General features: G+C 37.1%; 24 protein-coding genes and 1 pseudogene across 45 annotated transcripts; 9 read left to right on the plus strand and 16 right to left on the minus strand.

Moving 5' to 3' along the window:
- Positions 1-6066: 6066 nt before the first annotated feature.
- LOC117990825 (uncharacterized) lies at positions 6067-9923 on the minus strand (annotated as a pseudogene).
- A 132-nt stretch (positions 9924-10055) lies between these two features.
- On the minus strand, positions 10056-26316 carry wdb (serine/threonine-protein phosphatase regulatory subunit widerborst). The gene is made up of 8 exons (XM_034978436.2): positions 25353-26316; positions 22680-22876; positions 19663-19857; positions 16436-16626; positions 13620-13833; positions 13315-13434; positions 12242-12471; positions 10056-12172 (listed from the first exon to the last, which is right to left on the minus strand). The coding sequence occupies exons 1-8, from the start codon at positions 25489-25491 to the stop codon at positions 12064-12066; spliced, it is 1395 nt and encodes a 464-aa protein (XP_034834327.1). The 5' UTR covers positions 25492-26316; the 3' UTR covers positions 10056-12063.
- An 808-nt stretch (positions 26317-27124) lies between these two features.
- PDZ-GEF (PDZ domain-containing guanine nucleotide exchange factor) lies at positions 27125-31981 on the plus strand. The gene is made up of 2 exons (XM_034978409.2): positions 27125-27365; positions 27711-31981. Exon 2 carries the CDS (start codon positions 27749-27751, stop codon positions 31274-31276), a length of 3528 nt encoding a protein of 1175 aa, XP_034834300.1. The 5' UTR covers positions 27125-27365; positions 27711-27748; the 3' UTR covers positions 31277-31981.
- On the minus strand, positions 31871-36016 carry Dph5 (diphthine methyl ester synthase). 2 transcript variants are annotated; one of them, XM_069504496.1, is made up of 5 exons: positions 35748-36016; positions 35482-35660; positions 33832-34003; positions 32902-33033; positions 31871-32517 (listed from the first exon to the last, which is right to left on the minus strand). In XM_069504496.1, exons 1-5 carry the CDS (start codon positions 35884-35886, stop codon positions 32336-32338), a joined length of 804 nt encoding a protein of 267 aa, XP_069360597.1. In that variant the 5' UTR covers positions 35887-36016; the 3' UTR covers positions 31871-32335. The 2 variants fall into 2 exon arrangements, with proteins under 2 accessions (XP_069360597.1, XP_034834317.1); XM_034978426.2 differs by having other exon boundaries at positions 35482-35664; positions 35752-36015.
- A 178-nt stretch (positions 36017-36194) lies between these two features.
- sav (scaffold protein salvador) lies at positions 36195-50633 on the plus strand. The gene is made up of 10 exons (XM_034978421.2): positions 36195-36450; positions 36569-36737; positions 36840-36921; positions 36998-37108; positions 44064-44193; positions 44908-45018; positions 46673-46850; positions 46982-47118; positions 48136-48268; positions 49929-50633. Exons 1-10 carry the CDS (start codon positions 36366-36368, stop codon positions 49996-49998), a joined length of 1206 nt encoding a protein of 401 aa, XP_034834312.1. The 5' UTR covers positions 36195-36365; the 3' UTR covers positions 49999-50633.
- On the minus strand, positions 49898-52715 carry LOC117990928 (uncharacterized). 2 transcript variants are annotated; one of them, XM_034978435.2, is made up of 3 exons: positions 52687-52715; positions 52122-52324; positions 49898-52030 (listed from the first exon to the last, which is right to left on the minus strand). In XM_034978435.2, the coding sequence occupies exons 1-3, from the start codon at positions 52698-52700 to the stop codon at positions 51882-51884; spliced, it is 366 nt and encodes a 121-aa protein (XP_034834326.2). In that variant the 5' UTR covers positions 52701-52715; the 3' UTR covers positions 49898-51881. The 2 variants fall into 2 exon arrangements, with proteins under 2 accessions (XP_034834326.2, XP_069360895.1); XM_069504794.1 differs by lacking the exon at positions 52687-52715 and adding an exon at positions 52431-52470.
- Positions 52716-60839: 8124 nt separating this feature from the next.
- Positions 60840-65406, plus strand: LOC117990828 (asparagine-rich protein-like). Of its 3 annotated transcripts, none has more exons than XM_069504788.1 (3): positions 60840-61150; positions 62356-62509; positions 63007-65406. In XM_069504788.1, exons 1-3 carry the CDS (start codon positions 61107-61109, stop codon positions 65227-65229), a joined length of 2421 nt encoding a protein of 806 aa, XP_069360889.1. In that variant the 5' UTR covers positions 60840-61106; the 3' UTR covers positions 65230-65406. The 3 variants fall into 3 exon arrangements, with proteins under 3 accessions (XP_069360889.1, XP_069360890.1, XP_034834213.1); XM_069504789.1 differs by lacking the exon at positions 60840-61150 and adding an exon at positions 61825-61981; XM_034978322.2 differs by lacking the exon at positions 60840-61150 and adding an exon at positions 61998-62227.
- On the minus strand, positions 65403-68019 carry mRpL9 (mitochondrial ribosomal protein L9). The gene is made up of 5 exons (XM_034978427.2): positions 67833-68019; positions 67320-67479; positions 66970-67139; positions 66009-66209; positions 65403-65639 (listed from the first exon to the last, which is right to left on the minus strand). Exons 1-5 carry the CDS (start codon positions 67902-67904, stop codon positions 65481-65483), a joined length of 762 nt encoding a protein of 253 aa, XP_034834318.1. The 5' UTR covers positions 67905-68019; the 3' UTR covers positions 65403-65480.
- Positions 68020-68712: 693 nt separating this feature from the next.
- Positions 68713-101739, plus strand: Prp39 (pre-mRNA processing factor 39). Of its 2 annotated transcripts, none has more exons than XM_069504456.1 (16): positions 68713-68980; positions 69058-69567; positions 73867-74334; positions 75446-75586; positions 76510-76647; positions 87092-87253; positions 88004-88129; positions 88895-89021; positions 89800-89947; positions 96349-96496; positions 97053-97163; positions 97288-97452; positions 97923-98143; positions 98918-99186; positions 99649-99847; positions 100314-101739. In XM_069504456.1, the coding sequence occupies exons 1-16, from the start codon at positions 68951-68953 to the stop codon at positions 100549-100551; spliced, it is 3201 nt and encodes a 1066-aa protein (XP_069360557.1). In that variant the 5' UTR covers positions 68713-68950; the 3' UTR covers positions 100552-101739. The 2 variants fall into 2 exon arrangements, with proteins under 2 accessions (XP_069360557.1, XP_069360558.1); XM_069504457.1 differs by having other exon boundaries at positions 69061-69567.
- LOC138403528 (uncharacterized) lies at positions 77657-86403 on the minus strand. Its single transcript, XM_069504458.1, has 4 exons — positions 85993-86403; positions 85044-85049; positions 80771-81277; positions 77657-77722 (listed from the first exon to the last, which is right to left on the minus strand). The coding sequence occupies exons 1-4, from the start codon at positions 86395-86397 to the stop codon at positions 77702-77704; spliced, it is 939 nt and encodes a 312-aa protein (XP_069360559.1). The 5' UTR covers positions 86398-86403; the 3' UTR covers positions 77657-77701.
- Positions 101740-102795: 1056 nt separating the features above from the next.
- On the minus strand, positions 102796-314916 carry LOC117990829 (AT-rich interactive domain-containing protein 4A-like). 6 transcript variants are annotated; one of them, XM_069504451.1, is made up of 27 exons: positions 314905-314916; positions 121992-122091; positions 120618-120671; positions 120423-120533; positions 119797-119953; positions 119191-119356; positions 118498-118716; positions 117694-117856; positions 116182-116319; positions 115807-115934; positions 115240-115420; positions 114738-114889; positions 114022-114311; positions 113759-113843; positions 113295-113411; positions 112651-112753; positions 112071-112217; positions 111703-111745; positions 111531-111626; positions 109534-111409; positions 108955-109169; positions 107994-108212; positions 106906-107122; positions 106353-106456; positions 105691-105831; positions 105029-105169; positions 102796-104812 (listed from the first exon to the last, which is right to left on the minus strand). In XM_069504451.1, the coding sequence occupies exons 3-27, from the start codon at positions 120618-120620 to the stop codon at positions 104781-104783; spliced, it is 5244 nt and encodes a 1747-aa protein (XP_069360552.1). In that variant the 5' UTR covers positions 120621-120671; positions 121992-122091; positions 314905-314916; the 3' UTR covers positions 102796-104780. The 6 variants fall into 6 exon arrangements, with proteins under 6 accessions (XP_069360552.1, XP_069360553.1, XP_069360556.1 ...); XM_069504452.1 differs by lacking the exon at positions 314905-314916 and adding an exon at positions 121379-121460 and having other exon boundaries at positions 121992-122181; XM_069504455.1 differs by lacking the exon at positions 314905-314916 and having other exon boundaries at positions 120423-120530; positions 121992-122181.
- sip3 (septin interacting protein 3) lies at positions 123075-130933 on the plus strand. Its single transcript, XM_034978413.2, has 11 exons — positions 123075-123389; positions 123791-123883; positions 124350-124502; positions 124899-125093; positions 126921-127105; positions 127532-127674; positions 128142-128390; positions 129331-129455; positions 129836-129954; positions 130067-130222; positions 130692-130933. Exons 1-11 carry the CDS (start codon positions 123255-123257, stop codon positions 130759-130761), a joined length of 1623 nt encoding a protein of 540 aa, XP_034834304.1. The 5' UTR covers positions 123075-123254; the 3' UTR covers positions 130762-130933.
- On the minus strand, positions 130977-135547 carry mRpL37 (mitochondrial ribosomal protein L37). Its single transcript, XM_034978420.2, has 5 exons — positions 135225-135547; positions 133529-133876; positions 132461-132750; positions 132032-132201; positions 130977-131279 (listed from the first exon to the last, which is right to left on the minus strand). Exons 1-5 carry the CDS (start codon positions 135401-135403, stop codon positions 131031-131033), a joined length of 1236 nt encoding a protein of 411 aa, XP_034834311.1. The 5' UTR covers positions 135404-135547; the 3' UTR covers positions 130977-131030.
- On the minus strand, positions 139425-345577 carry pnt (ETS transcription factor pointed). Of its 5 annotated transcripts, none has more exons than XM_034978416.2 (11): positions 345418-345577; positions 320924-321059; positions 308073-308193; positions 205641-205757; positions 197481-197684; positions 195754-195882; positions 146907-147167; positions 144728-144886; positions 143598-143710; positions 142777-142934; positions 139425-141890 (listed from the first exon to the last, which is right to left on the minus strand). In XM_034978416.2, exons 2-11 carry the CDS (start codon positions 321047-321049, stop codon positions 141827-141829), a joined length of 1452 nt encoding a protein of 483 aa, XP_034834307.1. In that variant the 5' UTR covers positions 321050-321059; positions 345418-345577; the 3' UTR covers positions 139425-141826. The 5 variants fall into 5 exon arrangements, with proteins under 5 accessions (XP_034834307.1, XP_034834306.1, XP_034834310.1 ...); XM_034978415.2 differs by having other exon boundaries at positions 143598-143716; XM_034978419.2 differs by lacking the exons at positions 308073-308193; positions 320924-321059; positions 345418-345577 and adding exons at positions 225496-225908; positions 241209-241379 and having other exon boundaries at positions 143598-143716.
- On the minus strand, positions 155085-158465 carry LOC117990914 (uncharacterized). Its single transcript, XM_034978414.2, has 2 exons — positions 158222-158465; positions 155085-158004 (listed from the first exon to the last, which is right to left on the minus strand). The coding sequence occupies exon 2, from the start codon at positions 157305-157307 to the stop codon at positions 155736-155738; it is 1572 nt and encodes a 523-aa protein (XP_034834305.1). The 5' UTR covers positions 157308-158004; positions 158222-158465; the 3' UTR covers positions 155085-155735.
- Positions 326369-327703, plus strand: LOC117990924 (ATP synthase subunit d, mitochondrial-like). Its single transcript, XM_034978430.2, has 3 exons — positions 326369-326507; positions 327160-327378; positions 327471-327703. Exons 1-3 carry the CDS (start codon positions 326389-326391, stop codon positions 327661-327663), a joined length of 531 nt encoding a protein of 176 aa, XP_034834321.1. The 5' UTR covers positions 326369-326388; the 3' UTR covers positions 327664-327703.
- A 393-nt stretch (positions 345578-345970) lies between the features above and the next one.
- On the minus strand, positions 345971-358688 carry Sec10 (Exocyst complex component Sec10). Of its 2 annotated transcripts, XR_011237832.1 has the most exons (14): positions 358542-358688; positions 358316-358447; positions 357640-357747; positions 356887-357084; positions 356039-356287; positions 354934-355151; positions 353683-353910; positions 353229-353388; positions 352189-352421; positions 351314-351494; positions 350140-350296; positions 348979-349151; positions 346180-346338; positions 345971-346015 (listed from the first exon to the last, which is right to left on the minus strand). XR_011237832.1 is itself a non-coding variant. In XM_069504722.1 (13 exons), the coding sequence occupies exons 1-13, from the start codon at positions 358572-358574 to the stop codon at positions 346243-346245; spliced, it is 2166 nt and encodes a 721-aa protein (XP_069360823.1). In that variant the 5' UTR covers positions 358575-358688; the 3' UTR covers positions 345971-346242. The 2 variants fall into 2 exon arrangements, 1 of the variants encoding a protein (XP_069360823.1); XM_069504722.1 differs by having other exon boundaries at positions 345971-346338.
- Positions 358689-359635: 947 nt separating this feature from the next.
- On the plus strand, positions 359636-360966 carry Tssk (Testis-specific serine/threonine kinase). The gene has a single exon (XM_034978424.1). It carries the CDS (start codon positions 359930-359932, stop codon positions 360962-360964), a length of 1035 nt encoding a protein of 344 aa, XP_034834315.1. The 5' UTR covers positions 359636-359929; the 3' UTR covers positions 360965-360966.
- Positions 360967-370610: 9644 nt separating this feature from the next.
- Positions 370611-403195, minus strand: LOC117990926 (uncharacterized). Of its 2 annotated transcripts, XM_069504745.1 has the most exons (4): positions 403185-403195; positions 375660-375816; positions 375026-375105; positions 370611-372898 (listed from the first exon to the last, which is right to left on the minus strand). In XM_069504745.1, exons 2-4 carry the CDS (start codon positions 375763-375765, stop codon positions 372662-372664), a joined length of 423 nt encoding a protein of 140 aa, XP_069360846.1. In that variant the 5' UTR covers positions 375766-375816; positions 403185-403195; the 3' UTR covers positions 370611-372661. The 2 variants fall into 2 exon arrangements, with proteins under 2 accessions (XP_069360846.1, XP_034834325.1); XM_034978434.2 differs by lacking the exon at positions 403185-403195 and having other exon boundaries at positions 375660-375919.
- On the plus strand, positions 380695-390225 carry Max (MYC associated factor X). Of its 3 annotated transcripts, none has more exons than XM_034978432.2 (6): positions 380695-380879; positions 380959-381027; positions 381564-381680; positions 382708-382831; positions 383695-383859; positions 386037-390225. In XM_034978432.2, exons 1-5 carry the CDS (start codon positions 380838-380840, stop codon positions 383856-383858), a joined length of 516 nt encoding a protein of 171 aa, XP_034834323.1. In that variant the 5' UTR covers positions 380695-380837; the 3' UTR covers position 383859; positions 386037-390225. The 3 variants fall into 3 exon arrangements, with proteins under 3 accessions (XP_034834323.1, XP_069360845.1, XP_034834324.1); XM_069504744.1 differs by having other exon boundaries at positions 387208-390225; XM_034978433.2 differs by having other exon boundaries at positions 381564-381674; positions 383695-390225.
- Positions 390543-393513, minus strand: LOC117990830 (NADH dehydrogenase [ubiquinone] 1 alpha subcomplex subunit 11-like). The gene is made up of 6 exons (XM_034978324.2): positions 393465-393513; positions 393163-393330; positions 392388-392491; positions 391450-391559; positions 390892-391098; positions 390543-390639 (listed from the first exon to the last, which is right to left on the minus strand). Exons 2-6 carry the CDS (start codon positions 393292-393294, stop codon positions 390608-390610), a joined length of 585 nt encoding a protein of 194 aa, XP_034834215.1. The 5' UTR covers positions 393295-393330; positions 393465-393513; the 3' UTR covers positions 390543-390607.
- LOC117990831 (uncharacterized) lies at positions 394510-399080 on the minus strand. Of its 2 annotated transcripts, none has more exons than XM_069504708.1 (6): positions 398983-399080; positions 398525-398611; positions 397450-397551; positions 396381-396498; positions 395560-395727; positions 394510-394691 (listed from the first exon to the last, which is right to left on the minus strand). In XM_069504708.1, the coding sequence occupies exons 1-6, from the start codon at positions 398995-398997 to the stop codon at positions 394624-394626; spliced, it is 558 nt and encodes a 185-aa protein (XP_069360809.1). In that variant the 5' UTR covers positions 398998-399080; the 3' UTR covers positions 394510-394623. The 2 variants fall into 2 exon arrangements, with proteins under 2 accessions (XP_069360809.1, XP_034834216.1); XM_034978325.2 differs by lacking the exon at positions 398983-399080 and adding an exon at positions 398683-398737.
- LOC117990923 (uncharacterized) lies at positions 402136-413728 on the minus strand. Its single transcript, XM_069504736.1, has 9 exons — positions 413654-413728; positions 412778-412915; positions 412010-412110; positions 411573-411666; positions 407956-408087; positions 406862-407113; positions 406382-406556; positions 405758-405954; positions 402136-402317 (listed from the first exon to the last, which is right to left on the minus strand). The coding sequence occupies exons 2-9, from the start codon at positions 412868-412870 to the stop codon at positions 402159-402161; spliced, it is 1203 nt and encodes a 400-aa protein (XP_069360837.1). The 5' UTR covers positions 412871-412915; positions 413654-413728; the 3' UTR covers positions 402136-402158.
- An 8197-nt stretch (positions 413729-421925) lies between these two features.
- Positions 421926-423529, plus strand: MESK2 (misexpression suppressor of KSR 2). Its single transcript, XM_034978425.2, has one exon. It carries the CDS (start codon positions 422374-422376, stop codon positions 423349-423351), a length of 978 nt encoding a protein of 325 aa, XP_034834316.1. The 5' UTR covers positions 421926-422373; the 3' UTR covers positions 423352-423529.
- Positions 423530-429932: 6403 nt separating this feature from the next.
- Positions 429933-534382, minus strand: LOC117990832 (cell adhesion molecule Dscam2-like). Of its 3 annotated transcripts, none has more exons than XM_069504724.1 (35): positions 534015-534382; positions 527396-527449; positions 505891-505978; positions 495176-495222; positions 472324-472402; positions 464625-464704; positions 457385-457456; positions 456500-456644; positions 455383-455558; positions 454660-454750; positions 453706-453856; positions 452594-452758; positions 451209-451344; positions 450885-451004; positions 450180-450344; positions 448816-448960; positions 447575-447723; positions 445495-445705; positions 444982-445177; positions 444389-444555; positions 444130-444212; positions 443815-443952; positions 443117-443320; positions 442593-442722; positions 442095-442279; positions 441448-441627; positions 438122-438307; positions 437453-437680; positions 436750-436958; positions 435794-435908; positions 435194-435359; positions 433424-433587; positions 432846-433022; positions 430966-431073; positions 429933-430112 (listed from the first exon to the last, which is right to left on the minus strand). In XM_069504724.1, exons 2-35 carry the CDS (start codon positions 527424-527426, stop codon positions 429988-429990), a joined length of 4812 nt encoding a protein of 1603 aa, XP_069360825.1. In that variant the 5' UTR covers positions 527427-527449; positions 534015-534382; the 3' UTR covers positions 429933-429987. The 3 variants fall into 3 exon arrangements, with proteins under 3 accessions (XP_069360825.1, XP_069360824.1, XP_069360826.1); XM_069504723.1 differs by having other exon boundaries at positions 438122-438310; XM_069504725.1 differs by having other exon boundaries at positions 433436-433587; positions 438122-438310; positions 534015-534381.
- Positions 534383-576716: the final 42334 nt, after the last annotated feature.

Genomic DNA, 576716 nt, shown 5'->3' on the forward strand with positions numbered 1-576716 from the left:
GTATTTGAAAAGGTACAGAGAAATATTACTGTAAATTACAATGGCCCAGTTCAAGAAGTCCCGAGGCCATTTTTAGGGTTCCGTAGTAAACAAGGAACCCTTATAGTTTCGCCATGTCCGTCCTCGGGTTAATCTCAAGAGACTATTAGTGCTAGAAATCTGTAATTCGTCGTCAAGTTTATTTTACAGTTTTGCATTGTTATTATTATAATCCAAATTACAACAATGCAATAAAAACGTTCTTAGGGTTCCGTGAAAAAAGGAAAACAGGATCACTTCGTTGTCTGTCTGTCGAAAACCGTGAATTTGTGGTTACATCACAAAAAATAATTAAAATGTGTTCATGATGAAATAATTAGTATTTTTAATTTTCAAAGTAAGATAACTTAACTATACCAAGTGCCAGAACCGAATTGTAGGCGTTTCCCCCCTCTCCTTTCCTCGCCATTTACAAGTGAGGGAAGGAGTGGGGGAGGGGTTATCTTTTCAACCCTTAAAAATTTACCCCTAGTGTTTTAGTGAAGCGCGAAGCGAGAAGAGCTACTTCTGGCGTAGTCCGTATTAAAAAACTTAATGATTGGTTAGGTTAGGTTAGAACAGTTAAGACAACGCACGAGCCGAGCGAGCGCAGCGAGCGTGCCGCGGCAGCGGCCGGCGAAGTGCCAGAACCGAATTGTAGGCGTTTCCCCCCTCTCCTTTCCTCGCCATTTACAATTGGGGGAGGGGTTATCTTTTCAACCCTTAAAAATCTACCCCTAGTGTTTTAGTAAAGCGCGAAGCGAGAAGAGCTACTTCTGGCGTAGTCCGTATTAAAAAACTTAATGATTGGTTAGGTCAGGTTAGAACAGTTAAGACAACGCATGAGCCGAGCGAGCGCAGCGGGCGTGCCGCGGCAGCGGCCGGCGAAGTGCCAGAAGCCTATCTATAATAATTTCTGACACAAAAAAATATCTGTCCAGACAATATTGCATTCATTTCATTATTGTGCAAGACGCAGTGGCGCAGTGGTGAGCGCTGTGGTCTTATTAGTCCCCAGAGGTCCCGGGTTCGATTCCCAACAGGGGTTTTATAATTACTAAATCTCTGGTATAGTCTGGTGAGAGGCTTAGGCCGTGTCTAGTTATGACCCCACCGGCAAAGCCGTGCCGTCAATCGATTTAGCGTCCCGGTATAATGCCGTGTAGAAACCAAAGAGATGTGGGTTTAATAAAAACTACCATCCCCCTTCCATGTCAGCTTAGCCCCTTCCATCTTAGACTGCATCACCACTTACCACCAGATGGGATTGCAGTCAATGACTATCTTGTATTTGAATAAAAATAAATAAAATTTTGCTATTCCTTTCCTACCACAATCTTCGTACAACACGGCCGGCCTTTGGACTATTTGAAGCACTGCGCCCGCAGCCCGCCCCGCAGGACGCACCTGCGGCTCTCACCGGAGCCACAGGCTCAAATCTATAAGGGAGTTTTTCCACGAAATAGATAGTATAATGATTTACGAAATACCCAAAAAAAACCAATTAGAATGAACGTAAAAACATTTGATACCTATTTGGATAAGATGGGCCTGAATTGTCTTACTATGACAATTGCAAGGTCAAGGGAAAGTATACACCATGTACTACACCCTACAAGCAGGTTTTGACCTTTGATTCCCCTTGTCTTGACAGACAGTCTACGAAGTGATCCTTTAGGGGCTCTTTTTTCCTTTCGAGGTACGGAACCCTAATTGTCAACATCGATTAATATTTGATGGAGTTATGGTATAATTTTTCATTTTCTATCCCAAGCAAATCATGTTGCTTTTCAAGATAAAAACTATGCAAAAGAATATTATTTACCCGGAATATTAGCTATTGCGTTCAAACTTCAAATCCGTTTTGCAGTTTCAGGGTGAAGCGTGAAGGCAAAAATAAAAAATAAAAAAACTTTTTGGACTATACATCGAAGCTTCCTATGATTTAAATTTTCAAAAAATATTTAACTAGCTGATGCCCACGACTTTGTCCGCGTGGAATAAGGTTTTTTGGGTTCCGTACCTCAAAAGGAAAAACGGAACCCTTATAGGATCACTTTGTTGTCTGTCTGTCAAGAAACCTACAGGGTACTTCCCGTTGACCTAGAATCATGAAATTTGGCAGGTAGTTATCTACCTCTATCTTATATATAGATCTTATAGCTGACATTTGGGGAAAAATCTCAAAACCGTGAATTTAGGGTTTAGATCACACAAAAAAAATTAAATTGTGGTCATGAACTAATTATTAGTATTTTCAACTTTCGAAGTGAGATAACTATATCAAGTGGGGTATCATAATGAAAGGTAACCTGTACATTCTAAAACAGATTTTTATTTATTTTTATACATCATAGTTTTTGAATTATCGTGCAAAATGTCGAAAAAATACGACTGTAGTACGGAACCCTCATTGCGCGAGCCTGACTCGCACTTGGCCGGTTTTTTTTAAATCCCGTGGGAACTCTTTGATTTTCCGGGATAAAAAGTAGGCTATGTCACTCTCCAGGTCTTTATCTATACCCATGCAAAAAAATCACGTCAATCCGTTGTACCGTTGCGCCGTGATCGAAGGCCAAACCAACAAACAAAGTACAAACACACTTTCGCATTTATAGTAAGGGTACTGATTTATAAGAGCTAAAATGGAGAGATCTAAAAATATAAATGAGTCTTATAACTTATTGAAATGTCATAAGCGAAATTGTCCAGCCCAGTAGTGTTGAGGTATTTGAAAAGGTACAGAGAAATATTACTGTAAATTACAATGGCCCAGTTCAAGAAGTCCCGAGGCCATTTTTAGGGTTCCGTAGTAAACAAGGAACCCTTATAGTTTCGCCATGTCCGTCCTCGGGTTAATCTCAAGAGACTATTAGTGCTAGAAATCTGTAATTCGTCGTCAAGTTTATTTTACAGTTTTGCATTGTTATTATTATAATCCAAATTACAACAATGCAATAAAAACGTTCTTAGGGTTCCGTGAAAAAAGGAAAACAGGATCACTTCGTTGTCTGTCTGTCGAAAACCGTGAATTTGTGGTTACATCACAAAAAATAATTAAAATGTGTTCATGATGAAATAATTAGTATTTTTAATTTTCAAAGTAAGATAACTTAACTATACCAAGTGCCAGAACCGAATTGTAGGCGTTTCCCCCCTCTCCTTTTCTCGCCATTTACAAGTGAGGGAAGGAGTGGGGGAGGGGTTATCTTTTCAACCCTTAAAAATTTACCCCTAGTGTTTTAGTGAAGCGCGAAGCGAGAAGAGCTACTTCTGGCGTAGTCCGTATTAAAAAACTTAATGATTGGTTAGGTTAGGTTAGAACAGTTAAGACAACGCACGAGCCCAGCGAGCGCAGCGAGCGTGCCGCGGCAGCGGCCGGCGAAGTGCCAGAACCGAATTGTAGGCGTTTCCCCCCTCTCCTTTCCTCGCCATTTACAATTGGGGGAGGGGTTATCTTTTCAACCCTTAAAAATCTACCCCTAGTGTTTTAGTGAAGCGCGAAGCGAGAAGAGCTACTTCTGGCGTAGTCCGTATTAAAAAACTTAATGATTGGTTAGGTCAGGCTAGAACAGTTAAGACAACGCATGAGCCGAGCGAGCGCAGCGGGCGTGCCGCGGCAGCGGCCGGCGAAGTGCCAGAAGCCTATCTATAATAATTTCTGACACAAAAAAATATCTGTCCAGACAATATTGCATTCATTTCATTATTGTGCAAGACGCAGAGGCGCAGTGGTGAGCGCTGTGGTCTTATTAGTCCCCAGAGGTCCCGGGTTCGATTCCCAACAGGGGTTTTATAATTACTAAATCTCTGGTATAGTCTGGTGAGAGGCTTAGGCCGTGTCTAGTTATGACCCCACCGGCAAAGCCGTGCCGTCAATCGATTTAGCGTCCCGGTATAATGCCGTGTAGAAACCAAAGAGATGTGGGTTTAATAAAAACTACCATCCCCCTTCCATGTCAGCTTAGCCCCTTCCATCTTAGACTGCATCACCACTTACCACCAGATGGGATTGCAGTCAATGACTATCTTGTATTTGAATAAAAATAAATAAAATTTTGCTATTCCTTTCCTACCACAATCTTCGTACAACACGGCCGGCCTTTGGACTATTTGAAGCACTGCGCCCGCAGCCCGCCCCGCAGGACGCACCTGCGGCTCTCACCGGAGCCACAGGCTCAAATCTATAAGGGAGTTTTTCCACGAAATAGATAGTATAATGATTTACGAAATACCCAAAAAAAACCAATTAGAATGAACGTAAAAACATTTGATACCTATTTGGATAAGATGGGCCTGAATTGTCTTACTATGACAATTGCAAGGTCAAGGGAAAGTATACACCATGTACTACACCCTACAAGCAGGTTTTGACCTTTGATTCCCCTTGTCTTGACAGACAGTCTACGAAGTGATCCTTTAGGGGCTCTTTTTTCCTTTCGAGGTACGGAACCCTAATTGTCAACATCGATTAATATTTGATGGAGTTATGGTATAATTTTTCATTTTCTATCCCAAGCAAATCATGTTGCTTTTCAAGATAAAAACTATGCAAAAGAATATTATTTACCCGGAATATTAGCTATTGCGTTCAAACTTCAAATCCGTTTTGCAGTTTCAGGGTGAAGCGTGAAGGCAAAAATAAAAAATAAAAAAACTTTTTGGACTATACATCGAAGCTTCCTATGATTTAAATTTTCAAAAAATATTTAACTAGCTGATGCCCACGACTTTGTCCGCGTGGAATAAGGTTTTTTGGGTTCCGTACCTCAAAAGGAAAAACGGAACCCTTATAGGATCACTTTGTTGTCTGTCTGTCAAGAAACCTACAGGGTACTTCCCGTTGACCTAGAATCATGAAATTTGGCAGGTAGTTATCTACCTCTATCTTATATATAGATCTTATAGCTGACATTTGGGGAAAAATCTCAAAACCGTGAATTTAGGGTTTAGATCACACAAAAAAAATTAAATTGTGGTCATGAACTAATTATTAGTATTTTCAACTTTCGAAGTGAGATAACTATATCAAGTGGGGTATCATAATGAAAGGTAACCTGTACATTCTAAAACAGATTTTTATTTATTTTTATACATCATAGTTTTTGAATTATCGTGCAAAATGTCGAAAAAATACGACTGTAGTACGGAACCCTCATTGCGCGAGCCTGACTCGCACTTGGCCGGTTTTTTTTAAATCCCGTGGGAACTCTTTGATTTTCCGGGATAAAAAGTAGGCTATGTCACTCTCCAGGTCTTTATCTATACGCATGCAAAAAAATCACGTCAATCCGTTGTACCGTTGCGCCGTGATCGAAGGCCAAACCAACAAACAAAGTACAAACACACTTTCGCATTTATAGTAAGGGTACTGATTTATAAGAGCTAAAATGGAGAAATCTAAAAATATAAATGAGTCTTATAACTTATTGAAATGTCATAAGCGAAATTGTCCAGCCCAGTAGTGTTGAGGTATTTGAAAAGGTACAGAGAAATATTACTGTAAATTACAATGGCCCAGTTCAAGAAGTCCCGAGGCCATTTTTAGGGTTCCGTAGTAAACAAGGAACCCTTATAGTTTCGCCATGTCCGTCCTCGGGTTAATCTCAAGAGACTATTAGTGCTAGAAATCTGTAATTCGTCGTCAAGTTTATTTTACAGTTTTGCATTGTTATTATTATAATCCAAATTACAACAATGCAATAAAAACGTACTTAGGGTTCCGTGAAAAAAGGAAAACAGGATCACTTCGTTGTCTGTCTGTCGAAAACCGTGAATTTGTGGTTACATCACAAAAAATAATTAAAATGTGTTCATGATGAAATAATTAGTATTTTTAATTTTCAAAGTAAGATAACTTAACTATACCAAGTGGTCGTGGGGTATCATATGAAAGGACTTTACCTGTTCATTCTAAAAGATTTTTATTTGTTTTTATGTTTTTGATTTATCGTGCAAAATGTTGTAAAAAAATACCGGAACCCTCGTTGCGCGAGTCTGACTCGCACCTGGCCGGTTTTTTAAAGAAAGAAAGGTTTTTTGGAACTATTTAATTAATGTATTTTATCCATTATCCATTGTACATATTCGAATTATGATTGCAAAAACTAATTAAAATGCATCGCTAAGCATTATTCCAAAGTAAAAAATACACCAGCACGTTCTGGAATTCTGTAAAAAAAATGCCAAAATTATTTATTATACCTACTAACAAATAATTATAATTTTAAAAAGACCTTTTGATAGATAAATTACGATCAGTTTTTCAAATTCTACTTCTTTAAAGAATCTTCTAAAAGCTGTGGTTTCGCTACGAAATTGTCTTACACCTGTATAATAAATAATATTATATCTCATATATTCGGTGTAATGATCTAAACTCACTAAACTTAAAAAAAATAAACACTAAAATACAACTGACTATCTACGTTATTTATACATTACTTCATACTTTTATGGCTTATTTTGAGGTAGGTAGGTACTAAAATGTTTAATTATTTAAGATAGTTATGTATCTAGGTAATTTTTTTTGTTTAATTTTATTGATTTTAAACCAATCTTGTTAGTCAAATAACCAAGAACTACAAGTGCACTTCAGAAAATATTATTGTAACAGTAATTCACAATTTAAACATACAAGATAGATACGGCCAATAACTACAATATTATCAAAAAACTTTAAGCTGTCATGCGTTGGCCTTAATAAAAGGGAATGTTTTATCACCTGATAATAGATGGTCTTCACTCACCACGGACGACAGAGGTGTCACTGCGTGACACTTGCGTTGGAAGAACTACTTCGTGAAATTCGCCTGAATGAATTAAATTAGAATTGTTTGATAATTTGTCTTCAGAAGGAGTAAACGGAGTTATGACATCCATTTCATCTAAAGTTAATTCGGGCAAAGAGTATGGTCTTTCTGTCAGATGTTTTTCTGGACTATCAAAAGACCCCAAACTTTTCACTTCTAATGCGGTGTCAAGATTATCGACCACTGTCGAAACATCATCAAGCATAGTTTTTAAAACAAATTCTTTTACGTCTGTTCTTGTATTTCCAGTTTCTACTAGTAACGGGTTTTCATCTTTATTATTTTCACTTATCAGCAATTCTTTAATAGAATCGACATCCTCACTTAATTTCCCACTATTATTACTTGGAGGTGAAGTTGACTGAAAAGCATCCTCTCGTTTTAATTGCTTTCTTCTTTCGCTTGTATCATAACCTAGAGGATGTAAGTTTGTGGAGCACGGTGGACTGCCATCCATTGACAAATCTATAGAAGTCAGCACACTTTCATCTCTGCTCATAAAATGGCCACTTTCGGGTACTATGTGTATATTTAAAATCGTTTTATTTTTTCGGCAATCATTGTCGCCTTCCATAGAAGTAAAAGATAGTCCATCGGAATCAACTCCCGAAGTGGTAGACGAATTCTTGTTTAAGTTCAATTTATTTCTGATCAAATAGCCCCTTACATGTGCTTGTATTATTGTAGCAGCACTCGATAGAGTCGATGAATCGTCAGTCGATTGAGATAAAGATTTCTCTTCATTTACTGTTTGTAAAACAGTATCCATCCTACTTAGACCTAAAGTTCTACGGTCTTTATTAACATTCATAATTGACATATCATTATCACCCTGAAATCAATAAATATAATTTTGTCCTAAACAACATTTTCCTGTAAAAAATAACTAATACTTGTAATTTAATATTTTGAATGTAATTGATTAATTGATGAGTTCATTACCTTCTCAGTTTTATCTTCGATTAATGAATTGATATCGACGTCAGTAGCATCATCTGTACTTAAAGTTTTGTTTTTAAAAAGGAAATTTCGAAATACTTTCTGTATAGTTATTGCAGCCGTTTCCAAATCCATTGAAGTATTATTTACATGATTTTCCAATTCAATGTTATTTAAGTTCAGTATTTCATCTCCTTCATGAAGTGCTGATGGAGTTGAAGACATAGTTTTGTCTTGTTCTTCGAGAAAATGTGAAGATATCTGGTCTTTATTAGTATTTTCTTCCTCTGTAATAATTGAACTACATAAAGTAATTTCATCCAAATCTGTCGTTTTTTTCAATATTGAAATCTTTATTTATTGCTCGATCTTTCCTCTCTTTTGGTTCATCTATGATGATGGAAATGTTGCTTTTGATATCGTCTTCATTATTTTGCATATTGGCTTTCATCTCGCAGTTTTCTGGATTATCATAATTATTGGGCGATGTTTCGCTTTTAAGATAATCTTCGGTTTTTACTAATGCTACAGTCAAACATTTATTTCCACCATTATTTTCAGTTTCAACAGATTCTAAACATTTTTCTTCGTAATTTGGGAGGGTAAGTTTATCAACCTGGGAATGTATTTGATTTATTTCGATAATTTTTTTTTCATTTGCATTTGTAAATTTTTCTTGCACCTCTTCAATAGTCTCGTTATCGTTCTTAACATCATTGGTTATAATGGATTCATGTGAAGTGGCAGGCAAATCATTATCGCTTGATTTTATTTCCGTGTCTATTTCCGTAAGCTTTACAGGTTCGGATGACAAGGACTTATCTTTTATGTTAACAATAATTTCATGTTCTTCGCCGGCTATATCTTCTTCAGGAATTTTTACTATTTTATCTTTTACATATTGTCTTGCATCTGAATCATTTTTATCGATACTATTATTTTCGTACCCTTCATTGTTACGGTTTTCTGGCTGCTTATCCGTTGGCACTTTTTTATCATAATCTTCACGGCGGCGTGCCGCTCTTTCCCTTATTTTCTTGATAGCCATTGCTACTTTTTGCTCCAAAGTCATAGCACATTTGGGAGCTAAAATAATTATAACATCTGAATACATCTTATCTAAAATAAAAGGAGGTCTTGACTTACTGACTGACTCATCGACCTAAAAACGTACAGAGGTACCCTTTTTAACATAGACAAGAAATAAGGGTGGATTTTTCTAAATTCCCACGGGATAGCGAATACTTTATAATGTTTTTTTTGTCAAGAGAAGCCAAGGGCAATTTTTAGGGTTCCGTACCTCAAAAGGAAAAACGGAACCCTTATAGGATCACTTTGTTGTCTGTCTGTCTGTCTGTCCGTCTGTCTGTCAAGAAACCTACAGGGTACTTCCCGTTGACCTAGAATCATGAAATTGGGCAGGTAGGTAGATCTTCTAGCTGACATTTTGGGAAAAATCTGAAAACCGTGAATTTAGGGTTATTTCACACAAAAAAAATTAAATTGTGGTCATGAACTAATAATTAGTATTTTCAACTTTCGAAGTTAGTGACTATATCAAGTGGGGTATCATATGAAAGGTCTTCACCTGTACATTCTAAAACAGATTTTTTATGCATCATAGTTTTTGAATTATCGTGCAAAATGTCGAAAAAATACGACTGTAGTACGGAACCCTCATTGCGCGAGCCTGACTCGCACTTAGCCGGTTTTTTTTAATAAATTCAACTTTTTAACACAGTTCTTAAAAGTACTTACTGGGACCGTCTCTGATTTCTATCAGTCTCTGCATGTGGTTAGCACAAAATGAGTAAACATCAGGAGGATTACACTTAAGAACATCTTTTGCAAGCCCTTCCATCACCTCAACGAGTCCAGGAGGCATTTTAGGCACGGGAGCCGTATACATTCGCGAACTTTTAACACTCATCTTCACTAAAAGTCAAAATTAGATTTTAACATAGAACGTAAAATTTACTAAAAATGTTTTCACTTACCTTAGTATTTCGCGATCTTGTCGTATTGCGGGAAAATTAAATGTCGATATCAAAACGTGATGTTAGTACTCCGGTAGCTATGACGATAGCTTGAACTTGATTAAATAAGCGTCTGGTATCGATTCTTTACATGCCAGGTTCGTTGCACTCTAATAACCAAATATTTTAATTCTTGTTGACAATCTGCAATTTATCAAGTTCTTCAACGTGAAATTGTTGTATGAAGTAGCCTTAATATACTTAATATCAAGGATCATAAAATATTTTGCTGCACAAAAAGTCGATAAAATAAATAATCAATTAATTTAATTACTTTAAATAAGCATTTATTATGTTCTTTATTTAATTTGTTTATAAATCTTCTCTATCTGTAAATGTCGATACCTATAGGTATAGGTGCCTTAATTAACATTTATTACACAATAATGAACGTTTTATGCTACTGCTTTTTACCATTTTGCCGATCACGTTTTAGCAATTATTAATTTTTGATTTTTTATGTGACGAACTAGTCTTAACTTCAAATTAAAATTATGATAATAAATTACAGTTATTCTAGATTTGTTTGTTATGTATCGCAGACATAAACAAGCAGGACTATTATTTTTATTAATTACTATGAAAAGGAAGCGTTCATTCCAATATACATTATAAACTACCTTTCATAAAATAGTAGTTTCACGTAGGTATAAGTTTTTCATTGCGCTTGCACAAACTTTTAGGATTCATAGGATTCATAATGAAAAAAAAACAAAAGAAAATTAAACAATAAAAATAATAATCGTAAACCGATTTTGAATATACCTGCAATTGTTATGTACCTATAAAATTCAGTTGTATATTGATTCCAAAAATCTTAATTTCAACTTCATAATGTCATCGCATGGATTTGAAAATAAGTAAAACGTAAGCTCAAGTAAGCTCGGCGCTAATGGTTACGAATTAAATTTATTTTCTTACAGTTTTGTGGTATAAGAATTATCAAAGTTTTCATTATATTTGTGTTTTTATTTTTACCCAAGTACACATATTTTACAACACAATTATCGTTTACGTTAACCTAAATAATTAATAACCATAAAAATATTTTTATTAAAAGAAATAGATTATAAATCAAATATATTCGAATATTTGAAACAGCTGTTTCGAACAGAAATGAAATGAATGCGAAAATGGCTCGTGTATGCGATATGCGTCACGCAGTATGCGCCGTGCGCGAAGGACCGCGGCAGAGCCCAGCTCGCGCCCTACAGGGTAAACAATGCAATTCTTGTGACAATTTTTTATTTTCATACTGTGTACTATAATATTAATTTATATATGTATAAGATCATATAATTTGCAATTTCAATACATTTTACATAACAAACATGTCCATAGTGTACATACATACAGGCGCTGGGCGGCCGCGGCCCGGGCGGCGCGTCGTACATACTATATACAGAGGCGCGGGCGGGCACCGTCCGCGCCGCTCTACTAGTGATGATAGAAAAATTAATAGCTACAGCAATATCATACAAATTAATGACTATTTCCTTACAAATTATTATATCAACTACGGCATCGCTCTACATATGCTCGCTCTCAATATGATCCGTTACAGTGTAGTCTGACACCGAGCCGTATGCGCGATACATGAATATTCTCGGTTCGCTGTTCGATCGTCGTGTCCCACCCCGCAGCTATGTATAAAAACCACACTGCTATAAATTTATAATAAATAAATGCCTATTTACACTATGTATCTATACAAAATGATAGTACTTCGAAAAAACATTTCTGTATTCAGCATCTAGTTAAACATAATTCCATAGAACATAGTGGCGGCGGGCGCGCCGCAGGGCCGCGCCGCGCGCCGCGCCCGCCCCGCGCTCTACTCGAAGTACACCTACCAATTTATCTAGGTATTGTTTTGTACAAACATGTTCAGCCGGAAGCCAGTGCCCGATTAATACAATTATCGGTGATCAAAAATGCAATACAAACGATCACGCATCGACAGTAATACGTACAACTTTTCAACTTATCAAACAATTTAACAATATTAAAAATCCTAAAGTAATCTATATAATATCCTACGTAAACGAATACAAAAATACTAGTACAATAATGACGGTGCATTCGGGACGCGGACGCGGGGAGCGGCCAGCGGAGCGGTCGGTGGATCCGCCCGAACGAACGAATCATTAGAGGTATAAAAAATTAATAACGTCATTAACAAAAATGTAATCGAATAGAAAATATGAATACATAAGTGAAAATAAAATGGATCGCATTATCTAGCAGGTGGAAGGACATCACTTGGCGAGCGCGGCGCCGGCGACCGCCTGCTGCCGCTTGTGGCCGATCTCCATCTCGCCCAGCCGCTTCCACAGCTCGTCGCGCTCCTTCTCGCGCTTCTTCTCTCTGCGGACAAGACACGCGTCAGACTGGGCCGGCCACACGACGCGCGCGGCGACGCAACGCGATACTCACTTCTGCCGCTCCGCCTTGTAGCTGGCGGTGAGCTCGTCGAACAGCTTGGAGTTCATCTCCATGAAAGTCTTGAGCACGTTGTACACCAGCGTGACGATGGTCTGGTTCCAGTGCTCCTTGCTCATCCGGTACAGCGCCGGGAACATGATGGGCATGATCACCTGGTTGTTCTCCTCCATCAGCGACAGGATGTATTCGTTGTTCCAGTAGTACAGCGCCCGTTCCGCTACCTGAAACCGTGTTGTTCATATCGTGAAAAATTGACGCCACTTAATCAAAGATCTATAGAGCATAGTTTTGGCTTTGCTCAGACTAAGGGTGCCTGTCACTAAAGCGGAGCGGAGCGGAGATCTGTATAGTTGACCAATTAGTTTTATCAGATGGCGGAATAATTCTGTCTCGCTTTAGATCCAAAATAAAGTCTGAGCAAAGTCAAAGTATGCTCTATAGATTTCACATATGTGGCGGTTATAGTTATAAAAAAACCGGCCAAGTGCGAGTCAGGCTCGCGCAATGAGGGTTCCGTACTACAGTCGTATTTTTTCGACATTTTGCACGAAAATTCAAAAACTATGATGCATAAAAATAAATAAAAATCTGTTTTAGAATGAACAGGTGAAGACCTTTCATATGATACCCCACTTGATATAGTCACTCACTTCGAAAGTTGAAAATACTAATTATTAGTTCATGACCACAATTTAATTTTTTTTTGTGTGATCTAACCCTAAATTCACGGTTTTCAAATTTTTCCACAAATGTCAGCTATAAGATCTACCTACCTGCCAAATTTCATGATTCTAGGTCAACGGGAAGTACCCTGTAGGTTTCTTGACAGACAAGACAGACAGACAGACAGACAACAAAGTGATCCTATAAAGGTTCCGTTTTTCCTTTTGAGGTACAGAACCCTAAAAAGGAAACTGTTGACAAATTAAAAAGATCCTCTGAGTAATGAGCGTGTTATAAATATTTACCAAAGGAGTTTCACTTCTTTCGCATGTACGCAATGGATACAGACAACCAAATTTTAAATTAGAATATACATTGATATAAGAAAATCAATTATTTACCTGGAAATGTGGACTGGATACGCATTTTGCAATTTGTCTAAATAGTGGCTCTTGGATTTTAGCAAATTGTGCTGGTTCAATAACGTCCAAAATCTCCTCAATCTCCCCAAGGAACATAACCTGAAACATTGGCACGTTATAAATCTTAAACTAAAAGTTTGCCAATTGCCAGCTTACTGAGTGACGTCGGTGTTTTGATCACACATCAACGGTCAGGGGACAAGTTATAGCAATAGTCTGTAGAGACATTATCTGCATGTACTGTAGATCCATTCAGTAACATACAGACGGCGGTATACACTGACCTCTTTCTGCGAGCAGGTCTTTGGCCAGAACTTGAGCAGGCCGCGCACCACGGGCTCGGTGAGCGTGGCGTCCTTCTCCAGGAACTGCACCACGCAGTAGGCGAGCTGCGCGTGGTACAGCGACAGGCACTTCACCTTGTGCAGCGGCAGCAGCACCTTCACCAGGAACTGTTTGTGCTCGCTCTTCAGCGGCAGAGCGAACCCGTTTATTATACTGCGAACGAGGACCCCTCGTTAACGTGTATACAAGATATTATGGCTACATTCATCATGATTTCATACCTTCACAGTTATTAGGGTTCCGTACCTCGAAAGGAAAACCGGAACCAAAGGAACTGATCACTTCGTTGTCTGTCTGTCAAGAAACCTAGAGGGTACTTCCCGTTGACCTAGAATCATGAAATTTGGCAGGTAGGCAGGCCTTATTGCACACGTAAGGAGAAAAATCTGAAAACCGCAATTGTGTGGTTACATCACGAAAAAAAATTAAAATACATATGTTCATAACAAGTAATTTCCAACTTTTAAAGTAAGATTACTTAGTACAGTAAATAAAGCCGTTTTTTGGTCAACCTCGCACTAAATTTCCGATCCAATTTCTTTTTTTTTAGGTTAAGGGTCACTTACTGACCATAAAATCACAAAATGCTGACAGATCCAGGTGGAGCTTCGATCGCAATCTTGAAGGAAAGTTTTTGGCCGATATCTTGAAAACTATCCACTTTAGGGCAAAAATTATATAGACTATTATTGTAGAGAGTAAAATTTTGTAGAGAGTAAAATTTTGCATCTTTTGTTTCCTGTAAACTTTTTTGTAAAACTTACCTAACCCTTAGCCTAAAAAAACAAAGAAATTGGATCGGAAATTTAGTGCGAGGTTAAATGCTCTATTTACTGGACTATACTATACCAAGTGGTAATCAAATATCGATAAATCAAAAAGTATTATGCATAAAAATAAATAAAAATCTGTTTAAGAATGTACAGGTAAAAGCTCTAATTGAAAATTGAAAATACTAATTGTTAATGAAGACATTTTAATTTTTTTGTTATGTAACCATAAATTCACGGTATTCGGATTTATTCCTTTACTTGTGCTATAAGACCTATCTACCGGAAAAATTTAATGATTCTAGGTCAACGGGAAGTACCCTATAGGTTTTCTTGACAGACAGACAACGAAGTGATCTTATAAGGGTTCTTTTTTTCCTTTTGATTTACGGAACCCTAAAAATAATTATAGTGTTCACGAATAAATTTATTTACTGAATCACATATAGATGGCGCAGTCCGTCATTAACTTGCAGTGTTTTACATAATAGTGTTAGGAATAACTTGTACCTACGATGGTACGAAACCCTTCGTTTGCGAGTCCGACTTGCACCTGACCGGTTTTTAGGGTTCCGTAATTTAACTAAATAGGCATGCGCTCGATTGCAATCACAACAAATAGTAAATATGCAGTGTAAGGTAGAGCGCGCCTGCTTAGAAAGTACCTATTCACTTTTTTTGAAGATCCTAATATTGTAACTGACGGGGAAAACGGAATCCGGAAGGCCCCGCACTTCTAGCAGTGCAATACGTAAAACAAACAAGTTAAACCTGAGCTTGATATACATGTAATGTACTAACATAATATTACTGGAAGTAAGCCTAGAATACCTAGTGAAGTGAACTAAGAGGATTAACTCGCTTATTCCAAGTAAACAAGATTTGGCAAGTTTTGTCATCGCAACTAATGTAGAACTACATATCTTCATATCTCTGAAGGTTTTTTAGTTTTTACCAATAGTTAGCAGTTTTTAAAGTTCCGTACCTCAAAAGGAAAACAGAACCCTTATAGGATCACTTTGTTGTCTGTCTGTCTGTACCTAGCGGGTACTTCCCGTTGACCTAGAATCATGAAATTCGAAAACCATGAATTTATGGTTACATCCTGAAAAAATAAATTAAAATGACGTTCATGAGCAAATATTAATATTTTCAACTTTTAAAGTAAGATTAATATACCAAGTGGGGTATCATATGAAAGGGCTTTACCTGTACATTCTAAAACAGATTTTATGCATAACAGTTTTTGATTTATCGTACCAAATGTCGAAAAAATACGACTGCAGTACGGAACCACGGCGGTTCATTACGGAGCACGAATCATATACGCCATGTAATATGAACGTAACATGTTACGGAACGTTAGTACTATTATATCTTCTGTGACGTAACATAGTACTGTACACAAATCAATCACACACAGTAGTATCACTGTACACAAATCTCTCAAGACAAGATCTTTTTAATAACTGTAAAAAGATAGCAATACTTCCAGGATGGTCAAGTAAATATTTAGTATAGTAATTCCCGACGTCTGTCCGTCTGTACGCTTAGATATTTTAAGCTACCAACGGATTTTAACGCGGTTTTCATCAATACATAGAAATGAACCAATTTGGCTGAAATTTGGAATGGAGATAATATTATACCCTGGATTATAACACATAGGCTACCTTTGATCTCGTAAAAAACCCATGGTTTCCGCGGGGTTTTGAAAAACCGAAATTCACGTGTTATGAAGATTCAGGAAGTGTTCCTGGTGCCGTGCAAGGACTTCATGATTGGACTCAAGTCTCAACTCGTCAACCCTGATGATGCAGGATTCAGGAACTGCGAATGGTGCAATATTACTTTAGGTACCAAGCATAATGTGCTTTAGCCCAATTTTGCAATGCGATGCGCTGCAGCCCACCGCGGCTGCAATGTGCGTGAGCCTTAATAGTAAAAATTGAACGATTGAATGTTAAAACAATAATGATTCTTACCTTCCAAGTATTTCTAGAAGTTCACCCACGCCGTTAAAATGTTCTGTCTCATAGACAAATCTAAGGAAGATGTTGTTGATTTGTTTCCGTATGAAGGCGCGGAGGCCCAAAAACTTCCCGTAAATGCGATGCAGCACGGTCTTCAAGAAGTCGCGCTCGCGCGGGTCTTCCGAGTCGAACAAGTCTAAAAGCTGTAACAAAACAATTCTTAGAGAGCACTCATTTTTCACAACTGAGAACTATTTTAGATGTTATTAGTAAAATGTACTCCGAAAGAGCCATAGTAGGTAAACCATACCATTTTGGATTTGGATCGGTCTAGAATACAAGCATTCTTATAGTCGCGTCTGACCTACTAGCAAGTGCGTGTATTGTACCACGTGCTCGTGTACTGTGTACAAATGTAGCACTCACAGTGATGCAGATGGCGAACGCGGGAAATGCTATTAGACGCGTCTTGCGGTTAGCTTCAAGAACGACTATTAAATTGGCGCGGACTGTACCAGTGCCAGATTTACCTATAGTGCAGGGTATGCAAGTTATGCAACGCACACGATCTCAGGGGCCTCTAAGAAGGGGGCATCAAGCGCCATCAAATTCAACTAGGGTTAAAATAGGGGTTTGAAATTTGTTTAGTCTAAGCGGACGAAGTCGCGGGAATAAGCTAGTATAACTATAAGTTTCTATTCTGATCGTGCGCCTACTCAGGGACGCCAGGGTATTGATTGCACCCGGGCGCTACATGGGCTAGAGCCAGCCCTGGCTTTTACTGAAAATACTATATCCCGATTCAATCTTTTAGTGGCTGAGAAGTAAACTGCGGATCCGCGCAGCTAGTCGATTACGGAAAAGCGACATCAATCATTGATACAATCTCAATTGTTGCAATATAGGCTGAATTCATGGTATTTTAGATTTTGGCCAATAGCGAAAGAGTGTTAGCCAATCAGAAGTGATTGTAAACGTTACACAGTAGCTGTCATATTACCGTAATCAAGCTGCAGCTGCTCGATTGCGGGAAAACTGCATCAATCATTATTACAATCGCAATCGTTGTGACTGGCTAAATTTATGGTATTCTTGTTGCAACAATACTAAATACATTTTAGCAAATAATGAGCGAGCATCAACCAATCAGATATGATTGCAATCGTGACGTTGTAGCTGACATTCCACCGCATACGAGCCGCAGATGTATGGGACAGTGACGGAAAAATGTAGCAGTGGCCCAAGATATTTTGTTATTGCGACGCGTCTGGCGCGTTCTTCTGTGGCGTAAAAAAACTTGAGGTATTTATGGTCAAAATGAAATTTTATCGAACAATAACGCAGGCCCCACCTTCCTTACATGAAGGCTTATATGAAGCTCTGCTGTAATATGAGTATACAGAGAAGCGGGCAAGCATTAAGTATGTAGTTGGCAGGTACAAATATAAATACAAACTACATAATATTGAAGTTCAATTTCACTATGTGGCCTACATTGTTTGAATACCGCGCGAAGCAATGCCAGTTGCTAATTAATATTATCAGAAATAGAATCGTTTCAAAACAATCTAAAAGAAAAATATCTTGACACCAAGTACTATTTCGCCGTAATGTATTTTTGTATAGTTAAGAATAAAATATAACGGCACATTTGTAACCACGCCTTTTGAGTGTAATCAAACTGTAGTATAGGTTATAACCAGAAACGGACTACGAACATCTAACGAGGCGCTGCGTCAGGGTATGTGGGGAGAAGTAGCGTCTTACAAGTCTTCTTCCACCTTAAGAAGAACATAATATCTGAGAAACTTCTCTGCGTGATATTTGAATTTCATAGTTTTAAATCAGTTGTAATTATTTGCTCGAACCACCTCACTTCATATTATTAAAGACGCCTACTCACGACACTGAGGCAGGGGTGATTTAGGATGACAAAATGGGGAGGATTCTAGATTGCCTCCTAAACATGTCGTGTGTAGGGTCATTCTAGGTCGGATTCTAGATAGGCCCTCATCATCCCATGCGCCGCAGGAGAATCGGGCGCAGGCGAGCTGCGCATGACCGCCGCTTGCCCCCTTGAATAGGACCTCCGGGTAATAGACACGGGGAGTCTATTGCCCGCAGGAGAACAGGTCCTTGAGTTGGAAGGCAAGCCCTTGTCCCCGGTAAGCCTAAAACTGAGTTGGGGACCCCATTAAGTCCAAGAGCTAGGCCTGCTTTGGCGGGAGCCGTTAGCTAGGTTGCAGTCGAATACATTCGTGTCCCTGTGCCTAGCAACAACGGATGAGACAGAACACCGTGGGGTTTTAGTCGGTAAGAGTCCGACATAACCACCGCACCTCCCCGAGCGCGGTGGAATCCATGAGGATTTCCCCACGTTAAAAAAAAAAAAAAAAAAAAAAAAAGGTCGGATTCTAGATAGGCCGGCAGAAGCAGAAGCAGATATGCCTCGATGCCCTCTAGATTGGGGCAACCGACCTGCCGCCCTGCACGTGTGTAGGGCCGTCGCTCGGCCCGATTTCTTTTGTCAGTTCTCTTCCACTTAAACGTTGGTGTTCGACGCTCCGACACGAGTTTTCTTTCACGTCCGCACACGCACTGAGTGGCAGACCCGTGTGTAGGGACCGGCCTAGATTGCTTTGAACCTAGCTGCCTCCTAGATTGGCCCTGCTAGTGCCGTGAGTAGAACTCTTAAGTAATGATGTAGTCTTAAATAAATATAATATGCTAAGCTGTTAAATAGATTGAAGTTTTACACTTCTTCTAAATATTCTTCTTTTCGAATACACATTAGCTACATAGACCATTAGTTTTCTTTTATTATATGTACTTGCTGCCCCGGCGAACTTCGTACCGCCTAACAGTCGATTCAAATTATTAAAATTTTTCTTTCCATAAGAACCATCCTCGTACTTCAAGGAATATTATAAAAAAGGAATTAGCGACATAGGTTCAGCTGTTCTCGAAATTTGCGATCAGCAACACATTTAGCGATTTATTTTTATATATAGAGAGAGATATTACAATGAATACAAAGACTAAGGGGTTAAAAGGGGTTAGGCCATAGTCTACCACACTGGCTCAGTGAAGATTGGCAGACTTCACACAGCTTTGAGAACATTTTGGAGAACTCTCAGGCGAGTAAGTTTCCTCAAGATGTTAGTTATCCTTTACCATGAAAGCAAGTGATATTTAATTGCTTAAAACGCACATAGCTCCAAAAAGTAAAAAAAGTTTACCTGCAATACAAATTTCTGGTCAATGACCTTCTTGCCAATAGTAGGTTGAAAGTCAGTGGACTCAAGGAAGCGCAGGAAAAACTCGTAGACTAGTTGGAGGTGCGGCCACGAAGCCTCCAATGTCGGGTCGTCTTCTTCTGGGTCAAAATCAGGATTTTCACTCGGTGGCAGGGTGCGGAACAAGTTGGCCGATATCTAGATACATACAAGCATATGTTATATAAGTTGTTATATAATCCACTAAAGGATTATTTTCATGTCAAGCACAAATATGGACATATACAGCTAGATAAGGGGTGCAGTGTGCCATTACAAAATGAATAGGCTACTTGACAATTTTTTTAAGTTGGTCTTAAATGGTTAATATTTGTCCTATTATATCAAAAAAATTAACACTATATTTTTTTGCGCCCTAAAAACCGTAAAACTTTAATTTAAAAAAATATTTTTCTTAGACAGGTGAAAACACTGTCGGCCATGTTTGGCCGATAGATTATCTGTGCTCTGACGTCATGCATTTGTAAACAACAGTATAACCCTGTGGTTATACTGTTGTTTACAAATGCATATACCCTCCATATATATAACCCTGTGGTTATACTGTTGTTTACAAATGCATGACGTCAGAGCACAGATAATCTATCGGCCAAACATGGCCGACAGTGTTTTCACCTGTCTAAGAAAAATATTTTTTTAAATTAAAGTTTTACGGTTTTTAGGGCGCAAAAAAATATAGTGTTAATTTTTTTGATATAATAGGACAAATATTAACCATTTAAGACCAACTTAAAAAAATTGTCAAGTAGCCTATTATTCTTTGTACTAATTCCAAGCGTCCCAACAAGCTTACCAGGAATTAAAATTGACACTTTATATCAAATGCTCTTTGTGTTGACACTATATTGACAGATGTCTCATCACCACTTAGTTCTGAGCAGTATTAGTAGAGGTCAGTGATGTCAAGCCAGATCTCAGATATAGCTACACAATATATTTATCAACAGAATAACACTACAACTGTCAAAATGTTTATGTAATATTGGGCAGTGCACTAAAACCTCAATTTATAAAAAAATATAATTATCAGTAATCAGTTACATAATTTTACAATGGTTACAAAGTTGCAGTTATATACTAATAAATTTACATAATGTACTAAAAAAAATAACTTTGTAAATGTATTTTAAAAATGTAACTTTGCATTACAATATGCCCACAGAAACATCAACATACTTATTGCCACTACCAAACTGACAATAAGAAAATTACCTACTACCATAAAATATGTTCATTGTACTTGCATCACAGGTGTATTGTTTTTATGAATTAGTGATGAATAATTGTATATAATATAATATATTATGCTAATTTGTAAATGAAGATTTATAAGTGGAAGTGCTTTGTACGTGCACATGAACAAGAATATAATAAAAAAATTTGAATTTAGCAAATAATATGAGCAGGTATATTTCGAAGTGTTCATGTTGTGAATGTGTAGGATTTTAAAATAAGAGATTTTACTAAAAGATATTTTAAACAAATGATTCCAGGCATTTTTTATTATCTGAACATACCCATACATACATACATACATAGTATTTAGACCAGTATAGCCATACATAGTATGGCTATACTGGCCCAGGCCTGGTGTACTATCAACTGTAAACTGGCAACTGGTCACCTCAAATTTCACTTTATACTATGTATTCTGTACACTGCAGTGTCACAGTTCAAATTTGAAAAAGCATGTACACAATCATTTGCGCGTTTGGTACCCTCGTAACTTTAGTTTTAAGTACATATTAATTATCACCACTATATCATCTTACAAATAAGAACTTTGACAATCAGGAAGCGTAATATTTTACCTATTCTGAATAAATTATTTGATGAGTTTGAGTTTATTATTTACCTGAAGGAAACAATTTTTTCCTTCATCATATAAATTTTTTAAACTGGGATAATGCTGGTACAGTTCACAACAGTCACTGGTAGGCGTCAAATGTTTTTTCTTTCTTACTTCTCTACTTTTCATTGATTTCACACCTAATATTTGACATATCGTCAATTCAGACTCAAACCAAGAGTTCCCTCACTCTAGTTCACTCTAGTACCGGTTGCCAGTCCACAGTCAATATGATACATTGCTGAATTTTTTTTATTTTTTATTTTTTAATGAATATTAGCCATGTTAAATGACTAATATTCCCCTTTCCTCTCCAACTAAGCGTAAAGCTTGTGCTAGGAGTAGGTACGGCAATAGTGCAACGGGCGGGGTTTGAACCGTCGACCTTTCGGTTTTCAGTCCACTCCTGTACCCGTTGAGCTATTGAGGCTATTTAATTAAATACGAACCATCACCTTTCCTGAGCGACATGCACTACCATCCATACTAATATTATAAATCTGTGTCTGTCTGTCTGCCAGCTTTTCACGGCCAAACAGTTTAACCAATTTTGATGAAATTTGGTACAGAGTTAGCTTACCTCCCGGGGAAGGACATAGGCTACTTTTGATCCCGGAAAGAACAAAGTTCATTTCAAATTTTTAAAAAACTAAATCCACGCAGACGAAGTCGCGGGCATCCTCTAGTAACACATAAGTTACACTTGCCTCTGCATGCAATTTGCGTTACTCACGCCATTAGCACATCAAAGCATTCACACAAGGTAATGTGCAACAAACACCATGTGCATGCGGTATCACATAACGCATGTGAAATGTGAATGAATTGGTGTGCTAAAGGCGTTAAGGGTGGTTTCAGACTAACGCTTTCTCTGCATGTTATTCATTACGGCGTGTTCGCTCAAGCCAGTGGGTCATTCAATAGCAATAATTATTTATTATTGGCATCTTTCGCGTCTTGCGCATATAAATGCTCATAAGCGCATCTACGCTTGTACGAGTAACGAGATGCGCGTGTGACAAAAGGCACACGTACAAAATCAAACTTATACGCCAAATAAAACACTAATCTGAAACCATCTGAAGCTGTGAATGATAGTTAAAATAAATACCATTTTGATGATCTCTGGATAAACTGGTTCAGTGAGCACTCCACGGCCGCCAGTGATGTACTCTACAAGCTCATTTAGTGAAGCACGTTTAATCTCTTTCCCCTTCAGGTCGGCCACAGGGTCCATGAAGTCAAAAGCCACACAGCACTGCCGCAGTTTACGGATAAATAGTTCCTCCTGCTCACTACTTGGAACATCTGCAAAAAAGAGCATTTTAAATATTACATTCCTAATTTTATCCACGTTATTTTACCATTTAAATACCAGTAGCCCTGCAGTAAGTAATTAATTTACTGTTATTTATATTATACCCATTGTAGTAATAATATCTCCCATCAGCCTTAGGTAACTTCAATTCAAGTTGATAACATTAGTAAATGAAATAAACAGGTCTGATAGATAGACCAAAAAATTAACTTGGTCTCATTACATTACTATAAAAACTTAAGCGTACAGTACGCGGCCGAAAGTGATGAACATCAGCCTTTAGAATGGACATTTCATCTTTGTAGAGCATTGTCTCTGTCACTCATACCCATACGAGTCTGTCTAAACAACCGAGACAGTGCTCTACAAATCTGCTGTCTCCTTCTAAAGATCGATGTTCATCACTTTTAGCCGCATACTGTACATAATAATGTACCCAGGATTTGAGTAGTGATTATACTAGTCCTATGCTGCCATTGCTCAATGAACCCAGACCATCAGAGCTACGCTATGAAAATTAAGTAATTCTATTGGCCAGTTCCACACCCATTCTTTATCATGCATCTTTGCTAAGCTCCAGTGGATAGGCCCAAATATTGCAGCTCATTAACCTGTAAGTTTTTGTACAATAATGAGGCCACAGTATTAAAAATTACACAGCTTACTGCAAACCAAAGTTAAGTTAGAATATTTCTCAGATATATAAATGTAAATAACTAACGGAGACAGCAAAATACCAAACTAAATTTAACAAGGAGGTTTTGTCACCTAACCAATTATATTAATGTAGTCATAGGTCAACAGTTGTATGTATTTTTTGACAAAAATAACAACTATTAATTATTTAGGACACTGGAATTAATAAGGCACTGGACATTGTGGGACTGGACATAATAGGACACTGGATACTTTAGTATACTAGACATTCTAGTACACTAGACATTGTCAGCCTGGATAATGCCTAGATGCAAATAACAAGGTTTATTTTTCATTTCAGCTATTTATAACCTGTAACATACCTATAATAATTTATAGTTAAATAAATAATAGATGTTTAAGTAAAAACGGAGTGTTGTACTTTTTGATATAATTAATAATAGTCACTATTGCTTAAACCAAAGTCCCTGTCCCACCTTTGCTTGCAATGGTAGTCTCTGAGACTGTTTAATGATTTTCATGTAGTTTTCACCAACAAATAGACTGACACTGCAAGGTTTAGGTGTATATTTATAGAGGTTTTGTGCAAGTTGGTCAAACTATGATGACAAGTATTGATAGATGCCAAAAGTTATGCCACTTATATGTTGGTGCATATTGGGTAAACTGTTGTATGAAATAATGTGGAGTTGTTTCTCACACACGCAGGTATTAAAAAAACACACTTACGTCTCTCCTCTAAAAATTATTCACACAAACAATTAAAAATACAAGCTAAAAATCTGTGATTAGATTTGGCTACCCATGCAAAGTTTGGACTGCTAGTTTGCCAATTAAATCATTGTTTCTTAATTACATATTATAAGTGAATTAAGTACAGTACACCTTTTCCCAAATAAAATTAATTTATACTAAATAAACAAACTGTTGTAAAGTATGTTACATGGAGGATATTTCCAAGAATCATATACAGGCTGAATATAATCTTAGCTTGAAAGTTATAATCATCATACTTCAACAATCACTAATTATTCTGATTGGCTGAACTTATAGATTTCTTTCAGTAACTGTGCATTTCAATCCATATGAATAATAATAAATGGGAAATTGTGTGTGTCCATCGGTCTGCCAGCTTTTCATGGCCTACGCGCTTAACAGATTTTGAAGAAATTTGGTACAGAGTTAGCGGAGTCCCAGTGATGGACATAGGCTATTTTTATCTAGAAAAATAAAAGAGTCCCCACAGGATTTTTAAATAACCTATATCAATGCAGACCTTTTTCTGCATTAATATACACAGGCATCATCTAGTATTTATATAATTCTAAGCCTACACACCTTTACAAGAACATTCCATATCATTTGTATATAACTTTTAACCATTATCAAAGTATTTTTGTAGTTGATATTTACATTTTATGTGACTTGACTGGATGGTACATGATGTCCAACATTAAAAGGGCTGAATAAAAAGAAGTATGGCACTTGGCAGTTAAGTTATACAGCACAACACACCTGTTATTGGTTTTAAACTGAATCCCACTGGAATGCTAAATCAGTGATATGAATTTGCTGACTATGGATTAATTGTCTCATCAGAGCAAGGCTCAAGCCAATTTAAAATGTCATTTTTATTTTCTATGCCAAACATGTTAACAAATATCTGTTTTTTAAGATTTACTAAACAATTCTCTCATACAAAAAAACCTAGCATTAATATTTTATACTTAAGTAAGATTCAATTTTTACTTTAAATGTTTTTTTTTTTGCCGTTTTTTTAAATAATAGCAAGTGCAAGCTCCGGCTTACCTTTTAGCAGAGGCAGAGCCTGGAGCTCGACGTCCTGCGTGTTGCGGTAGCGCGAGGATCCTTGAGACTTCTTAGTCTTTTTCTTCAGCGATCGCTTTGCGAAAGGGTCAATCCTATCCACAAACGTTCCCGAAGACATTTTGCTAGTATAAAAGTGTCCGATGTGACAAACGGTCGAGAACGATCAATGGAAATCTTGTTTTGATTCGGATAAATTCATGTTCCACTCCGATGTAGGTATCAAACGCGCACTTGGGGCAAAGTCGCAGCAAAATATTAGAGCCTAAACAAACATTCCTTCGTCACACATGACGGTAATGGAGTGGTCACACTCAGGCCATCCTTTAATACACTAAGAATCCACAACAGTTACGTAATTTTAAACCTTCTTTATCACCAAAACGACACAATAATTAAATAGAATAATTCCATTCACAAAATTCAGTTTTATTTTCTGAGGCGTGTCACTAATACCAGAAGGCAGAAGTCACATATACATGCAAGCCTCGTGTAATATCAGCCGGTCAGTCGATGACAATATAATTTCCCCACAATAATCGTCGAAATATTCAAAGATTTAGCAATATTAACACGGAAAACGTCAATTTTAATCAAAAATTGTCCTCCTCAGATATGGTACAAATCTAAAACGGCAATGACACAGAGCAATTTTTAACACCAAAAATCTATCACCGTATTCTCGCCATCGCTCACCATCCGTTTCGATTCAGACAGCGAAACAAGACGCATTTTATTGTTAGGCACAAGAATATACCGATAGATTGCACTTTCACAATGAAATTTATATATCTCAGCGTCTTTTTCCAGCTAGAGCAAACGATCAATTTACAAAAGCTTTACAGCAAGATAATCATCACTGGTTTTGCTGCGAAAACGCTAGCACTCAGAAGTACCTATTTCTGAAAATAGATGGAGATATAAAAATGTTCAGATTGTCAGTAAACGCACTTTTAACATCCATCTTAAAATGCAAATATATAATTTATGTAAAAAGTTATCATTAAATTATACTATAATTTAAACATTCAATCAAATTTATATTTCTCCCAATATTATATTAAAACGAACTTAGATTTTCAAACGGAAATGGTTTTTCCACTCAAGACTGCAAATGAGAAATTAAAATTATAGATGCGTTCAGAATAATTTGTGACACAAAAATTAAAGTTTTAAGAATATCTATAAAAATAGCTGTAGATAAATAAAAAAAACAGCGACTGAATGAAGAAATATTTTGGACCTCTTCCAATATTTTTTCACTGTTGATCCAATCATGAACCCAGCATGAACCAACATATACAGTAGAAACGGGTAACATTAATATAGTAGCGGGAGTTTTTAGGATGCAGTGAGGTGAGTAATTGGCAATTGGCTGCAAACCCCGGCTCCCATAGATTATTATCTACTATATTACTCCGGCTCCCTTGCCACATGTATTATGGGATCAGAGCTCAGAGCACGGCTCAGAGTCATTGTCTAAGATTAGAGTATGGGATGCTCATGGGATGGGTTGGCTATTGGCTATGATCTCTATGGCCATTTTGAATAGGTAGAAAACGTATGGAACGTATGGAATTTTTAGCTTTAGCGTTCACATACGAGAATGCTGTTAATATAATCACTACTAAACTGTAAAACTAAGTAGAAATAGAAAAACTTCTAAACAGCTAGTGATTATATCTCAGGATTATATACTCTTAGGTTTTTAGTGATAGTGATCTGTGGTTATTATTTTTAAATTGTCTGTGGTAGTTGGGTAGGTACTTACGTTGAGAAAGTAGCTTTCTAAAATTTTTGGCGTTTTGTTAGCTTTCCAATAAAATTGGATAGTCTTGTGTTTGAAATCATACTATATTAATTGTGTTTTTACTTGTTGTTTGTGAGGATCATCGTTTCACATATCAATAATCCGTTGAATGAAGGCTAATTAGAAAGCAACATGGAAGCTCTGACAGTTCCGCCATGAATGCAAAATAAATAGAAATTGTGGAGGTCTAGTATTGAATATTTGTTTTATTTTTAGATGAACATTTCCTTAGTTCCTAGTATACAACTTATATATTTTACTAGTATATCTAAAAAAATATTGTTTCACAAAAGATAAGTAGAGTTTTATAAATTGTTTTTGTAAATGGCCTTTTCACTAGACTTCCCTGCTAGTGCTATCTGGACGACGCAGTGAAGAAAGTTAATCATATTCTTTGTTAATATCTACCTTTAAATTAATAAAGTGAATATAAACAAGTATTAATCCTGCTATCCAAAGTTAATTATTATATAAATTTAATGTAGCTAAAGCATCAATCAATTTAAAATATGTACACTGCTTTGTTACAGGAGCTGGAAGTGATTAAAGATCAGCTTGAAACTTCACAATGTTGAGAGGTGGGCGTGGTGGTCGTCACAGTCCAGAGCTGTACCCCCACACATTGAAGTGCTCCAACGCAAGTGACACTAGCTCGGCATATAGCGGCAGTGACACCATGACCTCAGTACACAGTTCGTTAGACATGGACATGGAAGTAGACCTGTCTGGCCTTCTCGAGTCCATAGTTGATTCAGACGAGGAAGAAGATTTGGAAGAGAGTATGGACAGTTTAACTGTCCGTGATGCTGTCAGAGAATGCCTTGAAAAGGATCCAAATGAGAGGACAGACGAAGATATTGAAATACTTCTTGAATTCACACAACATTTGAAAGCTTTTACAAATATGACTTTATCAGTACGAAGAACCCTTTGTGCAGTGATGGTGTTTGCAGTGGTGGAGAAAGCAGAAACTGTAGTGATGAATGATGGAGAAGAGCACGATTCTTGGTCAGTTCTCATAAATGGTCAAGTGGGAATTGAACATCAGAATGGTGAAATTGAATACCTCAATGTTGGTGACAGCTTTGGCATGGCAGAGGCTACTTTGGAAAAACTGTATCATAGAGGTGTAATGACTACTAGATGTGATGATTGCCAATTTGTTTGTGTAACCCAAACTGATTATTACCGTATTTTGCATCAAGGTGAAGAAAACATCAGAAGGCATGAAAATGAAAATGGGGTTGTTGTATTGGTTACTGAATACAGAGGAGCTGCTGGAGAAACGGGGCACCAACAGGGCCATGTTGTGATCCGAGGCACACCTGAGCATTTAATGTTACAGCTTATTGAAGATAATTCTCGTGATTCCACTTATGTTGAAGACTTCTTATTAACTCACAGAACCTTTATTGAAAGCCCTTTGATTGTTGCCAAACAGCTGCTTGCCTGGTTCTCTGAACCATCTGTCCGTGATAAAGTCACAAGAGTGGTTTTATTATGGGTAAATAATCATTTTACTGACTTTGAAACAGATCCAAATATGATGGAATTCTTAGAAAACTTTGAATGTGCACTTGAGGGTGAGAAAATGGAAAGTCAGCTGAGGCTTTTAAATATAGCTTGTTCGGCCAAAGCTCGTACTAGAAGTGTTACTTTATCTCGCCCTTCTAGAGATGAACCATTAAACTTTACAATTTTAGGTGGATATGAAAGGGGATATGAAATCTTTATTTTAAAAGTAGAAAAACACTCAAAGGCAGAAGATGTTGGATTGAAAAGAGGTGATCAAATAATTGAGGTTAATGGCCAATCCTTTCAACATGTCAGTCATGCTAAAGCCATGGATATCATAACAGGTTCCACACATTTATGCATCACAGTAAAGAGTAATTTACTAGCTTTTAAGCAAATGCTCCATATGCCAGAAAATTCTCCAAGACAGAGAGGATGCACTAATATGGTTCGTTGGCAAACAGATCCCAGAGCCAGACTGTCCACTGCAGAACTTCTCAGTGATGATCCAATCACCCTAACCCCAGTATTTCAATCTCCTACCAAAAAACCACAGCAAATAAATATAAAAAAAGAGCCACAAAGAGGCTTTATGACTCTAGGCCCTAAAAAATTACATAAAGCTTTAATGAAAATGAATATACTCCCAAAAAATACAATTACAGATGGTATTCACAATGATGATAGTATCATCTCTAACACTGAAACTTTAAACAAAGCCAACTCCAGTACCTCATTCTACAATTCACATAGTAATCCAGATTTAATTTCTATATGTTATGATGAGTACCAGTCCTCAGATTATCCTGAACATGTACTCAAAGTTTATAGAGCTGATCAGACCTGCAAGTATTTGTTAGTTCACAAGGAGACTACTGCTCGAGAAGTTGTGATGCTTACTTTACAGGAATTTGGCATAACTGATCCCAGTTCAAATTTCTCACTGTGTGAAGTTTCAGTTGCACAAGGGGGTATAATAAAGCAACACAGATTGCCCGATCAGTTGCAAAATCTTGCCGAGCGTATTGGTCTCAGTTCCCGCTACTATTTAAAAACTAATGGAGTTAGTGAAACTTTAGTTCCTGATGAAATGGCACCAGAACTGTTGAGAGAAAGTGTTGTACATTTCCTACAACTGAATGCTGTTGAAGTTGCTGTTCAATTAACTCTACAAGATTTTTGTATCTTTCGACAGATTGAAAGCACAGAGTATGTGGATGACCTGTTTGAGTTGAAAAGTAGGTATGGGACACCAATGCTATCACAATTTGCAGGACTTGTGAACAAAGAGATGTTTTGGGTGGTAACTGAAGTAGTCAATGAGCAGAATCTTGTACGAAGGTCAAAAATTATAAAACAGTTTATAAAAGTTGCCCGGCATTGTAAAGAGTGCAAAAACTTCAACTCCATGTTTGCAATAATATCTGGCTTAGGTCACGGAGCAGTATCGAGACTTCGCATGACCTGGGAAAAATTACCTACCAAATATAATAAACTCTTTTCTGACCTACAAATGCTCATGGATCCATCAAGGAATATGTCTAAATACCGACAGTTAGTAACAGCTGAACAAGGTAGATCTCCAGTGATTCCATTTTACCCAGTTGTAAGGAAAGATTTAACATTTATTCATCTCGGCAATGATACCAAAGTTGAAGGAATGGTTAATTTTGAAAAATTACGCATGATCGCTAAAGAAGTCCGAACACTCACAAACATGTGCAGTTCACCATATGATCTTCTTACATTATTGGAATTGGGTAAACAGCCTCCTTCTAATGCTATGGTAGCCTTGAACCAACTCACTACTGGTGTGCAGCAAGGTCAGGTGACTGTTAAGAGAAGGAAAAAATCTGCCAATGTACCCAACCACAAGAAAATGTTTGAAGAAGCACAAATGGTTAGACGAGTCAAAGCTTATTTAAATAGAATGCATGTTGAGAAAGATGAAGAACGTCTTCATGCTTTGTCATTAGAATGTGAGGGGTCTGGACCGGCACCGATGGTTCCACGGCGGCGACACCCTTCGCCCTCTCTATCGACAACCAGCAGCGCATCTTCGGCCAGTGAAAGCAAAAAGAGCTTTGCTGGAAATAAATTTGGAGCAGCTTCACCACAAGCAGTACGAAAATTACTAGCGCTATCCGAGCCCGCTAAAACGAGGCCTCATCAGCCGAGGCCTCCGCCGTCGGGCCCATCCCCTTGTTCGCACCGGCGGGATGGCCCAGTCGCGGGTATCTGCTGTTCACGAGCGGCGCACGAGAGATCTCATTCTGATACGCCTACACCACTACCTGTCGATTTATCAGCCGAAAGTAGCAGTGTGACGTCATTAGTTAACTTGCCATTAAGAAAAACGGGTTCGGCCACATCGAGTGACAGCGGCCACGGGTCGTGTACGACGGCGAGCTGCGTGCGGCCGGTTCCACCTCCTCGCATGCCCTACACTCTGGCCGCGCAAGTGGCGCGCCTCGAGCGCCTCAGCCGCGCTCACTCGCACGAAGGCGTCACGCGCCCCTACGATTACTACCATGATACGCCAGATGACGAAGACGATGATCAACAAGTTTCTGCTGTTTGAAATTTTAAATACTCTTTTAAAACATCTATTTGTAATCTCACTTGATGAATAGAAAGCACGAGTTATATTATACATTTTTCTTATATATAATTAAATTAATATCATATTGTATGTATCCCTTACAAATAAGTTTAAAGACTGTATAATTTTAACATTTAATTAAAATATGTCCTAGTGTTACATAGTGTAAAATTAATTGATCATAAGCCATGCCTCTATTAATTACTATTTTAATTAAAATTAATGTGACCCACCATGTTCCAGTTATTATTATCTAGAGATGTTTAATGTTTAGCATTATTTGGGGATTATTTCATATTCGCCTTTGGTATTTCTACATTCCGTTGTTTGTATATTTTTTATTAATGTCATTATTTATAATGTGCAACTAGACCAAATAATAATTAATGTACCTTTTAATATTTACGACTCAAGATTGATTTTTAAAATATTTGTAGGTATGTGTTTTTGGTAGCTTTGAGGACCAATAATGAGTTTGAATGTTATTTCTTATGGTAGCAGTTCATAATTTGTTTATATCACTATTTTAATTAACTATAATAATTGTAATTGTAAATAATAAAACTATATGAATAAATAGTTCATAATAATGTTTATTTAAAACTTATAAATATCTTATTCAACAATTTATGTTGTCGTAAATAATTCTGGCATTTGTAGCCAAATAAATATGTAATAAAAATACACTTTCTTTAACTTTTAATGTAAACATGTATGTAGACCCAAAATGAAAAGCAGAAGAACCAAGGTCACTGACAAACCATCAGCAAATTGAAGTGGCAATGAGCAGGCCATGTTTGTCTGGTAGGGGTGATGGCTGTTGGAGCAAAAAAGTCAGACCAAGTACATTTATGTTACTTTTTTTTTAAAAAGAATATTAGCCATGTTAAATGACTAATATACCCCTTTCCTCCAATTAAGCGTCAAGCTTGTGCTAGGAGTAGGTACGACAATAGTGCAACGGGTGGGGTTTGAACCGTCGACCTTTCGGTTTTCAGTCCACTCCTATACCAGTTGAGCTATTGAGGCTCTAAATTACTATCTAAACTGTGTGAGGTAATCTATTTCAAGGGGATGCAAAACTGGCGCAGGTATGACAAGACTGTGTAAAGGTGCGCCCAGATCATAGTTCTGCATAACTTCCAATGACATTGCCACAATCTTTTGATCAGGAGCTCCCACCCTTGATAGACCAATCGCCAAACTGTTTGTGGTGATACCTGTAAATAACGAATATTATTATTATACGTTGGTCAAAATGTTTCAAATACTGAATACAAGAAACAATGAGGTACCCCGAATCGAGCCTTAATGCGTAGACTGAAAGTATGACAAACAATTCGATTTGCTTCACTGCAGCGCGTCGCTGATTGATGTGTTCACACATAACATAGTTCACAATACATATATGAGGAATTATTGCGATTCGGCTCGGCGAGCCTAGTGGACTAGTGGCCAGCCTTTAGTTACGGACGACAAGGGTGAATAAATTTGAAATTTTGACAGAAAATCTGTCAAAAAGTTTATCTGCATGTATTTCTGTTACCAGGCTTAGCCACCCAAACGGTTGTTGAAATACAAAAACTTTTCTATTTAAAACTAACCCGTGTCAGGTTTATTTTCAATTATCTGAACTAATTGTTCAGCTGCTTCTTTGACGGACATGAACTTGGGATCCATATATTGACGCACCTTCTTTGTCAATGATTCTTCTGTTGGCTCCTTAACTTTTATATCTAAAATACATAATTATTATAAAATAATAATACGGTTAACGTTATACGGTTACGGTATACGGTATACGGTTGTTGTTTATTGTGTGGCTTTTAGTTGTGCCAACATACTGTTATACACAATCTCTTAACTAAAAAAACCCGGTCAAGTGCGAGTCAGGCTCGCGCAATGAGGGTTCCGTACTACAGTCGTATTTTTTCGACATTTTGCACGGTATTTCAAAAACTATGATGCATAAAAATAAATAAAAATCTGTTTTAGAATGCACGGGTAAAGCCCTTTCATATGATACCCCACTTGATATAGTTATCTTACTTCGAATATTGAAAATACTAATTATTAGTTCATGACCACAATTTTTTTTTTCGTATGATCTAACCCTAAATTCACGGTTTACAGATTTTTCCCCTAAAGCCAGCTATAAGACCCACCTACCAAATTTCATGATTCTAGGTCAACGGGAAGTAGTTTCTTGACAGACAGACAACAAAGTGATCCTATAAGGGTTCCGTTTTTCCTTTTGAGGTACGGAACCCTAAAAATATATCTATCTTTTCTTATTTTAGTGTTCTATAACGTTCAATAAAAAAAATCAAAAAAAGACTTCAATTACCACAAACACTAAAAAGTAAAAAATAATTTAATTTATTATGTACACAAGAGTTATTGTAGTTCTATAGTAATATTTTTTGGAGCCGGTGCCGGTGTGCGTGGCGCAGTCCGTTTCGACCGCGACACGAACACTAACAATGTGTACCTGTACTACGTGAGTACTATTATAATATATTCTGTGCCTGTACCTAATAGACAAAGAGTATGAAGGTTTCTAGAGTGATTCCCCACAATTTTCTCAAAGAAGCTGTCAGGTTTCCAAGTGTCTGTCCAGTAGGGAATGGATACAGTTTCACCAAAGTTGTAAAGCTGCAAGCCGCAACAACTTACAGCATTCATTATTGATGCATTGTGGACAATCTGAAATTCAAAACAAACTATTTTTATTTCAACACCATCATCTGCCTTCTCATCTCTTAGAATGATAAGGATTTAACTTTGAATAGAATATCAGCTATACTAATAAATAAAATTGAAGTCTGTCTGTAATTTCGAAATAACTACCTCATATTAAACTCATATTATTTGAACTGTACCATAACTGAATCACACGTTTTTAAAATTTTTGTTTGTCTGTTTGAACGGGCAAATCTTCGGAATGGCTGAACCTACTTTGACGGGACTTTCACAGACAAGTAGAGGATTAACCAAGTAATAAACATAGGCTACTTTTTTAACTGACTTTCAAAAAAGGAGGAGTGCTTTCTATAAACACTGAAATCTCCGAGATTTCTGAAACGTTTCGTGTAATTTTTTATCAATAGAGAAATTTTGCGACACTGTCCCATAAAAATTTGGATTCCAACTCCTTGATGATGTACGGGAGTCGACCACCAAAACTGATGCAATTTAGAAACTGTTGGTTATCAATTGATATTGAAGGTACCTACTAAGTACCTACATCCTGGTGCATGCTTTAACGGGTCACTGTGGCCTGAAAAGGCACATGTATAACCTTAAGCTCCAGGGCTCGGACATCTGCAGACTGTGCCACGAGTCTCCAGAGACTCCGATGCACATTATCTGCTTCTGCCCTGCTCTGATGCACAAACGTAGCGTCCACCTAGGGAGACATATCATTTATCCGTAGGATGTTACTTCAATTCCAGTCAAAAAGGTGCTGCTGTATCTGGCGGCCACAGGATTTGATAAGGAAGTGTGAAGTGGAGGCAAACACAATAGATCAGAGATGGTTGCAGTGATTCAGGGATAGTCAAGGACTTGTATAGCCCCAAAGAAGAAAGAAGAAGTACCTACATAAAGACTTTTTGAACTCGAGGATCTACCTCCTCAGCCCTGATGCTATAAGGAATTATTGCATTCCTAAATGTGTGTAGTGATCCAACAGAATTTTTAAAGTATCATGTGTTTAAATGTTTTTACGAAATTTGGTACTGGGATACCTTGCATCATGGGGACGGGCTACAACGGATTCAGTACTACTGGTTCGGAATGCTTTCCTACTCAGAAGAACCAGTAAGAAACTCTTGACGCCAAATTCAAATTGTTCAGGCCATAATTCACCGCGCTGGCCATATGTGAATAAGACTTCACACACCTTAGAGAAATTTAAGGGGAACCATCAGGCATGCAGGTTTCCTTACAATGTTCTGTTTCACAGCTAAATGTGAAATATGCATACCCAGGATTGAACTATAGACCTCCAGAATAGCAGACTGAGTCAACCACTAGGCTGTCACTGCTCCATTATTTATTTATGGAAATAATTTCTCACTAGCAAGAACCAAGACATTATTATAAATTATAAATAGATTTAAATTTGTTATGTATGTAGCAGTTGACGAAGATAAAATGGTATTTAATTAATTCAATTCTACTTGTGTTTTAACTCCAAAGTCTTTTGCACGAAGTAACATATCAGTATGTGTTGTTGCTCCTAGGGGATCTCCTACTACTAATAGAGCTATATCTTTCTCCTTGGCCTCTTCTATGATTCCATCTATGTTATTTTCACATAGCTCTCTGTCTGCTAGGATCAGTGGCCTCCCATAGAATTCTTCCTGTAATGAAGAATTTATATTGATTAAAAAATATTTTAACACATTTCCAAGTCTTAGTTTAGTGTAAATATCATAATTAAAACTTACTAGAGCTTCTTTTCCAACAGTTAATATAGAAGTATAACCTTCTAATAAAACTTTATCACATTTTTTTACTATTTCCAATCCTTGTACAGTAATGTCTTTGGCATCGCCTAAACCAAGGCCTACCAAATAAAACATAGTACGAATATTATTCCATAAAATACTAATGACTGGATGATGATATAAAAAACTAGCCGCCCGCGCCACCACAATTTTAAATTATCAATAGGTCAGGTAATAAATAAAACGTACAATCGTACAATAGTGATTATCATATATGTTATTAGTCTGTGGTGATTTTAAATTGTAAAGTTCAAAAATGTAAACATCTGTGATTAGATTTACATACTCTTTGGTAAACATTTCAATGCTGACAATCTCAGAACAAGGACTATTAGAAGTATGTAGCCCTATTGTGACACTTATATTGTGGTCTGTGATTCTGGTCACAGATTCTGGTAGGTGAGGTGATGTCAATAAAATGGATGTCTTCCGTTCCCGTTATTAACAATAATATGTATGTAATTAACAAGAAGGATAATATGATAGAAAAATGTTATGATTAATATGATTATTGGCTAATGTTATTCACAATAGTGTAATTTTTTTGTCTAAAAATGATCTCGAGAAAAGGCCAGAAAGCTATCAAAGAAGGGGTTGTGGGTAAATATGTAAAAAAAGATACACCGCCGGATTTGCCGAGTAAGTTCATACATAAAAACATTAGGTTGAAATCACAAATGTTCGTTTTCAACAAAGACACTGCAACAATGATAGTTATTACAACCAATACATTTGTGATGCATTGTTGACATTTCAGTAATAAATGTTTGGACGACTGGAAACAACAGGAGGCCACGTAGTCAGCCTTTTGGTTCTAGTGATGGGGCCACACAAAGCATGGAGAATAAGTTTGGCAAAGCACAAACTATGAGTGGACATGCTGGGAAGTATACACCCAGTGAATCTGTACCTAACTTGGCACACAGGTAGGCGGAATACATGCTTAACTAATCTGATGGTTCCACTACTGATTACTGAGATAGGACCAAAATTTACTTTCTTTGCTATAAATATTATTTCATTTTTAGGTTTGCAAGCTTGTCTACTGGAAGTGAAATAGCCAGTACATCAAGCAATTTTAATTCTCAGTTTCATTTGGATGCTAATTTGGTAAAAAACAAATTTAGTTATACATTAATGGATGAATTAGTTTTAGCTATCATCTAATATTAAACAATAATTTCAGGCTTCACATTCAACATTGAATGAAATTGAAGATTCATTTAGTAGACAAACAAGTCAGAGATACTACAGACAAACACAACCAGAGGATCCTATTTATCAAAATCAACAACAGGTAGTCTAATTGTTCTATGTGGAAAAATTGTTATTGTATGTGATGATGCTTGCAGCTTTGTCCTTGTGGATTAAGGATTTTCAAATATCCTGTGGGAACTCTTTGATTTTCAGGAATAAATAGTATTCTATCTACAGACATAGAATGATTTTTAGAAACATAGATCCATGCGGATAAGTTGCGGGCATCATCTAGTCTCAAATATATTAAACGAAAAGCTGACTGACTGATCTATCAACGCACAGCTCAAACTACTGTATGGATCGGGCTTAAATTTGGCAGACAGGTAGCTATTATGACATGGACATCTGTTAAGAAAGGATTATTGAAAATTCAACCTCTAAGGGGGTAAAACAGGGGTTTGCTTTGTGTAGTTATGCTTATCCACGCGTACGAAGTCGCGGGGATAAGTTAGTTCATAATAATTATTTATTTATGTCCAAAAAAGGAATAAAAAATGGGAACTGCCAAGTCATAAAATATCAAATAATAATAAAAACAGTATCAAGACCTGGAGCAGCAGCAGAAATGGCTGAAACCAGCAAGCGGCGCAGCAAGTATGGCTCCGGGACTTCGTCTGTGTTGGCTTTTGTCGACACACGTGCGGCGTTTTTCGGACTGTTTTTCTTGTTAAAAAGTAGCCAGTTTTTGCGTTTTAACTAGTGTTTTTTGGTGGTGGGACTAACTCGGTGCGATGGGAATGGAGGTGGACCCACCTCCGGAGCCCCCGGACCCTGATGGGTCGCGGAACGGAGACGCGTGTGACGCTTCTCGACAGGCGGCTTCCTCTCGGAAGCGACCTGTCGATATCGATGAGCCTGCCGCAGAAGGCGGAAAAAGAACGGTGTTGAATCCTCCCCATGCAGCTGTGCATTCTGTATACACCCATCCCTCATTTTCTGAAGGCCCTAAAGGTTATAGTAGGGATGACAAAGGTCCCTTCATAGTCCACGTCTCGAAGGAGGTCTCGGACCCATCCGCAGCCACATCAATTAGAGCATTGCAGTTTGGCCAGTTTCTGCACCATAACAAGTTCAGTCACATCATTAAAGACGGCGTTAAAAGTGTTGGCCGCAATAGAGTCAGCGTAGAGTTCTCAACCGCGTTAGCAGCCAATGACTTCCTAGCAAGCCAGATCTTGACGTTGGCAAAGTATAAGGCCAACATTCCAACATTCAATATCACTCGGATGGGTCTAGTGCGGGGTGTTCCTATAGACTGGTCTATGGGGGACTTCGTCGAATCCCTTGAACTACCGATTGGCTGTGGCGAGGTTTTAAAAGCCCGCCGCCTGAACCGTAAAAATACCATTGAAGGTCGTGTTGAATGGGTGCCTACCCAGTCGGTGGTTGTAACCTTTAGAGGCCAGACGCTCCCCTCAAGAATTTTCTCCTTTTACACGTCCCTCCCTGTTGAGTCTTACAAATTCCCGACCATTCAGTGCCTAAATTGTTGCCGTTTTGGCCACATTAAATCACAGTGTAGGTCTAAGCCAAGGTGTTACAGGTGTGCCCAGCCCCATACAGGTGAGTCCTGCGATGTTTCGAAGGAAAAGGCTACCTGCTTGCATTGCTCAGGTAGCCATTTCGCGTCAGATAAGGACTGTCCAGAGTTTTCCCGCCAAGAAAGCATTAAGCTTGTCATGTCTCAAGACAACATTTCGTATATAGAGGCATCTGCGCGTTTCCCCCCAGTCCGTAGGTCATATGCTGAGATGACTAGGGAGTTGTTCTCAACTCCTACATTCTCTCCCCGTCCTCCCCATCCTACAAACTCATCTCGTCCCAATGTTACTCCTAAAAAATCATACCGGGAAACAATTATTCGTTCTCCTCGTCCCCGTGCCCCCTTACCGAAGGGCTACAATAAACAGGCACATGAATCAATTATTAACAACCCATCTTCCTCCCTACCCAATGGCTGTGCTCTTGGCAACAGCCAACCCGACTTTCCGCTATCCCAAGGAAAAATGTTAGAAGACCTTACCGCATTGCTCCTAAGCATCGTTGCTCCATGCAGCGAACTCCCATTACCGCCCAACGTTGCCCAAAACCTATCCCGTCTCTTTAATATTTTAAACAATGGCCCCAACAGTTCTACTTCAATGGAATTGTAAAAGCATCCGTTCCAAAAAACAAGACCTTATATCCTTAATTAACCTGCATAGTCCTGTCATGGTTGCCATCTCGGAGACATGGCTGAGGCCTGGAGCCCGATTTCGGGTCCCTGGTTTCTTCTGTTTGCGGGATGACAGGGATGACGGCTATGCAGGTAGTGCCTTATTCATTCGGCACAATCTCCCCTTTTCTTCAATTCCTATCCCCTCTCACAGTAATCAGATTAATGCTGTTGCTGTGAGAGCTGTAAATATTTCCTTCCTCTCTTTGTATATCCCTCACCCAACCCCCTCCCTGATTCCAGAAATTGAAAGTATCCTTTCCTCTCTCCCCAGTCCGACTGTGATTATGGGTGACTTTAACACCCACCACACTTTGTGGGGGTGTTATAACTGTGACGGGTTCGCTCCGTCGTTGGTTGACATTTTTGAGGATATGAACCTTTGTATCCTGAATGATGGCTCCCCGACTCGCAGAGTTTACCCCAATCAGAACCCAAAATCTGCAGTAGATCTATCTCTTTCTTCAACTTCTCTTGCATCTCAGCTATCCTGGCAAACTCTTCCTAGTACCTATGGTAGCGACCACTTCCCTATCATCCTAACTATGAATAATAGAACAATTCCTTCCCCCAACCCTAACCCCTTGTTAAAATATAAATTGCACAAAGCAGATTGGTCCCGCTATGCTCAAACCGTGGATGACCTGATGGACTCTCTACCTGATCTTCCGTGTGATGGTGACCTCTTGATTTACTATGATCACTTCGTCAAATCTCTTATTTCTTCGGCCGACTCCAATATTCCCCGTAAAAATCCTTCTGTCTCAAATCATTTGCCTTCCCCTCCCTGGTGGGATGAGGAATGCAAAGATTTGTTCAAGCAGAGAGTGGCAGCAGAGAAAGAGTACTCAGCTCATATGACAGAAGAAAATTTTATTAAATATAAGCGTATTGATGCCAAAACAAAAAGAATGGTTTCAAAAAAGAAAAAGTTTGGCTGGACTAAGTTCTGCGAATCACTTAACCCTAGATCTCCCTCTTCGATTGTTTGGTTAAACATAAGAAGATTCCGCAGAACCCTTAACTACTCCGATCCAAGCTCCAACGATCCCTCTGAATGGCTTAGTACTTTTGCTGACAAACTTGCTCCTCCGTCTGCTCCCCATCAGGACGAATTCCCTGTTTTTACACCAGCACCCATTATGGGCGAAATGGATGCCCCCTTTTCCTTTTCAGAGCTTCAGATTGCTCTCGGTGGGCTAAAAGACTCAACCCCAGGGGAAGATGGTGTGCCCTACTCTTTTTTGGTAAATTTAAATGAGAACTCTAAACATCGCTATCTAAATTTAATTAACGGTTTTTTTGAAAAAGGAATAATCCCAGATTCCTGGAAGTCCCAAATAGTGATCCCACTTCTTAAGCCTGGGAAAAAAGCTTCAGACCCTAATTCATACAGGCCTATTGCACTGTCGTCCACATTAGCGAAGGTTACGGAGGTCCTCCTTAAAAACCGATTGGAATGGATAATGGAAAGCAGAGGAATACTGGCCCCTTCGCAGTTTGGTTTCCGCAAGGGTCTCAGTACAGCAGACAGCCTCAGTATACTCACTACAGACATTCGAACTGCTTTTGGTAAGGGTGAATACCTTGTGGGTGTCTTTCTCGATGTAGCTTCTGCATATGATAATGTACTTCTTCCGTTGCTCAGGCAAAAGCTGCACCAGCTGAGTGTACCGCCGAGGATATCACATTTCATATGTAACCTGCTTGCTGGCAGGTCAGTTGTGGTAAAACACCAGTCATCCACTCTCCCCCCCAGACTAGTCTGGAAAGGTCTTCCCCAAGGCTCTGTTCTCAGTCCTCTGCTATACAGCATATATACCCAAGATCTAGAAATGTCTGTAAATAATTTTTGTAACATCTTGCAGTATGCTGACGATATCGTCCTCTATCATAGCTCAGGCTCTGTAGAGGAAATATCCCAATGTCTTAACTCTGCTTTGTATTATCTAGGGCAGTGGCTCTCTGACCACGGCCTATCTTTGTCAGTGGCTAAATGCCAAGCAGTCGTGTTTACGAGGAAGCGATCTATCCCTAACTTTAACTTTTATTATGAGGGTCAACTCATCAATTTGGTAGATAAGGCAAAGTTCCTTGGAGTTATTCTCGATTACAGACTGAACGGATTGGCTCATACCGAATATATAATTAATAAATGTGAAAAGGGCATCAATGTTCTACGTGCGGTGGCGGGAGTTTGGTGGGGTGCTCATCCCTACTCCCTCAAACTCTTATATAATGCTTTGGTTCGTAGCCACATTGATTACTGCTCATTTGTATTAGACCCCTTAAATAAAACTGTGTCTGAGAAGTTGAATAAAATTCAGTACCGTTGCCTCAGAATCATTCTGGGTGCAATGAAGTCTTCCCCCACTAAGGCCTCCTACGCACTGGCGACCATAGACGCGGCCAGGCCGCCGCGGCTATGGTCGCCGGTGCGTAGGCAAGCGCGACATGTGGACGGCCGAAAAATTTGCAGTCGACTTCATTGGACTTTATTGGAGTAATCATTTGATGCTAAATCCCATAAACCTCTTCTATTTTCAACTTCAATTATGAACCTTTCCGTGTCGAAATTGGCCATTGTAAAATAATCACTCTGTAGCTAGCTACACGTCTGGTCGCCGCGGCCGATGCGGTAGCACTGATGAATTTTAATACAGAAGTGATGTTCTCGACGGCCACGATTGGTCGCTGGTCGCGTGGCATCAAATTGGACGCCGCGGCCAACGGTGGCCGCTGGTCGCTGGCCGCTAAGTGCGTAGGGGCTATAGCGATTGCCATATAAAGTCCAGAATTCACTGGCCGCCGCGGCCAGGTCGCGGCGACCATGGTCGCCAGTGCGTAGGAGGCCTAACGCTCTACAGGTTGAATGTGTTGATCCTCCTTTACATCTCCGACGGCAATACCTATGTGACCGCTTTGTCAGCAAAATGTTACAGCTTTCCTCTCACCCATTGTGGACCAAATTGGACCAGTTATCACAAGTCCTTAGCACACGCAATCCTTCCTCCTACCTATTGGATAGTTTCCGTAAGTTTACCAATCTCCCTCATCCCTTGTTATCTTTATCAAAAAATCCTCTATTCTCCACATCATATGAAGCCCTGGTATTCAATCCCTCTGTGGTTACTGATCTTGGTTTGGTCAAAGGTGCCCCTGATACTAACTCAAAATTTCAAAGCTTAGTTCATCAAAATTGGTCAAATCATCTTCTTATCTACACCGATGCTTCAAAAATGTCCACAGAAAGTTGTGTCGGTGCAGCCTGCTGGGTGCCCAGGTTTAAAATAATTCTACAATTCCAATGCCCTCCTGAGTCTTCGGTGTTTACAGGAGAGGCCATTGCCTTATTAGAAGCAATCCTGTTTACCCGCTCCCATAACATGAAACAAACTGTTATTTTTACTGACTCTCTTAGTTGCTTGTTATCCATTAAGGAAAACCCATTCAGGAGTAAATCAAGATTTCCCATTATTCTACAGATTAGGGAAGCTCTGTTCTCCTGTCATCAAAATGGAATAGCTTTAACACTTGTCTGGATTCCAGGTCACTCTGGCATTGCAGGCAACGAAACGGCTGACTCTTGCGCTAAATCTGCTGTACAAACGGGTTCCCATGAACATTTTAAAACCATTTCCCAAGATCTGAGCGCATTATCTAAAACATATCTGGACAAGTCCTGGAACACATACTGGAATGAATCAAAATCGGTTAAAGGTAAATTCTATGCCTCAGTTCAACCGGATATTCCAAGGCGCCCATGGTTCTTCTCCCATAGATACGCAGACAGGTGGGTTACCTCCACAATATGTCGCTTACGCCTTGGTCATTCCTGCACACCTGTCCATCTGCACAAGATCAGAGTTAGAGATCACTCCCTGTGTGAATGTGGCTTAGACGAAGGTACTATTTCCCATATATTCTTTTCTTGTCCTAAACTTCTTCACCCCCTCTATGATGTCCTTCCTCCAAAATTTCCCCGTCCAGTAAATGTTGAGTGTTTGTTAATGTCTGTTTTTAGTCCTTACTGTAAATTCTTATGTAAATATGTCAAATATAATAATATTAAGCTGTAAATATTTATGTAATATAGTGTGTATTTTGTGTACCTAATAATTGTGTTGTTCCAGGCCTGAAACTAACCCTATACAATAATATATTATTCTTTGAAAAAACCTGCTACTTATAAATTATCCAAATTAATAGATAGTCTTCTTCCCAGCTATCACCAACCATTCGTATCGTGTCTCTTCAATTCCACACGACATTGGCGAAGTAAATTGCGCCCGCTTGGTGCAGCCGCGCGCCATTAAAAAAAAAAAAAAAAAAAAAAAAAAAAGTATGGCTCCCTTATCGAGAGTTACATTTTTGTTTCGTTTGCTGTGGAGAACCTGGGACATGGAGTCGTAGTGCTAAAGAAAAGCTAGAAATCAGTTGACGCGTGAAATCTAAGCTCTGGACATGATACTTAGAGAGACACAAGGCTTTCAATTCCTATTGGTTCTGTAATCCATACTAATATTATAAATGCGAAAGCGTGTCTTGTCTGGTAGCTTTTCACGGCCCATCCGTTTAACTGATTTTGATGAAATTTGGTACAGAGATTGCTTGCATTGCGGGGCTATTCTTTATCCCGGAAAATCAGAGTTGCTGCAGGATTAAAAAATTTATGTATATCCACGCGGACGATGTCGCGTGTATTATCTAGTTCTCGATATGTATTTAAAAATTATTTGTAACTTTTCAATAATAATAATCAACTGTATGTTTATAGGTGCAGCAACAAAAGCAACAGCAATATAGTTCTCGGGAGGCGAGCATGCCTCGGATATCCTCCAACTTGAGCCTGACCCCTAGACTCCACCCCCCATCTCCACACTCTATTAGACTGCATTGTACTGAATGTAAGATCTAGTTTACCATTAACTAGCTTATGCCCGTGAATTTGTCCGCGAGATATACACTTAAATGCCGCATACTTGGTTATTTAATGTGCTAGTGAAAGTATTTTCATAATAGAATCATTACTTCCAGAGATTACCTCCTACATACAAACTATACCTCTTTTGCTCTGTGTAAAAACATGTTGACTATTATTAGGTCCTTACTAATAAAATGTACTGGAAAATGTATTATGCTTAACATAGCTTTGCACATTTTTAGGATTCCATATATCCAGAGAAAAAGGAAGCCTTCTAGGACCCCTTTGTTGTTGGTCTGTCATGTCTGTCAAGACCCGTCAAGGGAATCAAAACCTATGGGGTACTTACTGTTGACCTAGAATCATAAAATTTGGCAGGTAGCAATGTCTTATAGCACATGTAAAGGGGAAAAATCGGAAAACCGTGAATTTGTGGTTACATCACAAAAAAATTAAAAAGGGTTAATTAAGTATTTCTTTTACAATGGTACAAAACCATTGGTGTTCAAGTTCGACTCGCACTTGACTGGTTTTTTATATATATAAACAATCTGTAAATTTTTATTAGTAATGACTAATGACCATTATATTATACATAATAATGTATTTGTAGTATACGATTTTAACTTTAAATAATTTTGTTATCTTGGTATATTTGCATATAAAATATTGTTGTTGTTGTGTTGTATTGTTTCAGCATTTACAACAGCCAGTCAGTCTTCCCCAATATACTCAAATTACGTAAATACGCCTGCGCTGCCATACCATAACAAAGGGCACGGGGGCAACATAATATCATCTAGTCAAGGTAATGTTCAAAAGAATGTCACTTATTTGCGTGTTTGTGAGATGCAGAAAATTTTAAACAATTTGGTATTTTTACTAGCTCATGCAAGAACGTAGCAGCTGCATTTATTAGGTATATGAAACCTAAAAGCCTATTTATATAATGCTGTGAAAGTAACTAAAATACACTAATCTTGCCGTTTCTGTCTGTCAACTGGCGAATCTTTTTAACTGCATATGCAGCAGAACTAAGTCTGTTCGATAAATTATTTGTATGAGGGCCCCATTGGAGCTTAGCATCTAATGTTATTCCGAGAAAAACCGCGGTATCCACTTAATCTAATTCCTCATTATTTAGTTGTACTGTGGTTTTCACCTGTTTGACATTTGGTCATATCTGGATATATCTGGTTTGGAACATACGCAGTCAATCTTGATGGATCGCGATCTTTGGTGTTTTGGAATTTCGCTGTCGAAGGTATTTTGCGGGCTCGGACGGGCGCAAGTTGCCGTTGCCGCCGAGCAGGTCTGCAGACCGTATCTGGATCGCGATCATTGGTTTGGAACATACGCAGTCAATCTTGATGGATCGCGATCTTTGGTGTTTTGGAATTTCGCTGTCGAAGGTATTTTGCGGGCTCGGACGGGCGCAAGTTGCCGTTGCCGCCGAGCAGGTCTGCAGACCGTATCTGGATCGCGATCATTGGTTTGGAACATACGCAGTCAATCTTGATGGATCGCGATCTTTGGTGTTTAGGAATTTCGCTGTCGAAGGTATTTTGCGGGCTCTGACGAGCGCAAGTTGCCGTTGCCGCCGGGCAGGTCTGCAGACCGTATCTGGATCGCGATCATTGGTTTGGAACGTACGCAGTCAATCTTGATGGATCGCGATCTTTGGTGTTTAGGAATTTCGCTGTCGAAGGTATTTTGCGGGCTCAGACGAGCGCAAGTTGCCGTTGCCGCCGGGCAGGTCTGCAGACCGTATCTGGATCGCGATCATTGGTTTGGAACATACGCAGTCAATCTTGATGGATCGCGATCTTTGGTGTTTAGGAATTTCGCTGTCGAAGGTATTTTGCGGGCTCTGACGAGCGCAAGTTGCCGTTGCCGCCGGGCAGGTCTGCAGACCGTATCTGGATCGCGATCATTGGTTTGGAACGTACGCAGTCAATCTTGATGGATCGCGATCTTTGGTGTTTAGGAATTTCGCTGTCGAAGGTATTTTGCGGGCTCAGACGAGCGCAAGTTGCCGTTGCCGCCGGGCAGGTCTGCAGACCGTATCTGGATCGCGATCATTGGTTTGGAACATACGCAGTCAATCTTGATGGATCGCGATCTTTGGTGTTAAGGAATTTCCCTGTCGAAGGTATTTTGCGGGCTCAGACGAGCGCAAGTAGCCGTTGCCGCCGGGCAGGTCTGCAGACCGTATCTGGATCGCGATCATTGGTTTGGAACATACGCAGTCAATCTTGATGGATCGCGATCTTTGGTGTTAAGGAATTTCGCTGTCGAAGGTATTTTGCGGGCTCGGACGAGCGCAAGTTGCCGTTGCCGCCGGGCAGGTCTGCAGACCGTATCTGGATCGCGATCATTGGTATGGAACACGCAGTCAATCTCGATGGATCGCTTTGGTGTTTAGGAATTTCGCTGTTGACGGTACCGTGTGGTTTGGTCAGGATCGGACGAGTGCGAGTTGCCGCTGCCGCCGGGCTGGTCGGCGGACCGCACGCTGCGCGGGCGTCGCTATTACATGGACCACAACACGCAGACCACACACTGGACGCACCCGCTGGAGAGTGTACCCCGCCCCTGGCACCGTGTCTCCACTCCCCACCATGGCGTTTATTACTTCAAGTATGTGCCATAATAATTGTAGAATATTATTTTACACAAGGAATCCGCCAAAACAGACAACGTACTGTATGGTACAACGTGCAGCATGCGGTGTGCCACGCCCGCCCTCTAACTGTAATGTTTTTTTACAGTGAAATCACACATCAGACCACATACGCACATCCATGTCTGGTAGGAGGCTGTTACTTGGTCAGCCCACTTGTACCGACTTTGGTTCCTCCTTACCTGTTAGAAGAAATACCACATTGGCTCATTGTTTATTCTAAAGGTAAGTATCAGAACCTGAATCTAAATCTCATGTGACATCTCTCAGAACACTAGTGTGAACATCTACAAAGTATAAATTGTTAATTCACCTCCCAACACTTCACAAGTGTGTTTCACTTTATGACAAACTAGCTGATGCCCGCGGCTTCGTCCATGTGGATTTAGGTTTTTTAAAATCCCGAGGGAACTCTTTTATTTTCCGGGATAAAAAGTACCCTATGTCACTCTCACGTCAATCCGTTGCGACGTGATTGAAGGACAAACCAACAAGCCAATAAACCAACAAACGAACACTTTCGCATTTATAATATGGCTACTGGCTAGTGAGGTAGTGGTAATATGGGTATTTTATGCTGAAATTTAATTTTCCTATTTTGATGTCAATCACTGACATCAAAATAGGAAAATTAAACCGGTGTACTTCCGAGAAGCGCATAATAACCGGCGATGGCTTAATTTATATACGTAATATATACGTAATTTATATAACGTATTTTGACCTAATCACGAATATCGAAATGAAAATTGGCGAAAAAAAAAAATGAAAAAAAATATAGTTCTTAAAATGTGGCAGTGACACCCCAGTTCCTCATCTCCGCTGTACAAACACACACACCCCTAAATAACCTAAATCGATTTATCCTGTAATGCAATACATATTTGTTTGTATGAAAAATCCTATTACAATGTAAAGGATTATTTAAATGATAAGCAAGCTTGGGAATGAGTTGCTTAACGACTTTGTGATAGTTCTAATAAGTTTCAATAAATTTGTAAAGTGGTGATAATAAAAAGAATACCCGGCTGAGTTTGTTGTGGGCTCTTCTCAGACCTGGGCGCGTTTGGAACCCTCGTAGCTTTAGTTTTAAGTTTGCGTTATAATTATCACCACTATATTATCTTACAAATCTAACACTATACCAGACAATCAATAAGAGTAATTTATTACCTATTTTGAATAAATCATTTGACTTTGACTTTGACTTTGACTTTGACTTTGACTATGCATGTTTTACAGCTGATCAAGACCTAGACCACAAGCTACAATGGAACATGTTCCGCCTCAGTGAGCTTGATTGTTACTCGGACATGTTGACACGTCTCTACAAGCAGGAGCTGCAGCTCATTGTCATGAAGTATGAGCAATATAGGTAAATCATTACTTTATCCTTTTGTATACATAACTAGCGACCCGCCCCAGTTTCGCACGGGTAGCTTAATACAATTCTCGTAGGGATCTCTAATATTTTTGAAAATAAAATATAGCCTGTTATTCAGGAATAAATTCTAATGGTGAAATAATTTTCAAAATCAGTTTCAGAGATTACTCTTACTTTATAATAGTAAGTATAGGTATCTTAATAAGGAAAGCAGTTTTAATATAGTCTGGTTGATTACGAATACAAAGAAACAAGCCAGTTTAATTTATAAAAGAGTCCACTAGCAATAAAACTTACACAAGTAAGCTCTTGCACTATGTAAAGTGTAAAAAAACACTTGCAGCTAGTCAGTTTTAGCTATTAAAATGCACCGAATAGGCTAGTTGACACTTTTTTTAAGTAGGTCTTAAATGGTTAATATTTGTCCTATTAGATCAAAAAAATTAACACTATATTTTTTTGCGCCCTATAATCCGTAAAACTTTAATTTAAAAATATATTTTTCTTAGACAGGTGAAAACACTGTCGGCCATGTTTGGCCGATAGATTATCTGTGCTCTGACGTCATGCATTTGTAAACAACAGCATAACCTCGCAAAGTTTAATAAACATGACTTCTATACTAGTTTACATGAAAAATATAGTAATTATCGTTATTGTATCATCCGAGAATGTAAAAACGCATCGATAAAGACCACAGGAAAGTTGTGGATTAGAGTGCCCAGTGAAATAAATATACGTAACACGCGAAGACTTGCAAGGGATCCTATATCACTAACAACTGCAACCCAAATTTATTTTTGCAAAGATCACTTTGTTGTAAGTCTTACTTAATAACTTATTCAATTTATAAAGAGAAAACGATAATTTTTTACGTTTACTATGAGTTTTTAGAAATATATAAAAACTAGCTTATGCTCGTGACTTCGCCCGCGTGGACTTCATAAATTTCAAACCCCCATTTAACCCACTCAGGGATGGAATTTCAAAAAATCCTTTCCTAGTGGATACCTTCTCTTTACCTACAAAGAACACACGCACCAAATTTCATGTATCTAGGACCAGCTGTTTAGATGTTTAGGCTGTGCGTTGATATATAAGTTAGTCAGGACTTGAAATTTTATATATATGGATACTACGTTAGTCAATAGGGATGACATTTGTTTGTTTACATATTTCATGACGTCACATCATGGCTGACAGCGTTTTCTGAGTTTCAAATAAAAATAAAAACTGTATTTTTTTAAATTGGATTTATATATCCATCCTGCGTTTTTAATAATTGTTATTGATATATTTCGTTGTCTTAAGCAAAATATTATAATAAATAATCATTTATTGGACGAAATTAGATATGAGTCAAGTAGCCTATTTGAGTTTTATTGCTTGTAGACCCTTATAAGTCCCGCAAATTGCTAATGCGCGTGGCCGTCATTTTAGTGACGGCAGCACTAGACCTAAGTTTCGAGCTGATGGTATATTTTTACTTCGGCTGACGTCATTTCGATGTTAAAGAGACATGGTTCCAGCGCAATAGCAATTTGCGCCACTTATAGCTTAGTTGTGTTCAAAGTTCAAATACCTCTTCCTTTTTGGAAGTTGTTTAATAAAACAACTATACATAGTTATAATGGTTTATTTTTATTTTCAGGTCTGCTCTTTTACAAGAACTTGAGAGACGTAGGCATAACAAGTCGTGCCTCACACATTCAAATTATTAGGTTAACATAGTGATGCCTTATTGAGCTGTGATCTATTAATTAAGTTATTGTACATAAGGAATTTACACATAGCTGTTAATGTTCCTCATAATTATTTAAAGTGCCTTAAATTATTATATGAGCAACTGCTGAACAAAAGCAGAGCCTGCTCGCCCACAATAACAAATTTTATGCGTTTATGCAGATAAGTTTAATTTACATTACCTTTACCGTTTAGCTATACAACGCCAAAAGCGCAAAACAAAATTAAAATTGGGACAGTTTTGGGGTTCCGTACCTTAAAAGGAAAAAAGGAAACCTTATAGCATAACTTTGTTTTCTGTCTGTCTATCTGTCTGTTGTGTCTATCAAGAAAACCTTAACTCTCTTATAAATAAACATGGACCAGAGCGAGATCAACTTTATTCCAAGGTGTAAGTCTGTAGTAGCTACATTCTGTATTAAGAAACATAGAGTAAGGAAGAAGTAAAATAATGCGACTCTACTCTCGGCGTAAAATTTACTCCTCGGTGCCACATGGTTTAACGACTGACTAAGCATAATCTACGCACTAAGTATGCATATTTTGACCATCAGCCCTGCGTTTATGTTTGTTGTGTATGATAATAATCAATAAAACGATTTTTGATTAATGAGATTTGTGTTTTCATATCATGTTTGTAACGCAAATTAGATTATTTCATTGATAATATAAAGTGAAACTGAAGCGTTTTCTGAGTAATTAATTGCCATCAATACTTCCAAATTCCCATGGCTTAGGAGTGCAGCACTCCTGCCGCGTCAGGATTAAATAGTTGGATCCATACATTTTTATAGTAATATCCCGCGAACTTCCTCTACTAATTAAAAAAAACTATGCAAATCGGCCAGAAACCTAGGAGACATCGGTTTACAAAAACGCGCCGAATTGAGTACCTTCTCCTTTTGGAAAGCCGGTTAAAAATGCAAAACAAAAATGGCGGTGCAAGTTATCAGCTGTGAAGTCAATGTCAACAAAAAATACTGTCACAGTTATAGGTCCGCTGGTCTATATCGTCTGTCACTGTCACACACAGCATTCAGTTCGTTCGCTGACTCTCTCTTTTACTTTTTAATGAAGGGGCTGCCACACGTGCACGCTGTCATTCTGAAGTAAGGCTGGCATTGTTAAATCGGGCTTATTCCATGTTTATTAATAAGATTGTTAAAACGAAGCTAATACTACGTTGGTCCTGGAAGTAACTAGTCCAAGTGTAGCTTAGGATAATGCTTGAAGTAAGCATTTTTTATTAATAAGGACAATAGGGTACTACCCGTTGACCTAATCATATTTGGCAGGTAAACCTGAAAACCGTGAATTTGTAATTATATCACAAAAAAAATTAAAATGTGTTCATGAAAAAATTAATTTACTAAATCCCATTAGATGGCGCTATTGTCATTAGCTTGCAGTGTTACATATAGAAGTGTTAAAATATGATGTTACGAAACCCTTAGTGTGAGTCCAACTCACACTTGACCGGAGTTTTTTACATTAGGTCATTAAACCACATCATACGCCTAAAATCATTAGTTGCACTTTGGCATTTTGCATACTATGCAAACCATATTCTTCTGCATTCATTCATTAATTTCACTGAAAATAATTCATTCTGCATACGGTTTTACACAAGGTTTTCGGATTTATCATTACTTAAATTAATTATATGCTGTTAAAGTTGCTGTTGTAGTTGATGAATTAAAATGCTTATATCTTTTAAGCGAAGAAATTGATACAAATGTTTAACTTCCATGACTAAAAATTACATGTGTTCATGTTGTTAGTTGTAGTTATGCTTAGCATAAATAGTTTATTTTATTATATTCTTCTACTATTTATAAATACCTAACATCAACAAAATAAACTATTGACTAAGTCCTTCATCTTTAGTTTCATTTTGCTTATTTCTTACTTCTTCTCCATCAACAATATCATATTCATCTACCTTAGTGAACCCAGATACCCTTACAACTTTGGCATTTTTAATTCCTAATGTATTGGCCCAGGCTCGTGCTGTAACAATAAGTAGGTATGTAATAATTTCTTGCACCAATCGATCTTTATTAAAATTTAAACAAGATAAAAGATAGTTATGAATTTATACCTGGCGGCATAGAATGTTCTTCATCAGATTTTAAACCATAATAATGTGCCCAGTCGGCTTTTCCTTGGTACATACTATATGCCAATATTCCAAAAGCATTCCATGCTAAAATTGCGTACGCTATGCTTAGTCGTCGTTTCCATAAAACCGCAACATCAGTTGGAATTGGTTTAGTTCTACGTCGTATGTATTTATGCCACCATCTGTAAATCATGTTGTAAAATTAAAGCAAATAAATTATATAATTTTGTTGTTTACATTACACTTTACCAAAACATAACCTAAAAATCTGAATCACTGATGACAGACCTAATCATCTGAAGTCTGTGAAGAATTACTGGTCTGTGTCTTAAATTAAAACCCATAGACAAGTAAAGTAACGTAAATTATTTAAAACTGGTTTTACGGCTCTGGGTTCTAGCCATAGTCTCACACTAATTGTAAAAGTAATAAATATGTTTGTACTTTTTAATAGAAAAGAAAATATGAACCATGAGAAAATAATAATTCAGAATGACTCAAATAACCCCATAATTCCCAAATTACTCCATTTTACGGCACCTACTTTTTACCGTGCATTATCTACACTCACGCACGTACATCTAAGCATAGCAAATGGTGCTTGTTACCTACACTCAATAGCTATGCTCGTGCTATGATCAATAGCAATATTGAGATTAAATAATGCACGGTAAGTACACGGTAAAAAAGTAAGTAAAAACAGGTCTATCAGCTGGATCCAAATATCGGCGATCTAGATCGAGTCAGTGTGTACATTCCAACATCAATGGTGTGTAGGTACCTAGCATTCGCCTATGAATGTAGGTACTACAGTGCGGGCCAATCGAATTGAAAAATAACAATAACAAAGATACCTTTTCGCTAACACGTAACTTCGTTAATACTTTTCACGATGATAAAACAGTTAAAAACACGCACAAACGCCTTCTGGTCCACGAACAACATCTTAAGTAAAATATACACGCAATGTTCATTAAATTTATCCATGATTTAAGCAAAAATTTTAATAAAAACTAAATGAAAACAAGAATTCACAACCACAGAAAAAATAACTTTGCAAATTTTGACGTTTGCATTCTTTAATTTCTATAGAGCTGCGCAGGGACGACATTGCAACCACAGACCAAAAATGAATGAAAGTGAGTGACCGTACACATCGATAATTCGTTCAGAATCGAAAACTAATCGAGTTATTTAAATCAAGTTATTTTAATATAGCGTTGTATACCAACCCATTAATAGATATGTAATGCTGTTTCATATTGCTTTTACGTAATAATATTTTATTTAAATAAAAGTTATACAGCAAAATCTATACTCTATACTAATAATATTATAAGAGGTAATGTCGTTAAGTTTGTTTGTAGGGGGTAATCTTTGGAACTACTGAACCGATTTTGAAAATTCTTTCACCAATAGAAAGCTACATTATTCTTGAGTGACATAGGCTATATTTTATTTTAGAATTTTTAAAGAATCATGCGTTTAAATGTTTTTACGTAATTCGGCACTCAGATATCTTGCATCACGGGGACGGGCTACTACGGATAGGTTACTTTTTGTCCTGGAAAATCAAAAGTTCCCACGGAATCTTTAAAACCTAAATGGGATCAGCTAGTAAGTTATAGAATAGTAAAGAGTGCGACAGAAAGACAAACTTAAATATCCACAGCCTTCTTTACTTACAAGCCATGCTATTAAGTAGTATAAGTTTGGCAACGTCGCAATTAGGATCCGCCGTGAACCGATAGAGCTACAAGTGTACTAGTGGACAGCTTTCTATAGGCTGTATCTAGTTACACTACGTACCTACTTACATTATAAATACATAAAATCATTAGTTTTTGGAATTACGTATTGGACACATACAGCCACCTACCCTATAATTTAATGTAAGGCAGTAGAATGTCTTACGTAATAATGTAGGAACTTAAAACTTGTATGAAACTTTGAAGGTCTACTATTTCACTAAAATAAAACATAAATGAGTTTTTTTTATTTCTTGTTATAATTAGAATTCGTAGATTTAAGTTTTCATTTATTTCGGACTATTTAGGTTTTGCAAGTACATAAAATCAAATAATTCTTTACATCAGTGTTAGTTCGTTCAATCGTTCATTCCCGATATAGTTCAGCAATAGCGCATCACTAGACGTCATCTACACTAATATTATAAAGAGGAAAACTTTGTTTGTTTGTTTGTTTGTTTGTTTGTTTGTTTGTACTGAATAGGCTCAAAACTACTGGACCGATTTTAAAAATTCTTTCACCATTCGAAAGCTACATTATCCACGAGTAACATAGGCTATATTTTATTTTGGAAAAAAATAGGGTTCCGTAAGATATTTGGGTTTTTCGGACACAAGGTGTAAAAAATCAACCAGAAAAGTTACTTATTTTGCGTACGCTGCCTAAACTATAAAAGATAGAACCATAAAATGTTCTAATTAATTGTAGATCTTATAAATATCTACAAAAAAGTCCGCGACACACTATACCCATCTATGTCGAGTGAGGCACAGCAACCATTTTTTTATTTAAAAATCTTGAATTTTTTTTGGACTACATTTAAACGCGTTTATTTTACTCATGCTATTAATCCTTATCAAAATAAATGATTTCATCACTAAGAACAGTTTATGGAGATAATATTTGGTCTTTGAATGATTAAAATTGGACGTTTGGTTTTGAAGTTATGGCGAAATTAAAATATTACGATTTCTGCTGCACGGCCCGTTGTATTATATAAAGAGGTAATGTTGTTAAGTTTGTTTGTTGGGGGTAATCTTTAGAACTACTGAACCGATTTTAAAAATTCTTTCACCAGTAGAAAGCTACATTATTCCTGAGTGACATAGGCTATACGGAATCTTTAAAAACCTAAATCTACGCGGGCGAAGCCGCGGGGATCAGCTAGTTTCAAAATAAAGTCACGTGATCAGTACCATGGTATGCTATCTTAGAACTCTGCTGCTAAACTAGATTAATAGCGCCATCTAGGAGCTGGATTTAGAAATAATGTTCCAGTGTTAACATGGAAATTATTTTTAATGACAGTGTTAACATAATAAAAAATACTCAAGTTCCAATATTGTGAAAAATTAAATTAAAAACTTTCTTTTTATTTGGAAAAAAGAAATATTCAATTATTATAAATTTTGCTAAAATTAAGCTTTATTTTTAAAATAATAGTTAAATGTTCTTCAAATTCTAGATTTTCATATCTATGGTCAAGAAAACTGGGTGACAAGTGTCAGAAAAGTTTGAAATTTGAATTCATTTCATAACGAAATTCTACGGTGGTTCTACAGTTTTGGGAGTAATTTTATTTGATATTAAAGATTTCACGACTTTTGCTTTGCTTTCGGACTCCGACGATCCCTACGTTTATTATTTTGGCTTGTTTTTTGGACTACTGTTTCTTGTGTAAACGATAACTTGGCATTCCCCCTGAACTCTGTTGCAATCTGATTTTGTTTAGTGGTTTAGAAGTTTAGATTTGTAAAATGTCTCAATAAGTATGTTGTGTGCCTGGCTGTTCAACTGTTGCAGGCGATGGTAAGTAAATTCGTTCTGTTTTATATCAGAAAGTATTGCTTGCTGCCTCATATACTCAATTGATTCAATCGGAAGATTGCCCTTGAAAGTTATCATTTCAAGGATGCAGTGATGCAAGGATGCCTTTTTGACAAGATGCGTTAGCTCTAGCACCACAGTTTTGTTTAATTGCAAACGTGAGATGTAGGTACTAAACCCTAAAATGTTGATGTTTGAACAGTGACTTAATGTTTTTAGCACTTTTCTCAATAGAAATAAGCTATTAGTCGGATCACTATAATTAGATAAGCTTGATGTTTAATATCTTTACTTCATTATGTATTTCCAGGTATCTCACTGCACCGTTTCCCCAACCCAAATCAGCACATTGATTTGTTTCAAGTGTGGCTGAAGAAGATTGGGGGTCATGTAGCGGAATTAGATAAAGATTACATTTACAGCAACAGAAGGGTCTGTCGTAGACATTTTGAGGACATTTATTTGTACCCAACAAAGTTGTGTTCCCTAGCCATCCCATCACTCTGTTTAGCAGGTTGGTTAGACATTTTTAAAGTACCTTTGTAACTAGCAAATATTTTCACTTGCTAATTGGTATATTTTAGATATTATGTAACTTGTCACAGAATATCAGACAGCTATGGTTTCAAGTTAATTATTTACAAGAACTTTTTATGTAGAAACATGGACTGTATGAAGAATGTATTTACTTTATTATGGTTTTGATATTGATATTTTTATTTTAGAGAATATGGCTGCTGCTGAAGCAATAATTGTTTCTGAACCGCATACTAGCTCCAGTTTCATATCAAATTCTAATGAAATGGAAATGGCACCAGGTAATTATAAATCTTAAATCTAAATATATAAAAGGAAAAGGTGACTGACTGACTGACTGACTGATCTATCAACGCACAGCTCCAACTACTGGACGGATCAGGCTGAAATTTGGCATGCAGATAGCTATTATGATGTAGGCATCCGCTAAGAAAAGATTTTTGAAAATTTAAATCCCTAAGGGGGTGAAATAGGGGTTTGAAATTTGTGTAGTCCATGCGGACGAAGTCGAAAGCATAAGCTAGTTAGTACCCTATAATTTTAAATCGCCTTTAAGTTTATTTTTTAACATGGCAGATATGTATATGCCATACAATAGGAAATGCAAAAAAATAGTGTTTTTGATTTACATGATCATATCATTTCAATTTAATTAGATACTAATAGAATAGTGTAGTATAACTTAAATGAACTACTGATGTGAAAGTTTGATACCTTTCAAATCAAACATCATTTTTTCATTTCCATTGTTGGTAGCTTTAGTATTAACTAGTGACCTTACCTTCGCATGGGTAGCTTATTACAGTTTTCATGTGGATCTCTAATTTTTTGAAAATAAAATATAGCTTATGTTACTCAGGAATAATGTAGATTTCTACTTGTAAAAGATTTTTTTAAAATTGGTTGGTATAGATCATCGTATTATTATCTCATGTGTTATTTTTGGTATTTTGCAGGACTTGTTGCAACATCAAGTAAAGCAGTACCTGCAGTTGCTATTAAGTTAAACTCAAAGGACAATTTAAAAGGTATATCAGAATCCTTCGTTTAAACTAAAAAGTTTTTATAACTTACTTGGATTAGTTAAATATTATAACTGTGGTGATCATGCCATGCTTCATACTCTGTCTGTAGCAGACACTTTTAAAAACAAATTCATGTGGACAAAGTCTCAGGCATATCAAGTTGGGATCAATATTTTTTCTGCCCCAAAAATGCCAGGTTGTCTAAATAACTCTGTATAATATGACTTCAAGACAACAATATTATACACGGTCAGAAAGACTAGCAGCAGAATAACAGTAAAAAGGCTCTATTTTGATAACCCTAAGAATTTATTGCTCATTGATAATATCTTTAGTCATGATCAACTCATTGCCAGCTTATTACTGAGCATAGGTCTCCTCTAAGAGTGAGATGAGTTTAGGCCATCGTCTGCCATGCCGGTTTCCTTAAGATATTTTTTCGTTCACCATTAAAGCAAGTGATATTTAATTTCTTAAAATGCACATAACTCTGCAAAGTTAGAATTGATTGCACCCCCAACCTGTCGAAAAGTCATAGCTACTAGGCTGTTATACGATTGCACTGAATGACGAACCATGATTAATCATGGATGGATATTTGATGTCATTTTACTTTCAGCTAAGAAGTGGGTTCTCACCAAACAAGAGAAGGAACTCTGCAAAGAAATTTCAAATATGAGACATCAATTAAAAAAATGTCGAATACAGAAAGACTACTTTAAGAAGAAGGCTGCTATTAAACTTAAAAAGACCGAAGCATTTGAGCTTTTGATGAAAAATATGAGTGAAGAGACAAAAACTTTTTTTGCTATGCAAGTCACTCAATTTGGAAAGAAAGCAAAAGGAAGACGCTTCACAATTAAAGAAAAAATTCTTTCCCTTGCATTGTACAAGCGCAGTCCAAAGGCATATAGGTTTCTAAGTTCTTTTAGTGTTTTGCCTAAGAGAAAAACACTTTCTACTTTATTACAAAAAATAAACCTCAAGCCAGGTAAAACCGTGGAATTATTTGAAGAATTAAAGAAACCTGTAACAAAGTTAAATGACAACCATAAGTTTTGTACGATTATCTTTGATGAAATGGCAATTTCACCAAATTTAACCTACTGCAGAAAAAATGATGAAATTATTGGTATGGTGGATGACGGTGAGGAAAAAAAGAAGCAAATTTGTGACCATGTTTTGGTGTTTATGGTGAGAGGTATCATAAAAAAATTCAAACAACCAGTTTATTTCACATTTTGTAGAGGCTCTACTAAAGCAGACAGCTTAAAGGCACAAATAAAAACTGTCATAAGAGAAGTAGAAGCCACAAAGTTGTGGCCACTGTTTGTGACCAGGGGGCATCAAACCGAGCTGCTATAAACAGTTTACTAAATGAGACTAGAATAGAATATTTAAGAGACAACAAAGAATGGACTGGTGGGTTTTTTGAATTAAATAAAAAAAAGATTTTTCCTTTATTTGATGCACCCCATCTGATGAAGGGTATAAGAAATAATTTGTTGAACAAAAATTTAATGTTTACCCAAGATGGGAAGCAAAAAGTTGCAAAATGGCAGCATTTAGAAGAAATGTACCACAGGCAGCCAGGCTATAAAGGTGTCCGCTTGGTGCCTAAATTAACGGCGCAACATGTTGTGCCCAAACTAATACCTAAAATGAAAGTGAAACACTGCACTCAGGTATTCAGTCGGACAGTCGGCGTTGCTCTTGGATATATGGCAGGTACCTACTTGATTTGTATACTGATGTACATTGCTCTCTTTACCATTGTCAAAGTTGGTGGATTTTACTCTTTATGCAAGGTTTTCTACTTCATCATGATCATCATGATCACTCCACCGCCGGGTCACTACAGAGTACGGGTCTCCTCTTAGAGTGGGAAGGGTTTTGGGCAGTCTATCACGCTGGATCCCTGAAGCCCTGGATCGAACCCGTGACCGCCGAGTAGGAGACGACGTCATAACTACTAGGCTATCCAGCTTATTTGTGTATTGTGTTCCATTCTTATTAATTAGTAGAATAGAATATTTTAATTTTTACTTATTATAATTTATTTTATGAGTATTTAACATGTCCTTTTATTCTTTTTAGATTGTGGGCAACTTCCAGCTGAAAATAAAGACACGGCCGATTTGTTAATATTGATGGACGAATTATTTGATTCTGTAAATGGGAGTTACAGCAAAATAAGAAACGGTAAAATTTATAGAACTGCTGTAACTCCCAAATCTCCTCATCACCAGTTATGGAGAAAAAGTTTGCCAGTATTGAAGTCCATGGTCTTTGTTACAAAGGATGGGAGAAAAGCCTCTGTTCCATCAATTTCGAGCTGGATAAAAACAATTGAAGGGTTCCAGTTATTAATCAATCATTTAAAGTCCCTCAATGTAACTTCACTTTTGTTACGACATTTCAATCAGGACCCCTTGGAAAACTTTTTTGGTGCAATAAGAGCACAGGGCCATTCAAACAATATGCCAAATACATATGGGTTACAAACAGCATATAAGACGTTAATGGTAAATAATTTAACATCTCCTCATTCTGTCGGGGCAAATTGTGAAAAAGATGGGGACTTTTGCCTAAACAATTTAAAAAATCTTATAAAAAGTAGCGAAAAGAGTAACGAAGAAAACACAGAAAATATAGAAATAGATTTTAATGATTTGAACATTGAAAATATAAATACAAATAAACTAATTGAAGGCAAATCTCCGACAGATGTAGAGAGGTGTGCGGCAGTAGCATATTGCAGTGGATGGCTTGTGACAAAAGTGCAAAAAAAAAGTTTTCAAAAGTTGTCCTGAATGCATTGAAGTGTTTAAAAGTAAGGAACTGGAGGCTTTTCATAAACATATTAAAATTAGCGAATACAATGACAAAGGATGGCTATGTTATCCGACGAGAAACATTTTTGATTGCTTCGCTGAGATCGAAAATCACGTAATTGAAATTTTGAAAAACAGAAGTAATAAAAATAAAATACAAGAGTACGTAAAATTAATACTATTATCAAATATAAATTTTAACTTTATATCATGTAGCTCACATAGAGACAAAATTATTAATTTTTGACCAAGGAAACTGTCATTTTTTTTATAAATAACTGGTGCAAAGATATTAATTTTATTTTAAATGGAAAAATTCACTTTTTTGATTCAAGAGATCCACTTAAATGTGATGCTGATATTTATTATAAAAAAAAAAAATTGAAAAAGTTTAAATAACTTATAATAAGTTGTGTTTAATTTTTGAATTAAATTTGATTGGCGGGAGTTAAATGCCATTGTGATATTGGTAATTATCAGTATTGCCAAGATAAGTACCATTATCCATTCAAAACTCCCGCAAATCAAACACCACATTCCTACCTAATTTAAAAAACTATAAAGTATGTATATAGGTAGGTATATATACTGGGTATTGGCTGTATTTAGTACCAAACCCGTCTCCTAGATGGCGCTTTTCAAGTGGGCGCCTTGACGGCCCGACTTACCAGTCTATCTCCTATATACACTGTAGTCTGTGATCAGTACTGCCATATTTGTTATTGTTAGTTTTCAATTCTATTGGCATGGACTATACGTAATAGTTGGCAAAAAGATAGAATCTAGAGCCCTAAGACCAGTTTAAGAAAATGAGTCAAAGCTATCTATGGACAAGCACTGGACAAGACTTGGATCTGTGAGCTAGGAGCATGCTTGGATACAATTCCGTTATATTCAAATCAAAGTTTGAATTGTATAAATCTCGTATAGATAGATAAAACGATAAGAATTTAGAAACTTTCTTAACTACCTACATAAAACACTTAAGGGCGATGTTTCTAATACGCCGCAAGTGCTCAAATATTCCTTGGTCATTGTAAGTTATTGCTTGTTTCCTTATATTATCTGATTTAGATTTTTGATAGAACTCTTTGATTTTCATCAGAGATAAAAAGTAACCTATAGTACGCGGCAGGTAGAGATGGCAATCGGGGAGAGAATGCCCCGCACATACGCACAGCCCCATATCCTAATCCTAATAATATTATAAATGTGAAAGTGTGGATGTTTGGATTTGGATGTTTGTTACTCAATCACGCAAAAACGGCTGAAAAGATTTTGATGAAATTTGGAATGGAGATAGATCATACCCTGGATTAACACATAGGCTACTTTTTATACCGGAAAATCAGAGTTACCGCGGGATTTTGAAAAATGTAAATCCACGCAGACGAAGTCGCAGGCATCAGCTAGTATGTAATAAAATCGACACGTTATGTCATATTGGTAGTCAACCGTACTTCTATTCAATCCATTTTTATCAATGCCATGTACCTTCTTTCGTGACCAAGGCCGTATAAATGCGGCAGAAGGTCAATCGAAGGAACCTACCTATGTCGTATAATGTTAGAGCATTTCTGATAAACAATAACCCGTACCTGGCGGAGCCAGATACTGTAGTACTTGTACACAGCTGAGCGATTTTTCGACGTCGGTATATATTCGTAAAATTCCTTCCATCTGGCAGCACCGAGGGCCAAGGGTATACACTTATTGCATATTTGGAGCTCAAGCTACATCTACCTACTTTATTTGAGAACTGATAAGAGACTTTATAAATAAATATTTATTTTTACCTACTTCAAATATAGACTCCTAAAGAAAAAAAAATCGACCGCTAAACACACACCGCTAGGGAAAAAATCACGTAACTAAGAATATACCTATTAATTTTATTTGAAATTCAATAGCTTTGTAGAAATAATAGTTTTTTAACTTGAGAATTTTCCTAATGTGTACGTACAGTTAGTATATTACCTTGTCAAAGCCAAGCCGCGAACCTTCACGAAGGTCGAACGCTCATTCTTTTGTTTACTTTCCTTTGGGTAACTTCTGCTGCATTTTCAAAGAAACATTAAGTTACCTATATCTAAATGGGAAAATCGGGCAAAAAGTGCGTATTCTATTATGTTCCGTAACGTCCATTATCAGTGCTTCATATCATAGTTCATACTCATCTCCTCTTTATCTAAAAAAAACAAATAAATATTTTCGATTGTTCATATTTTACTTGATTTGCAGAACTAAATCAGACCGTATTAATGCGCTAAGAAAACAATACGACGCATTTCTTGATGAAGACAAAAAGCGTAAAAACAGAAATGAGTTCATTTTAGGTCGCCTTGAAAAAATGCGTTTATACACCCCTGCTGTGTTACCAGTTCACCATAATTTGGTAAGGTAACATAAAAATACCATCCATGTTAATGTTATTATAAAATCGAAAGTGTGCCTATCCGTCTGCTAGCTTTTTACGGGTCATTCGTTAAGCCGATTCTCGAAATTTGATACAGAGATAGCTTGCAGTCCGTCGGGAAAAAGTAGCCTTTTTCCCCGGAAAAACAAAAAGTTCCCACGGAATTTAGTAGCAAACCTAAATTCACGCCGAGCATCATATAATTTAATCCATACTGATATTATAAATGCGAAAGTGTGTCTGTCTATCTGTCTGTCTGCTAGCTTTTCACGGCCCATCCGTTTAACCGATTTTGATGAAATTTGGTACAGAGATTGCTTGTATAACGCTGAAGGAAGGACAAAGGCTATATTTATCCCGGAAAAATCAAAGAGTTCCCGCGGGATTAAAACACCTACATCGAACGAAGTCGCCGGTATAATCTAGTATAACATAAAATTTTACAGACATGGTGCTATTTAATTATTTCATTTTAGGGAAGTCCACAAATAGGAAAATATCATATTGTAACCAAAGAGCGACCAGAGTATCTAAGAAAAACAAGATTTGATGATAATTTAATAGTGCGCTCTACATCAACAGACGTTTTAACAGATTGTGCATTAAAAGATGAACAACAAATATTGCAAGAAATAAGTAAAAAATATATACTTATCCCAAAACTTCGACCTACAAATGAAAATGGTGGAACTTATTATAATCCATCGAGCGTAAGTAATGATGCTGATTGGAGAAATAAATATAATATTTTAGATGAGCTAAAGAAAGTTGAAAAGGAAGGATCATCAGATGTTTCAAAGGATACAGATATAACGCAAAATACTTTCAATAAAAGAGAAAACATTGACTTTGAATCGATAATAGCTACACCAGAAAACGGAAAAGAACAGAAACTAAACATCAACAAGGATCCAATTTATGACACACGACAAAATAATGAGAAAGGGCCAGTTACTGAATTACAATCTAATAATACTAAAAATTATCCTGACTATAATATTGAGCGCAAAACGTCTTTGGAAGACAAGCAAAATATAATTCCTGACAAAGTGAAAAATGCTAATTTCGAAAATAATGTTGGTTCACCAGGATTGAATCCTACAAACCAAGAACAACATTTTTCTGATTCAACTAAGGCCAGCAATGAATTGTATCCAAGTGAAAATGTAGTCAACGTTAAACTAAGAAATGAAAATAAGAACATTGAAAAGTTGAATAATAATCAAGTTCAAAATGTTCAACAAATAAAAATGAAAGTAGACAACAAGGTACCAACAAACACAGATCAACACAAGAATATAAATAATAAAACTTTTGTTCAAAACAATGCAGTCAAGCTAAGCAATGCCGAAATTGTCAATAGTAATACTACAGTGCCATTCATTGAGAAAGAAAATATTGATTTGAGTTTGAAAACCGTTGAAACAGTCGCACATCCTGTGGAAAGTATTGAAAATCTAGAAACTCGTTCTACTGGTCAAAATGAACCTGTGCCAGAAAATATTCACCAACAGGAATATGGACCCAATAACGAGACCACAATTGTTAGTGACGATATTCCTTTACAGATAAAAGAATTTGAAGCTGAACAAAAAGGAATGTTCTATACAGAAGAAACTGGGTACAATCAAAATGTTGATACTATGGGAAATAATGCACAAAATGAAGAATATACAAATGAACAATATTCTTATTATAATGAACCTCAACAAGAACAACCTTACTATGCAGAAATTAATGAACACGAAGAGTCGACGGAACGTTATGATCCCAATTACGAACAACAATATGGTGAAAATTATGAAGAAAATGACAATGTTGCTCAGTATGATAACCAGCAATATGTAGGGGATAGTTACGAAAATCAGCAAGAGGTAATGAAGGTTAATTATGAACAACAGCCAGACCAGCAAGAAATAACAAATGGAAATTATTATGACCAACAGCCAGGTCAACAAGATCTAACTAATGTAAATTATGAACATCAGCCAGTTCAGCAAGACCTAACTAATGTAAATTATGAACATCAGCCAGTTCAGCAAGACCTAACTAATGTAAATTATGAGCAACAAATAGGTCAGCGAGACCTAACTAATGTAAGTTATGAGCAACAACTAGGTAAGCAAGACCTAAATAATGTTAACTATGAGCAAGACTTCACTGATGTAAATTATGAACAACAGCTAGGTCAGCAAGACCTAACTAATGTAAACTATGAGCAACAGCTAGAACATCAAGACCTAACTAATATAAATAATGAGCAACAACAAGCTAAGCAAGACCTAACTAATGTTAACTATGAACAAGAGCCAGGCCAGCAAGACTTAACTAATCTAAATTATGAACAACAACCAATTAATTATGACTATGAACACTCTGCTCATCTCGGCAATCCTGACCAAAGCCAGATTCAAAATATAAATACTTATGACAGCCAAGCAAGTGAACTTGCGAACTATGAAACTCAACAATATAATGAAGTAGGTGAAGTTGAACCTACAATTCCAGACCAGAACATATATGAAAATCAACAAGACTATGTACAAATGCATACTGAACAAGAAGCAATGCAGAACATGGAACAACAACTTGATGGGGAGGAAGGATATACAGAAATACAAAATACATATCCAAGTGAGCATGCTGCTGCTGCTGTAAAAAATAATAGTCACATAAAACCAAACACTAAAGTAACTTAAACAGTAAACAAAACAAATTCATTTCCTTTGCACCTAAACATAGTAATTTTATTTTTATTTTATTAGTACTTAGATATATACTATATTTTATTATTGTTATGATAATTTGATATGTTTTATGATCTGAACTCGTTTTAATAATTTAATGTGCCATCAATAAATTATAAATAAAGTTTACATCATCAACTTTTATTTAATTTCTATGATTTAAAATATAACAAATCTACAAGTACGTAATTAATCATTATTTACTACTTTAGTAATGGTAGGCTTTCTAAAACAGGAGCTTGTTCAGGAACTAGAGCTTCCTTTGGTTCTTTCCAATGGTATGGCACCCAAGGCAGCCTCTCTAAACCTGTAGCCCAGTGATGAATTCTACATCTCACATTTACTTCTTCTTTATTATTTACCTGAAACATTGAAGTTAACATTGATAACAGAGAATCACTGTTTTGAGCAGCATCAAGTTTATACAGGTATATAATATAATCTTTCGCTACAGTTAAGTCAGATAAACTTTGTTTTTTTTAAGAATGTACAATTTTGACCATACAGAAATAGCTTGCATCCAGGACAAGGACATTTTAACTCAAAAAATCAAATTTCTCACGGGATTTAAAAAAAAATCGAATTTGGGAAATTCATGCGATCGAAATGGCAGGCATCATCTAGTAAATAAACAATTATACTTTATTTCAAGTAACAACTCATACAGGGACTCACACTAAGTTCTTACGAAATAGATTGATAAAATTTATGACTGTAGTTCATTAACATACTTTAACAGTGACTGCAAATTCCTTTTCCTGCAGGGAAAGGTCAGGTCCTTTAATTGTGACTGGAGGCATGGTTATTGCATGTTCAGGTACAACAAAACCAGCTTTTCGGAAAGATACTCTAACATGCCAAGGTTCCAGAATCCACGGTTGGGTCTTGCTCATTGTTATTTGTAATACTAATCGTGACAAGCAACCCAATGTCTAGAATATAAGAAGAATTTTTAAATAGGTTACTTCATAAAATAAAAAACCAAAGTGATTTATTATAACCATGGAACGAATAAGTAATGATTATAACTTTTAAAATGTTGGTTTGGACAACTCTGTAATTATTATTCTTTGTAAATGCAATAAAATTAAAATACAAAATATAAAAGGTCATACTAATATTTTTCATTATAGTGAGGTTTAATGTTGTGTTAAGGTCGAAACACACTTAAGCTGCGTTGCGTGACGTGGTGGCCCGTTGTTCCATACAAACTCATATAAACTATAGTTGACGTGTCGCGTCGCGTCACGCAGCGCAGCGTAAGTGCGTTTGGACCATTAGTGCTAGAAAGGTACTGAACAAATCCTGGTCAAAGAAGAAGCTGACAAAAGACTCTAAATTAGAGTGTCTTTCAGTCTGTTATTATCGTGGTCCTACTGCTTAACCAATTTTGAAGAAATTTGGTACAGAGATAGCATGCTTCCAGGGAAAGGATCTGGCACCCCAAAGATGGGCTTAGGCTAGCCTAATACTTATCCCAGATTGAGGAGTTTTTACAAGGTTTTAAAAAAACCTAAATCCACAGACAATGAAGCAGGCATCTATAAATTATATATTTCATACAGTAGATACTAGTATTTCCCTGATTTGGCTGGTTGAAATGATGATGTAGTTTTTGTGTAAACTTTTCGAGAAATCTAAAATATTTAAATTACTTATAACAATTTTAAAGATTAGTAAAAAAATATATACCCTTTGAACATAAGGAGAACTATATTCAGACTCAGTTTTAGGTTTGTTTTCATCTACTTTGTGTTTAGCCAAGTTCTCAGGGCTTGCATACATGGCTAAGCCAGGCATGAGGAAATCTCTGTAGGCAATTGTTGGACGCAGAGTCAAGACATCCCCAGCATCGCCAACACCTAAAAAGTTAATTGTTCTATTATAACAATTATTTGTGTCACAAAGGGGTGGTATTTTGAATTCTGAGCAAAGCAAAGGATTCTATAGTCGAACCCCGAGCGCAGTGAGGGATTAAGTAGAATCTTGAATTTAATGGTTTTAAAAATATTTAACAATAATCAGCAACTTGTTTTGCTTACCATCCACAAATTGGCTTAAAATTACTTTTACATCAGGTTGTTTTGTAACGTTAGTGTCTTCAACTAAATCATATACAAAGTGTCTCGCTCTTAATTTGGATGGCTTGCCATTTTTCTTATGCAGTGGTGGAGGCCATTTTCTCTTCAGTATAAATGTATTCTGCAATGGAAATTAAATGGATTAATATACATATGAAAAACTGGATAAGTGAACTTACTTGCATAGATATATATTTTTAAATTAAGACATTAGGTCTATAATGGGGCTGATTCTCTTGTACACAATCTCTAAACTAAGCTAAATTAACAGGTCTAAATCTAGTGCTATCCTTTTCCTCAAGCAACATTATGACAGAGACAGCAATAGATTTAGACGTGTCATTTTAGTTTAGTTTAGAGGTTGTGTACAAGAGAATCGGCCCCAATGATGAATATCTAATATTTTAAGCCAAGTATTTATGTATGTACCTAATATGAATCCATATTTTATAAAATATTAAGTTCTATACTTACCCTTGTTTGTTGGAAAAGTAAATTAGGACCCGCAACGATGACTTTATTCAATGGCAAACGAAAGCTGAACATGCTAGTTTGAATTCACAATTAATTTAAGATTCAAAGGGAGTTAATCTTAATTATTTTATTTTTATGCTCAGGGATTGGGTTATGGGTTATGTTTCTGCTCCGGATAAGTGGTCTGTGTTTTTATTATTAAATTTATTTTACGGCCCTGGATGTAAACCTCAGAGTAAATACCTGGTACAAAATGACTCCTCACGCGACATTTTGGGTCAACTGTCACAAGCGTAGATAGAATAATAGGTAGATGTAAGTACCTTGTACCTTGTAACCGCGTATGAGATAGCGATAGCACGACGTAACGATGAATAACACGACAATTATTACCATTGTGTAGTAGTCAATATTTGTATTAACCGATCAACAATATTTGTATTAAACGTTTTTTATGTGAAAACAAGTAAATTACTCATGAGAAATATAATTACGCCACGAATTCTCAAAGTTTGTTTTGCAACTTCTTGTATGGAAGTTGCATGTATTCTTGACAAAAACCAGTTACACGATAAGAGACAAAAATAGGTTAGCTGCGTCTCTGTTTATCACATTAGTTACTTTATCTGTGCTCTCTTTTTACTGCGAATGAGAAAGCAAACGTTCCTGCATCTACTTTTATTACTTTATCTACGGTCACTAGTCAAAATCGTCGGTAGTGCGCCAAGGAGTATATAATCACTATACTGTGCGCTGGGCGCAAGGCGCCATAGAGTAGTATTATATTAGGATTTAGGGTACAAATTACAATATACTCTTTGCATCACCTTTGCATTTTATAGTAGTAGTATATAGTAGTAGTATCCCTATTAATCTGTGGCAAGGCGCAAGCAAAGCAACCAAGCCAGGGCCGTAAAATAAATAAAAAATAAAAAAAAAAGCAACCAAGCAAAAAAAGTTTATCACAAAGTAGCAAAAAAGCAAGCGAAGCGAAAAGTATTTTCAAGAGTTCAAATATCTGTAATAATTGATCTTCATCATATTAATGTGAAGTGAATTGAATCTGAAGTTTTGCGTTACCTCAAAAATTGTAGCTTCTATTTGGCTACTAACAAAACATGGACGATGAAGCCAGTTCTGATTTACAGGTAGGAATTGAGGTTATAGAAGTTGTCGTTGTGCATTTCGGCCATGGTGTATAAATATAATATTCACATTGTTTTAGAAGTGTTTGTCGGAGGGGCCGATGGATACTGACGAAGGACCATTGATTAACGAGAATTCGAACGGATTGTCGCATCTATTGACGGACGGTGAATTTAACAGTGTTGACGCTGCGGTCGACGAGTCGTCTACATCGAACCAAGCTTTCCTTAACGCAGTGGAACTGTCCACGGGCAGTGTCGGTGACTACTTAGACAACAATACTGAAGGTTTCAATACCGATTCCTTTGACGTTGGCGACAATGCCGTCAACTTTCCCAGTGACTCGTTGAACAACGTGCTGTCTGACGGAGATTCACGTTTGAGTGCCACATACAGAATGAATGAAGTGGATCTAGAACTCCCAGAGACTGAGAAAATTGACACAGAACTTGCAAGCGAGACAGCTGCTTCAGAAGATATGTTAAAGCAAAATAATGGAAGTGCTGAGATTGTACAAGAAAACAGTGAGGATGCGATAAATGAAGACATTGTTGAGAAAACAGTTGTTACTGAAAGTGAAGATGCACAGGTAAAAAATATTTAACTTGAAAACATAACCTTATCAATTATGCCAGCTGATTCTTTGATTCAATTATATTTTATTGATAGTTATTAAATGACCAATTGCCTCATAATATTTGAAAGCAGCTATTGCTAAGTTTTGTAACTAGATTATGGTTGTGACCATGTTCCTTAGTATTTTTAAGACAATTAATTATTATAAGTTTGTTTGTTTTGTTTGAAAAATGTCTTTATTAATAATTAACAAAAATATATACATAGTTTATGACCTATTAACCTAGGATAAACACATAAAAATATAATTAAACATAGTTTGGCAGGCTAAGACGCCCCTTTCAAACTTACCAGCTTCATATTTTACCGTTCTATTTACACCATAAATACACCAACAATAGGATAAAAATTAGTTATGCTAACCTTCTTCTTCTTCTTTCTTCTTTGGGGCTATACAGGTCCTTATTATCCCTGAATCACTGCGACCGTCTCCGATCTATTGTGTTAGCCTCCACTTCACATTTCCTTGTCAAATCCAGTGGCCGCCAGATATAGCAGCACCTTCTTGACTGGAATTGAAGTAACATCCTCCGGATAAATGATGTGTCTCCCTAGGTGGACGCTACGTTTGTGCATCAGAGCAGGGCAGAAGCAGATAATGTGCATCGGAGTCTCGGGAGACTCGTGGCACAGCCTGCAGATGTCCGAGCCCTGGAGCTTAAGGTTATACATGTGCCTTTTCAGGCCACAGTGACCCGTTAAAGCTCGCACCAGGATGCACATGTTACTTCTGTTAAGCGACAGCACCTCAGATGCTACCTTCTTGCTGAAGGATTTAACCATCGCTTTCGAGTGGTTTAACCCTGGCAAGTTTCTCCAGCGGTTGAGTGTGTCATAGTAGCAATAGGTTAGGAGGGTGAGTTGAACCAGGCTTTTAGGTATACCGCAGACAGGCTCTGGGCCTATCTGACGTGCCTTTGCGCCTGATTTTGCCAGAATGTCCGCATTTTCGTTGCCTACTATTCCGGCGTGCCCTGGCACCCATCTTAGAACCACCCTGTTGTGTTGGGCCAGGGTGTTTAAGTTTACTCTGCAGTTTTCAACCAGTCTCGAGTTAACAACCTCTGAAGACAGAGCTGAAAGAGCTGCTTGGCTATCCGAATGAATGTAAATCGTTTTATTGACGTGGTTGTGTTGCAGGATGGTTTCCACACATATTATTATGGCGTATACCTCCGCCTGGAAAATAGATGTATAGGCCCCCAGGTTACGGTACAGTTTGATCCTGGGTTTCTCTCCATAGATTCCACATCCTACGTCTTTGCCTGACTTTGAGCCATCGGTGAACCATTTTAAACATCCCGATGGCCATGTGATTTTGTTGTTTGTCCAATCCTCCCTATCTGGGATTTCCACAGAAAAGGATCTCTGGAAGTTGTATTTTGGGATCATCGTGTCTGACGGCATTCCCAAAACTGGAATCTCGAGTACTGAGTTCTGCAAGTCCCTCAGTGTTTTAGATAGCCAATTCACCTTTCCTTGGCTAATCAGCCTATACATGCCCATTCTCGCCTCCTTCATCAAATACAGGAAGAGAGGAGGTAAGTTGAGAAGAGCTTCTAAGGCTGCCCCCGGAGAGGTGCTCATAGCTCCAGTGATAAGTAGGCAAGCAGTTCTTTGGATACTGCCAAGTTTATACTGGGTTGTAACCTGCGTCAATTTGCTACACCAAACCACGGAGGCGTACGATATCATCGGCCTCACAATGGCTGTATAGAGCCAGAAGGTCACTTTTGGTTTAAGTCCCCATCTTGCTCCCGCAAATCGACTACATATGCCTAAAGCCGATTTAGCCTTTTTGAGCACTCCATCGACATGCGAATTCCAGGTCAATTTCTGGTCTAAAGTGATGCCCAGATATTTGACCTCGCATGAGAATGGTATGCTCCTATTGTTCAGCTTCGGCGACTCGAGTTTATCAAGGTTACGCCTTCTAGTGAATGGTACTATCACTGTCTTCTCCGCGTTGACAGCTAGTTGGTTTTCTCTGCACCATTTTTCGATGGTGTTAAGTGCTCCCTGCATGAGATACGAGATCGTGCTCTGGCAGTTCCCACGTACCATTACCACCAGGTCATCAGCATATCCCTGCGTGTCGATACGGAGTTCAGCCATCTCATACAGTAGTTTGTCTACAGCAAGAGTCCACAGCAGGGGCGATAAGACGCCTCCTTGCGGGCATCCTCTTGTTGTGAGCACTTCAATCGAGATGTTATTTAGCTCAAATTTGGCTATGCGATTCGAGAGCATTGCCTCCACCCATCTGGTGGTGGTCGTATCGGCCAGTTTATCGGCCAGCCCATCCACCAGTGTACGGGTTGGAGTGTTGTCAAATGCCCCCTCGATGTCTAGAAACGCCGCGAGGGCGATTTCTTTGTCCTCCAGAGCCTTTTCAACCTTGTCGACAAGGTTCAGCAGGGCCGTTTCCGTAGATCGTCCCCTGCAGTAGGCATGCTGGGTGTAGTGTATAGGCTTCTCGATGAGAAGCGTATCCCTTATGTACCTGTCAAGCATCTTCTCCATCGTTTTCAGTAGGAACGAGGAGAGGCTGATGGGTCTGAAGGACTTTGGTAACCCATAGTCCTTCTTCCCTGCTTTAGGTATAAAAATGACCTTCACTGTGGTCCAAGCCTCTGGTATGTAACCCCAGGCATAACTCGCCCTAAAAATCTTTACCAGGATTGGGATCAATAGTTCCACGCCTCTCTGCAATAGCAGGGGCGTAATGCCATCGATCCCGCTCGATTTGTTAGCGCTGAAAGAATTGATGGCCCACCTCACGGCCCCGGGTCTAAAGACAATGGCAGCTCTCCTCCAGTCCTCTGAGCGGGGCCGGTGTGGAGCGCGCGCCAGAGTGCGACTAGCGTTCAAGGAGACCGCTCCCGGGAAGTGAGTTCTAGCCAGCAGTTCAAGGGTTTCCTTCTCATTTGAAGTGAATGAGCCGTCTGGTCCCTTTAAAAGTCCCAGTTGGCTCGGAGAGGCCTTGGAGAGCAATTTGTGGAGTCTCGCGCTTTGAGGCAGACAATCGATTTCCTCACAGAACCTCCTCCACGATGCTCTCTTGGCTCTCCTGATCTCTTTACTATATTCCGTCAGGGCTTTCCTATATATATCCCATTCATTGGTCCTTTTAGCCCTGTTGAATAGTTTCCGTGTTTTATCACGGAGTCTTTTTAACTTCGAATTCCACCACGGTGTTTTCCGCTTCGAGGTCCTGACCTTGAGGGGGCAGCTGTCCTCGAAGGCTTTGATCATACCCTCGGTGACAGCCTCCACCGCAAACTCAAGACACTCCAGCGTTTTGATACTCTTAGGGGTTAACCTCAGATTTTCCTCTAGGTTCTCAAGATATTTGGCCCAAGAGGTGCACTTTGGATCCCTAAAAGTTAGCGTTTCCATCTCAGACACAGTTGTCAAAGCGAAGCTTATGTGCCTGTGGTCTGACATGGAAACTTCTGTACTTACCTCCCAATTTGTTATGTATCTGGTTAAGTTAGTAGTAGCAAAGGTGATGTCTAGTACCTCCTGTCTGACTCTCGTAACAAAGGTAGGAGTACAGCCCCTGTTCAAGAGCTGGAAGCCATTTGCGAGAAGAAAATCGTAGAGGTACTCACCTCTGTCGTTGGTGTCGCTGCTTCCCCAGGCTTCGTGATGGGCGTTAGCATCGCATCCCACCAGTAGTTCCGCGTCGTGTTTCCGGGCGTAATCGACCACTGGAAACAGGTCAACTGCGGGATTATCAATCTCACCGGGTAGATAGGCCGAGCAGACAATGATTCTGCGCCCTTCCCACCCCCTGAGATTGACGTAGGCTGCCACTAGGTCATCAGTACAAAGTTCTGGAACAGGCAGGAAGTTCACGTTTTTGTTAAAAACAATGCAGGCTCTGGGTCTGGTGCCACTGGTACACGCTGCTATGCTAACCTTAGTACACCGGTTATCACTTGTAAACATATTTTTTTACATTTAAAGCACTATTTCTAATATTCTAACATAAGTACAAAATTTAGGTAAGTAGTTAATTTAACTAATCACTAATCCTATATTTTTTATTTAACGCTGGTTGAGGGTAAAGCGCGGAACTACTGACTCGCCGCGCGATTACCCGTCGCGCGTTCACTCAAACATCACATTCAATCGTTCAGTAAATAGTGATGTGGGAGTCGGTATCGATTGTACTTATCGATGTATGATAAGTCTTTCGCCCGGCTCCTACCAATTGCGTTTTTATAAGTAGTAACATTGTTTATAGCCAATAGAAGAAGGAGAGGAAGAAGCAGTTCTTAATAAAGATGAAACCCAAGATACTGTTGATAATGATGAGAATAGCACTAATGAGAATAATGACACCAAACCTGATGATAATACTGAAACAGATGACAAAAGTGCAAATGATGAGAAACCTGAGTTGCAAGAGAATGCAAATGTCAATGAAAATACAGAAGTCATTGAAAATACAGGAATCCATGAAAATGCAGAGCTTAATGACTCTGCACTAACAGAAGGCAATGAAAATGCAGAAGTCAGTGAAAATGCTGAGTACAAAAAAATTACAACAGAAAAAGAAAAATCTGAAGTTGAAGATAATACAGAAGTTAGTAAAATAGAAGAAAATATTGATGCAGAAGACAAGACAGATGCTGAAAATAAGGTGGAGCAACCTGTGTCAGATGAGAAGATGGAAACTGATGATAAATCTGAAGGAGTTGAGAAAAAAGAGGTAGGTAATTATGAATCCCCTAAACACTGAAACTTTGTTGTCATATTATGCACTTTTCTCTTGCAATATCAAAAACTAATAATTATAAAATTATTCCCTATTTTGTGCTCTGCGCACCATTTTTTTTCTAGTGATTTAATTGTATTAAAGAACATAACATTGAATTTTGGTTTGAATATTTATCAATTAGGGTGCTGAGCTGAGGTATTGTTGCCTAGTTGTGATAATGGATATAGATTGTGATTGTTTAGCAACATTTGCTTACTGGATGGGTGACCTACTTTGGAGTTCTTAATTTGAGTTTTTCGTTGCCTCCGAGTACATTAAGCCATTAGTCCCAGTTATTATCACTAACATTTGATAATAGCTGTAAAAACTGAGAGGAAATCTTGTTCTCATAGTTGATTTGTATGTGAAGAAACTCCTACCATTATGTGATTAATGGAAAGTGGTCATAACCCTCAGCAATAAAGGATACAACACAAGTGTATTGCATTGCTATTAATAATTTGTAATTACACTAGCTTCTGCCCGCGGCTTCGCCCGCGTGGCCTACAGGAAACAAATGGCATTTTTTTATTCAGTAACAAACATTATAACATCAGGGCGAGCACCTTGCACCAGCACCGAATAACACATATAACCTTCCAACCCCCATTTCATCCCTTTCGGGGGGGGATTTTCTCTGTTGTTTCTTAGCTGACACCTAACCTTAAGAAAAAACCTACTTTCCAAATTTCAAGTAATTTAATATCAATAATTAAGACTGTCCCAGACAAACTTTCATCCCCTATTTTACCACCCTTTTGGGTGAATTTTCCAAGGATCCTGAAACACGTATTTCTTCATTTGAGACAGAAAACCCAAATACCAATTTTCATGCAAATAACTTGATAAATGACGAACTGTCATACAACTTTACATCCCCCATTTAACCCACTTAGGGGTGGAATTTCGAAAAATCCTTAGTGGATACCTACTCTTTACAATGAATAGACCGTCCAAATTTCATGTCTTTAGGACCAGCGGTTTACGCTGTGCGGTGATATATATGTCAGTCAGTCAGGACTTTGAATTTTATATATATAGATTATTAATTGAACTTACAAAGGTTGGCGGGGCTGAAGAAACAGAAGTGGTGTCTGAGGATGAATTGCCTGCCGTACAAAAGCCAAGTGTGAAGGATGCTGAGAATGTCTCAGACGATGAGCTGCCCGGCCCCAAGCCTGCTGAACTTCCAGCTGATACTGAGGTTAGTTCATACTTGCTTAATATTACTAAAATAATGATAAATATATTATATTAAGTTAATTGGGCTTGTTATTTAGGCTGAGATCTATAAAGCATACCTTGATTTAGTTCAGACTTTATTTAGAGAGAAATCTGATAGCTTTATGTGTGTAATAATTTCATTCAATTTATAGCCATTTAAGCACCAAGGTTTTTTGATATCTTACAACATTGACCATACCTCAAATACAGACCAAAAAGTTTTCCTGCACTATAATATAATTGTTTTTAGGGTTCTGTAGATCAAAAGGAAAAAGGAACCCTTATAGGATCACTTTGTTGTCTGTCTGTTTGTCTGTCGTGTCTGTCAAGAAAATTTATGAGGTGCGTTGACCTAGAACCATGAAATTTGGCAGGTAGGTAAGTCTTCTCGCACAAGTAAAGGTATAACTCTGAAAACCGTGAATTTGTAGTTACATCACAAAAAAACTGCCCAAGTACGAGTCAGGCTCTGAGGGTTCTGTACTACAGTCGTTTTTTCGACATTTTGCACGATAATTCAAAAACTATGATGCATAAAAATAAATAAAAATATGTTTTAGAATGCACGCCCTTTCATATGATATAGTTATCTTACTTCAAAAATTGAAAATACTAATTCATGACCACAATTTAATTTTTTTTTGTGTGATGTAACCCTAAATTCACGGTTTTCAGATTTTTCCCCTTATGTCTGCTATAAGACCTACCTACCTGCCAAATTTTATGATTCTAGGTCAATGGGAAGTACTCTGTAGGTTTCTTGACATACTGACAGACAGACAACAAGTGATCCTATAAGGGTTCCGCTTTTCCTTTTGAGGTACGGAACCCTAACAAAGTTACTGTTAACTGGTGGCCTTTACAAAATTTACAACCTAAAAACACAACCTAAAAATTTTGTAGGTTGTGTCAGAAGATGAATTGCCTGCATCTAAAAAAGAGTCTCGAAAACGAAAGCCCGACGAAGCGAGAGACGGCTATGATCCCGGTTCACCGACATCTGAGAGTGAATCTGCTGGCAAGAAACAAGCTGTTGCAAAGGTAAATTATTAATTTTGATATTTTCAATGATAACACCTTCAATTTTAGAGTTTTTATCTTCAACGATCAGCGATTTAGCGACTGCATCGGTGCTGCATCGCATTTTGTCGACTTCCTGCGTTCGATCGCTGCTTGAAATTGGACATCTTAGCGATTGTTTCGATGCTGCAACTCGTTTTGACGACTGTTTGAGTTCGTTTGGTATAGGACGTGTGTATTGCAATAATAAATAACATCGATTTTATTACTACAACTACAGAGATTGTATGTGTTGAGTGGAGCATTTAATCGCGGCGGCTTCCGAAACAAAACTAAACAACAACAACTTTGCCGATCGCTGATGCTAAAAGCGGCGTGTTTCATTGCCCTTACTTTAGACCAGCGTTTCCCATTTGCTGGGTCGCGACCCAGTACTGGGCCATCAAATTAAAATACCGGGATGCCACATACCTGCCTTGTTTTAAAACTATTACCTACATTTCTATCGACACGTCGTAAATATTCGTTGTGAAGAGGTGTCAATTAAACACGAGCATCAGGCATGCACTAATTTATTATTTTACTTTGACAACCCATCTGTCATATTTATTCCTAACCTACCCTCACATCTTCCCCCTTTTAAAACAAAACATAAAATTATTAAAAATCAATATTACTTATTAACCTTCCTTTTTTTTAAAAAAAATACAAACACTCACCTTCATTTTGACAATAATAATTCATGCGATAAAATTTTGAAGTATACAATAATTTCTGTTAAATATTAAAACTAGCATAATAAAATCAACACAATACCATATAAGGATATAAAAAAAACTTTATACGATTATACTGTGATTATGTTACATTAATTTAAAAATGAAACTTGCTATTATTATTCTATTCACTCATCTACTCTTAGGTACAGTTTAAGATATAATTTCAAACGGCATTACTTAATATTGTCATTCTGTATAAAAATTACATTACACAAACAAAAATCTTACATACCTACATTTCTGAGCTCATTTTTTATTTATCCTTAGCTGCGCCTGACGCTTACGTGAACCCCCATCTATCCGGAGGCCTCACTGTCCTGCCCTAACGAGTTATATAATTATTATCATTCGTACCTGTACTATTAATTCGATTCTGACTAGGTTCTATTCCTATCCCAGTATTACAATCTATATCGTCATAGTCGAATTCATAGCCAGGCGTGTCGTGTCTTTGCGACGAGTCTATTATAATGTGTCGTCTATTACGAACTAATTTTTTCCCATTTAATGTCGTCACTTCATAAGATCTGTTATCTAGAATACGGCTTATTGTCCCTGGTACCCATCTTTTAATCCGCAAGTCATAGATCCTTACTTTTTCTCCCTCGCCTAATTCTATTAAATCTCTCGCATTACGGTCATAATAAAATTTTTGTTCTTTTGGCCTATTTAATAATTTATGTCTTATATTTTCATGAACTTTCGGCTTCAACAATTTTTTTGATGTCGGCAAAATGCTTCTAAATTTTCTACTCTGTAACAATTCTGCCGGAGAAGGTATTTCCGTTGACAAAGGAGTATTTAAATACTCTAATATAGCCAAGCGATAATCCGAGCCATTTTCTTTAGTTTTAATCATAATATGTTTTACCGTCTGAATCATACGCTCAACCTGTCCGTTCGATTGCGGGTAATGAGGTGACGAAGTAATATGTTTAAATTCCCATTCCATAGCAAATCTCCTAAAGCAATTTGAACTGAATTGGGGTCCTCCATCCGAGATTAAGACAGAAGGAATTCCTTGGTGACAAAAAATATCCTTTAAACATTTAATTACAAACTCTGAGTCAGTAAACTGTAATTCTACTATTTCAAAAAACTTACTGTAATAGTCAACTATCATTAAGTAATTTAAACCCTTCAATTGAAACAAGTCAACGCCGACCTCACACAAGGACTGTCAGGAATTTCATGAGACTGCAATTTCTCTTTTTGATTTAATTTTTTATGCGCAAGACAAACATCACAACTATTTATTAAATTTTTAAATCATTATTTAAACCTGGCCAAAATATTGTCTCACTAGCCCTCAATTTAGTTTTTTCTAATCCCATATGACCTATGTGTATTCTACTCAACATTTCATTTCGTAAAGCTTTCGGTACCACTACCCTTTCGCTTTTCCATATCAATCCATAAGCAACTGATAAACTCTCTTTATAATTCCAATATGGCCTAACTAACTCCACTACCTCACTCTTTTCCCCCGGCCAACCCTTATTTATGTACTTCATGACCTGTTGTAATTCATCATCATTCTCAGTACCCTTCTGTAAAGCTACGAACTGCGTATTCTGAAAATATTGCGTGAGCGCCGATACCGCATCGCGAGTGACGGCACACACCTCGACAATCTCGCGTCGAATGAATCGCCTCAGCTGCGGCCGCCGCCGGTTCATATGCACGCGATAGTGCATCGGCAATATATAGGTGCTTACCTGGCTTGTACACGAGTTTAAAAGTATAACGCTGCAATCTTAACAACATTCTTTGCAAACGCGCGGGAGCATCTGTTATCGGTTTTTTAATAATGCTTATCACAGTGGCTTATGGTCGGTTTCGACGGTTACATCTGTCTTTCCATAAATATACGCATAAAACTTTTCACACGCATACAATTCCTTCTCGATTTGCGCATATCTCTGTTCAGCCTTAGTTAACGCCTTGGACGCATAACAGACCGGCAAGTTGTTTTGCATTAAACACGCACCTAACCCACTCTTACTCGCGTCCACCGATATTATGATCGGTTTATTTCCATCATAATATTGCAAAACCGGGCGACTAGACAGACATTGCTTAATATCTTGCAAACATTTATCATGACTTTCACTCCAATGCCACTCAATTTCCTTTCTTAATAATTCTCGCAATGGCTGAACCCTATCTGACAGGTTGGGAATAAAGCTACCTATATAATTGACTAAACCCAAAAATCTTTCTACATCTTTTTTATCCTTAGGGATCGGCATTTTCGTAATAGCCGTGACATGACTATCATCTGGACACAGCCCATTTTTCGTAATCCTATGCCCTAAATACTTTATTTCTTCCAACCCAAACCTACACTTATTTTTATTTAATTTCAAATTTATTTTTCTACATCTTTCCAACACTTTCCTCAATCTTTCATCATGCTCCTCTTTACTACACCCATATATTAGTAAGTCATCGATATACATACAGACTCCTTCTAGGTCATCAAAGTTTTCTATCATTTTTTTATGAAATACTTCCGATGCTGAACAAATTCCAAAAGGCATCCGCAAAAACTTATATCTCCCAAATGGAGTATTAAACGTACAATACGAACTGCTTGTCTCATCTAATGCAATATTCCAAAAACCCGAGGAAGCATCTAAGGTACTAAAATATCTAGCTCCCGATAACCTTGACAAAATTTCATCCAAGGTCGGTAACCTAAAATGTTCCCGCTTAATTGCTTGATTTAACTCCTTGGGATCTAAGCATATACGCAAGTCACCGTTAGGTTTTTTAATTACCGTAATACTACTAACCCAATCAGATGGGCCCTCAACTTTAGCAATTATCTTTTCCAATTCCATTTCATTTAGTTTTTTCTTTACATCTTCTTTAATAGCAAACGGTAACTTCCTAGGTGCATGTACGACTGGAACAGCATCTTCCTTTAAATGTATCTTATATTGACCAGGCAAGCATCCAAGACCTTGAAACACGTCCTCAAACTTCTTTATCAAACCCGGACTGTTATCATTACTCTGTATCGACATGACACGCCTAACTACGTCTAATTCTGTACAAGCATGACGTCCCAGTATGGGTACAGACTGAACTCTGGCTACCTTAAATTCCAGCATATAAGTTTTGTCCTTGTAAGTTACATATAAAAATATTTTTCCCAGGACGTCTATACTTGCACCGGAATAACCACTTAACTTTGTTTTTGTCTGCAGTAAACAATCCTGAGCTATATTTAACTTTTTAAAATAGTGTAACGGCAAAACATTTACGTCAGCACCTGTGTCTAATTTAAATTTAATCCAAGTTCCACATATTTTTAAGCTAAGATTCCAGTCACTACTATTACTTAATGAATAAATTACCTGTTCGTCAGATTCCTCGATGTAATTTACGCCACAAACGCGGGCAAAATGATTCATCCCTGAACATAGCATACACCTTTGACCATACGCCGGACACTCAAACTTTTTATGCACAATTCCAAAATAATTACACATTTTACTCGAACCCGGAACCGAACGCCGCTGATTTACGTAAGATCCCCCCGCCGCCGCCGCCAGGGAGCGCCCGCGCGGTGCAAGCGCACGCGGAGCGCGCGTCTCCGTCGCCCGCTGGCCCCGCCCCGCGCTCGGCCGATCCATCGTCACATCGCGCGTGTTCCGAGCTCGCCCTCGTGATGACGTCATCTTCGACTTCACTTGATGAACGTTATATTGTGTATCTTCTCTTTGTGGCTTGATTTTTTCCGAGTACGTCCGTGACGCGACAGCTGCACGACAAATATCCATAGCCTTTTTTAACGATAAATCATCCTCTCTTAGCAAGCGTTCTCGAATCGCCGAACTCAAAATACCACATACTAATCTGTCCTTAATGAGTTTGACAAATTTAGATAAAGAAAGAAGTTAAGAGACAGTGGGCTTTAATAGTGATGATAAATTAAATCCAATGATTACTAATGAAAGTTATCATCTATCAATTATTTGTCAGGTAAGGCCAAATACTAAGTAATTAAAAATCAAGCAAAGCATCTGCTGTATTATTTCAAAGTAAGAATCCTAATCATCTAAACAGGCTTCTATAATAATTAGAAGCTAACAACCTAGTGTTTACTTTTATCTCAATGTATAAAATAAATAGCACAAGAGGGTAGGTGATAAATACAGAAGTAAAACCAACCAAGTCGAATAATAACTGAATTGTATTTGTTCAGCATTGATCTATTTATATTAAAATGAATCTACCACCCATTTCGCTAAGGTGTTTAGTCATGGAGAAGAAAGGGCAAAGAAACTCCATAACACACATCTTTTAAAACAACTAGAACGTTGAGTAAAGTAGTAGGTACATATTTGGTACACAGTTACAACAGGTAACCTATAAAAGGCAAATGATTACATTACATTATAATACAATATAAGAATACTTAACTTCAGTAAGGTCCGCTGTGTTTGCTCTGGGCTGTCGATACAAGACTGTCCCCTCTCTGTCGAGGTAGGGTACTTTTATAACACTGCCATCGCAAACAGGGCGGATGTCGACTATCACATGATCTTAATATTAATCATTATTTATTTTAGGTTTGTTGACAAAAGGTATGTTGACACACCCAATTTACAATAATAAAATCAGTAACATTGATGGTCTACGTATTAATAATTTACAATAATAATAAGCGACTTAAATTGACAGTTTACACAACATTATTATTTCACATAATAGCTATTGCCAACTGTATGTTGACAATAGCTTAGTATAATGTCACTCTTAGTACATTGACAGTATTTAATTTACAATGAATAATTAGTTACCAGTATTGACAATTCACATAATATTATTTATCGTATTGTCACCTTCCTAGATATTAAATTGGACAACAATAAAGAATATAAAACACTATTAAATCATAATCCTTCGGGCTGGGTAACATTGACGTTGATATCCTGTCGCGGGATAACGATTCTGTTTAAATTATTACTACAAATATTTATTGTAGACTCCAAGTTTATGATTGGGTCAATTTTAGCATAATAATTTGGATATATTTTTATCCTGATATGACACGGCCATACTGACAAGTACTTCGCTCCCGAAGTACATAGGAAAATACGAAGAAAGAAAAGACAAGGCCAGCAAAATGATTACTTAGTACTAGCAATGATTAGCGCCAGGCAGACCTAACTAACTTTGTCCAATTGGGAATCTTTACATTTGTCTCACATGGGAATCTTAACATTTGTCTCGTATGGGAATCTTAGCATTTGTCTCATATGGGCATCTTATCGATATCCCTTACGGGAACTTTAGCATTTGTCTCATATGGGCATCTTATCGATATCCCTTACGGGAATTTTAGCATTTGTCTCATATGGGCATCTTATCGATATCCCTTACGGGAATTATAGCATTGTCTCATATGGGCATCTTATCGATATCCCTTACGGGAATTTTAGCATTTGTCTCATATGGGCATCTTATCGATATCCCTTACGGGAATTATAGCATTGTCTCATATGGGCATCTTATCGATATCCCTTACGGGAATTATAGCATTGTCTCATATGGGAATCTAAACATACACTTCATACTTCATACTTCATAGCCGAAAAAAAATATAGATATTTTTTTGTTGCTCTCTGACTAAGCTCACAAGGATAGCAATGTGGATTATTAGTTACACATAATATAGCTGTTAAGTAGTGGATTAATAATAGTCGTTGTAAAAATTTTTTTTTTTTGTAAATTTTAAGTATAAGATAGATTAGAGTACACTGCCGCATTAGGACTCCCCTGTAAGGACAGTGCACATTATGATATAATAATAAATAATAATAAATAATAATAATAACATTTATCTTATGGGGATTTGTCCCGTATGAGAATCTCAACATTTGACCCATATGAGAATCTTAACATTTGACCCATATGAGAATCTTAACATTTGACCCATATGAGAATCTTAACATTTGACCCATATAAAAATCTTAACATTTGACCCATATAAAAATCTTAACATTTGACCCATATGAGAATCTTAACATTTGACCCATATAAAATTTTTAACATTTGACCCATATGAGAATCTTAACATTTGACCCATATGAGAATCTTAACATTTGACCCATATGAGAATCTTAACATTTTGTCCCATACGAGAATCTTAGAATTTGTGCCATTAACATTTGGCAGTCTTAAGATTTTGTTTCCATTGAGGAGAGAAGTTTTTTTTTTTTTTTTCTTTTTTTTCTCTTTCTTTTTTTTTCTCTTTTCTGTCATTTAGCATTAGTATGTTTTATTACTATTCGGCCATCTTGATAAGTACTTCGTTCCCGAAGTACATAGGAAAATAGAAAACTGCAGCCCGTGAAATTAAATCAACTACGGCAACAAAAGTACCGACACAAAAAAATTTAGATTGTGCTATTTGCAAAACAAAATTCAATGGTTCAATGTCATGTTACTGTCATAAAAACTAGAATAGCTAGACGTCAAACCAAAATTAGAGTAGAAGAGAATATGTTCTCTTTGTTGATTATGTTTTATGAACAAGTGTAGTGTACATACACTACACTTGTTTAACCTCAAACCAACTCAAAACAATAATAAATTAAAACGCGTTGTAACGTAGGTAGTTATAAAATTAAATGTTCTGATAGCATCACTAAACAGAAAAGAAATACTTGAGTAGGCAATCTGCTTTACGTTGTTTTAAGAAAAGGAAATTAGTTGATTAACAAAAGTTACTTGACCATCTCTTTTTAGAAAAGAAAAATAGTTGAATTATTTTAAGAAGGAGAATGAATAATTAAAATAGTTTACGTTTAAGTTACATAAATCAAAATAGTGATTTCTTCTTGTTTTGAGTTGTAAGCAAACGGTACGATGCAATGTATCTAAAGCAAACCTACTGATTTATTCGTTATTTAGTTTCGGTATATCATAACCTTCTAAATGATTTCACATTGTTATATACTTTATTAAAAACCGCTCGGTCAATCTGACGCCTAACTAGACTTATTCTTATCTAAATTAATTATACCACAACACGTGGTTTATCTAACTAATTAAAATCTTTTATGATTACCCCCACAAAAACTTTTTCATAGAAACAATACCACAAACGTGGTTTTAAGATCACTTTAAAGCAGCACATAATTACACTTCACTTATCTTTCACAATTGGAGCGACGCGACGTTTCGATCAGCGGTGTCACACCAGCACCAAGTGCCGCTGACAACAGCGTTGCCCATCGCTTTGTGATCATCGGGCACCAATACCAAGTGCTGCCGATGACAGGCAGTAGCCTGTTGCTTCGAGGAGAAGCCGCATCCACGATTGCTAAAAGCATTTGAAAAGTATTAGTATTTCGACAAGAAAAGAATTATCGTATCCCACTTCTGATGACAAATTTAGATAAAGAAAGAAGTTAAGAGACAGTGGGCTTTAATAGTGATGATAAATTAAATCCAATGATTACTAATGAAAGTTATCATCTATCAATTATTTGTCAGGTAAGGCCAAATACTAAGTAATTAAAAATCAAGTAAAGCATCTGCTGTATTATTTCAAAGTAAGAATCCTAATCATCTAAACAGGCTTCTATAATAATTAGAAGCTAACAACCTAGTGTTTACTTTTATCTCAATGTATAAAATAAATAGCACAAGAGGGTAGGTGATAAATACAGAAGTAAAACCAACCAAGTCGAATAATAACTGAATTGTATTTGTTCAGCATTGATCTATTTATATTAAAATGAATCTACCACCCATTTCGCTAAGGTGTTTAGTCATGGAGAAGAAAGGGCAAAGAAACTCCATAACACACATCTTTTAAAACAACTAGAACGTTGAGTAAAGTAGTAGGTACATATTTGGTACACAGTTACAACAGGTAACCTATAAAAGGCAAATGATTACATTACATTATAATACAATATAAGAATACTTAACTTCAGTAAGGTCCGCTGTGTTTGCTCTGGGCTGTCGATACAAGACTGTCCCCTCTCTGTCGAGGTAGGGTACTTTTATAACACTGCCATCGCAAACAGGGCGGATGTCGACTATCACATGATCTTAATATTAATCATTATTTATTTTAGGTTTGTTGACAAAAGGTATGTTGACACACCCAATTTACAATAATAAAATCAGTAACATTGATGGTCTACGTATTAATAATTTACAATAATAATAAGCGACTTAAATTGACAGTTTACACAACATTATTATTTCACATAATAGCTATTGCCAACTGTATGTTGACAATAGCTTAGTATAATGTCACTCTTAGTACATTGACAGTATTTAATTTACAATGAATAATTAGTTACCAGTATTGACAATTCACATAATATTATTTATCGTATTGTCACCTTCCTAGATATTAAATTGGACAACAATAAAGAATATAAAACACTATTAAATCATAATCCTTCGGGCTGGGTAACATTGACGTTGATATCCTGTCGCGGGATAACGATTCTGTTTAAATTATTACTACAAATATTTATTGTAGACTCCAAGTTTATGATTGGGTCAATTTTAGCATAATAATTTGGATATATTTTTATCCTGATATGACAAGTTCATCGTGTAAATCACGAAATTCACACGTCTGGGCTAATTTGCCTAGCTCAAAAACGTACTGTTCAATGGATTCATTCTCTTGTTGATTACGCATAAAAAACTTGTGACGCTCGACCGTAACATTCCGTTTTGTTTGAAATTGCTCATCTAACGTTTTCCAAACGTGTTCAACAGTCGTACATTTATCTGGCGAACGATCCAAAATATCTCGACACTGCTCACCCACCACATGCATCAGAATATTCACTTGAATTTCCACTGGCTTCTTGGTTATCTCGCACGCTTTACTGTATATCTCGTAGCTTCGCTTCCATTTTATGCACTTCTCATTGAGGCTCCATGCATCTGATGCATTTTTATCGAAGCAAAACGCAGACGGCGGTGATAATACACTTTCCATATTTCAACTTCAATACACTTTTTAATTTAACGGCTGCGCCATGTGAAGAGGTGTCAATTAAACACGAGCATCAGGCATGCACTAATTTATTATTTTACTTTGACAACCCATCTGTCATATTTATTCCTAACCTACCCTCACATTCGTAAGGTGTATTTTACCTAATGGTTTAAAAGTGTGTTAAGTGGGTCACGAAGAAGCAGTGTGAAAATTACCGGGCCATGGCAGAACCATGTTTGGGAAACACTGCTTTAGACTATCGCATATAGGACACATGACGCATTAGCATGCGGTAGCGAAACTATTAGCTCCTAGATATTATATTTTGTCCTCCTCCTGTATTTTAGGCTTCGATGCATGCGGTAGGGAAATGCGCCGGTGTGCTTAAAAGTGCTATAGCATAATGAATTTTCGACGTAAGTCTAAATCTGAATGAATGAATGAAAATGAAAATCTTTTTTATTCGTATAAACTTTTACAAGTGCTTACGAATAGTCGGATGCATCTACCACTATATATTATATATATATAATATTTTAATTATAATATTATAATATATTTTTTACACTAGGTACTAAACATAATTTGATAAAATCTTGTACCTCACTCTGGTAGTCATGAAAGTATCATCTTATTATATAGATAGAAAGTATCATCGTGTTATATAGATTCTATAGATTTTATTTTTCAACAGAATGGGGAAAGCAAACCAGTGCCAGCCGAAAAGCGATCATCGGTGGATGACAAACCTAAAAAGAAAACGCTTCCAGAGCTGGACAAGTATTGGAAAGTTGTCAATGACGATCCAACGGATTTCACTGGATGGACTTATTTACTACAGTATGTCGACCAAGAGGTTAGAACTAATAATCAATGAAACTCTTACTGTTCTGTGTAATTGTCTTGTTTTATTTAGTTTCGGTCCAACAAAGGATTTTAACACGTTTTTTTTTAAATTTAAATAGCGAGCATTGAACCGCTGCCCATGAACATTTGCAGCACTAAAAGAACTGTCAATGTATTATCGGCTTTTCAGGATCAGTCAAGTTTTCAAGTTAAAGTCAGTCCAGCACAATCTTTTTATATGTGAAAATTCAGCTTTCGTAAGTTTGTGTCAGCAAAACTCGAAAAGTAGTAGATGGATTGATTTGAAACTTTTACACAACATAGCATCTCTAATCTATATAAGAGCATTTTATATATACTTTTATTCCGAAGTTCCGACGCAAACGGCTATTATTAATTTACTTCCCTAATATTAATATCAGACTAAGCCACAGCAAAGCATGGCCAAGTTTAGCTAGCAATTTATAAGAATCACTGCTACGTTGTTAAAAACTGCATCTAAAGTTCCACTCAACCAATTTTGATTAAATTCTATCGAACTGGGAAAGTTTCAGTCGAAGGTTTTTTATGAGCGCATACAAAAATAATATATGCGATTAAATGTTTATGATGAAAATATACGCTAATCTTTTTGCTTTGTGAAGCAATGGGAACTGAACTTGATGACGATTGGCAAGGGCCAACTGACACGAGCCAGTGGCTAGCAAGTAGGGCTTCAGAGCGAGACGGAAGTGATAACGGCTTGTCTCCTTGTCGCCAGAGCGACGTGGAGGCGGCGCGCGAGGCCTACGACGCGTTCCTGTCACACTACCCGTACTGCTACGGCTACTGGCGCAAGTACGCCGACTACGAGAAGCGTAAAGGAAGTAAAAAGAAGTGCCTCGAGGTGAGTACCCCCCATATCGTAATAATGATATTCTGTTCAAGTTATGGTGAGTCAAATAAGGAATATACTTGATGAGATTCATGATCAATGTGTCAAACACTTGGATTTTGAATTGTTTTAGTCCTAACCGGTATTTTGCAATTGTTTTTTTTCCCAACAGCGCTTCGAGGCCCGTCATGTCCGTAAGGCAAAGCCGTCGATACGCACCGGAGAGTATAGTCGCCGCGTAGATATCTCTCTAGTGGTTCATTGCTTGTGGTGTATTTATTTACTATCCAGTGCATATGTTTACTATGATTTGTTCACGCATGATTTATATTGTAATATGATATTTAATTATTACTTAAGTGCGTACCTTGTGAATGTTGGAATTATTTAAGAGAGTTATTGTAAACGAATCCATACTAGCATGGAGGCTGCGGCGAAACATCTGAAGGGCGGCGCCGGCGCGACGGACCTCTGCATAACAGGTGTACACCGACAACCTTTTATACGCGGTGAGGGCGGGCGGTCCGAGTGCCCACGACGACCGCCCGCCCGCAGCACTGCCCACAGTACCGCCACGCGTAAGCTACGGCCCGTATCGCAGCACAGCAAGTTGCACCGTCAGTCAGCTGCACGGATACACCGGTGTAACTTACAAACGTGGTAATACTGTACATGAAACATATGATATACAATGCTATTCAATATTCCCTTGCTTCGTGGCGTCGCCGCGCGACGCTTGCTTCCCGGGGAGCAAAGTTGACGATGCGCATGTTTCAGGTGTTGGAAAGAGGACTCAAAGCTATCCCCCTATCGGTGGACCTTTGGATACATTATCTCAATCACGTTAAGTCCACGAAAACCGATGACCATGCCTTCATCAGATCGCAGTATGAGAAGGCAATAGGTAAGAAATTGCATGCTAATCAAACAAAATTGACATGAAAACTATTTAAAAAAAAACAATCATTTCATTACTAATATTATAAATCCGAAAGTATTTCTTCTAAATATATAAAAGGAAAAGGTAACTGAATGACTGACTGATCTATCAACGCACAGCTCAAACTGCTGGACAGATCAGGCTGAAATTTAGCATGCAGATAGCTATTATGACGTAGGCATCCGCTAAGAAAGGATTTTCGAAAATTCAGCCCCTAAGGGGGTGAAATAGGAGTTTGAAATTTGTGTAGCCCTCGCAGACGAAGTCGTGAGCATAAGCTAGTTTTATATATTTGTAAACTTCTTAACACTTTAACTACACACATTATATTAATTATATATACAAGGCTTACTTGTACCCTGGAAAATGATAGAGGGATACTTCTTATTCTGGGAAAACGAAGGGTTCCCGTAGGACTTGTACAAAAACCCGGAAATGAAAACCGTCAATATTTGTCCATTTGATTTTGCGGGATAAAAGTAGCTTATGCTCGTCTCCAAGATGCAAGCTATCTATGTACTAAATATTGTCAAAATGGGCTTAACGGATGGACCTTTAAAAATCCCGTGGGAACTCTTCGGTTACACAATAGTCAATGTCCGTCTCCGGAATGCAAGCTATCTATGTACCGCATCTCGTTATAATCGGTTAAATGAATAGGTCGTGAAAAGGTGACAGATAGACATTTTCGCATTTACAATATATAATATGGATTGATTGATTTGAATGTGACCCCTGGCAGAGGCTTGCGGGCTGGAGTTCCGCTCGGACCGGCTGTGGGAGTCTTACATCAAGTGGGAGGCGGAGAACGGCTCGGCGCTGCACGTCACCAACATCTACGACCGCCTGCTGGCCACGCCCACCCTGGGGTACACCTCACACTTTGACAAGTAAGACCTTCTATACATATAAAAAGATAAGCATTTTCTTAAGTTCCTCTTTTAATTTTCATCATTGTTGTACCTATTCTTCTTCCTTTACAACCTGTTCCACTGCAAAGGGTCACTGGTAGAAATTTCTTATAGAGATAAGTGAAAGAAAAAAAATCATTTTTTGAAAGTTGTGCCCACACATTGCCAGTTATATACTAAGTTATACTAAGGGTCGATTCTACAATATGCCTGTGTCGACCCATGTTGCCGCCAACATCGCCCGTGACAAATTTAGATAAAGAGAGAAGTTAAGACAGTGGGCTTTAATAGTGATGATAAATTAAATCCAATGATTACTAATGAAAGTTATCATTTATCAATTATTTGTCAGGTAAGGCCAAATACTAAGTAATTAAAAATCAAGCAAAGCATCTGCTGTATTATTTCAAAGTAAGAATCCTAATCATCTAAACAGGCTTCTATAATAATTAGAAGCTAACAACCTAGTGTTTACTTTTATCTCAATGTATAAAATAAATAGCACAAGAGGGTAGGTGATAAATACAGAAGTAAAACCAACCAAGTCGAATAATAACTGAATTGTATTTGTTCAGCATTGATCTATTTATATTAAAATGAATCTACCACCCATTTCGCTAAGGTGTTTAGTCATGGAGAAGAAAGGGCAAAGAAACTCCATAACACACATCTTTTAAAACAACTAGAACGTTGAGTAAAGTAGTAGGTACATATTTGGTACACAGTTACAACAGGTAACCTATAAAAGGCAAATGATTACATTACATTATAATACAATATAAGAATACTTAACTTCAGTAAGGTCCGCTGTGTTTGCTCTGGGCTGTCGATACAAGACTGTCCCCTCTCTGTCGAGGTAGGGTACTTTTATAACACTGCCATCGCAAACAAGGCGGATATCGACTATCACATGATCTTAATATTAATCATTATTTATTTTAAGTTTGTTGACAAAAGGTATGTTGACACACCCAATTTACAATAATAAAATCAGTGACATTGATGGTCTACGTATTAATAATTTACAATAATAATAAGCGACTTAAATTGTCAGTTTACACAACATTATTATTTCACATAATAGCTATTGCCAACTGTATGTTGACAATAGCTTAGTATAATGTCACTCTTAGTACATTGACAGTATTTAATTTACAATGAATAATTAGTTACCAGTATTGAAAATTCACATAATATTATTTATCGTATTGTCACATTCCTAGATATTAAATTGGACAACAATTAAGAATATAAAACACTATTAAATCATAATCCTTCGGGCTGGGTAACATTGACGTTGATATCCTGTCGCGGGATAACGATTCTGTTTAAATTATTACTACAAATATTTATTGTAGACTCCAAGTTTATGATTGGGTCAATTTTAGCATAATAATTTGGATATATTTTTATCCTGATATGACACGGCCATACTGACAAGTACTTCGCTCCCGAAGTACATAGGAAAATACGAAGAAAGAAAAGACAAGGCCAACAAATGATTACTTAGTACTAGCAATGATTAGCGCCAGGCAGACCTAACTAACTTTGTCCAATTGGGAATCTTTACATTTGTCTCACATGGGAATCTTAACATTTGTCTCGTATGGGAATTTTAGCATTTGTCTCATATGGGCATCTTATCGATATCCCTTACGGGAACTTTAGCATTTGTCTCATATGGGCATCTTATCGATATCCCTTACGGGAATTTTAGCATTTGTCTCATATGGGCATCTTATCGATATCCCTTACGGGAATTATAGCATTGTCTCATATGGGCATCTTATCGATATCCCTTACGGGAATTTTAGCATTTGTCTCATATGGGCATCTTATCGATATCCCTTACGGGAATTATAGCATTGTCTCATATGGGCATCTTATCGATATCCCTTACGGGAATTTTAGTATTTGTCTCATACGGGAATCTAAACATACACTTCATACTTCATACTTCATAGCCGAAAAAAAATATAGATATTTTTTTGTTGCTCTCTGACTAAGCTCACAAGGATAGCAATGTGGATTATTAGTTACACATAATATAGCTGTTAAGTAGTGGATTAATATGTACACTGCCGCATTAGGACTCCCCTGTAAGGACAGTGCACATTATGATATAATAATAAATAATAATAATAACATTTATCTTATGGGGATTTGTCCCGTATGAGAATATCAACATTTGACCCATATGAGAATCTTAACATTTGACCCATATGAGAATCTTAACATTTGACCCATATGAGAATCTTAACATTTGACCCATATGAGAATCTTAACATTTGACCCATATAAAAATCTTAACATTTGACCCATATGAGAATCTTAGCATTTGACCCATATAAAATTTTTAACATTTGACCCATATGAGAATCTTAACATTTTGTCCCATTGGGAGTCTTAACATTTGTCACATAGTGAGTCTTAACATTTTGTCCCATTGGGAGTCTTAACATTTTGTCACATAGTGAGTCTTAACATTTTGTCCCATTGGGAGTCTTAACATTTGTCACATAGTGAGTCTTAACATTTTGTCCCATTGGGAGTCTTAACATTTTGTCACATAGTGAGTCTTAACATTTTGTCCCATTGGGAGTCTTAACATTTGTCACATAGTGAGTCTTAACATTTTGTCCCATTGGGAGTCTGAACATTTGTCACATAGTGAGTCTTAACATTTTGTCCCATTGGGAGTCTTAACATTTTGTATCATATGCCAATTTTTTTTTTTTTTTTTTTTTTTTGCTTTCTTTTTTTTCTTTTTTTTTTCTCTGTTCTGCTTTTGTCATTTAGCATAAATTATTAGTATGTTTTATTACAATTCGGCCATCTTGATAAGTACTTCGTTCCCGAAGTACATAGGAAAATAGAAAAATGCAGCCAGTGAACTTAAATGAACAGCGGCAACAAAAGTACCGACATAAAAAAATATAAGATTGCTCCATTCACAAAATGATATTCAATGATTCAATGTCAATGTTACTGTCATAAAAACTAGAATAGCTAGACGTCAGACCAAAATTAGAGTAGAAGAGAATATGAATGTTTTTGTTGATTATGTCTTATAAACAAGTGTAGTGTATGTACATCAAACCAACTCAAAACAAGAATAAATTGATAACACGTAACGTAGGTATTTATAAAATTAAAATGTTCTGATAGCATTACTAAACAGAAAAAAACTTAAGCAGGTAATCTGTCTTACGTTGCTAAAAAAAAGTAATTTAGCTAAATAATAAAAGTTACTTGAATGGACCATCTCTTTTGTGTTGTTTTAAGAGAAGAAAAATGGTTGAGTTATTTTAAGAAGCAAAATAAATAAATAAATATAGTTTATGTTTAAGTTACATAAATCAGAATAAGGTAATTTCTTCAAGTTTCGAGTTGTAAGTACGATGCAATTTCTCAAAAGCAAACCTACTGATTTGATTAGTATTATTGTTTCGGTATATCATAACTTTCTAAATGATTTCACATTTACATATACTTTATCAAAAACCGTTCGGCTAATCTGACCTCCAACTAGACTTATTCTTATCTAAATAAATTATACCACAACACGTGGTTTATCTAACTAATTAAAAATCTTCTCTGATTCACCTCACAGAAACTTTTTTCATATAAACTATACCACAAAATCGTGGTTTTAAGTTTACACTTTTCTTCACACACAACGCACAAAATTGTACTTAGCTTGCTCAACGACGCGACGTTTCAACCGGCGATGCCACACCAGCACCAAGTGCCACTGACAACAGAGTTGCCCCTCGCTTTGGGATCATCGGGCACCAACATCAAGTGCCACCGACGACAGGCGGTAGCCTGTCGCTTCGAGGAGAAGCCGTATCCACGATTGCTGAAAGCATTTGAAAAGTATTAGTATTTAGACACGAAAAGAATTATCGTATCCCACTTCTGATGACAAATTTAGATAAAGAGAGAAGTTAAGACAGTGGGCTTTAATAGTGATGATAAATTAAATCCAATGATTACTAATGAAAGTTATCATTTATCAATTATTTGTCAGGTAAGGCCAAATACTAAGTAATTAAAAATCAAGCAAAGCATCTGCTGTATTATTTCAAAGTAAGAATCCTAATCATCTAAACAGGCTTCTATAATAATTAGAAGCTAACAACCTAGTGTTTACTTTTATCTCAATGTATAAAATAAATAGCACAAGAGGGTAGGTGATAAATACAGAAGTAAAACCAACCAAGTCGAATAATAACTGAATTGTATTTGTTCAGCATTGATCTATTTATATTAAAATGAATCTACCACCCATTTCGCTAAGGTGTTTAGTCATGGAGAAGAAAGGGCAAAGAAACTCCATAACACACATCTTTTAAAACAACTAGAACGTTGAGTAAAGTAGTAGGTACATATTTGGTACACAGTTACAACAGGTAACCTATAAAAGGCAAATGATTACATTACATTATAATACAATATAAGAATACTTAACTTCAGTAAGGTCCGCTGTGTTTGCTCTGGGCTGTCGATACAAGACTGTCCCCTCTCTGTCGAGGTAGGGTACTTTTATAACACTGCCATCGCAAACAAGGCGGATATCGACTATCACATGATCTTAATATTAATCATTATTTATTTTAAGTTTGTTGACAAAAGGTATGTTGACACACCCAATTTACAATAATAAAATCAGTGACATTGATGGTCTACGTATTAATAATTTACAATAATAATAAGCGACTTAAATTGTCAGTTTACACAACATTATTATTTCACATAATAGCTATTGCCAACTGTATGTTGACAATAGCTTAGTATAATGTCACTCTTAGTACATTGACAGTATTTAATTTACAATGAATAATTAGTTACCAGTATTGAAAATTCACATAATATTATTTATCGTATTGTCACATTCCTAGATATTAAATTGGACAACAATTAAGAATATAAAACACTATTAAATCATAATCCTTCGGGCTGGGTAACATTGACGTTGATATCCTGTCGCGGGATAACGATTCTGTTTAAATTATTACTACAAATATTTATTGTAGACTCCAAGTTTATGATTTGGTCAATTTTAGCATAATAATTTGGATATATTTTTATCCTGATATGACACCCGCAGGGGGACTTGGATTCGGATCGGACGCAGTGCATTAGCGTTTATACAAGTAATAGTGGGGTTAATTCGGTCTGTGAACAATACTTCGAATAGGCTACTTGACTCATATCTAATTTCATCCAATAAATGATTATTTATAATAGTATTTTGCTTAAGACAACGAAATATATCAATAACAATTATTAAAAACGCAGGATGGATATATAAATCCAATTTAAAAAAATACAGTTTTTATTTTTATTTGAAACGCAGAAAACGCTGTCAGCCATGATGTGACGTCATTAAATATGTAAACTAAGAAATGTCATCTCTATGTCACGCGGGGACTAACGTAGTATCCATATATATAAAATTTAAAGCCCTGACTAACTTATATATCAACGCACAGCCTAAACATCTAAACAGCTGGTCCTAGGTAAAGAGAAGGTATCCACTAGGAAAAGATTTTTGAAATTCCACCCCTGAGTGGGTTAATGGGGGTTTGAAATTTATGAAGTCCACGCGGGCGAAGTCACGAGCATAAGCTAGTTTTTATATATTTCTAAAAACTCATAGTAAACGTAAAAAAATATCGTTTTCTCTTTATAAATTGAATAAGTTATTAAGTAAGACTTACAACAAAGTGATCTTTGCAAAAATAAATTTGGGTTGAAGTCGTTAGTCATATAGGATCCCTTTAAGCAAGTCTTCGCGTGTTACGTATATTTATTTCACTGGGCACTCTAATCCACAACTTTCCTGTGGTCCTTAACGATGCGTTTTTACATTCTCGGATGATACAATAACGATATTTACTATATTTTTCATGTAAACTAGTATAGAAGTCATGTTTATTAAACTTTGGGAGGTTATGCTGTTGTTTACAAATGCATGACGTCAGAGCACAGATAATCTATCGGTCAAACATGGCCGACAGTGTTTTCAGCTGTCTAAGAAAAATATATTTTTAAATTAAAGTTTTACGGTTTTTAGGGCGCAAAAAAATATAGTGTTAATTTTTTTGATCTAATAGGACAAATATTAACCATTTAAGACCAACTTAAAAAAAGTGTCAACTAGCCTATTGGAGATATTCTCGGCTTACAAATTTGATCTACTGAATCCAAGAATGTTTGATCCGAAGTAGCAGTAGTACGTATGAGGGGTTGCATCCTCAAACGTACTACTGCTACTTCGGATCAAACATTCTTGGATTCGAATCGCGATTCGTCTCACTGTATTTTAATTTTTGACGTGATGATATACTTGTGTGTTTTTATTTTTTCAACAGTTTCCAAGAGCATGTGATGTCGGAGCCGGTGTCGGGCGTGGTGGGGCGCGCGGAGCTGGTGCGCCTGCGCGAGGAGGTGCGCGACACGGTGCCCGCGCAGCCACCACTCGACCTGCCGCCCGGCGAGGATGAGCCACTCGATCACATCGTGAGTCCTTCCTCCTGGGTTCCTTTTTCGCATCTCCACGGACGAGATTTGCGGCGATAGTCTCGCCGTTTCACAAAATTCGATACTAACATGGGCCTATCTCCACAGGGCGATACTATCGCGGCGATAGTTTGTATCGAATTTTGTCACGTGGCGAGACTACCGTTGTGATTCTCTCGGCGTGGTGATGACGCTTTTAGATGTAGCTGTCCATTGTACGTGCTATCGCTGGTGTGTTTACCCGTCGGATCACTCCAGTCAACCGAGCAGGCCACCCAGACAAGAACTTTAAGTGTTGTTTGGAAACTAATGTAGGCTTCTCGTTGGGTAGATGCTGCATTTAAGCAGTACATGTTCCGGTGTCAAGATATTAATAAGATGCTATTTTTCCAGGATACGAAGTAGCCTATACGGGATAAAGTAACTCTGAACCAAATTTCGACAAAATCGGTTGAATGGATGGGCCGTGTAAAGCTAGCAGACAGACAGATACATTTTCGCATTTATATATTAGTAAGTATAAATTTTGAACCTCATACACTATTTTTATTCATAGGCATCAGAAGAAGAAGCGCAGTCAATCAAAGAGCGCATTATAGCAGCTCGCAGGAAAGTGCACAAGGCCACTGGTGAGGAAGTCGCCGCGCGGTGGACTTACGAAGAAGGGGTGAGATTCCAATAAATTGTCGTCACCTTAGTCTGGCAAAATCACACCAATCCCATAAAAATCTGTTAAGAGGTGCGGACAACTGCTTCTGAACGCAACAATAAGACTTATTTTTTCTGCTTAGATTAAACGGCCCTACTTTCACGTGAAGCCGCTGGAGCGCTGCCAGTTGAAGAACTGGAAGGCTTACTTGGAGTGGGAGAAACAACATGGCTCACTGAAGCGCGCCCTAGTGCTGCACGAGCGATGCCTAATCGCCTGCGCGCTTTACGAGGAATTCTGGATGCGGGTGAGACACACACTCACATACACACCCGTGCGAGCACACAATTACGATTTAGGTTTTTAAAAATCCCATGGGAGCTCTTCCGGGATAAAACATAGCCTATGTCTTTCCTCGGTATGTAAGCTAACTCTGTACCAAATTTAATTAAAATGTTAAACTGTTGGTCCGTGATAAACTAGCAGTCAGACACACTTTCTCATTTATAATATTGAATGAGAAATCCATACTTCCATACTAATATTATAAATGCGAAAGTGTGTCTGTCTGTCTTTCTGTCTGCTAGCTTTCACGGCTCAACCGTTCAACCGATTTTGACGAAATTTGGTATAGAGGTAGCTTGCAACTCGGGGAAGGACATAGACTTTTTATCCCGGAAAATTTAAGAGTTCCCACAGGATTTTTAAAAAACTAAATCCACGCGTACGAAGTCGCGTCGTAGTCGTATGGATAATGCAACTTTATGTTGTACACAGCTGATAAAGTTCCTCGAGGAGCGTTCCGCCACCAACCCAGAGCTGGTGGCAATAGAGAGGGAGGTGTTGGAGCGAGCGTGCACGGTGCACCACCTCGACAAGCCGGAACTACATTTGCACTGGGCGCACTTCGAGGAGGCGCAGGGCAACCTGTCCAAGGCGGCGGACATACTCGACCGCATCGAGAAGACTTGTCCGCATCTCGTGCAGATACAGTACAGGTATGTTGGGCCGGTGATGAGCCTAGTGGTTAAGACGTCCGCCTTTTCTTCGGGAGGTCGGGGGCTCGATCCCGGGCACGCACCACTAACTTTTCGGAGCTATGTGCGGTTTTACGACAATTAAGCTTTGACGGTGAAGGAAAACATCGCAAGGAAACCTGCATGCCTCATGCCTGAGAGCTCTTCATGTTCTCAAAGGTGTGTGAAGTCTGCCAATCCGCATTGGGCCAGCGTGGCCGACTATGATCTAAACCCTTCTTACTCTGAGAAGTGGCCCATTCAGTAGCGGGCCGGTAATGGGTTGATCATGATGATGATGACGAAGAAGTTAGTATAGCGGTCTCTCTATTACCTAATCCCATACAAATGACAGAGCCAAAAATCTCAGTGGGCGTTAACCATTGTGAGTCACCAACCAATCACAAACATGTTTTCAAGAAACATTCCAAATTCAATTCGAAAATGTTTTCAAAAGCATTTGAAATTTAATTCAAAAACATGAACGTTTGTGATTGATTGGTGACTGAAAATGGTTAACGCCCTCTGAGATTTTTGGCTCTGTCATTTGTATGGGGTTACGTAATAGAAAGAGCGCTATACTACTCGTAACTTGTTTCCGTGGATAGAGTATAGTTGTTCATTTTGTAGCGGCGAATGGTTATTTTGTGATGATGTCGATACTTGTGATGTGAAGTTATGATCTTTCATACATGTGGTAATTGATATTTATTTATACAGAGATTACACAATATGGGTGTTCTACAATTTTTACAGACGGATTAATCTCGAGCGTCGCCGGGGAGACTACGAAAAATGTATCCAATTATACGAGAACTATATATCTTCCGCCAAGAGCAAGGCAGTCGCGTCCGCGCTCGCGGTCAAGTACGCGCGGTTCCTGTTCCACGTGAAGCAGGACCCGCCCGCGGCGAGGAAGGCTCTCGACGATGCCATCGTTAAAGATCCGCTCAATTCCCGACTGCATATGCAGCGGCTCGACTTGGCCCTGCATACGCCTGGCACGCCATACGAACAGCTGGAAGGTAAATATAATGACTATGTCCGAGGACTACTAAACCGGGCTCACTTGGTCATGTGAACCAGGACCCGCCCGCGGCGAGGAAGGCCCTATATCTGTCATCTAGGCCATGCATCTGGGGTCAAGATGGTGCCATCGCTAAAGACCCGCTGAATTTGCAACTGCATGTGCAATGGTTTGACTTAGCCTTGCATACTCCTGGCATATTGTCCTACAAACAGCGGGAAGTTAGATCCAACCGAAAAGGCAAAATAGTTTTATTTTCACTTTATATCCTCCATACTGCGGACTTAAAAACGCTCTCTCGTATTAACAGTTGTATTTACTTAAATAGCATTTTGTACGTCGCTTTGGATGTTGGAGATTTGCTGAAAATTGGCGATTCGCGTTACTGGAGTTACAATGCGCGCTAAATAAGTAGTCCGATTTGGACACATTAGAATATGATGATATGGGTGTAACGCAGAGCTGGTGATGAGTTACGAGCGGCAGGAGGGCGCGGAGGCGGAGACGAGCGCTGCCATGGCGTGGCGGCGCCGCGAGCTGGCCGACGAGTTGGGCGGTGCAGCGGCTGCGCGCGCCGCGCACCTGCACGCGCGCGCGCTGCACAAGCACCTGCGCAAGCGCGCGCGAGCCGCCAAGCATGACGCGCCACCGCACCACACGTGAGTGCAACTTACTTTTTTTAAATATAAAAATAGCGAGCAGACGAGCAGGTTTTTACCGTCCAACTGATCCCGAAATTGGACCTCGTTCGAAATGTGAACACCAAGAATCCCAGTTAGTACTATCGGAAAGACCAATCCTTACAGTAACCTGCAGAACATATATCAACTTTATACTTATAGAACATATAGAACTTTAGAAAAAGATAACGGTTTCGTAGAGCGTTGTCTCTTTCGTTGTGACCTACAAAACATCATATAGGTATGAGTGACAGAGACAACGCTCTACGAGGCCAAAATCTCTTGAAAAAGTTCGATGCGCAATATTTCCTGTATCTTTTTTATTCGTATAAACTTTTACAAGTGCTTACGAATAGTCGGATGCATCTACCACTGGTTCGGAATGCCTTTCGAGCCGGCGATGGGTTGATGATGATGGATAATTAATCTGTTTTTTGTACCGCAGGGCGACAACAGACACGGCGGTCAAAAAGAAGGAGAGTTGCGCAACCACACCTGTAACGACAGCCAGCAGCGCGAGCACCTACTACCAGACGCCGGCCGCGACCGCGCAGCAGTCGCAGTACGACCAGTCGCAGTACGCGCAGCAGCAGTACCAGCAGCCGCCCTGGGGCTACCAGCAGCCGCCCGGCCCCTACCCGCACCACCCGCACCCCTGGCCGCAGTACCCCAACTACTACTAGACCCTACACGTGCACTACACGGCACAGACCTTCACTCAACGTGCCGTACGCACGCATTCTCCAGTTCAAAGACTCGAGTTAACGTTAACTGTGCGTCAATCTATCAGGATCAGTTGCATAATATTATAATATTAGTGTGCACAATGACGTTGTCTTGTCTAGGTATATAATTTAAAACGACACCAGTGTCCAACTGGTGTGGTTTACAATTATATTTTCTTAACGACACCACTGACGACCAGTAAAATTCTACGTTATAAAAACAATTATAATAATTTTAATTGGCGTTGGTGCCGTTACCAAAAAATACTAAACGACAACCCCAGTTTACTATTACAATTTCAAAAGGCTTCTGCTTGGAGCACTGGGCTACAGCTGCTGATATACTTGATCTGGGCTACAACTTGAATTTTGAAACAAGGGCATGAAAGTCCATTTTTAGTTTTTCGGATTGTACCAACGTGACTCATTACGTGTCATACGTCTGACTCATAACGTGCACGCCGGTAAAAATTACGTTACCGTTAAACTTTGACCAACAAGCAAAGTGGTGTGGTTGCACAAGTCAGTATTCACATGCGCTTCGAATCGGCACACTATTAATATCTGTCACAAATAATAACTTATTTTGTACTAGCTGATGCCCGCGACTTCGTCTGCGTGGAATTAGGTTTTCAAAAATCAAGTGGGAATTCTTTGATTTTCCGGGATAAAAAGTAGCCTATGTCACTCTCCAGGTCTTTATCTATACCCATGCAAAAATCACGTCAATCCGTTGCACCGTTGCGATGGGATTGAAGGACAAACCAACAAACAAACACACTTTCGCATTTATAATAAGGGTACTGATGGCACGTGAAGACGGCAATAAGTCTGCTCGCGCTGGTTTTGCTCTTATCGACGTTAAAAGTTTATAATAGCAATGTTAACGTAACTGTAACCGCCTGACATGCAACTGGCCAGTATGGACGGGATACATGCGGAAAAATGTTCGACATCTCCATACAGTTATGATAGAATCACGCAGAGTTCTTCTTCTTCTTCTTCATTCTGGGCTGGTTTCCGCACTTAAACGTTTCCGTCTGTTGTGCGTGCATCGCCCCTCCCCGCCGAAGTATCACGCAGAGTTAATGTTACCTTGAAAAGTTACACTCAGGGCTCTGAAAATTGAAAGACGTCATCAGGGCACACGGACCGCGATCGCATTGAATACTTCAAAGTCTGAAATGTGAAAGTATTGTTGAATACTTGTTTTAAACCTGCAGTTTTAACATTCGTAACTTGAATTTAATAATTTATTAATAGTACGAATTTTCGATGTTGAAAATCGTCCATTTTGTATGGCGATGAATATCAATGGACACCATATCTAGCTGTCTAGATATTGTGCTATACAGCTATGGTAAAATCGTATGTTTTAAAGACAGCATAACGTCACAATCCCATCAGTGGGCCCATCACTGTCAATGTAGTTTATGAATTGTGCTTAATTTTGTGTAGTTTTATCATAGATGGATTTTAGATGTCTCAATAAATTTTCCTATTTTGTAATTTGGAGGATCTAGAAAACGAAGCGGTGGAACACTTATGGTACGTTTATGTATGAAATTTAAACTTGACTGCTATATGAACTAAGGAAATAAAAGCGACTAAGATTTTATAAATTTGACTAAACGTTAATCTCTAATAGTTACATAAAATTAGACCTTAGACTAAGATTTTCCAATTATTGGATGAAATAAGTAATATGAAGAGGGAAGATTAAATAATATAGGTAATCTTAATCCTTATTAAGCAGCAGCATGTGTTTGGATTTTCTATATGAGTTCTGACTTTGAATGCAGCTTGACGATTTTTTTCCTTATTGGGTAACGCTATATAATATAGCGTCCGCGTCGTCACGTTTAAACCCATTTCTTTGATATAGCGGCTATATCTAAGAAATGGATTTTTGAACGTGACAACTACGATGCAATCTGCCTTACAGAACTTTGGGGTATTTTAATACTAATAAATACTTGAATAATATTAAATATCATTGTTAATTAAGAAAAGCTTAAAGTACAGAAGGATACTTTGATATTTAATTAGACCTACTGACTATAATAAAAATTATAAACGGATTTTTTACACAGAGTTGTAAAAATATATTAACTTATGAATGATTTTAATAATTTGCGATCACACCGAGCTATTTAATTAAGGTAACGTGTTTATAGATTAAATAAAAACTATAATAAAACAAAGTTTATTCATTTTAACACCCTTTTTATAATTAAATAGCAACATAATATTATATTATTATGTACAACATTATAAGAACCTACCGAATAATAAAAATAATATTTTTTTTATATTTTGTAAGAAAAGATATACAACGCAGATTTACAAAAGCTCCATAATAATATGATTATAGAAGGAAGTGTCTACAGTCACAATAGAGCATGAAGTTTTTCCATTAAAAATTAAACCTTAATAGTTTGCGTATTTTATTAAGCATGAAAAACCTAATCTTGTGGCCGTAACTATTTTTATTATAGAACGGCCGGTTGCGGTGAGCGGTCGTCAAGTCACTTCCTTAGTAGATATTTAATATTATATTTTTAAAGGTAAAATAAAAATATAAATTAGGTATGGTATCTACTATTTATAGTAGATAACCATACCTAGTAGCGGAGATGTGTTTAGTAGCAGACCAATCAGACAATAATAATTGATAGACGACGTGATAATAGTTTTGTCATAGATTACCGGCGCGTGCCAGACCTTCGTTATTTTATAAAAGCTGGAAGTTTCTCTGCATATTGTCCCCAACACTGGCAGGAACGTTTATTTGGATGTTTGTTGGGATCATGGTGGCTTTGGGTGATAACAGGTAATAAAGGTGTTAAAAATCTTATGTCAAAGTACTAAGTCAATTTTTTTTATATTTTCTTCGAAACAATACAAGAAATTACGTCACGCATTTGCCAGACACTTAAGTGTCGTGGCAACCCCCTGCTGAAGGATTTCTGACAGGGGGTTGCCACTTGCCATAATACTAAGTGTCAGGCAATGCATGACTTGATTTCTAATACTAGTCCGAAGAAAAAATAAAAAAATTAGACTTTATACTTTGATGCAAGATTTGTTACACCTTTATTTACTGTTATTTCCCAAAGTCACCATGATTCAAACAAACGTTCCTCCCAGTGTTGGGGACAATACGTAGAGAAACTTTCAGCTTTTATAAAATAACGAAGGTCTGGCACGCGCTAGGCTGGCTCTTAGTCCATCTGTCACAAATGATTTGATTGGTCTAAAATTCTAAGGGCGTAAACCACGCGGACGCACGCTCTTGTCTGTATTGAAAAATAGTGTAGCGATAACTGGCGCGGATGAGTGCGATGGATTTTCATATGCGCGGCGGAAGGCGAACGTACGGCGCGGGTGCACGGACTTGTTCCTTCAAATTGAGCGTCGCCGCTACGTGCCATTATACGTGTCGGATGGCTACGCACAAAGATGGACATCGATACGGAGCGCGTAACAATATTGAAGTGCAATCTCCAACCTCGATCAGTATTATGGGACATAAATGGTAAATGAACTTCCAATGATACAGATGCCAGTCAAGAAGCATGACATGATTGTAGAAATTTAATCTACTCGATATAACTGCAAACACTCGAGGCTGAAATTGTACTAGCGGCGCTGCACGAGGCACTCCTCGAATGCATTCTATACATTTCTTTAACATTAACAAAGCAATATGCTTAGTATCGTCTCCCAAGTGTCGCTCAAAATGCAACTTTATGCTTATAACTAGCGGATGCCCGGCGTGTGCAAAAAAAACCCATCTTTGCATTATTGCCTTTCTAATTGGGGCACATCGGTTGGATGGTTTTAAAGTATAGACTTTAAACCCCCTATAGAACGGACACAGGTAGAAACATTTTCGTGTTTTATTAAGCTTATATTAATCGTTTACTATATCAATCCACCTATAACTAAGAATGTCAAAACGTCAATAGTATTATGTGTAATATTATTCCGAAGTATTTCTTGACATTTAAACAGCCATCGTCAGTCACCATGGAACTAGGAATCCTCTTAGCTTGTCTGTCATTGTTATATTATATTTTATGGACCTGGCGTTATCTAATACGTAACAATATTTTATTCTACAACGAATAAATACAGTTCGGCCGAAATCAATCCTACGGCCGGTAGACTTCATTTATTTTTCATCATGAACACGCAGCCTTTGCAGCCTTGATCGCTGGAACAAGAATTAATACGTTCAAATGTTATTTCAAGGACGAAATTGCAGTTATCTGATTTGTAGGTACCCCCGCCCCCACACACAACAAGAAATTTTTAAATCGTTTTTCTCCTCAGAAAACCCCTGACTCCTGAGATATATTTCAATGTCGTGAATACTATATTTTACACTTACGTATAATTTATTATTGTTTAACTGTATTAGTGTACTCACCTTCTCGCTCTTTACGTCGTAACTTCTTGCGTCTGCGATCGATGGCAGCCAGTTCCGCTTTCACAGAGTGGTAAGCCTTCCTCAGGTCAGCGAGCCGCGAGCTTAGCACGTTGATACGCGTCTGGCAGTCCCACGATGGATCTGCGTATAAACGTGCCAATATCAACACAATACACTAAATACGCGATGTTACATAATATGCCTATACCAAGCTCTAACCTATACACAGTGCCGGCCCCAACCCAATGTGTACAAAAATCTATTAAAAAAATTCCTAACCACATTAAAACAATCGAGGGTAATATAGCGTTCATTGATTGATTGAAAACATTTCTAATCAAAAAAGCCTATTTATAAATAAACGACTATTTTGACGATTAATACAGCGCCGTCTCCCTGCTAAAATTGCTGTGCCCCAACGGGTTCCAATATTGACATTATATAAAACGAGACTGAGGCCATACGATTCGTTTCCAGTGCGTTGCGGCGCCGCACCGCTGTGGATTTAAGTATTGGGTGTCACATGGGCACTGCGACGTCACTCCGGCAGAGAAAATGGCGTTGCAATGCACCACCCCTCCACCAAAGATTTATTATTATTAAAATGAGAAAAGGGCATCGGACCAACCATTCCAAATATAATAAACTTAGCTAAGCCATACCAAGATCCACATAGAAGTTGTACTTGAGCGAGACGTTCGAGCCGTGAGGCGCGTGTTGGTCGTCCGTGTCGCGCCGCGAGCGTCGCGCGCGCACGCGCCCCGCGCCGCTCGACTCGGACGCTTTACGCGACCGGGCGCTGCCTGCGGAATAAAACCCATGTGACTACAAGTCAAAGCAAAGCTACTGAAATGATACTTGAGATACGGACCTAAATGACATTAAGTAGAACGAACGAAATCTATAAGGCTTAGTTACAAATCTTCTGCGCGTATAGACGTTGGAATGATCACTGATAAAAGTCTGAAGCAAGTGTGCAGGAAAATTAAATCAAATTCTTTTACTGGTCCAGATGCTGTGCCTCCTGAACTACTGAACGATTGTCTGCGCGCACTGGCTGAGCCACTTAAATACTTGTTTAACTTGTTTTTGAGCACGGCGACATATCCTGATATTTGGAAAATATCTAGAGTCACTCTTATAGAGCACTCTAGAAGCAAGATCGAGAATTTCAGACCCTTTGCCGTTCTCTCTGTGTTTGCTAAGCTGTTCGAAATCGCTATCAAGACCTACCCATCGGATTGCTAACATGGGTTTCGAACTGGTCGCTCCAGTTCGCAGAATACGCTATAATCGAAATGGAGACATATTAAATAGAATTTACCATGTGGCTTGTCGATATCGTGTGCGCACGAATCCTGCGCTGGCATATCGTCCTCATCTTCTTTCCGATCTGAAGGACTGTCCCTTTCAGATATCCTTCGTTCCCTGAGACAAAAATTTCAATTTCACATCAGTTAAATTCGTTAAATTATTGAACTTGTAGGCAAAAATCAAACTGGTTTGTTTTGGCATTTTCCTTTTGGTTGCGATGGCAATCGGGCTATGAGGCGGGGGACGCCCCGCACACCTAACGCGGTGTGGGCTAGCGCGGGGACTGTGCGGGGCGTTCCCTCCCTGATTGCCATTTTGACCTGTCGCGTACTATATAAATATATAAACACTAACTTATTCCCGCGACTTCGTCTGCGTAGACTGCACAGATTTTAAGCCCGAGCATATTGGAAAGACGAGGCGAATTCGAGTATGTATTTCCGAGGTAATTTCAAAGGCGAAGGCGTTAGCCGAGTACTCCATCCGCTGCACTAGCAACACATTGCATCGCAAAAGTCACACGCGACGCCTCCTCTTGTGGTGATATATATATATACGCGTACCTGTGTGGCGACAGGTCGAGGCTGCTGTCGGGGGTCGTGGGCGGCGTGTTATCGAGCAGCGTGCCGCGTCGAGTCCAGTCATCCTCCCGCGCGACCCTGGGACCCGCGTCCCCTGCCCCCGCCGCGCCCGCATCCCCCGCGACTCCTTGCCCCGCCTCGTTCCCGCCCACTCCGACGGCTGAGTCTCGTTGACCGCCTGAACCGCGACGCTCCTCTGCTATACAAATGAAACAGTAGCATGGATTTTTGGTATATTTTAGATAAACGTTTAAATCATGGACGCAAAGAACATGATAGAAAAATTCTATTCAGTGTACAATAATAGCAAATGATAGTATAATTTTTGTTAAAAGAATCTTTATTTACTGTCCCCTAGAAAATGAATTCTGAGTTACGTTCAAAAGATACCAAAATCTAATTATTGATACATGGCATTCGTTGTCACTGACTGATTTGCTTATTTGAATTGAGTTGCTGGTGTTATTTTTGATTGCCGACGACGAACAGCCGTCAGTCACGAACATTTGAACTGTTAAACATAAAATAAAAGTAAAGTCTTGTTAATCTCCATGCGCGAGTTAGAAGCTGTTCCGTCGGGACGTACCTACTTCTTGTCTTTGTTAAGATTGCCAGCTTTGAATTCGATGCATTGTCCGAAGTTGAGATTGGACGAAATATTAATAGCGAGAAGATCGACTATGTCGGTAATCAGAACGCATTTACTGCGGAAAGTTGTAGTTAGAGCCTAGAAGCGGAAGGAACTCCGTTTAGCGGTAAATAGATAAGTCTGACCAATGGGGATCCACACTGCCAATTTGTTCCGGCAGGTGGCGTATAAGCAAACCGGCCATAGAGGTGGAACCGGCTATTATGAGCTGTCAAACGCCATAATTTTAATTATAAAAGTTTCCAGGTATACATACATCTTTAAATAATTCACGAAACAATCGCGTATTGTGTCAATATCCACAATAATTAGCAAAAGCTAGCAAACAAACAATGTTGATTTTAATATGACACTGGCCTCTTGTGGCACCCTCTGAGATCAGTTTTGCATGTGGATTCCCATTAAAAGAACACCTAGGTACCTTTGTGCGAGTGCAGCGTGTGGTTGTGCGCGTGGTGCTGCGGCGCGCAGGCGAAGGGCAGGTGGTGCGCGCGCGCGGGCGGCGCGGGCTCGGTGTCGGGCGCGGGCGAGCCGGGGATGGTCTCCTCGCACAGCAGCAGCGCCGCGCAGCTGTCGTCCTCCGCCGCGCCCGCCGCCGCCGCGCTCACTCGCGCCCCGCCCGCTACCACTACGTTTGCGCCTTACACACACACAATTAACATTCATATTCTCTTCTGCAGACCTATTTTATATAAAAAATAAATTAAGTACCTTGATAAGTTAGTAAATTGTAATAAATTAAATACCTACCTTGATAAGTTAGTAAGTTAGGAAATCTGTGAATTGTTATTTGTAAGTTAACCTTTTTTCTTTATGTTTGTTAGAAGCTATTTGTACAAGTTTTGTTCTTGTTTAGTTTGTTTTGATAAGTGTGTTTGTTGCGCTGTAGTTATTGTACCACCTAATCGCGCATGCCACGTCCACATCTAGTAGACACAATTAACAACTAATATTTCTGTATATCTATTAACTTGTTATCATACAGTAATTGTAGTCAGTTTTGTGGACTAATAAAAATAAAAAAATCAGCCAAATTTAATTCTGTCTGTCGATAAATGACCTAGCAACGTTTTTATTTGTCAAGAAACGAACGAAGAAAGATAACGCGTAAACTTGAACTCCTCACGCGCTATTTTAACTTTATGTGTCAAGTTTCATGACAAAAGTACGATTTTAGTCCTTATTTTAAAGGTGAACCATACTTTTGACGTGACAGTTGACCCATAGAGTTAAAATGGCAGGTGAGGAGTCATTTTGTACGGACTATATGGTATTTTTGTAAAATAACAATGTTCAACAACATTTTTCTAAACGACAACAATTGTTGTTGTTTAGAAAAATGTTTAGTTAAAAATTCAACCATATATTATTATTATGCTCACTATGCTTCCGTTCATTCTTGCACGCATCTTCAAGCATAAGAAGCGACTCGCCAGCGCTCCACTCGCCCGGCGACTTGCCCGCGTGCAGCGCGCGCGCGCTTGCTGCGGTCACCTGCGTGCGCGCGGCCAGCAGCGGCAAGCTGGGGCCGCTGCCCGCACTGACGCTGCCGCTGCCGCTGCCCCACTCGTCCACAGACAATTTGTCTATGATCAACCTACAAACAAAAGCTGTGAAGTTCATAGGAAACCCGACAGAAATGAAGATGTATTCTGTCTTGCTCACTCATAAATATACCTCAAGAGAGTCGGAAAGTCATTTGTGGGAATGAGAATTTAAGAGTAATTTCTGAGGTCTAAAGAAATTCGGACGAGCGCCGGAAAGCTGCAGCCTTCTCATACATTTTATAATAGACTCCACAGGTCCGCTGCAGACTGTCAGAATGTTGCCGGTACGTGCGTACGATTCCAATGTTCGCAGAGAAAATGGGACGTATGGGACACGTATACGTAACTAAACCCTACTTAAGTATTGAAATATCTAATCTGATTTTCGGGTTAACACTTTTTATAAATACGCACCTTCTATCCGAATCGTCAGAATCACTTGATTCGCTTCGATCTTCAGGCGGGAACGGTGGCAGCGGTATGGTGGCAGCTGTGACCGATTGATTTATTTGACTCGATAACTTCTGAATCGTTTCGCTCAAAACTTTGTTCTTCCCAGGCGCGCTCAGAGTTAAATCAGCGGCGACGCTCTTCCGTCGTTCCAATATGTTAAGAGGACTCAGCAGTCTTGGCGGGGTCGGTTCTTTAGGTTTGACTCTCTTTAGTTCTGGCGTGTCCCTTTTGACATCAGTCAAATTAGAAGGTTCGCCAAATATTGAGTCGGTAACTTCTGCAGGACTTATTCTTCTTATATTTTCAAGTTTATTAATAGGTTTCAGCACCTCAGTTTTGCTCGGAGGACGCTTCGGCTCTGTAGGTAAGGGCGATATGGAAGATTTATCCGTGATTTCGGGCACTTTCAAATCCTTTTTCGGCGTGTCTGGCCGATTTTCTACCGGTGGCGGTGACATTGATAGCCTCTTAGCACTATTGATAGCTTTAAGAAGTTTTTCAGCAATTTTTGGTCCTTCCGACTGCAGAAGAAATCCAGGTGGCGGTTCTGGTATTACATCTATTCTTGCGGGACTGTCAGGTTCAGATTTGTCTTCCTCCGTATCAATGAGAGGACTTGAAGGAGGTTCTATTTTAGAAATGGCGGGTTCAGGATCCACTTTATCAATTTTTATTTTAGGTATTTCTTTAGTTTCTATGTTTGGAAGTGGAGTGACAATTAGATTTTCCATTGTTTCACTTTCATTTTTGATTTCTTTCTCGTCTTTCTTTTCCTCTGGTTCTTTGGCAATGACAGTGCTACTTGTAAATGGATTCAATGTAGGTTTAGATTCTGGTTTAGACTTTGGCGGAGGAGTAGTGGGCGGTTCCGGTATAGTATCTATCGTCGGTATCTCTTTTAGAATTTTTATTGCGTCTTTTATTTCTTCTTTAGTTGGTTCGGAAATTTTAGGTTCTTCTTTAACAGGTTCCGGGGAATTATCTTTTTCTTTCATGATTGGTATTGGTATGATTGGACTAGGCTCTCGTTTTGCTACTTTTACAGTAGCTTCTGGTGCCTCATCGTCAGAAGACTGCTCATCATCGGCGGGGCTGTCGGGCGAATCGTCTATTAATTCCATAAGTTTGGTGACCTTGCTCTTTTTAGAATAAGTCTCTTGGTTCTTGGCCGGCGTGAACCCTTCAAAAATTGGCCCACAACTACTGTCACCTGGAAATGAGTCATCATCAAGAGAAAATAAGTTGTCTTTAAATTCATCTTCAGGACTCTGTCTTCCTGAAACATCTCTAGAAGCTCCAAAGTCTCTAAACGGCGATAGAGACGGGGATCGGAATGACGATGCTCTCGGTCTCAAAGGGTCCTCGGATATCTCCTCACTCAACGACTTTGACAATGTGGATGTGTATTTACTGGGCGAAATATCGTCGAATATCCTATGAGTTCTCTTCTTTTTTTCATCGTGGAGTTCCAACTCAAATGGTTCCGGTTCCTTGAATTCATAAACATCTTCCGGTTGCTTTTCAGGTTGTGGTGGTTCAGGCGGCGGTTGTGTAGTTTGTGTGGGATTTATGACCGAGTCTTTCTGTGTGGTTTCCGTTTTTGTAGTGTCATCTGTTTCTTGTTTCACAGAGTGAAGTCCTTTTAGCTCTGATCTAATTTCGTTCAGATCGTAATCTCGTCCTTGATGTTGATGACCTGGGACTGTGAGACGCGGTTTCTTAGCCGCCGACGTGGCGGTTGGAGTTGACACAGTTCTTACAGGCCTCTTCCTTGGTTTGTTTGAGCTGCTGCTGTCACTTCTGTCCCCTGATATAGATTCTTTTGATCTGGAAGGAGCTGCAAAACGAAATAAAAAGTAAAATCGAGTTTAGTCAAAACATAAATTTAGTAAAATTTAGTCAATATTTTTTTTTGTCAAAGTATATTTTCATGGACCTGATACCAGATCGTCACTTACTCTTAACACTAGACTTGTCGTCAGATTTCTTTGGTGGTCGCTTGACGCTTTCATCACTGTCTGAATCACTATCAGTATCAGAGCGTGCCGATGATTCTAAAAGAATGTCATGTTTTTAAACTCTGTGCCAATCATTCTCATCAAAATTCTCATCATATTTATTATTACTTACCTTCAGTTCTTTTACTTCTTACACGTCTGCTCAAGTTTGTACCCTGCGTGAAAGACGAAATCAAATTACTTTTTTTTATCAATAATACAACTCTATTTCTAATTCAAGGTCCAGTTCTATCAAACACCTACAGACATTTCTAGTGAAATTTTCGTGAAATGAAAATCAGTAGATAGATTACCGGATCCTGGTCTTCATCTTGTCCGTGACCTAGTCATGTATTAAATTGTATTGTCACATACCTTCTTGTTGTGTTCCAGCCGTGTAATGCACGCGCAGCATGCCCTCTGCCGATATTTCTATCACCTTCACGTTGTCTGTGACCTAGTAACGTGTTAACTTGTATTGTCCACTGTATAGTCACATACCTTCTTGTTGCGCGTCTCGTGTTGCGTGACGTTGACGGCGATGCGCTGCGGCTTGATCCACTCATCATAGCGCGTGTTCCAGCCAGTGTAGTGCACGCGCAGCATGCCCTCTGCCGATATTTCTATCACCTTCGCCTCGTACGTGACCTAGTCATGTGTTAGCTTGTATTGCCCACTTTACAGCCATTTAAGGGCGAATAAATAGCTAGGTTTAGGATAAATTATTTTCACTAGTAGGTTAACAATAATATTTTATATTAAACTAGCTGACCCGGCGAACTTGGTACCGCCAGCAGTCGATTCGTTTTCAGGAATTTTATTAATTTTTTCTCTCAGAACCATCCCCGTACTTCAAGGCATATTATGAAAAAAGAATTAACGAAATCGGTTGAGCTGTTCTCGAGATTTGGGATCAGCAACATATTCAGCGATTCATTTTTATATATAGAATAATGTCAGTAATAATGTTATTATGTCAGAAAAAAAAGTGGGGCAGATGCATTAACGATCTTTTTCAAACAAATATAGTATTGTTTATTTATACAATATCAATTAAATTAATTTTATTTCTACAACTTACCTTGGACTCTGACTGTGTGGGCCCATAGTAAACTTTCAGTTTGTCGCCTACTTGAGCCTTTACTCTCGAAACGGCAGATCGGGTGGGCTCACTTGTAGAAGGCCTGCAAAAGAATCAATATTTTCAACAAGGTCAAAATTAATCGAATCATTTACTTATGATAGGTTCCGAATGCAGAATCTGCTGAAATTAAACTTGCATGTAATTTTATAAGCCTGCTATTTCACTAAGGATGTTCGAGACAGCTTAATTGTTTTTAATTACAGACTAGCACTTGACTGCAATCAGACTTACTGGCAAGTGATGATGCAGCCTAAGATGGAGCGAGCTTGCCTGCAAGATATCTATTCACTCTTGACTTGGAAGGTACCTGTATCAAAAGTGGAGGGGAAAACTGATACTGCTAGGCCGTTCCATAAAGTCCTGGTGAAAAAGGGGAATAATAAGGTATGAAAATGATGCGTGGTGCGTTTTGCCGATATTAGCACAAGAACCTTATTGTCCTGAGAATACATAGCTGTGTTATAAATATAACACGCGCCAATAAAGAATCGAAGCGAAGCAGTGCTAATCATTTTGTCACACTCACACCCTGTACACCGGTATAGTTATGTGAGTGAGATAGAGAGTAAATAAATACTAACTCTGTAGTTTTTCTCTTGCGCGGTCGTTTGCTACTGTTGGACGCGACAGTGTTACCGCTGCTGGCAGAGTTCGCGCTTTGGCTTCTACGGCTTTGCATCTTCTTCATCGGCCCGCATCTAAATTGTTAATAAATAAAGGTCATCATCAACCCATCGCCGGCTCACTACAGAGCACTTGGTCTCCGCTCAAAGTGAGGTTTTTGGCCATAGTCTACCGCATAGGCCAAGTGCGGATTGGCAGACTTCACACACCTTAGAACTTTATGGACAACTCTCAGGCATGAAGGTTTCCTCACGATGTTTTCCTTCACCGTTAAAGCAAGTAATATTTAATTATTTATTTAATAAATAAAGGTATTGTTAATAATATAAATTTTGTATAATTATTGGAGTTTCTCTATGTGATCGAATCAAAAAATCGGGGTTTTTTAACTTTTCAAATTACTTGTTTAAGTAGGTATTACCTGGAAGCTCTACCGGAGCTATCGCTATCAGTTGAGGCATGCGGGCGTCGGGACGCACGCACTGAGAAAATGGCGGTTTCGCTTACTGAAACAAAACAATTTTAAATTACGCGTCACGTATGTCACAGCGATATCGATGTTTCGTCTACTGGGAACTGTAATTTTTAAATTACATAGGTTATTATTATAAAAAATTGGCAAGATATGAAATCGAAGCTTCTCAATTCTCAAAAATTAAATTAACATCATAAATTATACAATACATTTGGAAGATAATGTTTTTCTCTTAGGCGTCCTCTTTTCGTGCGACTCAATTTTGACGGGCGGCAAACTGCGCGTCTTGGATTGCGAGCGCGGTTTGACCACGACCTTCTCTACGCTCGGGCTTGACGACTTTTCTTTTTCTATTTCCTTCTCTTTTTCTTTTTCCTTCTCTTTGTCTTTTTCCTTTTCTTTATCTTTTTCCTTTTCTTTTTCCTTTTCCTTTTCCTTTTCTTTTTCCTTTTCTTTATCATTCTCCTTGTCTGTATCCTTTTCTTTCTCTTTTTCAATTCTGGAATAAAAATATAGATGTCATTTTTCTTTAATAAAAATGCTACATCTGTTGCATCAAACAAAAAAATTAAGAGAAGAGCGTTAGAAGAATACAGTAGAAACTCGATTATCCGGCCCTCGGTTATACGGATTCGCGATTATCCGGACTACCAACCGAAATTTGTTCGGCCAAGTGCGAGTCAGAATTTACATTAGCATTACGTATCCGTACAGACAGACGTCGATATCGGCAGACATTCTCCGCGGAATGTTCTGTGTTACGGAAGACTAAAAAATACCACTTCCCATCAGGTGTGATTGTGGTCAAGCGTGCGCCTATAATAATTATAAAAAAAACCGTGACTGTATCTGTCAACTAGTGCCTTTGCTGTGCCTGCCACGCTACGTGCTAGATGCTGGTAGATGTGAATCGATCTTTACTCACTTAGGAGTAGCAGTGGAGACGAGCGGTTGGTTGTCGGCACTATCGTCTTCGTCGCTGGCGCGAGGTTTGTCCTTTTTCTCCGGCTTATCTATTTTATCTTCCTTCTCACTCTTATCTGTCTCGCTCTTGTCAGAGTCCTTGTCTTTACCGCGCTGCAATAGATTTTTTATATAGAAAAGAAGAAAAGAAAAGAAAAACGTTTATTTTTTAAAGCTGGTAACCACACATTACCAGTTAGGTTATCCCGGCGCCTCTAATACTTGAGTAGTAAAGTCAAAAGACCTCAAGTAGAAGAGGCGCCGGAATAAAGCATGTCATGTGTGGCACAACCCGAAAAAAAAGGTCCCTTACTCAGCATAAATGCCATATGTCTTGCACAAGTACAAAAACATACAGCGCTGGTTTGGTATATGAGATCTTTTTTTGTACAATGCGCTGTCATACGTCTTCTCTCGTGTTCTGATTGGATAACTGGTTTTGCGCGTTATAAATAATTACTGACCTGACTAGGAGTGCCAGTAGGGGTGGATGAAGCGGAGGCAGATGTGGAAGAAGTAGCGGGTGGTAGTTTGTCGCGATCTCGTATTAGGGAGCGTCCCGCGGGCGGAGTTCGAGCCCCCCTCGGATGCGCTACTAGTGTCACCCCTAACTTGCGGTAGAAATCCTCGAAACTGTGAAGGAACCTGTTGACAAATTATTACTTTAAGAGTGTTATTTCAAAACCAACTCATAATATCAACTTGATATAAAATACAATTTTTTTCTTCAATCCAGACTTAATACAAAACTGAACCCACTTCCAAGGAAAATGGCCTAAAACTGTATTGAAATTGAGTCCAAAGTTTATGATTTCGATCATTGTTACAAACTTCAACTCACCTTAAAACCGGGCTAAAATTGAGGCCAAAGTTCTAGATTTCAATCAAAACTGTACAATATCAGTAAAGTTTCAACAGCATTCATTCAGTTTTGCACCTACTGTAAAAATGCGTCCGTCTACCTAGGGGGGAGGTCTTCCAACGCTGCGCTTTCCGGTGCGTGGTCGGCATTCCAGCACTTTAGTACTTACTTCTTATAAGCCTGCTTGCAGAGGTTGGTAATGCTTGTAGTAACCGGATGAAAACCCATTTTATCAGCAATCGTTTTCCACTGATTTTGATTGGTCACCCTGTTGTAGCCACCCAATTTTTGAACAACCTATTAACAAAAATGTGTTAGCAGAAAGTAAATAACAAAAGTGAGTGTCGCTTCTTTAGATAATAATAGTAAGTATTATTTGGTAACTAAACCAGAGAAATCGTAACACATCAGTCTATTTTTAGGGTTATACAACTTCATCCATCTGCCTGTCTTTTACACCTGCTTATTTCAGTAACTTATCGATTTTGAGCTGTTTAAAAAAAATATTCAATGCAATGAAGATTATCTTCATGAAAAAACTTACTCTAAATAGTCTGTAGAGGTCAATATCTCTGTTGGCGATGGTTGGGTTCCTGTTGAGCGGTGTGCCGCGGTCATCCATAAACTTATACAGTTGGGCCACGAAATGATCCTTTTCCTCTCGCGGCTCGTCGTCCGAACTCTGTTAAAATAACATCTTTAGAGTCTGGCTGACGATGGTAATGTGAATTTAATACACTTTGTCTTTTTCCCGTTGAGAAGCAGGTTATTAGCTTCGAACCACTGTATTCCCTTGGTGAGGGCATTGTTTACTTCATCAAAAGTCGTTAAATATCGATTGATTTTAAATAATAGTGATGTATCATCAGCAAACAATACTATCCCGTTATTATCCTTGGCGAGGTAAGGAAGGTCATTTATGTAAATGAGGAACAGAAAAGGTCCTAAAATGGAACCTTGTGGGACCCCTATTTTTACAATAGATCCGGGAGATCGCTTTCCATTCACATCTACCTTTTGTATTCTATGATTTAGGTAAGAACTCATCAACTCTAATGCTGCATCCCTAATTCTATAATGGTGCAATTTCGCGACCAATGTTTCATGATCAACGCAGTCGAAAGCCTTGGATAAATCACAGAAAACGTCAAGCGCATCATGTGATTCCTCCCAGGCTTCAAATATATTTAGTATTAACTCAACACCAGCATCGGTTGTTGAGCAACCCCGTGTAAAACCAAACTGTTTGGTATGTAATAAATCATTAATATTAAAAAAATTAAGCAGTTGAGTTAAAATCAATTTTTCAAAGATTTTACTAAAAGTGGGTAGTACAGATATCGGTCTAAAGTTAGTGGGGTCACTAGTTCTACCTGATTTAAATAACGGAATTATTATATCTATATATACTAGTAGATATAATTATAAGCAAGTAGACAATACGATAAAGTGATCAAAATTAACAATACAATTCTAACAACTGCTTTTACTTGCTGTGCTGGATAAGATAAAGATTTAGAACAAACAATATGTGTACAGTCCATAGAGCAGAAACAAAGAGGAGTTGGCCTAAGCAACTGTGCACTGTGATTTTCAACTAGGTCCTGACGTCATCACTGTGGGCGGGGCCTTAGTTAGTATGCTGTCTGCGTTCGTCAGGTTCACATATATTGAGACTCGTATTATCGGTGTGTTTTCGCGTTTTTAAGAACAAAAGGATGAAGTGTTGTGTTTTATCGTGTCAAAGTTATTCAGACAGACGTTCTGATGCTATGAATGGTATCACATTTCATTTGTAAGTAATTTTATACGTAATTATTAAAATAGTTCTAGATTATTGACATCTAGTGTGAGATAGCTGAACTATGTAGTGACATCAATATATCGATGTTAGGTCGCTAAGCGAGTAGTTTTGCTACTAACCCGCAGATGGAAAATTGAGAAGTGGGCGGCGTTCCACAACCCCTCACCCCGCAAAATGTCACTCGATATTTCATAGGGAAATCTTAATACAACATCTCCTCTTTGTTTCTGCTCTATGGTACAGTCTACGTACATCATCCGAAGTGTTTCTCGGCTCGTTGAACAGCGCATCTCGGTCCCAGTGCGGCGGCAACACGCCGTGGTTGAGGTACTGCAAAGCCGGCTCCACTCCGCACCACTCCAGTGGAGCTGTGCCCTTACGGAACTCGCGAGCCTCCTTCTTTGGCACGGTGTAGCTGAATTTGTATTATTATTAGTTAGAACAAGTGTCAAGTGTGTGATTTTTTTACTTTATTTTTTACAGTAACGTAAAGTACTGACAGCAGTTGTAATTTACAAACATTTAAGCCTATGAGAGAAGCTAATAATAAGTATAGTAGCCGGCAGGAAATATTGTACATCAACCTTAAGGCTGCCTGTCCACCGGTGCGGAGCGGAGCGGAGATGTGTATAGTTAACCAATCAGAATTTTGTCAGATGACGAAATAAAATTATCACGTTATTTATCGACAATCTGATTGGCTTGCTCAACACATCTCCGCTCCGCTCCGCACCGGTGGACAGGCAGCCTTAGACAGAGATTTCGGCTTTGAGCGTTGTCTCTGTCACTTATACCTATACTATATGTGACGTTTCGTCACTCTCAATGACAGAGACAATGCTCTACTTCTTTCTAAAGGGCGATATACAATATTTCCTGCGGGTACTGTAAATTATATTAACCTAAACTTATAAACGTACCTCCGAATCGTTCCATTGAATTATATTAGTTTATAGTTTTTATTGGAAGACTTTGTACTTGATGATGATGATGAAGATAAATAGAAAAAGAAATTTAATAAACAAGTGCTTTTAAAAGTTAAAAAGAACAACTCACTATCTGCCATCCTTAAAGGACCTCACTAAATAATCCTCCTTGACTTTGATCTGCGCAGTGGGGGCCACGACAAGCGCGGGGAAGGCGGGCTGATGCGGGCGGCGCCGCTCTGCTCCGCTCGCCGCTTCCACGAGCACTACTCGACCCACGTGGGGCTCCCTCTCCGCACTGTTCTCTTTGACGCGGCGCGTGCTGCCTTCGCCTTCACTCTCATCGGACCTAGTGGTTAAAGTGATGAGAAAATATAGCTGAGCTTCACATATGGCTTACAAAAAATTTACAATGGTATCCATTTTGAATACAAGCGTTGAGTTTGAGTCTGCTTAAGGCCTCGCTGTAAAGTAAAAGCAACAGCCCATTAGCCTTGTCTATGCTTTGTTGTCATTCAACATGTCATTATTGTGGTCCTAAACCCTAAACAAACCAAATACACAGCCTAATTAGGAAACCATATTAATCAAGAGTTTTAAGAAATCGCATCGTCGTCATTTTAAGTTCGTTTTAATCTAACTACCAAATTATATGAAAAACAAAGTTACAAAGAACAAACTAAAGTAGTAAATTAGAAAAGTTAGAAATCCATAAAACCGGTGTAAGTACTGGTGTCAGAAGACTAAAGAAACATTAAAAACAACCTGAAATCTTGCAACATATCAGTTTTCCACAAAGAACTTGTTAGACTAATGAACTTACTGTGCCCTTCCTCTTCTTCCTCGTCGTCCAGCTATAACCGGCGTGGAGAAGTGCTCAGGATGCGTGAGCGGTAACTGGTCTAGTGTCTCACTTTCGTTGAAATGTCGCCCGCTCTTGAGACACAGTGCAGAGCGACGTAATGTCGTTATGTCGCCGTCATCGAACACTGACAAAACAAATGGTAATGTTGTTACATACAACATTATAAAGTTTAACAAACACCTTTCTTTCTATCGCGTAAATTCTTAACTTTTATATTATCTCTCTCTCTCTGTCTTATGAGATCGAAGAATAAAGAGAGCCGCTGGCGATAAATGCCTCCGTAGCTATACAGTGCGACAAGGCTATCTTGGCGCGTGGTGAAAATCGGAACTAACGTGGCCGTCAAATGTCCCCTTTGTTTTTGTTTGTATATTCTAAGCCTTTGTTCTCCAACAGCGCCCCCCTGCCAATGTCATTCAAGTGCCAAGAGAGCCTTGTCATACCTTGGGTCAAGTTACATCTCTACTGAAATAAAAACTATTTGCTGCTTTCCAACAATTAATGTTATATTTGATTTGATATTAAGATATCTTGTGTTCACAATGAATTAATAGATATACCCACCAACAGTGTATTGGCTACAATCCTGTATCTTAGTGATGACAGCCTCCATTGCCTCTTTTTTAGGATCCTGCTTAACTTCTACTGCACTCCCAACTCTTAGAGTGCCTTTGATGACGTCATCATTTACAGTAGTAAATCCACCGGCTTTTAATGTCACCTATAAAAACATACAATGGAGATATTTGAAGATTTTGTTAATATCATTAAATCAATGGACTTAATTAACAATAGATCAAAACTAATAAAGCAATGATAACTTTTTTGGATTGCATCAATAAATAACTGATAAATTATAAGCGCACACCGATTGTGGGAGTCATTATACCTAGCCAGGATCATTTTCTCTATCTTCTTATTATTTTAAAAACTTTCCCGTAACTACAAAAAACTTTAGTTAATTCTCATTTAAGATTGAATTATACTGGTTTAGTTTATAATTAAGTTTATGATTATTCTATTAATATACTAAGAGCCGTTTCACTAACGAACGTCGAGTGATGTTTGACCTAGGAATAAATTGGGCGTGATGACAGTTTTTGTATTGAGAACCTGCCATCGCTCTCAGATAAGACTTATTTTACGTTGGTGAAATCGGCCCTTAAATAATATGTTGAGGTATGCTTTACCTTGCATTTAATGTTGCGAACAACTTTTCTTATTTTGGCCTCACAGAAAGCTCCTTTGTACTTGGCACTTACATCAGTACCCACTGGTAAGAACGGTGGATCATCACCCTGCTAAAAGACATAATTACGAGAAATTTTAATAAGATTCATTGAAGGTTTTAAATTCTATACAAAGTACAATATAGTTTCACTTACCATTCTTGGTTAATTTGCAATAATCCAATATCTTATTATCAACACTAATTGTTCCTGCAATCATTGAGATTAATATATCCATATAATATGCAGATTACAGTTACTAAATAATTATAATAACTAGTAAATAATGAAGTAAGTAAAGTAAATAGTAAAGTATTAATTAGTCTTCACAGATTTTTATAAAATTTATAAAGTCAATTATAGTCAATAATTATATTAACTAGTAGTAAAGCATCACTACCCATATTATAAATGCAAAAGTGTGCTTTTTTGTTGGTTTTCCATTTTGTTGGGTTGTCCTACAATCCTGTCAATCAATTTTATGAATATTCATGGATCATAAAGTCTCCAAATCGATTTTCAGATCAGATTGAATCTAGATGATTCTAGACAATTTGGTTCACCTTAATTTTGAATCAATTAGTTTGAAGATATCAGCAAAATGAATCAACACAAAAAACCGCTAAATCATTATACAGTCGAATCAATCTTCATAAAAATCAAATCATAATGTGCATCCCTAAATTAGTATGACATTCCAAGCTAATCTTATAATATACTAGCGACCCACCCCAGCTTTGCATATATAGTTTATTACAATTTTCGTAGGGATCCTATGTCACTCAAGCCTAAGCACAATAATGTAGCTTTCTACTGGTGAAAGAATTTTCAAAATTGGTTCAGTGGTTCCAAAGATTACTTTCTGCAAACAAACTTACTTTACCTCTTTATAATATTAGTATAGTACATATTTATACCTAATGAAGCTGTGATAGCCTAGTGGTTGCGGTGTGCGCCTCTTATTCAGGAGGTTGGGGGTTTGATCCTGGGCATGCACCTCTACCTTTTCGGAATTATGTATGTGTATTTAAAAAAAAATATCACTCGCTTTAGCAGTGCAGGAATACATAGTAAGGAAACCTGCATGTCTGAGAGTTCTCAAAGGTGTTTGAAGCCTGCCAATCTGCACTTGGCCAGCGTGGTAGACTATGGCCAAACCCTTCTCATACTGAGGATACCCGTGTTGTAGTGAGCCAACTATGGGTTGATCATGATATATACCTACTTATAAAAGTTTATATTTGTCTGTGTGTGTGTGTCTGTTAGTTACCTATGCATTCGCATATTTTTCATCTGTTTGAGTTGAAACTTAGAGGTCGGCTCGTTTATAAAATATTGGACTTTGATGCAAAACAACACAAGGCTCTAATATTGAGCAAGAATTAAGCCAACGGGCATGTAAATTTTGATAAATAATATCAGAATAGTCTGATAATCTAAAGAAAAAAATTGAGTTCAATCGGAAGGCTGAAACTATGGCAATTACTATAGATGTACTACATTGTTGTTACTTGTAAGAACAACACTTACCAGAAATAAATATATTTAACATTTACACAACAATTGTTTCATTTTTATTATAAATAATTGTTACTAAAATCTCATTCTTTAGTTCGTAAAACCCTTCACTCTACCACGGTAAAACACAACAATTCATATATTTACAAAGTACTCTGTGACAACGATGCAAACAGAATCTTCGTTCTGCTTCGTTCTCTTAGATGAATGTATACTATCTCTATGTTCGTTCTTCGTTTACAAAAAATGATATTTACAAAGTACTCTGTGAAAAATGACACGATTAAAGTTGTTGCCATAATAAAAGAACGATTGCGGGAGAGTGACAGCTACAATGTCACGAACGCAATTACCTATTGGTTGACGCTCGCTCACTATAGGCTACAATGCATTGTTGCAACAAGAATAGCACAAATTCAGCCAATCACATCAATTGAGATTGGAATAATAATTGATGCAGGTTTTACGAAAAAAAATGGTTCACGTTCACCCCGAACGAACTGAGATATAGAGCGCACAGATGTTATTGATGGAAAATAAAAATAGATCTTGAAATTGATACTTTGGCGTAGATAGAGTAATAAAGGTAGGTACAGGAACGTTTCCTTTCTCATTCACACTAAAAAGAGAGCACAGATAAAGTAACTAATGTGATAAACAGAGACGCAGCTAACCTATTTTTTGTTCCTCATCGTATAACTGGTTTTTTTTCAAGAATACATACAACTTACATATAAGGCATGCAACTTTAGTTGCGAAACAAACTGTGAGAATTCGTGGCGTAATTGTATTTCTCATGAGTTATTTACTTGTTTTCACATAAAAACGTTTAATACAAATATTGACTACTAAACAATGGTAATCTCAGAACAAGGACTGTTAGAACCTGTGATGGTAATAATTGTCGTGTTATTCATCGTTACATCGTGCTATCGCTTTCTCATACGCGGTTACACAGTACTTAAATCTACCTATTATTCTATCTACGTACTTTAGTCTGTGATCGACACTTAATGGTCTGTGATAAGTGATTACAAGTTCAAAAGGGCTAGAACCCAGAACTGTAAAACCAGTATAAAAAAGTCTGTGATTGACACAATCACAAATGAACATTGAACACGTCAAAATTAGTTTTTTCCTCCAACGAGTGATACGAAACTATGTTTTGAAAATGCATTTGTTGACAATAATGCGATTTCGGAGTACCTAGAAAACTCGCGAAGTGTTATTTATGTAAATTTTAGTGTATGGACGTGTTAAGTGTATTTAATTTCAATGAAAATGAAGGCTGTTGTAGCGACTGTAATCACCGTAGCCCTTACTACGGTGGTGATAGGCAATGCCTATTATCAGAAGAAACAATTTTACCCATCCGTAGTTTATTTAACCAATTCAAACCCATCCATGGCTGTAAGTAACACAGGTTTATCATTTTGTCTGTTTCTGGAACAACTTTCCTTTCGACCTTGTAATTGCTATATTGTCTTATTTTAGTGAATTTTCATTGAATAAGAAACATTTTCATGCATAGTTTGATAACGAATTTACAAATTATAAGCAAAAGTATTATTGTTAAAGTCACAATTAATATAACAAATGGCAAGCCCAGCTTGCTATCCAATGCGACTGGCGCGCCACCTATCAATTATACGGTGATGGTTTTATGTTAAAAACCTTCACGCAAGTGTCGACGACAGCTGTACAAAGTTTGACCTCCATTGGATGAATGATGTGCGAACGCTTTGGTTTTTAAAAAATGCACATTAATTTTTAAAATAGTATGAATTGCAGCATCATTTTTGTAATTGCAGGTAATGTACTTACAAGCCTTTATACTGGTCTTATTGGTGGGTAAAATTCTTAGGAAAATCTTCTTTGGCCAACTCCGGCCAGCAGAATTTGAGGTAAAACCATTATGTTATTGTTTAAATTTACTTAAGTACTCAATGGTCTTTTAATTTGTTAACTAAAAAGATCCTACTTTGTAATCTAAACTTTTTATTTAGTTTTAATAACAGTTTTAATTTTGTTGTCTACTAAAACTCTAATTTAAACTAAATTTATAAGCTTAACAGTAATGCTGTTCTTTTTTGTATTATGAGAGGGATAGTATTTCGTTTAGAGATTATGTAAACTAAATACTATCCCTATGCTGACAATACACTGCAGCTACATAGCTAATCCTCTTCATATTATAATCGGCCGCCAACAGTCAGCATCTATGTATAGTGTAATAAAATATTATTATAGGTTTGAACGAAAAGTTGAATATATCTTAAGCTATTATTACTCAAATATTTAATACTTACCTGTTGTTTTTCTTGAAGCATAGGTATCATATTTTAAATAAGATTTTTCAATTTGTTTTAGCACCTAATAGAGAGATCCTGGTATGCCATCACCGAGACATGTCTGGCATTCACAGTTTTCCGAGATGATTTCAATCCTAAGTTTATAGCTCTATTCACTGTTTTGCTTTTCTTGAAGGCATTCCATTGGCTCGCTGAAGACAGGGTTGATTATGTAAGTTTATTATTAAACAATTATAATCATAATCATATCCTTTATTTGCTTGAGCAAGGCTTGAGCACAGGTACAGAAGGTGGTACAAGCAATATATTGAGTGCAATGTATTCAAGCATTTCTGGCATGCAAATACCTATTATGGTCTTATATTAAATTAAATGTCCCTTTACTTGAACAGAAATATATAATTCTAGATGAATCTCAATACTTTGTCTGCGTGGATATATGTTTTCTTTCTTTTTGTTGCTCTCTTGCTTGCATCTCTGGCTTGTATATTTATAAGCCCAAAACCTCAGGATTGGATTTAAAAGGGCATGTATTAAATTCTCTACTGGCCACCCATGTTAAGCTGGGGTTAGTTTACCATAAGTCAAAGATTATTTTGTTTTGCAGATGGAGAGAAGTCCTGTGATAGGGTGGCTGTTTCATGTGAGGATCCTAAGTCTGTTGATGCTTCTGGCCCAGGCGGACTTGTATTTCATCCACCATGCATATTTGTTTACTGCTACCAAAGGCCCATCTGTTCAATTGGTCTTTGGATTTGAATATAGCATACTTATTATAATGATTGTGAATATTCTAATCAAGGTGAGTGTGTTATTTTGTTTTGACTTTTTATTTTATTAATAGACTAGTGAGCTGCCCCGGCTTCGCATGGGTGCAATGTAAATACTAATGTGGTGGTGAGGAGTGATTCTTCCGACATTTTTGTTCAAATATCGTCATATTTCAATAAATTAACACAAACCAATATTAAACTATACCTATAAACCTTTCTCTTGAATCACTCTATCAAATGGTGAAAACTGCATTAAAATCCGTTGCGTAGTTTAAAAGATCTACGCGTTCATACATACAGACAGCTGGAAGCGACTTTATTTTATACTATGTTGGGATGACTGTGAATCTGCCTGTGATGGTTTAGGTTTTTAAAAAATCCTGCAGGAACTCTTTGATTTTCGGGACAAAAAATAGTCTATGTCCTTCCTATGGATGCAGCTTTCTCTGTACCAAATTTTGTCAAAATCCGTTAAGAGGATGGGCTGTGAAAAGCTAGCAGAAAGACAGTCAGGCACACTTTAGGATTTACAATATAAGTATGGATTAATTTGTGTCATTTTATGTTTAATGTTCATTTGTTATTTGATTTTATAATTTATTTAGTATCATAATATTTGCCAAAATTAGCCATAATAAATTAGCTATAGTCTTCCGAACTGCATGCTAGAAACTTCTTCTTATTATTCAAATATGAAGGTTAATGTTGTAAATCTTTTGCAAAGTAAAAATAAATATTTAAAAACAAAGTGCCTAATGTAATTAAATGCCTCATAACAGGGTTTGAATACAAGCAAAACTGGTTATTTGCTAACAAATTACTTACTTAATATTGCAGTGACTAATTGTCTTACACACCTAGATAAAATCCATATCCATACTAATATTATAAATGCGAAAGTGTGTCTGTCTGTCTGTCTGCTAGCCTTTCACGGCCCATGTGTTTAACCGATTTTGACGAAATTTGGTACAGCGATAGCTTGCATCCCGGGCAAGGACATGGGCTACTTTTTTCCACGGGAAATCTTAGAGTTCCTACGGTATTTTTAAAAACCTAAATCCACGCGGACGAAGTCGCGGACATCATCTATTTACTTATACATGGCATAAATATTGTAAATTGAATATTTGAGAAGAGCAACCGCCGAGCTTCTTGCTGGTTCTTCTCAGTAGGAAGGACAGCATAACCTAATTTTGACACCTGCCAGTGAAGGTGAAACTTTGTTTGTATGCATACTCTTTAAATTCTTGTTCTAAGCATCCTCGTCGTCATTATCAACCAATAGAGTCATAGACGTCCACTACTGGACATAGGGACTTATACACACCACAATTTTGCGCCGCCTGAATCCAGCGGCTTCTTGCGACTTGATTGATGTTGTCTGTCCACCAACGCCAACGCTGCACTTTTCGGTGCGAGGTCGCCAACGTCTATCGGTTTTTTATGTGCCATGCCCATTGTCACTTCAGCTTCGCAACCCATTGAGCTATGTCAGTTACTCTGGATCTTCTCATTTTTTATTTGATCACAAAGATAAACTCCAAGCAGATGTTGGAGCGTCACTTTGTGTTTTCTTATGAGGCCCATAGTTAGCAAATATGTCTCAGATCTATTGTCATCACTGGCAACCTTTGATTGTCAGTCTCCAGCACTAGAAATTTTGGATGAGAAGACTCTTCGAGATGATGAGAATCTTGAAGTTTCCTGTACACTGTACAGCCGAGCCAGGTAACTGACATGAATTGTGACCATAGTTTTCTTTTCCACACTAGCATATAAAGTAAGACTTGCATGTAGATTTTAAACAATAAAGAAAGCCTTTCCAAGCTAGTGAGATGAAAAATGGCTTGTTGCAGTACGTCCTCCACGCTATCGACTCCCGGTGGGAGGCGCCCTGGGAGAGCAAGGCGGCCGTGCTGCTCTACACCGAACTGGCGATCAACTTCCTCAAAGTGCTGCTATATGTTGGTTTTGTGGCGGTCATGGTGCGCATTTACACGCTGCCACTCTTCGCCTTCCGTCCTATGTATGAAACTATGAGGTGAGAACTTCATCTTGTGTGAAAAAAGTCTCTTTTAGTCTGTGTTAGATAAAACCTGTGTTACAGTTGTTCACACCTACCTCCAGAATCAGAAGTTACAAGAGAGTAACAAGAACAAAAAGTAAAATCAATGAATAAGTTAAGGAAAATTAATCATGTTCGCTCATCAAACCCATCTACTTGTATGAAGCATTTCTGCTCAACATTTCTGATATGAACTACTAAGGTGAAATTGAATTCCCTTCTGGCGTCCGTGTTTCCTGCCAAGTATAACTTGAATACCTTCAATCATCTTCCAGGCAAGGCCTCTGCTTCTTCAGACATGCTTATCGTCAAGCGCAAGTCAACAATAAATAAAAAATAAATGCCATACTAAGCACACTGAACAGAGTTTTTTGTAGTCATGGATTTGGTATTTCGTTGTAGAAGTTTCAAGAAGGCGTACAACGACGTGGTACTGTCGCGGCGCGCGATTCGCAACATGAACACGCTGTATCCCGACGCGACGGCCGAGGAGCTCGCCGCCGCCGACAACGAGTGCATCATCTGCCGTGAGGAGATGCATAGTGGTAATATACATATTATTTTTAATATTATAGGTTTACAGGGTTTGTAGCGGACTGACGCCAATCCGGTTGGATCCGACCGACTTGGTATTTTATTACTATTTTTTTTTAAATCTCAAAACCGGCTGGTTAAAAGTAGGTAAAGTGGATTTTCAAATAGATGAACAAAGAGTTTATTTCGGTATTAGCTTATTCTTCGTCCGCGTGGACTACACAAATTTTATCCCCTTAGGGGTGAATTTTCACAAATCCTTTATTAGTGGATGTCTACGTCATAATAGCTATCTGCATGCCAAATTCCAGCCTGTTCCATCCAGTAGTTTTGAGCTGTGCGTTGAAAGATTTGTCAGTCAGTCACCTTTTTATATTTAGATAACAAAATCAACTTCTTTTCAGTTTTTAGCACAATCAGCTTTTTGTGTAGATGTGCCTATGACGTCATTAATCAAGGTCCAAATACTATTTAACAGGTGCAAAGAAACTGCCATGCAACCACATATTCCACGCGGCGTGTCTCCGGCTCTGGTTCCAACGCCAACAGACCTGCCCGACGTGCCGGCTCAACGTCCTCCGGGCGCCGGCTCCGGAACAAGCCAACCCCAACGCGCCGGCGCCGCACGCCAACGTGCCGCACGCAAACGCGCCCAACGCTAACGCGCCGACGCCGCCCCCGCCCGCTGCGCCCGTGCCGCCGCCCTTCCCTAACATGCCGCCACCACGTAAGTTTACTTACACCTTAAAACCCCCAATAAGATGAACCATTTATTTGAAGAATTTGAGTTGTGAAAAGGTGATCTGACAGATGAGATCCGCGTCGCTCGGTCTATTACCTTTTGACAACTCAAATTCTTCAAACAAGACACTCATTTTCGTAGTTATAATTTTACTAGCAGCCCGCCCCGACTTCGCCCGGGTTGAATATTTTTATAATATACGTTATGTATTATAGCCTACGTCCATCTTGAATAATTACCTTTTAAATGGTGAAAAAGTTTTTCAAATAAGTCCACTGGTTCCGGATCCGGATCTTTCTTTAGGCGCCAATTGCGCTATCAACAAAATCTATACAGCTCTATGGAGGGTACCTCACATGATGTATGATTGGTTGCGCAACCAATTGGTGGCGGCGGCAGTGATCACTGGTGGCGCAACCACTAATATGTATAGAGCTATTTGTCGTCTCGCTCACGCCCCTCCCGCTCTCTGCTTGCGCGTGACGATGTCATTCGCCGTGTGCTGTGAGTGCTGTGACGTGAGGTGATTGTTTTCACCCTGGTGTTTCTCGTTTGGTAGCTCAAGACGCCACGGTGGCGCGACCGGTGTCACTGCCATGGTGTCCTGGTGCGATATTGGTCTTATAATATTAGTATAGTAGTATTCGGCCGAGGCGACGGCCGTTGGAGCCGGAAAGTCCTTGAGTGGAGACCGCGTTTAAGCAAGCGTAGTGTGGGACGCCCTCCAGCACGATGGACCGACGATATAAAGAGGCTGGCGGGAAGTGGCTGGATGAGGAAGGCTGAGGACCGGGTGTGGTGGCGCTCTTTAGGGAAGGCCTATGTCCAACAGTGGACGTCCACAGGCTGATGATGATGATGATAGTAGTATTGGAAGTAAAGTAAGGATTTCCACAAATATTCAATTATTTCTTCGTCCTGCCAGCAATGATGGGCTGGGGCATGCCGCCGCCGCCGCCTCCGCGCCCCGCGTCTCTCGCCAGCCTCACTGTGGAGGAGTTGCAACGCATGGAGGGCACTGAGAGGAGGAACATCGAAGCACGATTGCAGGTACTCATCTTACCGAGGTCTCCTTAACATACCAGACTTCCTGAAAATCGTTTAGTGTGAGATTTCTGTCCACCAGAACACCCACAACCTCGACGCATATTGCAAGGTTCAAGAATTTTTAAGAACATATCTGGGTAGGCCTGGCTATCAAGCTCATTTAACATTAATTTTAACCATTAAAGGTTTTTTATGAAAAATTATGTTTGTGTCGCTCAGTGATGCAGCAATGTCGAATGAGTTTGATGACTTTCCAATTAGTGATGATCACTGAGTTAGCGGCTCACCCCACTGAGCACACTACAAAGTGTACATTAATTCTGTGTCAAGATGCCGCTTTTTAATAGTTGTTAGTCGGTCACTGTACTGAATGGTTGTTGCAGCTGCTTCGCGAGATACAAGCCATGCTGGACGCGTCGGTGCTGCTGATGCAGCAGTACTCCAACGTGGTGGCAAACCTGCCCCTCAACTGCTCCAACGTCGCTACGCAAACTGAAATTTTGTAAGTTGTAGTAAAAACTAGCTGATGCCCGTAACTTCGTCAGCGTGGATTGAGGTTTTTTAAGTATCCGGGATAAAAAGTAGCCTGTGTCTATCTATAATTTGTTTTTCAGTCGAACAGAACCTTCCCCAGAACCGTCGCCAGCGAAGGTGAAGACTGAACCAGATGTTGTGCCCACCACTTCCTCGTACAGGCCCACTGCCGGCCCGTCCACGAGCAGGGATGATTTCAGCTTCGATGCGGCGGAAACTACGCTAGATTCTAATAGGTAATAGACTAAGAGCCAGCGCGTGCCAGATCTTCTTTCTTTAAGTGTAATTTTTTATGTTTTCTTTGGGATAGTATTATAAATCACGTCACCAGCTAGTTCACCAAGGGTCCAAAGCGAACGCGCCTTTAAGTTTTCAAAGGTCGAAAAGTTTTAAGCAATTAAATATCACTTGGAGAAAAATATGATTGTGAGAAAACTTGCATACTTGAGAAGACACCCATGCTCAATAGTGGGCTGGCGTTAAATGGTCAATCCCAGATTTTTGGAATCACAACCCTCGGCAATGAAAAATAGTAGGGTTTGAAAAAACTAATTATCAACAAATTACAGATATGTTTGATTTTATTGTTATTTATTTCGGCCATCAAACTTGTTTAAAATAGTTTTTTATATATTTTAAACATATAAACAACCCTGAGAATAAGACGCAGAATAGTGGACATTAAAAAATGGTTATTTTTCCCAGGGAGAAATCCGATGCAGATGCGGAGGAGCTCAGGAGATGTCGATTACAAAAATTCAGTACGGAAAAGTGAATGTGCTAAACAAACAATTGTGTCCCACTTTCCTAACTTGCTAATTTAATTGTACAAAGTGTTTTGGTACGTGCAACTTGCAAGCATTGTGTATTCCAATCAAATGAAAATGTATTTGTGTCCTTGTAAATATATTTGGATATATACATGAATACATTTGAAAAAATGCAAATTTCATTTCTCTTGCACTTCATTGGTCACTGAAAAACTTAAAATGTTTTGCTATAATCTATTTATTTAACTATATTATAATAAATATACAAGTTTTCTTAACAGTTGTAAAAAGCGTTAATATAACCATACACATTAGGGTTATAATTCTCTAATACAGGCATGCCACTTAAATAACGACTTGAATCATACAGTTTAACATCGTTTTTGCAATACCAAACATTTTTTGTTCCGTCTGTACCATCTACGTTCAGGGTATTTAGTTCAAACACACCAAAATGGAAGCGTTGGCCATCGGTTTGAATGCAATTTATATGTATTGGCTCAGGTAGGTCCTTTACATCCTCCTGTAACAAACGTAACTTATTGTAAATGAAAGTTTTATCATGAAACTAGACAGTAATATTTCATTCACGGATTGACACATGTATAGTATACTTGTTGTCTAATTACAACAATACAATACTTTGAAAACCAAGAATAGAATTTTTGGTAAGTTGGGGCTGGATTATGCAAGGATGTGTATCAAAATAACTCACAAATAGTCAAGGATATACAAACTACACCAAAGAAACAACTCTTTAGCCAGTGTTCACAGGAACGCTTTTCTATTCTATTTAAATTTGGAAATCTACTTTTACAAAAGCATCTGTGTGAATTATAGAAGATGCCAATAATGCTCAAAACTTCATCCGCTTCGATTTAGATAAAAAAAATAAAATGGGAATGTGTTTTTCTAGGTACCTTTGTGTCTCTGAGATGCAAGTTATCTCCGTACTAAATACTGTGGATCTCTGTACTAACTTTTAAAATCCTGTGGGAACTCTTTAATATTTTGGGATAAAAGCAGCCTATGGCATGCAAATGTTCAGAGAGAAGCTATATCTCTGTACCAAATGTCAAAATTGGTTAAAATGGGTTGTGAGCAGGTGACAGACAAATAGACATACAAAAGTGTGTCTGTTTTGCAATTATATATATATATATATATATTATGTTGCATCGAATTACCCAATGTTTGTAATGATTTCACACTTGAATACAACTTCAAATGTGCCATGGGGGTGGGATGACATATTACAACAGTGTTATTTCTTACCCCATGTAGTTGTTTTGCATATGCTGACGCTACAGTGAATGCATGCGTCAATGATCGGCCCAAAATTTGCGTGGGGGTGGCTGGTGTCTCATACAGATTGCCAACTTCGGTTCTGTTGAAATGGAGCCAAGTGGTGTGTGGATGCTTTTTAGACACACTTGGACGGAGGGCTGGAAAAAATAGAATACTAGAATATCATCCATTGATTAGTCTATTCTTTTGACAAAGTCCAAACTCTGGCCTTTGAAGTAAACGTTTCTTCTTTGAGATTATAGTAGACTTCTTTCTTTGATAGGAAGTGAGTATTAATATGGATTCAAATTATTATCAAGCTAGTCTATCAGCACTCGAACTTTGTGTATTGAATATACTATTTTGTGGTGATTATATTATATTTTATATCATTGATTTCAATCTATAAATACTTACGATATCTGCTATTTTCATTATAAAAGTGTTCAGGTGGCAAGGTAACAGTATGTTTAACAGGGTACAAGTCAGGTATTTCAATGAAAGGTATATCAGATTCATTTAGTTCATGCTTCAGTGGCTTATTGCTTGTGACTAGAATTCCAGAGACGTCTTGAAATTGTATCAAGTCACCTTCCTTGTCAAAGACACTGTGACACTCAACATCGTTTACTACATATTTGTTTTGAGTAACTTCCACATCATTGCTTTTCTCTACAAGTTGGAGTAGCTTGTTAGTAAGAATTTCGCTGTAACATAAAACCAGTTAAACTAGTATTAGTACCTGTGAAACAGAATGAAAATAAAATAAAGGTTGAAATAATCAATATTCAATATAAATAGTAAATAATTGTACAAAAATCACTATTTATTAACCGACTTCAAAAAAAGGAGGAGGTTCTCAATTCGTCGGAATCTTTTTTTGTATGTGTTGTATGTATGTTCCCCGATTACTCGAAAACGCCTGGCCCGATTTTGAAAATTCTTTGTTTGTTTGAAAGGGTATACTTCAAAGTTGGTCCCATTTCAATTTGGTGAAGATCTGATGAACATCTTCGAAGATAGATACTGGAACTCCTCAACGGATAAGAGTAAATTGCTCGCGATCAGTGTAATAGCTTAGTAAACAGTAGATTTTTAACCAGTCATAGCATAATTCCATGGGGCCACTAAAAATTGTGAAATAATTTTTTTTTACAAAAAAAAAATAAAAACCGACTTCGTTACACAAACACTAAAAATTGAATAAATTAAATTATTTTTCAATTTTTAGTGTTTGTGCAACGAAGTCGGTTTTTATTTTTTTTGTAAAAAAATTTTATTTAACTTTTATTAACTTAAGTATAATTATTAGTATTATTTTATTTAATTTCTTGTGCTCTAATAATGCACTAAGAAATATTTTTTTAAATCTTACTTTTCAGCTAGTGTGCAGATGTTCACCAAGTAGCCATGTAACATAATTTTATAAAGTAAGTAATAATTTTCATAATATAATTTTGACATATTATTTTAGTTTTTACTCACTTTCTTCTTCTGTCAGAGATGCCTAATATTCTCGGAAAGTTAAAGGCTGGTCTTTCTGTCTCTTTAATTTTGGGCAGCTTCTTTTGCTCACAATCGAATACATTTGCACTTAAAATAGCTTTTTTTACTCCCTCATGTATAGCTTTAGGAGCTGATACCTCTGCCAGCTCTTCAATCCTGTGAGGTAGCTTATCTTCTGCTATGATTGTTTTAGTTAATACTTGGGCTTGTGATATGCCTTCTAGCAGAACGCTGGTATTTTTAAGAGTTAAACATGGTCGTTGTTTATAGTCTGGATGATTTTCATCAAGTGGTTTGATATGTTCATGTGGTCCTATAATTTCAAGTCTGCAACCATTGAATTAAAAATATTCAAATAACAAAACTAATCCCTATAACATGTTTGAATATTTTGTGGTATATTTTATTGTAAACATCAAGATTACAATGACTGGAATATAATGATTTTTAGGGTTCCGTACCTCAAAAGGAAAAACGGAATCCTTATAGGATCACTTTGTTGTCTGTCTGTCTGTCAAGAAACCTACTTGGGGTACTTCCTGTTGACCTAGAATCATGAAATTTGGCAGGTAGGTAGGTCTTATAGCAGACATTAGGGGAAACATCTGAACACCGTGAATTTGTGGTTACATCAAACAAAAAAAAAATTGTGGTCATGAACTAAAATTAGTATTTTCCATTTCGAAGTAAGATAACTATATTAAGTGGGGGTATCATATGAAAGGGCTTCACCTGTGCATTTCAAAACAGATTTTTATTTATTTTTATGCATCATAGTTTTTGAATTATCGTACAAAATGTCGAAAAAATACGACTGCAGTACGAAACCCTCATTGCGCGAGCCTGACTCGCACTTGGCCGGTTTTTAAGTATTTTATTTAGATATTTGTTATAATAAATAAATAAATAAATAATAAATTTATTCATAAGAATGCAGGTGACATAACATGGTTATAAAATTAGTTGGCGAGCCTTATGCATTCTACCTTAGAATATTGGTGTATGAATAATTATAAGATATTTATGTAGTTTATTAGATACCATAGACATAATATATATCTTTTGTATATACATATATTAACTAAGGATTCTTGTATTCATTTTATAATAATTATTTTAGTACTGTAAGACCTATTCCACTTAATACGCCTTACTCGCAACCTTGAATGGGAAGCTGGAAGAAATCTCTGTTTAGAGATAAGCATTTCCAATGTAACTTAATTTATTACTACTATGTAACTACAATTTCGGTATATGAAAAATAAAAAATAAATTAAACAAATCCCATTTTTACAGCCCTAGCACTACACTTCAATAGAATCAATGCAAAGATTGCAATAAGTTATTTATCTTTCTAATTTACTAACACTCCTTCTACTATAGAAAATACACAGCTAAATAAGGAGTATCATAAATTGAGACCGAAAACAAAAATGTGAAGATGCAATGCAATTAATTATTAGTTTGATGCTTGATGGGATGAACTAATAATACATAATTGTTTCAGGACCCTTGAAATGCTAATATAATTAAGTGTATTAGTGTATTTAATTTAAGGAGTAAACGAAAAAGTTTCAAATAGAAATAGGTAAGTTGCAAGTTACCTATTTATCTTGATAATAACATAATTTGTGGTTATAAAAAAGTAATTTTTATGATTAATATGAACAGTTACCTCTCTCTAGGTTCTGGTTTCTCTTTTACAAACTCCAGAGCGTCTTCAACTGGTATGCCTTTTGCTTTTAGGCGTTCTTCCAGCCCCGTATCAATCGGCACGCGTTTTCCTTGGATCAACCAATGTTTTTTAAACATAAATCCTATGTGTTGTCGGTATAAAACTTTCGATAGTTTCATTTTAACTTATGTTAATCACTTTTATAACGGGAATAAATTAGTTAACGACAAAGTTATCAAATTAATCGAAATTATTGGACCAAACCACGACCAAACAGTACCCACTATAAATAATGTACTCTGTGCACAGTACCCTTTTTTTCTGGTCGGTGAGGTGCATGAAAAGTACTCTGTGGGTGCATGTGACATATGCATTAGGTACCTACCTTTGATTTGAATTATGTTCATATATTACAAAGTACCTACTCTGTGATGACAATATTTGACAGTCTAAAAGAAGTCTATTCACCACAGAGTGCTATGTACACAGCACGTACACAGATTAATAGGGGATACGATATTATGGGATACTACGTATGTACCATAGATTGTATGTACAATAGGATATTCACAGAGAACAGTGTTGCTAACTTTGGAAATTCACGAATTTCATTTCATGAGATTCACCTGGGTCTACCTATACCTCAGAATAAGAATCAAGGTAGATTTGGCATTAAAATAATAATACCTTGTTAGAGCAAGCTAGGTGAAATAGAAATAGAAAAGCTCTGAAGAGTGATAGAGACATAAACATAGTTTTTTGTCTTTGTCATAGTTTAGCTTTTTTTTATTGGGCACGTTGTAGTTTGTGCCCAACAAACCTCTGTGATAGTAATTTATTGCGAATATTACGAGTTTTTATTTAGTTTTCTGTTTTAAATTTAGTATTGAAGGTGTGTAGAAGCCATTTATGTTGCATTGCTGTGTAAAAGTTGTAGCGAATGCAAATTACGAAACATAACCTTTCATACGTATTATTTCTGTTGCTGTTTTGTCCCTTTCGGGTATACGCGTCTGACAAGTCTCCTTATTCAAAGTCAAAGTCAAAGTCAAAGTCAAATGATTTATTCAAAATAGGTAATAAATTACTCTTATTGATTGTCTGGTATAGTGTTAGATTTGTAAGATAATATAGTGGTGATAATTATAACGCAAACTTAAAACTAAAGCTACGAGGGTTCCAAACGCGCCCAGGTCTGAGAAGAGCCCACAACAAACTCAGCCGGGTATTCTTTTTATTATCACCACTTTACAAATTTATTGAAACTTATTAGAACTATCACAAAGTCGTTAAGCAACTCATTCCCAAGCTTGCTTATCATTTAAATAATCCTTTACATTGTAATAGGATTTTTCAATTAGTTTACGTTTTATGAAAACTTTGAACTTGTTGAGAGACATCTCCAATATGTCTTCTGGAAGCTTATTATAGAAACGTATGGAATTACGAGCAAATGAATTGCTAACTTTACTGAGCCTAGAGGCGGGAATTACAAGTTTATTTTTATTTCTAGTATTTATATTATGACAGTCACTTTTTTTTTTAAATTTATTTATGTTTTTATGTACGTACAGTAAATTTTCAAAAATATATTGATTATGCACTGTCATAATTTTAACTTCCCTAAATTTAGTTCTCAGCGACTCTCGTGGCCCCATACTGTATATGGCTCGAACAGCCCTTTTCTGCAGCACAAAAATAGAATTAATATCAGCAGCATTACCCCATAATAATATACCATATGACATAATGCTGTGAAAGTAACTAAAATATACTAGTCTCGCAGTTTCTATGTCTGTCAACTGGCGAATCTTTTTTACCGCATATGCGGCAGAACTAAGTCTGTTCGATAAGTTATTTATATGAGAGCCCCATTGAAGTTTTGCATCTAACGTTATTCCAAGAAAAATAGCGGTATCCACTAAATCTAATTCCTCATTATTAAGTTGCACAGTGGTTTTCACCTGCTTAACATTTGGTAAAGTGAATTTAATACACTTTGTCTTTTTCCCGTTGAGAAGCAGGTTATTAGCTTCGAACCACTGTACTAACTTGGTGAGAGAATTGTTTACTTCATCAAAAGTTGTTAAGTATCGATTGATTTTAAATAAAAGTGATGTATCATCAGCAAACAAGACTATCCCGTAATTGTCCTTAGCGAGGTAAGGAAGGTCATTGATGTAAATAAGGAACAGAAAAGGTCCTAAGATGGAACCTTGTGGCACCCCCATTTTTACAACGGATCCGGGAGATCGCTTTCCATTCACGTCTACCCTTTGTATTCTATCATTTAGGTAAGAACTCATCAATTCCAATGCTGCACCCCTAATTCCATAATGGTGCAATTTCGCGACCAATGTTTCATGATCAACGCAGTCGAAAGCCTTGGATAAATCACATAAAACGCCAAGCGCATCACGTGATTCCTCCCAGGCTTCAAATATATTTAGTATTAACTCAACACCAGCATCGGTTGTTGAGCGACCCCGTGTAAAACCAAACTGTTTGGTGTGAAATAAATCATTAATGTTGAAAAAATTAAGCAGTTGAGTTAAAATTATTTTTTCAAAGATTTTACTAAAAGTGGGTAGTACAGATATCGGTCTGAAGTTAGTGGGGTCACTAGTACTACCTGATTTAAATAATGGAATTATTTTACTATGTTTCATTAAGTCTGGAAACTCACCACAGTCAACACAATTATTGAATATTAATGCTAACTCGGGTGCAACAATATCAATTAATGATTTCACAACGTTAACGGAAATGCCCCACAGATCATTTGTTTTCTTATTATTAATTAATTTAAAAGCTTTGATAACGTCAGAGCAACTAACGTGACTGAATTCAAACATTTTATTACATTCAGGCACGTTATCCTCCAATAGTGAGAGAGCGGCGGCTGCTGAAGAGTTCAATGATTTTGTAGTAGAAACAGGAATATCTGTAAAGAAGGTCTCGAAAACGGTTGCAACCTCGGGGTCTGACGTAATCAACTTGTCATGATATTTTAGTTCAAAATTACAAGTTTATTCGTACTCTGAGACCTATCTCCTCTCTGGTGAACCATAGATAACACACGGCTGGCCGGTGTTTCCATAGATAATCCATACTAATATTATAAATGCGAAAGTGTGTTTGTCTGTCTGCTAGATTTTCACAGTTCAACAGTTTAACCAATTTCAATGGCTACAAAGCTTATATCCCGGGGAAGGGCATAGGCTACTTTTTATCCCGAAAAATTAAAGAGTTCCCACGGGATTTTAAAAACCAAAATCCACGCGGACGAAGTCGCGGGCATCATCTAGTAATAGATAAAGGTAACCACAATCCACTTACGATTGTGGGTTTATTTTTGTAGGGAGTTTGTAGGAGTTCGCCCTAAATTATTATCTACCTTGATAAAGTTACTAATGTGATAAACAGAGACGCAGCTAACCTATTTTAGTCCCTTATCGTGTAACAGGTTTTTTTCAAGGAATACAACAGTTTTAGTTGCATAACAAACGTTGATAATTCGTGGCGTCATTGTATTTCTCATTAGTTATTTACTTGTTTTCACATAAACAACGTTTAATACAAATATTGTTGAGCGGTTTATACAAATATTGACTACTAAACAATGGTAATTGTCGTGTTATTCATCGTTACGTCGTGCTTTCGCTATCTCACACGCGGTTACACAGTACTTTAGTCTAGCTTTTTTAATCAGTCTACGTGGTGGTAGAATTTAGCGCCATCTATGAAAATTTTATCGAACGTTGCCCTGAAACTTCCTCATTCCGTTTTGAATACACCAACAAGCAGCGTGCCACCTCCGACTGCCTCGATGAAGCCTTAGCTGCTATAGTCTTCAACTTTTTAGCAGCTGAATTAATTGCTCAGACGATAGTAGGTATATTTTAGCGTTTAAACTACCGTGAGTGATTTCCATTATAAAAACTATCTGTCCCGGCTTTACTCACGTGTGTAGTCGACTAGTTTCGAACCCATACGGGGTCATTTTCAAGGGAGTCCAAAAAAAAAAAAAAACTTGAAAAAGGACCCCGTATGGGTTCGAAACTAGTCGGGCTAACGTCGACTACACACGTGAGTAAAGCCGGGACAGATAGTATTTATGATAGTAGGTATACATCCAAACTCTGCTTTCGACTAAACTTGAGAATGAAATAATTAACTAAGTTTTAGAAAAACAGCACGTAATTTCGTAAATATATATATTTAAATTTATATCTTCCATCAATACATACAACACTGATAGGTACATCAATTTGGCTGTTAATACATTATAATTTAAATAACATTATTATTCAGAATTTTTAATCTCTATACATAGTTATTTCCTATCTTCACTTTTTATGTTAGCACGGGGAAGACATCGTTGAAAGAAGGATATTTATGTATTGAATGAATGATTTATTTTATTCATTCATATTCATTTTACAATACAAATTATTACTTAGCATAAAACTGGAATACAAAAAGGTGAAACTGGTGGTAAACTACATGATGAAACCGGCCTTCAACTAGTTTTCTTTATTTATACTTAACTGAAAATACTATTTTTGTGTTCTGATTTAAAAATAATATCATTAGGTGCTAATGTATTAAATGAGTAGGTAATATTTATTTATTGCATTACCAAATTTCTCTACATCCAGTTAAAAGCCGTTTACGAAACATTGGGTTTTAGATGTATTGTGTGAATCGCTCAATTATATTGATCAACGAAATAAAGAGTATAATATTGATGGAGGAGTAATACTTTACAAAATAAAACTTATCGAAATATCTTCGGTGTATGCTAGGAGCTATAAAAATTGAAAATAATACAACTAATTAATTTCATAACTATTTAGTAAGACATACAATCCCTTACCACGAGATCAGAGACAAGTTGACGTCACCCGGTGTTTCTTAATATTCTCCAGAATAAAAAATCCACCATTTTATTAATATCGAGGGTTTATAAAATAACTTCTTTAAGTTTTACAATATCGAAGTGAAGTCCCTTTGGTGATTTTACAGTCGTTTTTGACCAATTGGTGGGCACGTGGATAGATTTCAATAATCTTTGGACTTTATTGAATTTAATAGATATGTCTTGTCCGTCATCATTCTAACTACCTATGCATTAATTTAACCGCATATTGCAACAATTTGCGAATCAAACATACAACACTTAATACCTATTATAATAATATTATAATACCTAATTTATCTTTTTAAAGTAACAAAATTAACTTATATTTACAATATAATTAAATTGATAGCAGAATATTCACTATTGTAAATGAATTCTCAGTACTGCAGGAGTAATTGAATTGATAATGTATGTAATGTGATTGAAAATAATTAATGGTATTAGACAGCAACCTTGTATAGGTATTATTTGACGGATGTTTGAAAGATAATTGGTAAGTATGTGTAAAAGGGAATTGGGATCAAAAAGGGTTCCAAATGAGCGTAAAACGAATTCTTATAAACGTGTCGATAAAGGTGTTATATTTTGTAAAATGATTTTATATATAACCATTTAGCTTTTAACTAGCCCGGTATTTCAGTGCTAAGAACAATATGAGTACCTATCTAAGTTTTGTTTTTAGGATTGCATCGAACGACATTGATTTACAATAAAAACCAGAAAAATATTGAAGTTTTATAAACTCTACAATTCAAAATATCAGATCCGGTTTCGTAAAATTATATATTTGTATAAAACATAAAATACAATTTATGAATTTATTAAAATTTTGCTTGTGTAAAATTGTGATTTTATTTTTATTTTAAATCAATGTCTTATTTAATTTATATAAAAAATCAACAACAGTTTGTATGTGATAAGGCACCGTTGGTTAATCTGATACTTAAAATATGTATATTTTAGTTTTCCTTAGTTCACCTAAAAGGTAAACAAGTACAACATCGCTGAAATGCGTAAGAGACGCACTATACGCGGCCCATACAACCTTACTACCGCGAACTGACAATGAAATCATACTACGACTGAAAAATCTAAATTCAGAAGGCCTAAAGCGCCGGCAATCGTGTCGTTTACGCGTTTCTCCAAGAAGGATTATGCGATTTGTTTATCTTTTAAACAAACTAAGGAAAAGTAAAGTATAGGTATGTTATGGAGTAGGTATAGAAACATCTAGTCGTAAACCTCATTAGTAAGTAAATAAATTCCACTGGTGGATGTGCATGAGATCAAATCCGACATTTTAATTATGAAAAATCTACGTAACGTTAAATGAAGATAAAAAGATTTTAAAGATGTAGTGGCATCTGTGTACCTACTTATTACAGTTGTTATATTTTATAATACTTTTTAGATATAATGATTCTCATTAGAAAATTATATGAGAATTTTTGAGTCGGCCAAGGCGAATGCGGTCCCATAGTAGGGGCATTTGCGCTCCGCTTAAGAAATATAAAAAAATACGGTGTTTTTTGACAAATAAAAAATAATGTAGGTACACTTTTATGGCTTGATACTTGTTTTCACTGAATATGGTTGAGAAGGTAATTTCTGAAGTCCGTTTTTCCATTTATTAATTTACTAAACGAATGTGGTGAGACGCGGTCGAATGGAGTCGGGATCAGTCGTCGTCTTTTTTCTCCATTTTAGGCTCGTACATTGCGTGCAGCTGCTCTGGTGAGATCCTACAAAGAAAACAAAATTATGATTTTTTTACTTATGCCGAACATTCGGACTTCGGAGCGTTCTTTATTCAAAAGGTGTTTGAACATTAATTATTATTATTATTATTAAAAATAAGTATTATATAGTAAGCGACAGGTCGAGTGACAATCGGGCAGGGAACGCCCCGCGCACCCACCCAGCCCCCGCACTAACCCGGTGCGGACGACCGCGGATGACGTTCGGGTGTGCGCGGCATCCCTCCGCCTCATACCCGGATTGCCATGTCAACCTGTCGCGGACTAAACTTATATGTAGTTCCAAAGTTACACGAGCTGAATTTTTTCATACAAATCCCAAAATGTTTTAGCCCAACCGGGAATCATTTTGATGATTTATTGTTGTTTGTTTCATTCAGCACTTTACCGTGTTATATTTCGTTGCCACGTCTGAGGATTGGTATTATGAGGAGTGGTTCATTGATTGAAGTAATGTTTTCTTAGTCTTTTTAATGTTTATTTGATTTATATTATGTTTGGAAATATTCTTTCTCAAGATTTTTGGTGGTCGTAGATTTATTTCTCCTCTAATGTTCCGATGGTTCGTATTGAAGCAAGCTGTTGATGTATGACAGTTGTGTTTTTGAAAGCTTTATAGTATAGTTTCTTGCAATATAATCAATTACGTTTTTGTATTGTCCATCAGGTGACACCCAGGTTCGCTTGCTCTTGGGATTCTTTTTTAAGATGTTATTGAGGAGTGTCAGTTTATTTCCTTGTAGGAATTGCAGCAGCTTTTTGCCGTATGTAATAGATAGTTAGATAATCCCATAAAATAAGGTGGTAGGTAGTGAGAATTTGTTCTGACAGACAATTTGTGATAACACGCAGCTGGCTGATACCTACTTACCCGAGCAAGCTCTGTAGGTCGCAGACGAAGCGGTAGACGTAGCGCTTGCCGGCCGTCTTGTGGATGATGTTCTTGTCGTAGTAGTAGCGCAGGCCGCGCGACAGCTTCTCGTAGTTCATCTTGGGCTTGTTCTTGCGGATGCCCCAGCGTCTAGCCACCTGTGAATAAAACCATTCAAAAATTAATTAAGTGGTCGGAAATTTTAATGTGAATACTCAACTAAAAATTTATGGTTTTCGGATATTTCCCTTGTGCTATAAAACATTGAATAGAATAAAATAGAATAGAATTATTTGCTGATCTAACACATTGCTTCTTGCCCCTGATTCTAGGTTGTGTTCTAGGTCAACGCGAAGTACCTATAGTACGCGACAGGTTGAGACGCAATCGGGGTATGAGGCGGCGGTACGCTCCGCACACCCGCACGTCACCTGCGCTATCCCGGACCAGGTTAGCGCGAGAGCTGTGCGAGGCGTCCCCACCCCGATTGCCATCTCGACCTGTCGCGTACTATACGTGTTTTGACACCCTTGCGAGTGTTAAAATATGAAGAATAAACGGCCATATCTTTTGATCGCGTTGACCCGAGTATTGCATATTAATTTCAACTTGATGCCTCCACGTCGTGTTCTCGAGAAAAAGGGTCCTGACAGACAGACAAACAGACGGACACTGAAGTGATCCTATAAGGGTCCCTTTTTCCTTTTGAGGGTACGGAGCCCTAAAAATAGTAATCTTTTTAAAATAGGTTACAAGACCCTGGTCAGGAAGACAGAAGGTCAAAGAGAAAAAATCTATAAGAAATTGTAAGTATATGTTACCTCATCCGGGTCAGTGAGCTTGAACTCCCAGCCGTCGCCGGTCCACGAGATGAACCCCTGGCAGCTCTTGTCCGTGAGCAGCTCCAACAGGAACTGCCACAGCTGGATGGGTCCTGAGCCTGTGCAGATGGTACACACTTGCTTTACGATGTACGGGACATTGTTACCACCTCAGTTTGAACGATTTAAAAAGTTCTTAAAGATGGGGAGCAAGTATAGGAAGAAATCGGAATAAAAAAAGAGCGGACTAATTATACCTACACAGAGATTAAGTCCTCACTTCACCTGATAACATAAAGTAAATAAAAATGCAAAAAGGCTGTGGAATAGCTGTGTGGAACAGCAGGTACAATAAGTAGATAATGGGTCGAGGAAGTCTACGCGAAGTTGTAAGTTGTGACAAAAATCGGTGAAATAAAGAGGTATTACTCGAGGTGGTAAATAAACTGTTTTTGCTTTCAGAAAAAAAACATTTTTTCAAAATTTAGTATACCTAACCTATGTCTGTGCAGGGGTAATGGGGGTAAAGGGAGGGGGGGCGGGTTCTATAATGTTATAATATATTTACATATTTAACTTAATTTCTCAATTTTAAAACAGCTGTATTTTTTTTTAAATGGCTGTGTCACACGGATATAGGCAGACAGACAGACATACTGACTGAGTGGAAGAAACTATACAGGTTCCGTAGTAAAATACGGAACCCTTATAATTGCATTGCAAGCATTGGTGCTGATTCTAACCACACAAAATTCAACCACAAGAGTACGCATCGCGTATACAAGGTTTTGTATGAAAACAAAATCGTAAAATGTTGGCGGGGACAGAGGATAATGCTTTGTTGTGATTGGTGGAAAGTCACATAATCAAGACAATGTGCTGAATGAGATTTAGAGCCTCAATAGCTCAACCGGTAAAGGAGTGAGAGAGTGAGAGTGAGAGTTCAAACCCCGCCCGTTGCACTATTGTCGTACCTACTCCTAGCACAAGCTTGACGCTTAGTTGGAGAGGAAAGGGGAATATTAGTCATTTAACATGGCTAATATTCTTAGTTTAATTAAAAAAAAAAAATTCATCAGTCCGTCGATTTCTTCGAGTACCTTCGAAGCAAGTCGACATCAATAGCGTACCAGTGAAACAGGGCCCAGAGGTGGGGTAGGGCAGCTTGTCTTGCGGCAGCAGCGCGTGCTGCTCGCCCGGCCACTCGCTCCACTCCGCGCAGCCGCCGTACTCCGTCGCGTAAGCCTCGCCGTATACTTCTCCGCCTGCGCCGTATCTCCCGCCCGCCGCTGCAACAATACATATAGGACTAGGTATTATAATATCATCCTGATTCCTGGTACAATCGCTAACAATGGGACTCATGAGAAGCTAATAGTCACTTAGCGTCCTATTGAAAAAGCTATATATGCTCGGATTTTCTCTACGTGGTCATATCAGAAATGAGGAGATCCGTAGAAGAATCATCAAGTGACCAACATAGCTCAGCGTGTTGCGAAGCTGTAGTAGCAAAGTATGAGGCATAGACGTTGCCCGTTGGGGCCTATAGGAGCTAGAATGACGACTTTGCGAACGAGTCGTAGGGAGCCGCTGGATTCAGGCGGCGCAAGACCGTAGAGCGTGGGAGTCAATATCTAAAATAGAACTACGTCCAGCAGTGGACTTCTATGGGTTGACCGCGACGATCGGAACGTATGGAGAGACTAGAGAGCTGTGCTCGTATCTTTACGTGCTCAAATTAAAACTGAGGAGATCCGTAGAAGAACCAATGTAACCGAACGCAACTCAACTCAACTAGTCGCAAAGTAGAACGTCACGTAATCAACATGTTCTGCCTTTCACACGCCATGTTTACCAATAGATAACTTTCATGTATCCTGGATAATCAGGATGACCTAAAGATTAACCATTATTTTAGTCAAAACTACTTACTTTTGACCAACCTCTATATATTCTTAATAGTACTTTTGACTGGCTTTGCAGTTTAATTATTATTGAGTGTTACTAGTTCACTCTGGTGTTACTGTTCAATGTTCATAGGATTAGCAATTAAGAACGAATATCTTCCCTTTAAAAGGAGAGGTGCAAATACAAATGGTTAGGTATGTGGTTACGCCTGGTATGTTACAGTTAATTAAATGCAAAAAAGTTAAGTGGCCAAGGTTTAATAGAAAAAAGATTTCAATGCGATAAACTACAACAAAGGCATCTCTTACACAGCACGTTATTATGTATTTATTCATGTTCAAGGCAGTGTTGTTTTGATTGTTCATTAAAGTGTGAAAATTGCAGATGAAACTTTTTATGACGCGCTCGGAAAACCTGATTAAAATCTCAATACTTGTTTTCCTACTAAAAAGCAAATTCCAACTTCTGTTTTTATATTAATAATTTCGTCGTTCAAGGACACGAAAGTTTCAAATTAAAAAATCAGTAAGTAAACGACCAAATAAGTTGGCCATATTATTCTTCCATCATTTTTCGGAAGATAGCAGCTTGCTATCACAAGTTAGTTCGGGAGTACGTTCATCATCTACTCACTGAGTAACGGTTGCCTGTGTGCATAACTATCACCGAGATACTGAGTAGTTAATATTTCGAGCCTCAATAGCTCAATCGGTATAGGAGAGGACTGAAAACCGAAAGGTCGACGCTTCAAAACCCGCCCGTTGCACTATTGTCGTACCTACTCCTAGCACAAGCCTGACGCTTTATTGGAGAGGAAAGGGGAATATTAGTCATTTAATATGGCTAATATTCTTTAAAAAAAATAATAATAATAAAGTTATCGGGGATTACTTATTTGCGGAATGAACTCTGAATATACTTATTTTATTTTATTTTATTTTATTGGTTTGCCAACAGATAGTACACATATTATAAAATAACAATTACTTACAGTTCACAGAGAAAAAATTTAGAGTGTACACCCAATTACTGGCAAACCGGCATGCATTTTAAAAGTTTGCAAGTGCGGGATTACCAGTTAACTTAAAGCTAAAAATACAAATATGAAAAAATAAAAAATAAAAACACTGCAATTTACAAAAGTACTAAATATTAAATACTAAATTACTTACCTAGTATCTACCTACATAAGTATCTACTTCTCGGGTAAGGTTTCGTGTAGCCTTGGTTTTTATGCTCTTGCGTGAGCAGCGGTTGCACGTGGTGGTAGCAGTTTTCGAGGTACCTACTGAGACTTATGGGTGTACCGTGTATGGCAGGTAGGTAGGTACTTGTACTCATGCGTGAGCACCTGCTGCATGTGTACCGAATTGTTGAGGTATAAACTCCAAAGTTACTCACTTCTCGGGTAAGGCTTGGTGTAGGTGTGCGGCTGGTACTTGTGCTCGTGCGTGAGCAGCGGCTGCGCGTGCGCGTGCGCGTGGTGGTAGTAGTCGTCGAGGTAGGGCTGCGCGGGCGCGGGCGGCGGGTACTCGGGCTGGTAGTACTCGTCGAGGGGCGAGGCCGCGGCCGGCGCGGGCGCGTGCGCCGGGGCCGCGGCGCCGCCGCTCGCTTCTGTGTAGTATGTGTTGGTTTCGCGGGGACCGCCTGTTGTGTAGCCCCCTGGAAATGAAGATAAATTTGTTGGGTTATAATTCTTAAGGGTACAGGATTCATTGGTACGTATGCGTATAAAGTATAAACGCAGCACATATACGTACTTGAGGTAGGTAGGTTTATTTACAGGACATTGAGTTACTAACACAGACCACCCCCAATCTGTGGTTACTAATCTATACCTGACCTATCGGTTCAGTGCTAGGTAGGTACCAGTACCAAGCACTTCTATTCTTGAGAGCTTGAACGTGATTCTGAAATTGTTGTATGCGCCCTTATTGTGATTGTATTTAATTAAGTATATCTACATATTATTATTAAATTAGTTGTAAAAATAAAATGATTATACTAACATAGTTTCTAAGCATTGTCTATAGTTACCTACTAATAAAATATGGGTCTCTGTTGCCTTAATACAGAAATTATTTATTAACAAATAAGTTGGACGAACCAAACCTATCATATCTATAAATATGACCAATCTGCATAAAATAGGTACCTATCTACTAACTATTTATGTAGGCAAAGTACCTACCTACTACGTAAGTAGGTACCTATATAAAGTTAATTCAATAGATTTTTAAAAACAGACGAGAAAATAAGAACTGAAAGAAAAGCAAACAAAGGTCCTAAAAAATCAGGACGCGTATGGTATCAGGCGTGCGCAGACACACGGCGCGGCGCGGGCAGCGAGGCGCGTCGGTCGCGGTTCACGGCGCGCCCTTTGTTCTGCGCGTGCGGACTGTCCCCCCTCACCCCCTGCCTCGCTCCCGGGCCTCGCCATCGCATGTGCGTTGCCACATCGCTATTGTTTCAATCTCAATTTTTCACCAATTTTTAATGGACATTCGTACTTCTTAATCCCAATTCCCAATGTTAGATCCTTAAAATATTCTTTAATTTCAAAGAAGAACCGTCTGTTCCATCTTAAGTATGACTTGAGACAGAACAGACGGTTGTTAACCGTTAACATCGACCGATTAAATAAGTGCAGGAGGAATTTTGTTAGCCTCGGTGGCAACATCAACTAGCGTCATATCACCTAACGACGATGTGGAGGCTGAATCGCTAATCTAGGTACAAAATCCAGGTTTTTTTAACAAGTACTTAGGTATCTCAGGGTTATTCTACGCATTTTCTGACTCAGCAATCAGTTTATGGGAAATAACTCTCAGTAGGTAGGTATACCTAGTACTTACGCAACAGGTCGAGATGGCAATCGGGGTATGAGGCGGGAGGACACCCGCACTATCCCGCACCGGTTTAGCGCGGGGGCTGGGCGGGGGTGCGCCGATTGCCATCTCGACCTGTCGCGTAGGTAGTAGGTACTACTACTCATACGTATTTTACAAGGTAGGTAATGGGTTGAGCACATTTTGCGAAGATTGGCTTTCCAAATAGGTACCTAACAGCCTGTAGGCGGAAAAAACCTGGTTAACCAACCAAAACTTGGAAGAAGTCCATTGAGGCAAACCTTAAAAGAGTGGACCTCTTTTGGAACCACGTCAAAGCAATAGACAGAAGAACATGGAAAAGTACTGCTGCAACCCTAAGTTCCACGGAGAAATAGGTAAAGGGAATCAATCATCATAATCATTAGGTACCTAAGTACATAGGTAGCTAATAATATCATCGTACATACAAACATACACACACTGTTAAAAATATTTAGGTAGGTATATGTTTGTGAAACGGCTTATTAAAAAAAAATCAAAGTAGGTACCTACCTAATGAAATTAAGTTTAATTATTAACAAAAATTAACACCATTAGGCAATAAACATAAATAAAAAGAAGGTTGTTGCCCCCTAGTGGGACATAAATAGAGTTTTGAATATAAAGCACGCAATATAATTATTTCACAAAGCATAAACAGTAGGTATCTATAGGTAGAGATGCGTGACCGCTGACCGGTGACCGGTGTCGAGGTACAAAGAGGCATGCAAACTAATCTAGCTCTTAAAAATACTAGTGTTAGTGCTTATAATACGTTGAGATGAGTGAACTAATCGTACGGTTCACAGTAACGAGAAAAAAATGGTAGACCATACCACGCATAATGAGCACGAAATTGAGCTGACCTCTAATGTCAGTGTAGATATAAGAATAGCAAAAAGCACAGAAGCAATAGGATGTAGGTATTTTGATTCGGGCCAAATTGCAAAGTAGATATTAAACCTATTATTAGTTAATAATGTGGTGCTTTATTATGAGCTGATAATATAATGATTGTTGGATTTAGCTGGGTTTTACTTACCTACCTAATCCTGATGAATCTGGTCTTTTTTGGTATTCTACATGATAGGTACCTATTTGGACGAACTTATACTACTACTTAGTCAAAATATTTCTAAGATAAGAAGTAAGTAGCTACCTACAGTAGCCGGCAGGAAATATTGTACATCACCCTTTAGAAAGAGATTTCGGCTTCGTATAGAGCGTTGTCTCTGTCACTCATACCTGTGTGACGTTTTGTCGGTCTCAACGACAGAAATAACGCTCTACGAAACTACGCTATAGGTATCTCTTTCTAAAAGTCGATGTACAATATTTCCTGCCTGGTAATCTACTGTATCTAAGTAGTAGTTTTATCTGCTTTAACGATTTGTTTAGACATCCCACCAAATAGACAAATACTTACCAAAAAAAAAACACCACAAAAACTAAAATCAAGCAATTAATTTTTTAAACGTCACAATAAGAATAATGGCCATGAAAAGAACAAAGGCACGAAAACAAATCACCGTTTGGTGTCGTACGGACAAATAGAAGTATTTTAACGAAGTCATTGTGGGGCTCATTACAATTCCCTTCAGTCGTCACTGCTGTCGCTATAAATTGTACAAAACGCCGGAATTAAGTAAAAAGCTCCCGAGGGAATGACCTCTTTAACAATTCTTCGATGTTCGTACTTTTAAGTTTTTGTACTTAGTGAGATAGGGCACATTTTGAACCTTCAAACCATTTCGAATAAGACAAATTGAGATTATTCAAATGTATACTTTGATCAAATGATTGTTAAAATGGAGAAGAAATGACTTAGGTAGAAATGATTCTAATAAAGTTTTTCGATGCTATTAGGTATAAGGTAGGATTTGGAACGAATCCAATCCGCTAGGCCACAAGGAACTTATTGTTTTCAAGATAAGTACCTACATTAATTGTATCTTGAAATCAATAGGTAAGTTGAGATCACAAATATTCCTCCATCATCAATGGTAGATGTCCTAGGTAGGATAATGAATCTAACTCGAAGAGGATTTTCCAGCGCCATCAGACATAATAAGATTTATTATCCTATAGGATTAAATTCGCTTAGGTATCTAGCTAAAGCCTAAGCCAAATATTTTAATCAGCCTTAAGAAATAAGAGCTAGCTGTATAGTGTACTTAGATAATAATAATAAATACACTTTATTTGCACAACCACAAGAAGGATTACATTAAAGAATAAAAAACACAGACAGAAGGAAGATACAAAAGGCGGCCTTATCGCTAATTAGCGATCTCTACCAGGCAACCTTGAAGATTGGAAAGTATAAGGAAAATTAGACTGCAGGTGGTGTGTAATATACTAATAAACATACATTCAAATAACTGATACATACTAATACATAAACCACTAATACATGTATTAAATAATATGTATAATACCAATATACTAATAAAATAGACTAATATATACTCCATAAGAAACAAATATGATTGTCGTCTTCAGTTTGTAAGATAATGATTCTTCACTGCAGTTTTAAAGGAGTCTAGTGACTTTGATTTCCGTATGGTCAATGGTAGTGCATTCCAAAGTTCAACAGCTCGCACAGTGAATGAGTTGCCATAGAATTTCGTTTTATGACTCGGCGTTTCTAACATTAAGGTTCGGCAGGATCTTATGTCGGTTTGCACTCCAAGAAAACTAAACTTCTCCTTGAGGTAAGGGGGAGTTTTTAAGTGATATAGCACACAGTACAGAAGAGAAAGTACATGCAAATCCCGGCGACGGCGAATAGGGAGCCATTTGAGCTTTTGACGAAATTCAGATACATGGTCATATTTGCGCAAACCAAATATGAACCGAATGGCAAGATTTTGGAGTCGCTCAAGCTTGTTAAGTTGGTCCTCAGTCAAGTTGAGATAGCTTGCGTCCGCATAATCGAGAATAGAGAGAAGGAGAGAATGTGCCAACATAACTTTGGTTGGAATTGGCAAGAGATAACGCAACCGTCGCAAAGAACTCATCGTCGCAAATGTTCTTCTGCTCAACTTTTTTAGATGTACAGACCAGGACAGTTTTTGATCTAAGTGGATACCTAGGTCTTTAACAGAGTCAGAGTAAGGAATAACAACGCCATTAAAGAGGATCGGAGAAAGGCCTTGCAAGTTAACTTTTGCAATGTATCCTGGACTGCCAATAACAATAGCCTGAGATTTTGCAGGATTAACGCGTAGCCCAAACTGCAGTCTGCTCCAATCAGCAACTGCAGCTAAATCATTAGATCATACCTACCTATTGATTCCACGATGAAGAACAGTTTCATTTAAGAGAGGATGCTTCTATAATGCCAAGGTCTTATTGATTCCACGATTTCAGACAAAAGATTGGAAGCAAACAAGACAACGTGAAACACTAGGTTTCAGAACTTATGCATAAAAGAAGAAATGCCAAGTAGGTAGGTACGAAGAGACTTCAGTGAAGAGATAGACGCAATAAGAATTTTCGATGCTTTTATAACGCCAAGGTCGCAACGAGCTTATTGATTCCACGATACAATGATTGGAAGTGAACAAGATAAATGTGCGAGACAAATTCGGTGTGCGAGAGGAGGCGTGTAGTGTAGAGGAGGCGCGGGGCGGGACCAATGGAGCGCGGCCACGCCTCGCGCTGGGTCGAAAGGTCGCCCGCTGCCTCGCCGTGCGGACCATTGGCGCGGAACGTTGGCAACGCGACGTGATCAAAGCGATCTTTACTTTATAATCTGCAATCTATAGGTATCTACTGCCGTCCTTCTAAAACGCGGTTAACTGCAAAAAGTAAGTAGTTTGTGAGCTACCCCCATAAAACGTGAAAATTTTCAAAAACCTGGTGTTTCTAAAAATAATGCTACGTAGAACTTTGCTTCGCTCTGGTGTCTCACGACACATCTTTTTCGTAAGATCTATATTATTTTAAGAGCTTTTATCTAAAAGCTCTTAAAATGATAGGTATCATTCATCATCCCTTGGAACTTTTTTTTAGACTCGTGCACTCCATAATGCCTACAAGTATGAAACCATATTTTATACCTAAGTTATATTATCTCTGCCTAAGTCTAGACCCAAAAAACTGATCTTAGCATCTATTTTTAACGATAAATACAGGTAGGTAGGTAAGTCTACCTATATTTAACGTGCATGGATAAAATCATAATATGGCCATTGGCCATCTAATTTGAATTAAATAGGTCGGTAGGTAATAGATAGGTATTTACATATTAGTATGAAAATACCTAAGTACCTACATATTTTGCTATTCAAAAATCAAAAGCTCTGGTAGGTTCCTACTCGTAACGTCAAAAAGTAATTTCGTATGAAATAGGATTTTTGTTTATTTTTAAATAGGTACTTAGGTACCTACACAATATTAGATTATTTTATTTTATTTCAATGTAAGTAAACATAAAATTCAACGACAGTAATGAAATTGTGGTAAGTAGAATAGTTAGCTTGCTATTTGCAAAGCTCACACGCTAACATTGATGATGGATAATATGGATCTGAGACCGCCGCTAACTACCGGCCTCGTAAGAAAGCTCAGAGTCACTCAGTGGGCGATGGGGAGGGGCTCTATGCTTTGAGACTGGATTTTCTCTTCGTGATGAAGATGAGAAATGAGGAGATTCGTAGGAGAACCAGAGTAAGCGAGATAGCTCAGCGAGTTGCGAAGCTAAAGTGGCAATGGGTATAGGGTAATTCGAAAAACCGATAGACGTTGGGGTCCCAAAGTAGCGAGTGTGAAGAGTGGCAAAGTATGGCGAAATAGTCCGGAGAGCGCAGCGTTGGAACTTGGAAGGCTCCTCCACTTGGTGGACAGACAACAACAAAAGAGTCGCAGGAAGCCGGTGAATTCAGGTGACGAAAGACCGTGGCGTGTAGAAGTCCGTCTACAAGAGAGTAGAGACCTACATAGGTATTAGGTAGGTATTTCCTAACGTTGTTGTTGTACGTTCCTTCCTAGGTGTTCGTTAACGTAACGATGATAATGATGATGAAGTTTAAGACATTTTATGTTTGACACTTATGCAAATGAAACTTTAGAGGCTACGGCAGCTGCAAGGCGACTCATTAAAACTTTTTTTAATTTTTTCCTTACGAAATTTGAACTCCGCGAAAATGTTCTTGTGACATTCTTTTTTTAGGATGCGCACGCGCTAACAACCATATGGTGCCTTAATGACAGCTTCGGAGTGTTTCATATTTTATTAAAAAGAGCTTGTAACTCTTAAATAAATTATTATTTTGAATCGATGTGGGACATAAACTTCATAATTTTTTAAGTAGGTATACCTACCTACCTACTATGAGTAGGTACCTATATTCATCATCATCACCTCAACTCATTGCCGGCCCACTACTGAGCCCGGGTCTCCTCTCAGAATGAAAAGTTTTAGGCCATTTTCTACCATGCTGGCCAATTAGTGTAGACCTTGGAGAACATCATGCTGAACTTTCAGGCAAGCAGCTTTCCTCTCGATTTTTTCTTTCACCGTTAAAGCAAGTGATTTTAAAAAAGAGATTTTTAATTGCTGAAAACGCACATGTACCTAGATCTATCCTAGTTTCTACCTCTGAAACTAAGTCTGAAACGTTAGTGGTTCCCGGGACACCGGACCCCTCGAATAGTCTTTGAAGTCTTAACCACTAAGTACTTAGACCCTAGCGGTTATCACCAGTTTCAGGCTTGGATAAATAGTAGGTAGGTACCTAGTAGGTAAATTAATCCTGCCTAAAAATAAACAGATCTACTTATTTTAATTTTAGTGAAGCTAAATATAATTACCTTTAATAACCTAAATATAATTATTGTTATTGTTTTCAATATAAATCATATTAGAATTCTCCAAGAAAGAGCTCGCCGCGCCAATTCCAATTCGGGAGCGGAAGTTGAAATATGATTTTTAAATTTAGAAGCAATGGCGGCCGCAGGTGAGCGCCCGTTGACAGCCCCGTGTCATCCGAATGCCGCGCTGTTTTGACGTTTCGTTTTCGTTAATTAACGCAATACTTTTTAATTTTTAATTGGTTACTTTTATAGTAAAATACCAACGTTTGAATAGATAAATTTTATCCCTCAGTTTTCAAAGACGTTTAATTGGCGACGTAGGTAGAGTCGTAAGGTCTTAAAGCTCTCGCCCGTAGGTATATTTTTTTATATGAAAAGTTTTTATAATTTTTCGCTCTATTAGTCTGTTCTGGTCTTATTGGTGCAACCAAGCATATATATATTAAAACTAGAACGTGTAATTCCTTTACGGTAGAGTCAAGGGCGGATCCAGCTTTGGTGCCAGGGGGGGTCACATAGTCGTGGTCAAGTCACAACATCTCGACCTCTTGCGACAGGTCGAGTTGGTAATCGGGGTATGACGAGCGGGGGTTGGGGGGGGGGGACGACGCCCCGCACACCCGCACGCAGGGCCGTCTTTAAGGTAGGTACTATTTTCTTGGAATAGGCAAAGAAAGCAGATAAGTCACCTTCTAGACGTATTATAAATGCGAATGTAATCTATCTGTTATCTTTTCAAAGTCCATATTCTAAATCAAAATTTGGTACTATTCAGAGATAGTTTACACTCGGAAACGGCTTTTTATCCCGGAAAATTAAAGGGTTCTCACGGAAATTTTAAAAAACTAAATCTATGTGGACGAAGTTGCGGGCATCAACCAATAGGGGGAGGGGGGGCACTTTGATACACAAAAATTAAATCTCTTTTCTGAGGACCATAAAGCATTATATTTAAATATTTGTTTTGATGTGTGCATTGGCTGATATGTCAGCTTACATTTTGGCTACGCAAAAACCGCAAAAATTGGCGACGTATAGAGATAATGTGATTTTAAGAAAATAAAATGTTTGTATCATTCTGCCCCACCAGTGGGGCACTTTGATACATGGGGTGGGGCAGTTTGATACGTATTTTAGATCCATATGAAATGCAAATTTAAACTGACTAAAAACCCAATATAAACTGTATTATTACTTAAAATTAAGAAATAAAACAATTTTATTGATTGAGATCGCAAAACACTTTTTATTAAGAGTGCACATTAGCCATAATCAGTCTCTTAAGTTACTTAAGAAATATAATCACAAAAAAAAACAATATTGTCATCATAGAACAAGACTAATTCTCTGTTATTTTCTTAATTATATAATCAGTTATATACTTACTAAGTAATCAGACTTTAACATTGAATATTGTTAATGAAAATATAATATTAGAACCTCCTATCAAAATGAACAATAGTTTTCTTAAAAAATTAAACAAACATCAAAAATTTAACAAAAATAATCATAAAAACTCTCATATAAATTACAAAACAATCTACTGGATATTATATCGAGTTAAACCTACCGAAAATGAATAAAGCGACGATGTTCGAGATGTGCCTTTGGAGAAAGTTGGTTTTGGTAATTGCAAAACTACATCTCTAACATCCACACTTGCTTTGTCTTCCACAATTGGAAATATGAACTTATAAGACCCTGTTTTTTTTCTGAGATATGATACTTCATATTCTGTCACATTATACTTAAATACGACTTTGGCAACGTAGTGAATCACAGTTTTCTTCTTCTCAAACTTAATTAGTAGGAAATCTCCAATATTTATGTGTTCAGGATTAACTGGTTCTTCATTAATTACCTCTTCTTCTGATTCCGATGGCATTTCAATGTCTTCACTATCACTCGTCATCACGACTTCATCTAGACTAGAATCGGAATCTATTTCTGCAGGCAAAGAAGTTACTCTCTTTTTCTTTTTTGGCTCAGTTAACCCCAACAGATTTTTCGCTGTTTTCAATTCTTTTGCATGCTGTTTTGCTTTTTGTAATTCTCTTTTCCTGTCCTTTTCATTACGTAAGCTTTCTAATCTATTTTTTTCTGGTGTGTCAGTGTATATTCTTGATCGTCCCTTTTCTCTTCCTTTTCTTTTTAAGACACTGTCAGTAATCGCCTTTTTTGGATAAGGTCTAACTACGTCAGGAGTAAGCATAGCCTGTGATGAAGAAACATGTAGAGAATCGTCAGCATCAGACACTGAAATTGGGTCGGTATCCAAAGTAGGAGTTTTATTTTGTTCTCTATCAACAACTTCATTATTTTGAGTTGTTTCCGAGTCTACAAAATGTAAATCTTGTGTTTTGTGAGTGTTCTCATCTGTCAAATCGTGATAACCTGTGCTGAAAATGTCTATCGGTGCAAAGTCGTCGTCCCCAAATACCAGTTTATTAATTGGCCAAATTCCAGGTTTGGAAAAACCACCTATGATATTCTTTGGTGTAAATGATTCCAAATATGCTAATTTTGACAGTTCAGCAATGTTGTATATGGTCAAAGTCTTTCCAACATTTTGAATGTGCCAGTCGTTGAAAGCTATCTTCAATTTGCCTTTGAAGGGTCCGAACACACTGACATCAAGCGGTTGCAATTTGTGTGACGTGTGTGGGGGCAGACTCAAATAAACAATACCGTTGTCACGACAGTAGTTAACAGCTTCTATTGAAATGTGCGATTCGTGGTTGTCACAAATGATTAGAATTGGGTTATCTTTATTGCTCGAAGTAAGGCGTTGAATGTGTTTCAAAACTCTTATAAACAATTCTGATGTCATCCAGCCGCTTCTGTTTGCCAACCCTAGACTTCCATCAGGAGCTCCATTTAGGAAGTGATCTTTGTAGTGAACTCTTGGAAAGACATAAACTGGAGGAAGAGAAGAACCAGTAGCAGTAATAATACCACAGAAAGTAACTAACTCTCCGCGTTCTGCAGAAACTATTTGTCCCACCTGTCTTTGTTTTCTTCCAGCAATAACTTTAGGAGTAGAAAGAACTGTGCTTATGCCTGTTTCATCTAAGTTTATTATTCGATCGGGTGTAAAATTGTACTGTCTCATTATGCGTTCGTAATTATCATGAAATTGAGCTACAGCAGCTTTATTAAAAGCAAAGCTTCTTGCTGCGCTTGTGTTTTCTGGTTTTCGTAGACTCAATTCTGGGTTTCTCTTCCTGAAGCCAGCTGCCCAATCTTTTCCAGCGCATTTGTTTTTTTTTCCAGGATTTTGGATAATTACACCCTGAGGATTCTGCGAACTCGTATGCCAAAGTCAAAAGCTGTCTCAATGTAAGGCCGTAGTGCATTTTACTACAATTCAATAAATATTGAGTCAATGCCTTTTCTTGTTCGATTGAAAAAACTTGTGCAACGGTATACTTGGAACCATAGATGTTTGATGAAGTAGCTGTAGCAGTGTGTGATGATAAAGCTGCAGTAGTAGTGTGTGCTGAAGATGACGCTATTTGTGCCATCTCCATAGATGGTGCTATTTGTGGTGAAGATGGACCTGCTTGTGATAAAGAAGATTCTGCTTGTAATGAAGAGGATGCTTCATTTGTAGATAATATTCTGGTAGCTTCAAATGATTTTCTGGCTTTTTCTATGCGATGTTGTAGGGTCGCAGTTTTGATGCTATATTTGTCGGCTGCTTTGCGTATAGATAAAGTCTTTGACAATACTTCACGTATTGCGTCTTCAATGTTTTCTTCATTGATATTTTTTCTATCAGTTTTGGGTTTGTACGTGCGCACCATTTTCTGAAAAAAAGAAAATAAACAATAAAATAAACTATTATTTTTGACGGGGCACTTTAATACACTAGAGGGGCAGATTGATACGTATCATTGTACCCCGCACATTACCGTATCAAAGTGCCCCAACGGACTTTTTCCACAAACAATTAATTTTATCTAATATATAATAATAATGCAATCAAAAACATTTTAAAATACAATAATAACTATATTTACTTACCTGTAGTAACAAATAATAACAAAAACAACTAAAAGAATCCTCCTGAGACACAATTACATTTCACGTTTTTTTTTTGTAGGCAGCGGCGCACGCCACTTTCAACACGTTAGTGACCGTTGAGGTCCAACGGCAAACTGGCGGCGAACGGTGTCACAACTGTCATTCTTGTGAATGCCCTTGAGCATTCTAGTGATGTGCCGGACTGTGTAGCGTTTATCGGTTTTGAGATATAGATACTGTACCAATGTGCCCCGTGAATCAATGTGCCCCCCCTCCCCCTATAAAGTAAAAGCGCGAGCGAAGCGAGCGCAAATTTTTTCATATATTTACGAAAAAATCATAAGGTAGCTACTAATATTATAATTGCGAAAGCGTGTCTATCTACTTATCTGTTACCATTTGACGGTCTATCTTTTTGACCAGGTACTACACAGAGAAAGCTTTCATCCCGGAAACCTGCATACACTTTTTATGCGGAAAATCAAAGAGTTCCTACGGTTTTTTGAAAACCTAAATCAATGCGGACAAGGTTGCAGGCGGGCAACAACTAATACAGAACAAAAGCGCGAGCGAAGCGAGCGCGAAATTTTCTGTCTGTCTATCATCTTGTTAGGTACTTTTTCACGGCCAAATGTAGGTAGGTAGGTACTACTCAGTGATAGCTTGCATTTCGGAAGGGATTTTTAATTGTAGCGAACAGAACGTGCGAGCGAAGCGAGCGCAAAATTTATGACATTATTTACATTAAAGAAAAGATAAATGTCAGAAATATTGTATTACGATATAGATAAATGCCAGAAATTTTGTACTAAAAACTATAAAGTCATCTTTTGTATAAAGAATAGTTCTATTATCTTTAGGGGTCCCCAGATGCAACGAGCGCTTGGATAATAAAAACTTTACTATAAATAATAAACGTAAAGGACCAATCCGACCAATACATTATAGGTATATAATTCATATTATTTTTTACTTTTAGAGGTTTTTACTGTCGGGAATTTTTTTTAAAGTGTGAAAAAGAATGAAATATTCTATCATTTGCGTTATCAGTAAAGACAATAACGATCAGATATAAGTCAGTCTTGACTATTTAACAATCTCTACGGTCCTTTGTTTGAGATGGCTTTTTTGACCGTTGATTTTATCGAAATAAATATGTTTTTGGGTATTAAAATATCGGTTGGTCTGTTATAGTTTGGTGATCTGGCAGGGACTACTGGGCCCCAATCGATCGTGGGCCCTGGGCAAGTGCCGTGTGATGTTCTTCAATCATTAAAGAACGTCACACGAAATGTGACATCTCGATTAAAGGTAGCGGTGGCGCGGTAAAATTCAAATTTTGGATGCGTTTGTTCGCAAGAACATAATGTTTTTGCCATCATACAAAATATTATATTAAATTGATTAAGTATTGAAGGAACTTACATAAAATCTAGGTATATAAAAATATAAAAAACATTATGTTTAAAATTTTTAATTAGTGGTCCACCTAGGTCCCGGACGCAGCCCAGGGGGGGGGGGTCATGACCCCCATGACCCCCGCCTGGATCCGCCCTTGGGTAGAGTTTGGATCTTTAAAATATTCAATTAAAACAAGCATGGTCACTGGTCATCGAACAAAAAATTTAGGTCTGATCACGGATCACGAAATTAGATAGGTACGTAGGTTTTTTACTCCTTGAGAAACAATTCTCAATGAAATTTTACTTGTTTTCCGAACAAAACTAGAGGCGCCAAAATTGTAGGTAAACAATAAATACTTATAATCACAATATAAATAAATATTAAATAAATATAAAATAAATACTTAAAAAAAATATTAATACTATAATTTATTGTTTATTGAAAGTATTTTAGTTATTTATTATAAGTAATATTTTCGAAAAAGGTGCAAGTAGTTTTAAAAAATAATAATTTGTCGACTGACAAGCCCATTGCATAAGGAATAGCGTGAAAATCATGAAAATATTATAAGTAAAATACGAAAAATAAACGTGGGAAAGTGACATCTCTACATAAAAAATTGAAGGAAATTGCTGTCAGCGCATGGATTTTAAATCAAATATAAATTGGAGCATGGTTCGGCAGGAAGTGTTAAATATATTAAAGTCCAGCCGACACCCGCTTTGTCACGTGGACGGCCTCCATCATCAAATTGTGCCTAAGTAATCAGACGTAATATTATAAATTACTACTTGCTTACCTCATAATGAATAATATCCTAATAATAAAAATAAAGAATCGCTCCGAGCACCTTGAACTGGAAAAACTGATACAGATCTAATATAATAATAACAATAAATAGTTGCGTTGATGATCTTGGGGATAAAACACTGGACAGCAGGCACCTAGATCATCTAGGCATCTATAGTACGCGACAGGTCGAGATGGAATTCGGGGAAAGATTCGGGGAGACGCCCCGCATACCCGCACCTCACCCGCGCTCGCCTGTACCGGGTTATAGCGGTTCGAAAGCGGTTAAGACGTCCGCCTTCTTTTTGGGAGCTCTGGGGTTCCTCTAACTTTTCGAAGTAAATATCACTTGCTTTAACGGTGAAGGAAGGAGGGAACCTGCGTGCCTGAGAGTCCTTCATGATCTTAGAGTGTGTGAAGTCTGCCAATCCGCATTGGGCCAGCGTGGCATACGATGGCCTAAACCCTTCTTCTCTGAGAAGAGACCCGTGCTCAGTAGTGGGCCGGTAATGCATTGATCATGATGATGATGATGAGGTTCAGAGACAATAAAAGAATTATATTTCTTTATTGTTGTAGAAATTTTTAGGTAGATGGGCAGAGCCTTACACTAGAGCCATAGGTACACGATTTCATAAATACTTAGGTAAAGTTTAGAAGGTAAGTAGGTATACAAATTGTGTAAACGCGTCTTGAACTGTTTGCGATATTAAATTTTATAACGGTGCGGCGGCGTGGCGTGTGACTTCAACTTGGTTTAAAAATAAAGAGTCTCAATCGATTTTCCTGGACGTGGCCACGCGAAATTAACTACCTAATACCAGATCCAATATTTATGACCGATAAAAAGTATGGCACGCGGGTATATTTAAACACATTTTTATAAACACTGCTGAAAGTATTTTATTTTATATAAAAGTTGATTTTTAAACGTTTCCTCGATGTATTATTATTCTCTCAGCACCTCTTGGGATGATTTTACACGCATATGATGGAGAATTAGGTACTTACTTAAACAAGTCTCAATTCGATGAGAGAAAATTAAAAGAAAAACTGATCATAACTCAAACCGCTGTGTAGAGTTGACGTTTTAATACTAATAATAATAAATATTTTTAATTCAAGTAAACTTTCACAAGTACTTTTGAATCGTCGGATGCATCTACCACTTGAGATTATATATATAGGTTTCTCTATATCGTAGGCATAGATCATCACTAAAAATACTTATTGTATTTTGTGAAAACCCAACGGGTGAACGCGTACTTACGAAGTTGTGGGAAAAATGTAGTAGGTAAGTATCTAAATATTAGGTACTAGATAATGCCCGCGACTTAGTCCGCCTGGATTTCGGTTTAAAAAAAATACCGCGGGAACTCTTTGATTTTCCGGGATATTGCCCTTCCCCGGGATGCAAGCTATCTCTATACCAAATTTCGTCAAAATCGGTTGAACGGATGAGCCGTGAAAGGCTAGCAGACAGACAGACAGACACTAAATAATTAAGTAGATAGGTATACCTAACAAAATTAAGTATATTAATATTTTCAATTAATAGGTATACTGGTTTGTAAAATGGATAAAGAATATCAAGAAATGAATTATTTAATGAAATATATGAGGATACAACAATATCCGGTAAAACTATAATATATTTTGTTAGGTCGTATTAATAAACAGAATGTCCCGGCAGATGTTAATTCGGATTTAACACAATAAAAACAACGCGTCGATAAAGCTCGATCGATAAATTTCCTTGGGGACATTTGTATGTATGTTTTTTTGTTTTTTTATCGAAAGTTTGCGTTTGACTATGATAGCGTATTTTTTTGCGACTGCTATTTCACCTGGTGGAAAATGAAGGTGGTTAATTTGGAAAGTATGGCAGTTAAAGTATACCCATATCCCATACCTACTCATAAAGCACTGATGCGGCATCGCATGAACGGCTTTGCCAGTAGGCCTAGCAATTCTTACGCCATTAGAAAGCCAGACTTTATACCATAGTAAAATCCTAACATCCTAATAATATTATGAATGTGAAATTGTGGATGTTTGGTTGTTTGAATGTTTGTTACTCAATCACTGAAAAACTACTTTACGAATTTGGCTGAAATTTAGATTAGAGATAGATTATACCCCGGACAAACACATATGCTACTTTTTATCCCGGAAAATTAAAAAGTTCCCGCGGGATTTTGAAAAATGCAAATCCACGCGGACGAAGTCGCGGGCATCAGCTAGTAGGCTATAAATAACATATATGTACCGTGGACACAAAGTCGTGGGCAAAAGTTACTTAGTTGAGTAGGTAAATATAATCTTCTGTTTCAATACAGAACTACCTATGTAAGTACCTATAGTTGAAATTATGAAGTGTTCCCTACGAATAAAGTATTCCGATAAAAAACAAAACCCATTTAGTAACAAACATGGAAATACTACAGTGCGCGACAGGTCGTGATGGCAATCGAGGAGGGAATTCCCCGCACACCCACTCAGCCCCCGCACTAACTCGGCGCGAGCGAGCGCGGGTGACGTGCGGGTGTGCGGAGATAGATCGAAGAAGATTGAAGCCACAAATCCTAGAAATCCAATCGTAGTTCAATAAAAGCTTGATGGAACTCGGCATTTGCTAAGCTATTACATTGTCTAACCTCCAGAGTCTAGACTATAAATCATAGACCACGTGAAATACTAGAGTGGGCGCATTTAATATTTCATACTACGTTATATTTCGTACTTAGTGCAGTAGATTCATGTATTTTGTTTGCCAAATACTTTACAATATGTCTTTTACGAATTATTTATTATTTTACCTAGACCACGATTAATAAATCGTTGTACGATATGACATAAGAAATATTAATTTGGTTTCATGAAGACGTTTATGCCAACCACCTCAAATTATCTTGGAAAAGTGTTCAGCGACAACATTTATAATCTAACTAGATGATGCCCGCTACTTCACTTCATATAAGTTTGTTTAAAATTCTACGGGAACTCTTCCGGGATAAAAAGTAGCGTGTTATCCAGGGTGTAAGCTATTCAAAATTTCAGCCAAATCGGTTCAGCCATTGTGGCGTGAAGGAGTAACAAACATCCAAACAATCACATTTATAATATTAAGTAGGTACTAGCGGATGACCGCGACTTCGTCTGCATGGATTTAAATTTTACAAAATCCCGTGGGAACTCTTTGATTTTTCGGGATAGCTCTTTGATTCGGAAAAGTAATGTAGGTATGTGTTAATCCAGGGTACAATCAATTTCTATTACAAACTTCAGCCAAATCTGTCCAGTAGTTTTGCGTGAAAGAGTAACACACACACACACACACACACACACACACACACACACACACACACACACACACACACACACACACACACATAGGTACCTACATACAAACTTTCGCCTTTTTATTATTTTATTTTCTTAAAATACGTAAGTTAGCTTAAAGCTTATTTCACACTAAGGGATATAAATTATATTATAGTTCAGTCAAAATAGATAATATTCAAGGTTACAATAATTCGCATAGGGTTAAAAATTGGTACGAATGTTGGGAACACCAATGTATATAAGTAAATGAATAATTATTGTGAAAAGTCCCCATCGATTTATATCGTTGTTCCCAACATTCGTACCAATTTTTAGCCCTACGCGAATTATTGTAACCCTGAATGTCAATTTGACTCGACTAAAATCTAATTTACATCCCGTAGTGTGAAATAAGCTTTAAGCTACGTATTTTAAGAAAATAAAATAAAATATATTTTGCACGTCTTTTCTAACAAACAAGTAGCGGCCATTGTCAATCGTTGTGTCGCAGGGAAACATAAACATTTCAAACTCTATGAAGTTATAGGAATTTACAAGTTTTTACGTATATTCATATTTACATGTTAACAATGGCTTTTCCTGGAATCTAACTAAATAGATAATAGTTTTTTTATTTCTTACAGGATTTATATGTTTTAGCTTATTTACGCCTTTGTCCTTCAATCACGCAGCAATAGGTCGACGGGTTCTGAATAGAAGGCGGATGTCTTAACCCTAGCCTATCACGGCTCTGTTATTATATTCATCATCATCATGATTGACCCATTGCCGGTTACAATATGGCTCAGTAGTTTGGTTCTCCTCTCTGAATGAGAATGCCACATACTACCACGTGCCTATAGTACGCGACAGGTCGAGATGGCTATCAGGGTGGGTACGCCCCAAACACCCACACAGCCCCTCGTGACGTGACGTGCGGGTGTTCGGGGCGTCCCCCCACCTCATACCCCGATAGCCATCTCGAGCTGTCGCGTACTTATAGTGGTCATAAGTGCTTTGTCGTTTGTTTGGCGTCTTCGTAGCAGTTCCAACAGCATTCTGGGTGCAATTAAAGATAGGATAGGCTGCCCAATAATTAAGCACTGGGTGGCAGTGGCCACCGGGCGCCTAGAGCTGCCACGTTAGGCCACTTTATTTAAATCAATAAGCACTAACAGTACTAACATAACTATAAGGAAATATTGTTACTAACACACTAACTCTAGTAAATATATAGTTGTAAATTTAAATATGGACTACTGGTCTGAAATAAAAGATTTTTTTTTTTTTGAGATCATCATCAGTACCTATATCATTGAGTAATATCTACATTTTATAAGGTCTATGGCCGGCCTGAGAGCATTAGTTGGTGGCAAGCTAGCAGGTGCGCGGCCACCTGCGCACGTGTCGGCGGTCGTTACAAAAACGCATATGGGGGGCGCGACCTGTTACACTGTAAACACTGACCGGCATGTCATACCCATGGCCGACATACGGGAAGCCATTAAACTCATTGTTATAACTTTAATCGGCTATAAGAGGCTTTTAAACGGTCAAAATTAAGGCTGGAGAACAGGATTCTTTATCGGTACGTACTACGTACCTAGGTACCCGACTTAGCATGAATTTTCGTATTTAAAAAATCGAGCTGAATTGCGGATAAAAAATAAAATCATTGATCTATATTCCATACCGATCAGCTTAAATATTTTGGTAATGCGTCGATTTTATCTTAAGAATAGTAAACCGTATTAACTTTTAATAAGCTAGTTTAGCCCGGCTGAGTTTGTTGTGGGCTCTTCTCAGACCTGGGCGCGTTTGGAACCCTCGTCGTAGCTTAAGTTTTAAGTTTGCGTAATAATTATCACCACTATATCTTAGAAATCCAACATCTGACTATCAAAAAGAGTTATTAATTACCTATTTTGAATAAATCATTTGACTTTGACTTTGACTTTGAATAGGTTCTATCCACAGAGCAGAAACGAAGAGGAGTTGGCCTAAGCAACTGTGCACTGTGATTTTCAACTAGGTCCTGACGTCATCACTGTGGGCGGGGCCTTAGTTAGTATGCTGTCTGCGTTCGTCAGGTTCACATATATTGAGACTCGTATTATCGGTGTGTTTTCGCGTTTTTAAGAACAAAAGGATGAAGTGTTGTGTTTTATCGTGTCAAAGTTATTCAGACAGACGTTCTGATGCTATGAATGGTATCACATTTCATTTGTAAGTAATTTTATACGTAATTAATACACTTATTGACATCTAGTGTGAGATAGCTGAACTATGTAGTGACATCAATATATCGATGTTAGGTCGCTAAGCGAGTAGTTTTGCTACTAACCCGCAGATGGAAAATTGAGAAGTGGGCGGCGTTCCACAACCCCTCACCCCGCAAAATGTCACTCGATATTTCATAGGGAAATCTTAATACAACATCTCCTCTTTGTTTCTGCTCTATGGTTCTATCTAAGCGCCTTTCAAGCGATTAAAAAACCGTTAAGCCAATTAAATGAACAGAAAAACGATATTCCCATAAGTCGCTAAACTTGCTCACGAATACGAAAGCTCCTTCATACCTAACTAGCTTATTTCCGCGACTTCTTCTGCGTGGACTAAAAAAAATTCAAACCCTTATTTTACCCCTTTAGCAAGGAGTTGTGTTTTCAAAAATCTTTTCTTAGCGGATGTTAACGTTATAATAGCTATCTGCATGCCAGCCCGATTCGTCCAGTTGGTTTGATCAGTCAGTCAGCTTTTATATATATTAGTTCTTATTTAAAACTTTATCCGTATGTGAGTAGGACTTTCTGTAGATAATTATAAGGAGGCATGGTACCTATTGCATGTTGACTTGCAAGTTGCAACACCGGTTTCGCCTAGTTCAAACAGGAGTCCCACATACTTACTCGTAGGTTCAACATTATCAGTAACTATAATCTCTCATTTTAATTAGGTATTATATTGTTACGATATTCCGTAGCTGATTCTACGTCTACTTACTAACAAAATTGTAATGTGAAAGTATATCAGACATTAGGTTAGATTTAGGTGTAACCAGACAATTAGGTGATTTTTTTCTGTCTTGATTGGGTAACAAAAAACAAAGAAAATAGAACAAAATAAAACCTCGTAAATTCTATGCGAGAAAAGTCACGGCCAACAGCTAGATTAATGTTAAATTAGTACTAGTGAAATTCTGGGTTGATTTACCTAACTGAGTTGAAAATCACGTAGGTACCTGCTAAATAAGTTAGAAGTAAAAAACTTTTTAAAGTCAAAGCCTTTTTAATGAACAATTGAAAAAGAATTGAAATTTACACATAAAAAAAAAATTTTTTTGAAGCTTTTGAACAGAACTTTATCTTAGGCAGATAATACTTAGGAAGTTACATTTCTTTTGGGTATCAAAGGTAGACTAACTAGGGTAATCATAAAAGGTGACTTAAGTGGGACTATTCTATCATCTGGAAATGAACTGGATGACAGGATATTGCGGCGCGGCGCTTCGGAAGGAAACGGAGCGGATGTCTCAATCGGCGGACGAGTACGTGACGTCTACGCGGCGTCTCTGACTATAAAGTTAAATAAACCCTTTGGTTAACATTATCGATTACTTTTTTATTGTTTTTATTGTAGGCAGATCCTAAGGGAACCTTGCAATTATAAACACGATACCCAACCATTTACGCTAAAACAAATTCCAAACAAAAAGTTGTTATAATGTGTCATTAAACTAAACCAAAATGACAGGTCTGAATGTATTTTTATCCCTTTCATATTGATGCCTGAGGAAAGGGATAACACTAGATTTCGACCTGTCAATTTAGTTTGGATACTGTATACAATAGAATTAGTCACAATGTCGAGTTAGGTAAGTTTAATTACTTGTCAGTTATGCCTCACAGAATGAACAATTCGTAGTTCGAGTCAGTTGCTCCTAAGTAAATAATATTCCAAGTTTTATCAAGGACTAGCCTATGCCCACGACTTCATCCGCGTGGACTACGCCAACTTCAAACCCCTGTTTTACACCTTAAGGGATTGAATTTTCAAAAATCCGTCTTAGCGTATTTCTACGCCATATCAGATTCATACGCTATCTGCATGCAAAATTTCAGCCCGATCCGTCCAGTAGTTTGAGCTGTGCGTTGATAGATCAGTCAGTCAGTCAGCTTTTCTTTCTATATATATTTAGATTATTAGTAAGTATTTATGTACTTAGGTAGTAAGGACTTTTTAAAACCATGTTCGTGAAAACAAAAATAGTGTTCTATGATGTTTCTATGAAACTCTTAAAATTAGTAAGACAAGCGACAAGGAAAAAGAGCTGTAGCCCGTTTTTTTTCTTGTTACGAATGACCTGTCTCATGCGTAGTGCCTATAGGTACTACATAGTAAGTAGGTAGTCGTTGTTAAGATGAAGGCAAGTTTGAGTTCAGGCGTGCCTGAGAGATTCCAGATTATATTTAGCACCTACCACAGTCACAAAAAATGATGTGGGAGAACCTAATACAATATCTCAAAAGTTGAAGTCTACGAATGATGTTATATCAGGATGAGGTACTGAAGATATTATTTGTAATTCAGCTACGTTTCTACGAAGCTTCAATAAAAAGCGTATGAAACGTAATATGTGTCAATCGGCGGAAGATATTTTCAAATCTAATTTCTATTTTGTTCTAAGAAAAAGCGTCTATTAATGGGCGTTGCGGCGGAAGGCGATTTTCAAGAAGGCGGCGGCGGCCGCGCGGGCGCAGCGCCGGAAGTGGCCATGTTGTATGAATGAACGCGTGACGTCACCGTGACGTAGTTACGATTTCCGGGTGCTGCGGTGCTTGTAATTCGTTTCAAGCATCAGCTGGGGCTTTAAGGATATGAACTTGGTAGGTATAGTTCGGAGGTTCATCATTTGTTTTGTCAAGCTTTTCGTAGACATTGGTGGTAACTTGTAAATCTTGTAGGTTTACAGCGTATCATAAAACTTTGAAGTAAACTATTTTATCATACCTACTATACGAGATATGATATTATAAGGAACTCCGGTGCCAGGAAATAAGCCTGCATGTGCCTGTGTGTAGAGTGTGCCTGTGTTTATAAGGAAATTCAGCACCCTGGATTGAATGCCCATTTGCGCGTACGATACAGACTATACAGAGCACAAAGCTGAGCTGTACACCGTTAGTTTTTGGTAGGTACTACTAGCGAATAAATTCATTCTCTTTCTTTCTTTCCTGTGCAAAATTTCATGCCTCTAGAATCTAGACCAATCGGTTTAAGCTGTGCGTTGACTGCCAGTCAGTCAGTGTAACTGTAAGGCTAAAGGTAATTAATAAGTTATGTATATACTATTAAAATAATATAGGTACCTACTTATGTATCAACATTATTTTGCATTGATGACTAGACCTGTAGACGTTGCGAGTAGAATTCTCTGTATTTATTGTTCACCATTGCTAATAAATGTAGGTACAACTTCAGGGTCAAAGTCATTTGTTATTCGCAGGTCACCTGAACAGCTGCGTTAGACAGGTGTCCCTAACGCCCGGCCCTCACTAATGATAATACTCGATTGTCTCATACCTTATAACTTATAAGCCGTATTTCGTACAATTAATGAGTACGACCATGCGGACCGTCATATTATTTTATTTTATTTTATTTTGTTTATTTGAAAGTAATCAACAGCGTAAATACATAATAATTATTTAAATTTAAATCTAGGTATAACAGAAGGCCAAAAGAGATTACTTAAAATTATAATTAAACTATTTTAACAGAATAGAGTTAGAATAAATGTAGGTATATACAATAATAAAATAAAATTACAACAGTGTGTGTATGATTGTATGTGTGTGTGTATGCGTGTGTGAGTGTGTGCTTATGAGTATGTGTGAGCGTGTGTGCATGTGTGTGTGTGTGTAAATGGGAGTGTATGATTGCATGCATATTTAGATGTTAGCTACTTTTTTTTGTTTTACGATGATAGTTTCTTAATTCCTTTTTAAATTTATTGTTTGATAGGTAAAATAAGTCAAACTCAGCGAACTGATTGTTATAAGTACGTACCAAGCGTGGAATTATAGAATTTCGCGCATAATTTGAGTTAGATTTGGAAACATTTAGAAGGCGCGTGTGACGCGTTCTTGAAGGTTGAGCATTAAATGAAAAGGCTGAGAGTAAGCTAGGACAATCGATTGAGCCGGTGAGTGCATTGGACTGAAAAACGGCCTTGATTAGCACACAATTATTTATTTGTGTTAGCTGATGCCCGCAACTTCGTCCGCGTGGATTAGGTTTTTAAAAATCCTGCGGGCTTTGATTTTCCGGGATAAAAATTAGCCTATGTCACTCTTCAGGTCTTTAACCATAGTACCTACCCATGCAAAAAATTCGATACGATGTCGATCCGTTGCGGCGTGGTTGAAGAACAAACCAATAAACTAAAAAACAAACATGATCCATGAGTCCATTCTAGGCCCCCTTTTATATAACGCCTATATATTTGACATTGGAAGCTGCTTCCACCATGCGCAATACTTAATGTTTGCGGATGACAAAAAAGTTTTCGCCAAAATACGTTCCATTGAAGATTGTTATAAATTACAAAAAGACCTCAATGCCTTGACAGAATACTACGCAAGGAACAGGATCTCAGTTAATGTTAAAAAGTGCCACCATATAACTTTGACTCGTAAAATAAATATAATTGAATTTGACTACATAATCAATGGCACAAACTTACCCAGAGTGACTACCGTTAGAGATCTGGGTATCCAAGTTGATACTAAACTTTCAATGGATGTCCATATTGATATGGTAGTAAATAGAGCTTACAAACAATTGGGTTTCATCAAACGGGTAACCCGTTCTTTTAGTAATGTGGAATGCATAAAAACACTTTACTTCGCGTATGTCCGGAGTATTCTAGAATATGCGTGTAATATCTGGTCGCCTCAATACATAATATATGCCCATAGGCTTGAAACCATACAGAGGCAGTTTCTTAAATACTTAGCTTTTAAAGACTTTAAAAAATTTAATAGTTATGAGGAAGCGTGTACTCACTACGGTATCGGCTCACTGGAACATAGAAGGGAACAATGTGATATGTTGTTACTGCAAGCAATTTTAACCGGCTCAATCGATTGTCCTAGCTTACTCTCAGCCTTTTCATTTAATGCTCAACCTTTAAGAACGCGTCACACGCGCCTTCTAAATGTTCCCAAATCTAACTCAAATTATGCGCGAAATTCTATAATTCCACGCTTGGTACGTACTTATAACAATCAGTTCGCTGAGTTTGACTTATTTTACCTATCAAACAATAAATTTAAAAAGGAATTAAGAAACTATCATCGTAAAACAAAAAAAAAAGTAGCTAACATCTAAATATGCATGCAATCATACACTCCCATTTACACACACACACACATGCACACACGCTCACACATACTCATAAGCACACACTCACATACGCATACACACACACATACAATCATACACACACTGTTGTAATTTTATTTTATTATTGTATATACCTACATTTATTCTAACTCTATTCTGTTAAAATAGTTTAATTATAATTTTAAGTAATCTCTTTTGGCCTTCTGTTATACCTAGATTTAAATTTAAATAATAATTATGTATTTACGCTGTTGATTACTTTCAAATAAACAAAAAAATAAAACAAAACACTTAGCATTTATAATATGGGCTGTTATATGGATATATACTTAGTAATTTGAGCTAGATTCTGAGGATAATTAATCAATTCAATAAATAATCAGGTTTTATCCAATAGTAACGTGTAAGCTTTACACTATATTAGAATTTTAATTTAATTTTAACACTAAATATGTTTATTTCTATTAAAATTGAAGATTACAAAAAAAAATGTTAATGATTGATTTTATTCGAAAACAAAATTCTCTAGGACGGATTAATCCAGTTCGAAGCTAATATTCTTGTCTTGCATGTTCACGAAATATTATTACTATTAAAAATCTAATAGGTTTCACTGTAAAAAAATAATATTTATGGTGTCAGTGATCCACTCTTCACCGAATACGGTGTTGTGTTCGGATCCGTTGCATCGATAGGTAACGACTTTAGATTACGAAGTACCTAATATCTATTCGTATTCGATATTACGATCACGTCAACTTGATTATCGAATAAGATTTGCGACGGACTGTAAAAGGATGGAACCTATTACTGAAAGGTGAGCGACCTGTACCGTTATTATTCGTTACTGCTGTTTGACTTGTGAGCCATCGATACTAGTTTACTGTTTACAACGATTATATCTCATGTCATATGAATATTCAGTGTGCGATACGCGTTGTACATTTTTAACGGCTGTAATTCGCACGGCCTTAATTTTAGTCTTTAAGTGCATGGCCGGTATTTACGAGTTACCTTAAGAATAATAACCCCGACGAGTTACATTTTGGAATAAAGAAGTAAATTATTATATATTTCACAATTATAGTTCGCGCAAAACAAGTAGACCAATCTGAACACGAGGTAGGATATGATATGCTAGATATGACTGTGTATTGTACAAAACAGTTGCCAACCGGGCTTGTGTATTTAATTTGTCTTTATTATGACCTGCGCAAATCGCCATATTGCAACTTCAGATTGAACTACTTAGGTACTTGTTTTGCGATCACTGTAGTCGTTATGATCGGTTTTGCGGATCTAAAAATTTTATAATAACTTGCGAAATTGAACTTTTTATACCCGTAGTTCCTGTAGGTCTACTAGGTTGATACAGTTAGTCAATTTATTGACTGGACGATCAAAAAATTCACATTTGTTTTACAGGAGGTCTCTACAAAGCGGGTATAGTAATGTACCTTAGGTACAGCGGGATATATCTATACTACCAGTCTAACAACTAGATGTAGTCTAGACGCCTGAGTCAGTCTGGCCTGATTGATAGTGACGTTTATTATTAAGCATTGTATTGTTACAAGGATACTGTATATAATGTACTGATATTCTGCTTTGAGGTTTACGTTTTTTTTTTGAAATAAAAATATCGATTTCGAATTTCCACACTACAAGAAAAAACTTCCACCCAAAATTTTTAAATTAATTTTAAAGTGAATTTATTTGGCAAGCAAATTAGTATTTCTGTAAAATATTATAATTTAGTTACTGATTGATTCTAATGATTTCTTTTTTGCTCTGAGAAACTTGTTCATAGAGTAATAAAAGACATAAAACTTGGTTCGAATATTTTGTCTATTTAAATGATAATAATATGGAGAGCTCGTTAAGAAATTTTGAAGAGGTTCTTGAGAAAAGCTGAAAATTGTTCTTTTGCGTTGCCTGATTATGATTTAGAACTCCCAGATAGTTCATGATCATCGATATACGAAGTAGATAATATACAAGTCTATGTCCACGATGGATTTGAAATTTTAGATTTTAGATGGAAATGCTCGGTATTTCTGGCCGCCTTAAGAATGTTCTAATGTTTCAGTGAACTCTACAATAATTAGCAGGTCTAATTTACTATATGGTACAAAGAACTTTCAACTCTGGAGTAGGTACAGATTTTAGTATTTAGGAGTAAAGAGTAAAGTTTTTTATAAAGAGCATTTTACATTGTCGGTACGATTAGGTACTATTTTGGCACATAATTTTTCATAGAATATAATTTGACTTCATAATATGTCTTCATCGAAGGCCTACGCTGAATATTAATAGATACCATTATATTTTTTAAGCCTTTAATGTATTTGTAGGATAGATAATAAAACGCACTACGCAGTGTTCACATTATATTCACGTAATCTAAGTATGCAAATGTAAGCTGTGTGACAATACTGCAAAGCTTTTTTATGCGCGTCACGCGGCGGAAGTGCGGCGAGGTGCGCCCGCGCCACCGGATCCAACATGGCGGCGAAAGTGCTTCCGGCCCCGCTAAAGAGTTCTCAATGAAGCTGGCTCGCGCTAGCGTAGATATCAAATTATCATTCATGAATGTGTGTTTTAGATCTTGTATTATTAGAGCTTTGTTTGAAATTGTGAATGGATGTGTGAATATACCTCAACCTACCTTTCTTATATTTAGTTAAACATTAATAATATCCTTCCTATTTTTAACGCTTAGTCTCTAAGACGTAATTTTTAGGGTTCCGTACCTCAAAAGGAAAAACGGAACCCTTATAGAATCACTTTGTTGTCTGCCTGTCTTTCTGTCAAGAAACCTACTTATAGGGTACTTCCCGTTGACCTAGAATCATAAAATTTGGCAGGAAGGTAGATCTTATAGCAGACATGAAGGGAAAAATCTGAAAACCGTGTTTTTTTTTCTCCAAACAAAATCCTAGGGGATAAAGAATTAAAGCTAAGATTTTGCAGTATTTAAAAATATGGTAGGTCCATTGTTTAATATGCTAGGTATATACTTTTTATGTTATAAAAGTATATAGCATAGTAAAGCCGTGCTGTTTTTACACAGAAGCCGCAGAAGAATAATTGTTGACCGCGATAATAAAATACCTACCATGTTATCCTCATATTTATTTCCGATTCCAATTACAACATACAAATAATAAAGTCTAATTTTATTATTTACTAAAATAAGTATGTACCTAATTACCTCTACGTATTTACAAAGTGTGTTTTAGTAAGTAGTTATATTTATTTAATTAATTTATTAGAGAATAAATCATTTCAAAAGTTAAGCAAATGACTAAGTAAGTAGGTATGCATACTATATTATCTACTTAATTAGTTTCAGTAAACTAACTGTATCAACGTCTACGGATGTCCGTCGGACTATAAGGTTTCAAGAATAATCTTTGTCTCAGCATTAAGTAAAGAAGTAAATTATGAAGGTACTATCTAGTTATATCCAGTGGACTAACCTGCAGGCAACACGTAGGACGGGTCAGGGCAGATGTTATCCACTGAAGGGTCGAAAGCGAGCCTGGTTTGATCACCATATTGCAACTTGTTCAAATTCCCTGATTGTTCGTAGCCTAACCTCGCAACACTAAGGGCTTGTTCGTAGTTTAACCTATTATCCGTTTGTTCTTCATAAGGCTTTTTTACACTGTAGTCCGTGAAATTGAGCTTAGTGAGGGTGGACATGGGGTGCAGCGGCACCGCGCACGGAGGCCCGGCGGCTTCGCGCGGCTCTACTAGAAGCATGGCGGCTTTGCACCGCCGCCGTAGAACACTGCACTTTATCTATTCATATCACTTGTATATAACGCGAAATTGTTAAATATATTAATGGGTATAATATATTTTTTTTACTTACAGTAAAAAAGTTTATTCTATAGGTAATGTATTATTTTCAACTCAAACGTATTTATAAAAGGAATCGGTTAGTGAATTATTTTTCCTAAGTCAATATTATAAAACCACTATAATATCAGTACAATAAATTAAGTTTAGTAAAGGCGATATTGTTACGACACTGTGCGTTAGTACTGAAAAGATTCGTAGCACCACAGCGCTTCGCGTCTAATCGCTGACTGAGGCGCGAGCTTTCGTATAGTTCGGCCTCGGGCGGATCGAGAGAGGGCGGCCGCGGAAAATGTACCGAGTGCAGTCACTCGACGGTCGACACCGACCGACTCGAATCGAACAGCGACGAGAATACACGAGCGACAGCAAAGCGCTCTGCGACCTGCCGTGCCACCTGCTGGCGCGACCAACTGTTGCGCGACCGTTTTTTTGCCAACCGCCCGAAGTATCATGAAAATAAGCAAAACACGTAAACCTCTCTAAGTTACGACAAAGTCTGAATTCCTTTGAACAATAAATGGAATAGCTAATTATAGTAGATTCATGCATACGATCGAGCTATCAATTAATAACAAACAAGGTAATACATTAGTAGGTACATTACTTAATATTTTACGAGGCATTTTCCCTCTCGCTTATCATTTAAGGAAAATAGTGTTAACTATAAACCAATATATTTATACGTCGGTAATTAAAATAGTTAAGTAGCATAACAAACGTTAATAGAGGCGTAGAAGTTTTAATGGTTTTAAAAAGAAAAAGACTTTGTTTAATTACACGCTTCAGTTAACGATACGTGGCTTTTGTTTTAGAGAGCGTTTTTTTCTGGACATTTCAGTGTGATCTATTTGTTTGTGCGTTTTAACACTTACCACACGTTGGTTAGAGCAAAATTTATTTATTTTCATTCAAAAAGTTTGATACATCTAAATAAAGATTTGATAAAATGTATCACTTTTCACGAGACAGGTGGGTAGGTAGTACCTACCTAAGCCAAATTTTAAGAATTTTATTAGTGATGTAATTTTAACGGGAAAATTATATTTGATTTTTTTTCTTACTTGTTTTTAAACGGGTTATTAAAATGGTGTGTAGTTTTATAGTAATAGAATTCAATATAATATTCATAATAGCTTCTATTGTTGGTTGTTACCTACAGCAAAATGATTAAATATCGCTGATGTAGAAAAAAGCAATTTTTCTACAATATTGTGGAGGTAATCCGCGACAGCTACGACGTAATCGTAATTATGTATAATGATCATGACTTATGACGCATACTCGACCTTGGTGCTGATTCCTATTGTTTGATAGAGTTGGGAAACGGTACATGAAATACATAAATAAATACATTTTAAATTTGATTTTGGGTTTTGAAACGTTGCCTCCATGTCATGCGTCTGACAAACTTACAGCCATTGTGGGCAAAAATTACAACCGTTGCAAGCAAAAATTAAGTTTTGACATAAAAAATGGCCTTTTTAGTTTTTAGGTAGGTGTAGGTTCCTACTATTCGCCTGCCCGTGAATTCATACGCGTTGAGTTAGGTTTGAAAAAACCCCGATCATAGAGTCAAACTCTTTATTTTCTGAAATAAAAAGTAGCCTTGATAACTTCTGGCATAGTCTCTACCTGCCTGCGAAAGTCCTGTCAAAATCTGTTCAACCCGTTCCGTTCAACCGGTTTAGCTGGGACAAACAGTTTTTTGTATAGATCTACGGTTTTCTACGGTTTCGCTTCCGCAGTAACATTTGTCGAGCCTTTCAAATAATACAAAACACCCTTGACTTTCTTTTCGCTACAGAGGTCACCGGCTCGCTTCGCTCGCCACCTTCCCCCCTTCCTCCACTCGGCGTCGTAGGCTCGTTTCATTTAGGACCTCCTTCTTGAGTGCAGCCCAAACAGTCAATAAAAATTTCACTAAACACCGAATTGAAACTTTTTAATTCGAATTTTTCAGTGTTTCCAAAGTAAACCCAAAAATTTACCGAGTGAATGCTGGTTAAAGTCCGATGTTAAAGATTATCTTAGGCCAGTTCATACTTTTACCACAAACGCTGGGTAAATCCTAGGATTTACTTAGCTCGTGCTTTTACAGTAACATATAGATACCTACCTGTAAACAAAAGAAAACGTGCGCTAAATTTTAAGCCATGATAGCTGAGGATCCATCATATGATACCATTATTACACTATTCGCATTATAGAACCATTTACCCTCCCACATATCGTATACCTATTGGTTTTAAGTCCAGGATGTTTACAATTTGCAGGTAAGATTTGGGACAGATGTTGGATATTAGTTTCTGATAGACGAGTGATGTTCCTTTGATTCTGTAGGAGGGCACGGGCTGAAGGCGGTGCCGAAACGGGGTCAAGTTACAGGGGTGGGTCTCGAAAGGTCACAATGGAATGGGGACGCTGGGATATTCCAGGGGATAAAATGATAATAGACACCTGAGCACGTGTGCTACCGGATATTGGGGGCCATTGTCTACGGAGGAAGCGATTTCGACGCGTCGGAAGATCCGATGCGATATTTTTTATTAATTTAAATAGTGAATAAGGTATTTAACTGATTTTCTTGTTCAAATAAAAACAAACTAAGCAAATACAGTTATTAATTTGCTCCATAAAATATCGATTTAATATTTCTTGATTTATATTCCTACCTACCGGAAAAACAATAAGCGATCCCTGTCAGGTTTTATTTATTTTTTAGTTTTTTATCGACATTTGGGAATAAGGGACTCCACATTCAATACTGCTGTCGTATTTGAGAGGGCAGTAGGTAAGTAAGTCGGATTTATCGATTTTTTTAAAATTAAGTACCTATTTATTGAACGTTCGCCCAACGATCTTTCTTAGGTTTCAGGCGTCTATGCAACATGGAAATACAGTATAATATAGTTTTTTACAAACCCAAAATATTAGAACAAAATTGTATGCCTCGTTTTCTCGAAATTGCCCTTTCTGAGTTATTTAAATCTTGTGATAAGAACTAATCTAAGCAATAAAAATTAATAGAATATTAGCTATACAATTTATTCCACAGTAAAATTAATAATTTATTCAGGCCATAAATAAGTAATAACTATCAAGTAATGTATACTGAATTAACCGGTGCTTTTGTATCGTACATCGTAACAAGAACGGGAGCCCGATGTTTGAATGCATCCGAGATTCAATTAGGTAGTAAGCGCGCGCAAGGAAATAGCGCGGGAAATGAGCTTTCGATATTTGAATAAATGGGTCGCGGAAATAAACACACGCGGGATATTGTCTTTGCGAGCAATCTTCAGTCTTGAGATCTAGTCTATGCTCTAAAAGGAAATGAATTTGAGAGAGTTCATTATAAATAAATGTTACAATAAAAAAACTTAGGTACCAAAAGCTAACTTAGCTATATCTAATTACTGTACAAATCATGTCCGCGTGGAGTGGTGTCAATTTATATTATTATGTAAATTAAGTTTGAATAAGTATTAGGTACCTATTTGGAGCACGCATGATACAAAATCACTGACGTAGTTATGAAAAACCATAATAATTCTCCAACTTTTATCAAAATTAGATAAATTTCGATTAAAGTTCTAATCAAGAATTAGAGTTTCACGATGACAGAATCAAGGGGTAAAGGTAAAAAAGCTCTCAAAATACATGGGTCGGTTCCGAAAAATTTGTAATACTTTGCTATGCTTAAAAATTTATACAGTTATATATTCTTGTGTCTTTGATTCACATCTACGTTAAATGGTAATATTGAAAAAATCGCTTATCTATTCATTAGCCATATTTTACTAGGAAAAACGGAGTCGGCATCGAAAAGAAGATGAATTACGTATGGCATAGGCGTAATGTCGATCGCAAAAGGCAATGTAATATTGAAATACCGCGGCCGATCGATATGCACAAAGTATAAGCTCGTCATTCCAGCGGCGGCGTTTAAATTTAAAAATACAATTTACCAAGGAATTCCCTGCTTTGAATTACATTAAGTGTAAACAATAAAGCGCTAGTGAGCGTATCGGCCGCGGCAGGCGACGGAAGTACACGATAAACAATCTTTTATAGATAAAACTCTGAAAACAGTCCATAAAATAGAGCGGCCCGACGGCCGAAGCCACTTCATCCAGACATGTCAACGGAGGGTTACCATCAGTATTCACTACACTGAGATTTGGTGTTAAATATTTCTTTGAGTGTTCTTTGTGTGATCAGTCTATAGGTATTTTACATAGGTACAAGTTTCGATAGGAAAGGTTGACTTGTCAAGTCTCCATTTTTGTTTGTCCATACTTCATACATAATACATACTAATATTATAATATGTATGTAAGTATTACCTAGCTACCTCTATATCTAATTTAGAAATAAACTAAGTAATCTGTAGGTATCAAACACTTGAACAAATCATTTACCTACCTTCTTGTGCTGCTGTTTAAAAATGTCAACCGATGCAACATAAATTGCAATAAACTTTTTTAAAGCATCGACAACGTAAACGATTTTTTCAATTTCTAACATTTATAACCTTGTATTTAAAAAGCGAAGCACATCCGGTAAAGCCCAATATACATAATGATTTGAAATTCAATTTTTATGTTTGCTATTATACGGGGCCTAAGGTTAGCTGCGCTTCCTGTGATTTTAAGGATGCGTTCGCCTTAATAATTATTGTGAGGATCACATTTTATGTTTTTTACCTGTAATAATACAGTAAGGTACCTACGTTTTAAAAACTATGTACCTATGTGATGTAGAAAATTGTGTTTTTTAAGTAAAGAAAAACAGTAAACTTTTGACAACAGTTAGTGGTGGGTTTTTAAATTAGAGCGCGCTCGGGACGTCACTTCCGGTACCAATAATGTATTTCTCTTGGCCTCTATCATGTGACGAGATGGTGCGAGATACGACATTTATCCACGTTTAAATTTAGAACGATTTCTAAGAAGATTATGATTATGAGATTTTTGATTTGCCTACCTCGACAAGTAGGTAGTTTTGTTTTTTATCTTTGACCTACTTAAATATTATATTTGGCGAACTGGTAGATAGATAAACATAAAAATATGTAAGTAATAGTACTATAATTAAGTTTTTAATATTTAATATGTACAAATATATTATACAAATCAGCGTTTTAAAAAATTACTGAAAATTGTCTCTGACAGATATAAAAGATGAAGGGCGTTTTAGTTTTTTTAAAGCTAAATGCATGATAGGTACAGGATTTGCAGTTTAGGTTTCAAAGAGCTTTCAGCTCTTTAAGTTCTTCTATTACTCATATTTTCTTTTTTTTCAAGAATGTACCTACCTGTGTAATTATTAGGTATTAATGTAGGCATTGGACTATCAACTAGGTAATATGCTGGTTTTTCTGTAACTTAGCAAAATCCCATGCAGATTTGATCTAACGACTTTAGGGGTTTCAGTCTACCCCATCGATATAAATACGAAGTAATGTATAAGTCAATGGTCTACCCCCTAAACTTAAGCCAAGGCTAATCTTTTTTTTAAAAGTCTAGTCTTACATATCAATACATAAACCAAAAATTGATAATAAAAACAACAGCGTAGATGACCCGTGTCAAAAGGCTAAACATTTTTATGACAGCGCTATCGCCAGTTGCGAAGGCCGGCGCCCACGGCGTCCGCCCCACCCCCGCCCTTAGTCCATAGATAAGATATTAACATTAAAAACAATTAATTTTTTCATTACATTATTCCAATAACTTTCTGCAGGGTTTTTAACAGCTAAAGTCTGGGTTTTTGCTGATTTTATCATTGAGTCATTTTATCATATACCTATCACTCAGTGAGTGATAAAGTTTGTATACATTCAATAAAAGGAGCAACCATTTTTTATTATTCGTGTATCTTTTACGATATTAAAAAGTGCAAGAGTAACTAATATACACGTGGAATAAATCTTTATTTGAGAGGAAATCTTAGGTAAGGTTCCAGGTTATTCGAGATTCATGTGATAAAATTACTGTTGGAACAAGAACAATACAAAATAATAGAACATAAGTAGTTTTATTATTAATGTACATTCTCTATGAACCTTTTAAAAGACTCAACTCACAATTGTTAAAATATTTTTTTGGAAATTCTATTTATTTTAATCGATCCAAGCCATCGAAGGCAAGTCAATTAAGGAAATCGATGAGCTAAAACCTGCACTGACTAATAATGGATAATGAATACTCATCAAATATTTGTTTTTGCGGGGGACTCCTACAATTAGAGTAGAGAGGGCCGCAAATAAGGCAATTAATTGAATTCGGCACTTCAAAGCACCGCCCCGAGCTTTGTCGGCGCCTGAAGCCGCGGTAACACGACGCTCGTATTGCAGACTTGTGTACAGCTCTTTAAAATGCTGCCAATTCGCTAATACTCCTTCACCCGCCTCAAAATTCCCACACCTTTTATTAGGACGTGCAAATCTGGAGTGTAGAGCCACCTGCAAAATTCGGGAACAATACCAACTTAAGTTACACCAAAAAAGCTCCTTTTTCGGGTTCCGTACCTTAAAAGGAAAAACGGAACCCTTATAGAATCACTTTGTCAGTCTGTCAAGAAACCTACAGGGTACTTCCCGTTGATCTAGAATCATGAAATTTGGCAGGTAGGTAAAACTGAAACTGAAAACCGTGAATTTGTGGTTTCATGACACAAAAAAAAAATTGTGGTCATGAACAAATATTGCTATTTTCAACTTTCAAAGTAACATTACTATACCAAGTGGGGTATCATATGAAAGGGCTTTATTTGTAGATTCTAAAACCGATTTTCATTTATTTTTAGGCATAATAGTTTTTGATTTATCGTGCAAAATGTCGATAAAATATGATTGTACCTACGGAACCCTCAGTGCGCGAGTCTGACTCGCACTTGGCCGGTTTTTTAACTATTGATTTATTTTTTAACACCACAAAAGGATTATGTCTGATCTAGCTTTTGAACGTGAATCCGTTGTCGTTGAATCAGTATTTTTTGAAAATAACGTAAGAATTATTTGTACCCTTCGGGTGAAAAATAACAGCTTATAACGATCTACGGTTCTACGAGTATATTATATCTCGCATAGTTAAAACATCGATGGTTGAAACCTTTCACCGAGTAAAAACTAGTTCTGACTGAAAGCATTTGTGACAACTAGTTTTAACAAGTAAAAAGTACAACAGCTCGTAATCGTAAGTTTAAATAACATAATCCACGCAAAAATTCACATCAATTCTATGCTCTGCTGCCGCGTGAAACAAGGACAAACCAACAAACGCACTTTAGTACTTATTTAATAGTAGGTATATATGGATCTAATCCATGTTCGTTATCGCATGCCTGTTGTTTGAGTTGGTCTTATACACCTTACTTCTAAACCGAATTAAAATTATAGCAATTCCATAAGCAGAATTTACCTAATTAGAAGTACCTAGTTGAAGTATTTATTACCCAATGCGTTTCAAGTGGTGCACAGTAAAGTATGTTGTACTTAAAATTTTTTAGTCATATAAAGAGCCTGCCTGTTAACGCACTTATTTGCTTGCATACAGAGTAGGTATTAGTATCACCGACCTACCAACATGTCTGCCAGTCTCATTTCGACTGCGAACACAAAGTACAAATAACACAGCTCAATAGCGATAACTCGCTATCTACAGAATACCAAGAATCGTTCCAACTTTGTATTGTATTCATTTATTTTAATTAAAATATGCTACGTTTAGGTATATGTAAGTATATACTTTATCTGTGTGGGGATTTCACAATTGTTTTATTGTTAATGTACTTACTTATAGCCCTTATAGGGAAATTGTTATATTTTATTAACAATCTATATATAAAAAAATCTGTTAAGTTCATTCCAAGATATATTGATATACCTATTAGGTATATCCCAATTTGATAAAAGAGGCAGCACTTTTTATTACATTTATCATAGTTTCAAAGTTATTGTAGTTATTCTTGCTGAGAATAAGTTCTTTATGTGAATTATCGAGGTAGATAGTAAGTAATTTTAATTTTCATCTTACTAGTGCACTAAGCTATTAAATAAGGCATGAATAGAATAGAATAGAATAGAATGTTTTTTTATTCATGTAAACTTTTTAAAAGTGCTTATGAATAGTCAGGCAGTTCTAATTTACCACTGGTTTGGTTCATGGTTTCCTTCTCACGACAATCCGGACTTGACGGCTCTTCTTTAATTCTAATAATTGTGAGACACCTCTTTAACAAGCAGGATCCGGTTTTCATGTACATACCTACGTAATACCAACTATTATGTGGTTCAGTCTATAAGATACTAGCTGCTAGCTGAACGTAAAAATAAGTGCATGTTTCTAGCTCTTTGGTTTCTCGATGCTAAAATGAGTGAATCCGATATTGGAAAAAATGACATTTCTACTCTTGCTTGTAAATTAATTAAATTAGTATTAGGTAGCTGTGATTATGTAAAAAATTTAGGGTAAAAAAACGGATAAAATTTTGGCTGGATATACTATAACTAACTATTTTGACTGGATTATGAATAGTCGTAGTCCTAACTCCTAACAGAATGTTATTATGTTTTGGCCTTGTCATTTTATACATGCTATATTTGTGACATTATCAGAAAACAAAACTATAAAAGGACAAAATTAAAGTTTATCTCAATGGTTGTATTATTTCAGTTAACATATTGAATTTGTTTAAAGCGAAATAAAATTTTATTGGCCCATGAAATGTTATCTAAACGGAGCGTTCAATTCCAACGAAAATAAAATAAAATGGCGGCGATAAGAATCACTTTTGAATATTAAACGCTTTTGTGACTGTGACCCTATACCCTTTATTACAATATTTGGAATATCAATCGAATCAGTACGGGATAGAATCAAGGACGTCTAAAATAGTTGAATGGCGAAGAATGGCCTCATTGTGTAGCCACTTCGCAAGCCCTTGTTAAGAGCTTATTGAAGTACAAGGGCCCCTTAAAGATGGCGTTCTGTATTGTAAAAACAGACGTCCAAAGGGCACCCCTTGCTCTTTTAGTGTGCCAACCCTCAAGGGCTCGTTCTTTACTTCTTACCTTATTTCTTCAATTAATTTTTTGTTAGCTCAATGTTTTGATATAACTTATTTACTTAAAACCATCTCACCTTTTACATTTTATTGAAGTAAATGAGGTCAATGTTAATTAATTATTTATTGGAAAATGATTAATTTATTAATTATTCCCAAACCTGTGGACCTAGTAAGCTGTGCAGGAAGAGGACGTTCCCTAGTCATGTAGACAAAGTATAAGGCTGGATTTTTCGAATTTTCATAGAATAAAATAAACAGAATTATATTTTCGCCTGCGACAGTGACTGTGAGGATTTATATTTGGATTCAAACGGCGCAAGACCGTGGCGGTGGCTAATGTACAGCAGTGGAGTCTACGTTTGATATTGATGATGATGATGATATTTTCGTCGCAGCCACGGGCGTTCATTAGTTCCTATTACAATATAGGTAGGTCCCTACTTTTTAGGACTAAACTGTAATTTTATAAAGAGAATTAATTACCTTCTTTGGCCTATTTACTTATCCGAATTGTCTATTAGAGTCCTTGTTCTAACATCCTTTGTGCCGATTTTCGTAATTCGGAATTTGAAAAGGTCCCGCACGTGCGCAGGAGTGTGTATCGGGTTGCACCGGAAGCCGGTGGCGCACAATGGCTGCCGGATGTGGCCGCTCGAAACGACACGTATCTTTTTATTATTGACATCTCAGGAAAGCTCAATATTTTCCCTGTCCACACTCCACGATCTATGTAAATGATATTGATTATAGATTTCTTAACAGAGGGCACGACGTGTTCGACTGAAGCACAATACAAATATTTGATATCTTCCAATCATAGTCTTTTCATACACGAATAACAATGAAGTGTAATAATGAAAGTGCGCTGAAGTGTAAAATGCGCTTTTTAATATAAATGGGTCGGAAAAGATTCGGCGTGTGTCGATAAATAGGGTTGTGGCTTAGATACGATAATGCTTATAGACTTACAATAAGTATACATACATTCTTTTTTATTCGTACTTAAAAACACGTGAATAAACAATTTCCTAATATAATTCCTCCTCCTAATATATTCCAAATATTTTGTATGTAACAGATTTGTATATACAATAATAGACAACACTATTTAAAATAAGACTAAGTAGCACAGAAAGCACGAGGTCAAACTTAGTGCTTGTAACTGGTAGGTATTTATGTGCATTGCAGGATACAAGGCGTCAACGGTAGATTAACTGCCTATATCATTTATGGAAATAAATTAACGCGATTGGCCAAAGCCACGTAGCTCGTAAACACACTAATAAGGATGAACCGTGATTTATGCTCGGTGCGTAGTGAGGGGCAAAGTTTATGTAATCGACACTCGACAGGCTACGATAGTCTGAATTTAACTAACAATTCATCGTGCCAACGACGTGCGGTTTCTTACTTCCCTATCAGCTGCTCGTCTTCTTGAACTGCTGTGTAAGTTAATAGGTTTCTTTTCCACACTCACACGTAGCCGTCCGCAGTACGTACTTACATAACTTTATCACTGCTTTAACTTTATTTAGGGTAATCTATACTTCTATACTAATAAATAAAATTGAAGTGTCTGATGTCTGTAATTTCGAAATAACTACCTCATATTAAGCTCAATGAACTGTATCATAACTGAATCGCACGTTTTTAAAAATTTTGTCTGTCTGATTGTCTGTTTAAACGGCTAATCTTGGGAACACGAACGAACGAAAAAAATCGGTACCTCCTTACTTATACCTTGCATTCTGGGGACGAGCTACTACGGATAGGCTTTTTGTCCTGAAAAATCATAAGTTCCGATAGGATTTTTAAATATCTATGTATATCCACGCGGGCGAAGCCGCGGGCAAGTTTAGATAAAGGAATTAAACTACATAATTTATCTCCATAATAATCGCTGTTTTAACTTTAATCAGTGTAATTTATGAATACAGTTTTTAACACATGTTTAAATGTTGTTATGCTTGATCTGAATTTAACTTATTCATTTGCATATAAGTTAATCGTTGTTTTAACTTTTTATTTAATTTTTTTTAAGGTGCGCACAAGAATTCGAAATGTTGTATGTATTTAGAGAGGCTCTAAATTTTTTTTTGAAATAATAATATTTTTACATAAAATCATTAAAAGAAAGTACTTAATTCCGTTTCCGTCATTCAAAAAAGTTGTTTTGAGAAAGTTGTCTATTCAGTAAACTAACTCAACTTTATCGCTCATTCACCTTTAGGTAACTACTAATTTTTTCGTGAGAAAATTTGCTCCTTATAATAATTATGTGGCACTACATTAGTGCCACATAATTATTTGACAAAATGAATTAAATAAACAGCATCCTGTAAATTAAAATAAATTTCGTAGTAGGTAGGTACATTTATTATATGTATTTTAATAACTTTCTCAAAACGATAAGATGGATGACGTAAACGGAAATAAGTACTTTTTAAGGTTCCGTACCTGAAAAGGAAAAAGGAGCCCTTATAGGATCACTTTCTGTATGTCTGTCCGTCTGTCTGTCGTGTCTGTCAAAAAAATTTATAGGGTACTTCCCGTTGATCTAGAATCATAAAATTTGGCAAGTACGTACGTTATAGTACCTACAAGTTAATGGAAAAATCAGAAAACCGTGAATTTGTGGTTACATCACAAGAAAAAATAAAATGTGTTCGTGAACAAATATTGGTATTTTCAACTTTCGAAGTAAGATTACTATACCAAGTGGGTATCATATAAAAGGGATTTACTTCTACATTCTAAAACAGATTTTTATTTACTTTTATTTCGAAAAGAATACCCGAGTACGGAACCCTCGGGGAGCGAATCTGACTCGCACTTGGCTGGTTTTTTTAATAACCTCATGAAAATAGAGTCATAAGTCAACAAGATATGATAAGTTTCACAATTTTTCACAGAAAAAGTTAGTACAGTCTATAGGTGAATGAGTGATCGAGTTAGTTTACTGAATAGTGTACACTACATCGCCCATCACTACGCCAGAGTTTTAACGACGAGCCGCGGCTCATTATATGCTCATTAATTCCTGACCGGTTAACAGCTTTATGAATGGAGGAAATTCATATTTCTTTTAATTGTACGGTATATGAGTTCATTAAAAGAAATGTGTAACAGGTTTTGTTGCGCCGGATGTTTTGCAAGTGGTTGGTAATCGAACTGCGCCTATTGGACGATATGCTATTACTGAATGAAGGTTAAATAAGGTGACCTACTTTTGATATTAGGGATATTTGCTGGTACTCTTAAGACTCAATAGCTCTACGATCATAGGGTGGACTGAAAGCAGTATAGTCATAAAAGTTTCCCAATTTACCGTCGTAGCACATACCTAAGTACAAATTCGTAGCTTATTTCAAAGGTGGCAATCTAATAGTAATTTAGGAGTTCATATAGTATAAAACGGAGAGGCCGCTATATCTTATTCTTAGTAATATTGTAAAAGCTGATGCCCGCGACTTCGTCCGCGTGGATTTAGGTTTTTAAAAATCCCGTGGGAACTCTTTGATTTTCCGGGATAAAAGTAGCCCATTTCAATCAAGTTTCGCGCGTTTATAATATACCTAGGTAGTGATGTGAAAGTTTAGATGTTTGTTACTTCACGCCACATTAACTGAACCGATTTTGTTGAAAGGAATAAATATTCTAAAGGTCTTTTATTCTGAATTAGCACATAGGCTACTTTTATGCCGGAAACCCAAATAGCTCCCACGGGATTTATAAAAATGTAAATCTACGTGACGAAGTTGCGGGCATCTTCTAGTAAGACGATATTCTGTAAAACGTCCTAACAAGGGCAGATCTAGGCTTAGTCTAAATATGACCATGAATTTCGCAGAACCGAGCGTTGCAGGCTAAGATATTTCGTAAGGGTGTTCCGAAGCTTACATCCGGCGATTAGCGCATTCGCAACCCGAGGATGTGCTGCGATGGTTGCGACAGCGCGGATGCGCGCACATTGCGCACGTTCGTATGCCACACGCCTTTTTAATATTACTGCAATTGCTAATATACGCCGTTTTGTACACTAACCTTCGCGTTGTCGGCCCAATTGCATTACTTTTCAACGCTCGAGTTGGTGCGAGGACGCGATGTCTAAAGACAAAAGCAGCGCAAAAACGTGATAGGGCGGTGTTCTGCTTCTTTAGGGTCAAAATTTAAACCGTAAACCAAAATTGTATGTTTATAAATCGTATAGTTCTAAAACCCCGCCTGCCGAAATTTTTAAAACAAAAATCTCGTGGAAACTATTTCATTTTCCGGCATAAAAAGGTAGCCTGTGTCCGTCTCCGGCATGCAAGCTAAGTATGTCTGTACAGTAGCAAATTTTGGTTACGAAGATTGGCCGTGAAAGGTTAGTTAACACACTTTGAATTAATTTAATTAAGGACTAGCTTATGCCCGCGACTTCGTCCGCGTGGACTACACAAATTTTAAACCCCTATTTTATACCCTGGGTTGATCTTTTACTATGAGATTTTAACATATTATGAGCTTAATAAAATATGTCATACTGCTTATTGCAAAAATATTAACTACAAAACTACAAAACTGACAGACTTTCATACAAACTTCAAACCCCTATTTTACCCCTTCAGGGAATGAATTTTGAAGAATCCTTTCTTAGCGGACGCCTACGTTATAATAGCTATCGGCATGCCGAATTTCAGCGCGATCCGTCCCGTAGTTTGAGCTGTGCGTTGATAGATCAGTCAGTCAGTCAGTCAGTCAGTCACCTTTGACTTTTATATATATAGATTAATATTAGTATGGATATGAATTTTATCTCTCTCTCTAATTTCTAAACTCCTGGCTATGGCCATGCTTTGCTTTTGATGTTTTTTTTTTGTATTTTGACGATCTATGGTATTTGACGTTACTTGCATGCCAAAAAACCTATAGCATTATTAACCACTACCATTTTTTATCGCGTAACTTTATGGGTTTAATCGATGCCTTGATGCTTTTAAATTGTGTTTTCACAATATTTTGGGGATAATTATTATTACTTATGTAAAATAATTATTGAACTTTATACTTACTGCCCTTTTGGTAAGATAATTATTACAAGGACATCATCTAATTTTAATTAATTTTGACAGTTTAGTTAGAAGCGACATTTATTAATACGAAATCTCATATTAGGTAGGATAAATTACGGAATTTAGGTGATTATTTATGGAGCACCTATACGGGTTGGCGCTTATACAAACAGGTGCTGAAAGTCACCATACAAATTAAAACTACGGGTTTACAGGGTTTACCCATGACAGTAGGTCCTTATAAGGTATTTTTTTATCAAGGGCGGGTTAAATTATCTTATTATAACTTACCACACCACACTAGCATCGAGTCTAGCTCAGTGGAGTCCCGGGCACGCGAGCTCGGGTGCAAGAACATAATCTTAACCGAAATCCAGTTCTCCCATATTTGTTCACAACTATCACTCAAGCTGTCCCACTTGCACTTCACAATTACCTATGATGATTACTCTAATATGTTAAAAAGAAATAAAACACTGCACTGTAAGAAACGGAAATGAGTCAAAGGAAAAACTGACCTGGAAATTAAATGTGTGAAATTATATTAGGAAACAAAAGACGGTCGGGCGTAGAGCGCGCCTGAAGACTGCAATGGTTTTCCTTCGTGGTGAGAGACGACGTGTGGAAGGGGCTCAACTTCACCTTCAAGCTATCATTAATGTGTGTTGGCAAATAGAGCCTTTAGAACACGAAAGTGAGGTAGGTATCTACTTAACTATACCAGTTTTACTTTTTACCGATACCTTATCTTTTGATGTAAAGTTTAACATGTAAAAGTCGTAACTAGTGGAGGAAATATTGGATCAAACCTTCAATTTTTTTTACCAAGTAATGCTTTTCATCACAGATTTTCTTCTAAGCATACCTGATCCGGGAACATTTTAAGAAAACTGCTGGCGGGGAAAGGGAGTAGGGTAAAGATGGCTACACCAGCTCTACTTTTTAACGATAGTTATATTTTGATGTAAAGTTTAACCTGTAAAAGTCGTACCTGCCTAAATTAATTCATATAAGTTTTTTTGGCAAAATCCCTATAAAAGCTATAAATTTGAATTTGGCGTTTAGTGATATTTTCACTGACTGTTTTATAATCTCTATCTATCACTCGAACTGTGTTTCGTTACGGATGTCTTCGGCTTGCTTCGCTCGCCACTTCCTTCCTTCACTTCACTCGGTCTCGTAGGGACCTCCTTCCCGACCTTTTTGGCTTCACGCTTTACAAAGCACTGTAGGGTAGAATAGACGAGACTGCGTGCAGTCGAGGTACGCTTTCATCCTGTTTTAGTTAGTGTTCGGACTATTGCGTGTCCTAAGGTAAAACTTAAGATTTAATGAGTATCCAAAATTTAAGATTATTACAGAATAGTTCGGACTTTTACCATTTAGATTTAATCAATCTTAGGTTTTACTACTTTAGGGTTTACCGCAGTTCGGGTTTTCACACAAAGCTTGTGAAATGGAATTGTTTTAAGGCTTTACCTACCTACACTCTACAGGTGGCTTTTTTGTTATCTTAGTTAACTACACTGCTATTGCATTAATGGAATATATTATACTCTTAAATAGACGTATCAAATCGCTGTTTCTTAAATATATTGCTCGACCTTAAAATGTAATAAAGTATCGGCGGCCATTTTCATTGTTTCCGGTCTTTTAGCTCATTTAACTTGAATATTAATTTGTAAAATACCTAAAATTGGCAAAATTAACAAAAACTGCTGCTTGTCTGGCAACTTTGTATATGTACATAAATTGGATTATGTTAAAGTTAATCTATAAATGTATAATTTATATACAAATCTGCTAAATACCAAATTCGGCGATAGGTAAATACCAAATATTGATAACATTAAATAAATTGATTAATTACTACATACTGATTACCTGTGATACTAGGTGTAGTAAATACGAAAGTGTGTCCGTCCGTCTGCTAGCTTTTCACGCCTTTTCTAGCCCATCCGTTTAACCGATTTTGACTCATGGACAGAGATATGAGTAGCTTGTATCTCGGGGATGGCTACTTTTACCACCCCGAAAAATCAAAGACCTATATCCATGTGGGTATGAAGCCGCAAGCCTTATCTAGATTCTAGTGAGAAATAAAAGCGTTGAAAACGCAGCCACGAATTTTATACTGTACGTATTTGTGAATGTAAAAAATACTTAACGGAACGAACAAACTTAAATAAAATGTCCGCAGATAAAGTCTGTAGACATTAGACATCAAAGGAATATCTACACTTAAAGCACGTTCACTAATAGTGTAACATTATAAATAATATAATTAACACAATAACATCAACATCTGAAGAAAAGATATGTTTCATTTTTGTTTTATCTGTCGGCGGGTGCGGCATATTTTCTTTTATAAAACATCTAAGCATCTAAGCTTGACATCGCAGTCATTGTACAATCAACGGTTTATTTATAATAATTAGAAACATTTAACACTTCGTGAACTCTGCATTTCACTTAAGATAAATAAATATTAATAAGTATGTTATTACCAACGAATTTAAAAACTCAGATAGATCAGTTCAACTCAGTTAAAAAATCAACCGTTTAATTTATGTTAATAATGCGCAACGGATCAGCCTGGCTGTCCAGCGCGGAAATGCAGCCAGTATTCTTGGCACCATTCCACGCGGTCATGATTTATATAGTAATTAGATAAGGCTAGCTTTAAGTTTTATTGTAATAAAAATAATAAATTTAAAGAATAAAAAAAAATAAAAAAATGTATATTATTATCTAATTAAATAAAGCATCATATATCACAAAAATCAAGTCCGAATGTTGAAACATTTCGAATCTACAACCTTAAATCCATTTTTTGTGGGTGTAATTCTTACTAAATATAATATTTTGATAAAAGTAGGCGAAAAGTAGATAAGTTGTTAGATGTGTAGATGAAGTTACATGCGAAGCTATATTATTATGTATGTATATTAACACAATTGAACAACAAAACAAACTTTAATAACATTGTTAAATTAAAGTAAAAAAAAATTATTGCATATTTAAAACAGTAAAAGCCTGTATTCGCCATCTTTGTATGGTAAATGGTATAAAAAAGTAGTAGTGTATAAAGCTTGTAACAATATAATGTACTTATTAGCTTTGCATTTGCATACATTTACAGCATGACGCTTATAGACGAAAGTAAATTAATGTACATGGTTACGCTAGCGTAGTTTCGTTATGAAAAACGTAAAGATGACACATGTACCGTGTACTAGCTACAAGACGATGGACCTCGGATCGGCTGAAAGAGAGCGGAAAAACCACGCCAAGGTCGCCGCTTGCTTCACGCGTCCGCCCAACTGGAAACTATGTGATGCTTCGCGAAACGCAATACGAACGATATGTATCTACTTGTAGCCGTATACCAAAACAATTGTTATAAATTCACGCTTAACAGACGATTATAGAAACTTAAGGATTAGTGTTTTCATGCAAATTGCTATAGTTAAGACTATTTCATAATATATCTAAGAGTTGATTAACATTGACATGATAATAAAAGTTCTGTATTAATTATTATTTACTAACTGATGCCCGCGACTTCGTCCGCGTGGAATTAAGTAGGTTTTTTAAAAATCCTATGGGAACTCTTTGATTTTCCGGGATGAAAAGTAGCCTATGTCACTCTCCAGGTCTTTATCTAATTTAATTGATAAATTTTAAATGTTGAATACCTAGGTATTTATTGGATTTAGTGTTTAGTAGGATATACGACTTACATAGATGTAGGTAGGTACTTTGGCGAGTCCCTGTTTATAAATAATGCAAGTTGCCATGCCACTTGTACGTTAGCCAAGATGTTTTAACTTTCAAGTCATAGATATAATATTCCCGAGGGGATTTAGCAAATAGATGCAGAACACGGCTGAAACGTGTAGAGCGGTCGTAATGCGGAGACCACCCGTGTTACTCAACGAAGAGGGCTCATGTCTCTTTGGTAATTTATTATTTCAGTAGCATTCACGCAGTCAAAACATCCCGCGCTATGATTTACAGTGCTATAAAAGCTCTTTTTATATCAAATGGAAATGGATTTTATCCATGAGATTACGCAGGACTTTTTGATTCTATCATTTTCAGTCTGCCGTTTCAAATAGTATGGATCTCGCTAATGCTTTCAGGTGAGAAATAATGTTAAGCTATATAATATTTCAAAGCAGATAGCAATTTCATGAGGCTGAGGCATCAATTATGTATTATTTAAGTCACACAAATCCACATTCCATTTTGAAAACCTAAATGGATCTGGAGTAGGTAAAATTTAGAGAGATATTTTTTAAATTGAACTCATGTTTCAAGTATCCCATTTTCCTACAACGAGTATTCAAACTTAAACTTTTATTCAAAATGGGTTGTACGGTGTACTTTTTGATTGTCAGTTATTGAATTTGATAAACAGAAATCACCCCATAAGCTGAGTCGTTTCGTGCTAAAAAGCTTTTGTGACTACGGTTTTGTAAACAAGAAGTGGTAGGTAGGTGTGTATTTTATTATCACTTTTGATCGGTAAAAAGCTTATTGCTAAGAGGTTTTTAAACTTTTCAACAGAGGTTGAAAAGTTCAAAACTTGTTAATTATACCCTACTGATTAACGTTTATTGGTTTGTTCTACTCGTAATTATTATACTCCATAATTACGGAGAGCAACATAAAGTATCGAATGTCAAAGGCAATCACAATAATAGTTATGAGCGCCGAGCGGTGTTATCGTTTACAGTCCTGAACTGGCTCATAATTGTAGGGTTATCCGCTGGGTTAGTTGGAGCCTTTATTAGAAAGATAAATAAATAACTCTCTGTAGACACATAATATATACACACATAATATATAATAGAGCCATAGAATAGTATGATCTCGCAGAGCTGCTACTGAGAAAAATACTTCATTATAAAGTTAGAACAAAAATCACAAAAAGATGCAAAGAAAACATGTACAAGGTTTTTGTATTCACTTTGCCTAGTCTCGACTACTTACTGTCAGTCATCCATCCAAAACTTGGCAAGCTTTGATATGTCAAATATTTCCAATATTGGGCTGTTTTTTGAGTTTGCTCAGTGGACAGAATCAAAAGCGCTCAAAAGGTTAAGTTTGAGGTCCCTGTGAGATGTTTATTTAGTAGGTAGTTGGGTATTATAATATAAGCAAAGACATTTAAGTATTATGCCTGCTTCATAACAAACTGTATGTAAAATATAAATATAGTAACTACTGTACAGTTTGACTAATGACTCAAGTACTGGATTTATTTATTATCCTAAGGGACTTGGGATATAGCTTTGATTATTATTATTCGAAAGAGCACAATAAAATTACTATTTTTTAATTAGCGTTAAGTTATGGCCCCTCAAGACTTCATTAAACTTATGCCTTATCTTTCCAAGATAACTGAGATTATATGATCAGGATTACGGAGATTTATAATATGTTTATTAATAATGGTTCTCACGATAATTATCGTTAGCCATAGCGACGATTATCTGCTAAGTCCCTCAACGATGCTATCTTTCCGTTAATTTCAAATTTAACCTTAAGATTTAAAATATTTTTAAGTAGATATCATAGTTCATTGTTCACTAATATCATAAATGCAAAAGTGTGTCTGTCTGTCCGTCTGTCTACTAGCCTTTCACGGCCCATGCATTCAACCGATTTTGACGAAATTTGGTACAGAGATAGCTGGCATCCCGGGGAAGAACATTCTTTATCCTTCCAGCTTCTTTATCCCGAAAAATCAAAGAGTTCCCACGGGATTTTTAAAAATCTAAATCCACGCGAAATGGCGGGCATCATCGGTCGTTCATATCTAAATATTGAAGACTAAATGATGCACGCCACTTCGTCCCCATGGATTTAGGTTTTTAAAAAATCCGTGGGAACTCTTTGATTTTACAGATAAAAAGTAGCTTATGTCCTTCCCCGGGATGTAGGCTAAATCTTTACTAAATTTAATCAAAATCGGTTAAACTATTGGGCCGTGAAAAGCCAGCAGACAGACAGACACACTAACTTATGCATTTATAATATTAGTATGGATTTTATAACTAGCTAGCGACCCGCCCCGGCTTCGCATGGGTGCAATGTAGATACTAATGTGGTGTCATTGAGGTGTCATTGCTTCGGAAACTCTCAAATGAGAGGATTTTTTTCCGACCTAATTCACATTATTTCAATTTCTCTAGGGATCTCTAATTTTTTGAGATTTTAACTATAGCTATAAACCTTCCTCTTGAATTATTCTATCTATTGGTGAAAACCGCATTAAAATCCGTTGCGTAGTTCAAAAGATCTACGCGTTCATACATACATGACAGCGCTACTTATGCCTCTAGAGCTTTAAGTCCCAGAGCTTATTTGTTTATTTTATTTGGAGGGCCTAGACGTGACTCGGACATAAAGTCAAAAATAATATATATAGGTACACTCTTCCGTAGATCAAGCGTAGGTCATATTTAGGGGACGTGGTGCTGGCGTAGTATTCTTTGTTCTTATTTAAAGTTTTCGACTTACTCATTGGCAACTGGTTCGAAGAAATATCCTGTAGGTGCCTACCTATATTACAACAAAGAAAAAATATAATATTGAACTTACCAGTATTATTATTGTTATTGTAGTGATGTGCAGGTGGTGGGATATAGTCGGGCAGTTCGGGAAGGCATACGTTGCTCTCGTACATGTTCGGTGGCACGTTCGCGAGCAACGATCGCTCCTTTTCTACATCTGTGGAACAATCTTTATGTCAGCGAGAAAATGTTCTACATGATACGAGCTTAAGAAAAGCTTATTCGTAGCACGCTCCAAACAAACGTAATTTAGTTCTCGTTTGAATATATCATTTATTTATAGCTTTGAAACTACACATTTTTACAACAATCTGGTAAACCACAGACTAAATTGTTTCTAAAAATTATCTGCAAAGTTTCTTTGAGCTCGAGAACCAAACTACGTTTGTGAGCGCTGGGGAGCTCTAGAGAAATTTCTCTTAAAAATATGTCGTGGCAGCCTCGCGAGACATTGATTTAAACTCGCATCTCTAAGTCAAAAGCACATCTTCCGGTCGAGGCAGTAGTGGGCGGGCGGGGCGCGGTGGCAGTACGTCTACAATCTAAGTACAACAATCGCGCTACGGAGTACATATCTTATCCTCGTAGGCTGCTGCGTCTTTAGTGTTCCGCACGCTTTACATAAGAGACCCGATCAGAACATTAGGCGATAATTACAGTAGGTATAATCACGTACAAAAACGGTAGGTGCAACATATTGTGAGTTGGGACTAATAAAATCTCTTGGCAGCGCACACAGAAATAAAGTTAGGTTATTGAACAACTAATAATACATATTTTGTAAACCGAATGTGGCGGAAATGAGTATGTTAAATAAATTATTCCTTTAAATATGACTTTGGATTTAAACTAATTTATTTTAGTACAAAAAATTCATCTACCCAAGACATCCTGATGAGTAATATCTAAGTAGTACGTACCTATCATTGGAACTGATATTATTGTTGTTCTTTAATGGTCACAAAGAAGTTATTGAGTATCAACTTGATCATGGTCAAAAAATTTACCGATAGGTACCTACTTGCCTGAATAAATATAGGTATGATTAAATAAGAGGCATCTTAAGTTTTTGCGGAAATTTAATACTTTAGGTGTACCTACAAAAATTCCTTGTTTACAGTAAGTAAATAGAGTCTTCTAGATTGGATGTTCACGTAGATTTTTGTTTGTAGAACTTGTTATAATTATTTATACCTAGATTAAAAATTAATGCGTCGCGCATGTGCTAAGTTACTACACAATCCTTTGCATCTACAAAACAACAAAATAGTGCAAATTTTAAGATTTACAAACATAGTTCAAAGAACCAAAAGGCGTTGTGGCCCCAAGGTGCTGAAATGGTATCTTCGTACCGGGAAGCGCAGCGTTAGCAGACCCCCATTGGATCAAACAAGTCACAGGGAGCCGCTGGATCCAGGCAGCGCAAGAGTGCGGCGTGTGGAAGTCCCTATACAAGGCACTTGTTCAGTAGTGTATGTCTATCGGTTGATGACGAAACGACTTTTTAATTTATTTTTATACAAGTTAGCCCTTGACTGCGATCTCATCTAATGTGCAGATGCAGTCTAAGATGGAAGCGAGCTGACTTGGAAGGGATATGGCGGTTTCATTAAACCCTTCATGCCTTTAATATGTGTCTACACGGCTTTGAACCGGAACGCTAAATCGCTTGGCGGCACGGCTTTGCCGGTAAGGTGGCTTTCCACCACACACAAACGAAACGACTTACGGACGTAAAAAAAAGTTTTTACGAACCTTTTTGTAATATCTCCAAGTGCTCCCATAGAATATCGCCCATGAAGGCAGGCGCTCGCGCCACGAACTCCTCCCGGCCCATCGCGCAGATGTCCTTGCCCTGGGCGCGTGCGAACTGCTGAAGCGCTACGCCCTCCAGCGAGAACTCCCGCGCCGCCCACCGCAGCCACGCCGCCACAGCCGCCTCGCTCCATTGTCGAGGATCTACGGACAAACATTGTATTTCTTATTTACCTACTAGCTGGTGCCCACGACTTCGTTTGCGTGGATTTAGCTTTTTAAAAATCCCGTGGGATCTGTTTGATTTTGATTGACTGGAGAGTGACATAGGCTAATTTTACTACTAGGTTTCGGTAACTACTCATGCAAAAAATCACGTCGATTCGTTGCGATTGAAATGAAATGAAATGAAATGAAAATGAAATGAAAATCTTTTTTATTCGTATAAACTTTTACAAGTGCTTACGAATAGTCGGATGCATCTACCACTGGTTCGGAATGCCTTTCCTGCCGAGATTGAAGCACAAACCAACAAACACACTTTCGCATTAATAATATGAGTAGTGATCATCATCATCATCACCGGCTCACTACTGAGCGGGTCTCTTCTCAGGATGTTTGGCCATAGTCATACATATTAAAATATTGAAAAATCCTATGGGATCTCTTTGTTAAACGGATGTGCCGTGTAAGGACAGACAGACAGACAGATACATTTTATCTGCCTTACATGATAACATTCCGAAAATAATACTTGTCCTATTTGTCTCGTGTTTTAGGACCAAATTTCAGGTAGAGATTTTACAGTTGTCAATCTTGTGCCTCACTGCGTAGTAGCAAATAGCCGAATAAAAGTTCATTTTGGGGATGACAAAGCGATGTTGTATAAAAGCAAAACGAATGTTGTACAACATTATATCTTCTGTCTCTCAAAAAACCGGCCAAGTGCGAGTCAGGCTCGCGCAATGAGGGTTCCGTACTACAGTCGTATTTTTTCGACATTTTGCACGATAATTCAAAAACTATGATGCATAAAAATAAATAAAAATCTGTTTTAGAATGTACAGGTGAAGACCTTTCATATGAAACCCCACTTGATATAGTCACTCACCTCGAAAGTTGAAAATACTAATTATTAGTTCATGACCATTTTTCCCAAATGTCAGCTATAAGATCTACCTACCTGCCAAATTTCATGATTCGAGGTCAACGGGAAGTACCCTGTAGGTTTCTTGACAGACAGACGGACAGACAGACAGACATACAACAAAGTGATCCTATAAGGGTTCCGTTTTTCCTTTTGAGGTACGGAACCCTAAAAACACTTAAATTGGGTATTATTTTTTCAAGATTAGGACACGAACATCTTTGTCGATAAATAACAGTGATCGAATGAAGCAACTTCAACAATTAACCGGGCGGCGAACCGTTGGTTAACACCGGAACTTGCCTCATGCGCAGGAAGCAGCCCGACCTTGAGCGTAGCGCGTTAGGCCTCTGCCCGATAAAAGTGATTTCTAATGCGGCTTTCCATACGATTCTTTCCAAACCCTCTTCTTTTAATTACCTCTCTGATAAGCTTTAAGTTTCAATAATTCAGCTGTTTACCTCGGCAGTGGACTGCAATCCGAATTTTTTTGAAAGAAATTATAGTATAGTGCGCGGAAAACAAGTACCTACCTAGTCCTATCTAAAGTTGCAACATATATTTAAGATTAGCTAATGGCGCGACTTCGATTCGACACACAAACAAACCCCTATTTTTTCAAAAACCCTTTCATAGCGGATGCCTACGTCATAATAGCTACCTATCTGCATGCCAAATTTCAGCCCTATCCGTCCATTAGTTTGAGCGGTGCGTTGATAGATCAGTCAGTCAGTCAGTCAGTTAAACTCCTTTTCCTTTTATATATTTAGATTAAACTCAAAAGCCCGGCTGAGATCTGTTTTGTACCATGCACAGTCATACGCCTCGTGTTCAGAATGTACCTACTTGTTTTGCTCGCACTATTCCTACTCATTGCAAAAGCTCTATTATACAAGCTTATTCGGAGCATGATTGTTCAGCATAGGTAGGTATCTAATATTCTTTTATTTGAAGATTTTTTTTGTTATTTTTTGGCTTTTACTTTCTGGCAAATTGATAGTTATTTTCTGTTTATTGAGCTTTTTTTGTACTTTTGTCTTATATTAATTAAATGGGATTTTTATTCCAAGTTTATTATTGAGTTTAATTCACAAATAATTTAAATTAAAAAAAAATGGCTTATGGCCCGCTATCCAAGGCATTTTTTAAAACGAAAAAGCTATTTTTAACCGACTTCAAAAAAAGGAGGAGGTTCTCAATTCGTCGGAATCTTTTTAATAAAAAAGAACATTCGCATGTACCTATGTTTTGTTTTCGATCAATCTAAAATCTTTACGTATAAGTATTTAACATCACTTTTCAATTAGAAGTAGTAATGTAAAATCTCCCACTAGCAAAGCAAAGCAAAAAACTAAGGTAGTTAGAAGTCTTGAATATATGGCATGCTTTTCACTCAAGATTTATATCTCCAAGCAAGCGGCATCCCTGTGTTCTATAGCGCAATTTTCTAATAGCATTAATTTATCCAATAGAATTTTCATTGAAATAGTAAAAAACGCCAATTTTGCGTTCTATTACGGATTACAGAAATAAATAATTAACATGTTTGATTTTTACGCATGTTATTGGCTAGGTTTTTTAAACTTCTAATCTTTCTTTTCATTGGCGTACAGCGACCATTCATCTTATTTTCGTAGCCCAAATGGGAACGGTTAACACTTTGGACTCTATTTTGAAAACGCTGAAAGAAAGTACGAGGTAAGTTAGGAGGTAAGAGTGAAAGAAACTAGAGAGGTTGAGTGCGGTTTTGAAATTGCTAAAGTAGATTTTTGAAAGAGCGATCAATGCAAACATTTGTTTGTCATCATCATCATCATGAGCAACCCATCGCCGGCTCACTACCGAGCACGGGTCTCCTCTCAGAGTGAGAAGGGTTTTGGCCATAGTCTACCACGCTGGCCAAGTGCGGATTGGCAGACTTCACACACCTTTGAGAACATTATGGAGAACCTCTCAGGCATGTAGGTTTCTTCACGATGTTTTCCTTCACCGTTAAAGCAAGTGATATTTTAATTACTTATAACGCACATAATTCCGAAAAGTTAGAGGTGCGTGCCCGGGATCGAACCCCCGACCTCCGATTGGAAGGCGGACGTCCTAACCACTAGGCTACCACAGCTTTTTTTGCACATTTGTTTGTATTGATCGCTATTTAAAAGTATGTTTCTATGTTACAAATAACGCGACAGGTCGGGACTTTTTCCCCGAGCGAAAAGCGGGACGAGAGCTGGCTAATAATAAGTAATTACTTAAATTACGGCTTTTAGCGGCCGCCTTCGAGACACGCCGCTGTATTTATGCTACTGGATACTTCGACCCTGTTTGTAAATGACTACGCGGTATAAAATAATAAGTATGACCAGAGAGATGTCGTATTACTAGATCGTCCCATGCCCCACAAAATGACCTCAAACTGACTGGTGTACAAAGGCACATCAGTGGTGCTTTTTATGTAAGACTATCTTATACTCGTGACTTCATCCGCGTGGATTACATAAATTTCAAACCCCTATTTTAACCCCTTAGGGGATGAATTTTCAAAAATCCTCTAATAGCGGATGCCTACGTTCATAATAGCTATCTGCATGCCAAATTTTAGCTCGATACGTCCAGTGGTTTGAGCTGTGCGTTGATAGATCAGTCAGTCAGTCAGTCAGCTTTTCCTTTTATATGTATAGACAGTTGGCGAAGGACATCCTTTTCCTCTGTCTGTCAATATCACTATTTTCATCATAATGTTACCACTGCGCCATCAGGGAGGTCGTCACACTACCCTGGTGCAGTTTAACTGGCGATTTATAGTTTACTCTATCTACTTTTCGTGAATAAGCCATGAGTTATGTAAATAAAAGAAATTTTCCAAAAAAAATTTTTTTAGCTGATGAGTTTTGTTCCTATATTATGTGCGACTAAAACGAAGGTAGATTTTTATCAATGATCAGAAGTCAATAAATGTTATGAAGGTTTGACTTCATATCGAGTTACATTCCACACTAATTTGATGTCTAGGACATATTATGTGGAATGACTCAATCAATAAAGCTATTTTGTGATAATATTTATTGCGTTTAATAAATGTGTACCACGAGTGTTTGTTTACATACTTAATCAAATCGCGATGCCAAAGAAGGGGTAATTTTTTCTAAATTAATTTTTACGTAATTAGGAAGTTCCTTTTAACCAACTAGGCGTATCTACTCCTACTTTCTAAGTGTCCTTTAGCGTCCGCATAGTTAACACGAGTTGAAATTGCAATAAACATGCTTAACATATTTTGGTATGAAACTAATATGCTATAAGTAAGTACTTCAAATTATTATTTACTAGCTGATGCCCGCGACTTCGTACGCGTGGATTTAGGTTTTTACAAATCCCGTGGGAACTCATCAATTTTCCGGGGTGAAAAAGCCTGTCCTTTCCCGGGATATAAGCTAACTCTGTACCAAATTTCATCAAAATCGGTTGAACGGTTGGGCCGTGAAAAGCTAGCAGACAGACAGACAGACAGACACACTTTCGCATTTATAATATTAGTATGGATAATGGATGTATAGCACCATAAGTGTTAACCGTCTGTACAGTTTACAGCAGCTCCTATTATATTACCTATATTTTTTAGAGTTGTCCTATAAAAATAATATTTTGCATTTCCTTTAAAATGATTTGATCTCAGTTAAGGTGAGTCAATCGCATGACCAGATGCTCCTGATACAGCATGATTATAAAATTGCCTTCATAAATCTTTATTAGACGAGTTTATTACGCTCTAGGTCATATAGATGACAGTCGGTTATGCTAAGTTTGTAACAACAGTATCTACCTATTACGTGGTATACCTACTAGTTCGATATAAGGATGTATAGAATGTACATATCGGCTCATAAGTATAATAAATAAGTATATTATAACGTAATTAATGATTATATGTACTTGTTCGTTTTCCTTAAACTTACTAACTTTCGTAATATACTTAAGAGAGGGTTTCAATTCCATGTGTATTTTTTAAAATAAAAACGCAATAGATAGCCCACCTTATGGTAAATAATTACAGTTGACCATGGAAATCTAAAATCTAGGTAGGTACATTTCTAGAAATGTATGAGAGTGTGCCTATGCTAAGGTTCAATATCCACCAAAGCGGAGATATGTTTAGCAGGCCAATCAGATCCTATTGATAGATGAGGTGATAATTTTTCACGTCATTTACTTATCAATATAATCCGATTGAAGTGCTAAATGTAGATACTGGGTATTATGCCTAAACCAGTCTTTATAATCTAATTTTAACACATTTGGACTATCAATCCGTGACTCATCTAACTCTAGTCTCTACCTATAACAGCTTAGAAAAGACAAAATATTGAAACAATACGTACTCGTAATATTCGACAGAATAGCATTTGCTCAATTTAAAACATCGTTTATATAAATAAAATGTTATAAAACATACATAAACAGTTTAGTGTAATTTATAGACTTAATTAAAAACAGTTGGTATACATCACAAGATGACCTAAAGAGGATCTTTAGGTGTTTAATCGAATAAAAAACGCATTTACAAACCGGTTGTACTGAATTTAATGTTATGAGTCACTTTATTGAGCTGAACCATTTACAAGGCAGGCTAATACGTAATACGAGTGCAAATGTTTTCTTGAAATGCGTTTTAGTGTAAAGCACCTTCAGTTATCGTAAAAAAGTTAACAAAGAAGGTACCTGTGATAAGGTAGGTACCTACCTTAATTGTCATTATTATACAATTTAAAACCGAAAACGAGTAAGCTACTTCAAATTTTCTATATATTATGTATCAGAATTAAGAGATGGCCTGTACACTTTCCTCACTAAATTCGTTACAAATTGATGAATTGATTTTTTAAAGCATGTAATTTATTTCTAATTAGGTATGTCAGATTATATATTTTATTATCTCTTATATTCCAGTAGATATTTCTTTCTATGTCAGCTTAGATAACATATATTATGACGTAGATATGCGATAGATAACAGCTTATACGGTCGTCCTGCCATGCCGGCCGGCGTGATTTCGCTGGGTGACGGAAGCGCGAATAGACACGCCGCAGACGCACGCGCTTCCGTCCATGCACGGGCATCGAACTCGCCACCCGTGTGTGTTATGGCCACAGGTATTATCATTATCATCATCATCATTATCAACCGATAGACGTCCACGACTGGACATATCTGGTCTCTTGTAGGGACTTCCACACGCCACAGTCGTGCGTCCGCCTGAAACCAGCGGCTCTCTGCGATTCTATTGATGTTATCTGTCCACCTAGTGGGCGGTCTCCCAACGCTGCGGTAACTTTGCGGTAGTGGCTTTATAATATTTGATACTTGTAAGGCCTATAGTTCTTAAAATAATTTCTAGTAAGTACCTTAAATAATAAGAGTAGCACGCACCTCTACTTTGGTAGGTATCTGCGTTTTAAGTTGTTCATAATATCACTTGTTTTAACGGTGAGGGAAAACATCCTGAGGAAACCTGCATGCCTGAGAGTCTCCATAATGTTCTCAAAGGTTTGTGAAGTCTGCCAATCCGCACTCGGCCAGCGCGTAGACTATGACCAAACCCTTATTATTCTAAGAGGAGACCCGTGCTCTATAGACAACCGGCGATGGGTTGAGATGGTGACGATGGTTTCTAAAGTATTAGACACGTCTTGCAAGTCCTTGTCATGAAAATAATCTCTAGTAGGTAGATACTATACCTACATATAGGTACATGAGCAGTCTCTTATGCTTATAAATCATCAAAATGGTCTATGATAGAGTTATGAGAGTACTTAGCTACAGCAGAACATTATGTAAGAAGCAAAGACCTTCCTTTATTTTTTGGAAGTCAGTTTATATGAAGGAATTATGTGTTTTAATATTATGCAGATTTATACATTTTATAACAGAAATAGATTATTTATGTACCTACTCGATATTATAACGACTATAAGTCCCCTAAAGTTTTTAAATAAATGACGCAACCAGACAGATTTGTTGATTAATTTAAATAATAAGGAAATTAATAGACAAATGTACTAAATATCTATTATTAATTATCATTCATAGAAAAGTATACCTATATGAGAAAAATAAATTGTCAATTTATTATATAATGTAATATTATATCTGATCCCTAAAACAGCTTTTAAAATTTTATTTATATATTTTTTTTTTAAATATAAAAAAAAAACAGTTTCGGTTTCTAATCGATATTATGTTGTACAGAATACTTCGGTTCGTATGATGGTACACTAGTACCTACTTACGGTATATTTCATACGGTGTATAAAATTTTATTGTATATGTATAACTATTAAGCCAACCGTAATAGGTACTCTTATTTATTTATATTCAACATTTACAACTCTTTTGAACGACTATGTCGAGCTTCGTGTGTGCCGATTCTAAACATTTTGTTCCCGTGTTTTTGATCTATTGCAACTAAGTTTAAAAAGTATATTTTAGTATTTTATTGCTTTTCTTTCTGATCGTTAAATGGCACGGCTCGGTGACTCAACGATTCCAAATGAAAAATTGTTTATACAACCTTAAAATAAAGTCTACCATATTACGCTAGAATATTATTTACTTGATGCCTGCGATTTCGTCCACATGGATTTTGGGGCGTTAAAATCCCGCGGGAACTCTTTGATTTTCCGGGATAAAAAGTTTATATATTCTTGGGAGACGGCTAAGTGAAACAAGCTATCTTTGTACCAAATTGATTGCGAATTCATCCACGTGGATTTAGATTTTAGGTTTTTTTAAATTGATTTTCAGGTACAAAAAATAGCCTATGCAAACTATCCCTGTAGGTATCAAATTTCGTCTAATAATAATAAATGATGAAAACTTTCGACTTTGACTTTACAGCTCTACCATTTTCAAAATGGCTGTGACACACCGACAGTCGGGCAGATGAACTCAGTGGACAAAGCTTCAAGGGTTTTTGTTTTACTTCAGAACCCTGAAAATGTACTATTGTACCTACTTACCTTTGGGCACGCCGAGGCGCAGCTGTTCCTTCTCCCAGGAGGCGAAGGTAGCCTTCAGCGCCTCGGCCATTTTCTTGTTGGTGCCAGGCGTGAGCGGTGGCACCTGCGACGGGATGTCTGCAACAATACCAAACAATTGCTTTATCACCAACTCAATAGGTCATTTTACAAAATACCTTGTAAAGAGGCCTCGTTCGAACTATGGGATGATCATTGAACGAGGGATGATCGATATTAAAGATATACAGCCTTTACCGGCAATGCGTTATCGTGGAGCAGGAGAAGACCTTTAGAGAGCTTTCCCCTGCTTTTTCGTTTACCATATTTCTACTGCATCTAATGGCTTAACACAATGCGTGTTTATTTCGTACTAGCTGATGACCGCGACTTCGTCCGCGTGGAATTAGATTTTTAAAAATCGCGTGGGAACTATTTGATTTTCCGGGATAAAAAGTAGCCTATGTCACTCCACAGGTTTTTATCTATACCCATCTAAAAATCACGTCAATCCGTTGCACCGATTCGACGTGATTGAAGGACAAACCAACAAACCAACTAACAAACACACTTTCGCATTTATAATAAGGGTACTGATAATAAGGGTACTGATTTTCAGAGAAGATGAAGATGACGATGAAGCATAATTATTTATGTCACAAATTTTTGGATATAAATACCTATATCGAGCCAGGTCATTCAATTCAATTCAAATTTCTTTATTGCGAATATGGGTAAACAGTGATCATCTGGTAAATGAACGATGTCGAGTAAAAGCTGCCAGTTGTTGGTCGGAAAATTGTAGTAGGTAAGGCTATTAGGGCTTACAAGAGATCCTATTTACAAAATCCTCCTCCACCTTTTACAATAACTGCTGAGATTTTGTATATCTTAGCAAATAATATGGTCAATATCAAGATTAATTTTTGAGCTTTTTGTGCTAGATGTCTCAGCTTTACGTAAATATTTTAACGATTAACTCTAGGAATTATTAAACACTAAACAAATGGATGGTATTATGGAGAAAGTAACGATGGATAAATAATCAAAATGCATAAATGGTACACCGTACAAGATTTTTATCGTAATATCTAACAGAATTGAGAAAATTATTTACGTTTACCATATTTGAGTAGAAGCGGATTTAATTAAAATGAAATCTTTTGAATCGGGTTTTGATGCAATTACATGCTATTACATTAAAGCTTATCAGATAAATAAGCTATGCTATAAACAGAGATAACACTAAGGGTGCCTTCAGATTGAACGATCGATGTTTCTTTATCTTCAACCGATCGAAACTCGTTTTCTATACGTTCGACAAAGATTGGCCCGCGTGTGGTATTCCCTTTACATAAGATGGTAATAAAATGGTTTTGTATTTGATGTTTTAAGGCTCCCGGTTTTAAGTTTTTATAGAGTTTGAAATATCGCTATCCCACTAAGTACCCATATTGTAAATACGAAAGTGTGTTTGTTTTTGGTTATTGGTGTGCCCTTCGATCACGCCGAACGGAGGAACGGATCGGCGTGATTTTTTGCATTGTTATATTTAAAGACTAGCTGATGCCCGCGACTTCGTCCGCACGGATTTAGGTTTTTCAAAATCCCGTGGGAACTCTTTGATTTTCCGGGATAAAATGTAGCCTATGTCACTCTCCACGTCTTTATGCAAAAAATCACGTCAATCCGTTGCACCCTTGCGACGTGATTGAAGGACAAACCAACAAACCAGCAAACTAATAAACCAACAAACCAACAAACAAACACACTTTCGCATTTATAATAAGGGTACTGATTTGCAGAGTGACATAGGCTGCTTTTTATCCCGGAAAATCAAAGAGTCCCCATGGAATTTCAAAAACCTATTTAGTTTAGCCCTATGTAGAGTCGCACGTCGCGGGCATCAGCGAGTAATTAATAAAACTGCTTCAAAAAACAGGCTTCTTTGTAAAAACATTAATAAGCTCCTAAGTGGATCTCAAGCGAGTCGCTCGAGGCACAAGACCGTGTGCTATGGAAATCCTTTCAAGATACCTTAATATGTCCAGCAGTGGATGTGATAAAACGACGACGACAAAACTTCGATGTTCAATATTTTGCTATCTTCAGTCGACCGAAACTAGTTTTCGTAGCACGCCTTTTTCGCACTGAAATGATGCAGTTTTAAAACTATTTTTTTTAAAATTAGTCGTTGAAGTAACTAAATCTGTATACAATAAAGTTCAGCGTTTTATAAACAACGATAGAGAAAAGGGTGCATTTCGATTAGGTATAACTAGCTGTATAAATATATAGTTGTTCGTTATCTCCAATCTATCGAAAGAAAACTCGTTTCGGTCGAGATTGACAAAGATTACAGGGCGTGTGGCATTCGCTTTGTATGTAATGGTAATGACATTGCTTTGTTTTGATTTTTCTGGCCACTGGTTTTACTTTTAGATCATTATAAACTCGTGAGTGGAAGGATCTTTATAAAAAATTGTAGAAACAAGAAAACCGCAATGACCCTGAGGTTATAGCTCTAATATACTTATTATGAGAATTTCAGTGTAGTATCGTTCAGATCAGAAATGAGATGAAAAACAAAAGTACATTTTATTATTCAGATACAAGTTAGCCATTAACTTCAATCTCACCTAGTGGTAAGTGATGATGTAGTCTAAGATGGAAGCAGGCTAACCTAGAAGGGTTATGGCAGTTTTTTATTAAACCAATGCCCCTTTGGTTTCTACACGGCATCGTACCGTAACACCAAATCGCTTAGAAGCATGGCTTTGCCGGTAGGGTGGTAACTAGCCATTGGCCGAAGCCTCCCACTAACTAATAAGACCACAGTGCTTACAACTGGGGTAGGGAGGTCGTCAATATACCTACATCCTATTAATATCACAAATGCGGAAGTGTGTTTGTTTGTTGGTTTGTGCTTAGTCACAATATAAATAAATACACCGCAACGAAGCATAACTGACGTGATAATTATTTTTAAAAATCTAAACGAAGTCACGGTCTTCATTTAGTATTTATGTAAGGATTTCTGTTTCAAGATCTAACGATACCTACAATACACCGTCGCACTCGCAATATAAAGGAAGCTATCAGTTAACATCAGTGCAGAAGCGCTAAAGTTAATTAGACCGATTGAGAAAATAAGTACTTGAGATGTGCAGTGGATAGTTAAAGGGTTTGATTAGAGTAGGTAGCCAGCGATGGCGTCGAAATTACTGATCATTGATTACAGGTGTAATACCAGTTACCAACAACTTGCTTTTCTCCCATTAATCCTTAGCTTTCGAGACATTCACTCCTGCATAGCTATCTGTAGGTACCTATTTCGTTGCAATTCAATATTTATTTATAAACGCTTTGCGCAAAAACTTATGAGTACATTATTAGGTGCTCATTTAAAATGCTAATTTTGAGTTTACTGTTAACTCTAGTAGCTATGTGATCGTGTTATGAAGCCATTAGCGGTTATTCTTTTGTAATTGAACTCATGTATCAACTCGTGTATTATTTTTTGTTGATCAATTTTATTCTATCTAGAGACGATTACATTAGATTGAGAAGATATTTTTATGTAATATATAACATTAACCTCGGTATCTATGCGTCGGCATCAGTCACATAATCCATTCGAATGTTCAATTTTTATTACAAACGACATAAACCGTATCGGTAACATCAAAGCTCGCCAGTGACAGAATATTACTGTCCGCAGCGGTACATATCCTCTAATCAAATGTGAACTTCATCAACCGATGATTATCAACGTATTAATTACTTCATCTGCGCTATTTATTTAACTGGGTAGTGAACAAATTAATAGTTGATATCTTTCTGGATACTGATGGCTTGGAATAAAATAAATCGGAGATAAACAAGCGAGATTGGTCTCGTTGTGTGCGCGTTGCGCGGACGCAGGCTTCATTCATAAGTGCGTCTGGTTTGTTGCTAGATGTGTGCGTGGGCGTGCGCGTGTGTGCGCCGTGCACACCTGCCGACCAGTTCTGAGATGTTGAGATTTGTACTGCTCTCCCACGGTCGGTGCCCGCTTCGATCTTCTAGCTGAACCGTTCTGATATCATTTAAATGTTTTATACGAGTTAGTTCACGACAATTTTGTATCTTGCAAAAACTTAGGACCAATTAATATGTCACGGTTGACGATTTACGTCATTTTAATTGAAAGATTGATGGAATTGCTTTTAAAAATTTGCATTCGTTAAAGTTGAGTAATCATTTTGTTAAGTTAGTAGGTACAGTTAGTGAATGGGTACGACTTTTACATACCTACTTACACAAATTAATACTGAAAAGACATTTATGTATGTATAAGAAAGTTATAAAGGTCTTATTAGAAAATGTTATTTCTCAGATTACTTTAGTTATCGGGAAATTATAAAGGATGAATCGAATGAAAGTCCATCTGTACGGAACGCCAATACCTTCTTGGGTAGTCAGGTACAAAAAACTGGACTATTGATATTAGTTATGAAGTCAATGAGACAGACTTGTGCCTTTCGCTTAACAATTCCTTACACGTTCGCAATAACTGTTGAGATACGCGTTCGTGAAGAAATTCAAGTATGGTCAAGCTGGTAAAGTGACGTTGGCAACATTGTTGCCAGATGATATGATTTCATTCATACATCACTCAGGATAATGGTTTGACAAGTATTGAAGTTTTATGTTGAAATTGCTTATATCTATACTTACATCTCCTCCAAATCAAACATTACAATTATTAAAAAGTAGATAATGTTAAAACGAAGTCGGTGAAGGAAAACATCGTGAGGAAACCTGCATGCCTGAGAGTTCTCCATAATGTTCTCAAAGGTGTGTGAAGTCTGCCAATCCGCACTTGGCAGCGTGGTAGACTATGGCCAAAACCCTTCTCACTCTGAAAGGAGACCCGTGCTCTGTAGTGAGCCGGCGATCGATTGATCATGATGATGATGATGATGATGAGATAATGTTAAATTGAAGCATATTGTAGAAGATAGTAAGAAATCATGTAGCTTATTCTACGGTTAAGAATAATAAGCAGACCGTACTCAAACTCAACGAAGGCTAGTTGGACCGAGATTACAAACATGCTAGGAGGAAAAATAGACTAATAATATGATTATTGGAGATCTTCGAACCTCTTATATGAACAGGAATTAGGTGAATTTGTCTATAAAGAGGAAAGATTTGTTTGTTTGCAATCGGTAAACTCTTGAAACTACTGTACCGATTTTAATAGGTCTTTCACAATTAGTGAGCTACTTTATCTAACGGTAACAGTCTATAAATTACATATGGCGGACGAAATCGTGGTCAAAAGCTAGTATACCTTATATAAAAAGCTTTGGTTATGACTTATGAGGGACACCTGAAGGGATTTAAAGCTCATGGATAGAAAAGCTCTTTAACCTTTTGTCTACCAATGTATGTATGTTCCGATTTTAGTCCCATTAAGTGCAGAGTAAAAAATATGGCAACACTATAGTCACGAATCACGCGGCAATCGGCATTAATTGTACTGGCACGACGTGATTTACTCCTCGAAGCCGGCAGCTGCACTTGACTCACGCATCCTTGTGCAGAGTAATTCCATAGGAACGATATATCCTTATACAACAGATAGACATCAGGCTTTGTAAGCTGCGATTGCGACTAAGATATTATTTATGCAAAGAATTAGCTCTGCCCTGTGTATGAACTTCAATATCGGTGGGTGGTTTGATGGTAAGCACTTTTTTTGTAAGAAAATTGAGAAATCTTTTGTTATTTTTCACACAACTGCCAAGAAAAGGAGAGTAAAATTTTCAGGGTTCATGTATGTATGAATTTACGTGAGATTTTTGTTCAATCATAACTTACAAATGCCTGCCTGAGCAGATTACGATGTAGATATGGCCATATGGGGGGGGGGATATCGTTAGAATTCTTACATCATTCCGAGTGACAAAGGCTATAAATTTTTAGAACAAAATTCTATAAAGCAGAACATTCGTTTTTTTTATAATTATTAATAAGTACTACCTACCTACTTGTAAATTGTTCATCTTTATGTATTCTGTAGGTTTCAAGGCTATAATACTTTGTACTGAACTCTTATTAGGCATCTTCTTGGCAAGCGCGCTCTATCTTAGGCTGCATCATCACTTGCCACCAAGCGCACTTGATTGCAGCCAAGCGCTTATCTATAAATTTAATTTAAAAAAAACTATGATCTGAGATTCCTGTAGTAATTTAAGCGAAATACTTGATTAGTTTCTTGGTTGTTCGTATTGCTCCTTGAAGGTTTTTGTTGGAAGGTTGAATTGACTTTTTATTTACTTACTACTATTTACTTAGTCCAGCATTTTTATAATCAAATATTTTTATTATGGTCAATCCGAGATAGTGTACAAATCACAAATCTAGTTTTAAAATAAGGAAAAAATAAGATAAGCGATCGTGTGAAACTTAAATGTGCAAATATTATAATAGATTGATTTGAATAAATGTTCGTTGATTTAATTTATTGGTTTTGGATTGACAAAAAATTAATTCTATTTGCTTTATTTTTTCGTTCATAAAGTTCAATCGTGCACAATATAAGTTCTATTGAGATCAAGTTGGCTTAGCATGTGATTAAGGATTCATTGAGGACATAATAATATCGACAAAATGATGATGTCCAAATGTTGTGACACTTTGAGGATTTATTATGTCTATTTATTACTAATATGGGCCTCATAAGAAAGCTCAGAGAACTCAGCGGACGATGGAGAGAGCTATGCTTGAAGTTTCTCTACGTGATCAAATGAGGAGATCCGTAGAAGAACTAGAGTAACCGACATAGCTCAACGGGTTGTGAAGCTGAAATGGCAATGGGCAGGGCACATAGTTCGTAAAACCGATAGACGTTTGGGTCTCAAGGTGCTGGAATGGCGACCTCGCACCGGAAGACGCAGTGTTTGAAATTTTAGTTTTTGATTTGTTTATTAATAACAATTAGGTATTACTTAATTTGAAAATAACACTTTTCTTTCATAGTTTTAAGTTTTCATTTCTGTCGGCAGTTCCCACTGACTGATTCTTTTAGATACCATACATATGGATACAATAAAGACAGACAGAAGCTAGACTTAGAGCTTAGACAAAAGCTAGTGGTCAATATATTTAACTATTATGTAAAGATATGATACATTGATGCGTGTATCATGTAGGTATACACCTGCGTCAGTAAAATAACACCTTTGAACACATACATTATCATATTCATTTATTTATCGTAATAATTCTTGTTTTTCTTATTCACATTTAAATAATAGATATTAATAAGGATATAAATAAGTCAATGAATAGTGACTGTCACAATCAACTAGGTACACAATAATTATGCCTTTGAAGGCACTTTTCTAGACTTTGCCTATTTACTGAAAACTTTGTACTTTGCACAAAATTAAAATGGTAGATAGAAATGTAACAAAATCAGCTTAGTTTAAGTAAAAAAGGTTGCCTGGAAGAGGTCGCTTTAGCGATAAGGCCGCCTTTGCATGCTACATCTATTAGATTAAGATCCTCGTATGTTTTATTATGTTTACCTACTTGTGTTGTGTGCAATAAAGTATCAAATAAATATATTTTTTTAAATACTAAGCAAGCAAGTTTTTAACTACGGTTATTTTTAAGTAGACAGAAAATGTAAGCCATGTTCAATAACATTCCTCACCAGAATTAGGTATTCCTATAGGAACTCTGGAATATAATAGCTTAGCATCGGGGTATGATACCTTAGTTTTTATCGAATAACGAGCCTATTATTTATATTAAACTTTAATTAAACTAAATAAACTTTAAACCAATATCATTAGACATGCTTTCGCATTTAAAATATAATATAAGTATGTTATATAATATTTTAAATGCGAAAGCATGTCTAGGTATCTGTCTGTCTGTCTGCCTACTAGCTTTTCATGACCCAACAGTTAATTAGTTTATTGGTTTGTTGATTTGTCCATCAATCATATTAAGACATAAGCTACTTTTATCCCGGAAAATCAAAGAGTTTAAAAAAAACCCCTAAACGGATGAAGTCGCGGGGACCATTTCGTTAAGTATAAATGCGAAAATGTCTGTCTGCTAGCTTTTCACAGTTAATTTTTATACTGGAAAATCATTTATTTAAATCTCAGGATTTAAAAAAAATTATACCTATATACGTGGACGAAGTCCCGGGCATCATCTAGTAAAGAGGAATCGTGTACATTTAAACAGCATACTAGTAGTGTAAAGTTAAAGAATAAAAACTGCAAGAATTAAAAAGGGAATTCGCAAAAGGGGTTTCATTTACTTAAGGAATGGTGTATTGATGTAACAAAAACAACGTAGCAAGAGTTCCGTTTCCGTCATTAAAATAATTAGTACCTAAGTGATTTGGGCATAATTATCGCGTACGGCTTCCGATGGCCACCATCCGCCCAGCTGGACCATAACTGTTGGAGTAAAAGATCCCGCAAGAATGTGATTAATTTAAAGTAAATCAGACAATTTATACAAAGCGTCATATAATCAAGCAGGATAATAAATTACCCAATTTTTTATTTCATATCAGCCTATACTCTCTCTCCAAGGTACCTACCTACCTCATTATTGAGGGTCGTGATCTCTATTCAGATTTATCTCAAATTGGCGGAAGTTTTCTTGGGTTAGTAATTCGATGGGATTCCAGTCCCAGATACGACTCGATTAGACATCGTGTCGACTCGTTCATCAAACGATAGTAAGCCGGGCTTACTAGGTGTACAGCATCTTTGTCAAGAGTGTCTGTTAAATGTTAGTATAGTCGACGCATTTTAAACTGAGTCGTCGAGTTATCTGTCTGTTCCGCTCGCACTTACCTACGACCTGTAAGTAAAGTAACTAGTAACTCCACCACGGAGCAGTTCTTTACAGATTCGTAGTTTTTATTGTGTCACTGTTATTAGGAAGCATTATTAACAAAACCATTCAATCTTGAGGTAGTAAATAGGGCTTGAAAATTCATACTATTTTTCATCCATGTACTTAGATTTTGATGCTGACCGTTCCAACTCCGGAGTTCTAGAGTTATGAAAAACATAAACTTGTGATGAAATAATTTAATTTTAATTTTAAACATCTTTATTGACTAGGTTTAGGAAAATCTTCAAGAAGGTTGTTACTTGTTATTTATTGCTACGTGTTAAGCTTTTTTACAGTGTAGGTATAATCTATTATTTATGATTGTTTTAACAATGCATGTTTGCAGAAGATGAACACATTTTGAGGTGCATTTATCTACGCGAGAAAAAACTCCTGAGCGTCGAGATTGCTCTTAAGTAAGTACTAAGTGCTGTTTCTCAAAGCGTTTATTGAGAGTTAAAACACGTGTTCTGCGCAATAAAATGTAAGTGTCCGCGGAAATAAAGACAGTTTCAGTTTTTCTATACACTTCAATGCACACATTATAGCTTAATGGAGGCGCGACGCGGCGGTTTAAAATCTCTTCAACTTGTTAATGGGGTTGTAGCTTGTAGCGTTTGCTTTGGACGAGCGCTTTTTGCCGCGAGGAATTTGAGGAGGCTCTGTATCACTTTACACATATCCCTTTTCTGTCCTGAAAAGATTAGTATAAAGGTTTATGTAAGGGGTTTTTTTTACTCACTATAGTCACACGCTTGACCACTATCACACCTGATGCAACAGTGATAATGTGGCCCAGAAGGGACGCGTTTCCTTAGAAGATTCCTATTCTCGAAAAGTTTCTGAGCACGCTTACGAACAATAACAGTTCTCATAGAAGATGATAGAAGTAAGAACACGATTTTTGTTTGAAATAGCTTTTGCCAAAAGTAATGCCACTGGACATCAAGTCGAAAGTGAAAACATGTTGCAGCCTGATTTTTTTTTGTCTGGAATTACCTATCAACTGACTACATAGAAGTCGTTACTTTAAAACGAGCATCATCCTGTATCACTCTTAAAAGTTATTTTCGTAAATCAAATATAAGAATCGTTAGTATAACAATTTGGAGGTTGAATGTTAGTTGAAATCGGTACAGTCGCGTATAGCGTGCGCCGAATCGTGAATGGCGTAGATAACGGCAACGGACAATAGGCCGGAGATGCGGATGGACGCAGCCCTAGCAGAATTCGGCGCTGTTTTTGAATAAGTCAATCACTAAAGGAGCCAGTTTTGCTTGCTTGATCTCCACGCATTTTTAGGGTTCCGTACCTCAAAAGGAAAAACGGAACCCTTATAGGATCACTTTGTTGTCTGTCTAGAAACCTACAGGGTACTTCCCGTTGACCTAGAAACATGAAATTTGGCAGGTAGGTAGGTCTTATAGCAGACATTCGGGGAAAAATCTGAAAACCGTGAATTTGTGGATACATACCACAAAAAAAATTAAATTGTGGTCATGAATTAATAATTAATATTTTCAATTTATAAGTAAGATAACTATATCAAGTGGGGTATCATATGAAAGGTCTTCACCTGTGCATTCTAAATCAGACTTGTATTTATTTTTGTGCATCATAGTTTTTGAATTATCGTGCAAAATGTCGAAAAAATACGACTGTAGTACGGAACCCTCGTTGCGCGAGCCTGACTCGCACTTGGCCGGTTTTTGAGATGTAGAGACACTAAGTTCACTTAGTTTCTCTACTTCTGTACATGGACAATACGTGGATAACGACATAAACAGCAATTCCGTCGACCTCCTAGTCCGTAGTCAGGGGGTCGGTAGTTCAATCCCAGGCATGCCACCTCTAACTTTTTTTGCATACTTTGTTGTGTGCTGGTATTTCTTTTAATAACAAAATTACATTTTTTAAACTATAGTCCTTATAAAAACCAAAAGATTTTCAAAGGATCTAATGTATGTAACATTAGATAATGTATGTAATAATATCATGTATTCTCAAGGTCACTGCCCAGGAATGCAATGTTCAAAACACAAACTTATTATCATATAAATCTAACATAGTTCCTTGTACTTAACAAGTAATTTACCGGTCACTTTCCTTAATTTCTAATCAAACATCAAAACGCCCTACGTTCCCCACGCAAGCACATTGAGCAGTGAGCAGTGAACACGTAAAGGATAGCAACAGGTGTGTACAATAAGTACAATAACGCAGGGGAGAGACACTTGTTGCGTAGTTTCTACAACACTATTGCGTTCAAAGATTTTTTAAATAGGGATATCGAGCAAACGAGCAGGCGGGTCACCTGATTACCGCCACCCATGAACATTTGCAGCACCAGAGGAATTACTGCCAATGCGTTGCCGGCGTTTCAGGAATTTGTTGGTTCGCTCTTGATTAACCCCATGTTGTAATCTAGTGGAAACACCGCCAATGGGAGTTGATTCCACAGTTTGCATGGGCGTGGAAAGAAGGATCTGGCACAACGGACGGTCGAAGTGCACCAGACACCCAGGTGGTGAGGGTAAAATTGCTTACGGTGGCGTGCGGTGCGGCTGTAGAAAAAGGAGGGTGGAATGAGGTCAAAAAGCTCTTCAGAGCACTCTCCATTATAAAGTCGATAGAACACGCATAGAGAGCTTACATCTCTGCGGTACTCCAGGCTTTCCAACGAGCCGGTTAGTTTGGGATCGTCCACAAGTCGAATAGCCCGTCCGACGGATCCAAAGATCCGATCAAATGGAAGGAGTTGGTACTGGGGTGTTCCGGACCGAAGGTGTGAGCATTACTCCATATGTGGGCGGACTTGCGTTTTGTAAAGAAGGAGCCTGTTCTCGGGCGCGAAGTACCGCTTAGCTCTGTTGAGCACCCCAAGCTTTTTAGAGGCTAATTTGGCTTTACCTTCCAAGTATACAATTGCATGCCTCCCATGATATATTATATCAATACTGATATTATAAATGCGAATATGTGTCTGTCTGATCTTCTAGCGTTTCACGGCGCTTCCGTTTCACACAGAGAAAGCTTGTATCCCGGGCACACCGGGGAAGGACATAGGCTATTTTTAAACCCGGAAAATGTCAAAGTTCCCACGAGATTCTTAAAAAACCTATATCCACGTGAATGAGTCGCGAGTATCATCTATTTGGTTCATGCATCCTGGACTTTTATCCCAAAAAATAAAAAAGGGGAACGGGATTTTTAAAAACTTAAATCCACGCGGACAAAGTCGCTGGTACATCTAGGATTAATATAGAGAACCCAAATTTTTATATCAATATAAGAGTCGTTTCCAAAAGAGCTTTAGTTAGCTTTAGCTTTAGTGTTTGTGGCCTGTAGGAAAGCCTTCGAATTGGTTGAAACTTGTGTATTTAGGCTGTTCAAGTTGCGGTAGAGACACATGGAAGAAATGAGGACCGGTATATTATCTTATTTTTAGAAGCTTATATAAAAAGGTCACTATCTTATTTTACACCAAACTACGTGATCAGACGAATTGAAGCAAGGTATGTGACAGGGAAGCGTTATCTCCCCGAAACTGATCACCGCTGCGTTGGAAGTTATTTAGTTAAATAAATGATAAATATGCTAACTCAGATAAATAAATTTATTGTAGCTAGTTCTTTTTGTTTAATTATTTATACTCTATGGAACCACACTACGCATGGTGACGGTTACAACAGGTGTTGTATTGAACTAACGTAAAGGGGGAAAAGCACTTGTTGCGCAGTTTATAGGTACTATGACAATTATTGACAATCGATGAAACTGACGTTGATTTAATGATGACACATTATACAGAAAGCTATATTATTCCCATATTCCTGAGTAACATAGGCTATATTTTATTTTCAAAAAATTAAGAGATCCGTACGAAAATCTATCCGCGTGGAGCCGGGCCACGGGCGGGTCGCTGTTGTTACAATAAATCGAATTGGTATAGTTTTCAAACCAAAACCGTGAAACGTTTTATACTTACCACAATATTCTAACTAATGAAAACGTTACTTACAGTTATTAGCGTAATTACGAAGACGGTGTGAGTGCGGGCGATATAAGTGCAAATTATACATGTTTATTATTCCTACGTCACGCAATGTTTCAAGTTCAAATATTTTTTGCCTTTTTACCTCGCAACTTCACTTCTGCATTTTTACTGTTTAATTTTTATATTTTCTATGATTCCTTTCCAATTGCCGCTGTTCTAAGTTAATCTTGAAATGGTAATCTGCATTGCTTTCCTAATTGTGATTAATTCACTGCTTAAGGGTATTTAGGACTATAGGTAACTTTTACATTATCTCTAGTTCAGGTAGATTTTATTTTAAGTAGGCTCTCATAAAAACTTTAAGTTTAAGGTCACGTGAGAATTTTGTAAAGTAAAGTAAAATATTCTTTATTGTAGCTACACCAAAACCAAAACAATGATTGTTTAAGATTTTTGATTTATTTTTTATTAGTGATATTTTTTGTTAGTAGTGAACTGCAATCTTTGGAAATCTGGGTTTTATAAACTTCCAAAATAAGCTTTTCAGGGTAGCGAACTACAAGAAATAATTCATCGTCATTAACTCGTCGGCTCATTACTGAGAACGGGTCCCTTCCCAGAGTGAGAAGGTTTTGGCCATACTACACCACGGGTTGGCAGACTTTATACTCCTTTGAGAACGTTATGGCGAACTGCAAGGCATGCAGATTTCCTCACGACGTTTTCCTTCACCGTTAAAACAAGTGATATTTAATTGCTCAATTTTTTTTACAAAAAAAATAAAAACCGACTTCGTTACACAAACACTAAAAATTGAAAAATAATTTAATTTAATTAGGCACCGGCACCAAAAAGTATTATTATGGAACTATATTAACTCTTGTATACATAATATATTCGGTAATAAAAAAAAAAATTTTTTCACAATTTTTGTGGCCCCATGGAATTATGCTATGACTGGTTAAAAATCTACTGTTTACTAAGCTATTACACTGATCGCGAGCAATTTACTCTTATCCGTTGAGGAGTTCCAGTATCTATCTTCGAAGATGTTCATCAGATCTTCACCAAATTGAAATGGGACCAACTTTGAAGTATACCCTTTCAAACAAAAAAAGAATTTTCAAAATCGGTCCAGGCGTTTTCGAGTAATCGGGGAACATACATAAAAAATAAAAAAAAATAAAAAAAAGATTCCGACGAATTTAGAACCTCCTCCTTTTTTTTGAAGTCGGTTAAAAACGCACATAACTGTGAAAAGTTAGAGGTTATAGGCCCGGGATCGAACCCCCCACCCTGAATAGGTAGAGCTCAAGAACATACTTATCATCAATCTCATAAAAAAATAACGCAATTATATACTTTTATAATAATGATATTAAAATATTAATTACCATTTTTTGAATAGGTAATTACTACAAGCAAGGTGCAACTGGCGTGTGGGTATTTGAATAGGAACGCACGCGTCGTTGACGTCACGAGACGTTCCAAGTTCGAAAAACAATACCAACGGTGAAAATGACGCCAGCATTGTTCAGTGATATTGTGCCAAGTCTATTCTTTATGCACACGTCATTTTTCTCGAACGAAAATTGAAAATTCGTCGAAATGGCAATCGGGGAGGGAACGCCTCGTACAACCCCCGCGCTATCTCTGTGCGGACGAGCGTGGATGACGTGCGGGTGTGCGGGGCGTCCCCCGCCTCATACCCCGATTGCGATCTTGACCTGTCGCGTAATACCTAATACCTATGTTAACCGTAGGTACTTATTACCAAACTTAGTTGGTGTTAATTCGCCTAGAAAATATAGATAGACGGAAGTTTTATTAAGTCCTTTGTCCATAAACACCAGTGGTCATGATTCTAGTGGAAATTAGCGCGTGAGTAATTGGGTATTTGATTCGATTTTCAAACAGTATTTATATAAAACATCCTATTGTGATTCGATATCCGTATAAGTTACTTTTCTTATCTTTATGATATCGAATACAATAGTAATTACCTAGTGTGTGCTAAATGTAAGTACCTACCTATAAAACATTAATAACTGACACCATACAATAGAGACCGTTGATGTACCTATCTAAAGAACAAAGTAGAAAAAACTGTAGCTAGCTCTAAGTATTTAGTTCTACCATTTAAAACAGTAGCCAACAATAGTGGGCACATTAATCTAGAGATCTGTAACGTTGATCACGAATGTAGGCGAGAGACCTTTGCTCAATGACAGAGGCGGCGCGGGCGCATCATCTCATTGAGCGCGCACCGGATGGGCCAATCAGCTGCGTGAATGGACGCCCCCGCGCATGCGCGATGCTGCGCTGTATTAGCTCCAGTACTAGATGCCACTTCTTTGTTACATCAAATTGTTATGACTTTTTATGGCCCCCGTGAGTCGCCGCTACTGTTGACTATTGTTCGACCGCTTTTTATTGTGACGACGTGTTTATTTTTCTTTTTAGGGTTCCGTACCTCAAAAGGAAAAAGGAACCTTTGTAGTACCTATCACTTGATTGTCCGTGCGTTTGTCTACCTGTCAAGACCCTTTAGCACAAAAAAAATTGGGCCATATATAATGCCGTGGGTTTTGACACTCGCAAATTAATCAAAATCTATAGGAAACTTACCGTTAACCTAAATAAAATTTGGCAAGAAGCAAGGTCTCATAGCTCAAGTAGGTAAAGGAAAAGATCCGAAAATCTTTAATTTGTAGTTACATCATTAAAAAAATGTGTATTTTTTTGCAATTATTGCGGCAGAAAATAATGTGCATCGACCTTTCGAAAGAGATAGTGGTTATGTAAAATGTAGAGCGTTGTCTTGGTCGTTTAGACCAACAAAACGTCACATAGGTACGTCACAACGCTATACAAAGCCGATATATCATTCTAAAGGCCGATGTACATTATTTACTACCCATACTGTACATTTTCAGTCAGAGATAATTTAAGCAGCAGCTCGTATCTATCCTTTCAAGATACGGAACCCTCGATGTGCAAATCCGACTCACACTTGTTAGGTTTTTTATACCTTGACGAGGAGACGAGTCACCTTAATGGTTGTCATCTAATGGTTAGAATCGTCACCCACGGATATTCAGTAGCACTGTAATAACTACCATGAATATGTTAACATGCGACTGGAGTGATGTTTCGTCAGGGAACTTTTAGGGAATTTTTTTGGGTACAGCAATAATTTGTCATTTGACTATGATGTAGGGACCTATCACAAATCCAGGTGCGTATAGCATGCGTATAGTCATGTTTGAAAATGTAGGGCCCAACCACATCTACTGGAATACCTTCGTGTATAGGTAAGTAATAAGGGTACCTACACTATAGCCAAAATCAAATAGGGTCAATAATCCACTAGTTGACCATGTACCTACCTAGACCAAAATGCAAAAAACCTTGTGATGAACATTACTAAATTCAGATCGGATCATAACGATATTATTGTGCCTCAAAAAGAAGAATTAGATAAGTGATCGACAAATTGGTACCGGTACTCGGTTCGGTACTGGGCTACTGGGGTTTGATGGTTTCGTTACTTTTGTTATATTTAGTACATTAGATTTTTTTATTTGTCAGTGTAAGTAATAAACTAAGAAAGCCTTTAGCCACAAGGTCGATAATGTCAACTACAATAAATAATATTAGGTATATTATTGTGCCATTTATTTGATAAAATAGCGTAAATTGCCAACGAAGCACTGACCCTAGATAGTCGAAAAACGAATCCTATATTTCCAGTATGTTTATTATTTGCTTGAAAATAACCATGTACGTACTAAATTTTGGAAACTCATGCGTAATATTTACATTACTTCAAGTTACCCACGTTTTTCTATGGGCTAGTTGTGCAGAAATAAACAATGTTTGGCTACAATTCTCAGACCGCGGCGGTCGGCAGCAAGGTCTTCACTTTCAAGATCAACAGAGCATGCGCGGATCATAATCACCGTAATGATGGTTGCACAACCGCTGCCCTAAGGTTGTGGACACGCGATGTGGGTTTGCGATTTTCGATGTATATATGGCTTCAAACAATTTAGAAAGAGCTGTGAAAGGCAGGGCCGTCGCAGATAACGTATATTATTATGGGACCGGGAAGGAAATAGGTATAAGCATATTCTGTCTTTGATAGTTCAAAGGGAAACTAACCTCTATTAACTAGCGACCCGCCCCAGCTCGCATGGGTGCTTGAAAATAAAATATAGCCTATGTCCCTCAAGAAGAATGTAGCTTTCTATTGGTGAAAGAATTTCCAAAATAAGTTCAGTAGTTCCAGAGATTATACTTCCTAAAAACAAACTTACAAACTATACCTCTTTATAATATTAGTAAAGATTTATTGTATTACGTATGCTTTCATTGGAAAAATGGCGCCTCACCTTCGTCTGCATTAGCCTTTATTAATGTTAATTCATTCTAGTTGATTTAATTGTTTCGATTTGTAGATATTTTATTTTAAGTATTTACAATTTTAAAAAAACCGTCGTCAAATCGAAATCACTAGACATCGTGGTATGAAAGTTATTTAAGTTGAAATAATTATGTTGGTTTAAAGAAATAAACACTAGTTTTATTTAATTATACATTTCCATTACTTGTCAACTGTATCTGCCATCTAATCTAAGTCATAATCTGAGATATCGAGATGAACATAATGATATCCTGTTTATGATTAGTTCAGTAGCTTTTAGAGGAAAGTCCAATCGAAATAAACAAGCACATCAAATCAAAACCTTTCCATATTGAGTTTTAAAATTTAAAATAATAATCAAATACAACTATAATATATAAAAACTTCCGCTATTCTTCTAGCTGACGCCTGAATATATATCTATTCGTGTGCCTGAATTGTCTATCTATCAAAATACCTATCTACTTAGTTATGATTTTGACTTTTGTATCTGGAGATTGTACCAGCAGTCAGTACCTCATCACCATCATCATCAACAACCGATAGACGTCCACTGCTGGACATAGGTCTATTGTAGGGACTTCACGCCACGGTCTTGCGCCGCCTGAATCCAGCGGCTCCCTTCGCCGGATGTCGTCAGAGCTATTCTCAATACCTACCCAGTGTCTATTTTTAGCTATAGTAGGTAAGGTTATGTAGGTATATCTGTTAAGTGGCTCAAAAAACGGCGTCATAAAATAGTTTAAGATTTCGCTACGTCATTCGTTATAACGACTGAACAAAATCGAACAAAAAATAATTATGTTCGTTGCTATTTTATTTTAGCTTTTACACTTTACAGAAACGAATTAATCTGGTTTTCACTTTTCAAGTATAGCCTACAAAAGTTTAAGGGGGTGTTTATTCACGCATATCCAACTATCCGACAACGCTTCACGTGCGTTTATACGCATTAGAAGTGTCTTCATATTATAGCAAAAGAGTTAGTGGACGTCTATGGTTGGTGGGAATTATTTGGCTTAGGATTAGCTCGTCGTTACACTGGCAGTGAGAGGTTTTGGAGCTCTTGAAGCTAGTCAAATGTCAACAGAGTTAACAAATTGGCGACGCGACGTCAGGTTTTTATTGATTTACGGAATGTATAATTTTCAAAGAGTAATAGGAGTGAATAAAAAAAGCATAGGTAGGTATACCATACCTATACAATATACTTATCATAACGCACATTGTTAACATACACCAAATTAATAAAACATTTGCCAGTCTAAAAAAAAATATTGCATTTGGTAACAGGATTTCAGGGAGTCTTTTAAGGACTCATAGTGAAAAAATACCACAGCAAATGATTTATTACAGCAGCTTTTTTATTTTATTTTTGATGCAGCCATAATGGTCAGAAGTTTACGTTTTCTGCCGTCCTATTACTAAAAAGAAGTTAAGTAGATTTATTCCATTCTAATACCAACAACTTAAGTAATTGCAAATAGTAGTTTTTGAGTTATTGCCGAAAACTGTAGGAATTTTTAAAAACTGATGTTTCGAAAAAATAATGAATAAAATAATAATTAATAATAAAAATTTAGTTTGGTCCTACGTAGCATTTTTATTCGAAACACCAGTTTTTGGAAATACCCTCGTTTTCGGCGATAATTCAAAGACTATATTTTGCAGATTACCGCTTTTTAGAAATAGGACTGCAGTTTAATAATCAAAACTTCATGATTCAACTTCTGCCGCCAGCTCTTCGCTGTCAGAAGTATATTCATATACATATTTGTTGCGGTCACGCCGCGTTCACATTCGGGACAAGAGCAGTGGAAACCGAGAGCGTTGCGTCACCGAGGATGATACATCGCCTTTTCACAACCGACAATAGTGTTGCAAATTTGAAATTCGAATTCTGCAAATGGCCGCCGCCTGCTATCATTAATGATTGACAGCTGTTGTTTTTAATAACAGTCAGACACTGGTGGTGGCGTTAAGATACATATCACGCTTGACTTAATTTTTTGTTGGAAAAGCTTTTTAAACATCATTTAGCAGTATTTCTGACTGATCTACTTTGCGTACCATTTTATTGAATCAATGAGTAAAAAATAACTTTCGAAAAATGCGTAAACATTGCTAATATAGACAGAAATATAGAGTAGGTAAAATTGAGTAACTTTTTATCAGACTTAGGTAAAAAAAGGATTTGCTTCCACTTTCACAACAGTAATCTAGTTAATTATGTAAAACAATATAATATTGAGATTAATAAAGAATTTCCAAAAACAACAATGGGTTGAAATATCGACAAATAAAAACACCAAATTAATCGTGGTATGTACCCGTTTTCTACATTAAAATATGGCTATTAAAACCACGAAATAAGCTTGAAAAACGTGGAATTTTTTAAAAACTAATGTTTCTACAAATAATGACAGTTTTTAGAGAAATCACTTTTTCTAACACTGCATATTTTTGGCGAATGCTTTTTAGATATAGGACGATAGCATAATATTTTAAGTACTAACCTTTTGGCTTATTGAAAGCTTTCATCATGACTTTGATTCCCATGCCTGCAATTGCCGCCTTTGCTCCGATGTTTTCTGCTGCGGGCTCTAGAAGTCCGAATGTACCCGCCAGCAAGTTTCCTCTACCGTTTATTTAAAGATAGATAGTCTTTGAGCACTGTTTACTTATTATTTACCTAAAATAACGTTATTTAGTCTAAAATTTTTTCTTCGTTATTCACTATATAATATGATAAAACTTTTAACTCTACTCTATTTTAAATAAGATCAATAAATATCACACTTTCTGTTGTTATAATTGTCTTGAAAAATCAGTCTAAACACTCTTCACTGTTTTTCATTTTGCCGGTGTTCCTTTGTCACGTCACGATGAAAAAGTTCATTTATGTTTTCTCACTGTTCATTGTTTGAACCTATAACAATTTCGTGACTGAATTTTACACTTGACTCCACTTTACCTGCATTTACATTTAGTATAAGTATAGTGTAAAGACCTGCTCACACACAAATCGCTTAGGCCGCGCTGCAGTCAATTTCTAAAAAATGAGTAATTGCAAAAACATTTCGAGATATCGACAAAAATGTAGAAATTTTCTAAAACTGATGTTTCTTAGGATGTAATAACTAAGTAGGACCAAGATTTTAGATTTTAGTTTGGTCCTACGTAACATTTTTTTTTAAAACAGCCGTTATTGAAAATTCTCGTTTTTTGGCTTTAACTCAAAAACATTTTTTTGCATTTAATCGCTATTTAGAAATAGGACGATAGAGCGACATGCAACAGCAATAATAATATTATGGTAAGTCAAACTAAACCCGTGTCTTATTTGTAATTTACGTAGGTAACTATATTATGAAGCATATCGCGCTCTTTTTATTTTATTACAGCTTCTTGAAGCCACATTGGATACATCGCCGTCACGAGTATTGTCTGTTCAGACCTTTCTGCGTTCACTTTAGCAAAACTCGCATATGTATGGTGTAATTAAGAGATAACCAATGCGTGAAGTTACAAGGTAATGCTCTCGAAACGGAGTCAAGGGAGCAATATTCAAATTGCAGGCAACATTCCCACAGGTGCGGGAACGATCGGTCCCAGGCGTTTCCGGCCTGCTTCCCCACTTACCACCCGCACCCTGCCACCCTCTAGTCACCCCTCTAACCCCCGCCGCGATCGGGTTCCCACAAAGACCGCTAGCCCGTGACGAGCAATTTCGCTAAATTTTGTGGCTCTAGGTTCAAAGTGCACCTTCTACTTTCCAAGCTAGTAGTACACAAAATTCGATCGTTCCTGAATAATTGATGTCATAATTTTGCTACCTGCTTGCTACAATAAACGGTGGCCGGTCGGTCTGAAATTCAAAAACAGTGCAGGTTCGAACGAAATCCGTTGATCTTAGTCCCGGCATAAGCATTGGATCACAATGGATGTAAAGGGAATTACTTCTTACTCAAAAGTTTTATTTAGGTTTTGGCTAAATGTTTGTATTTTCGCATCTTTGATTTTCGCAACAATTTTTTTAAAGAATAACATCTTTTTATTACCAACAATGGATGTACTGTTAATTTTACTATCCATACTAATGTTATAAATGTGAAAATGCCCCATTTAACCAATTTTTACGTAATTTAGCACAGGGATAGCTTGCATCCCGGATTGGTCTAGACTACTTTTTAACCCGAAAAATGAAGGAGTTCCAACGGTATTTTTAAAACTTTAAACCACAAGGACGAACTCGCAGGCATCATCTAAAAATTAATAAGTAATTAATCGATATTAAACCAGCTATTTATCTTAAAGTGGTTCTAATTTAATAACATGCATACATTTTAATAACGTTACAAATTGATGCCATACCAAGTTCAAGGGTTAAATAGCGGTAAACATCTTCATTTCTATTTAATAACAGTGCCAGAGGGGTCGGAATTGAATGCATAGTGGTTGTTACAAATATCAACCTTAAGAGTATTGTTAACGAGTTAGTTGTAAAGCATTTTAATGAATTCGTAAGAATTTTTTTTATGCGTTCACACGGCTATTTGGATTTGTTGAGAAGCACAGGATTATCTGAGTTTTGTATGTGTTTCTAATCTATGTTGCTTTGTTATTCTTTATAACGATAACATATTAAGCACAAGCTATAAAAAGGTAGATAATTAACTCCATTTTCTTGGGTTTTGTTACTTTCAGTTAAACAAGAGTAACTTTTAAACTCATAAATTTCTCATAACCACATGACAATTGTGAACAAATGGGCCATACTGTGTAGGTACAATATACATACATACATTCAATCTAACTTACTTAGCGGTGATGGGGGCGACGAATTGCCCTCAATAAAAATCAAATTTAGACACCGCATGCATCTTATTGACCACGGACGGATCGGTCAACTTAAAACAAAAATTGTAAAGTTCGTAGTAAGTATTTTAAAAGGAAATTTTAGCACCAAAAGCACCACCATTTTTGGCTTGTTATTTTTAGTTGAAAGGCAATATAATTTCGAAATTGATGTGTGATCTTTGTTCATATTTTTTTTACTCTATACTGTGTCACTCATATCCCAAATATTTTTTTAAACATTTATTTTAAACCAACTTCCAAAAAGGAGGTGGTTTTCAATTCGGCCCGTTTTTTTAGGTTTTTTTAAATGTAGGTATGTAGATTGTAGGTACATAGATTTTTCGAGGTTTCTGGACCGATTTGCAAAATTTTTTTTAATCAACAGAAAATGTTTCCGTGATAGTCCCATAAAAATTATGGATTAAGTCCTGATGCTGCAGGGTTACTGCCTGCCTAAGTTATCAAGATTCAGGAAGTGTTCATAGTGAATCAATATTGTAGGATTTGTAGGTACCAAGCAACGACTTCATGCTTGGACTCCAAGTCCCAACTCCTCAACCCTAATGATTACTTATTTTTTTTAATGTAAATTACGTTATACTAACACGAGGTCTTTATTATAAAGACGATCTTTATTCTTTATGATGATCAAAAGATTAATGTACACAAACGCGAGCATGTGAATTGGTCAGCTCCTTTGTATGGTAAGTGTCATTCAATAACCCTAGTTGACTCGACCAATATTGGAGGACAATAGTTCAATGTGTACCTAACTACAGTGGTTGGTAAGTATAGCTATGTATTTATTTAGACTCATATTGAGCGCACTCGTTCTAGAAATTCAGATTGAAAAGTTGTGGTGAAACAAAGTTTTCTACAGAATCCAAGTACAGAGAAAATAAAATATTTTTATTTGAAAATAACGATGGGCCCGATCACGTTGAACAAATAGTTGTACTTGCCCTACTCCTACGACAAACTTCACTTGGTCAGTAAATTAATTCATGTTTGAAGAACGTGCTTAGCTCTAATAAAGGACTATAACAGTACGCGACAGGTCGAGATGGCAATCGGGGTATGAGACGGGGGGACAGCCCGCACACCCACACGTCACCCGTGCTGTCTAGCGGGAAGGCACCCGATTGCCATTTCAACCTGTCGCGCACTATAGGTGGTAGGATGCATTTTGGAACTAATTTTGATCATTAAGATAACACACCACAATCACACTATTAATAGGTATTATAAAGGCGAAAGTTTGTATATCTATGTGTCTATTTGTTACTCTTTCACACAAAACTACTAGTCGAATTTGGCTAAAATTTGGAATGGAGATAGATTAGATGTACCCTGGGGTTCATCTAGTGATTCATAATGCAGTTAGTTACTTAGAGTGGAAAACACTCACTAGGTGTGTGTGTCAATTTTTGTAAATGTGATCAGTCAAGCTGTGAGCCATAGTGCAGTGGTGTGACTGCGGTTAATCGGGCGGTCGAGCGGAGATTGCCGGGTCAACTAACTCGATTGTCGCGCCCAATTTGTCCCCTCAGCCGCCAACGAGATCGTCTGCATTAAATTTGTCTTATTTCATTTATTTGTAACATAATCTTCTCACAATGTTTCGTAATTGGAGCTTTAATGTATATGTAGAGCCGGTGCACGACCAAAGAGCAGGTAATTTCATTTGAAGGGCCACGAAGAAACTATCAAGTAGGCATTTTTTGAACTTTGAACTCTGTGATTTCTGTGTATAACTAACTTATCGCAGAGATTAATAATATGTTGCTTATGCACGTTCAGATTTTTTTATTTTTTATTATATCACTACTTGCAGCTTTTACCCGAAAAATTAATTTATCAATTCAAATTGAAACGTTAAATTCCTCTTTCTTTAACTTCTGTAACATGGATAAATCGTCCTTAAAATGTTTGATCCCGTGAACAAAAGAGCAATTTGCGTCGTGGTATATTAATTAATGCCAGTGGCTACAGCAAATATGTACTAAGCGGTGGGTGTCAATTGCACTGCGGGATCAACCGGGGTCGAGTCTAATTCTAATCTTCGACCCCCTTGGCCCCATAATAGGAAAGTGGACACCCGCATCTACGCTAAATAACTTGTATTTGGATTTTGTATTGTAACCAGCTTTGTGCTATCATATTTTACGATTATTTTACGTAAATTAGGCACTTTTCAGCATCTAGTTAGGTCTCTAGGTCTATATTACCTTGACCTACTTAGGTATGCTCTATACTCTATAGTTCATAGGAAAGCATTCATACTGTGAGCCTGTCTGTTTACTTGTTAAAGGTACAGAGAATGTAGCTTGCATCCCGCAGACTAGGTAACTGCCGGAAAATCAAAGAAAATTAGAAAGAAAAGACAATGAATGAATCGCGGGCATCATGTCCAGTATCAGCTAAAACTAAAAATTCATAATAGGTCGGTCTTCAAGATACATTGAATCAGAAGTTTTTATTAGTGTCATTCTTCTTTTTCCTGTGCCTCTATTGGCCGTCAGCTCAGCGAAGTCTTGACTCTTGCCCAAGCAAACTAGTTCTTCTGCGCTTCTAGTGTCATTACTTATATATTTACGAAACTCAGAAACATACATTTTATTAAATGAATGGGCCGGGCCGTAAACGTTAAGAATGCTTGTTAAAGCAGGAAAAGATCGTAACCGTTTAAAAATACAGACACGTATAGATTCAATTTATTCAGTCACATCAGGTCAAGCTGCGTGGAAGTTGGAACACGTTTGTTTCTCGTGTTTTAGTTCGCGAGATTTTGAAGGCTTTTGGATCGCGCAAATCAACAAACATTACGACAATGGATGCTTCGCCGAAGCGTGTGTGACGCGGGAGCCGATACAAATGTGGAACAATGCTTGTATAACAATTCGGTATTGGAAACTAACAATGTTTTAGACCGTGTGCGTAGCTTGGCTTTTGCACAAATTGTCGGATACAATGTAGGTACAAACGTAACAAACTTTGTTTGCGTGTTAGCCGATCAATTCGCACGTCGACGATAACTTTGGGTATGCGATTGGTATGCAAACAAATTTTCAGCACACAATCAACATAAGTGTAAGCAGCGCATAAAAGAATCGTACTTAATAGACGATTCGATCTTATCTTTGACACAATGTAAAATCGTTTCGAAGATTTGAACTTCTCCGAAAGTAATTTTACGGATAGGTATGCCATTTTTTGGTATTCAATGGCATACCTCCCAGAGCATCTATTAGGGTTTTGTGTGCAGTGCAGGTAGGGTTCATTCCCGGGAATTCTCGAGCCGAGAATTCCCGGGAAATCGTTGGGCTTTGTTCCCGGGAAATTAAGCTCGAGAAAACTCGAGAACTCGAGAAATCATATTTGAGTCTATGAAATTATAAAATAAAACGATTTGCGTTTGCCGTTTGTTTTAAATGCAAAAATTTCATTTGATTTTTTTTTCTAATTAACATGCCAAAAATGGTGCTGTGATTGTAATTTAATTATAAGTTAGGATAAGGTTAACGTTTTCATGTTGAAATTTTTGTTTATTGTTTGTTTTGTTTAAAAGAAAGAAGCTAGAAGTTTTAAGTTGATTTTTTTTCTTTTTAATGCTGTGCTTGTGCTGTAATTGTATATATGTATAAGTCACAAATGTCAAAATAGCTTATTTTTTTAGTTTTCTTTAAGAAACAGAAGCTAATTATGTTGAAGACTGTCAATAAAAGTTTTATAATTATTTTGGTACTTTTATTTGAGAGGAAACCACTGAATTTGTTGATTAATCGCATTATTGGAACCGAAGAATATGCAAATCCGTACGTAAATGTAAATTTCTCGACAACCCGAGAAGACCCGAGAAATTAGCCTCGAGAATTCTCGAGACCCGAGAAATTGATAAGCTCGAGAAATCATGAACCCTAAGTGCAGGTAATATGTATTTAACCCTATGCGCAATGACTACATTAATAAGATTTAAACGACCTACATTAAATTTTATTTGTACAAGTACCTAGGTATTTTTAATACACCTAGCGATTTAGACAAACAGGTAACATTATTTTGCCAAAAAATAATAAATAAATTAATTAATCGTTTGCTTGTGAAAAGTTTCTAAAGCCAAGTTTAGCTTAGCTTTAAAATACAGCTGGGGGAAGCCATGTCTGAAAATTTTGGTGGAACCTCTATACATATTATGCTAACTCTATGCCCCATACTTTTATTTGTCTATGACCATTTATTAATCTATGGTAGACAGTAGACTAACAAATAGGACAGATAATGCTGCGGCCGCGTCCCAAGTGATTTGACCTTAGCCCGCTCAATTAAAACGTTATGGCCGGCGAGGGGCGATGGGCGATGATAAATGTGCCTACAATAGGTAATTACTGTTCACTGTACTACCAACTTGGATTTATTTCGATATTCATTGTTTAGACGGACGAATAGGTTATGTTCTTACTTTTAATTTCTTTCCTTATGCGCTTGACTGGAAGGTACCTATATTAGGTAATAGGTATGTGATAAATTGGTGATACACTGAGCTCACTCTTGAATTGGAGGTATAAGGTATTTAATGTCATTTGTATATTAAGTGGTGAGAAAACAGATCCGAAAAGATCATTACAGATTTTAGCGTTAGGTAGGTACATGAAGCTTACAGATAAAGGAGCAACTACTACTACGAACATAAGCTTTGTTTCCTATTTAATATTTTTTTAAATTATTAAATAGGAGCTTTCACATATATACTCGTAGGTAAGCTTTATTTCACAAAAGAAGTTAACATTTTTTATCAGCTGATGACCTTTGGCCCTTTTGGCACTTTTGCGACTAAGCTACTTCTATACTGTTCAACAATAATTATATGTACATACTGTACAAAATAAATAACATTACAATTAAATAACATAACATTAAATAAGTAAATAAAAATACTTGAAAGGAAAAGCGATCGGATCGGTATATTTATATAGTTGTTCTTTAAAAAAAACTTCAGTAGCTCATAAAATTTGTCAGAATTGGAAGCATTTCGATCATTATGATAAAATAATTAAGTTTTATGTATATAGATTAATTGATTCTACTGATATGGTTTGTTCTGAGCCATAGATAGGTTTAAACAGCTTTTTGTCGAAAGGGTTCTTAATAACATTTCCAGAAACGATCAGTTTCATGTATCTACTTTTAGAAACTGTTAGAATTTTATCATAGCTAATTAGCAACACCTAGATGCGATCATAATATTGCAAGAGTTGTCATAAAAACCGGCCAAATGCGAGTCGGACTCGCACAGGAAGGATTCCGTACCTACCTACCATCGTACTTACAAGATAATTAATAACAAACACTATGCCCCTATTTTTTTTTTTGCATGGAGACCATTTTGTTATTTTTAGTTAGCTGAGTTTGTTGTGGGCTCTTCTCAGACCTGGGCGCGTTTGGAACCCTCGTAGATTTAGCTTTAAGTTTGAATAATGATTATCATCACTAGATAGGTATATCTTACAAATGCAACATCTGACTATCAAAATGAGTAATTTATTACCTATTTAAAATAAATCATTTGACTTTGACTTTGACTTATTATTTGTTGCTATATTGCTTGCCTCTGTGAAAATTTCGACTCTACCTAATACGGATACAGCCCGCTAACAGACAGACAGACGGACGGACGGACGGACACTGGACAGCGAAAGGTTTAGTAGGTACCTACTTAGCTAATAGGGGTCCCGTTGGCACCTTTCGGGTACGGAACCCAAACAAGTGTGCTCAAGATTCAAACTGTTACAGATATGCTCGTTAACTTCATATACACACAAATAAGGTAATGCCGTTAGAGTCGCAGCGTAGCTAAGTATATGCTACAAAAACACGCAAGTTTTTCTAGCCCTCGCCTCATTTAGGTACAGGCTAGATCTATGCTTGTGACCTTACAATGTGCGATACGTCAATTATATTACCAAGGGTGACCCCGTTTTAACTTCGAAATCTACATATTAATGAAAATGGTAAGTTTCTGCGAGCACGTCAGACAGCTTGTTAATCAACTCATAAAAATGACGTTTTACCAAACGTTGCGTAAATGACGAGCAAGAATGCAAGTGCTACACGTTTCGATATGTGTAATGTACCTACTTAAGGCACCGATATAGAATCTAGTAATTAAGGTATTACTTTAAGGAATTCAAACGTTCTGAAATACCAATATTTGTGTGTATTACGGGTTTGGCACGTGTACAGAGCAGGTTTCCTTTCTGTCAGATAGATACATTGCAACTGAGTAATTTATTACCTATTTAAAATAAATCATTTGACTTTGACTTTGACTTATTATTTGTTGCTATATTGCTTGCCTCTGTGAAAATTTCGACTCTACCTAATACGGATACAGCCCGCTAACAGACAGACAGACGGACGGACGGACGGACACTGGACAGCGAAAGGTTTAGTAGGTACCTACTTAGCTAATAGGGGTCCCGTTGGCACCTTTCGGGTACGGAACCCAAACAAGTGTGCTCAAGATTCAAACTGTTACAGATATGCTCGTTAACTTCATATACACACAAATAAGGTAATGCCGTTAGAGTCGCAGCGTAGCTAAGTATATGCTACAAAAACACGCAAGTTTTTCTAGCCCTCGCCTCATTTAGGTACAGGCTAGATCTATGCTTGTGACCTTACAATGTGCGATACGTCAATTATATTACCAAGGGTGACCCCGTTTTAACTTCGAAATCTACATATTAATGAAAATGGTAAGTTTCTGCGAGCACGTCAGACAGCTTGTTAATCAACTCATAAAAATGACGTTTTACCAAACGTTGCGTAAATGACGAGCAAGAATGCAAGTGCTACACGTTTCGATATGTGTAATGTACCTACTTAAGGCACCGATATAGAATCTAGTAATTAAGGTATTACTTTAAGGAATTCAAACGTTCTGAAATACCAATATTTGTGTGTATTACGGGTTTGGCACGTGTACAGAGCAGGTTTCCTTTCTGTCAGATAGATACATTGCAACTATCGGGAGATAAATTTGACGGTAGGGTACCTAATTTTGGCGTCGATCTGGAGTGGGTGTTTTGAAAAGTTAGGTAAATGAGATTAAAAGGCGTGCATACTAGACGTGAGACGTGGGGCGGGCTAGCTGGCGATTGGCGAACGCCTCCCACCTCCTACGCATGCGCCGCGCCGCCCGTCTGAAAAATCTCCGAGAGGAAAACTCTACAACCACGGACATTCAAATTTTTATGTTTATTTCATTACGTGGGCGGTGGTATAATAAGCGTTTCGGATCGCAATGATGCATCGGAACGACCGCTGCGAAAACGCCAGCGCTTTGGGTAGGTGAATGTACCTAGGTAGGTAGGTATACCTATATTTTTTACACCACTGCCCAAAAAAAGAAGCGTATGTTTTCAGGGTTCATGTACATACATGTGTCTTTTTATTCTAAGTACCATAACTCCTGAACACCTGAACAGATTTGGATGTACTTAGGTGTTAAGTTTGAGTAACGCGTTATACAATTTTTACATACATCCTGAGCGACCTACTTATCTATAATTTTTTTAAACAAATGTGTTTTTTTTACTTTTTAGTAAGTTTTTGGCAGAACTGTCATATTTTTCAATCGTATCTACCTATTTAAAAATTGTTTTGTTGACAGCAATTCTAATCTAAAACTTTCATTTTTAAACAAATTCCGAAACGTTCTTATTCTGATTAGTAACTGTGGTTTAATATTATATTATAGTATGTTACATATACCCATTATCTACTTATTAAACACAACTCAGCACGTCTCTAAATCTCAACACGTTGAATGTAACACTGCATACTCATTTCAAACAACAATTCGGGTTATATTTGTACCTATGGGTTCATTAGACATTTAAATGTATGCAATTTCAGTACTTTTGTATGTTAATTCGGTAGGTATAGGGTGAAGTTCAGTGTCGCAGCCATTATAATGTAACGTTTTATTTTGAGCGCACAACACACAATGTCTTTTATCAATAACTCTACAATAATTATGATAACAATACTTTACCAGTGCGCGTTCTTTCTTTTCCTTATAACAGTATTTTCATTAAATAAATACGTAGCCTATTTGCCTACATTTCAAGATGAATTATTGGAAAAGATAAACTTCTCTGAATATATTAACATATTTTACGAATTTTTATAGGAAGAACATTCCTTGTAAAAATGAATTAGGCACATAAACTTATACACACACGGACACATTGTAAGTATATTTATTTAGCCCGGAAAATTGAAGAGTTCCCACAGGATTATTAAAAACCTAAATCCACGTAGACGAAGTCGCGGGCGTCATCTAGTTCGCCATAAATGTGTCCCTAATTAAGTATGGATAATAATTTAAAAAATAAATAAAAATAAACCTCATGTCGCAACTTCTAAGTCATAAATCCGTTAAACTAGATGTGAATCGCTAATAATTTTGGAGTTTGAATTAATTTAAATATACTTAGATGCCTAATTTAGCCTTGCCGTAAATTCCCATTTTGACGCTCACAGAATTAGGTTACTCCGTTTTACTGTGCCATTAGGGGCTATTAACAGAATGTTAACGTGAACCCAAAATATTCTCTAACAAATTTATAAATGCGAAGACAGACGGAACATACATTATCGAAAAAGATGTATCATAATTCCGTATATTTTTGATACATATAATTTTACGTAGCGCATCAATAAATAATTACAGACTTTGAAGCTGTAATTTGGAATTTATATCTACGGTTTTTACCTGGATAACAAAGATAGTAGGTAATCCAAAAAAAATGAAATAGGTATTACTTAATTAAATAAGTAGTAAGTTCTTCGACAAAAATAAATAGTCAAGTACTCATTGAAGACTATACGTAAAATACAAAGTATTCAAAATTATGGCCTACTTAAAATTTAAAACAAGCTGATGTCCGCGACTTCGTTCGCGTGGATCTGGTTTATTAAAAAACCCGTGAGAGCTATTTGATTTTGCGGCATAAAAAGAAGCAGATATCACACTCCAGTTCTTTATCTAAAACCATGCGAAAAGTCACGTCGATCTGTTGCCCCGTTGCGACGTGATTGAAGGCAAACCAATAAACTAACATAAATAAATAAATAAATAGGTAAATAGGGGTAGTGACATGGATTGTGAAGGGTTTACTTACTTACCTATACTTATAAATTAATATCCGAAATAAAAAGAATACTCATAGAAAACTAAAAAAAAAAATATATAAAGAATAAGTTTGGTATTTTTGTTTATTATAATTTCTTACTAGTCAAAAAAAATATAATATATTAATTATTATTAATTTAAAAAAAAAACAGCCCAAAAACCACTCGTTACCTACCATGACTCACTGTCACTACACGGTTGGCTGGTTGGGAAAATTTGGCGATTTTATTTCATACGGTGACAAAAAATTATGCAGCACTAATTTTTATGGTTCCGTACCTCAAAAGGAAAAAGGAATGACAAGTTACTAAGAAATATAATAAAAAGCGTGATTTTAAGTGTTTACTTAACCATCACCAGTATGTCGATTATAGCAAATAAAACCTAATTAGGATAGGTAACTATTTTTAGCAGACGTGTTTTTTATTAGGATCAGGTTTATTTTATGTAAATATTTATGTAATTAATATGGTGTGAGGTGTTAAATACTTATCCGGTTGATAAAGCTTGTAGAGTTTATGATAAAATTTTATAGAATAGGTATCCTCCAAAAGAGATCCAAAAGACTGCTGTCTATCTGATGAGTGATGAGAAACATCACAACGAAATTGATTTTGTTAGATAGATAATTATAATATTATTAGGATTAGAAAATCCTAATGATATAATAATGTGAAAGTTTGGATGTTTGTTACGCCTTCACGCCGCAATGACTGAACGAATTTGGCTGATAGTGGAGATAGTTTACACCCTGAAGACACAAATTATTATCTCGGAAAATCAAAGTTTAAAAAGAAGACCTACATTCACGCGGACCAAGTTGCGGGTGTCATCTAGTATAGAATATATAAGATTTAATACCTAATGGCCAATTGATTTCGGAAAATCGTTGTTATATTAAAATAATAGTTATGCGTATAAACTACTATCATATATTATTTAAAAAACCAGCTGAGTGCGAGTCAGACTCGCGCACCGAGGGTTCCGTACTCGGGTATTGTTTGCGACATTTTGCACGATAAATCAAAAAATATTGTGCATAAAAATAAATAAAATCTGTTTTAGAATGTACAAGTAAAGCCCTTTCATATGATAGGTACTTGGTATAGTTATCTAACTTTGAAAATTGAAAATAATAATTATTTGTTCATGAACATATTTTAACTTTTTTTGTGATGTAACCACAAAACGGTTTTAGATTTATTTCTTTACTTGTGTAATAAGACCTACCTACCTGCCTTTCATGATTCTAGGTCAACGGGAAGTACCCTATACTTAGATTTTCTTGACAGACACGACAGACGGACAGACAGACAACGAAGTGACCCTATAAGGGTTCCTTTTCTTCTTTTGAGGCACGGAACCCTAAAAATAATACACACTGAAAGTTTTTTTAAGCTAAGGATCCTACTTCTATAAAAAGGTTTACCTATTTATATATCTTAGGTATACCTATTTCCCAGATTTTCCACTCTGGTTGTATAACATTGTGTCTAAACTGTTGGCTGGTAATGTTGCAAGCGGGCGTGACCGGGGAAACATGAAATAGTTTACTTTCAGCAACTAGTCGCAGTTCTGTGAACCTGCAGTAAAATAAACAATTGATTCGTGATTCATTGCAGGCTGCGTCGGACCGGGGTACGACTCTGATTTACGTTTTTGTACGAGTTTTACTCTGGCCAATTTACGACGACAATTTTAGGAAAATCCTGTCAGTGATGAAGAGCGTAATTTAGATGGCCTATGTAGTACACCTGTATTAGACAGGGAGTGGAATACGAGTTCGTCCACAGTTGTGTGCGCATTTTTGTACAAGTTTCACACTAGCCAATTTTCGATGACAATTTTAGGAAAATACTGTCAGTGATGGAAGAGAGTAATTTAGATGGCCTATGTAGTACACCTGTATTAGACAGGGAGCGGAATACGAGTTCGTCCACAGTTGTGTGCGCATTTTTGTACAAGTTTCACACTAGCCAATTTTCGATGAGAATTTTAGGAAATGCTTATAGTGATGAGAGAGATATAGAAGGCCTATTACGTATAGAACAGTCAGCGTGGTACCGGGTACCTACATGCTGATTTACGTTTTAGACGCGACTTGTAATACCCAATTTACGATCACCAAATTAGAAATAGAAATCCTGTAAGTTAGATGAGATGAGAGAGGCTCGACCTCAACAAGGTGAGTTGTGCAACAGTTGCAATCTGTCATCTTCACAAAATAAATGATTTGACAACACAAATCGTCGTCGCTGAGCTTTACCTGAAGATGACTCGACTAATAATAAATATAAAAAGTTACAGGTTCCCAGAAGCCGCTCGCAATGTGCATTGTTGAGAGAATCATCATTACTGCTTCGGAGAGGCATTGCAATTTTTTATGAAACTTAGGAGTATAATAGGTACCTAAGTAATTCTTGCAGTCAAATTAAGTATGGGGATTGGGTTAAGGATGAGAATGGGAAGGAATTAAAAAGTTTAGCACAACGATAACACGCTTCGACTTTTTTTAAACATCGTAAACGAAAGGTGCCTCTACAAAAAGGTTAAAAAATTGGAACACAAAGGGATTTGGAATATGATACTAAAATAAACTGGAGGACACCTGTATCCGCGGCTGGTGTTTGGAGAATAACATAATTTTATCCTATAAGTGAAAAGCTTTACACTTTTAAAACTAGAAGCTGGTGCCGGGGGTGATCAAAATGTGGAGTTAGAAATAAAACCAACGAGTATTTGGTGCTTTTTATAGAAATTATACTAATGTCAAAGTGAAAAACTTTTACTAGGTACTTAGGTTACTTTATGGTAACAAGTAACAAAGTGAAAAGCTTTTCACTTTTGACTAGAAGCTGGTACCTACTAGGAATATCAATGAGAATTAATTATTTGGTTAGTGATATGATCAAAAAGTAAAGTTTGAAATAAGACCAATGAGCTTTTAAAGGTTTTTACTGAAATGATAATGATATGTAAAAGTGAAAACCTTTTCACTTTTAAATAGAAGCTCGTAGGTACCTACCTACTAAAATAGGAAGGAGAATAGATTATTTAGAGTGTTGATCAAAAAGTGCAGTTTAAATTAAAACCAATGAGCTTTTGAAGCTGAAGCTTGAAATGATAATATGTAATATGTAAAAGTGAAAAGCCTTTAACTAAATGCTGATAGGTACCCTACCAAGTAGATGTAGGTAGTTGAAGGAAAAATAGAGATTGAAATAAGAAAAATAGGTGTTTAAAGCGTTTATTAACCAAGCTATGACTGAAACTAAATGAACATTAGTTACCCATGAGGCAAGAAATAAAAAACTGGCATTGTTTATCTTTAACCGCATATAAATTATAAATTGTGCAATAGGTACGCATACGAGGTGCTTGTGTTGCTACGAAACGCATTTAGTGAAAACACAGTCACAATTACTGGAAGGCACCCTAAATGGGGTCTGACGAGTCTTATCTGTAGCTATTGTTTAACACGCTTTTTTCATTCCCACGGTCGTTGGCGAGCGTCGACGCTGATAACGCTTACCTGTCGCAAGTACCTGATCGTCTCAAGGAATTCTGACTAAGAATGAAGTAGGTATGTAGGTACTACTTTAGTAAATATGACAGAAGTAGGCTTAGACCATGACGAATTTTGTTTCCTACTAAACAACAGCTATTATCCGGTTAGATTAGATTATGTCATGACCTGCAATGTACTGAATTAACTAAGTAGTCGTATGTAAAAAGTAGGTCTAGTTTATATATATATATATATCGAGTTTAATTTGTTGGTATTTTCACACATTCCGTTTATCGCGGTTTCCTAAGTCGCAGAAAGACCGATATCGCTCGACGTAAATTAAAAACGAAACATTAAAATGCCAATACTATATGAATGTGAAATTAACGTATGAGTGTTCGGAAAAACGATTCCGTATTTGTCTCATGGCTACAGAAAACGCATTGTTAAAATTTAAATGGAATGGCATCAAACAAAGAGAGTCGGGAGTCGGGAGTCAAGTGCAAAATTCACCGGCGACCCACGCATATTAAAAGGACATATGCAATAGGTATATGAGCCGAATCCATTATCCAATGACGTACACCAATTACCCATTTAATGTAATTTGGGCTATTGTAAATGTCCAGCGCGACTTCTCGTACATTCTCAGCGTCACTCACTCAAAAGCACCAATAAAAGAAATCACTGAGCAAACACTCTGTGAGCACAGATTGATCGCGAGCGTTCGTGGTCGGAACCGGTCATTTCAAATTCGGTATCCGAGTTTTCAGAGGCAGGTTGTGAGGGCGCGCGCGAGCGTGTCTGCGGCCGGTGCGCAACTACTCGCTGTGAATGGGCGCTCGCGGAGGGGCGAAGCTCGCTACGTCTCACTCCCTGTGAGCTTACGAAAATCACCAATTGCGCCTGTCCCCTCATTAAACGATGCTCACTTTGCATTAATCGCTGCACGGGTCACTTTAACACTGCGACAATGTCGCGACTTCAGCGCGCGACTGAAGTCATCCACGGATTTTGTAACGCGAAAGAGTGCAAGCTTTTTGTGAGGAGCTTCCGATAAAAGCTACAGTGCGGCTTTATGCATCCGGTGCCACCTGCTCGCACTCGATAAGAGCCAACGCGTTAGAATGAGATGAAGTGATCGATCAGAACACAGACCGGATGGCGGACTCGGTTATGAATGAATGCGCCGTCCTTTTCTCGCGTATGCATTTACGTAACGTAGTCTCGCTTAGCTACAGGTTGTAGAGGAAGTGAAAGGGACAGGAGGTGCCGTAGTAAATATTGGACCGGGAGTATTTCTAAGGGCCTCAAATTTTTTGTCCCATCACAAAAGGTATACGTCGAACTTCATTCATAGGTTTTTGTAATCCTAGCTGCACTTTTAGAGCTTTTAAATATCACGTTGAATTTGTTAAAAAATTGGCCAATGTTCTGAACAAACTCCTTGATCTTGGTATCCATATTCGTTTTCCTTTTTTTTTTCGCAAGACGCAACTCGACTCTGCCACGGTAATGTTATACTCTGTTTTTGAGTTCCTTTATGCTAAAGTGGAGGAAGTTTTATCCGCGGGTTTAGCAGTTTTCCCAGTTTCCACTATAACCACACAATAGAACCATTCCATATTTCCGACATGCATATAATATGGAGGTTCGGGTCTAAAACTGCCCTACTGTAATTTATGGTAAAATCAGATGGTTATTTTTTGTTCGTTTTTGTCTTTCACTTGGCATCCTCCATTCGAAATGAGACGTCTGGACACAAAACGACTCAAAAGTGACCAACAAAATGAGACAATCACTTGAATAAACATTCACTCGAATGAATCGTCTGATATTACCTTTAGAGCGTATTTGATTTAAGACTTATCATCAGGTGAGATTGTGGTCAAGTGCGAACCTGTCATCATCAAATAAAATAATTAAACAAGGGAAACAATAAAGCATCTTAGGTAAGCTCAAAGGAAACATAAAGAAATAACGTGTTTAAGATTCATGAATGGCGCCGCGGCCGGGGCGACCGGCGAGAGTCGTGATTGTGCAATCTACGGATTATGCTCATTATATTCAGCACATTGAATTGTGAATGACATCGATAGATTTGCTAATCTTCTATTTTATTTAGTGGTTTATTTTGTGAAGATCGGAAAATATTATATGAACCTTATAGTAAGAAAAAGTGTTTATTTGGAACCACAAATAAACTTTAAATTTAGTTTGAACCACAAATTTTGTTTTAAATGAGTACTTAGGAGTACTCATTTAGAATCTCTCATTTAGGACACGGCAGACAACGAAGTGATCCTATACAGGTTTCTTTTACGGGAGGAGGTACGGAACCCTAAAAAACACTGTTCTGATGATGGAGGTAGGTACTGGAACTCCCTAATGGCATATTATGGTAGGATAGTCGTGCTTGCAAAAACGTTTTTCTTTTCTTTTATCTAAGCTTTTAATCATGTTTTAACTTGTTTCAATAAAACAGATTTTCTGGACAAGTAACAAAGCAAACGAAACGTTCTTTTTAAAACGTCGCCCAAGGTGCGGCTCGGTTCGTAGGGCATTGTTATCTGTGGGCGCGGACTAAACGGCCCGTGTCAATGTTTGACTCCCCGCACGTGGACGGAGCAGGGTAAACATCACATCTTCAATGGGCCACGTTTGTGATTTTTTCACCTTAGAGTTGTTTTAAAACGATTCGATCGAATATACTTGGTATTGTACTCGTATTTATGTGAAAGACACAACTGCCAGTATAAGAACTTTAACTTTAAGAGACTTGCACAGCACGTACACTAACCACTGAAGACATTGTGCATCAAGTACGTGATCATATTATGTGTTGTTGGTACTATAAAACTATAATACTTAATATGAACTTTTTATTCAAATATTGCTGTTAGGGCGGTATGACTAGATCGATCCGAATCCAAGAATATACGGTCCACAGGCTGTTCCTTTAGTAGGTATCTGCTAAACGAAATAGGCACTTATTTAGATCTAGATGATGCCCAGGACTTCATTTGCGTTGATTTAGTTTTTTTAATCCCGTGGGAACTCTTTGATTTTCCGGGATGAAAAGTAGCCTATGGCCCTCCACAGATTGCAAACGAAATCTGTACCGAAATTCGTCAGAAATGGTTTAGTAGATAGCCGTGAAAAGTCAGCAGACAGACAGAGATCCTTCCGCCTTTATATATAATATGAAAAGTACATAATATAGATTCGGAGATGGTGTCACCCTGACCCTTCTCGGATTCGGCTTGGACTAATACACAGCCGCCTTTACTTAACTACTCCTTATGATATTTGTAATTAGGTTGATGATGAAGCCGACGAATCGACTTTGAAAAAAATTATAAGTAGAATCCTTTAATAGGAGTATAATATTTTGAATATAATTAAGTAGGCATAACTTTTTTTACGTAGGTACGTACATGGTTTATAAGTATGGCCTTCTAAGTATGCAAAATTCTATTTTTGCCTCGTGTATTAGGAACCATGATTCCCCATTCAAGCATAATTATAATGTTTAGTACGACCATCGCAAAAATCGTTTCGCAATTTAGTCAGGTCGCGTACAAAATCTAAGTTACGAATAATTGAAACTCCTTTGTCGCCAAGTTGCACAACAAAGCGGGTTGCTTTGAAAAGTTTCGCCCAAACAAATGCCGGCCAGTAACGCAACAATCGGCTTTCGCTTAGACAAATAGAGGATGTGGCCCGTATTGTCATCATCGAAGCTTGAATACCTCGATTGGGTCAACACTACATTGTTTTACTGTTTTCCTAAAATTATACGTTTAGAGTAAACATTTGAACTCTATTACCAACTCTTTACAAAGTTTATTATTGTTATACTTACCTGAATCAACTAAGTTTTGTTCTACCGTTTTTGAGACACGGAAAATTTAGGCACGGTTGAAGCACGCAATTTAAACTACATGATTTTTTTTCTACATATTTCATGATTTAGGTAGAAATTGTTCGAAAATACCTGTCGTTTTTCATACTTGTGGAAAATTTTAGAAGCCTCGCAGTTTTGGTGTAATAAGTAGGTACATCGCCTAAGTATGAAGGATACTAATGTATTTTATATTTAAGGTGGGTTTGATGCTTTTTATAACTTAAGTAAATACCTAGGTGTGGACTAGTTTTCTCTACCGTTTTGGTAACACTGGAAACTTACGATTGGAGCGGGCAATGTTCTAAATTAGCTTTCAAGATACATGAGAAGATATTATGTGCGAAAACTTGTCATGTTTTGCATAGGTACCTGTAGGTCTCGCAGTTTTGGTATAATAAGTACATTGCCTACCTTAAGTATAAGGAATAGGTAGATACTAATGTACCTCTACCTATTTCTTTTGACAAACTATACCTATTGAAAATTTAAAGCATCAAAAGTAGCCGTGTCAACTCTCACGTAATTATATAAACCAACTAACTATATTTATTTATTATCGTAAGAAGTGCGCATTGGGTTTTATAATGTTTGAAATGAACAAAGATGTATGGAGCGTTAAGAGAAGTGCCTCTTGCCACAAATCAATGGGATCCCGTCGAACCATGTAACCTCTGCGCGCCAGGTGCTACGCGGGAAGTATCTCCTCCCTTCGCCCACCCCGCTGAAGCTTCCTCACACCCGCACCCTCCCTGACACTCACACATAGGTACATTTATACAGGATGTATGATTTTTGACTTATTTAACTTTATTATCTGTGCGATGAAAACCCTAAAACAACGGAGATACTTACAAAAAACTTTCATGTTACTTTTGAAAAGAATCTTTTTAATGAGAAATATTTGTTCAGTAATTCAATTTTTGAAAAAACGTAGGTACGTATTACGTATAGTACGTATTACGTACGTATAGTATTTTTTTAAATAATAAGTTTTTAAACTTTTTACATACGAGAAAGCACGATTTATTTTGCTATAATCCACAAAACAGACAAATCTTTATAGGAATAACGTGCAGCAAATAGCAAGCTTTAAGACATTACTACTACTAAATACACAATACCACACAAATCGTTCATTTTCTTTGTCTGTTTTGACGGATTCCACAAGGTATACGCCTGCCACTATCCATCAAACTTTTTACAATTTATTCGAAAGTAAGGTCCAAAATCTGAGCAGCTAAAGTGGTTAATTTAAATTGTGTGGTACTTATAAATGCTATAGGTACCACCAATAGTACACGAGCTTATTTTTTATCATTGTTTTCATTATAAACAGAACTACGCACTTCTATATGTTTCTTATACATTTGTACAGGCATGTTTCCCGTGGATCTCTCTTTCCTAAAAAACAATCCATACCATTTCAAATTAACAAAACACCCTGTATAGATATGTAAGGCCGGAGGAAGTCTACACACAGTCAAGTAATCTCTATGCGGTGACTTAAAAATCATAAATGTGCATGTGTGTTTCTGTAATTTATTAATGGCCTGCTTTTGCGTATGCACCGTTCGTTGCGCTTGCTAATGAAAAATGGTAGATTTTATATCTGGTTTTAAGTGGATATAGATCAATCTTAAACTCTAACGATGCTATGAATTGTGAAATACATATTAGGTAGTTTAGTAGAAGGTAGGCAATACTTAGGAGCTACAAATGGCTTTTGATTAATATCTCTGATATTGTTGAGCGCTATAGCCTTATAAGCGGGCGGTTCTGGGTTCGATTCCGGGCAGTAGCAGTTTTGGGAATTTGTAATGCCTAAATTGTCTCAGGTCTAATTTGGTGCGAGGCTTTGGCCGTGGCTAGTTAGTATCCTACCGACAAAGTCGTAACGTCAAGCGATTTAGCGTTCCGGTACGATGTCAGGCTAGTAGGTACGTAATGAGAATTTCTTGACAGAAACACGCAAAACCTACCTAACTATTTTTTGCCCGACTCGGGAATCGAACTCAGGATCTCATCATCCGTAGACGAACAAGCTAAACACTAGACCAATGAGGCAGTTAATAAGTTACAAATATCATCATCATGATCGACCCATCACCGGGTCACTACAGAGCACGGGTCTCCTCTCAGAGTGAGAAGAGTTTTGGCCATAGTCTACCACGCTGGCCATGTGCGGATTGGTAGATTTCACACACCTTTGAGAACATTATGGGGAACTCTCAGGTTTCCTCACGATGTTTTCCTTCACCGTTAAAGCAAGTGATATTTAATTAATTTAAAACGCGCATACCTCCGAAAAGTCAGAGGTGCGTGTCCGAGATCGAACCCCCGACCTCCGATTAGAAGGCGGACGTCCTAACCACTAGGCTATCACAGCTTAAACAGTTACAAATATGTATGTACATAATTATGTGCGTACGTATTCATAGTGTTAGACGGATAAAAACTAGGTGATTGTATTATCTGGGGTACTCTGCAGAGTAAGTAGCGAATCTATGGAAAACGTCACTCTGAAATGGCGCGTAAAAAACTGGTGTTTGCTCTTGTGTTGATATAAATAATAATAACTATGTGAAAAGTGAATAAAAGCCTACTAAAGCATATCAAAGTGGTTTTCATTCTAATAATAGATAGATAGTTTTTATTTTTTATCACGTCGGCATGCAACAGGTTGGTCATCTCTGGAATGTGTCTTATTTCATGTCCCATGTATAATTGTCCTTGTCCACTGTTCACAATGAATATTATCACCAGGTAGCGAAGTCGATACAATGTGTTCTTCCGGTATCCCATTCTGGGTGGCTCTACAATTGAAACCATGTCTTAATCCTTCAGTTTAAAATTGAAATTTCATCACTAACTTTGATGTTGTGAGTGATAGTTGAAACAACGTTAGGAAAAGGTACATATTTGAACGAATTTGGTGATACCAATAAGATAATATGGTTCTTATTGTATGAATGCTTCGGTGTAATGTTCAATGACAAGATTTCGGAGGTTGTATGCCCGGCAGGGTTACCTGCATCCGGTGTAAGTCGACACCGTGGGGAAGCGGAGACTATTTGAAGGCATAACCCACCCTTTCATATAAAAGCAACAATTAATATGATAATGCTGGTGTTATAGCCTTTTATAATAATTGCTTGAATGTTTTAATAATTTAATTACTGTTGTTCATATTTATACCTAACCTATCAATAGAATAATAATTGAGTTATAGAGACCCATCGATACCACTTGTTTACACTACTTTGTTTGCGCACAATTTACCTACTTAATCTACTAAAACTTCGATTAAATTAATTGATATATCGCCAAAGGCTTTCTAGGAACTTTTAACTTTGTCTGTTTTAGCGACCATTATTATTAGTCAAATGGCGCCGATTCTGTTTTCTTTCTCTAAACTAAGTATCTGCATCTTTTTCTTTTTGATATTGCTAAAAAACAATGGAATATGAATTTTACATTTAAAGTCTGTAAATTTTTAAAACTCCAAATTTTAGTACAAATTAAAACAATAGGGTCGCGACTGGCAGCTAAAGTCACGAGGTTTGACAGCTCTAAATTAAATTTTAAACTATCACACTGTGTCTGTCCTTTTCAAATTACATTAGTAAGAAGAGGATGCAAATATTCAAAAATTTAGCTGGGCGCAGAATCCTGGCTAATTCAGTTGTGCACAATCTGTAAATAAACTAAATTAGCATGGTAATCCTTTTCATCACAGAACATTATGCAAGGGATAACAATACATTTAATTTACTATTTATTTTAAAGCATTAGTTTATGGCGAATGAATTTATCAGAACCATTCTATGAAATAATATAATAAAATCGATTACGGTCAATGCCTTTACCATCTATACTAATCTATACTAATAAATAAAACTGAAGTTTTAACTGTTTGATTGAACGGGCTAATTTTCGGAACGGCTGAACCTATTTCGACGGGACTTTCACAGATAAGTAGAAGATTAACCAAGGAGTAACATAGGCTACTTTTAACATAGGTTACTTCGAAATCCTGATAACATTCCTATTTGCATTGGGCTTTGAGATCGGTATGTACCTAATTTGCCAGCGGGCTAGGAGTGTATAAGACGGGTAGAGAGGCGCGATAGGTGCAACAGATCGACGTCATTTTTGTATGAATATTGGTAAAGCTACTTTTATTCCGGAAAATCAAAGATTGCCCACGGGATTTTTAACAACCTAAATCTACGCGGGCGAAGTCGCGGGCATCAGCTAGTTCGTCAATATTATTAAAAACAACCACAGTAAACAACTCGTTTCCTATCAATACTCTAAAGAATCTCACAAATTAATAGTGTAGCTTTTAGTTTGAAAAGTTATTTATTAACAAAATTAGTTTAGTAACAAATATAAACAAGTTTATAGTAGCTAGATAGTTTATATAGTAGCGAGACGACCCGCACACCTGCACACCACCCGCACTATCCCGCACCAGGTAAGCGGGGGGCTGTGCGGGTGTGCAGGGCGTCCCCAGCCCGATTGCCATCTCGACCTGTCGCGGACTATATATCTAGTGTTTTTAACATGGCAAGCATTAATTTTTTAATATTTACTCTTTTCATTAAATAAATTGTGTAGTCACACGGATAAGAATATTCGTCAGTTGTATTCGTCATTTACGAATGCTTTAGAAAATGAAAAGAGCCGCGGTCCTATTCTGCGCAATACAATCATCACTCGGCATTATTCCTTCAGTCTAGACTTGAATCTCGAACAGTAAAATGTCGAACGGAACCATAAAAAGTTGAGTAAAAGGCGTCGAAAGAAGGCAGCGAATTTTGAGCCAAACCAGTTTAATGAGGGTCGTATTTAAATACGAAAATAAAGCGGTTCCCACGGCGTCGTGCGCGGGAACGGAAGCCTCTTGCTTGTCGCGTCACCGCGCGACCGTTCGTATCGCGCGATCGTCGCCTCCACGCCTTTCGCGATCCGACCGCCGCAGCATCACCAGCCTTGAGCGAGCTCCACCTACACTAGGGTTATCATCAATAACCGTGACTGGCATCTCAAAATGCTTTCACTGAAGCTTCAAAGCTCTGCCACTAAAATTCGAATTGTTCGCTGATACCATAATATTATGTCCAACTACAATAAGTAGTTGGACATATTATGATATCGCGATTTTTTTTGTAGATATTGATATGTTCTTTAAACCTTAGAGTTCTCTATAATGTTCTCAAAGGTGTATGAAATCTGCCAATCCGTACTTGGCCAGTGTGGTGGACTATGATCTTAGCCCATCTCATTCTGGGAGGACAGGGGTCACCGAACGGGTCGGTGATGATGAAATAAGAAGGTTAAAGAGAATTCTCAGGTATTTTTTTTTTACGATACTTGCCTTGCTTGACAACCCTATTTCACGTGGTCAAAACCTTACAACTTATATAGTCTTTAATGAGTTTACGAATTCAATGAGAGGTCGATGTAAGCCAGTCGATTGTACAGGTGATCAGACAGACAGGTCCCGTGAAATAAGAAGCGATATCAAGTTTTGCGATTCGGTTGTTGACATGCCTTAGGGCAGCAGCGTGAGAATATATTTTGTAAATGCAAAATCACCGGCCGACTATATTAGTTGAATTGAAAACAAATCTTTTTATTATTTACTAGCTTATGCTCGCGACTTCGTCCGCGTGGACTACACAAATTCCAAACCGCTATTTTACCCCTTAGGGTTGCATTTTTAAAAATCCTTTCTTAGCGGATGCCTACGTCATTCATAATAGCTATCTGCATGCCCAGCCCGATCCGTCCAGTAGTTTAAGCTGTGCGTTGATAGATCAGTCAGTCAGTCAGTCACCTTTTCCTTTTATATATTTAGACTAGATGATAAATGCGACTTCGTCCGCGTGGATTTAAGTTTATTAAAAATGTCGTGGGAACTGCATTGATTTTTCCGGAATAAAAAGTAAGTATAATACCTACGCTACGTAGTACGTACGTCTCCAGGATTCAAACTATTTCTGCACCAAATAGATAATGCCGCGGCTTTATCCATGTAGATTTGGGTTTCTTAATAATATACAATCCTGTGGGAACTCTTTGATTTTTCGGGACAAAAATAGTTGATGTCCATCTCGGGATGCAACTATCCGATCGAAGATATTTTCCTGATGATCTAGCGGAGATTGTGGATAGTAAACAATACAGACAAGACATTACATAGTACATATATTGATTTGTAAATTGTGATAATATGGTGATGATAAGTAAGGTAAGTCTATCTCAGAAGAATAAATCTTAATTGATAAAAATTAAACATCACGTTTTATGTTTTTCCAGATCAAGAATAATCTTTGTTATATTTTATTTATGTTAGGAATTTTCTTGGTTCAGAATCGGATGCGAGGCAATGAAATTGTAGGTGGATTGTCATATAAGATTTACTCAAACGGATTTTGAGTTATATTTTTTTTTTACTTTTTTTGTCACAAGTTTGTGTCTGTTTCTGTTAAAGGTTTTACTTTAACGATAGCCTTCGAGGAAATCTCGCGAAATTTACTCAAGGAAATATACCTACATGCTGTAAACATGGTAAACTGATCTTTCTTTGTTTGAGCTGGCTTTCGATAATGTCAACATGACCTTAGTCAACGGAACTCGTTCCGACGCTATTTGTGTATTTTTACAAAAGCTATTTTAAACACAGAGAGTAGATACAGAATCTTTAAGGCTGTTTTTAAACTGAACACTTCCTTTCCATGAACAATTAATATATTTAACCAGTTAATATATTTAACTCATGAACTAGTTACATGGGTAGTAATAATAATTGTATTGTACCTATGTTATATCTTCTAGCAATAGGCATGCTTGTTGATTGATCGCAATCCGCAACTTCATCCGAAGCTTTTAAGCTCTCTTTTTTAACCTCATTCAATAGACATTGTTAGTAGGTACACGCCAAATGTTGGTATAATGCGCTGTACTATTCTGACGTTCGACTTGGTTCTGCATTTTAAATATCAACTTCATGATAAATGACATGACATATCCATGATTTTAAAGATATAAGTACGTTTGCTATTGTGTTGATCTGTTATATAGCTTTACATCACTATTTATTGTGATTAAAGATAAAACGTTTATAGAAAACTATACATCAGTTCTATGCATTGACCTGTACTGATACGAGTAGGTACGCTGGACTTACTTTTGCCGACCTTCATGAAGCAACTTGATTATAGGCATTTTGGCGCTGCTGATAGCAGCAGGGAGCGTCATGTGAGCGTACTCGAAACTAAATATTTGTGTTTACTGATTAGACATCAATAGAAGTGTCAACACGAAAATCATTTGGCACGAAAAATTTTAATTTTATTTTAATAACTGTAATTTTGTTTGGTACAACATTTTCAGCGTACTTGTATTACCTACCTATGTCCGTTTCAGTGGTTCTATGTAACAATAAATCTGCCCGTACCCCATGCAGATCGACATTAAGCTGCATGAAATGATGTGTAACAGAATAAATTCCGATGTCGCAAGTAGCTCGGTTCATTAAATCTCGTGAATGATATGGCCATTGAGTGCGCCGGAGCAGATTGCTAGGTGGGGGGGAAACTGGGCATGAATGAAACGCTTCTGACCCGCTTAGCTACGTGTATCTTGGCCCGTACCTATGTGTATTAACTTTCGACATGTTTTATACGTTCTTGTTTCTTTCTCTACTGTCGAATTGACTTTTTGTTTATGTCTGCATCCGTTGCGTTCACTAAAGCATTGTGACATGAGCACAAATCCATATTCACACCTAATAATATTAATGCGAAAGTACGTCTGTCTGTATATCTGCTAGCTTTTCACAGGCCATCTGTTAAATTGATTTTGACGTTTGGTGTAGAAATAACTTGCACCTCGAGGACTACTTTTTGTCCCGGAAAATCAAAGAATTCCCATGAGATTTTTAAAAACCTAAATACTTAATACGGGATATACGCGTAGTAGCGTAGAAAACGGATACCTATACTAATAATCCCGAAAAAACATTGAGTTGCCACTTTATTTTTCAAGATATAACTTATAACCTAGTTAGTCTATAACCTTCTCTTCTCTACCTCTACTACTATAAAGGTTTTTTGTGTGCACATACTTAACGTGAAAAGTTTTTGAGAGCGATTAAGATGAAACTAAGTTACAATTTTGAAGACATTTATTCAGACTTCAATACTCTTCCAACTCTAATCAAATTCTGCCACTGAAATATTATGTTACAAAGCACAGCATTTCAAATGATATAAGTAAGTACGTAAAAACCTTGTAATCCACAAGTTCTATCTCCAATATTTGTCAGGGCAACATGACGAACCGTCATTCCGAGGGTCTCGCAAAAAAACGATGACTCAGTGTACATTGTAACTCATTTTATCTCGGCATTGTCTAAAGGAAAACCATTTAGTACAATGTTATCTCTGCTTAGGAATTATTAATAAAGGAAACACGATAAAATTGCCCTTACAATATTCAACAATAACATATTATCTTTCCTAATCTCGATTTTGCTTCGGACGTTCAATCGTTTTAAATTTCTAAATTATATTTCCTTTGTAATTTCTATATCCTTATACACGAATCTAATTATAAGTAAACGTCTAACGCTTTGAGATTCAAGGTTATTTCCCCCTTTCACTACAGTTCTTTCTCCGCATAGTTGAGGCTCAAAGCTGAAATATAATTCAACATATTTTTGAGTTCGTCCCATTTTCGAATCTAGACTGATAAAGGAAACACGGTAAAATAACTCTTATAATACACCATCTGAATAATTACTAACAAAAAAATATTATCTTTGGTTATCTTTATTAGATTTCGAACGTTCATAAATGAACAGAAGCAATTTGTGTTTCCTTTGTAAAATCTATATCTCCCATCGCATTAATACCTTCATCTCGTCATCGGAGTTTTCAATTAGTTTCGAATAAGTAGATGTAATCTCAAAGTTGATCAAGAATAGGTACAGGCTACCATGTTGAAATGCTTAAGCATAATTCATATCTTCTTTTCTATTACCGTTAATGATCTTCCGATATGAGCATTGAGTACCTAATATAAAATTATTAATAGGGATCTTGAAATGTAATTCTATTAAATTAATTATTTTAGAGAAGTAGCTGTACTCTTTAACCTCTGAGGCTTTCTCAGGCGTAGCAGTGACATAATTTTGGGGAACAATCTTTCCTAGTTTCTTATCATCGTCATCGTCAACCGATAGACGTCCACTGCAGGGAATCCAGCGCCTTCCTGCGACTCGTTTGACTCGTTCCTATTATATGTCTTTAGTTAAACATTTTTCCTTCTTTGAGCACAGAATAATTATCTAAGTTAGATATGTATACCCATTCAACTAACTCTTATAGAATGCATTCTTTATTGCTATCAGAAAGACACATATCCCTAAATATGAACTGTCTCCGATCAGTTCTTTAGACTGCTGAGATTCGCTTTTATTAAAACAATTTATTGTTAGCCAGCGAAGTCTTAGGATTGCTCGGCATTACCAAAGCTAGTATGCTGATTCCCGTCAGAGTGAAGGCTATAAAACATATCTTGCGATAGCATCAAATACGATAGCATCTTAGACTTCTGTACCTAGACTACGTCAAGATAATAATGCAGTTTAATTAGATCAGATTTTTTCATACTACCATTCTAGAACACGAGATAGCGATGGCTAGAGTTCTATAAAAATTAAAAAAATCATCAGAAACTAAAATTAATGTCATGTACGAGTGTGCAAGTTGCAACATCTATATAAGTAGGTATATAAAACGAAAAGCTGACTGACTGATCTATCAACGCACATTGCACAGCTCAAAGTTCAAACGTGCCACAGGACAGATCGGGCTGAAAGACATGCAGATAGCTATTATGACGTAGACATCCGCTAAGCAAGGATTTTTGAAAATTCAACAAGGGGGTAAAATATAGATTTGAAAGTGTAGTCCTCGCGAGCATAAGCTAGTTTGCCTATAATATCTTAATATTGTGTGTATTGTACCTACTCGTAAATAGTTAACTATAGGTAATATAATCTAATAATACTTTATTGCTCCTTTACATTATTAAGTAATTTGTGTAAAGTTTTAATTACCACTCTTAAAATATATTAATTAAAATAATTGATTTTTCATATGGTAATTTCAATAGGAGGTCAGTATAGCGGCGAACCGGTCTCGATTGTGTTGCAACACAATTTTATAATTTTTGTCCAGCTACGGACCCAAGCGCCTTCGTGAGAACAAACTAATGTGCCATTATAACTTGGTACATCACCTGTTAATGCTGATGTATGGATCTTTAAGGCATGTAGAGTTCTTTATTCGTTGGACTCGTTACTACAGGCTTTCGTCGCACCCATCAAATGTTGGGTGTAAAAACGTTGATTTGTTACCAACCTGAATTTGGCGGTTTTAGTGAGTGATGAATATATTAAGACGATTTACCGTATTCGTTGCTTGTCTCGTGAGAAAATTGATTTGTTTGATACAGATACAAGGTAAAGAACCTCTTAATTTTATTAATAGATACAAAAAAAGCTTGTGTAACTAAAATTAAATGAGCACCTAGAGATAAAAAATGTCGTTTACTTTAGATGAGAATATATTTGGTACCGTGATTTTCACGAGAAAGAGCCATAAGCCCACTTAATGGGTACTGTCGTAATTAAGTTAGACGGATAAAGATTAAAATAATTAAACTTTACTTACATACCTAGCATTATTTATAGTTTAAACAGCTATGGTGGGTTATGTAAAATATTTGTCTTTCTCAAACCAATAATTTTGTTAGTTAGGCAATTAACAAAATTATTGGTTATTGGGTACATACTAAGATTAATTAGATGATTTTTAACTGCCGATATTTCGACTCACTTCTTTGGAGAAAGAAAGGTAAAAATGCGAAAACCGTGAATTTGGTTATATGTATCACAAAAAAGTGGTATGTACCTCGTATGATGGGACGGACCTAGGGATAACCCTTCGTGTGCGAGTCCGACTCGCATTTGCCCGGTTTTTTTATGCACCAATATTTTTTCCTATATTTTTTTCTTTCAGAAGCTTACATGATAAAATTGGCCGATTAGCTATTTGGTATTAAATGTATAAAAAAGGTAGGACGTGTACTCACGTACTGGGCATTGGCAGTAAATTGCCGTGTGGTACAAAAATACTACCTCAGTTTTCACCAGGGTTCATTTGACCACAGGGTTGACCAAAGATACTTTAGGCAATGGTTAGTGGTCTCCAATATCAGATAATAGATATCCATATTGCTTATTGTTGAGGCTAATAAGAAATGTGTACATATACATATAGAACGAAAGGACATCGGCCACGGCGACTTTTCGTAACGATACATCCGCGCGTAGGTATCTTGAACACGAATCTGAATCGCGACAGTGGTAGCAATGCAGAATTGTGGGCAAAAGTACACGGGAACACGGGCCAGCGACGCATCGTTACTGCATCGCGACCTATTTGCGGCTGTGTCGCTGGAAAAAGTCGCGGTGGGCGATCTCCCAAAGCCTTTATCAAGCAGATATATTTTGCAATTTTTATGTATATTCCAATCGTATATTATACGATGACCTACTTGATACTGATCTGACCTGTCCTCGATAAAAAAAATGTGCACGAGTAGTATTTTCATTGATGCAAACATGTCATGCAAGTTGATATTATAATGTGATCATGAGGTTTCGATTCGCGTTTCACCAAAGCGGACATATAAACTTGTAACTTAGAATCAGGTACTGTTAGATGGACAGGAAGCGTCCGACTAAAAAACCAGAAAGTCAACATCTCCATAAGACACGGGAATATCGCCTTCCGTTAATTATTTACGATATATTGCGTAACGGTGAAACGACGGGAAGGAGGCTGGAAAAAACACGCTCTACAGGACGTGGAGTCGCCAACACTAAACTGCCGATCCAAAGTAAAATACACCTTATCACGATACAATGAAGTCTGAATTGCAACAATGACAATGTAGAGACCAGTGCTTAGAATATCTTTATTCATATTCCGAACGATCTCGATAAAGCAGAAACGGAGGCTGATCAATAGATTGTTCAAACTAATTTGCACTTTAGTATCTTAACATTTAAAATTCGAATTACAACACAAGCAAGCGGAACACCCGTCTGTTTATACTGGTACATAATTAAAGATACCATAGCAGGAACCAGGAAGAGTGTCGTACTATCTCAACAGTTAGCCGGAAGTCGCTCGATCTGTGAGTTCATTCATAAATGAGCGACTCGCCGCGACAACGTGATATCACGGTGTGACGTGCTGAGCTATAACAATTTCTATTTATATCACGTCAAGAACTATATTTGCGAAACAAGGTAATTGTAATAATTAAGTATGAATGAAACGAACCATTTAATTGAGTAGAAATGTGAACAAACATTGTGTTAGTTTGTTGGTTAGTGTAGTTAGTATGTGACACATAACTTTATGTTGGATTGCCAATAATTTGTATACTTCCAATCCAACTGGAACTGGCCCTAGGCATACAGATTGGTGAAACAAAGAACAAAACGAGAGTTCCTTATATCATTATCTGGGTATGTAACATAATAAGTTGTCTTTTTGGTAGGTACGGACTGTAAACTTGATAATATGACAACTGTACGTACCTACTATTGGATGACAGATTGTGCTGAAATTCAGCAGAGATTCTATGATTATACTTACTATATCTAGGTACTAATAGCTATGTAATGAAAGAAGTTCCTCTTGTAGCGAATCCATAGTTTGCAGAAAACAATTTGCTAAAATCATATTGAAGTAGTAATTAAATGTAGGTATGTATAATAAGTAAAACTTACAAATGCATACGTATAAGAGCACTTTCAATATACCTACCTACTAATTTTTTTTTAAAGAATATTAGCCATGTTAAATGACTAATATTGCCCTTTCCTCTCCAACTAAGCGTCAAGCTTATGCTAGGAGTAGGTACGACAATAGTGCAACGGGCGGGGTTTGAACTGTCGACCTTTCGGTTTTAAGTCCACTCCTCCACCCGTTGAGCTATTGAGGCAAATTGAAAACAAAAACAAAATAAATAACACTCACCCTAATTATATTATGCCATTAGGGAGTTTCAGTGCCCACATTCAATCTCCATTATCAGGCTATTGTAGTTGTATTATTGCACCTGACTAAAAAATGGGAGATAAAAATAAAAGGGCTACCTACTCATGAAAACAAATCAAATGCGTCCAAATTAGATTCTCCTATCACAAGCCACATAAACTCAAGAGAGTTTCAGGATGTGAAGCGGAAAATGTACAATTTATTTGGTTGAAATAAAGTTAAAAAAAAACCATCATAAAGTTCCAATATTCACAATTCACCTATACTATCGTCATCACAGACGCTGAATACCATATAATAATCATATTCGATGTCCCTCCAAACCACAGACAGGTGTTTGCAAAATTGGAAATAGGTAACAGAAAAATCAATTGCTAATTTCGACTGAATGACAATAATAGGTACCTACAAAGGAACCAAAACATACAAATCTGTACGGTAGGTACAACGTGTAGCACAATGAGGAAATGTACGTTACTACATAATAATTGAATGGTGTATCATGCAATAGGAATACACAGCCCGTCTTCCCACTACTAGAGAAGCAGGAAAAGCAAGCAATACACACCACCAACTCACAACAGCACACAAAATAAAATCTTCTAGAACACACTCGACGTTTGTTTCACTCCGACACCGGAGCATCTTCAGGAGATGTAGGTTCCTCAATGCACAATAGCAAAGTCACTTTGCACTATTGTCGTACACACATAAGCCGTGATGATTCGAGAGGTCGGGGGTTCAATCTCGGGCACGCACGTCTAAGTTTTCGGATTTATCTGCGTTTAAGAAATTAAATATCACTCGCTTTGACTGTGAAGGAAAACATCGTGAGGAAACTTGCATGCCTGAGAGTTCTCCGTAATGTTCTCAAAGGTGTGTGAAGTCTGCTAATCCGCAAGTGCGTGCCAAGTGGCTAGCGTGGTGGATGATGGCCAAATCCTTTTCATACTGAAAGGAGACCAGAGCTCTGTAGTGAGCCGGCGATGGGTTGATCATGATGATAAATACACACACAAGTTAAACTAAGAAAAAGCTTTAAAAAAATCAATGATCGCCAGGCGGTAATCAGTCTGGAGCATCTGAATCTCGCATCAGATGCCGGGGCGTCGTGTGCCGCGTCTCGAAGGGCCAGAGGCCAGGGCAAAGGGCGGCCCTGATTGCTCTAATCGAGTTAAGAGGGGACAATAAACAAAAAGAGTGCAATTAGCACCGCGTGGGCGCAGGATGCTCCAACTAGCCCACTAGCGGCGGAATCTAATTATGAGACGCTTTTGTTCCTTGGACAAACAAACAAGTGGATGCGTAATGTAATCATGTCAACCATCGCTAGCCCACTACAGCTGAGAACGGGTCTCCTCTCGGTGTGAGTCGATTTTAGGCCATAGGTCAAGAGCGGATTGGCAAACTTCACACATCTTTAGAGAACATTATGGAGAATTCTCAGGCATGCAGATTTCTTCTACGGTATCTTCCTACACCGTTAAAGCGTGACTTGATATTTAATTGCTTGGAAGTCTTGAAACGCACCCCAAACCCCGAATATGAGGCCAAAGCCTATCATCACTGCTTTTGTAATCGTAATGTAGGTATAGTGTCACAGTACTATAAAGACGTGGAGAGGTCACTTGGAGTTAGGAAGTCTATTTTAATTGTGGTCCTATAATTTATGAGCAGGTATTACTACCTGATCTATTCCAGCTTGGCTTGGGTGGATTTTCTGAATATCTTTTCTTAAACTTGAGGTTTCGAATAAAGATTCGCCACACCTACCGTGTATGTATGACATTACTACATTCAAAATTAAAAGTTTTCGCACCCAGTGTTTTTTTTAATTTTGTAATAAGTTGTGAAGTTTGGATCGCAGATGGTGAATTTACTCGTACATCTTCTGTTCCTTAAGTCTACCTCTTTCGCCGGTCTATTGGTTTCGAGTTCCAGTTCCAACCCGCGTATTCAGTCCATCCTTACTTTTTAGCTTTTAATAAAATCCATTTGCAATAATGTCTGCTGAACGGAAATAAAAGATTATTTCTGGGATAACAAGTCAGGGAATCCATTAGACAAATTAACGTTTTTTTTGTAAAAGAAGCTTGAGCAGATTTTGTTTTAAAATCACTCATTACGATCTACACTATTAATCGAGAATATCGACACAACAGTCGATATAGCAGGATGACTACACTATCCTCGACAGGAAGCGGCCGCCGGACGCGCGTATCTAGCCGACCAACTACCGCGTTTACCTAGGGCTATCACCCCTTAAATCATAGTACTGTTATTAAGAACTAGCAAAATAGGACGAAAAATATATCATCCACTAGCTGATGCCCGCAACTTTGTCTGCGTGAATTTAATTTTTTAAAAATCCCGCGGGAACTCTTTAAATTTCTGCTATATTATAAGATGGAAACATTGAAATTATAGTAAAAATTAAAAAAAGTAAGGGGTTTCCCCCAAAACTTACAATTATAATCTTGGTGGCTCCACTTCTTTAATCAATTCTTGGGTGCTAAGGAAAAGAAAGGAAAAAGGCCTGCCGAAGAAAATCTTTTGTTCACGAAATGGCGTTTCATGTTAAGAAGATGCCCTGAAAAACCTTTTATTTGTTTAAATGCCTCTTACAGCTCTTATACTTTATTATTGTGGCTGTAACGCACTGACAGAAGAACATACCTACAGACGGACTGGACTAAACTATAAAGACTTTAGAGTATTAGGGTTTTACTATCGAATCCTGAAAATGAGTCTAAATAAAAGAGGATTTTTACGGTGTCGTCGTTCAGCCAATATCCACAAGCCTGTTATTTTTAGGGTTCCGTACCTCAAAAAAAAAAACGGAACCCTTATAGGATCACTTTGTTGTCTGTTGGTCTGTCAAGAAACCTACAGGTTACTTCCCGTTGACCTAGGATCATGAAATTTGGCAGGTATTTAGGTCTTATAGCAAACATTCGGGGAAAAAGCTAAAAACCGTTAATTTAGGGTTAGATCACACAAAAAGAATTAAATTGTGGTCATGAACTAATAATTAGTATCTTCAATTTTCGAAGTAAGATAACTATATCAAGTGGGGTATCATATGAAAAAGATTTACCTGTACATTCTAAAACTGATTTTTATTTATTTTTATGAATTATAGTTTTTGATTTATCGTGCAAAATTTCGAAAAAATACGACTGTAGTACAGAACCCTCAGTGCGCGAGCATGACTAGGCCGGTTTTTATTTCATGCATCAACAGAATTTAATTTTATTTCGTGCCAAATGGTGGCAACCCTACATACGTATATATGTCTCATTCACTTACAGCTTTGTCATACACTCGAAACGCCTATCTCTTTCTAGCACACCAAATTAATAAATCCACCTCTCTTTCCCTCCAGTACTATTCCAATGACGTTGCGTAATGAGCCTGTCGAAATTCATATTTTGTGACTGTAAAAAGTACTGACATACCGACTGGTCAGCAGCTCAGTGCTCATAGACCGTATTTATGCCACACTATACAGTATACATACTTACATAATAATAATAAAAAGAAGTCGTAGGTATTATAGATACATAATATGAGGGTGTTATCTTCGCATAAAAATAGTGTGCAATCTTTAAAAGTAGAAAGTGGAAACTGGCTGCAATATAGGTTCGGTTGATTTGAGGATGTAGGTACCTAATCTTTTCATATACTTACGTTGAATATTTCTAAGTTTATTTTAAGTTCCTGTAAGTTTTAATCATGGTGTGTCTAAAAGTACCTTCATACCTATTTAATTATGATTGAGGATTTTTCAAAAAATCTTTCACAAAACCATTGTTTTTTACGAACAAAACAAAAAATCGGCCAAATCGGTCGATTTGTTCTCAAGTGATGATCTTCTGATCTTCTGATGTTTTAAAGGAAATGTTTTATCTCTGGTAACACAGAATTCCACCGAATTAAAAATCAGAGTAGGTAAAAATACATAGGTATAGGAGGAAGGTATAGGTATGTCGTGTTGATAGTCGATAGACCGGAAACTAAAGTCGTGTTTTAGTGGCACACTTGAACTGTAGTAATTGAGAAAAGAGTTGTTTAGATTTACGTGTTGTTTTCATATTATGTAGGCCAAATCATTTAAGTGGTTGCTACAGTAGCAGAGACTGCGCCCATGTACCAGGACCGGCTACCGGCTAGAAATCATCTCCACGTCCGGTCATTCCGCCGCCAGCTTTTAATTATTAATGAAACTGCCCGCGCGGGAAAGCCGCACTACGCCCGCTTCGCTTCCGCTCACGACTTTGCGTTTCATTCATAAAATCAAACTCTTCAACACATATAACATAACTCCTCTTACACAGCGCACAAAACTAAACCTTATAGAAATTTGTTACGGTTCATTTTATATTTTCCGGGAAACTATATGAGCGACGATAAGAAATTGAACAGCTCGTGGTCAGAAATAGACGTCGAAAAAAGTAGTAACGCGCAACGCGACCAGACGAAAGTGGTTACTCTTCCAAACGCAGAAAGTTGTTTTCCGTTTGTGGAAATATTGCCGATGTAACCTTACAAGGCGCTAATGTTCTCGGTTGATTTACTCGCTTGTCGTGAATGAGATGCGTTTTGTGGTCGCCGAGGTGCGAAGATCTAGTAATGGAGTGTTCGTTGCTAGCTTTTTACGGTTGCTGCGCACTCGTGGCTCGGCAACCGCCGGAAAACTGGCCAATATCACATTTCCATTTTATACGAATATCAAGTATCATTCATGTTTCCTTTCGAGAAACTGGTAGTGATATCGGTGGCTTGATAAGTATGTTACGCCTTGACTAATGCGATTATCGTATCAAAACTCGAATATTTGCTAGCGTTTACTTAAGCTGTATATAATTGCCTATCAATCGGTTTTAGTAATGTGTATAATGCAGTTCTTTAGCCATATCTGCGTATCAAAGTTTGAGTCATAATAACATGCTTAACTTCCAAAGATAGTAATTACTGGACGCATTTGTAAGCCCGCTGAGGCAAGTCGTGTTGTAACCGAACATTATCCTCATCAGCATACACAGCGTTGCAGCGGCAGGCCCGCTCAGCCAGATGCTCCCTCATTTTGTTATTAAATGATACCAGAACCCTGCCACCTACTTAAACATCAGTTTGTTTCGACTTTTTCACTATGTAAAGATTGTTGGGAAATCACGAAGAGCTAGCCAGTACTACCTATATGCAAGGTTTTCGAAATGATGCCTTATGTATTTTTCACGTTGTTCTTAGTTTTAATTTTTTAATCTAGGTGATACTTGTTTAGGCATTATAAGTAGAGATCTGTTAAAGTAAGTAAACATTTATTATCACTAGGTACAATAAAAGTGCTCTCCATATAATATTATGTACTTAGTAAAATTTCAAAGTATGTATAGATAGATATCTATACCTAATCCGGTCTTACTAATTTTTTTGTTCTCACATCTTAGGGCCACAGTTAGGGCTTCTGGTAGAAAACTCTTAAAGTTGTACTCGTGCATGTCCTTTCAATGTTTATGTTTAGTTGAAGTTTTGGTATAAAATAAATAAGATAAACAAATAATAACTGTATACCTACTTATAGGAAATGAGTGAAAAATACCTTTTTATAGATGGTAACCGGAAAGTTATCTTATATAGATAAATGAACCATAAAATGACCATAACTTGAAATCTCTAACGTCTTTTGAAACGGACATAAACACGTTATGTTTTGTGAATGTCAATGGACGTCGATTAATACGAACATTACGTATACTGATGGAAAAAAATGCAGCAGCGCATCCGAATTTCTTGGAAGCAATCGATGGGCTCCAAAACCTTGAGTATTTCGCACGAACAAAAAGAACTCGGTGCCACACTGTCTGTAGCCACAAAGGGCTATCTTTTTTACAAAATTCTACCTTAGAAATGCAACCTGTGCGTCAAGATTAGCGAAACTCACCTCTATATTGAAGTTTATCAAGTTTATTATGTGCTGCAGGTAGCTTTTGACATAATGAGCATCGTTTTTGTGTTTCGACCGAGCTAACAATATGGTGCTTCGGCTAACCGGATATACTCGGATTGTCCTAAGAATGGGGAGTATAAAAAGCATATTTACGATTATGCACGAGCGATTTGTCGTCACTCGATCCGCGGGAGAAGCCGCTGGCGATTATTGTATCGCGTTACGCTAACATTAAAAGGAAGCGTTCTTCCCACTATTAATGATATACTTCCCTCGTCTTATGAATACAAATGGCTTCGTTTTATATATCGCTAACTCTCAGGCTAGTTTCAATAATAATGGAAACATTTTTCGCTACTTTTACCAGATTAGGTCTGTTTACTCTAACAGCCCTTTCACACGGCGCGGCGTCCAGTTGTTTTGCGGGATGCTCGCTAGCATATAAACACATTCGCCATCAAACGGGATCCTGCAGAAAACGCGATCCTGCAAAAAACTGGACTGCCGTGTGAAAGGGGCGTAATTGCAAAATAAATTCGATCTTTATCAATTCTAGATATGTGTAAAGTCTTCTAATTCTTGATACTTTTCATTACATATCTAAACCTGTTATACCTATCAAAATAAATTCTACTGGATCTGACAACCGTACAATTACGTAATTGTGTAGAATCTAGAAAAACCACCCGGCAAAAATGTTGTCCAAACAAAAAGTGCGAATTTTTTAATCGATGTTTGCTATGATGTTGATAATTATTGTCCTCTTTGAGTCAAATACTTTTTTACTAAGGTTCCGTAGCCAAAGGGTAAAATGGGACCCTATTATTAAGACTCCGCTGTCCGTCAGTCTGTCTGTCTATCACCAGGCTGTATCTCATTAACTATGATAATTACACAGTTGAAATTTTCACAGATGATGTATTCTGTTGCCGCTCAAATACTAAAAAAGAGAATAAAATAAATATTTAAGGGGGCTCCCATACAATAAACGTGACTTTTTTTGCTCGTTTTTATAGATAATGGTACGGAACCCTTCGTGCGCGAGTCCGACTCGCACTTGGTCAATCATATTGCTAATCATAAGCGTTGCGAATTGGTCACCTAAATGAGATCGTAATTCGCAAGCGACGAAGTCGGAACGCGCAGAAGTGCATTGCTCCAGAGTCCCCGCAGACCACAAACTTTTTATCGGCCGATAGTTTGGTCGGTTTCATAATCAGTATAACGATGTATGTAAGTGCGCAAATTATACATTACATATCTTCATACTGAGTAAGAAACCGCCAAACTATCGGCCGATAAAAAGTTTGTGGTCTGCGGGGACTCTTCGACGCCATGCTCCAGACTATTTTTCATCCCGGGAAAGCCACGGAAATTTTTAAAACTTAAGGGCCGAGACACAAAACTGAAAACATTCACACAACAGAAGTCAAGTCTTTTGGCTATCACGTCCAGTATTCTGTGTCAGACTGAAGTTTAGCTATTAGGCTTGAATATAAACCCACCATCGAAGTCATAATTAACCTGGCTGTATGTACCTGCGTTGTTTCTGTATTATTTATATTTTGAAAAACTCATAATATACAGCCAACGACGCCCGACAAGTTGTAATGCCGTTTCATAAACTATCTCTGTTTTGTCGCCTGTGCCTCTTGTGTTTCATAAATTTATAATATGAAGTATAAAATGACTCGGGATGACGGACGAGATTGTTTTATTAAATGTATTTATTCTGCTGTAGCTGCTGTTTTTCTTCTTAAGTGTTTGCTGAAGCTGAAAGCGCTTAACACACGCAACGCGCGATTTCAGGGTGCGATGAAAGTACTCGGCTAGACGCACGGGTAGGTATACGATTTTTAAGACAAGGAACTTTAGACTGTAGAGACGTACGTCAAATTGCTGTATGCAACGAAGACGGCAGAAGCACGCAGGAGTGCGACACCAATACGCGCTTCCATTATGAACGCCCTTGTACGATTCCTTGTAGGTACGTACCTACGTACAACTTCGCTAAAAGCTACATTGGGATGTTATCGAAAGTTTTGTGTGTTTCAGACTATGCGTTTTAAAGTTGATTGCATACTACGAGATGACCCGCAAGAAACGCAAGACCTGATGCGCCAAATAAGTGCAAGAGATGACAGCGTAAGTCGGTGCGTCGCGTTGTGTAGTCGACTTGTGCTGCTAATGTCATTTGCATTTTAAGTATTTACTGGAAAATGCGTCGTGTACTGCTTAAGACGCAACGCTTAGGGACGGAGTGGAGTGATGCTGGGGCACGGTTTCTTGTGAAAAATAAAAAGTGAGGAGACTAAAAGGACTAAACTTTTAAGTTAGTGCATAGTGTTTAGTGTAAGCGTCTCTAATGTAAGTGCTGACAAATCACATGAAAAGAGTATCTCTTTAATCAAGGAAGACTAAGACGAGTCAATAGACAACTACTAATTAGTCATAAAATTAGGTTAGATCGTAGTTCAATTCAGTAGTTCATTGCCACTCAATAATACAAAAAAATAACTTAAACTCAGCCCGTTTATTTTGTCGTATGGTTGGGATTGTTAATGTTGTTGTTGGGATGAAAATGAGCATACCCTTAGCGACTCGTCGTCGGGCAAACCAAATTTCGCTCATAACCTTGCATTAGCCGCGTTACGAGTCTACTTTACTCTCTCTCAACCGCTCGGTCTGTGCTGACCCTAAGAACCGCACAGTGCCATAAGAGGCAGTGTGTGAACAGCCTTATACCGCAAGTTATGTTGCTTGTGTTACACAAATCACGTCATTTTTAAAATACCATCACGAAAATTGATAGCCTTCCACTGCTTCTTGATATATTTTTTTGATATATGAATAAATAAAATAGGTTCATTTATTATGTATCTAATAGAAAATAACAAGTTGAATGAATAAAATCTCGATCTACGACAAAAAATAGAGTTATAGAAAAATAAATGGTAAAATACAATGTCAGGACTTACGAAGAGGTGTAACTTTGTTAGGAGCCTGTAACGAGCCCCCATTTTTTAAAGCGCGTACGTATGTGTCATGTCACGCACACAAGCGTACGAATTTGTCTTCACCTTTAAAAATCTAAAAATACAATTCGCATGAAAAAAATGTCATTGTCCAAAAATTGGCAGTTCTAAGTTACAACTTAGGTACAACTAGATCAGCTAGTTCTTCTTCGATTCAGTAATTCTTTCAGTTCTACGACTGAAAACATTTCCTTTGTAAAAATCCTCGTCTTGATAACTTCTATGACCTATGATAACAACTAGTGGCACTTTATACTTTGTCGTTATAAGCTCAATTATTGCTAAACGTAAAGCTTTAAATGACCATATTGAAAAATCGCAGATTGCGATTAGCTCGCTTTTGTTTTCAATGTGAGAATTGTATAAGTTTTGCCTATGGAGTTTTATAATATCTTTGATAGGTATAATTTGAAGTAAACATAGTCCATTACATTAACGAGCATTCCGTTGCTAATCATAGCCTTGTTTATTCACAGCAATAACAAAACGTCGCTGTAAATTATCGCTATATCTCATTCGGTCGTTTTCAACAAATCATCACATTATATTTCCACAATATTGCCGCACTCTGTTTCGAGAAATGATCAATCATATAGCGAGAGGTGATTTTTCATAAGGACACCGCGTTTTGTTTTTCCAGTGCACTAAATAAAAACTGAACCGATGCCGATGGTTAAATTTAGCGACATCGCGAAAATAAAGCGAGCCGTTGACACTCGACGCGACGGCGACGCTCGTCTCACCTGGTACAATAATAAATAATTTTCTTTCTTTCAACACCTTCTGTTGGTAACCCTAGCGCTTTCCATACAATCGAAGTATGTTATCATATTTTGAATACTAGAGCCAGCGCGTGCCAGACCTTCGGTATTATCTTTATAAAAGCTGAAAGTTTCTCTGCGTATTGTCCCCAACACAGAGGAACGATCAGGGACTACGAAGTTTGGGTCATGGTAATTTTGGGAAATAACAGGTAATTAAAGTGTAAAAAATATTACGTCATAATATAAAGTCTATTTTTTTAATTTTTTTATTTGAAACCACGTCATGCATTGCCAGACACCTAGTGTCGTGGCAACCCTCTGCCAGACACCCTTAAACTAAACCTAAAGGGCGTCTGGCAACAACAAATATCTGTGTCTATCGTTAGTTATCTATACTATTAGTTATCTATATTCAAAATTCTGTAAAATGTGTAGTTTCTGTAAAACACAGGTTCGAAGATCCAATTTCACTTGTTTTATTTATTTAACAGCAGTTCGCGACTTTATTTGCGGCAAGTAACTGTTTTTTTGGTGGAACTGAGATTAGAAAATAAAAATTCTGTAATCTAGAGATCACTCCTTACAAAGTTTCTCTACTTGCCTGTGAAAATCCCATTTAAATCGGTCTAGTCTATCTATCTAGTCAGATTGCTAGACAGATAAAAATTTGTTCTTACCTAACTATGTAGTTAAAATCTGTAGGTAACGGTGTACTAATAGGTACGCAATATTGTGTGTAGGTATCTAATCGAAATAACTAATTGGATCATTTCTTTATTAATTTTATTTGTTGTCATAAAAATAAGATTAAATTAAATAAAACTTTAGAAAAAATATCGTATTGCATATCCGTTCCGCTTAATCGTTGAATAATTATTCTAATTATTCAGTGTTATTTTTTTACCCAACTGGTCTATGAGTCATGGAAAGATATCAATCACAGCCAGGCGATTATTCAAATCACGCATATAAAATTACTATTAATACATTAGCATATTTGTACTGAGCAAATTCTCAATTTAAGAATAAATCTTTTTCAAAGTAAACAAATAGTCGCCTATGTGGTCTACTTGCGAGAGCGCATATCAGTCGATCGCACTGGGTTAGCAACGTTGCCTCAAGTCGATAACCAGATGGGTGACCTACTTTCAAGATCCGCTGAATTTAGCTTAGGTATATAAATAATGGCGAGAGTGGAGAGAATCACTTATACAAAAAAAAATTTTTTAGTAGGAAACACTATCCATTACATTTTCCGAAATTCCGAATTTTAGGTAGGTTAGTACGTGCCTATCGAATTTCGAATGTACAAAACCTATGGTAAAACGCGGTAAAACCTAAAAGTAAAACAAAATTGAAAATTAGAATTGTTGTAATCATACGTGACGTGTGGATGAGGCAGAACTTTTTCTAGTAGCCGGTTGGGTCCGTTAGTGAATGAACGCGACCGGTTTGACCATTATGTAGCACTACCACTTCAGAAGCAAGAGGTTTATGGATCGAATTATCGTGCACGTATACACACCGGTCTAATAAGAAAAGTTAAAGAATTCGTCTTAGGCCCCGATCGCAGTAGGTATCTGTACTTCTATACTTATATAACTTTATTTGTATGTAGTCTAATATCAGGAAACATCTGCATCGGGAGGAAACCTGCATGCCTTAGAATTGTCCATGATGTTCTCAAATAATATGAAATCCGCACTTGACCAGAGTGGTGGAATACCCGGGCTCAATAGGTAGTGAGCCGGCGATGGATGGATGATGATATAAGAAAAACTATAAAATATAACAAAATAAATAATGAAACACATAGATATTATATATATATATATATATATATATATAATATCTATGTTAGTCTAGTCTTTTAAAGTCTAGTCTAGTTTTTTAAAGAATATTAGCCACGATAAATGACTAATATTCCCCTTTCCTCTCCAATTAAGCCTCAGGCTTGTGCTAGGAGTAGGTACGACAATAGTGCAACGGGCGGGGTTTGAACCGTCGACCTTTCGGTTTTCAGTCCACTCCTATACCGGTTGAGCTATTAAGGCTCTCAAAATGATCTACTATTATGCTTGCGACTTCGTCCGCGTGGCTTACACAAATAACCATTATTTCACCCGCTTAGGGGTTGAATTTTCAAAAATTCGTAAGTAGCGGATGCCTACGTCACAATAGATAATAAATTAAAAAAACTGCATGCCAAATTTCAGCCCGATCCATCCAGTAGTTTGAGCTGTGCGTTGATAGATCAGTCAGTCAGTCACCTTTTCCTTTTAAATATTTAGATTTAAGGTACTCTACTTACTACCTACCTCTAGTTTCTACAATGATAAATTACTATATTTTATTTATTGGTTTCTTATATTTTTTACTAGGCGTCACCTATTTATGTTGAATCACAGAGCGAAATAATATTATGATTATAGCTAACATTTTAAGTAAACTAACAAGCATTGACATCGTGTAATTTACACTTTAAAACATTGTAGCTGTGTTACTTTATGTAATTACTTACTTGTACATAAAAGACATAGGAAGTTACGCCACCTGTATATTGTCTCAGGATGTTAGGTAAGTTTTCATAAAGGTCCGCGTATCCTGTATCGGATTGAAAGTGGCTAACGCCTGAGAAACGAGCTATTTGTAAAGATTTGCAAGCGGCGGGTATTGGATAACCTTCGATTTGGCTACATAGTTTAAAACGGTATACGTCGCATATTTATGCAATAGATTTCGAAAATGGTATCATGTTACGATTGTATAATCTCGAATGAATGAAAAGACGTTTATGACTATAAAAATTATATTTGGTAGAAAAGCTAAATTTTATGTCTAAAAGAGTGGCATATAGATTTAACGAACTTTGGAAAGAGATAGCGGTTTCATAGAGCGTTGTTTCTGTCGTTGAGACCTATAAAACGTCACATAGGTATGAATGACAGAGACAACGCACTACAAAGCTGAAATCTTATTCTAAAGGTCAATGTACAATATTTCTTGCCGGCTACTGTATCATAATTACTCTGTACTTATACTCGTACTAGCTTATGCTCGCCACTTCGTCCGCGTGAACTACACAAATTTCAAACCACTATTTCACCCCCTTAGGGGTTGAATTTTCAAAAATCCTTTCTTAGCGGATGCCTACGCTATAATAGCTATGTGCATGCCAAATTTCAGCCCGATCCGTCCAGTAGTTTGAGCTGTGCGTTGATAGATCAGTCAGTCAGTCAGTCAGTCACCTTTTCCTTTTATATATTTATTATTTAGACTAAGCGTGTAGAGGCAGCATTAAAGTTCAGAGCTTTCGTGCTATTATTAAACATTACATAAACAGCTTTGCTCGTAACGTTAGCTCAAAAAACGTATTAAAATAATCCAGTAACTTTTAAACATATCCCGCCATCTTTTGTGTTAAAGGTGAAGGGTGAGACTTGTAACTGTCATCTCATAATAGTAATGATTCAGGAAGGGGCGTGGCCATCCGGTGTCTTCCAACGGGACTTCAGTTGTAATCTGAATATAATGTTAGTTATCTTTGTAACGACCCCTTTTGGGAAGAACTTATATCAGGGGTTGAATTATATAGATAAAACGGGACAATCCGGTTTGATAGATACTCATGTAGAAGGGGTGAATATATTATTATTTTATATTATTTATTCACATAATGACTTCATGATGATTTTAGTCCAAGATCAAAGTAAAATAAAATAAAATAGTAAAAAAAAATAGTTAAGGTTTAGTAATTATTACTTAGCACTCATATACCTACCTTATCGCTTAAATTTTAGTTAATTATCGCTTATATTGTAAGTATGAAATTGAGTTTCAAACAAAAATATTTTAATATGCATTTTACAAAAAATATGTCCATAAAAGTTACCATAAAATTCGCATTAGTAGATAAGTATATTGAACATTGTAAAAACAAAGATAAAAATTCAATTAATTTGTAAGTAAGGTCATTAATAATAATGTCCCATTAGGTTTTGTTAACGGTGATCTTCAACAATGTCTTTAACTATTTCTCACGCTAATTTGTTATCGGTTGACAGCTTGACAACTGAAAGCGTCAAACAACACAAAAATTAAACTATTTCCTAATTAAAAAAATTAAAAAATCTTCATCGACACGAAAGCGCCTACTTCCGCATTAAGTTATTTGTGGTTAACCCTTTACCAGCTATTAAGGGAGAAGGGTTAAATGAGACATTATTCAAAGCGGGCCCGATCGCTGACAGGCTTAATGAGATGTCTTCACGGGTTATTTTCAGAGGCGGAGGACACGAGATGAGATAAAAGGCTATTGGAATAAGAGATAATGAACTTTAGAAAGCGTTAAAAGTGTCTTCGTAAAAACAATTAAAATCGGTAGCGCGCTTTTCAGATTCGGTTCAGATTATGAGCTTGAGCCACGAAACAGCAAACAGACATTTTTGCATTTAAAATATTACTAGTATGAATTGTAAAGGACAGCCCACTGAATGTTCCCACGGAACTGAGGTGAGCCAGACGTTTTGACACGACCGGTAAGAAAATTAACTACAATGAAATTAATAATCTGTTCATTAATATCATGTTACGATACGAATGAAAAAAGCTGGCGGCATTCGAGGCTTGAGCGCCGCCGGACACGGAAAGCCAGTATTGATCCACAATATAGATTTCTTTACCATATATCATAATCTTTTTGATCATCAGGTTTGATTGTCTTTGAATGAAATGGTCACGACATCTCATGAGAGAATTAATGTTACTTTCATAATAAAAAAACGTGGCACTAAATACATTTTATTTAGTGCCACGTTTTAGTGGAACATAATTTCGTATCAATTACTAGTTCTTTAAAACATTGTACCTACATTGTACTCGGAAATGACAAATTAAACAGAGTATAAAAACGCTAGATCTAGTCATAGACAACTGAAAAGAGATCGTTCGATCTTTTTGCAAATGAGACCGAGGCAGGAAGCTGTCACCGGTGCACTAATTTAGCTGGCCGCGTGGTTTCAGCTTATCTGGAACCAGTTTCGCACCGTGGGAACCACACATGCGCAATCATTTACGCTGCTTCGTTTGTAGGGTTGCCACTTGGCCGCGACGGTGCTGGCGCCAACCAGAGAGATGTTGTGTTACTAGAGAGTGCAATATTTTTTAACTCAAGATATGCATCCGCTTGAGACAATAATAATTGAGGAGTTGGTAATAAAACGGTGTAATTAATTGCACAGAATAAAACTTTACACGAGGAGCAAAAAACTGAATGACAGTTTCTGAAACTCTAAATTGTACTGTTTTCTTCACGAACTTTGGACTCAAATTTGGCGCAGTTTTGGGCCGTTTTGCTTGGAAATAAGTTCAAGTTTGTATTCAGTAATCGAAATTATGAACTTTGGATTCAATATTCGCACAGTTTTGGGCCGTTTTGCTTGGATATCAGGCCAGATCTGTATTCAGTAATCCACGTTAACGAAAAAAATATTTTAATCAGAAGTGGAGTTACATCTAACAAAACTTCTAACAAAACGTCGAGGCTTCGACGTATTAGCAGGATACATTTAACGCAGGTAGCCTTAAACTAGCTCTATTTTTCTTTGATTTTACGTCACCATAGCCTAAAATTTGACATAATCGTCGATTCAGAATCAACGCTCACTCTAGTTCACTCTGATATTATTATCTCACCTCGCTGGCGCCAACGAATCGCGCGCTACTATAATTCTATATTATCAATGGCGACTGGACATACTTTCACCTTTATTGATAAATAAATCGTGTTATTTCCTCTCTACATAACGGATCGGTTTCCTCATTATTATAATTCGGATCTATTTCGGTAAAAGCCTGTTAGCTGTTTCCTTCAAACGCTTAAGATTTGATTGATTAGTATCTTTTTATCAGGAAATAAGGTATTAAACAAATAGACATAGGAGTTAATTATAGCTTCCTCTATAGGTAAAATTAACCTATTTGTTGGTTTTAAATGACTTAAGTAATCCATGAGAATATACAAAAGGCAAAATGAGTGAAAGAAAAGAAGACAGTGTGAATTTAGGTATTTTATCATATCACTCCTGTGATGTGATGTTATAAATACGAAAGTGTTTGTTGGTTTGTCCTTCAATCACGCCGCAAAAGAGAAATGGTTTAACGTGATTTTTTGCATGAGTATAATTATTAAGGGCGTGGAAAGTGTCATAGACTATTTTTTATTCCAGAAAATCAAAGCATTCACTTCGCTCCACTCGACCTCACAGGCTCGCTTCATTCAAGACCTCCTTCGCGAGGCTCTGGCTTCGCGCTTTACAATTAACAAACATTAGGGCTAGGACATACCACACTGCGTGGAGTCAGGATGCTCAGATTTCGTTCTAGGCTACATTTGACCCTTATGTTTCATCCCAAATTTAATACGTTTCTGATTGCTGCTTAGGAAATGTATAGAATTCCTAGTAAATTTCCGTTTCCTGCTAATTTTAGGAATTATATACACATTTCGTAAGAATTGTTTACAATGATGGATTACATATATTTTCGGTAACATATATTTTATAATAAAAGGTAAAATTAGTAGTAGGTAGCCCTGTGGTACTGTTCACTGGTCAGTGGCGGGCCCGGTGGCGCGGCGTCCCATTCATAGTCGGATGAACCGCGTTACTTAAAAGTTTATCTGAGCTCCATGCAAGTGTGCGTGCGGTCAACATGTTACACGTAGAAAAATTACCAATGGGTCCCAGCTACCGTTAGTGTATGTACTGTGTTACATACCTAGTCCACTTTTTAATAAATTGCTTGTACCTATGCCAGACCACACGCTCGACCGATGACCTCTTTTGTAGAGTAAAATATGGTTAGTGAAAAACTCATTAACTTATTTGTAAAAGAACAAATGCCGGATTGAAATTGAAAGATCACTACAAATATTATAAAATTTTGCGAAAGTGTGGTTGTTTGTTCGTCTGTCCTTCAATCACGCCGCAAACGGTTCGACGTGATTTTTTGCATGGATATAGTTATGAATGAATGACTAGGCTATTTTTTATTGCTAAAAATCAAAGGATTCCCACGGGGTTTTTAAAACAGATCCTCGCGAATGAAGTCGCGGGCACCAGCTAGTTAAGAATAAAATAAAAGTAAGTAGTGTGTGGCACAGAGTTCTTGTATTGCAGAGGCAGTGATGTTCCGCAAAATGGCCTAGTATCTGTCTGGTCCCTACCTGTGCTTTTTGTCAATCAGTAAATTGGCGCTGGGCTGCTTTTAATGTCTTTCAATACATAATATTGCTATATTTATCCGTGTAATAAATTATGTACCTAATACATTTTGTTCTAATAACAATACATATTAATTAGCATGTTTTGTAAATATTTGGGGCGCTTTTTTACGCCTGATGTGTGACGTTTGCTCCTCTATAATATTATATCTCGATGGTAGAGTACTTAAATAGCTTTATTTTCGTTTGAATGAATATAGATAGGCGACAGAGTAGTCGTAAAAGTCCTAAATTGAATAAAGTAACAGGGTAAAGGATGTTTTTAAATCGGTGTTCGTTTAAAGTCGACAGCGTCGTGTATCCCAGTAAAACGCAAATAAATTTTGAATGCATTACGTGACGCCGGTGATGAATAACGTCCTCCCACAGCCCGGTTAACCCTTTCATTGAATTGCCCTGAGAGATCGTAGGAAATTTTGAGGAGGTGATTAATAATCGCTTGGTGTCATTGAATTAAATGTAGAACGGTTATTCCGAAACCGTATTCCATAAAGCTGCAAAAACAAACATGCTATTAATTTTTAATCATAATTACTAAAATTTTAGCAACTTGCATAAAAATATCATGTTAAATCATCTTTGGTAGGTAGGAAATAGGAATAGTCGATAGTGGTCCTTCTGTATTTTCTTGATAAATGTATTAGAAATTACTTAAGTTTAATTTTTTATAAAGTATGTAGGTACTAAGTAACACGCCTATCACCTATAGTTTATTTTTTAATCCCAGACACTAAAAATGTGAAATAATTTTTTTTCAAAAATAAAATAAAAACCGACTTCAATAACCACAAACACTAAAAAGTAAAAAGTAATTTAATTTATTACCCAATATATTATGTATACAAGAGTTATTGTAGTTCTATAGTAATATTTTTTGGAGCCGGTGCCAATTAGCCGTACGGAACCGTCTATCTACTCTTCATATTGTTTTGTGACTCCACATTGGCACCTCATTTTCGTCTGCGGGATTAAAAAATAGACTATAGGCTATTAGATCCTGGTAGATTCGTCTGTCACTTGTTTTTGTTAGATATAGGTATTTTAGATAAGTACATTTCGATATTTATAATTTTCGGGTTTTACTATGTAACCTTTTTCAATTGTTTTTTTTATTTGAAAATATCACTTAGATTTAGTATTTATTTTAGTATTATCCCTTAGCGGTAACGCAGAAAAAAGAATTTCAGCTTTTAACAAACTTCTCCTCAAAAAATTTCACGGGCTCTTGGGCCAAATGGATACTCGTACCATTATCTGTATTCTCAAACAAAGTGTGCATTGTATATTCGTACCTGATGATAATAATATACAATACGAAACATTAATTAAGACAGATATGAATTGAGTGTAAAAACGTTTCGTGATACGACTTTTTTTAGAATAAATCTGAACAATACATGTGTATTGCGTTTTTTTGGATAACAAAAAACTTGTAAGTTTTGTAAGCGTTGATATCTTTATAGCCTGTGTCATTGGGTTTGGATGTGGCCCCCGAATGTTGTTTTTTCTTTACAATCACCGTGTTGGTTTGTTCTACAATAAACGTGATTGCACACTAGGTCGAAACGAGCACTGACCACGTCTACTGAAGCATTTTTCTATAAATCGAAATGAATGTCATCGACTCACCAGTACTCCCTTACAAGTTGTACGCGCCGCGCAATGCAGCCACGTGAGTAGATATACTACTAACCTGACCTCATCCACATTTATTTACGCATATACATTATACATTATACATAATGTGTAATATGGTATAATTGCGTTCGACTTATGCAATTTTTATTGATGTTTGATGTTATTCGCATTTCCATTACCTATTGAGGATTCTTAGTTTTCAAAAGTCGAAGGAAACTGTTTTAGACAGGCAATACATATCTTGCATAATGACCTAGCAGTTAGATTGTAGATAACACAAATGATGATAATATTATGTATTAACAGCTTCTGAGACGGTCAAGCGGATTGACGTTGACACGTATATTTTTGCTTGAGTCAAGCATTTACGTGCTTTACACGTGATTGATGCAATTTTATATTTTTGCTTGACGCGACGTTCGGACAGTGTTTGAGATATGAAAAAAGTACCGTTTGCTTGACGGGCGCATCAAGCAGCTTGGTCGAGCAATTCAAATCTACGTGCTTGACGTCAAGCCTTTTAAAGAATAGCTTTTAGCCAGAGATTTTTAAATAATACTCTTTCTACGTGTGCGGTTCTTGCGTCACGTTCCCTCCTGATGTGATCTGCGATCAGCTTCAGACAACTGATAGTAACTGACCCAACTACTTTTCACCGGTTTATACATTAGTTCGTTTTGTACGTACGTAGAACCGCAGCGAGGCGAAGGTATCAATTTGTTTGTTCACAATTGGAGTCTAATCCGATGGATATAATAAAAGATATTGTTCGCTCGGCCGGTCAATGGCGTCCGTAATTATTAGGAAGGCTGACGTTTTTAGAGGTCCACATTATGATTTGAAAACTATCTATTGGCTTGGGAGTAATAGTTTAGTAACTAGAAAGGCATTCCGAACCAGTGGTAGATGCAAATAACAATTCAGAAGTATGTACTTGTAAAAGTTTAATTGAATAAAAATTATTTTTGTTCATTTATTGAAAAAAAAAAAATTTTAGAGGTACCTTCCTAAAGAAATTACAGTTTAGAGGACTATCTAGTTTCATCCTAGGTTACCATTAAGTATTTTAATAGGCTCATTTTGTAGTAGGTAAAGCTTATTAAAATTACAGAAGGAGCTTTTGATTTTATTCCTTTCGCGTCGGTCGCTCAGTTTAGGATTTTATAGTAGTCTATAAAATATAGGTACCTAGACATCGCATTTTTTATAGTTTAAGTAAGTTATTAACTCTGCTAAGCCAAGAGGAGAAAAAGGAAAATCAAAGGGAAGATTAGCATTACTGGTATTATTCAGTAGAGCATACATTTTGATTTCTTTTAGCCTTCTGTGTTCTTTATTTATTTTTCATCAGTTGATTTGTTTAAAGTTTAAAGCATTAGCGGACTGTTTAAGTTATTGACCCATAGATAGGTATATGATATATCTATCACATTAACTAGTTTCTACGTAGGTACCTACTAATATTTTTAACACGTTCTTCGCCATATTCACGCGTAGAGATCGCCGTCACGTATTTTAGTAATGGCCATTAAGAAATTATTGCTCACGATTTAATTACCTGCCCACAAGCTACACAGTGGGGCTGACTATTACCGGTAGCGAGTAGTAATATGAATTAGAAAGTTTTGACGCGTATCTAATCGGCCGTATGAGTTTATTGTTATAAGATAAGAGTTGCATCTTTTATAAGGCTGAGTATTTCTCCTTTTCCTTGTCGCGGTGTTAAGTACAGTTTATGAGTGGGTACTTACGTATTTATTTTTAAAAAGCGGTGACAGTGGATAGGATGTCGGCCTCCTGGTCAGGGGGTCCGGGGTTCGATTCCGGACACGTACCTATACCTATAACTTTTTATAATTAAATGCTAGGTATTATGTGCGTTTTAGGCAATTTCTTTAACGGTCAAGGAAAACATCGCAAGGAAACCTACATGTCCAAAATCAGTACCCTTTACCCTTATTATAAATGCGAAAGTGTGTTTGCTTGTTGGTTTATTGGTTTGTCCTTCAATCACATTGCAACGGTGCAACGGATTGACGTGGTTTTTTATAGGTATAGATAAAGACCTGGAGAGTGACATAGGCTACTTTTTATCCCGGAAAATTAAAGAGTTCCCACAGGATTTAAAAAAAACATAATTCCACGCGGACGAAGTCGTGGGCATCAGCTAGTTTTCTTGTATCTGAGGCTCAGCTAAAGCTGTTATCTAACAAGAGATCACCCAGTTCATAGCAATTACCTTATACTTCCACAAGAATAATCGTTACAACATAAAATACTTCTTAATCTGTTTACAGGTGCACCCTGAGGATGTTGTACACATCTATAGCGAGCATAGTCTGCAATGCCTAAGTAAATCTCGACCAGATCATTGATCTTTAGATCGTGAGACGGCGCCGGCGCAGTGGGAGGAGGCCTGCTCTGAAACACCTGCCGCCCAAGTACTATGGACCAGTGTCCGTACCACAGAACAATAAAATAGTCTAACTAAATAACAATACAATAAAAATTAAACTATAAATGTTACAGTATAAAGCCTATTTCAGATCAACTGTACTTAATAACTTAGGTCCTTCTATAATGTTGAATGCATAGCCAACCTAGTCAGGGCACAAATCTTTCGCTAGATTATCTCTAGCTACTTTTACTGCGAGCATGGAATACGGCTGCCTTTTTAATAGGTCCTTTACAATGCCAGGCGGTTTTTAAGATCGCAATAGAAATATTATCGTTGTTGATGATATTTATTTTTCCGACTTCGTAATTGATAGTCAATTCCTTACGTGAGTTCTGCCATCTGTGTTTCTGTGCAATGTGCATACAAGCAATTATACTCATAAGGTTTATAACAAACATACACATACAGGAAAGAATCCCTTTGCCACCATACGAATGTTTTAAGCCGCGTCCACACCATCCGAATTTGTGTTGTGTGTTGAACGATGCATCCGACGTAAAATAATATTTTCACACCACTCGCTCTAGGTCTTTTTACAGACTTGTTAGCTACGGGTAAAGTACGGGTAAGACTGCACCAAATTGAGCAATTTTTTTTTTGTGTTCGTTATTGTCTGGAGAAGGTTTGTATGAAAAAATCACGGGCATCAGCTAGTTCTTAAATAATAATTGTAAAGATCCACCATTCTTAGCAACGAGATATTCCTGTCGTAGTTATAATTTTACGAGCGTCGGCAGCCGCCAAGAAGCGATAAGGTTTTGTCGCTGCACTGTGCACCGGTCGCGTCACCTTGCAGGGCGTTATCAATAACATGCAATCTGTACCTAGCATAAGAATCTACCTATTAATTTAATTCAATAGGTACCAAGACTAACTAAATGTTAATTTATTGCCAGAGTTTTTATAACCCAAATTAAAATATTAAATTTTAATATACCTACCTAGGAAAAAATCTAGAAACCTCAATAAATAATGGTGAGTCACTTTATTTAAGGACTTGAACAGGTACGACGCGTAACGGCAGCGACGAGCGATCGAATCTAAGGTTGTTATTTGTTGCTAAAGTCTTGGGGTGCCAACGAGGTAACCTCCCAGTGTGCCTGGGTGCTGTTGGTTCCTTTAGGATGCGTCCGAGGGAAGCTTGGTTTTAATAAAACTAGTCAAGTACCTGTCAAAACACCATAAGGTAGGATTCCGTAGCCATGCTAGTTGCTAAAAACCATGATAGTCTTTACTTTTTAAATAGTATCACTCAAAGAGGAAAACGAACGTTATTTTATTTAGACCACGATTTCATGTTCAGGAGATACCCTTATTAATATTATGTAATTTCAAAATTTAAATGTGTAGTGGTAATACGTTTCTATAACCGTATTATTACATATATTTATATTTATATTTTTATATTTATTTATTTGGCATCCAAAATAGATTACAATATATTATATGTAGTTATAACCTAATTCCACAATACAATATCTACCTTACAGCTCTTAGTCGGCGCTAGATGGCTCCCCCGGGCGCAAGAGGGATATGCAAATTTAAGCTAAGCTAGTAGTAAGTGAGTGTCTCTTAAGCACAGATAATGGGTTATATATATGTCTGAAATAAAAATAATATTACTACTGAACCCTAAATATTGTAAGTAGTATGCCTTCTATGTGACGTCCTACCGCGCTGCTGCGAGTCCAGCGTCGCTGCGGTCGCGTTTTGTCTATCCGGGCCTTAAAATTAGACAAGAACGTCATTTAATGTTTTATTAGAGGCCGGAAGCCATTTTGCAAGTCACATGTTGAAAATACCTACTTGTGTTCAAATTTAATGGGAGATTGGACTCGTTAGCGCAACGTATCAGTTACACATTCACTGCCGTTCAGGCATGAATAGGTACCAATTAAAGGCTGAATTTCAAAATTTGTAATACCTAGGTGCTGATCGCTCAGGCGATACATTACCAAGGTAGTAAGAATAGGTACCTAAGAGGTAAGCAGGTGCTAAGCAGATTTTGTTACCATTGACAAACATTGACGATTCTGAATTATTTATACAAACTTACCTACCTATAGTCCGTGACAGGTCAAGATGGCAATCTTGAACCCATCTAACTTTGAAAGTTAAAATTACTAATATTTGTTCATAAACACATTTTAATATTTTTTTTGTGATGTAACCACAAATTTACGGTTTTCGGATTTATTCCTTTACTTTACAAATTTCATGATTCTAGGTCAACGAACTTCCCGTTGACCTAGAATCATGAAATTTGGTATCCTATAGGTTTTCTTGACAGGCACGACGGACAGACAGATAGACAACAAAGTGATTCTATAAGGGCTTCTTTTTTCCTTTTGAGGAACGGAACCCTTAAAAAATCGTATTGTAGGTATATTAATATTATAATAAACGATAAATACCGGAACGTTACAAATCGCTACATCTCAATCAGAGGATCGTGTCGATCCGAGCACAGATAACAGGTAATGGTCATCCCATCAGCAACTTAAAACTTGCTCACGGGTTCTAATAATGATGCTTGAATTGCTACGCTGGATTCCAATTTGATTCTGGTCTTATATGAAATGAAGTTTTATGCTATAGGTATAGCTAACGTACGTAGGTACAGACTACAGAACGCGGCCGAAAGTTTTACCTTTAGAAGGTGATATAAGTCCCGCAAATTGCTATTGCGCTGGAACCATGTCTCATTAACATTGAAATGACGTCATTTTGACATCATTTGACGTATATTTAAGTAAAAATATACCATCCATCCATCCATCCATCAGCCTGTTTGCGTCCACTGCTGGACATAGGCCTTTCCAAGAGCGCGCCACCAAACACGGTCCTCCGCCTTCCTCATCCAACCGCTCCCCACCACCTTCTTCAGGTCATCGGTCCAGCGCCTATATCGGTCGAGCGTCCTACACTGCGCTTACCGGTACGCGGTCTCCACTCCAGAACACGTCTGCCCATCATTAAAAATATACCATCAGCTTGAAACTTCAGTCTAGTGCTGACATCACTAAAATGGCGGCCAAGCGCATTAGCAATTTATGGGACTTATAGCAGATTTGTAGAGCGTTGTCCCTGTCGTTAAGACCGACAAAACGTCATAAAGGTATGAGTGACAGAAACAACGCTCTACAAAGCCGAAATACCTAACATTCTTAAAGCCAATGTACATTACTTTCGGCCGCGTACTGTACATGTTTGATGCATCTGTGTCTAGTTATTAACTTATTACAATAAATGAAAGCAGAATGAAAGACAGTCAGGATTTTTTGATCAAAATAATACATATACCTAAGTCCATAGATATTTTCAGCAATCAATAGTTATTCAAACAAATTGAACGATATATATAACGAATATCTAGGTACTAACAATAATAATACAAAATGAAGGACAATAATCATAGACTCAAAAAGCTTTCTTATACCTACTTAGGTACTTAATTTCGGAGTGAATCAAAATCGTAGGCACAAAACTGCACAACATGGTAAAACCGTTCAGAATATTTCCACGAATAAAGATAATTTGTATATAACATCCAACGCATAAGTGTCCGCGACTGGTTGAGATGGCAATCGGGGTATAAGGCGAGGGAACGCCCCGCACATCCACACGTGACCCGCGCTCGCCCGCACCGGATTAGCGCGGTGGCTGTGCGGGTGTGCGGTGCGTTACCTCCCCGATTGCTATCTCGACCTGTCGCGTACGATACCTATTGCCATCATAGTAATCGTCAATTTTTACATACGTTTCCAATCTCATTCCAGGAATTGCGACGTATCAGTCTCTGATTAGCTTGCGACTACTGTACTGTATACCCTTAGTATGCGTTTACACAATATGTCGATAAAGTTAATCGATTACATGTGTCGAAAGTCTAAATACTATAACTTCGAAGTAAAATGGTCTTAAAGTTCGTTTTTTAAAGTCGTTAATTATACTATTGTTTTTTTTTACAATTAGATAGCATCCGCGTGGATTTTGGTTTTTAAAAATTTCGTAGGAATTTACTTTCGCATATTTAATAGTTTTTTGTTTTAATTTGTGTCCACTTTTTTGTTCTCCGACATGATGATCGGAGATTTTATAATATTACTCGTAGATGGTAGTATGGTTGCTGCGCTTAGGCTAGTGGCTGAAGACATATAGACGAACTGGAACCTTAAAAACAAGTAAATTCAGGTTCATATTACTCTGAATTTGGTTGTGTTTCGAGACTAGAAATATTTTAATGTTGTCGAGACGTGCAAACTTGTACTAATCTCACATGAGTCCGCGACTCTTGTTCTTCGAAACACCATACACCAAGACGCGTGCCCGTCTTTCATGTCCGCCGTCAAAGCCGCCGACGCTTATCTCGTGTGAGACGAATTTTGTTCCAACAAGTGACAATAATGGCCTTTGTGGTTGAAAAATATTCCTTACATGGTAAACTATGACCTAAAAGGAAGTGTGTTTTAGTTTTTTAATCATTAGCATAGGTAAAGAACACTTATTATAAATCTAGCTTAGGTCCCTATTTATTTAAATCGTAAGCTAAGTAGTTATAATATATTAGTATGGAAAACAGAATAGGCTTTGGTCGACTCAATATTTAACTTTTTAAACCACGTAGGTATTTCCAGTGCTCCTCGTTTATCTTTCTTGAGGTTTTTACTCATCTGTCACGTTAATTATATGTAGTAGGTATAGAGAAAAATACACTAACTAAATTACAGCGGGCGGGCTTGTTATTTAATTAGAGCCGCATTAATTCCGTTACAGTAACTTCCGGCGCGGGGGCGCGTCTAGACGTGCTTATTATAGTCCTTTATTATTATTTTGTATATTATCTCTAATATTATTATCTCTAGAAGAAATCTCTGAGACTCTGAGCTCTAAGACCAGTGTGGACAAAACTCCTGCATTTGTATCCAGTTGCACGACCCAAGAATGCCAATATGCTTGTCATTATATTGGTATAAGAATGTGAAGTTACCTACTTATTAGCGCTCTAGAGAATGTTTTTAATTGATTCTTGCAGAAAAAGAGATTGCCTTAGCTTCATCATCATCATCATCAACCCATCGCCGCGGCCGGCTCACTACAGAGCACGGGTCTCCTCTCAGAGTGAGAAGGGTTTTACTTAGTCATAGTCTACCACGCTGGCCAAGTGCAAAGGAGGTGGACGACCTAACCACTTGGCTATTACAGCTTAGCCTTAAGCCTTAACTTAAATAAAGCTAATTATTTGTTGGACAATTCTCGTTGAAGCCAAAAATTAGTACTGAAAAACTTGTTTTGCAGTAACTAACTAAAAACGTAAGCGCTTACTCATTAACAGTTTTGTTTACTTAAAATTAAAATCCCCCACTGCCACTCCACTGGTGCGAAGATCGTGTTTTGTTCAATTGTACATGAATAGTTACAGCAAGGTCAGAGTGGAGCAACATTCCCCTTTCCGCTCCAAAAACTACGTCGGTTATGCAAGCAGTAAGAACGTCTTTTACTGGACGCACACAAGCGCATCTGCAAATAAACATGATTTATTATGGCTTTTTAATATGTGGAATTATCGGTTAGCAAATTCTTTGCTTTACTGAGTGACGCACAAATAGGTGGTAAATGAAAGTTTGCAAGTAGGTAACTAACTGGATGGTTTCGAACTTTCGTTGATTGTGTTGTGCTAGCGTAGGTAGATATAACAAACCTAAAGCACCTAAAGCTTATATAAAGTTCTACGTAGGTATAAGGAAGTTTTAGCAAGTATGCAGTTTTATCTTTTCTTTAGTTTTCAGTTTTTTGGAATTCATTACTAACTCTACATTGGTAGAAACTCTAAATCGTGCATCAAAACTTAACGAATTTACAAGACGTGCAGACGTCCCGAGGAAATATTGTTTGTCGCGAAGTAGCACGGCAATAAAAATCAGAATTAGAAAATATAGAGCGAAAAAAAATCATGAACCATAAATATGACATGCGATCCGGAAATGCAGACGGCGCGAGCGACCGGACGTGAGATCACGCAAGTGGGTCAGTTTATTTCTGTTTTGGCGGGAACCTGGCCGGAAGCGGCGCCATTGTGGATGCGCTGGGAAGCCCGGAAAAACAGTCCCCGGATTTCTAGCTAATGAAATCTTACACGGTGCGCACGGTAGCTGTGATTGTGATGCCGAAAACCGCGCCCAATTTGAAGTTAGGGCAACCACAGAATAGCACATCAGCCAGTCACGGGTAGGTTTCTGTATTATTTTTAAACAAAATAAAATCATGCTCGTTTCGTTTACTCTTTGATGAAAATAGCTAAATAAACCCTTTTAATGAGTTGAGAGTACGAGAACCATAATATCTAGAAAACAGTATCGTGCAGGTCACAGATGGCCGAAAGCTTAACCAAGCTGAAGCTTAGTGATCACTTCATGACAGTCAGTAAATAGGTAACATAACCAACAAATGCTTATCATTACTTCGAATCCATGTGCACGCCACTATCTGAAAGTCCTTGCTTTGCTTAAAAAAATTAGGTGTTTTTTTTTAAAAATAAAATTACATACCTAACCTTTATTAATTGATACAATTTTCTTAATTATTATTAAGTAAAAGTAAAATAATAGTACTTTATTGTACACCATAAAAAGGTTCAGTAATGTCATTAAAATGAGTACAATAGGCTCCAATTATTATGTTTCCTTAAACTCAAACATTTTTTCGAGTTTCTTGCTGGTACCTCTCGACTTAAAAATATATAGCCAGTATCACTCGGGATGATGTAAAAATTCTAACATACCTCATGTATCCAAATCTGTTCAGGCATTTAGTACCTAGCACATACATGTACCCTGAAACATAATAACACTTTTTTTGGGAATTCGTGTAAAAAGAGGTGAATACTGCACCAAGCTTTACACCACACTTTTCTTAGGAAGTAAATGTAGCCGGTCATTTCAAGAGTTAATTTAGATGCCTGTTCTTAGTATGAGAACTGTAGCGATTTTGTGTTAGTGTTCTATTTATGGGAATAGGAAACGATTAGAGCGGTTGTTTATTTTATATCCATTAAAATTTTACTGTCGTGAATTGACAATTGGTTTTAAATAGTTAATTACTACAATTGATTTTAAATAGTTAATTACTTAAAAGTATGTTTGTGAAAAGTTTATTATAAAATTTTTAAAACGTAATGTCTAGTTAACCCAATAGTGTGCAGAGTGCAGAACATCTCATCTGAGTTTAGGAACCTCCGCCGGACACAAGATGCCAGAGATATGAAATCATATAATAGGTATCTTTGCATCAGTACTAGACTAGGGGAATCATGGAATGTGGATACTCATCTGCCGATGACAGCTTTTGTTAACATAATCGTTATAAGTAATGAGAATAACGAAAAGTTTGCATAAAGTAAAGAGTTTTAATTGTTCAGCACAGCCATTTATTGAGCTACTGGAATTTGTAGTTCTGATAGTAGCCAAGAGAATTACTAAGAACTAAGATAAAACACTAACTAATTTTATACTACCGTTGAACGGTAACTGACATAAAATATTAATTAATTGTAGTAAAATTTGGAGTGAAAACCCAATGATGAGGGTATTCGTATCCCACAGGGCATCGATGCGGGCGTTCGCAATAACGCTTCTCGCAAAGGACTTAAAAGGACTCTCAATTAGAATTAATTAAAGACAATTCAGCAATCCCAGAAAATAAACGGTCACTTGACGATAAACGAGATTTATTATTCGTTTAAGAGATTTAATTCTTTACAATCTCACTTTTTGAGCCATTGCACTGTGATTCATTTTATGCCAATATAATTTTAAGATGTGGAAATACATTAAAAAACCTTCTAGTTATCCACTAGATGATACCCGCGATTTCGTCTGCGTGGATTTAGCTGTTTTGAAAATCCTGGGATAAAATGGATCCTTTTTATCCTGGGAACTCTGTTTCCCAAAAAAAAAGTATTTTATGTCACTCTCCTCCAGGTTAAATCACTTGAATCCGTTGCTCTGTTGTTGCGGGATTGAAAGGTGCGACAAATGGCATACCATCCTGCAGGAACCATTTGTTTCCCCGGGATTAAAAGTAGCAAATAGTGAAGGGACATTACTAGAAATAAGTGTAGCGAGATAGTGCGAGCGTAAAAGCTTTTTATTCTTCGCCTTGTCCGCCCAGATTGAACTCTCCTAACATTTAAATTTTCAGTAGGTTGCAAATCCACGCACTCGGCTTTATTTCGCCAAATCGGCCTACTTATATGTTTAACTAAATACCCCACTGTATATAGAGAGACGAATATGTGTTACGGAAGAACTAATAAGTAAAAACTATAGCACGCAGTTCTAATAAAGGTTTCTTTTTCTGGAACACCTGGTATCAAAATATTGGTATCCAACTATTTCTAATTTTCTAATTAATCAGGGATTAGATGCCGTTCTTTTCTCTTCGTGGTCACAAAGACAGGAAGTCAGCAATGTCGTCAATAAGTACTTAAACAATGTCTGATTCAAGATTCGATACGAATTTTCCTATTGTCAATTATTTCAGGGAAAACCTTTGCACAAGACGCTATTGCTAAAGATACTCTTTTGTCAACGTCGCGTCGCCTAACTCAGGTAGGTAGGTACACTTGCACTTCGTTGGTAGGTACAATGATCCAAAGAAGATATTTTAACACTCACTCATGTGTGTTTTTGTCACTCAGAATGATGTAGGAATTCTAACGATATCCCATACATCCAATTTTCTTCACATACATAGTACTATACCACATGAACCCTGAAAAAATTATATCCAATTCCAATAAATGAAAAGAAGAATAAGTAATGAAAATATCGAGTACTTAAACTTATTTGATGAGGATCACGCGAATACGCAGATAATGCTAATGGTGGGCAAGTGGGCAATCACAATCAATTAGTAGCATTTAAATCAGTTTGATTGACGAATTTAACTGGTTTGAAAAGCAATTTTGATTGCTTTGAAGTACGGAGGTACCTAATATGCATTTAATACTTACAGATTTTTTGGCTTCACAAACGTGAAACAAATGTGATTTATCGGACTTCATATCAATCTTTTTATTGAATAAAACTTATTTAAACATACGAAATATTTCGTCAAAAAAAAAAACAATAAGTAAGACAAGCAGAACTTGTACATTTTCCACTTACGCATTGATACATCTATACCTAGTTAATGTTTTACTTTTATTATAATGATAATGATAACCCGAATTGCATAGGCATGCATGTAGGCATGTGCCTGTTACTAGCCTACATCTTGCTCGATTACGGTAGAATGACAGCTACATTGACAGGTAGAATCACCGCTGATTGGTTGACGCTCGCTCACTATTGTCTTCAATGCATTGTTGCAACAAGATTACCATAAATTCAGCCAATCACAAAAATTGCGATTATAATGCAGGTTTTTCGGAATCGACCTAAAGGTCCCTCCCAACTAAGCCATAGAGATCAGTAGGTAGGTATCTACCAACTGATCTTTATGGCTAGGAACAAATAAACTCATCTGAGCCTAATTCAAGGCCAAATTCTCAATTTAGCGTTTGATTCATCTTAAAATGCATTCATAATGACAAAGTGACACAAGTTTAACTCGCGCATTGCGTGCGCGGGCGCACTTTGGGTTAATTTGAAATTTGACGATTCCAAATGTCCCAAATGATTCCTATTGAAGGCGCATTCGTGGAAGCGTATGTCATCTTTGATTTTAATATACGCGTAAAACAAGCGGAACATCAAAGCATACAAGGTTTTTAACGACCACCCTGGCCCAGTGGTGAGCGCTGCTGTCTTATAATTAGTAGGTTCTGGGCCTGAGTTCGATTCCCGGCTGCGTCACTTTGCAAATTTACAATTTCTATATTTGCTCAGGAGCCAGGACTGATACGGTAGGCGGCTTTGGCCGTGGCTAGTTACGACTCTACCGGCAAACCATCCTGCCAAGTGATTTAGTGTTTCGGATGCCGCGTAGAAATCGATTGAGGTATGGACGTATGGGTTTATTTTACCCAGGTCAACCTGTACGGGTCTAGATTTTTTTAATTCCCTGGGGACTCCATTTTCCCAGGGTACAAGGTTTCCTTTATAAGTAAAGATAAATCATGTTCATTTTGCAAGCTATCACTGTGATTATGTGTGAACAGACTTCGTTGAAATCGGTTGAGTAGTTGAAGCGTCACAAACAAATACAAATAGACCGACTCGACTGTCTGATTTGTAATATTACGGCATATGGATTATGGAAGTCCGAATGATCTAGATTGATGATTTATAATTTTTTTTATTAAAAACCATTACAAGAGTAATTGAAACGAAAAATAGTAGATATGTACAGCACAAAAATCATAATCGGTAGGTAATTTACGAAGCAACATTAAACATTTTATGAATAGGAAAAAAGTAATTAAAAATCCATAAAACGCACCCAGATAAGCAACTAATTAACTTCAACAGAACGCTTTAACACTTCGCTCATTAAGTATGAATCAATTTAAGTCTTGGGTTCGTTCCCGCCCTCCTGCCTCGGGCTGTTTACTGCCCTAAATTGCTTCAGAGCGACTGGTACTATTACAATATAATAAATTTAAGCCTACCTGTAATTATTAACAGTTATACTCATCTAGTATGGAAGCAAATCGTATTTATAAATTAGAACTACAAATCTTAATGTTAATTGTTCAAAACATAAAATATGATTCTGTTTTTTATCTTTGCTACATTGTGCTTGACTATTTTTACCGGGGTAGACAAATATGGACTCGAAGTATATCCAAACCTCTCCAAGAAAATCAGGCAAAGTAACTTGGTTTCAGATGACAAGGTAGGTAGGTAGTTAGTTTCTTATTGCTTTTATAGAGGACAAAAAAATCCATATTTATAAAATCCGAGAGTGTGTCTGTTTGTTTATGTCTTCTCTACTCAACTGATTTCATACAATGCTTGATTATCTCGAGAAAGTAAAGATTTTTTTAAATCTTTGTGTTTGTGGACCAAGCTATGAAAATCATACAAAAGTTGATTGATATTATATATCGCATCGTTTATAGAAACAAAATAGGTTCGCAAGAGGGTTCCTTATTACAGCCGTATTTTTTCGACATTTTGCAAGATAAATTAAAAACTTTTATGCATAAAAATAAATACTAACCTGTTTTAGAATGTACAGGTAAAGCCTTTCATAAATGATACCCCACTTGGTCTAGTAATCTTACTTTGAAAGTTGCAAATACTAATTATTATTTACCAGATGATGCCCGCAACTTCGTCTGCCTGGATTTCGGTTTATAAAAATCCCGTGGGAACTATTTGATTTTTCGGGATAAAAAGCCTATGTCCTTCCCCAGGATGCAAGCTATCTCTATACTAAAATTCGTTAAAATCGGTTGAACGGATGGGCCGTGAAAAGCTAGCAGACAGAAAGACGGACAGACAGACAGACACATTTTCGCATTTATAATATTAGTACGGATTAGTTCACGACACATTTTAATTTTTTTTTGTGATGTAACCATAAATTCACGGTCTTCGGATTTTTTCTTTACTTGTGCTGACCTGTGCTACCTGCCTTTCATGATTCTAGGTCAACGGGAAGTACCCTATGGTTTTTTGACAGACACGACAGACGGACAGACAGACAGACTACAAAGTGGTCCTATTAGGATTTTTCCTTTTGAGTTACGAAAGGTAGGTAGGTATAATGTTTGTTAGTAGAAGAAGAGGTGAACGTTATTAAAGGACATCAAAAGGCAAAAATTTCCCTAACGAACGGCCAGAAATCTAATTTTTCGCGACTTTGATTCAATATCGGTCTTCTGTTTACCCTACGTAACTCGGTTACGGGTCGTAGGCTTTTTAAAACTTGTTACTGCCTGCCTGTTGTTTTCTGATTTTTTAATCGAATTACAGGCGAGATCCAAATAGAGGTTCAACGTTAATAGTATTATTTTACGGCAGGCAAAGTTACTGATAGACTAAAAACCTTTTAAACAGTGAGGTCGATTCTCTTGTACTTACACAATCTCTAAACTAAACTGAGAAATTCCAAGCTAGCTCTCTTCATCGCCGCTAAACTTATTGGACTCATAAAAATGCTTTTTTCGTATGTTTATTGCAATAAAGTTTTATTTAGTTATTATTTTTTATTCGTATAAACTTTTACAAGTGCTTACGAATAGTCGGATGCATCTACCACTGGTTCGGAATGCGTTTCCTGCCGAGAAGAACCAGCAAGAAACTCGGCGGTTGCTCTTTTCAAATATTTGATATAGGTACAAGATTATGCCATGTATAAAATACTATTTGCAGTCTTGTGCGTTGCTGGAACGAGCTGCAGGTCAAATCCACGCTCTTTTATCATTTAGATAATCTTCAATTGTGTAATATGCTTTTTTCAGGAGCATATTTTTAATAGATTTTTTAAACTTGTGCAAAGGTAAGTCCAAAATAGTTTGCGGGATTTTATAATTTTCTTGTAACTAAGAATATTTTGTCTTACAAAAATTATGTTATTATAAATATATTGAGAGGCTACAGTAAGGATATCTATTTCCTTAAATTTCTCTCGAAGGGAATCGCGTGGTCTTAAGTTATAAATTGCGCGTATTGCCCTTTTTTGTAATACAAAAATTCTCCCAATATCTGCCGCTTTACCCCATATTAAGATTCCATAAGACATAATACTATGGAAGTAAGCAAAATATACTATCTTTGCGGTTTCCACGTCAGTTAACTGCCGAATCTTTCTAATAGCGTAAGCGGCAGAGCTTAATTTGCTAGCAAGAGTTGATATATGGGTGCCCCATTGAAGCTTCGCATCTAAGGTTGATGTTGGAAGAGGCAGGTTTTATTATTCTAGGGGTAGACCGTGCTAAATTATTAAGTGGTACCTACATATTATCTATCTATCAATATTGTAAGTTGTAACAAGTCTGTTTTGAACATCCGTAACTCCAAAGTTGAATACAGGAGTAAGTCGGGAATGAGAGGAAAGCGGAACTTTCTATCCAGCTTGCCGATATACCTAAGTAGTTACACGTAGCTAGATGTTCAGGATCAGTGGCCGGCGCAGCGCACACCTGCCGCAGTTCCCACGCCCGCCTGCGCCCGCGCCCGCCGCCGCCCGCGTCTGACGTCACACAACGGTTCGATGCCGACTCGTTTTTTATTGCCCCGCGAGGGTCCCGTCAGGTTTTATATAGCCTATTTTTTATAGGATTCATTATGTTTACCGAATGTTTAAAAGCACCTAAAACTAGGGCCTAGAATAAAACTATACAAGAACAAAACATGGAACCTATTTTTTGTTACATAAGTACCTATTGTGTAGGTGCCACTACCTATACATTATTTTTGTTCTAATACGTAAAAAATCGGAATCGATCGAATCGAAGATCGAAAATGAGTTCTTCGGCATCGTACTTTGACCGCACGGCGGCAGCGGCCGCCGCGGCGCGGCGGCAGGCAGCGCAAAAGGTCTGTGTCTCGCTTGTTGTTAACTGTTGAAAATAAGAACGACAGTATAGTACCTACGCGGTCTTGTATCAACAAAAAATATAGATTGTAGGTACATTTATACCTATTGGTGCCTATTAAAATCTGTTTTTTATTAATTATTTAAATTGTATGTAGTCTCTACCTTTCGATAGTTTATTAGTTAGAATAAAAAATAGGGATGAGTAAGATTAATAAATACCTATACTTATATAGATATCTAAGAAAATATTAATTAAAACATTATCATTGTTCCCGTGCTATCAGGTAAAAATCGAAACTTAATAACATAATAGAAATATTCGGAATGGTACCAAACTGAAGAAAGCTCTTGAAAGCTCTCAACCAAACAACGTTTTCAGTTTTACACATGATACACCGACGCCATCTATCAGTGATTTGTGAAACTACGAAGTAGCGCCATCTAGTAAAGCGCTTTAAACATTACGACGCGCGCTTGTACAGCAACGTGATTTTACAGCCTGCTAATAGATGGCGCTGCTAACGCAAAATTTAAAAAATACACTTAAATATTTTGCAAATTTTTGCTAGACTTAAAAATTGTAAAATCGTAAAATTTCCCAATATTTTTCACCACATTAGTACTTTATTTTGATCTTGGCCTAAAATAATGTAATTAGAAATAAGTACAATTACGTTGAAATATTTTTATGGCTAAAAAAGCCTAGTCCTAGGTAGTTAAAAGAGTTGGTTCGATGGTGTCACAAAGCACTATTATTACCATTTACAGTCAATTTAAATTTAAATAAATTAAATTTGTTTGTTTGGGATGCAACTTGTGTAGACACTTTAGCTGCATCCCACATTCAGGCGACCTCCTCTATGGCGGGTGCAGCGGCCATCAGGCCAAAGGCCAAGAGGCGCAAATATGATAACCTCGATGGGAGCTTCGTATTCGTGCCTTTTGGTGTGGAGACCTTGGGGCCGTGGGGCCCGGGGGCTCGAGCTCTTTTTGAAGAAATTGCGAAAAGAGTTATCGAGTTAACCGGGGACCCGAGAGCTGGCAGCTACCTTGGCCATCCAAAGGGGTAATGCTGCCAGCATCTTGGGTACAATGCCTCGCTGCGGTGGTCTCGATGAGGTTTTAGATTTAATTTAATTTATTTTAGTTTTAATTTAATGTTGTTTTTTTAAGATTTAAGTTTATTAATAGTTTATTTGTTATCCATAGGTAGTTACTGATATTAAAAAATTTTTTTTTAATGCAAAATGTGTTCGTGCAGCGCGAGCAGGCAGTCATTTGCCGGCAAGTTGGCAGGTTTTCAAACGTATTCGGAATATCATAACGAGTCAGCAACAGATTTATTATCTGCATAAATCATATTTAGGGCACAACACTTCAAAATGATGCGCGAATTTATAAAATAAACGGCATCCAAATGTAGGAAAATGTACTTGTGATATTATTATAAGCTCTTGATACTAATGGACTTTGGTAATCTAATATACGAAGTTGCACAAGCTACTTACCTATCTACAGACCTATCTTCTATTTGGTCCTGCCTGAAAACCAAAGTTTTCGAATAGTGCACATTGCACTTCATGACATACCTACAGAAGGTACGTAGTGATTTCTATTCTAATACTATTCCGAAGAAAATATAAAAAATTAGACTTTATACTTTGACATAAGATTTTTTACCTGTTATCTCCCAAAACCACCATGATCCAAATTTCATAGTCACTGATTATTCCTCCCCGTGTTGGCGACAATACGCAGAGAAACTTTCAGCTTTTATAAAATAATGAAGGTCTGGCACGCGCTGGTTCTCTCTCTCTGTTAACATTATTTTATTGCTTAGGAGCTTTTGATTCTGCTAATAGCGTTGTCACGCACAACGCCCGCAGAACGTTATAAAATATGATTTTTAGACGTGCATAAGCTTATTTATAGTTTGTTGTACCTTTTGTATAGTTGAATACCGATTAGTATGCATACAATACGGTAGCGAGTCGCCGAGAGGTGACGACGAGCCCATTTGGATGCGCGTACACACCGCCCTACGCCATGTGCATCGTAAAACAACTCGTCATCACGATAAAATTATCTTCAAATTAATAAAACCTTTATAAAAAACGTTCTACCTGAGGCCTATACAGCAAGAAACGATGGCAACAAATTAAAATTTCTTCACTATAGTGATAAGATTTACTTAGTAGATCATCGATATACCTGCGTCCCTAATACCTACATCGAAAAATGTGGAATTAGTGATAATAATATGAACCCAATTCCTGTACTAATACTGTGATGAATGCGACGATTGAGTAATAACTAATTACTTCAAGGCGCACTGCACTATACGCGGCCCATAGGACCTTGTTACTGCTCACGGAGAATTTTAGTGGTTTGTGTTACCGCTATACCTACAAGAGTCAGAACCTACCTATAGAGTATAGACATAGACAATGAAATCATGATACGAGTAAAAAACCTAACTCTAGAAGGTCTAAAGCACCGGGAGTTATGCGTTTCTCCGAGAAGTTTCAGTGATTTGAGGGGAAAGCAGCTATAGGTACCATCATCACTAGGTATAGGTACGTTAGTACTATTATATCTTCTGTGGTATAGGTACCTACCTAGTACCTACCTACTTATTTTACAGAAGTGAGTATTTTTTATACATATATACATATATTTTATTTCAGACATCTAATATGAGGGGCAGTAAGTAATCTTCAAACTGCTGCTAAATGGCTGCTAATATAGGTAATACTTTTTACCAGAGTTTTGTAGTTAGAGCTTGGGTAGAGCAGAGAAGTCGTTTTAATTATTAAAGTCTTTGCTCCGCTTAAAAAACTATACATTTTAGCAAATAACTTTAGTGACTTGTTCTCGTAAAACTCGTTGGAGGATTAGTTGTATCGGTTGTGTAGTTTTATAATCGTTTTGCGTTGGCGGCGGTCAGTATCGACGATTAATAAAACAACATGTCCGCTGACTAGTCCGCCCGCAGTACCAGGCGATCATAACTTGTACAGAGCTTTCGCCGCGGCCTCTGCCATTCAAGTATTTCTTCATGAATGAGTTTTCTGTGTGTGCGTCGGACATTAACTCGGTCTCGACAAAGTGCGCTGTGCTGTGTACTGAACACGTGTGGATTTGAGTCAACATGGTAGGCCGTTCATGAGAATTTTCTTGTGTCAACATCTGAACTTGCCGAGACAGAAATAACTGGCAGCTTTGTTTCGCGAAGAAATAATATAAATGCCAGCCTCTTATTCGAATAAATTGCGCTTGCGTGTTGCTATTTTTGTGCTGTTACTTGGCAAATTTTACTGAAGTGACAAAATATTATGATGATTGATGATGGATGAATGATTATGATGCTGAAAGTCTGCTGAAAGCAAATCGCACATTGAAAACACAAGTGACCTTATCCAAAATCTTGACTATGACCATTGAAAAAGGTCTGCATTTAGCGCCCTTAGACTATTTACTGACGGACAGACAGACAGGCAGACAGACAGACAGACAACGAAGTGATCCTATAAGGGTTCCTTTTTTCCTTTTGAGGTACGGAACCCTAAAAAGCATATAATAACTCTCTGATTTATTTCACCTGAAATACTAAAGTTATACCTGTCCTATTTATCACATTTTCAATGTACCTATTAGCTTAATTCGAACCACATTCGATTTATAGCGCGTACAATTTAACTCCTCACGCGCCATTTTAACTTGGATTAGTAAGTTTTTTTCGAAACCAGGTGACATTCGAGCCTTTCCACTTGGTAGAGCGTAAAAAGCTGTTCAACACGCCATTGCGTATAGTGTTACTTATGAAGTTACGGACTTATTCAGGGGTAAAATATCCATACTAATATTATAAATGCGAAAGTGTGTCTGTCTGTCTGTCTGTCTGCTAGCTTTTCACGGCTGAACCGTTCAACCGATTTTAACGAAATTTGGTACAGAGATAGCTTGCATCCCGGGGAAGGACATAGGCTACTTTTTATTCCGGAAAATCAAAGACTTCCCACGGGATTTTCAAAATCTAAATCCACGCGAACGAAGTCGCGGGCATCATCTAGTTAGTAATATTTATTGGAGGGTCGATATTGAAAGAGTTCTTACTGTCTGTAGACACCGTGAAAAGAAACGTATGAGCTTTACTCTACGGAAGGTAGCCATCTTTATTTTAGTTGTCAGAGTTGGACTTTGACACGCACGAATTTTGTTGTCGTTCACAATTTTCTCTCGCGTTAAATTAATTAAGTATCAGATTATAGCTTAGCTAATTATTATTCTTTGAGATAGGTAGGTAGTTTCTTAATCGTGATATTTAATTCGGTGATTGTGATATAGTTAGAACAGTAATTGTTCGATGCTAATGTACATTGTGTTAAATCGTAACATCTAGTGCCATCCGGTGACTTTGTCTGCAAAGCACTATTAATAATGTTCGCGTAGTTGTTTGACGAATATGGAATACTAATTATTGGTGAATATTAGAGTAATTCGTGAGTTAACGTTTGGCTCAGTGGATAGATTATTATAAGGACATCCGTTAAGGTTATTTCTGCAGACGCTAGTGATTTAGAGTGTAATTGGAGATATACCGGCAGTTGAGATAATGATTAGTTTGAAGTGATAGTTTAGTGCGATAGTAACTTGAAGTTAACTTTGATAGTAGGTACCCGCTTTAGAATCGTATAACCCGGTTGGTAAAGAATCATTGATGACTCTCGTGTAATGTTGAAATGGATTAGACAATGAGTTGCCCATGAGATCGAATAGCTTACATTCTACCTGGTCTCTGTTGTGATCGCTTATTTGGGTGGATAGTAGTCGTGGCGCGTGTGGCGCACGATGCTATGGTGTTCTGTATGCAGATGTGCACAGAGTGGAGAAGGTAGAGCTATTGCGATATTCTGAATTAGTAATGAGAAGTCAATTATAAGATCTGGTTTAGATCGTAAGAGAGTCGATGCAATGATCCTTTTAAGAGCGTTCATGAAGTTGTAATTGATTACCTTGAGATGATTAGATAACGGAGTAGGTCGTGACTTGATTGAGAGGTTGCAATAGCAATTGCGCCCTAATCACACGATGTAGTGTTTAGCTTAGGTTAGCTAGTTTAGAGTGAGGTGAGGGGTCGCTGTGAGGGGTGGTTGGAGGCGACCATAGGTAGGGTTAGGTTAGGGTGATCTGGTTGTGTTACGTTGATGGTTTCCATGTGCGATACGTTACTGAGAACTATTTGTAAAGAACATGGATTAAAGTACCTACTTATTAATTACTACCTTCTGATGTCGGCTAAAGATGAATAATAATTATCAGCCATCCTCCTGTTCTCCGACATCAGAAGTGGGATATACGATTTATGCCCACATTTTCGAAAATCATTGCAACACTAGCTTTGTTTAAAAAAAAAAAAAAAAAGTTACAAGATTTTTTTTTTTTTTTATTTATTTATTTGTGCAAGACATGTTTTCAATTTTAATACCCACACGTGGTCTTTCTTGAAAAGCTTGATTTACTTTTGTGTGTTTTGAATAAAAAGAGAAAGAAAAAAGGATTATTTTGTGTAGAGATGCGCTAAGGAGTGGTGAAAGTGGCCGTGATTTAATGGAGTTAAACTCAAACTCGAATCATTTATTCAAAATAGTTAAGTTTAGTTAATTTACAATTTTGACTGTCAGTTGTAGGAGTTATGTGGTATGGTGGTGATGGTGAATTGCGTAAGCTTGGAGCTAAGGCTACGAGGGTTCCAAACTACTTGGTTTCCTTACTAAATGGTTATAGCATTGGGAGTGTGATGTCCCAGCACGGTTGTCATCTAATTTAATAGCTAGTGGTCTGATGTTTTCAGCTGCTGAGATTGACTATCTAGCACTCTGAGATCATGATGCTACTTGGGCATTGGCAGTAAGGGTTGAAAAAAAAGTGCGATATAGGTCTGCATGGTCTTAATATGGGAGGGACTACAACGGGGATAATACGAAATAATTTTATTCATGAAATTTATCTTGTCCCTTACATTTTCGAATATTCGGAAAGCGTCGGCGAGGCATTTGATTCCTTTCATGATGTTGTATAACTTTTCTATGTGCTGTGTTTACCCTCTAAGAAGGTGAAAATGGATAATTGTAATAATAAAACGGTATGGTTGACTGAAGGGATTTTTGGTATAATAGAGTCACGGAGTGACACTGAAGCTGGGCTAAGATGAGATGAGGACTGGCTCTGTAGAGGAGTGCGCTATTCGCCTATGCAGTGTATTTGCAGACATAGTGAATCAGTCGTTTGAATAAGGGGTTTTCCCTAGCAACTTAAAAATTTCTATAGTTACCATTCCTGTAGCCCGTGTTCAAAAAAAAGGCGATTGATGTCGCACCGTCCTATAACATTGGTGCCAATATTAGCGGGAATGATTGGAAAGGTAATGGTGAAACGTCTCAAAAAAAAAAAAAATTCAATGCCAATGGTGTGCTCGTGGATGAACGATTTGGTTTTTGCAATGACAGCTCCACTGTCGAGGATTGTTTCTGTTTAAGTGGAATAGATAATGATAGCCTGAATGACAGGGTACCTATTGCTATTATTTTTCTAGATGTGACTAAGGCTTTTGACTTTGTGAATCATAAAATATTATTGGATAAATTAGATGGATATGGTGTTGCAAGAAGAGCTTATGAATGGATAGAGTCGTATTTGAATGGACTGAAAATGTGCGCTGGGATTGCTAGAATGAAAAATAATACCAAAGGGTGTACGAATCTCCACTGGAATGTGATAAGCGGGGGGTACCTCAGAGTGTATGGTATGTGTGGTGTATTAGAATCCTTCCGTTTGAACTGACTTCAAAAACGGAGGAGGTTTTTAAATTCGCCGGAATATTTGTTTTCTTTTTGTAACTTGTATTGGTGACATTACGATAGCGACCATTGTTCGTTGTGTATTGTTTGCAGATGATAGAATAATGTTGAAGGAACGTAGGAATGGGAATTGAACGGCGCTTTGGAGGATAATTAATTGAATTAGTAATAATGACTTGGAAGTGCGCTTAAATAAAACTAAAATGATGCAGTTCATGATCATGCGACGATGGAGAGGGTTGATGAGTTAAAGTTTTTGGGAATAATTTGCGACAAGAACTCTAATTTGCGGGTGCACATTAGGTGTGTGTGCTGAATTGGACGAATTTGTGTATGCGTGGGGGTCCTTCCACTGTGATGTATGAGCATAGAGGATATGGGCGTATTTATTAGGAGATGTCAAAAATATTTCCAACGAGATTATGAGGTAAGGATGAGTGGGTCGGTTGGATGCACGCACGAGCTATGCATTTCAGAATGTCACAGTGGTACATGCATTAAAAGCGTTTGCGCTATGGCTGTAAAAAAAAAATGAACAATAAGCTGCCGATTGACCTCAAAAGGATGAGTTTGGATGTGTATAAGGAAGAGCTTAGTGAATTGCTTTTGGAAAAGTGCTATTGCGACGTTAAAGAATATTTGATTTATAAAAATGGGTTGTCTAAACGGCGAGGTGGCCATTTAGATGATAAACGGCGAGGTGGCTGTTTTTGAAAAAAAAGGGGGTTATCTAAAAGGCGAGGTGGCCATTTAGATGATAAACGGCGAGGTGGCTGTTTTGAAAAAAAGGGAGTTGTCTAAAAGGCGAGGTGGCCATTTAGATGATAAACGGCGAGGTGGCTGTTCCGATAATGGATGGACGGCGGCGTGGCCGTTTCAGCTGAGGGGAGTTAGCTTGGTGTATAGTGTGGTGGGTATTTGGAACAGGTGATAGGATCAGTAGCGGGGTACTGCTGGAGTTCGGGTTTTATGAGACATAATTATGAGCGGTGAGTCTATTATGGCAAATGGTGCAGTGTGTTTTAGAAGTTGCTACTATGGATAAAGTTGGGCTATGCTTTGGTTGTGTCATGCTTGTTTTATTTGTGATGGTTGTGATATGCATGCTTTAGAATATGTGGTTTGTGTGCTTGTGCTGATTGTCAGGATGAACGAGCGGATGTTCTGACGTTTATAAAATGTTTGTGCTTGATACATACTAGCGCCCGAGGACGGTCGCATGTCAGAATGGCCGTATTGGAGGGTCGATATTGAAAGAGTTCTTACTGTCTGTAGACACCGTGAAAAGAAACGTATGAGCTTTACTCTACGGAAGGTAGCCATCTTTATTTTAGTTGTCAGAGTTGGACTTTGACACGCACGAATTTTGTTGTCGTTCACAATTTTCTCTCGCGTTAAATTAATTAAGTATCAGATTATAGCTTAGCTAATTATTATTCTTTGAGATAGGTAGGTAGTTTCTTAATCGTGATATTTAATTCGGTGATTGTGATATAGTTAGAACAGTAATTGTTCGATGCTAATGTACATTGTGTTAAATCGTAACATCTAGTGCCATCCGGTGACTTTGTCTGCAAAGCACTATTAATAATGTTCGCGTAGTTGTTTGACGAATATGGAATACTAATTATTGGTGAATATTAGAGTAATTCGTGAGTTAACGTTTGGCTCAGTGGATAGATTATTATAAGGACATCCGTTAAGGTTATTTCTGCAGACGCTAGTGATTTAGAGTGTAATTGGAGATATACCGGCAGTTGAGATAATGATTAGTTTGAAGTGATAGTTTAGTGCGATAGTAACTTGAAGTTAACTTTGATAGTAGGTACCCGCTTTAGAATCGTATAACCCGGTTGGTAAAGAATCATTGATGACTCTCGTGTAATGTTGAAATGGATTAGACAATGAGTTGCCCATGAGATCGAATAGCTTACATTCTACCTGGTCTCTGTTGTGATCGCTTATTTGGGTGGATAGTAGTCGTGGCGCGTGTGGCGCACGATGCTATGGTGTTCTGTATGCAGATGTGCACAGAGTGGAGAAGGTAGAGCTATTGCGATATTCTGAATTAGTAATGAGAAGTCAATTATAAGATCTGGTTTAGATCGTAAGAGAGTCGATGCAATGATCCTTTTAAGAGCGTTCATGAAGTTGTAATTGATTACCTTGAGATGATTAGATAACGGAGTAGGTCGTGACTTGATTGAGAGGTTGCAATAGCAATTGCGCCCTAATCACACGATGTAGTGTTTAGCTTAGGTTAGCTAGTTTAGAGTGAGGTGAGGGGTCGCTGTGAGGGGTGGTTGGAGGCGACCATAGGTAGGGTTAGGTTAGGGTGATCTGGTTGTGTTACGTTGATGGTTTCCATGTGCGATACGTTACTGAGAACTATTTGTAAAGAACATGGATTAAAGTACCTACTTATTAATTACTACCTTCTGATGTCGGCTAAAGATGAATAATAATTATCAGCCATCCTCCTGTTCTCCGACATATTTAATACTATTTCTATGTTGAAACAATTTTAAATACTTGAGTATTAGGTTTAGTGTTGGTTAAAAGTGTGTACGATAAAAAGATAGGCAGAATCAGAAGAGCTTTGTGTAAATCTTTGACCCAGTGTAACTTTTAGACTACATATACAGAAATCTGGTAAATCGCAGAATAGATTTATGTGTTTGTTTCTAGAACGTGTCTACAATTTTTTGCGAGTTTGATTGGTTAATATTCAAATTAGAACCATACTTTAGTTTCTTTACTCCTCTTAATATTATTTGCTGACTATAAAATAAGTACATTATGATATTTTTGTGTAGTTATTTCCAAAACAATGTGCCTAATAGGTATCGTGAACAGTTAATTTCCAAAAAGGAGGACATTCTCATTTTTTAAATAAGTACTTGATCTCTTAATAAGAATAATTTGATCATTATTTTTGTAAACTTTTAAATTACAATCACAATAGGTATTATGAATAAAAAAATTATACTTATTGTAATTTGTAATTTCTCTTCAGACTTTTAGCGACCTGCGGGGTCCAGCAAATACCAGGATCACGCGAGATAAACATACCCAGTTCCGCAAATATTGCGTGAGATTGATTGCGGGAATCCTTCATCATCATCATGATCAACCCATCGCCGGCTCACTACAGAGCACGGGTCTCCTCTCAGAGTGAGAAGGGTTTCGGCCATAGTCTACCACGCTGGCCATGTGCGGATTGGTAAGCTTCACACACCTTTGAGAACATTATGTAGAACTTTCAGGCATGCAGATTTCCTCACGATGTTTTCCTTCATCGTTAAAGCCAGTGATATTTAATTATTTAAAACGCACATAACTTCATAAAGTTAGAGGTGCGTGTACGGGATCGAACTCCCGACATCCGAAAGAAGGCGGACATCCTAACCACTAGGCTATCACAGCAGGAATTCTTAATAGGCCTAATACCACAATATTATACAAAAGTATTCATACGGCCCAAGTCGTGGGTAAAAGAAATGTAATGCGAGGTGCAGGGTAAATGAAAACACGTTTGCGTAGTTTTGGCAACATCCTGCGCAGCGATCAACAGTGCAAGGGAAGTGGTCACCGCAACATCCGGGGGTGTCGTGTGGACACTCGTTATGCAGAAAGAATTTTCATTTTATACTTTACTAGGCTTTAAATGAAGGTAATTTGGGGGTAGACTATCTAATCTAATCTAAATTAGCCTGTAAGTATAATACACGACAGGTCTAGATGGCAATTGGATGGGAACGCCCCGCACACCCGCACAGCCCCCGCGCCATAATTCGGTGCGGGCGAGCACGGGCGCTGTGCGAATGTGCGGGGCGTCACCCCGCCTCATAACCCGATTGTCATCTCAACCCATCGCGTAGTATACAAAGCTGCCTCCCTCCGATTTTTCCACCACTCTCTGTTCTATGCCTCTTCACCTGACTGTAAATTTAATTCATCACGTCATCGTCACGTATTCCTCAGCCTGCAACGCTGGCGTTGATGTTTCTGGAGAGTCCATATCATAAATAATAACACTTCAAAATAATGTTAATTAGAACATTTCTTTACTCAAAAATAATTTAACATAGTCTCGTTCGTTCAATTTCGGCGCTTGCTAGAAAGCTTCGGCTTACGCCGAAGTTTCGGTCCATTCTGGTCGAAGCCATAAGCTTGGCGGAACGGAAGGAGGTTTTTTTAGAAGGTGGTCAAAGCCGAATCCGAAAATTCGGACACTAGTTGCACCTCCGTCCTCACGCCTCACTTCTTACCACCAAATAGATCGACAAATCACCCTCGTAGGCTCTAAGTCAGAAGTCTTCGTGACGCCTGATCTAAGTTTCAGTAACAGTTAAATTAATCTGCATGCCATCTATGAATAGAGTTCATTCAATGAAAAGATGACTGACTAACCATTAGTTCCCAATGCAAATTAACGTTTTGTGTGATACAAATGAACCCGTTTTACACATGAGTCAGGGTAAGGGAGCAGATATGAGATAGTGCAACATTATTACAGCTTTGTTCAGCCAGAATATTGATATATATCAGCTGACAGTAGGTATTTTAATGAAGTTTCATTAATAAGTAGGTATGTTGCGTGAAGATAACCCAGTTTTTGTGCTTTATATTTCTATAAACATTCCTGGAAATGGTATGGAACTTTTATATATTATTCATACTAATATCAATACTAATATTATAAATTATGCGAAAGTGTGTATGTCTCTCTATCTGACTGTCTGCTAGCTATTCACGGCCCAACAGTTTAACCGATTTTGATGAAATTTTGTACAGAATTAGCTTACATCCCGGGGAAGGACATAGGCTTTTTATCCCGGAAAATAAAAGAGTTCCCACAGAATTTTTAAAAACCTAAATCCACGCGGGCCGAAGTCGCGGGCATCATCTAGTTAGGTATAAATGCGAAAGTGTCCGCATGTCTGTTACTTTTTCACAGACCATTTGCTTAGTCGATTTTGATAAAATTTGGTACATAGATAGCTTGCATCCCGGAGACGGACGTTTTATCCGGAAAATCAAAGAGTTCCCACTGGATTTTTAAACCTTTAGTGCACAGGACGGCATAATTTTCGAGCTAACGGGTTGGGGCTTGCAATGTAGAGGCTGAATTCAACAACGATTCTACATTATTTCGCGCCGGATAGGTCGTAAAAAGTATCATTTCGGTCGTATAGAAGGTCAGTAAACTTTAGTATCTACTACAGTCGTGGCAGTGTGGCCCACCCTGGAAGGATAGGGGCCTATTGTTTCACGTCGCAGTTGTGACGTGGGAACAATATTATGCTTGCTGTATCTATTTACATATCCTCTTAGCGCCAGATTATGTTGTATGGGAATTTTTAAAATCAAAGACGGTGCCTACTCTACAATGTTAGCCTACAGTAGGGATAAGCACTAAGTCAAATAAGCGACTTTTTATCAAACGTCAAAACGCTTGCTTAGTAAGGGCGCTTGGATGAAATACACAGATGTTACGTCATAAACGTTTGACGTGATTTGACGTACTTTTTAGGGTTCCGTAGCTCAAAAGGAAAAACGGAACCCTTATAGGAGTACTTTGTTGTCTGTCTGTCGGTCTGTCAAGAAACCTACAGGGTACTTCCTAAATTTGGCAGGTAGGTAGGTCTTATTGGAGACATTCGGGGAAAAATCTGAAAACCGTGAATTTGTGGTTTCACACAAAAAAATTAAATTGTGGTCATGAACTAAAAATTAGTATTTTCATATTTCGAAGTAAGATAATTATATCAAGTGGGGTATCATATAAAAGGTCTTCACCTGCGCATTCGAAAACAGATTTTTATTTATTTTTATGTATCATAGTTTTTGAATTATCGTGCAAAATTATGAAAAAATAAGACTGTATAGCGGAACCCTTGAGGCGCGAGCCTGACTCGCACTTGGCTGGTTTTTTTAGTTAGTTGTGTTTTTCACCGAACTCTAACTTAGAAACCTCTACCTTAGTGGCTGGGACGGACAGACAGACAGACATGACGATTCTATAAGGGTTCCGTTTTTACGGCTACGGAATCCTAAAAAGGAGGGGAAAACTGATGCCAGAGTTATTATATCCTGGCAGTACGAATTAGGAACGAAGAAGTAAATAGCTTCATACGTGTCCTTGGAATTTAGACTACGTAGATGACTGTAGGCGCAGACCTTGAAGACGCCTTGCGCTGCGATAGCAGAAAGGCGAAGGAGGTACCAGAACAGAGCAGAAAACTTTTTCTTTGTTCTAGAACGGAGGAGTTTACAAGTAGATTTGCTGCTTACCTTACCTTGGCACAGTTGGAAAGGAAAAGGAAACCGAAGTTCAAGTGTACGAAACACGTAAAGTGGGCTACAGTGAAGTCAGGCTGGTGCATCGCGCGTAACGAGGATGCGCCGCATTATCCTATTCGGGCTTCACCTATTTGCTAATCATTCTAGCCCCCTTAATAGCAAATGTTCTGCGTAACCATAGTAGGGACTAGAGATAGACCATTTCACAGGTCACATGTGAAAAATCACAACGCCTTTTCATATAACGTTTGCCTCACTTATAAGTAGCCTGTGAAAAATCACGAAGCAAATCTCATAAAATACCTATAAAAGTTTAAATAGAACGTTAAATCCCAGTGTACATTTAAATTTCGCACGTGTATGGTCATCGACCCGAGTTAAGGCGCTAAAGAGTGTGCGAGCGAGAACACTCGCATCGCTGCGTGTTAGAAAGAATGTGCAAAATTTCACTATCCGTGAAAACCACCTGTTATACCAGTGCTATTGATTAGCTAACGATTGTAGTGCGAAAATTGAAAAATCATTTCCATGAAAAATCACTGTGAAAAAATTAATTTCACCAAATGAAAATGATTAAAAGTAGCAATAATGCTGATAAGTAGGTACTTAATAGCATTAAATTTTGTTGAAGAGATAGCTGTCTCTATCTCTACTATATGAATACTTATGTTTAGACACACAATTGTCCGTTTTTCCAGTGCGAGTAAAATTAATTATTATGTTTCAGTTCTCCTTCATCCTTCGTCATTCAGCTTCTCCATTTTTTAAGTAGGTATGTATCAGATGATGCCCGCAACTTAGTCCACGTGGATTTAGGTTTTTAAAAATCCTGTGAGAACTTTTTGATTTTCCGGAGCAAAAATTAGCAAATTTCGACAAAATCGGTCAAACGGATGGGCTGTGAAAAGCTAGCAGACAGACAGACAGACACATTTTCGCATTTATTTATATATAAAAGGAAAAGCTGACTGTCTGATTGATTAATTGACTGACTGAATGATCTATTAACTAACAGCTCAAACTACTCGGACTGCAAATATCTAAGGGGGCATTTAATAAATCTGTTGATAGGTAAAGATACAAAACTCCACTATTTTTAAAAATCTCCAAAGAAAAAAAAACACAACGTATGGCATATTTTCTTTAGAATTTTTTGATTCACGATTAAAAAATATTCGTTGGTGAAACCCTCAGACACCATATGTCTTACTTCCCCTGACGAAAATTAAAATAATATTAACTTGAAACAGTTGTACAGCTTCTTCCTCCATACTGTCGGCCGCAAGGCCGTACAAGTTAAAAAGAGTTGATTCAAATGTATGTTCTAAGAATAAATGCTATAATTTTAGGTAAGTACCTAGTAAAGTCTTCAGCGTGCAGTAAAATAATATAATGAAGAGCTAATACGTCTTAAAAACCTAATTCATTTTCCGAAATTGATTTTGCTTTCATATTCGTATTTCGAATATCGATTTACGGGTACGTGGACTGGATTTATAACTTGATTTATTTGTTTGATATAATAAATTATTTATCGTAAAATTTTAATTGTTCCCGAAAATCCTGATTAGTGATGAAATACATAACATAACAAGAAATTCTTCGCACTATCTTGCCTTATATCACCTGATATTAATTACATCATAGTTATTAAATTATTTTGCTAGACTTAGTTTATCTCACCTACCTAATTGATATCTAACTACTCGTCAGTACTAAGGATATCAAATGGAGAGGAGAAGTATCAGTATTCATAAAAGGGAGCTCAAACCGGACTCCTAAGACGGATATTTCCTCTCATCCAACGTTTACCGTTCTCCAGGGGTGATTTACAAGGTGTGATGCTATGATTGGACTTGTCATACTCAACCTTCGGGCATAAAGGAAATTGCGAATAAAGCTGTTGTCTGACTCCTGAATCATGACACGTGCTATATTTAACAACAAAAGGGATTCCAAACTATTTATGTACTTCTATTCTAGGAACGATATGAGATAGTGCTTGATTTCACTTTATTTTTTTAAATAAAAAAAATTTGCGTTCAATGGATAGAAGTTTTGACTTCTATCGGCAGTATCCATTGAATGCCATTTTTTTTGGATTTTCAAATCAATAGTAGCATCAAAAATTAAAATTTCACAATTTGTAAATTAAAACCATTAACATAAGTTTAATAGTTTATAAGAGTTCGATTCCTGCCGGTTCGCAGTTTTTGTATGTAATTGTATGTATTTAAAATTATGTAGAAATTTCCTTAAAGTGTAGGTAAAAAACTATAAAAATTATAAAAAATATAACATAAGTTTAGTTTATACATCTATCGGCAATCCGAGCACTATTAACATGTCGGTGACGCGACATTCAAGATTTGATCAGCCCAAAAATGTCCAATGCACCTAAAGATGTCTTCAATTCAATAAGAATTAAATTATATAAAAGATTTTCCAATGTTTTTCTTTTCATTGATACCCATAGAACTGTTTTCATACCTACTGCTAGACGGAGCTTCAACATCGGAATTTATCATGACGTGGTGTACCTACCAAATACATACCTAAAGCTAGAAGGTCTACAATTACTCGTACCTATATATCAATAAAGAATGAACATAGATGTTTTGAAAATAATCCAGAAATAAGCTTAAATATAAAATGGTTTAATGAAATTAGTTCTAAGTACTTACCAAGAGACGCTTCAGGGTCTGTGAGGTCGGACAGCGAGGGGACTTTCTGCATGGTGCGAGGCTCCTCAGCTTCTGGAGGCTCAGTCTTGATGCCATCTGCTGCACCACCGCCTTCATCGCACTGTTGTCAAATATAAAACAAAACATGTAAAATAATATAATAATATTCTTAAAAAGGTCTTATTACATGTGGTGGGCTCCACAGCGCATTTCAGCCGATTGCATTTTCACTGGAATGACGGACTTTGGCATTTCAAATTTGGTCTTTACTATCACTCTGTAATCCGGAGCACACATCGAGCTGTCCACGACAGTTAGGTAATATCTAACACTTGATACTAAGAATTCTTAACCTAAGAGCGATATCATAGCCTAGTGGTTAGGACGTCCGCTTTCTAATCGGAGGTCGGGGGTTAGATCCCGGGCACGCAACTCTAACTTTTCGGAGTTACATATGCGTTTTAATTTATGTAATTAAATATCACTTGCTTTAACGGTAAAGCAAAACATCATGAGGAAACCTGCATGCCTGAGAGTTCTCCATAATGTTCTCAAAGGTGTGTGAAGTCTACCAATCCGCACATGGCCAGCGTGGTAGACTATGGCCAAAGACCATTCTCACTCTGAAAGGAGACCCGTGCTCTGCAGTGAGCCGGCGATGGGTTGATCATGATGAAGAACGATGTAATGCAGGTAGGGTGTGGAATTTCTCTCTAGATAATATTATGCTCGCATGCAAACTACCTCTTGTCTGAGATGTTTTCCTTCACCGGAGAATGTGTGCCTTTTGGATAATTTGTACACGTCATATCAGTCTAATCAATAGAAGTTTTCATTACATATATCTTTTGACTAATATTGTTAACCGTACTCTCTATTTCTAAAACAACTTGATATAGAACGCTTAAAATAGTCAATGAGTCAACGGCTTAATTTAACCGATGCCAGCATAAACAATAGGTACCTCACATGACGTAGGAGTACCAACAGTCTACACCAGGACAGGAACCCATTTTTTTAAGCCTTCTCATCGGCATCAAAGTAAATATACTATTCACCGAGCAAAGCCTACTTCCGTCGACGATTGGGACATGCGTCGCGTTGGCAATACGACACGCAGAATATTCACAAACAATTGAAAATCTCGAGGACACTAGACTTGAATCTGCAGTATAGTCTACTTGCGTATAATATACTAGCTGATCTGCCCCGGCTTCGCTAAACTGGCATTTTTTTTAAATCGGTGAAGGGGTGGAATTTTTTAAAAATCCAAAAACACATGTTTGTTTATTTTTAACTGAAATTCTAAATACCAGTTTTCATGGTTACAATTAAAAAAATGACTGACTTTATACAAACTTTAACCCCTATTTAACGTACAAAGCACCTGAATTAAGCTAAGCTGATTGATACTTTCCATGATTTAACCCTCGTAGGGGTGGATTTTCCAAAAACATTTTCTTAGTTCTTCACACATCTCTGACAAAATTTCAAGTTTCTATTTTTTATTTAGGCTGTGCGTTTATAGATCAGTCAGTCAGTCAGAACTAGTGTTTCTAAGTATATACATATATGGAATAGATGTCAGTAGATTTCAAGGAATAATATCAATTCATGTTATTGTGCGCGACACGAATACCAAGAACTAAAATGCCGCTTTATCTTAAATTCAAGTGCTTACCGTTTTTTCCGTAAGTTTACTTATCAATGTAATTGATGTAGGAGAAATCTAAGTTACATAAAGATTTTTATTTATCAAAATTCTCAATTCACTCTTTTATTTTAAATTATAGACAAGCGCTTCGCTGCAAGTGATGATGTAGCATAAGATGGAGCGCGTTTGCCCAAAAAATGCCTTGACTTGAAGTTGATATTAAAAGTGGTCCTATTTTTAGATATACAAAAGATAAGAAAATATACAAAAACTTCGTTTAAAATTCGCCAGAATGCATTTAATTGCTGGTAATCAGGGCTCCAGAGTGTTGAACTTCGATGCGTGACGTGTCAAACAGAACCGCCTTCTGTACCCGTCTCTTGGTCCAATACAAACACAAAGTCAAACGAAATTTTGAAATGTTGGCCGAAGGCAGTCGCTATGAGATCGTTTTTCAGACACTTGGAAAAATACTACATACATACTACACTCCGCTGCATTTTCATTTTTCATTTATTTTCATTTATTATTCATGCATTCCAATATTGATATGTAAATGTCCAAAGAAAACGAGCTTCCTCCGCATGATGGTGCACCTGAGTTATCTGAGCCTTTGTCGGTTTAAAAATAAGTTCCAGGTGAAAGCCCGGCGCAAGTACCTAACAAAATTAATGCCAATGTGACAGTGACACCTGAACACGATTAACTTGACTTGCGCCCCTCCTTCTCAATTGACCCCTGATACAATACGAGGCTATACAAAAATCTATCCAATAAAATTACAATATTGAATAGGGGTCCCCCGAAATCAATCCTTGTGATTAACTTATCATACCCTCCTCCATCTATTTTAAACTTTGTAGATAACAAGTAAAGTATTTTGTTGACAAACGATTTGATAATTGAATTGAAAAATTATGAATTATGAATTATGAATTATGATAACGAGGTGTCGTCATTGCGAAGAAAATCGATTTCTATAGTATAACAGTTAAGAGAAGTAACCCTAGTACACTCCCCAGAGCTTTCCATACAAACGTAGTTTAGTTCTGAAATATTAATCAATCAAAAATCAAAATCAATGAAATTTTGTAAACACATTCTAGAAATAAATATCTGTGTGTGTCAACAACAATCATAGTCAAATTTCTGTTAAAATGTAATGTTCCACAGTTAACCAGATTTTTACATTTACCTACCATTTTTAAGCCCGTGTAATTTTAAAACTACATAATTTTTACAGAAATCTGGAAACTACAAACATAGATATTCGTTTCTAGAAAGGGTTTGCAAATTTTTATTAATTAAATTCAAATTAAAGCCAAACTACGTTTGTATAGAAAGCGCTGGGCATGGCGCTAGGTTCGCTTCTATTTGCTGGCTTATTAAGGCACTTTCGGCTTCGTTCGCATAAAATTCCAGGGGTTTAGTCTTTACTGAAGTGTGGAGTAACATGTACTCACATAACATAATAGATACCTAGATATGTTTTCGAACTGGTATTGCGTGATTCCCGTAAAAAAATATCAGACAAACTATTAAAATTTTATAGCAGTTAACTATGACCACAACCCGATGGTTATACGGTATGATGATAATGAACTATAGAACGCAGAGATGGATACAGAACCTAAGGCAAAAAGTGGTGTGGTGCAAAAAGGCACATAAAATAAGCAGAGTCGAAAATCCGTTGAACTCTGTATTTTTTGCACGTAATAGGTAATTTAAATAATCAAGGGAATAAAACTGGAACTAACCGCGGTACTCAGAGTCGCTAATGGTTAATTAAGATTGAGTTAAAACGAGACAGATTTATGTGGGAGATATAGATAGAGGGAGTTAGTGTTTTAGTGTCAGTTATTGTGAATGAATCACTATCAGCTCGCTAAAACGGACGAATTTAATCTAATCTAATCACGTAACGTAATCACGAACGATATTGGCTTTAAATTATGCTTAGTAACTTTTGTGTTTTCTTATCTATAGGAACGTGTAAATGGGTAAATTAATCTTATTTTTAATACGAAGTCCGTTTTTTTTAAAACTCATCTAGGCTTTTTTTTAATACCTAGAATCTAGATATTGATAGTTAAAATATAATTAAAAAGTTTTTCCTTGAGTTAAATGGCAAAATATTTTCCATGAGTTAAATACCTAATCTGCTTATGTTTTCATTGGAAATAAAAGCATTTTCACGATTACCTGTTTAAGTTTTTACTTCTTCTGTATTTGATTTTTGAGTTATAAAATGCAATATAATATTTTCGTCTTCATAGCTTGTAATTTGCAAAAATGGGCCCATTCGCAAAATTAATGTGTTACCTAGAGCTGATTCAGAGCAGTTCTACATAATGTATTAAACAGGTCAGTACGTTAATAGAAATACTCATCATCACCACAAGTATGGAATATGGATGACTTATATCTGTTGCAGTCAAAATTCGTATCCAGTCTAAAACTTTTTTTAACTGAGAAAAAGCAGTCAAAACTAGTTTTGATCAACGATATTGATTAAAAGTTATTTTGAATTTTTGACAAAACAAATTAGTTGGTATCTACTTATTACTATTTACCTACTACTTTTGATTGAGTAATATCAGTTTTAAAAGTGATTTTAAATTAGAGTCCCTCAGCTCCACGCAGTACCTATTTTCTGTGGTACCCCTAGATAAATGGTATATGCAAGAAGACATGCATACTTTACCTTGCCTCGTCGGCCCTATATTCACCTTTGCGAAGAGTTTTGGCTGGAAATTTTGTTAAATCTACTTTTAACCGAACTCTGTAGTCAAAAGTAATTTTGACTGCTTTTTTCAGTTAACAGTAGTTTCGACCGCATCCGAGTTTAGACTGTAACATATCTACCACTCCAGTTCATTGATGCGTACGCGATGATTAACCAGTAAACAGTGGGGATATTTTTACGCTCTGCAGCGAGGGGTCGAGCCCACCCCTGCTCTTGGCACGTGATTACCGATATAGGGGGCACGATCCCAATTTATACTTACCTATGTCGACGATTGATAAACCATTTGTTATTTTTTTTGTAGAATCTCGCACCTTTAACAGTTCTAATGGACTCCGTTGTTAAGTGACACATTCCCTTAGATTGTATTGTATTATGGTAAACCTACCTACTAGATGATGCCCGTATTCGTATGCATGGAGTCAGGTTTTTTTAAATCACGTGGGAACTCTTTGAATTTTTGGGATAAAATGTAGCCTATTAATTGCCTAGTCGGTCTCCGAAAAGCACGCTATCTCTGTACCAAATTTTATCATAATCGGTCAATCGGATGGCCCGAGAAAGGGACAGACAAGCTCACTTTTGTATTTATTCTAGTAGGTATGGAATTTGTCGTGTTACCTGATGTCTACAACTTTATCTATATTCTAGCTGGTTTAATGGCGTTAAAGTGTGTTTGGTTCTAATGGGTCTGAAGGGCAAGGTCAGTCTGAGGCGTAAAATGTGATTTTAATGATACCTATGCCTTATCATCATTAAAGCCTTACTCAACAAAAAAGGATTGAACTATTTCTTTGATTTTTAAAACCATAATAAATCAAAATTAATATTTAAATCTTGTCCTTAGATTATTCTTAGATTAAAATGACCTATGTACTTATACCTTATTTAAGTAAATAAGAAATAATTATCTAAGTTTTTGCCATATATTTATATTTATATTTTTGGAACCCTCGCAGCTTTATTTTTAAGTTTACGAAATTAAAATTATTACAACAATCATCTATAACTCCACTTTAAAAGAGTACCTACAATTATTTGTAGGTAGCTACTTTTAATAAATTATTTCAATCTTTGAATCTATTGTTTCATGGCCCGTGTTTTAAGAAATTTCGATTCTTAAGTATAATAACTTCGAGTCACACATTTGATTCTCGCTGAATCACATGGCTATTGTAGCTAATGGAACGGCTAAATTAGGCGAGCTAACGAACGATAAAACTAATCTAGCTACAACATACATTACGTTGAATAATAGGCATGTTTTGTAAATACTAGGAACTCTGTAACTCGAAAGGCTACATTTTCTGCAATTAGACATTTTTGAACCATATTTCGTGAACCATTAAAGTTCTCTGATTTCCATGAATACGAGTACGTAGGTTCCTAGATTAGCTCATTTCACAAGCACAAATTACCATATTCTACTTTAAAAAGAACGTTGGTCCAAAATCATAATCTTGAAAAAAATATCTCTATTTTCTTCCTGATGCTGTATGTATTTGATTGTTCATACTAATACAACTTATTATGTTGATTCTGTAATAGGTACATTATATGACATCTATAGCTACACACCTGTATAACGTCCGCGTCGCTTGAATACTAACACCAAGTTATTTTTTCGGTTTTAACATTTCGAAGTCATTCGCTAGAGAATCGAGAGACGTGTCGTTTCGTTTCCATATAGTCAGAAACAAAAAAACGTCCAACAGCAACCCTTAAAGAATTAATTTAAAAACCAGTTAAGTGTGAGTCGGACTCGCACACGAAGGGTTCCGTACCATCGTACAAGATATAACACTTTAATGTTTTTAACTTTCATGGCGGCTATTATGATATTTGTATTATTTGTTTCTAAAGCAGCAATTAAAACACACATTCTGTGAAAATTTCAAGTCTACCTATTACGGTTCACGAGATACAACCCGCTGACAGACAGACGGACGGACGGACAACGGTGGCTAGGGTTCTATTCCATACATAACGACCCGAATCTCTGGAAACACCAAGTTTTTCCGCTTACCTGTAAAATTGCTGATTTTGACTCGTTGCTTAGTTAGAATAACTGGCTGGCCATGCCGAAATTTCTTAATCTTAATGGAATTCTAACTTTCATTCTAAATGACCCATCATGTATGTACTACATAGAACTTGCTGTGCGCAAACTACAAAATAATAGGTTTATATAATATTGCTTCAGTGCTGAACCACTTTTGCGCAAAATTCTACGTTAAAAAAAATCGCGTTAAAATGAACACCTCCTCCTATTTTGGAAGTCGGGTTAAAGACAAGAACCAAAAATAATTTATACATACAAGTGGACTAAATCCTAATTTATTAAGATCGTAGTATTACACTAAGCTCATAGATTATGTACGCGCGTTTAAAAAGTAGTGACATGTGATATAGTGTGACAAGTTCGAGAGAACTCACACTTCACTGCCGAACGATGTTGCGCGCGACAAATAGTCAATTAACCTCACTATATATTATCTACTTCCTTTCGAGGATTCGAAATGTGACAATGAAACTAATTTATTGCAGTGAGAGGATATAGGGGACAGTAGGTATTGTAAAAATAACAAGCTACCTAGAGAGTAGAGACATACTCTAGGCATAACATGATCGACCCATCGCCGGCCTTCTGCGCACGGGTCTTCTCTTGGAATGAAGGGCTGAGGCCATAGTTCGCCACGCTGGTCTATAGCGGGTTGGCAGAATTCACACATCTTTGGGAACATTACGGAGAATACCCAGGCATGCCGGTTTCTACGCAATGTTTTTTTTCTCCGTTAAAACTATTCCTTCAAATGCATATAACTCCGAAAAGTAAGAGATGCGTGCCTGGGGTCAAACCCCCGACCTCGAATAGAAGGTGGATATCTTAACCAGTAGGCCATCACGCCTCATTATTATCATCGTTCCGTGTCATAACTTAAGCAGGACTCGTCTTGGACTGACCAGTGACCACTCGTATTTATTTGACATTATCAGTGAGATCCTCGTAGGTACATTCTGCCAATGCTTGGTAAAACCTTGCCTTTCATTATCCATCCGGGTATTTGCAAGAACGAAATGCGTGGTAATGGATAAGTGTGAAAACCACCAATAGGATCGTTCACTTTCAAAAGTTCATTGAACTCTTTTTCACCAGAGCGAAGGTGAACTAAAAAGGCAAAGGCTCTATGGTATTAAGTATATCTTGACTGATAGACTGATCTATCAACGCGCAGGTAGGTTTGTTATAGGTAGGCATCCCGCACCATATGATCTTTAGAAATTCCACCTCTATGGGGTTTAAATACGGGATGAAAGATTGTGTGAAAACCCATCATTTAGTTATATCCATTAAAAATAAGCTGTGATAGCCTAGTGGTTAGGACGTCCGCCTTCTAATCGGAGGTCGGGGGTTCGATCCCGGGCACGCACCTCTAACTTTTCGGAGTTATGTGCGTTTTAATTAATTAAATATCACTTGCTTTAACGGTGAAGGAAAACATCGTGAGGAAACCTGCATGCCTGAGAGTTCTCCATAATGTTCTCAAAGGTGTCTGAAGTCTACCAATCCGCACATGGCCAGCGTGGTAGACTATGGCCAAAACCCTTCTCACTCTGAGAGGAGACCCGCGCTCTGTAGTAAGCCGGTGATGGGTTGATCATGATGATGATGATGATTAAAAATCGTATTTGGGCTTTCGGTTAAAAGTTAAAAAATACGTGATTCAGGATTTTTGGGAATTCCACTCCCTCACCGATTCCACTTGAGCGAAGCCGGGGCGAGTTAGCTAGTTAGTAAATATAGACGGTAATTTATTAATCTCGGTAATAATATGAAGAAAAATCACAACGAATTTGTCATATCCTGCAAAGCGGACGTAACTATCCCTTTAATTAGTTACCGGATATCGTAGAGCAGCCCTTAATGAGAAACGCTTGGTTGAACCTACTAACTCTTACCTTTAACTTGATGTACAATTACTAAATATTACTTTTTTTTTAAGAAAATATTAGAATAAAACTTAAAGCTAGTCTTATCTAACTACTATACAAATTATGCTCGCGTGGAATGGTGCCAAGACTACTGGCTGCATTTCTGCACTGGACAGCCAGGCTGATCCGCTGCGCAAAAAATAAGCCAGCCCTTCTGTCACCAGATGAGGCTATATTACCTATTTGCAAAACCTTCGTCAGGTATCGCTCCAACGGAATCGTGTTTCTACTGAGTGACCCAGGCATGCCCTTCTCACAACTCACAACACGCTTAAAGTATCTGTCCAGCGGAGTCTTGCTGATTTAGTTTCTCCAATTCTTATATTCTACAGTCTTGGTAGAACAGACTAGTTGTGGTCATCATTTCAGCTATGGTTTGCTTGAAATCCCCCTACACGAGTGTGCAAGACAGGCAACCGTCAGACTGGAGTAGAGATACATACTGTCTTCAATTATATTGGGTTCAATATCTTCCAGCACACATAAATCATGTCAAGTTATTCTTTATGGTGACAACTGGGAGCTCGAGAAGGTGTCAACGTCACGACATGACAGTCGGCGCTTTTTATTTTAACTGTGGTTATTAATGACACCCGCTTAATGATTTAATGATAAGTAGTTTAATAAATCAAAATAAATCTGTCGATCACCACAGCAGCGCAGTTCCATTGCATCGGTTGAGAGTATGGATAATATATTATGCACGTAGATAGTAAATCATAATTCAATAATTCATTTCACTTTATTGCGAACTTGGGTTAATGAACACTAGATCTTAATTTAATTGTTATTGTTGTGCCAAATTCTACCCTACGGTATGCAATGAGAATAAATAATCCAAATATGCATAATTTCGTTAAATATTCTTACTAGTCATTTACTATACCTTGACGGAATAATATACATACAATATACATACTACAAAAGTTTGTACCTAATCTATTTTTCCTTAGCTGAAACAAAAGGTAACAAAACGTATCGAAGAACATTTTACACTTCTTGTAGAAATGCGAAAGTTTACTAATGTAGAGGCGAAGCGCGCCTGCCCAGAAGAAATTCCCTCTTCTATTTTTTCTACGCGCTTTAAGTAGTCGTTTCAGATTTTTCACTATTGTAGATATCATGGTTTTATCGTTAACTCGCGTGAAAAGTGATGCACTATGACGCGTATCTTTTCGTTCTTAGATACTAGGTACCTACTTATATCTTTAATCTGTGCTTTTCATGTCTCTGCGAGAAGCGGTTTATTTACATTTTAAGTCAGCTAAAGAAATATAGATTGTAGAATTACTGGATACAAAATCAAGCACGTCTTTTAACTCATTCGTAAAAAGTCCTAACACTTTTCCGTCGCAGCAAGCTAATGTCGAAACTCATTAGTGCAGCTTAGCGTCAGTGTCACGGGCAAGTTTAAAAATAAAAGTAAAAAGCGGCAACTTTGAAATAGAAACTTGTTTGTTTTTCCTTTTTCTATGCCGATGATTGATCGGTGCCGCGTTTGTATGAACAAGTTTAATTATTTGTTTATCAAATAAAACTATTTGGTTAAATATTAATGATGAAGGTAAGGATTAAAATCGGGGACTAAACAAATTACATTTAATTGTTTAAAACGCACATAAACTCGGAAAAGTTAGAGGTGCCGGCCCGGGATCGAATCACGGGCCTCCCGATTCCGTCTTAAACACTAAGCTATCACCCAATATTAAAAGATGTCAATATTCAGATCATAAGGCCACATAAAGGAGCTTTGTATTCTGGCGTGGTGCGGTGGTTGGGGCAGGTTGAGTGAAACACCGCCGCCGCGCCGGATGCGCAGGCGACCAGCGGAGCGTGATCAACTGTCGTTCTTTTTGACACCGTACGCACAAGGTACGCAGCGTAGGGCGAAACGTAGCCTTGATGACAATGTTACTTTATTTAAGACTAGCTTATGCCCGCGACTTTATCCACGTGGACTAAACAATTTTCAAACCCCTATTTTAGCCCTTTAGCATATGTCTGCGTCATAATAGCTATCTGCATGCCGAATTTCAGCCCGATCCGCCCAGTAGTTTGAGCTGTGCGTTGATAGATTAGTCAGTTTTCCTTTTATATTTATATAGATTAGCGACCCTCCCTGGCTTCGCACGGGTAGCTTGAGAGGAACAATTCGACTACATTATTTTCGTGTAACGTTAACTATTTACAGAATGCACGCCACGGAAGCTCTCAGATGGATATTTTCCGAATTGATTCACAATCATCATAACGGTTTCGCAACATGTTCATAAATTACCGATCTATAACCAAACTCACCTATAACCGAAACCTATATCCGATAACCGATAACCTTCTCAGATAATCCCTCTTTCATTTATCAAGAGCAGATTTTGCCCTTGATAAACGATAGGTTGTTTTTAACCCACTAAGAAAGATTTTTCTAAAAATAAATTTTAAAAGTTTGTCTGTTTTTTGTTTAGGTCCGGATCTCGCAAAATCTTTATGAGATGAAACAGAAAAATAAATCCTTTAAAACGAAGAACTAACTCCATATAAAGCTTTAATTATTTTTGATTACTTTTAAATTTTATATTATTTTATAGTAGATTAGTAAATAACTCCTAACTAACTTGAAAGTTTGTTTCCTAATTTAACCTCAGTATCGAACTCAAGAGTTCTTATATTATTAGCAAATCTGCACCGCAAGTTCAATAAACTCTGTGGATGTATGAATTACTCGCCAGAAAATTATTACAAAAAAGAAGAATACATTTTTATATGGACATGAATTACTAGAAACGTTCCAGAGATACATTAGCTGACTCTATGATTGGTATAAAATGGCGGGTAAGAGCCGTAAGATGGAGTTACTTCACCGGTTCTTCTGCATCGGCTTTATTATTAACTTGCCAGTAAAACTAAACAAGTACAGCGCTCGTTTAACCACTACCGATAATTATGGCGATACCAGGGAGCAAGTAAGTACGCATTGGAAATACATGTAGGACGTAGGTACATCAGTAGGGTCCAGTTGCATGACAGCCGGTTAAAATTGTGGTTACGGGAAAAAAATTCCACCAATAAAAACCAAAGTAGGTTGCATAAATATGTAGTATATAGTACATATGTACATATAATACAGTAAGTATATTATACTTACGAGTACCTCCATAAAAATATTTGTACCTAATAATTCGAGCTTTTTGTTTACACCAAAACAAACGTAGCTATTCTAATAAAGAAAAGTGCTTATTTTCTTTATTTGCATGGCTATAAGGCAATAACTTAGGTATATCCTAATGTATAATGTGTTACCGTTCTATATAGGTAAATCTTAAATTTTTATAGCATACAAAATTTAAATTTCGCCTTTATATTAAAATCTAGATAATAAAGTATGTTTTTTTGAGATGAGATAACATAATTTTATTACCAATATCCTTTTAATATGTAAATACAACCAGTTTGGCGTATCATCTTTTAGAATTAATAATAATCATTTCCTGTTATTATAGCTGCCTATGAAACACGATTAAATTGATAGCCGGAAGGTGAAACCTAGTAAACACTAAACAGGAAAAACAAAAATGAATAGCCTACTTTTCACTTAACTTTCCTATAATTTATTCTAGAATAGATGATGCCCGCGGCTTCGTCCGCGTGGATTTAGGTTTATAAAGATCCCGTGGGAACTTTTAATTTTCCAGGACAGCCTATCCGTAGTAGCCCGTCCCCGGGATGCAAGGTATCTCTGTACTCTGTTTTAGCATAAACATTTAAAAGTATGATTCTTTAAAATCCCGTGGGATTGCCAAGATTTAGGAATGCTAATGTTGAGGAGTTGGGTCCTCAAGTTCAACGATAAAGTCTTTAGGTACTTGATAGTACCTCCAATATCAATTTATAAGCGACAGTTTCTAAATCCCATGTGTTTCGGTAGTCAGATCCCCTGCAGCACAATGTCGCAGTTTCTCTTTCGATAGAAAAAATACACAATTCGGTTCAGAGAACTTGAAGATTTCGATGTATTATAGGTAGAAAACACAACTCCTTTTTCTAAAGTCTGTTAAAAAGTAGCCTATGTTACTCCTTGGTTAACCTTCTACTTGTCTGTAAAAGTCCCGTCAAAATAGGTTCAGCCGTTCCAAAGTTAAGTGTTCAAACAGACAGATAAAAAAATTTAAAACGTGATTCAGTTATGATACAGTTCAAATAGCCATATATTATGAGTTTAATTTGATGTAGGTGTTGCGATATTACAGACAGACAATTAAATTTTATTTATTAGTATAGATAGATAGATTGATGATGCCCGCGGCTTCCTCCGCTTGGATTTAGGTACGCCGTCGTAAGGTATTTTAAAAATCCCGTGGAAACTCTGGATAAAATGAATCCTATGTCATCAATCAAATAAACCCGGTCTGGTAACTGGGCAATTATAATTTTCGGGGAACTGTGCTAATTTATGGCACTGACCAGTTCAAGTCGTAAGCTGAAGGAGACATGTTTGCGCGGGGCCGGCGGTATAGAGGCGGGCGCCTCGTAGAAGGCGGCTTCTTCTAGTCCATAGTCGGACTCGCTCTCCGTCCACTCCAGCTTCATACTGCTGGGACTGTAACAAAAATAAATCTGATTATATAAAAGGTAAAGCTGACTGACTGACTGACTGATCTATCAACGCACAGCTTTAAGCTGGACGGATGAGGCTGAGGCATGCAGGTAGCTATTATGACTTGTAGACATCCGCTAAGAAAGGATTTTTAGGGTTCCGTACCTCAAAAGGAAAAACGGAACCCTTATAGGATCACTTTGTAGTCTGTCTGTCTGTCTGTCTGTCCGTCTGTCTGTCAAGAAACCTACAGGGTACTTCCCGTTGACCTAGAATCATGAAATTTGGCAGGTAGGTAGATCTTATAGTTGACATTTGGGGAAAAATCTGAAAACCGTGAATTTAGGGTTAGATCACACAAAAAAAATTAAATTGTGGTCATGAACTAATAATTAGTATTCTCAACTTTCGAAGTGAGTGACTATATCAAGTGGGGTATCATATGAAAGGTCTTCACATGTACATTCTAAAACAGATTTTTATTTATTTTTATGCATCATAGTTTTTGAATTATCGTGCAAAATGTCGAAAAAATACGACTGTAGTACGGAACCCTCATTGCGCGAGCCTGACTCGCACCTGGCCGGTTTTTTAGGATTAGGAAGAAAATTCTACCCTAGGTAAAATAGGGGTTTAAAATTTGTGTTATTCACGCGGACGAAGTTGCGAGCATAAGCTATTATTATATAATCATTAATTAATACAATGAATATATTGAAAAATACCGTTTATTGATGTCGCGATTAATCCTTTGATTAAAACTATTTCAATACAAAAAACATTTATTTTAGAAACTAAGAAAATCAATTTTTTTTCAAACCCCTCGCGCACCGAGGGTTCCGTACTACAGTCGTATTTTTTCGACATTTTGCACGATAAATCAAAAACTATTATACCTACATAAAAATATGTAAAAATCTGTTTAGAATATACAGGTAAAGCCCTTTCATAATATGTAATATGATATCCCACTTAGTGTTGTTATTTTACGATGAAAATTGAAAATACTAATTATTTGTTCATGAACATGGGTTTCGGATTTATTCTTTTACTTGTGCTATAAGACCCACCTGCCTACCGAGTTTCATGTGTCTAGGTCAACGGGAAGTACCCTATAGGTTTTCTTGACATGCACGACGGGCAGACGGACAGGCAGGCAGACAGACAACAAAGTGATCTTATAAGGGTTCCTTTTTCCTTTTGAGGTACGGAACCCTAAAAAGGATTATGATGTACATATTTACCGAAACAATTTGGGTCAATATCGAAACGTAATAACGTAAGAGGAATACTTAATTCTATAATCGTTTCAGATAATATTATAATGTAACCGATATCATATTATTATCGGTATTAAAAAGTCGGCGCGAAAGGCGTGCGACTTTTTTCGCTCATAGTATTTAATTCTCCAAACATGGACTTAAAAAACCAGCCAAGTGCGAGTCGGACTCGCGCACGAAGGGCTCCGTACCATTATCTATAAAAACGAGCAAAAAAAATCTCGTTTGTTTATTCTGTTTTTTAGTATTTGTTGTTATTGCGGCAACAGCAATACCTACCTAATCATCTGTGAAAAATTCAACTGTCTAACTATTACGGTTCATGAGATACAACCTGGTGGCAGACGGACAGCGGAGTCTTAGTAATAGGGTCCCGTTTTCCGTACCCTAAAAATCATGTCTCCAAATAAATGGACTTATATCCTTCAAAATCATATATCGTTTTACCCATCTTTACCGAAAAACCACGCGCTTATACCACATTTAGCTGGCCTGGTATAATTTCATCGTATTTTATGACCGCTTCTTATGAGACTCGAAACAATAGGGCTTCGCTAACCGCAGCCACCGCCTGCCTGCGTGAATTCTGATAATGGACATCGATATCTCTATCCTATTTATTCCTCCTGATTTGGAAAGGGATAGCGTTCAATCTAATAATCGTGCTATGCATACCTGAGTAGGCGGTTTAAACCTGTTCTTATGTAGTCGATACTTTGAATGATTGTTCTTAAGGCTTCACTTTTTACAAGACGTAAATAAAAGAGCGATGTTTTTTAGGTTAATCTAAATTAAACTTTTGAGAAACGAACAGAAGAAGAAAAGAGCCCATAAAATGGAGATATAGGTTAGGTACACTGGTAACTGCAAATAGGTTAGATTAGAGTCCGACATGACCTCTGTGCCTCCCTGGGCGAGGTAGTACTTATCCCCACGAAGAAAAAAGGTTAAAATCAAAATCAAAAAATTATTCTATACTTAGGACAACTAGTGTTGCAATGCTTCGTCTGTGACTCTACAGTCTACCACAACACCGGTTCAGAACTACCTACTCTGAAGAGCCTAAAGAGAGTTTATAGCTTAAAGCTCCTTGGTTAAATTTTTGTTTGGTTTATTGTTAGGAAAATGTCGGAATTTATAATAGGTACTTCAGATAAAGTTTATAGTAACAAGCAACTATAAAACTGTATTTCAATGATATTTTTATTTCACAATCATAAATCCGTAGCCGCCCTACATTGAATCCATTAATAACCCATCAAAGCGATCGAGATTAGTTAACACTTTCGAATATAGTGAGTCGATCCGGCGGAAACGGTTCCCGAAAGCACGTGTTACCAAACCCTTTCCCTTTACTTTCAGGAAGTGGCCTTATGGCCTAAAAAATAAGATCGAAAATCTCATGACAATAATTTTAAGTGAATACGTAAAAAGATTAAGAATTTATTTTGAAGTTCTTATTGTTAGAGGAATAAGGGATATAATGTTTAAGTTTTTCAGGGGATAGTTATAGTTCAGTGCTCAAATAGCCGGCAGTGATAGTGTAAATATGTCGTCGGAAGAATTCGGTGCTCGAGCCGTGTCGTTTCGGCCAATATCCGCAGGAAATGGTTCTCAGGAACGACACAGAGTGCATCATTGTCTTGTAATTGAAACGGCGTGTCGATTTCGTCCCTAATTTGTAGATGAGGGTTGTAATCATTAAAATTTGTTTTACTTATACAGTGTGATTATTTGACTCGGATACCTTTACCACGGCCACCTGCGTGAATTCAAATATAATGGACATCGATTAGGTATTCCTCCTGTATTGAAATGATCCACAGTTGGCCTGGTTGGTTCCTTGTTTCCCCAGGAGCTATGGTAGCTACCTACCTACTCAATGTTTGTTTAGTGTGAATAAAGGACCTTCCTTGCGTCGCTCCCTCATTACTTAGGATACTTGGCTACTTTTTGATAACACCCTGTTGATGATATTTTTCCAACGTAGCTCTCTGTACCTCTCTCGGTACGACTAAATTTCTTGAATGAAATATTTATCTATTAGAACAACACTTATCTAGAAAGTAGAAGTTATCAAAATGAAACAAACTGTCCGTTATCTAATCTAGTCGAGATAACACGAAAAAATTTTCAGTAGAAGCTGACACGCTGACGTCTTTCTCTACCACTATTGTGCGTCGCTTCAAGCCAGTTTAATGGACAAAGAACCTTGGGTACGATATTTTTCTATAAGAGAACATTGCTTCGCTTCGCTGTAATAAAATATTGATTAACAATCTAGATTCTAGACGAATGAGTCGGATGAAGAGCTAAAATAAGTTATTGGAGTATGGAGAAGAGTCGAAGTTATATATACCTATAACTCTTCTTCTAGGTAGGCAAAGACAACGAAGAAAGTTATTGGGAATTTCAATTAATGTTTTCACTGAAGAAGTTAATGCTTTCACAATATAGGAATGCAAAGTAAGATACATACTTAATTATTATAAAGGTACAATACTCATACAAATTGTCTGGCGATTAAAGAGAGTTCATACAGTACACTTTATAAAAGGTTTATTACCTTTATGTCTGGACATGCCGATTGCCAGACATGTTATTTACATGAGTAAAATTCCGTATAATACATAAAACGCATACTTATGTGCCTACCAATTATTTTGTCGTGGACTCTCCTGAAACAAGTTTTTTCCACGAAACGAGAGCTACTTATGCAGATGGGTGTTGGAAACTTATGGTAATTATTCACCATAAGGTTCCCGACCTACGGAACGTTGCCCGAATAATTGACCCACACGCGATTTCGCATGTCGGTCTAATCGTGTGCATGGCTGATATAATCGGTTTATATATGCCTGAATTGATAAGTGAAAGAATTTTTAAAATAACGCTGACGTTCTCGGAATAGTTAAATATCTTTTAGACATGATTTGTTAGTATGTGGTCAAATCTTGCAACTGAATTTTAATTTACACCACACTGTTGCAATACATAAGTAATATGTAAGTGCGGTAACAATGTTAGACTAATAATGATGGAGGCGTGAGGTGGCCATAGGAACTCATTAACTTCGTCGTGTTTGGGCTCATTAGATTTCAAGATCAAGTACTAATAGGTACCTAGATATCGACCACAGTCTCATGATGGCGCCGAGTGGTGGGTGATTGGAACTCCTCAAGCATCGTAACTCTGTTGTGTTTGGGGCTTGGGCTCGTTGGATTTGCCTTGGCATGTTCATTTTAATACAGGGCTTAAATAAAAGCTTGTTTTAAAAAGGCTGTTTTAAAATTGAGGATATTATAAAAATTTAGGACATGCATTTATTGTATAGGTTGGTATTTTAGTATTCCACAAATTTGTATGATATAGGTATCGCTTAAATCTCTGATTTTTTGTCCTCCTACACCGGCGTCTCCCAATACTGCACTTTCTGGTTCGAAACCACCAGCACCACTGCGCACTCAGCAATTTTAAAGTAGTGACCGGGTCAGGGAAACTATCTATTACATGCCTGAGAACCATTTAAGACCACCCGAGTACATATTAGTTGGTTTTAAGTATACACAAAAGAGTTTTATTGATTACTAGCTGATCCCCGCGGCTTCGCCCGCGTAGATTTGGGTTTTTAAAGATCCCGTATAGCCTATGTCACTCAGGAAAAATGTAGCTTTCTACTGGTGAAAGAATTTTAAAAATCGGTTTAGTAGTACTAAAGATTACCCCCTACAAACAAACTTAACAAAATACCTCTTTATATAATAGTATAGATATACGTACAGAGCGTAGCGAGACCATAGAGCGAGACCAATAATCTATGACCTACAAGTATTTTTTAATTGTAAAAATACATTGTCATTTTTCCTGTGCATTTTTCATTTTCGGACGTAAATGTCAATTTATTAAACAATTTTATTAGCATAAGATCGTCCAATTTCCATAAAAAAAGCTAAATAAACAAAATAATAAATAAAATAATCGTATTATTAACGAGAAGTAACAATAAGTTTATATTCTAACCAAGAAAAACTGAAGAAGACGGTCCAATAAAAATGTCGAAGCGATTTACAAAACCCACCATAAATTGGATAGAGTTTATGAAGAGAGTCCCACCTGAACAGAAAGGAAAATTCTTGGCGTTTAAAGCCAAGGCCGATATGTATTTGCGGCGGTAAATATTTGAATAGGTTTCATAGAATGGTTGATTATAATTTGTGTTATCTAGTTTAAAATTGTCCACAATAATTGATGAGTTTAGTTTGAACACCAGTTCTAACTCCATGGTCAATATTAAACGCAATTTTACCAAATAATGTAGTTCTTGATTTTTAGGGTTCCGTACTCTGTCCATCTGTCTGTCTGTTTCTCTGCCTGACTGTCCGTCTGTCGCGTCTGTCAAGAAAACCTATAGGGTAGTTACTACCCGTTGACCTAGAATCATGTTTGGCAGGTAGGTAGGTCTTATAGTACGTAAAGGAAAAAGTCCGAAAACCATGAATGTGTGGTTACATAACAAGAATACAATTAAAATGTGTTCATTTTGTTTTAAATATAGTTTTAAATATTTAGACTAGCGCTTGCCTGCAATCAGATGATGCAGCCTTTGGTATTGGTATTTTTAACTATCATACCGAGTCGGGTATCATATGAAAGGGGTTTACTTGTACATTCTAAAACAGATTATTGTTTTTTTATACCTAATAGTTTTTGATTTATCGTGCAAAATGTCGAAAAAAATACGACTGTAGTACGGAACTCTCGATGCGCGAGTCTGTCTCGCACTTGGCTGGTTTTTTGAATATAGGTAGTATAATTTTTTACAGGGTGCAAGCAAACCCTCCAGAGCTTCCAAAAATTAATTGGGAGGAATATGCAAAGAAAGTACCAGTACAAGGTCTAGTAGAGAAGTTCAAATCGGAATACGCACAGGTCAATATTCCCTATCCTGAAGATACACTTTCGGTCAAAGTGGATGAGCAATGGAAGTCTCTACAACCACAGATAAAATCTTACTGTGCAGATAGACAAAAAGACATTGATGCGTACGTTATATTCCTGTGTTGATTCAATGTATCTCTAATCACCAATGTACCAGATAGACTTAACATTTTAAGATATTGAATGAATGTTCCAGTGCGCAAAAGGAACTTGACAAAATAAAAGCATTGCCAAAGTTCGATGATATTACACTGGAGATGCTGTACGATATGAATGGGGATAAGGCCTTTGATCCCGTAAAGCGACCGACTTTCTGGCCTCACACGCCAGAAGAACAACCAGGATATATGACGCCTGAACAAAAAGCACTCAAGGAAAAGAAACACTGAAAAAACTATGGATTGCTAGATCTAATAGATAAAGTATTTGAACAAATTAATCATTTTATTTGTTACTCATCTATTACGTACTCACCTATAAAACAATTTTTTAATAGATACGCGTTAGATAGCTGGTAATTAAAAGATGATTGTAGTTTTGTCATAACATTTTTTTGCGAGTTTGATTGGAAACTACATGCAGACAAGAAGTCAATGATCGATCAGGACAACAGTGTCCAAACGACAAAAGTCATTGTCTATGGACACACATGAAAGGGCCGCAGTCTATATTTAGAACCCCGTTCAGGGTCGAGGAATATCAGCCAAGAAGTTGCACGCCGTGGCAAATTGTGACTGATCATTGGTTAGGGTTACGACATTTATTTTTGGCTTTATTACTTTCAGTAACTGGACTTTTGATTGTGATGCACGTGCAGTTTAATGATCATGGGATCAAAGTTTCTCATTTTTAGGGTTCCATATCAAGCATTACAAAACAACACTAAACAACAACGGCAATATAAAATACAACTGCGGAATATTTTTTGAATATCAACCAATATATGTATTTACCTAGTACGTACTTGCTCTTATGATCCTCATTGGTGAGGATCGTCACCTCTTCAACTGAAGATTTGTGTACCTCGATTTTTTTAGAATTATGTAGATTGGCTAGTCGAGAGCTGTAAAGATTCTATCAAACGAAAGCATATTCGGGCTAAGTTCTTGAGGTGTTTTCTGTCCCACTTTATTTTTTCAAGGTTTTAAAATTGTAGTTAATGGGGTCATGTAGAGATTATTTAGATTAATTAAAGTAAGGGATAAGTATTCCGAGAAAGTATCGAAATCGGTCGACAGAATGTTTTTATCAGAGATAGTGGATGGGTGTAAACCAGTTTCTACCGCCAATACTGATTAACAATCTTTAAGTCACTAAAGCTACTTATTTCATCATAAAATTATAATTTATAACTGTTAAAATATATATCTTTTTGGAGCACTTGTGAGGTCGAAAGACTAGGTCTTAGATACCCAATTCCCCATGACTAGGAAAAAATTCCTCTAAATAAGCTTAGCTCTGGTTTTTTTTGGTCAGAAGATTCAAACGCTATGAGATACTGAATTCGGCAAATTCTCGATCTTATTCTGTTTGTAACTTGGAGGCTTCGATTCATTCACACTATCGAAGACACCAAATCTTAATAATAATTCGTGTCTTCTAAAGTTTTAATATCACATTCACATTTTTGAATTGGCATTTGGCAAGCCCATCCGTATGTTAGCTTTGATAAGTTATCTGTCTACATTATGAAGAGGTAATTTTTTTAAGTGTTCATGTAGAGGGTTATCTCCGATCTCTAATGATCTGATTCTGAGAATTCCTTCACTGACACACTATAAATAATTACATTGCTATAAGATATAAATAGCTAGAAGTAGCTGGTACCTTGACACCTGTTGAAATCTAGAAAAGCTTTCGCACTTTTGTCAGCATTCTGATGTATTATTGTCCTAATTTTAAATGTGTCTGTGATCTATGTAAACACGCCCACTTTTGAAGTCAAAGATCATTCAACCAGCGGAATTGGTGCCAAGCTAAATAATAATAATCATTATCTTTAATTACACCTATTTTATAGTAGCGTAAAATGTTGCTGAAAACTGGAAATAGTGCCAATATTTTTGCACATCGTAGGTACCTATATTTAACTCATAGCTATGACAAAATCATCAAGAAGGCTCTTGCCAATTTTCCATCTCTTGTTTCCACCCTTTTCATGAAGATTGAAAAGTGAAACAGAATGCGGAGCAGGTTTGAACCGCTTGACTTAGGTAAGTAGATAATAATAATAATGTCTGAAGTTGCAACATGGTGGTTTGCGCAGGTCATAGTAATGAAAATATAATATTGTTTATATTCTTACAGAACACATTACATTATGATTCCTATTCAAGTGAATCAATGTTGGTAAGTACCAACATTGATTAATTAGAGATTGAGATCTATATGTAAGATTTTAAGTAGGTAGGTTGTTCGATTTAGATTAGTGGTCAACTAATAAGTTAGTAATAACAAATTGAAGCATTTTTAGGGTTCCGTACCTCAAAAGGAAAAACGGAACCCTTATAGGATCACTTTGTTGTCTGGTACTTCCTGTTGACCTAGAATCATGAAATTTGGCAGGTAGGTAGGTCTTATAGCTGACATTCCGGGAAAAAATCTGAAAACCGTGAATTTGTAGTTCCATCACACAAAAAAATTCAATTGTAGTCATGAACTAAAATTAGTATTTTCAATTTTCGAAGTAAGATAACTATGTATATGAAGTGGGGTATCATATAAAAGGGCTTTACTTGTGCATTCTAAATCAGATTTTTATTTATTTTTATGCATTATAGTTTTTGAATAATTATAGTGCAAAATGTCGAAAAAATACGACTGTAGTACGGAACCCTCGTTGAGCGAACCCGCACTTGGCCGGTTTTTATTTCGTCTTAGGTTTGATAACTTTCCGTAATTTTATGTGATAACAGCTAAGTATTATTTACAATATACGCGGGAAAATACCTAATCTTTATATTAGAAGCTTAGCTATTTTTTTTGTCAATGTTGATAATATTGTTTTGATTCTTTTTTGTAAAAGCTATTGAAGAAAAATATTCTTTCACGCGTCCACAGCTGGACATAAGTCTCTTGTAGGAACTTCCTCACGCGTAGATGTTGCGTTGCCTTATCCTAACGTCTCCTGGGATTACGTAAAAATACCCAAAATAGCGATCATGGAAGATATTTGCTTCAAGTATAAATAATCCATATCCATCGATTTTCTATTCTATTGCTCTTTTCTAAAAGTAAGACGTAATCCCCACATCTTTTGCCTTCTTGAGGTATATTCGCAATTCGCAGAGCATTGAGTAAGAGAGATCGTTAAAAACTTAATCAGAGACGAACCATTAGGTCTCGTTTCAATGTATCTGATTCAAAGCATTCGAATCACAAGTAGGTATGCAGCTGCGTATGCCAGATGCCCGGCGTGTTTCCAAGAACTGCAACTCTTCAGAACTCTATGTGGTCTAATTTTCTAAAACGGTAGGTACGTATCGATAGCTAGCTATGTTGTTTTTCATGGAATAGAAATTCAGGGAATTTCATACCTAGATTTAGAACTTAAACCTTAAAGAAAAAACTTCGTTATAGAAAACTTTTTAAAAGCTCTTTTGAAACTGAAAGTGTAAGTATAGGTTGGTATAGCCACAACTTGAGCGCATTGTAAATAACGAACTTGGGGAAGATTTGTCGATAAAAAACGCATAATGTGGTATGCGGAAGATTTTTAAAATACGTCTAAAACGCATCGTTATGTCGCATGCGGGGAAGACCACGTTTTCGACCGGCTAGTAACTCTTAGCTATCAGTTATTTCGGCTGCGGAGAGTCCCCGCATGCTGTTTGTCATCCGAGTTATCGACCACTGATAAATAATGAGCCTTACTGGTGGTTTCCTATTCTTATACGAACCAATCCAAGCTAAAGTAAATGGGCGAAATTTAAAAATAGCTTTCAATTAGCGTCCCTTTAGCACTTTCACGATAATAGCTTCGTAGGTACGTCGTAGGAACTAAATTGCCAAGGATAAAAATAAAACTTGCACAAATAGACACTAATTATGCTCAGTTTCGTTTAATCCCGTTAACTAAGTACAGACTGGACAGAGTGCGGGTTCCGTATGTCGTGGGTGGAAGGGTGAGAGCACCTGTTGCAGGCAGGCTATTTTTAACATCCCCCCCTTCCCCCCTCACCCCTCTGCCCCGCATCCCACACGTCAGCCGCTCATAAATCCATGACTAATATGCGAAGTCAAGAATGCTTGCAACTTTGATGAAGTTTTTAGTGTGATTAGGTTTGTAAACTAAAAAATAAATCTGTCTGTCTGTTATGAAAGCCCGTCCGCCTATCTGACATTTGGTACACAGAAAACTGCAGCCCAACTGCATCATCTGCATGAATCGGACAGGAGGTATAGGTATTACCTACTTTTAATCCCGGAAAATCAAAGAGGCTCTAAGAGATTTTTAAAAACCTAAATCCACGCGGAAGAAGCTGCGGGCACCATATAGTAATACTAATACTAACGATGTGCAAAAATATAAAATATAATACACCGACCGGCGGAAGATTGACGCTCTGGAAATGTGGTGCTGGAGACGCCTCTTAAGAATAAAATGGACCGCACATCGTACAAACGTCTCCATCCTCAAAGAACTAAAAATAAATCAGAGGCTTTCATCACTTGTACAATTGCGAATCCTCAAGTTCTTTGGGCACATTACAAGGAAGAGTGGTACCATCGAACACCTCGTGGTACAAGGTCGAGTGGAGGGCACACGTCCGCGGGGGCGTTCCCCAACTAGGTGGACGGACTTAATCCGCTCTGCAACAAGCACACCTGTCTCCGTGTGTGCACATAATGCCACCAATAGAAGTCGCTGGAGGGAGATCGCACGAGCAGCAGTGAAGAATTCATAGCCACGACCACTCTGTCAAGAGTGAACGATTGAGAAGAAGAATAATACACCCATTTTCTTTTATAAATTTCCATTTTGCAAAACCTTTTAGGTATGCCTTTGCGACCTGTTACATACCTACCAATAAAATCATGCATTTAATATTGTGGGAACTGATTACCCATCAAATAGTGCATTGTTTCGTAGTTTGTACCTACGTGTAAACTGATCAAAATCCTGCTCATCAAAATAACATATTTCTTTTGTTTACACTACGTATCAAGCAATCAGCGCGTGCGATTTTTATAAATGGGATACTTCGCGCGAAAATAAAACTGATGTGTTTATTTCTACGCCTGGTATTGGAATTTAAATTGCCGTCTACTTTATTTACATGGAAAATTATATTTGCAAATTGTTTATTCTGCAATGTTAAAAATTAAAAAAAAACTTTATCGTATTTCCTACATAGAGATAGAACAATAAGACGACTACACGACGACCGAATTCGTCCGAATTGTAACTAAGTCTTTTGAAAATTCCGCGCGAACTCTTTGATTTTAAAAAGTAGCGTACATGTAAATAGGTTCGGTCATTGTGGCGTGAAGAAGTAACAAACATCCAAACATTCACATGTAATATTTAAAAAGGCCTGAAATAATGTTTAAAGGCTGCCATTAAATAAGTTAACTAGATTTTTATGCTTCTATCTTTGATAAATGCCCTTTATCATAATCATCTCCATTGAGTGCCATCTTCAAACTAAAACTCGGAGCCTGAGAAATTTAATTATGCTCTATAGGTAAGTAAATATTCGCTGACTGCCCTACGGCTTCAGAGTTTTCTTCCTTTTTTAGCCAATACCATTAACTGTGGTGAATTCATATTATTATTTATTCAAACAACTCGCTGATGCCTGCGATTTCGTCCGCGTGGAATTCGGTTTTTAAAAATCCCATGAGAACTCTTTAATTTTCCGAGATATAAAGTAGCATATGTCACTCTCCAGGCCCTATCTGTATTCTGTACCCATGCAAAAAATCACGTCAATCCGTTACACCGTTGCGACGTGATTGAAGGACAAACCAACAAACAAACACACTTTCGCATTTATAATAGATAAGGGTACTGATTCACATCAATTTAGTACGTGGCCAAACTCAAGAAGTTCTGCTAATAGAAACATATTGTCTTTTAAAGATTTCTACATAAAACTGTCGATAAAACGAAGCGATAAACGATTCTTGGCAGTCAGATCAAACATAATAATATTGTATCTTCTTGTTTATTCTCGTATTATAAAGCATTAAATGCGTGGTGTGCATATGAATAATAAGTAAATTGTGTTATGAGATGAATTATATGCAGCCTTATCTCTAGCGAAGCCTACTCAGTATTCTTTTGAGTCGCTGATCGGGAAGATTAAGAAAACCTTGGACGAAACTGACCTATAACACCTACTTAAACTGTAGGCAAGTTTTGTACGACGCTACTATTCTGTCTATGTTAATGATTTTAGGCTTATCTTATACACATCTTTTTATTATTTCGTTTTTAACGTAAGTAGATGCAGATGTTTCTGTTATGAGATAAGCTTACATTTGATTTGTCTACAATCATCTTAGAAAATCAGTTGCATGGTAACATAAAGACTTATTGGGTGTTAAGGACTAAGTTACCTTCGACCTCACTGATTTTCCAATCACATCGCCATCTTGTAACAAAAAAGTTTGTTGGGAAAAGAATAAGGTTCATTTATTGAGGAGAATTCCCGCATAATATGTTTGACATACCAGCCTAAAAGAATAACTAACTGCGTGTGCCATAAATGCTCCGGCATTATTACTCCCTGAGCTGTCTCAACCGATAGACATCCACAGCTAGACAGAGGTCTCTTGTATCTCTCTCTCCGGTCGTTCCTTCATTGCTGAAGATCGTGGTCCTGGTAACCTGCCCTCGAATGGATTATCTGTTTCCATCGGCTTTATGGACAATCAAAGCAAGAGAAAGGCAAAGAATAGATGCGTTCGAAATGTGGTGCTGGAGGCGGATGCTACGGATTCCGTGGACTGCCAAGCGCACAAACGTGTCTATCCTTTCGCAACTGGGAATCACTGCTCGACTCTCCTCCATATGTTACCAACGATTGCTCTCATATTTCGGCCACATCATACGGCGGGGGGACGACAGCTTAGAAAAGCTCATAGTGACGGGTCTCTTGTATAAGCACAGTAAATTTCGCCTATATCAATGGTGGTAGGAACTTCTACAAACCACGACTATTTATCCATCGGCTCCCAGCGATTTCTTTCAGACTTTCAGATCGTATATGTCTACTTGAATAGCGTCCTTCGAACACTGTATTTTCTGTTCAGCGTTTTCATTTCAGCACCTTTTCACCCCAAAATCCATTGATTCTCAGAACCCAGTCCATTGTCACTTAGGACTTATGAGTAAAATTGCCTTTAAATAAGGAGATTATAGTTGCGGCTTTATATACCAACACTAGCTTATGCTCGCGACTTCATCCGCGTGGACTACACAAATTTCACACCCCTATTTCATCCCCTTATAGGAGTAGAATTTTCAAAAATCTTTTCTTAGCGGATGCCTACATCATAACAGCTATCTGCATGCAAAATTTCAGCCTGATCCGTCCAGTGGTTTGAGCTGTGCGTTGATAGATCAGTCAGTCAGTCACCTTTTCCTTTTATATATATAGATTTGTCAACTTCTGTGATCCTGAATTTTGTTCCCCATCACATATAAGTACCATTATTGGGAGACATGTAGCCCTTCGAGATAAATAAACAATTATATGGCACGGACCACTGTGCGGACATTGATAGTGGCTGTTATCAGAGTCGTCGAACTCGCACCAAGGCGACGGGTGCGTACATTATGTAAAGGTCTTTGTTCATTGGTGGCATTTATAGTTAAGGCAATCTATTACATAGTGATCGTTATAGGTAATTGTAAACAGTAAGGATTTTAATGAGCATATTTTATTACTAACTAGATAATGCCCGCGACTTCATGCGCTTGAATTTAAGTTTTTGAAATTCCGTAGAATTATTTTTCGAGATGAAAATTAGCCTATATCCGTCTCCAGGCTGCAAGTTATCTCTGTATAAAGTTGCTTATGTCCTTCCGCGGGGTGCCTGCAAGCTATCTCTGTATTAAATTTCGTCAACATCGGTTAAATGGATAGGCTACAAAAGAAAGCACACAAACACTTTCGCTTTTATAATATTAGTATGAATATTATGGATTTATTAAATGAATTGGGACATATTATGACCGATTGCAACATTACCTAAGCTTATTTTAAGCATGCATTGAGAGAATACCGAGAATAATATTATTATCACTGAAAACAGGAATGATTGGCGAAAGTAATAGGTAAGTAGAGATGCAATGTTTAAACTTATGAAGAAGCTAGGTTTGTCCTTTTCGCTCACAAGGGATTTCTAAATTCAGAAGGTATGTTCAGCTGCCTCCTTTGTGGCGATTATGGCCATATGTCGCTTCATGCATTTGGTTTGTTTAGCTAAAGGTAAAAGTATCGCCTAATGTGCCCTAAGGGCCCTAGGACTATTATGTGTGGACTCAGACGTAAAGACTAACGAAGATAATAATTATTTCAAGTTGGGTTTTTCACGGTTTTTTCGAACCACCACGAATAGACAGATATAGAGGAGATAGTAAAACGCAATAAACAAAAAGTACATAGGTAGGTATATACACCTATTTACTTACTAAATATTACGTAGTAGGTATGTTGAGTCATAACTGCTATGATCGCATCTTTCTATACATTTATACAATCTATCACGTATAACCTAAAAAACTAGTTGACAATAGAGTTTAACTGAATGACGCGGATTAGGCAAGTTTGTGATGCGGATCGTTACTAATTAATTCATAATTAAAAATTCTGGTGCGCCCGCGCAGACAGCATCAACCAATTACACTACCATAAAGGTTACAAAGCGATATAAACTCTAAACGAATAAAAATTAGGTTCAAATTACATTGTTATGAGTGTGGAGAGTTTGTATGAAGGGCAAGCGACAGTTGTTTTATTTTGAACTATATTTAGTACTTGGACTGAATTGTTACTGTGCCAGCTTTGTATAGATGGAGCAATGTGTGGCGATCACGCTTGATGAGTGCATAGCTTAGATAAGTATGTGGAAAATACCTAGGTGTTTACTGCATCGAGAGAATAACTGATGTAGAGACATTTATAAACTGTGGTTTTTATAAACTTTGTAGTTCCTATTATGACATTTTCGATATCTTACATTATTAAACCAACTTTCACTTAGGTATGTGATGTGTAAAAATATATCAGCTGGGTACTACCGATAGAAATTGAAAAAAAATGGAACAACCGCTATAATTTACTTGCCTAGCAAGTGGCTTGTTATCAATTTTGTTTTTTCAGCTACGGGTAGTTAACATACCTACTTATATTATGTTATTTTTACAGTTAAGGAAAATATTTATAGGAGTTAGGTCTATATTAATAGTAGAGCCATTTTAAAAGTGAGTTAATATAAATTGACCTGCTAATTTGCTTTAGCTTTAGTAAAGCTTTTATGATGCTACTATCTATACAGAGAAGAATATAAGCAAATTATAATTAAATTAATTGAGGTAGACAGTATGTTAGAAGAAGAAGTTAAGACGTAGGCAGCTAGACGTAGGAAGCAACTGTTCTGTACCATAAATGCTATGTATTCGAAATCCATATTCGCTTCAAGATCCGTCCCGAATCATGTCAACAAGCGTCTTTTCTACCTGCGGGTCCCGTTGCTGCAAGGTGCACGCACCCTACACGCACAAACACACACGCACCCACACACTTGAGAATTATTAGGGTTGCCAGATGTTTGTCTGGATTACTTGTCAGATATTTTTTCGTTTGACAAGTTCATAATTATTATGCTGATGTAATAGATTTTTAAACAGAATTAAATGAATGTTTATCAACTGATTTTTTTCCAAGCGAAAAACGCTTTAATTGAATAAAATTTATATAAGTACATACCTACTACAAGTTTTTTTTAATCCCGTGGGTATTTGATAAAAAATAGCATGTGTCCGTCCCTGCGATGCTATCTCTATACCAAACGTCAAAATCGGTTAAACAGATGGGCCGTGAAAAGCTAGCAGAGAGACACACACATTTGCATTTATAATACTAGTATGGAATATGGATTATTCAGCAGCAAAAATAGGTTTCAGGTCTTTTTAGGGTTCCGTACCTCAAAATGTAAAAAGGAACACTTGTAAGATCTATTCGTTGTCTGTCTGTCGTGTCTGTCAAGAAACATATAGGGTACTTTGACCTAGAACCATGAAATTTGGCAAGAAGGTAGATCTTATAGCACACGTAAGCGGAAAAAAACCGAAAACCGTGAATTTATGGTTTTATCACCGAAAAAAAATTAAGAAGAATATAAGTATTTTTCAATTTTTAAAGTACCTAAGATAACTATACTAAGTTAGGGATCATATGAAAAGGCTTTAGCTGTATATTCTATAAACAGATTTTTATTTATTCTATGCATAATAGTTTTTGATTTACAAAATGTTGAAAAAATATGACTGTAGTACGGAACTCTCGGTACGCGAGTATGACTCGCACTTTGCCGGTTTTTACATTTTCTTTAACTCGAAATTCGCGACATTATTATACTTTGTAAGCGTGTAATTTAAATAAAATATTTAAAATATGAGTAGTCATTTTTCAATTAGGTAACAGAAACAAAATTGTGCGCCCACTATTAAAAATTTTAACACCAATTTGAGTATGTTTGGCGCCAACCCCTGGACTCAGCAGTATGAATTTCTGGAAATGTAAGAACTCCATAACAAAAATCAATTTTATTGAAATTCCAAAATTATGTTAATCCGTACAGCGCAAATTGGCAACCCCGCATGCAACATGCGAGACCTTTCTCCCGTCCGCGCCCGCCCTGCAACTGATTCGTCAGATGTCGATCATGAGTTTTTGCCGTCTCAACAACAAAACTACTGCAGCCTGCTCCATACTTATAGTGCACGACGAATATTAATTTGCATATTTTCTGGTGTTCATGCAAAATTGTAGCGTATAATATTACTCTCCTTATAACAATTCAATAAGTATCGTTTTAAGTATTGTCGGTATTGGTAGATACGGTCTACTTATATTCACCGATTTTTTACAATAAGAATTCCTATTTTGGTTGATTCATTACATCATTACCTAGACCTACAACTTTTCATATACCTTTTCAGCATAATATTATTACCAATCAATTATTTATTATCTAAATATTAACTACCCATCTTCGCCTTAATGTTTCTACTAAATGCAGAAGCAAAATTTTCACATTTAATATGATTTAATATCGTCGCTGGTTTGTAGAAAGGGCGAATATACATATCTAGATTTTTATAGGTACAAAAAAATAGCTTATTCGCCCTTCCTACAAACAAGCGACGTCGATATTATGCAGGTACATATATTAAATGTATTTTTGAACTTTCTGGCACTACAAAGCGAAGCAAGCACGTGTAAAGTAAGTCATTGTTTTAAAATTTCTTTCTTTATTTTAACTAGGTAGATACAGTAGCTCAGAACGATGTTTTCTCCCATAAAAAGTTCGGCACAAGTTTACCGATAAAGTCTTATGTTTTGAACTTTCTGTCTTTATTTTAACTAAAGTACCTTAGAAAGCTTAGAACGACATTTTCTTCTATGAAAAAGTTCGGTAAGTTTAGTGATAGAGTCAAGCGCCTTATCGTTTCGGTCGATGCTACGTTGACAGCAATTAGGAATATGAAATTGTACATGCCTCCGATTTTACAAATTAGCGACCAATCATACAATGCTTCACCACTTATCGTTGAGTAAGTTTGTAATCGTAGCGCAAAACAGTCATCAATTAAAAAGATTAACTTGTTAGTTAGATGGTCTCTGAGTAATTTTTGGTATGTTGGTGACCTTTGTAGTCTGCAGTCTGTATAATCATACCTAACACGTTTAAAATCTCCAGTTCACGAGGACCCAACGCTTCTGGCGACTGCTGGGCAACATGTAAACGCTGTTATATGAATCGCACCAAGATCCTTTGATGCGTGTATGAAAACCAACACCAGGAGGCGAGCCGGCCAACGTTGGCCGCACACAGCGAATAATCATCGCCAAGTCCCACCAAGTAACCTTATACACTTTCGCCGATTACATTTGGCATATTTTACGCGTGTAGTTTGGATTACTAGAGGATTGAGGAATAACATTGGAACAGTTATTTAACTTACGTACCTACTCGTCGTAACTGGTAACCTTCAGGTAGAAAGATAACATTCGAGTTTTGATAACGCGATATCACAAACGAAACATTTTTTGTTGCAACGATTTTGTTGCATATATCCCCCTATTCTTATTCCTCATGCATGTATTTATCTACCCCAAAGGCCAAACATGAATATGCTTATGAGTTTAGCATTAGTAGTCTATGCGTATTTGACGCTAAATAGTGTTTTAACTTCTTTTTAGCAAATTGCCTTAAATAAATTAAGCTTTATATTTTGACTTCATGACAATTCCTAAATGATGTGGAATGGTCCTGATTAGAATTTCCTCCGCTATGACTTGATTTCGATCTTAGATAAGGCCTATGTTATACAATTTCTCTGCTCTTTGAAAATGTTTGTAAGAAGACGTTGAAGATATTCTTAGATCAAAATAATTCAGATACATTAGCTAGTATAGTAGCTGATATCATTAAAAGAATCTGCGTCAGACTTTTTCACTTTGATCGATTAGGCTCATAAAGATGAATGAAACACGACGGCTCTTGAATTCTTGATTATACGATTCTATAGGCATAAAAGTAGGCATTTATTTCATTCTTGGCCAGCCTTGGCCTAGTAACAAAGTCAAATTCCGGAAAAGCTGCATCAATCATTATCACAATCTCGATTATTGTGATTGGGCGAATTTATCGTATTCTTGTCCAAGCATTGTAGCCAATAGTGAGCAAATGACAGCCAAATCTAGCAAAACATTTTTGAATCAATGTTTGAATTCTCGTGATAACTTTTGTAAACGCGCCTAACAGATTGTATGATGTCTTCAAACATGAATTTGTTTGTTAATCGTTAGACGTTAATTTTGATTGCAGAAAAGGAAATTCTGTACAAAATTGCAGATTTTTATCCAAAAAGGATACAAATCTGCAAGTACTAAAACTTTGATTGATAACCAAAATAAGTAGGTAAAAAATATCAAAAAATATCCATGAAAATTAGTATTTTGGCTTTCGATTAAAAATGAAGAATCGTATTTTAGGCATTGACTTACGTAGTGCTTTTCAGGATTTTTTGAAATTTTACCTTCCACCGATTTTAAAAAATCTACTAGAGCGAAATATATGAGATGAGGATCAGCTATAGTCTACACTGTACTATAAAGAGGTGAGTATAGTTCGTAAGCTTGGATGTAAGGGGTAACCGCCGGAACTAATGATCTGATTTTACGAATTATTTCAATGACAGATACTTAGTTATATTATTCTCGAGTGCCTGAGGCTGTAAATAAAATTATGTCACGCGGACGAAGTCGCAGGTAAAAGCTAGAAGTATATAAATCGCAGTCTTAAGCATCCGTTCGTTTTATAAAAACTTGCAGCAGTGATCAGTTAGCCAGTTAATTCCGTCGGCCTGCTTGCCCCAGTATCGAGAAACGAGTCCATTTCTGGAGCCAGACCTACATTGTAGCTGAACCTACTCGTATAACCGCGCTCATCGGTTTACGGAAATATACAGCTTACGTCGTAGGTACAGTAGAAACTCGATTATCCGGCCCTCGGTTATACGGATTCGCGATTATCCGGACTACCAACCGAAAATTATTCGGCCAAGTCCGAGTCAGACTCGCGCACCGAGTTTCATACTCGGGTATTTTTTCCGCCATTTTGTACGATAAATCAAAAACTATTATGCATAAAAATCTGTTTAAGAATGTACGTACAGGCAAAGCCTTTTCATATGATATCTCACTCGGTATAGTTATCTTACTTTGAAAATTGAAAATACTATTATAGTGAACTACATAATATGCACAAACCCCGCTTTTCTTCATACATTCGATTATCCGGATTTTCGATTATCCGAATCCCTAACGACAACAATTAGTTCGGTTAATCGAGTTTCCACTGTATATGGTAACCTCGTACCTAAATATATTTAGCTTAGTTATATCCACGACTTTATTCGCGTGGATTTACATTTTTTTTAAGTCCGCGTAGATAATTATCAAAATGCTTTTTAGAGCACCCCTAAGGTACACCTACTCAAGGAAGTCCTCTTAATTCCAAATCTCTAAGGTCCACCGGTTTAGTTTGTGCGTTGTCTGTCAATCAGTCAGTCACTGGTAACTGTTGTACGTGTATGACTAACTTGAATGATGGTTTAACTTCAGTACAGTACGCGGAAAAATATCGGATTGAGCATTAGGTCCTTTAACAGATAGTGCGTCCGTCTGTCAAAATGTTTGAAGAGCTTCGTATTCATTTGATACTGGCTCAAACGTTTCCAGTAGGTAGTAGGTACATGCTATTCAGCCTGAGCTCCAATGGATATGAAGCTTTTGGTTAGCCCAATATTATGGTCTCCGCCTAATTGGCTAAGGAGGAAGTAGTAAAAGTTATTCGTAGGTTCATTTTGATACTTGTAGTAATTGTGATCGTATCCTGTCTATTTTGATGTGGATTTCTCTTTACATTAATTTCTTGGCACCTTCTAGGAATCTATGGTAATATTGTTAAAAGACGAGTGTAACTATGGTATTTACTCTTTACTATGCACATGAGCTTAGGCTCGATAAGGCGATATTGCTGCCCTTAGTTAAGAAGCGCCAACACGCGCAGACTTAGAAGGGCCTTGAATACTTAACTAATGTGGATATCGCGCGATGAATAAATAAACGCATGTCATTGATCTTTGTTTAACTATCCAAAATATTGAAAACCTATAGCAATGGAACTATGGAAGTTGAGATTGCCGATAATTTCCCAATCACAATATTTAAAAAAAACTGTGATAGCCTAGTGCCGGAGGTCGGGGGTTTCATCCCGGGCACGCACCTCTAACGTTTCGGAGTTATGTGCGTTTTAAGTAATAATCAAATATCAATTGTTTCAACGGTGAAGGTAAACATCGTGAGGAAACCTGCATGCCTGAGAGTTCTCTCTAATGTTCTCCAAGGTATATGAAGTCTGCCAACCCGCACTTGGCCAGCGTGGTAGACCTTTCGAACTCTGAGAGGAGACCCGTGATCTATATAGTGAGCCGACAATGGCGTTGATCATGAATATTAAGACCTTGTTAACAGAAGCATAGGTTACCTTTGGTAACGTAACAGGACAATAAAATGAATCCTTTTCAAGGCTGTTCTCTACTAGAAATCTACGTCTGCAGCGCCCTCTATGGTGGCCTATAACTAGTAGCGTGCGCCGTGCAGGCTGTAAGTGAAGGCAGAAATGTAAAGTTACCGGTAAAGTACCAGTAAATGTCATTCAGTGTGCTGTTGCTCCTGGGTTGAGGGCTTCCGTTTTGACGTCAAGCAGCTTGATCAAGCAAAGAACACTTTTCTCATATTATCTCAAACACTGTCCGAATCCGCGTCAAGCAAAAATATAAAATCGCATCAATCACCGTCAAGCATGTAAATGCTTGACTCAAGCATCAAGCAAACATTGTAAACGGTCAAAATGCTTGACTCAAGCAAAAATATATTATGCGCTTGAATTGGATGCAATGTTTTGTTCGCCAGCTGCTCAGCTCTAGTTGAAATAGCTCAATGCTCAGTTTTTCTTACTGCCCTGCCTGAAAATAGCTGCTTACCTAATTTTGTAAGCGAATAAAAATGAATAACTTCCCGGGAATCGCTGCTCAACACATGTGTGATTGTGTTTGTATGAGCTTTTAACCATCAGTGATACCGAAATGATATCACGTTAGTTAGAAGATAAGAATGCGCTGCTTATAGGTATGTTTTAAGTACCTATACATAATAAACGGTTGATGTGGGTATGATAGGGCACAATGCTTTATTATAATCATTATGTTCATAATGCCATACTCAGACTATGTAAGTATTATGTTTCATCCGTATGGTATATACCTGGTAGATATACCTACATTGTACAGACATATTATTCGCTAACTATGGGCCTCAGGTCTCATAGTGTCAGTGTCACTTAGTTAAGTTGGAGTTGAGCTCTACGTGCCCAATCCATACTAATATTATAATGCGAAAGGGTGTCTGTCTGCTAGCCCTTCACAGCCCAACCGTTCAACCGATTTTGACGAAATTTGGTACAGAGATAGCTTGCATCCTGGGGAAGGACTTAGGGTACTTTTTATCCCGGAAAAGAAAAGAGTTCCCATGGGATTTTGTAAAACCTAAACCCACGCGGACGAAGTCGCGGGCATCATCTAGTTCGGAAATAAAGAGATCCGTAGAAGAACCAGAGTAACCGACATAGCTCAACGGATTACGAAGCGGAAATGGCATGGGCCACATATTTCGAACAACCGATAGACGTTGGGGTCCCAGGGTGCTGGAATGGCGACCTCGCACCGGAAAGCAGTGTTGGAAGACCGCCCTCACATCAAACACAACAGACTACATCAAGCGAATTACAGGAATACCCTGGATTAAAGAGGCGCAGGACCCTAGGAAGACGCTTGATTCAGGAGGTGCACGACCGAGGCGTGTGGTCCCTACAATAGACCTATGTCCAGCAGTGGACGTCTATCGGTTGATAATGATGTTATAATATGGTATGGTTCCTTTGAATCTTCCCACGTTGAATCTGGAACATTTGTCTAGGTTCAACATACTATCGGCCTAACTATTGTGGGATTTGAGAAGTACCTACCCGATTGTAACCAAATTATCCTCTATTTTTTTGGTACCTGTTTTTGCGTCATAATCCTCATTGATTCTTTATGACCCTTCTATTATTGTAAATACACAATGCAAAGTAGTAGGTAGGTACTTACCTATCTCCCTGCCTATAAGTATGTTATATGTAGATCCTCTATAGAACGCCCCTAGATCTCCACTAAGAGAGCATTTTCAGTAATTCTGTTCAAGCGAATCTTGAGTGTGACAGTTAATTTTAAGAAACCACTAGCTTATGCTCGCGACTTTGTCCGAGTGGACTAATTTCACCCCCTTAGGGGTTGAATTTTCAAAAATCCTTTCTTAGCGGATGCCTTTGTCATAACAGCTATCTGCATGTCAAATTTCAGCCCGATCCGTCCACTAGTTTGAGCTGTGCGTTGATAGATCAGTCAGGCAGTCACCTTTTCCCTTTATATACCTATTTAGATTAATAGGATCTGTACAGGTAGCTCTTATTTTTGTTATACTGAGGTACCTAGTAGGTCCTGTATGTATTACTTAACTCACCTATCAAAACGTAATCTTGGTTCTTCATGCGTATAATTAGATATTTAATCATAATGTAAAGATTGTATTGTGTATTAACGTTTCTGAGTACCTACCTACTTGACGTTACCTTGATGTTGAAGTTGTCTATGTAACAAATAATTTAGGTAGTCATTGAGAATTTCGAAATCAGCTTCTCAGCAAAGAACCACTGTTGAATGTTTCCGTTTACAAAACCGTAAAGTTTTGATTTATGGATCTTATCGAAAAGTTGACAATAATATTAACTGTGTATTGTGAAATACATAACACATAGAGAGTAGGTGGAGCTATATGCTAGGTGTAAGATAGATGTATCGAAATGAATTTGCAAGTCGTTTCTAGGTGTGGTCTGGCTTTTCTCTTTGCCATGCGATACCATTATGGTTCGGCTCGCCTGTTGCGAGTGCCGCATCAACTTGCCTCAGGTAGGAATAAAAACTCCTTGAAATGGAACGGACGCCGGCGGCTCACCTAGATAACGCTCGACACACTGGAACACCAAACCAAAGAAAACAAAACACGACAGATGAGTGCGAAGCTATTTACAATCAAAAAAACGAGTGAATCAGCCTTTCTCACGTCTAAAGCCCTAATCGCCCATTCATGTCACACGTACCGATAAAAATATAAATAGTCCCTAGCCAATGAATGAACCTATATCATGTAAATTCGTCGCTCACAAATCGCGACAGCAACGCGCGTAGGCGTCGTGTTTGAATGAAAATAAACATACTTTCATTCATATTGCGGACTTACCTCTCGATTTTGATTATATTATCCAGATTAGCAATTATGTCACAGCACTGATACAAAAATGTGTTTATTGCAGTTACACGGTATCCTTTTGGATGTCACTTCGGACGCGGACGAGAGGCGGCGCGAGCGGAGTATACCCTGCCGGCCGGCTCGAACGTTACTGTGCTGGAGTGCAAACACAGACGTAGCTGCGCCCGCGTCGCACGCACACAGACACATTCATTCAAATATCCGCGGGGTGGGGAGAACTTATGAATGGACGTAGTGGTTTCATGTATAGATATCACTGATAACGACACTTTGCAAGCATTATTCAACACGATTCGGCCTAGATCGTTTAACAGATAGCTGTTACTAACGTTTTTAATTCATAATAGATGAAGCTTTCCGCGCTGCAAACGTAATTTGAACACATGTGAGATTTCGCAATTTATACATAAAATAATTATAGATTCTACCTATTCAGCAATAAAGCGTAGCAATGAAAAATATCACGATTAACTTAAATTATAAAACAGTGTAAACAGCAGTTAATTAAAAACAAATAAGTTAATTAGCAATCGAGTTTAATAAATAATGTTAAAATAATATACAGCAACAATGTGGCTAATTCTCTTGTACACAATCTCTAAACTAAACGAAAATGGCACGTCTAAATCTATTGCTATTCCTTTCATAATGTTACTTGCGGAAAAGGATAGCACTAGATTTAGACCTGTTAATTTAGTTTAGTTTAGAGATTGTGTACAAGAGAATCGGCCCCAATATATCACTTGGACAATATAAGTTAGAGCTATTAATACAACGTAATGTCTTCGCTATAAATTATGACAGTCCCTTGAGAAAGCTTGATAACTTATGACTCTTGTAGTCCGATCGCAGTTGGATGAAGTTGTGTAGGATTGAATGGTCCAACTCCGCCTGGAAAAAAATATATTTAGAGTAACTTACTTAACTTTAGTATAGGAAATTTTGGGGAATAGACTATAGAAGATGATGTCTACAAGCAAATAAACCACCCACTCCACAATCAATTTTTGACTTACGCAAGTTTAAAAAATCTATAAAGTAAAAGTATGCTCTTAAAAAAGAATATTACACAGTCGAAGACTATGTAAATGATAAAAAAAGCTTGGATTTGACTGGCTCCAGCAATGCACGGGCTGCAATCGCTTGTACAGTATGGCATAATATTAGTGCAAATTGAATACTTGAAAATAGCAACCGCCGTGTTTCTTGCTGGTTCTTCTCGGTAGGAACGGTATTCCGAACCAGTGGTAAATTAAATTATTTTACGATTGAAAATCACTTGTAAAAGTTTACTTGAATAACAATATATTTTATTCTATTCTATTCAAAACGTTTTGACATAAAAAAAATTGGCAGTCAGTGGGGACTACCAATCTTGGGACTACCGACATAATTGAAAACTTCAAACTACGAAATAACAGTAGGTACCTAGTTTTATTTTTGGATTTTCAAATTCATTGTAGAATGTAGTATCAATCAATTAAATTACAATATTAGCTTAGTTTTTACACCTATCGGCACTCCAAGCACTATTCGTTTTATTAGCATGTCGGTGACGCGGCCTTGACGTTTTTACTCGTTCCAAAACTTCCTAACGCGCTCGCTCCTAAAGATGTTTTCACTTCGATAATATTAAAAAACAAATATTTTGATATAGGTATCTATTGTAACTTGCTATATCAAAAATATTACATCTAGTCCCCAAAATTCCTATACAAAAGTTAAGCATCTTTATCGGCCCTGGAGATATGATGGAAATCAGGATAAAACACTAAATTAGCTCTATACACAATCCTATCTGGGATAAATACCAGGAACATGTTATTATTATACAGTCGAAAAAGAAATAGGAAGGCAATGCCGTTTTACCTGTCTGAAGTGCACACTGCACATCACTAGTTGTTAGAAATGAAATTATTGAGAAATATAAATAGAAAGATTCAAATAAATTTTTACAAGTGCTTTTGAACCGTCAAATGATTCTTCGACTGGTTCGGAATGCCTTTCTGCTCAGAAAAATCGGCAAGAAACTCGGGGGTTGCACTTTTCAAAAATTGGATTTACAATAATGTTATTTCATGTACGGTCCGCGACAAGTTAAGATGGGGTGGGGACGCCCCGCACACAGCTCAGTCCGGCTCAGTCATGACGTGCGGGTGTACGAGCCCCCCCCCCCCCCCCCCCCCCCCCCCGCCTCATACCCAGATTGCCATCTCGACCTGTCGTGTACTATAGGTATAAAAATAATTACGAGACGCATTATACATGAATAGTTTTTTAAAAACAAATCGGAAAATTCCACTAAACAGCATAATAATTATTTAAATTACAGAGTCAATAAAAACGTGTTCTACGAGTACGTGACATAGATAATATTTCTATGACACAGCATTTTTACTAACCCAAAAATAGTTCAGATCTTTGACCGTTTAAGTTCTTTCTCGGGTTTCACTACTAAGGTTGCACATTTTACAATGTGTGCGCATTAAAATTACACTATGTAATCAATAAAATTACCTAAAATCCATACATACTAATATTATAAATGCAAAAGTGTTCTGTTGTCCTATCCATAGCTTTTACGGCCTAACCTTTTAACCAATTTTAATGTTTGGTACAGATATAGGTAGCCTGCAGGCTGCATCCATACATATGCTACTTTTTGTCTGCATAATTAAAGATTTCACACAAGATTTAAAAAAAACCTTAATCCACGCTGATGAAATCGCGGGCTCATCTGTTTAGCAGAACTACATAGGCTACTTTTACCTCAGTTAATCAAAGAGTTCCCACGTTACATCTCAGTGCGGAAGACCAGGTATAGTCCGCGATATGTTGAGATGACAATCGGGGTATGTCACGTCACCCGTGCTCGCCCACACCGGTTTAACGCGGGGGCTGTGCGGGTGTGCAGGGGGTTCCCTTCCCGATTGCCTGTCGCGTATAAGGTCAACCAAGTAAATTGGGGAAGCTTGGGACGTCTCCCTCCGATTTCTCTACAATTCCCTATTTTGTGCCTGTTCGGTCCACCTGTTTTCCTCCTTCATCACACCATCGTCACTTCTTCTCTATGCTTATTTCTAGACCTTACTACGGAAAAAAAACTGCTGCTTCTTTCCGGACACCACTCTCAATTGTTTGAATAATTATAGATATTTACTACATTTTTATGATGAGTTTTCCAATTAAGTTTGTATTTACCCTGTTTATAATAATTACTAGCTGATGCCCGCGACTTCGTCCGCGTGGAATAAGAATTTTAAAAATCCCATGGGAACTCTTTGATTTTCCGGGATAAAAAGTATCCTATGTCACTCTCCAGGTCTTTATTTATACCCATGCAAAAATCACGTCAATTCGTTGCACCGTTGCGACGTGATTGAAGGACAAACCAACACACTTTCTCATTTATAATAAGGGTACTGATTCTGGATACTTAATTACTTAAGTATACTAGTCTGTTCCACAGACACCGGTGTATTATTGCACCTGATCGATTGAAACATCCATCAATATCATTTAAATACATACCAGTGTCTCTCCCTCGCAGACTTGATGCAGGTTCTCCGGCTTGACCAGCAGAAGGTTGCACAGTGCGTGCAAGGTGTCAAACAACGCGTGCGCAGGAGCAGGCGCCGCGCGCGGACCCCGACCACACACCGCCGAGCGGTATTCCTTCACGTCGCATATCGCTATCATTGCACCTGATTAATAGAAACGGAAGTTATTTTACCGCAAAGCCGTGCCGCCAAGCGATTAAGCGTTCCGTTACGATGCCGTGTAGAAACCAAAGGGGTATAAAGTTAATAAAAACTGCCATACCCCTTCCAGTCTAAGTTAGCTGGCTTCTATCGTAGATTGCATCATCATTTAGGTGAGATTGCAGTCAAGGGCTAACTTAGTATCTAAATAACTGAAAAACTCCTATTTACATCTCGAATATATACAGAATCGTCATCATCATCAAGCTATCGCCGGCCCACTACTGAGAACAGGTCTCAGGATGAAGGAATGACTATTCATAGATTTGATCGCGTAGAGAAACGCCGAGCATAGTTCTCAAGGGGCGAATCAACAAATTCCCGAAAAGCTAGAAACACATTGGCGATTCCTTTAGTGCTGCAAATGTTTACGAACAAAAATGACCGTTTGCTCGCTACTTGTATTAAAAAAAACTCTTCTCAGACTCGGATCCCACAGGACTATGAATCCTTAGTCCCGAAAATTATATTATTCCCACAATATTGAATTTCGGGAGTATATTCTCTAGAACGATATCTACTCTATTTAAAGGCAATAAATGTCCGCCCACCTGCGGGGTAATTCACTAACTCAGTGTCTAACATTGAATGATAGCCACCGAGCTAATTTTTTAATCCGTTGAAGGTCTTCTACCAAAACATATTTTAATATTAAGCTTTACGCTTAGTTGGAGGGGAAAGGGGAATATTAGTCAGCAATTAACTAGGCTAATATTCTTTAAAAAAATCACCCAGTGAAGCAGCAATGTAGAACCAACCAACCTCGGTGGCTATCATTCAGTGTTAGACACCTGGCCTGCTTCGATTCTGAAGTGAGCTCGGCTGGCTTGAGGATCCAGTGAGGAGCTGCATAAGCAGTCTCACGTACAACGGACAACTACATCTTAGTGTGCTAATGAAACTGAGAATTAAGACGGCAAAAAGTTCTTACCCGCAGAATTAAACTGGAAGTTCTGCAAATGGTCGTATATGACACGGTGCAGACGGACGGCGAGCTCCAATGACACTGCATGGAGGTTATCTCCTTCTAACTCCGTGTGTATTTTGTCCATCACCGAGTTTAAATAAGATACAACTGCTACACATGCCTGTTGGAATAAAACTTTATTAACGGACTAGCTTATGCTCGCAATTTCGTCTGAGTGGACTACATAAATTTCAAACTCATATTTCACCCCCTTGGAGGTTTGAATTTTCAAAAATCTTTTCTTAGCGGATGCCTGCGTCATAACAGCTATCAGCATGCCTAATTTCAGCCCGATCCGTCCAGTAGTTTGAGCTGTGCGTTGATAGATCAGTCAGTCAGTCAGTCACCTTTTCTTTTTATATTAATTTAGATTAGGCTTTCAAAAATCCCGTGGGAACTCTTGGAGTTTCCGCGATAAAAAGTACCTAAGTCACTTTCCAAGTATTTAACTATATACATGCAAACAAACACGTCGATCAGTTGCGAGGTATAGGAACTAAAAACCAACAAACAAACACACTTTCGCATTTATAATATGAGTAGTGATAACTAATTTTAAAAGATCATCAATTCAGTTTATAAGAGTCTGGCACTATTCATTACAAATGTCCACGAGTTTTTTTCTTGTTAGACAGATCGCAACAAGTATAAAGAAAAAGAAAATTATATAATCCATACTTATATTATAAATGCGAAAGTGTCTGCCTGCTAGCTTTTCACGGTTCATCCGTTTAACCGATTTTGACGAAATTTGGTATAGAAGATAGTTTACATCCCGGGGAAGGACTTAGGCTACTTTTTATCCCGTAAAATAAAAGAGTTCCCGCGGGATTTTAAAAACCTTAATCCTTCAATCAGCATCACCTAGTACAACATAAAATAAAATGTGTAAAAACAGCCTTATCACTTGAAGCGATTCCTTGCAGACTACTTCAATGCTTCTAGAGTTAGTTGTACTATTAAAGTAAATGGGATAGTTATAGAACTGTGTGGTTACGATCAGACCACCACCTAGACGCCTAATAGACGGACCCTATCGAAAAGTTTAGGCAGTTGCTTCCATACTACTTCAATGCTTCCAGAGTTACTTGTACCATTAAAGGAAATGGGATAGTTATAGAACTGTGTGGTTACGTACGGACGATGCCAAGGTATCAATATCTCCCTCGGGTTTGAAGTCAGTTTTCTTCTGTTCAGTTTGAAGGTGGAGCTTTACCCAGCCCACTACAGCGGAGATTGCACGTTCCAACCCTGCATCTAGTTTGTTCTCCAATTGTTCCATTATGGTGTTCTTTCGTTGGATACACTCGCCTTGTTTACTGTTAAAACGATGACCATGTTGCTGATAGGGATGCTGACTTTGTCAAAATAAAGCATCAGCATCAGTTTTCCTCCAATAATAATATACCTTCAAGTCAAGAGTGAATAGGTATCTTCTAGGCAAGCGCGCTCCATCTTAGGCTGCATCATAAAAAAATATATACCTTAGGAACTATTAAATAGAGTCTTCCATAATTCGTAAAACCTACTACGGCCGCCGTTGGTTTTAAGTTTGCTAACCATTTTAAATTATCGATTAAACTAAAAAATACGTCAAACAGTTATGACGTCACATTTATGTATTTCGTACAAGCTCCCTTACTAAACAAGCGTTCTGACGTTTGGTAAAAAGTCGCTGATTTGACTAGTGGTCATTATCCCTATTGTGATGTACACAATCTCTAAACTAAAAATAAATTGTCAGTCAATGGGGACTGCCGACAGAAGTTTGTCTGATGGGAGGCTTCAGGCGTGGCTAGTTACCACCCTACCGGCAAAGCAGTGCCGCCAAGCGATTAAGCGTTCCGGTACGATGCCGTGTAGAAACCGAAGGGGTAAGGGTTTAATGCAAAAAAAACCACGTCGGTCCGTTGCTCCGTTGCAACGTGATTGAAAGGACAAACCAACAAACCGACAAACAAAAACACACTTTCACATTTGTAACATGGGTAGTAAAAAATAATTATCAAGTACCTCAAACAGGGCAACACAGATTCCTGAAAATGTTCCCCAAACACCTTAACAATTTTATTGGCTTGGTTCACGATATCGAAGAAGTAAATCTGAGGCGGTGACTTGTTCTCCGCAATGGGTATGGATTGCAGGCCCAAGTCGAGCGCGTAGTCCACGTGCTCTATGAGCAAGTTCTGTATCAAAGTATCCAGTAACGCTATCGTAGTACTAGATAGCTCGTTCGGGGTACACAGCTGCAATGTGAGTAGGGCTTGTTATAAAACATTTTGAGAGATATACAAAAAGAATTATTTATAAATTACGAAATATTTTTTGAATTATTTGAACAATAAACAATTAATTTGTTTATCACTAGCTTACGCTCGCGACTTCGTTCGCGTGGACTACACAAATTTCAAACCTCTATTTCACCCCCTTAGAGGTTGAATTTTTTTAAATCCTCTCTTAGCGGATGCCTACGTCATAATAGCTATCTGCATGTCAAATTTCAGCCCGATCCGTCCAGTAGTTTGAGCTGTGCGTTGATAGATCAGTCAGTCAGTCAGTCAGTCACCTTTTCGTTCTATTGTATATTTAGATTTATATTAAACTAGCTGATGCTCGCGACTTCGTACGCGTGAATTTAGGGTCTCAAAAATCCCGTGGGAACTCTTTGATTTTCCGGGATAAAAAGTAGCCCATGTCACTCTCCAGTAGAGCGATTGTCTAAAACCTACATCAATCATTATCACAATCTCAATAGTATTGATTGGCTGAATTTGTGCGATTCTTGGTGCAACAATGCATTGTGGCCAATAGTGAGCGAGCATTAACCAATCAGAGATGATTGCGATCGTGACATTGTAGCTGTCAAGCAACCGCGGTAGGGCCACAGGTCCTTAACTATATACCCATGCAAAAAATCAGGTCGATCCGTTGCCCCGTTACGGCGTGATTGAAGGACAAACCATCAAACAAACACACTTTCGCATTTATAATAAGGGAAGGTACTGATAAAACCTGTTGCACATAAGTTATTCTACCAGATACTTTATACTCACAGTTTTACACCTAGTAAAAGATGTCTTTGCGTCACTCAGCATCTTCTGTACGAGCTGTTCGCTGAGGAAGGTTTCACCGCCGTAGTTCTCAATCTGAGCGATGTTGATATTTGCCCGTGTTCCTATCACCGCTTGTAAATCACGCCGAAGCTCTTGAAAACTACAATAATTCTTTGGTGTTATGTACTGATAGTGATCAGAGGCTCTAGCAATGACAGACAGTATGGTCTATCAACGCACAGCAACTAACGCAAATTTGGCATATAGGAACCACCAATGCATTGCCGGCTTTTCAGTTGACTGATAAACACATAGCCAAATACAATTTTAAATAACTTTCCTTGAAAAGTAGGTATCATAAAAGTGATTTAAACAACACATACCTAACCACTCCCTTGCGTTGCGCAGTCGGGTAAAAATAATGCATCAGTTCTGTCTCAAATAAATTACTCACCCTCCACCCTGGATCTGCTTTTTAACGTGCTGTTTCTCATTATAATACACGTTGAGAGCGTTGGAAAGAACAGCTTTCAACCGTCGTATCTCCAAAGCGGCATATCCATCAGCAGCCCCCGCCATTGCTCCATTGACTAGAGCTTCTCTACGAAGATCCCCAGTAGCCGTGTTTCCATCGGCGGAGACTAAGTTCGCAGCTACCAGCTCATCACAAACTTTTTGTGTGCTAAAAAGTAATGCTATAGTTGCACAATAGTCGATGTTAAGGTATGTTCATCATCATCATGATGATCAACTCATCTCCGGCTCAATATAGAGCAAGGCGGGGTGATTACGTAAGTCGTTGCAGTAGCGACAGTAACGCGACAGCAGTAGCAATGCGACAGTCTATTTGCTGTCTCTATTCTTCTTATTTTGCTTTGTGGCTATTGCTGTCTCTTTTTGACAGCAATGATCGCGAGATTTACGCCTGTCGCAAGCCTGTCGCGAGATACGTAGTCACCCCGCGGGTCTGGTCTCAGATTGAAAAGGGTTTTGGCCATAGTCTACCACGCTGGTCAAGTGCGGATTGGCAGACTTCACACACCTTTGAGAAGAACATTGATTTCCTTCATCGTTAAAGCAAGTGATATTTAATTACTTAAAGCGCACAAAACTCCGAAGAGGTAAGTGCAAGCCCAGGATTGAACCGCCATTTTTCGATTAAGAGGCGGACAACCTAACCATCAGGCTATCTCAACTTGTTAGTAGGTAGGTACCTTCTTTCTTTCTTCATTCTGGGCTGGTTTCCGCACTTAAACGTTTCCGTCTGTTGTGCGTTAGGTTAGGTTAGGTTAGGTAGGTACCATTAAGCAGTAAAAATTGCCGTGTCAACGCAAAATTAATCTGCCTTTACATCTAAGAATATAAACAAACTAAAAATTAGAAAAAGTTAAAAGAATCTTCAGTATTGAAATAATGGCAATATACATTCTCCTCCTCCTCATGTGTAATAGACCATAAAATTGCTTTACTATTTTTGACAACAACTTCCAGTACCTACCCGGTCATCAATTTATAAGCAAGCAAGCAAGTGAGTTACCTTACAGAAATATTCAGAAATATTTTTTGTTTGAAATGGCCATTTCATTGTACATAGAGATCGTTGTTACTTGAACCCTTTCATTTGATTCCCATATCAAGGCAGTTTTATAATGAAATAGTATATAAAGTCATAATAATTTATCAAAGCAAAACAAATTTTTATTACCTGATATACATATCATATAAGTTGCGCAAATACTTGTCCATATCATTTTTATCGGCCAGTTTAGTTTGTATGTACTTCTGCAGTTTGAGATGAAAGATGTTCAACACAAACTTGCTGATCACCTGGTCAGGGTTGGGGAACACACTACTGATCACTGTGTAGTTCTTCTTGCAGAGAGGAAGGACCGCTGCAAATATATCCTTGCCAAGTAAGGTGTTCTGAAAGTGTATAAACAAAAGAATATTTTTATCCAATATGTCATAGTCTCAACCTCAGACAGAACCTCACAGTTTTTTGTACTTTCTACTTTGGCTCCAGTATTTTTCTATAATAAGAGTTGTTTTACCTCTCCCCCTGCTTTTTATACAACCGCACCGCACGCCACCATAAGCAATTTCACCCTCACCACCTGTGTGCCTGGTGCACTTGGACAGCCCATTGTGTCAGATCATTTATTCACCGCAGATGCATACTGTGGAACCAACTGCATTGGCGGTGTTCCCACTAGATTTCAACATGGGCTTATTTAAGGGGGCGGATCAATAAAATCCTTAAACGCCGGCAGCGCATGGGAGGTTCCTCTGGTGCTGCAAATGTTTATGGGCTGCAGTAATCACTTAACATCAGGTGACCCACCTGCTCGTTTGCTCGCTATTTATATTTAAAAAACCGGCCAAGTGCGAGTCAGGCTCACGCAATGAGGGTTCCATACTACAGTCGTATTTTTTCGACATTTTGCAGGATAATTCAAAAACTATGATATATTAAAAAAAAAATCTATTTTAGAATGCACAGGTGAAGACCTTTCATATGATACCCCACTTGATATAGTTATCTTAGTTATAAAATTGAAAATACTAATTATTAGTTCATGACCACAATATTTTTTTTTGTGATGTAAGCCTAAATTCACGGTTTTCAGATTTTTCCCCAAATGTCAGCTACAAGACCTACCTACCAGCCAAATTTCATAATTCTAGGTCAATGGGAAGTACCCTGTAGGTTTCTTGACAGACAGACGGACAGACAGACAACAAAGTGATCCTACAAGGGTTCCGTTTTTCCTTTTGAGGTACGGTACCCTAAAAATATGCAATATACTTACCATTTGACTGGTTTCAATGTAAGCATCAACACATTGAGAGTATCCTTTAAAATTAGTCATAATAGTGGCAATGTCCTTCATTTTAGTAACATTGCCTTGATTCTGAGCCTTCACAAACTCTTCAATGAGGCTCCTTTCAATTTCATCATACTTGGCCTCTATCTTCTTCTTGGCTACCTCAAACTTATCAGGCGGTAGTTCTTGAGCAATGGTGTATAACTTTTGAATTACATCAGCCGCTTCATTGAGCTGTGGAAATAGATTGTTTTATTTATTTTTAAAATAAAAGATACTACCTAGAAATACTTAGAAATATCAATATAAAACTAGGATAATTTTAGTGAATAAAACGAAAACAGATCCAAATAACATGCTTTTTAATAAATATTCAATCACATTTTGTCTAAGAAATTATATTTTTAGCAGGAGGTTTTTGTGGTAAAACATTATGTTTGGTAGATAGGTAGGTTATGTCATATGAAGGAGTACAACAAAACTTTGAACACACATTCTAAAATGAAGCAAACTAGATCATGATCATAAATCAGATAATGACCACTTACATAGTTTTTTGTTTGTTTTTTTTTTCATATACATTTTCATACAGAAATTTACAGAAATTTCACATTGGTTGGCGGAAAACACGAACTTAATAAAACCAAACAGCAAAATGGGCAAAGCATAACATACATTCGTCATTTACAAGTAAAGCAAATTAGTATGCTTGTGTGTGGCATGCATGCGCGTAGCGGCACAGGCCACAGTCCATGATAATATAAGAGCATAAAACAACATGGTGGCCTATTACCAGTTTACATCAGTTGTAAAACAAATATTTTTGTAAATACCTTATTAGGGTCATTGAACAAGTCAGAAAGCATTGGGCCAGGACTCAGGAAGTTCGCCAAATGTGACAGGAGGTCCCTCGCAGCTGCCGCTCTCGCTCTAGGAGCTCTGGCAGCACCTAACTTCTCTCCCACATCCAAAGCGCGGCCTCCACAACGCGACATTCTCTCGTCTAGCGAACTGAATACATTCACACAGTGCTGGAATAGAAAATCATGAGTTATTTTTTTAAAGAAGTTGTTCTTGAAGTTAACCGCAATACGCATCGTTACGCGTTCGCTGTCTTCATTAAAGTGGGTGCTGCATCCGTACACAGTACACGAGCACGTGGAACAAGACCTGCGCGAGCTCGCACTCGCATCATAGGGCAGACATAGTATTTAACTGCCGGGAACTATACCATGTTAGACAGTTTTAGACAATTCCTAGTTACAATATCTTGTAATAAATCTATACTAACATTATAGAGGTAAATTAGGTAGTTTGTATGTAGAATGAATAATGTTACAATTCTAAAAACTCTTTCACTGGATAGATAACTACTGTAGCTATAGGCTATAAATTATCACACTAACATGTCTCAAGCAAAAGCTAGTGTTCTCAAGGCAATCAACTATAAAATAAATAAATAAAATATAAATCATTTTTATTCAAATAAACTTTACAAGTACTTGCGAATAGTCGGATGCATCTACCACTGGTTCGGAATGCCAAGTAAAGTAAAGAAATATAAAGTAAAGAATGCTAAGACTTACTGAATGTTGTTCCATTATTTCAGAAAGTTTAGTCACATATAACTTTTCTTCTTCCTGCACAGCTTGCTCCAGTCTAGAACACTTTCTTTCTTGTCTTTCTTGAAGTACCTGAGAAAAAGCAAATAATAATAACATAATACATAGTTGTTTATGTTACAAGGGGTCAGAGGCATATTTTGTTCATCAAGGGTGTTATTTTGAATTCAGAGCGAAGCAAAGGATTCTAAAGTAGAATCCTGAGCATAGCGAGAAATTCAATACAGGCCATGCGAGAACAAAATATTTTGGCCCTAAGTGAAACACACTATTTGTTGTTCGAAAGAACCCCCTATGATAGACAAACTTAGTACAATAGACATCTAACTCTTAAGACAACTTTTAAGGTGTAAATAATTTATAAGCATAGTTATTATGATGTGACAAAAATTAGACAACACACATCATGTACACATAACTTTTAGCCCCGTTTCTGTGTATGAGGCACAGATTCTGCTGATGCACTGGCAGCTTATCCACCTCAAATCTACTTGTTGCTATCGTCAACCTGTCAAGTCTCTTAAGCAAAAAATTTTTAGGTCTTTCACTGATACTTTGCAGTTCCGTCTTACTAATGAGGACGTTCAACACTAAGAAAATTGAAGGATTTAATAATAATACGGTTTTAGCAGTCCCTTACTTTCAAATCCTGGATAGCTTGTGTGAATATATCATGAATCATTTCTGGGTCCAACTGATCGTCCTGAAGGCGACACTCCTGCATGCTGCGGCGTACCATCCTCTCAACAAATTCATCTGGGTCAAATGGGTCCTTAAATCGTAGTTATTTGATATTAAGTATTATAAATTGCAAATAAAGAAATGCATTCAAGAAAGTCATCGCCAAATGTGTAACTTGAACATACCTGTTCTAATTCCTTTATATATTGGTTCATCATCTTTGATCCTCGGTTTTTCCTAAAATAGCTGTTATTTTAAATTAAGAAAGTATAAAATATTTTATTATTCAATTTTTAGTTTTTAACGCCTATTTTCCTCCTTGTTTATCAACAATGACATTGACAGACAATGACAATTCAACTTTCATATGACAAGACATGTGACAACAAACAGATGACGTTTTAGTTAACCGTTCGGAAGTGTTACTAGATTGATGGCGTCAGGACTGGAATCAGGAAAACTTATAAAACAAATTTTATCACGATCATAATTAACTAGTTAACTAGTTAGTTTATAGTTAGTTATATAAACAAAAGCCTTAAAGCATCAACTTTGTGGCTTGTACGCCCTTCGCAAGTTCGTGCGCATTGAAGGAGGATTAGAGGAATAATTAATCAACTCGAACCTGCGCCCTCGACTCGCGAGTGGATCAGGATTCAGGATTAATTAATAAAACTAAAGTCAACTATATGGGCATGTCATTTGAACTGTAAAACAATATCAACGTTTTAATATTCAGCCAAAAACTGCCGGTCGCCATACGTTTACGTATTTATTCAGCAATCGTTTTTAGTGACCCCTAGCCTAGTGAGCCTAGTGTTGCTTAAAAATACATTGCATTTGTGATAGCCGTTGTAGGTTAGCACGTCCGCCTCCTAGTCGAAGGTCGGGGGCTCGATCCCGGACACGCACCTCTAACTTTTCGGAGCTATATGTGCGTTTTACGTAATTAAATATCACTTGCTTTAACGGTGAAGGAAAACATCGTGAGGAAATCTGCATGCCTGAGATTTCTCTATAATGTTCTCGAAGGTGTGTGAAGTCTGCCAGTCCGCACTTGGCCAGAGTGGTAGATTATGGCCAAAACCCTTCTCACTCTGAGAGGAGACCCGTGTTTTTTAATGAGCCGGTCATGGGTTGATCATAATGATGATAATATTGCATTATTTGCTGAATAAAATTAACTAGTCACTTATAGGTAGGTACCGTAGGTACTTAGGGACCTGTACATGCATCCTTCTTTCACACAGCAGGCGTGTTTAAAAAATTTGTTTGAATTTTAGAAACAAAAGAAAAAAATTGATTGATGTAGCAAAAACGTCTTTTTGGAAGATTTGCTACTAGTGGAAGCGTTTTTTATATCCAAATTCTTTGTGATGTCGTAATATTTTGATAAAATTTTGTGCGTGCCAATAACGAATATTGTATTGTTTTGCTCTCTTTAATGAGAGTTGAGTGGAAAATATACAAATATATCGAACAATTTGACAGGTCCACTGAACATTCTAAATAACGCAAAGCGTGAGATGTCCAATGTATCCTAACCGGGTTAGGATAAAATCGTTAGAGCTCAATGGCTGAGCGCCTCAGCCCTCGCAGCTCCGAGGTCAATGCCTTGGAACAAAGAGGCTATCTTATCGGCAAAAAAATCGGACAAGGATCGTACGCCACTGTCCATCTGGCGGAATACTGCGATGCATCCAGCCCCAAGCGGATGCACCTCGCTTGCAAGATCTTCGATAAAGAAAAGGCACCTCGGGATTTTTTAGAAAAGTTTTTTCCTCGTGAACTAGACATTTTGACAAAGATAGAGAACCCGTATATCATTCAAGTCCACAGTATCCTACAACGGGGACCACGAGTATTCATTTTTATGCGTTATGCTGATAATGGCGATCTCTTGGATTTCATAAAGCGGAGCGGTGTTGTGCCAGAAAACCAGGCCAAGTTATGGTTCCGTCAAATGGCTAATGGCTTGCAGTATCTACACAGCAAAAATATTGCTCATCGTGATCTGAAATGTGAGAATATTTTGCTATCGAGACGATTTAACGTGAAGTTGGCTGATTTTGGTTTCGCGAGATTCTGTACGGATGGTGAGAACAGACGCGTGCTGAGCCAAACTTATTGCGGATCCGCAGCGTACGCGGCGCCTGAGGTGGTGAGTGGAACACCTTACAATCCAAAATTGGCTGATGTTTGGTCTCTAGGAATCATACTATTCATAATGCTTAACGCTTCTATGCCATTCGATGACTCCAACCTGCGCAAGCTTCTCAAAGACCAAATGTCTCGCAATTGGGTATTTCGGTCCCGAATTCGTGACAGTGTGTCTGCTGCAGCAAAGTCCATCGTGCGGCACATTCTGGAGCCGGACATCACTTTACGACTTACTTTAGATCGAGTTTTATCTCATGAGTGGACGAGACCTCGGAAAGATAAGAGCGCTAGTCTGATGGGGCGCTTAGTGCAATCCGCTCCTTCGGCTCCGCATTCGCCGGGCAAGCACGACGAAGCCGGCACTTCGACCGGCGCCCGCGTCTCTGGTGACCATCGAGAAATGGAACGCGAGAGACACGATGACATCAACAAGCGCTCCCACGACTAACAATCTTTTACATGCAGATTACAGCAGAGACCACACTTTTCGACCGTCAAAAATAGTAAATTTATTTTATTATTTTGAGTTTTTTTTTTACAATTGACGTCGTGACTATTGTTAGTCGTCAATAGTGAAAATAAAGATTTTATATATAATAGTCTTAAATTCTGTTTTTATTTCAATGTGGTTAACCTACCGAAAATCTATACAATACCTAGTCCTACCTATAGGGTCATAACAGAAGAAACCAAAGAGTATTATAATATATAGGAAGAAACTGACGGACTGACATAATTTCAACGTAAGTAGGTACACTCAAAATGCAAAACGATTGATCTCTATAACGTAGATTTTCACTAAGAAAATATTTTGAGAAATTCTAACATTCTTTAAATACTTACTTACTCCCATATCCCCGCGGATATTTTAGGAGGGACATTTAATCAGTAGGGAGGTAGGTACAATGTAATAAAACAATTTTTCCAGAATTTTTAAGTTATATTTCAAGTACCTAACATTTTTATACGATTTCACGGTTTGAAGGTATTTATTTTTATAGATACTTTGTGACTTTAGGTACAAACAACGAGGAATATGCGTCAATGCCGAACGGAAAAGACATGAATGGATATTTTATAAAAAACTCTAGCATCGAGATCTGAGGATTGTAGGATACATTTACTTTGGACATGGGGTTTGAATAATGGACTCTTAAATATGTTAATTGTGTATCTTTACTCACAGAACCAAGAAATGGCTGAAATAAAAATAAAAATTTACTTTTCAAACCTTTTTGGTCGTATTTATCGTTTCCCTTCTAAATTTTTTTAATAGGGGATAAATCGCGTTGGCCCTACTTTGTTGCGTCAAGAGTGAAAATTACCGTTTTGCCCCAGTTCGTTTGAAATCTTGTGATAGTGGGGCAAAGTATTACCAGTTCACGATAGTTAGGGAACTTCCAACTTTTGTTGAGGCTTCGACGTCACTGGCAGGCGTCCATTGTTAGTACATTTGACGCAGGTAGTCCTAAAGTAGCCCTATTTTTCTTTGATTGTACGTTTAGCCTAATATTTGTCATTTGACATATCGTTTGTTTAGGATCAAACCGAGAGTTCCCTAACTCTAGTTCACTCTGGTATAACAAACAAAACTTCATAAAATATAAGCTCCTGAGGTTAACAACTCATTAGTGTGATTCAGACTTACTGAGATACCTGTGGTGCCATTTAGTCAGATCGTTGTAAGTTACTTTCCGTCTTAGGTTCATATCGCGTGATTGTTACATAACTATTAGGTATAATCTTTTTGTATGAGTGTGGGAAACGTCGCGTAGTTTACTGTCCACTTTTGTGACGACCGCCACAGATGAATTGTATATAAATGGAGAAACTGACTGACATATCAACGTACAACTCGAACCACTGAGTCCAGAAACTTGAGATTTTGTATAGGTTTTTTGTTACGTTAACTCCATTAAGATGGTATTTTTAGAAATTCCACCAAGCGAAGCCAGGTTGGGTCAGCTAGCTAGTAGGTAATATAAAATGAAGCTAATAACTAGTTAGCATACGTCAACTAACCACGTGAGTACTGCCGGGAGCACCTATATTTATAATGGAAATCCCTCACGATAGTTTTAAAACGCAAAAATACTTACTAGCTCAACACTAAAGTTGTAGTGTGGTTGATAAGCTGGCACCATACCAACGTAAACGTATGATAAGGTATCGCCAGAAACGCGTTCACCTAGAAACAATGCTATAAAGAAGTAGAAAGAATGATCGAAAGACTAGGGAATCAGATCGGAATTTACTTTACCTAGTACTTAACTGCTTTGAGTACCTAGGTACTCGGCAAGAAATATTCAAAGACATTTGACAAGTGCAATGTCTTTGGAAATATTGTACATCGAACGTTAGAAAGAGATAGCAGTTTCGTAGAGCGTTGTCTCTGTCTATGAGAAAACCTCACATAAGTATACATGTATGAGTGTCAGAGACAACGCTCTAGGAAGCCGAAATCTCTTTGTAAAGTGTAAATAATGTACCTTAAATATTTCCTGCCGGCTACACTGTACCTAATTAGTTACATTTAAACGGCTTTTGTCAGTAGGAATAGGTAGGTACCTACTCACTTACTGTAAGTGAGTTCATTTCTCGGCCGGGGCTCTACAATGTCTCTGGTCGAGTTCGCTGGAAAGTTTCGACCATGGCTTATTAGTTATTACCAATACCATGCACTGACAAAACGTGCCGCCAAGAGTTTGCACCGCGCATTGCGATGCCGCGGCCGCCTATGATTGGATTAAGGGTTTAATTAAACTCACTCCTTACTTTTTTATTCAGATATAGGTACAAGTTAGCCTTTGATTGCAATCTCAGCTGGTGGTAAGGGATGACGCAATCTAAGGTGGAAACGGGCTAACTTGCAAGGAGTATCACAGTTTTTATTAAACCCTTTGGTTTCTACACGGCATCGTACCGGAACGCTAAATCGTTTGGCGGCACGACTTTGCCGGTAGGGTGGGAACTAGCCAAACCCAAAGCCTCCCACCAGACCAGAAATTTAGAAATTATAAAATTACAAACCCCTGCCGAGAATCGCCCACTTTGTGCCCTTGAGGGTACTGGTTTGTATCGCTAGTACCTACTAACTACTACCTACCCTTGAATAATATTGAGCATATTCAAAGAAAACTCGCTTCCATCTCAAACTGCGTCGACGATAAGCGTAAGCCCATAGAGTAAAGTAACGTAAGCCTGCAATTAAGGGCTAAATTGTAATTGAAAAAAGTAGGTAAATCATGAACTTACCATATTCATATTTCAATATTGGAGGACTAAATTGTTTTAAACTATATGTTTCAGTGAATAAAAATAATGATGCACATAATCTTTTTAAATGAAACATACCTACCTACTTACTTATAATAGGTCTACATTCTGAGAATGATAAACGTTGTAAGCATAACTAGTAATACGTTGATAATTGATTGCAACTTAGATATTCACGCTCAGAAGTCAGATCTACCTATTACAATTAGGTAGTAGTACCTACTTTCATAATTAAATCATTGATTCGTGACATGCGATTTATATGCGATACACGACCTAATCGCTATTTTTCACTCACAGTGTCACTAGAAAGACTCTAATTACCTACCGAATTCGTACGGTATATATCGACGAAGCATAATCAGCCACCAGTAGGTAAGAAGAGCACAATACCGAATAACTTGCTCATGATTAGGGGGCGTCCATAAATGACGTGAGATGTTTTTTGAATTTTCTGTCCCTCCCTCCCCCCTTGGTGAGATGTCGTGAGATTTTATTCAACCACCCTCCCCCATCCCCCAATCTCACGTGAGATTTAGCAAAATGTGGCGTTTCTTACGTAAACGCGTTGGATTGTTATTGTATAAAGAAAAGAAAAATGTTTCGTGCTTTTATTTACGACTAGTTAAGACTAGTAATCAATATGAAATTATTTTCTTTCGTACGAATTAGTCAATGATCTTAATCGTATTACGATAACGCTTAAGATTAAATCTTAAGCATGTACAATCTGGATTAAATGGACCAAAATAGTATAATTTTTTTTTTGAATCAGAATAAAATTGCGTGATATTTGCCGAGACCCCCCCTCTCTCCAACGTAAGATTAGATGAGATTTGAATCGACCTCCTCCCCCCCTTAAACATCTCACGTAATTTGTGGACGCCCCCTTACAAATTACGATACGTGAGTGAAAACGAAACTCGAAACACTAAAGCAAAGCAGCAAAGTACTCTGTGAAAGCAGCTTTATAGTTGCATATTTTACTATTAAAATATCCTACTGTAAAAAATAAATTCGTTCAACGTATTAATTTTACATTAAACTACTTAATTATTGTTGTATGTAACATAAACATAAAATTATCATAATAAGTAATCGATTACTACCATAACATTGTGAATATATATTTTCTAATGATAAGGAAGAAATTCTAGAGACGATGTCCCCGTTTTCCAAAAATACTTATTATACTTAGGTACCTACCTTTCTAGTTTTATGAAAAGGTTTAAGTTTGGATTTAAAGTAAATTACCTACTCATTTGCCATTGCATGATAATATTTCTGATATGGCCTCTTGGTTATGTAAGGGAAAGGACCATATAGTCCGGTCAATAGTGTACGGAAAAGGGCGTGGCCGTAAATTTTTTGATTAAGCTTTGACCTTCACCACAGATGTTCCTTGAGTAATTCTAAGCATATCTAGTCCGGGAAACAGGAAGATATCGGGATCTAGGAAAGGAGAGTGGAGCACAAAGGTTGCTGCTGCCTAGCTCTTTTAAAAAAAACTCTACGATTATCTATTGCCACTGTGGCAAATTCGGTATCATTTTCGAATAAATCAAGGACGTAGAAATCACTGCAAGCATTTTCAGAAAAATCCAAAAACGTAAAAATTTTGATTCGAATTTTTTGTTAGAAAGAGATTAGGTATAACTTTTATATGAAGAAAATAATTATAAAAAAACCGGCCAAGTGCGAATCAGACTCGCACCTGAGGGTTCCGTAGTACAATCGTATTTTATCGACATTTTGCACGATAAATCAAAAACTACTTACTAGATCTCGTTCAAACTAATTTTCGGTGGAAGTTTGCATGGTAATGTAGGTACATCTTATATTTTTTTAAATTTTGATTTGAATTTTTTCAAGATTGAAACTTGTGATTGCGTGTTGTGATCATCACAAGGTGGCTCGCGTGACGTCATCATAGGTAGCAGTAAAATATAGGCACTATTGGTTTTCAAACTATTTAATTCTTATTATTCGGCATCTAGCTATTTTTTCAAGTCCGGGTTACATATATAACTAAGTACCAACTCTATTTTTTGATAGTTTCAGCTGGATGACGAGTACAGAAACATAGACCGTAAGTGGTATGGTGAATGAGATTAAATAATAAACAGTAAGTACTTAAGTACCTACTTTAGTAAAATAAAACAAGATTTCAAAAAGGCTAAAGTTTTTAATTTAATATGAACACATTGCAAGTAACGTTACGACGGTTGTGCCTACCTACCTACTGGGAAGATTTCAGCCGAAGAAGAAAATTTATATATTTTTAATGTTATTGATTAAATTAAAAGGCGCCTTTGACGACTATCGAATATGACGAAAAGCTAATTTGAGTCCAAGCAAAGTTAATGGTTACTTGACGTGTGTCTGAATCATAGTCGACCTTCGGTGGTGAAATGGCGTTGACAGTCACTCTCACGTATGCCACTGATGTACCTGATGGCACCTAAAACAGTACAACCAATCTATAAAACAATAATATGTGGGTACAAACTCACAATAGTACCTATCTTAAATAATTTACATCCCTGCCCTCTGCTTTGAGGCAGGGAGCAGGGCATGGCATCCATGGATGCTTCAACTTCCGTGACCGATGGTTTTAAGTTTACGCCCACACCGGGTTAGCACGGGGGCTGTACTGTACGGATGTGAGGGGCGTCCCCACCCTGATTGCGATGTCGACCTGTCGCGAACTATGGGTACTTACATTGAGGCCTATATTAGTCACAGGCTGTAAAAGAGGAATGGTACCATCCAACTGTTTCAACACGACCGCGACCCCGTCATTTTGTCCTGCAATATTACACAAATAAAATAATAATAAGTACACTTATATACCGTATTTATGAATTAATGACTATGACTATACCAAGGATACAAGTTAGTATATGTCATATAGTAAAGATTCTTAAGGATGACTTTCCACCAGGGATGAGCGATGGATGTATGTGAACCCCATCAATAGAATTACTAAACACTTTTCTCATCAAAGCTCAAAGCTTAGGTAAGTATATCTAGGTATATGCTTAAGCAGAGATATAAAAAGGTTTTGCGGTTTGCCATCCTTGGCGGGAATCTAGCCTAATTTGGATGGATGCCTCATGGTAATAGTGATAGTGGTACCTTCTACATAATATTACCAGTAGGCATCCCTATTATTCCTTATGAACCCATTCCTTATCCATACTAATTAATGCCTTAAGAAACGATTAAGCGACTCTGAGTGCGGCAGTAAGATGGAAGCGGGCTAAACCTGGTAGGGGTATGGCAGTTTTTATTAAACCCACGCCCCTTTGATTTCTACACGGCATATACCGTAACGCTAAATCGCTTGGCGGCACGGCTTTGCCGGTAGGGTGGTAACTAGCCACAGCTGAAGCCTCCCACCAGTCCAAACCAAAAATTTAGAAATTATAAAATTACAAACCCCTGCCAGGAATCGGACCCGGGACCTTCCACTAAAAATACCACAGCGCCAGGGAGATCGTCAAAACTACAAACGTATTAGTAACTAAAGGAACATAAAACCAACAAATTCCTAAAAGGCCGGCAACGCATCGGCGGCTCCTCTGGTGCTGCAAATGTTCATGGGCGGCGGTAATCACTTAACATCAGGTGACCTGCTCGTTTGCTCGCTAAATCTATTAAAAAAAAAAACTATATACCTAGGTACCTATATCTTTCTAAAAAATACGCTTATCTATTCCTGATTATACCTGCACGGGATACAAGACTGTTGCCATTTCTCACTCAAAGCAACTAAAAATACTTACTCTAGATACATATGTATTACATAATTATTACTTATCTATGCCATAAAAAATAAGGATGTTTTACCCGTAGTCCGGTTCAGTTGTCCGGTCAACCGGACTATGGATAAAAGAAATTATCCATGGTACAGTTAACCGGACTATGGAACATTTTTTTTATCCATGGTACAGTTGACCGGACCACGGAAGATCTAGTGCTTAAGCTAGATGATCTTTTACCCGTAGTCCGGTTCAGTTGTCCGGTCAACTGAACCACGGAAAAAAAATATTTTCCGTGGATATACGATTTAAAAATACAAATTTAGTGTGGCCACTAAAAAAATTAAATATTTACGTGGTCCGGTTGTCTTGTTTAGGGGAATATAATAGCCCATAATATTAAAATACTTAATATATAATATTAATAAATAAAAAATATATATATATAGTTACTTAACATTAAATCAAATAATTCATATAAATAATAACAAACTATAGACATAAATAAAAGTGTGTGTTAATAAGTGTAAGAAAATAAGTGTAAGAACCATTATCAAGGAACAAAAAGGCTATAATAAATAAATAAATATTAAAAGTACATTTTAAAATGTTTTAAAAATGTTATTTAATATTTAAAAATGTACTTTTAATATTACGAAAATGTTACTGTCTATGTCTTAGGTAAAGATCCGGTACGTGCCAATTATGGTAAACAATAATGGGTGTTTTTCAGGGTTTTCTGTCTGCGTATATTACGCTATGGATTCGGCACTGCCCGGTCTCAACTGATTTTATGAGTGAGGGTCTATAGAATAAATATATTGTTTTATTTGTAACTAGGTTATGCTCGCGACTTCGTCCGCGTAGATTACACAAATTTTACCCTCTTAGGGGTTGAATCCAAAAATCCTTTCTTAGCGGATGCCTACGCCATAATAGCTATCTGCATGCCCAATTTCAGCCTGATCCGTCCAGTAGTTTGAGCTGTGCGTTGATAGATCAGTCAGTCAGTCAATCAGTCAGTCAGTCACATTTTCCTTTTATATATTTAGATGTAACTTAAAACTATCTAATGTTCGCTAGTTTTTCTAAGGCATGGCCTAAAATAATTTCTTCGCAAACCTCTAGTCAAAAATTCTAGGATACTTCCAAAAGTCCTAGAAAGCTGAAATTTGGTATGTAATCACATATGGCTTGAAATCACATATTAACAACGAAAAAATTAAGAAAACGGAAATTTTCCCCCTCCAGCCTCTTGTATGGGGAAGCATATCTGTACATGTACAAATGTATAAAGAAATATGTAGCCTGTTACATAATACTAAATATTAAATTCATGACTCGAATACAAAATACAAATGTTCACACAAATATTAATGCCCCCCGCGGGATTCGAACCAGTAGGTGTGACATCTGGCTTAGCAGTCATCGTCTATAGAATAGAATGTTTTTTATTCATGTAAACTTTTTACAAGTGCTTATGAATAGTCAGGTAGTTTTAATTTACGTCTCTAACCATAATACCTACATAAATTCGAAAAAAAAAATTAAAAAAAACTATCTAGCTGATGTTTTACCCGTAGTCCGGTTCAGTTGTCCGGTCAACCGGACTATGGATAAAAGAAATTATCCATGGTACAGTTAACCGGACTATGGAACATTTTTTTTTATCCATGGTACAGTTGACCGGACCACGGAAGATCTAGTGCTTAAGCTAGATAGTTTTTTTTAATTTTTTTTTTCGAATTTATGTAGGTATTATGGTTAGAGACGTAAATTAAAACTACCTGACTATTCATAAGCACTTGTAAAAAGTTTACATGAATAAAAAAACATTCTATTCTATAGACGATGACTGCTAAGCCAGATGTCACACCTACTGGTTCGAATCCCGCGGGGGGCATTAATGTTTGTGTGAACATTTGTATTTTGTATTCGAGTCATGAATTTAATATTTAGTATTATGTAACAGGCTACATATTTCTTTATACATTTGTATATGTACAGATATGCTTCCCCATACAAGAGGCTGGAGGGGGAAAATTTCCGTTTTCTTAATTTTTTCGTTGTTAATATGTGATTTCAAGCCATATGTGATTACATACCAAATTTCAGCTTTCTAGGACTTTTGGAAGTATCCTAGAATTTTTGACTAGAGGTTTGCGAAGAAATTATTTTAGGCCATGCCTTAGAAAAACTAGCGAACATTAGATAGTTTTAAGTTACATCTAAATATATAAAAGGAAAATGTGACTGACTGACTGATTGACTGACTGACTGATCTATCAACGCACAGCTCAAACTACTGGACGGATCAGGCTGAAATTGGGCATGCAGATAGCTATTATGGCGTAGGCATCCGCTAAGAAAGGATTTTTGGATTCAACCCCTAAGAGGGTAAAATTTGTGTAATCTACGCGGACGAAGTCGCGAGCATAACCTAGTTACAAATAAAACAATATATTTATTCTATAGACCCTCACTCATAAAATCAGTTGAGACCGGGCAGTGCCGAATCCATAGCGTAATATACGCAGACAGAAAACCCTGAAAAACACCCATTATTGTTTACCATAATTGGCACGTACCGGATCTTTACCTAAGACATAGACAGTAACATTTTCGTAATATTAAAAGTACATTTTTAAATATTAAATAACATTTTTAAAACATTTTAAAATGTACTTTTAATATTTATTTATTTATTATAGCCTTTTTGTTCCTTGATAATGGTTCTTACACTTATTAACACACACTTTTATTTATGTCTATAGTTTGTTATTATTTATATGAATTATTTGATTTAATGTTAAGTAACTATATATATATATTTTTTATTTATTAATATTATATATTAAGTATTTTAATATTATGGGCTATTATATTCCCCTAAACAAGACAACCGGACCACGTAAATATTTAATTTTTTTAGTGGCCACACTAAATTTGTATTTTTAAATCGTATATCCACGGAAAATATTTTTTTTCCGTGGTTCAGTTGACCGGACAACTGAACCGGACTACGGGTAAAAGATCAAAATAAGACATAACTTACCGAATTCGTATGTATACGTGTTTGCGAATGTCGACGAGGCATAATTAGCCACCAGTAACAAGAGCACGATACCGTACAACTTGCTCATGATTATGAATTTCGATACGTGAATGAATACGAATCAGTAAATCAAAGCAGCTTTATATTTGCTTATTTCGTCATTAAAATTATCCTAATGTAAAAAAGAAATTCGTTCAACATTTTAATTTGACACTGAACTAATTAAGTATTGTTGTGTGTAGGGAAATATATAAAATTATTTTTCTTCCACTTGCTCGGAATTTGCTACTTTACTGAAGATAAGATTTCACTACAGAGGACTGCTATCGGATCTTTACTGGCCGCACGCCAACAATTTAATTGCTGGACAGTTAGTTTCACACTGCAGATGACGAGGTTCTTTATGATGTCGACTAAAATAAATTGAGTATTTTTAGGTGTACGATTTTATTAATATTCTAATTTATATTAATAAAATAGTATATATTATTGTAACTATTTTTAAATTTTAATATTTTTAAATAATTTTTTTAATAGTTATATTTATTTAATTAGGTATTTTCTTTTACATATACTTTAAAACCTTTCTAATGCATGTTTTTGTTATTAGTTTTTTACTCTTTTTTTAATAAGTACATTTTTTACTTTTAATTTTTTTATTTCTTATTGCATTTTCTAATGATTTTTTTCATTCTTATTTTTATTTTTTAATGATTTTTCTTACTCTTTTATGTTTTTATTTTTCATATGAATTAAAACTTTGTTTCTTCTATGGATTTTTTATTTTGTAGTCGCTTTATTTCAGGCCTGGACTGTAATGTACTATTAATAATCGATTACTACCATAGCCCATACCATGTGAATATTTCTCATAATAAGTGAGAAACTCCAAAGACGTATCTACCTACCTAACTAATATACTACTTCATCATCATCATCATGATAAACTCATCGCCGGCTCACTACAGAGCACGGGTCTCCTCTCAGACTGAGAAGGGTTTTGGCCATAGTCTACCACGCTGGCCATGTGCGGATTGGTAGACTTCACACACCTTTGAGAACAATATGGAGAACTCTCAGGCATGCAGGTTTCCTGACGATGTTTTCCTTCACCGGTAAAGCAAGTGATATTTAATTAATGAAAACGCACATCACTTCGAAAAGTTAGAGGTGCGTGCCCGGGATCGAACCACTAGGCTATCACAGCTTGATTTACTACTTAGTAGGTATATATCCTAAAATAATGTAAGTATCTATCTAGTTTTATGAAAACATTTATTTGGATTTAAAGTACCTACATAAATTACTCATTAAATGCGATATACTTAATATGTATAGGCCTCTATTATGCCATATTATAGACATGGCACTTTTAGCATTGCAGAGATCGGTGATTTATTTGCTTTTTGGAAGCTCGATGCTGCAAAGACATACCTACAATCGCCGATTGCAGCGATGAAGTCGATATAAATTGTTATTTAAATACAGCTATCGAATGCAGAAAATCGTCAAAATACGATGTACTTGCTACTTAGCATCGAAACAATCACTTACGGTGCATCCACACCGCAGTTAACATTTCGTGGAGCAACGTTTCCAAATGTTACTCAGCAACATCAGGCAACAAAAAGTTATTTATTGTTAACTAGATGATGCCCACGACTTCGTCCGCGTGGATTTAGGTTTTCAAAAATCCTGTGGGAACTCGTTGATTTTCCGGGATAAAAAGGAGCCTATGTCCTTCCCCGGGATGCAAGCTACCTCTGTACCAAATTTCATCAAAATCGGTTAAACGGATGGGCCGTGAAAGGCTAGCAGACAGACAGACAGACACTAGTATGGAAGTATGGATATAATATTATGTTGCCACAAAAGAAACAGATTGTTACCGTGTTGGACAATGTAATGTTAACTGCGGTGTGGATGCACCGTTATACGTGCAAAAAGTTGTCAAACGCGATGCAGTATCGCAAAATCGCCGATCGCTGATGTCAAAAGCATCGTGTTTGCCATAGCCCTTAATTAATACAAAAAATATTTATGGCTGACGTTATGCCTCATGAGGTGTAATAGTAGGTTTATCTACAAAATTCTCCACATGGGACATGTTATGACTGCATAGTTGGTATGTGGTGATAACGGCGTTGCCTTGGTAGCGCCCAGTCGGATCTTGGCGCACTACGTGCATGTAATCATCTCCCAGGGTAAACTGAACTTGAGGAGGAGCAGCCCAGTCGCACACGACTGTTACTGCCTGCTTCACTGATGGAGGGTGTAAACAATACAACTGAAACATAGAAATATACGTAAGTAAGTAGATAATACCCGCGTCCACAGAGTTGGGTTTTTAAAAATGCCGTGGGAACTTTTTGATTTTCTGGGATGAAAAATTTCAAACATTTTCATTGACATTAGGTACCTACAATCTACATCTACATTATTGCGGTACAGCTCCAGCTCCCTGTATTGTAAGCTTTAGCGCCCAAACAATCATGTATCCCCACCTCGTATAATTAGGTATTTATTACGTAGTTCCCCAATTCGTAATTGGGGAATAATGAAAGCAAATTACCGTGTATCCCCAGTTTGTTTCACATAATATTCATCTACACTAATAATATTATAAAGAGGAAAACTTTGTTTGTTTGTTTGTTTGTACTGAATAGGCTCAAAAACTACTGGACCGATTTTAAAAATTCTTTCACCATTCGAAAGCTACATTATCCACGAGTAACATAGGCTATATTTTATTTGGAAAAAAATAGGGTTCCGTAAGATATTTGGGTTTTTCGGACACAAGGTGTAAAAAATCAACCAGAAAAGTTACTTATTTTGCGTACGCTGCCTAAACTATAAAAGATAGAACCATAAAATGTTCTAATTAATTGTAGATCTTATAAATATCTACAAAAAAGTCCGCGACACACTATACCCATCTATGTCGAGTGAGGCACAGCAACCATTTTTTTATTTAAAATCTTGAATTTTTTTTGGACTACATTTAAACGCGTTTATTTTACTCATGCTATTAATCCTTATCAAAATAAATGATTTCATCACTAAGAACAGTTTATGGAGATAATATTTGGTCTTTGAATGATTAAAATTGGACGTTTGGTTTTGAAGTTATGGCGAAATTAAAATATTACGATTTCTGCTGCACGGCCCGTTGTCTACACTAATATTATAAAGAGGAAAACTTTGTTTGTTTGTTTGTTTGTTTGTTTGTTTGTTTGTTTGTTTGTTTGTACTGAATAGGCTCAAAAACTACTGGACCGATTTTAAAAATTCTTTCACCATTCGAAAGCTACATTATCCACGAGTAACATAGGCTATATTTTATTTTGGAAAAAAATAGGGTTCCGTAAGATATTTGGGTTTTTCGGACACAAGGTGTAAAAAATCAACCAGAAAAGTTACTTATTTTGCGTACGCTGCCTAAACTATAAAAGATAGAACCATAAAATGTTCTAATTAATTGTAGATCTTATAAATATCTACAAAAAAGTCCGCGACACACTATACCCATCTATGTCGAGTGAGGCACAGCAACCATTTTTTTATTTAAAATCTTGAATTTTTTTTGGACTACATTTAAACGCGTTTATTTTACTCATGCTATTAATCCTTATCAAAATAAATGATTTCATCACTAAGAACAGTTTATGGAGATAATATTTGGTCTTTGAATGATTAAAATTGGACGTTTGGTTTTGAAGTTATGGCGAAATTAAAATATTACGATTTCTGCTGCACGGCCCGTTGTATTATATAAAGAGGTAATGTCGTTAAGTTTGTTTGTAGGGGGTAATCTTTAGAACTACTGAACCGATTTTAAAAATTCTTTCACCAGTAGAAAGCTACATTATTCCTGAGTGACATAGGCTATACGGGATCTTTAATATTATATAAAGAGGTAATGTCGTTAAGTTTGTTTGTAGGCAATGATATTAGAAATTGTTTGTAGGGGGTAATCTTTAGAACTACTGAACCGATTTTAAAAATTCTTTCACCAGTAGAAAGCTACATTATTCCTGAGTGACATAGGCTATACGGGATCTTTAAAAACCTAAATCTACGCGGGCGAAGCCGCGGGGATCAGCTATTACTCATAAAATTAAAATACGCAAGTTCCATGATTAGACAAGGAGCTACGCTGCGCATGCAAAATACCTAAATCCGATAGGTACCTATGTATTTTTTTAGAATTTTTGTTTTTGATGTCAAAACCTGCAGGTATGTAGCGTGTGCATGGCATGTGCTCGTTCAAGAGCTTTTTATATAAGCACTTGTGTGTTTTTGATCTAAAAGTAACACAATTCATTTCAAAGAATTTAAGTTTAATAGTCTTCTGAAAACTAGTAATTTTCCACATAGCGGAATTTTTATGCGCAGGACGATAGAAAAAACGTACTGGCTGATAAGTCTCTCGTACGCCCGGATGGATGTAGGCGACTGGATAGTCCAACTTGAAACGAGAAGCATAATCTGTGTCTGAAATGATTAAATTAAATTATTGTATTAAATAAAAATATTAATGATTGAATAAATGCATTATGCAGCCAGTATTCTTGGCACCATTCCACCTGGGCTTGATTTGAACCTAACTAGCTTTATGTGAGGCCCCAGTTTCGGTTCCTGGCTAGGTCAATATTTTGAACAATGCGAGTCTCCCTGGCGCAGTGGTAAGCACTGTGGGCTTATTAGTGGGAGATCCCGGGTTCGATTACTGGCAGGGGTTTGAAATTTTATAATTTCTAAATTTCTGGTCTGGTGGGACGCTTCGGCCGTGGCTAGTTACCACCCTACCGCAAAGCCGTGCCACCAAGCGCTTTAGCGTTCCGGTACTATGCCGTGTAGAAACCAAAGGGGTATGGGTTTATGAAAAACTGCCACACCATCGCCACACCCCTTCCCGGTTAGCTCGCTTCCATCTTACTGCATCATCACTTACCACCAGGTGAGACTGCAGTCTAAGGCTAATTACCTTGTAGTACCTACTTTATAAAAATCCAAATACTTAATTAAGTAGGTGTTTAGGTACTTACCTTTTGTTACTTGAGTACAATGAGGCGGATAATTCTTCTTCAATTTCGCATCAATATCGCCAATCGTAAACGATGATAAAATGACTAATAATAAAACTGTATACATCGTACCTATTGATTTTCTGGAAGATTCCCGAAAAGGAATGAAACAAAACTACTATAAAAACAAATAACGTTTCAGTAACAACTAACAAGACTTCGAACGTTTATGAGTTATCTAGGAAAATGAAACCAACAATACCTCCCAATACCGGCGGCTGGTCGGTATGTGTCATACTAGACATGTGTCCGCTATAGCTTAACTTAACTGAAAACCGCTGCCGTGCCTATAGCGTACCATAGCGTTATTGTCGTAGCTAGCAACGGTTTTCAGTTATCATCTATGACGAACCACCTGACAACGCAACACTGCCAACTGGCAACCGACAATGCATTGTTTGGTTTTTGGGTAACTAGAAACGCAATAATTATGCCTTCTCTTTCTTTCTTTCACTGAAAGCTGAGAAGGAGCGGTTATTGGCTACCGGCTTAGTAACTAAGAACTTGGTAAACCAAAGCCGACCTTATCTCTATTACGCTAAGGCTTAACTGTACAAGTACTTGTCCATTACACTTTGATCTATCATTCTAAATACAGTTAGCCTTAGAGTAATAGAGATAAGGTCCTCTTTGGTTTATCAATCTTTATGAAATGTTTTTGGTTAACTGGACTGTGGCAAACTATTCGTGCAGGCGTCCACTATAGTTTGACCTATGTCAATGATCAAATTAAACTTTACTGCTATGAACTTAAGGTTGTGATTACTTCACGATATTCATGAAAGTAAAATTGGTTTTATTTTAGTGAATATGCACGCGCTAGCTATACAGACGGTATTGATACGGCAGCTAGCTTAGTTACTACTACGGAAACCGCTGCGCGTTGCGCATATTAAATTAGTTGAAACACAACTCTGATACCGATATTCGGCAACGGTTAACAATATCGGTATTGAAACTAAGTAACTGTTGATTAACCGTTGCCGTAAATAGCCAATAACGCCCATCTTTATGTCATACATGATAGGTACCTATCTACACGCTTTCAATGGGGCTTCGTAAATCGTATCATTTTTGTGATGCCTGGCAAAATAACCCGTTAAATGAAAAAGAACAGAGTTGTTATTTTATTGCTTTATCGTTGGTAGTTACTCCATTATAAATCTGAAAGAGAAGTTACTAATTAAGTATTGAATAAAATAGCTGTTGTAAATAATATTATGTAATCACAGCGCCAGACAAGTTTGTTAGTCCATCTGGAGTGGTCCATCAACAAGAGACTAGGCAAGCTTTGTAACTTGAGATTGACTATTGATCCAAACAAGTCCGCAGGATTTTATAGTCCAATCATAATAGGTACCTACATAATTTTATCTTACTATAGGTACTTGTAGCTTGCAAGCGGTGATAGCCTAGTGGTTAAAATGTTGGCCTCCTCTCTGAGAGGTCCGGGGTTCGATTCCAGGCATGCATTTAACATTTCGGAGCTCTATACTTACTGCAAGCAAAATACTATAATAAATAATCATTTATTGGACGAAATTAGATATGAGTCAAGTAGCCTATTAGCACACAACAAATATACCTATGTTGTGTGTTCTTTATCGGTGACGGAAAAATCGAGAGAGTTCTCCATAATATTTCTAGTGTTTCTCTAGTGGTAAAATCTGCTGATCCGCACTTGGCTAGTTTGGTGAACTTATGCATGGCCTAAAAAGGAAACCCTTGTTCAGTAGAGGATCGGCGGCGGTTTTCCTTGTTTTAAATCATAATAATTATAATTTATTATAGGCTACAGTAGGTAGGTATTAGATAATAATATTGTGACTGTTTATATTGGTCCTGATCCCTGACTTGCTACATACATACCTATTATACATGTAACCTAAATAAATACCTACCTACTAGAACACTACAGGCATAATAATATCATAACGCAAACTGAGTACATTATAGTATTAGGTTCCTGCGATAGTGGAGCGGTGCGGGAGGGTACCATAGATAATGGGAGGGTACGATGACGTGACACGAGAGCTCCTCTGTGCTGCTACTCTACCGCAGGAGGCTACTCAGTACTCAGTACCTAGTTACTCAGTAAAACCATAGTAGTTAAATAGAGTTAAATCCATCATGGATGGTCCTGAAAATAAAAAATGTATTGCCATATTGTAAAACATGATTTCCTTGTATTACTTTAATCTATGACAATTAGATAAGGCTAGCTTTAAGTTTTATTGTATTAAAAAAAAAAAAAAACATAACTAATAAAAAAAAAATCTATGACATGTTAATTAGCATTCCGCGAGGAGCTAGGATATCGTTAGCTAGATCCTTATCACATACAATCCAAAATGTGCTATCAAATTCACTTTTAGATTGGCAAAACCTCTTTTTTTTTGCATATAGACATTTCTATGTTAATAAGTCAGAAATCGGGTCGCTATGTACAAAATTAAAAAAAAATAGTTTGGCTGATCGCGTTTTTCCAATCCCTGACTGCTCATTTCGAACACAAAATTACAATTTGAAGAAAATTGTGGAAAACAAGGTTATGGATGGGGATCTTAAAAACGCCGCCCGCATTTTGTTTTCTAGTGATACACTGGCTCCATTCAATGATATAACGCTGGAAGCCTTACGTGACAAGCATCCCTTACCAAATACCGATTCTGTGCTGCCAGATCCACCTTCTAACACTTCTTATTTACAGATAAAGGATGAAGAAACTTACGCTGCGATAATGTCGTTTTCTAGTGGCTCTGCTGGTGGCATGGACGGCATAACGCCACAACATCTTAAGGATCTTGTGGGAGTTACTGCTGGGGACGCCGGCAAGGCGCTACTGAGCGACATTACCAGACTATGTAATTTCATGTTATCTGGCGAGGTAAATTCATCCTTTCTACCATTCCTTTATGGCGCGAGGCTTTGTGCTTTCAATAAGAAAGATGGTGGCATCCGTCCCATCGCTGTTGGCTGTACTTTTCGCCGTTTGGCGTCAAAATTAGCGTGTAGTCACATAGTCTCTACCCTAAAGGATAAATTCCAACCTATTCAAGTTGGATTCGGCAGTAAAGGAGGTTGTGAAGCAGCAGTTCATTCGGCTCGTACTTTCTTAACGAATGGCGAGGTTGAGGTACTGCTGAAAGTAGATGTAAAGAATGCTTTTAATTCTTTGGACAGGGCAACTTTGCTGACAGAAGTCTCAACGCAACTTCCTGAAATTTACCCATATGTTTGGCAATGTTACAGCTCTGCTTCTAAATTATTCTTTGGAGATAGCGATATTAAGTCTTCTGTAGGCGTTCAGCAGGGGGATCCTTTAGGTCCGGCCCTGTTCAGCTTAGGGATCCATAACCATATCTCAAATTTAACATCTAAATTTAACATATGGTATCTTGATGATGGAACCATTGGGGGCAACGTGGATGACGTTCTAAAAGATCTTAATCATATTAAGCAACAGTTTGGGAAAATTGGTTTAGAACTTAATTTTTCGAAATGCGAATTGTTTTTTACAGAAAAACTGTCGCAAGAAAGAATTCTATTGGCCTCTGAATTATTCAATGAAATTTCACCTAATATTAAAATACTTGATAAACGTTCACTTTGCCTTCTCGGTGCTCCTCTTTATAATGAATCCATACAACCACTCTTGGATCAAAAAGTCAGAACATTTTCGGCTAATACCGACAAATTGGGCACTCTAAATTCTCACATTGCATTTTCGATCCTAAAATATTGCCTTTTTGTACCTAAATTAATTTACATTCTCCGCGCGAGCCCAATTTGGAAATTTCATGGACTACTCGATAACATGGATGCCACCCTTAAAAGTACACTAGAACAAATTCTAAATTTAACTTTTGATGAGCACTCCTGGAACCAAGCAACTTTACCGGTCAAGTACGGTGGCATCGGCGTGAGGAAAATTTCCAGTGTAGCTCTTCCGGCTTTTCTGTCCTCTGTGCATAGTATAAAAGAGCTTAGCTCTCAAATTCTCAAATCCAATTCATCATTGACCTATGCCGCAGAGGCCCTAGAGAGTTGGAAGGTCAGATGTCCCAATGTCGACATCCCGAAGGAACGTACTACACAAAAACTTTGGGATTTGCCATTGGTTCAACTGACACATACGAATTTGGTTCAAAATCTTACAAGTGACAGAGATCGTGCCAGGCTTCTAGCATTATCCGAAAAGGAATCTGGGTATTGGCTGCATGCCTTGCCATCAAAAAATCTCGGCACACTTTTAGATAACGAAAGTTTTCGTGTGGCTCTAGGTCTCAGATTGGGAACACCACTGTGCCATCAGCACAGATGTCCGTGTGGAAAAGAGGTTGATAAATTTGGAATCCACGGACTCTCTTGCCAAAGGAGCTCCGGTAGGCTGTTTAGGCATGGCTCTCTTAACGATACAATTAAAAGAGCTCTTGCCACCATAAATATTCCTGCGCTCATTGAGCCGGCAGGGATTAGTCGGGATGATGGCAAGAGACCTGATGGATTGACGCTGGTTCCCTGGGAACGGGGACGGGCGCTAATGTGGGACGCAACTTGCGTTGACACATTGGCCCCGTGTCATATCAGGAAGACAGCATCAAGACCGGGAGCCGCAGCAGAAACAGCTGAAAACGGCAAGCGGCGCAAGTATGCCTCTCTTATAGAGAGTTACATTTTTGTGCCGTTTGCCGTGGAGACCCTGGGGCCATGGAGTCTTAGTGCTAAAAATTTTTTACGAGACATTTCACCGCGATTAATAGCCTCAACTGGTGACAGAAGGGCTGGCTCATTTTTTGCGCAGCGGATCAGCCTGGCTGTCCAGCGCGGAAATGCAGCCAGTATTCTTGGCACCATTCCACGCGGTCATGATTTATATAGTAATTAGATAAGGCTAGCCTTAAGTTTTATTGTATTAAAAAAAAAATAGCATGTTAATGTTTATTCCTGCCTAATGTCATTCTGACATTTGTGAAATTGTCATTTGACATTTCATTTGCTGTCACGCGTTCTTTTGTGCTAAGTGCGATACAATAACTAACAAAACAAGCAAAATATTTAGTTAAAACGTGTGTAATCATCTTATCCATGAATTTGTGTACTTGTTTGCTATCGTAAGTTCAATAGAAAACCCTCGAGATGATGAGCGACGATGATCGCGACATTGATATTGAAAGTGATGTAGGTGTTTGCCCTGTTTGGCCTCACGTTTGACCACATCGCTTATATTGTATTCGCTTCATCTCTATGTAATTTCCAGGCCGAGAACGACTCTGATTCTAGACCACACGCCAGGAGTAGCTTGGGAGGAAGTGGATATTATTCTCAGGTGATAATATTATCGTTCTAACGACTTGCGACATTCCCTCGCAATTTTTTGTTTTATCCATTTACTTAAACTGCTTTTGCTTTGATTATTGAATAGTCTACAAGCCATACCGTGTTTATTGAACCGTGAACACGGTTGATAAATCAATTTGTGTGTGTATATAGGCAGGTAAGTAATGTTTTATCTAGAATAAACATATTGATTATCATATCAAACAATATGTGGTGATTATTGTCAAACTCAAATGTAATGCTTCTTAAATAGGATTCATTTTTCAGAAATAATAATACAAATTATAATTAGATGTGAAAAAAGAGTTATTGGTCTTAAAATAGGTATACATTTGGGTTTGTCTATGTACTTCATGGTATTTATCATACCATTGTATAACTATAGTTATTAGATAATGTGGCCCTTACTTGGCATATATATATACATTTTGTCATGCTTTTGAGGTGTATATGCACTGTAATTTTTTATTTGTCTTAAGCAAAATATTGTTATACGTATATGATAATTTTATGTTAAAATTACAGGCTGAAAAACGAGCTCATCATAATGCTTTAGAAAGGAAAAGGAGAGATCACATAAAAGATAGTTTTACTTCATTGCGAGATGCAGTACCCGCCCTACAAGGGGAAAAAGTTGTATGTGTTAGTTATTTTTACATACATTTTAACTAACCTATAATATTGCGTATAGTAATAATTAATCTTCCCTCCAAGTCCATAATATTCTTATTCCCAATCAAAGAAACCATGACTTTTCTTAGGACTGATGATGATCAGAGTGTTCAGGTTTTGGATTCTATTCTACTTCCGATCAAACTTATTGGTAAAATGACTGTGTAATTTTTTGTGCTGTATTTTTCCTTTATTGCCAACAAACTAGTGGTAGTCACAACAAAAAGACTTGGTGTAACACTAGTTTAATTTAATTGATGTATTATTAATTATACTATAATATATTATGCTATTTGTATTTTAAGGTAAGACAGTCCAGTGTCTTACCCTAAAATCTTTAGATGTAGTATTTAAACAGACATTAAAAAAGATTATTCTATAATCTATACAATGCACATGTCAAACATAAGTTTAGATGTTGAGATGTTTTCTTAGAGTATCACTACCCCTATTATAAATGCGAAAGTATGTTTGTTTGTCTTTCAATCACGTCGCAACGGATCGACGTGATTTTTTGCATAGTTTAAGAACTGGAGAGTGATATAGGCTACTTTTTACCCCGGAAAATCAAAGAGTTCCCAATGGATTTTTAAAAACCAAAATCTCGGGTACAAATAATGGTGCTTTGTTCTACACACTCTCTAAACTAATCTAAATTGACAAGTCTAAATGTAGTGGTCCGGTTTTCCTTTTCCAGTTGAAACATTGTACAGTATGCAGCAGAAAATTTTGTACATCAACCTTTAGAAAGAGATAACGGTTTCGACCTTCGTAGAGTGTTGTCTCTGTCATTGAGACAATCACATAGGTATGTCACATAGGTATGAGTGACAGAGACAACATTCTACAAAGCCAAAATCTCATTCTAAAGATCCATGTACAATATTTCTTGCCGGCTACTGTAAAAAGTATAGCATTATAAGTATAGACTTGTCAATTTAGTTTAGTTTGGAGATGGTATACAACCAAATTAGCATGAATGTTTTTTCTATTTAAGGCAAGTCGTGCACAAATCTTAAAAAAAGCAGCTGAATACATACAGTTCATGAGACGGAAAAATAATGCTCACCAACAAGACATTGATGACCTACGAAGGCAAAATACCATCCTTGAAACTCAGAGTAAGTCAATTGTACTATTTATTTTTATTGATTTATTTTATATAATACATTATAAATTCTAACCTAATACCAACATGACCAGGGTTTAAAGCATGCGTACCTCACTGTTATAGTACTATTATTATGTACACAAAACACAATATAAATACCTAATGCCCAGTTTCTGAGTACTTTTATCGACGGTTTATCTATTCAATAGCGCTTTTTTTCCGATAATTCGAGGCAATGCGTTTCTGAACAACGCAATGCGCAATGCAAGATAAACTCCGTTTAAATTTAACTGGCCAATGTAATAGACTAATACACAATATAAATGATGACTTGTGTGAGCAGAAATATTCTGTTATTTTACTTAATTAATTTGATAGTTTTTCTAAGGAAAATTGGAAATCTATAATAAAAGAATATCTATATCTACATTCAGCTTAACAAAAATATATATAACTAGCTTATGCTCGCGACTGCGTCCGCGTGGACTACACCAATTTCAAACCCCTATTTGAATTTTCAAAAATCAGTTCTTCGCGGATGCCTACGTGATACGTCAGTCAGTCAGTGACCTTTTCGTTTTATATATTAAGATGATGCCCTAAACATGACTGTTTTAAACTTTGTTTTCATAGGCTTGTGTAAAAATAAATTTTCGTTATTTATCAATAAACTAAAACTACCCAACACAATATGACTAGATGTTCGTTGTATTGTTTTCTGTATGTAAAATACTGGGATTGACTCAACATGCATAGTCAGGCATTGAGTTAAGGGTGTTATTTGAATAATACACAAAAATATGGAAAGATAAACTACCACGTTATTATCCCAAGAGTAGTGAACTACAGTGAGGATTTTTGTGATTGTTACAGTACGAGCACTGGAAAAGGCAAGAGCAACTGGGAACTACATGGACGCACATGAACTGGGACTAGGAATCAAATCAGAGGGCAGTTCACATGACACAGACAGCTCCGACGGGGAAGGCACCACCCGCAGGGTCAAGAAACTCAAAATAAACAGTGTCAATGTGTAATGTATGTAGACTAAGTGACTAATAGGAACATTTCCTTTGCATTGAATACGTAATTTTTTAGTCTATACAGAGAGAGTGCATTTGGACAGTAATTTAAGAATTTATGACATCTAAATTGTATCTAGTCTGGTTAGAAACTATCCTACTCACAAAGACGCGCTGCCAAGCGGTTTAGCATTCTAGTATGATGCCACATAGAAATCTATTACGTATATGGGCTTAACAATACTGTCATACTACTTCCAACTTAGCTGACATCCATCAACTGCATCGTCACTTAGCCCAGGCATCATAGTCAAGGGCAACGTGTCTATACCAATATTCATCATCATCATCATGATCAACCCATCACCAGCTCACTACAGAGCGCGGGTCTCCCCTCAGAGTGAGAAGGGTTTTGGCCATAGTCTACCACGCTGGCCATGTGCGGATTGGTACACTTCACACACCTTTGAGAACATTATGGAGAACTCTCAGGCATGCAGGTTTCCTCACGATGTTTTCCTTTACCGTTAAAGCAAGTGATATTTAATTAATTAAAACGCACATAATTCCGAAAAGTTTGAGGTGCGTGCCCGGGATTGAACCCCCAACCTCCAATTAGAAGGCGGACGTCCTAACCACTAGGCCATCACTGCTTATACCAATATTATGAAGAGCTAATGTTTGCAAATTTGGAAGTAGGAGGTAATTTCTAAAACTAGTCATCCAATTGCTAAAATTCTTTCACTAATAGATAGCTATAATATCTCCTCATGGGGTCGGCAATCTGCGGGTCGCGAGCCGCATGCGGCTCTTTCGATATACGGTAAAGTTGCGGCGCTCCAGTAACATACGTAAAAATTATTTTATTATCAAAATTCAAAACCCTTAAAATCGTGCAATATATCCACAATTTTGAGTAATTAAGATCTTCGGGTCGACATACCTATTCGGGCGAGGAAGCGTTCTCTTTCATGAATATAATAAAAGGTAAATAAGAAGTCAACTAACAAATACAAATCTAGAGTCGTGCCTGAATCTTAGAACAACTTATGGGCCAAATTTAACCAAACTTCAAAAGGCATGCAAAGCTAATGATCCCATTGATGTAACTACATATATAATATTGAATAACTTTGATTTAACTAGCTAAAATAATATGTTATGTGCTAAAATATGTTTTTATATAAATAAATATTATTTCGTATTTAAAGTCGTTTCTTAATAGAAAATCAAAATTATACAAGAAATATTGAAATTTTTTTTGTGGCTCTTTAAAATCTGAGAAACTTTTGCGTCTTACGTCTTAAAAAGTTGCCGACCCCATGGCCCTAGTGCTATAGGCTATAAATTATACATACCATGCAGACGAAGCTCCAGACAAAAACTAGTCATTGAATAAAAACAAAAGAGAGCCAACTGGCTCCTCTTTTGACGACCTCCCTGGCGCAGTGGTAAGCGCTGTGGTCTTATTAGTGGGTGGTCCCGGGTTGGATTGCTGGCAGGGATTTGGAATTTTATAATTTCTAAATTTCTGGTCTGAGCTAACTTGTAACTTAATAAAAATTAAATAAATAAAAAAACTGGAAAATTGTAGCTTACACAGTGATATTGCAGTTTAACTGTAGGTACTGCTGTCGATGTGATGCAGTCCAAATGCAAACTCCCTTTATAGATACTCAGGTAGAGTTCACAACAAATATATTGTCAATTATTGAATGTACCTAAGCATGTATTACATAGTTTAATGGTTTTAGAAGAATTATTGTACTTTTAGTATAATATACCGCAGAAACAACGTAGCTCCTGTATAGAATATAACATTTGACATAAATTCATAAATCATAACTTGACATAACGTAATTTGACATAAATAATTTTCTTTGACTTGTATGGGGTTTTGTCAGCAATTATAATAGATGGTTCAGTAAACTGGTTTGCGGGGCGTCCCCCGATTGCAATCTCGACCTGTCGCGGACTATATTATATGAAATTATTTGGAGCCGCTTTCAAATCCCCCGCGAGAAACGTCAGTAAGTATTTCTTACTACTTAGGTTTTATACTGAGCTTTTTCAAAATTTGTTAGTTGACTTTACATTTTGTGTGAACAATGCCTTAGTGACTTTCTAATTGTGATAACAAGTACGAAGTTACTATTAAGTATGTATATATTTTTTTATGTCATTCAGGATCAGGAACATGGAATACGAACTGTACGATCTGTTATGATCGGTTGGGTATTTGAAACTTAGGAAATGTAATGAGCACCCTAACGGCGATTACGCACTGCACTTCCGTCATCCGAGTTCTATCCGTCATCCGAGTTCTATCCGTCATCCGTGAGAATACCAGCGATTATCTTCGACATAATATATGTCATAAGCTCCCATACAAAACAAAAAGGAACGTATTCTCACTTATCGGATGAGTGCGTAACCGCCGTTAGGCTGTATACTGAAGCATTTCTTAAAATTTAAAAGTATCTTAAATTTTAAGTTAAATTTAAGAGTATCTTAAATTTTAAGTTAAATTTAAGAGTATCTTAAATTTTAAGTTAAATTTAAGAGTATCTTAAATTTTAAGTGATTGAATTTGGTGTCTTATAGAGTAGCCTGCAAGAAATCGACCTTTAGAATGAGATTTCGGCTTTGTAGAGCGTTGTCTCTGTCACTCATAACTATATGACTTTTTGTCGACTGTTGACTTTGGAAGGTCGACGGACAATATTTTATACCTACCTACAGCAAATATTAAAGCACTCACTTAATATTTGAGAAACTCTTAAGGACTAAGGGTGAAATCTATAGAGCGCACTTTGACTTTGCTTAGACTAAAGACAGAGTTAAAACGAGACAGATGTATATCTCTCATATAAATCTGTCTCGTTTTAACTCAATCTTAAGTCTGAGCAAAGTCAAAGTGCGCTCTATAGATCTCAGCCTAAGGGTGAAATCTATAGAGCGCACTTTGACTTTGCTTAGACTTAAGACAGAGTTAAAACGAGACAGATGTATATCTCTCTTATAAATCTGTCTCGTTTTAACTCAATCAAAGTCTGCAAAGTCAAAGTGCGCTCTATAGATCTCAGCCCAGGAGACGTTTCAGTATCCTGTCCTTTGTGACTAGCTAATGGCTGGCGCACATTTAGATGGCCAGCTGTGTAAGGCAAAAACAGAATACTTATCTGTTAGTTTGCATAAGTGTATAAATTGTATAATAATTGAGATCAAGATAATAACTGTTCGTATTATTTTGTTATAAATTAGCTGATGGCCGCGACTTCGTTCGCATGGATTAAGGGTCTTCAAAAATACCGTGGCAGTGGTTTGATTTACTGGGATAAAAGTGACTCATGCATTTTTCCAGCTCCAGATTGGATGACCTGTTTTGTGCGCCGCGCTCAATACTCGGTTGTTACACGTTGTGTGACCGGAGCTATAATCCAGTGGCTTGCCGTTTCCTGGCATTACTAGCTGTGACCTACTATCAGAATCTTGTAGCTAAAAATAGTAGCTTAAAATTGCCAGTATTTGACAAACTTTACATAATAATAATATGATGTACAGCAACTTTACCCGACTTCCAAAAAAGGGAAGATTCTCAACTCGGTGCGCATGTTTTTTATTTAGTTAGATATACAAATTGTTTAACAAAGATGTGTTGTTGTTTGTTTGATTTTTAATATTATGTACAAAGAAAAGGTTTTTGGCTGCTCAAATACAAATTGTACTTTTTATATCTAATTTTATAAATTCGATCTTAGTATGAGTTTCTAAAACTCTGCAACGTTGATGGATTACTATCAGATGTAGACGAGTGTAGTAAACTCGTAACATTAAAATCCTTGCTCCTTGTTTTATATTCGTACATTGTGTACTTACTTACTATTGTTTTTTTATGTTGTATCCGTTATCGTTGTTTGACTGCCTGTCCACTGGTGTGGAAAAGAGAGGAGCGGAGCGGAGCTGTGCACTGTGCAGTATTAACCAGGGCAATAGAATTGTATAAATCTCTCGCTCCGTTTCAGTGGACAAGGATTTGCTGACTAGTTTAAAAATTCATACATTTTAACGCGGGGCGGGGAAGCGGATATTTTGCGTAGAACTAAACCTCAAATGACTCGTTGCGTGCTCGCAACTCCGCTCCGCATTACTTTCTCGCTCCGCTCCGCTTCCTAGCTCTGCGTCTATGGACATATACAGTCCGCAACTCCGCTCCGCATCACTTTCTCGCTCCGCTCTGCTACCCAGCTCTGCACCAATGGGTAGAGGCGCAGAGAAGTCTTTAGCAGACCGTCACATTATTGAAATATTACGTAACTCAATAATTATTGTTCAATCACGTGATCTATCAATGATTGGTCCGCTGAACACTTCTCGGCTTCGCCCCACTTCAATTGAGAGGCACCCTTAGCTGAAGCTGAAGCTTTAAATCAAGATAATTTATAATTTTATTCGGACATTATAGTATTTTGACACCCGAAATATAATATCGAGATGTGTACATACTCGTGCTAAGAGTACTTACCTACTTATTAATATTGTAATTGTTTTTTTATCGAGTAGGTTTCTAAAAAATATTTTTTTATGTTTTTAATGTAATGTCGTTCCACCAACCTAAATGTGCACGAGTCCTTAACGTCTGGCCCATAGAATAAGTTACAAGGCAATTGTATTTACCACTTTAAAATAAATATAGATTAAACAATATATTTTGGATCTTTTTTATGGCCAAAGAACCTGTTCGTTGGGTTTTAAAGCAAATTGCCTTTTAATTTTGTTCTAGCAATAAATTGTCGTTTATATGGTTAAGGATGAATATTCTTATGAAATAACCCTAATACTTTTTTTGTTAACCGGTATTATTTACTGATATATTTAGGGCTGATCCACACCTGATCTTTTTGCCGATCACAAATGAGCGCCCACACTTAAGGTACTAACTAGGTAGTATCTAGTAGGTATCTAATCCTATGGTAGGTACCTTAGTAGTGCTCAATTTCACTGTATCAAACTGTACCTTGATGATTGTGTACCATATTAAGTTATCAATTGCAAACTTAACTTTTTCTTTATCCTTTTTGATAAAACTTTTCGGGTTAGCTGTAAGAATATTCAATGTTAGGTTATTGAAGTAATTTTAGTCTTCTTGGACATCTTATTATTTTATAATACAAGTTGACATTCCTGTAGTTCAGAAATATTATGTCAATGAATGACGAAACATGTCCCAGTGGACAGTATTTTGTTTTCGACGAAATTAATTTTGTTTTCTAAGAAGTAAATAGCAACTTTTTGTTTTTATTTTAAATATATATGTATATTTAGGGTTTCTGGTCATATCAAGATTCAGACAGTCAATAAATATTGTTGTAAAATAAATAATTAATATCCTGATAAAACCGGTATCAATATTAGCAATACAATACAATATAGCGTTAATAAAGTTGGAACGTTGTTATTATGTAAATAAATGTGAGCATTCGCTTGTAATTTTGCCTCAATTATAAAATTGAGCCTCAATAGCTCAACCGGTAAATAAGTGGACTGAAAACCGAAAGGTCGACGGTTCAAGCCCCGCCCGTTGCACTATTGTCGTACCTACTCCTCGCACAAGCCTATCGCTTAGTTGGAGAGGAAAGGGAATATTAGTCATTTAACATGGCTAATATTCTTTAAAAAAATATTGCAAAATAATGTTTTTACATGAGAGGTAAAAGCTCACGTGAAATGAACAGGAGCGGCGAAAAACAGCGAAAGTTCTTGTTTTGTACAAGTGAATCCTCTGGCTTATCAGCACCTTTAGACGCAATATACATCTAGAGAGTAGAGTGGGGCCAAAGTGCAGCGTCTTTTCATAACAATTTAAACTTGCTTTTTATGTTGTATTGCGGATACGACTCAAAGCGTCATAGCGCGGTGCCCTTACAATGTTCACGTTTTGTTTTCATTAAGTATACCAATGTCAAAATAAAGCTGAGTTTAAGTTACCAAAACAGAAGCTGCTCCTCCGCTTCACTCCACTCTCTAGGTGTGCGCTGCGCTTTAATTGCAATATAGTGCGCGCATAATAAATAGTCCAATCTGAAGTTGCAATATGACAGTTTGCGCAGGTCATAGACTAAGGATTTAATACCGGCTAAGATTTTTTTGTACAATGCGCAGCCATACGCCTCGTGTTCATATTGGATTACTTGTTTTGCGCGCACTTATCACTATAAATAATAATTTGGCATGGTCACGACATATTTATTGATCGTCTGAACTCTGTTTAAGCCTGCAAAAGTCGTATTTGTAAAAATATTGTTGTTTCAATCACTTACCTATTGTTCAGTTCTTGAAGACTAAATGGCAGGTTAAGATGTAATATAAAATACTCTTGTTATTTTATTTGTTTTATTTTACTCTTACATTGGGGCCGATTCTCTAGTACACAATCTCTAAACTAAACTAAATTAACAGGTCTAAATCTAGTGCTTTCCTTTTCCGCAAGCAACATTATGAAAGGGATAGCAATAGATTTAGACGTGATATTTTAGTTTAGTTTAGAGATTGTGTACAATGGAATTAGCCACATTGAGATAATAATATTAGCTAATGTGATCATCTGTGAAGGTGATCGCACACTAAGGCGCACACGCACAGAGGCAGAGTGGAGTGGTGCGGCGTTTTTCTTGATATCAATTAATAATAATGAATAGAGGTTAAATGAATATTTTTATTTAGGTAACAATTTTAGCATGACGTCTTTATAATATTTTTACTGTTCATTTGTCAACGCCGCATGTGTGGATTAATTCTGAAAAAGACAAAAAAATATATAATTTTTATAAAGATTTTATAAGCTTACTCAACATTTTAAAACTTCTATAAAAACTTAATAAAATATTAATTATAAGCAATTAAGCATTCCCACAAATGACTATTAGGTATTTAGTATGGGAGGATTTAAACTTCGAAGGTACAAGTATCCACGACCTCTTGGTAAAAACAAAATATAGAGGTACTTACAAGTTACATAAGTACAAAATAGGTAGAATAACATGCTTACTATCTTTCGGATCTGGTACATAAGTATAATCCGCCCTCCATTTTCGCACACTCCGCATATGAGTCGGCAGATGAGGAAACAGTTCGTAGCCAGAATCTACTGAGTCCTTCTTGATCATGGCTATTATACCCAGGGCAAGTCCTCCCAGTAAAACAGCGTGGTTTGTGCCTAAGTAGAATCTAAGGATTGGTCCACATGCAAAACCGCCTATAACATGAAAATAATAATTTTAAGGCGCCCACTGGCAAGTAGCTTCTGCAAATTTTTGCAGTCAGCTTTTTTGTTAAGTATTTCGAGCGCAAAGCGCACTTTTTTTTCAATATGATTGTACCTAATGGGTATAAGGTAAAGAACAAAAGCGTGAGGTAACCAGCCAGCCAGAGCTCTGTATATCTAATGTTCTCAAAGGTTTGTGAAGTCTGCCAATTCGCACTTGGCTAGCTAATCATTCTGATACTTGACTCGTGCTCCGAAGGTGACTGGCGATGGCTTGAGATGATGATGAGTGATGAGGAGTAGTAGTATAAATAAAATTAATTGCTATTAAGTAGTACCCACCTATGAAGTAGTTCAACAAATCATCCTCCTCACGCATACGCAGCACAGTATTGGTCACTCCGGCAAAAGTGGCACCCATCAGCGTCAGAGGTATCGTGTGATAGGCGTAACTTGAAAAAGATTATTTTTGAATTGAATAGGTGACCGCGAATTTTAAAAATTCCGGCCTTGTCTACATTGTAAAGGGATCTAAGGGTGGTTGGGCATTCGTTGATGAGTTACTTAGTAAAGCAGATTTTTTTCTTTTAGGTAGGTATATAAGTATTTAGATGACAAGCCATTGATTGGAATTCCTCAGATAGTAAATGATGCATGAATCAAGATGGAAGCGGGCTAACCTGTAAGGGGTTATGGCAGTTTTTAATAAACCCAAACTCCTTATCGGTTTATAGTTTCTACGGGGCATTGTACCGGAATCGCTTCATCTCTTGGCGACATGTGCCGGTAGCGTGGTAACTAACCACGGCCAGAGACTCCCACCAGACCAGTTCAGGGTCAATTGACGCCCAGGGTCCTGCCGGGAATCGAACGTGGGGCCTCTTATTATTTTTAAGACCTACGCTAGACGCTAGGGACGCTGGTAGGGGTAGGTATAATGATAAGGTATCTTAAATGTGTCAGATTCTTAAAAATTGATTAGAATTCTTAGAAATAATTTACCATTAGGTAAGTACTATAAAATCAATGTAGGTAAGTACCTAACACCTAAAGTACGTGACAGGTTGCAATGACAAACGGGGAGGGAACGCCTCGCACACACATACATTCGCCGCGCTTACCACGTGCGGGCGAGCGCGGGTGGTGGGTGGGAGGGCATCCCCCCACCTCATACCCCGATTGTCATCTCAACCTGTCACGGACTATTAAGTTTAAATTGGAACGATGTTTTAACAAATGACGCTGGGAAACGCTTCGATGACTTTCATTTGAATGCATACCGTCTCATTATTGGCCCAAAACCAATAGCATGTGAATACATTAAAACATCATAGGTGGACAATAATAAGCCTGCCATGGCTCCATACCGTGAAGTAACGAGAACCTAGAACAACGAGTAGGTATTATTATAATATTTAGATGAAACTTCCTATGAGTCTATTTATTTTATAACCAAGTCGCTTTGGTCAAAATGCGTAAGCTTTTTAGGCGTTTCCCCAGGTCAACGACCCGTCATTGTCCCTTGTGGAAATGGCAAGGTTGTGCAGAAACGGTTTAAGTATAGCAAGAACTTTCATACAAGCACCAGTGGCAGATGCATTTGACGATTCAAAAGTACTTGTAAAAGTTTAATTGAATAAAAAATAATTCTACCTATTTATTTTGGATCCTGCACATAGGATGCACAATGCACATTTCTAGCACTAAACGGGATCCTGCAAAAAACCGATCCTCTTAGAGAACAAGACATTGCCGTGGGAACGAGCCTTTAGACGTTATTTAAAGTCTATATCATCATCACCATTGTCAGCCGATAGACGTTAACTGCTGGACAAAGGTCTCTTGTAGGGACTTCCACAAGCCATGGTCTTGCGTCGCCTGAATCCAGTGGCTCCCTGCGACTCGTTTGATGTCGTCTGTCCACCCAGTGGGGGCCAAAGCTGCGCACCGATAATCATCGATGTATACCGATAATAGATTATCTTTTTTAATAGTAATTCAATGGAATTTTTGTATTCAAAACTTGTAATAAATAAGTAGGTACTTATTACCTACCTTTTTAAAAACATCGCATCCGTCCGGAGTATCATAGTATTTATAATAATTAAGTAGATTCGGACGTTTTGCGGTTTCTAGGCAACCACACGACTTCGTAGGGGGTATATTTTCTTTGCCTTTCCACGGCATTATTTATATGTATTATCGAACAAAATTAAAACAAATCTGAAAGCATGAGCAGCTTTAGGTATTCATAAAAATGACGTTAGTGATGTTAATTGTTGACTGTAAAAACTAAAAACAACTGAAATGGGCATAGCATATTATATTATGCTATGGTATACCTACCATATACCTACAAATACGCTGGAAGAGGTGTTCCACATAAAAATATGGCAGTTATTTTTTATGTTAGTTATTATTGAGTTCAAATTGACACTTTGCGTTAAATGTTCTTCGTGTTGACACCATGTAACTACAAAAGATTATCTCATCACTAACATTCAGTTCCTCACATGACAGTCACTGCTGCTATCAGTGTGAAAATGGCGAAAATCAAGTTGTTTCAAAGACATGTTGGCAATCGCAGGTCCAGCGTACCTACTTGAACCTATTAGTAGAGGTCAGTGGTCGAATTATAATGCAAAAATCGCTAAAGGATCTATGGCTGGAATGGACTGTAAAGAAATAGTCTGCTCTTTGATTACCTTCTGTAGATATCTATTTTTGAGGGTTCCGTACCTCAAAAGGAAAAAAGGAACCCGCACACTTTGTCACTCCCGATCACTTTGATGCTTTGTTGTCTGTCTGTCTGTCTGTCAAGAAACTTATAGGGTACTTCCCGTTGACCTAGAATATTGCCTAGAATCATGAAATTTGGCAGGTAGGTAGGTCTTATAGCACATATAAGGGAAACAATCTAAAAAACGTGAATTTGTGGTTACATCGTAAAAAAAATTAAACTGTGTTCATGAACCAATAACTAGTATTTTCAATTTTCAGAGTAAGATAACTATAGTACCTACATTCTAAAACAGATTTTTATTTATTTTTATGCTTAATGGTTTTTCATTTATCGTGCAAAATGTCGAAAAAAATACCCGAGTACGGAACCCTCGGTGCGCGAGTCTGACTCGCACTTGGCTGGTTTTTTCTTTTATTTTAATTTGGAATAGTAGAAAATCCATACCATAATCGTATTAACTAATATGTCCTCAAAACAGTAAGATGAAAAAATTAAAAATGCAGTAGGTATCTATTCAATAATTATTTATTTTAATAAAAGTAAAGTCACATTACAATGCCTAATCTTTTTAAATCACAGTCTTTAGGCACTTGTTATGTATAAATTTTGTAACTCTCAATACTTAATTAACCCTTATCTACCTACCTATATGCAATCTTTATTGTTCAGGAAGGCTATATTTTATTACAACCATGGTAGGAAGGTATATTCAATAGGTAGATAAGTACTATTTACTAATATTGCATTCAAACTGGACTAATACAATCTATTACCTAGCTTATACCTAAATTTTGTGACTCTTCGTCGTCATCATCGTCATATGAAAATTTCACATTGCAGTCTGAAAAAAAAGCAAACCGATCTTTAAAAAATTGTATTGAACACATATTATAATATTGTATATATCAAATCTTTAAAAAGAGTAGGTAACCGCCGAGTTTCTTGCTGGTTCTTCTCGGTGGGAAAGTTATTCTGAACCAGTGGTAGATGTATTTCAGGATTCAAAATTACTTGTAAAAGTTTAATTGAATAAAGAAATCTATTATTGTAACAGAGAATTTACTTTACTTATCTAAACAATTGAACGTAAAAATTACAGATCGAAAATATCATCTAAACCACCGCAACGAGGCAGGGTGCCCAGAACGCTGGCAGCGTTACCTCGTTGAATGGCCAGACTAATATGCTGACCGAGGTAACTGCCAGCCCTCCGGTCCCGGGATGAAAGGTCCTTAAAAAAGGGTCTAGCATCCTCACCCCACGAACCCATGGTCTCCACCCCAAAAGGCACAAATATGAAACTATTTTCTATATTATCATATTTGCGCCTCTTGGCCCTTTCTGCCTTATTGAATAAAAATGATTTATTTTATTTCTATATATAAATAATTATAACTAGATGATGCCCGCGACTTCGTCCGCGTGGATTTAGGTTTTTAAAAATCTCGTAGGAACTCTTTGATTTTCCAGGATAAAAAGTAGCCCGTTCTACGTACGTAGATAGTTCTTTCCCCGGGACGTAAGCTAACTCTGTACCAAATTTCATCAAAATCGGTTAAACTGTTGGGCCGTGAAAGTTAGCAGACAGACAGACACACTTTCGCACTTATAATATAAGTACCTATGGATATGGATACGTACGAATCTCTTGCCGATGTAATTTTTTTTTTAAAAGTAAAATCTGCTAGGTTATCTTTGATTTTATTTACCTGTTTCACTTGTCAAAGGACTTTCCGCCTTTGATTTCAAGACTTTGGTGGATTTGTCACTTTTACTAGATTTTCCTTTTCTTTTGCCGCCCGTAGCGTGTTTTTGATCGTTTTCAAGACTATATTGATTGTCTTCCCAATTCGACAGACGTTGTTCTAAAGCTTCAACTGAAATATATCATGAAATTATCATCATTTAGCTATGTTAATCCTATGAACTTATTAAGTAAGTACAAAGTTTATTTAAAATTCATGCCATTTTTAAACAGGTTGCCCACAGCCACTGTTCGATCCTCGATAAATGTTCGAGATGTTCGATATTCTATCCTCGTACAACATAACTGTAGTGAATTTTTCTTAGATCAATGGTAAATTGAACACAGTCATATCTAAGCCTATGTGTGATAGCCTAGTGGTTGGGACACCCGCCTTCTAATCGGAGGTCGGGGGCTCGATCCCGGGCACGTACCTCTAACTTTTCGGAGTTATATGCGTTTTAAGTAATTAAATGTCACTTACTTTGACGGTGAAGGAAAACATCGTGAGGAAACCTGCATGTCTGAGAGTTCTCCATAATGTTCTCAAAGGTGTGTGAAGTCTTCCAATCCGCCCTTGGTCAACGTGGTAGACTATGGTCAAAACCCTTCCCACTCTGAGAGGAGACCCGTGCTTTGTAGTGAGCCAGCGCGGCGATGGGTTAATCATGATGATGATGGTGTCTAGTGGATACTATATAGCTTGTGCTTTTTAGTCTAACCTGCGCAAACCGTCATAGACTACTAGTTTTGCGATCACTGTAAGTCAAGCCTATAGGTACCTACCTTGCCGTGTTAATTTTTCGTTAGTCCGTTTCAGTTCTTCGATTTCTCTTGACGAGTCGACTTCAGCGGCCCTCTTAAGTTGATTAATTACCGTAGCCAGTAAGTCAGAGTTGCTAAGCTGAAAATGGTATCGTATCAAAGACATCCAAACTCAGGCGAAATTGTTCAGTTTACAACATGGTCACGATGTCGCATGCCTGGAACTCCACAATATTGTTCCACAGAAAAGCGGAAACCGTGAGCGTTGACGTCCTTAAGACTCTTCATACATACTACGCTCAACTCAACATAGTACATACATGATACAAACTACTCTCAACAAAGCGTTCATGCACATCGTTTGTTTCTAATACGAAACGCTAAGGTTTCGAATGCCCTTCTGGCGTTCGTATTTCCTTCTACCTTTAACTTGAGTAGGTACACCTACCTACAAGACAAGAGTGGATAGGCATCTTATATGTAAGCGCGCTTCAACTTAGGCCTCATCATTGCTTTCCTTAAGGCAAGCGCAAGCCTATCCTGTAATTCAAAATACCAGTCAAGTGCGAGTCGGACTCGCACATGAAGCGTTCCGTACCATCGTACAAGAAATTCATGGTTTTCGGATTTTTTCCTTTAAAAAATAAAATAAAAATAAAAATCTTTTTTATTCAAATAAACTTTTACAAGTACTTTCGAATAGTCGGATGCATCTACCACTGGTTCGGAATGCCTTTCCTACCGAGAAGAACCAGCAAGAAACTCGGCGGTTGCTCTATTCAAATATTTGATATAGGTACAAGATTATGCCATGTATAAAAAAGTATTTGTAGACTTGTGCGTTGCTGGAACGAGCTGCAGGTCAAATCCACGCTCTTTTATCATTTAGATAATCTTCAATTGTGTAATATGCTTTTTTTGTGCTATAAAACCTACCTGCCAAATTCCATGTTCTAGGTCAACGGGAAGTAGGTACTCCAGACAGGCAGACTTTATACTGATACGGCTTTAGAATAAGCACAAAAACCTCGTTGCTAAGTTAAAATATGCCAAAGTGAAGTACCTTAGGTATCAAAAGGTAGATACTCACAGTAGGGTCACATTTCGCTGCATCAGCTAACTCCGCCATGGCTTCCGATGTTTCGTAGCGCCTTTCTCTTTCATACTGAGCATTTCTTGCTCTCCGTTCATTCTATAAATAATAATATATGTAATTCAAAGTCAAAGTCAAATATTTTATTCAAAATGGATAATAATTTACACTTTTTGATGGTTGGTTGTTGGATTTGTAAGATGATATAATGGTGATAATTTTTACGCGAAGTTAAAACTACAGCTACAAGGGTTTCAAACGCGCCCAGGTCTGAGAACAGTGGCGTGCACAGGGTACAAAGCCAGGGTAAGCAGTAGTTAGGAAGGTACCTACTTACATTGAGCATTAAGCTATTTCAACTAGGGTAACTATTTCTTGGGTAAGCAGTGCTTTTATGCCTCTATGAGCTGCACGCCACTGTCTGAGAAGAGCCCACAACAAACTCAGCCAGGGTTTTTTTTTTAAATATCATCATCATCATCTTGATTAACCCATCGAGTCTGACTGAGTCTGATCTGAGACTCCGATGCACGTAAACTGCTAATGCTCTAATGCATAAACGTAGCATCCACCTATGGAAAGTGGAAACACATTGTACACCTTGAGGATTGCGTAAGCTACTTTAATTCCGCTCAGGAAAGTTCTGCTGCAGTACCTACCTGTTGGCCACAAGTATTGGCACGGAACTTTAAAATTGTTGACGATCGCAATGGATCGGAGAATGGAGAGACCGGTCGGACAGGTCACAGGGAATTCAAGTAGGTAGGTACCTATCTTTACAGTTCCAAAGAAGAAAAAAGGAGAAGAAGAACCAAACGCCAGCTCACTATAATGAGCGACGGTCTCCTCTCAAAATGAGAAGGGTTTAGGCCATAGTCCGAAACGCTGGCCCAGTGCAGATTGGCTGACTTCACACACCTTTTAGAATATCATGGAGATCTCTCAGGTATGCAGGTGTCCTCACAATATTTTCCTTCAACGTTAAAGCAAGGGATATTTAGTTGCTTAGAACACACATTACTGGAGAGAACTAAATGGACACTTAGCATTAAGTTCAGGTAAGGTAACTTACAAGTGAAAGAGGAACTCGATTTTTTCCAATAGGCCGTCCACGTCTTCTGTATGTAGCGTCGTCGGAGACTTCGCTTGGACTTGGTGTCTATACAAAAAGGGGTAGAAATTAGAAAATAGTATGATAATTTATTTAGGTAGGTATTTAATATTTATTACCTTCATAGTTCATATTGCCCAGCAGTAAGACACTTATTAATTTAGATAACTATCTATAGTACATAATTATAGAAGTACTAGGTATGTACCTACTTACTATTATGAGGTAATGTAACATACTCGTAATAATACTTATAGTCAGGTAGGTATGTCAATGATTCGAAGCCTGAATAGCTCAACCGGTAAAGGAGTGGACTGAAAACCGAAAGGTCGACGGTTCAAACCCCGTTATAGACCTTACCCTCCTTCAGCCATTGATATCTAAAATCCCGAAAAGACTTTATAGGATCTTTAACATACCCTGTCAGATTCCATTACTTGAAAATTAAGAACTTTCTACACAAACAGCTCAAAAAGACACACGTAAATATAAACAACATTTCTCCTCTGTAAATATTATGTGCTTATTATACTTTTTAATTTTTAACTAATAAAATGTAATTAATTGGAGGGTTCAATATTTAACGGGCTGGAGCACATTTTAATACAACTGGTTTGACAAAACTCAAGTAATATACTAGATGAATAAATCTAAGTTGAGCCTGGTACCTTCCCCCCACCCATAGGGTTGTAAGGATTAGTGTTGTAAGGACTTTATTTTTTACCTGAGTCTTATTAAAACAAAGAAATGGTTTAACAACGTTGTAAAATAGATCTTGAGACCGGTTCGCTTCAAAAAATATACCTACCTTTTGCTAATAAGTAGAGTAGGTACCATGTAAGTAGGTACTTATTTAATTAGATGGCAATCAGGGTGGACACGCCCCGCACATCCGCACAGCCCCCGCGCTAACTCGGTGCGGGACAGCGGGTGACGTGCGGGTGTAGGGGCTTCCCCCCGCCCAATACCCCGATTGCAACCTCAACCTGTCGCGTACAGGTAGGTATCCGGAGCGTTTGGGATTTTTTAAATTCTAATATAGGTAAGTTAGCACGTGACTACGATCTCAACTGGTGGTAAGTGATGATGCAGAAGATAGCAACGGGCAATCTTGGAAGTAGTATGGCAGTTTCATTAAACCTATATATACCTCTGGTTTATACGCGGCAGGGCAGGGTCTACTAGAAAAGCTAAATCGCTTGGCGCCACGGCTTTGCGGGGAACTACCCGCGGCCGAAGGCTCCCTCCACACCAAATTAACTACGGATCTATTTTGATTTTACTTGAAATCAGTACCTACCCAATACCCATATTATAAAAGCAAAAGTGTTTTTGTTTGTTGGTTTGTCCTTCAATCACGTCGCAACGTGGCAACCGATTGACGTGTTTTTTGCATGGGTAGGTAAGTGACGTAAGCTACTTTTATCCCGGAACATCAAAGAGTTCCCATGCGATTTTTAAAACCTAAATCCACGCAGATGAAGTCGCGGGCATCAGCTAGTATTTTAATAAGTAATAATAATAATTTTATTCATACTATTAAACTTTCAGCAGCCCGAGCACAATCACTGCGACAAAGAATTTTCGCAGTTTTTGTAACGCTTTTGTAACGAAACTTGCGGTTGTCACATCAAAAAGCGTTGGTTGTCACATCGATTGTGCCTGGTTAAGGCCTGGTTGGAGTATATATGCATACATACAACAAAATATTTACTTACCTAATAGTATGAAGCTATGAAGACTCAACGAAAATTTTGCACATTGAAAATAATTTATTGAATATTTTTCCATTCTCGTTTTCCATAAATAATAGGGGATATGGCTTGATTTATACGAGATGTACCTACAGCTACCAATAGAGAAGTTGTTTTCTTTGATCGAATGTTTGCTCGTTAAGAGAGGAAGAAGCTTGCACCCTACCTTGAGCTAGGTTCAAGGTATGAGATACAAATAGTTTTTAGTACCTACTTAGTTTGATAGACTGTCTGTCTATCAAATTCGTTGATATTATTTGAGTTCCTGATTATTTTTGTGATACCTGCAGCGTGCAGACTGCACCTTAGAGATGGATGTAGGATACTTCTTATCTCGGGAACACAAAGAGTTGCTACAAGATTTTATTTTTCAGAATCTAAATATATGAAAGGAAAAGGTGACTGTCTGACTGATCTATCAACGCACAGCTCAAACTACTGGACGGATCGAGCTGGAAATTGTCATGCTGTACCCGTAGTACAAGATTTTACGTCTCACCAAACGAAATCAAATTCGAGAGTCGAAATACTTCCGCGTTACAGTAAAATGGACCTAAACAGCCTTGAATTGAAGTCAAATATTCAATGCCACTGATTTTAATTTCGCAATGTTTCCGCTTGGAGCGCTGGCTGTAGAAGTGTAGACAATCTTGAGCTTTAAACAAGGCACTTAAGATCCAGTTTACTGTAACGCGGAAGTATTTCGACTCTCGAATTTGGTTTGGTTTGGTGAGACGTAAAATCTTGTACTACGGGTACAGATAGCTATTATGACGTAGGCATCCGTTAAGTTAAAATTCAACCCCTAAGGGGGTGAAATAGGGGTTTGAAATTTGTGTAGTCCACGCGGACGAAGTCGCGGGCATAAGCTAGTCTTCTATAAATCCACGCGGATGAACCCTAGGACAAAAGCTAGGTAGGTAACTGCATTTGATAAAATAGGCAAATATAATTTTCAAAGCTTCAATGACTCGAAGTCAATTAGCGGTCTGAAATCTGAAAAGTTTACGGGCCAAACTAGTGCAGTGGTTCAAAGTTCAAACCTCAGCCGTTGCAGTAAAAGCGTACCTAACCTGTAGGTCTAGTCAGAGATAATCTTGTTAATATTTATTATCTCTGGTATAGTCATGATAGTCGTCCTTGAAGTTACCCCAAGACGAGTCGCAATAGCATTTTTTAGGGGTCAGTGAGGCGCACGACGCGAGGGAGCGGAGCCCACCAGCTCGCGCGCCGTGTCACACCCCGCATTCGCCATCTGCATTAGTGTGAGTGCTACATCCATACACAGTACACGAGCAAGTGGAAAAATACCTGCGCGAGCTCGCACTTGCATCGTAGGTCAGACGCGACGATTTAACTGCCGGGAACTGTTTATACGCTTAGTTGGAGAAAGGGTAATGGGTAGTAGTCATATTAAAAATATGCTTTAGTTTATTCTTTAAAAAAATGAAAAAACTTTTAACTGTATTTTTAAAATCGCTATTGGCTTATAAATTGCGCCACAATGGAACGCGCCATACAGAAAATGTTTTCGTGAAAGGTGTATTCCTAACAAGCACTCGTATACGCTATTCGTTTCATTTTTCTATCGACAGCAGATATGTATTAGTTTTCCTTCAATAGAGGTATCTATACGTTAGCATCTATTTTCAATTATTATGATTTTTGCTGAGTAAACACTTCTGGATATTGACGTAAAGTTAAGTAGGTACCTACTAATACGAGTAGATCGTCCAAGCGAGCAAAGTAGGAATAAAATTACTTATAATTAGAAGTTTACAATAAAACATTTTGGTAAGTAATAGATAGCTAGTCGAATATAGCAAGCGTTTTATTTGAAATCAGGCCAATAGAGGGGTAACGTGGAACCCTGCGGCGGCGAGCTGGCCCAAAATGTCGGCATATCGATACTGCGGTAACGAGCAGGCGGAATGTAATGCTGGCAGCGATTCAAGCACTGTTCTCATAAATAAGCCCGCTAGTTCCAGCTGACCAGCGTTCTGCGGACAAACAAATTAATTATTTAACATCATGATCAACTCATCACCGAGCACCTACTGAACACGGGTCTCCTCTCAGAAAGTGTTTGGCCATTGTCAAACCCAAAAACAAATCATTTATGCCAATTCGCGTACTATACCTATCCTGGGGTCGCGTCCGACGCTCTAACCACTAAGCTACAGCCCGCTTCAAAATTGCGAACCGGCAAAACAGTCATTGACTTCAAGAAGCTCTCAGAGCATCTTAAGTCTATAGACGCTGTGCACATCTCTCAAATTCCTGACATTATAGGTAGTCTAGATGAAGCGCATGCAGCCTCACTGCACCTTACTAATCATATCCGCGATGCTCTAAGCGCCTGCTCCCGACAGATGCCGAACGGTTTCACCCGTCGACAGTTGCCGGACGACGCCAGAGAGCTCATCACCATCAAAAACGCTAAACGTAGAGCCCATGACGCATGTCCTAACGCCGACAACCGGAGAGAACTCTGGAGAGCCCAGAGGGAGGTAAAGGCTCGCCTTGCCGAACTCCGCGACGAACAATGGGATAGGAAGCTGAGTGAGCTCAAGCCATCGCATGTAGCCTACTACAGCCTGGCGAGAGCTCTCAAAGCCGACCCTGTCTCGGCCACTCCTCCGCTTTTACGTCCCAATCAACCGCCCGCCTTTGAAGATGTCGATAAGGCCGAATGCTTGGCCGATAGCTTAGAAGCCCAATGCTCCCCGAGCACCATCTCTGTAGACAAGTCCCATATAGAACTAGTCGAAAACAAACTAGCATCTATCTTCTCTTCCGCCCCAGGTGGCGATCCAATCCTCCCGACGAATAGCGGCGAAGTTCGTCAAATTATCAAAGAATTTCACGCCAAAAAAGCCCCAGGCCCCGACTCTATTAATAACAAAACTCTAAAGTTACTCCCCGACGTATTAATCAACCTCCTGGTTGTCATTTTTAACACCCTCATGGCGGGATGCTCCTTCCCCGACAGGTGGAAAGAAGCTACCGTTATAGGCATCCCCAAGCCAGGGAAACCTAGGAACCTCCCTACTAGCTACCGCCCCATTAGTTTGCTCAACACCCTTGGCAAGGTGTATGAGAAAGTCATCCTTAACCGACTTAGGTCCGTCGTAGAGGAGAAAAACCTCCTCAACGACGAGCAATTTGGCTTTCGAACCAGACACTCATGTGTTCACCAAGTGCACCGCCTCACGGAGCACATCCTTCTCGGTTTCAACCGATTCAAAACGAGAGGCATCCCAACGGGAGCCCTCTTCTTCGATGTAGCCAAAGCCTTCGACAAGGTGTGGCACGCCGGCTTGATCTACAAGCTTTACCATCTTGGCGTGCCTGAAAGACTCGTACGTTTACTACGAGAATTTCTCACCAATCGAACTTTTCGCTACCGTCTGGATGGGACCCTATCCTCCCCAAGACCTCTCCGAGCTGGAGTCCCTCAGGGCTCCCTGCTCTCGCCACTTTTGTACGCGCTGTACACCAGCGACATTCCCAGATCCCCTCATGTTCATATAGCCCAGTTCGCGGATGACACCGCTCTATACAGCTCCGACCTAAACTAACGGAACGTTAAAGCTCGACTCCAAAAGGCAGTCAGTAGCCTAGGCCACTGGTTCCGCCTTTGGAGGATAGAGGTTAACCCGGAAAAAAGCGCAGCAGTGCTCTTTCAAAAGTCCAAAAGGAAATCACAATACAAACTTCGACAGACTGAAATAACTCTTTACGACCGCCCCATTCCCTGGCAAACTAATACCAAGTACTTGGGTGTAACCTTTGATGACAAGATGAGCTTCGCCGCGCACATTCGTAGAGTCCGCAAGAACGCAGCGTATGTGCTCTCCCGTCTTTACCCCATGATTTGCGCAAAGAGCAAAATGTCACTTCGACATAAAGTCACGCTATACAAAACGTGCATCCGCCCAATAATGTCCTATGCCTGTGTTGCATTTGCACACCTGCCGCCCTCCTCTCTCAAACCTCTCCAAGTCCTACAGAATAAGTTTATGCGTACGGCCACTGGCTCCCCGTGGTACATGCGCAACGTGGACCTCCACAGAGACCTCCAACTCCCGACAATAGCTCATTACTTTAAACAGCTTTCCAAAAATTATTTTGAGAAAGCCATTAGACACCCCAACCCCCTAATAGTTGAGGCAGCGACTTACACCCCTGACCGAAACGACCCCCCAGATAAAAGACGCCCTAAGCACGTCCTTAACGACCCCGACGATCAAATCATGACCGACAATGCACCCTATCTCGTAGGGCTACACAATTCAACCTCATCACAGCGTCTTCGCCGGCGAAGACGAGGTCCCCGATTTCTAACGTCACCCGGACGTGGGCTCACGCCACGGCCTCGGGGGCGTACGGACTAACCAACAAAACCGACAACTCCACCCATCCCAACGTCATCCTAAGCCGTGGTCCGAGCCTCACAGGAGGCGCCCTTAGGAGGACGTTGCCCCCCGACCTCTCGTATTATTTCTTCGAGCCCTAGGGCTCACCCCCAGGCGGAGCTTCGCGCTCGCCAACCCCCCCGGTGACGCTGTAGCGGCCAGTAGGGCCTACGCAGCATAGTCAATCCGAAACAACACACACAAAAATATACCTATCTTTGTAGGTATAGTACGCGACAGGTCGAGATAGCAATCGAGGAGGAAACGCCCGCACACCCGCACAGCCCCACGGGACATGTGCGGGTGTGCGGGGCGTCCTCTGCCTTATACCATCTTATGCCATCTCAACCTGTCGCGTAGATTTATCAATTATGGAATTTGTAAGATAATGATGTAATGGTGATAATTAGTTAAGTAATCTTAAAACTAAAGCTACGAGGCATCCAAACACGCCCCTGGTCTAAGAAGAAGTCCTAGTCTATATCCACCACGCTGGTCAAGTGTGCGGATTAGCAGACTTCACTTCACGTAGACAGACTTCAGACGTGATTGAAGGACAAACCAACAAACCAACAAACCAATAAACCAACAAACAAACACACTCGCATTTATAATAAAGGTACTGATTATCATTTATTGAGCTTATGCTCGCGACTTCGTCCGCGTGGACTACATAAATTTCAACCTCCTATTTAACTCCCTTAGGGGTTGAATTTTCAAAAATCGCATCTTAGCGGATGCCTACGTCATAATAACTATCTGCATGCCAAACAGCCCAATCCGTCCAGTAGTTTCAGATGTGCGTTGATAGATCTGTCAGTCAGTCACCTTTTCCTTTTATAAGTATATTTAGATTTACATTCATTGTAAAATAAAATTATAATATTCGTTAAAAAAAAGTACTTATTACATTTTAGTCCAATATAATAAGTTTTTATATTTATACTTAAATGTAATGCTTTATTATTTTATACCCATATTAATTTGATACCAGCTACTTTCATCTAAATTTCCTAACGTACCGTGTAACTAATAGCAGCAGACATGGCAACATGCATGAAACATATGATCTCACATCTCCTGATAAAAGCGCGGGTGTATTCAATAAGTGAGTCAAACGTTTTCCCGCTGCTTGGTCGCACTTGAACGCTGCTCGTTTCGCTTTTCGAGCAAGCACCGAGCGCATCGCATACTTCGACCCAGATTAATGTTTCACCGTCTGAAAGGTTGAAAGAAAATCATCAACAATTGAAACACTAGATATACCTTAACTATACTTAGTAATTTTATTGAGTTTTTAATAAATAAAAATCCGACGAATTGAGAACCTCCTCTTTTTTTGAAGTCGATTAAAAATCACGTGAGAACTCTTGCGAGGATAGAAAGTCCTACAAAGTAAATCCGTCTCCGAGATGCGAGCTTTACCAACTTTTTCAAAAACGATTCAGCGATGGGCCGTGAACATAACAGACTGACAGATACAGTATGGATTCAGCCTCTTTTCTTTGATGATAGGAGGAGGGCCTATCCAACCCAAAATAAAGAGGATTTACAAAACCCAATTTAGATTTTGCACTTTAACAATTTACTTATTACAAAATTCTTGCAAAGTGCGTCAGGTCGGACAAATTACGTGAAATACCTACCTACAAAGGGCAGGAATGTCTCAACCATATCGTACTCTAAATAGGATCCCAGTAAAAGGGTTACATTCGGTCCGATAGCGCAATAGAATGAGTATCGCAAGGGTCTATCAAAGTCCTTCGCCCGGGATCTGATTTGGAACAAAGTCTCTAAAGCCGACCCCGTCTCAGGTGACACCTGCAAAAAGTAGCTTTTAACTAAAGGTTGAATGGAAAAATATTTAAGTTCCATCTTATATGTATTATTTAGTGTATGTTTCTTATGTTATGTCTCCTATCCTCCTTGTATGTATAAAGTCCTATGTTTCTGAAGTTAGGGATATGAAAATCGGCGTTTATGTATTCAGGGTTGTGAGTAGATAAGTGAGGCCTTTTGCAGCTGGAAAATTTCTGATCTCATAAGAAACCAGAAAATTTACGCGGGCGAAGTCGCGGGCAACTGCTACTTGCTTATATTTGCTTCACTCATTACCTAGTACATACCATCAAATCCTCAGCTTTCGGACTTTCGTTGATCTGAAAGTGTAATTCAGCGTAAGTTACTGTTGCATCTATACTTTCGCAATTAGAACTTGAAGTACAGTTGCATTCAACTAAAAAGCGCGCTCGTCCGGCCGAGGTTATGTCGACTTGAATCTCCACGGATGTAGTATCGTTGCTCAAGTCAGCCAGTTCGCTGAGAAAGTTTTCTTCTAGAGAAAATACTGTGTATGTTTCCGATATTGCTACACCGTGCTGTAAGTAAACACAGTTTGTATAAGACTAATAAGGTACCAATTGTAGGTACGTATAATAAGATGGCAATCGGGGAGGGAATGCCCCGCACACCCGCACAGCCCCCGCGCGGCCGCAACCCGGCGCGGGATAGTGCGGGTGACGTGTGGGTGTGCGGGGTGTCTCCACTCCTCATACCCCGATTGCCATCTCGACTTGTCGTGGACTTTAGACGTTTGCATGCGATGATGCAGTGCTATGTAAAAGCAGCTAATGAGTTGTAATTCAGAGGCTTAGGGAGCGTGGCAGGCTTCAGCCGTGGCTAGTTACCAGCCTACTGGCAAAGCCGTGCCGCCAAGCGATTTAGCGTTCCAGTACGATGCCGCGTAGAAACCAAAGGGGCATGGGTTTAATAAAAACTGACATACCCCTTTCAGGTTAGCCCGCTCCCATCATAGATTGCATCATCATTCAACACTTACCACCAGGTGAGATTGCAGTCAAGTGCTAACTTGTATCTGAATAAAAAAATAAAGCGTTTTCACTGAAGTGGTAACGTGTTTAATAGACCAATTATAGGATGAAGAATTAATTTTATCACAAAGTTTTTAGAGCTATTAATGTCGTTTTAAAGCTATAAATCGATATCATATAGGTACTTATAAAAGGAAAAGACGACTGACTGACTGATCTATCAACGCACAGCTCAAACGAATAGATGGGTTGGGCTGCAATTTGGCATGCAGGTGGCTATTACGACGTAGACATCCACTAAGTTTCTGGAGTCCACGCAAACGAAGTCGCGGGAATAAGCTAGTGATATAATAAAAAGACGAAACGACTATAATGGCGTTGTCACATACCGGTTCAGAAGTATTGAGTAACCCTTCAGCGACAAAATACCAGGTCACACTGCAAGATGGCGCTACCCGAAACGCTTTTCCTAAAAGTTTGGTGCTGCTGTCCTGATTTATTACGCGATTTACAGGTACAATGTGGCTAATTCCGTTGTACACAATCTCTAAACTAAACTAAAAAGGCATGTCTAAATATATTGCTATCCCTTTCATAATGTTGCATACGGAAAAGGATAGCACTAGATTTAGACCTCTTAATTTAGTTTAGTTTAGAGATTGTGTACAAGAGAATCGGCCCCAATCTGAAATTAAAATTGTAGGAAAGCATGATTTTCTTTTAAAGTAAACAAAAAAATAATTGTTAGAAAAGTAATAGGTACGGCCGGCCTCAGAGTTCTAATAGCAATTTCTCAAAACTATTGCAACAAAAACCACTTATGACCTTTTTCTACAAACACTCACATGTGCGCACAACCGTACCGTGCAGTGCAAGCGAATTCGATCATAAAGGTTCGTACGCACCTGAGCGGCGCGGCGCGGCGCTTCAGTGAGCTTCACGTCGCGGCACAGAGCTTCAAAATATCATTTCTATCATTTTGTATGGCGCATATCGCACTAGAGCGGCGCGGCGCGGCGCTTCACCGCGCGTTGCCGCGCGGCACGGCTGGAGAGAATATTTTGAAGCGCACTGAAGCGACGCGCAGTGCAGTGACGCTAGTGCGACATACCCAGCGGCGCGGCGCGGCGCTTCAGTATGCGTACGTCGCTCGAATAAGATACACGCGCATCTTGTTAGGTATTTAAAGTACAGGCAAGAATCGGCAAGATAGACCTCAAAATAAATAACGTAGGTTTAATTTTTGACACATGACGTGTTCCTCATGCTCTTAGAAGTATATCCTCAAAGGTCCCAACCCCTAGGATGTCGGCTTCCCCCCCTTCCCAGTGTCTAAATGTATAAATGTCTCTCCGAGCGTTATGAGAAAACATCAATGGTAAAAATAATCCTGATTAAATAACTATAATATATTATGTACATATTATACCTACCTACTTCATCTAGGTAGAATTAATAGTTTCGGAAATATGCCTACCTATTGTTGTACTTGTATTTATATTATACTAGCTTATGCCCGCGACGTCGTCCGCGTGGACTACACAAATCTCGAACCCCTATTTTACCCCCTTAGGGGTTGAATTTTCATAAATCCCTTTTTAGCGGATGTCTACGTCATATTAGCTAGTTAGCTAGCCAGCATGCCAAATTTCAGCCCGATCCGTCAAGTAGTTTGAGCTGTGCGTTGATAGATCAGTCAGTCAGTCACCTTTTTCTTTTATATAGGTATTTAGATATAATATGTACCTGTGTTTACCTGCCTATTTTATATATTCTATTGCACATAAAACAAAGACATTTTGCGAAAATGCTTTTTCTAATGTAATTTCCACAGAACCTAAGGGACTAGCTGATGCCCGCAACTTCGTTCGCGTAGATGTAGGTTTTTTAAAAATCCCGTGGAAACTTTTTGATTTTCGGGATAAAACTAGCCTATGTGTAGGTACACATAGGCTACTTTTATCCTACAGGGTATAATCTATCTCAGGTATATAGGTACTAGTAGGTAATTCCCGGAAATGTGCTCACCTATAGAAAAATCTAAATCCACGCGGACGAAGTCGCAGGCATCATCTAGTTGCATTTTTTTTTAGATTTTTAATCCCGTGTGAACTCTTTGATTTTCCGGGATAAAAAGTTGCCTACCTCTGTCAATTCCCGGAATGCAAGCTACCTCTGGTCCAAACTTCATATAAATGGGCCTTTAACAATCCTGTGGAAATTCTTTCATTTTCCAGGATAAAAAGTAGCCTGTCCTTCCCCGGGATGTAATTCAACTTTGTACCAAATTTCATCAAATTCGGTTAAGCTGTTGAGCCGTGAAAAGCTAGTAGATAGACAGACAAATACACTTTTGCGTTGATAATAATATAAGTATGGATATGCATAAATATTTTTTTATAATTTCCATAAAAACTATCATCATCTTCATCATCATCAACCGATAGATATGTCCACTGCTGGACATAGGTTTCTTGTAGGATTATATTACCGACCTGTGTGGTATACCTATTGTTTCTAATGTAATTTCCACAAAAACTATTAGGCAATAGCATATAGAATTTTGTCTTCGACATTCTGAAGTAAATGTGAAATGGTACAGAGTCATTAAGAAGGCGAGGAAACAAAATGTGATATCCTTCTTGATAGCGTGACTTTGGTATGTCAGCAATCCATTTCTTCTTCTTTTTTAGGGTTCCGTACCTCAAAAGGAAAAACGGAACTCTTATAGGATCACTTTGTTGTCTGTCTGTCTGTCTGTCTGTCTGTCTGTCTGTCTGTCTGTCTGTCTGTCTGTCTGTCTGTCTGTCCGTCTGTCTGTCAAGAAACCTACAGGGTACTTCCCGTTGACCTAGAATCATGAAATTTGGCAGGTAGGTAGATCTTATAGCTGACATTTGGGGAAAAATCTGAAAACCGTGAATTTAGGGTTAGATCACACAAAAAAAATTAAATTGTGGTCATGAACTAATAATTAGTATTTTCAACTTTCGAAGTGAGTGACTATACCAAGTGGGGTATCATATGAAAGGTCTTCACCTGTACATTCTAAAACAGATTTTTATTTATTTTTATGCATCATAGTTTTTGAATTATCGAAATCATACGACTGTAGTACGGAACCCTCATTGCGCGAGCCTGACTCGCACTTGGCCGGTTTTTTCTCTTCGATAATTCGTTCTTCTTCTGCACAACAAAGAAATAATAATCAAATCCTCTTCACTGTCGCTCATCTTGCGACGTTGTTGCTCGTACGCGAACGGGTGTAAAAGTGACGCGCAAGTGACGCGAGCTGCCGCGTACTGAAGTTGTAGTGCGGTAGGCACCGTCGAGCGGCCTGAGGTGAAGCGTTCTGCAGTCGGACTGAAGCGCCGCGCCGCGCCGCTCAGGTGCGTACGAACCTTTAAGGTGCTAAACTAGTTTTGGCCTTTGACTGTACCTACGTAGTATCTATTGCATTACCATTAGGAATGTATTTTATCTGAGGGTGGGCCAATTTGTCCTAGCGCCACTACGACCTATATCTAAAATCTATATTATTTTACTTAAATTATTAACGGAAAAGAAAATTTTACCTAGCTTAATTTTTTTACTAAAACTTATTCAGTAACTTTGGTAAAAACAGACGGACAGACAGACATACAACAAAGTGATCCTATAAGGGTTCCGTTTTTCCTTTTGAGGTACGAAAACCTAAAAAGGTTTAACATAAAAGATTTAACTGAACTTAAGTTAAATAAATTCAAAAACGTAGCACAATACTAAACATGAACTATATCTAATTACCTAATTTACTTAATATCCATGTTTTACTTTTTAATACAAATAACAAAGGGATGCAATAGTTAATTAGATAGGTATCTACTGAGCTTTAACTTATTAAATAGTTCTAAGATAAGGAACCAGTTCAAAGAAAATAAAATCCAATAAGTGGAAAGTTCTAAGAGTCAACTTTAAGCTGTTGATAGAATAATAAAACAATTATTTTAAGTACCTACCTACTTACCTGGAGAATTGGCAGATTTGGTTCCATGACGTCTATAGTTGCACTTGCATTAGCTGATTGGTTTAATGCAACCACAGTCAGAGTTATTAGATACCTGACAAATAAAGCCGTAAATAAACTGAGTTTTTATTATTATTCGATTTTCGAGATTAGGCCACGCTGAGTTGCGCATGCGATTTCAATTTTCATACGAAATTGGGTCGGTGCGAACACGTATAAAAAGCCACGAACCTTCAAGTCCCCTACGATGGGAATTCGGAACGCTTACATTGAATGCAAGTTAATCGTACAATATATAACGTTCATATTTATCGTATTTTCGCAAGTGTTCGCACGAATGAATTTCGTACGAAAACGTGTAATTAGGTACCTATTTAAAGTGAGTGTGTCCTTTATTGTAGTTAGTAGGCTTAGTAGGTAGGTACATAGATACTTACTCGCCTATATTTGGAATCCCAGATGTAAAGTTGAAACTATTGTCGTGACTATTTACAATGAAGTCACAATATTGTTCTTTGTTAAAGCATTTCCATTCATACTGAAAGTACAATTAGGTAATCCAAGTCATACGAAGATTCCTTTAAGTGTTAGGGGATGCTTTAACGTAAGAGGAATCTCAATAATTTTATTAGGTAGGTATTTAGGTAAACTCTCATACTATCATAAAAATGTACATATTGACGCCGATCCTGTTTATTTATATTTATTTATTTTTATTTTTCATGTGCCGAAATTTGTAGTTATCTGTTGTCTTTATCTAAACTAATTTTAGAGTAGGTATCTGCATCTTTTTCTTTTTAATATTGGTAAAAAAGAACGGAACATGAATTTTACATTTAAACACTCTAAATAGTGGAAGCTATTATTAAAACAAGCTTGCGACGGGCAACTACAGTCACGGGGTTTGACAGCTCTAAATTAAATTTAAAACTGTCAAATAATTAGAAGAGGATGCCAATACTCTAAAATTTAGTTGTGCACAGAATCAGTACCAGTACCAACTCCAATCCTAAACCGAAAGGCTTTGAGAGGGGGGAACGCCCCGCACACCCACATGGCACACAGCCCCCACGCTAACCCAGTGCGGCGCGGGTGACGTGCGGGTGTACGGGATGTCCTCTCACATCATATCCCGATTGCCATCTCAGCCTGTTGCGACTATATTGATTTAGGATATAGGTATAATAAACATAGCAATTTCTTACCTCTACGGGATAATCTTCGTAATCGTGGTTTACAACTACAGACTCAATGGTAAAAGCACTGTCTGTTGAGATCAGAAGACGGTCTACGCTCATAAATACATCCAATCCACGACTGTACACATTAATTGGAACTTTTACCTGAATAATTAATCATCATTGATAGATAGCCAAAGGCAGAGAGAACTACTTAGAAAAGGCCAGATACAAAATGCGGCAGCGCGCAGCGGTATCGAGTGACGTCAGCAGCACAGCTACAAGGCTCGCCATGGAGTGTGACGTGATTCATACAGTTTCTTGTATAATAGCTGCTCTAAGAACCCTGGGATATCTATTCATTGCATATTTCTCAGCAAGTTGAATTAGGTCTAAACACAAAAGTACCAAAATCCATACTAATTATTAACATTATAAAGACGAAAGTGTGTCTGTCTGTGATACATTTTCACGACTCAAACCCTGAACCAATCTTGACGGGAACAGCTTACAACATTGATACGCATACGTACTTTATATTCCGAAAAATCAGAGTTCCCACGTGATTTTCAAAAACCTTAATCCAGGCGGACGAAGTCGCGGGGATCAGCTAATTTAACATAAAGCCTAATATAATAATAAGTAGGATAAAGTGAGAAAGAGTTATAAATTACTATTAAAACTATGTTCACTGTAGCGGTATCTACATGCTGAAACTAGATGTCGCCACAGAATCTTCAACCTCAATCGCACGATTAAAGTTTCTCTATATTATACAAGTTCCAAAATATAACGGTCGGACCAGCTAGGTCGCCACCGGACATAACTTGGTCCCGTATCTCATAATTATGTAGGTAAGTACGTACCTATAGCAGAATTAAATCTATTGGTAGGAGATCGTACCTCTTTTAATAAAATGTCATTACTCTCATTTCTAAGTTGGCAATTCACGTCGTAAGAACCAGGCTTTAAGGTATACCGTGGCATTTCCAGTCTAGACCCAATTATATTCGATACATTAACAGAATGAGCGGATGTTGTGCCGTAAAATTCCCAAGCAAACTGAAAAAAAAATGATTAGGTATAGGTACATAATCGGAAAAGCGAAATGTTAAAAAAAATCCACGATCCATAATTTTTTTAAACTAGTCAAGTGCGTGGTAGAACACGTATTATGTTGTAGAGAGAGATACCTTTCTCTCTCTTTCTCAGAAGTATTCCTCATTGATGAGGGAATTGTGACTTGTGACTCGCATAATGGGTTTTCTTGCTAGGTACCTACTCAGTATAATGCAGAGGGTTCTTGGACGAATTAATCCAAGATCCTTCCACCCGAAATATTTTGTACTATTTTATGCTTACGTAATAATCCTGTGTAGAAGTGCAAGTCGTAACATCGGCTTCCATAGCAAAATCTATGTCTGCATATGTAGTCCGTCCCCCTAATAACATCATGGAAAAAGCATCATTTGTCGACACTGTTGCATCCTGGTTATACTTGTTGTACTTTATTGAAAAACGTTTAGTAATGATTTCATCAGAAGCTATTGTTGTTAAGTTCAGAATGTAGTTCACTCCACTAATCAACTGAAAAGTAAAATTAGACGTAGATGTAGTGTGAAACTTATTGATTTCCAAGGAACTTTAAGCTTAATTTTGTTATAATCCGCTGAAATGGACAAATCTGTATGGTAAAGATAGCAAATTAAGCTTTTAGTGTGCTTTTGGCTCCTTGTACGAGTATAGCATGGACTTCCGCGAAGTAGCGTCTGCTTCTACTTATACAATATTTATTAACCTCCCTCTTTAGAAAAGCTCAAAGCTTTTACGATTTTTTTGTACTGTTTTTTAAATGCAGGTACTAAATTTTTAAATTGACTCAAGCTCGTAATAGTCACGATCAACATTTTCTTAATGAATAAGTAAACTACAGGCTAACAAACCCTAAATTCCTTAAGATTTTTCCCCCTGTACGGGAGCGGTGTGCAGGCTCGAACGTACCAAAGGGGAGATCACCCACCGAGCGGTTGGTTGTGCTCGGTAGCGCCAGCTGGGCCGACGGTTGTATCTTGAAACTTCTATATATATAGTCCAGATTGCAGAACACTCTGTTAGTGCGAGTACTGTCGGCGGTTTATTTGTTCGGGACTACGTCATCGATTGAACAGCGCCATCTAGTTTCTATTGTGGTAACCGCCACACCTCTTATTCAGGAATCAGGAGGTCCATGGCTCGATCCCGGACTCGCACCTCTAACTCTTTACCTACCTACCTCTTATTACCTATTTTGAATAAATCATTTGACTTTGACTTTGACTTTGACTAACTTCTTGGACCTATGTGCTTTTTAAGCAATAAAATATCACTTACTTAAACGGTGAAGAAAAACCTCGTGAGGAAACCTGCTTGCCTGAGAGTTCTCCTTATCTTTTCAAGGGTGTTTGAATTCCACCACTTTTTTCCGATCCACACTTGGCCAGCGTGGTGAACTAACTAACTCCCAGAATGTGCTCATTAGCTGGTCGGCGATAGGTTTAAATGATGTAGATACTAGATAGGTAATAAGTTATAACAGACCTCGTCATTTTTAATAACAGACAGCAGTGGTTCCGATTGAGGTCCATTTAATTTCTTCTCGAGATCGCGAACTGATTTCCATGTCATGATAGTCAGGCGCTGCGTTAGTACTGATATTGGACACCAACTCACAGACCATTTTATATTCATATCAGTATGTGATTCTGATAGAATCCTTAAAAGATAAATTCGGTTTTTTTAACGATAGGCTGCAAGTACCATAGGATACGCAGGAATCATTTTAAAATGCTTTTTTTTAATTGCAAGATAGACTTGTGCTTGATGATAATCATGCTCAATAGAAAGGTAGAAAGCAATAATTAGGTCTAGGTTGGAGCGCGCTTGCCTAGAAGATTCCTATTCACTCTTGCCTTGAAGGTATTTACTGGAGCACTGCATGAATTTATTAAAGTATAGTTTTTGATTTATATGCAAAATGTTGAAAAAAAAAATACCGTTCCTCCCCCTTTATCTCCAAAGTTTACCAATCGAAAAATCTGAAATAATTATTGTTTCTATCTTATCTGTTAATAAAAATCAACGCTCTGTCTTAGTTTTTGTGATACAATAAACCTCTACAAACAAAGTTAGTTTTGCGGTTCGTTAACAAAAGTGATTCTTACCTTTTTTCTTCTTCTGTAGTACGGGATCCTCGGTGCGGGAGTCTCGCACTTGACCGGTTTTTTTAAATTTTATTATCATTTTGGAAAGAGCATTGCGAGAGCTTCTTACGTCTTTTGCGAGTATCAACTCAGTGGCTCTTCCAGCGCCTCTCGTGGTCTCACTATTTTTATATGTTTTTATTAACTCGTTTTCTTACCGCTCTGTTTATTTGTTTGTTTAGGTAAGTTGTAGCTTATAGCGAGCCACTGGATTCAGGCGGCGTAAGACCGTGGCACGTGTGGAAGTCCTTACAAGTAATCTATGTCCAGTAGTGGACGTTGAATACGACGACAGAGAAACTAATACCTTATCATAGAGTAATCCGGTCTTCCCAGCGCATTGTTGTCGCCCTCTGGGCAAATAATTTCTGGTGCAAGAATACTGAGCTCTGATTTTGCTGAATCGAAAACCTAAAATTTTATTAAGAAAACACTTGAATTAAAAAAAACTGAATCTTCATACTATATACCTAGAGCTGAAAACTTACTGATATTGCACTGTCAAGGTGGTGCAAGGTAGACATAATCTAATAATATTATTATTATTACTTACTGACTGAAAATCTGTTAAAAGGGTGGTCGTGAAAAGATTGAGAGTGAGACACACTAATACTGAGTAGATAGTAAGAAAATTTGTGTAGAAAAAAGACCGAAGTCTGTACACTTATAATGTTTTTTTTTTGTGGGTGTAGCAGCGTGTTTAGTAAGTAATTTTATCTACCATAGGGAAACATTAGTTTCGTAAACACAAGAATGGCGTAGGACCTGAATAGGCATGTACTTAAGGGTAATTATTGATAGTTAGCTTTTAATAGGGCTTGGTAATTGTTAATTTCATGTAAAATCCTTTGGGATTTACCTAGTTATAATTTTTTCTATAATCACTAACGTATTTTACTTTTCAGAGTTGCTTTTACATAGCAGATATCAATAACTTGCTATTGGTCTTTGAAACAGATCTATAGGCTGGTTGATAGATAATTATGATAGTCTGGTCGGTATGTTTATCTTTAGGTATGTATAGATTGTAACAGGGTCGGCCTTAGTTCATGTAGAACCGTTGTAGCACTCGGGTGCAATCATTACCCTGGCGCCCTTCTAGTAAGAGGACGATAAAAATGGAAAAGGTATAATATTATTTTCACCAGTAATCGGAAATTACAGAGTTACGTGTCCACCATAAATCCGTATCGTTTTAACTCTATTAAAGTAAAGTCTGAGCAATGTCAAAAAGCACTATAGATTTCAGCCTAAAGACACTAAGTATATAATAATACCTAATATGCAAGCACACAGATGTATTCACACTCAAAAAATCGTAGGTAAGTATATTGGCTACTAATTTAACTACTAACCCATATTGAGAGAAACACAAAAAATAATAAAATGGAATCCATTTTTTCCAGCTTTTTCGTTTTCAGTTATTATAATATTTTGATCCTTTTTGATTCAAAAACAAAAGACTAATGAGTTCATAGAACATATTATGTTTATCGATTGCGTTCGTTGTGCTAGCATATTATTATTGCATGTCATACAACAATTAGGTTTACTTAATTTAAAATTCTATAGAAGGCTACGATATTATAGAAGGCCACCCCCACATTTTTATAAAACTACACTAATATTAAAATTTGTTAGTTTGTGAGTTGGTTTACAATAGGTAATCTCCGGAACGAATGGTGCGATTCTAAAAATTCTTTCACTGATAGATAGCTATATTTTCCCCTTGTGCAATTAAATAATAATTATTTCAAATCACAAGACAAACTAAAATGCTTTTCACTAATGCGATTATCATGGAATTTTGGAAAAGAATTTTGTTTCTATTACACACGGGCCAAGGCACATAAGTATAATTTGTATGTCTTGAGAGGTCAGACCCAGACCATGTGTATCCAGAAATTGAACTACTATACCTACTATGTATGTGTATACTTATTGTTGAGTAATAGCACCATGGCACTGAGGTTAATCTTTTTATATATTATTATGTAGGTACCTATTTCAAAATAAAACAATATACCTAGCTTTTTCATGTATATGAACGCTGAAGCTTTACCGCTACAGGCTCATTTGGGCAACCAATCGTGAGCTTATCCGCTGTAATGCGACTGTGGGGAGGATGTCACACCAGTTTGCCGAAACGCTTACAGTCTCTGTGGACATTAGAATTAGCGTAAAATTCAGAGAATATTTCACTATAATCAAGAATATAATCAAGCGTTAAATACGATTTTAGGATAAAAATGCTTGTAGGTACTCAAAATCTGAATTAGAATAGGTATAATCTACTAACAAAAAAAGGTTTCACGCAAAATATAAAAAAATACTTACTTCGAAAAGCAGGATTCTCATCATCCCATACTCGAAATTGACTACTACAAAGTGTAAAACGACTCAATCTAAAAAAATGCTTTTTCTCGAAACTGAGCAATTCAAAAACGTACCTACCTTTCGTATCGCTTTGTGCATTTTAAATGTATTTTTTAATTTACAGGATAGCCTTGCGCTTCACAGACGATGGAAGGACCGGGCGTTCCAAACCTTTTAGCGGTTCGTATCAGAAACCTTGAGCAAAAACGTTTCGTGCGAGTAGATTGGATGTCGACCACATAAGGATGCCAATTGCCAACGCTCACGGTTTCTCGCTGTTCTGTGGTAGAACGGTGAAGGAGGAACAATATTGTGGAGTTCCTGAGCAAACTCTTAAAAATAATATATCCGATAGAAGACCGACAGGCAGGCAACATTGCGACGGTGTTATAGACAGCAATTTCGCCTGAGTTTTACCTAGAACCCATTTTCATTTTTTTTGGTGATGTAACCACAAATTCAGGGTTTTAGAATTTTTCCCCTTACCTGTGCTATAAAACCTACCCACTTTCCGAATTTCTTGATTCTAGGTCAACGGGAAGTACCCTATAAGTTTGTTGACAGACAGACAGACGAAAAACAAAGTGATCCTATAAGCGTCCCTAGCCTACGGTATTGAGTCTACCTACTGGTACTTGGCAGATCTATTCCAGAGGTGGCAACAGAGCTCCATGCCAGACCAAACCTGAACCTGGCAAAGTTTGAGGCGTTGTTAAATTCCTATGCATGAATTTGTAGACAAAAATCTAACTTACGACTTTCTAGGAAAACCCCAACTCAAAAGCTTTGATTTTTAAATGATTTTTAAGAAAGCTTTTTTATATCTTGTAGATATTTTATCCTATCCATTTATATCTTTCAACGCAGTCGCTTGATTCTGTCTCAAAGGCCACAGGATATATTATACGACTGAATAACAAACGTAGAAAAGGCTATAAAAATGGTTTCCTTTACAATTGTCGTAACAAAGATTAATCTTCAACAATGGCATACGTCCAGTATTTCCGGAAAAGAACTCGTTTTGTTGAACCCCCTTGACTCACCCCGCTTCATCACAGTTGCTACTGAAAAGAATCTAGCGGATACTTTCTTCTCTACAACGTAAGTCTATTGAGTCAGTTAAAAAATGATAGGCACATCAATTAGTTTCATCGATGAGTTTATTTTAATAATGGTAATTACAGTGTAGCTTCTCTACAAATTTCAAGGAACCGACAATTTTCGCTCGTTTACATATACTTACAGCCGTACTCAGAGTCGCTAGTCGTTACTTAAGATTGAGTTAAAACGAGACAGATTTATGTGAGAGATACCTATAGCTCTGTCTCGTTTTAACTACACTTAAGTAACGATTAAGCGACTCTGAGTACGGCTGATAGAGTTTTTTTAGTACAGAGAGTACCAATGTACCTACCTACTTATAAAGTTTAAAATCAAACTAATGTTCGAGGGAGTTGTACCTACCAATGCATTTCTTAGTAGATTAGATGGAGCCTATGCGGGGGTGCCTTCTGCCGCGATGGACTGACAAAATGATGATATAAAGAGGATGGTGTAACTGGATAAGGAACCCTGAGGACAGGGTATGGTGGTGCCTACAAAAGGTCTATGTTCAGCAGGCTGGATGATGAGATGAGATGAGAGGATGATGATTTTGCAGTTCTTAAGCAAATCGCACATTTCAACACTTGCCTTTAGGAAGTCCAAAACCTCCCAGATTAATACAGGAGCCGCAAAAATGATGTCAACAGCATTTCTTACATGCGACCAACGCGGCTGAGTCTTGTTGTTCTCACATGCATGTTCAGATTTGAAAAATGCTTTGGTTGCATTATGGTTGCTGGTGGTAAATTTTAATGTGGATTACATAATATCTTGTGGAACTTACTTACTGCTTACATTCTTTAAAAAAACCACCAAAGCTTCGTATAAAACGTCGTTTCCTTAGAAACTTGGAATTTCTTGAGAAAAACAAATCGAGTAAAAGAAAACCAATAAAACTAATGTTAGAGGATACCGAAGTCAATTGAGCGTTCCATTGATGCTCTACGTGACTTGATTTTATACAGCTGATTGTTATTTTGGGATTGAATTTTAGTTCATTTTCATAGGTTTAATGAAGAATTTAACTAATCTACTGTCTACTGCTTGCCTTCGCGATAATATTATAAATCTGACTTTTTGTATGTTTATTTATTTGTCAGTTCTTTCCGCCTCAACTACTCAACAACAAGCAATTAAGAACAAAAAGCATGGAAATCCATGCTTTTTGTTGAAATCGGTTGAGTCTATTCGACTATTTAGTCGAAGACACTGGAGTTGACAAGGAATACTTTTAAAAGGATTGTGCTTTTAAAAGCATTCATGCTAGCTATTCACTAGCGACTTCGTCCGCGTGGAGTAAGTAGGTATAAAGCCCTATTTTATCTCCTCAGGGGTTGAATTTTCAAAAATCCTTTCTTAGCGGATGTCTACGTCATAAAAACTATCTGCATGCCAAACAGCCCGATCCGTCCAGTAGTTTGAGCTGTGCGTTGATGGATCATTCAGTCAGTTAGTCAGTTAGTCAGCCTTTCCTTTTATATATATTAAGATTAGACTAGCTGATGCCCGCGACTTCGTCCGTGTGGATTTAGGTTTTTAAAAATCCCGTGGGAACTCTTTGATTTTCCGGGATAAAAACGGGATAGAATCCAAGGATCTATGCGACATCGTACCGTAGTCCGTAACGCTAAGCCGTGTGTTTTAGCCGTAACCGAAGCTTCAGGGAAAGGGAAGATGAATCCATTTGACGGTGCCGAGAATCGAACCTGGGACCTTCTACTTATGCACTACGCACATCTCGGTGCCAGGGAGATAGCGTCAAATTTAAATTTTAGATTTCCATCCTCCAGTTCAAATATTTCATACAAGTAGGTACAATTTACCTATTATATCAAGATTATATCTCTCAGATTAAATAACGCCGTGCCGGTATGTATTATAATTATGGACAGGTATGATAAGGCTAGCTTTAAGTTTTATTGTAAGTCTCTATAATAATGTAGCCTTCATATTGGGCTAGGTATTGATTTCACTGGTCTTTGGCGTCATCAATGCGAATCAAAACACCTTTCAAGGACAGATACGACTCCAATCCAAGGTTTAAAAACAACCGTTTCTTCTGTACAGGAAATGTTTTAATTTTCTATTGAGAGGAGCGAAAAATATAGTACCTATATGTATATACCTACTTACTAAGTACTTTTTACTTTTCTGTGTACGTAAATCCATAGAGTAAAGTCAAATATCTCTTGACCGTCAACTAATCACTAACCAGTAGGTACAGTAGGTACCTACCAGATCTATGTAGGTACATAGTTAACGCTAATTTCATTATCTAGTTTGAACTACTATACCTACTCTAGGTACCTACTGAGTTTTACGTAATGATACAGGTAGGTGCAACTATCTACTAAACTTGTACTCTACAAACTATTAAAAATCGACTGGTTCCATTTCGCATGCGCGGTGAGTCCCAATGCCGTGAACTTCGTACAAACCATGTACTAAACCAGTTGTTATTCATCTGAGCAGCTTCACGAAGTGCGACGGAAACTGCCGATTAGTGCCGAAACGATCACAGGCTGGGGCTTACACTCGCCTGGTCCACGCTTATTGACCATTTCCTGCGATATATTTGCTCTAAAATCTTACGAACGCAGCTAAATAAATGTTTTTAGTGATGTTACAGTAACGAGTGATCATAATATCGAATAAATACCTAGGTACGTGTGTGGTGTGCGTCAGTCATGAACAGAGCGATACAAACAATAGCATCGTGCACTAATTACGATAATCAACACTAATCAAGCTGCCACCGGTGAGAAAGAATACAGTGTGAAATAAATATCAGACTCATTTGTATATAGTACTTATACCCATCCATTCTGGTGATAACCTTGTGAACGAAGAGTTAATATTATAATATAGAATTGCAAGCGTTCAAAAGATATAGCGAGAAAAATAATGCCAACGACGATACACGAAAACATTGCTCTGCTAAATATGATGTCTTCTGATAACCTAGAAGATGATTTGAAGAGCGTTCAGCTACATTATCCATCTGAGAGGCGGTTACAGAGCGACGGCGCATGCGTGGAGGAGAGGGTGAGGACGTCGCGTGGAGACATACTGGTGGCGGTCCGAGGGGACCGGAATAAGCGCGCGATAATAACATACCATGACCTCGGCCTCAATTATGCCACAAACTTTCAGGCATTCTTCAATTTTATCGATATGAGGTCAATTTTGGATCAATTTTGCATCTACCACATCAATGCCCCATGCCAAGAGGAAGGGGCACCTACTTTGCCCGAAGATTTCTCATACCCCTCGATGGATGCCTTGGCCTCTCAAATAGACTTTGTCCTGGGACACTTCGGTATTAGATCTTTCATCGGATTTGGGGTTGGGGCAGGTGCTAATATTTTAGCTCGCTATGCTATTGTAAATCCTCAAAAAGTAGCCGCTTTAGTGCTTATTAATTGCGCGTCTACTCAGGCTGGTTGGACTGAATGGCTGTATCAGAAAATTAATACGAGACAGCTGCGAGCCAACGGGATGACTCAAGGAGCCCTCGATTACTTGATGTGGCACCATTTCGGGCGCAGCACCGACGAGCGTAATCACGACCTAGCTCAGGTGTATAAGGAGTGCTTTTCCCACGTCAACCCTGTAAATCTGTCTATGTTCATAGACTCATATATACGTCGTTCTGACTTGGAAATTGCAAGGGAGAGCAATACGATAAAGGTACCAGTGTTGAACGTGACTGGCGCGCTTTCTCCGCACGTTGCAGATACAGTAACATTCAATGGTCGATTAGAACCCGCCAAGACATCGTGGTTGAATATTTCGGACTGTGGCATGGTGATTGAGGAACAGCCCAGTAAGATTGCGGAGGCTTTTAGATTGTTTCTTCAGGGTGAAGGCTACTGTAGATAGTCATCTCACCGTTACAGACAACGATACGCAACGCAGCTATAATATAGAGTGCACTCAATGCTTTCTAACACGCGAGCTTTATCTAATATTAAATTTGTTGTAGGCATTGGAAACGTAGACAGAAATTGTTATCCGTCGTATAAAAATATTTACGAAAATAAAATATTTTCTGGCCGAATTAGACTTTCTGTAATCCGTGACAAAAAATATCCTTAATGTATTTAGGTACTTATAAGCTTATGGACTAAGACCTTCGTTATTTTATAAAAGCTGAAAGTTTCTCTGCGTATTGTCCCAACAAAGGGAGGAACGATCAGCTACTATAAAGTTTAGATCATGGTGGCTTTGGGAGATAACAGGTAACAAGGGTGTAAAAAAATTTTACGTCAAAGAATAAAGTATAATTTTTAGGGTTCCGTAGCCGAATGGCAAAAAACGGAACCTTTATAGATTCGTCATGTCTGTCTGTCTGTCCGTCTGTCTGTCTGTCTGTCCGTCCGTATGTCACAGCCACTTTTTTCCGAAACTATAAGAGCTATACTGTTGAAACTTGGTAAGTAGATGTATTCTGTGAACCGCATTAAGATTTTTACACAAAAATGGAAAAAAAGCAATAAATTTTGGGGTTCCCCATACTTAGAACTGAAACTCAAAAATTTTTTTTTTCATCAAACCTATACGTGTGAGGTATCTATGGATAGGTCTTCAAAAATGATATTGAGGTTTCTAGTATCATGATAAAATACGATTGTACTACGGAACCCTCAGTGCACGAGTCTGATTCGCACTTGGCCGGTTTTTTATATTATCTTCGGCATTGGCATTACAAATTACATCATGCATTGCCAGACACTTAGTGTGGTGGCAATCCCCTGCCAGACGAACTCAACGTAAGGGTATCTGGCAGGAGGTTGCCACGATACTAATTTTTTACACCTTATTACCTGGTATCTCCCAAAGTCACCATGATCCAAACTTCACAGAGACTGGCTAGTGAAAGAAGATACTAGAAAAGCACGACGAATTAAAAAATATCTGTATGGGAACCCCAAAATTAGTATGACAGGCCTGGAATAACCTCATTTGATACTTTAGAATTACTTATTTCTATTTCTGTTCTATCAAACTATGGTATTCCAGGTCAGTCATACTAGTTGCAGAGCTGCCATAATGATATTTATTAAATTTGCCGCACTTATGCAGTCTTTTCTTTCGTTAGCCAGACTCTAGTAGCTGATCGTTCCTCTCTGTGTTGGACACAATACGCATATAAATTTTCAGCTTTTATAAAATAACGAAGGTCTGGCACGCGTTGGTTCTCACTCTATCAGAATTAAAACTTTTTTATTAACGTCATTCGTCTATTTCAATTTTGTGAACTCGAGTGAATGGCGGGTGATTTGCATATTGAATTTAATGGAATTTTAAAGCTGTAATAATCCCAAACGAACTCAACGACCGTATAATTATGAAACCTTTCTCATCAGCGAAAATTGTAAGCTTCTAAAATAAATTTTCTTAATTCAAACATATACCTACCTACGTACCTACTTTAAAATTGTAGATTTTGTTGAATATCGCAATTTGTCTTTTAAAATGTATCGATCTGTACCATCGAGTAGAAAATCTGTACCTAGTACTGTACTTATTCATTGTAGACAGCATAGGTAGATAGTAGGTACAAGTCGTAACACAGACAGTTAAACAATCAGTCAGAATGCATTTACTATGCGGTCATAAATAGAATCGCTCCTACACTCAATTTGTGCAAATTATTTATTCAAGATATCTTGCAAATGTTCTTTTTCTTGCAAAGGTTGCAGAGATCACAAAGAAATACTTTGCGAATATATACTTTGAATAGGTACTTACCTAATAGAATATCTAGGTGTTATGAAAACGTCGTATCGAGTGTAACGAAGCCAATTCTCATATTGAATTAAATACTTAGATCAAAATAGCATAATGGCATACCTAGTCGTTTAGAAAACATGACTGGTTCGGTTTTGGTCTGAAATTGTATTAGGTTTACCTAAGTTTCCTTCAGTACCGGTACCACAAACTGCTTCTTTTGTTTTATGATGCAAGGTTATCGGGCAACTTTTCATCAAACTATTTTACCTTATTCCATTACTAGCTGACCCGCCCCGGCTTCGCTCGGGTGGAATTTAAAAAACCGAAGTGTTCATCATTTGTTACCAAAAAACCCAAATACCAATTTTCATGCAAATAACTTGAAAAATGACGGACTTTCATACAAACTTTCATCGCCTATTTAACCCCCTTGGTAGTAGAATTTCCAAAAATCGTGAAATAGGTACATATTTTTTTATTTTTAACCGAAAGCTTGAATACCAATTTTGAAATGAAATGAAATCATTTAATTTTGCTAAATGTGAGTAGTAAATGATCGTACATATATAGATGGTCCCTTTCACATTTTGCCATTTATGTATGGCGTGCAAAATATGTGGTACTTACTATATAAAGAACAAATAGAAATGACCACGACAGTAAAATTTTAAAATCTTATAGTTACATTATCAAAATGTCATAATTCAAAGTAATAATAATTTATGTCTAATCCTACAGTTATCCAAAAAATCCTTAACACTATAGAAACATTGGTCAATTAAATAGTCAAATAATTTTTTCATAGGTAGACTTTTAATGTTGTCAGATAGTTTATTATACAATGTCCCGCAATAACAATTGCGGGAACATATCTCTAGTCTTCGCCCTGGTATTTCTAATTTAAGTTTATGCAACAATGCAATCATCAATGCAACTTCAAAAATGACGGACTTTCATACAAACTTTCATCCCCCATTTAACCCACTTAAGGGTAAATCCTTTCTTATTGGATACCTACTCTTTACAAAGAACACACCTTCAAAATTTCATGTCTCTAGGACCAGCGGTTTAGCCTGTGCGTTGATATATATGTCAGTCAGTCAGTCAGGACTTTGACTTATATTGTAGGTAGGTATGCCAGTTTTGTAGTCTAGTCGGTTTCCACGAGGCATTTTATTATAATGCCAAGATTCATTAATTCATTTTGACACTAAACAGCTTTACCTAGGCCTAGTGTGGCACCGTGGTGCGTGAATGAAAGGCTGCTCACATTTACATTATTTTTTCAAAATATTTAGATTGGCTATTTTTACATCAGTGGCTGACTCTGTAGGTATAATTAAAACGCAAACTGAATGTCTCCGACCAGACGAGGTCTATAGATTCGTTATGGCAGAAACGAAACTGGAACTTGACGCTCAACAGTGGTGTCTGTCTTGAAAGAAATGAATGAGGCTCCCGGAGTTCCACGAGAGCAGTAGAATTTTCGACTGCGTTCCAAATTTGATTGTTGTTCCAAGTGGCAGCTCTGAATGCCTCTACACTAGCTAATAACGTCTGAAATCTTTTATCAGACTAGATCAAGTTCCTATTGGGAATTAAACCCGGGACTTCCACAGTAGATCACAGACACCACAGCGCCAGAATGGTCATCGAAATGACATAATATAACTGAGACTGTACAATCAAAGTTATTAAAGAGTTACCTACCTGTAAATCTAACTTAACTATAACTACTACTTAACTTATAGGTAACTACTAACTGCTTTATCTTCTAAATATATAAAAGGAAAAGGTGACTGACTGATCTATCAACGCACAGCTCAAATTACTGGATGGATAGGGCCGAAATTTGGCATGCAGATAGCTATTATGACGTAGGCATCCGCTAAGAAAGAGATTTTTGGAAATTCAACCCCTAAGGGGGTGAAATAGGCGTTTGAAACTTGTGTAGTCCACGCGGACGACGTCGCGAGCATAAGCTAGTATATTATAATACTTAAAACACGTCTAGCAAAGATTGAAATGGAAGCTGGATGCCGGTCAAGTAGAATCCCGTAAACCCGTTTACAATAGGAGTCAACTTCACACTTGGTACTCGATAGCTCGTTAGGAACGTTCAAAATCAATTGAAGCCCTAAAAGTGCTCTCAATTATGTGAATTGCGTACATATGTCATTTGCAATGTGTGTAATTCTGACTCGGCTTACCACTGTGCCAGGGAGGTCGTCAAAAATCCCACAGATTTCGTGCGTATGACGCCATCTCGATTATCACAATAATGCTCAAACTTGGCTCAAAAGCTGCATTGAAAAAAATCATCTCAAACAAACAAAATAGTTAAAAACTAAAATACAAGAGCAACTAAAGTTGTTTGATTTTTGAGTTTTAGATGAGTAGTGAGGGTAGTTGAAAATTGAAAACCGATCACACAATGGCCTCGTTTCATCGAACAAAAGGCAAGGACGAAAAACTAAACGCGAAATACCTAACGCTTTTTCAAAGCAATAATTAATTTTCGATCCGCTTCGAATGCTCATGGTGTTTCCTTTTTTGCGAGGGGGTTTTTCCTGAATAAACGTGTATCGAATCTCCCTAAGGGGGACGTGGTCAAATGGACTCCCCCGCTGAAAGAGTGGGGCTTAACTCCCACCTCCCTAAAGTGACCACTGGATCAGCGGATTATGAAATATTCCAACGGGAAACCTATTGACATGGAAGCCTTAATCTTTATGTACTTATTTTAAAGTTTTTGACATATGGATTGAATAATAATAATTAATAAATACCTACATTTTAAGCTGAGATAGAAATGGGGCGAAAAATTGCTTTGTATTCCGAAAAACCTTGATAAACTTATTAGAAATTTAGATAGATTAGGGGCAGATTCTCTTGTACACAATCTCTAAACTAAACTAAATTAACAGGTCTAAATCTAGTGCTATCCTTTTCCACAAGCAACATTATGGAATAGATTTAGATGTATCATTTAAGTTTAGTTTAGAGATTGTGTACAACGGAATTAGCCATATTAATTTTATACTTTTTAGGCTAGGAAATTTAAAATAGCGAACATTACAAGAATTTTCTTGTGATCTGGTTCGAGTTGTTAACAAGACTTAAACTGAAAGGGTCCTAGATGGGCATACCAGGCGTAAAAGGTATTTCGATCCTGAAATTCACAGATACTCTATCTACTGTGGATATTATAATACGTGTAGAACGTTTTAGATTGACGACTGATCGATTTTATAGTCCGCGACAAGTTGGGATAGCAATCAGGGTATGAGGCGGAGGGAAACCTCGCACACCTGCACGTCACCCGCACTCGCCTGCATCGGGTTAGCGCGATGGGTGTTCGGGTGTGCGGGTGTGCGGGGCGATTCCTACCCGATTGCCATTTCAACCTGTCGCGTACTACTTATCGCCCACTACTGTTATAACTGTGTAGGTAATGCTGTTTGATGAATTTTATTAATGCCATGCACTGAGCGACGTACTTTTTATGATACTGTAAAAAAAAATTAGAAGTTCAGAAATTATAATATTACTTATGCTTACAAGGATGATGATGATCAATAAAAATCCAATTGAGATAAATGATGTATATTACAATAAACAAATTCACATAGGTTCAATATTTACACCATACAATTATATTGTCACAAACATTCAATAAAAATTGACTAGAGTTTTAATGATATCTACATAATATTTATTTACAAAGTTAAGCTCCATTTAAAAGTATAACGGTCAGTCTGACTAATATTATTTACAGTTTTACTATCCTCACATAATAATCGTCTAGAAAAATGACTACGTTTACACTTCATACTTAGTTAGGTCACAGTACCCCATTTCAAAGTAGGTAGGTACCCAGTGGCGTGCACTGGGTTTGAAGCCAGGGTATGCATTAGTAAGGTAGGAACCTGTTTACTGGCAGGTCATAATGAAAAATATGCATTGAGCTATTACAACAGCGGTAAGCAGTGCATTTATGCCTCTATGACCTGCACGCCACTGTTAAGGTACCCAAGTTCGTCATTCTATCGCCTGAAATTAATAATCGATTTATATATTTTAATCTGTCTGTTAGTAACGTTGTTGTTTTTCAAAAATTCTATGATCTTTTATGACAAATAAGAACGTTGTTAAGTATCTTATCGACAGATTATTACAGACATTGAATATTAATTCGGCAGTAGGTACCTACCTAAATCCATAACTTTTTCGATATACAAACATCTATGTAATAAGTAGGTATAATCATCCTTCAGCTTTCACTTCATTTAGTACACAGTGTTTTTCGTTTTGTATTTTTCAAAAACATACTAAAATATGCTTGTGTAAACGTAGATAACGGCTATCCTATTCACGACATGAGACAATTCAAAAACTTTTGATTACAAAATGGCAACAGTGTCATATAATAATTATGCTACAGATACGGAGTATGTGAATTATTGTTATTGTACAAAGAAATTCCTTATAGAGACTATTATTTTATGTTATTACAAAATGGCAGTAACTAAAGCGTAATATTTCGTTTTCCATTGAGTTCTAATAAGATATTTTAACAAAAATTTTGTATATAACAGTGTTTCTTATTAAACGTCTATTCCTTTTAATTAGCTTCAATAATTTCGGAGAAATGGTTCCGGAGAAAGTCCTGGAAAATGTCTTTTGATAAAACTTTCTCGACCTCTTTATTAATCCCCAAATGTCCCAATATTTCCAAGGGCCTTAGGGTGATATTTATTCCGTTATTGGTTTGCCTTGGCGCTAGCTGTGCTCGTGGTGAGTGCGGGGAGAGAGTGAGCCGGGGCCAGACTCTACGCTCGAGTCACCTGCATACACTTCCGAGAATCCTCCACCGCTACCGCCTCCTCCACTGCCGCCGCCACCACCTAATACCAAAATCGAATCATTTTTTAATAATGAGGAATTTTGGACGAAAAGACATCTCGAAGCTTTCCAAACGCTACCCAGCCGAGTTGAATTCAAAAATTTAAGTCTTTCGATTCGATTCGAACTTGTCGATGTTGTGATGTTACCTATACTCCATAACCATATCAAATGTAAACCGATTTTAAAAATTCCTTGCTATATAAAGTTTGTAAATACTGTCTGGTAAGTCCCATGTAAAAGTGAAAATCTGATGAATGTTTCGAAGAGAGAGATGTTAAAGACGAACATTTCTTTCATAACAAAGGTTGCCTCCTATGATGAATTCAGCGCTACGTAGGTATCTACGGCCCCCGTGCCCCTATCTCATTACCCACCTACATTCGACTGCCACAATACCTTAGCGAATTCAGTGGCTCGTACCATAAATCATTATTAGGTACAAGCCTATGATATATTGCCGGAATATATTAACAAGTCGCTGGGTGAATGATAGATGATATTGTATGATGTGATATGTGATAGTCATATTTTGCGTTACGAAAATAGCAAAGAGGAAAAAGATACATAAATTCTCGGTTTTTCGATTCTCGATTTTTAATCCGAAAGTGGTATTTATTTGGTGGTTTAGATCAATTGTCCTTCAATCACGTCGCAACAGAGCAAGGGATTGACATAATTTTTTGCATGGATAGGTATATAGTTACAGGCATGGGGAGTGACATAGTCTAATTTTTATCCCCGAAAATCAAAGAGTTCCTACGGGATTTAAAAAAATAGTTGTTTATAAAAATAATAATAGAGGTAAGTGAGGCAGCCAATTAATAAGCTATGCTAGGTATAGAATATTATTACCGTGATGCGATAGCGGTACGCAATAGGAGGTGCCGGCGCAGTGTCGGGGCCGCACCTTCTCGTACCGGCTGAGATGCTGCAGCTCGCACTCCGAGTGATGCTTTTCCACTGGTAAAAATACGCTTATTAAAAGAAAATTTAGTTTAAAAGCTAGATAATGTCCGTAACATCCGGGCAAGCTGAGGTTAGGAGCGATGCTGATGTGTAGATGTACGAAAAAAACTGATCAAGTGTGAGTTGAACTCGCATACAAAGGGTTGCGAACCATTGTACAAGGAAAAATAGCACTTTTAATTTTTTCTGCAAAGTTAAAGGCGAAAGTAAAACAAAGGAAAATGTAGAGACAAAGATAATACAAAAAGGGCAGAGGTTAAACTATTCCATAAAGTTTAAAGGTAAGCTAAAGTAAAGGCAAAAAACGTAGCGGAAAAACGAAAACGATACGGAATCGTACGTGACTGGTACCAAAAAATTCAGTATAGTCCGTACAAAATGACTTTTCACGCGCCATTTTAACTATATGGGTCAACTGTCATGTCAAAAGTATGGTTCATTTTTCAAATAAGGACTAAAATTGTACTTTTGAGATGAAATTTACACAAAATGTTAATTTTAACACTCATTCGTCATTTGACGTAATTTATTACGCATATGTTAACTTAATGCTCAAAGACTAAAAAGTTGACTAGATGTGTCTCGAATGAAATACGTCCTGCGTCTACTTCTATTCATGTTCTATTCTATTCCATCAATGAAAAATTCTGATAATATTTGATTAGGAAAATCGAATCCTTCTGGTATCGCTTTACTAGATGTTGCTTAAAAAACATAGAGATACTTATAGATACCCCGATTTCCATCTCGACCTTTCGCATACTACCGTACCGTGGTCTAAAAGCCGCAATAGCCAGAGGGAAGCAAATTCGATTCTTATCGGTTCCGCAATTTAAAAAAAACTAAATTTCCGTCAAGTACACCAACAAAAAATATAAAATGATAGATCATTCTCTAAATCAAGACGAAAAAGTAAAAGAAGAGGGTTCACTCTGGAGATCAAAGTTTTAACAAAGTTTGTTTAGGAACTTTAACCAAACTTCAGTAATACGCTGTTTGAAATGTATTATCGTCCGTAAACTTCGTAAACTAACCACAGATATTGATATTACGTAAATTAATATTACGTATTATTATATAATAATAGTAATATTAATATTACTATTATTATATAATATAATGGATGGAAATTGGAAACTATAATATTTTGATGAATAGATTTTTTCCTGATTTTTGTTTTTCATAATGTGAGACCTGTTGAGTATGTTTGTTACTTTTTATCCCGGAAAATTAAAGAGTTCCCACGGGATTTTTGAAAACCTAAATCCACGCGGACGAAGTTAAGGGCACCGGCTAGTTTTGTATAAATACAATTAATAATAACTATTATATTTAAATTAAATTAAATAAATATTTAATTGTTACATTTATAGTTCCCATCAGCTCGTTCGCGGGTTCGTTTCAAGGCCGATGCGGAAGTGCGTCGTTGTCGAGGTGACGAAACGTGCGGAACTGCAGTGTGTGGACCATTGTCGTCTTACCATCAACCGCGAATGTCACGTACGGACTTATTAAGTATACAAAATCTTGGTAGGTTATTTTACTGGCACCTGTTATAGTTATTATTAACTCGTTTGCGGTAATTGAAGGTGTTTGCTGCAAGGCCGCTGTGGAAATGCGTCATTATTGCGGTTACCACACGTGCGGAACTACAGTGTATGGTCCAATGTCGTCTTACCATCAACCGCGAATGTCACGTACCTACTGACTTATACAAAACTGTGATAAATTATTTTTGTATAGTAGATATTATACTATACTGGTACCTTTATAGTTCCCATCAGCTCGCTCGCGGTGTCTTTGCGGGTGTTTTCTGCAAGGTCGATGCGGAGGTGCGTCGTTGTCGCGGTGACCAAACGTGCGGAACTGTAGTGTGTGGTCCAATGTCGCAGCCGTCTCACCGCCCACCGCAAACGTCGCGTACGGACTTATTTCATATACATCTATATATTTAGAAATAGGTTAACTTACAAGTTAACATTAAGTAAGTTAACTTTTTGATGTCAGTTTAACTATTAATACAACAATGGATACAAATTAATCACAACAACGACAACAACAAGAAGATTAAAGACATGCACTATTTTTTTACGTTTAAAGTTAACTTTAAAAAAAATTAATTTTGCAAAAAATTTGTTAATTGGAAATAATTAAATACATCTCCCACACAGGCGTGAATTTCTACTGAAATTTTAAAACTAAATATAGGTACCTAGTGACTTTAAGTATTATTCCTTTTATTCGATGCTGATATAAGTACCTGCCAAGCGGAATTTCACTCGAGTATGGAAGAGGCAAGTTTGAAAACTTAATCTAATGAAGAATAAAAACACCCATGTCGTACATAAATTCTCACCAGAAGCAGGCGACAATTTGTCGTGCTTATAGTCGTGTTGGCAGTTCCTTATATTCTGTTGTTCGGGACACACTGACTTGTCGGTACTGGCCACTGAGTGGCTGCAGCGACGAGCGTCTTCCTCGATTTGCCCTCCACAAGACAAGAGGGTGCTAAAATAGAAATCTTAGATATTACTCCAAACTTCTATCACGGTATGAACACAAAACTTAAGACGTCGTCATTAGTGGTTACAAATTTTAATATTCATTTGCACTAGACTTTGCAGACTGGAGCCCTTTTTAGCCAAAAAAATTCAAATACATAGGTAGAAATAACCCACTCATAACTATTTACTGCTTCTTACGTCAAACTGGATAGGTACTTGTCATTATTTTCATTATCAACGCTTGTTTTTAGATGGAAAATTAGATCTTCGCACCTACCTACAGTTTTATTTTGGGATTTTATTATTCTATGTATCTCCCTGAATTGAATTCTCAACACCTTCATAGACAGTAAAGCAACATAAAACATGAGATGTAAAATAGACGTTCAAAACGGCCATATTTTCGACTAAGTTTTATCGTGAATGTTGGAGTCATCCGGCGCTTTTGATATACTGCTTTATGTTGAAATGCAAGTTTTAGCAGACATAATGTAGCTACATCTCTTTAATATTTATGCAATATTTTATATTGTACTAGCTTATGCTCGCGATTTCGTCCGCGTGGACTGCCCAAATTTCAAACCCCTATTTAGGGGTTGAATTTTCAAAAATCCTTTCTTAGCGAATGCCTACGTCATGATAGCTATCTGCATTCTGCACGGCTAGCAGTGCGTTGATAGATCGTCAGTCAGTCAGTCAGTCACCTTTTCCTTTTATATATTTAGATTTACTTCTTACATGGTTACATGGATCTATTTTATCTTTTCGTTCAGCGATATTACAGTACGTGGCAGAAAATAATGTACATCGACCTTTAGAATGAGATTTCGGCTTTGTAGAGCGTTGTCTCTCACTCATACCTATGTGACATTGTCGGTCTCAACGACAGAGACAATGCTTTACAAAACCACTATCTCTTTCTAAAGGTAGATTATTGTCTGCTGCGTACTGTAGGTAGATATTTGATTAGAACCAAGGAACTAAGTTATGGGAATTTGGACTTGTACCATGGATTACTTACTGCAGTGTATTTGAGTTCAGTTTGACTGTTGTATCAAGTTAATATTGTTATTTCGGTCTGCAGAGTTCGTTGTATTTACATTAATTTAAAGTCAAGAGTTTATAAAGTTTCTATATTCCGGAATATACAAATTTAGGTACTCTTGGTTGATCCTTCTCTGAATTGAAGACTGTGCTTAATTGTGAGTTGTATAATTGAAACAGTATTTATTAGGTAGCTTTTGCCACGTGAAAATTGGGAAAATAAATCCCCTAATAAAATAAATAGGTGTTCCAAATTAACGTCTATTGAGCTTACCTAACGTACTTTTTGATATTTTGTGTACGTTTTTTACTAATTTCATTAAGTTTATCATAAAACTTTTATTACTTACTACTTAACTACTATTTAATTACAAATTATTTCTAATAGTAACTATTGGATCCCCCCTGTTATCTTTTAGCACTTATTAAAATATATTTTATTTTATTTTATTTTAGTGTGCTTGTTTTTCACTACAAGCTTAAACAAATAGTACAAGTTCGTTCTAACTATTCAGGAGTCCTCAGAGTATATCTAACAAACTAAGTAGTTTAGGATGGGAACCTACCTTCGTTTCGCCATCAGTACTAGCAGCAACGCTGATACAGCAAGCGTGGCAAGTGCTGCAAATGCAAGTGAGACTGCGCCTAGTACACGATCGGCGTTATCTCCGTTATTTACTGTAGTGGTCGGGGATCCTTCAGAATGAAAAGCCACTGGTCGGCGGAGACGTTCTGCATATAAAAAATTAGGTCAAAAGAATTTTTTCATCAACATTTAAAAATAACCAATCGAGTAAAACCTCCAATCGTTTTGTCGTAATGTGTATTTATTTTTAAAGTCAATATCGAAGAAAAACATGGAAGAAATGGCGTTTTCATCAATCTTTTCATCAGTCGACATTGGTTAGCTGGGAAAATATGATCTTAAATTAATTATTTAAATTGTACAAGATGTTACTCTTGACTAGGTAGGTATTCAGCATTGCAAAAAACTTTATTTATTTATTTATTTATTACTTAATTAGAACGGCCATAAAGCCAATTACACAAATTAAACTACGAGTACAAAGTAACATACTTACAAAAATTGTTAAAATTATTAATTTATTATATTTATTATATTATTAATTTATTATTTGATGCATCAGTACAGCTTTACAACTTACCTCCAGAATGTGTGGTAGTTGCCGCATATATGATTGCTTGTTGACGACCTGACTCGGTCGCTGTCCACAATTTCAGGGCATACCATGTGCCCACTGCTAGTCCTCCGACCACTACCTGTAAACAATATTTCAGCTCACATTTTAGTGCTAAAGTCCTATCTGTTCAAAAGGTATCGTCTTTTTCGATATTTAGATAAGAATTACCACAAAGTGATAATATTACAAGTCGTAGAGGCGATGGCCGTTGGAGTCGGAAAGTCCTTGAGTGGAGACCGCGTTTAAGCAAGCGCAGTGTGGGACGCCCTCCAGCACGATGGCCCGACGATATAAAGAGGCTGGCGGGAAGTGGCTGGATGAGGAAGGCTGAGGACCGGGTGTGGTGGCGCTCTTTAGTGAAGGCCTATGTCCAACAGTGGACGTACACGGGCTGATGATGATGATGATGATCATAATATTACATTCACAAAATAGGTACCTATAGATAATAGTAGGTGAAAACTGAAAGCATAGCTAGCTAGAATTTAGGATTTTAAATTCAAATTTAAAAAGGATTTCCTCAGCTCCTTTGCAAGTTCATTTGAATTGTCAAACGAAAGTGCAGGTTTTGAATCCCAAATTTTTCTATTTTTGTCCTTTTTATACACGACTGCGGAGTGCGAAGAGTGTAATGTGTTCATCAGTTGTTATGTTTGTGTGTTCGTTTGCGGCGCTCTAGTTAAATAAATAATTTCATATCGCTTTTTTGTTTCTGAATCTTCCTTTTGATTGCTTTCTAATTTGCCCTACCTCATATTAAAATTAGAAAAATTTCTCAAATTAATTTCTTACGTTCTACAGTAGGTACGTTCTCTACACTAAGTAATATTGCTCTATCGATAAACTATACTACCTTGATTTTGACTGTCGTTTAAATTTCCACTTTCTTCCTAAACGGGTTTGTTTTAAAATTGACTTACTTCTCTATGATGATGCAAGGAGGTCAGATCGGCATCTCTCCAGGCCGCAGTAGCATCGGCTTTCCTCCACTGTAGTCTTACGAGCCTGGCGCCACAACGCACTGCTCTACGGGCGTCCAGCGCAAGTGCAGTACTGTTGCTCCATATAGCTGCTTCAGCACCTTCCTCTTGATTGTTGTCCGGATTTCCCCCGCCTTCCCACACTAGGACTAATCATAAAGTTCTTTCATTAGAAATATTACTTACTAGATGATGCCCGCAACTTCGTCCGCGTGGATTTAGGTTTTTAAAAATCCCGTGCCAACTCTTTGATTTTCCGGGATAAAACGTAGTCTATGTCCTTCCTCGGGATGTAAGCTAACTTAACTTACAAAGTCATTTACTTTAGATAAATCATCTAACAATATAGATATGAATTTTTGTGGGAAAGGCAAGTATAAGGTATTCCAAGAGGTGGCATGAATTAAATTGATGTTAAAATTCATCATCATCATGATCAACCCATCACCGGCTCACTACAGAGCACAGGCCTCCTCTCAGAGTGAGAAGTGTTTTGGCCATAGTCTACCACGCTGGCCAAGTGCGGATTGGCAGACATGTTAAAAATTACGTGGTATTAATACGACATAATTTTCGTCGATAATTACCAGAAGTATTAAAACATTGGTTTAATGGAATTTAATCAACAAAACTCGATAAATACCTGGAGGTTTCGTCCTGACCATCAAAGGTACTGAAGGAGGCGAGGACCCAGCTCTCGAATGCGCAACAGCTTTCACTGAATAACTGGCGCCACAGGACAGTGCCCTTAGTACAACACTAGAAGCTTCCCCTCCCGCCTCTATTTTACGTTCTTCTTCTCCCCTTGAACTGCTTGACTCTGCACCATCAGTACTGTCATCTCGGATTCGGATCCAAAAGACTGTGAAACCTTTATATAGGGTAGAAACAATATGCAATACTGTTAGTTTTGAAAAATTTGTATGGGTGCCAGTTAGTTAAGTCTTTAATGATCCTGCAGTAATATGATGTACCAATGCAAGTATATTTTTTTGACTATTACGATTGTATGCAAATCAAACGTTATACAGGGTGTAACCAGAACGCTAGCAAAAACGATGACAGGTGATAGTTATGATGATAATTGATATGATACCACCAAAAAACGCGATTCTGCACCTTGTTTGTAAATTAGGTTCGTTCGTTTGTACAATATTTTAAAGTTATAATAAAGCCTTTAAAGACAGATGATCTTGATATCTTGTAGGTCCTTTCGCCATCATCAACAACTTATCGAAGGTTCACTACTGAGCACGGATCTCCTCTCAGAATGAGAAGGATTTTGGTAATTTACGAATGCGATTTAACTTACCATGAGGCGGTGCAGAAGGATGATGCGTGGTCCTCCAAGAGAGCTTAGCATCAGTATGTGCAGCTCGATCCAAAGCTAATGTGGGCGCTGCTGGTGGCGCCGCGCACTCTATGCGGTATGTCACATCTTCCGAACCAAAGGAATTGCGTCCAGAGCAAGTGTAATTACCAATGGTTGATGGATCTACTTCTGTCACAATATAAGAGATAATGAAAATCATTGTGCAAAAACTTTGATAATCAGTACCTACCCTTATTAAAAATGCGAAAGTGTGTTTGTTTGTTGATTTGTTGATTTGTATGTTTGTTCACGTCACGTCGCAACGGTGCAACGGATTGACGTGATTTTTTGCATGGGTATAGATAAAGACCTGGAGAGTGACATAGGCTATTTTTATCGCGGTAAATCAAAGAGTTCCCACGGGATTTTTAAAAAACCTAATTCCACGTGAATGAAGTACCGGGCATCAGCTAGTAATATATAAACATAGAATTTATGTGAAGTCTCAACAGAAAGACTTAAGTATGCCATAAAATTATTACCAATAAAATTAAGACTTTTTAGGTTAGTAACTGCCAACTGGGCTAACAGTTGGTAGCCCAGTTTTTAACCCCGAAAACAACAAACAAATTATGAAGAGATAGATTGTAGAATAGAAACTGTTACTTTCACTACCACAGTTCACTTATCTACTGTAAAATGTAAACTTTTCTAGTCTACGACACAAAGACAAACTTTTTTATAATATGCATGTATAAATAAAATACCTACAGAAATTAAAAATATTAGTAAGATAAACATTTTCAAAAAGAAACTGATTTTTTTGTTATTATAAATATCTGAGCCCGGCCCTGCCGGCAAGTGTATGAGCATTGCCATACCTATATTATTGCACATTATAGGGGAAAGCAGGTAGGATTCGTACACTTTTTACTCTAGGTCATGTAAAAACAAAACTAATAAATATTTCAAAATAATTTCAACGCTGCTGGATTACCTAGTTATCTGGCTTTAATTATAGTGTAGTTCAGTGTTGATGCAAAGTAAGATGACAAAGCTATGATGAATTTCCCAAAAAATGGAAATCGTACGAAAGCACCCCACACGCGAGGTAGCTTCGTACATCGACTAGGGTACATTCGTACATAGTGGGGAGCCTTCGTACACAGGAATTAAAAAGGCTATTTTATATGAAATTAAACATTTATTGATATCAAAATTAACACAGAATCAACCTTAAATATAGTAATAATTAACAATATGGTGTTTACAAACAATTTATTACAATTTAAGTCATTCATTAATCAACATTCTAATTTACCGTTATAGTAACTCGCGTTTCATCTCTTTAGCCTTCCGTTTTCTCTCTTGTTCTCCTTTTTTCATCTTTTTTGCTCTTTCCTTTTCTATCAGTCTATTTTTTTCGGGATTATATGTTATATCCTTAATTTTTCTAATACTTTTCCTTTCTTTGTGTCTTTTTAGGTGCATTCTCATTCACTTTAGGCTAAGGTAAAAGGTTGCATAATTTCTGGCGTCATCATCCCACAGTTGATGTAGATGGTGATGGAGGTGGCAATCTCGATGATAGATCTTGTTGAGTAAGAGCTATTTCTTTGGGAGTTGAATTGGGATAGCGCCTATGTCAAAAATAAACGATTTCTTAGTAATTATTATTAAACAGAGGGTCCAAATTTCGTAAAATCCACGTCCATTGTAAGTTTTAACCATTCAAAACTGATTCTAAAGTTGTTGATTTAAATATAAAGAGTAGGTACGTCAAATGTTTATGACGTCATATCTATGTATATCTTTTATACAAGCTGCCATAGGTACTAAGCCAGCGTTTTGACGTTTGATAAGAAGTTGCTAATTTGACTTATAGCGCAGCTCACGACAGGCATGAAACTTCGAAGAAAGAAAACATCGAGGTTTCACCCACACTGGCAGGCGTCAAATGTCGCCTGTATTTGACGCTCGGTAGGCTATGAAACTACTAGGTATTTTTGATTTAACGACACCCCTAGCCTAATATTTAGCAGATGTCGATTTCAGGATCAAACCAAAAGTTTCTTCACTCTAGTTCTACTCTGCTAGTCTAGGCACCACCACTATTTGTTGCATGTTATCATCTGGGAGTGGTTTAGAATTGGAATCCCATAACCCAGTTAGTGCAAAAAGATCTGAACTCACGCGGGGTGCATTCGTAAAGTACGAATCCACCCCACTCCTAACTGCACAAAGGTACCCCAACCAAAAAAATCAAACAATAAATTTAAAATAAAAATAACGGTGAAGGCTATCCCAAAATTAATGTTTACACATGAATCTAAGGCACTTATCCAAAGACTATTATATGTTACTTTAACAATTTGAGCCAAGCTTATTACGAATTAATGTCGTCAAAGATGAGTCGAAAAATTATTTTCGCGGTGTGAAAACACGTTTTGACTTATTCTAAAAAAACGGACTGTTTTACAGCCACTGCACTTAGCTGTGAGCCTATGAATATGAGCGGGCCTCACATATACAAAAACACAAACGCGTCACTATGTTGCATAGTGTAGATATGACTGTTGTACGAATGCTCCCTCTGTACGAATCCTACCTGCTTTCCCCTACTACCCGCTATTTTTACGATCGTGTTGTTGCTTGCCACCGCACTGTGCCGAAAGATAAAATTAGTTTAAATTTGTTACTATAATTTCTCATTAAGTGAAATTTGTATATCTGATTTCTTTTGAGAATAAATTTTTTTAACCACTTGTAATGTACGTGACAGGTCGAGATGGCAATCAGGGCATGAGGCGGGGGGACGCACCGCACACCCGCACGTCACCCGCGGTTTCCCGTACCCGGTTAGCGCGAGAGCTGTGCGGGTGTGTGGGGCGTCCCATTGCGATTTCCATCTTGACCTGTCGCGTAATGTACCTCAAGTTCTAGATCTGATAAGTACTAAAATGTAATCAATGAATACTAAGTATAATAATATAAAGAGGAAAGATTTGTATGCTTGTAATAAACTCTGAAATTACTGAACTGATTTTAATAATTATTTCACCATTAGAAAGTAACATCAGTACCTATATTTCAGTACCCATATTATAAATGCGAAAGTGTGTTTGTTAGTTGGCTTACTGGTTTGTTGGTTTGTCTTTCAACACGTCGCAACAGAGCAACCGATTGACCAGAATTTTTGCATGGGTATAGTTAAAGACCTAAATCCACGCGGTCTAAGTTGTGGGCATCAGCTTAGGCTATAAATTACACATTATGTACCACGGAAGAAGTTGGGGCCAAAGCTAGTCCTTAATATGTATAAGTACCATGTATAACAAGATGTCCATGAGGAGTGACGTACGTCCGTGGATCATGCGTGATTGGTCTGTCTCCGTGATGCCATCGGGTTCGAGGAGCAGGTTCGCCGCGACAAACGCACGCCAGGCGCAATGAGTGACCGCATTGGACGCGCGCCCATACGCCGAATGAAAGCAGTCTGACCGCCGCTAAAAAGTACATTTAATTTTACAAAGTTGTACAAAATTACGAGGAATAGTTATTACTTCAAAAATTTATATAAGTGAGATAGGCTTGCGCTTGACGACAATCATGCCTAAGAAACAGACCAACGATGAGGTCAACTTAAGATTGGAGCGCACTTGCCTAGAAGATGCCCATTCACTCTTGCCTTGAAGGTATTCAAGTTATATCTACTTTGTTGAAAACAAGGATGCCAGAAGGGTATTCGTATCAAAAACACCTTAGTGGTTCGTATCAGAAACGTTGAGCAAAAACGTTTGAACAAAAACGCTTCCTACGAGTAGATTAGATGTTGTGTTGGCTTCAAACACGGAAGGAGATACTTAAGTGCACTTAAAGGCGAGCCGATATGCAAACGACAGTAAAAATGCGGAAGACGCACGCATTGACTACCGAAAGCATCATTTCCTCCATTTTTGCTGAAATAACATACCTCTAGAAGTGGTCGTTGCTGGTTGCGGTGCGGAAGGCTCTCCTTCCCCAGCAGTGGAATGTGCTGCGACCCACGCTTCATACGTAGCACTTTCAGATAAAGAACGCAATTCAGTGAATCCTCCTAGACCTATCGATGTCTCGCCGTCTTCTGCTTGCACTGTCGTTGTTTGTGGAGGTCTGTCCCTGATAGAAGGTACAAAAAATTGTTTCAATCGTCCAGATAACGTGACAAGTAAAATTTTGAATTTTCAAGTTATGTGCCAAGACTAGGTAAGTAGGTACATATAAACCTAAAACAAAAGGGAATTAAAATGTACAAAATTCTTCAGTAACCCACAAGTCACACCATACAATAGTTAAACAAAAAGTTGACTAGAATAAGTAAGTTGCAAAACGAGAAAATAACTAAGTAGATACAAACTTGTAAAGAGAGCCAGGCGACCAACCACGCTACATTTGATTTAAAAAAAAATAGTTATCTTAATTATATTAATACCTTCCAAGTTCCCGATAAAAAACAGTGTAATATAAAATTGGTCCATTGGATCGAGATGGTGGCAGCCAACTGACAGCCAAAGATGTTACTGAAGTTGCTATAACTTTAACGGCAGCTGGTGGACCTGGAGCTGTAAGAAAAAATATGAGGTATGGTAAGCTTTATCAAATCTTTTAAAAGAGCAACTGCCGAGTTTCTTGCTGGTTCGGTAGGAAAGGCATACGGAACCCGTGGCAAATGCATTTGTTGTAAAAGTTTCATTGAATAAAACTATTTTGATTTCATTTTGATTTGATGTAGATATAAAGCTTTTTAAGTCATTAATCTATCTCATAATCTTGACGAATATTTGCATTCCGGGATGGTACCTGCTCTTTTTTTTCCACTAGAAGCTGCCTAACTACTGTTACCTCTTTTAGTATTATCCATTCAGTATATGCAAAATTACCTATTTCTTTACCTTGCGTGCTCTCAGATTTTTTTCTTCTTAGAAATCTGAAAAAGATTTTGATGTACCTACTCACCGTCCTGTTGTGTAGTACAATGTATAGGATGTGCTGGCACACCATCCCCAGCAGCCGTATACGCTAGAGCCTGCACCGTGTAGTTCATGTGCGGCTTCAACGCTAGAAGTAAGGTCTCCACGCCTGCGACGCGTTTGACCTCAGCCCCTGCAGTTATGCTTGAACCGCCACCGCCTCGGACCTCCCACTCCAGCCAATCTGCCGCTGCCGACAAACAACTGCCTTCACTCAGCTAGGATTGTTTTTATTAAGAGGTAGAAAAATAAAAAAATCCAACCTAACAATCGTGTGGCAGTCCCAACTTTTTCGCAATTTGTGGCAATGCGCCATGAAATATCGATTCTTAGTTCTTGGTTCGTTACAGAATCATCGTTGTTTTAGGGGAAAAGTGTAAAACGTTTTGACATATCAATAATAGTATCCAATTGGCAGTATTTTGCTCCGTGAAATCTTAAAAACTGTCAAGCTTCAACAGAACTAAACTTTAAATATTGTTAAGTACAATTAAACAATAGTCCATGACAGGTCGAGATACCCGCACGTCACCCGCGCTCGCCCGCACTGGGTTAGCGTATGCGATGTGTGGGTGTGCGGGGCGTTTCCTCCCTGATTGCCATCTCGACCTGTTGCGTACTATACGTAACTTAGGTAAAGGCTAATGAATAGCGTAGAACACAATTTTACCGTATTCTACTCACTATGTTCCGGTCGGTAAAGCAACTTATATCCTAGTAACGCTCCGTGATGCGCGTGCGCCGGTGGTGGAGACCATTCCACTTTCAAACTTTGAGGAGACACAGCGCGACATCTCACTGCACGAGGTCCTTCGGATGGAACTGCAAAAATATAAGTAATAACTGTCTTTTTCTGGAGTAGAGTGAGATAGAACCATTTATATAATACTAGCTTATGCTCGCGACTTCGTCGAATATAAAATGCAGTTTAACCAAACCTTTTGAAAAAAAAATAAACCAGCTCAACACTTGTAAAAAAAAAGAAATCTTTGGATTTACCATTTTCTTGTGTAAGAGTGTTAACTGGTGCCGTAGCAGGGCCAGCTCCTGCACTGTTAAATGCTCTCACACTTACTGAGTACCTGTAAAAGTAAACTTTTCTGACAACCTGAATAGCACAATAGGTAAATCATCTTCCACTACTAGAGCTACCTACGCAAGAGAGTACGCATTTTTTGAAGCATTGCTTGGGCTACAATAACTATGCTTTATATTTTACAGTATCATTCATGTTTGTGTCTAATGTGATATTACTAACCTTGTATAATGTTCGAGGCCTTCAATAGTGTATTTGGTGACATGTCCTCTAACAGTTGCGAACTCCATACCAACGCTGGCACCTCCTGACAACGAGCCATCAGCAGAAGGCCACCACCATACTGTGTATCCTAACAGTTCACCATTCCATGCCGATGTCGGGGGAGCCTAGGAGAAATTTTATGAATTTTAACTTGGAGCCAAAACGGAATGAAACTTCTGGTATCATGAAGCAAAAACCAGGTAGAATACTGTTAAATTTTCTATATAGCTCGCGGTTGTTGAACTTATTAACCAAAGTGTTTTTTTCTATCATCAGAAAAAAACACTTTGGTTAATAAGTTTTAGAAGTTTTCTATGTTTCTCATTTCGCTTACTGTTCAAAAGCAACGGAAGTTCATCGTCGAATTACAAATAAGGACGCGTGAGTGATGCGTTAAAATACTGAATAATCTCTTCGCTTTTTTTTATTGGTTACATTTATAGCAATCAATGCCGAAACGCACTGATCAGTTCAAAAACACGGTTCGTGCAAGGGCCCGGTAAATTCAGATATTTTTGCTTTGATTAAAATATTTATACTAAAACACTTACCTGCCAGAGCAATTCAATCGTGGAAGGTCTAGGGGCAGAAGCTTGTAAACTGATGGGAGGACGAGCAGGCGGTTCGTGTAATGTCAAAGCAAGTAGAGCCCTCGTATGTGGTGATGCGAATTGCGCTGTCACAGTTCTTGCTCGTACTAGGTACGCTGTTGCTGGTTCTAGACCTGTTATTGTGGCATCTTCGGTCCTATGAAAATTAAAGTCCATGACAAATATGGCTATAATATAATCTAGCCTTATCGAATTACTGAACAAATCATGCCCGCGTAGTGTCTACCTCTCCGCGCTGAACAGTCATGCTGATCTTTGCACAAAAAAATAAGCCTACGCTTCTATCGCCAGATGAGGCAAATTATTCCAACAAAGAGTTCCGTGCATCTTCGTTTTATATTATATATATGTATAGTGAAATGCACTGAACTTTCACTTTCTAGTAAAAATATACTGTACTTATATAACTTTCTTGGTATTTTCAGTGGTGCTACAATTTATTCGGTGACTTACTCGGAATATGAGTTGACACTGTGAGCTGATACAGACACATTGTGGGTATCAGCGTCTCTCCAAGCGTCAGCGTTGGCGGAGTCATGTCTCCGGTACTGCACCACGTAGCCCAGTACGGGAGAGTTGCCGTCATAAGGTCTCCTCCATTGCAGGCGGATGGTCCGTGATGTGGTGTCTACCACTCTGAAGTTAGCTGGTGGTTCCGGAGGCTCTAAATATAATAATTCTAATTTTAATTGAATAGGTTACTCAGATAATTTTTTATTTAATAAGGTTGATTCATTAAAATAAAGCATTGATGCATGGTTTTGCAGTTAAAACGTAGTAGTAGAAAGCTTTGTTGCAACAAAACACAGTCACTTAAAAGACAGAACTTTAAAAAGCTTAAGTAAGTACCTATACAAAGGGATACAAATTGACTCGTATAAATAACTAAGTGGGGAAGTAACAGTCACTTTTAAATTAAGATCGTCATTACAAAGATAAGTGAGAAAGTCCATAAATAATTTAAAAGTTGAAAGCCTGAAACTTTATTTGAGAGGTTTGCATAGTAAACAAGTTAGAAGCACTTTCACGCTCGCGCTGTTTACATGAGCATTACGAGGGCACTTTTTGCTCTCAGAAAACTCCACTACTTAAGAAACCCAGGAACGGCAGTTTTCTGTGGATTTTATCTGATTAATTAGTACCTACCTACTAAATTTTAAATGAAATTGAGAAATTTTAATCCATACTAATATTATAAATGAGAAAGTGTGTCTATATGTCTATCTGTCTGTCTGCTAGCTTTTCACGGTCCAACAACACGGCCCAAATTTGGTACAGAGTTAGCTTACATCCCGGGGCAGGACATGGGCTACTTTTTATCCCGGAGAGTTAACCGCGGGATTTTTAAACAACCTAATTCCACGCGGACGGAGCCGCGCGGGCATCATCTATTTAAATATATAAAAGAGAAATACCACTCACTCACTCACTCACTGACTGACTGACTGACTAATCACGAAATCTCAGGAACTATAAAGCCTACAAACTTGAAATTTGGAAGGTAGGTTCTTTCTAGGACGTAGGTGTCAGCTAAGAAACGGTTTTGAAAAATTCCCCCCCCCTAAGGGTGTGAAAGGGGGGGGGGGGTCGAAGGTTGTATGAAAGTCCAATGTTTTTGAAGTTAGAGATATGAAAATCGACATTTAGGTTTATTAGCTTTGAATAATAAAAATCTGTATAAGTCAATTTGAAAAATTCCTCCCTTAAGGGTGGTAAAATAGGGGGGAAAAGTTTTTATAGATTTTTTTAACTATTGTTATTTTTACTTGAAACGTAGGTTCTTTCTAGGGGGTAGGTATCAGATAAGAAAGAATCTAACTCAATTCCCCGTATAATATATCGAATCGATAACCCCCAATCGCTATCTGCTTGATTAGTTACCGATTCGCTGCCTAGACGCTCGGCGTTACGCATTTCTGATACTCATCTTACAAGCCACCGTTTTCCATATAAGACTGCATCATCAATAACCATAATTTATCGTTTTTAAAAGCAAATGAGACATTAAAGAAAACTTGAAGCATAAAATCTTCGAGAAACAAACCAAAAAATTGAGAACAGCAACTATACTTATTATTATAGTTTACTAGCTGATGCTCGCGACATCGTTCGCGTGGATATAGGGTTCTTTTTAAGAACTATTTGATTTTAGGGATAAAAGAAACCTATGTGTTAATCCAGGATATAATCTATTCCCACTCAAAAGAGTAACAAACATACACACACACACATGCACAGAAATTTTCCTCTTTATAATAAGCGAATAGTGATCAGTTGATCACACTAATATTATAAAGGCGATAGTATGTGAGTATATGTTTTTTGCTCTTTTACGCAAAATCTACAAGACGGATTTGGCTAAAATTTGAGATGAAGATAGATTATACCCTGGATTTTTTATCCCTAAAATCACATAGTTCCTACGGGATTTAAAAAAACTTATATCCACGCGAATGATGCCGCGGACATTAGCTAGTAAACTATAATAAACTATAGCAAACTATCAAGCACCGTTATCGTTTAAACCACTCACCTTGAACCCCTAAATGTACAAAATGGTCCGACCTCCCGTAGGGGTTGGAGGCTTGGCAGCGATAAACCCCCGAGTCGCGCCTATCTGCACGCTCAATCACTAATTCGCTGCGTAGACCCTCCGCGCTACGCGTTTCTGATATGCTCATCCTGAGGGCAACGATATTCGAATTGATTTTTTTTCGTAACATTGAATCTTTTCACAGCTTTACTTATCTCAGATCGCATGTAAATAAGATGTAAATGATCCAGACTTATTTTCTCGTTATAAGTATATTTGTAATGTAAGTAAGTATATTATGTAAGTTGAATTTGTTTGCATCAAAGTGTATTGTACAATATTATTTCGAGAAAGTGATACTTTAAGGAAAGGCAACATACTCATGGACCTAAGTGAATAAATAATCACGATACCACTGCGGGTCGCGGTGGGTGTTGGTGTGTTCACTCAACTAAACACGCGTCGAGGAATCTCGAAGTTTCGGTCTTAATTTATTGTGCGTTATTAGCGTTCCGTACCTCAAAAGGAAAAATGGAACCCTTATAGGATCACTTTGTTGTCTGTCTGTCTGTCTGTCTGTCAAGAAACCTATAAGGTACTTCCCGTAGATCTAGAATAATGGGAAGGTAGGTAGGTCTTATAGCAGACATATTATGGGAAAATATCTGAAAACCGTGAATTAGTGGTTACATCACATCATATAAAAAAAAAAAATTGTGGTCATGAACTAATAATTAGTGTTTTCAATTTTCTAAGTAAGATAACAATATCAAGTGGCTTATCATACGAAAGGCACTTCACTTATGCATTCTAAAACAGATTTTTATTTATTTTTATGCATCATAGTTTTTGATTTATCGTGCAAAATGTCGAAAAAATACGACTGTAGTACGGAACCCTCGGTGCGCAAGCCTGACTCGCACTTGGCCAGTTTTTTTTTAATATATTTTCTTTATTCTTAGTAATCATTCGTGATCATTATGGACATAATATTTTCTCCATGAGTAGCGGCAATACGCATTGGCCCCTAGTCCTCGGTAGCCCTTATTATTCTCGTACACGGTAGCGGACGTGGTCACGGAGAGCAGAGGGTGCGAAGGTGAGGCGCTCTCCTGCACGATGGACTGACAATATGAACAGGCTGGCGGGAAGTGGCTGGATGAGGACGACTGGGTGAGGATTGGGTATGTTGGCCTTCATTAGAGAAGGCCTATGTCCTAATAAAGAAATTTAGTTATTACCTGTAGTCGGAATTAGGTAGCGCCCTTCCAGAGTGGCTCCAAGACATAGACAAAGGGTTGTCTCCTCTAGCAACACAGACCAGCCTCACTGTATCCCCAAGCTTGGCTGTCACGTTTACAGATGGCGTCTCAAATCTTGCTGGTTCTGTTATTGAAGTGAACTAGTATTATTTAATGTGTTACTTTGAAGGCGCAAAACACATTACAGTGTTGTGGTGTGTTGCAATGCAATCTGGTGCACTGATTAACCAATCAGAGTGCGTTTTAAGCGGCAGCAAGTCAGAGTACCAGTCTTCATACAAAACTTATTGTTCGTCAACTTTGTATGACTCCGATAATTTAGAAATCTGGAAACTTATAGACAGATACGTACTTAGGTATTAGTTTCTTGAACAAGTCTACAAAGTTTCACTGAGTTTGATTGGTTAATATAAATGAGAACCAAACTATGTTTATTTGGAGCCCGCAACGGATAAACTCCTTTTAAAAACTGACATTATGTGTGCAATAAAGTACTCCAAAATAAAATGTGCATAAAATTACTCCAAGCATGATAGATACAAGAGGATATGAAGATCGCTTATGGTTAAATAATAATTGTTTTGAGGACCGTAAACGAAGATTTAAATTAAAATACAATTTTTATTACTCTTAAACACAAAGCACTACGGATAAACCCTTCAGCATAACGACAAGTGCACGGGAGTGTCTCAAATCGGTCGCGCTATTAAGTTTCCATTTAATACATTATGCCGAGCGCTGTGTATATGGAAAGGGGTTACGATTTTAAGGTATCGGCACATCAAACTCGAGACGGGAACGGCTCAGCTAGTAAACTACTACCCAGCCCAGTAGGTACTCCAGTTCAAGTTTTTATTTTATTTTATCGAAGTTGAAAAACAATCATTATTTATGCAATCCTATTTCTAAAAAGTGTTTCGCAAAAGATTTTTTTGGGTCATCTAGAATTCTACATGTGACCTAAGTAAAAACTTTGATCGTACACAACATTAGAAAGCGGTTGAATAAAAAAATAGGTATAAAACTAGTTACCTACTTATCGCCAAAAATTTAGGAATTTGATATTTCTAAAAAATGCTACTTAGGATCAAGGGTTTTAGTTAAGTTTTAGTTTAAGCATTGTTTATAAGTAACATTAGTTTTGGCAATACTTACCCACGTTTTTTAACGAACCCTTAAGTATATTTTTTTAGTTAACCGCTATTTTAGAAAAAGGATGGCAGTGTTAGACGGTATACTCATGTGAATATGAGGGTTGTGCTTTATATTAAAAGATAAACTGGCCACCCACCCGCCTTTGGTGTGACAAAAACTTTATAGTAAGTGCAGTGTACAATACTCACCATTAACGTGTATCGTGAGCGTTTTAGAGAGGGCGGGCGCTACGCCGTTCTCGGCTCTACAGCGATATTTGCCGGAGTGCTCCGCTCGGGCCGATTCCAGCCTCAGCGATCCATTACTGAACACGACCGGATCGGATACACCGCCCAGGGCTGTTTCTGTACTACCTTTTGAATGGAGACGACAATCTTGTAGAGGTTTCAATATATATTCAATATATATAATAATACAATTCATTGAAATCGAAAGGATAACAAACACTTTCAAGCAAAATAATCGATTCTGATTAAGATTTAATTGGGAACTATTCAAAATGCAATATGGATGCATTAAAATGATAGTTTTATTAAACGCTCAATAAATTCACTCACTTTTAGTTTTACGAAGGTGACAATTAATTTAAGCGTAACTTTGCTTTTAGTGACGCAACGTTATGCTTCACATTTTTCACAGTTAGGTGCAATAATTAAAACAAAATTATTTTTCTAATTGACATACATAAAGACGTATATTAAGAATTATTCTGACCTGAAATATTAATGGCTACTTGCGTAACATTTTCTATGGGTTTGTCAAGTCTTAAACGCATTTAAATATTAGGTAAGTTATTATAATCATGCATTTGACTAATTTTATTTAGAGGAGATTCAAAACATATGTTACGCAAGCGGCTGTAATAATATCAATAATAATAATTAGAAACTCACCAGTGAACTTGGTCCAATAAATAGTAGGAGGAGGGTGACCACGCGCCTCACAGCTTACGGTCAGGGATCCATTTAGCAGCACCGCTGCGTCAGATGGCTCCATTTGCCAATATGGTGGAACTACATACAAAAGTATGACCTGTTAATATTTCAACAGTTTCACGAGTAATTTCAATATGACTATCATAAAGTTTGTCCCTCTTCTGGCCGCATCAATTATGCACAATAGCCGGCAAGAAAATATATTGTACCTACATCTACCTTTAGTCGCAGACAATTTTCCCTCGTCTGCGCAGGCCCTTAAAGTTATAAGAAAATCCTCACCTTTAATGGCCAGCTCGGCAGACATGTTAGCTTTCCCGGCAGTATTTGTGACAACACACGTATATGTGCCACTGTGCGCGGCGGTCAGGCTTTTAAACAACAACATACTGTAGAACTCCGCACCACGCTCGTCCACCTACACGTAATAAGGGAAAACATACGTTATTAAAATAACCAGAAAGTTCATTGAGATTAGCCTAAGGGCGCATTCAAATTGGCTGCAAAGTACTGCGGCCGCGATGCTTTGTGAATCCATAAATGAAAACGCAAGATTGCAGCGCTGCATCCGCGCTGCCTCCACGCAGTACTTTGGGGGAAATTTGAAGGCGCCCCAAGGAGATGACAGAGATAAATGCCTATGTCATTAATTATAAGTTATAATACCTATAACATTATCTCAACTGCATTGAACAAGTAGTTCTGCAGTAAATGACCCTCTTCTACGTACAATACGTGTCGGGCGAGTGGTTACAATATTTAAAAAAATAGCAAGGAAGAATTTCGTCCAGAATATTCCTAGCCCTCTCAATCAGAATAAAATTATACTGAAAATTCCTCAGAAATTGATGAAATAATCATATTATACTGAGCAATGAATGTGCAAATTAATTGGAATTTCTAATATATATGCCAGGCTGAAACGCAAATCAACACCTGCCCTTTGTTCTAAAAGCAATCTGGTTGATCGCATGCCAAATAGAGTTTCCGCTCGGGTCCCCGCTCTAGTCGCTGAACCGTAAGTTTAGCAGAAATAGCGTGGATATTTGCACTATACAAGTGTAGCTTGCAGTATACTGTTTCCCGTGACTGCCTCCGTAATACATATATTAATTTGTAGTGTATAGCACACAAGTATAATGCAGCTATCAGTGAAATAATTTTTCAGAATCGGATCATTACAATTCCCGAAATTACCCCCTAAATACAAACTCACAAACTAATAAAAGTATAGGTACCTCTTTATGATATTACTCTTTTTGATATTAATTAGTATCTATATGAGTAGGTAAACTCTGTAGGTACATTATCAAGCAATTTAAGAACTCAGAATTGCAAAAGGATAATTGAAAAGATTTATTTTCCAAATATTATATTTATTTTACTAATTTTATTATTTTATTTTTTATTAATACGAGCACAACTAATGTATATACAAGTATCTACTTACTTAGTTCTAAAATTAACTTCAAAGCTCAAACTTTTTTTTATATTTAGTTATTTAATAGTAATCAACAAAATTTTCTGAAAGAGGACGTCCTATTTAATCTTATAGGATTTCTTCGTTTTCTAATTTCTAACTTAAAGAAAGTACTTACTTACCTTACTTAACAGTAAAAAGTAACATCATATTAATTAAAATAAACTTAATATTTTTTATTTTGTACCTGTAGCACGCTTGAAATTGGCAGCTGATCCTTGAGCCATGAAAAGTAAACGGGCATGTCGCCCGAAGTCACGGTACAGGTGATCTGCGCGCGGTCACCCGAGCGTAGACCGGGCGGAAACACGATAGGCGAGAGCACTGGCGGCGACACCACGTTGATTTGTACCTGGAGTTAATAGCCGTGGTCACTGCTTTTATAAGAGGAGCCTTTTGAGTATTACTTACTCTTATAGCTGTTTATTTGGGTACTTATCAAAATAAATTTTAAGGTGGCAAAGTAAACGGGCATGTTGCCTGATGTCACCCGAGCGCAGACCGGGCGGAAGCACGATTGGCAAGAGCACCGGCGGCGACACCACGTTTAATTTGTACCTGGAGTTAATAGCCGTGGTCACTGCTTTAGTAGGAGGGAAGATAGCTTTTTGTGTATTACTCTTATACTTAGCTGTTTATTTGTGTATTAAAATAAATTTTAACGTAGCTAAGTAAACGGCCATGTTGCCTGGTGTCATCCGAGCGTAGGCCGGGCGGAAACACGATAAGTGAAAGCATTGGCGGTGACTTTACGTTGATTTGTACCTGGAGTTAATAGCCGTGGTTACTGCTTTTATAGGAGGGAAGATAGCCTGTTTTGTATTACGCTTATAGTCGTTTATATTTTATAAGTATAATATTATGTGAGTAGCGTGTGGCAGCCCGAGCGCAAGCCGAGTGGAAACGTGATAAGTGCGAACACCAAAGTCTACCAAAATCGAGATGTTTGGCAGACTTTTTTCTGGCCATGAATACATCTATTAAAGCCAAAAACTATTCAAAGGCCTTTTTTTGTTTGTTCTAGATTAATCAGTTGGCTTTTCTCATTAAATTGACCAGTTCACACAGCGTGATGTGCAGCTGTGCGACACGTTTTATGTCTGCCGAGGCCTTAGCCCCCCGTTCCCACTTGTCGTTTGTCGCTTGATGTTCCAGTGGCAGTACATTTTAACACAAAATCGGTTTCCGACAAAAGCTTCATATAAAATGTTCTGCCACTGGAACATCCCATTTTAAATCCGGGCCCGATACACGACAAGTGGGAACGAGGGGTTAGGCGGTTTGGTGTTATAATATTACCTCTCTCCTAGCAAGTTCCCCTCCAGGCGTGAGCACGGAACATATCCAGCCGCCTTTGTCGCGTGTTCGGTCCACGTTGGTGATAGTTAGATGCCCGTCACCCTGTCGGTAACGAGGATCGTTGCCTGCACCGCCTTCCCATTTTACTGAGCTTTATTTAAAAAATGACATTTTTCCATTTAGATTTAAAGTATAATATTAGATTTTTTGTAACGTATAGCTAACCGACGTATGCAATCTATAAAAGGAGAAACTGCCCGAATGACCACCTTAAACCACTCACAGCTGAGTCTAGGACCTAAATAGGTACCTAGACCTCCACTACGAAGAGATTTTCAAAAATTCTACCCAAGTGAGCCAGCTAGTTCTTTATAAAACTCATCCTCAAAGATATTAATTCCACTGCCGTGCGAACTAGATTTTTGGATTCACAGGTCAATGTTTCACTTTCACGTTTACTTTTCTTGTATTTTAACTGTGAGTGGTGATCCTCTTGTCACCTAAGTTTATTGGCCATCACATAGATTAATAAGCAGAACTTATAATTCAAATTTAAAGCCATGCAATTTAAAGACATGGGATGCGGACGTAATTACGCATAGAAAGATCGTACTGCGTATCACGATTCAGCACGGTATAGGTAAAAGCGGCAAACGCAAATCGCAATGCAATTTTTTTTAGGTTTCATCAATTCAAAATTAGAATGGGCGCTGAAGAAGAATGTGTTCCGTTCGGCACGTATCTGGCATGCTACCACTAACTAATAAATAATAATATGATTTATGCCCGTAAAAGTCTTTAAAATTGCTATCGCCGATTGGACGTGAAGCCTTACCAAATAAATCATACTTTGATTTATCGCAATAATGGAATTTTGATATTCCCGATATTAAAGTTTTCCAATTTTCAGCTCGAACTTTTCAATTAAAATGTTGACTACATAAAATTACTCACTCGATTGGAAACCCATAGTAGGGGCACCAAATAGTGACGTCAGACCCAGCAACTGCTTTTACTGGATTCATTGAGCGTATGTACGGAGGACCTGAAAGTTAATCACTTGTTAAAATATCTATTAACTATCGTAAGTTCACGTTTAATTGTTACATATTTTGGACTTAGCTTGCAACTTTTTTTGAATAACAAAGTAGTAAATAGGCAGTACCTACTTAATAATTTAAAAAAATCTTGTTCTCAAAAGTGAAGTCTGCCAATTCGCACTTGGCCAGCGTGGTGGACTATGACCACAACCCTACTCACTCTGAGAGGTGACCCGTGCTCTGTAGTGAGTCGGTCATGGGTTGATAATGGTGATGATGATGATGATGAATAATTAAAAACATGATCTAAATCATACACGCCTGTCATTATTATTCCTAATATTTTTAATTAGGTACCTATGTTTCAGTGGTAAGCAAAGGTCGTAGGTCATGCAAAATCTCATAAGTGAAAATAAATAATGAATGAAAATCACTATTACATTATTTACACAAGTAAAAGTAATTTATTTTAAAAATAAAACCTACATTATTTTAATCAATAAATATCTTCATGCAAATGCAATGCAATCAATTATTACAATGAAAATGAATACTTATGAAAATACTTAGGTACGTATGTTTATAATATTAAAAAATAATTAAAGTAAATAATTAATAAATAATTAAAAACCGTTACCATAAACATTAAGTCGAGCGGCATGCGCGACGGCTCCGTGGGAGTTAGTAGCACGACATTCGTATCGGCCCCCATGCTCTACCCTGGCGCTGTTCAAGGAGAGCGTCGACAGGATGTAGTTGCTACTGGACCCAATACCTGAAGGTCCTGTCTCCCGTCCTTCCGTGATTATTGCCCTGGTTAAAAAAAAATTACTTAGGGCTTGCGCAAACATTGAACTATTTGTCCACAGAGGACTAAAGTCCGTCATCTTTGGCTACGGTTTTAGCCATGTTATATATTTTAGACCATCGTATGCGTATCTTATGTGATAATTTTTTGTCCTCCGTTGACAATATTCCTTATTAGCAATCTTTTGCTTTGCCTCGTTAGCTGCGATAAATATTTTTTTGTTCGTGTACTACATTTTTTTATTACTTAAGTAATGAACGAAGACGTGGACAGTAAAAATCTTATAGAGATCTATTCCAAGTTATGAAAAATTAAAAAAAAAACTTTTTGCATTTGGCTAAAGGATATTTCATATTATTCTGAAAATATATTAAGTAAAAGGAAAGCTCATTTAATGAAGTCCGGAAAGGGTTTGATTGTCAATAGATATAACGAACAAAGGGCTGGAGTACAAATACAAACATATTTTAGTGAACAAAGAACATTGTAGTCTCTTTTATATACTATACAAAAAGAAAATGTCCTTGGCAAAAGAAATAGGGACTTTAATTTGAAAAGCATGAACACTACGGACGCTCGATAGCGAGGGGATAGTTTTTTTAATTAGACCGTTGATTTTCATTCGTCAACTTGTTGATTAACTATGTAGTTAAATTTATCAACTAGAATCCGGTCTATGAATTCAACTAGTTAATTGATAGATGGTGAATAGATTACACGTTGACATAAGACTAATGGTTGATTTATCCATTGTATGCGACGGGTCGAAATAGCCATTGGGAGGGAAAGGCCCCGCACACCCGCACAGCCCTCGCGCTAACCCGCTGCGGGATTGCACGGGTGACGTGCGTCCCCCCACCTCACACTCCGATTGCCATCTCGAGTCTCGACCTATCGCGGACTATACTTCGTTAATTGAAAGATGTGTACTTATTTTAACTCTTACCCATGATGTGATGGTATATTTTGTCCATCCAATGTCCATCGGAAACGCGGTGGAGGTTCCCCAACCGCTGAACACTTCAACGCAACTTGGGCACCAGGCTGCACTGCTTGCTCAATAAAAGTGTACACCAATTCTGGACGAGAATCTACAAAATTAAAAGAAAATATAGGTATCAATTAAAAAAATGTTACAGTAAAACTTAAAGTTAGCCTTATTACTGTACAAATCAAGCCCGTGTAAAATGGGGCCAAGAATACTGGCTGGATCTCCGCGTTTGACAGCCAGGCTGATCCTTTGCAGAAAAAATGATCTAGCCCTTCTGTCACCTGATGAGGCAATTAACTACGATTATATCTCGTGAAAAATTTTTCGCTGTAAAAGAAGTTGACGCCTGTCCACCTATAGGAGAGGGTCTGCCAATCGCTGCGCATTGCGCGAGGTAGCCATTTTCGCACCTTGGGACCCCAACCTCAACGTCTATCGGTTCTTCGAACTATGTGGCCTGCCCAATGCTACTTCAGCTTTGCAATCCGTTGCGCTATGTCACTTCCTCTGATTCTTGTACAAATCTCTTCATATCTGATTTGATCACAAAGTAAAATTCCGAGCATAGCTCTCACCATCGCCCACTGAGTGACTACTAGCGAGTAGGTATGTCTCAAAATCAAATTTATTCTACTTACTTAAGTCTGTGATACCCACTTGTTAGATGGGAGTCGCTTTATGTAGAAACTAGTAGATATAAGTAAATAAATACGGGCTAAAATAATAAACAGACCCTCGATAATACCGGAAAAATGGGACGCAGAAAAACTTAGAAAATAAAAATACACTGTGAAAAAGAAAATATTCAAAGCATAAAAACTATATACGTGATTTTCTTACCTGAGGACCGCTTTAGACGTTTTCGTTTGACGCTAGAGCCGCCAGTTTTCTTCACTAACGAGCACCATACCACTGAGGAAAGTACATAAGTGTAAGTAATACAATTATCGATTTCTATGATTGTATGTTTTTGCTGGTTCTTTTCGAAAGGAAAATTGTTCTAAGCATATCCTAGGTTACCTAATGCACTATAACCCGAAATCTGGAATTTTGAAAAATACTTAAACGATTTGAGTTTGAATATTCAAACTCTGGGCACTGTACAGTGAAAAAGTTTTATGTTACCGTGTACGACTACAGGAGTACAAACTAGTATAAGGTACAAACTGTTTAAAAAAATTATTCATCTTGTAGTAAATACCTATCTACTTACTCTATTATCACAAATGTATTGAAAGATTACACTACATTGCCTACGTTTCGGGCATAAACTTCTTTGTAATTAAGTCCTCACTCCCTAATATAAATATAACAAATAAATAATTATACAAATATATCATAATATCATATATTATTTATTTACTCGGAGAAATACATATGTAACTTGCGATACGATGTAATGCGAACAAAAAGCGGCGCATATCTTTCAAAGTTTTTACCACAAAGTCAAAAATCTGGAAGGTACTGTCGCATACCTACTATAGACATACTTCTCCATCATGTATGTAGCACAAGTTGCTTTGAGAAATTTTTACGAGTGGAGGGTACGCAATAAAACTACGTTGTCGCCGACGGTATCCTATAAAGGTCATACAGAATTTAGGTCCCGCTGAAAAATTCACTCACTTTTTCGTTTTACTATCCGCATCCGTTCAGAATTTATAACCCCGTAAATCGTGGGAGAGCAAAAAATTTACAACCAACAGTATCCACATAGGTCAACGTAAACGGAATTTTGCCTTATCGTTATATACCCAGTTAGCTATAGGCATAGTAATATATTTTAGCGAGTAATATTTAATTACTTAAAACGCACAAACTCCGAAAAGTTAAAGGTGCGTGCCCGGGATTGAACCCCCGACCTCCGATTAGAAGGTGGACGTCCTAACCACTAGGCTATGACAGTTTACAAGAGTAGGTTATATATTAGTTAATTGTCTAATATATTACTGCCAAACCAAATAAAAACACGTAAAAGCCTATAGGTATCTGTCTCATATTATGAAACCTATAATGCAGTAATATTGTAAAAGAAAAATGGTTTTTGTCTGTCGTGGTTAGGTCTGCCAGTATGAGTTTAAAAATCCCGTTGAGTTTTTCTTCTGCACCAGACTGAAGATGGTAAAAATACAAGTAGGTACTAGGTACGTATATAACGCGATAAAATCTTTACTTTTTTTCAGTATTGAATCGATAGGAGTTTCGTTTGTTCAATTAACACGAAATAATAGGACGCTGTAACAAGCTAAACAACGAATTTTGTCTCGCAACAATAGATTGTTCAGAAACCCAATTTTGACGTATGAAAATCAAAAAATAAACTTCACCCATCCGGGTGGTGACACCCGCCCCCACAAAGATGGATGCCAGTAGAAAATATCTGGAAAACTATTCCAATTTTCAAAGTTCATCTTGGTAAAGTAACTGCTAGTCCTAAATGGACTCAAAAAATTGATCCCGTCTGCGTCACGTATGACTTCCTTTCACTAAAGTTCTTTAACCAGCTAAAAACTAAAAGCTAAAAAACTTTTTTGAAACCTGTAGTAGTTCTGTTTAACCATGTGGAGATATTTGAGTTCCGAATGTGAATAGAAGCAAACATGATGCTGCACGGTCGTTTGTGCATAAAAAATTCGACTCCCTTAAGGCCACCCTTCGTATCACTACGTGCGACCTTGAACCCAATCATTCTCTAAAAAACCCAGACCTTTTCATTATGTATTGATTTTTTAGGCTACCGTAGGCAACAAGGAATAATTTTAGTTTAACTGTGTCCGGTATTCGTCCCTTCGTCCGTCGCGGCTTAGCTCAGAGACTCTGAGCGTAAGTACCTATGTACTAGAAAGCTGTAATTTGGCATGGGTATAACAATCATGTCAACAAAGTGGTGAAATGAAGTCTTGACAAACATTATTTTAGGTAGGCAGAGGTACCTCCCCAGTTCCCTACCGTAAATTGTGAACGATTTTTTTTTCTCGTCTAGGTGTCATGGTGTGGGGTATGTTGGATAGATCGTTAATAATATTGGGGGTGTTTGAAAATCATTTTTCGACTCAGTGCTATCTCTTATGCAACAATAATTATTTTAATTTAGAGATGTACATCCATAGATTAATTATTGGTTTCGCTACGCTCTACTGTACACAAAGAAATTGTATTCCTATGTCGATGACTGTTCATCTCTATTAATTACCCTTCTCTATCCTTCCAAAATTTTGACAATCAATTTTTGTTGGTACATGACTAATAAATCAAAGTTTATTTCTTTCTTTATTACGTACAAAAAAAAATTATTTGTCATAAAATGTAGACAAGAAAGAAAAGTTTAAATTAAATGCTATCATCCATTAGACGCTATTATCACTCTCTTTGATCTGAAAATACAACAAATGTATTCTATAGGTAATGTTCACAAGCGATAACAACCTAGTAATAAGAATTTTTCGCAACAATTTGCGACGAGCCGGGGCCTTATTTTTCTCTCTGAGTGAGTACGGAATTTATGAGAGACCCCCAAAGCAATAAAATACCTTGCGAGAAAATGAAGGCGCAAATCGCAATATATTTGTTCCTCGGTGGCTAGAAGAAACCCATTTTAGCCGATCGCGCGTGGAAATATTATTTCTTGCTAACAATAGGCGCGGACGTAACCTTTTGATTATACTTTCATTTTGTCCGATTCTACCCTTTATTAGGGCACTGAGAACTCTTCGGATTTCCTCTACAAACAATATAACCCTGATTATGGATTTTAGATGGTCTTGTAAGCGATTACATATATTCGCATCTCCGCATCCGCGGATGTCAAAATATTGGCATCGGCAACAACCCTGCTTGGTACATTCCATGCTATTGTGTACCAAGAAGATCGAAAATATTACTCGATTACTAGATTGACGCACAAAATGTTATTCATCGGATTTAAAAACTTTTTTCAAAGGTAGAACAAAAGAAGATATAGGTACTATTTTACTTTTTACTTTACTTTTACTAAACTAGGACTAAAGTTATAGGTACGTTTGTGTGTTCAATACAAAAGTAAGTATGTACATATAAAAATATGACCATCATCCTCATCATGATCAACCCATCACCCACGCGCCGGCTCACTACAGAGTACGGGTCTCCTCTTAGAGTGAGAAGGGTTTTGGCCTCAGTAGGTATACCACGCTGGCAAAGTGCGGATTGGCAGACTTCAGTTCACACACCTTTGATTGAGAACATTATGGAGAACTTCCAGGCATGCAGGTTTCCTCACGATGTTTTCCTTCACCGTTAAAGCATAAGTGATATTTTAATTACTTAAAAACGCACCTAACTCCGAAAAGTTAGAGGTGCGTGCCCGGGATCGAACCCCCGACCGCCGATTAGGAGGCGGACGTCCTAACCACTAGGCTATCACAGCTTATAAAGCTTACAAAAAATATGTACTGGTAACAGGTATCTGATATATAATTTTATGTTACGTGCGTAGTGACCAATTAAAATATTATTTTTGTTAACTATTTACAAAATATATCCAACATTTAGTATATTATACCTACGTACAAATACATTCTATATACTTACCTAATATTATCATTCTAAAAAAGATAGGTATGTGAGCGATATAGGTACTTGAAACATGCATTGTTTAAAATAAAATAACGAGTAGAAACTAGAAAGTAATTGAACAAGAAAAACATGAAACAATATTCTGCAGCTATGCCTTGCGGCCCACAGAAATATTGACTGGAGCTCATTTTACTTCATAATATTATCTACACTAATATTATAAAGAGGAAAACTTTGTTTGTTTGTTTGTTTGTTTGTTTGTTTGTTTGTTTGTTTGTACTGAATAGGCTCAAAAACTACTGGACCGATTTTAAAAATTCTTTCACCATTCGAAAGCTACATTATCCACGAGTAACATAGGCTATATTTTATTTTGGAAAAAAATAGGGTTCCGTAAGATATTTGGGTTTTTCGGACACAAGGTGTAAAAAATCAACCAGAAAAGTTACTTATTTTGCGTACGCTGCCTAAACTATAAAAGATAGAACCATAAAATGTTCTAATTAATTGTAGATCTTATAAATATCTACAAAAAAGTCCGCGACACACTATACCCATCTATGTCGAGTGAGGCACAGCAACCATTTTTTTATTTAAAAATCTTGAATTTTTTTTGGACTACATTTAAACGCGTTTATTTTACTCATGCTATTAATCCTTATCAAAATAAATGATTTCATCACTAAGAACAGTTTATGGAGATAATATTTGGTCTTTGAATGATTAAAATTGGACGTTTGGTTTTGAAGTTATGGCGAAATTAAAATATTACGATTTCTGCTGCACGGCCCGTTGTCTACACTAATATTATAAAGAGGAAAACTTTGTTTGTTTGTTTGTTTGTTTGTTTGTACTGAATAGGCTCAAAAACTACTGGACCGATTTTAAAAATTCTTTCACCATTCGAAAGCTACATTATCCACGAGTAACATAGGCTATATTTTATTTTGGAAAAAAATAGGGTTCCGTAAGATATTTGGGTTTTTCGGACACAAGGTGTAAAAATCAACCAGAAAAGTTACTTATTTTGCGTACGCTGCCTAAACTATAAAAGATAGAACCATAAAATGTTCTAATTAATTGTAGATCTTATAAATATCTACAAAAAAGTCCGCGACACACTATACCCATCTATGTCGAGTGAGGCACAGCAACCATTTTTTTATTTAAAAATCTTGAATTTTTTTTGGACTACATTTAAACGCGTTTATTTTACTCATGCTATTAATCCTTATCAAAATAAATGATTTCATCACTAAGAACAGTTTATGGAGATAATATTTGGTCTTTGAATGATTAAAATTGGACGTTTGGTTTTGAAGTTATGGCGAAATTAAAATATTACGATTTCTGCTGCACGGCCCGATGTCGTTAAGTTTGTTTGTAGGGGGTAATCTTTAGAACTACTGAACCGATTTTAAAAATTCTTTCACCAGTAGAAAGCTACATTATTCCTGAGTGACATAGGCTATACGGGATCTTTACAAACCTAAATCTACGCGGGCGAAGCCGCGGGGATCAGCTAGTTTTGCATAATTGAGGTAAATGTTATTTGACGCAAATAATGTAAACTGGCCGAACATGGCACGGTTTGTTTTTTTTTTTACATTATATCCATGGCGAAAATTTTCGCGTTTATTTTGCTTTCATTATAAAGATTTTTCGTTTTATTCTTCAAGTGAAGTTCAGTTTACGTAAATATTGGTTACGTTTCATGTTCATGATCTATGTACCTATATTTACGAACGTACTTAATTTTTATTGAAAATATTACAATAAAACTTAAACCTAGCTTTATTTAATTACTATACCCGTATATTGAATGTAGCATAATCATGCCCGCGTGGAGTGGTGCCAAGAATAATGGCTGCATTTCTTAATTAATATAACAATATTTTTCTCTGATCGCTTATTGACTAGCTCTACTTTGTAATTAATCTGGCATCGCAGCTATTTCATGTCGAGTGACCATTTCTGTTCTAACATGGTTCTAACCATGGACTTGGAGTAGCTAGATACCCCAAGTCGTCCGTCCAGGCGTGTCCAAAAGAGCATTTGAGTCAAGCACCTATTTTTGTTCCTATTTTATTTTCATTCACCTGTCAATACATCATTCCTCTTTACATATCGATCGATTCTGAAACTTGTGATTGCGCGTTCTGATTAAATGGCTAGAGTGACGTCATCAATTAGGAAAAAGTAATTGAATGTAGCATAATTATAAATCCATGGTTCTAACCAAGTTCTTTTCGGTACTTATTTTCGGTTTAGTGAACACTTCGTCAAACCTCTAATTTTATAATAATTGATATATAATTAACTAGCTTATGCTCGCGACTTCGTACGCGCAAACTACACAAATTTCAAACCCCTAATTCACCCCCTTAGGGCTTGAATTTTCAAAAATCCTTTCTTAGCGGATGCCTACGTCATAATTGCTATCTGCTGGCCAAATTTTAGCCCGATCGGCTCAGTAGTTTGAACTTAGCGTTGATTGATCAGTCAGTCAGTCAGTCACCTTTTCCTTTTATATATTTAGATAACAGTAGCTGGACTAAAGAAAACTTTAAAACAATACCTAATGTTAAATTTTAAGACTTTTTACATTTGTTTTACAGACTTTTATTACTTAAGCACCTAGGTACATATTTTATAGTGCTTTAGCCAAGAATAAGCTTACTGTACTATTCCACGCACGAGTAGTGCTTTAGTAAAAAGTGTTTTAGTAAAAGATATATCTTCTGGACTTTGTAAAGTTTCATAAGTTTCTGTTTCCGGTACCAAAGCGAACTTATGTCTTACATTACAAGTTATGAACTACCTTGGTGAACGAAGAGTTATATTACCTACTCTATACTGTGAAATAAGAATGTTATGTCTAGGTACTTTCAATTTACTTTTCAACAGCATCTGTAGATATACTATTTGAACTGCTAATAAAGATCTGTCTCGATAAAATTCTTGCTGCTTAAAATGGCCATAGGTAGTGAAAAAGAGTTGGCGGGTTAACCCCTCCGAAATCCTACATATGAAGCAAGATTAATTTTAAACGAACTCTTTTTTCTTGAATTTCCTAATTTTTTTGTGTAAATATAATTAACAATATTGTGCTCGCTGCGCTTGTGGTATTTCAACTTAACTTTTACGACGTCTATGCTTGTTTCCGTTTTTTTGTTTTACTAATTATTCTGAATATGAAATTATAAATATCTTATATAAGAGTTCGGTGTTGTAACGCCCAAAAATCCATTCTAGTATATAGCCATGTTCTCCGCTGCTGAAAGGAAGCGATCGTTCAGGCGATAAAAGCCAATGGACGTCTAGCCTTAGGTAAGGATGTAAATGAACGAAATACCACGTTTCCATCGAAAAGAACCAGCAATTTTATTTCTAACTGGTATAACTCAGGTAGGCAGGTATACTCGTAAGTTAGTGGTATACCTACTTCAAGGCCAGCACACTACCTCTATAAAAGTATTGTGAAATAAAACCGAAAAGAAAATCTTTCAAGAAGGTGTCGACTTACGTAGATCCCTAGAGGTCCGGTGCTTCTTGTTTACAACATGACATTTTGTTTTGGCAGTCTCGTACTCGTTGCAGATGGTTCTGTTGAAACGAATAAATAAATTAGGAAGTATAGTAAGTTGATATAGCGATCACGTCACCCGCACTCGCCCACACCTGGTTAGCGCGGGGGCTGTGCGGGTGTGCGGGGCGGTCCCTCCCCGATTGCCATCTTGACCTGTCGCGTACTATAGGTATGTGCGTGATGTCGATAAGAAGGTTAACCGCATCGTGCGCGTCGAAGAAGAACCCTTAAAATTAGTTTATCCCCTCAAGTGAAAATAGATATTTTAAATAAAAATATTAAATATTTTTGTATAAAAATATTTTAAGGTTTATTAATTTTTGGAAAAAACTATAGTTTACGAAATAGTGTCCGCCCTACGAGTATCTTTTTTAGTGGCCGAGTATTGTCTGGGACGTTACCTCTAACTTCTAAAGTACTATGTTCAAAAATCTGAAACAGATATAGTACGAAATTATACAAAGTAAGTGAGTCAAGAGAGCAGCAGAGGTCAGCGACATCTCCACACGACCTTTTATAGGATGCCCGATGCTCCACATGCACTCTTGCAGCTCTTTCGGCTCTTGCATTGTCTTGCGGTACATTGCATGTGCGATCTCCTTTGTATACGAAAGGAACGTAGGCAACCCCACGGCAACCCTAATTGAGAAATATTCGATAAAAAGTACTACTCAAAATTAACAACAACTCAAATCAAATCATGTTGAAACTTTCCGAAAACAAACTTCTCTGAAGAATACTTATTGCGGGCTGAAAGGTAAATTAGCTATGCTTGTATATTTTAATGAGGTAGGAAATTGTAAAGCCTGATTATTATACAAATACCTACATACTTTACCTGTATTCAGAGCAAAAACTGAATGGTGTGGCCATGATATTAACGATACAACTTTCAAAAGCAAAAGGTAAACAAAACAATTTTGTTTTGGCTAATTTACAACTTGTTTACAATTACGATTTCTGTGAATCGTAACTATCGTGTTAGTCCCTCCAATTGCAAATAGGTCACATGATTTTGTGACGCAAGGAAAATTATGTAAGTACTTAAGTAAATATTTTTAAGTTGGTGCACTCCAACATCTCGGGATGTGAAATTTGAAAAGCTCGCACGATGTTTATCTTCTATTATCGAGGAGTGACTCGCGAGTTCTTTTAAATAACATAGATCGATTGTTTTATTTTTTTAAACGCTGTTAGCCGGAAATATTGGTACCATTTCCAAAGACAATATCAGTATCGTAAAATAATATAAGAATTTTTAAATTACATGTAATTAAAATGAACTAGAGTTTTTCATTTAATTTCAAATTATAATGTAATAATTATGGTGATCATTAATTAAGATGACATTGTGAAGCTAGCATAATGTTTATCATTGTCCTAAAATTACATTAGTCCACTTTTTACCAGTCATTTTATTCGTTTTATCCCTATTGCATCGTGGTTATGTGGTAGGTATAACAAAGGTTTTTTTAGTAGTCATTTTATTGTTTTTATTTCTTGATGTTCAACAATGTATGTGGCCCAAACCCTGTGACCGGTTGAAAATGCAGTTGGAGAAATAACAAAAGGGCAAGCCAATAACTGTAGAGTATTACCCATATTAATTTTTATTTGCTTAGGCTTCGTATTTCATCAAAAATCGACACTTTCTATAACAGTTTCCTTTTAAAACTCCTTCTGTGCCACACTGTTGTTTCCAACTTTGTCATATTCAAGAACAAACTTTCCGCATTTACAAACAGTTTTCCGTCGACAAGTTTTCATTTGCTTGGACTTTGCAAATATTACAGTTAAAACTTTACATTAGGTGCCTTTTATTGTTAGTAGAAGTATTTATAGAGGGTCTATCTATATTTGCAAAATTTTTGTATACCCATGGGCACTCTCAGTATGAGAAGGAGCCCATTAGCCCATAGTCTGCCACGCGCTGGCCCAGTGCGGATTGGCAGACCTCACACACCTTTCAGAACATGCAGGTTTGCTCACGATGATTTCCTTCTCGTTGAAACAAATGGTATTTAATTTATTGAATAGGCTATTCGCCGCTTTTCCGAAGGGATAGTTTAGGCAAATTAAAATGGATACATGAAGCCCTGTGAGAAATACTATTGGGCACAAATATTGTGAACTTGGGGTCAAAGTACATACGATATTTAAGTAGGTACATAATGTAAAGAATAAAAACCATAGATACTGTTGGGAAATCAGTGATCGCCGATACTAAAAGCACCTACTATTGTATGTGTATGTAAATAGGCATGTGTCCTTAAATGAAACATTATACCTATTGTGTTTTATTTTTATATGTGTTTTAATGTATTTGGGTTATTCATTATTCTTTACAAAACATTCGGAAATCGTGTGTTTGTAATTAGCAGTGGTTCGGATAAAAGAACGATATACGGGGAAATAATTCGAGTATGTTATGTGGAATCCCTCGGGCTGTAATTGGGAAGCTCTCTGTACGAGAATATAGGGTAAAGGTTAATAAAAATCAAACCTGTACAAGCTAAAATAACCTTTATTACAATTACGGAGATACGAGAAATAAATGTATTTTTTTGCGTTGATGGTACAATATTGTTGAGAAAAGTTTATATGAAACGGAGCCTTATTATGAATTGTGTTATTTTTAATGAGGAAACAATACTTACTATCATTGTCGTGTCAATAAGCAAATCTCGACCGAGATGTTATTGGGGTAAAGAATGGGTATGGAGAGGTGGATTCAGTATTTTATACATAAAACACCACAAGAGTTATTAAATATAACTAATGCTTAACTAAAAAAAAATTACATTCAATTTTTGTTAGGAAGTTACTAATGTTTTGTTTAACGTTAATCGCGCATCATATATCATGAAACTGGAGCTCAACATAATATAAAAAAAAAACCAGAAAATATTAAATTACTACACTGATGTTTCAGAAAATAACATACTCATCATGTACCTACTCTCCTGAATTTCTGACAAGACGTTGAAAATAAGGCATAATGGAATGAAAACATAACGCAAGTAAGCTTTCCCAGGTCGATGTCAAATAAAAACGGCGCCCTTCGAGCCTACGAATATATGTACTAAGATTATACTTAATACAAGCTTATGCTCACGACTTCGTTTGCGTGGAGTACATAAATTTCAAACACCTATTTCACCCCCTTATAGGTTGAATTTTCAAAAATCCTTTCTTAGCGGATACCAACGTCATAATAGCTATCTGCATACCAAATTTCAGCCTGATCCGTCCAGTAGATTGAGCTGTGCGTTGCTAGATCAGTCAGTCAGTCACCTTTTCCTTTTATATATTTAGATTATATTTTCTTGTTCGTAGGTAATTCAAACGATCCGTTCATATTGTATTATGTAATATGAGTAGGCATATGGATGAAAATAAATTAGTTTTTTATCGAGTAGGTAAGAATTAAGTTGGTTACAAGTCACTGAATATATGTACATACATATTAAACAAAGTCAGCTATGGCTTAGAATACATTAGGAACTTAATTATTTTAATGGGGAGCTATGTTTACGACTCCTTCGGAATCATTAAAACATTGTGGCAACTTGTTTATAATATTATACATAGATATAATAAATAATGGAGACGGATGCTCAACATTTCCTGGATGGAGCATAAGACCAACAACATCTGACTACTTCGGTCACATGGCTAAGAAAAACGCGAGTAGCATAGATAAACTGTTGATCACTGGCAATATCGGAGGAAAGAGACCCCGCGGACTAAGCTCGGAACGTTTGGTCCGTCATAGCGAAGCGGTCGATATATCCTTCTGCAATGCCTTCCGGACGGCCTCTAACTGGGAAATATGTATGGGTGAGTGCGTGAAAATCTCAAAGTGAAATCTCGTGATTGATAGTGAAAAAGGTGATATCTCGGGGGAGCCACGATCCTCAAAATTGAAGGACCGACGCGAGAAGAGAAAGATTAAATTATGTTTTTTTAGAAAACACTTTTCACGTTGTTTCACACATAATAGAATACGCACAAGTTTTACTGACTGATTTATATTAACGAGGTTCTGATAATTAAGCAAAATGGAAGATAAACATCGTACAAGTGCTATCTGCACGCTGAATGTGTACTTATTGTTAATATTTGTAGAAAATAATTTCCATGTTTGCTTTAACAACTTACGAGTACCTACCTACGTTGTTTGGATTGCCTCTTCGAACTCATGAAAATGTCTTTACTTATAAGAAAACGGTTTGAAAACGGTGAAGTGTTGACGCTCTTTCAGAAAGTGACAAAGGTAAACAGAACACTTGACTCGTTATTTCTTTATTTGACACAGTAAATTTTACACGAAATACTGAAAATCTGTTGAAGATTCTGAAATAGGAGAGTAAAATTGACTGAGAAGTTTTATCATGATAAAATTGGGAAATATGGAATAATATTTGAAGGAAATAATCAAAGATTAATTATTGGTCTCGCTCTGGAAATAATAATGGGTAAATACACAATTAACAGAAAATTGATTTAACTTGTTTAACTAATGTTATAACTATTGTTATACTTATAATAAAACTATAAACTGGACGATTCCTGTAAGTTCCTACATTAAATACATTTAGGAAAGCTTTCTTATTTGCAAGGTAATGTACATCATATATAAATATATGATGTACATAACATATTACCTACCACGCAAACTTCCACCGAAAATTGGTTTGAACGAGATCTAGTAAGTAGTTTTTGATTTATCGTGCAAAATGTCGATAAAATAGGATTGTAGTATGGAACCCTCTGTGCGCAAGTCTGATTCGCACTTGGCCGGTTTTTTCAAATTTTTGTCTGTCCATCTAACTATCTGAAACTACTAACTGATCCAATTTGAACGTAACTTGGCATAATATTTATAGCTAATAGGAGTATTAGCTATAAGAGGAGTATCAGGAGGGGTTTGATTTTTATTTTACTTTATTTATTAGGTTAACTTACGGCTACTTACACTAACACATTTAAAATTACTTATTCTGAACATACATCTAGTTTAGGGGTCAGGATTCCAGAGAGTTGATTACTGTACTGAGTTGTTTAAATAAATAAATATTATATTATTCTATTATATAACATACTAAATGTATTCGCCATTTACAAGTTAACACAACATTTACAAAAATATGTTACGAAAAAAAACCGGCCAAGTGCGTGGCGGGCCTTGAGTTGCCTAAGGGTTCCTTGTTTACTACGGAACCCTAAAAATACATTACACATTACAACATTAAGGGTTAGCATATAGGATAGTTTTCACCTCGAATAACAACAGTTTCATTTGTACATAATTCAATAATTCATAATTAAATATTATAAATGCGAAAGTGTGGCTGTCTGTCTGTCTGTCTGTCAGCTTTTAACGGCCCAACAGTTAACCGATTTTGATGAAATTTGGTACAGAGTTGGCTTATATCTCGGGGAAGGACATGCTACTTTTTATCCCGTAAAATTAAAGAGTTCCCACGGGATTTTTAAAAACCTAAATCCACGCGGACGAATTCGCAGGCATCTTCTAGTATGTTAATATATGTTTAACATATTTATAACTATTCCATGACGTATAATAACATTTCACGAGAAAGGTTTGTAAGCATTCTCATATAGGAACACATTCATATTTGTCTTTGGAATCCCTGTGCGAAGCCGGGTCGGTTTAACTAGTGTTACTTATATAATAAATTCAATTAATTACTTACTATCTCTATCCTTCACAATAGAGTTACTACTTACTACAAACAACTTAATAGAGAAACAATGAGCCGATGTTCAAACGACGAAAATAGCTATCTTTAAAAGTTACAAGCACTTTTCTTGGAAAAGTTTTCCTCAGAGCTTCTCGAAAGTTACGTGTACGGTTAATGTCTACAAGGAGGGCGTGAGATGGGAAATTAGAGTAGGAAGTGGGTCAAAGTCGCTCGGGGTCGACGCTCTACGCCGACATCTAGGGTAATTATCTAACAGAGGTCGCGTCTGTCATTACGTGATATTGTTTGCTGAAACAATATGGCTTTCACCTTTTGTGGCGTATTATGAAGCGAAAAAGTTTCGTTTTCTTTTGTCTCTTATAAGCACTGAAATGGACATTATACCCCCAAGTAGGTACGCTGGAAGAGCATGCTATACAAAATAAATGTTATTACTTTATGCTGATTCGAAGTATCCAATCGATGCGATCGTAGTGGAAATTAAAATGTACACTTTGTATCAAATGTTATTTATGTTGACATACTGAAAAAAGTGTTTGCTTGAATAAACTTCTTGATGTGATCACACATATTGACTCCATATGAGCCTAACAAGATCTTTACTTGTGGTCAAGTAAGTTATGAATTGGTTTAGTCTGAAGTAAGTAGTACTTAATTAAGCTCAAATGTTGGCTAGTTTAAGAATGAGGCCACGCTTAACTTCTAGATTCAACTAAGATCTAGCACGATACGTCTGTGAAACGTTATCAGTTTATGAAACTCTTATGTTATTTCAAGATCTTGCATGATACGTCTGTGAAACTTTATACTATGTTAACAGATGTTTCATCCCTAAAATTTAATTTCGAGTACGCTCATGACGCTCACTGCTGCTATGAGCACCGAAATGGCAAAGATCTAGTTGCTTTAAATACAGATCGGCAATTACAGGTCCAGCGGACTTGTATTAGTAGATGTCACTGCTTACGAGTTACGACGTCGTAGTTAATATCATCTTTGGTCTTCCTTTGTTTTTGATGACCTTAACCTTTATGAAAATCTCACCTAATGGAAAGCAATATTAACAACATAAAACCCGCCTACCTGAAAGATGTATCGGAGTTATTAAATCCCCAGCGACATCGCATAAAAACACCAGCGGCTCTTTATAAGCAAGCTTTTTCGCAGTAATTTTACCGAAAAGCCGCAAGAGAGAATTTTATCATATTTTATATCATAGTATCGTATTGATAATGTTTGGATTGCTGATCACTTAATACCTGCTAAAAGTTTCCCGGTAACATGATAAAAGTAAGGTTACCTATCAAAACCAACACTAAGACCATGCAGCTTTTGCAGCAGCAATAGATTCACCACGAGCCGGTGGTGGATTTACTGCATACGAGATAACGCCCGCGACTTTACCCGCGTGGATTTAGTTATATTTTAAATCCCGCTGGAAATATTTGACTTTCCGTGATAAAAAGAAGTCTATGTCACTTTCCAGGGTGAAAGCTATATCTGTACTAATATATTTGATAACCGCGACTTCATCCACGTGGATTTAGGGTTTAGGAATCCCGTAGGAACTTTGATTTTCCTGGACAAAAATTAACTTATATCCTACTCTGGGTTGCAAGCTATCTCTGTACCAAATTTCGTTAAAAACGATTAAACATATGTGCCGTGAAAAGCTAACAGACATCTTTTCGCATTTATACTATTAGTATGCAATAACGGAGTGCCCAACTTACAACGTATGTGTTTATACTGAACTTTAAATTATAAGGTAGGTACGTATTAAACTGTTCACTCCACTTAAGTTTCATTTAATTCGAAAAATAATTTAAATACGACGTCTTTTACGTATGAAACCGCGTCAGCGGTGCTTTTTAATTCAAAGAGTGGGGTCTCGGAGGTTTACTTACTCCTTTTCAGATTGACTAAGTTTCTTGCTCGGTAAATATCTCGGACCAATTCGCTGATCCTTCTTCAGCTCTTTGAAACCTGCGGAAGAGACATGGATATTTTAGTTTTTTAGAATTTTCATTAAAAGAACAAAAACGAGTAGAGTAGGTACCTACTGAAAAGAAATCAAAGAGCATTGGACATAAAAAGTGATTTAGGACACCAAAGATAGTTTATCGCTAGACCATTCAGCTAGGTCGGCATTAACGAAGCGAGTGCGGTACTTATTCGCTCCAATGAAATCAATGGCCACTTCCATACACCAGTTCCCATTTATATTTTCGGGCGTGCGCAATAAAATCAATACTGTGAACTTTGCAAGAGTGCAGTGACCCAGTCACCAAAATAAGGCCATACGTGCCATTAAATATTTGCGAAATAAAAATCGGGCGCTTAAGTTTTTTTAAAGCTTTAATTATTGAGGTCGTTAACGATAAATACAAGCTTGCAGCACCAAAGAATGAATAGTTGACCACAGATCACTATTTTCCAATACTACATGCTGCTGATCTTCAGATTTTAGTCAATGTTGCTTAACCAATGCAATCGACTGATGTGCGCTGTCGCAAGAAGGCGCCTCGTTCCTCATACATAATAGGTACGCACGTAGTCGACAAAACGACATCAGGTTAATCTAAACTGTGCCATCATGATGTAGGTCATAGAGTATAGTAAGAAAATTATGATAACTCTAACGCAGAATCTGTTAAATGCTTCATTCAGCTTTGTAGTATCTATGCAAAAGAACACTAAGTACAAGAACCTTCTATTATATTTGAGAGCATCCAGCGTTCACGCATAACGCACAGCGCTAAATCAACAATATCAGAGGTAGAAAAGGAAGCCACTTGAAAAAAAATAAAAGAAAATCATTTCGAATGCGCATATTTCCGTAGAAACCGGCATCCCACGCGGGTAGGAGACAAAGGCCTGCAAAATTACAGTCTTGCTTTTAAATGCGGGAATGAATCGCAATGTCTCGTCCCCTCAAAGCTGTGCGAATCTGTTGTGGAATGTGACTTTGTCACTCTGTTCTTGAATACACGGAGGTTACCGTCTATCTGCTTACGGAATCATGATCCCTATTATAAAAGTGAATTGCTAACATTTTGTGCTTATTGTTTCTTTGATTGGTCGGGTAGACCTACCATCATTTGACTAGTAGTTTTATTTTATTTTTAGTCAGAATACAACCATGCAAAAATCAATGCCATCCATACATATTACAAATGTGAAAGTGTGTATGTCTGACTGCTCCGTTATTACGGCATAGGCCGTAATGTCAAAATCGGTTTAAACTGATGCCCTATATTAACTGATTTTGAGGTTTGGTACAAAGGACGGACATTAGACTACCTACTTTATCTCGGAAAATCAAAGAGTTCCCAAGGGTTTTAATAAAACCTTAATCCACGTAGACAAGTCGCGAAGTTCTGAATATAATGGAAACGAATAAAGCCTACTTTTAGTACCAAAAAGCCACTGTTTGAGACAATTTAAATCTAATTTTAATTTTTAATCTTTTCACCCAATATGGCTAATAAGTTACAGTACGCGGCCGAAAGTAATGATCATCGACCTTTAAAAGGAGATAGCAGATTTGTAGAGCACTGTGTCGATCGTTGAGACCGACAAAACGTCATATAGTTATGAGTGACAGAGACAATGTTCTTACAAAGCCGAAATGTCATTCTAAAGGCCGATGTACATTACTTTCAGCCACGTACTGTATGTTTGGACTCTAGATTGTACAATTTGTCATCCGAACCAAAACAATGTTAAATTAAAAGTACTCCCTGTAAGAAAATTAAGAAAAAAATGCAGCAGTAGCAGTTAACGTTGTTGAGATTTTGTTTAAACGTGCACCAATCCTGAGGGTACTATTACTTGAAGAACAGGTCCAGCGCTAAGTTCTTGTATTCGAGGTGAAAACTTGGAAGCGGGCGTTGCTCAGACCGTTATCACAAAAGCTAGAGTTCAACTCCCAATACGGTACAATATTAGTTCTCCTACTTTAAAAGGAGTGCAAAGAACATTGAGTTGTAGACCATTGCAGGGATGCAAATTACGTTCATCAGGCGTCAAAAACGCCCCCATATCGTCGCTCGCATGACTACTGTCGTATCTCACTTTTTAGCTGATTTGAGTTGGACCGCTACGTTTGTCTAGGAACTATTGTTTAATTTTCACTTATAATACCACAAGAGCTTCAAAATTATCGGGTATTTCACGATAGGTTCCCTGCAAACAAATAAAGTCGTCAAGTTTTTCAGGAAAAATCACTCGCGCTTCGCGCTCGTGATTTTTTAACCTGAAAAACTTGACTCCTTCATTTGTTTGCAACGAACCTATCGTGAAATGCCAGATAATTTTGAAGCTCGTGTGGTATTCGGGGGATTATTTTTCCGTCCCAAATGTCGGCCAAAATCTCCAATTTTCACAATTGAATTCAACCTGTCAGTTTGACGTGTGGTTAATTTGACTATAGCAACGACCAGAGAAAATTTTCAAAAAATTATCAGTATAATACCATGTAGGTTGTACCACGTGACGTCGAATGGTGCAATTCTATTGGTCGACATTTGGGTCGGAAAAATAATCCATCTAATCGTCGTTTCGCTACAATATTTGGATCACGAGATATTGAAATAAATTTTGCCTACGTTTCTAATATTTGCACAAAAATAGGACTCATTTATGGACTCTTAGTAAAAATCAAACTCGAGAAGTTGACTTGACTTACTCGTCATAACATTGAGATGGGATACCTACCTATAGTACGTGATAGGTCGAGATTGCAATCGGGGTGGGGACACCCCGCAAACCCGCACAGCCATTGCGCTAACCCTTGCGCTTGACGTGCGGGTATGCGGGGCATCCCCCCACCTCATACCCCGATTGCCATCTCAACCTGTAAATACTAGATATACTTGACAATTCAAAAGCATTTGTAAAAGTGTAAATTTAAATTAAAAAAACCATTTCTATTTATATAAGAGTCCTTTAGCCGCCCAGTGCGATGAAGGCCGTATCACAGAACAATATAATAGTACCTACTAACGTAGCCATATTCCGTGGCATCACCGCCTCTAGCTTTACGGCACCTCTCTGGTAAATAATGGATAAAAATATCGGGAATATTCAGTTGAAGCTAAAAATAGGAAAGAAAAGAGTGCTCGAACTACTTCTAAAGTAGTTTAACGTGATCGGAATGCTACTCGTATTGTGTTTCTATCCTAAAATTCGCACAGTTGTACAAAGTGGAGAAATACCTACTCGGAAAGTCAATTTCGAAGCAAAATGCGCGTGAGATTTCCTTTAATGCCCGCAGTACCCATTAGCCCAGCGGATTCCGTAAAGACACTTAGCAAGAAAAGAGGACACGGTTTGCACGTTATGATTATTGGTTGCTCATTCTGTAACGGCCATTCGAAGAGTATGGACGTGGAAACTGTTGCAGCCACAGCGCACATTATACCTACATATCACTTTCTGACATATTATCATAAGTGGCACAATTTGTTCTACATTAAATAAATACGTTTCATATTATTTTATTCCAATACAATCTACAATAATATTATATAGAGGTATGATTTGTAAGTTTTGATGGATGCCTGAGGTATTCTCCGAAACCACTCATCCGATTTCAAAAATTCTTTCATGGATAGATAGCTGCTTTATCCTCAAGTATAGTGTAGGCTATAAATTCTATTAAGTATTTGTATCGCGGACGAACTAACCGATAACACGAGTCTTAAAATTAAATTTTATTGGAGGGTAAAAAATAAGCATAGCTCGAAATGTGATTGAGTTAATTCAAATTTTATTTTGCACCATTTATTTTGGTAGTGGTACCTATATAAAATCCACACCAGTTGGCAAGCCAGCGTTAGCCGAATATGGCAAATGTAAGCCAAGTTACAAAAGTGCATTCGCCAAGCGCATTGGATCAATGTGTACAGACTCAGACTGGCCAGTACGTGACGATTTAAAAATGCAGAGCCTCCTTTTAACGTCGGCATCTTCTCATTTTGTCGGATGTTGCCGCGAGACAGAACTAGCGGAGTTACACTCGTCCTCAAATACAAGCAGAGCGCAATATCTTTTCCCTTTGAAACTGGGAAAACTCATAAGCAGGTGGAATGGGAATAGGGCGTTGTTTTTGTGCCGCGTGGGAAAAATTGCTCCCGACACAAATTAAACGTCTGTTGCGGAGTTCTTTGTGTACCCCGGCGTTGTCATAGTTCAAATTTTAAATAAAAAAGACTTTCATTTTTTCTCAAAAGCTCTACCTATTCAGTTCTAGTTATAAGAGAAAATATCTGGAAAATATTTTAACGCTGCAACTTTTAAAATTTCAATTTATTTAACGGGAGTAAATAACTCAAATAAAAGAATGCGACCAGAGAGTTTGTATAGCCATAAATGCACAAAAATATCAAAATGATCTTTTTTATTTATTGAAAATGTTATAGTAAAACTAGACTTGTCTAATTACTGTACTTACAAAAATCATTCCCGCGTGGAATGGTGCCATGAATATTGACTGCATTTCCACGCTGAACAGCTAGACTGATCCTTTACGCGAATTATAAGCCAGCCTTTCCGTAACCAGATTCAGCAATTAACCGCGGTAAAACGTCTCGAGTATGATTTTGTTAGAAGACTCCATGGCCCTAGGGTCTCTACGACAAACGGAACAAAAACGTGACTCTCTATTAGAGAGGCATATTTGCGGCGCTGACCGGTTCCTATCAGCCATCCATACTAATATTATAAATGCGAAAGTGTGTCTATCTGTCTGTCTGCTAGCTTTTCACGGCTCAACCGTTCAACCGATTTTAACGAAATTTGGTACAGAGCTAGCTTGCATCCCGGGGAAGGACATAGGCTACTTTTTATCCCGGAAAATTAAAGAGTTCCCATGGGATTTTCAAAAACCCAAATCCACGCGGACGAAGTCGCGGGCATCATCTAGTTTCTAATAAATTGAAACAGAATATTATCTATTCTTCCGTAATCTGACCCAATGTCAGATTAGGGGAAAATTAATATTCTTAGAATGGAGATCAAAACATAATGGAAAAATAATTCAGGCAACTGTCCTAACCAAATCTACTAAAGAATAGCTGCTGAGCTATTCTTTAGTAGATTTGCTTAGGACAGTCAAGGAGTCAAACTCAATTACCTCTTTAGGTTTAGGTAGTACTTTCTGTAATTTTGTTTAATAAGCATGCTAAAATCATTACTACCTACCTCGTAACGAACCTTAGCACAAGCTTACACTTTAGTTGGAGGGAATGGTCATGCTAACAAGTTAATATTCTTTAAAAAAATATTCGAGCTTTATGCAAGGTGCTTTGATATTGCTACTCGTCACTTTGTTGCCATAATCACCTAAACGTCAATTATTTCTGGGAGAACCAAAAGCAGACACGTTAAGTAATGTGTCATACATTAGGACGTACGTAGGACGCGACATCTACTTGTCCCCGTCTCGGAGACAGCAGGCAATGGAGACAAAGTGGGGTAAAATTGCCAGTACCTACCGAGTCTAGCAAACTATAGTTGGGCCATTATGAACGTGCGAACTGGGTCATAAATCATTACGATCATAGGGTTGTGAGAATGCCGAAGTAGTTGTAATCGATAAATAGATGCCGTTCGGACGCAGGTAGCTGGTAGCTAATTTTGTATTGTTTCCCTTCGCTCTTTAGAACTTGTAATCGACTATCAACAAAACCTTTTTTTATGGTTACAAACAACACCAGAGCATCACGTTCCAGTTCCATAAAGCCTATAAGTGCAAGCGACAGGTCTGATAAAAATGATTTATGACCCATTTCGCGCGTTTGTAATGGCCCAACTATAGGCAGGGGACGCGCTGGCATTCTTCTCGCAAACAAGATGTTTTATGAACCCGCATTAGAGGGCAATGAAACGAATTAGGCTCGTGATATGTCGTTTTGTTGTGGTCCAACTAAATTGCTGCGTACGTTTTTATATCGCTATTATACAGGAGGCCGACGTATTTAAGTAACGGAATGGACTATTTATATTGCATGTCATAAAAATTTGGCCGCCTTTTAGAAAAGAATTTTTTTATAGGATAATTTATGTTTTTTTTTTGCTTCCGTACCTTAAAAGGAAAAAAAGGAACCCTTATAGGATCACTTAGTTGTCTGTCTGTCTGTCTGTCAAGAAACCTATAGGGTACTTCCCGTTGACCTAGAATCCAAAAAAATCCAAAAACCGGGAGTTTGTGGCTACATCACAAAAAAAATATTAAAATGTGTTCATGAATTAATATAATTAGTATTTTCAATTTTCAAAGTAAGATAACTATAGCAAGTGGGGTATTATATCAAAGGGCTTTACCTGTACATTCTAACATATATTTATTTTCATTTTTATGCATAACAGTTTTTAATGTATCCAGCAAAATGTCGAAAAAAATACCGTTCCTCCTCCCTTATCTCCGAAGTTTCCCAGTTGAAAAATCTGAAATAATTATGGTCAATAGAAATTTATATATATTTTACAGAAAAAATACAACTAACTATCATAGTTTGTTTGATATTAACAATAAACCTTTACTGTGACGTTGTAAATTTTGAACTACTAATTAGCGTTTCGCTTTTAATTAAAATCTATTTTGTTCAAAGTATGTTGGTGCCACCTAGCATCAAGGTGCAGAACTACGCGTGGGTCGATGTTCAGAGTTCATTCGAGCCACAATAGATGGCGTTTGCTTCGTTGTCAATTGTCGTAAAAATAAAACAAAATAATTAAATAAAACCATAATATCATTTGTTTATTGTTAAGTCATTAACAAAACGGTTCTTATAATATATCCTTAGGTTCCGCAAATATTCAAAAATGAATTGGCTTTATGATCAAACTAACTGAGAGCGGCCACACTCGGGTTGCGTCTGGCAACACCGATAGGTGAGATTTAGAATTTTCCTGGAGTCAACATGTGAAGACGAATTTTTTTCGTTCCAGGAAAATCTCACTTCTTTTCGCCCATGGCTTCGCCTGGGAAAATACAATAGTTATAAATTTTAGTCATCCTAACGTATTTCGATGTTTCATCAGTTATGGTGAGTGAAAAATCAAGTAATGTGGATTCGACAAAATGGCGGTTTGGTTAGAGAAAATCCTAATTTTATGATTTCATTCCAGTTCCAGTTATTTTATCTTCCCAAATAAATGAGGATAATGGGTTGTGGGTGGACTTCTGAAAACCATTGGTGGCCAGGAGTTCAATAGGTGAGTTGTGTTTGATCGGGAAAATTCCACGTGTCGAAATTTTCACACAGCACAAATTATAATCTTGTTTTTCTTTGTTACAGGGTTTACGTTTACGTTTACGTTTTACGTTTAGCTTCAGTTTTCCGTTTTAGTTTTCCGTTTGCGTTTTCGGTTTTCGTATTTATTTCTTTTGCACATTCACGTTGACAACTTAATCGCTATGGATAAGACTTGGTGAAAATCTTTGTAATGAAACATTTCGGTTGTGAAGAATCAAATAAATTGAGTTTTGGATCTTGGCCGATGCCGTCCAGCTACCTTGCAGTCTTCGCACCTACAAGTAAGCAAATGTTTGTATCCTGCAACAGTTTAGTGAACCTTCTTAGTGTATGTGTACAGTAAGAACCCTGTCTTTACTACTGAGCTTTTATTTTGAAACAATTTTATGAATTTTACTGTGTCATTGTCTATTCCATGCCAATGGCATCTTAAATTTAAAACATAGATCTTATGTACTATCTACCTAAGTCATTCTAATGTATCTAAATTAAGTCTTGGCATTAAGCTAGAATAACTAAGCATTATTAGCCATCATTCTGTATTAAGCGACCCCGGTAAAAGTTACATTAAAAACAATTTTGCCTAACATCTAGCAAATTTCATTTATAACACCTCATATGCATTACAAGGGAGTCGACGGCTAGCTTCTATTCTTTACTAGGTAGATAGATCAAGTAAAGTAAATTAAAATTATTTTTTTTTCCTCTAATCTTTGTAAGGTGGTAGATTATTCCGTATCCGGGTATATTTCTATTCCGCCCAATTTACCACCCTTACAAATGGCGCCCGAACGTTTTTTTATATAGTTATTTCAGTATATTTTGAGAAATTTTGTGAATTTTATGAAATGTACTCCGCTGATTGTACAATTTTCTAAGTAGTGACACATTGCAAAGAGCACTAAGCTGTTTTTTATGGTTAACTAACTAAATAATAACTAATAGTTAGAAATTTTGTTTGATAGTTTAAGTAATTTTCTGAGTATAGTCCAACATTTTTTTTTCTTACTTAATCAACACTTTATAAATGGTGCTTATGCCGTTTAATTATGTTATCGACTTACCTTGGAGGTGTATAAGTGAATGTTTGCCTTCAGTTTAGTAATAAACATTGCTTAACTGAGTTGTTGTTGGGTATTGCTTTCAATAGTAAGTACATCTTATGTTTGAAAATTCCGGTAACCTAGTATAATTAAAGTTTTGAAACGCTATGTGCTGTTAACTAGTTACACACATACATTTATAAATACTAAGAGTTACAACTTGTGAAACTAAATATATAAACTATATTCAGAGATTACATTAAGTTCAAGTATGAAGTTATGAACAATTTTTTTTCAGTGACTTGATACTTCATTATTTTGTTGAAATTTTGTTTAGAGCTGTGTTAAGGTTATGATAAAAGCTACTTCACACACAAAACATGTTAAGTTTAATTGAATGCTGGTAGTTTAAAGTGACATTTAGAAACAGATTTTGTTGTATTTTAGGTTATGTGTTAAAAGTGTAAAGTAACAGTCATCAAACCATTGCACAATCTCTTTGTTTTTTTTTAAAGATAATATGCTAGTCAGAGTTCATTGCAACTTTGCTGCCTGTTTACTTTTGTAATTGTAAAGAGTGTAACACACTGTGTACTCATAAAGGTGATACTGCACCTTACAATCATTTATTCAATTTTGGGAAGTTTTATTTTGTTATATTTTGTTTACTATAGTAATAATATGTGCTTGTATTATTAACAATATTTTGGAATAGGAACATAATTGATAAAATAGGTTAGGATAGACTTAAGAATATTGTTTTTTGTTGTGTATTTTGCTTGTGTATATTTAATAGTTTAAATAACTTCTTTTGTGTTTGTGTTTAACCAATTTGTATAAGGCTAAACATAGACAGTTACACAAGCTCGATATTTTGTTAAATATGTTTTGACTTAACACAATGGAACAGACTTTTGCCCAGTTTCATTCACTTTTGAAGGACGAATTGTGTTATGAGGTATCCATTCGTTCCGAAACTCCAGCACCTACAGTGCTAGGTTTAAAGAAACAGTTAAAACAATTAATTCAGGAAATTCCTTCTGAATCAATTTTAGAGACAGATTTCTCTTCTGAAAGTGAGTTAGGGGTTATTACTAAAAAACTTCAAGACTTAGAAGATTTATTAAAAAAGTGTTCTGACACTAAAGATAGACATGCCCTCTGTAGGTCTAAAGCTTTAGCTTCACATTTGTACTTTAGAATTTTGAGAATACAGTGTTCCGAACTCAGCTTAATAAGTAGGAAGAGTGAATTACATACAAAGTTGCAGAGTTTGATTTCCAGATTAGATGCTGACAATGAGTCGTCTCACGACGAATCACTGGATTCCGAGAGTACCGCCGTTGACTGCACTGGTGATAAAAATGTTGCCAAGTGGAAGTTACATTTCAACGGACAGGGTGATCCGCGCAGTTTCATCGAACGCGTTGAGGAATATAAAAGATCTTATGGCGTTTCAGATGAAAAATTATTTGTTTCTGCATTTCATCTTTTTACAGGCCGAGCATTGTTATGGTACAGAGGCAACAAATGTCAAGTTTCGTCTTGGTCAGAATTGAGAACTTTATTTTTAGAGGAATTTGATGCAGTAGATTATGACTACAGGTTGCTAGGTGAAATTCGAGCAAGAACACAAGGCTCTGAAGAACCTGTGTCTATCTATTTCGCTGTAATGTTTTGCATGTTTTCAAGGTTGTCAACACCACTTTCCGAAGAACAAAAGTTACAAATTTTATTACATAATATTCGCCCTTTTTACTCAGAACAATTAGCTCTTGTTGACATTAAGTCTGTCGCAATGTTGAAGGAAAAGTGTCGCAAACTAGAGGCTGCGAGGCAGCGTTCCGCCTTATTTTCTGAGCCTACTAACAGTAAGGCAACTTTAAGTTCAGAGTTTGCTTACAAACAAGTGACAAAACAGATAAACACACTTTCAGTCACACCTGCACCTAAGGTTGATACAAGTAAAGGCACTAATTTTACGAAAACAAATAAACAACTATGTTACAAGTGCGGCAAGGGTAACCATTCCTTTAAATTTTGCAGGACAGTTCCGAAATTTATTAGATGTTTTTCGTGTGGACGTCAGAACTTTACAGTAAAGACATGTCCAAGTTGTAGTAAAAAGGCGATTAGTAAACCCGCTCCGGACAAAAATTCAAAAAACTAATTAGTAAGAACTGTGCAGAGACACAAGTAAATAACTTGGTCATTAACAACAAAACATCCCTTTTACCTGACACAGTTCTGTATTCAGTGGATAAACGAGACTTTAGGCCACATTTAAAGGTTTTTGTTGACGGTTTTGAGATTACAGGTTTACTAGATTCCGGTGCTTGCGCGTCAATTTTGGGTAACCAGGCGCACAAGGTTTTTTTGAGATTCGGTTATAAATTGCATAGCAGTATTGATACCACATTTTCAGTGGCAAATGGAGACAAACTTGATTGCATGGGTTATATGTTTATTCCGATTACTTATAATTCCGTAACTCACATAATAAAATTTTTTGTAGTACCCTCTATAATAGCGGATGTTATTTTTGGTTGTGACTTTTGGAAAACATTTCAGTTAGCCCCTGGCATTTTTGATAATTTAGAATTAATTAAGGCACCTTCTCAATTTTACAATATTTGTGCGATTGATAATAAACAAATTCATACCATCACTTCTTTTGAAAACTTATCATCTCAACAGAAAGAATTAGCCCAGTCTGTAGTAAATAAATTTTTAGATATTTCTTCAGAGAAAATTGGATTGGGTAGAACAAAATTAATTGAACATGTTATTGACACCGGTGATGCCTTGCCAATAAAAATAAAACAATATCCACTTTCTCCCGAAAAGAAGGAAGCTTTGAGTAAAGAGTTAGATAGGATGCTGGAAATGGACGTAGTTACTCCGAGTGAAAGCCCTTGGAATAACCCAGCAATTTTAGTGAAAAAGGCAAATGGAGACTGGAGATTTTGCCTAGATTGCAGGAAATTAAATTCAGTGACAAAGGGGGATTCATACTCAATACCGTACATTCCACAAATTCTAGATAGCTTGAAAGAGGCAAGGTTTTTATCATCGATTGATTTAAGTTCAAGTTTCTGGCAAATTCCGTTAGCTGACGACTCTCAGGAAAAAACCAGTTTTACAGTTCCTGGTAGAGGGTTATTCAAATTTAAAGTCATGCCGTTTGGCCTATGCGGTGCACCAGCACGACAGCAGAGGTTAATGGACCAGTTATTTAATCAAAATTTTTGTAGTGATATTGAAAATGGAATAGTATTTTGTTATATAGATGATATTGTTATTTGTTCTGCTGATTTTGAAACCCATTTAATTTTATTAAACAGAGTTCTGGATAAACTAAAAATGGCTCAACTATCCATAAATTTTGAAAAATGTAATTTTTTTCGAAACTCTTTGAAATATTTAGGGTATATAGTGGATGAATTTGGTTTACGCACAGATCCTGGAAAAGTTGCCGCAGTTTTGAACTTTCCGACCCCAAAAACTGCACAGGAGGTAAAGATTTTCCTAGGCACTTGTTCTTGGTACAGGCGCTTTATTAGGAATTTTTCAACCATCGCTGCACCACTCAATAGACTAACGAGTAAAGGAAAGAACGCACCTAAATTTGAGTGGAGCGAACAGGCAGAGGTAGCATTTAATACATTGAAGAATGCGTTGGTAACCGCACCTGTTCTTGCGGTACCGAATTTTGAAAAACCATTCAAAATACATTGTGATGCTTCTGCATATGGTGTTGGCGGTATGCTGACGCAAGAAACCGATGGTTGCGATCATCCCATTGCGTATGTCAGTAGGAGCCTAAATAAAAACGAAAGGAATTACAGCGCGACGGAACGCGAGGCTCTAGCTGTGATTTTTGCAGTGGAGAAATTTCAGGCTTATTTTGGTTCCAAGCCAGTCACAATTATCACGGACCATGCATCCCTAAAGTGGTTCTTAAATTTAGAAAATCCCTCAGGACGACTCGCCAGATGGGGTTGTAGATTATCACAGTATAATTTTGTTATCGAACATAGGAAGGGTTGTGATAATGTAGTTCCGGATACCTTGTCGAGACTCATACACGTAGATGTAGTTGGTGATCGTAATGATAACTCTAGTCAACAAGTTTTGGTAGATGACTGGTATGACAAAACATTTAATGGCTGTAAAATCAATCCAGCAAATTTTCCGAATTTTAGTATTTTGAACGATAAACTATATCGTTACAGTAAATGTAAATACCAGCTTCTCAGTGAGTTCGACTGGAAAGAGGTAGTCCACAAGAACGACATCCTTAGAATTATGCAACAAAACCATGCAGATGCAACTGCAGGTCATTTTGGTGTGTTCAAAACTCATCGCAGATTATCCCTCAGATATTTTTGGCGTGGTATGTATAAGGACGTGGTTGAGTACGTTAAGAATTGTGATACTTGCTCTGCGTATAAACACACGACATCAGCCACTCCAGGTCTGCTAGGGAAGCCTAAAGTCTGCGAGAGACCTTTTCAGGTCATTTCGGCTGATTTAGTCGGACCTTTGCCTAGGTCTAAATCAGGATTTACATTTCTTTTTGTGGTGACGTGTTGTTTTTCGAAATATACAATGTTGTTTCCGTTACGGCGTGCCACAGGTGCCGCTGTTGTTAAAGCGCTAGAGAATTTTGTATTTTTGAACCATAGTGTTCCAGAGACTGTGATTGTGGACAATGGGTCCCAATTTACAGGATCTGAATTCCGTAATCTCATTAAGCGTTATAATATTCCGAAATTACACTACACACCACTGTACACTCCGCAAGTTAACCTTGTTGAGAGGTACAATAAGGTTGTTATGACTGCTGTAGCCGCTTTTGTGAAAGATAACCACAGGTCCTGGGACGAAAACCTGTACAAGGTCCAGTTCGCCATAAACAGTGCGGTTAATGAATCCACTGGATTCTCCCCGTTCTTCCTTGTCCACGCTAGAGAACCGGTTTTAAATGGTTCCTTCTATAAGGACACGGATAAGGAGTACGAGGCCGGAATTCCAAGGGAGGAATACGCAGGAAAGTTTGGAACTTTGGAGGACATATTTGGTCAGGTTAGGAGAAATTTGTTTCAGGCTCATGCAGAGTATGCAACGCATTACAACTTAAGGCGTAGGTCTGCAAGCTATTCTGTTGGGGATATAGTGTGGAAAAAGACCTATCCACAAAGCGACGCTACAAATTTTTTCGCAGCTAAGCTGGCACCTAAGTATGAAAAGTGCAGGGTTGTCAAGGTTTTGTCACCTTTGGTTTATGAACTAGTTAGAGTAGCTGACAACCACCCAATAGGCACTTGGCATATTAAGGATATTAAGAAGTAGATATTTGCCATTACTTAGTTTGGTCTAAACTGTTTGAATATTTAAGTTATCAATATTCAATTAGGAATTTGAATGAGTGTAGTGATGTTCTGAGTTAACAGTTACATTACCATGGTTCAGTTGAGGAGGAATGTAGTGGATGTATGTAGGGATGAATATGTGATGATTGGAATGCTTGTGGTAGACCAACCGGTTGAGAAAGTAAAAATGCAAATATCGTACTTTGGGGATAACGAAAGGGGGGGTTTTGTGTTTTGTTTTCGTTTTCCTTCTAGATAATGGATCATTTCTGTTATTTTTCCGATTCTGTTCCGAGATCTATTTTCTAGGAGAGAGTTATTTCGTTTTTTTTTCTCATATTCCGATTTTGATTCGGTTTTATTTTTCCGAATGGGATAGAGAACGGTTGCCATATCAGATGGACCCGTTCACAACCAGTTTTTCCGTATTTGTTGAGTAACAAATATTAAGATGGTAGTTTAAAAGAGTGAACCACCGTAGGCCTAGACGCATTCTATCAGTCAGCTGAAGAATGATGCCAAGATGTTTCCACTCAAGTGTCTTAGACACCATGAAGTTTTTTTGTATATATTCTTTTTAGAAGTTAGGGTTGTGTAGTTAAGTATAATGTATAAAACCTTACACTGTTTTCAGCATATTTATTTTGTTAGACAATTTTCCTTGTTAGTAGTAGATGTGCGTTCACGCGTAACTTCTGTGTTTTTTTTCTGTTTGTTTCAGGCAAATTGTTAGTAGTTGTTGGATGACGCTGAGGGCAGCGTGGTTCAACCTGTTGAACCTTTTCGTAGGAGGGGAAGTATTGTGACGTTGTAAATTTTGAACTACTAATTAGCGTTTCGCTTTTAATTAAAATCTATTTTGTTCAAAGTATGTTGGTGCCACCTAGCATCAAGGTGCAGAACTACGCGTGGGTCGATGTTCAGAGTTCATTCGAGCCACAATAGATGGCGTTTGCTTCGTTGTCAATTGTCGTAAAAATAAAACAAAATAATTAAATAAAACCATAATATCATTTGTTTATTGTTAAGTCATTAACAAAACGGTTCTTATAATATATCCTTAGGTTCCGCAAATATTCAAAAATGAATTGGCTTTATGATCAAACTAACTGAGAGCGGCCACACTCGGGTTGCGTCTGGCAACACCGATAGGTGAGATTTAGAATTTTCCTGGAGTCAACATGTGAAGACGAATTTTTTTCGTTCCAGGAAAATCTCACTTCTTTTCGCCCATGGCTTCGCCTGGGAAAATACAATAGTTATAAATTTTAGTCATCCTAACGTATTTCGATGTTTCATCAGTTATGGTGAGTGAAAAATCAAGTAATGTGGATTCGACAAAATGGCGGTTTGGTTAGAGAAAATCCTAATTTTATGATTTCATTCCAGTTCCAGTTATTTTATCTTCCCAAATAAATGAGGATAATGGGTTGTGGGTGGACTTCTGAAAACCATTGGTGGCCAGGAGTTCAATAGGTGAGTTGTGTTTGATCGGGAAAATTCCACGTGTCGAAATTTTCACACAGCACAAATTATAATCTTGTTTTTCTTTGTTACAGGGTTTACGTTTACGTTTACGTTTTACGTTTAGCTTCAGTTTTCCGTTTTAGTTTTCCGTTTGCGTTTTCGGTTTTCGTATTTATTTCTTTTGCACATTCACGTTGACAACTTAATCGCTATGGATAAGACTTGGTGAAAATCTTTGTAATGAAACATTTCGGTTGTGAAGAATCAAATAAATTGAGTTTTGGATCTTGGCCGATGCCGTCCAGCTACCTTGCAGTCTTCGCACCTACAAGTAAGCAAATGTTTGTATCCTGCAACAGTTTAGTGAACCTTCTTAGTGTATGTGTACAGTAAGAACCCTGTCTTTACTACTGAGCTTTTATTTTGAAACAATTTTATGAATTTTACTGTGTCATTGTCTATTCCATGCCAATGGCATCTTAAATTTAAAACATAGATCTTATGTACTATCTACCTAAGTCATTCTAATGTATCTAAATTAAGTCTTGGCATTAAGCTAGAATAACTAAGCATTATTAGCCATCATTCTGTATTAAGCGACCCCGGTAAAAGTTACATTAAAAACAATTTTGCCTAACATCTAGCAAATTTCATTTATAACACCTCATATGCATTACAAGGGAGTCGACGGCTAGCTTCTATTCTTTACTAGGTAGATAGATCAAGTAAAGTAAATTAAAATTATTTTTTTTTCCTCTAATCTTTGTAAGGTGGTAGATTATTCCGTATCCGGGTATATTTCTATTCCGCCCAATTTACCACCCTTACATTACAAACAAAGTTTGTTTTGCGGTACGTTATCAAAAGTGACTCTTATCGTTTTACTTCTTCGTGTAGATTTTGATTTTCAAAAATCCCGTGGCGGCTCTTTGATTTTCCTACATAAAAAGTAGCTTAGCCTACTTGGATACAAGCTATCTCTGTACTAAAATGAAGTCGGTTAATGAGCCGTGAAAGGTAACAAAAACACAGATGCACGCTTTCACATATACGTACCTATCTATACCTCTATTAGTAGGTATAGATACGTATAAGTGTAAATAATAAAAGTGATTTTAAGCGACAAGCCTGTTTTTCCCTTAAGATACATAATAATCTCTATATATAAAAATGAATCACTGAATGTGTTGCTGATCGCAAATCTCGATAACAGTTGAGTGGATTTCGCTAATTCTTTTTTCATAATATTCCTTGAAGTACGGGGATGGTTCTTACGGAGAGAAAAATTTAAAAATAATCGACTGTTAGGCGGTACGAAGTTCGCCGGGGCAGCTAGTTTCATATACATATTTTATACTAGCAGATGCCCGTTATTTATGTCATAGTAGGCACCAGAGCTATGAATCACATTAAGTAGCCGTGGAAGGTGCATGCTCACTATATTACAATTATTACAAAGTACCTACTTTATATAAACGTTCGTTGTTAAGAGATCGATAAAAGCTCTATGCTTTTTCCTCTCTGCTACTGCTATCAACAGCAACATGTCAAGATCTCACTGTATGTTCAAGCTTGGATGGATGCAAGCAGCAGATTTAACGCATTGTCATCTTTACTGCTCAAATAATAAGAACTATTTGGATTGCATAACTTACTGGTCTGGCTCTGTATATGACGACACGCTAAGCCTGGATGACATTTAATTGCTGGTTAGCACAGCTGCTCGCTGTCACGAGATGAGATACGCAACGAGATGGACGGGGATTGCTTTTGCAATTTTTAACATGTACCAATGATCTCTACAACACACGACTCTATACTGATTTTCCTACATATATTTTCTTTGACAGATAACACAGAAAATTCATACTACTTAATATCTACATATATAAACTGACTGATCTATCAACATACAGCTCAATCTACTGGACGAATCGGGCTGAAATTCGGCATGCAGATAGCTACCATGACGTAGACATCCGCTAAGAAAGGATTTTTTTCGTCCGCGCGTCTGTTTTATTTGTTTTGTTAAATTGCTGGCTTTCCCTCTCTTTCTATCTATCTCTGTGTCGAGTTCCTCATTGCCTGAGGGTTGAGACCCTTTCCACTAATTACATAACAGTAGAAGTTTTCTTTGGATGCTAGATTAATGCTAATATAGCCGTTATAATCTTGCGGATTATCATAATATTATTGACAAATCAGAAAACAGCTTCAAATACTTTCGTGATGGCAATTGCCTAGTCCTGCAGATTTTAGCCTATGCGATAACGTACCGGAATGATAAATTATTTAAGCAAGCTGCCGCTACCGAAGTTTCCGATCAGAATACATCTGGAATCCGGATCAATTTAAGGTGGTGGTTTACTACGAAACAACCCGCTAGACGGTAAGAAGCTCAAGAGTCGCACACGAATTCTTTAGCAATAAGAACGAAATCAGCAGCAAGATTAGGGCGCATCGAATAAATGCTGCCGACGTCACTCGCATTTTTAAATACCTTTAGAAAAGTGCAACTCTTTTCGCTCTGTGGTACTTGAAGCTTATGTTGCCCTTGTGCGATCTTGTTTAGAACTATTTCTAACCCGGTATCTTGTTTGTTTAGGGGAGCATTCCTACCACCCTAATAGGTTCTAGTAAAAAAAACAATATAATCTCTTTTTACTTTTTTTTATCACGAAATGTAATACTTACTACTATATTTTGTTTTACTACTATTTAGATCTAGCTATACTCTACCATTGACTTTTCTTTTGACTTCATCAGACAAACTTTGCATGCAAATGACGAGTATTTTATGTCTCATTAAAAATACATTTACAACACTCGAGAAGTGAGAAGTAAAAACATTTTCTCTTTAACTAAAGGTATTTAAATTGTGTCTGCAAAGTACTAAAGTTTTGCTAGAACAAAAAAGAACAACACTGCATTCGGACTTAATGAAAGTCTTTTCACAATGTACTTATACCTAAATACATAGAATTGCTTCAATTGACGGACTTCCACTGCAAGACACACCTAGGTATCTTATAGGGATCTACACATTCTATGGTGTCGTCTCAATATACTGAAGTCTCTTGGGGTAAGGGCCTCGAGGCCGAACCTCCATGCTCGAACGTTTATTTTATTTATTTCAGCTCTTTTCAAGCTAAGCTAAGGCTGCGCCTGAACTTGACATCGGTCTTGGTTTCATCAGCTCTATGTTATTGCTTGGCGTAAGGTTTGGTGATTGGGGTGTCATACCCGGTGGATGGGGTATCGTACCTGCTGGTTGGGGAGTCATGCATGCATTGTCTTCTTCGTTGCCATTTTATGGTTTTGTGGCTGAAACACGCATTGCGAGCCAGTGTTGAAGTAAATTAAAACGAACAGACTAGATGGCGCCATAGGCATCTTCAATCACTTACTATGGAGCCTGAATCACGCTAACGATGTTTTAACCTCGGATTAGAATATTATACCCACAAATTCCAAATGCAACTGTTGGGCCAGCTGATCTCTGGATATGACAACTGTCCGGAAAAAGATTTTCCTATTGCTACTCTCTTATCCCTACCTAACCTATCCCTTAAATGCCCCTTAAGGTACCTACGTGCGCCCGGCAGTGTGAACGCCTACATACAGTTCTTACTTTTTAGAGTACATGTTATATGCAAGTTGGAAAAGTTAATGGTTGAAAAAGCAATGCGTCAGGACTTGCTAGGGACGAGTATTTATAAATCTATGCTAGGGACCTGGGTTCGCTCTGCCTCACGCACGCACCTGCGATAACCACGTATAACAATTAACTGCGCATTTTGAACTTTCATGGCGAGAACTGTAAATATTCTGATCTTTGTATTGCAGTAGGTAGGTGTTTTAGCTATAATACTTTGTAATTTTTAGTCTGGTTCTGGACGCTCATTAGGTGAGGTGGCTGTGGCTTTTTCCTCTGACCGCTTAGTTACCTACTCTACGTTGCCCGTAGTAACAAACAACCCTTAAAACTACATCAACTACAGCAGCTACCTACCTACTTCCTACTTCTCACTATTTGAATACTTTTGGCTTTAAACACTTAATCATCATCGAAAATGGGCTATTAGGTATTTCATGCCGCTGAAAAAAAAATATGCACATAAATTTTTCAAAATTTTCCTATTTGATTTGGATTTGGAATAATTTGAAAATTCCTGAGAACTTGGCCTATTCCGTTCCTGTATGTTTACCTTGTAAACAGATTAAACCTACACACTGTTCATATTACTATTTTCCGGAATCTTATTGTTGTAGAAGAGAGTCATTCAGTTTCAGTTCAACAGAAACTGAAGTGTGTATTTATAGTTATTAAAAACATATATTTGAAATAAATATAAACATCAGTAACGAAATAAGTAAAATACGTTTCGGTTTCAATTAAATTACGCAAATTGAATCAATTTGGAGCACTCCTACAAGTGTTTGACAAATAACCGTTCCAACAAAATTATACTCTCATTTATTTAAAATACGTTTTGTAGAAGCTGTGATAAAATTATGGTGGTGCGGTAAGTAGCTATGTACTAGCATTTTTGTTGCAAAGTTGACCCAAGTCGGTATCGTCAAATTTTATTTTAAACCAGCTAGGCTGCTCGTCGATCACAGGAAAGATAGTACATCGTTCATCTGCGTCAAAGTCGATCTGTAATTATAGGTAGGCACTTATCACTTTAACTAGACGACTTTTACTAAACCCGGTTGCAATTCCTTGAATGCAAGCTACCTCTATACCAAATAGATGATTCCCGCTACTTTGTCCAGCTGGATTTAGGAAGCACCGACACTGGGTTTTTTAATGGAATTTGAGTGGTCCTTTCGTATTTTCAAACCAATTCGAAACACCTACTTTCCACCGAAATGTTTGACAAAATATATATCCACTTTAAATGTGTTTTGTCACTAACTTATTTTACTTCGAATACGCCCTTTAATTTTCATGGTAATGTAAATTTTCGAAGCGAGTGCCACATCGTATTCGCGATAATTGCTTTATACGATGAAATATCGCGTTAGAGATTTGCAAGTTATAAGTAGGTACCTACCTACTTTTATCAAACCCTACACACAGACGAATTTTCCGTAGATAAGTACCTATAGTGATATAAGTCATCCGAAAAATAATATTGGGTATCAAAAACCAAAAACACTAATGGGCTTTCCAGGAACATTTTAGATAGAGATAAAAGGCATGTAACTGTGTATAACCTGTATTACATAAGGATATAATGTCTATAAGTACCTATAACAAATACAAATGAAGATTTTCAAATTAAATACTAAAGTAATTTCCAAAGTACCAACATGTATAATATATTGTTTCATAAAACAGCCCATTTCTACGCTACTGGTTTAATATAAACAACCCTAGATTGCAGATCGAAATTATGACCGGAAAACTCGCAACACAGTTTCTCGTTTAATGATTACATTGTGGCGTTATTCGATAACAACATTACGCAGTGGAATGAAAATTAAAGGGCTTTTTATTCTCGTATCCGCGTACGTATCTCATTATGTGAGGGTATAAATTGAAGCAGACTATTTGTCAAACACTTGGCGGAAAGCGCTACGATCCGCTACGATTCAATTTGAACGAAATTTAATTGAAATCGAAATGAATAAAATCCTTCTGGAATTTATCCTTTGCGGCGTTAAAAACTGATTACTCATTTTGTTTGCAACCGTCCCGTAGAAATAAATAATGGTTTTAAAGTTTCGATCGTTAATTTGTGTAATGATTTTCTGTCCTTATATAAATTCCAAAATGGAAATCAGCTATTTGGAATGTTAATAAACAATTTTCATTGATGATTTCAAAAATATTATTTATGTTATGCTTATGCTCGCGACTTCGTTCGCGTGGTATGCGCCAATTTTAAACCCTTAGGGGTTGAATTTTCAAAATTCCTTTTTTAGCGGATGCCTACGTCGTAATGGCATTTAATTATTGGTTTTTTATTTAAATCATTATAAATACCAACTGACTGCTAACTTTTTGTTTTCCTTTTCAAATTTCGAACTGAATATTATGAATTATTTTATAAATTAATCGCGGCAGCAATGTAGCGGAACATGAGCGGAACATTGCTGCCTAGCTCGGAATGTAATGTCATATAAGCTTATAGAGATTGTATGGGGACCAGTAGTGCCACGACAGCGCTATGACAGCCGGTGACAGCACTGTTGCGGCAGCACTGCTGCGTGCAGCGTGGTTCGGAATTATACCTTAACAGGCAATTCGTTGAAAAAAGGCAGGACCCAGGTGACAAGAAAGTTACAAGTTTTAGGGAAAATGCTGGAAAACAATATTAATTAAGGTGACTCGAAATAGCAGTGCCAGTTTTAGCTATTATTCAAGAATTGCAAAGCCACCACGGCAATGCAGAAGAACCATCATAAAACTGACCCTGAACTTTTTCTACGAGCTCTCAAGTCAAAATGGTCACAGACAGCATAAGATACGGAGACAGCAGTCACAGCTGTCAGGGTGCTCGAAGAACCTTAATTGAACTTCGTGACAGATATGACGGGGGCTATTATAATTTTCCAATTCATCGATATCTCGCTTAAATGGATTAGGAATTTTAATTAAGATCTCTTGGAACCCTCTTCAGTTTTGATTAATTGTTCGGACAATCAGCTGGGACAGATTCCTTGATTATTTATATGTTTAAATTCTTCAATTACATATTATTATGTTATCAAAACGGACAAAATAGGAAGTCAGTTTGTTTAAAGTTAGAAATGTTAATAAAGTATTATAAGTTAACTATTTAATATGTATACCTATAAATAGAGTAGTTATGAACTAAACATGTATAATTTGACATGTTTTAGGAGTATGGATGCATATTACGTTAACAGTTATTAATGTTAACAATGTAGGCGTGTTATGCAACAATTTTTTATTACAAGTTACACAATATGAGCTCACCTTAAGGTATCATGATAAGTATCTCTCTTTGGTTCAATACAAAAAAATGTCAGGGAAACCATTAGATACGCCATGTACCTGTCACAGGTGAAAAGGGTTGCGCTGAAGCATCTAAATTGGACTTCGTGACAGAGAGGAGGGCATATAGAATCATAATTTTGCCGACCGTCGATATCTGGCTTAAATAGATTAGGGATTTTAATAGAGATCTCTTGGAACCCTCTTCAGTTTTGATTAATTGTATGAGTAATCCGTTTAAGTAGTCTCTCTGTGACGATGATTTGTATGCTCAAGCCTCAAACTCTTGGAATAGATTGAAATTACTGTCGTCAAAATAAGGGTGACTCATTGTGGGTTTATTCAACTTAAAAAAAATGTTCCCATAAACCTGTGATGTTGCACTTTCGGTTTTTTAGATTTGATTTAAAAATAAGCCAATGAACTCCATCAATCTCTTTAAATGCGAGTATCATCATCATCGTCAACCGATATACAACCAACGCTGGGCATAGATCTCTAAATCTCTTCTAGGTACTTCTACACGCCACGGTCTTGCACCGCCGAATCCAGCAACTCCCTTCCCCCCTCTCTGCAACTCGTTTGATGTCGTCTATCTATACTGATGGAAAAGTTAGTAAGTATGAAAATAATAAACTTACTTGTCGTATCGTTCTTGTATTGTAGCTCTGTGAGAAGTTCCGCGCATCTGAAAAAAAAATATAACGTTTATACGAGAGTTATATTTTATTGTTTCTACGCCAGATTATAACAATTCGAAAGCTTGTTTTAAAAAGCAACACAAATTTTGCAAATAAACAATTTAATTTAATTTAATTTATTTAAATTGGTTTAAGTGTTGTTAGTATTCTGTCTTTATATAGCACGAGTAATCAAGTCCTGAAAGGTATTGTCAAGTCATCATGATAAACCCATCGCCCGGCTCACTACTGAGAACTGGTCTCCTCTCAGAACGTGATAATTGGGCGATGACTATGTCAAAAATAAATTAATACACAGGAACTATTAAATAGAAGGTCTTCCATAATTCCAAAACCATTTTAAATTATTATAGATTAAACTAAAAAAGTACGTCAAATGGCGTCAAACATTTATGACGTCACATCTATGTATTTCATACAAGATAAAGCAAGCGCATAGATTAATAATATTGGTCTCGCTCCGCTCTACAGCAAGCGTTTTGGCCTTTGATAAATATCGCTGATTTGACTAGTAGTCATCATCCCTATTTTTTAGGTTTCTGCAGTCTAGCGCCTAGCAGCCTCTTGCCGATGTCAAGGCATATTGAAAGCTTTGAAGGTAAGTTTATGCTTTGGTGTGTGGATCCTATCTATCTATTTATATAGAACTTGTATATCTTACTCATTTTTAAAAACTAGTTTTATATTTTACAAAAATTTAGTCATGAAAAATATTTATAACTTTTTGCAGGCTTCATACGAGAGCGCACCGCAGTGTTCACAATATGACAAGAGCGACGTGACACATATTTTTGTATGTACTCAATTAGGCTTTAGGCAAGAATCCAGTTTTAAATCTACGTTGAATTCAACATTTTTGCCACTAGCAAGTCCAATTGTGCTCCTACATTTTTAAGAGACGGTGTCGTATATTAATTAATAGGATTGACACAGTTTAACTTACTTGGAATTTAATACGCAAAAACTATTTAGGTACCAAAATAATATAGGTATGTACTTAAACTACCACCATCACCAGCCCACTACAAAGCACGAATCTCCATTAAGAACCGGTTAGGCCATACTTAGTCTACCACGCTGGCCAAGTGTGGATTGGCAAACTTCACAGATATTTTAGGACATTATGGAAAACACTCAGGCATGCATATTTCCTCACGAGTCACGATGTTACTTAAATAACTTAATTTATATATTTTAATATTTTAATTGCTTGGAGCGCACATATAGCTCCGAAAAGTTAGAGACTTGCAGGTATCAGTGATTGAAACCTGGACCCACCAGAATAGCAGGCCGACGTTTTAACAACTAGGCTATTACCACTTAGGTACAAAGCTATCACTTAGCCACATTAAAAATATAATCGTATTTCTTCAAATGAATAAGTATTTCAAGAAATTTTTAAAAGCATTCAAAAGTAGATGAAATAAGTGGAATTCTTACCTATCGCAGCCGGTCAGTTACGAGCATAAATAACGGTAGAAGTACAACCAGCTTAGTCAATACGAAAATCTCCTTTGAAAACTAATATAATTATATAGTATGGGTAGCCTGGAATAGATCACTTTAGTGATAAGGTCGCCCTTTGTTTTTTTAAGTATATCCTGTATTCTTACTCGCTGTAATTTTGTTAACAATAAAGTTGTTTTAAATTAAATTAAATTAATATACAGATGCTATCTTTACGGGATTTTAGCAAAAGTAAATCGTGTTTCCCTAAATAACCCCAACTAACAAAAACCATAAAACCTTTTGCCTAAAGGGCCGTAGCTACTTGAGCGGTCATCGAGAGCGTTTTGCCCAAAAAATTCATACTACCCAGCGTCAGTTACATGCCTCAAGTAGGTTTCTGCTACGCTGTATCATATAACAAGGTCCTATATTGAGATGGTTTTGGAGGACACTTGTGACACAATAGATTGTCACTAGCAGACAATATGAGCACACACTCGTCCCATCACTTCGGCGTCGATGAACTCGCAGTGTAAAAAGACATTGTTGTCCTGAGTACTATTAAAATGCTCTTCAACCTCGTTTACAGTGAAAGTACGGTTCTTATATCTAATGCTATAAGATCTATATCTATATCTTAGATAAAATTTTGTTGTATGAACAGCTGATAAAAACTCTCCGACGGGGGTTTTTCCGACTTAATTCACAACTATCATCATATCGGTAGCGTATTTTCGCAAAATGTTTATAAATCTAACGGTTTTTTTATAATATAACGTTTTTAGATAATAATTCTTCTTTCAATTCATGAAAACTGAATGAAAATCCGTACAGCAGTTTCTAAGTTTCCTAAGATAAGATAAGTAAGATTCTTCACGTGGTGGGGACTGGAATTTATAAATTATAATATTATGTATATGTAGTAATTTTTTAATTTATAAGTACGGTCTACATTATTTTCCCCATATTCTTGTATATGTATATTTCATAATCATTCATAATGTACTTTTGTACATTATGAATGATTTTGAGGGTGAATTAAAAAATAATAATAGGTAAAGTTACTGATAGTTTTAAATTCTATTTCTGACATTTCTGAATTCTGAAATTTAATTAAGTAAGTAATATTTACTAAACATCTCCAAATCCTGTGAATGCCGTAAACTCTCAAAGACTAAATGAAACAGTTTGGCCAGCACAAATGTCCCTACATTGTACGAATTCCATTTTGCTCAGTCGCGACCTAAAAACAAATAGAATAAGGTATATAAATACGAGTTATTTACATTATTAAGTTTATTTACACAGTTTAATGGAACTTAGGGTGCGTTTTATTTAGGCTTCAATCTCCAATTGTATTACAGAAAAACACATAGATACAAAGCAAAACAAACATATAGGCAGATACAATTTGGCGGCCTTATCACTATACCTAGCGATCTCTTCCATGCAACCAAAATGGTGCAAAGGACATATCTATTGATATTGGAGGTAAGTATTATCTCTATAATATAAAAATGAATCACTGAATGTGTTGGTCATCGCAAATCTCGAGAACAGCTTAACCGATTTCGCTAATTCTTTTTTTATAATATTCCTTGAAGTACGAGGATGGTTCTTACAGAGAGAAAAATTTAAAAAATTTGAATCGACTGTTAGGCGGAACGAAGTTCGCCAGGGCAGCTATTATTATTATATTTTAAACTTTAGATACGTATAGTACGCGACAGGTCGAGATGGTAATCGGGGTGAGGACGCCGCGTACACCCGCACAGCCCCCGCACTAATCCGGTGCGGGATAGCGCGGGTGACGTGCGGGAGTGCGGGGCGTCCCTCCGCCTCACACCCTCTCGACCTGTCGCGAACTATAGAACTCAGTTGAACCCTTTACCTTTTGAACAGAAACAATCCATCTTATTTTCAATTTCGCTTACGACAGTTGCCAAGTATTGTAAGCATGTACAACCACAAGTCGAAGTGTCAGGGTGCGACACTATGATCGATGAAGGGGATGGGAATACCCCGGATAATCTAATAGTTAGCGTCACCTCGTTTATCAAATGTCAACTCTCTGTAGCTTTTTAAAGATTTAATAGAAACTCGATTATGAATGAAAAACTAGCAGTAACCCGGCGTGTGCTACTACGCTAAAAATATTTAAAAACACTAAAAACCATCATCTCGTTATTGCCTTTCTAATGAAACCGGTTTGGGGGCACATCGGTTGGTTCAAAATCTATAACGAACACAGGTAGAAACATTTTTTGTGTTTTAGATTAAAGAAGATTAATCTCTTTTAGACCTGTTTCAGATTTTGCACATATTTAAACTCGATTTTGTTCGCGTATAGGTATATACGTTTAGTTAAGTGATTTGTGTGCACCCGAACTGGCACCATAATGTATTAGCCTAAAGGCTGTTTTACACTGAAGTAACAACATGCGACAATGCAGCATGCTATAAATGCAAACATTAATTTTTCGGCCTTATCAGCATATGGCAGTCTATTTCATGACAACATGAAACAGGTTAAGGTTAAGGAACAGAATGTTGTCAAAACCATAAGACTTCGAGAATGCGATGGGCAGGACATGTGCAACGCATGGACAACACACGAGCCCTGAAAAAGTTGTTGGACAGTAAACCAGAGGGCAGTAGAAGTCTTGTGGGTTGATGGAGTGGAGAAGGATATGAGGGTTCGGGGGGTTCGGAGCTGGAAAGAAGCTGCATCTGACCGGCTCCAATGGCGGATTTCGCCTGACCAAGCCAAGGCCCACCCAGGGCTGTAGTGCTTTGCTGCTGCTGATGATGATGAAATCGTGCTGCAGAATATCTAATTTTACGGTATGACATACATACTTGTAAGGATTCGGGGTTCGTTTTAAATTATTGTATTATATAGCCCTATGGCATGCCGCAATGTCGCACTATTTTGCTTTATCCTAAATGAAGCCTAAGTTAGGTAGAGTGCTTGCACAGAGAGCTTTTGAATTTTAGCTTTCGGTTGTATACTTACTTAACACGTCATCATCATCATCATGAGCATCCCATCGCCGGCTCACTACAAAGCACGGGTCTCCCCTCAGAGTCAGAAGGGGTTTGGCCATAGTCTACCACGCTGGCCAAGTGCGGATTGGCAGACTTCACATATCTTTAAGAACATTATGGAGAACTCTCAGGTGTGCAGCTTTCCTCACAATGTTTTGCTTCACCGTAAAAACAAGTGATATTTAATTACTTTAAACGCACATAGCTCCGGAAACTTAGAGGTGCGTGCCCAGGATCGAACCCCCAATCTCCGATTAGGAGGTGGCAGTCCTAACCTCTTGGCTTATTACTTAATACGTAGGTAGTCCGCGACGCCGACAGGTAGAGATGGCATTCAGGGTATGAGGCGGGGAGACACCCCGCACACCGTCACCCGCGTTCGTCCGCACCGGGTTAGCGCGGGGGCTGTGCGAGTGTTGTTGTCTCCCCGATTGCCATGTCAACCTGTCGCGTACTATAAATTTTCATGTCTACTTTGATAATGTATGAATACTGCAAGTATGAGTATTATTATATTTATTCTCTCTCTCGCTGTTTTCTATGATGGATGGGCACGCAGCAACTTATTCCGATTTATTACGAAACGTCTCGCCTACCTATAATAATATATTTAATTCTTTTTTAGCTTTGTCACGGATTATTTATACGCTTGCAAATAAACTCCATTGTTTATATATTTACATAACAGCCAATCCAAAACGTACCTCTCGTGTAATGGAGATATGTTTTACGCATAAGTATTTGAATTACAACAATAGGTGAGATATCATAAACCAAACAAGCAAAATTACAGCATTTTAAGTGAAGGTTAAATATGGTAAGTCTATTAGTCAAATTGAACAGATACATAATACACACGCTTTATTTGAAAACAAATAATTAAATCAAATTGGCTTTTAGAAACATTCTAACATTTATAAACCAAACATCGACTGAAACGATTTACCGATATTTGAATTACGACAATAGCTCATTAATATAGCCAAATGAGCAAAATTGTATATAATCAATCGCATTTACAGATATTATAAGGTTAGCACATAACATAATAGTTTCGTTCTGTCGGTAACTACTATTAATGATAATAAAATACACTAATATGTAAAACGAAAAGGTGGACTGACTGACTGATCTTTCAACGCAAAGCTCAAACTGCTGGACGGATCGGGCTGAAATTTGGCATGTAGATAGCTAATATGACGTAGACATGCGCTATGAAAGGATTTCTTAATAGGGCTCTGAAATTCGTGTTATCAGAGTAATATATTGTAAGCTAGAGTAATATATTTTAATTAATAAATGTAGAATAAAATTCAATTACAGATTCTAACATTTATTTCGCTAAATAATATATCGCATAAATTATTATAGTCTTTGGATTTTATATGTAGAATATATATAATAGATATATATTGCACCACCTTGACTTAACCTAATAGTTGAATTAAATTGAATATAGAAAAACGCACTAATTACTACGTGCATCCAGCCACAAATCTCAGTTTCGTAACACAGACAATACTTCATTATTATCTAAAATGTTTAACAATAACATATTCGATTGCTACAATTTTATGGATGAAATTTTCAATATTAATTCCCGAAGTGCAAACTATCATCAGTTGAACAATGTTTACTTTAGTCATAGTCTGATAACACTCTTGCAGTTTGATTACTTTACAGTCAGTACCTACAGGCTACAATATTGTGTGTACTTATTATCAATAGTATTTCAAGTCAAATTAATGTAAATAAATAAAAGTTTCACATACACATGCACACAAACTTTCGCCTTTATAATATTAAGTGTGGTTATTTATATTCTCATAAATTGTTATGTTTGTCAGTACTAAATAAACAGACCTATATGAAAATACTTTTACTTTTATTATAGCTTCAGTGATGTTTAAACGCGGCGTACTTTTGCAAATTATACTACAACGGCGACTTTTTTAACTATTTGAATCGTAATATCTCAGAAACAGTGAATCTTAGAAGAACAAGTGTAATTTTTTTAATGAATAATTGCATGATCTACAATTTCGTTCAACATATTTTCATGATAAAACTTACCGTTTGACTTTGAAAACGCAAAAAACCCATATTTACGAAATTTGACTTTGAATTACTTTTTTTCCAAATGTCAGATCGATGGGGACTTTCGATATTTCATTTATAATGGTGTTCCAAACATTCGTACAAATTTTCAGCTCTGTGCGAATTAATGTAACCTTGAATGTCTATTTTGACTGGGCTTAGATAACATGTTAACAGACTTTGTTTTGTAACGGTCTTTGTTTATTGCTGAGGCTAGTGGACATAGGGTAATGCCAATATACCCATTTCGTGGGACATCACTGACTCTCTAGTAGGACTATAACTCTCTGCATCGAGGATTTAATTATGAACGATTTATCGTTCATGAAACGTATTATGAGAAAATAATAACGATGCCCTCCGCTTTAACTGCGTAGGCTGAAATTATTAAAAGCACCAAAACCGCAGCTCGAACAAATTGCGGTCTGATAAAAGTTTAAAACTGCGATAAAATATTTATTGCAAACTCCATCCCATATTCCATAAAATCGAAAATATTCATTATAGTTGTTGTGTAATATTATCTCTTCACGATACTCATAAGGCAAGTCCAATCATTTATTAGATGTCAGTCGTAATCAGGGTTGAAAAAATCAGTTTAAAAATCAGTTTTTTTTAAAACAACATTGTGTAAAACATTTTAGTCGTAACATCGTCCGATAAAGTCAAGCGCAAACGTGTAAACTTTAAAAAACTAGGCCAATCTAAGGCATTTCGCCTCGAATGCTATTTCTTTAGCCAATACATACATAGACAAATTTTATTTCCGCAATTCGAAAAACAGGCCCGAGGTCGAGTGCTACACTATAACCAACTGACCTAAAAGCATTATGGCATCTAGTCATGCGAATAAAATTCGCCTCGAGAGTTAAAAGTGCACTTAAGATAACATGTTTTATTCGAAAAAAATGTATTTTTACACTTTTGTCTGTATAGTGTTTAATTAGCTTAGTTTATAACATGTAGCGACAGATCGGGTTAAATGTATTAATCTAGAACCCAATCAACATTATCATCATCAACCCATCGCCGGCTCACTACTGAGCACGATCTCCTCTATCAGAATGAGAAGGGGTTGGCCATACTCTTCCACGCTGACTAGTGCGTATTGGCATACTTGACACACCTTTGAGAACAATATGGAGAAATCACAGTCATGCAGGTACTAATTTGTACTAAAAACTAAAAAACGTACATCTACGAAAAGTTAGAGATGCGTGCCTGGGATTGAACCCCGGACTCTCCGACTAGGAGGATGGCTTTAGAATGAGATTTAGGCCTTGTAGAGCGTTTCTCTTTCACTCATATCTTATCTATGTGACGTTTTGTCGGTCTCCACAATAGAGACAACGCTCTACGAAACTCTTTCTAAAAGTCGATGTACAATATTTCCTGCCGTGTACTGTACTAGGCCTTCACCGCTTTTCCCAATTATTTTTAGAACCCGATGGGCGGTGCTTATCCTTATCAAATTCGCAACTTGAACCGACCGAGACGATACGACGTATTTTAATTCGGCTGACGCTTGCTACGTCTACAATGCTACATACAATATGCTACATACAATATGCTACGCTACATATTGCTACGCTAGGCGCTACGTCATCTACTCGTGTGGTCACGCAATGTAAGCTACATTACGCTACGCGTAGTTACTTTCCGTTATGTTGGTTTATTATAAGAAATTGTTTTAGCAATAAAATATGTACCACATTGAATTTGTATTCATTTAATAACTAGATGATGCTTGCGACTTCATACACATGGATTCAGGTTTTTTTTAATCCCGCAGCAAAGTCTATATCGAACACCAACGAAATTGGTTGAAATGGCCGTGAAAAGGTAACAGACAGACAAACTTTCGCATTTATAATATTAATATTGATTTAAAATTTTGACTATTTATACTGTAAAATAGAACATGTTTCTTTGCATTAAGAATTTCAATGAAATAAAATTATTATTTACTTAAACATCCGCGTGGGAGATATTTTATTTTCCGTATATAAGTATATATAAAAGTAATAAATAATGTAAATAACATGTAAAATATTAAGTTATAATATATATAATTATATATAGTTATAACAGATAGACATGCTTTTGCATTTATAGGTAATACTGCTGATACCCGCGACTTCGTACACGTGGATTTAGGTTTTGAAAATCCCGTGGAAACTCTTTGACTTTCCGGGATAAAAAGTAGCATATGTTACTCTCCAGGTCTTAAACTATAACCATGTAAAAAATCACGTCGAACCGTTGCTCCGTTGCGACGTAATTGAAGGGCAAACCAACAAAGCGACAAACCAACAAACTAACAAATAAACACACTTTGGCATTTATAATGAGGGTACTGATTAATATGGGTTTGTATGATATTTTAATAACTTTATTGTATACCTAAGTAATGTTATGTTTGCAATGGAAAAAGCATTCTTTGTTCCTATCTCAATCTCAATAATATTCCAATAGCACAATAATTCAAACAGGAATCATAAAATGATAATAGAAAAATATCGATAACTTCAAAATGACTTGTATTATAGAGTGATCGCAGAGTTATTAGAATCAATAGTTGCACAAGTTTGCAATTCATAATCCAACTTTGTTTGCGCGCCGTTCTACGAGTACTTATAAACTTCTATATGGTGCTTCAAGCCAATGTGCTCAGTATGTGCCTAGTTCGATAAACTGACTGAGTGGCTTGTATAACGGTAGTGGGTATTTTTCAATAAAAAAGATTTATATTCACAATGAATTTATATGAAACTGTTGCATTAATTTCTGACTATTAGTAGATTTTAAATGGGCTTTATGACCGAGTTAAACACTCTGTTTTCTCACACACACACACACACATTTCCTCGCAATCGAAGTGAAAAGCAGATATATACACTCTGCTTCCATAAAACTCGGTCATAAACCCCATTTTATGTACAATCAACTATTATTTTATCAATAAAAAATATTATATAGGTATGGTTCTTTGTTTAAATTTCCACTGTTTGCCTACGTCGGCTTTTTTAAAGCCTGAAAACTTGTTTATCAGCACGTTAAAGGTTTTAATAGAACGAGTCTATGGCATTATGTGTGACGTACGTGTTCTTATTTCTTATATTTTTATAGGAATACTTAAACAATGAGACCATAAACAATTGATAGTTAATAAATTTAAAAAAACATGACTGTTCTGCTTTATTGAATTAAAAATTTATACCTAGTGTCTCTCGGGATGATGTAGGATTGTAACGATATCTTCTACATCCAAATCAGTCGTTTAGAAGTTATGGTAGATGAACCCTAAAACCATTACACTCCTTCTTTGGGCAGTTATGTGGTAATTAATTATTATTATTAATGAATTTAACAAAGATATTATTAATTTGATGTTTGTTTACATTAGATATACTTATTATTAATTTTTCCGTTGAGCAACATATAACTAGTGAGTATAAGCACAAATGTTATAGCAAAAGTAATTTGGATCTTTGTCCATGTATAAGTCCCGAAAATTGCTATTGCGCTGGAACCATGTCTAATTAATATCGAAATGACGTCATTTTGACCTCAGCCGAAATAAAAATATACCATCAGCTCGAAACTTCAGTTTAGTGCTGACGTCACTAAAATGGCGGCCACGCGCATTAGCAGTTTGCGGGACTTATATCATGATGTATTTTTAAAGCTAAAAGTAAAAGTAAAATAAATACTGAGATAAGTAATAAGAGAAAGTAAAAACAATTCGAAAGAAAAAGAGATTTTACAAGTCTAATTCGGAACCCCTTCTCGTAAAAAACTCCAGCAAATAAAACAATAAACTCGTTAACAAAAACAAGATAATTTCATAACGACCCTTCATAAAAGGAAAGGTTGTCTATTAAAATTGAATAAAACATCAAAAGTTTCTATTTATAAACTCTAAGAGCTTACGGGTAAACCATTAAACGTGACAAAAACAGAACATCGGCTTCCGGGCATTTATCTTGCACGGAGAGGTATAAAGGGCATAAATAAAGCAAAACCTATAAAGCTTTAAAGCAACAATGAAAAATACGAACCGTTTTACGTCGGGTGGTGGTGTGAGGCTGGGGTGGAGGTCCGGCGCGCCTTGCGAGCCCGAACAATGCCTCCCCGACGCGAGTACCGCTGCAGAAACAAAAAACACATGAACAACCGCTCCAATTATTGACGTGGGCATGAGATGGAAGCTCCGTGAGTCGAGCCTGAAACACACGCAACCGCAGCTGCTCGGCAAGACGTCACATCAAACGCGCGCGTACACGTGAAATATTGCCAGATAGTGGGGACTGCCGACACGAGTGTAAACTTAAAACTATGAAATAAAAGTGTTTTTTTTGGATTTTCCAATTAATTTGGTATCAAAAATTAAATTTCATCATTTGTAAATTTAAAAAAAAAATAACATTAGTTTAGTTTTTACATCTATCGGCATTCCGTGTACTAACATTAGTATGTTGGTGAGGTAACCTTGAAGTTTGTATCCATCCCAAAATCGCGTAACACACCTCAATAAGCTTTTACTTCAACAATTTGTTAAGCTGCAGGTAAGCATTAAAGTGTATTTGTCGGCCAATATGAATACCTACTTCTCAAAAATCAGTGCACCCCAGCACCATGAAAGAATAATATGCACTAAAGTCTTCACAGAAAATGTATGACTTAACTCGCCATCAGTCCCATACTACACCACAAAACAGTAATGGCTAATTTGCCATAGATTCTAATGTTATGAAGCACGTCACTGATTCAATCACGTCGTGATTGCAGGACTACGGCTCCAGGCACACTTTATGGTTTGAACGCTTCCATATTATAGTTCTTTCCACTAAAACTTCTAACGAACCCGTCGCGCATTGTGTATGTTTCAGGCTTTATGGCTTATCCAATACCCTGACGACTCTTGTACTATGTTTTTCGCTAACGAACAGCTCTAACGACTGACTAACATATACGAGTACGAGTACTACCTACCTACTAACAACTACACCCACGTTGGTGACGATTGTATTCAATTTTTTTTTCTCGATCTATATGGTACAATGACCACCAAATGCCCACCAAAAGAAAAACAAAATGTACAGACACCAACACCGGAATTCATAGTCAAACTAGGGGCTTCTTTAGAGGACTTTTTAAACGGCCGGTCGCATGTTCAACCTTTATGCAATGCATTAAGGTTGTGTATGACACATGTTGTCTGAATCGTCCTCTAAAGAAGCCCCTAGCGTCGTGGAAACCTCCTGCCAGACATTCTTAAAATTTTAAAGTTTAATGGTGTCTCCCAAAGCCACCATGATCCAAACAAACATCCATACAAACGCTCCTCCCAGTGTTGAGGACAATACGCAGAGAAACTTTCGGCTGTTATAAAATAACGAAGGTCTGGCACGCGCTGGCTCTTAGACACTTATAATATAACTAGCGACCCGCCCCGGCTTCGCATTGGTAGCTTATTACAATTTTCGTATGGATCTCTAATTGAAAAAATGGTTGTCATTTGGGAATAATATAGCTTTGTAATGGCGAAAGAATTTTTGAAATCGGTCCAGTAGTTTTTAAGTTAATTCGTTACAAACATACAAATCTTTCCATTTTAAAATACTAGTGTAGATACACTACACTATGACGCGTATGACGTAGCAGTTAATATCCGAACATTAAATGGTGGACTAATTACAGACGTCTTGTCAGTCTGTCAGGCTCATCTCCGCTCTATTTTCTATATAATAATAATCTACCAATCAGAGGAATCGATTTCCGGCCGACGGTAAAGGAAAACCTGTAATTGCCGCTCAGTAATTTATATTGGAATTCTTTACAGACTGACTATGGCCTAAATCCTTCTCATTCAGAGAGGAGACTCGTGTTCAGTAGCGGACGGGCAATGAGTTAATATGATGATGATGATGATATAAAAATCATAATGACACACTACTGGTCCAGTTTCGATTATAATTGATGCACCAGAATACTTCACTTACTAATTAGAGAACACTTTTACAGTCTTAAAAATATAAAAAATATAAAAAGTTATACCAACTTCACCTAGTACAGTAGGTACGCGGCAGAATATATTGTACATCGACCTTTAGAATGAGATAGCGGTTTCGTAGAGGGTTATCTCCGTCATTGAGACCGACAAAACGTCACATAGGTGACAGAGACAACGCTCTACAAAGCCGAAATCTCATTCTAAAGGTCGATGTATAATATTTCTTGCCGGATGCTGTAACCGGTTTACATAACTTTAGTTGCATCCAAAAAGTCCGGCAACATGCGACAGGGAACAGTCCCTGTCGCAAAGCCCTAAGTATCTCAAATCCAGCTAGATAATAATTATTACAAAAGCCGACCGTATAATATAATATTTAAAGCACAATAACGGAGCCATAAGCGCACGAAAAGAATTTCAATATTACCGTATAAAAGCGCATTCACACGAGAGCAACGTTAAATGTGTATTTTAGCGGCAAAACCCGCCACTAGAGATCACTGAATTGTTCACGTGAAAATACGTGTGAACGCCGCTTTAGCTTGAACCTCTTTAATAGTGTCGATAGTGCTTTGTACTCATTACCAATTAGGGTTTTGCAGTTAAAAACAAAGTTGTTCAAGTTTTCGAACAAAATAATGTTCGTTGGTAAAAAAGTTCGTTACGTGGCTGATTTTACCGTTCGAACGAAAATGAATCCGCATTCATTCGTTGAAAAGTTTTGAATACAAGCTTCTATTTTTTATTTATATTTTATTCGGTCTAGAAATAAACTATTTACCTATGTACTTCGGAAATTGTGTTGTACCTACTTGTACCGGTACGTGCTCTAGAGTCTAGTGTGTAGTTTAATTGGTACAGCTTCAATAGATTGCGTCAGCCAGAGGAGTGTGGCTTCTGATCATTGTCCCAAATTATCGTCAAAAATGTCTAAAAATATCTACTCTGAGATTATATAAGTATAGCTAGATACATATTGCAAAAACACGCATCAAATAGGTCGAGTAACTTTAAGGAAAATTGCATGTATGCACAACCTTTTACACCAAACGCATGAACTGTCTCTGCTCCTTCGTGAGTAAAAAAATTGTTGTCTGAAAAGCCGTGCTTATGTAATCACAAACGAACGCCAGGTAATGTAATAAAAGTCTAGTATTAGTACCTACTTTAATATTAGATAAGTATACACTCAGTAACCATCACGTAGTGAGCAAACTGTATATCCGGAGGAAGTGAATCTCCCGCCACCCCACGCCACCTCGATTTCCAATGGATGCCCCGTTCGTTTTTTCGCTCCTTGTCCCCACTCATGCGAAACACATTACGTAGGTATACACTTGTAACACAATTTGTTTTATAAATACTTCTTATGGATCACTGGATTCAAGATTGATTGACTGAAAGTTTGCAAAAAAAATAACACTGGGATTGAATGTTTTATGCATGAAAAATTATCGGAAAACCCGCATAAATGTTGGCTTTGAAAGATTTTTGTAACAACTAAATTAATATTGAGTGTTTCGCCTACATTATTTAATAGGCAGAAAATGTTGTTTTATTTAAACATTCTAAACATACAATTACTGACTTTCTTTTTCACTAGCTTCTATCTATCAGCGAAAGAATATTCAGAATCGATTCATTAATTCTCAGGTAACTCCCATAATTACATGCAAACTTTATGTCTATATACTAATTAGATGATAGCGGTAATGTTAGTGTGAGCAAATCTTTACAGCACTTCAAAAATATAAAAGTAGGCAGACAATATAATGCATAATATGTCAGCTCAAGTCATCTATTAAACTAGCATGAGCATCGCAGTTCCTGCACACGGGTAGAATTTCTGAAATCCTTTCTACGCTATAGTTAGGTACAAGTACATACAAAATCTCAAGTTTCCCAGCGGTTTGTGCTACATCCTGTCATTCAGTCAATTTCTTCTTTATTATTTTTAAAAAGGTTAGCTAGGTCTTTGATTTTCCGGAATAAAAGTAGCCCGTGTCACTCTCCAGGTCTTTCCATACCCATCCAAAAAATCACGTAGATCCGTGGCTCTGTTGTAGCGTGATTGAAGGACGAACCAACAAAGAAATACACTTTCGCATTTATAATATGGGTAGTGATTACAATGAATACAATAATACCCTCGCAAATTAAAGGATTGCTTGGTAATGCTTTTATGTGACGAGATCGGAAATCCCTTAATAAGCCTTTTAATTATCCCAAACTGACCAAACAAAAAGCTAATCAAGATACCGAGTATAAAACATCCAATACAAGCAACAGGATTCTCGGTAATGTGAGGCGAATGGTACGGTTTGATAAGGAAAAACGGGTAAATAAGGAATCATGAGAGCGGTCCGGAAAAGGTCAGAAGGGAGGGGGAGCATCCGGCGGACTCGGTGCTCGGAGCCTCAGTCAGACGGTAGCTTATAGGTATTAAAATTCTATATTACTTACTGTAACATTGCTTTTGATGTGAGATTATCAAGTCTGCTTACCTACTTAGAACATACTTTATATTCTAATATGAAAAAAATGTGAAAACATGATATTGCTAATAAAGTGACTTGAATCAAAAATTGTTAACTTTTGAGAAAATCTGTAACTGGCCATATTTCTATAAATAGCGTATGGGTAAATTATTATTATTGACACTGGAATTTATAGTCAAGATAGGGGTTCTTTAGAGTACGATTCCAACGACATGTGTGATGATGTGTCATATTCAACCTTTATGCAATGCAATAGGGTTGTGACACATGTCGTCTGGATCGTCCTCTAAAGAAGCCCCTATCTTGACTGTGAACTATCTTAATTCTCTTAATCAGCTGTTAATTTATCAATAATAAATAAAATAAATAAGATAAAATAAAATAAGTAATATTTAAGAATGATTTGTTTGTCGACATCTAAGTTGTAAAAAGTTTGATTATAATTTTTAGTTTAGAGCATAATCATAATGATTAAAGTTTGATTATATTTTTTAGTATAGAGCATAATAATAATGATTGCACAGCTTTTATTACATTAGCAATATTTCTTTAATGTCTCAAAAACTGTGTTGTTTTTAGAAATATAATGCTTTTAACGTAAAAGCATCGAGGAAACCTCGCGACGTCTCAGCAAACAACTTTGATTTCCTCCAGTCACAGTCAAAGGAGCTTACCGGGAATAAGAGAAAAGCATAAAGAATGAAGGGAAAAGGAATAAAAAATTCACAGAAACACGGAGGTCGGAGTTTTTCCTGTCACCGGGCACAAACAATGCCTCTATTGTCCCCTCCTCCCCCCGTGGCTCGGAACAGGCGAGGAAACGAGCATCTTTTGTTACCGACCCCGCTCTCCCCGCGGAAACGGGAGCTTTGAACCCGCGGTCATCTGTTTACATCAATGCAGACTAAAAAAGACATGCGATTATTTAGCTTCCCCCCAAGTTGCATTTCCTGAATGATAAGTCGTTTGCACGTTAGGCGCATCACTCACAGGAGCGAAAGTCGAATCAGAGTCATGCGCGTACATTTAATAAGTGTTGCGCCTCGTCTAGAATACCCGCGGCACGTTTTGTTTCAGATAACTATATCACAACGCATTGCTACTTTGTAAGTTTTTCTGGTTTGATTTATACTGCCGCGATAGCCTAATGCTAAAAACGTTCGGCTTCTATTTGGGAGGTCGGGGGTTCGATCCCGCGCATGCACCTCTAACTTTTGCGGAGTTACATAACTCCGAAATGTTATAGGCCCGGGGTCGTACCACGGACCCTCAACTAAGATGCCGATGCCTTAACCACTAGTTTGTCACCGCTTGTATTGAAGAGTAGCTTCAAATGCTATTTCAATTATCATTCAATATCTTCATACAATATGGTTAAAAGTCAAAGCTTTTCCACGACAATATTCAGACTTACGTAAGATTCGTACAACACCTTATTGGATAGGTCCGCTATAATTGACTTTGGTACTTTTATTCCCTACCTTATGTAATTTTTGGGGGTGTAATGTTGTTATTACAGTTTTTAGGGTATTAAAATGTAATAACAACACATTATACCCCCAAAAGTTACATAAGATAGGGAATAAAAGTCCCAAAGTCAATTATAGCGGACCTACCCAATGAGTAGTTCCCCGAAATGCGACATCAAGTAAACCAACCAACATTTTCCATTAGCCGAGAATAAATCTACCCGTACAAGTAATAAAAGAAGGTATAGGTGCCTCTACCTACATCAATAATGTATAGAGTATAGACCCTTTCCTATTTACAATTTCAAATGAATAAAGGTTCAAGGCTTTTTCGGTAGGTAATGTGCTTACGTACTGCTTACGACTCTCGGGGTGACGTGGAATAAATTTATTTCACCTTTTTCGTGCACTCGTTTAGATATGAAAAAAATTGCGTTGAAACCGAGCCGACATTTTTTTGAATATTTTTTAGCTTATTCATGCTAAACGCCAAGAATGTCTGGCATATTCGCTTGAATAAAATGTTTTGCAAACTGTATGAATAAACCTCTGCTCATTGAAAATCCAACTATAGTACGCGACAGGTCAAGATGGCGATCGGGGTATGAGGCGGGGAGACACCCCGCACACAGAGAGAGAGCGGGAGAGAACCGCAACGTAGATAATACTTCCATATATTATACTAGCTGATGCCCGCGACTTCGTTAGCGTGGATTTACGTTTTTCAAAATCCCACGGGAACTCTTTTTATCCCGTAATTTTCCGGGATAAAAAGTAGCCTATGTGTTAATCCAGGGTATAATCTATCTCCATTTTAAATTTCAGCCAAATCCGTCCAGTAGTTATTGCGAGATTGAGTAACAAACATCCAAACATCCAAACATCCAAACATCAACACTTTCACATTTATAATACTACTAGCTGATGCCCGCGACTTCGTCCACGTGGATTTTCATTTTTCAAAATCCCGCAGGAACTCTTTTATTTTCCGGGATAAAAAGTAGCCTATGTATTAATCTAGGGTATAATCTATCTCCATTCCAAACATGCAAATCCATTTAGTCGTTTTTGCGTGATTGAGTAACAAACATCCAAACATCCACACTTTGACATTTATAATATTAGTACGATTAGGTTTAGGATAAGAAATCGTTATAAATTCAATATGGTGGATGTTCTAGTCTCTACTGATAAACTCTGAAATTCAAATTTTACACGTACGGAAATAGGCCAGTAAAGTAGGCTCCGTTGGTAGAAATAACTGTGTTTTACGATCATCGATTTCGACCTTAATAATATCTAAATAGTTGAATATTCAATGACCACGCAGAATGTTGTTATTTAATTATTGAAATCATAATTTATACTAATATGATAAATACGAAAGTGTATATCTGTACATCTGTTGCATTCTCACGGCATTGAATTGAACCGATACTTTTTATTCCGGATCATCAAAGAGTAGGTATAGGTACCTACACACGGGTATTATATGTATATAAATAGCCTAAATGCACGCGGATGAAGTCGCGAACATGACCTAGTCCGGGTAATAAAATATTTCATAGGATTTAGCCCGTTTGAAGTTACAAGTAAAATGGCCGAATTCTTTTGTTGGTAAAAAACTCTAAGCAAATAAACTTTTTCATTAACTTGAAATAGTTGAAGCAATCTTTGCGAAATACTTACAAAATATTTTTTGCTAGCAAGCAAAGATCTTCTAAAACTCCAGATAGGTAGGTAAAATTCACACCTTTGTATCTGCATTAAAAAGTGAAGACAAATTCGCGAAGTAAAAATACGCTTGTGTAAATGACACGCATGCGCGTTGCGGCAAAGACTACTTACATACATACTGGTGCCGAGTTTGGGCAAAACGACAGTTGTCTTAGTCTATAGAAGTTAGGCTTAAAGAAAGACCAAATAAAGTCTGTTACTTTTTCCCAACCAAAATTTTTTTTACCAAAGGTACAGAGTGCAAAGCTTGCACAGTTGATAGAAACTTAAAAATTATACTTACTAGAGTCTTAGTTCTTTCTATCACAAATATACTTAGCTCAGTGTAACATTCTGCCATGTTGCTACTGTAGACTTTAGTAGTTTGTAAACTTCTGTCCATAACATAGTTTTTACTACAACGGAAAAACTAGCATCATAAAAGGAGATGAGCAGGGCATTTATACGAGTCCATTCAGTTCCGTGGCCGTCTTAAAAATGGTGTGTCTTCCGAATAACTAAACGAGTGCTTTCTACAAGTCTTTTATTGCATGCGCAAATTGGATTTCACGGCGCACCCGGCAACATACATTTCTCTCAGAGTGAATTTCATTTGCGTTCTGCCCAGAATGTGTTGTAATATTTTTTAGCTACACGGTTTATCTAAATGAAAGGGAAAAAAGGAACTGTCTGACTGACTGATCTATCAGCGCACGAAATTTCAAATGCAGATAGCTATCATGACGTAAACATCCGCTAAGCAAGGATTTTTTTTGAAAAAACAACCCCTAAGATGGTAAAATAGATGTTTGAAAATTGTGTATTCCACGTGGACGAGGACACGAGCATATGCTAGTCTTGGATATAGACGAGATTTTCTTTAGAAATAATAATTTTAATAATTTTACACAAATCTATTGTTTTATTGCAATTATCGAATCACTTAATCGTGCGTAAACCAGTATGCCTGAGAGTTCTACATTATGTTCTCAAAGTCGTATAAAGTTAGCACTTGGCCAGCGTGTGGACTATGGCTAAACCCTCATACTGAGCAAAGATCCATGTTTAGTGAGACGGCGATGGGTTGATCATGATGATAGTGATGATGATCTAATTACTAGACGATGCTCGCGTCTTTGTCCGCGTGGATTTAGATTACTTAAAAATTCCGTGGATTTTTTTTGATTTTCCTGAATAAAAAGTAAGCTATGTCTAAGAGCTTGTCCAGACGGAGCGTATTCGCCGCGATTCTCTCGTGCGTATCACGCGCGACCGTTTTGCCCAGAAAGAGCGTACCTACGCGCGAGCATTTGGGCGAAATATTGGCGCTCCATTTCCCTGGATAAGTGCATTCGCTCTGGAGTTCGCGCGTTAACTGGACGCAACAAGGCGTCCCTAGTATCTCGACTCGCGCGCATTACGCGCGAATCACGCGCGAGTCGAGTCTGGCGTAGTGCACGCGATTTACGCGCGTATTTTGAATTCGCGCGATGCTTGTGGGCGCGATGTATTGGCGCCTAGTATCTCGGTAACGCGCGAATGAATTCGCGCGAAACGTTTTGCGGCAAATTCGCTCCTTCTGGACAAGGTCTAATGCGTTGTCATAATACAACGCGATTACGCGATCATCGCAAGTTCACGCGAATTTTACTCGTATGAATGTACTTACTACGTACACACGTAGCAAGTTGAAGTTCTTACGCTGGTATACGATCACCGTTACGTAGGTATATTGTTTTCATTATTTTGTTTGCTCGTACTCAGTTTGCTGTTACATGCCCTCGGGACCTCGGGGCTTCAGTTCGTTTATTGTTTACTCTTTTATATTGAAGTGTCTGAGCTGAACAAATAAAAATATTACATTGTTAAAATTTTCTTTTACTTTAAATAAATAAGTGCTTATTTTGTTGCCTTTATTTCATATACGAAGGATATTTTATAGCATCATGTTCTGAAACTCTCAAGATTGTTGCGTTAGTGATGTTAGAACAACATAGTCTACAAATAAATTGAAGTTTTTACTCCAATTATGGTTTGTAAAAAAATCCTTATATTTATTTAATAATAAGGATACTAATATAATATAATACATTCGGAATTAGGTAGGTATGTGTTTTTTTATTTAAAAATTATTTATGCCTCAAATACACCTATGAGATGGTCACTCATAATAGCACCAAATTTATGAGCGTGTGATACACGAATCTATGGCTTTCTCAAAACTAAGGCAATAAATCTAAAACAAAGAAAAAAATAAAAGGCGACCATAAATTTTAAATACAGCAAAAACAAATTATCGAAGTTAGAGAGTGCGTTTGTTAATAAAACCGTCAAGAAATGCGTGATTTATTTTAAAATTTCTGGCTAAACACGGCAAAAACTAATACTTAATGGCAATCATACGTCTGGGGACAAATAACAGGCGACAAGTATCTGCGAACTGATATGGATAGATTTTGAAAGGTGGAGCCTAGAGCGCAATTTTTAATTTCGGCCAATAGGGTATTTTTGTGCGCAAGAGGAGACCAACCAGAGAACCGTACTCCCCTGTGTGTTTTGGGTTTTCAGAGAACTGTGGGCGTGCTCGACACACGACCACGGGGACCTTTAAGGAGAACTGGAAAAAGAACGGAGGACATTCAAGGCGGGACTTCGGCTCGGGTCGGAAGTACAAATCCCAGCGCGAACCTCGCGACCTCGTCCATTCGAGATATTTTGAGCTTCCTTTGCAAAATTGGAGTGTAGATTAAAATTATAGTATAGTGTATTGTTAAAATTTGTCCTGAGAAATAAGATAAGGTTATAGAGACAGTGTGTTCGGGCCAGCGGCGGTTTAATGGTGAAGTACCCAGATTATTATATTTAGTGTAAATTTTGAAAGTAGTTCCACAACTTTTAAGCTTATAAAATTGATTAACCGGTATACCTAGAAGAAATAGATCTAGAAAATAATCTAGAAGACCAATATCATGCTAGACGTAGACAATGGTCTCAACCCTGGGCTTGGATGGAGTGGACCACGGGTTTAGCGTGTGAAAATTTCATATTATACCTAATCACCGCATTGTGTATGCATAGTCGCGAGAAGTGGGGGCGCATTGTGAACCTCGCGAGTAGGTTTAAATTAGAAAGAATATACCGAAGTGTTTTAACTAGACAAGTTGTGTAACTAGGTTCAGATGTATTTAGAATAAATACTTGTGCTAGATTATGTATATAACCGTGTGTACAGTGTGTCTTTAACTCTAATTCGTTTTAGGAATAAAATTTAAGAAATCTCTCTTAAATTTTATGACATATTATGTGTGTAATTGATTGTGAAATAAACTGCGCGGCCGTAAGGGTTTTTAAAGTTTAAATGTTCGCTTTTCCCTTCTAAATAGGCTGGCTTAGGAAGCGAACATTTGGCGGATTTTAAATGTAACAAACACATTTAAAATTCCGTCTAAATCACAATAACAGTTTCTTTTTTTCTAAAAATACTCAATTGTGAGAGTAAATAAACAACTTATTTACCAGAAATAAAAGCATTTGAGTATAAATATCATCTTTTATTTGTCACATCTTACTTTCTTTAGACATTTAATAATGGAGCTCAAATAATCGGTCGACCTGTGTGTATTCAAAAATGCCGTAGATACATGGTTCCATGTGTCGGACTCCAATATTAAATCTCTCATATTACCTATATCACGACTCTTACTATTAAGTAAAGTTCAGGCTAGTTTTTTTTCAGCAGTACACCGAATTCACAATAATAGCTCTTACCTAGCAATAAATAAGAAATAGAATAAAGTTGGCAGACTAACGCAGTCAGATGGAACGCCTCTTGTCAAAAATACACATTGACTTGTTGAGCAAATTCACACAAATATTTTGGATAATGTGGTGTGTTTTGAACTATCAGCTACCACGATACCATCACCATCATCATGAGCAACCCTCGCCGGCTCACTACTGAGCGCGGGCTCCATAGAGAACTCTCAGGTTGCGGTTTACCTCACGATGTTTTCTCTCTACGGTGAACCAAGTGATATTTAATTAAGTTGAATACATACAACTACGAAAGGCTAAAGGTATTTGTCGAGTTCGAGCCATCGAACTTCGAGTAGATGGCAGACGTTTTAACATTTAGGATATCACGACGTATAAACAGTATGCTGTGAAGGGGAACGAGCATCTTCGGGTAACGGGACAATGGGTAAACAATAGAGCAGGTACAGACCTTTTTTTTTTCTTGTGTCTTTTCTTTTGCACCGAACTTCGGGGCAAATGTGGCTGGCGAACTGTGTGACACACGAGGCATTATTTTGGAAGTAATTAATTTGATACGTCCGACGTATAAAAGTCTGGTTTTCCCCAGACTAAAGGCACACGGTTGATTCTGGCGGCACCCGGCGGTGACGGGACGGGCACACCCGTACATGTCATGTCTTATCCGGCTGGATTACCCGAACGATAGGTTGGCCAACCTATTACATAACTGAACAAATATATACATATATACAAATGCCATGGTGCTGAGGCTAGCTTCCGAGCTCATAAAAATAACCTTGCTCCCATACAAGGCAATTGAACGCTTCGTAGCGAAAAAGGGTAGTCAGCCGAGGCCTCGATAACAATGGATAAAGGCTAGTTTCTAGCGTAGGGACTCCCCCTGCCTTAAGACTCGTCAGTCGGTTTAAAGTGATGGCCCAATCTGGCTAAATACACATGCCAACTGATTTTCCTCACCACCAGGTCGTTCTAAACTAGCTGATCTCTCTCCTAAAGGGACATTTTGAGAAGTCAAATGACTCAAAATAGTAGAATCAATTGGAAAAAGCTTCATGAGCAAACTCGCGAAAACCTGGTAGAAGGTCAAGATGTCCATGTGTCCGCCCAACGCAATGTGCCTGGCAGATTAAATTTGCCACACGTGAGATAACATGTTATTCCGAATGCCAACAGTGTCCCTAAGTTCAGCCTAGCTATTTTGTTAAATTTCCTCTCTATATAGCCGATCATTGAAAGAAGCAGAGACGATCACCGTACCATCACACCTACTCAATTATTTTAATGAAAGGTCCCAAGGAATTTAAAAAAAAATAGTCTGGAAACTTGCTTAAGTACTTTTTTCAGCAGAATTTCTGCTTTATAAACCAGTGCTTAGGATATTGACTTGTCATGAAGGCCTATATGAAATAAATAGTTTCAGTATTAAATATCGTAAACTGCGAGTACCTAGTAGCTGAAAAACTAAGTAGGTAAGTATAAATATTTAAACAGCGCAGCGCTTCAAAACATCTGTACACTGCTCTAAAAGTCGTAATAAATATTGAGCATTGCTCAGAAATGGAAATGAACTGCAGTGAAAATTTAAAAGAGGGGAGCATTACAGGAAATATGCTCCCACTTCTCGCTGTTATATCAGAGATGAAGGAAGCGCATGGCAACGATAAGACGCGGTGTTGTAATAACAAAAAAATACTTATTTTTTAATGGCTTTGGATGGATATGGAAAGTGGATACTTAATTGATAGATGTTGCCCATGACTTTATCCATGTGGACCTAGGTTTTTATGAATCCCGTGGGAACTATTTGGTTTCCAGGATAAAAAGTATCCTATGCCCATCGCGGATGCAAGCTATATCTGTATAAATTTTCGTCAAAATCGATTAAACGGATAGGTTTCAAAAAATTCCGTGGGAACTCTTTGATTTTCCGGGGCCAAAAGTAGCCGATGTCCTTCCCGGGGTGCAAGCTATTGCTGTACCTAATTTCGTTAAAATCGGTTAAACGGATGGTCCGCTAGCTAAAAGCTAGCAGACAGACAAATGCTTTCTGATTTATAATATTAAGTATGGTTAGTGAATAATTATGAGTTTTTGTTACATAAAATAAACTTCTATTTATTTAAGAATCTGTTTGAACACAGTTAAAAAACAACAATTCAATCTCAAAAAATAATTCATAAATAGGTACTTACTTACCAAGTTACTTAGCAATAACTTTTGAAATATTGACACAGAATTTCCATCGAATGGGTAAACAAAATATAAACATTCAACGGCACAGCGTTTCACAACATCTGTAGACTGTTCTTAAAGTCGTGATAAATATTGAACACTGTGCAGTGAAATGAAAATGAACGGTAGCGAAAATATTAAAGAGGGGAGTACTACAGGAAGTATGCTCCCACTTCTCGCTATTATATCAGAAATGAAGGAAGCGCGGGAAACTGTGGGATACAGCGTTTGTTACAACAATAAAGACTTCAACTGTTTACCTGACTACAGAAGAGTTAAGAACTTAGCAGTCAGTTTGTGTAGGTATGTTTGCAAGGCCGCAGCCAGGAATTGATTTTTGGGGAAGCTTTTATCAGAGTCCGGAACCCTATCACGAGAAAAACTTTTGTCAACTTGACATGGTACCTGTCAGTAGAATTTTATCTTTCCTTCTAATAAGTGTGTTTTTGATGTTTAAGCAGTTTAATATTATATATTGCCTTAGAGAAGCTCAGCTGAGCTTTCTCTTAAAAGATGATAATATTTTGTACGTAGTTTGTTCCAATTACGTTATCAATGGCGTCAATTTTCAATAATAATAATTGAAATAATCAAGACGGGTGCGGCTAATTTGCAGAACTATTTAAACAAAAAAGGAACTTACTTAGAATATGTCTTTAAAAAGAGATTGTTATGCATCCATTCTACTAAATTGAATAGGGATTTGTTTCTGGGATTAACCTGATGGGTTTGACCCGTCCGAAATGTACCCGGACATTAGAACAATTGTTTTGGGGACCAAATGTGGCCATAACCGTGTTACGGTTGTGTCCCTCTACATTAAACTAGGTACGCAGTAGCCTGTACGCATAACTTTGCTTGTTAGTTTGCTTAATAAGCTATTGAACGCTTAGACTGATCAATTGATACTTTTGGCACAGAGATTTTCTGCACCCAGGATAATTTTTACTTTGGGATAACAGTAGGTTCCTACAAGATTTTTATAATATCTAAATCTAGGAGACGAAGCTGCGGAATTTTCGTATATTGCTGTGGACCAACTCCATTATTAATAAGTAGAACTTGTAAAGGTCTTGATCGGTTTTGATCGTTTATTTGTTTCAAAATTTTTACAACTTTCATCAAAATAAATACGATTAGTGGAATAGTAAAAAGTGGAAATATAAGACGTAAATAAGATAAATCTTTACAAAAATTAAAAGATGGCGAATATGCAAATTGCCATCCGCTCGAGACTCGATTCAAGTGAGAATACTGGAAGCATAATAATCTAAGACAACAAGCTAAAGTCTACAATTAAATAAATAATAATAAAAGTAAGAAATGTTTACATAACTACTTTATACCTACTTAGGAAAACAAGGCTCGCTGATTCGTATACAAACGAAAATAGTGGGAATTATTTTTATTCTGTAAGACTACTATTAACTAGTTAAGTACCTATTATCTTTTAGTAAGCTTGAGCAGCCAAAGAAAGGGTCTACTCGAAATATTAAGTATAATAGACGAACTTTCTTTTGGAACAATAAATACGTATTTATACCTTTTATAGGGACTATGTGTTTCCATCTCCAGAATGGCTATGACTGTACTAAAAGATGTGTAATGGCTCGCTATTCCAGTTAATCCCTCAAGTTATCCTAGAAAAATTCGGTACAAAACGGTTCTAGAATGGATGATCGATTCAGAAAGTGAGCCGTGAAAAGGTAACAGTTAGACACATTTTCGCATTTAGTAGATAGTGTAGTAACAGGTATAATCGGATAGAACTTACAATAATCCATTTACCATTTAGAAGCCTAAAACTAACCAGGTAACAACAAAAACAATTAGACAAATTAACTCGGTCGGCGTATAAACCATAAACAGGCGGGTTGAACTTGCAAATTAGTTTAAGCATATGTATCAACTTCCAAATGTATACAGAATCGTGCTTGAAACTTATTACACCCGTTTGCACATAGACACGACGACTTTTGCAATGGTATTCTGCCGGAAATTTAAAGTTTTTAGGGTAATGAACTATCGTAAACTTTACAAACGAACGTAGCAGAGACCAATATAGGCACTTTACGGACCAAGAAGAACTTTTGTTACTAGAAGCGGATAACTGACACAATGTAATTAAGTTGTAAGTAGTAAGAAACGTAAAGCATAATATAGTGATGATTGACTTAAATATTTGTAAAACATTTTTTCATAAAATAACGCAGAAGTACAAATGAAAAAATGTGAACTATCAAGAAACTTCTAAACATGACTCAGTACGCATATATCACGTACGTACGTAATCAAATCTTGTTAGTATATTATGTGAAACGACAATTTATAAACTGGCTCTCAGTACGTCCCTATAACAACAACAGGCAAGACGAGTGCGGGCACAAAACAAATGAACAAATAATGGCAGCGCATTTTTGCGGAAAATGACGCATAGTATGAGAGCTGGTGGCAGAAATTTTTATATCATAAAGTTTGTGGTATATTGTGTTGTGTGCAATAAAGTGTAAATAAATAAAAATAAATAAATGCTTTTCAGAACCATTATTATTATTTTGCCTAATAAATCTTGTCGCCAGGCGGCGACGAATGAATGTACCACTGAATGAATGAGTTGTTTGACTATATTGTATATTTTAGACAAATTTAATTTTTTACAATTCCGTAATACTTAATTAAAATTAGCGTCACTCTACGTTGTCTCCTTTTTACAAGCTTCAAAACTCTATTCTCTCACTGTCAACCACGAGTTTTACTTAACTGAAATGGCCACCAGCTTTCTATCTAGCAGGACTGCGAGCCAACATAATTTGTCATGGCTACGAATGTGAACTTTCTTTTCTGTATTGTTCTCAAGTCTATATGAAAGTCAAAAAATTGCAATTTCAGACAAACAGGTGCGTTTCCTTCTTTTTATTAGTATACTAAATATAGGTACAAGCAGTGGCGTGCACAGGGTTTGAAGCCAGGGTAGGCACTAGTTAAGTAAGAGCCTGTTTACTGGCAGGTCATTATGAAAAATATGCATTGAGCTATTCAACTGGGGTAAGCAGTGCATTTATGCCTCTATGACCTGCACGCCACTGGGTACAAGATGCTATTTTTAAACCGAAAAGAGGTGAAAGCTTATACTATTTGAAGGAATTTGGTTTATGGAAACGTGGCGTTGATAAAGTCAGCTCAGAAATAGAGACCAAGCTTTGGGTTAATTTTAATAAAATGATTTGATTTTATGAAACTCCAAATTAATAGCTACGTTAAAAAATATTGGAACAACAGTTTTAACCTGAAAATCAGCCTTGGACTATTTTTAAAATACCGCAGCACTCTCAATTGAGGTGGCGGCCGATTTTAATTTGTTCTTCTTTGTTGTTCTTAAATTAAGCTATTTTTGACGGCTTGGCAAAAAAAATCAAGTTAACTAACATGCCAGTACTTGTTGATGTTATTTTTCAATTTAGGTACGACGAGTAGGTACCAAAGTTTTAAAATCGGTGATAGCCTAGTGATCAAGTCGTTGGGTCATCTATATCTAACTTTTCGTAGTTATGTACGCTTTAAACGTGAAGGAAAACATCGCGCGTGAGTAAACTTGCATGCCTAAGAGTTCTACATAATATTCCCAAAGGTGTCAATGCGCACTTGACCAGCGTGGTCAAACTATGGACGAAACCTTCTCATTCTGAGAGCAGACCCGTGCTGAGTAGTGAACCAGCGATGGGTTGATGATAATGATGATGATGACCCAATTCGCGATTTGATTATATCAAGGTATCGAATTTGCTGTCGGTCATTCAGACATCCCGCAACGACATCGGTCGCCAGAAATGTCACTTCACACAATATAAATTTTCCTGTCCAATTAAGGTGAATCCAAGCGAATGGCTTAATTTTTAAATTGACCCGAAGCGATACGCGAATTTTCGCCAGAGTAATCTACCTAATTACCATGGACATTCGATTACAATGTTTGGACATCATAAAATTTCGTATTTGAGTTCTTAATCTACCACTCTACTTCTTTAAGAGTGGATGCCAACAGGGAGCCATCCGGTAATACAGTCCTCGACCCTATTCCATTTTACCCTAAGTGCTCTATGTATGATATATTGGTAGAGATTACAGACACCTGCATTCACGATCGCTAAACGTTCGCATATCTTGCAGTCTGGGATATTGGATTCCATGCGAGTGCTTTTTACGCTATTCTCGGAATGAAAAATAGAATAAAATATGCGAAGGCATTGCAATTCAAGTTACCTTTTTGATATTGTCTGTACCGGAGTAGGACCGGTTTTATTAAAAACGCTCTACCTTAGTTTATTGCTGTTAGTTCTAAACGGAGTAGGTACCTAACAGTTACGTGATAGAATAATGGTGCAGTATTTAAAGTTAATCATCCTCGTACGCAGTGGCGTGCAGCTCATAGAGGCATAAACGCACTGCTTACCCGCGTCAAAAAAATCAATGCTTATTTTTCATTAAAACCTGCCGGAAAATAAGTTCATACCTAAATGCATACCCTGGCTTGAAATCCTGTGCACGCCACTGCTCGTACGGTTAATTTTCTTTAAAAAATATTTACTTTTAATCTAGAAATAGTTTATGTGTGAGTACCTGAAAGGTATTCCATTTTGGTAACCTTTTTATCGTTTATGACAATTATTCGAATAAAACACCAAACTTATTTTTAATCCAAACAGCAGAAAAGAAACTAATTTTTTCTTAATTTTTTAAGAGGCTTTTAAAATAAATATATCTATATTCTATTAGATATCTCATCTTAAATCGTTACGAAATTAAATATTTCAACAAAAAGTAACTTTAAGTTAGTCTAAAGTCCAAAGATGATATTTTACTTTTAACTTTAGGACGTCAGCTGTACGTTGCGAAGTTAAAATGAAGTGAATTTATTTGGATACCGAAGTATGCCAACGTAACTTAAAGTGATTGCTTGAATATTTCAGAAGCCATGGCGTTAGAAAATTTTAAAATCCCCAAGCATTTTTGGTGGAATTTTCATATTCTTTTTCTTATTTTGTTAATAGTTCTTGTTACAGCCTACAGGCAGTTTACGTCCTAGATTATTTGTAATAATTATAATTTTGAGATGATTAGACTTGTGCTCTATGAAGAGAGAAGTAAGTAATAGGCCTATGATTATTAAAAATGTGAAATTTTTTAATATTGTTACTCCTTCACGCGACAATGACTGAACTAAGGCTGAAATTTGAAATAGATTTTCATAACCGTACCGTATCTATATCGTAATTTAACATATAAGCTACTTTTTATCCCGGAAAATCAGAGTTCCTTCGGGATTTTTAAAACCTAAATCCACGCGGATGAATTCGAAGAACCGCATTTTCTAGTGATGATTATTATAAGTCCTACCAATTATTATAAGTAAGTTATTATTTAACCCCTACTAGCTTTTGCAACTGAATCCCTCGGGTGTCATTAGGCATTAAACTGTATCTAGCGCTATTTATAATAATTGACTGATTTCGATTGAGAGTGGAAACGTATTTAAGTCTAACGATATTGTGATTTCCAACAATGAAAGTTTCTTTTCATTCCGTTCTGGTATTAGCGCGACTTGCGCACAAACTAATACTTACCTAATTTACAGACAAATATAAACTATCTGTATTACAAAGACGAACTATACTTACTCTGATTACATTTTTATAATAGCTTAGATAAGTTTTACAAAATCTCAAAGGTTTTTCTTTCTTACATACGTTTTCTTTGCGTGAAAAAATAATATTACTTTTTATTAAAAAGACTTTTATTGAATTGTCTTTATCAATTTCTGAGAAAACCCTATCTAAACATTTCTTTGCGTATTCACGTACCTAATGAGGTTTCTATAGAACCGAATCAATCGGCGTCATAGATCCACACACACATTCACATTTCTTGAGTTAATAGGGTCAGGTCTAGAGCTTGTGCTGAAAACTCCTCATCGCAAAGGTTTGATTGAATCGCACAAAGCGCTACCACTCTACCTTCACGCCCATGTATACTCTGCGTCTCGTTAAATCAACTAAAGTACCACTGGGAATACTAAAAATGCCAGGAATCGGCACTTACGTGATGTGTTCTACCTACCTACATACCTAATACATTATTATACGATGCGAAAAGCAAATGTTACTCAAATACTCATTAAAATACTATATACATACCACGAAATAACCTACTAAATTGACTAAATATTAAATAAGTAATTATAATTTCCACAGACTTGAAAAAATTTTAAGCAGTTTAATTACTTAGGTACCTACTAAATTAGCCTAGTTCTTAAAAGCCATTAGAAACAATACGTATTTAATCGCTCTACTTATTTCATTTTTTATCATTATTTAGTTATCACTTTATTTATAACGAAAAAACTACAGGTACCTACGGTGTGAAAATTCTTTTTAACGATTAAATAGGATAGAATAAGTTTTTTTTATCCAAAATAGATATGGATGAATATCCAATTTTTTTTCAAAGGGTCATTAAAATGTTTCCTCAACTCCACGTGTTGATAAGGCTTATTTATAAAGGTTTAATTGCATGAAGTGATTTCTAATACTATTTATTTTGAAAAAATTAAAAAAATTAGACTTTGTACTGTTGCTATCAGCGCCAAAATGGCGAAAATAGAATTGCTTCAAAAATAGGTCGACAATCAGGTCCAGCGTGGTATCAATCAATCGAGGTGAGTGGTTGATGTAAATTCAAATATTTATTTTCAAAAGTGTAGGTATAGTTACTTTGTAGTATAATACTGGATTTAATTTAAACTATTTTATAATCTAAATATAATATCTAGTTTTTCAACATCCGTGTAGTCAGTGAGACAGCAAACAATTAGCTCAGCGCTTGGGAGCGAGGTGACTCGATCAACATTGCCTTTGGCTAACTGATGAAGGATTATTCTGGTTTTTACTTCGTTTCTTTGTATCTGGGAACTCCCCTGAAGGGGAAAGGGCTTGATTAGAGTGTGTTAGTATTATATAATAAGTAGCAATAGCTAAGTTTTATTTTGTTAACATTCCTGTTTTTATAAAATTACTAGATTACACCCGCGGCTTCGTGTGTGAGGATTTAGGTTTTAAATATCCCGTGAGAACTTTTTGATTTTCCGGTATAAAATTAGCCTATGTCCTTCCCCAGGAATCGACAGCTACAGATATCTCTGTACGTCAAAAACGCTCAATTGGATAGGCCGTGAAAAGCTAGTAGACAGACAAACAGATACACTTTCGCATTTATGATATTAGAATGGATATGGATAATCTTGAACGAAATTCGTAACGTACAAAGCTATTATTCTAATTTTAGCTCTATTTCCCATATTGCAAATAAAACGTGATCGAGTGAATATTGTTTTAGAAAATTGTTGTTTTCTAAAAGCAATTTTATTCTTGTAGGTATAGGAGTACCTACATATTGTATACAAATACGTCGTATACAATATGTAGACATACAATGTGTACATTGATTTCTCAAAACGACTCGAAGGAATTGGCTGAAAATTTGTATTAAGATAATTTTACTTCCCAAGTTTATCTGACAGATAGACTCGCTTATACTCGCGACTTCATCCGCGTGGACTACATAAATTTCAAATCTCCATTTAAATCACTTAGGGGTTGAATTCTGATAAATCCTTTCTTAGTGGATACCTATACTCTTTACAAAGACCACACCCTTCAAATTTCATGTCTCTAGGACCAGCGGTTTAGGCTGTGCGTTGATATATAAGTCAGTCAGTCAGACAGACAGGACTTTGAATTTTATATATACAGATGTCATTCCTGAGCTCCCGGGGAATTCAATAATAATTAAAACGAATACTTACCAATTATGGCAATGGCGATAATAGAAGCCATGCCAGCAGTATTAAGGACAGCTCCTGCAAAGAAGAAGATATTTCCCTTAAGTTACTTAATAAGCATTATAATATTTAAGTCTAAAATATGAAGGTACAATCGTGAGCGCAAATAGACTGTTAAAACATTTGCGTTCTCCGCACGATCTTAGAAATTGTAAGTCTAGTACACTAATCTCAATAATAATTCTAAGACTAATCTACACTGGTTTTACAAAGAGGTAAACTTTAGGTTTGAATGTAGAGGGAACTTTTTGACTTTCCGGGATAAAAAGTAACTTCTGTTACTCTCCAGGTCTATAACTATAGTACGCGACGGGTCGAGATGGCAATCGGGGTATGAGGCGGAGGGACGCTCCGCCTACCCGCACGTCACCCACACCGGGTTAACGCGGGGGCTGTGCGGGTGTGCGGGGCGTCTCTACCACGTTTGCTATATTCTTGAAATCATGTCTATCTGTTGCTCCACTGGCGTAATGAAGAACAAGACAAACCAACAAACAACCACACTTTTGTATTTATTATATGGGTACTTGTGTAAATAAAAGGTTTTACATGTCTTTCTCAGACTAATAAAGGCCAAGCCAACAGTTATGTTTTATTGAAAGTAATTAAACTTGTTAATTGTGTTGTTATTTCTCTCTCAAACGCCGAGCGTTGCGAAAGCAAATAAATAAATAATTGCTAAATAATATTTTGAAGTTGTGATAACCTAAGAAAAGAAAAGAAGAACGTTTATTTCTTAAATTGCTCCTAAGGGTTACGACATCGGTCTCGGTAAAACTCTTGATAAGCTTCTTGGCGTTGTGATTAATTTTTAATTTCACTTCTGGTATGTTTATAAGAAACTGTATGAAGCATATCAAACGACAGCGATAACGGCAGGAACGTGTAGGCTCTAGTACCTACCTTTCGCAGTACCTAGTGGCTGCATTAAGATCTACCATAGCGCATTTGGTGTGTCTCAGGCTTTAGAACTACTCGTACGAGGAAAAACACACTACGAACAGGGACAGGAGTCAGGACAAAACTTCCGCGCGAAACGTTAACTCTTTTAGGAAACACGGAAAAATTGCGAGTGCGAACTTTTGTCAGTCATTAAAAAAAATTGTCCGTAGTGTGTTTGTGTAAACTTACTTGAAATATTTAAAAATATCGAGCTGTAGCCGAAGTCTTCTTAAGAATAGCATCAAATATGAGATCAGGCAAACTCTAGTTGAACATAGGTAGCCAGATCGATTAATAGGTGCAATAAATTTTCACGACCATACCATTCCATTACCTTACCGAAATGTAATAGTTCCCATTAATTAGGATTACAATTAGTTCCAACAAAGATAAAGCTATGTCTACACTTCGTGTGCACAGCCAATAAGCTTAAATAATTCTGAGTTTTATTAGTTTGGATTCGTTTTTCGGACGCCTAGTACTTAACTATCTAATCTAAATATATAAAAGGAAAAGGTGACTGACTGACTGACTGATCTAGCAACGCACAGCTCAAACTACTGGACGGATTGGGCTGAAATTTGGTATGCAGATAGCTATTATGACGTAGGCATCTGTTAAGAAAGGATTTTTAAAATTAACCCCCTAAAGGCCTGAAATAGGGGTTTGAAATTTGTCTAGTCCACGCGGACGAAGTCGCGAACATAAGCTAGTTTGAAGATAAGTTTGGCGAAAAAACATTGTAGGTACTACAGTAGTATACTACTTACACTGTTAGTAGGTACTAACACCCTCTTTGTCTAGATGTTAACATGCGATCGGGCAAAAAATATCAAAAAGCAAAAAATTCTTAGTATCAGCCCGGAGTAAGGAAGTTGGCGGAGTTTTACCTTCATAACTTAGAGAGCACTTAGAGCCGTCAATCCTGCACCTATTCGTGACGGATTTCTGTCCTATCGGAGTATGAAAGTAAGAAAATAGACAATGCATCTGTGCTTGCGCACACACGTGTGCACTATAATAATGTAAATCATCGTGCTACGTCAATTCGTAGCGCTTTCGTAGCAGTGTAGCAATGCGGTTGATAATACAAAGAAAAATATATTAAAATAAAACCAGATTAAAACAAATAAAATTATGAACTGGATGATACTGGAATTAGTATGGATTTAATTATGTAATAATGTTTATAAAAACCAATTGCTTTATGATATTGCACTTCCGTTTAGTTTGAAAATAAATGGACGAATTCGTTTGCACTTACAATAATGTTACGAGCAACTCAGTTCTTAAGTAATGAATTTTCATACAAAGCTTGTTTTTCTTTTAATTAACAGCAAAACTGCACTTCCGCAGGAAAGTTAAATAAACAGAAATTGCATGAAATAAAATATTAGCTGAGCTACAGATGCTCCCACTGGAAAATTGAACGCAGTTTTGTTTATTTTGTACGAATTGTGTATACATTTATATGAAAATTTTGTATCTTTTCCTACTTTTATTAGTCAATGAAGTTTTTAAAGTTGTTTGAAGTAACATAATACAATCTTTACTAATATTGTAAAGGCGAAAGCATGTTTGTGTGTCTGCTTGGCTTTTCACATCCCATCTTTCTAACCGATTTTAACGGGCACAAAGATAGCTTGTATCCCGAAGACATAGCCTACTTTTTGTTTCGGAAAATTTATTAGGTTCCACGGGATATTTAAAAACCCTAAATTTACGTGGACGAAGTCATACAGCAAATTTGTAAAATTTCACTGTTTGGTCTTTATTTATTTTATAAATTACGTTAAAATTAATGTATATTACGTACAGAGTAGTATCTGTTAAAATAAAATAATTGTTATAAGGCATTTTAGTAACCCAATTTCCACTGTAAAAAAAATTAAGTAGGTAATAGAATACATGCATAATATTACTATGGGAAGGTAATACTTGCAAATACTTAATTACTCTATTGTATAGGGAAGCTGACTATCATAGTACTAACACAAAAGCACTACCTCTTTTCACCGCCCCGCGCTTCATTCTTTAAAAACAGTATTCGATCAACTAAAGTGGTTTTTCACAATACCCTCTTACTTATAAAACGGCGAGCTTCGGCCTATTATTCGCCCGTAGTAGATACTTAGGGAGCTGATGGTAAAAAAAAATTCAATCATTGACTTGTGTGCCAGAATTTGAAATCAACTTGCTTCAACAAATTTGTTGTTGGCCTAAATTATTTGCTCGTTCTACTAATTCTCCTTATAATAGAGAGAATCTCTTTGCCAGACTACTTTGTCATATACAATGAGTATATAACAACTATTTTTAAGTTACTTTCAATGATTCCACGTCTGGCAAATGATTTTCCATATAAATAAATCAACTAGACTGCATACTTTCCTACTAATATAATAAATGAGAGAGTGTGTCTTGTTGTATTTAAAAACGTAAATCGCGAACAAAGTAGCGGGCTTTATCTAGTTAACATAGTAGGTATAAACTAAAACCAAGGCTTTTCTTACTTTTTAACTATTCAATATTTTTTAAATCAAGCTTCGAAACTCTCCAAACATCTCAACGAGCCTTTACTTTTGTACCACCAACTCCTTAGCTATAGCGCCGTTCCATTTATTTGTGGACTACAGACTAATTTAACTGTCAGGCGAAAATTACGGTACGCGAAACAAATTGTTCCATTATACATATTGAGACTTTATTTTAAGGTAATAGCGGTCTTGTCTCTGACGAATGGCTTTTTTAATTTTGAGAGCTTCTGAAGTCCATATTTAAAATAAGTCTTGAGCCTATTATCAAATGATTGAAATGGTTGCCAACGTTGATCTCATTCGTAACTGGATTATCCATCCATCATTAACCAAAGTTTATTTTTAGGGTTCCGTACCTCAAAAGGAAAAACGAAAACTAAAACTTTGTTGTCTGTCTGTCTGTCTGTCTGTCTGTCAAGAAACGTACAGGGTACTTCCTACTTGACCTAGAATTATGAAATTTGGCAGGTAGGTACATCTTATAGCTGACATTTGGGGGAAAATCTGAAAACCGTGAATTTCTGGTTACATCACACAAAAAAAAATTGTGGTCATGAACAATTATTGCTATTTTCAACTTTCAAAGTAAAATTACTATACCAAGTTAGGTATCATATGAAAGGGCTTTAATTGTACATTATAAAACAGATATTTATTTATTTTTAGGCATAATAGTTTTTGATTTATCGTGCAAAATGTCGATCAAATACCTTTGTAATACGGAACCCTCAGTGCGCGAGTCTGACTCGCACTTGGCCGGTTTTTTGTAACAGATTCACACTCAATCTAAGTGTGATGGTAACAAGTAAGGGAAACCGTTAACGGCGACCCAAGTTACATAAGTATCTATAGTCCGCAACAGGTCGAGATGGCAATCGGGGTATGAGGTGGGAGGACGCCCCGCACACCCGCACGTCGCCCATTTTCATTTCACCCTGTCGCGTACTAAACCTACTTAGGTTGACGTTAACCGTTTCACTTGAAGATTTTTGATTTTTTTTTAAGTGATTTGATTACCGCAGTCATGAATATTTGCAGCACCAAAGGAACCACCAACACGTTGGCGACTTTTGAGAATTTCGTTCGTCTAATTCCAAATGCGTCAAGTGGAGATAGCTTAGTGGTTCAGACTTCAGCCTTCCTATTCATGGTATCCGAGGTTCAATCCCGGGCATCAACTCGGAACTCGGGACTAATTTTGGGAGTTGTACGTACGTTTTAAGCGATTAAGTATCACTTGCTTTAACGGTAAAGAAAACATCGTCAGGAAGCCTACATGCCTGAGAGTTCTATTTATAATATTCTCAAAGGTGTGTGAAGACTGCCCATCTGCATTTGACCAGCGTGGTGGACTTTGGTATAAGCCCTACATATTCGGAAACCGTGTTAAGAAGTGCGCCGGTGATGAGTTGAGATGATAATGATGACGATGAATGTCAAGTACCTACCTATGTATCAAGATTATTAAACTATTCTATTATACATTTTTAATTTGTTATTAATTTTATGAAATCAAAATATGTATTCGTTCTTATAAAAAAATGGATAGATATATATATTATGTATAAAAAATATAATAATAGTATAGGAACTAGGGAGGCATAACAACATTTTGGCAATTCCTTACTCCGCTCTAAAGCTGGCCGTTAGCTGGCCTAAGTCTGTCCGGTATATTTTTATAACAATCGATGAACAGTAGGTAACTTCACCTGGAAACTTTGCGATCGTTTAAAATAACTTGCGAGCGCTGTTGAGTAAAAATAGAGCACGTAAATGTTATAGTGGTAAGTTTAAATTGATAATGCTTGTGGAAATTTATGTTATATTCACGTAATAATTTTTATCCCGCCTTATTTTGTTCCGAGATGAAATCACTCTGGAATTGATTAACGATACAGCATTGAAGTTATTGCATTACCAACTTTGACACAGACTGTGAAGTTACTTAAAGGGCCTTACTAAGGGAATAAGTCTTTAATAACTTATCAAACTTTGCATAAGTTAGATCAACATTAATCAGTACCCTTATTATAAATGCGAAAGTGTGTTTGTTTGTTGGTTTATTGGTTTGTTGGTTTGTCCTTCAATCACGTCGCAATGGTGCAACGGATTATCGTGATTTTTTGCATGGGTATAGATAAAGACCTGCAGAGTGACATAGGCTACTTTTTATCCCGGAAATAAAAGAGTTCCCACGGGATTTTTAAAAAACCTAATTCCACGCAGACGAAGTCGCGGGCATCAGCTAGTATTATTATAAATGCGAATGTGTTTATATGTCTGTTTGCTGGCTTTTCACAGTCCACCTTTTAACCGATTTTGACGAAAGGTACGGAGATAGGACGACACAGGAGACAGACACAGGTAACTTTTTATCCCGGGAAATCAAATACATAGTTCCCACGGGATTTTTAAAATCCACGCGTACCTACAAAGTAGCAGGCATCATCAATTTTATTACTTTACTAGCTTATGCTCGCGACTTCGTCCGCGTGGTCTACAAAAATTTCAAACCCCTACTTTACCCCCTTAGGTGTTGAATTTCAAAAATCCTTTCTTAGCGGATGCCTACGTCATAATAGCTATCTGCATGCCAAATTTCAGCCCGATCCGTCCAGTAGTTTGAGCTGTGCGTTGATAGATCAGTCAGTCAGTCAGTCAGTCAGTCAGTCACCTTTTCCTTTTATATATATAGACTACTAACTACCTACTTCTTTATACCACGCACCGTGGGATTATGCAATACCTATTTCAGATAAAATACTAAATCTTATTTATTATCTCGCTCACTTTTATATTTAAATAAAATATTCACGTTTTAAATTAATTTATTTTCAATATTGATAAGATAATAATAATATTAATATAATTTCTCATAATGATATAATTAAATAAAGTGATAAAATATTTTAGTATACTAATAATTGAAACTTATATAAATACATAATATTATGTTAAAATCAATAAACAAACTTTATTATTTACCAAACAATGATATCTTAAGATGGTTTGTAAACATAAATATTAGTGTTGTGCTTAATCTTAAATATAGTTTCGGTAATGAAGCAACATCTTAATTAGTTGGAGAAAGTTTCGTCACTCACCAACTTTCCACAACTTTCTTCATACACCGAGTTGCGAGCAAGATTCATACCACACTTGCACAACTGTGTCCAAAGTCCAAGAAAAGTTCATAAAGAAAAGCTCTTGAGAAATATATGAGGATATAAAAACACTATCGAGAAATAAACCGCCGCTCGGAGTGTGGAAGTGGCGCGGCGGAGGCTGCGAGCGAGCGGAGGCTGCAAGGATCGCGAGAGACTGAGCCGAGCACCAGCCGCCCGCGCTCTCTACCTATTTTATATAAACGCCTATATACCGATTTATATATTTACCCGCACTCATACATATTTAACTTTTTTCCCATTTCACATCGTTTATTCCCCGTATGTGAGACGCGGGCTGCGCTCTCGTGTGTGTGTGCTGCCGCCATTCGAACCGAACGGAACGAACGCTCCACTCTTCTATTTACGTGTTTTTAGAAAGGGTGAAGCTTTTATACCTTTCCTTTCTACTATTCGCTCCGTAGTTGAACGCAATGCTCTGAATACCGGACCATGAAATATTTCTTTTCGATTTATGAGTTCCATTTTTTTGAGATCATATTTTTTCAGGTGGGCTGTTTTATCAATTTACTGCCCACTGTAGGGTCTACTTTGATATAATGGAATGTTACTTAGACATAACGAATTTGATATTATTTTTCCTCGATTTTTTACCTGAAAGGCTTTCATCATAATAACTTTTACTCAAAACCTTGCGAAACCCTCTTAAAATAATAAAGGTACTTACATAAACTTTTAAATAAAATATGGTTGCGTTGCTTTGCATGCAATATCACTAAAGTAAAATTTCATAGACTTTTATCATCATCATGATCAATCCATAGCCGGCTCACTACAGAGCACGGCTCTCCTCTCAGAGTGAGAGGGTTTCCCAATCCCTTTTTAAAGTCCGATATACCTACATTATTTTCTGCCGCGTACTGTACGCCAGAAAGTAGATTCTAGACAAAAATTGCTTTAGATTTTAACTGAATTAAGAAAGTCAGTTTACTTTTATTGTGCACCAAATAAAAACTTAATAAAATTCCATACACTACGGAGTAAATTGTAAATATGGCGCTGCGGTTTTACGCTACACAGAGATCTTATCCAGAAAACTGCGAGTAGGTAACAAAGTTACTTAAGTATATTATGTATTATACAGGTACAATATTTATCTCAATTAGATAGGTACCTATAGTCCGCTACAGGTCGAGATGGCTATTGGGGTATGAGGCGGGGGGACGCTCCGCACACCCGCATGTCACCCGCGCTCGCCCACATCGGGTTAGCGCGGGGGCTGTGCGGGTCTTCCCTCCCCGATTGCCATCTCGACTTGTCGCGTACTATACATCTATCCTACTTGATTTTATTTTTCGAATCTCCTCATCACAGGTATCTCACGGTTTAGGCCATAGTCCACCACGCTGGCCCAGTGCGGATCGGCAGACTTCACACACCTTTGAAAACAATGGAGAACTCTCAGGCATGCAGGTTTCATCACGATCTTTTTCTTTACCGTTAATGCAAGTGATATTTAATTACTTAAAATGCAAATAACTTCGAAAAGTTAGAGTAGGTATCATACCTAGGATCGAACCTCTGACCTCCCGAATAGCAGGCGAACGTCTTAACCACTAGGCTATCACTTCTCTTAGGTTAAGTGTTAGATGGCCTACCTACTGGAAGTTTAAGGTTTGCACGAAGATTCAAGCAGCTGATCTCGCGGATAGGTACGTATCACAATTTATATTGAGTGGCCGCTTCCCAATAACTGGGTGTCATTTTAAATTTACGAGTGGCTGCGGCGTACGCTGGACCGTGCATCCATCACTATTTATTACAGTAGCTCGGCACCTCGCACACACTGTGGCTTAAAATCGATTGCTGAAACAAACACTCATTGTATATTGCCTATTTTAGAGTAGGTAACATTTTTTATAACACTAAATAAAATTTAAATGCTAGGTACATAAAATACCTATACAAAATCCATTTTTAGCTAGTTTGACTTTGTAATCTAAATCGAATAACAATATCTAAGACTAACAAAATAACTCAGTTGTCAAATCGCGTTCCATAAGATATTTTTTAAGAGTAAGATACCTACTCAATATATTTGTAAATAGACCGCGTATGTACCGGGAAAAAAAATGTACCAACGCAATGTCTGCACATATGCATTTAATGCAATTTGTTTTAAAGATTTCATAATTCAAACTAAACTTACTATGAAGCCCAAAACTTCGTCCGCGTAGATTTAGGTTTTTCAAAATTCCGATGAATCTCTGTTTATCCAGGTCCCAGGATAAAAAGTAACCTATGTCCGTTTGCGGGAGCAAGATATCTCTGTCTCTATTTTGCCAAAATCGGTTAAAAGGATAAGAGGTAACATACAGAATGATAGACAGACACACTTCCGCATTTAAAATGTTAGTATGGAAAGTGTGGATTTATAGCAAAATAAACACTAAACTGTGAGAATTTAGACAGCTAACGTCGCGGGCAGATAACGAAATTTATGTTTAGCGCTCCCTTTCCCATAACTGGGCGTCATTTTAAATTTACTAGAGTTGCAACGTGCGGTATATCGGACGTTTAGTATTTATAGCACTCGTACGATACCTTGTATATCCTAAATTATTACCTACTATAATATCTTTTTTCTTATTTAAACTCAACGATACAGTACTTTTCGGCTAGGTCTACAATTACTGTTTCATCATCATCATCAAACTGTGTGATCAAAGAACTACAGCCCTGGGTGGGATCTGACTTGGTCACGCAAAACTTTTTTATCAAAGACAGTCAGATGTAGCTTAGTTCCAGCACGAACCCCAAAATCCTCATGTCCTCCACTCCGTCAATCTACCGACCTCAGATCTTCCTCGGCCTTTAGCGATTCGCACGCAAGTGTAGATCGGACTTAAACATATTTTTATCGACCACGTATATTTTTAGCGACTTAATTCGTCTCGTTGACTGGTTCTGAGACAATTCGCCTGTGTGTGATCGTACAACTAATAAATAGTGATGGCCATGCAGTTACGTGGACGCCGCAACGCTCATGAATTTAAAAAGACACCCGGTTACCACTACCAATATTATAAATGCGAAAGTGTGTTTGTTTGTTGGTTTGTTGGTTTGTTGGTTTGTCCTTCAATCACGCCGGAACGAAGCAACGGATTGGCATGATTTTTTGCATGGATATAGTTAAAGACCTGGAGAGTGAGTGAAAATTAAACAGTTTCCATGGGATTTTAAAAACGTAAATCCACTAGTTTATCAGTTAGAGCATCGGCTAGTTGGTTCTATAAATGCGAAAGTCTGTCTGTCTGTCTACCTGCTAGCTTTTTACGGTCCATCCGATTAACCGATTTTGACGTTCATAATGTTCAAGTTAGCCCAATAAATTCACGGGCATCATCTAGTTCATATACAATTAGTTAGCCCATTCCTACGACCTCACCTGGTGGTAAGTGTTGATGCAGTCTTAGATGAAGTGGCAAACCTTGGAGTGGTAAGCCAGTTATGGCAAGCATTAGGTATTTCAGTGCGATACAAGATTCAGGCATTCAAGATTTTAATTTTAACATTTTGATCGTAATTATATTGCTTTATAGGAGTTGAAAATTTTGAACAGCTGAGGTCATAATATCGTAGTAAAGTATATATTTAGCGGCCATTTTCCAATATGTGCACGTCATTTTAAATAAACGATGTTTTCGATACACAGAGTATGCCGACAGCCTGCGGCGAATTCTTGTAGCCGATCGTGTACCCATATATTAAATAACCAATAGTCTGTTATATAATATAATGGATGCTACATAAATGCAGTCACGCTGGTCAAAATTCCACATCTCCGGGTTAGTCAAGCAAACTCCATCAAAGGCGGTCAAGCCCGCCTTTAAAACCCTCACGTTCCTCTCTACTCCATTAATCTACCGACAACTAGGTTTTTCAGTTATTCCAAGCTTCTGATTTGCTATCCAACAAATTTTTAGGGGCTGTTGTTCCGTCCGTGCAATGCGTATGTTCTGCAGCTCATCGTACTATATTCTTTTATTTTGACCACCTTATAAAATTTCGATGCACCGAAACTATTATCCAGCATACCGCAGAATATCCGTTTGTGTCTATTTTTTAATATTGTGGATTCTATAATAGATATACAGTCAGTAGCTTGCACATGGTTTAAAGCCAGAGTAGCTACTTATTGTTAGGTAGGTATACTTATTTACCAGCGTGTCATAATGAAGAATGGACGTCAAATTAGTTCTCCTGGATAGGCAGTGCTTTTACGCCTCTATGGCCTGCACGTTACTGATATACATATTGTATAATATACATATTATATAATATACATATACAAGGTTAAATAAAAAATATCAGAAAGCTCTTGGCACGTAATTTTGACCATTAAAACTAACAACTTTTGTTCTACGACTTTTTTAACTCGATTTTTTATTTATTTGCATAGTATTAAAATACATACATTAAAATACACAGACCGCCATCCTCTAGATACTGTTTTGTGAAATATCAAATATTCAATACTTTACATAGATCCTCTCCTTGTAACTACTCTGTAACATCAGCAATGCTGCGCGAACCACACGCATAGTGTGTCTCCGTCTCGAGTCTCGTGTATTTGAATTCACAATGTAATGTCACTTTACAGAAATACCATAGTTTATTTAATTTTTGGCATGAAATAAATTAAAGTGTGTCTGTCTGTCTGTCTGTCTGCTAGCCTTACACGGCCCATCCGTTCAACCGATTTTGACGAAATTTGGTAAGGTGATAGCTTGCATCTCTGGGGACGGACATAGGCTACATTTATACCGGAAAATCAAAGAGTTCCCACGGGATTTTTAAAAACCTAAATCCACGCAGACGAAGTCGCGGGCATCATCTAGTATTACTATTTCATACAGTGGGCGGGGATCCTAATTTTATATTTAGATATTTCACTCGAACAACATTATACTTCGCACGTACAACATCTGAGAATCGATTACCGAAATGTAATTTATTAGGTAGGTACGTTCAATATCACGTATTTATTGACTATCTCGCACCTTCACTTTCCGTTGATGTTCGGCGAAAATTTTAGAGAAAATATGGCGTTTCGGAGCGAGCAAATTGAAATTTCGGCGAAAACTTTATTACGACACATAGGGGTGTAATATCGAAGATATTGTTAAATTGCTTTTGATGAATATTTTAGGTTATTTTCATTCCAACTTTGTATTGAATTGTTGAAATTCGCATGACAATATCCAAGCCAAGGAAGAAGTAAGAAGTTTACCTACTGAATTCAAATTCACGTTCGACTTGTTCCCATTTTAATGTGCGTTCAACATAATAAATCCGACATACTTAATATTAATTATTATTATACATCAACGTAGGTGCTATTTAAACAGCTGAACCTAGAAACTCTAGATTCCTATTCAGTAATATACCTAAGTATTCCACCAGAGCGAAGCCGGGCAGGTCAGGAATATTACATAAAATGATTTTTTCGTTCAAAAAGGTCAATCAAACGGTTAAGACACGTTCTCTGTTCGATTCGTTCTCGCAGAAATATCTATCACTTTTTTAAACATTTTATTATTTTTTAACTATTCTTACTCCTAGGTTAACTTTACTATAGTTTTAGATTTATTCAATTACCATTGCACCTTGAATAATTTTTGTTTTTAGTGTTTTCACTATTTCGGAAAGTTTTAGCTACTTTTTGTATTATTTTACTTATATGATTAATAATTGTTCCATGTAAATTGTGTGAATGTGCATGTAGTGTTTGCTTTCAAATGATTTTACATACAACGTCATGTAATTTAACTTTATGTAATTTAAGATCATTTTTGTCAAAATCGCTAGCGAACCTTTTAAATAAAAAATAAATAAAAAAGGTGATATTTTTCAAATAGGCTGTGGTTTCATATTCATAGTAAGAGATTTCTTTCACCGCTTATTGAAATCATACTTGGAAGAACGTTAAAAATAGTGAATATTCAATTCAATTAACTCAAGCGCAAACCTGTCATAGACAAAATACCTTATATGCCATATAATTGAACATAATATTAATAATCTAACATAAATACAGAATCACTGATACGCACGCACCTGTCAGTTGTCAATTTCTCTCATTCCATTCATATCAAAGCATATGTCGAGAATATCACCAAATAATATATTAAACCCGTATTCAGTGAACATTTCATGATGGTTGTTGTTAAGTATTATTTGATTTGAATGAACGCATAATATTAGGTATAATATGTTTGTATTGTTTGTATTATGTAACTATTCGAAACATAAATACAAACCCTGGAGAGTGACATAGGCTACTTTTTATCCCGGAAAATCAAAGAGTTCCCGCAGGAAAAACGTAAATCCACGCGGACGAAGTCGCGGGCATCAGCTAGTAGATAATAGTGATAAATTCTTAAAAGGCTATGTTCCTCCAAATAGGCTACCGTCTATTGAAATCCGTAAATTATCCGTACGTACCTACTCACCTGAATATAATAAAGTATAAACAGAACCAGGTATTTTTATTTAGAAAATGCTTGCTGTTGTACAGCTCCAATTTTTATTTACCTACCTACTGTTTTTTTTTTACTTTTCAAAGGTTCATGCACAAAATTGTATTTACAAAACTAGACTACAAATCGATCAAACCGTGAAAAAGGAAATGGTATGTACTGCCACGCCTATGTACAATGCTTTCGTCGTTACATTCTAGTAGGGCTGCCTGCTTGTACATTACGTTTTTACTTAGGTATATACTGCGAAATGTAATCTATCTACACTAATATTATAAAGAGGAAAACTTTGTTTGTTTGTTTGTTTGTTTGTTTGTTTGTTTGTTTGTTTGTTTGTTTGGTTGTACTGAATAGGCTCAAAAACTACTGGACCGATTTTAAAAATTCTTTCACCATTCGAAAGCTACATTATCCACGAGTAACATAGGCTATATTTTATTTGGAAAAAAATAGGGTTCCGTAAGATATTTGGGTTTTTCGGACACAAGGTGTAAAAAATCAACCAGAAAAGTTACTTATTTTGCGTACGCTGCCTAAACTATAAAAGATAGAACCATAAAATGTTCTAATTAATTGTAGATCTTATAATCTACACTAATATTATAAAGAGGAAAACTTTGTTTGTTTGTTTGTTTGTTTGTTTGTTTGTTTGTTTGTTTGTTTGTTTGGTTGTACTGAATAGGCTCAAAAACTACTGGACCGATTTTAAAAATTCTTTCACCATTCGAAAGCTACATTATCCACGAGTAACATAGGCTATATTTTATTTTGGAAAAAAATAGGGTTCCGTAAGATATTTGGGTTTTTCGGACACAAGGTGTAAAAAATCAACCAGAAAAGTTACTTATTTTGCGTACGCTGCCTAAACTATAAAAGATAGAACCATAAAATGTTCTAATTAATTGTAGATCTTATAAATATCTACAAAAAAGTCCGCGACACACTATACCCATCTATGTCGAGTGAGGCACAGCAACCATTTTTTTATTTAAAAATCTTGAATTTTTTTTGGACTACATTTAAACGCGTTTATTTTACTCATGCTATTAATCCTTATCAAAATAAATGATTTCATCCAATGATATTAGAAGAAAAAGAGGTAGATAGGTTACTTATATCAAATTCGATGTTTATTAATGGCACGCTGCGTCAGCGCCGAAAGACTCAACACACATAAACGCATAGATAGTATTTTAACCTCACACAACAGAGAGTAAAGGACGGTGAAATAACCTCAGCTTCAGTTGCGCACGAAAAAGAGACGGTTATATTTTGCACTACCTCGTCCTGCACAGAAGAGTGGAAGAAGGACGGATATATGCCTAATAATGCGAGCGTAAAAGAGACGGGACGAGACGGTATACTAGAAACTCCAAAGAAAAAAAAAAACCGTAAAGTCTTTTCGGCTAATGCCGATTTATGCCTACACTGTAGTTGTATAGTAAAATAAAAACCTTATACTGTGGTATTTAATATATTACGAACTAGCTTTTTCCCGCGGTTCCGCTCGTTTTTAGGGTTCCGTGCCCAAGGGGTGCCAACGGGACCCTATTACTAAGCCTCCGCTGTCTGTACGTCCATCTGTCAGCGGGCTGTATCTCGTAAGCCGTAATAAGTAGACAGTTGAAATTTTCACAGAATGTATTTCTATTGCCGCTATAACAAAAATAATAAAAATTAAATTAAATTAAATCCTTCCCTAAAACAGGAAATATGCACACTATTTGAATTGTCAATACTCAGAAGAAACCTATCTGTTTATTTTATATTCTTTGATCGGAAACTTTAAAATACGTACAACGATAACTTGATACGTACTTATGGCATGTGACATAAGGTCGAAATTGCAATGAGTTGCATTTTACACGAACGTGCACGAGTTTGTTATTGTTAAATAAGTGAAAAATACGAATTATATAAAAGAAATAGTTTTACTTACGAATGAAATGTGATTCCTTGACTTTTGGAAACCTTGCTTGTGTAGTTTGTGCAGAATCTCATCACACACGACGGCATTTTCGGTTGTTTTGGGAGACGAAAACAAAATACACATTACTATCAACGACGTCGTCGATAGCGCGACGACAGCGGGCGACTGAGCTCAGGTTTGCTAATTAGCTTAGTTTTAACGTGCCACTTGCGGTCCGCGTATAACGTATCTACCTATTTTCTTCTAATATCATTGATTTCATCACTAAGAACAGTTTATGGAGATAATATTTGGTCTTTGAATGATTAAAATTGGACGTTTGGTTTTGAAGTTATGGCGAAATTAAAATATTACGATTTCTGCTGCACGGCCCGTTGTCTACACTAATATTATAAAGAGGAAAACTTTGTTTGTTTGTTTGTTTGTTTGTTTGTTTGTTTGTTTGTACTGAATAGGCTCAAAAACTACTGGACCGATTTTAAAAATTCTTTCACCTTTCGAAAGCTACATTATCCACGAGTAACATAGGCTATATTTTATTTTGGAAAAAAATAGGGTTCCGTAAGATATTTGGGTTTTTCGGACACAAGGTGTAAAAAATCAACCAGAAAAGTTACTTATTTTGCGTACGCTGCCTAAACTATAAAAGATAGAACTATAAAATGTTCTAATTAATTGTAGATCTTATAAATATCTACAAAAAAGTCCGCGACACACTATACCCATCTATGTCGAGTGAGGCACAGCAACCATTTTTTTATTTAAAAATCTTGAATTTTTTTTGGACTACATTTAAACGCGTTTATTTTACTCATGCTATTAATCCTTATCAAAATAAATGATTTCATCACTAAGAACAGTTTATGGAGATAATATTTGGTCTTTGAATGATTAAAATTGGACGTTTGGTTTTGAAGTTATGGCGAAATTAAAATATTACGATTTCTGCTGCACGGCCCGTTGTCTACACTAATAATATTATAAAGAGGAAAACTTTGTTTGTTTGTTTGTTTGTTTGTTTGTTTGTTTGTTTGTTTGTACTGAATAGGCTCAAAAACTACTGGACCGATTTTAAAAATTCTTTCACCATTCGAAAGCTACATTATCCACGAGTAACATAGGCTATATTTTATTTTGGAAAAAAATAGGGTTCCGTAAGTATTATATAAAGAGGTAATGTCGTTAAGTTTGTTTGTAGGGGGTAATCTTTAGAACTACTGAACCGATTTTAAAAATTCTTTCACCAGTAGAAAGCTACATTATTCCTGAGTGACATAGGCTATACGGGATCTTTAAAAACCTAAATCTACGCGGGCGAAGCCGCGGGGATCAGCTAGTATAATATAAAATTCAAAGTCCTGACTGACTGACTGACTGACTGACTGACACAGCCTAAACCGCTGGTCCTAGAGACATGAAATTTGGAGGGTCTATTCTTTGTAAAGAGTAGGTATCCACTAAGAAAGGATTTTTCTAAACTCCACCCCTAAGTGGGTTAAATGGGGGATGGAAGTTTGTATGAAAGTCCGTCATTTTTCAAGTTATTTGCATGAAAATTAGTATTTGGGTTTTCTGTCACAAATAAAGAAATACGTATTTCAGGATTTTCGGAAAATTCACCCATAAGGGTGGTAAAATAGGGGATGAAAGTTTGTATGGGACAGTTTTAATTATTGATAATAATTACTTGAAATTTGGAAAGTAGGTTTTTCCTGAGGTTAGGTGTCAGCTACAAAACGACTATGAGCAAATTCCACCCTCTAAAGGGATGAAATGGGGGTTGGAAGGTTATATTTGTTATTCGGTGCTGGTGCAGGGTGCGCGTCCTGATGTAATAATGCTTGTTTTCTGAATAAAAAAATGCTATTTGTTTCCTGTAGGCCACGTGGGCGAAGCCGCGGGCAGAAGCTAGTTTAACCATATACTTAATATTTCTTTCGTTAGGCAGGGTATATGAATAGAAGTCAGACTATAATTCACAGTAACCTAAACGACAAATTACAGTTCCTTCACACGTGGAATCAATAACTATTAAGTAGCTAAATTTTTTGGAATCGGTGATAGCCCAGTGATTATTCAGGGGGCCCTGCGGTTCGACCCCGGATACTGACGTCCAACTTTTCGGAGTTAAGTATTTTTTTAAACAACTTTATTGTTAACAAAATTACAAAGAGTAAGAATATTGGATACACTTAAAAAAAAACAAAGAGCGGCCTTGTCACTGAAGTGATGTCTTCCAGGCAACCCATATTTAAGAACTTATAGGTAGCTATGTGCTTTTTAAGCAATTAAATATCATTGACATACATTAGTTAGTATTTTACTATATGTGGGTAGGGATCCTAAGATGCTTGAATGGCAACCTAACAATGGATAGCATTGATTTGGAAAACCTTTTCCCACTATAATGAACTGATAAGATCATGCGAGTCACTGGGAGTCGCTTGTACTCTACAGCAAGATTGTGTTCTGTGGCGATCCCTACAAAAGACATATTTCTATTAAAAGGTGGCAACCATACGTATACTACATATAGGCTTTTACGTATGTGTTAAGTGGAGCCGGCGCCCATCCGTATTGGAATTTATTTCGCTTAAAAATACACTAAAAGTGCTCCCAATACTACCGAATTCGTTCAATGAATAAACTGCCATTCGACAAAATAAATTAAACCGGAAAATTGTTGCGAACCGTACATAAAACGCTAAGTTAATTGCTTTTCATAAAACATTGTTATTTTTAATAGTAGTGTAGGTATAGTGTATATTGATATTAAAACTACATATGTCGACTGGTGAACAACTATTTTAGGGTTCCGTGCTTCAAAAGGAAAAAGGAACCCTTACAGGACCACTTCATTGTCTGTATGTGTGTCTGTCTGTCTTTCAGTCTGTATGTCTGTCAAGATTCCTATAGGGTACTTCCCGTTAACCTAGAATCGTGAAATTTGCCAGGTAGGTATAGGTCATATAGTACACAGAAGGGGAAACATCGGAAAACCGTCAAGTTACGTCACAAAAAAAATGTGTTCATGAACAAATAATAACTATTTTCAACTTTCAAAGTAAGATTAAAATACCAAGTGGGATATCATATAAAAGGGCTTTAGCTGTATATTCTAAAACAAATTTTATTTTTATTTTTATGCATAATAGTTTTTGATTTATCGTGCAAAATGACAAAAAATACGACTGTAGTACGGAACCCTCAGTGCGCGAGTCTGACTCGCACTGGGGCGGTTTTTTTTAATAAAAATAAAGCTCACAAGATTGGTAAAATTTGAGCGATTGGGAAAAGTGACGGTAATTTTTAAACGGCTGAACCGATTTTCATCAAACATACATACATAGCTAAAACTTTTACCGGACCCATCCGTTTGAGTGCTGCTGCAATGACACAATAAGACAGGTACAAAGACTCATCTACATAAATTTCTGTTGTCCACGCAGACGAAGTCGCTGAAATACCTAAGCCTGTTATAAAATAAAAACTGAACCGAAAAGTTAAGTTTTCTATAAAATACATCTACCCGAATAAAAGTGGTCAAATACAATTAGAAAATTTTACTTCTGCAATCTACCCCTCTACGATGTGTGATTGCGGCTTTTTTCTATCTTTGATCGCAAATAATCCTTTTTGAAAGCCTCTAGCCAGTTCGCGAGGACAAATTCAATAAGTCAATAGATAGTAAGAAGTCTCCTTTCTATTCCCAAGGGACAGAGTCTATGGGATTATTGAGGTCACGGATTTTATTTCGACTGGTAGCTTGATTGGTATGAAAGTTTTTTGTTATTGAGTAAGTATTAGTAACGTTTGTAGCTGCGTAGTATTAGTAACGTTTGTAGCTGCGTAGTATTAGTAACGTTTGTAGCTGCGTAGTATTAGTAACGTTTGTAGCTGCGTAGTATTAGTAACGTTTGTAGCTGCGTAGTATTAGTAGCGTCAAGCTTGTGCTAGGAGTAGGTACGACAATAGTGCAACAGGCGGGGTTTGAACTGTCGACCTTTCGGTTTTCAGTCCACTCCTATACCGGTTGAGCTATTGAGGCTCATTAAGTATTAAACGTAATAGTAGTAGTAGTAGTAATGTTCGGTTGGCAACCTAATATATTTTTATTTTTTATTTTTTTTAATTCAGATACAAGTTAGCCCTTGACTGCAATCTCACCTGATGGTAAGTGATGATGCAGTCTAAGATAATAGCGGGCTAACCTGGAAGGGGTATGGCAGTTTTTATTAAACCCATACCCCTTTGGTTTCTACATGGCATCGTACCGGTACGCTAAATCGCTTGGCGGCACGGCTTTGCCGGTAGGGTGGTAACTAGCCACGGCCGAAGCCTCCCACCAGACCAGACCAGAAATTTAGAAATTATAAAATTCCAAACCCCTGCCAGGAATCGAACCCGGGACCTCCCACTAATAAGAACACAGCGCTCACCACTGCGCCAGGGAGGTCGTCATTATAAACGTTTTTTACTCCATGTTATCTAAAAGCCTAATTAACTTGATGGTGAAGTCGAAATTGGTGAGCTTCTGCGTATTTTTGTATGATTTTGTTTACGAATTCTAGCTTAAAATCCTTGCAGAGATCGTGGTTTCTTAAGTATCAGGGTCCATTGGTTATTTTCCTGATTAAGTAGGTACTTTGTTCTGGAGAATAAAGTAGGTAGGTACTTAGACATTTAAATCCATATCTATACTAATATTATAAATGCGAAAGTGTGTCTGTATGTCTGTCTGTCTGCTAGCTTTTCATGGTCCTACAGTTTAACCAAATTTGATGAAATTTGGTACAGAATGAGTTTACATCCCGGCGAAGGACATATGCTTTTTATACCGAACACTTAAAGAATTCCCACGGGATTTTAAAAAAAAACCTAAATCCACGCGGACGAAGTCGTGGCCATCATCTAGTTATAAATCCTTTATTTTGAGTCGAGATGGTATATTCAACTTTATGTTTACCTTACTACTCAAATCTATATAGTTTTAGTTAGACTGACATTTACGTAGCCATAATACAATAGCTGAAACTTCAGACACAGTTACTTTCCCTTTCAGTTTTCTTTGTTTTTCGTACAATAAAAGCGCTGCAGGTTTACAGTTAACAAAAGGTTTGAAGCGCACCTGCACTTGTCGCTAATGTCACTGCGCGTGCGGTAGAATAATAGCTAGTGAGCGCGCATGCAATGAAAAATACACCTGATAGAGTGAACTAAAAAAAATTGTACCTGAGACGCCAGTGTTACTTTTCAAATTAGCAATGACTGCGCTTAAATCTGTCATTAATTTATCGAGATGTCAAATCATTGCCACCGCATGGCATTTAAAAGTTAGGCTTTAACTTCATGTCATGTCATGCTCATGCCGATGTCATGCTTGTTTCTATGTTGGTACATTAGGGCAACGATCTTTATGTTGGGCATCTAATAAATTAGGTACCTATTTCTTACGTACGAATATGTTACGAAATTACTACCACTATCCTACTATCCCACCCAACCCATAAATGCGACGGTTTGTTACAAATCGACGTGATTTTTTGCATGGTTATAGTTAAGGCCTGGAGAGTGAACATATAAGCTGCTTTTTATACCGAAAAATCATAGAGTTCCCTCGGGATTTAAAAACTCTAAATCCTCGCGAACTTAGTCGCGGACATCAGCTATTCACTACCCAAATTATAAATGCGAAAGAGTATTTGTTTGTCTGTTTCTTCATGTCCTTCAATCACGCCGCAACAGAGCAACAGATCGAGGTGATTTTTTAATCCCCGAAAATTAAGGAGTTCCCATGGGATTTTTAAAAACCTAAATCCTTGCAGATGAAATCGCGGGCATCAGCTAATGATTTATAACTGCCTCATTCAAATCTGAGCAAGTAAAAAATATGTTTAAAAAATCATTTCGTAAATATATTTTTTTCCATTATTTCAATCTTCAATGAAAGCATTAAAATTCTTTGGAACGCTGAATGCAGCGTATTTAAATTAGAATAATTAAATCGCTTCGATAATAGTCCGTTTTTCAATATTCTTGGCGGGTCACGTTTCAATAACAGAGCCATTTTCGTTTTGATTTACGATGGAATTTTAAAAGGACTGGTTTATCTCGGTTTGAATGGCTAAAAAAGGTGATCGCACATTATAACTTATAAGACGAACCGAAAGAGCAACGCATTGACATAAAAATCAATAGCGTAGAAATAAAAATAAACTTAAATAGATTTTTTTTTGTTCAAATACTTAAGTTTAACAAGCGCTTCCTATCCGAAACAAAACAACAAGAATTCTAAATTCGAATTCACCAAAGAAAACCCAATGTCCTTGGTCAGCAAAAACAAGGATAAACGTTGAATTTCTAGGAATCGCTTATAGGTAATAATAATTATCTAGTTTTGCCATAAAACCAGCTACTCTAACAAATAAAACTAAACTACTACTAAAATATCTACTCGTACAAGAAAGATACCTACTGTTATCTTTTATTATATGGAACATATCCGTATAAAATACAGAAACAAAAAATGAAACAAAATGTTGTTAGGTCAATTTTGAAACCCTTAAAATTGTTTAACGAATCATATTTCATTACAATTTTGGACTCCCCTTTTCGTCACGTCCCGTCGCATCCATGAACAATAACGAAAAAGGTTCCATTTAATTTGGCTTCCACGTTTGTTATATCCGGTTTCATATGATTTCTATTTTTATTTTCAGTGTACATTTTGCACAAATTATATTTTGTTAAAAAAGCTTTGATAAACCTAAATTAATTATTCAAGCCATAGGTACTCAGTCAAAAAATAGATAACTTATCTATTTTTTTGGTGAAATGTTTGCGCACTTTTATTCATTGTTCCTAATACAAGTAAGTAAGTAATAAATCTCAAAGATGGACATGGAAGTCTCCAAATAGATATACGGCCAATGAAATTTACTTTATTGTCACAAATAAAAGAAATTACTTTGAGATATTAACAAATGTACCTACAGTTCCCATCTGACCACAGGCTGGTGAAAGGCACCTTAGCACTAGATAAAAGGAAAAAACCGGCCAAGTGCGAGTCAGGCTCGCGCAACGAGGGTTCCGTACTACAGTCGTATTTTTTCGACATTTTGCACGATAATTAAAAAACCATGACGCATACAAATAAATAAAATCTGTTTTAGAATCCACAGGTGAAGCCCTTTCATATGATACCCCACTTGATATAGTTATCTTACTTTTATAATTGAAAGTACAAATTATTGATTCATGACCACAATTTAATTGTTTTTGTGTGATGTAACGACAAATTCACGGTTTTCAGATTTTTCCCCTAATGTCTGCTATAAGACCTACCTACCTGCCAAATTTCATGATTCTAGGTCAACGGGAACTACCCTGTAGGTTTCTTGACAGACCGACAGACAGAGAAAAGTGATCCTATAAGGGTTCCGTTTTTGCTTTTGAGGTACGGAACCCTAAAAAGTAGGATAAGTAAGCAAAATTAATAAACCTACCTCACAATAGAATTTTTTGGCAAAAATTATTCTTGGCACCATTCTACGCGGTCATGATTTATATAGTAATTAGATAAGGCTAGCTTTAAGTTTTATTGTAATATTAAAAAAAAAAATTAAAAATTAATGGTATATTATACCGGTCTTATTATACCAGCGATTGTGTCATACAATGTTACACCCGACTCTGCAAGCACATAATCCGTTGACCTCTCTCGGGGATTAAAATCTCAATGAAATACTGCGTGATCGGGACGACCTGGAAAGCTACGAATAATGGATAAAAAAGCGAACACTGAATGGACTTAATGGTTTTATGCTAAAACAGCTTTTACCTACTCGTGACTTCGCCCGCCTGATTAAAAATCTCTTGAATTTTATATAACTCGCAAAACACTCCGGCTTCGCAGGGTATATATAGCTTGAGGAGAACTATTCCAATACACCAGAGATATATAGATTTCGTGTACCTTTAAAAGCAATTAACGCAGCGCACACCACGGAAGTTCTCAAATGGGACGAACTCGGCAATTATCTACTTACTCTCGTTTAAATTATAAGTACCTAATTGTCACAGCTTACAATTATCAATGTAACAATTTACAGCACAGCACGCACAACCACTTACTTCAAACTTAAACCATCAGAGCTCACTTCAAAAGTCTTGAAGAGCAGATTGTCAGATCACTAAACGAATATATAGGTATGTACCATTTCATTAGATAAATCTTTCTTTGGTTTTTTAGCTATTAAAATATTTACGTAATTAAAAAACTAACAAAACCCCGACTGCTAATAAAAAGTAACTGGTAACTGAAAAGCAAAAAACAAGCTTTGCAATTTCTATTTTATAGAACGCAAAGCTTGTTTTTTGCTTTTCAGTTACCAGTTACTATTTATTAGAAGTCATGTTTTTATTTTCTTTAATAAGTTAAATTTTTCCTGGCTTTTAGTGTTCAACCACCAGTGTAGTTATTTTCTATGATTGGTCAGCTTTTGGTCAGTCTAAACTGTTTTCAACAGGTCAAACACATAACCCTCCTTTGGGCTTCACCGCAGTCGGGTAAAAATGTGTATCTAAATAAATTGTACATTCAAACCTACCTACAGTATTTTCCACCATATTTTTAAAAAAGCGCTGAGACCTGTGAAAGAATTCATTTAATACATGTTCAGAACCTAAAAATTCATTGAGCAGGCTGTATTTAAAGGACACAAAGCAAATTACAATACGTTGACCACTGGAGTCGATATATAAAGAACCCGCAAACCAAAGAACTGGCTAAAATTCGAGCTTCTTTTCACTGCCGAGGTATTTTATAAGAGTCAGCTCTAGCAGTTTTAATTAAATCTTGCTTCAGCTAGCTGCCCAGATTTTTAGCGCTTAATAATGTATAGAACACTCGCTTCATGGAATAAATCTCATTATAAGCAAAATAACATGAGTAATGAATACTATGTATTATCATTAATGATAAACGATAAAATATATGATGATAATTAGCCACATTTTAAGAGAAGTTTCTCTAAAGGGCTCCCCAGCGCTCTCCATACAAACGTAGCTAGTTTGGTTGTCATATTTTTAATCAAACTTGAATCCAATCAAACTTGATGAAATTTTATAGACATATTCGAGAAACAATAATATCCAAGATAATATCTAATATCCGTGTCATGCCAAGTGATTTGTCAGATTTTCGTAAAAACACCATCAGCCCCCCAATTGTGTAAGAAAAACGTATTCTTCGTTATCGTAATCGTCAGAAAATTCTGCCCTTTGTTGGCTGTGAAAAAATGTAGACAGTGAATCAACCAATAAAAGGGCAGAATTTTTTGACGACTACTATAACGACTAAGAAGTACGTTTTTCCTACACAATCGGAGGGCAGCACTAATTGCGTGAAGGTTTCTGTAATAGTATCGTCAACGTATAAGTTAGTTTTTAAATCTCCAATGCAGTGCTTCTGCTATAAAGAAATATTTTGAACAGTTTAGAATGTAAGTACTAGCTGACTCGCCCCAGATTTCATCATTATCATCATTAACCTATACATTCCACTGCTAGACATAGGCCTCTTGTAGGGACTTCCACACGTCATAGTCGCCTGAATTCAGCGACTTTGCTCGAGTGGAATTTCTGAAAATCTTTTCTTTGAGGTGGTAGCATTGAGAAAACTTATATGGAAAATATCAAGTTTCTAGTGTTGATATTATGTCTATTCTTTTTATATTATGTACTCGTATAGGTTTGATGTAAATCTGCCTTAAGGTACCTACAGTTAGAACATCTTTGCAGTTTGTAATACAAATTCGTTACAAAGTGGCGACGGAAAAATGCCTTGAGCAGACCGTCTGTGAAAGTTACAAAGTAAAATACAATCTGTTGGTCATTCGACTCTACGTCATAAAGAACTCACAAGGCAAAGAACTGGCTGGAACTCGAGCTCCCTTTTTACCGCTTAGGTATTTTATAATAGTGTGCCAGCGTTTTTAATTAAAACCACGCTTCGGCTGAGTAGATTTTTCTCGTTTAAATTGTTAAAGCACCTCGTTTCATGGTATAAATGTGAGCGTAAAGTGTGTGATGTACCTAGGTGTTTTGTTTATTCAAAACATAGACCGCTGCATTTTTGTGATAGTACAACCGTACTTCGCATAAGCTACAAGTACCCGGCCGACCCGACCGGGCGGGCCAATTCAACGTATCGCATGACATCGCATCGCAACGCAACGGAACGCAACACATCGCATCGCATCGCAACATAACTCAATGCATCGCAACGCAACGCAACGTATCGCATGACATAGCAGTGCATCGCATCGCAACATAACGCAATGCAACGCATTGCATCGCAACGCAACGCATTGCATCGCAACGCAACCCAACGCAACGCACCGCAACGCATTGTATCGCAACGCAACGCAACGTATCGCATGACATCGCAGTGCATCGCAACGCAACACAACGCGAAATCTTATACTGACAAAGTATGAACACAACAAAAACAATGAACCAATATAGTGCAGTCGTTCGAAAGTTATGCGCACGTACATACGTTTCGGCGATTCATTTTTCTATATATGTACTTAGTACCATAAACTCGATAAAATACAATTTTTTTAACAACTTCGTAATAGCAGCTTTTCAATTTGATCAAGCATATCAAAGCACATACAATCTCATTAAGCCGCAAATAAACATGCCATTTTCTAGTTTCCTGATACTTACTGCAAGCGTGTGCTGTCTGTGGTTATCTGATGTCTGGATCCCGCCGACCACGCGTTGACAGCTGAGCCTAGATTAGCAATGTAATGCAAGCGCACTCTCCGATGTGTGAAAAGGTTTAAAATGTTTACCCAGATAGATCTGGTTTTATAGAAACTAGCTGATGCCCGCGACTTCGCCCGTGGTTTTTAAAAATCCCTTTAATTTTTCTGGATAAAAAGTAGCCCACCTCACATGACAGTCAGACAGACACAGTTTCGCATTTAAAAATTTTGGTATGAATGTTAGGCCGATAAATACGACACATATTTTTTAACATAAGGAATAAGGATGAACATAGGTAGGTATGTCGTATACGTCGAAGTGATACAAGACAAAGACATTTCTGGCTTGATCCCGTGACCCGTCACCTGTTCACGTCGTATCACGTTCAGAATTTATTGGCCGCTCTAATAAAAGTGGCACAGTTTCCGCATCCATGGGACCATTCCCGTAAACATGAAAGGTTTTAAGACCTTTTACCTAAAAAAGTCTCAATAGCTCAACGATTACAGGAGCGGCCAGAAATCCGAAAGTTTGCGGTTCAAACCCTACCCGTTGCACTATTGTCGTACCCACTCTTGGCACAAGCTTTACACTTAGTTGGAGGGGGAAAGGGGAGTATTAATTAGTAACTTATTTTAAAAAAATGTGTACTGATTGCTGCCCGCGACTTCTTTGGCATAAAGGTCATAACTATTTTTCCGTCGTAATAAAATAAACATCCGAGCAAAGTAGCTTATGTCGTTTCCTATTCTAAATTTTATAGAAAAACATAACTGGATAGATACCCATTTACAATATTACACACGCATTTATAATATTACCCACTGGACATTAATATACGTTTATAGACGTATACTTTTATTTCTCTATCCCTACAACTTTGGATTAACAAGGATTAACTAGCTTCAACTCAGCTTTGCTCAGAACTTTTTGAGATTAGCACTTTCAGATACACTAAACTTTACCTACCTGCTTGCCCCTACTGTCAACTCATGTCTCTGATCTCAACTCACTATACTAGTAGGTATTACTGAGAATGCTGCTCATTACTGAGCACGGATCTCCTCTCAGATCTCAGGGTTAAGGTCATAGTCCACCCAGCTCAGTGCAAGTTGGCAGACTTTTTACACCTTTGAGAACATTATGTAAGTGATATTTTATTGTTAGAGGTGATTGAACCCTGGACCCCCTGATTAGGAGGCCGAAAGTTTTAACCACAGGCTTTTTATTCATATGAACTCTACTTGAACATGAAATCTACTTATAGCTACAAAACTATCTACCAATATTTCGGCGCAATATTTCGACCTAGTTTTCGCACCTGTTTGGCATAGGCTTAAAAGACGCCTATAAGCAAATTGAGATCTGAGTGGAAATACGACGGTTGGAGGCGGAAATCGCGCCGAAGCTACCGGAAATTATCTACCGCTGTTCTATTATGTTATATGCTGCTTATGCTGTTAATATTATTTTGCATCAAATGATATTTGGAATATTATTTTGCATCGGATTATTGTTATACAATACTAGCTTCTGCCCGCGGCTTCACCCGCGTGGCCTACAGGAAACAAATGGCATTTTTTTTCAGAAACAAACATTATAACATCAGGACGCGCACTTTGAACAGCACCGAATAACACATATAACCTTCCAACCCCCATTTCACTCCTTTAGGGGGGGGAATTTTCTCATAGTCGTTTCTAAGCTGACACCTAACCTCAAGAAAAAACCTACTTTCCAAATTTCAAGTCAATTATAATATCAATACTTAAAACTTTCCCATACAATCTTTCATCCCCTATTTTACCACCCTTATGGGCAAATTTTCCAAAAATCCTGAAACACGTATTTCTTCATTTGTGACCGAAAACCCAAATACCAATTTTCATGCAAATAACTTGAAAATGACCGACTTTCATACAAACTTTCATCCCCCATTTAACCAACTTAGGGGTGGAATTTCGAAAAATCCTTTCTTAGTGGATACCTACTCTTCACAAAGAATAGACCCTCCAAATTTCATGTCTTTAGGACCAGCGGTTTAGGCTGTGCGTTGATATCTATGTCAGTCAGTCAGTCAGGACTTTGAATTTTATATATTTAGATTTATATTTATGAAATGGCAATGGGCAGGCCATGTCTGTCGCAGAACCGATGGCCGATGGGGCAGACGTGTTCTGGAGTGGAGACCGCGTACCGGTAAGCGCAGTGTAGGACGACCCCCCGCCCGCTGGACCGATGACCTGCAGAAGGTGGTGGGGAGCGGTTGGATGAGGAAGGCGGAGGACCGTGTTTGGTGGCGCGCTCTTGGAAAGGCCTATGTCCAGCAGTGGAAGCAAACAGGCTGATGGATTGGATTTGATTGGATATATTTATACAAATCTCTTCTCTCTTTTCTTATTTTTCTCTTCTCTTTGGTCTATTCTCATCCATTCTCTAAAATAGCATTATTTAAAATTTTAATACTGTATATATGTAGGTACTGTATATATGTAATAATAAACAAATATGTTTATCTTTTAGGTGCACAACACAAAATGGACTACTACACCTTTGAACTATTTCCTAATTCCAGTCATATTAATAATTCCACAAAATTCCACAATTAAACTTGCTTTTACAGAAGTTTAAAAGAAAATTACATAACCGAAGATTATATGAATGATAAAAGCGTGGATTTGACTCACAGCTCGCTCCAACAATACGCGGGATTTCTGTACATAACATGGCATATATTATAGAATATGGAATCTATCAAAGAGAAACCACCGAGTTTCTTAGTGGTTCTTTTCGGTATGAAAGGTTTCGAACCAGTAGTAGATTCATTTGACGATTCAAAAGTACTCGTTACGTGTATTTGAAATTAAAAAAATCTATATTTCTCTTTCAAAAAGTGCACAACATGTTATATGAACAATTTAATATCATCAATCAATATCAATATCAATACTTATAATAAAACTGTAACAGGTCAAATTCTGTACATCTACACTAATATTATAAAGAGGAAAACTTTGTTTGTTTGTTTGTTTGTTTGTTTGTTTGTTTGTTTGTTTGTTTGTACTGAATAGGCTCAAAAACTACTGGACCGATTTTAAAAATTCTTTCACCATTCGAAAGCTACATTATCCACGAGTAACATAGGCTATATTTTATTTTGGAAAAAAATAGGGTTCCGTAAGATATTGGGTTTTTCGGACACAAGGTGTAAAAAATCAACCAGAAAAGTTACTTATTTTGCGTACGCTGCCTAAACTATAAAAGATAGAACCATAAAATGTTCTAATTAATTGTAGATCTTATAAATATCTACAAAAAGTCCGCGACACACTATACCCATCTATGTCGAGTGAGGCACAGCAACCATTTTTTTATTTAAAAATCTTGAATTTTTTTTGGACTACATTTAAACGCGTTTATTTTACTCATGCTATTAATCCTTATCAAAATAAATGATTTCATCACTAAGAACAGTTTATGGAGATAATATTTGGTCTTTGAATGATTAAAATTGGACGTTTGGTTTTGAAGTTATGGCGAAATTAAAATATTACGATTTCTGCTGCACGGCCCGTTGTATATTATATAAAGAGGTAATATTGTCGTTAAGTTTGTTTGTAGGGGGTAATCTTTAGAACTACTGAACCGATTTTAAAAATTCTTTCACCAGTAGAAAGCTACATTATTCCTGAGTGACATAGGCTATACGGGATCTTTAATATTATATAAAGAGGTAATGTCGTTAAGTTTGTTTGTAGGGGGTAATCTTTAGAACTACTGAACCGATTTTAAAAATTCTTTCACCAGTAGAAAGCTACATTATTCCTGAGTGACATAGGCTATACGGGATCTTTAAAAACCTAAATCTACGCGGGCGAAGCCGCGGGGATCAGCTAGTCTACACTAATATTATAAAGAGGAAAACTTTGTTTGTTTGTTTGTTTGTTTGTTTGTTTGTTTGTTTGTTTGTTTGTTTGTACTGAATAGGCTCAAAAACTACTGGACCGATTTTAAAAATTCTTTCACCATTCGAAAGCTACATTATCCACGAGTAACATAGGCTATATTTTATTTTGGAAAAAAAATAGGGTTCCGTAAGATATTTGGGTTTTTCGGACACAAGGTGTAAAAAATCAACCAGAAAAGTTACTTATTTTGCGTACGCTGCCTAAACTATAAAGATAGAACCATAAAATGTTCTAATTAATTGTAGATCTTATAAATATCTACAAAAAAGTCCGCGACACACTATACCCATCTATGTCGAGTGAGGCACAGCAACCATTTTTTTATTTAAAAATCTTGAATTTTTTTTGGACTACATTTAAACGCGTTTATTTTACTCATGCTATTAATCCTTATCAAAATAAATGATTTCATCACTAAGAACAGTTTATGGAGATAATATTTGGTCTTTGAATGATTAAAATTGGACGTTTGGTTTTGAAGTTATGGCGAAATTAAAATATTACGATTTCTGCTGCACGGCTCGTTGTATATTATATAAAGAGGTAATATTGTCGTTAAGTTTGTTTGTAGGGGGTAATCTTTAGAACTACTGAACCGATTTTAAAAATTCTTTCACCAGTAGAAAGCTACATTATTCCTGAGTGACATAGGCTATACGGGATCTTTAATATTATATAAAGAGGTAATGTCGTTAAGTTTGTTTGTAGGGGGTAATCTTTAGAACTACTGAACCGATTTTAAAAATTCTTTCACCAGTAGAAAGCTACATTATTCCTGAGTGACATAGGCTATACGGGATCTTTAAAAACCTAAATCTACGCGGGCGAAGCCGCGGGGATCAGCTAGTATTATATAAAGAGGTAATGTCGTTAAGTTTGTTTGTAGGGGGTAATCTTTAGAACTACTGAACCGATTTTAAAAATTCTTTCACCAGTAGAAAGCTACATTATTCCTGAGTGACATAGGCTATACGGGATCTTTAAAAACCTAAATCTACGCGGGCGAAGCCGCGGGGATCAGCTAGTTGAAGATATTTTGAAATTTTTTTTTCGAGGGCACTCTATAATCGATACTGAACCCAAAACTGTAATTTTTTTCATTTTTGTCTGTCTGTCTGTCTGTCTATCTGTCTGTCTGTCTGTCTGTCTGTCTGTCTGTATGTCTGTCTGTATCACGGCCGCGCATCACGCTGAAACTACTGAATGGATTCCAATGAAACTTGGTACGATTTGAGGTCATACTATGAGGAAGAATATAGGATACTTTTTATCCCGAAATTCAGCATGGTTCCCGTAGGAGAGGGGATGAAAGTTAAAATGTATACTGAGTTGTAATTCATTAACGCGTAGTCCGATTTCATTCATTCTTTTTTTGTTAGAAAGGGGATACTTTAAAAATTGTTCCGTAAATATTTCAAGGTAATCGGTTTTTAACCGACTGTCAAAAAGGAGGTGGTTCTTTTTTCTACATCGATTTTTTCGAGGTTTCTGGACCGATTTGCAATTTTTTTTTAAATCAACAAAAAAAGTTTTCGTGGTGGTCACATAAAAAATTCTGGATTCAACTCCTTAATCTTGATGCTGCAGGGTTACTGCCCGCCTGAGTTATCAAGATTCAGGAAGTGTTCATAGTGAATTCATATTGTAGGTACCAAGCAACGACTTTATTCTCAGACTTCAAGTCTCAACTCCTCAACCCTGATGATGTAGGGTACAGCACTCCTAAACTATAATGTTTCAGGAACTGCGGATGATGCAAAATTATTTTAGGTACCAAGCATAGGCTACATCATTGAACTTCGGATCCTAACTCCTCAATCCTGATGCTGCAAAGTACTGAAGTCCTAAATCGTGGGGATTTAAAAAAAAATTTAAAAATTTGAATCGACTGTTAGGCGGAACGAAGTTCGCAGGGTCAGCTAGTTACTTATATGTGTTTAATTTTCAAATAGATCTCACAACACACACATATTACTATTTCAATCTAACTTTTCTCATACTATACGTCGGAAAGGAAAGCAGTTATTTATTCTGTGACTAAGACTAGAAGAACTTACTCGAGTGGAATGGACATCTTATAGCATTAGTTACGTGCTTCGGGGAAATGAGTTTTAAATGAATTCCGTCCGCGTGTCGTCGTGTGCTCACCAGTATAACAAATTATAATACAACATCGCATCTATAAGTTAAAAAAGCACAAGAAGAAGAACAAGATTCATTTAATTGAAATATCATATTATCTACCAAAAATTACACTGTTCTTTATTTTTCAAATAGTAATCTGCTGCTAAATATATAGAAATAATCATTGCAAGCAATTTAGTACTTACAACATTAATTCATCATTAACTATTATGAATCTCCATAACTTAGATGGGCAGTACCTCTACGGCATCAGGATTCAGTGGTCGGATTCAAAGCTGACCAAGTGCGGATCGGTCAGGGATTGGCAGACTTCACACACCTTGGGGTCCAGCCAGGTAACTTCCCAGTGTGCCTGGATGCTGCGGGTCCCTTTTGGATGCAACCGAGGGGAAGAGCAGTATTCGGCAGTTTGAGCAGTTTTTTTTTGCGTAAATGCATTTCCCAGCGATATAATAAAAAGACTTCACATACCTTTGAGAACATTATTTAGGTTAGTGATCACTTTTCCTAATAAATGATAATGACTAATGAGTGCAAAATATTACCTAGGTACAGTATCATGTAGTGCCGTCGCCTGCTTATAAAAATAGCGGGATAATTCAGTACTAGTGTGTGTAAATGTTCAGTGATTCGTGTCTTTATAATTGTGTGCAGAATATCTCTGAATAAATATTACTCAAAGATATTCCCATGTATGCAATATAACGATATATAAATAAAGCAAGTCAAGTGTAGCAGCCGTCTCTACTAATCTTATTTGTGCTCGTTCCGAACGGAATTTCTCATCTGTATCACTATTTTTATTGCCTACAATATATCACATTGCATATGCCTCGAATTTTTGTAATACGTTTTTCCATTTGGGTTACACTGGATATACTTACGAATATTTTTACCAATATTGGATGCACCTACATGTTTTTTCACTGCCAATATTTTACTGATGTTTCATGAATGAATGAATGAATAAGTATATTTTAATTGTACACCACCAAGTTACTCAGAAAAACACAAACAAAATAATTTTCATCATTTTATGTCAAAAAAACTTAAAATATAATTTCATTCAAAGAATAAATTCAAGATTGCCAAGTAGGTGTGATCTTTTGCGGTCCTACATAAAAGTAAAAAATATTTATACCTACTTCATAATTTCGGAAATCCAAATCAATCACGATCATTGAAATAGCTTACTAAAAGTAGACTTTTCACCATACTCATTACTGACTCATTACATACCATACATAGTACATGTTTATTTCTTCCCTACTAGTAACAAATTCGATTTTGATAATTACTTAACTCTCAAAACTTCTCAGTGCAATTCACATGGAATGCCACCCGCTTGAAGCCACTCCGGGTCAAGTAGTACCTACCAAATAATTAACTATCAGGTGAAGCCGGTCGAATCAAGCGTAAGCCTGCAATCGGTAAAAAAATATATGGGACTAGAAGCCAGAAGGTAGGTACAAACCAAAAGCTAAATAGAAAACGTACATACGAATAAGTTAGGTTTAGGCAAATCACCACGGATCACCAGCCGGGAGCAAAATAGGGTACGGAATACAAATTCAACGCGCAATCCAACCATCGCTACGTGAACCCCCGTATTCCTCTCTATAGTCATATCCGTTCACTGAACATGTTGATACTCAATATAGGGAGGTCATTGGAAACTGGTTAACAAAATAGACCGACGAGTCGACCACCTGAGATTTCAATTTCGCGTCGCGAAATAAATTTATTCGGATTTCTCACTTGCCCTGTCGAAATTGACGATATATTTTTGCAAAGCTATTACCTTTCCTAGTGTATCCTAGTTGTTTTGTTTTGCCTCTTGTATGGAAGAAATTTCTAGAGCTTTTAAATTCATGGAATAAATCCAAAAATGAAGTAATAATTAGTCTATTACTTCATTTTTGGATGATGAAGATGAATTGCTTCTAGTTTATCAGCGTAAAGTAAATAAAGTGTTTGTAATCCTTTTAGACCCGCAATAATAAGAAATGAGTTCCTTCTTGAACGGATTTCAAGCCTTTCTTTTTAAAATCCGACACTAAATACTCACTAAGAAGACCTAGACTTACCTGATAAACATAGTGACGAAAACGACTATGATGGATTGCTTCTGCCAGCAGCCAAAAATAGAGAAGCATAGCGTGGGAGGCAATCCAGATCCAGACTGATAGGATACAACGACATGTAGCTGCAGTAGGTATGTCACCGCAGCAGCCACCTCGGAGTACACTAGATGCACTACTGAAAAGATTAGCTTTTTACGTACAGTACCTACCGATTACACACAATATTATGCATAATCTTATGATCATAGAGTTCCAAAAAGATCACCTACTTTCTTAATAGGTGCGAGTAGGTATTGATATGCGAAATGGGGAGGCGTCGCACCTGAGACATTTTGATCATAACAAGTAGATATATGTCTGCGACAGGTCGAGATGGCAATCGGGGTATGAGTCGGGGGGGGGACCCGCACACCCGCACGTCACCTGCGCTCGCTCGCACCGGGTCAGCGCGGGGGCTGTGTGGGTGTGCGGGGTGTTCCCTTCCGATAGCTATCTCGATCTGTCGCGTACTATAGGTTGATAATAATAAGTATCATCACTCTTTGTCCTTTCATCGAATAATGTTTTCGTAAAAATATTCGTGAATATTTTTAGATTTTTTTTTTTGAAAAGTAGGTACGCAATCTTTATTAAATTTATAAAAACTTTTGCCGTGTTTTAGCTGAAGTACCTACCAATAGCAGCTCACGTGTTTTTTGTTTCCCGGTATTTTCTCTGTTATTTACATACTAGAAAATGCCCACGACTTCGTCCGCGTATATTCAGGATTTTTAAAAGTATAAAAGCTATTTCTGAATCAAATTTAGTCAAAATCAGCTCGCAGATGGATAGACGGATAGACAGACAGACATTTGAATATTTATGAATTTAGTTTGTATTTACATACTTTTTATTCGAAAACTTCGCTTTCTCCGTTTGTAATCGATTAACTCTAAAACTAATTAACCGATTTTAATAATTATTTCATCACACTGGCACATGTAGCCTATCTATTTAGCTTAGAATATAATACATTGACATGTGAACATGCCAGAAAAACATTTTATTAATGTGTTTACAAAACAAATGTCTACATATCGCAATTTTGGAGAATCTCCAAGGATAGCCATCCTCGCGTTCGCCACAAATATTTTAATATGACAAAAATGTGCCCATATTACATTTTTCCCTCGTCTTGGAAACATCTCCATTAAATTATGCCCTTTGCCCTATTCTGAATCTTTTCAAGGACGGGCGCCCGTCGTCAACGAGTGCGGCGTCATAAAGCATAGACCATTAACTTGAACGAAAATTTAATTGTAAAGGTCCAAACGCATTTACGCAACGCATCAACGCCTTCCTCCATACAAACTTATATAAATTATATTTGGCGCACAGCGTCGCTCAAATGCGCTTTGCTCCGTACAAACTCATATAAACTATATATTTGACGTGCCGCGACAGGACGCGGCGGCAGCGTGGGACCATAATGCTCGTTTTTATAAGTTTAGTTTGCAAACTGTAAAGAACTATGGAGGTTAAAATAAGGTTAACTACCTATCGTACTAATTTGTAGCTATGCCAGGCGTCGTGAATATACAAATCATAAATTAGCAACGCGATCTGATGTAGGTAGGTAAGTATGTGTATTTCATCCCAATTTGCTATCAGGTGCATGTTGCAAATGAAAAAAATGTAACATTGCAAACATAGTTAGCTTAGTTGCAACGAATTTGGTCTGCAACAACTTGCAACTTACAGCTCTGTTGCAACTGTAAATTGCGGACCGAGATACGAGCTGTGAAACACAAATCACTCGTTTAATCAGGCGTTTGTCGGCGCTGGTGCTACAATTTGCAACACGACAAACGAATGTTAAAGTACTGTTGCAAATAAAAAAGCTGTTGCTAGAAATATTGCAAATGTGCTGAACTGTCCACTCGTAAAATAAAAGGGTAGATATTATAATGTAGATGGCAATCATGTGTAGGTACTTACGTATATATAATTTGTCGTTTTTTAGAATTTTGTAAAATGGAAACCTTGTAGGATTACTTTACTGTCCGCCCGCTCACCTAATTAAATAAATTCAATTCAGTCATTTAGTAGATACAACTTTTTTAAGTATGTCGTACTAAATTTATTTCTAGGAAAAGACAATAAAATCAACTAATTACTTACATACTTACATACCTATATATGATAATATCCAAAAAATAAAATGACGCCTAATATCTAATATTAATATAATATTAGATATTAGGCGTCATTTTATTATATTTACAACGCTGCTGGGTCGACGCTCGACGCTCGGCAAAACCCGACCCAGCGTCGACTAGACAAGCTAATCGACAAAATACATAGTTAGCCAGCCCGTTTCTTATTGGAATTCCATTTTAAGTCGATTGATAACGTGAAATGCGAATTTAAAATTACTCACATTTACTGTAGGTACATAAGATTCGAGTGGCTACACATTTTCGTAGCTATGTCGGAAAATACTATCACAATTAAAAAAAGCAGGAAAAATCCTACACTGCACTAGAACAATCATTATTAAAAGGGTCAAGTCCTCTGTCGCGTCTCGAGACACTTCATAATAGTGTGAGTATGTGTCTTTATTTAGCTCTAAGCTTGTATTTCTTTGGCCACACAACGCTGTGGTGCAAGTTTAGATAAAAAAAATTAGGTGGGATTTAAAAATTCTAAGCCTATGGTTTTACCAAAGATCAATTAGCGCGCAAAATTCAGGTCAATACCCCGCCTTCGACGAGGTATTGACTCCGAGTGGCCTACTTACGCAACATTCGTTGACCTCTAGCGTCAGTCAGATGTTTTATTTGCATCGTAAACTTTTACAAAATTAAGTATAGGCTGTTCTACTAGATTTTATGTAAGTAATTAATCCATACTAATATTATTAATCCATATCCATACGTCCATATAATTCCATACTATAAAATTATAAATGCGAAAGTGTGTCTGTCTGTCTGTCTGCTAGCTTTTCACGGCCCAACCGTTCAACCGATTTTGATGAAATTTGGTACAGAGTTAGCTTATATCCCGGGGAAGGACATTGGGTACTTTTATCCCGAAAAAACAAAGAGTTCCCACGGGATTTTTAAAAACCTAAATCCGCGGACGAAGTCGCGGGCGTCATCTAGTTTTACAATAAGTTTTAAGTAAAAAACCTATTTTAAGTAAAGCTTCTGTTTAATAGACTAAAAAGGTCTGATATTTACCTACTCATGAATCCAAAATATAAAAGACAAACTCCAAACACGACGATCCTATCATATACCATTAGGGAGTTCTAGCGTTCACCTTTATCTCCATCATCAGACTCTTGTCATTGAATTTTCTGAAAATTATTAATGACCAATCCAAACCACACGTGTCTGCCTTTGAACTTAATTTGAATTATTTGGAAGTAGCCTAAATATCAGCTACCAATTTTGACGGAATAACAACTTACGAACAAAGCAACCTAATATAAAAGTTTTGAAAAGTCATTGCCCTGAACCGTAGGTACAGTGTGGAGACTAATACCTATTATAATATCTAAAGCTCATTAAGACAAGTCCAACGGTCGATTTCAGACCTCACATACCCGTTGCACGTGCAAACCAAACTAACAACTTCATACAATTAAATCCTACATTCTACCAACAAATGAGCTAAATGTATCATTTAATGCTCACATTAGAGCACGTAGCGCGGCGCTCCTCCAACGTTTGCGAAAATGTTTTTTCAAGCTGTTCACTTGCTATTCATTTTGGCGCGACGCAAATGAGTTTCTAAACGTAAATAAATCTCACTGTCTCCACTGCCTTCTCCCATTAAATGTCACCCCAGCCCCTCGTAGGTTCAATAGGAAGTAATGAAACACTATCGCTTTATTAAAGCAAGCAAGCAAGTATTAAAGTTACCTAACCAGATAAACTAAAAACTTTTAAGCACTCTCTTTCTCTCTCTCCTCGTATTCATTGCTGTAGGTCGTGACCCCTTTTCATTAATCACATAATACTTAGTAGGAATTTTCTTAGTCTCTACCTAATAAAATTAAATAATGACGTGGTAGTGAGTTCCCAGAATCTTTCGCTTACAGCTTGAATAAGAGTTTTAACTTTTACTATTACCAGATGGCAGTGTCATTGTCATCTGATGATAACTGCCCAGTGATAATAATAACCGGGACCTAGGGCTTGACGTACTCTAGTAAAAAAATACTTACCAAATTTGGACCTCCGAAAACGGTCACCCATCCAATTACCGACTTGGATCAATGTTGTTTACCTATCACAATCAATGGATATCCGTTGTGACTAGGTCACACATCCCTCAGCACAATATCAATTATAATATTTTAAAGATTTTAGACCCACAATCAGCATCGGAATTGAAGAGTCGTAAGTTGGAACCCGAAATTCAATGACGTTGAAACTTTTCCCTGGCCCTTGCCTTAGGAGTTTCCTGATGATACCTATACTTATTAAATTTTGCGCGAGAATAATTGCTCTTTTAGAGGTTTTTTTACGACTTAAAAATTATAAATATCGATGCATCACTTCATATTGTGTCCGACCTTATACTTTACAAATTGTTTACAAATATTCATACTGATATTTTTAATATAACTTTGTGAAAGGATTTTTGATAAGGATTCTGATTCCAGATGTCCATTTATTCCGCCCTTTGATGCAGTGATTGATGTATGAAAAAATAAATTCATAGTATATTATATCTTTGGATATTAGATACATATCCAAAGATATTTCGTGTAGGTGTAAGATACACAGACCTGCAAATTAAAAAAATTTAGGGATGCTCACGTAAATTCATCGCTACCTATGTTATCGCCTTTATAATGGAAGTGCTCTGAAGAGCTTTTTGACCTCATTCCACCCTCCTTTTTCTACAACCGCACCGCGCGTCACCATAAGTAATTTAACCCTCACCACTTCGGTGTCTGGTGCACTTTGACAGTCCGTTGTGCCAGATCCTTCTTTCCACGCACATGCAAACTGTGGAATCAACTCTCATCGGCGGTGTTCCCACTAGATTACAACATGGGGTTATTCAAGGGGCGGACCAACAAATTCCTCAAAGGCCGGCAACGCATCGGCAGTTCCTCTGGTGCTGCAAATGTTCATGGGCGGCGGTAATCACATAACATGAAGTGACCCGCCTGCTCGCTATCTCTATTTTTTTAAAACCCAATTTTTGTTTCGTGAGGTCTACGGTAATGCCATTAAAAACTTAACAAAATTAAACTCTTGACGCTTGAATGTAACGGATTTCATTTTCACAAATAGTAAAAATCTGTTTCGGGTGGGCTCAATTGGTAGCAGCGTCTGAATGCTCCGCTGCCTGTGAAATACGTAGGTAAACCTGTGTTCACATTGCTTATTTTACTGGCTCACATCCATCTTTAATACTAATACTATACAAGTGAAAATGTACGTATGTATTTGTTACTTTTTCACGGCGTAATCTCAGAACCGATTTTGATGAAAGCTTGCATTTCGAAAATCGTAAGCTGACTGACTGACTGATTTATCAACGCACAGCTCAAAATACTGGACGGATCGGGTTGAAATTTGGCTTGCAGATAGCTGTTATGACGTAGACATCCGATAAGAAAAGATTATTAAAAAATTCAACCCCTAAGAGAGTAAAATAGGAGTTTGAAATTTGTATTGTCCACGCGGACGAAATCACGGACAGTATAGGTATATTTATCTCAGAGAAATCTAAAATTCTTGTAGCATTTTGAAAAACTTACTACATGGAGGAAGATGCGGGTATCAGAAAGTATCGGTATCAGACCCTTCAACTTAGGGCCCTAACTACGTAGGCCAGTTCGGGTCGCTTCTTTGCCCGCAGTTACCCCACGATTGCTCTGTCCAGACCGCTTCGTCGAACCTCTGTAAGTAATATCCTTAGCTGTAGGTACCTATTGTACGCGGCAGAAAGTAATGTACATCGGCAATTAGAATGACATTTTGGCTTTGTAGAGCGTTGTCTCTGTCACTCATGACGTTTTGTCAGTCTCAACGACAGAGACAACGCTCTACAAATCTGCTATTTTCTTCTAAAGGTCGATGTACCTACATTACTTTCTGCCGCGTACTGTACGTACCATTGCCCGCGACTTTGTCTGCGTGGATTTAGGTATTTAAAAATCCCGTGAAAACTCTTTGATTTCCCAGGCTAAATAGTTGGCTATGTTTATTTCCGGGACGCAAGCTACCTCTGTGCCTTTCATATAAATCGGTTAAAGGAATGGGCCTTTAAGAATACCGTGGGAACTCTTTGATTATCCGGGATAAAAAGTAGCCCTTGTCCTTCCCCGGGATGCAGGCTATCTCTTTACCAAATTTCGTTAAAATCGGTTGAACGGATGGACCGTGAAAGGCAGACAGACACTCTTTCGCATTTATAATAAGTATTAAGTATGGAAGTATAGATATGGATTAGGTACTTACTTCTTTCTAAGCCATGATAATACTTAAACCAGATTGTATTTTTTAATCTGTTGCTAAAAATAGTTAAGATGGATCAACTTCGTCTTTCTGCTCATCTTTTAAAAAGTCTTCGGTCTCGGAGCGCACCTTTACTTATTTCCAATATCCGCCACAAAACCTCGCATCCCCGTACATTCCCCCAGCAGTGTAGTAAAATATACTTAGGTACTAGTATCTGCTATACTCAGCACGAAAATTCAGAATATAGCGGAAGGAATGACTTTTGGAAAATTTTTGTATTCGTTATTAGTGAAAATACATACATATTTCCTTAGCAATGAGGAATACGACGCAAAGAGAGAGTAATCGTTCTACTTCTGTTATGTAACCACTAGTGACGAATATGAAGTAAAATCATTTCAGTCACCGAAGGCATCTTTCTCTACTATAAGTATGGAATTTCAGGGCGAAAGTCACAGTAGCGACGTGACACCTTAGGTATTTTGCAGGATTTTTTTTTAAATTTCCATTTCTATGTACTTACCTATTCATAAACTGTCGAAACGGACATGTAACGGCTTTGTTATATTTTTAGGTAACTTTTTCATTAAACATTCATAATATCTACATTGCAATATACGCCTGAACCACACTCATGTGCCTGAACTCGAATTTTTTAAATCGGCGTATGACTGCCCAACTGAACAGCTGTGATGACTTCGCCCTTTTATTTGGGCGGTTTAACGTTCGATAATTATATGAGTTTAAGCAATTAATTCTACATAACGCGGAGGTGTGTGAAGTCTGATAATCCGTTCTGCCAGCCTGGTGGAGTATGGCCTAAAAACCTTCTCATTGTGAGAGGAGACCCGTTCTCAGTAGTGAGCCGGCGTTGAATTGACACGATGATGATGACTATACGTTCGGCTAGTGCCTACTTTTAAATCTAACGGTTCACACACAGGTTGCTTATCATAAACTGGTTGGCTTTAACAAAACTATTTTGACAATCATTTAAAAAGTACCCAGGTAGGCAGTACCTAATCCTATTACGCTCAAATTGTCAAAATATGAAACACCAGTGTCTGCGACATTGACGTGGCGACTAATAATGTAAAATTGTGATACTATAAAAGAACTTAGTTACTTAAAAATACTTTTCTCTATTTTTTTAACTTTTACTTATTTTAATACCACTAGTATTTATTTAGTTGGACCACACCACAGCAGCCAAATTTTCACCCAGCAGTGATCATGTGTTAAATACTTTAATATGGTCTCGATGCGGCTGGCTGAAGTTACATTGTCGCAGTCACAAATTATGTACCTATAAAGAATGGAGCGATAATATGATCAGACCCTTGCTTGCAACAGCCATTGAATTCGTGCAAATGGAACTACGTGTTCTCATACATGGCATGGTGTTGGTGGTTAAACGTCTGAAAGGAACCTTAAATAAAATTTAATCCTGTGTAACCACTAATCAATAAGACAAAAACATTTCACGGAGGTACACCGATATAATTCGTGATGTGGTCGGACTACAAACACATCAATTACCTATACGTGTAAACTATAAATGGAACTACGTGTTCTCTTGTAGTACGGTCATGGAGGTAGGTAAGTACTTGTGGCACGTCTGAAAGGACCTTTCAATAAAATCTAATCCTTTGCTACCAATATGGTCGAAACATCTCACGTAGGTACATCGCATCGGCGTATGTGCGCCATATATTGCAATTTCATTTCCCTCGAGTGGACCTACACCGATATTGCAGCTTATTCTTTGGAAGCTTCCATATTTTCCTTGCTACATAACTATCCTGTCTAACCCGTCGCGTCGCGATGCTAAAGAATGATGACGCTTTAAAATAGCTTTTACGATATAGAGTAAGTAGAGGTAGGTAGGTACCTACATATACGTCGCAACAGGTCGAGATGGTAATCGGGGTATGAGGGCGGAGGGATGCCCTGCACACCCGCACCACACGAGTAGATCACGCACAGCCACCGCGCTATCCCGCATAGGGTCAGCGCGGGGGTTGTGCGAGTGACCCCACCCCGCTTGCCATCTTGACCTGTCGCATACATAATTATTAATGTGCAAAGAAAAAACGAATCGTACTATGTACTATTATTATCTATACAAGGAACAAGTCCTGATAATAACAAACAAATTAACTTTTGCACTAAATGCTAATATCTAGATGTTGTCCGTTGAAGAGCTCCAATCCGATAATTCGTGAAATCCTCACCAACTACCCTACACAAATAACCTACCGAATGCAAAGTTATGCTTGAACATCACGAACATCGACGATATCTACATTATACGTGACGGACTGAGAATTTCGAGAAGTCGAATAAATATTTAAAAAATCTTTTTACAAAAGAGAACGAACTTAGGCATGTATTTATAAAACAATCTGTTATTTTCATTTATTTATATCAAATTCCACTGTATTCTTCATTATTCAGTCTTGGTAAAATGGACTTTAGAGAAAATGTATTTGAAAGTGATTGAACGTATTACACATTACATATAACCAAATGTCAGTAACAGGTCTCAGATGTGAGACTTGGAACATTTATTTGAGAATCGCCAGACCACGAAACCGCAGACTAGAGTGCCCACAGTGGTACCTAAATCAAGTTTTCAAAAAATAAAGTAAAATCGGAAGGCGATTCTGATTAAAAATCTAGAATTTAAAGTAGAAGTAAACTGTTTTTAAGCGAAACACGACGAAGTAATTAAATAATTTAGCATTGAAAACAATTTTCGTTAAAACGTTCGCTCCGCTACAGACTGAATGCTTTTCATAATTCGTTGGCTAACCAACACGACGCAAATTATCACAGTAAGATTTTAATTAATGTAACGACGTGCCTATAAAGTTTTACCTAGAGACCACTCAAAATTCTCCAAGTTTTTTCTTGTAAACTCTAGGATAAGTACACCAAGCACCTAGGACCCAGCTGATTTAATAAAGGTCCTACGGTATCCCAAGATATTTGAACAGGGACTTGTCAGAGGCTCAAGATCTTCTTTGAGAAAAATCGAGTAACCGAGTTCCTGAAATGATAAATAGAGTAGCTACCTAAGTAAAATTAGTTTCTAAATGCTTTAAGACAAACAAGTAGTTTATCTAGACATCCATAGTCTATGGATATAGACTAGCTATTTGGTAAGAGAACAAATCTTTTCAAAACCTATTTAACATGTTTGGGTAAGTAGGTACTAACCCGTCTCTGTACCTACTGTTAGTTGTTGAATTCAGTGGCAAATGGAAATGACAGAAAAGCAATGCCAGAAATTTCTATAGATTTGAATTTCTAGGCAAATGAACGAATGGCCGGACAAGCCGAGAAATAAAAATGTTTGCTATGCAATACGGAACCCTAAAAAGGAGAAAGAAGATATGAAAAAGCCACAATTCTCCATTTACTTTTATATGAAAAACACGAATGTGATTCACAGAAGCTCTCCATAAAGGCATTCGCTATTCACAGAGATGAAAGGGTTTTAATTTCTATAATCTGATAAACAGAGACTATGCGTATCATCGTCTGGTATTTATTTTTCTATATAATTTTCCCGTACAGCAATTTAGTAGCGACGACGCGATGTTTTCACTGCAAAAAGGGTAATAATAGTACTGTGTACATCTAGGGTATCGTGGATTAATGCAAAATCCTTGGTAACTTATGTAAGAAAAAATTTAGTCGACGAAAGCATGATCTCCAAGACGACGGATGACATCGGCAATTTATTTTGTCAATCTGCAACTCTTAAGCCCAGTTGCATGAATAGCAGTTAAATATACGTTACGGTTACCGTTTATAAACTTCGACCGTCAATAAAAGCAAAATGGCTTGCACAATTAAGATTTTTTTGTAGACTTTGGACTAAAATTTTACCTTTAAACTTAAGGCCGGAATGCATCAACTGTCACAAAAAATATTTTTGTACTTACAGCTAAAAGATTACCATAGATAATAATAAAACCAGCCAAGTGCGAGTCAGACTCGCGCACCGAGGGTTCCGTACTAAAGTCTTATTTTTTTTTTCATTTTGCACGATAAAATAAAAACCATTATGCATAAAAATAAATAAAAATCTGTTTTAGAATGTATAGGTAAAGCCCTTTCATAAGATATCCCACTTGGTATATAATCTTACTTTGAAAGTTGAAATACTAATTATTTGTTCATGAACACCTTTTTTTTCTGATGTAACCACAAATTCACGGTTTTGGATTTTCCCTTTAAGTGTGCTATAAGACCTACCTACCTGCCAAATTTCATGATTCTAGGTCAACGGGAAGTATATCTTATAGATTTCATGACAGACAGACAGACAGACAGACAGACAACGAAGTGATACTATAAGGGTTCTTTTTTCCTTTTGAGGTCCGGAATAAGAATTGGATGAGTGTGGTTATTGATGATATGGTAATTTCAAATCTTTGTAACAGTTTTGCATTTGGCTACGGAACCCTTTCTATGATCCCAACTCTCTCTTATCAAATTTATTTCTGCGGCCAGTGGTCGGTCGGTGTTTTATTGCCCACTATTCTGGTGAATAAACGCGGTGGGGGGTTCTAATGGAGTGGCCGGGGTCGTCCACTCCACAGTCCACACCCTCCGTCCATCACCCGCAACTTGTGAATATTCAGTTTTTTGCTTCTGAATTCCAGCTATCCATCGGCTAACCTTTTATTAGAGATTTTTTTCATTTTAATTTTACCTACCTAGTGCCTATAACTATTATTTATATTCTGTGCCTATAGTCAATGTATGTGTAATTAGCGCAAACCTATCGTTACATTGTGTTGCAAACCAACTCTGTAATCTGTAAGGTCTGTATTTTTATATAATTATAAAATATAATTATTAAATCAATGCCGATAAAATGAAAAAACAAAATATTGCTCTCACAAAATTAAAGGCACACAGAAAATGGGAAAACTCAATCAATTTCAGGGTGATTCCAAAGAAAATCTATAATCAAGGAGACAAATGAAATTGTTTGTGCTCAACATTGCGGAGGAGGATGAAGCAATTTCGTCGCCAAAATTGTTACCCGCTGTTTACTGATGGCTCATCGCAGCAGTGTTTATTTCATTATTTGACAAATTCAATTACTTTCTTTTTTGTTTTACATATATAACAGTTTTTTACACGACTGCGGTACACAAAGGAGAGGTTATGTGTTCACCAGTCTATAATAATATGTGTTGGTCATTTGCGACGTTTTAACCGTGTGGACCGATTTTTATGATTTTTTCTTCCATAGACTTGCAACTACATAATATCTTGCGAGTGTCACTAAAGATATCAAAGTAACGAAAAACAATATGGCGCCTACTAGCATAGTCCAGTCTAATATGGTAGGTATTTTGGAATAAATAAAACAATGAAAGTTGGTGGACAATACCAAATGGGCAGAATAGGTTTTTTTAAAATCATAGTTAGTTTTTCTATGTAATTTTTCCGTTTCAATTACTTTGAGGTTTTAAAGTTTGGTTTTAATTTCAGTCGTTCGTGGCGCACTTAGTTCTGACAACATTACAGAAATTCAAGTAAACATCTTAAGTAATATAAATTCAGAGTATTTTAAGCCGTCAGTTACACAATTTGTAAACAAGCCCCATTTGCATATTTAATTAAATTCTCACTGTTTTAATTTGGCTCGGTTAAACCGCAAATTAACGCAGTGACATTTACGCACGACCTAATTGTAAATTGGTACATTTGTCTTCAAATTCAATGTTTACCTTAAACCAGTTGCCTCAGTGTACGCTCTACATCATAGACATAAAAGATAGATTGTGACTTAGGCCGCTTTTCCACTAGAGATATGTGCTATGCAGCTATGCTGCGAGGAGGTCATAGCAGCTAACCTACGCTACGTAACTATGTGACCGTGTCCAGTAATGTTAAGCGACGTACTATGAAGGTAAGATGACGTGCTATGAAGATGCGCCGCTGCGAGGTAGATAAGTGATTCGAGCTAAGTGATGCTTCGACAGTAGGGAGATCACGGGGCTACATCTCTCGCGCATCCGTAGCTCCCATACGTAGCTCCTCTCCGTAGCTCTCATCTATAGCACGCATCCGTCCATGTAAAAAACATAGCTTCGTTGAACCCGTATCCACCAATGCTTAGCTAAGTATGTGGAGCAATGAAAATGATGGATATCACACACATCTCTGGTGCAAAAGAAATACGCGTCGGTTTGATATTGAAATCGTTGAAAAATACACTACAATAAACAAAATATAAAACTAGGTTATTCAAGAACACACTCGGGAAATACGAGTAGAAACACGGTAAATTGAGAACGGTTTAGAATAGATGATAATATAATGTAACCCTTTAAATCGAACCGAACCCCGCTGTGGTCGGAGTGGTGTAGTCTGTGGAGTGGCGTCAAATTAAAACTGTGCAAGTGAATTTACAACAGCTAATGGTCCATAGTTAATTTGACTGGATGGCTATTAGGTTATCAAACAGGTATTACTTAGCTATATATTAATATTTGAGCATTTAAGGATTTATTTATCTACTTATGCATTGTACTGAAAATCATGAAACAGTAACTGGGTTGATAAACATGTGCTCAGAAAACTCTTTTTTATAATTAATAGAAGTTAACCAATGCATTTTGGTCGACGCAGTTTTTTTTATTGTATTAGCTTAGGCATACAAAATAGTTCGCGGGGGTGTAGGTTTTCGAAAATCCTGCAGAAACTTTTTAGTTTATCAACCAAATTAATGGTATTCCTGTGTCTATTCTAGGAAATCTATTTCTGTGCCAAACGCTACGATCAGTTCAGCGGGTGAGTCCTGAAAATTAAACGGACGCACAGACACTTTTGTATAATATTACTAGTAGGTAGTGCCTTTCTTATCCTAACACAATAATAACAGGCAATGTGGCCTGCCTATAATATGTCCTGTCACGCCACCTCAGCGGAATGCTGTTAAAATAGCTACACAGCACAGAATTGATGGCCTACAGCGTTTATTAGGCGCTAAATCGCTTCCAATGTGCCGTTAAGCCAATGCGGGCTTTAAATTAAGTGATCATAAATATCCGGGAATGTATTTTGTAAGTTCAAATCCATACTCAAAATTAGCTAATTCGAATATAGGTACTTACACTTTCTCGTGTCTGAATATTATGTCTGCAATTTTTTCATTTCAACATTCATGTGTATATTACATGACTATCGGAAGATATCCACACTGCATTGTAAATTCAAAAATATGTGTTTGTCTTTTTGTCACAGTTGTTAATTTTTCATGACTATACCGATTTTAAACACAATACCAAAGGATCATGGCCATTTTGGACTATGAAAAATCAGAAATTGTTAACGAGATGAAATTATTGCCAAAATGTAGTACATTGTTAATGTAATTGTTAGATACTATTAGTTTTTTTTTAAAGCTGGGGGAATTACGATAATCGTCTTCAAAAATATAACATTTGCATAACAGAACGCATTAAAAAATATTTTATTTTTGAACGCATCCATAATTATTTACATTCCTAGAGAAGTCCATACTTTTTCTAAACTCTTAATCGAAATAAATCCAATCGCATGTTAACCGTATAAACTGATGTTAAATATTAACTAAGACAAGCCACTAACATAATCTGGTGCTACCTACAAATAATAGTTGAAAAAGTCATCTTATTAATTAAAAACTGATGAGCTTACATCTCAAAATCGATATTAGCATACATCAATCGATTACGTAGCCTCCCTATTTCTCCCTGACAAAGATTAATAAATGACATTTTTCTACCACAGAGTACTTTGTAAGTATTCTGTGGTTTACGTTTTTGCAGACCGTTTTTCTGTGCGATTTTGAGTTATTTTCTTGATTTTTGTTGATAATACATAATTTTGAAGTTTGAACACATTTAATACTGTCATTTAATATGTTTAAAAGTGATAGACAGGTAGCTTCTCAATTCAAAATGCTACAGATTAATAATATAAGTGCCACATAACCTCAAAAACATTTTACTCAATTGCTTAATTCTCCGTGCTTTTAAAAATATTTTGAATGCCATTTTCACTTATATACATACAGGCAAATAAAACGACATATGTTTCATCCAGTTACGTTTTATTCGTTTTTAATAGTCCAAGCTAGTTAGGAAAATGGCCAATGTTCTTTTGACAACGATATTCTCATATTATGTAGCAAAAGCGTAGCGGTAGTAATAGGTTTTCGTAGCTTCCATTCTGTAGACTTAGACTGATTTAGGCCACTTTGGCGCGGGAAGACATCACAATGACATATCACATCTTAATCCTTCGAGGAAATAAAATTCCACGCGGCCCTAAAGTCGTCCTAATCATAGTTAGAAATTACTAGATTTACAAAATGATATACTAGCTCTGATTTTGTATATCGGCGTTGGGCATCCTATTGAGCTACGAAAGAGTTGCTGTACCTATCCGACCTGACAATCAACCGAAAACTAACATCAATAGGTCATCAATCAGGTGTATATGAAGTTCAGAGTCTCTCAATAGGCGCTGGAGAGAGCCGTGCTTGGAGTAACAGGGCACGGCACGACAAGCATAGCTCATGGAGTTGCGAAGCTAAATTGGCAATAACAGGTACAAAGCTAGAACAATCGATACACGTTGGGGTCCTGGGGTGTTGAATAGCTGCCCCACTCCTGTTACTCAGCGTTGGAAAATCCCACAATAGGTGGACGGACAATCTCAACCGAGTTTCTAAACTCTTACGGGTGAAACGCC

Source organism: Maniola hyperantus, chromosome 18 (genome assembly GCF_902806685.2).
Source record: "Maniola hyperantus chromosome 18, iAphHyp1.2, whole genome shotgun sequence".
NCBI classification, from domain to species: domain Eukaryota; kingdom Metazoa; phylum Arthropoda; class Insecta; order Lepidoptera; family Nymphalidae; genus Maniola; species Maniola hyperantus.

Coding starts and splice junctions, on each gene's coding strand:
- wdb (XM_034978436.2), bottom strand. CDS start 25,491: ATGTCTTCGGGAACGTTTGTGGATAGGATTGACCCTTTCGCAAAGCGA. Junction 19,858..22,679: donor ATCCAGAGATCATCAAAATG/GTATTTATTTTA, acceptor GTATGTATCTAG/ATATCGGCCAACTTGTTCCG. Junction 13,435..13,619: donor AGACCTGCTCGCAGAAAGAG/GTCAGTGTATAC, acceptor CCAATGTTTCAG/GTTATGTTCCTTGGGGAGAT.
- PDZ-GEF (XM_034978409.2), top strand. CDS start 27,749: ATGTTGAGAGGTGGGCGTGGTGGTCGTCACAGTCCAGAGCTGTACCCC.
- Dph5 (XM_069504496.1), bottom strand. CDS start 35,886: ATGTTTTATTTGGTAGGCCTTGGTTTAGGCGATGCCAAAGACATTACT. Junction 33,034..33,831: donor TCATACTCTTTGTCTATTAG/GTACAGGCACAG, acceptor TATGTATTTTAG/ATATAAAAGTTAAGGAGCCA. Junction 32,518..32,901: donor TGAAAATAAACCTGACACGG/GTTAGTTTTAAA, acceptor CGTTATTTACAG/GTATCACCACAAACAGTTTG.
- sav (XM_034978421.2), top strand. CDS start 36,366: ATGATCTCGAGAAAAGGCCAGAAAGCTATCAAAGAAGGGGTTGTGGGT. Junction 36,451..36,568: donor TACACCGCCGGATTTGCCGA/GTAAGTTCATAC, acceptor TTGACATTTCAG/TAATAAATGTTTGGACGACT. Junction 36,738..36,839: donor GTACCTAACTTGGCACACAG/GTAGGCGGAATA, acceptor TTTCATTTTTAG/GTTTGCAAGCTTGTCTACTG.
- LOC117990928 (XM_034978435.2), bottom strand. Junction 52,031..52,121: donor AGAACATTCTATGCCGCCAG/GTATAAATTCAT, acceptor TTATTGTTACAG/CACGAGCCTGGGCCAATACA.
- LOC117990828 (XM_069504788.1), top strand. CDS start 61,107: ATGTTTCTAATACGCCGCAAGTGCTCAAATATTCCTTGGTCATT. Junction 61,151..62,355: donor TCAAATATTCCTTGGTCATT/GTAAGTTATTGC, acceptor CTTGATTTGCAG/AACTAAATCAGACCGTATTA. Junction 62,510..63,006: donor TACCAGTTCACCATAATTTG/GTAAGGTAACAT, acceptor ATTTCATTTTAG/GGAAGTCCACAAATAGGAAA.
- mRpL9 (XM_034978427.2), bottom strand. CDS start 67,904: ATGTTCAGCTTTCGTTTGCCATTGAATAAAGTCATCGTTGCGGGTCCT. Junction 67,480..67,832: donor TACTTTTCCAACAAACAAGG/GTAAGTATAGAA, acceptor TTTCCATTGCAG/AATACATTTATACTGAAGAG. Junction 67,140..67,319: donor TTTAAGCCAATTTGTGGATG/GTAAGCAAAACA, acceptor TTAACTTTTTAG/GTGTTGGCGATGCTGGGGAT.
- Prp39 (XM_069504456.1), top strand. CDS start 68,951: ATGGACGATGAAGCCAGTTCTGATTTACAG. Junction 97,453..97,922: donor ACGAGGAATTCTGGATGCGG/GTGAGACACACA, acceptor TGTTGTACACAG/CTGATAAAGTTCCTCGAGGA. Junction 99,848..100,313: donor GACGCGCCACCGCACCACAC/GTGAGTGCAACT, acceptor TTTGTACCGCAG/GGCGACAACAGACACGGCGG.
- LOC138403528 (XM_069504458.1), bottom strand. CDS start 86,397: ATGGAAAGTGTATTATCACCGCCGTCTGCGTTTTGCTTCGATAAAAAT. Junction 77,723..80,770: donor TCGAGGAATCTGACGAACAG/GTAATTTATTCA, acceptor TCGTTAGGGCAG/GACAGTGAGGCCTCCGGATA.
- LOC117990829 (XM_069504451.1), bottom strand. Junction 107,123..107,993: donor CACGCTGCACTCGCACAAAG/GTACCTAGGTGT, acceptor TCATTTGTATAG/CAGAGGAGCGTCGCGGTTCA. Junction 104,813..105,028: donor ACGACGTAAAGAGCGAGAAG/GTGAGTACACTA, acceptor TTCTTGTTCCAG/CGATCAAGGCTGCAAAGGCT.
- sip3 (XM_034978413.2), top strand. CDS start 123,255: ATGAAAATGAAGGCTGTTGTAGCGACTGTAATCACCGTAGCCCTTACT. Junction 123,884..124,349: donor TCCGGCCAGCAGAATTTGAG/GTAAAACCATTA, acceptor AATTTGTTTTAG/CACCTAATAGAGAGATCCTG. Junction 129,456..129,835: donor ACATCGAAGCACGATTGCAG/GTACTCATCTTA, acceptor TGGTTGTTGCAG/CTGCTTCGCGAGATACAAGC.
- mRpL37 (XM_034978420.2), bottom strand. CDS start 135,403: ATGAAACTATCGAAAGTTTTATACCGACAACACATAGGATTTATGTTT. Junction 132,202..132,460: donor TAATGAAAATAGCAGATATC/GTAAGTATTTAT, acceptor TATTTTTTCCAG/CCCTCCGTCCAAGTGTGTCT. Junction 131,280..132,031: donor ATGCAAAACAACTACATGGG/GTAAGAAATAAC, acceptor CGTTTGTTACAG/GAGGATGTAAAGGACCTACC.
- LOC117990914 (XM_034978414.2), bottom strand. CDS start 157,307: ATGAGACAGTACAATTTTACACCCGATCGAATAATAAACTTAGATGAA.
- pnt (XM_034978415.2), bottom strand. CDS start 321,049: ATGAAGCTGGAGTGGACGGAGAGCGAGTCCGACTATGGACTAGAAGAA. Junction 308,194..320,923: donor TCAGCTTACGACTTGAACTG/GTCAGTGCCATA, acceptor ATTTGACAACAG/TGCGATGAAGGCGGTGGTGC. Junction 141,891..142,776: donor GACCTACAGAGCTTGCTCGG/GTAAGTAGGTAT, acceptor TTTTCTTTGTAG/GATCTCACCAGAGCAGCTGC.
- LOC117990924 (XM_034978430.2), top strand. CDS start 326,389: ATGTCGAAGCGATTTACAAAACCCACCATAAATTGGATAGAGTTTATG. Junction 326,508..327,159: donor GCCGATATGTATTTGCGGCG/GTAAATATTTGA, acceptor AATTTTTTACAG/GGTGCAAGCAAACCCTCCAG. Junction 327,379..327,470: donor AGACAAAAAGACATTGATGC/GTACGTTATATT, acceptor TGAATGTTCCAG/TGCGCAAAAGGAACTTGACA.
- Sec10 (XM_069504722.1), bottom strand. CDS start 358,574: ATGATGAACCAATATATAAAGGAATTAGAACAG. Junction 350,297..351,313: donor TTGATACCTTGGCATCGTCC/GTACGTAACCAC, acceptor TTATTCCAACAG/GCATGTGTAGCAGTTGTATC. Junction 346,339..348,978: donor TCTGCGAGGGAGAGACACTG/GTATGTATTTAA, acceptor ATTTTTTTCCAG/GCGGAGTTGGACCATTCAAT.
- Tssk (XM_034978424.1), top strand. CDS start 359,930: ATGGCTGAGCGCCTCAGCCCTCGCAGCTCCGAGGTCAATGCCTTGGAA.
- LOC117990926 (XM_069504745.1), bottom strand. CDS start 375,765: ATGTATACAGTTTTATTATTAGTCATTTTATCATCGTTTACGATTGGC. Junction 375,106..375,659: donor TTGTACTCAAGTAACAAAAG/GTAAGTACCTAA, acceptor TAATCATTTCAG/ACACAGATTATGCTTCTCGT. Junction 372,899..375,025: donor TACGAGAGACTTATCAGCCA/GTACGTTTTTTC, acceptor TCTATGTTTCAG/TTGTATTGTTTACACCCTCC.
- Max (XM_034978432.2), top strand. CDS start 380,838: ATGATGAGCGACGATGATCGCGACATTGATATTGAAAGTGAT. Junction 381,681..382,707: donor AAGGGGAAAAAGTTGTATGT/GTTAGTTATTTT, acceptor TTTCTATTTAAG/GCAAGTCGTGCACAAATCTT. Junction 382,832..383,694: donor TACCATCCTTGAAACTCAGA/GTAAGTCAATTG, acceptor TGATTGTTACAG/TACGAGCACTGGAAAAGGCA.
- LOC117990830 (XM_034978324.2), bottom strand. CDS start 393,294: ATGCCGTGGAAAGGCAAAGAAAATATACCCCCTACGAAGTCGTGTGGT. Junction 391,560..392,387: donor TTTGGGCCAATAATGAGACG/GTATGCATTCAA, acceptor ATCTTTTTCAAG/TTACGCCTATCACACGATAC. Junction 391,099..391,449: donor TTTGTTGAACTACTTCATAG/GTGGGTACTACT, acceptor TTCATGTTATAG/GCGGTTTTGCATGTGGACCA.
- LOC117990831 (XM_069504708.1), bottom strand. Junction 396,499..397,449: donor CAGCGAAATGTGACCCTACT/GTGAGTATCTAC, acceptor TACCATTTTCAG/CTTAGCAACTCTGACTTACT. Junction 394,692..395,559: donor TCCTTTGACAAGTGAAACAG/GTAAATAAAATC, acceptor CTTTTTTTTCAG/ACTGCAATGTGAAATTTTCA.
- LOC117990923 (XM_069504736.1), bottom strand. CDS start 412,870: ATGAGCGTAGACCGTCTTCTGATCTCAACAGACAGTGCTTTTACCATT. Junction 411,667..412,009: donor GGGATTCCAAATATAGGCGA/GTAAGTATCTAT, acceptor TTTATTTGTCAG/GTATCTAATAACTCTGACTG. Junction 406,557..406,861: donor CGAAAGCTGAGGATTTGATG/GTATGTACTAGG, acceptor TACTTTTTGCAG/GTGTCACCTGAGACGGGGTC.
- MESK2 (XM_034978425.2), top strand. CDS start 422,374: ATGCCAACGACGATACACGAAAACATTGCTCTGCTAAATATGATGTCT.
- LOC117990832 (XM_069504723.1), bottom strand. CDS start 527,426: ATGGCTTCTATTATCGCCATTGCCATAATTG. Junction 464,705..472,323: donor CTTAGTCAATCTGAAAAGGA/GTAAGTAAACCT, acceptor TCGTTTCAACAG/AACCATCTGCAACGAGTACG. Junction 443,321..443,814: donor GCTTTACCGACCGGAACATA/GTGAGTAGAATA, acceptor GTTTGTCGGCAG/CGGCAGATTGGCTGGAGTGG.